A 568,834-nucleotide genomic window follows, 5' to 3' on the forward strand; every position below is an offset into this window, starting at 1 on the left:
CTGATTCTGACGTGCACTGCGCTCTGCTCAGAGCCGCTGCGGATTGGAGTGACAGACTAAAAAACGGGACGAAGCCGAAGCCTCCCGCCAGTTTCATATGTTTTAAAGGTTAATGAATCACATATTTTTTTAGGGGGGCTGAGGAATAATTTTAGGCTAAAAAGGGCCTAGCGACGCCCATGTGTGTCACTAAACACTGGCAACAAGGTCATGTGTTTTGATTTTTGAGGTATTACACACCCCTAACATGTCAGGAGTGCAGTAACAGCGTTTGCTCACTTAGCCCGGCTTCCAGAGATGAAATATGGATTTGTCTTTCATTTAATTTATTATGTTTTATTCCTTTTATATTTCCTTTTACTGAAACACTAAAGACTCAAGATGAACATTGCATGTCCCTCTCACTGAAAGAAAGCACATGTTATCAGTATGTTTTGGTAAGAACTGGTTAGAACTGGAGCTTAATCAGCTCCAACCTTGGAGAGACTGTGTATCTGTGTGTGTGCGCAATATTGTATGTTACAGATCAGTGTTGAGAATGGTGTACAATGGGCACCCTAAGAGATGGGTGGACTTGTTGTTCTGGGCAAGCTGGCGCCTGCTCCAGATCTGGAAGGTCACTACGGGCCTAATTCCGGGGTGAAAGCGTCAACAAGTGACACGTCAGTGGAAACGTGCATCAGATTAACTGACTCGAGTGGAAATATTACCATGACTGTGCATGGTCTCTGAGCCAATCAGGACCGTCCACATTGCAGTTATGACGTGGATAAGACCTTGAACACGGTATAACTGTTGGGACAATTGTAGGTATGATAGTGCGAGGCAACGAGACAGTGAGAGAGGGAGCGCGGCCTACGAACTCCCTGTGAGACTTGAAGCTGGCTTCTGCTTTTGAAACTGCAAACTATTTTAAGTTTCTTTTAATTTATTGCAATCCTGACTCTGTCTTCATTTCTTCACTACTGGTCCTGGGTCATAAGCTGTTAACCCCTAACAATATGATAACATTTTATGAATGTTTTGTTTATTCAGCTATAAGTCATTTATAAATTGTCCCCTTGAAAACAAATCAATTGCTATTCTGTTTTAAATAAAAATTCTCTTTTAGCAGACCTGCATTTGTGTGCTTTTGAACACAGACCAGCTTGCTGATCATTTTCTAATGGTCTGTTCATAATTAATTGTTTAACAAGATAATACTAAAACAGTTTTGACAAAAATACTTCAATGATATATGTTATAAATAAAGTATCATCTAATAACGCATCAAACATCTATTGATCTGTTTTGATTTATTTCATGACTTAATTATTTTTAAGACAACCGCCCATTTGTAAATTGTTAAAATGCCATTTATTGATGTTATAAAAAAGTCATGATTTGTTAATGATGAGTTAATCATTAACTAATTACTTATAAGTTATAACTTATAACTTTATTGACAGCAACGAAATTAGGGGATTTAATATAAATATTTGGCAGGAATAGCAAGAGTAAATGCTAGTAGGCTAATCAGAATTTAACCAGGGTAGATCTCGACACACTGACAAATATTATATATATATATATATATATATATATATATATATATATATATATATATATATATATATATATATATACATATTTGCATTTATACATGTGACCTAGGGACTCCTCTTGTTGTACTTCAAAATGAAAGATTTTTTTTTCCAAATGGAATCTTTTACAAAGTAAAAGCATGTTTTTTTGTGTTGTTTTTTATACTTAGTTATATTATAAAATACGTTTCATATAGAGTTTGTGCACTACATGGCAATAACTTTAATATATTTTAAACGTCATCAAAATTACTTAGTAGATTAAGTGTTGTTTTGAAGCAGGTTACATGCAGTGAAAAAAAGTTCTATTCATTGATTTCCATCATCAATCAAGGGATTAACAGCCCTTAACTCAGGAGGACACTGATCACTGGTAGTGATCGTGAGGCCTTTGCACACATGATTGTGTGGTCTTTGATGTTCAGGACGTTGGAGCATTCCAACTGTCCATAGTTGCAATGGGGAGTTACTGCCCATTGTCCTTAAACTATGGTGGTTCCACTGGCTTACAAACTCATCCACAGATCGGTTTATTCTTGGAAGGTAAATATGGTGAAGAGCACTAATGTGACGTGGGTGGTTGCTATCTAACATTCCACCATTTTCCATGAAAAGGAAAAGGTCTTTAAAGTAAGCTGACACCACCCTGTTTAATTCTACCCACAATCTCTCAATTCTTTGATTATGAACACTAGGTCCAACCCAACACATTCTCACACCCAACTCGTCACATATGGACGCTTTACCCGGACCCCTTGTCGTCACTTTTCAATGAAATGGGCGTACCTTTATCGTCAATTTTCGACGTGCAGGGTGCTCCATTCATTTCATTGAGAAACTTTGCATTTGTAAAAGTAGACATGATTTTATTAATATTTAAAGGCTACTTTTATATTTTGGAGCAACTAACCCAACTCCTACCCTAAACCTACCCACATCTTAACAATATAAAACACATACCAAGCAAATAAATGTACAGTCACAAGTATTTATTGCAAAATCTGACCAAAACAGGATACAAGTATTAGCTCATGTTGCATTCCAAGACTTCTGAAGTCATACGATGTCTTCATGTGAAGAACAGAGTTGATCTTGATGTTTTAATCGCTAAAATGATGATCCCGCTGCCCCGTGAATGAACTCATTCATAACTCATTCAAATAATTCAAAAAGACTCTTAAACATGACGCAATCGGTCACAAGACACAGGAGAGCCAATGATATTTTACAATCAATGCTGACGTAATGACGCAATTGGTCACAAGACATACGAGAGCCAATGCAATTTCACTATGAAATCTGAAGTACGGGCGGCAATATTTGAAATTTGATGTGTTCGTGATCTTCGGCGGATGGAGATGCTGATCGCTTTTGGGGATTTTCTTCATGCAAATCAATCGTTTGTCCTCGGAAAACTTGGATTATTTAACTTTTTTGAATAACTCGTGGATGCAGTCGTATGTTATATCCTGTGTTTTATATCATGTTCACACAAATGGGTAGGTTTAGGGATGGGGTGGGGTTGGGTTACATGTTAAAATGTGTCTAAATAGTGTAAATAAAATAAATGTAAATGAAATCATGTTAGAATGTGTCTAAATAGCTTAAATAAAATAAATGTAAATGAAATTATGCTTGCTGATTTAATTGAGAAGCACACTCCATGTCATAATGGCAAAATTATAAACCAATAAATAATTTCAATAAATAAATCAAAAAATAAATTTCACCATGACGATAATATTCACATTCCCAGTGCGTCTGTGTATGACGCCAAAGGTTTCTCATTGAAATGAATGGAGCACCCAGCGTGTCGAAAATTGACGATAAAGGTACGCCCAGTTCATTGAAAAGTGACGACAAGGGGTCCGGTTCAAGCGTCCATATGTGACGAGTTGGGTGTGAGAATGTGTTGTCCAACCATAAAGCTTCCTCTGTTTGCTCCTCGATTTTCAATCATAAATCTTGCGATATCAATATTCTCACTACCAGCATCACCCCTTTTTGACACTGAACTTACCGGCTGCTGGATGCCAGTAAGTTACTGTAAAAGTTTTTACAGTATCATTACTGTTATTTAATTTACAGTAATAATAATGTATACATTTACAGTATAAATACTGTATTTTTATTTACAGTACAAGTGCCATATTTTCATTTACAGTATTATAATTGATTTCCTATAACAGAATTATAATTTTTTATGATTTGAACTTAGCTTAAAGCTACACTGTGTAACTTTTTAAGTTTATTCTTAGCTAAAATCACTTAGTTCTTTTAAAAATATAAGTGCACATTAATGTATATTTACTTCTTTCAAGTAATAATGCATTCTCGTAATTTTATAATATACCATTGAAAATACATACGTGTTGAGGGTTCGGATGGCGGTCGCCATGTTGCTCCTCCATCTTGAAAGTACATTTGCCAAAGAGGGACATACCCGTAAATTCAAGCTTCGCTTTTCGGGTTTTTACACTCAATGGCACTGTGTCGAATGTGAAGAGGAGGATTGCTTGAGGCTGCTATATGATGATGGAGGATCACTCTAAAGCCCCTTTCACACTGCACGTCGGACCCGCAATATTCCCGGGTCACCTTCTGTGTGAAAGCAACCACGTCCCGGAATTGATTACCGAATTCGACCCGGGTCGGGGACCTAGTAACATTGCGGGATATGTATCAGAGTCGCCAAGGAAGCGGAAAAGAGAATTAAGATGGCAACGCGACAGGCAAATCAACAAGACAAAAGTAAATATTGGAGTGGCCTTTGCAAGATGGAAAGAGCTCATGAGGAGCAACGATTTTAAAAAGAACGCCGACGTGGCCTGCTTTCTTCTCGACAGGTAATATTAATTCAGCCTATTTGTGTATATTGGAAGTTTTATTGTTGCTTGGCTAATTATATCATGGTGTGCTGTGCATAACACTAGAACGACGTCTAGGATAGTTTTCCTCGCGTCAATGATGAAAAAGTATTGTTTACCTTATAACATAAATCCGTGTTCTATGACGGATAACATGAGATTAATATTTTAATTGCATTATAATTTGTTTGCCTTACGCTAGTGATGTCGTACAATATACAGAATAACGATAGCACTGATAAAATAACCTGATAGCTGATGTTAGCAATGGACTGGTTAAAAATAACGAAAACGTAAAAATATTATTCATTTTACATAGATTAATTTGATCATAGATCATTTGGTAAATTAAATAACTGCAAATTATAATAGTTTTCAAAAGTTACCTCATCACATGAAGCAACACTCACCGAAGAGGTCGAACTGGAAGCCATGACTAAATCGGCCACCGTAGGAGTTGAAACGAAATCGAAATTGAGAGGAACAGAAACTATTATTCTCTGGATGGTCATATACCTTTTCACCACTAGATGGGGGAAAATATCACACAGTGTAGCTTTAACAAAATGTATTTAATTTTAATCTACATGTCGTAAGGTTGCAATAAAGTTAAGGAAACAGATCTAATCAAAGCAGTCAGTTTTATTTAAAGGTGCACTATGCAACTTTTCGTCCACTTGAGGGCGCCTATTCAAAACAGATGCGTAGTTTGATGACGCAAAGTGTGAGCGCAGCATCTTGGGAGATGTGGTCTTCACATCACAGCCGTGGAAAATAGGACTCGGGCAGAAATCACGTTCATGCATGCGGTTATTAACGTTACCGTAGTCTAAAGCAGAGCAGGACCGAGTGTTGTGGACCTGAGCACACCTGCTGGAGCAATTGTTAAACAAATACCCGCCTCGCGAATACCGGGACTTTTATTATGACGGGACGGGACACATTCGGCCGGTTATGATTTTGAGGTAATGCAGCTCTGTTTATCATATTAGATACATTTAAGTGTGTTTAAAATGATGTTATGACGTTACTTGTTCACACTGCTAAGAGTAAAGCGCTCCTGCCAAATAAAATCCGAAACCGAGGGTAGCGCAGATATGACGCATTTGACAGGCGACTCCCTCAAATGCAATGCTGAAACGTCCCTGTCCTTAGGTAAAATAGCAATTTTCTCACAATTTACAAATAGTTGGAAACATCTGGGATATTGTAGGTACTCAACTGAACAAAATATAACACCGGCCTAGTGGTTTTTGGATATTTTACTGCAAAAATACTACATAGTGCTAGCCTAGAAATCTAGACCCACCCTAGCGGCAGCAAATTTAATTTGCCCGCAAGTGTGGTCTAGCAACTCTCAATTCCTATCTGAGCTGTATTCCTCAGAATCTGGACGGCCCAATCACATCGTGTAGGTAGGCTATAGAGTCGGCGGGCGGGGCCATAATGACGACGGCCGAGTTGCGTTTGCGTGCTTCTAGTAACACAGTCTTCTAGTAAACACAGAAACTGGCGAATGGCGGCGGTCTTTCGAATCAGCTCTGCCCGCGCCTACGGAAGACTTGGAGTTAAGCTTTCCTCTGAGAAAAGAACAAAGAGCGGCACTGAAGTCATTCTTAAAAAGGGAAGATGTGTTCGGAGTTTAGCTGACCGGATACGGCGAATGTTTAATCAGTCAGCAAGCTTCCCTTCACCGTCGTTGCTCCGGTTGGTGTACCGCTATCCTATCGCATGCAGAGGGAGTTTGAAAGACAACCGTTTATCCCGCCCCTCAGACTGAGCCCTGTCTATGGTGAGTTTCCAGACCAAACATCTTGATGTGGGTCTGGCTTGTCAGGCTAACATAGTGCACCTTTAACACAGAATTCAACATACACAGAAAACAAAGGAACAAAACAACCAAACCAAACAGAGTTTAAAAAGACAAACCAATTAATGAAATTAACAACAGGTGTGACAGCACTGTAAACTGTTTTTTATCCCCAAAAATGTACTTCACTTCCGGTAAGGTCAAAATACACGCTCTGGCTTGTATATCCCATTTCCAGAGCGTGTATTTTGACCTTACCGGAAGTGAAGTGCGTTGCAGGCTGTTGGCTATAGCGTTGTGTTTGATATAAAACAAATCATACAAATACGGCTCGATTTCTCACACAAACTGATAGTTTTGTGTCTTAATATATCAATGTGTTGTCATGAGCCACAGGGCTCTTTGTGCATGTTTTCTAAGCATGTTTTTTTTTTTTTTTTTTGCTCTGATAGAATTTTAACATGGCTAAAAATGTAAACATGCTGAAAAGCAGAACAAGCCTTCAATAATTTTGCCAATCGAAGTCCACAAACTCTGATGAAAGATGCCACAAGGGGATTTAGGATGGCGATTTTTCTCTGGACCCTTTTTCCAGATGTCCGGCTGATCTGTGATTTTGATTGCCATTTGGTTCCACCAGGGTTTATTCTCAGAATGAACCTGCAAGCACAAGAAAAAAAAAAAAAACATGTATCAAACCACTGCTTTCCCAACAGCAATAACATGGTGATGTATGCCCTTTGATGTTAATAAAAGCAATATGTACTATATTAATAAATAACAGTCTAGACAGATTATAATGGAACTTTGTGAGATTGCAATTAAAGGGTTAGTTCACCCAAAAATGAAAATGATTTCATTAATTCTTCACCCTCGTGTCGTTGGACACCCGTAAGCCCTTCGTTCATCTTCCGAACACAAATGAAGAAATTTTTGTTGAAAGCTGATGGCTGAGAAAGGCTTCAGAAAGGCCTTCATTGGCATTCAGTACATTTCCCCTCACAAGACCCATAAAGGCACTAAAAACATCGATACAAAGTCCATCTCACTACAGCGGCTGTACAATAATTTGATGAAGCGACGAGAATAGTTTTTGTGCGGAAAAAAAAATCTAAATAACGACTTTATATCGGAGATGGAGATGACTGATGAAACATCATTTTACTTTGCATTAGGAATGGCATAAACAGATATAGAGCAGTCTCTGGCATTAAGACATGGTTACGTTATTAAGTGAAAGACACTGAAGCGCATTCTTAAGTTGAATGGGCTTTTTCATTGAAAATTTGCTGGCTTGAATGAACCAGAAGCCATCGCGCCAAAGGAGAGCGCACAGCATGTTAAAGGGTTAGTTCACCCAAAAATGAAAATTCTGTCATTAATTAATTACTTACTCTAATGTCGTTCGACACCTGTCAGACCTCCTTTCATCTTCAGACACAGAAGATATTAGTGTTGAAATCTGATAACTCAGAAAGGCCTTCATTGACACCAATTTCATTTCCTCTCTCAAGACCCATAAAGGCACTAAAGACGTCGTTACAAAGCCCATCTCACTACAGTGGCTCTACAATCGTTTATGAAGAGACCAGAAGAGTTTTAGTGTGCAATAAACTAAATAACGACTTATATAGTGATAGGCCGACATCAAAACAAAGCTTTGACTGGTTATAAATCAGCGTATTGATTAATGATTCAGATCGCGTGTCAATCTGCCAAATTGCTGAAATCATGTGACATTGGCGATCCAAATCATGAATCAATATGCTGATTCATAACGCCCATCACTATATAATTCGTTATTTAATTGTTTTTTTTGCGCACAAAAACTATTCTCGTCGCTTCATAAAATGATTGTGGAGCGACTGTAGTGAGATGGGGTTTGTAACGACGTCTTTGGTGCCTTTATGGGGCTTGAGAGAGGTGTGGTTCCCTAAACATAACTCGTGGCCACGAGAAATAGATGTCGGTCTCTCTAAATATGAAGTCCATGCCACGACATGTTGTTAACTCAACAAAATGATCTCGTGGCCACGATTAATTATCACGTTCCCGTGATTTACTATGACATTCCCACAAAATAATATCTCGTGGCAACAACATATCACGTTCCCATGAGTTTATATGTTGTGGCCACGACCAAACTATGTGAACCGAACATGTCCCCTACCGGTCACCGTAATTCAGTAACGAAGCAAGTCTCATGATCTTTTTAAAGCCGCAGATTCGTTCACAAACACTGCTGTGTGCTGCAGTGGCTTTCGTTGGAGCAATAACTCGTTGGAGCTAAGACAATAACTGTGTTTTATATTAACATCACTTAATATTAATACCTTTCATTTGTTGAACTGTTGTATAAAATCAATGTCACATTTGAAATTGAGTGGATATTCGTATGTGATCAACACTAAACACAGGCACTCACAGGGTATGTTTTTGTTACGAAGAATTTGAATCTTAAATCGAACTGACTGACTTACTAGCATGAAAAACAGAAAATAATTTCACAGCTAATCTCCAAATTAATGTGGAACCAACCACATGTGGAAACAACATAAAGACAGTATATTTTTATTTTTGTTTATTTTACCTTTTTTTAGGAATGAAGGTCAATTTCACCGATACCAATACTGCAACTGATGTCTTCAATTATTATTATTGTTACATTTTAAAATTAATATTCAACACTACATTATAATTGGAAACTATGTATTTTAAAGGTCACCCAAATTTAAATTTAGTTCACCCAAAAATGTAAATGTGATGTTTATCTGCTTACCCCCAGTGCATCCAACATGTAGGTGTGTTTGTTTCTTCAGTAGAACACAAATGAAGATTTTTTACTCCAACCGTTGCTGTGTGCCAGTCATATAATCATGTGAATGGGTAACAAGTCTTTGAGAGCAAAAAAAAAAAAAAAAAAAAAACATGCTTAGACAACGTGCACAAAAAACGACCTGATCGGTTTCTGTGAGAAACCAAACAGTACTTATGTTATTTTTTTACAACATATCCTGACGAGTCTCATCAAGTTTTCCCATCAGCTGTGACTTCCATCTGATAAAGTCAAACAGACGTGATCATATTATGTAGATGCCTCATTTGACTGATCTGGGCAGGCACTAATGAGGATTCTATATCTATGATCGCGTCAGTTTAACCTTATCAGACTGAAGTAATAGACGATGGGAAAACTTGATGAGACTCGTCAGGATATAAGGTAAAAAAATAACAAATACTTTTTGGTTTTTGGTAACGTTAAGCCATCTTAATTACAAAGATTTCTGAAGGATCAAGTGACACTGAAGACTGGAGTAATGATAACAGGAATACATTATATTTTAAAATATATTTAAAAAGAAATCAGTTATTTTAAATTGCAATAATATTTAAAAATATTACTGTTGCTGATCAAATAAATGCAGCCTTAAAGTTTTAGGATAAGTGCTTGTGATGTATAGCCTGGTTGGTTTGGCAGCTGCCTAAATAATTAAACATAATTTAACAATTTATTTACAAAATATTAATCTCCAACATGCGTTCACAAGAGGGTGTAAAATCTGCAATGCGTTCGCACAGACAACTTGCAGTGTTTGCACACAAACTGCACAACCATCTTGACTGTTGCTTTTTTAAACCGTATCTTAACGATATAAGGTTAACGTTTTAATATAAGAGTCCAATAATCACCAGCTTCTGCTTACCAATTTCCTCAGATGACTGTAACCGCCAGAAAAAACACCCCAAGACACCTCCCATGTTCCAAATGGCAGTTTTAACAGCAAACTTAAAAAAAAAAAACAGATTCACTTAAAAATGCTGTTAGTCATTAGTCAATAAAAAATATTAGTCAATGAAAAACGATTACAACCCCGAACACCGGACGCGAAGCTCGGCACGACGCCGCTGAAATTCGAACAGTGTAACACACACACACCGGAGGCGGCATTTGGTGCCTGTCCGCGGCCACTCAGGAAGTTATTCAAAATCCTGCCGCGCCACGATGCGCCATTTCAAGGTTTAGATTAAATTTATATTTATTTCCTTCAATTTTTTTTTTTTTTTTTATATTTATTTCCTTGTCAATATACATAACTTACTGATTTCACCCTGTGCTACAAGACACACATCGTGCAGCTCTTCTGTCAGAAGAAGATTCAAAACTGAGCTTTGCGTCCGGTGTGCGACCCTCTCACTTTTCTTTCGGTATTTTAAGATAGTTTGCTGCTCCTGCTTAGCTAATTTACATGAGGTAGAGGAACATTAAAAGAGCTTTTTTTTCTATTTCACTAACGTACTCGGTTACTTACGTAACCTCGGTTCCCTGAGATAAGGGAAGCAGTACTGCGTCTTAGTACGCTGCGTCTTAGTACTTCCCATTAGTACGCTAATGGAAACGCTTGGAAAGAAAAAAGTAGATGGTGAGGACCAGCCTGCCGATCTACAGATGTCACCAATTGAAACTTCACCAGACCACGACCAGGAAGAGGCCATCCCTCTGGTGGAGTGAGCTTTGACACCTATGGGGCATTGAAGGCCCATGTTGGTGTAAGCTAATGCTATTGCATCCACTAGCTATCTGGCCAGGCTTTGTTTGGTGACTGGAAGTCCTTTAGTGCGGCCACCAAAACTTAAAAAGAGCTGCTCCGACTGTCTAAAGTGGGAGGAGCGGTCGGTATATGCCCTAAGAGCCCTAACTGGGCAGAGCAGGTGTAACTGTCTCTCATCCTCAGAGGGTGGAAGAGCAGAAAGGGTGATTACCTGTGCTTTAAACGGTGTTGAAAGCACTTTAGGCACATAACCATGTCTTGGTTTGAGGATGACTTTAGAATCACCTGGGCAAAATTCTATACATGACGCGTTCACAGAGAGCGCTAGAATGTCACCCACACGCTTAAAGGGGTACTTCAGCGCTGAGATGAATCTGTATTTAAACTGGGTCATTAATGTAGTAGAAATGTGAAATTATTTTTGAATTTGGTGCTTTCTAGACTGAGAAAAGACAGAACATTTATTTTTGTCTCATGGGGATGAAAGACTACAATTGCCAGAATGCTTCGCTGCCCAGTGAGGCCATTCCCAAAGCCACCTACTGGATTACAGTGACTGAGTTCAGAAAGTACAATTAAATACTGAACGTGTGTGTTCAATATAACATCGAGTTGCCGCGTGAGTCTCACAGCAGACTCAGATTAGGAGTCAGATTACATTTAACGTCATAAATAAGTTGATGAGCTCTCGTGATGAGAGCTGAGGTAATCGCGACCACGTTCGCGGCATACATTCACAACGCGTTTTCAGTTCATGCCTTTGGAAGCTTAACTTTCATAGAAATTAATTTGAGAAGTTAAAACACTTACATTGCTTAGCATCCGTTTAAAATAATGCCTGTAGCTGAGCTGTGCTGTAAGTGTAATCTCCCATTCCCCATGCACAAGTTGAAAACATGCGGAAATGGCTCCCTCTGCTGGCTGTAGTCTTTAGGCTCTGGGCAAACATTCCTCTCGTGACGCAAATATCGTCAATTTGCGTCACGAGAGGAATTTTTCCAGAAATAAAATGCATAAATCTCTCGTCTCAGGGGGATATAAGAGGGGGGAGCACGATCATTTGAATATACTCCAGGGTTTCTACTGATACAAAGCCATATGTTAATCGCTGAAGTAACCCTTTAACTGATGCCAGTGCTAACAGCAGGGCAGTTTTCAGCGAAATCGGTATTAGATCGGCCGCTTGCAGCGGTTCGAAGGGAGGTCTTTTTAGTGCTTGTAGGACCAGTGAAAGGTCCCAGCTGGCACAGTAGGAGGGTGAGGAGGGTTGAGTCCCCTGGCTCCTTTTAGGAATTTTATGACCATGTCATGTCTGCCGACTGATTGGTCAGCTATCGGTGCATGAGAAGCAGCGATAGCTGCCTTGTATACTTTGAGCGTGGATTGAGTGCGTCCTGCATCCAACATCTCTTACAGAAAAACAAGTATCTGTGATATCTCGCATGATAGTGGGTTATGGTTCCTGGTTGAACACCAGTCAGAGAACGCCGCCCATTTAAGGACATAGAGATGCCTAGTCGACGGAGCTCTAGCTTCACTGATAGTGCTCAGGACATTCGCTGGGAAGTATTCTAGGTCTCTTTGAGAGGCCAGAGATGTAGTGCCCATAGTTTGGGACGGGGGTGCTAGACTGTCCCATTCGCCTGAGAAAGGAGATTTTTTCTCAGGGGAATTGGCCATGGGGCTGCTGAAAGTAGCTGAATTAACTCGGGAAACCAGTGGTGGGTTCGCCAAGTGCACTTTGAAAAATAAATTGGGCAGTGACAGTTGTCTTCGGAGGCGAAGAGGTCTACCTCTGCCCTCCCGAAAACCTTCCATATCATCTGAACCGTTTGGGGATGGAGAGTCCATTCCCCTGGGGACACGAGGCCCCTGGAGAGCATGTCTGCTCCCTGGTTCAGTTTGCCCGGCACATGCACCGCTTTTAGCGAATGTAGTTTGCCTTTCGTTCATAGGAGGAGATGCCTGACCTGTTGGTTGAGCCATCTCGACCTGAGCCCGCCCTGGCGGTTTATATAGGAGACCACTGTTGTGTTGTCCGTGCGGACTAGAACATGGTGACCTGAGAGACGTGGTAGAAAAATCTCGAGGGCTAGCACTACTGCCAGCATTTCTAGGCAGTTTATGTGCAACCGTGCCTCCGTGCTCGACCATGAGCCAAAGGCCGGTTCGCCCTCGCACAGAGCGCCCCAACCCGTGTTGGAGGCATCCGTGGTGACCACTATCTGTCTGGAAACTGTCCCCAAGCTCACCCCTGCCTTGTAGCAGCTATGGCCCACTTTGATCCAAAGCTGGCCTGAATGCCACGCTTGGGGAGGAACCCGTGATTTCAGCCAGTACTGCAGGGGGCGCATGCGCATCATGCCCGTTTTGAACGAACATGCAAGCTGCTGTGTAGTCAGAGCACGTTTGTTTGATAACCACGCCCTCATTTGGGCTGAGTCTAAGATCGTTCCCAGGAAGGAGATTCTCTGCCTGGGAAGCAATGAGCTCTTGGCTGTATTTATTCTGAGACCCAGGCATTCTAGATGGCTGAGTAGCACAGATTTGTGAGATATAATTTCTTCCTCTGACTGGGGTAGTATGAGCCAGTCATCGAGGTAGTTCAGGATGTGCATTCCCGCTTGTCTTAAGGGGGAGAGAGCTGCATCTATGCACTTTGTGAAAGTACGGGGGGCCAGAGACAGGCCAAATGGCAGGACTGTGTACTGATAGGCCTTCCCGTCGAACGCGAATCTCAGAAACGGTCTGTGACGTGAGATAATTTGGATATGAAAGTAAGCATCTTTCAGATCCACTGAGAAAAACCAGTCCATTGGGCGGATTTGCACGAGGATCTGTTTTAACGTCAGCATTCTGAAAGGCCGTTTGATAAGAGCTTTGTTCAGATGTCTGAGGTCTAAGATGGGTCTGAGGCCGCCATCTTTTTTGGGGACGAGGAAATAGCGGCTGTAAAACCCTGATTCGCTCTGTGTTGGAGGCACCGCCTCTATAGCATTTTTCATCAAAAGGCACTCCACTTTGGTTTTGAGGACGTGAATCACGTTGCTCTCCACCGAAGTGTGCATTATGCCCGCGAAACGGGGTGGTTTGCGTGCGAATTGGAGCGAGTAACCTCGTTGAATTGTTTTTATAACCCACTGTGACACACCAGGGATGGCTTTCCAAGCCTCTGCCCAGTTGTACAGAGGTTTTATAGTGTCGGAAAGCGGCGTGCTGTGCAGCACGTCGACTTCCGTGTGGTGCGGAAGAGACAGAAAACTCATTTTTTGAATATTCATGTTTTTTATTGAACTCACTGTTACAGCGGCAGAATGCAAGGGAGCGCGCATCAGCGCGGGCTCGCAGCATACACTCACAACATTCGAAAAAACATTTTTCTCCTTGGCCGGAACAAAAACGGGCCATGGGGAGAGATTTCGGAGTGTTTTGGGGGTCGGACCAGCCTGGGCGGGGCTCAACCCTCCTCTCTTCCTGACTAGTATGTCAGGATTGCTTCCTGCATTAAGGTTCCAGCACTATTTTTGGCCGGGGACCCTGACGCTTAGGCGGGAAGTGCTTGGTCTGACGTTGACGATGACGCTGATCCTGTGGTGGGCGGGGCGGAGCAGGCACGTGCACCGTCCTGTGCTGTGGCATTTGCTGCTGCTGGAGGTATGGAGCTCTCTGACGGGAAGCAGAGCTAGCTCGTTTTGGGAGAAAGTGTTGCATTGCTTGGGACGCTTTCTGTGCCGTGGTGAAGCGGTCTGCAAACCCGTCGACGGCTGGGCCGAACAGGCCGTTCGGAGCTATTGGAGCATCAAGGAAGGCGGTTTTATCGGCCTCCTTGATCTCGGTGAGGTTTAGCCAGAGTTCCAGCACAACGAGGCAAGCCATGGACCTGCCGATGGCCTGGGCGGTGGCTTTTGTGGCGTTAAGGGCCAGGTCTGTGGCGCTTCGAAGGTCACGAAAAACCTCTTGGTTTGGACCAGTTTCGTCCATAGTTCGGAGGAGCTTGGCCTGAAATACCTGCAGGACCACCATCGAGTGGAGGGCGGAGCCTGCCTGGCCGGCGGAAGCATATGCCCTATTCGCCAAGGCTGACGTTGTTCGACAGGGCTTGGAAGGATGGACTATTTTGGGCTTCCAGCCTATCGTGGAGGGTGGGCAGAGGTGCGCGGCCACAGTTTCCTCGAGGGGAGGAAACCTCTCGTAGCCCTTCTCGACTGCGCCGTCGATGGTGGAGAGCGCGTGCGAGATGGATGGGCGTAAACGAGCAGAGTAGGGGGCGCACCATGACTTCGCCAATTCCTCGTGCACCTCAGGAAAGAACGGCACGGCTCTCTGCTGAGGGGCCTGCTGGCGCCCTGGCAGATACCACTCGTCGAGGCAGCTGCGTGCAGGCTCTTCAGGGGAGGCCCAGTCCAGGCCGAGCTTGTTGATGGCCTTTGTAAGGACACGGATCAGCTCCGTGTCCGCACCGACCTTTGAGTAGCTGCACTGCTGGGATGTCGAGGGGATGGGGTCGTCGACCGAGCCCGACCATTCCTCAGCATCTGAAACAGCAAGAGACATGGAGTCATCGTGTGGATGCTCGTCTTCCTCATTGCCGCTGAATAAGACCAGGCCCTCGGCTTCGAGCGGAGGGAGCAGGTCCGATCGAGAGAACGTCGCGGGAGAAACGTCTCTCTGAGGCGAGAATGAGGCAAGCGGGCACTGGGCGGCATGAGCTCGTTCGCCTCGGTGTACTCAACCCTCTGGCTCCGCCGTTTTTTCCGCCGGGGTTCGGACTGGAAAGGGAACGGGAGAGCGCGAGGGATGGGGTTGCGCCCTGAAAAGAGCGCTGTCCGTGAGCGGAGAGAGGAGATGGGCATACTCTCGCAGTGAGAGCAGCCGGACCCAGAGAGAGCGGTGTCTGCGTGGGCTTTACCCAGACAGAGCACACACACATCGTGGCCATCCTCTTCATGCAGGTGAGTGCTGCATGTAACGCATATGTGTTGCGACATTACATAAGTCGCTATTCAGTAAAAAAATTTAAGGATACACCGTAGTGTGCCGGAGAGAGCAGGGGAAGGGCACGACAGCTCACAGGACAGCTGACAATTGAGTCCGCTGAAAACAGGCCACTGACTCGTTGCAGGATGTCCGGGCTGGCTCGTACACGATTCCGCTGCCGACTCGTCTGTTCTCGGCGAGGTGGTGTAGCTTCCGAGTTTATATCAGCAAGGATCGAGATCGTCGCTGAAGGAGATTAATCTGACGTTTTAAGGGCATTACAGCGTATTTAAGGGCGCCTTTTGGCGGGTATTTGTGCCACGTTCGCAGGCTTTTTACCCCGTTTTGCGTTCGCTCAGATACACTGCTCTGCCATTAGTTCATGCAGTTCCCACTTGCCAGCCAATAGCGTGCGAGAATCTCTACACTGTTTTGACTGGGCAGTAGAACTGCGTGATTTTACAAAAACACTTCAGTAATTCGAGAAATAGATTATTTCCCATTTGCGTCTTAAGACGCAGTACGACTGACCGTTCGAAAGGGAACTATTAGTCAGTGAAAAACTTTATTCACCCCGTTGAAGTAACAAAAATCACAAGGACGACCGTAACGTTAAAGGGGGGGTGAAACACTCAGTTTCAGTTAATAGTTATAGAGTAGTATTGCATCCTTCATATCTCCGAAAAGTCTTTAGTTTTTTTATATTTATAAAAGAAATATGGGCTGTACCGAGTCTTTCCGGAAAAAACCTAGCGCCTGGAGGCGTATCGTGTGGGCGGAGCTAAAGAATGACGAGGGCGCAAAGCGGTGACGTCCTCAAGCGTGGACAAACCCATGGCTATGGAGCTCAGCTAATAGATATATGATCCAGAATCATTCGGAGGCTGAAATAAATTGAACAGGAGAAACAGCAACAGCAGGACATCCGTCTCTGTGGTATGTACTGTATTCAGTGGCCAGTCAACATTTGTGTGTTTACTCGCAGTTTATGAGGACATGATTCGGTTTATGGACTATTGTATGCGACTAAACCTTAGCAGTAGCAAGCAAAACGGTTTTGCATGTCAGACTAGTGTAACGTTATACATAGAACAACAATAGAGTAACGGTTAGCGCATTTGAATGACGAAGCACGCAGTCGTGTTGTTTACTGATGTTTACTCACGCGACGACAGCCAACAGCATAGACATATGAAGCAGTTTTACTCACCGACTGCTTCCAAAGCAGGACCGAACCTTTATCGCTGGGACCGCTCCGTCAAAAACACACTTCTTTGGTATGATTTGCTGAAGTCCTGTAACAGCAATTACCGTGGAAATCCGCGATGTTGCAAAGCTCCCCATCATTTCTGTGTTCAAATCGGTTCAAATGCAGCGCTGCCTTCCCGGAATGCTGTGCTGAAGAGTTACATACAAGGACCTTCCGCTCTTATTAACGTCAAGCTTTGGTGTTTGGTGCTTGACGTCACCCATAGGAATAAAGTGGAGCGCGGCGCGTCATAAGTGTTCACGGACGACTGGATCTGCAGCCGAGAGAGTGTTTATGGGGGTGCATTTCCTCTCTCGCTCTAGTCACGCGCACCCTACCGGGAGAAGAGCCCGTACGGCCCATACAAGGACCTTCCGCTCTTATTAACGTCAAGCTTTGGTGTTTGGTGCCAATAGAGTAAATGTTCTCACTGTGCCATATGACTGAATCTATACTGTAGCTGAGCTTTATATGGGTGAGTTACAGTCAGCATCCTCTCTGTTTGCAGTATCACATGACATACATACTGTAATGTATAATGCTGTATTTGACTCCATCCGTCTTATCCATCCCTTATACTCTATTCTGCTCTATGTTCGCACACACACACACAGACACGTCTGATTCATTATCTGTCTGGGTATAGCCTACATAGGCGTATTGATTTTTATACTGTACAAACTGTATATTCTCTCCCCTTACACTCTATCTACCCATCACACAAAACTTTCAGCAATTTTACAATTTCAAAAAAACAAACAAAAAAAACCTAATAATTCTCTAGGATTTATAAGCTTGTTTCCTCATAGAAAGAAAATATGTATAAAATATATAAAAATGTCCCCGCAAGGACAAGGATTCAGGATATTGAATACAACCCCCCCCCCCCCCGTAAAACAAGTTTAAATGGTTAAATCTTCTATTTTGTATTCTTCGTTTTCTTTAATGACATACTCCAGTTATTGTTAAAACACACCACACGTGCTTCTTGTGTGCATTTTGAGCGCTTTTTGTGTATACATAGCTACATATATATTCTTGTTACATACTAAACTAAAAGAAAGTTTATCATATTTTCTGGCTCTTTTGCTTTATTTTTATAATCATAACCATACTTTCACCCAAAATGAACAATTAAAACAAGTTTAAATGGGTAAATCTTCTACAAATATTTGTATTCTTCGTTTTCTTTTTTGACACATGTAGAGGAAATTCATTTTCATTAGGCCTTAGTAGGCCTCACCAGGCCTTAGCTGCAGTATAAGCTGGCCTTAGCTGAGCACCAAGAAACCAAGGTCTGCCGCTTGTAAGAAACATCAAAGCGTGAGAAACAGGAGGTGTTACATTAGTTGTAAGGGAAAATGGGTGAGAAGTGCTGGGAAACTGTCATGTACTGGGAAGGCGGGGAAGGCCCACAGACAAATATGATACATTGTTGATATATAATTGTGGAAAAAAACCAGGAGGTGACTGTAAAAAGAATGGTGCCTAATGGATGAGAAAGAAAAACTAGTGGCAGTCGGCCACCATTACAAAGAAGACTAGATAAGTTTATGAATAGAGCAACTGTGGCAAAAAGTGTGGGGAGTAATGCACCTCCCATGAAACCTTGAGCTAGAACTGTATAAAAGTGTGAGCTGAGGAAGAGATGGTCAGATGTTCAGCTGGCATCTCACTTTGTTGCTCATACAATAAAGTTAATTTCTTCTGAGACCTGGAACTTCGACTCTGAGAGATTTTCTTTAAAGCACCGGAGACAATCAAGAACTTAGAATTTGCCACGACACACACTCCAGTTGTTAAAATACACTACACGTGTTTCTTGTGTGCATTTTAAGCACTTTTTGTGTGAAATCATATTTATTTTGTCCATTAAAAGTGTGCTTTCACTTTGAGCGTCAGCAGCGCAACAAAAATAGGCTCGCCGCCGAAACCCCTTTGCCCCTTCACGCCACATTCACACGGGGCGTAGGCGTTAACGCTTGACGGAGGGCGTGGCTGAAGCTAGTGCTGACGCGATCGTTATAGTGACAACAGCCATTCACATTTACTTGCCGCTTGGACCAAAACACAACACAAAAAAGCGGCTTTTTATGACAGCTAGTCTGTGAGTCGAAATGGATGCTGATTTGGTTGTATGTGTGAGTGCGATTGCCCGTGTAGTTGTTGTCAGTGCACTGCACAGGTGCACGAAGCTGTTAAGTACATTAAATCCTGAAAAAGCGGAAAGAATATCATGTAGTGGTCCGGGAGCTGCGTCTGGATGGTTCACGGATAAGTAATGAACGCAATTGCCAACCCAGTCTCATATAAAAATGTACCCTGACTACGTTGGTCCAAAGTGCAAAACGTAGAGGGGTTACAATAATTGCCCTTGAATTGTATGACTGTTACGTTTTTTTTGCCTATTCTTTTCCTATTGTTTTGCGTCCAAGTCACGTGACTTTCAAGATTCCGACCGTGAGAACAAAAAAACATGGTGGGCATTTCTCTAATTTTTAGTGAAAAAATCAATATTTTTAGTTAGTTTCTGCATAAAAATAAATTTTGATTACATTTCTAGCGAGAAATATATATTTTATTTTCATAATATTCACTCAGTGAATGTACATAATCACTCGCTTGTTCGTTATTGAGAAGATTTTTCAGATCTCGCCAGAATAACGTGAAACTGCAACGTTTTGGTTGCTATGGACGCTGCTATCGCCTAGCAGATTCCACATACTCTTCCTTGCGATTTCGCTCCATCTGACGGATCAAACCCCTGCCCACTATATGCGTTTTGTCTGAGGTTGATTTGCTGATCAACACATTAATCCGTGGAAGCGGGAGAAACTAATGTTGACAAAGTGATGAGTTACAAAAAAGAAGTATTTTTTTTAGTTTGGAATCATTGTTAGTCCAAGAATATGGACTGGCGTGTTATTTGTGGTATTACTCCTCGAGCATGATATGTTGATATGTCAATAAATATCCAGGCAGCGTTCCACTGATGTAATGACGTTTCTTATGACATATTCAGTGCTGCCACCACGTGTCTGGTCTTAGTAATAACCACTGATCTATATTAAAGATCAGTGGTAATAACTTATTTCTGGTGTATTATCAAGTTTTTCTCTTCTTGGAGGTGAATTAATTTTATTTATATTATTTGAAGTATGCAATATCTATCTATCTATCTATCTATCTATCTATCTATCTATCTATCTATCTATCTATCTATCTATCTATCTATCTATCTATCTATCTGTGTGAAGGAGAGAGATGATCTGTCAAGCTTTTGTAAAAACAGCATGTGTTCTCTGGTTTGCAACAAAAAGAGTCTTTCAGGCTTTTATTTTTTTTGTTTTAATATACTGTAAACAACATTCACATGGAACAAAACTTATGGAACAAAACAATGGGATTGGACATTTCCTTAATTAGTGGTGTTCTCCTCCGTCACCCACTGTGGCGGCCAAGTTTTCCCACTGTAATAAAAAGAGATTGTTTATAATTTAGGTCTTTACATCAGCCATGAATTAAATTCAAAACAAACATGACAAGGTTTGTTGTTTGAAATCATATACCTCTGCTCTGAAGGTATCCATAGTAAAAGACCTCTGCAATTTGCTGCACAATATTAGTCTTGAAAATTTGGTCATGAAAGACCTCCCCTTTTGCTTAGAATAAATTGGTTCTTATGTCCAACATATGTCTCTCAATTATGGCAGTCAGGTTTTTCTGCCTTAAAGGTCCCATGGCATGGATTATTTAATTGGCTGACATGCTTGCATGTGAAATAGCCAGCATTAGATGTGAAACTCTCTCGAAGAATGCCCAAGGACACTTCGACACATTGAGCCAGAGCCAACCACAAATACAAGCCAAGGCTATTACTTTAAGTTTTGAAATGCTAAGTGTAACGATAGTGGCTGGGTTTATCAACTATCATTACACTAAGAATAAGGCTATTCCAATCAAAACTATGATAAATTGTACATACCAGAGTGAACAGGGCTCCCATTCCACCAACTTAATTTGGATCCCCTGAAAAAAACATCAAAGTTATGTGGTTAAGGGGTTTCCAGTTGAGGTGCTGCAATTCCACTGAGTACATATAAGACTTTTAATTATTGTAAAGCTAACCTTCTGCATTTTGCAGCGGATCACCCTCTTCACTGGGTAGTAAGGTTCCCCTTCTAGGATCCCATGGTTACATTCTTAAATAGCAACAAAACGTACATGAGTTTGACCTCATACATCTTCATCAATTAATTAAAAAATGATTTTGACAGGCAACACATTATATTTATGACTTACGTACATCTGGCTAAGGCAAAATAATCACTTTATTTGAAGTCTGATTTGAAATGGTGAAATGTAAATCTAGGAAAGCTTAATAACCTTTGGGTGATTTTTTCCCCCTCAGTTTCTTCCTTGTAGACATGTCTGAGGCTGCAGAATTCTTCTGCTTCTTTTTATTGTTTGCAGACATACCTGTTGAGATTAAGGAAATGTATCTGTGAAGAGCTGTTATTACAATGAATACTGGTCTAAATACCTTTATTCCAATAACAAATATATAATATCACATTACAATTGGAAATATATAGATTGTAATCTTTTGCAGGGCACTCATTGAAATGCATGGAAATTGTTTAACCATATGCTGTATGGTCACTTCTTCGCTCTATCAAGGGTTATAGACTACAAGATTTACACACAGGTGACCAATTGAAGGAAAAGCCTGCAAGATGAGGGGGAAAACAATGAATGTAGTTCCTCCTACACATATTACCTTTATCCTATAACCTCAATATTGTCTGGAGATGTGTCTTCCAGACTTCAATTCACAGACCACAGTTGTCTCAGAGAATTATTTACTAAGTATGAAGATTTTGTCAATCTGATTCAATGGGTTTTACAAACCCCAATTTCAGTGAAGCTGGGTCAACTGTAAAACGAAAATAAAAACATAATACAACGATTTGCAAATCATTTTCAACCTATTAAATTGAATACTCTACAAAGACAAGCTGAACATTTGTATTGTTTTTTAGCTAATATTAACTCATTTTGAATTTAAGTTTGAATTTTGAAAATATCTTGTCTTCATTGGAGACAAGAATAGGGTTTTTTTTTATGATCATCAGGGGCCTAATTTATAAGCACATATAAACAAACTGAGAAATAAGAAATTGATTACGATGACATGAATCCACGCTCCCCACAGAATATGAAAGCTTGCTAAGTTACACATATTTTGAGTTGATTACCATTTATTATTACCTGGCTTGGTTAAATTCTAATGTAGAATGCGGTCTGTTATTTCTTGATAACAGACCACTGCTAAGTATAACACACCGTTGCCATGGAAAAACAGAGTGTTCCCATGGACATGGGGTTCTTTAACGGAAGCAATACAATCATTTTAAAATCAATAAACTCCTTTTTAAATCAATATTTTGTGTAAAATTATTGATTTATTTGGTAGGTAGCCATGTAATAAACGGGATAATGTATAGAGAGGCGGATGTTATAGCGAATACAAACCCCTTCAGGCTGATTCAAGTCCCGATCAGCCTGTCGTGCATGTATTTGCTATAACATCCGCCTCTCTATACATTATCTCTTACTTAACAGAAACCAGCATAGGATGGGAATTCTTACAGCCGTGTATTTTGATGTGTGTGTGCACATACTGAGCTTGTCCATATACACAGTAGACTGAAGCGAATTCTATACAGCTAAAAATTAGTCACCAAACACCTACAGCAGACTTTGGATGTGCAACAGTGCTCTCCATCATCATCAGTTCCTGTATAGATTGAAGCTGTTCTAGTGGCACATTGTGGCTGATACCACCTCAGTAATTCACTTGCCAAAAGTTTGTTTTTGCTTCAGCATCTGTCAACTATTCTGCCAGAATTTTAAAAATGTTATATTTCCCTTTAGTAATATTTGAAAGGCAAGTTATCTAGACCTAAATATTACAGTAGTTACTGGTATAACACCTCAGAAGTCACCTTACACTAATCGGTCATTTGTATTATTATGTTTCAAATTAAAATACATTTTCTTATTTAGAGTATTATTTCAGTTTAAGAAGGAGTGACAGATTAAATGTTTAACATGGTTATCATGTATACCGTGAATAAACAACATGAAAAAAAGATGACTAGCAATTGAATCATGATTTATATGCTATTTGAAAATATCAACAGAACTTACTTCGTTACTGCTGAGGTGGTTCTGTGATGGGTAGGATGGGACGACTGGTGGTGAGTTGGATGGTGGACTGGATGGGAGGAGGACTGGTGATGGGCTGGATGGGAGGAGGACTGGTGATGGGCTGGATGGGAGGAGGACTGGTGATGGGCTTGATGGGAGGAGGACTGGTGATGGGCTGGATGGGAGGAGGACTGGTGATGGGCTGAATGGGAGGACTGGTGATGGGCTGGATGGGAGGAGGACTGGTGATGGGCTTGATGGGAGGAGGACTGGTGATGGGCTGGATGGGAGGAGGACTGGTGATGGGCTGGATAGGAGGAGGACTGGTGATGGGCTGTATGCTGGACTGGATGGGAGGAGGAGGAGGACTGGTGATGGGCTGTATGCTGGACTGGATGGGAGGAGGAGGAGGACTGGTGATGGGCTGTATGCTGGACTGGATGGGAGGAGGAGGAGGACTGGTGATGGGCTGTTTGCTGGACTGGATGGGAGGAGGAGGAGGACTGGTGGTGGACTGGATGGGAGGAGGACCGGTGGCGGGCTGCTGGTTAGTACAACCTAAATGGTACAAAAAGAGGAAATTATTCACCTCCTGTAATAAGAACAAAGGTCCCCTTTTTTCTAGCAGGGACTGTGCTCCATAAGGAAATGTCCCGTGCATTTGTCTTTTGTATTCTTCTGTCTATAAACTTTACTTCCTGCTTCGCTACTGTTCGGACGCTCTTGCTTACTGCTCCGCGCTTTGCTCTATCGCTTCTATATTTTATCTCATAATTTTAACTTCAGCAAATCAACACAGTGCTCTAACAACAAAGCTTGACTTCAACGATAAAACTAGAAACTCTGTTGACTGGATTACTACAAAAAAGTGGAACATTTCATCTGACCAGCCTCTCCCTGCCATCAGCTTACATTCCGGAAGGGAAAACACAGCTGCCTACTATCGAAAGGATAAGAAAATGCCTCCTCTAGCTAAGGAATCTTCTTGCTGCACAAACTGCCACAGACTTTTACAAAGGATTGCAGTTCTTGAAACAAAGTTATTTGCGGAACCACCCAACCGGACGAATCACACAGCAGAGCTTCATCACGAACGCCCTCTGCACACAGCCGGTGAGTCCCATAAATTTAGTGCTACTCAACAGATAGAGAAACAAGAAACTGATCGACACACTAATCGATGGCACAAACAGGGGGCAAGACCCAAACGCACTCGAGACATCAGATTGTCACGAGCTTCATATATTGCTGCCGTTGCATGCTCTACCCCAGACACAAGGATTGCAAACTCTAGTTTCCGACCACCGTCGATACATCTAGAAAACAGATTTGAAGTATTAATGAATGTGGGTGAGGAATCCCCAAACGTGATGAATATGATCGAACACAGATTGCATCAGCCCACAGCTAACACTAATGCTAACAGGTGCTCAAGGTCGAGCAGACAGCGGCCCTCAGCTCAGAGCGCAGCCGAGCCAAGGACTCTGATAGTGGGTGACTCTACAGTCAGAAACATTCGCAGCAGAGATACAACTACATGCTGCCTTCCACAAGCAACCATTTCTGATGTAAACAGGGAAATTGAGAACATTCTGATGAAACATAAGACTGCAAATCAACTAATCATTCATGTGGGGAAGAACGATATTCAGAGAGAGCAGTCAGAACTCATGAAGTCGGACTTCAATTAACTTTTTGAAACACTTAGAAAACTGAAAGTTCAGTCGTTCATCAGTGGACCACTGCCAGCAAGAGGAACAAATAGATTCTCACGGTTGCTTGGGCTTAATACATGGCTGCAAAAAACCTGTAACATGAATGGAGTGAACTTCATTGATAACTTCAATCTCTTCTGGAGTCAGAGACAACTGTTTACATCAAATGGCCACCACCCAAACAAACTTGGTGCAAGAGTGCTAAAGGACAATATTTATTTTTCCCTTCATCATCCTTCAGCTGTGTGTTTTAACCCACTCAACCTGATACAGAGTATGGATGACCACAGGAATTCATTTCAGCTTCTGAATGGACACTCGGCTGACACATCCCACAAGGACAATGAGAACTCCACATAGTCACAACAATTGCTCACGGACACACTCCCAGCTGAGCCCTGCCCACAGAGCTCACTACAGACAGACTGTGAAGGATTAGAACTGCTCCAAGATTCAGCACCTAAAGATGACTTTCTTGAAAATGGACAGCAAAGCCAGGACAACATACTTCAACTTCCGATAACACCAGAGCAACAGCCCCTCTCACCAGACATGTCATTCCTCTCTCCAGCATCCCCGCATCTGGGCTTCTCAGAGAAAATGGAGGAACTGATTTTTGTTGGAACTAGACTATCACACTCAATTGCTGCGAGCCCCCAGATATCAACCAAAAAGCGTCGAGCCCCACAACCACCAAAGCCTGTGGGCCCAGCTCCCCCTCCTCCTGTGAGATTTCTTCGGTCACAACGCCAGGGCCCACACCCTCCTCCATCTGTTGTAGGTGAACCAAAAACAACTGATTCCAGCTCTCAGTGATGTGTTTTGGGTCCCCGCTATGATAACAGTAACTTTATCAAATGTTTACAAAACAAGTGGGAACCCAGTGTGCCTGCCTCTTTCTCTATCTCTGTTCTGTTACGTGAAAGAAAGTCTAAGGCCTTGTCAGGCCGTTTAACAAACCAATATAATCTGCTGCCTGTTACCTGTCAAACTAAGACTAATGTGGGTGAAAAAATTAATACTGTTAAGTTAGCACTTTTAAACATCTGTTCACTTAAGAACAAATCATTCCTAGTCAGCGACTTAATAACCACAAACAACCTTGATTTTTTGCTTCTAAATGAAACGTGGTTAGAAGAAAACTGTAGTGCAACAGTCCTCAATGAAGCAGCCCCTCCTAACTTTACTTTTATGAGTGTTTGCAGAGCAGTTAGGAGAGGTGGGGGTGTTGCTGCTCTTTTTAAAGATTTCTATCAATGTAAGCAAGTATCATTTGGTGACTATTTGTCTCTAGAATATCTGGGTATTGTGTTAAAAGGTTCACCACGCATCCTGCTTATCATTGTTTACAGGCCTCCAAAGTACTCTCCAGCCTTTATTGAGGAATTTACAGAACTGTTATCAATAATTTCCTCAGAGTTCGACTGTTTTGCTATTGCTGGGGATTTTAACATTCACATAGATAATATTGAATCCAGTACAACAAAAGAGCTCATGACTGTTCTTAACACTTTTGATTTGACACAGCATGTAAATGGACCCACACACAATCGTGGACACACTCTAGATTTACTTATCAGTAAGGGTCTAAACATTTCATCGATTGTTATTAAGGATGTGGCACTGTCTGATCATTTCTGTATTTTCTTTGACATATCAATCACTCCTGCCATTGAAGCTAGATCTGTCCCTGTCAAAAAGAGATGCTTAAATGAGAACACTAATGTGCTGTTTATGAAGGCTTTATCTCTAAAACCAAGCATATCTGCAGACTCTGTTGATTTTCTCCTTGACTCCTTTAACTCAAAAGTTAAGAGTGTAATGGATGATATTGCCCCTCTGAAAGTCAGGAAAAAGAGTGGCAAACAAAAGGCACCATGGAGAAACTCAACAGCAATACAAATAATGAAAAGACAATGCAGAAAATCTGAACGAAAGTGGCGGAAGACAAAACTTGTAGTCCATTATAACATCTATAAAGACAGCCTTCATGCTTTCAATGTTGAACTAGGCAAAGCTAGACAGACCTTCTTCTCAAATATTATAAACAAACACATAAACAACACGCGCACTCTTTTTGCTACTGTAGACAGACTAACAAACCCCCCGAGTCACATTCCCAGAGAAATGCTCTCAGACAGCAAATGCAGTGAGTTTGCTTCCTTCTTCTCAGAGAAAATCAAAAATATCAGAAAGGCGATCAGCACATCCTCTAATTGCTCTGGGGTCAGTCAGATCAGACCAAACCCTCGGAAAATTACTATGTCTGATTTCGAAACAATTGACGGTAAAATTTTAGAAGACACAGTACAGCATCTTAAAACATCAACCTGCACCCTTGACGCACTCCCCACTTCTTTTTTCAAAAGTGTGTTTAACTGTTTGGAAGCAGATCTCCTAGAAGTGGTGAACTCCTCACTTCTCTACGGGACTTTTCCAACCGCCCTTAAAACTGCAATAGTTAAGCCTCTTCTGAAAAAGAGAAATCTAGATAACTCCATACTGAGCAACTACAGACCAATCTCAAATCTCCCCTTCATAGGCAAAATCATCGAAAAAGTTGTTTTCAATCAACTAAACAAATTCTTAAACTCAAACGGATTCTTTGACAATTTTCAATCTGGTTTCCGACCGCATCACAGCACAGAGACAGCGCTCATAAAGATTATAAATGATATTCGCTTAAATACTGATACAGGCAAAACATCAATTCTGGTTCTACTCGATCTCAGTGCTGCATTCGACACTGTTGACCACAACATACTTCTAGACAGGCTGGAAAACTGGGTCGGGCTTTCTGGGATGGTCCTCAGATGGTTCCGATCATACTTAGAAGGGAGAGGTTATTATGTGAGTATAGGAGACCATAAGTCTGAGTGGACATCCATGACATGCGGAGTCCCACAAGGGTCCATTCTTGCACCACTCCTGTTTAACCTGTATATGCTGCCACTGAGCCAAATAATAAAAAAGAACAATATTGCTTACCACAGCTATGCTGACGACACCCAGCTCTACTTAGCACTGTCACCTAATGACTACAGCCTCATTGACTCGCTGTGCAAATGCATTGATGAAGTTAACGACTGGATGTGCCAAAACTATCTTCAGTTAAACAAAGACAAAACTGAAATCATTACATCTGGAAACAAAGATGAAATTCTCAAGGTGAACGCGTATCTTGAGGCTAAAGGTCTGATAACAAAAAATCAAGTCAGGAATCTTGGTGTAATTTTGGAGTCAGACCTGAGTTTCAGTAGTCATGTCAAAGCAATAACTAAATCAGCATACTATCATCTGAAAAATATTGCAAGGATTAGATGTTTTGTCTCCAGGCAAGACTTAGAGAAACTGGTTCACGCTTTCATCACCAGTAGGGTGGACTATTGTAATGGCCTTCTCACTGGCCTTCCCAAAAAGACCATTAGACAGCTGCAGCTCATACAGAATGCTGCTGCCAGGATTCTGAGCAGAACCAGAAAATATGACCATATCACACCAGTCCTCAGGTCTTTACACTGGCTTCCAGTTACATTTAGAATCGATTTTAAAGTACTATTACTTGTTTATAAATCACTCAATGACCTAGGACCTCAATACATCGCAGATATGCTGATTAAATACAAACCCAACAGATCACTCAGATCATCAGGATCAAGTCAATTAGAAATACCAAGAGTTCACTCAAAGCAAGGAGAGTCTGCCTTTAGCTATTATGCCAGCCGTAGTTGGAACCGGCTTCCTGAACAGATCAGATGTGCTCCAACAGTAGCCACATTCAAATCCAGACTCAAAACACATCTGTTTAGCTGTGCATTTACTGAATGAGCACTGTGCCACTGTACGTCCGACTGATTGCACCTTATCTATGCACCATTTTTTAAATATTTTTTTTATAACTGTTTTAGTTTACCTGTTCTTTTCTTTGGTTATCATCATTTTATTACTTTTAATTCTCTTTACATTGTATTCTTTTTCTTATGCATTTTTTAGCCCTATTTTAATTCCTTTCTATGTAAAGCACTTTGAATTGCCATTGTGTATGAAATGTGCTATATAAATAAACTTGCCTTGCCTTGCCTTGCCTTGCCTATAAATGCTGCCCTATGGACTCTATGCTCTCTGTAGAACTGAGGCGAGGCTGATTTTGTACTCTGGTGCATTGTAGGATCTCATTATCTCATGTGAAGTGGAGATATGTGTTTATAGTTTTTTAAAGTTGAATTGAGCAATGCCCCTTGCTGTTGACTCTTTTGCTATGGATGGCAGACAAATCAGTGAGATATGTGGCTCACTGACTAGTAAAAGAAACTAGGTCTGCAAACAACTATTATTTTTATAATCTGTCGGCTATTTTTTTTCTTCAATGAATCGATTAGTTGTTTGGTCCATAAACCATCAGAAAAAAAGGCTGACCAGTGTTTCCCAAAGTCAAAGATGATACATATATTTATACAGTATTGTTCAAAATAATAGCAGTACAATGTGACTAACCAGAATAATCAAGGTTTTTCGTATATTTTTTTATTGCTACGTGGCAAACAAGTTAACAGTAGGTTCAGTAGATTCTCAGAAAACAAATGAGACCCAGCATTCATGATATGCACGCTCTTAAGGCTGTGCAATTGGGCAATTAGTTGAATTAGTTGAAAGGGGGGTGTTCAAAAAAATAGCAGTGTGGCATTCAATCACTGAGGTCATCAATTTTGTGAAGAAACAGGTGTGAATCAGGTGGCCCCTATTTAAGGATGAAGCCAACACTTGTTGAACATGCATTTGAAAGCTGAGGAAAATGGGTCGTCCAAGACATTGTTCAGAAGAACAGCGTACTTTGATTAAAAAGTTGATTAGAGAGGGGAAAACCTATAAAGAGGTGCAAAAAATGAAAGGCTGTTCAGCTAAAATGATCTCCAATGCCTTAAAATGGAGAGCAAAACCAGAGAGACGTGGAAGAAAACGGAAGACAACCATCAAAATGGATAGAAGAATAACCAGAATGGCAAAGGCTCAGCTAATGATCACCTCCAGGATGATCAAAGACAGTCTGGAGTTACCTGTAAGTACTGTGACAGTTAGAAGACGTCTGTGTGAAGCTAATCTATTTTCAAGAATCCCCCGCAAAGTCCCTCTGTTAAAAAAAAGGCATGTGCAGAAGAGGTTACAATTTGCCAAAGAACACATCAACTGGCCTAAAGAGAAATGGAGGAACATTTTGTGGACTGATGAGAGTAAAATTGTTCTTTTTGGGTCCAAGGGCCACAGGCAGTTTGTGAGACGACCCCCAAACTCTGAATTCAAGCCACAGTACACAGTGAAGACAGTGAAGCATGGAGGTGCAAGCATCATGATATGGGCATGTTTCTCCTACTATGGTGTTGGGCCTATTTATCACATACCAGGGATCATGGATCAGTTTGCATATGTTAAAATACTTGAAGAGGTCATGTTGCCCTATGCTGAAGAGGACATGCCCTTGAAATGGTTGTTTCAACAAGACAATGACCCAAAACACACTAGTAAACGGGCAAAGTCTTGGTTCCAAACCAACAAAATTAATGTTATGGAGTGGCCAGCCCAATCTCCAGACCTTAATCCAATTGAGAACTTGTGGGGTGATATCAAAAATGCTGTTTCTGAAGCAAAACCAAGAAATGTGAATGAATTGTGGAATGTTGTTAAAGAATCATGGAGTGGAATAACAGCTGAGAGGTGCCACAAGTTGGTTGACTCCATGCCACACAGATGTTAAGCAGTTTTAAAAAACTGTGGTCATACAACTAAATATTAGTTTAGTGATTCACAGGATTGCTAAATCCCACAAAAAAAAAAGTTTGTACAAAATAGTTTTGAGTTTGTACAGTCAAAGGTAGACACTGCTATTTTTTTGAACACACCCCTTTCAACTAATTGCCCAATTGCACAGCCTTAAGAGCGTGCATATCATGAATGCTGGGTCTTGTTTGTTTTCTGACAATCTACTGAACCTACTGGTAACTTGTTTGCCACGTAGCAATAAAAAATATACTAAAAACCTTGATTATTCTGGTTAGTCACATTGTACTGCTATTATTTTGAACAAGACTGTATATATTTATATGTAAGACTCTGAAAGTAGATAATTTTTTTATTAAACAATTATCAAAATTATTGGTGATTAATTGTATAATTGATTAATAATCTCAAATATCAATGAATTGTCGCAGCTCTAAATGAAACACCTATTGGATAAAGCAAAGACCAAATTTGATGAAGCAACAGATGAATAGCTATTTTTGGCCCACTGTGGATTGCCCTGTGACAGCGGTACCAAGAAAATCCCCAACTGTAATTGCTGACACATTTATTTTTATGTTGACTGTGGAGTAAGATTTTAAATAATCGTACACACTTACCATCAAGTAACAGTTCATAAAGAGCCTTCATCCTGTTCAGGCATTTTGCAGAATGGTCTGACAGCTTCCATTTTGGCTGGAGGACTCGTGCAGACCAGGTTTTCTGTTTCTTTGATTTATTTCCAATGAAGACTATGGCCTTGTACCCCAATGTGTTTAACTTTTCGACCTGAAAATAAATATATATATATATATATATATATATATATATATATATATATATATATATATATATATATATATATATATATATATATATATATATACAGAAATATAAGCAATTATAAATGTCTTAAACATTGTGGGCAACAGACATTAAACACATACCAAGACAGATGCCTCATCAATAACATGAGAGGTGGTTTGGTTTTTGGTTTGGTTTTTTAACCACGTCTCCTTTCTGTCCTCAAATTTCTTATGTTTCTTTGCCAGTCTTTGCTTTCTTGGCTGTACAGACTGGCAATATTTGCAGGTCTTGGTGGCCACACCAATAGCTGCTTTGCAGCCCACACAGGTTGTTGTTGTTGACCCTCGTGGCATCTTAAAACTAGAATATAAAATAATCAACATTTAATAACCAAAAAGACAAAGGAACCGCCTTATTTAAGTGTTACATTACAAATGTTTGTAATTTGGTTTATTTCAGCATTATCAGTGGGCTAGTGTCAGATATCAACACTTCATGTGTGTTTCATATTTTCAAACGCGAAACATATATCGTAACATAACAGATATCGTTAATATCGTTGTAGTTTATTTTGCGTTTAAATGACTATAGATTTCTGCCCTTGTGCTGTTTTAATGACCCGTGTGTCAGCTATTGCATTGCATTTTGGGATTTGTAGTATGAGTGAGTGGTGCGATTTACCGCGGGGCACTTAATAAATGACGTATGAAATTATCCGGCCACGAATAATTTCTGCTGCAGTAACGTGAATTTGGAATCAATAAAGTTTCCAACTTATCATTCTGACCTCGATTAGCACATTATCGCCAACTGCAGCTAATGTTAAATGGGGTGGCTAAAAATGTTAATTCTGGATAAACCCCTATTGGACACATCCCTATAAATTCATGGTGATAAATAATTAACGAATGATGGCTTAGACAGCACTAACTAACTTTATTATTCAGGTTCCATAAGTATATGTTGATATCACTACATGTATTCATTACTTACCTTTGAGGATGTACAGTATGAATTAGTGATGGGTCATGTGCAAAAGATGCGGCTCTGAGAGTCGATGCTTTGTAGTGAATAAGAAGAGCCGGTTCGCTTCGAGTGAGAGATGGCTCCCATTTTTTTTTTGCCTTTGGCTGCTTACCTCAAGGCAGAACTTTGTTTTGATTGGTCAGCAATCGCATCGAGGCCAATCAGATGTGAGTATATGTGATCATAGCATTATGTAAAAACAGAGAGGGGGGTGAAGTGAAGCGGCACTCTACTGCAAGTTAACGAGTCATAACAACGTTAATGGAGGGGAGACTCGTGCGGCAAAATCGGTTCCTTCAGAGAAAATCTTCTCAAAAACAGGGCAGATAATCACAGAAAAAGAAATATGATCAGTCCATTAAAGCTGAGGCATCTGATTTGTTTTTAATGCCAATCTTCACTGAGGACATTAATTCCGTTTGCTTGAGTTTGGTTCTAGTTCTATGGATTTATTTGCTGTTTTGTTGTTAATTTGTGCAATAAAATTTTTGATTAAAATATTAAACAAAAGACTTGTTTTGTAACAGAATAAATGCACAAAATTAGGCAATTATAAGGATTCTCATAAAAAATATTGCACATGAAAGGGTTTTCAGCACACAAACCATTAATTTTTGCAAAGTTATGGTAAAACAAAGCCCAACAAAAAATCCTAAATTAAGACCCATTCAGGAGTCGAAAGAGCCGGCTCTTCTTTGGGAGCTGCCAAAAGAGCCGAACTTCACATCACTAGTATGAATGGTGGTTGGCGGAGAGAGCGGACACCCCCTCACTCACTTGTCAATCTGCTGACCTCTGTGCCTCTGTGGCAGGGCAACCGTCGTGTCAATCAATGACCTCTCACAGCTACGTTGCCCATACGTAAAAACATGATTCCACTTTTGTGACAAGTTACATATAATCATTGTCTTGTGTTCGGGTCTGTTGGACCCGTTTTCATTTTTTATCAAAATAAAAATGATACGATTAATTATTTGTTCAAACTCAGACACTTTGGCCTTGGCTCATTTTCTGTGAAGAATATATATTTATTTAATCATTTAGCAGACGCTTTTGTCCAAAACGACTTACAAATAAATACAATATTTACAATAGAAAATATATCTGAACACATTTTCAATGAACACACACTGTACACTACATTTATATTACACACAGGATGTTCGGTCATTTTTGTGTGATCATTTTTGCATAAAAAAGTTTCATAATCATTTGAAAAATTGTGAAAACTTGGGACATTTTTTTCAGAATCTACTTTTTATTTTATTTTAAATAGAGTACAAAATTGGTAGGTCAGGATATCTCTGCACTATGCAGAAATATTGGAAATATTTGGATATTGCACTCAACCTTATTATGATTTATTATGATGACAGTTTTTCAGTATGCTGCCCTGACTTGTAGTAAACCTATTTCAAAAGATGTTTTTTTTTTCTTTAAATAAAAGGCTTTGCTATTTTTACTATGTATAAATCAGTACTGGATTAATTTTTTACAAATCTGCATTACTAGTGGCCTTTTCTGCTCTCACCAGACTGACGATACAGCTGAATTTTTTTTCGCTGTTTGATGCCCAAATATAGCCCCTCGATGGTCCTCTGCAGGTCATTTTGGCAAACAAATTGATTAATGCCAATTTCAGTTTACAATCAGCCTCTTTTCAGATGCCCTGTAAAAGAGCAGAGCCTATGATTCTAAAAATATCCCATCAAACAATTTTTTCAAAGTATCTGAGGTCCACTGCTGAACATCAGACACCCACTGCTGGACTGTGTCTTGCTGTAGAGATAACTCAGCTATGAGTTTCTCCAGGTCCTTTGTTGCCTCTGCAATCCTTTGTACAGTCTGTCCAAAAGAAATATCCTTGTTAACAAATGCTGAGAATTTAAAAACCAAAATGTTATTATACATATTCTGCTCTTGCTTTAACTGGTTAGCGTAGCAGATAGCTAACAAAAGATCCGTGAAATAAAGACCCAGGAAACCGGAGTAGAGAGAGGCCTTTGAGAGAGACACCTTCGTACCTGGCACTGGAGTCAAATACCACCCGTATTTGGTCTGGTTTCTTAGGGTGGTAGACACCAAATGTTGGTAGATACCAGCACTCTTGATTCTCTTCCAATGGCGGAGCTAGTTCAGCCTGGTTTGACTCGAAGATTTTCTGCATGAAATCCATATATTGTTTTTTCATGTCTGGTTTTCTTTGCAGTGTGTGACACAGAGATGAGAGACGTTTCACTACTTGCTCTCTATTATTTGGGAGACGGCGCCTTAAGGAATGGAAAGGTAAGGGAGCTACCCAACTGTTTGCATCATTCATGTGGACGTTGTTGTCCATGATCTCAAGGAAGGCTTGATCTTCTGCAGACAAAGCTATTTTCTCATCCTCTTTTGTTCTTTTGAATACTGTGCTTCCAAGCTCTTCAGTTTCATCTGCCAGTATGTCCATCTCTTTCAAAGTTTGTATACCGTGGGTTGATCTCCTCTTTTCAAACTTTTCTTGGATGTGAATAACACTATGACATGGTCTAAGGAAAGACGTACGCCCTGTAGGTAAGACATCGGTCCTGTAAACATTAATGCTGCTAGGTTTGTGGGCTCCTCTGAGACATACTTCTCCAACAATGACCCAGCCGAAGTCAAGTTTTTGAGCATATGGAGCATTGCTGGGTCCATTATACTGTTTACGCACTTTGTGTACGCGCAGTATGTCTCCGCCGATTAGGAGAAGAATGGCTGCATCCGGATCAATGGCTGGGATTTTATCCACCACTGGCTTGAGGTGTGAATAATGATGTGCTATTTCTGCTGACGGGATCTCTGAACGGTCGTCTGGCATCATGTCACACTCTATGAGTGATGGAAGCGAGATCTGTGCATTTCCATCAATTGATTCAACTATAAGGTTGCTTGCACGTCGTCCTGAGGTTTCTACAATCCCTGCACATGTTCTAAGGGTGTATGGTGCAGCATTTTCTCCAATGCCCAAAAGGTCGAATAGCTCGGTCTTGGCCAGGGACTTATTGCTCTGCTCATCAAGCACAGCGTATGCTTTAACAGCTTTCTTTCTTTGTCCTGCAGGGTAGACTCGGACTAAACATATTTTGGCGCATGATCGGGAGCCAAATGAGTCCCCACAGACTTCTGTGCGCTTTGACATAACCTCTGGAGTCTCATCTTCCTGCTGCTCCCCTCCGTGATACTCCTTAACAGCAGAACTCAATGACTTCCATGGTACTGGTCCTGGGTGAAGTGCCGCTAAGTGTTTGTTGCTGTTGCACTCTTTGCACTGCACAGATTTGTCACAGTTCTTGGCGAGGTGACTTGAGGCACAACACTTAAAACAGATATGTTTCTCTTTAAGGTATGCTTTACGTTCATCTAAGGTCTTGCTGCGAAAGCCACAACATTTTCTTAGAGGATGGGGCTTATTATGTAACGGACATAATCTATCTGGATCCTCAAGCTTTTTCTCCATAATGTTTTGCTTTTCACCATTTTCAGAAGAAACATCAGTCTTCCTGGTGAACACAGATGGTTTGGTGGATTTCAGAGGTCTATCCGTCTTGACTGAACCACTCATGGTCAGTTCGGCAAAGCTGGGGTCGTTTCTCGTCTTTGCTTGGTCTCTGATGAACTTTACAAAGACGCAAAAGGGGGGATATTGAACCTGATGGTCTTCTTTATATTTAGAGCCAACTGAGATCCATTTCTCCAGAAGATTATATGGGAGCTTCTGTGCGATGGGATTAACTCCCCGTGATTTGTGGAGGTAAGAGAGTCCGGGTAAGAATCCATCTTTCATAGCTGCCTCCAGCTCTAGCAACAGGTCCCCTAGCTCCCACAGCTTCTCATTGTCCTTGTTTGATATTTTAGGAAACTCCTCTAACTTCTTAAGCAGAGCATGTTCTATCATTTCTGCTAATCCATAACATTCTTCTAATCTCTGCCACACCATTTTGAGTCCTGAGCTGGCATTATTGATGTGAACTGCACGGATATGTTTAGCCTGCTCTGCAGAATGTGGTCCCAGCCATTTACTTAGTAAATCTAACTCTTCCCTGGGGGTTAAGTTCAGATCACTGGTAGAGTGGACAAAGGAAGATTTCCAGGCCCAGTAGTTTTCTGGCTTATCGTCAAACTCTAGAAGCCCTGAACTAACTATTTCTTTGCGAATCAGGTATCTGGCTAAGTCTGTTGTGTCCATAGACCGTAAAAAAATATGGACGAATCGACATCATCCGTTTCCGCTTGCCATATTTGAAGCTTTCAGACGGCCTTGCACGGCGCGGACATCTTGGGACCGAGTCTGCGCAGTAGCGATTTCGGGACCGGAGTTGCGCAGTAGAGCGCAGGAAGTAGAGCAGGAAGTACAGTCGCGATATCAAAAGCCCGCCCACACTCTCGCAGATGCAGAACAATTAATAATGTTGGTGTGAAATAAACAGTTATGGAAATGTAGAAATTAAAGCTAAAGCTCTAATCTGCTCCCAAAAATTTCGAAAAAAGTCTGTTAGTGCCTCAGTGACAACTTCACTCAGAGAAGACGTCAGTCTCAGCTGTCAATCATGACGTCACACCCCCCGTTTTTATAGCATCAAATAACTAAATCAAACTAAACTTATTTTTAAAACGAACACCTGAAATGAAGTCATCGTGATGATAACTGCCTTCAGTGACATAAACTAACTTTGGGGAAAACATTTTTGAAGTGTAATTTTATTATTTAGTTTGCCTCGCGTCCATTAGAAATCACAGAGGGGCGGCTATACTGGGACCGGTCACTGGGGGGCGATCGAGGCACGAAAGCTTCAGTAAATGAGAGGGAGACTGCAGGCTTGGTTGTGTCTGACTGATCATGCAGGGATGCTCTAGAGGGCATGAAATAGGTTTTACCTTTAGATTGTGGGACGTGGGTTTGTAGAGGGCGGCGTTCATCCTGGTAGAACTTCAAAGGACGTGCATGGCTTTGCTGAGCGTAGGCTGTGCTCGTGCTCTGGCGTTGTGCTTGTAATTCTTGGAACATGACATTGCTACATTCTTCTAAACTGTGTGTTTGGATTCCACGATTATCTGTATCACCGTTGTCCATGTTGGGCTGGTGCTCTGGTGAAAAGATGGGTTGTGGTTCCATGAGTTGAGACTGTTGATCCCCATGCTCCTGAGAATGTTGTTGCTGCGTTGATGTGAGTGATACGGAGCTAATTTGGTCACATTCTGCTGTGTTGGTTTTCCAACTTCTTCCTCATAAGCTGCTTCAAGGATTTCAGCCTCTGTAATAGCTGCTTCAGCAGCGCCCTGTATTTTCAGTGCTTTGAGGTTGGCCTGTAACTCAGTTGCCCTACGTTTCAGTTCCACTTCAAGCTCAGTTTTTTTCTTAAATTCTTCTGCTTCTATCCGTGCCTGCTTTATTAGCATGTCTGCTTCTTTTTGTGCATATGAAGCTTTGACCTTTGCAGCTTCCGCTTTAGCTCTAGCTCTTGTGGCAGCAGAACTGTGTGATGAGGCACAACTAGAATGGGATGAGTGTTTGGAGTGGTAGGAGTATTGAGAATGCCCATCTTCTGTGTATCGCAGAGATTTTTCTTCACTTCGTTCCTCCATGATAGATTGTTGAATCTATGCTGAGCTTCTGGGTGGCAGTGTTGATAACTCTCTCTTCTTATGACAGCAGGCTGAATTTTAAGTCTTTTTACTATTCTGCTCTTGCTTTAACTGGTTAGCGTAGCAGATAGCTAACAAAAGATCCGTGAAATAAAGACCCAGGAAACCGGAGTAGAGAGAGGCCTTTAGTAAGGATCATTCTTTTTTGTAAAACTGTGAAAATATAAAATATGGCATTACAAACTGCCCATATATACGTGAATATACAACTCAAGTCTAACAATATAGCTATCACATGAGAAAAATTAGCCATTATAATGAGACTTACAGGACTAGTAAACATATAAGCTAACTTTAACATGGAAGTCTATGGAGAAACGCTAATCGTGATTATTATGCCAAAACAGACAATACACAAAGACTATAGCAAAGTAGCATAGTAATTAGGGATGTCCCGATCAGGTTTTTTTGCCCTCGAGTCCGAGTCCGAGTCATTTGATTTTGAGTATCTGCCGATACCGAGTCCCGATCTGATACTTCTATAATACATTAAAAAAAGAATAAAGAAGAGCGAAAAAAAATAAACCAGGATGTTCCTTATTTTTTATTTTATTCACCTTATTTTAACACTCAACAACTCTAATAAACAGAGCACTTCTGTGAGGTAGCTTGAACAATCAAGAAAGAAATAACATAAATTCTTCACTTTTGGATTTTAGTGCAACATTAAACATAAAAAAGTCCGGGATCGGAGTTGCAGATGCAGAACAATTAATTATGTTGGTGTGAAATAAACAGTTATGGAAATTAAATTAAATAATCTGCTCCCAAAAATCCCGAAAAAAAGTCTGTTAGTGCAAGACGTCGATCTCAGCTGTCAATCATGACATCACACAGCCGTTTTTATAGCATCAAATAACTAACTAAAACTAAACTTATTTAAAAAACGAACACTTGACATGAAATCATCGTGACGATAACTGCCTACAATGACATAAACTAACTTTGGGGAAAAAATATTTGACGTGTAATTTGACTGAAGTATAATTAACAAGGCTGTTCAGGTTTTTATAGGTCTAACATTAGTTTTTAGGTAGAGAAATTGAATAAAGTAGGGTAATCAAATGTAAGTTAAGACATGGAAGGCTCTGCGTCGTCTTTCTCGACTGCATAAAGTCCTCTTAAGGCATATTCAGACTGTCTGCTTGGATACTCATCAAGATGGACATGTTGACATACTTCTTGTGTGAGTTGGTCCGTTTAACCACAAGACTTGAACGAGAACTCAATATTTGCGCGCTGTGAGACGAGTGCGCGCTTTCGGATGATGCACAGATACAGATCAGCGCGCGCGTTCTCATTCGCGTCTTCTGGTGAATATACACGGGTGATGACTGTGGAAATGACTGCTCATATTCATACATACGGCAGCACTCGCATGAATTAAACAAAGTTTACACAGATAGAACGTGTTGCCCACGTTTTTCTTTTATTAGCGCTGTTGTAATGTATCACTGAGGAGCCAGCACGTGTATCCATCTACAGAAACATAGCCGCCTACATAAAGCATTATTTTCAAGTTACAACCTATATTATTGCGTCATCAGATGTGAGATGAACCGCGGTGCAAGTGCTCACTTTGTCTCTCACCCCAGAATATACATATATATCCGAGTCCTGATCGGGATGTAACGTCCGATTCCGATCGAGTCCGAAATCACGTGATCAGGCCCGATTTCCGATCACGTGATCGGATCGGGACATCCCTAATAGTAATTCGTACAGAAATACTTACAGACTTAGACCTTCATAAACTACCAAATGCAAAGAGAAAAGAGTAACTGCTGCATGTCCTCTCCGTAGATTAGAGTCAGAGGTGAACAGGAAAAACTACGGCAAGAGAGGAGGGACTAAAGTATAAAAACTCAAATGCAATACAACTTTTAACCACTAGATGTCTCTAATGCCGCACAAAGTGGGGGCAGAACAATACATATTTTCCTAGTTGTACCTTGATGTATCTTTTGGCCAGTGTCCGGTCAAGGTTTTCTGCCTTTCCCTTGTTCCAGCCACTTGCCTGGATTGTTAGCATGTCTGTGCAAACTTGACACACAATGTATGTGCAGTAATTTAGGTTCACAGTGAGGACCACAGGTCAGATACTACATTGATCATCTAATTGATTATCTAATATTGTCACATAAACCTGGAAATAATCATACAATTAATTAACGTGTCAGAAGTTAAATTATTATTAAGAGAATCCTTGTCAGTGTAAAAGTGCTGACTAGACAGTTGTTTTCTAAGGGAGCACCCATGCATGGAACTCTAAAATGCAAAGGCCGAGCATCAGTGTTAAAACCACTTGGTCTTAATTTGGACACAACTTTACATGAAAAATGCTTACCGGCTTTTGACATGTACTTGGAACATATGGCTGCTCGAGAGAGGAAGCTGTTAACCTGTTCAACCTCCTCCCCGATTGTTGTTCCAGCTCCTTCTTGATTGCGTCCCCCCCATTTTAACTGTAACACATTTAAATGTATGTTATAATTTGGAAAACAACAAGTAGGGGCAGAGGACAGACAATCATAATGTGTGTTGCAAATGGTAAGTAATACATCTAATTGTCATTATTACCTCACACATCCATGAATGTGCTTTTGCATGCATGATGGAGAGAAATGGGCGCATGTTCAGCAAGTCCTCCAACTCTGGACAGTGGTCCACAACTTTCTGCAGATATGGCCAATATTTGCAGACCACATCAGAGCAAAAAAACTGGACGGTCTGTGAAGCTAGCTGTTTCTGGAGATATAATGGGTATGCAAATATTTCTCCACGGAACATATTCAGTCCCTTCAGCAAAACCCCATGACGGCAGACAGCAACTTCAACACCTTCCTCGTCTAGTTTGCTTCCAGACTTGTTAGCAGACTCTCGTGCTGCGGACCACTGACCAGCACCATGCAGGGCACTGAAAATGCTGGACCTGGGACAGCTTGTCAACCTCAAATTTGGCATAGGCCCATTCGAGGAAGGTCCTCTGCATTGTGTCCCCACAAATCTTACCACCCTTAGAGCAAAAGTGAAAAAACGAAACAGTAAGTAACTATTTCGAAGGTTGGCTTTAGACTGTGGTCATGACGAAGAAAGGGCTCTGTCAAGAAATATGTGCTGAAACTTTGGGGATTGTAACAACAAAGCCTATTAATTGTTTATAAAGCCTATTATTTGCCTATAAGTTGATTCAAACAAGATAACTAAATGATGAGTCCACTCACTCGCCCGAAGAGTTTTGTATGACACTCGAGCATGCTGACAAAAGCTTGTCTCGACATCCCTGGGGCAGTGATTTTTAGATCCTCATACGTGGTGAACAAGTCCACCAAGTACAAGGTCTCAAAATTGACAATGGCTTGCCAGTAACCACTTTCAACCAGATCACTTATGGTCACTGGTAAGGTTTTTCCACAGGAGCAGTTTACTGATGGAAGGAAGAGGTTGTATCTTCCTGAAATTTCAGACAAAAACAATTATCTCTTGTTCACAAGAAACAAAAAACACAATATGAAGAAATATTTTTTTTTTAAATGTTACCATTCATTCCAATTAAAACTAGACCATAATAGCTGCTAGCAGCTATTTAGGGGCCAAGCCCCTGTGGCTTTTGTCTTAGGCTATTTGGATATTTTGGATGCATGTTTTTTTTTTTTTCATCATGAATTTCATTATACGGTTCACACGGTTTAAAGCTTAATAAACACTGGACTTGACCTGTAATTGGTGCTGTTCCCAAACTTCGCATGGATCCTGAAAGTATGGGTCTGCTGAAGCGGACCAAGTTTACTTTCGATTGATCAATGTTTGGCTGAGATACAGCCTCAGAACCCGTTCTGGCTCAACATCGGTATGGATCCTGAGAGTATGGGTCCGCTGAAGCGGACCAAGTTTCAAAGCTTTAGCCGGTTGCTTTAAACAGCATGCCACTCATACAATGGCTTGCTTAATTTTATAAACGCTTGAGTTTTTAAAGGCAGAACCGCAGCTTTTGCCACTAAATGACACGACTTTATAAAGCTGTCCCCCACGGGGCTCGAACCCATAACCTCACGATCCGGCGTCCGATGCTCATCTCATCGCGCCACAGGGAAGACACGTGTTCGTCGGCATGTCGTATGTCCATAGTTCAAATTAAAAAAACGACTCAAAATGAAGAATTTTTGATTTAATGAACAACATTATATATTTTTAAAATTTGGTTTAAATCATTCTCAGAAGTAATTCATGTCTGGAACGGAAGAATTTTTTTGCAAATAACCATTTAGAATGCTAAGCTAACTAGCATAAAGACACGAACACAGGCAAGGTCAACGTCAGAGATTTCTCCGAAACGGTAGCGAATATCAAAAACCCGTTCAGTCATTTCTGTGAGGCTCGGTCCGAAGATCATCTGAGCCAAATTTGGACAAAATTGGACAAAATTTGTAGGAGGAGTAGCGAAAAAACTGTTTTTCACTTGTTTCAATATGGCGGACAGTAACATGTTTGGAAAATGGCAAATGATATATCGTCGGAATCTGCATAAGCCAGGGAACAAAATGACATAAATTATATCAAATTTGGACAAAGTGTTCAAAAGTTATAAACGTTTTAGCAAAAAATCTTATATCTCTGGAACGCTAGGTGTCGCTGTTCTGAAACTTCTCAGGTACGTCCGGGACATGCTGTCGGTCACGCATACCAAATTTTGTGCAGATATGTCAAATATTTCAATAGATATCACATTTTATGACAAAATTCAAAATGGCGGTCACATGGTTCATCCGATCCTGACATATCCGGTATCCTCGGATTTGGCATGTCACGAGGAATCCATAGATACCAATAATATGATTTTCCGTCAAAGCGTTCAGAAGTTATGGGCAAAAATAGCCTTTTTTCATATCTCACGACCCCTAGGTGGCGCTGTTCCCAACTTTGGCACGTACCCTCAGATCATGGGTCTGATGAAGCGTACCAATTTCGATTGGTCAAAGTTTGGCCGAGATACAGCCTCCGAACCAAATTTGGGTCGACCTCGTTAAGTTCACGACAGCATAACTTTTGAACAAAGATGAATAAAAAAATCTGTTCAGTCATTTCTGTGTGGCTCAGTCCAAATATTAAGTTTACCAAATTTTGTGAGAATTGGACAAATTTTGAAGGAGGAGTAGCAAAAAAACTGAATACTGTACTTTTCTGAAGAAAAGCAGGCCCAAACCATGATGCTGCCACCACCATAGTTGACAGTGGGGATGGTGTGTTCAGGGTGATGAGCTGTGTTGCTTTTATGCCAAACATAATGTTTTGCATTGTTGCCAAAAAGTTCAATTTTGGTTTCATCTGACCAGAGCACCTTCTTCCACATGTATGGTGTGTCTCCCAGGTGGCTTGTGGCAAACTTTAAACACTTTTTTCTTCTTGCCACTCTTTCATAAAGGCCAGATTTGTGCAGTATATTACTGATTGTTGTCCTATGGACAGAGTCTCCCACCTCAGCTGTAGATCTCTGCAGTTCATCCAGAGTGATTATGGGCCTCTTGGCTGCATCTCTGATCAGTCTTCTGCTTGTATGAGCTGAAAGTTTAGAGGGACAGCCAGGTCTTGGTAGATTTGCAGTGGTCTGATACTCCTTCAATTTCAATATTATCACTTGCACAGTGCTCCTTGGGATGTTTAAAGCTTGGGAAATCTTTTTGTATCTAAATCTGGCTTTAAACTTCTCCACAACAGTATTCCGGACCTGCCTGGTGTGTTCTTGTTCTTCATGATGCTCTCTGCCCTTTAAACGGACCTCTGAGACTATCACAGTGCAGGTGCATTTATACGGAGACTTGATTACACACAGGTGGATTCTATTTATCATCATTAGTCATTTAGGTCAACATTGGATCATTCAGAGATCCTTACTGAATTTCTGGAGAGAGTTTGCTGCATTGAAAGTAAAGGGGCTGAATAATTTTGCACGCCCAATTTTTCAGTTTTTGATTTGTTAAAAAAGTTTGAAATATCCAATAAATTCCGTTCCACCTCATGATCGTGTCATGTGTCATGTCCAGTGTCTGTTGAATTCCAACACAGGCACACCTCATTCTACTGAATGAGGTCTTGATTAGGTGAGGCCTACAAGCCACAGTGTCTTGCACCCACTGTGAAATTTGGGGGAGGATTGGTGATGATCTGGGGGTGCTTCAATAAAGCTGGAATCGGGCAGATTTGTCTTTGCGAAGGACGCATGAATCAAACCACATCCGAGGTTGTCCTCGAAGAAAACTTGCTTTCTTCTGCTCTGACAATGTTCCCTAACTCTGAGGACTGTTTTTTTCCAGGAGGACAATGATTCATGCCACACAGCCAAGTCAATCAAGGTTTGGATGGAGGACCACCAGATCAAGACCCTGTCATGGCCAGCCCAATCTCCAGACCTGAACCCATTGAAAACCTCTGGAATGTAATCAAAAGGGACATAAATGGTCACAAGCCATCAAACAAATCCAAGCTGCATTTTTGTCCTTGCACCTTTAGGACACATGGTGCATTACGAACACATTTGTCAAGGTTTCGTCCACAGACAACTAAGCCAGGCCAGCTTTCCTTTACATGCATGGCGTGTCATGCAGTTTCCACAAAGAAAGACAATATTTTGAGTACCTGACCGTCCACCTTAAAAGCATGAAACTGTGCCTTGTGGAAATATGGAAGAATTTTTTTTCCATTTACAACATGAACTAGAGGCACAACAGTTTGTGAAAAATTTCTGTAGTTTGATATAGCTGACTACAGAACTTAAAGTTCTCACTCTTTTCGTTTTCTTTCTTGCTGCATTAAAGATTAAATTGTAATGTTGTCATTGTGATCTGCTCTCGTGATGATATCTCACAGCTGAAGCAGAGCTGAATTGATTGTATTTCCCCTCACCGTGCTGACAGGTCAATCAGTTCTAGTTCTGCTTCAGCTGTGAGATACTCTCACGAGTGGCGAACACAATTACTGACAAGCCAGAAATTCATTTTACCGTCCGATAGCCTCTTGTTTCTACACTGAACAAATAGGATGATTTTAGTATCAAAATGATTAATCTGTGTGTGCAACGAGTAAGATACATTTGTGGACCCGCGCTGCGCATGCATTCATTGACTTAATGAGTCGATCCTATATGGTCTCAAAATCCAAATGAATCAAATAGGATCGACTCACAAGTCAATGAATGCATGCGTAGCACCGTTTCCACAAATGCACATCTTACTCGTTGCACGCACAGATTAATCATCCTAATACTAAAATCATCACATAAAATAGATGAACACCTCACAACAAACAACGTACGACAAAAAAAGAGTTGCATGAGTCAGAGTCGAAGTCGGACACATTTCACAGTGTATATGCCAATCTTAAGAAAAAAGAGATGAATACAAATATGATACGGTTTGGTGAAAAACAAACTGAAACTCAATGTATTAAGATTATCATGGCCGTTGGTTGTGTACGAGGGCGTTCATGTGACTCTATTAACATCGCAGTTCACTCTGACTCGCTCAGGAGAAGCTGTACAAGTTGTAAAAAAATAAAGATGAATAAAAACACTAAATTAAAATTGAGATGAATTTTATAAATATATTTTTGTAGGCCTACTTACCTCTAAAAAACACGGTTGTTGTTCTGCGTCTCTTTTTTGCGATTGAAGTCTGTTCAGCTACGCCTGCTTTGATCTGAGTGGTGGTTGTCTTGAAGGTGCATTACCGCCACCTGCTGGATTGGATTATGGCGCATATGATAGGTAGGGACAAATATTCTAAATTCTTTATTAACTCTGTATTCTTTAGATAAATAATGAAATGCATGTACATTCTACATGATTTAAATAATAACAATAATAGCCTACATTTTTATTTATTTAAAACTGATAGAATATATTTATGGTAGGAGTTTTTTTTTTAATTTTTATAATTATTATTATTTTTTTTATAATAACATGAAACACAGAATGACAACATTACATGCCAGGAAGCAGGAACATAATATATCTTTTAAAAAGATTCATAGTTTTACAGCGTTCTTATTGGAAGAGTCAAAAAACAAACATGCATACAATTTTAACTCTTCTAGAAAAAGGTTAAAGAAAGGCTTACAATTACAAAATTTACATTTATGTATTCTTTGTTAATCCACACACTCGTTGGGGTTACTCATTGTATCATTTGAGGATAATGAATGTGCTCACATTCACAGAAATGTACCCAATTAATTTGGATTAGCTTTAACATGTTGAATAATGTGACAGATAGATTGATCGCAAGCCTCACCAGTGGAGAAATAAGATGACCAAACATCAGCATTGATTCAATGTTTGTCTTTTCAACACTGAAAAGCATGGCATTATCAACATTGATCCAATATTATTTAGCAGGGAATTTTCAACATTGGTCCAGTTTGTTTTTAGCATTGAATTTTCAACATTGATCCAATATTACTTAGCATTGAAATTTCAACCTCAACCAAAATTATGATTCTGATGGAATTTCAACATTGACTCAATGTCACAATGCTATCTGGGTGGGTGTTTGCAGACATCCCTGCCACCTTTCAATCTAATCTAAGCTCCATTTATCTAGCCATTCTTTGTAATTTACCCAATATGGATACCCATAAGTGTTGGGGCCAATGCTTATAGATCTGAAATGCTTGGAAGATAATGGTATTTCTGTGCCAAATTTGGGCAAAGTGGTGAAGTATTTGCTGTAGTAGCAGATGATCTTGCAGCTCACTCCATCGGCAGGTTTGTTGAAAGCTTTTCTTCCACACACTATTGTTGATTTTGCATTGGAGAGCGTTCACCAATCTTGGAACATGAAGTAAGAGCAGGAATGTTTCCTCTACGGACTAAGTCCAGCCATACTTTGCATGTCAAATCAGCATTGTCTGACACTTCTGAAGCTCATCATTGTGAAGTAAGAAGACAAATTGAATGACAAAGCCATCTGGCCACAAGCTATCCTTCTGACTTTTGCATCATGTAAGAGTATAGGAGGAAATGTGCACGAAAACTGGTGCTTGTTACGGATGCTACCTTAGATAATAGTTGACAAATTAACAGAAGATGACACATAGTAGCAGGTTTTGATGACCTTGAAAGATGTTGTTGAGCTTGTAATGGCGCCTGTCCACAATGATGAGACCCTAGGATACATGGAAAGCAAGATCAGTGAACACTGTTACAGGTATTTGGATGTGTTCCACGAAGAGATTGAAACCAAAACATCCCTTCCTTGAACATTATCCATAGCTAACAACTGCTTTTGGACCACTTGTGTTTCTCTGGACCATAGGATTCGAAGCCAAACACAGATTCTTCAAAAGAATTGTGAGGCAGATTGGGTCATTCAGAAACCTTCCCATGACAATGGTAAGAAAACCCCAATCAGTGATTGCATATCACATCCATGATGCTAACATTCCAAACCCAAAAGTCTCCGTGTCCAGAATGACTCAAGTGGAAGTTGCGGTTCTTAACAAGACAAACAAAATCTCAATTTTAGGCACTGAAATGTCGGTCCAGTTGCGAGTCATTATTGAAGAAAACAATATCCGAAAATTGATGCTTCCATCGGGATTCCAAAAATCTTGTGTTTTAAAAATTGTTCAAACATTCAAATAACAAGGGGAATTTGGACTACTCTATGAAGGAAAAAGCTTTTAGGAACCAGTTTTTCTAAAAAACTGAAATTAGATAGAAAAGTGCCTTTGATCACCCTTGACTGGCCTCCACTATGAAGCAGGACTGTCCTCTATGCCAAGTACCTTGGACACCAACACTGTGGATGACAGTCTAGTATACACCTCTCTTGGAGATGACGGTGAACCGTCAACCTCACAAGACACTGTACTTCTCCCTGATAGTCCAGGCAAATTAACTCATTTTGGAACCAAATATAGAACTAATTGTAAAATAATTTTTTTCAGAGCAACATGACTCATAGTCCAGGCAAAATAGCGTTTTACGACAGACTAATTGTTTTCAGCTTAGATCATTTCTATGAGGTGTCCAGAACAACATACTAAAAGTCCTAAGAAATCCTAGTTGAGGAAATATGTTAAATTCTCATCAATCCAAGATGTGTGCCAGTAAGGCCAAACAACAATGGACCCCAATGGGGCTATTTTTTTCCTTTACTCCTATCAAAATGAAACTTTACACAATGAAAGTACACATGAAAAGTAAATTTTTTTGTTTTACAAGTTTCTTTGAAAATGAATTTTACTATGCAAATGGTTATGCATAGGTTAACTTACTAAATGGACATGAATGTGTTAGATATTTGGCCCCTGTTTTTTCTACTTGTACCATTAGGGCTTCTTGGCCATAAGTCAATTAGGCATAGTGTTGAGCTCATTTGCATATTTGAAATAGATTTTCCCAAGAAACTTGGAAAACAAAAATGTTACTTTTCATTCATGTATACTTTGACTGTGTGAGGTTTGATTGTGATAGGAGTAAAGGAAAAAATAAGCCCTTTAGGGAGTATCGAATATTTTGGGCATATTCGATATGTATATTGCTCATTTGCATATTCAAATTCATTTTCAAAGAAACTTCTAATACAAAATGTTTTACTTTTCATGTCGACTTTCATTGTGTAAAGTTTTGTTGTGGTAGGAGTAAAGGGAAAAATAAGCCCATTTGGGTGTATTTTGGGCATATTCGATTAGTGTATAGCTCATTTGCATAGTAAAATTAATTTTCAAAGAAACTTGTAAAACAAAAAAATTTACTTTTCATGTGTACTTTCATTGTGTAAAGTTTCATTTTGATAGGAGTAAAGGAAAAAAATAGCCCCATTGGGATCCATTGTTGTTTGGCCTTACTGGCACACATCTTGGATTGATGAGAATTTAACATATTTCCTCAACTAGGATTTCTTAGGACTTTTAGTATGTTGTTCTGGACACCTCATAGAAATGATCTAAGCTGAAAACAGTTACGGTAGTCTGTCGTAAAACACTATTTTGCCTGGACTATGAGTCATCTCCCAGATAGCAGACAAACAGTGAATCAGCGTTGAATCAATGTTAATGCATCAACTAAAATATCATTGAATCAATGTTGAGATGTCAATGTTGAGAATGTTGATTTTTCATCAGGTTTGCACCCTGAAATAATGTTATTTCAACGATGAAAAATAGATCAAGATGGGCTTAAAATCAATAGTTTTCCAACTAAAATTAAACCACTTATTTAAGTGAATCAATGTTGAATCAATGTTAATGCATCAATCAAAATATCATTGAATCAATATTGAAATATAACTTTGATTTTTCATCAGGTTTGCACCCTGAAATAATGTTAATTCAACAATGAAAAATAGATCAATCTTGCTTTATGTACAGCAGGATTCTATGCCAGTTAATTTGTCTCTTTATTTTATTCATTTTAATCAGAGACCATGTGTGGCTGCAGTCGATATGATTTTGCATCAAAAAGTCACTCAAAGTAAACAACATCCTTCAGTTTGCATGCAAATGTATTTATTTATGCCCCCACAGTTACAACAGGAAATCTCACAATGACTTAAAACAATTACATCTGAATTTATAACACAAATGAGAAGAGCCTGGAAAAACATGACAACGTGCATCTGCAAAATGGAAGTAAATACAAATGTAAACTTCCCAATAAATGACAGAAATGACACAGTACTACTGAAAGAGAGAAGGTAGAAGAAAGAATGAAATACTCCAAACTCAGGGGGTTCCACCATGAGCAATGCCCCGAAGCCTTTCAGGTTGTAATGGAGACAGTTTTGCACCGTCCCAGAAAAGATAAACTCTGATGCCTCTTTTTATCAGCATTCACGGCATCTAAAACAACAAGAAGTTAGTAAATATTTGGAAATGTGATTAATTATACATTACAAATATAGCCTACTACAAAATGAAATTATCAAAATCTTGATATCCCAGTTAAAACGGTAACATTAAAGGTGAACTATGTAGTATTTTTGCAGTAAAATATCCAAAAACCACTAGGCCAGTGTTATATATTTTGTTCAGTTGAGTACCTACAATATCCCAGATGTTTCCAACTATTTGTAAATTGTGAGAAAATTGCTATTTTAACTAAGGACAGGGACGTTGCAGCATTGCATTTGAGAGAGTCGCCTGTCAATTGCGTCATATCTGCGTTATCCTCGGTTTCGGCTTTTATTTGGCAGGAGCGCTTTACTCTTAGCAGTGTGAACAACTGAACGCACGGAGTAACGTCATAACATCGTTTTAAACACACTTAAATGTATCTAATATGATAAACAGAGCTCCATTACCTCAAAATCATAACCGGAAGAGCGGATCTGTGCAGGCGCCCGGCAAATGAGTCCTGTCCCGTCATAATAAAAGTCCCGGTATTCGCAAGGCGGGTATTTGTTTAACAATCGCTCCAGCAGCTTTGCTCAGGTCCACAACACTCGGTCCTGCTCTGCTTTAGACTACAGTAACGTTAATAACCGCATGCATGAACGTGATTTCTGCCCGAGTCCTATTTTTCACCGGCTGTGATGAGAAGACCACATTTCCCAAGATGCTGCGCTCACACTTTGCGTCATCAAACTACGCATTTGTTTTGCATAGGCGCCCTCCAGTGGACAAAAGCTGCATAGTGCACCTTTAAATTCAGGACTATTAATGCATTTTAGTATAGACTTTAAAGGACCTGCAGACACACAATGAATGAAAAATCAAAGTGAATATATCCGGTGTTTTATCTAATAATATTATTGTATTTAATAGTACATAAATAAAGTGTGAAAATGAAAAGTAAATGAATGACCAAATAGTTAAATTAAGAAAATAAAAGAGGAGCTGTATAGGCTACATGGTGGTTTGGAAGAGATTTTTTTTCCATTTACAACACGAACTGGAGGCACAACTGTTTACTAAATTTCTGTATTTTGATATAGCTGACTACATAACTTAAAGATCTCACTCTTTTCTTTTTTTCTTGCTGCATTAAAGATTAAACTGTAATGATGTCATTGTGATCTGCTCTCGTGATGATTTCTCACAGCTGAAGCAGATCTACGAGCTGATTGTATTTCCCCTCACCGTGCTAACAGGTCAATCAGTTCTAGTTCTGCTTCAGCTGTGAGATACTCTCACGAGTGGCGAACACAATTACTGACAAGCCAGAAATTCATTTTACCGTCCGATCGCCTCTCGTTTATACACTGGACAAATATAGGATGATTCAAAATGATTCATCTGTGTGCAACGAGTAAGATACGTTTGTGGATCCGCGCCGCGCATTCATTTTACTCGTTGCACGCACAGATGAATCATCTTAATACAAAAATCATCTCATAAAATAGATGAACACCTCACAACAAACGACGCACGACCAAAAAAAAAAAAAAATGAGTTGCACGAGTCAGAATTCGGACGCAATTCACAGAGTGTATATGCCAATCTTAAGAAAAAAAATGAATACAAATATGATATGGTTTGGTGAAAAACAAACTGAAACTCAATGTATTAATATTATCCTGGCCGTTGGTTGTGTAACTTACGAGGGCGCTCATGTGACTATTATTAACATTGCAGTTCACTAAAACTCTCAGAAGCACACAAGTTGTAAAACATAAAGATGAATAAAAATACTAAATTAAAATTGAGATGAATTGTATAAATATATTTTTGTAGGCCTACTTACCTCTAAAAAACATGGTCGTTGTCCAGTGTCTCTTTTTCGCGATTGAAGTCTGTTCAGCTGCACTTGCTTTGATCTGATTGGTGGTTGTCTTGAAGGTGCATTACCGCCACCTGCTGGATTGGATTGTGGCGCATTCGATATTCGATAGGGACACATATTCTAAATTCTTTATTAACTTGTACATTCATGTACTAGCATGTCCATTCTACATGATTTAAATAATAATAATAGGCTACATTTTTATTTATTTAAAACTGATAGACTAAATTTATGGTAGAAGTTCTTTGTTTTTATTTGTTTTTTGCATTTTTTATTATAATAACATGAAACACAGAATGACAACATTAAGCAGGAAAATAATATACCTTTTAAAAAGATTCATAGTTTTTACAGCTTTCTTATTGGAAGAGTCAGACATCAAACACACATACAATTTTAACTCTTCCAGAAAAATTTAAAGAAAGGCTTACAATTACAAAATTTACATTTATGTATTCTTTGTTAATCCACATACTCGTTGGTGTACTCATCATATCCTTTGAGGATAATAAATGTGCTCACATTCACACAAATGTAGCCAATTGATTTGGACTTGCCTTAACATGTTGAATAATGGGACAGATAGATTGACCGTAAGCCTCACCGGTGGAGAATTAAGCTGACCAAACATCCGCATTGATTCAATGTTTGTCTTTTCAACACTGAAAAGCATGGAATTATCAACATTGATCCAATATTATTTAGCAGTGAATTTGCAACATTGGTCCAGTATGGCTTTAGCATTGAATTTTCAACATTGATCCAATATTACTTAGCATTGAAATTTCAACCTCAACCAAAATGATGATTCTGATGGAATTTCAACATTGAATCAATGTCACCATGCTATCTGGGGTTGCTCTTCTCCATGGCCAGTGCCGTTTCAAGTACCAAAGTTTTCCAGTGACATTGAACTTATCCTTGCAGAGGCAAACAAGTCATATCTTGCCTCTGGTTCACACTTCCATGATGCAAGTGTTAAATCTGCAATAATGGAAGCTATATTTTCTTATACAGTATATCCTTCAAGTATGCAAATATCCTCAGTGGCTGAAGCCCTTGTTGAGATGTTTCCATGCATAAATGAGCCTGGGTTCTTGGCAGAGATGTATGGCTGGCAGCAACGCCTCAAGTACAAGATGCACAATTTCCATGCCAAGCTAAAATCACACGAATATACATATCCAGAATTAGAAGTAAATACATTGAAGAGGAAGTTACCGACCAATGCAGCAAAAATATGAAAAGGGCAAAGAAAGCGGAAGTAAATTTTCTCTCTCCATATCCTGTTGTAGAAAACAAGGATACGTTGGAAAAGGAGAGGCTTGAGTTAGTTGATGAAATCCAGTAGAACAACAATGCAAAGGTAATTGAAGAACATATTTCAAAACCTTTTCAATTTAAAGACTGGAGGTTGTGACCATCAGCCCAGCTGTCAGTGTCTTCAGAGAGAGGTGGCCGTGATTATTCAGCAAGGCTCAAGAAAGAATGTTTGTTTATATTTAGGCTTATTGTTTTCTACCAAGAACTGTTGTTTAGCTAATTTGTCTACTTTATAATTAGTGACTGAGAAAATAATATTTTTATGTTGTCCCTTTACTTTTACTAGGTCAAAGAGGAAGATTATCTAATACAAATTTAGCATCTCTAGTTAATTTAGTAGAGTTAAATAATGCGCTGGAATGCGTTTTTGAAATGATGCAGCGTGCTTGTGGCTGCTGTTTTCAGTATCGTTGGCTCGTGCACAGACAAGCATTTCAATCGATTGCTGTTGCAGAGACTTTATTCGTTCCATTGAAATCACAAAACAAAATGCACCCAAATGTATCAACTGTTCTTGATATGCACGTCAGAGTACAATCCTATGTTACGCATAAAAAAACACAGCCTACGGCGTACACTAGACGCAGAAGTATAAATCAAACTTAAGACCACATTTACACAACTATTGGATCCTAATGTTCACTCTTGCAATGCTATAAGAGGGAATATTTTGTGAATAGGCCTTTTACCTGCTCATGAACTCACACAACCTGCAAACTTGACTTGAAGCACATCATGAAGTTTTATTGGACTGGATAAATCAACATTCAAGTTAGTAAAATGTCCAAAATGTTTTAAATGTATTTAGTAATATGTCTAGACCATGCAGATATTAAGGTAGAGTTGAATGCCTTATTCATATTCAATTTTGAGCTTGTAATGTCAATGTTGTAATTTTTCAACACTAGGTAAAATAGGTAGCAAAATTTGCCTGTGTACCTTGCATATTACATGGATGGATCTCACTTCTCACCTGCTCCATGTGAAATAAATACTAATAGAAACTGTTTTGATCATTCAAGTTGTAAATGTCTTTGTTACAATTTTGAGTTTAATCAAAATGTTGTTATTATTAAATAAGTTTCTAGCTGAATTAAGGAATAAACTATTTGTTTGAGAATTTGAAAGTATATTTGTGTAGCAATATTTGAAAATCTTCATCTTATGAGTTTAGAAAACATACTTAACTGTTTTCTTTTCTGGGCTTTGCTTGTTTGCCCAAATATCTGCTTCCTGCATGAGGGACAGGTGATAATGTTCTGGAAAGTAAGGGTTATAAATTATATTAGCATGATAGTAGAGGGCACAATAAGCTAGCCAGACTATATTGTGTGAATTCTGTGAAATGTGTGAATTCATTACAATGTCTAAGTATTATTACGATATAGAAAATAACCAGTGTTTTTTCTATTTCAGAATGCCTCCAGCCAGACAATATCATATTATCTAAAAGGTGTGTGTTGTTATTGATGCCATCCAAAATGGGAACAGTGATTTTGAAATTTAGTCTCATAGTTAAGAAGATGAATATGGAGATACATGTGAACTGGAAAAGTAAAATAAACAACCCATTGACCACCCATCTGATGATTATGTGGAAATCATGCTAACAAAATTAAGTCACTCAAAAACACAGACCATGCCCTGTGACAGGTATTGCTGGCTAATAAATTATTTTACAAAGGATTTTATCAGTCCCCAACACTGGATATTTCACATCAGTGTATCACTACACTCTAAAATAAATTGGTGCTATTTAGCACTAAAAGTGGTTCTTGGCTTGTAATCATAGCGTAACCACTTTTGGTGCCAAATAGCACCGTATTTTTAAAGGTGCTCTACAGCACCTTTGTTAAATTGTGCTATGTAGAACCCCTAAGAGGTGCCATATCACATTTTATTTCATCCACAATAATGGTGCTAAACAGCACCAACATTAGTTCTTTGGTATGTAAAACACCCTTAAAGTGGCTTGAAAGGTTCTTTGTAAGGCAGTGGTGCTATATAACACCTTTACCACCCAAAAGAACCACTGAAAAACCACTGAAGAACCGGTAACGGTGCTATATAACACCTCAGTCATCCCAAAGAACTGGTGAAGAACCGCTGAAGAACCACTGAATCACCAAGATTTGGTGCTATACAGCACTTAAAGTGGTTCCCCTATGATTACAAGCCAAAGAACCACTTGTAGTACTATATAGCACCAATTTTTTTGAGTGTAATTATGCCCTCTACCTTCATACATCACTAGAGTGTTTCCAAAAGATCTGTCAGAAGATATGAACAAAATAGAGGATGCTGCAGATACTGTGGTATAGGCTACACCAACACACTTTGTAGCAAGTGCAATGTCTGCTTCTGCTTCTCGGAGGACAAGAACTGCCTTTGGGACAACAATACTTGAATATGTCTATGAACATACCTAAATAACATAAATGCCGAAGTTTTCATTTATTTCAGCAGGTTTTATAAATATCATATGAACATATTTTTTTGTAATAAATTATTTTCATTATTATGAATTAAATTATGTTTTTTTTCCACAGTCATTTAGGATGGCTACACATTTAGCATGAGGAATTGCCTCAAAACAGCCTTGCAGAAAATCTGTGAATTCTCTGGATTTGCCACAATTTTGGGCCATCTCATCAACTTGTCTCTAAAAGCCTTTGGCACTATGAATGAGTACCTATACCATTCTTGCAGGACTTTCCAAGCACCTTCATATGTTGTATGGTAATCGTGATATTGTCCAGTAGGGGGTGGTGGTGCAATGTGTTGTTGAGCTGTAGCATTCTTAAAAGCAGAGAAGAACACACTTGTTTGCTGGCTACCAAGATGAGTCCTAAATAAAAGAGGCCATCCAGAAGTATCAGTTCTCTTCAGAGTTTTAACCTTTGTATCTAAGATACAAGAATACGTATCCTCTGAGTTTCTGTAGAAATATCCCTCCATGGCTCTACGAGTTTCTCCAGCAAGGTAACTCTTAAGATAGAACATTTTCTCACCATGTAGGAGAGGCTTGCGATCGATAAGGGCCATGAAGGACATCTTCCAGTCTCTAAATTTCAAGATTCGAACACGCAATCCGTGTGTGCTTAATGATTTTCCATTGCTTGAGATAAACTTGCTTGAGATGGTGGAAGTTCACACTCCTCACAACATACCTGTTGAGGTGAAAACAAGGATGCTTCTGGATTTATTTGGGGAGGGGGATCTGTTCTTTGGGCGACTGTGTGAGTGTTTAGCACTATTTTGTTTTTTTATCACAGCGTTGAAAGTTATCTTCAAGTTCATTATAAACTTTGACACAAGCTGCAACTACTTCCTTATCCACTTGCAACTGACGTAGCCGTTTTCTCTCTAGGCTACTAGCCTTAACTGCATTTCAGGCTCCTTTTGCTTTATTTCCAACAACATTTTGGTTTCACAAAGCTTGCAATCACTCCATCTTATTTACATTTACCTGTTGGTCATGAATTTCTCGCAAAGCTTTAGCTTGTTCGAGCTTTGTTGCATGTTCTGCCGCTGCATTTGCTCGTTTACAGGAGATCACGGAAGAGGTGTTTGATTTGTTGTCCTTCATAAGCACCGTGTTATAATCTTCATCAATTGTATCAAGTCATGTACTTACAAGATCATCTCTTCAGGCTGAGCAGAGATCCATACAATTTACAATTTCTGGAGTAGTAGTGTGGTAACGCAGTACTGGTTCATAACACTGATAAACTGAACTGCGTCTGTTTTGAATGCTATATTTTATCAGGCTCCTCACTGGAACAGAATGTTTTCAATCTTGATCTATTCTCTTTTGTAGTCTGCTTCTAGAAACCTTATTAAAAGCTTTTTCCTTGTTTCTTTGCTTCCTGCTCACGTATCTACAGGCCTTTCTCTATTAAACCTCTTTTATCTCTTGCACAGGTGGATTGATTTGCACTGTCGGTAGCGATAGCTCATTGACTAGTTCCATTGCCTCTTTCATGTTCTTAATGCGGGGCAACTTCAGCATTAAGTGATTCCACTCTCACCCAGATCTCTAGTACATAAAGCCGGGCATACACTGTGCGATTTTCGTCCGATTTCGAGCCGAATTCTGACTCGTGCGACTCTTTTTTTGGGTCGGGCTGATTTTCAGGTTTATCGTGCGTCGTTTGTCGCGAGTTGTTCGTGCAGTGTACAGGGGGAAACGAGGGGCGACAAACCTCGCACGATCGGGAATCGGATGGTCGGATGAATTTCTGCCGTGTCAGAAATTCTGCTCGCCCACGTGAGGTTATCGCACAGTTGAAGCAAAGCCACGAACTGACTGCCCTATTTCCCCTCACTGCGCCTGCGCGAAAGCAGAAGTTCAACCATTTAATTTTTAAAAGCATTAAGGAAAAAACGAAAAGGGGGAGATCTTTAATTATGTAGGCAGCTATCAAATAGCAGAAATTAAGTAAACTGTTGTGCCTCCAGTTTGTGTTGTATATATCCAGTGCCTCTTATTCATTTAGCTAGTTGATCATTCATTTACTTGTTTTACTTTCACTTTTTATTTTTATTTTTTAATGTTAATTAATATTTAACCTTGTCCATCTTGACACAATGGCATGTTGCAATGTGTTTTTTCTTCATGAACGCGAGTCAGTGGATATCACACAATAAGCAGTTTAAACGCAGTCTCAAACCCAGTCAATTATTCACTGCAGAAAGTGAAAGTAAAATCTGACAAGCTTTCGGCGTATATTCTCAGACAATGAGAGATAAATGTAATTCAACATACTGATAACGTAGCTTATTGCCTTATTTTCTTTCTTTTTTATTTTCTTAATATTTCTATTTTGGTCCATATTGTGGAAAAAAAAATAGAAGAGAAGTAGGCTAGGCCCATTTTGTGTTAAACAAGTTGTGTTTAGATAAATCTGCTCTTACTTTTCATTTCAGACGGACATTATTATTGCAGTGTTCTGACATTATAATCATATAATTAGACCTATAATTCCTTGTTTAATCGGGCCAAATGTTTTTAAATAGTGAGGAGTAATCTATCTATTATTTTATTATGCAGTGTGTCGATTATGCATTATTGTTGGGGTGAGGGGGGCAAATTAATGTAATATCAATTTAATAATAAAAGTAGGCCTACTCTAATAATAATAATAATTTTATAGCCTACATAAAATCAAAATCCTCTTGATATCAATAGCTGATGCATTTACCTCTCTATTAATACACCATGGTCTATCGTCGCCACAGGGGTTTTATTGCGCATTTTTCACCCGTACAGTGTGAGCAGTCAAGACGCGCTCGACGGTCGGACCGCACATCAATCGTGAGCTTTGGCTTTACATCGCATGCGATCTACTCGTACAGTGTGAGTAGGTAACCTTGCTGAAAACCCATAGAAATCGCACCGTGTATGCCCAGCTTAAGCCCCCAAGGGTTAATAGCAATTAGGGGTGTAACGGTACACAAATCTGACGGTTCAGTATGTACCTCGGTTTTGAAGTCACGGTTCGGTATGACGTCGGTACAGCAGTTTTACAAAATTGCTTTCTTTTTATTTATTTTTATTCAACAGTGGTGTCTATCTATCATCTATCTATCTATCTATCTATCTATCTATCTATCTATCTATCTATCTATCTATCTATCTATCTATCTATCTATCTATCTATCTATCTATCTATCTATCTATCTATCTATCTATCTATCTATCTATCTATCTATCTATCTATCCAAAAAATGTCTGTCCTTAAATTAATTCAATTATAACTAAAAGTTTCTTAAAGATAATGCTGTAAACTATTTAGGGAGTCCTTATTTAGGCTCCACATTGCAATATTAAAGGTTAACATTAAGTTATTTATTTTTAGATCTAATAATCAACACTCTCAAGCTTTACATGAGGCAGTTTTTGCATTAACTTCTAAATCGAATTATAATTTTTTTTCTTCAGTTCGTTGTTGAAATATAATAATTTATTCACGGCTGTCAAATCATGACAGATTTATTTAAACATGCATTAAATAAACAAGACATCAGTAACAGGTTAAGTAGAATATAATGAATATATAGGCTAATATATAATATAGTGCATATATTTAATGAACTAACAGCTGTGGGGTGGACACTGAAGGACTGGCTGTAAATTTGATGCTACGGAACATTTTTATATTTCTTATATTCCTGTCATTGTTTATTATGACATACTGTCCATGTATTGTATTGGTTTCTGTCATTGGTTCTGGTGTAGGAGTGTCTCCATTGTTGTGTTGATGTGTGTCCCATGTTGTGTATAATGTTGTTGGCATCTGGTGGTGCTCTTATCCTGTTTTTGTTTTTTAGATATCCCGCTGCACACTAAATTTCCTTTCTAAGGATAAATAAAGTGAAACTTGAACTTGAAACTTGATTTCGTCTTTCGTCTTTTCGCGGTTGAAACACAGATTGAGCGATTACATGACTTATTATAAATTTCAATAAGTTGTAATGCATCCTCAACATACCTTAAGAGATATTAATTTATGTTTATTCCTTAGGAAGAGATGATCGCATTCACTCGCGCTCCGCCGTTTGAACTGACGCGTAGCCAACTATACTGTGATCAGTCACGACAGATTAAAGAGCGTCAAAACGGCATTTATCCTTTGAATTTTGTGATAAAATGGACTGAATACCTAATATGTTTGCGTGGGAACTCGGATTGACGTTTGTTCCGCGGTTAAAACAAGCCAACTGTTACCTGTTTTGCACTCGCACAGTTCGGTACACACGTGCACCGAACCAAAAACCCTGTACCGAAACGGTTCGGTACGAATATGTGTACCGTTACACCCCTAATAGCAATAGTGTTTCCTTTTGTACTTAAAAATCACCAGACAAATGGTGTTTACTTACAGCATTAACAATATTCCTTTTGTATAACTCTTTCAATGTTCAATAAGTTCAAGATTGAACAAAACTGTTTTTTAACATTAAACCTAATAGATTTTACTATTCACTTCCTTTCCCCCCCCCCATTCTTTTGTTATTTTAATCTTTCAATAAAAAATGTCTGAAATATTCTCCCATTCATTTCTCCTTAGAATTTCACCTTAGAGTTTGGGTGAATAAATGACACTTGTGTGGAAATGTGATCTCAATCTTTTATCGTTCAAGGTCTCACTCGGCATCTGTATCGTTGAACAATATTATGCTTTCACCTTCCGATCTTGGTTGTTAAACTCTGTGGTGTTATGATCCAATTGTCCGCGTGGAAACACAACTGTGCAGTGGTAATTAGTCCTCAGCAGTGCTATGGTGCATTTTCGTAAACTAGACAACAGCAATGTAATAGATGCAGGCTTCTGTGTCGAATTTCAGTGTAGCTGCCCCTTTATAGCCTTTTTTTCACAACACCCGTAAGAATTATACTTATAACTTTGGTGGATTGTAATCCAGAAAGGACAATACATCTCAGTGACAACTGGAGTCACACAGTCACAAAGCAAAAGATTAGACTGTATAGAAATTAAAATCTACAGATAATGCTAATACACATAGTCATGCAATGCTGATGTTGTTAGTATTAACAATTTGAGAGCAAAGCAAAACAATAGAGGGTATGCACCTGATGTCACCCCGTCAGTTGGAGCGACTGCGGTTAAAGTTGCAAAAAGACTGAGAGCCAGCATTGGTTTATAGTGTGAATGCAGTGAAGAAAACCACACAAAACCAGGCCCCGACGCCCGAGGTGGTCAGGGGAGGCTTGTCCACGGACCCTGTGGATCTCCTTGTGCCCCCCTCCAGACTGAGGGAGACGGACTTGATAATAGCGTTTAATTCTGTCACTAAACCACTGCCACCTGGGGGGTTTCCAGAAAGCAAGGTTAACTTACCTTTACATACCTTGAACTCTCGTTTGATTAACCCAAACCTTGCTTACTCGAGGTATGCTGGTTCCAAAAAAGTAGTTTGAGAGTAAGAAAAAGTGTCTGGGAGTAAATTCAGACAACCCAGAGTATGTTCCCGGTTAATTTACAAGACATTCTCAACAGAGTGGCGAATTGATGATTCACCATGGAAACAGACGCTAAGAAAAAGCAAACCGTTTTACTTCCTCCTCCTCCTTTTGTTTAATGGTGAGTTGCATAACCTATGTAGTCACTTTTTTTTCAGTGGCTTAGTTTATTTAATAAGTAATCTTTAGTCTTTGAAAATAAGGATTATATTGTTTGTTTGAAGCTAATTAATCCATGTGTGAGATGACAATTAAATAAATAACCGAAAAATTTAAAACTTAATCATTTAAAACACATCTGAATACCTCTTAAGCAAACTAACCATGGAACATAACCTGCCCCGGAGCAGGTTATGTTCAGATAGTGAGTTGCCATAGTTACTTGCATACCCTGAAAGTTACCTCCGTTTTAGGAACAGAAAGATGAGGTTATTCGCTAACTTATTCTTAAACATATCTGGGTATGTCACACAACCTGCTTTCTGGAATGCCCCCCAGATGGTGCTTCTGCTTTTAGAAGGAAAAGCTGCCCATAACTGCAGGGGCCTGTACCATGATGGTAGTTTAACAAACTCAGGGTTACAGGATTAGTTTTGAGTTGACAAAACCAAACAAATCTATTCCGGCTTTGTTGGTCCCATGATGCTGATCATCAGCTTTCTCTGTCAACTTAGGCTTTGATTCAGGAGTTTAGCTGTGACATCAGTAATGAATGGCCAATCACACGCTACGGATCAGTGAACCCGATTCACTTCTCCTGAGAGATGCTGCGAGATTCATTTCTCTCTTCTGCAGATTATTACATGATTGAAAAATATTAAGAATTTAAACAAATTTACACAGCATGAAGGAAAGAGCTGTCTATGAAATAGGACAACTTAAAGAAAAAAATATTATACATCAATGCAAGTAAATGTTATGAAGTTAGTTTAGTAGTTGATATATAGAGAACTGAACATTTTAAGCTCAGTAAGCTTTTTTTTTAATAGCTTCATTTATTGATTTTAAAGCTTATTTGTATGACTTTATGTAGGCTATTTATATTAATTTTAACAAAGTGCATATTAATGATTGATTAACTAAAATGATAAATGTGTAATTGATTAAGGGTATAATAATTACAGAAATTATATCTAAATCATACAAAATTATTATTATTATAGGCGTTGTTAAAAGCCAGACACTGTAGTCTTTAAAAAACATTTGCTATGTAGTGACCTTTAATTTGGAGTAGAAACAGGGGAAGTTGCTTTATTGCATCAGAGGTGTGTCACTTTACTCACAGCTGATTGGTCCAATTTCAGTTTGAGATCTCTTATCCAGAACATAACTGTGGAGCACAAGTTACTATGTAGAGGAACACAGCTAAAAGCCAAACCACTTTAATGGTACCTAAAACCCAGGATTGGCACAAACTAAGCTTAAACATATCTGGCTAACCAGCTAAACCGGCTTCATGGTATAGGCCCCTGGTCTGGGATCTGTAATCCTCAGTAAGAATTTGTAATTAAAGTGCATTATTAGTAAAAAAGATGTGGCAAAAGATCTAACGCTTACCTGTATTTGCGCTCATCAAATTATTCAATTTTCAATGTGTTCAACGTGTTTCAGACATGTTTGTTAATTTCTACAAAGCAATGGCCCATAACAGGTGTTGAAGTTCGAGTTTTTGTCCTGTGCTGAGCTCTGCACATGTAGCCTGACATGGTCATACTCAATTCTAGTCAGAATATGAGTCTGAAACTGCTCCATTGGGCTGTGATTATGGGGCGTGTTTCAACCGAACCAGGAAAGACCTCAATTGGATAGACCTACAACCAATCAGAGCAACGAAGCGACGCATTACGTTAGTTGTCAAATGTCAACAGAGCTCAACTGCACGGTGTTGCCAAGTCTGCGTTTTTTCCCGCCGATTGTTTTCCATGTCCGCGGGTTGAAGCGACTATTATGTGATATATAGACCCATGAGTGCGAATTTTAGCAGGCAACCTTGCCAAAATAACACACATTTTACCCCCCAAAACACCTTTTTTTCTTCTTCTGGAGAACCCCCCGAGAAGCTATTGTTTAGGGCTAGTAGTTGGTGGGTTTTGTTGTAAAAACTTGGCAACCCTGTCTGCACGCGCGCTAGAATAAACAATCTTTGCCGGTGTTGTAAAAAATTTATGAATTTAATGATACACAGAGTACTTACCCAACATGATCATCATTTTTGAGAGAAAAAGTGAAGGTGAATGCATATATGAACAAGCTCTCCGTTTAGGATTCGATCAAATATAATCCAAGCCCCTTTGATGACATGCATGATTAAATTACTGTTTATCATCTGTCCGTCATCGTCTAAAGCCCGCCCTGATGATTTCATTGGTCCGAACAGTTTCTGTTTGGAGATAATTACTCCTCTATGAATCGAGGCCAGACCGAACTGCCGACCTAAATATTTTGTGGGTGGGGCTATGTTCGGCTGGCATCCAGGCTACTGCACATGCACTAATCCTCTCTCAGTGTAGACATTATGTAAAAAAGTGTTCATTGATTGTGTTACTGCTTTCAGTTATTAAACCGGGAACGCTCTTTGTTGCAGTCTAGGCAGTATATATATATAAAAAAAGAATTAATAGACCTATAATATATTCAGAATTTGAATAAAAAATTTTGTTTCCTGACAGGCGGCCGCATACATGCTTCTCTATTGCCGAAACTCCTCTTATAATCAAAGAGTCGCTTATTTACATTGTGTTTGCACTGTTAGTTATCATACAAGCATTTGTGAGAGTGCAAAAATCGATCACTGCATTCACTGCTCAACACTGCAACCTTTCATTCCACAATCTAAATATAATGCCATAGATCTAAAAATATAATAATAAACATTTTTCATGATTAGTTAACCTTGAGAGCTGTATTGGTAAAATCATGCTAAAGTTTCTCATGTAATACTAGCTATTCATATACAAAGATGTTGGCCAATCACCGCAGTGGGCGTTTCCACTGAAGTCTCACAGGAGACATGCCTTCAAACAGAGTTTCAGAGCATAAACTAAACCAGGGTAGAAAAATACCTGTTTATTTCTAAATTATGAAAAAAAAATTATATAACAATCATACAAACATTATAAGTGCACCCCTTTACATTATAAAATAATACAATAATGCAGTTCATTACATAAAGTAGCTATGTATATACTGTCCACTACCAGTTAAAAAAGTTTAAAAAAACCCACTACTATTAGTAGTGTACTACTACACTACTAACACTAAACTACTATTTAGCTTTTTTCTTTCTTTTGAAGTCTCTTTTGCTGACCCAGGCTAAATTTGTTATTAAAATACAAAAAAAGCTGTAATATTGTGAAATATTATTCAAATGTAAAATAACTTTTCTATTTGAATATATATTTTAAAATGTAATTTTAGTCCTATGATGCAAAACTGAATTTTGAGAACCACTACTCCAGTCTTTAGTCACATGATCCTTCAGCAATCATTTTATATGCCGATTTATTGCTCAAGAAACATTTAATTATTATCAATGTTGAAAGCAGTCGAGTGTAAATGTATTTTTTATTTTGTTTAGGATTCTTTGATAATAGAAAGTTCAAAAGAACAGTATTTATCTGAAATGGAAAGCTTTTGTAACATTGTACTACAGTTCAAAAGGTTTTTGTTTTTGTTTTTGGAAAATAACTTAATGGAAGGAATACATTTATTCAGCAAGGATTTATTACATTGATCTACTGACAATACATACATTTATAATGTTGCAAAAGCTTTAAATAAAGCCTTGGATAATGTGCTAATTTATTTATTCATTAAAGCACATTTATTGGTAGACATGGGTCATTTTAGGGGCATACATAATTAAAAATAAATCTGTTAATAAAATGTATCTTCATTTTACAAATAAAGCTTTAGATAAGGAAACTTTCTACATTTCTTATCTTGTGGTCACTCCGGAGCTAGGTTCCTCCTATCTTTTATGAAAAAAATAATAATAATTTTAACAAAAAACAACAACTGTGAGGGAATGATTCTCCAGAACCAGGAATTGGAATCAAACTGTCCTTAGTGTCCCATTGAAGTGGCCGCTAATGAGTCATCTATGTGTATATACAGTCCCTGACAAAAGTCTTGTCGCTTATCTATTTTCTAGAAATACCTGATATTAACCTGACTTTTAATTAATTCATTGGTGTTAGAAATAGCTCACTTTGATGTGGAGATGGAAGTATGCGATGGAGCACCGTCCTGCTGCAGAATTTGGCCTCTTTTATGGTTGGGAATAAGAGGTAGCTAAGATTTCTTGGTATTTTAGACTATTGATGTTGCCTTCCACCCTGGAGATCTCGCACACCCCCATACTGGATGTAACCCCAGACCATGATTTTTCCGCCACCAAACTTCACTGTTTTCTGTGTGAATCTCGGATCCATTCGGGCACCAGTAGGTCTCCTGCAATATTTGCGGCGACTGTGGTGTAATTCAACAGAAGATTCATCTGAAAAATCCACCTTCTGCCACTTTTCCAGCGTCCATCCTTTTAGCAGGCTGTGGGCCTTGGCAAATGCGGTTTTTCAATTGTCTTTTGTTTAGTGCTGGCTTCTGGGCACTGATTCGACCATGGAGGCCATTTCGAGACAGAATCCGACAAACTGTTCTGGTTGACACAGGGACTTCAGGTGACCAGGGGCCTGTACCATGAAGCTGGTTTAGCTGGCTAGCCAGATTTGTTTAAGCTTAGTTTGTGCCAATCCTGTGTTTTAGGTACCATTAAAGTGGTTTGGCTTTTAGCCGTGTTCATCACCATAGTAACTTACGCTCCACAGCTAACCTGCTCTGGGGCAGGTTATGTTCTGGGTAAGAGATCTCAATCTGAAATTGGACCAATCAGCTGTGAGTAAAGTGACACACCTCTAATGCAATAAAGTCACTCCCCCTGTTTCTACTCCAAATTAAAGGTCACTGCATTGTAAAGGGTTTTTAAAGACTAAAGCGTCTGGCTTTTAACAATGCTTATTTATAAAAAAATAATAATTTTGAATGATTTAGATATAATTTATGTAATTATTATACCTTAATAATTTTAGTTAATCAATCATTAATAGGCACTTTGTTAAAATTAATACATAAGTCATATAAATTACATCCCCTGCATAAAGTCATATGGATAAGCTTTAAAATCAATAAATAAAACTAGCCTATTAAAAAAGAAGCTTACTGAGCTTAAATGTTCAATTTTCTCTATATCAACTAAACTAACTTCATAACTTTTACTTGCATTGACGTATACTATTTTTTCTTAAAGTTGTCCTCTTTCATAGACAGCTTTTCTTCTTGCTGTGTATTTTATTTTTATTTTAATTCTCAATATTTTTCAATCATGCAATATTCTGCAGAAGAGAGAAATTAATCTCACTGATTGTCTGGTGAGAAGTGAATCTCAGTTCCACAGCGTGTGATTGGCTGTTCACTACTGATGTCACAGCTAAACTCCTGAACTCAGGATCAAAGTCTGAGTTGACAAAGAAAGTTGATGATCAGCATCATGGGACCAACAAAGCCTTAATACAATGGTTTGGTTTTGTCAACTCAAAACTAATCCTTTAACCCTGAGTTTGTTAAACTACCATCATGGTACAGGCCCCAGGTCTCGTGGAGCTCTGCTGCAGTGGAAAATGGGCTGGCCTTGGATTTTCGAGCCAACAAACGGTCCTCTCAAGCAGTTGTCTTGCGGGGTCTGCCTGACCTGGGCTTGTCAAAAACGTCTCCAGTCTCTTCAAATCTTTTTTTTATCCTCTGTACTTGACGCTGAGACAGATTGAAGGTGTCTGCCACATCAGCAGTGGATCTGGTCTTCAGCCTTTTGATAATCAAAACTTTAGTCTCTGCGTGAATCTTAGGCATGTTTGCAGAGGTCTAGTTGTTCTTTTTATACACACTTGAGACCTAATTGATCCGTTATTAGTCACATGTGAAGCTCATATGACAAGGTGACAACACTTATGTCTTTGCAAAAATTGACTCAATGGGCTTTACCAAGCTGTGAATATTAGAATACTTTTTGAAAGTTTAGTTTTTCACTGAAACATTATCTCACAAGCTGGTGGGATTAAAATGAGCCATTTCTTGTAAAAAAATCTTGATTAGAAATATATTTCAGCGGCACTTTAGGTCAATTTGTACACAAGCGACAAGACTTTTGTCAGGGACTGTATATCTATTGTTCATACATGAATGTATAGAACAGATCAAAGATCTGGTAAAACTCGTAGGTGAACATTTTCTGTCTTTTCTTAGTCTAGAAGGCACCAAATTCAAAAATAATTTCACATTTTACTGCATTAATGACCCAGTTTAAATACAAATAAAATAAATAATAAAATACACATTAATGCTAAATCACTGAAGTAACCCTTTAAAGCTACACTGTGTAACTTTTTTTTAGTTTATTCTTAGCTAAAAACACTTAGTTCTTTCAAAAATATATGTGCTCAGTAATGTATATTTACTTCTTTCAAGTAGTAAAGTATTCTCGTAAGTTTATAATATGCCATTGAAAATACATACAGGTGAGGGGTTCGAATGCCGGTCGCCATGTTGCCCCTCCATCTTTAAAGTACAGTAGACAAAGAGGGACATACCCGTAAATTCAAGCTTTGCCTTTCGCGTTTTAACACTCGATGGCACCGTGTCGAATGTGAAGAGGGGGATTGCCATGTTAATCTTGGACTAAATCGGCAACCACAGGAGTTAAAACGGAATCAGAATTGAGAGGAACAGAAACTATTATTCACTGGATGTCATATACCTTTACACCGCTAGATGGGGGAAAATATCACACAGTGTAGCTTTAAGCTGTGTTTTTCACCCATCACATTTACCAATTTAAAATACAGTTTTATTGTTTGCTAATTATATTAGCTAAGTATCAGTTTTATACTTTTGGTCCCCTTTTTTTTGAGAAACATCACGGGTCAGTATATAATTGCAGAATTTTACATTTAAATTTAACGTGAGAAAGTTACCATTGCTGTTATCAGTAAAGTCTGGCAGCACTGCTGACTGAGGCTGGGAATCCCTCTGTGGACACTGCAGATATAACTAGATGATTAAGAATCAAACCACTAACTGCCCTGAGAGCCAACAGGAAGACAAATCTGAACCTGTGTGTCCCAATGCTCAGAAGTCCCATCAGGGACATCAAGTCTCTAGCAGCATTTTACATTTGGTACTCCTTTTTAAAACATGCTTCTTTTATTCAGTATTCAGTTTTTTTCTGTGGTACATCTATCTATTCTGGTAACAGTAGAATAAACGTTGCTTGCTACATACTGGTCTCTTAAAGAGTCTTATGAAAATCATTGAATTTTATGTGCTTTAATGTTAGTCTATACATCAAAATAAGTGAAGTATGAGACTATTTTTAAAAGTACTACTTTTAGTTTGACAAAGACAGTGCACTATTTATAAGTGTGTTAAGAGACCGTTATGAAAGTCTATTTTTTAAGGGAACTGTCCTGAATGTACTGAAAGGCTGTATAATCCTCTATCAGTCCATCTCCTTCTCTCTCTTTCGGGCAGATGTTTTGTCTAGGGTCCAGGGCAGTGCTTCAGAGAGTGTTTACTTTATATTTCCTGTGGGCGCTTTGTGTCCCTCGAAGTGCAGCTGATGCACCGGGAACCTCCTCTTACTGGAACACATTGACAGATAAGACCCACACATCTGATGTTTACAATAAACGCCCAAGTAACATATACTACAAGCTTTGAAGAGAGAACTTTTGGTGAAATCCCATTTTTGGGGGGGTCCCTTTTACAGGTTCTATATTGTGCTCTTTATTTGAATACCAACATTGATGCAGATCCTCTAGATGGCGCAACAGTTTCCTCAGTAAAGATTCTCAAGCGCTCCATAGTTTAACCGTAGATCATATGATCAGTAGGTTTGTGAATGTCTCCACATTGATCAGATGCACACGCAATCTCATCACATGCACTTTTAAATAATTAATTTTTTAAGCTGACCACTCCACACCAACACTGTTTTATCAATTTATATACTAATTTCTTTAAGGATGTTTTTAAGTGTATTATTTTTAATGACACAGTCATTTCTGTTTTCGTCGTTGCTCGTTGGTGATGTTAAAAAGCACTCATTCTATCTTTACTGTCACTAGAGACTTCAGCAGGTGTTTTCTGTATTCTGAATCTAAGTCAAAATCCATACAAGATTCCACATGTTACAGGCGATCTATAGCCTGGCACTTTCTCTGCTGTTACATCAGATCCAAGAACATATATTTCTCACAGTAATATTTCTTTCAAAGTCTTTTCAAATGCAGCAGGACTTGGTTTATGCTTTGTTGAAAGTCTGGCAGCCAATTGGTCTCACTGGTGCAGAGCCAGATGTTGGGTTTGTGTAGTGGCGAGCTGGTTTGCATATAGGGGGGTTGTTAAGTACTTGCCATGCATCTGTCTTTATGAGCTGTTTCTGCTTCGCCATTGCACTGGAACGTGCAATATATTTGGCCGTGACAAGCAGCTTTGCTTTATTATGTGCTGATGCACTGCTGACAGGAGATAAGATACATTTTCACACATGGATTTCACACATTTTTCAAGGATGGGGTCTATTAATGGCTGAAGAGTTTGGAAAAAGTGGTGCGTGTACATATGAAAATCATTGCATTTTTATTTTATTTTATCAAAATACAGTCAAATATAACTTATTCCTGTGATGTAAAGCTGTATTTTCAGCATCATTACTCTAGTCTTCAGTCCCACATGATCTTTCAGAAATCATTTTAATATGCTGATTTGCTGTTTGAGACATTTCAGATTTTTTAAAAGTTGTGCTGCTTAATGATTTTTTAATGGAAACCGTGATGCATTGCTATAATAAATAGAATGTTTAAAAGAACAACATTTATTTAAAATAGACATTTGAATGTGAAAGTCCTGATAGATAGATAGATAGATAGATAGATAGATAGATAGATAGATAGATAGATAGATAGATAGATAGATAGATAGAATCAACTCCTTAATGCTATACTCACATCCAAAAGCAGGTTTAGGTAAATAATATTACATAAGCAATGAAAACCATGTAGTGTATTTGCAATCCTCTGGGTTTAAAGGAAAACCGAAATCAGTGAGGCACACATTTCATTTTTAGTCTGTGCAGTGTTCAGTCCTCCCCCTTCAGCTCCTATAACCCTGCGACCAATGAGGAACTCTCAGCCTGTGATGTTAGGATCCATGCCAGCAAGTTCGGTGCCGACAGGGAAAACACTTTAAGAGCAGAGTCAGGACAGCGGGTCTGGACGTGCTCTCTGAACTCCTGTGAATGACAGACGTGCAGCAGACGGACACTAATCTCTCCAGGGTTCAACTCGGCTGTCTGGGTGAGTTTGCTCTGGCTCTTTTTGCCCTCAGGCTCATATGGGAAGATGTTGAAGCAGTTTGAGTTGAGCGGTTTTAGGATGTTGGAGCAGTTTGTAAGAAATCTCAGTCAGCTATTCGTTCAAATACATCTGAGGCACTTTTTGAATGAAGAGTAAGAATTTTCTCTAATCAAGTTTAACATTACTACAGAAAGCAAGTTATTTTATGTTATTTTTTTTAGATCAGTTATTCTGTATTACATGGTCAAATGTACAGTTATATGTAAAATATACAGTATATGTTTTGTTATATTATGCATATTAAAATAAGTTTAACTGTGTCCCCAAAAGCAGTGTTGGGGAAAGTTCATTTTAAAAGTAATGTGATCACAATATTGCCTTACTCCTTAAAAAATGAACTATTTGCATACTTAGTTACTTTTTATGGAAAGTAACGCATTGTTACTTTTTTCTCACCTGTGCTGGCTTGTTTGTTTTTTAATAACAAAACAAAACAAAAAAACCCACAAATTCTATTTTTTTGGCATATGTATATGGCTTTATGATCAAAAGTGAAATTAATAAACCTGATTAAATACATAAAGTATGTTTGTGTTACTTAACACATTTAATTATTCACACATTTGCACATTACTCCTGATTTCTCTCAACATGGGGACAATACATTTTTAAAGAATGGGGTCTAATAATACCTGAAGAATCTGAAAAAGTGGTACATATGTACAAACTCATTGCATTTATGCATTTTTATTTGATCAAATCAGTAATATAAAAAAATATTTTTTTATTAAATTTCTTCCTGTGATTTGTATATAAGCTGAATTTTTAGCATCTTTATTATGGTCTTCAGCGCTGTCAGTCAATATATGGGAAAACAAAGTAACTTGTATTACTTATTTGGAAAAGTAAGTTTAAAGTAAATTTTAAAGTAATGCGTTACTTTACTAGTTACTTGAGAAAAGTAATTATGGAACTTGTTACTAGTAATGAGTCAACCACAACACTGCCCAAAAGTCGCGCTTAAAAACATCAAATGTCATTGCGTGAAAGTTATACTGATCAAAATTAACACGCTTTCAATGTTAGTGGATAATAGTGGTTGGCCATGTAAAATCACAGAGCGGGGTCAGCGCATACTGAGGTGCACAGTGCGCAGAAGTTACCATCTTCAATAGCTACAGACCTCCAAACTTTGTTTTGGCTTCAGGCTGGCTCAGTGCATATAGAGCTTCATGGAATGGGGTCTAATAATACCTGAAGAGTTTGAAAAAGTGGTACATTATGTATAAACTTCGAAAATCATTGCATTTATGCATTTTTATTATATCAAATCAGGAATATACAAATATATATATATATATTTTTTTATTTTCATAAAAGGTATTCCTGTGATTGTATAAGCTGAATTTTCATACCATAAAGTGTGTATCATATGCATGCGAAAAACCGCGTACCATACGCACGCCAAAACTCATTTTGCCGTATACATTCACGACATTGCAAACTCGTACTATTTATACGCATTTTCGTGAGATCGGGCTCCAAAAGTCACGCTTAAAAACATCAAAAACACCTTTGGTTGCACTGTAATAAAAAAATGTAAATGAACTAAAGGTATAGTTTAAAAAAATAATAATTTCACAATAAAATCACTTCATGCATTCACTAAAAATCACAGGCCAATTAACAAACGTTAAGCAAATGTAATGAAGAAAATCGTCTGCAACACACACACACACACTTGCTTTTGATTTGTTATTTCATGCAATGACAATCAAGCATTTTGAGGACACAACAAATATTTATTTTGATGAACGCATGAAATATGAGGATGTCCATAAACATACAGTACACAGTGTAAGTGTTTCATGTGGGAACATTTCCAGTTATTCCATGTTCTCATAATTACTCTTAATCATCATAAACGTGACATTTATTCTGATCAGATCGGTCTGATCTCTTTGATTCGAATGCTGTTTTTAAATTCCAGAACAGGAAAAGTGTCCTAGTGAATGCCTGATGTACAGTAAACAATGCCCATGAGTATGAATGAAGCCTGGCTTTTGTGAGGTTAATGAATAGACTTTTGCTCTTTATTAAGATTATTATGTATTAAGGGTGAGGTGTATTAAGGGCGCTCCTTTCCACAAAGCCCCTTCATGCTGAATCAGTTTTTTAAATAGTTCCCCTCCCTCTCTTCATCTCCACCCTCCAGATGTGTTAGATTCATTGCTTTAAATGGTCATATGCAGGTTAGGTGCTCATGCTTACCGGCTATATTGTGTTTTAGAGCTGGTGTGATCGGCGACAGTGACAGGCGCTCTGTCTTATCTGTGTTTATTCAGAATCCGGTGAGTGAATCAAAGGACACAATTGTTTCCTCTTGTTATGTGTAGACAAATCTATACAGTGTTTGTGCAGCTGGCTGGAATTACATTTAACAAGACGCCTCTTCACCAGTGTGTGTTTTCTGACAGGATAGTTTTTTTTTTTTTTAGCCTGATTACGTTGTTTTACCTGAGGCAGAACCACACACCATGTACATGTTTAACCCTCATCTTCAACTATTTGTTGTCTCTAGAGGTGAAGTCATGTGAAACGACAATACAACACCTTTTTTCTCTTAACACAGCATAAACCACAATCGTCTGTCTTCGGCAGATTCTAAAATTATAAAACACTATAGTCTCATAAAGCATAACATATTTAGCCAAACTGCTAAAACCATGATTGTGCCTCATTCTGTTCCCTAGCCTCCCATGTCGTGAACCAGAACAAAACTAATTTGGACACATCAAGGCAGGCAGTTGTTGTTTGTCATCAATCTTAGGAGAATTATAAAGCCATTTCAGAATACATACTTCTGAATGATTTACAAACAGAGAAAATGTATAATACTACTACAGCACATCCCAAAGACTTTCAACATATTTAAGGTCTGAATTCAGAGGTGCCAATGTATGTGTGAAAATGATTCTTTGCTCTCCCTTCCAACCATTCTTTCAAAGTTTGAAACTTATACATCTTGACTTTGTCATCCAGGAATATGGCTATAATGTGTCTTCCTGCATGGTTGATTAGGAAATGAACATCCACACACTCCATCAATTAGGGTTAGAAGAACTGTTGCCAGACATATAACATGCTAGAAACATAATAATCACTGCAATAAGGAACCAATCATGGACTCTTATGGCTATTTAAATCCAAACAGTGACTTTTTTAAAAAAATACTTGGATTGCTGTGGGTGTGTGGATTGGAGCATTGTCCTGCACTAAAAACTAATCCTTCGAGTTTGGGAACATTGTCAGAGCAAAAGAAAGCTATTTTTCTTTTTGGATAATCTTGTACGTGGATGTAATAAAGTTCGTAGATTGGAAGGAAGGAGGCGGGAACCAGTGAACATTCAACAACTTTCCCCTCACGGACGACTGCCCGCACAAACATAAACAAAACTCAACATAAAGTCCAGGCCTGGTCCTCTCTCATCCTTGACTGGTGTTGTTCGTCCTTAAATGCCTCCAAGCTCCCTCATGAGAGAACTCGAGACCGGTGTGGCTCGTAGGTGACGCTCCTTCGCAATCACTCGCTCCTCCCATGTCCCTCGCTCGTTCACCTCGCCACAGTGGAGTTATGCATCCTTCACAAAGATTTATCTGGCTGATTCTTACTAAAGAACCACTGGATCATAACCAGTCATCCACTAAATTTACAGTGTGTATGAGACACTGTGGCTCGTAGGCCTCTTCAGGTCTCTGTCTAACCATTAGACGATCAGGTGTTGGGCAAAGCTAAAACTGGACTCCTCAGAGAAGATCAGAATCAGGCAGATCTGTCTTTGTGAAGAACACGTGACTCAAGCACGTACTATAGCCATCACAATCTCCAGAACTAAACCCCACTGAAAACCTCTGGGATGTAAGCAAGAGTGCCACCAGCCATTCAAAAAAGCCAAGCTGCTTGAAAATCAGGAGTGGCGAAGATTCACCAAACAGCAATGTGACTGACCTATACCAAGATGCGTGAAATCTGTGATTGGAAATGAGTTATTTCTCTAAATATTGATTCCTGAACTCTTTCTAAGTTAAAACATTACTATTGTGTTGGCCAAAAATATTGGGACACCCTTTCAAATCTTTGAATTGAGGTGTTCCCATCACTTCCATGGCCCCAGGTCTATAAAATCAAGCACTTAGGCATGAAGAGGCTTCTACAAACATTTCTGAAAGAATGGGTTGCTCTCAGTACAGTCGTTCTGGAGAAAATAGTGATGTTATTAGCTTGTTATAATTTCATTTAGCAACAATGTTGGCAGATCAGTATTATAGTTTATACAATTAATTAAAACCTAATAAATTAATTTTACTTGGATATTTAGTTGAATAACTTACATTGAAATTTTAGTGTCCCCAACTGAGCAAGCCAAGCCAAAGGCGCCAAGTGATGTACTTGTTTTCTTGAACACATGGGATGGAAGTGTAGCTTTATTTGAAAAGGTTTTATGTGATATTCCAATTTTGCGCACAAATTAAAAGCAAACAAAGCTACTGAAGACTGCAGTAATGATGCTGAAAATTCAAGCATTTCAAATTTAAATTGTAATAATAGTTCACTAATGTTTTTACTGGTTTTGATCAAATAAATGCAGCCTTGGTAATCATAAGAGACTTAAAAAAAAAAAAAAAAACACAATAATACATTTTAATCGACACTTAAACTTTTGAACAGTAGGCCTGGTGTATGTTAGATGTTTTTTGACATTCCAGAAAAGACTGGATGGATAGGATGGGTATCTAAGATAAAGTCTCTTCTCTGTCAGTTCTGGTTTGTACTTGCATAGCTAAATCTAAACAAGCCACAATATTTGTAGAAAAATGTCTTTAGAATAGACTGAAGTAGTTATTATACTCGCAATGTCTCTCCACAAACACCTCAAACCTACCGTCAAACACTGCTTCATGGAGGAGTGATGATTTAGTTTTGTTTTGCTGCCAAAAGACCAGAAGACCTTGCTGTCGTCAAGTCACCCATGAATTCCCTCTTTATCGTAAAGTACCCAAGAGACACATGTGATGTCATCTGTTTGATTGCCAGAACTGAAGATCCCAAGGACACTAGACAATTCACTATTTGAGGGATAAACTTGTTAAGAATTTGCCATGAGTGTCGTGGATAATTTCATGCAAAATATGATTTTAAATGTTTATTTATTTTTACTACAGTTGTTGCTACTGAAGTTACAGTAGTTCTACAATCTTCTGAAGTATTTTGTGTAACACTGATTTAAGTATTATGCATTTCTATATTTAATTTCACACAAAATCATCTTGCTGACATTTTTTTTAAAAGTTTGAGTTAACAGTTAATGAACCAGGAGACTGAGTATCTCTATGTGGCATCCAGGAACAATATGTTACAGAGAAGAGCAGGAGAGTTGCTGTGTGTGTGTGTGTGTGTGTGTGTGTGTGTGTGTGTGTGTGTGTGTGTTCTCTCATTCTTTCACAGTGACCTCAGTCGGTTCAGGTCTTTAACCTGTGTTGGCGGATGAGTAGATACCTGTGTGTGCGAGAATGGCTTACCTTATTTGAACACAGCTCTGGGAGGTAAATGAGCAGACGGTGAATAAAGCCTCTTGTAGTGCACGTCAAAAGCACGTGTAAAGCACTTGATTATAATTTAATTTAAACTTTAGAGTCACTATAACGTTGGACGTGAATATATTTTAAATGTACTAAATTGCAACTTCATCATTACAGATATACATGACATACGAGCTTAAATAGAAAAGGCATTAAAATATGTTAGTTTACCATAAATACTTGTCGGTACATTCGGCAGCACTTTAACCATATTTCAAAGACAATAAAAGTAATTATGAAATTACATATGAAGATTTTTTGCATTAAGCGATTTTTGAAAAACGCTGATGAAAATGATATTGGACCAAGCACCAAAACACACTTCAGCAGTAAGGGGCATGGGGGAGCAGAGAAAGCTCCATGCACAAGACAAATTAGCAGGCCGACCAAAGAAATAGTAGATGATAGATAAAATACAAAAGAGGAAAAGGCCAGGGGAATATAGCTTTAAATAAATCATTGCAATCAGGCAAGAGGTAGGACAAGGAGAGACCTTAAAGGACAACTCCAGTAAGAAATGAACCTAAAGGTAATTAACAGATGGTTACCGAGTAGATCGTTCTCTGCGATGCGTTTTCATGAAAATCGAATGTAAAGAGTTTTATCTCCAAAAACAGATTGGCGTATAACGCTAGTATATGGGGTATAGGATAAGTCAAATTAAATCGCTAGTTAATACCACTAACAAGGCTCAAAATAGCCTCACACTAACACGGCAGCATAATGAGGGTCCCTACATGCAAACCGAAGGATTGAGAACTTTGTAAGTGTACAAACAGTTTAATAAGAAGATATTTTATAAACACAGTACATTACGCGTTTACAGACCAGAGCCATCTTGGTAAACAGTCTTGACCAGTCGAGCCATGAACGCTGTGCTAAGTGATGAACTGTGACTTGGAATCTCATATGGTCTGTTGCTTCCGGGAATAAAGTTGGTCAAATGTATATTTTAATAAGCAGATATAATTCATGCATTTCCATGTAATAAGATTTCACAAACTTAATTCCAATTGACATGCTCACTTAGCACAGCGTTCGTGGCTCGACTGGTAGAGACTGTTTTCCAAGATGGCTCTGGTCTGTATACGTGTAATGTACTGTCTTTATAAAGTATCTTCTTATTAAACTGTTTTCATAAAAGTGGTCTCGTTAGATTTGGGACATCATGCCAAGTCGACTGATGTCCAATTTTACCATATCAGCCATTTTGGCCGTTGGCCATATTGAATTGTGCTAAAATGCTGTATTTTATGAATGCATAAACGGATTGTTACGAAACTGTACGGGTCATCACCACGATGCCCTGAAGTAACCTGAGAAGTTTTTTTTTTTTTTTTTTTTTTTTTTTTTTTTTTTAAATGCTTATAATTTTGGGTGCGGTTGACTTGTTTTCATGGGAGTAACTTTTTTTTTGTCTCCTGAATCCATGTCAAGTCCAACGATACCAGACTTGCCAGGTTTCGGCGTATGGTTTGCGCAGCGTGGTAACTTATCCCCTAATGTTTTTTTTAGTGCTATCTTCGAAACTGCTAGAAAAGACGAAAGCAGTGTCAGAAGTTCTGAAACAAAGGTCGATTAGCCGAGTGTCAATACTCAAATGTCAAAATATTCACAGTAAGGGGAAGTAAAATCCAATCAAATTAATAAATTCACTAAAATAATTACCAGTCATTTGTTTTTGTTTTTTCATGTAAATGTCTTTAACTCCAAAACTAAATGAGATATTTTCACCAACATTTCGACACACATATGTATGGGCTAGCTCTGAGGACACATAAAAACAATGGTGGGATTGTGCCTCCTTGTTGCACTATAATGGAACAAAAGATGAAATTCCCATTGACTACAATGTAGTATTATGATATAAAATGCTAATGCTATACTTTTCTTGAATGGCTAGTTGTTGCATTTGATCTAACACTCCCAGCCATGTTGGCATGTCTTATTGTCTTATTTGCGCTTGGCCCCGGTTTTGCTGCTGGCAGCTATTTTTTTGAAGAATATCAGTTGACTGTTTCTCTACTCATATCTGTCAAAATATCATCTTTTGTGTTCAAAAGAAGATGGAAAAAAAAATCCTTCAGGTTTGGAACAACTTGAGGAGGAGTAAATGACAGAATTCTCGTTTTTGGTTGAACAATCTCTTTAAGGAACTGGTCAGGCATGAAACCGGACACAGGTTCCTTTATTTCTTCTTGATATATGAGTAATGTTGGTTTTGCTGTGTTTATGGTGTTTTTTGCTTTAATATACTTGTGTGTCGTCATTGCTTATCTTCATATTTTGTTCTGGAATGTCTGAACTTCATCTGCTGGCTGTTTTCAGCATTGGCTCCCAAAGTGTGTCCGAAGAGTGAGATAACATGATAGAACTCTCCATACTCCTATAACCCCTTAATCTTGTCACATTTATATATATATATGTTACTGAGATTATCTTGGGATGGAAGTGGTGACTGCCATTTAAGGAGTAGAGGAATGACAATAACAATTTGACATTCGACCTGAATTATCATAGTAACACAAATTAATTTTGCTTATTAGTGACATCATTCCCAGCAGCAATATCACCCTGTAGCCCAAGAATGGTTTCCCACCGAACCTAATCAGGGCTGAGCCTGGTCCGTACCATGATGGGAAAACTAGGTTGCTCCTGGAAGAGGTGTTAGTGAGACCAGCAGGGGGTGCTCTGCTCAGCCTGTGGTCTGTGTGGGTCCTAACACCCTAGTATAGTGATTGGGACACCATTCTGTAAATCAAATCACCTTTGTTTATATAGCACTTTTTACAAGTCCAATTGTTTCAAAGCAGCTTCACAGTGTTAAAAGGAAGATAATTCAACAGAATTTGATTCGGCTGTACAGCCCCTCTGCTGAAAATGGTGATATGATCATAGCAAATTTCAATTTTCATATAGTGGTGATGCGGGCAGATCAGTATTATAGTTGAAATTTAAGTGTCTCCAACTGAGCAAGCCAAAAGCCAAAGGCGATGGTGGCAAGGAACCAAAACTCCTTCAGTGTCAGAACTGAGAAGTAAACCTTGGGAGAAACCAGGCTCAGCCTTGGTGTCAGTTCTCCTCTAGCCATTGCAGGTCTTAAGTCATTTTAGGTAAATAGATATTCGTAAGATTATTCGAAAGATTGGAGTCGTCATTCCGGAAACGGATTTATTGAGGATGTCGTGTCGAGGGTCTTGCAAAACAAAGTTCTCTTGTCCGCTTGACGAAGTTGAACAAACTTCAAAATGGCGGAAGTTTGCAAGTGTTTGGCTGCGAACTTATTTTGAATAAATATTTATTCATGACCCCTAAAAAAGTGTGTGTGTAGTATGAATGTAATCTGAACATACTACATGCTGTCATTATCACGTGAGCGTTGCTTCACTGCCTTTCCTGTGATCTCGTTGTATAGTAAATGGTCCATTGTATGCACACCTCAGTATCTTGCCGGAAGTACTTTTTGCCTACTATTTTATAAGTACTATGAATTCAGACATGCTACTTTTGTCACATGGGGTGAATTCAGGGTGAGTGGGACACTTTTTGCCATTGAGATAACTTGGAAAAATTGTCCCAATCAACCCGAATTCACTCTACTGGTTTTTGCCTATCAACTCAATAATAACTATGAAATATACTTTAGTATGCTTTGTGCTTTCCCAGTGCCTAACTGGCTCTCAAAAATAGATTTTTCTTGTCTGCTGCATTTTAAATCTTTTAAATTTCCCTGCATGTAAATGCGGTGCATTTGAAACACTTGTAAGAAGATGAAGAATTAATTCAGTATGTCATAGTAGACAACATAGCAGTTACTATGTTATTGAAAAATGTTCATTCTCCATCATTAAGTTTTGTTAAAACACTGTGCTGTGCTGAAAGTTCTTGCCACAGATAATTCTCTGCAGATAATATCATTAATGTGTGTTTGTTGAATCAGGTCATTATTGACTGGGAGCCATTTCAAACAGCATCTGTGCAACACACATACTCACTGAGTCACTGGAATATGTACTGTGAAGTTGTAAACCGATAAAGTTTTGGCTCCATTTGTGTTATCAGTGCTTTAACAGACACCCAGAAACAAAAACATACCTCTGACTGCAGCTGTGCTGATAATACACCATTATTTCTAAAGAATGGCATGTTTACAGTCACATACAAATACACCTCACCATATTTGGTGCTATAATTTACCAGAGTTGTGTGGAAGATGTGCAATTTCCAATTTATAGATGCACCATCCATGGATCAAGTCTTTTGTGGTCACTGGTATACCAGCTAGAATGCAGTGGGTGATGAATTGATGGGTGACCAGATAGGCCATGAACAGCAGCTAAATACAATCATAACTGTAAATAAAAGGCAATTAATCATATTTGATCAGATTTTAGAACACTAGGCGTCATACAATTGTTGACTATGAATGTTACAAAGAAAAAACACTCATCATACACTAAAGGACAGAGGGGATAGTCCCCCCCCCCCCCCCCGAAAAAAAATCCCATGATTTAATCTCCCTCAAGTCATCCTAAGTGTCTATGAGTATGTTCAATCAGATGAACACATGCAGAGTATTATTAAAAGTAGCATTGCTCTTCCAAGTTTTTTTATGGTAGTGAATGGTGGTCCTGATTTAAAAGTAATTTCCATTATCCAATCAATTACTCAGCCTCATGTCATTCCAAACACGTAACACGTTTGTTCATCTTTAGAACACAAATTAAGATATTTTTTATGAAATCTGAGAGATATCTGTCCCACCATATACAGCTACCCAACTGAGACTTTGATGCCTCAAAGAGATCATAAAACTAATCCAAATGAATTTGAGCGGCTTAATGGAAATGTTCTGAAGAGTTTGAACGCTTTATACTCTGAAGATTGCTTGACGCATGCGAATAAATCTCTTGCGGAAGCTCAAACATGCTGCGTAAAACACGAAAATGAACCTCATTGGTTCTTGCAGTGTAACACAAGAATGACCCTCATTGGCCCTTACAAAAGCTCAAACGTGTTGCGTAACTCGAGAATGAACTTCACTGGTTACTGCAAAATCTCAAACGTGCTGCATAACGCAAGAATGAACCTCGTTGGTTCTTGCCGAAGCTCAAATGTGCTACGGAACACGAGGATGAACCTCATTGGTTCTTGTTGAAGCTTAAACATGCTGCATAACATGAGAATGAACCTTATTGGTTCTTGCAAAAGCTCAAATGTCATTCCCAGCAGCCATAACGTCCTGTAGCCCAAGATTGGTTTCCCAATGAAATTAAGCAGGGCTGAGCCTGGTCAGTACCTTCATGAGAACTAGGTTGCTGCTGGAAGAGGTGTTAGTGAGACCAGCAGGGGGTGCTCACCCTGTGGTCTGTGTGGGTCCTTACATACCACCATTGGTCCTCACAAGTCTTTGTCTTAGTGCAGAGTGTTTGGGTAGTTTGTTGTAACTCAATTCTTGATTATTGAACCAGCTGTGCACCCTATAGGACACCCAGACATGTGGAGGTCTGGAACCATTCCTTAATTATAATTCATGTTGTAGTTTTTTTTTCTTCTTTTATTGCAAATTTCTTTTGACTGCCAGAAGAATTTTTTCCCCTGCTTACGGCAAGCAGTTTGGTTCATCTGGGACAGGAATTACACTACTCATGACATCAAATGAGAAAATTGTTTGTGTAAAAGTTATTGTATACAGGAGGGCCTGCTCCTAAATTGGCTCTCCAGGAGCAGGCCCAACTATATTAGATAGTCACTCTTAAACTGATGGACATTGACTTTTACACAAACAATTTTCTCATTTGATGTCAGAGACCTTCCTGGTCCTCCATTTGTCCACCACTTGGGGACAATATTCAGACTAGGGGAACTCATATTAATGTTTAAAACATCATAAAATACATTTCATAAAATGGGACCTTTAACCCTTTACAATAGTTCTGGGTGTACTGTAACGTGATACGTATCGAATCGTTACAAGGTTATCGTTATACCCCTAATAACTACCACAAATGCAGTTTACAGAGTTTTGAAAAGCTTGAAGTACAGTAGCTGAGAAAAGGCTGAAGCTGCTGACCGTATCAAGAGTTCAGTATAACACTGCTGGTATGTATGTGAGAGTGAAACAAAAGAAACCATTACTTAACAACCATGTTAAAACACATCTGGCGTCTGCAAACAAGCTTAATGGTTAAAAGTCTGGACAGAAAGGGTAAAAGAGGTGGGCCTATCAAACATCCAGCTGTATTTACCTATCCGGTGAGGTTACATGCCTTGCATGCATGCTGTACTCTGTCACATTGGAATGCTTTAATTGGAGTTATAAAGCATCCTCTTGGCAGATTCAGATGAAATAATAACTAATGCATAGTGACTGACTGTGAACCTGAGCCTATTTATCATCAGAGTTCAGTTTGTTTTGGTTGGTATAAAAGTAGTCATCAGAACTCGGATGCTAGTCACTCATTGTGGTCATATTGATGAAGCAATCAAGTGTAAAAACGTATTCTGTTTAAGTCAGGAGTGCATAGCTCCACTTACTGCGACAGCCATGCTAATGTGTTCAGACAGGAAGACGATCAACTCGAGGACCTAGAGGAAAAGGCTGTGTTTTCACTTGCTGTTTGGCCTGTATTTGTGTGTGTCTGTGTCAAATATGCAAGTACATGTGTTATAGTATTGCCTGTCCGCTGAATTTAGGATACCATATGGTTACACTTTAACTCAAAGGCCAAATGTGAATAGATCGTTTCGCTCTATGCTCATAAATCAGCATACATTCTCACTTGTGAAGATTTATGAACAGCATTTAAAGTGTACAATCAACTAAGGTCTTCTTGGATATTGAAGTTCATGTTTAAACTTGACTACTGGATTGTGCTTGGTATAATGTTGTTTTATGAAAGTTTAATGATACATATTTCTAAGTGGCTGATTTTAAAAACAGGTTTCTCAAACACTTATCCCATCTACCATTGGTTAAACCTATCAATGCATCACTTTTAATTACCTTTTCACCTTTTCTCCAAGGAGAAATTATTGATTTTTTTTCCTATCACAAATACATGCACTGATTAATCCCATATATCCCCTATTAATGCATTATGGAACACATCACTCTGATCGAAAACATGGACATATATGGTGCTAAATTCTGTGTGAACATGAAGAATTTGGTATAGGTCATATGAAAATCCTGAAACTCACTGGAGGGAGTATAATCTACAATTACTCAAAAATCTATTGAACCTGAATATATACACTCATTGTGTTCACTTTATTAAATATATACCTTAATAAGTGCCTTAATTCTTCATGGCAGATTCAGTAAGACGCTGGAAAACATTCCTCAGAGATTTTGGTCCATATTAACATGATCGCATCATGCAGTTGCTGCAGATTCATCTGCTGCACACACAATACGAATCTCACTTTCCACCACATTCCAAAGGTGACCTGTTGGATTGAGATCTGGTGACTGTGGAGGTCATAATGAGTATAGTTAACTCACTGTCATGTTCAAGAAACCAGTTTGAGATGATTTGAGTTTTGTGACATGGCCTCTGTCAGAAGATGGGTTCAGTATGGTGATGGACATGGTCAGCGTCAATACTCAGGTAGGCTGCGGCATTTAAACGATGCTCAGTTTTTTATTAACTCCTTACCAGTCAAAGATCGTATACGGCCTCAGATTACTGATGTCAAAATTCAATGCTCGTTAAAACATAACATTCTAACTTCATCTGGACAAAGTCAGTATCATCAGAAAGATTAAAGACTACAGCTTCGATATTTGAGCACTGTTTATGATAAAACTGGGTTGCAGTGACATTAATTTCATAATTTATGTCAGGAGTGCATTATAATCGATCCGTTATTATGAACGATATTTTGAATAGATTATCACACACGTTAATTCTCTCTGGTCTGCACTGGCTCACACAGCTCGCTTTCAGTTTAGCTCTTCGTTCAAAAGTGCTCCTATTTGGAGAAATATTGACATATCACGTTTGCTAAATATTTCGTCATACAGAATAACATTTCTATTCATTTCTCACTGAATTATTTGATCTAGAAGAGTTAAAACATGCACAGAGCTCTCTCTGGGTCTCTTCTTAATGATATGCATCATATATGAGTCATCAGGCGTTCATTTGCTCACTGAGCTGTCAATAATATGACATGCTCAACACTGCCCTCGGCATGACGCGCTTCTCCTGTGTGGACACTTCCTCATTCTGGCTCTGTGAAGAACGAGACTATTCTACATTTCTATCCGTGAACTAAGAAGCTAATAAACACACGATAACTATGGAATAAGGTTTTTGTGTTTTTTTTTTTTTTTTTCGAGCCGGGTCTCACAAAAATGCGTATAAATAGTACGAGTTTGCAATCTCGTGGAATGTATACGCCAAAATGTGGTGGGGTGGGGGGTTCGTATGTATAATACGCCATAAAGTGCGTCTCATATGCACGCAAAAAAACGCTAACCATATGCACGCCAAAACTCATTTTGGCATATACATTCCACAAGATTGCAAACTCGTACTATTTATACGCATGACCATGAGATCGTGTTGTTTTTTTCATGTGATTTCGGCTATTTTATATCAATAATGGATGTTTACATTATGACTGCTAACAGGTGTAGCGATTAGCTCCATATAAAATGATAAATATAACCTGTTTTAACATCCTCATATGAATGAAATCCCCATTATTTCGCGACAGGAAACTAATACAAACACTCAATGGTGGTCTAAAGTGAGATAAAAATGAAGGTGAAATTTTAATATTTTAATTTGTGCTATGTAGCTTGATGCTAACTGAAGCTCTGATACACCTGTTGGACCAGGAGTTTTGTCTATTATAATTCACATAATGTGCTTTTAGTTTATTTTTATTTTTAGAAAGACAAGCTAATGTGGAGTACTAAATGAAATACTGTGCTGTTAATGGGCCATTTAGGCAGGCATACATGTTATAATGGCTTTGAATAATGGCTGTTACAAAACAAAAGATTCATAGCAAAACAATAATGAGGATTACGCCTCAGACATTCAAAAGTGTGAGACGATCGTCGAGTAAGCACATTGAAGCATTAATTGAGCTTTTCTCCTCGCAGGACATTAGACAAAAGACTGCAAATGTGTCTTCAGGCCAACAAACTTATTTTATAAAAATATCTATAAAGAAATAAAGACATGGTCTTAGAAAATGTTTCATAAAATTCATAGTTTTGGACATAACAGCCTCAGATTTTAAATAAAGCATGACCACACTTGTGCCTTCAATTTAGTTGTAGTTATAAGTCGTTATACTACATTCACATAATATTTTTATACATGAAAAAAACTATTTAAAATATTAAAAAAATATATATTTTTATGTTTTAGCCTATATAGCTCTATATTCATAACTGTCTGAGTTATTCTGAGTATTCAGCTGTAAACTCTCAAGTGTTGGCTTTCTAAATATATATTGGTTATGTGTATATTCAGAATAACGTATGAGTAGCTGTCTTAATACTATGAGTATGTCTAAATGCTCCATTTGCCAAATCAGAGGGTGACAGGAATTAAGGGACCTAAAGTGTGTCAAGAAAATATCCAGACACTATTATACCATCACCAGCCTGAACCATTGATACAAGGCAGGATAGATTGTTTTGACAAATTCTGACCCTACCATCTGAATGTCGCAGAAGAAATCGACATCATCCCATGCAGCACCTCAGGCAACGTTTTTACATTCTTCCATTGTCCGATTTTGGTCAGCCGGTGTGAATTGTATTCTCAGTTTGCATGTTCTTATCTGATAGGAGTGCACCTGGTGTGTCTTCTGCTGCGGTAGAAACTGAACGTTGTTCATTCAGAGATGCTTTTCTGAAGACCTCAGTTGTAACAAGTGGTTAGTAACTGTTGCCTTTCTATCAGCTTGAACCAGTTTGGCCGTTCTCCTCTGACCTTTGGCATCAACAAGGCATTTTCTCCCACAGAACTGCTACACACTGGATATTTTCTCTTTTTCGGACCATTCTCTATAAACCCAAGAGATGGTTGTGTGTGAAAAGTAGTAGGTGAGCAATCTGCTCAGACCAGCCCGCCTGGCACCAACAACCAACATTCAAAGTCACCTTTTTTTCTCGCAATTCTTATGTTCAGCTTGAACCCCAGTAGATTGCCTTGATAATGTCTACATGCCTACATGTGTTGAGTTGCTGCCATGTGATTCGCTGATTAGATATTTGCGTTAACAAGCAGTTGAACAGGTATACCAAAAAGGTGGCCGTGAATTCATATTGTAAATGTTGTAAAAAAAAACGTAGTTCCAAAGTAATTTGAGCATTAAATGCGCTGATGGTCCTTTCAATCAAAATATATGCATTTTTGTGCCCGTTTAAAAAATAATTGTATTTGTTTTTTTGTTATGACACTTGCATAAGCCCCCCCACCCAAATTTTTAAAACTAAATAAACTTGACATGGAACTCTTCTGTTGTTCTTGTGTTTGCAGAATGATGGGTGACGTTCAGTTTGTTACAGGATCTCACGTCTCCAAGACGACTATGACTCTGGGACGAGCTTCCCCTAGCAAAGAACCCCCAGTTTTTACCCTCCCGCCACGTAATACCCGCATCTGCCAAGGAGGTACCGCACGCCTTGAAGGGAAGGTAAGAGAGATTCTTCATAACCATCCTGATCCAGACCCTCAACTGGTCCTCAGCAGTGTAATGAAGCAGACACAGTGTCTGCCAGTGAATTTCATTTAAGACTCCCAACAATAATCTATTTTAGAAACTAGCTCTGTTCCAAAACCTAGTGTGCCGCATGTATAGGCAGCTGGCACTTTTGAATGAATGTCCCTGTTTTTCTAAGAATTTACAGAAATATGTGCTCCTTCTTTTGAAATGTCGAACCTTCCTCCCTTGTCATAAGCTGATAGCAAAGAGATATAAAATGTTATGTAAGATTATATCATGAGTTTTTCTTTTGAAGTTTCTTATCTGGCAAACATCTGTGTTTTATTATTTTCCGAGTGTGTTGAGGACAGTGCGTTGGGACACTTCCTTGCAGTCTCAAAATGACACCGCAGGCAAATACTCCAATAATATATGTGTCTGTTAAAGCTGTGTTTGTGCTGCCTGAGGCCAGAGAAAGGGCCGTTTTAAAAGAGTCTGAGATTATTAAAGCACTTTTTGTGCAACAGACTTCAATTATGTCTCAAATCATGCAGGGAGAAGGCATTTTACACTTGAAAAAGTGTGGCCATTCTAAAACCCTGGGTTAATAGACTTTGTGGTCTATAAAGGTAAGAATAAAACAGCCTCTTCTTCACTCCAAATTGAAGTGTTATTTGTCACAAGTTGACAATTTACAACATTTCAAAAGGCTACAATTATTGTACACTCCATAAAAATGCTAGGTTAAAAACAACACAATTTAGGTCATTTTTGGCAACCCAGCATTGGGTCTTTGGGTTTGTTAAATGTTCGACCCAGCATGCTGGGCAGTTAAATTACAGTTATGAAATTTAAAAAATGCATGCAGAACAACTACAGTAAAAAAGACAGCAGTAATAGGACATCTTATTGATAAGAAAGAACATTCAAAAATGGACAAAAATAAATTGTTTAATAAAGAAATGGTTGTTGTTTATTCCCAAAACAGTCCCTCTACATCCAATAAATCTGAATGTTTTTTTTTTTATTTTTATTTTACTGAAAGGCAGTTTCAAAAAAGATCTCTCCTCTCTGCTTTTATTAGTTTTATTCCACTTTCCACAAATATTCCTGTCATGTTCCATCCTGTGCCACCAAAACAGATGTTAAAAATTGTAGTAGTAAGTTCACAGAATTTTTTTTTTTTTTTTAAATGTTATTTGTATATATGGAAATGTATTTGGTATTCATTTATTTTTGCATTTAATGGACTGAAAACTAACTAAATGCTAGAAAAGCTGCTGATAATGCATAACTTTTGTGGATGAAAAACCTTAGAGCAATACCTTATTTTAATGAACGATTTGGGTTTTTAATAGGACTAGAGGATATGAATAGATGGGTTTTTAATGTACAACTTTCATAAACACAGTATCCGTAACGGGTGCCATTGTTGATTTGCGGGCTATGTGATGTCAGAGCGCGTAACATCGATCTAATATGAGTTCACGAGTGGGAAGTCACGGATCTGACTGCCGTTTCAGTGCACTTTCGTGGGTAGAAGATTGGAAAAACACGCGTTACGGATTGCTTTGAATGCGGAATTACATAGCCTACAACAGCAATCATACACACTATGGAATTTTAAATCACAAACAAACACTACATTTTAGTGCTAGTCCATGCTAGTCCTACCTGTGAATGTTTAAGTTGGATGGTGAGTCCTTTGATGAAAGCATCTTTATAGCTTGAAGGCATCGTTTGCACAACCTTCAAGCTATTTTGATTCTTTTTTTCCTCTTTGAAAACAAAATAACTGTGAAATTCTCAGATATGAAGATGGTTTTCCCAGAGGGAAGATCAATTAAACATCGTAATTATAATTTCTGCATCTCAACCTGCACCTGAGGAGAACTGTAGACGGGTTCCGCATGCACCAGCAGGGGACTCGCGTGAGTCACGACTGGCAGAACCAGGAAAAATATCAAGTAATCAAGCAGTGCTTCATATAACGTTATGTCAATATACTAATTTATTTGGTTTTAATTAAACCATTGTAATACTGAAAGTATTCCCATTTTTTTTAACCAAATGTAACCGTATTCTGATTACTTTATTTAGCTTTACTTAATTATTTTTTTACTGATTACTTTGTTTTTAGATGTAACGGTAATGTAGTTACCAGATTGTTGTATCCTGATTATGTAACGCCGTTACATGCATTCCATTACTCCCACAGCTGATTTACAGTAGTATTTCAGTAAAACAGTAATAACGTGGGTTAGCCTGAAACTTACACAGTATAAAATGTAGAACTCTCAAACTGAGTACTGACCCATTTTTCAAGGGCAATCCAACTCGCTGAGATTAAGCGGTTCATAGTCGACTCTTTCTTTTGAGATAAAATCACTTTATTTATGATTCACTTTCAGCTTTATAACTCTGCAGAATGTGCATGCTGGTTTATGCTGGATTTTACAGCAAGGTAATACAAGGTTAACGTGGCAAAATGCTCCAGTTTCAAAAATGGCTCTAAATTCAAAATTAAAGTGTGAAATATTTCTCTACCCAGGGTTAAAAGCAGGGTGTAGAATAACAATGACTCGGGGTTAAAGGGTTAGTTCACCAAAAAATGAAAATTCAGTCATTAATTACTTACCCTAATGTCGTTCGACACCCTTAAGACCTCCGTTCATTAACACAAATTAAGATATTTTTGTTGAAATTCGATAGCTCAGAAAGGCCTTCATTGACACCAATGTCATTTCCTCTCTCAAGACCCATAAAGGCACTAAAGATGGCGTTACAAAGCCCATCTCACGCAAAAAAACTAAATAACGACTTATATTGTGATGGGCCGATTTCAAAACAAAGTTTAGACTGGTCATGAATCAGCATATTGATTCATGATTGGGATCATGTGTCAAACTGCTGACATCACATGACATTGGCGATCCGAATCATGAATCGATAAACTGATTCATAACGTATGAAACTTGAAATCGGCCCATTCCTATACAAGTCATTATTTAGTTGTTGTTTTTTTTGCACACAAAAACTATTCTCGTCACTTCATATATAATTATTGTAGAATCACTGTAGTGAGATGGACTTTGTAACGACGTCTTTAGCCTGTCTGAGCCATTGGATTTCAACAAAAATATCTTCATTTGTGTTCATGTATCTTCAAGATGAACGGAGGTCTTACGGGTGTCGAACAACATTAGGGTAGGTAATTATTGATAGAACTTTCATTTTTGGGTGAATTAACCCTTTAAGCGCAGTGTGAAAAGCCAAAAGTGTGGTGTAATACTTTTTCAACAGTTCATACAGGTCAGTATGTTTTACACCATTGCAATAGTTGAAAACTAAAGGGCAGTAAGTTCTTCAGCTGGAGTTCTGAGCACAGGAATGAAGCTGATTTGAAACATTGTGGAATCCCTGATATATATCGTATAAGGATGGTCTATACACTACCAGTCAAAGAGAATGGGAAAGTGTATCCAAACTTTTGACTGGTAGTGTATATAATCTGTTTAGAGAGATATAAAGCACAGCTGCATTGAATAATAATGAATGATTTTGAAGTTAGTTTAGAGGATGTAGCTACTTCAGTCATTTTCAGTAGTTTGATTCAGATGCAGTTATTGGGTTTATTGTTCACAATATAGTTATTTTAGTTTGTTTGGGCTACATCCATGTTATGTTTCTGACTTGGCATCTGCAATAACGAATGAACGATTCTGAGGTACTCGTTTTAGGTGCACTTAACAGAACATGACACATAAGTCTATTTTAATTTGCAACTAATTAGACATATTTGAAGAGGCTATATTACATATCCCTTAGTGGTGTGAGTGAGATTGTTTATCCATATACTTCTGGTTTCCCTTTTTGAATGACAAATTCAGACTACTGCGGCTGCCTCCTGCTGTTATGGAGTTATTTCCAACATGCACTATTGCCAAAAGTTTTGGGACGCCTGGTTTACATGTACTTGAACTTTAATGACATCCCATTCTTAAACCGTAGGGTTTAATATGGAATTGCTCCACCCTTTACAGCTTCATCTCTTCTGGGAAGGCTTTCCACAAGGTTTAGGAATGTTTATGGGATTTTTTTTCTTCTATAAGCACATTTGTGAGGTCAGGCACTGATGTTAAACGAGAAGTCATCCCAAAGGTGTTCTATCGGGTTGAGGTGCAGGCTAGTCAAGTGAGTCCAAACCAAACTTGCTCTTTCTTGTCTTTATTGACCTTGGTTTGTGCACTGGTACGCAGTCATGTTAGAACAGGAAGGGGCCATCCTCAAACTATTTCCACAATGATGGGAGCATGAAATTTTCCAAAGTATATTGGTATGCTGGAGCATTAAGTGTTCCTTTCACTTGAACTAAGGGTCCAATCCCCACCCCTGAAATATAACGCCACATTTGGCACAATGCAGTCAGACAAGTAGCCTACCTTTCTCCTGGCAAAGGCAAACCCAGACTCTTCCTTCAGATTGCCAGACAGAATAGTATGATTCATCACTCCAGAGAGCACATCTCCACTGCTCTAGTGACAGTGTGCTTTACAACACTGCATCTGACAATTTGTACTTTACTCTTGATGATGTAAGGCTTGGATGCAGCTGCTCGGCCATGGAAACCCATTACATGAAGCTCTCAACACACTGTTCTTGAGCTAAGCTGAAGGCCACATGAAGTTTGGAGGTCTGTAGCTATTGACTCTACAGAAAGTTGGCATCTTCTGTGCACTGTGCACCTTAGCATGCGCTGACTCTGCTCTAGGATTTTATGTGACCTACCACTTTGTGGTTGATATGCTGTTGTTCCCAATTGCTTCCACTTTAGTCCCTTTCACAGTGCGATTCCGGCAAATACACAGATAATGCGAACCGGCATTTTTTCCCAGGCCGCTAGATTTGGTCCATTCACACTGCCAGCGAAATACCGTAATATGTGCGCTTTCACACACAACCCGTAACAGTCCCGAATTGAGTTGACACGTGAGATCCGGATGTGACGTATAATGGCGAGTGATCTCAGCTTCAGCGCAGATAGTAAGGAGCTCCGTGGTCTCGACTTGTGTCCAGTTTGCGCACATTTCTGCTTGTTTAATTTTAGTTTCTTTTGTATACGAACACTCTCTGCGTTTAAAACACCGACTAGCTCTTCTGGCACTGCAGGGTTGTATTATTGAAAAAACAAGCTCTAGGAGTCGCACGATAACTACGTACACGTTGCGGCATTAGTTTTGGCTTTTGTTCACACAGCGCTCGTCCCGGATCGAACCCCGCGATGTTACTAGGTCCCCGACCCGGGTTCAATTCAGTAATCAATTCCGGGACATGGTTGCTTTCACACAGAAGGTGACCTGGCAATGTTCCGGGAATATTGCGGGTCCGACGTGCAGTGTGAAAGGGGCTTTTGTAATACCACTAACAGTTGAACTTGGAATATTTAGTAGAGAGGACATTTCACGAATGGACTTATTGCACAGATGGCAACCTCACTGTACCACACTTAAATTCTCTGAGCTCCTGAGAGTGACCCATTCTTTCACTAATGTTTGTAGAAGCGTCTGCATGCCTAGGTGCTTGACTTTATACAGCTGTGATTGGAACACCTGAAGTCAATGATTTGGAAGGGTGCCCCAATACTTTTGGCAATATGGTGTATGTGCTAACTGGCCTTTAGCTGTAGTTTTTGCAGTGTGTTCTATCTCAACTTTTTGTCCCAGTTGCTGGTAATGTGAGGTGACATCACTTTTATATCTGCTAGTTCTTTGAAGCAGGTTTTGTGACAGCATTAAAACTCTCAGAATATCTAAGCAAGCACCCATTTTTCCTCAGAATATATACATTTTGAATTGTCTTTGTAATTTTGTGTAATTTATTGACACGCAAAATAAGACATTCCATTTCAGGTCATACAGTCCTCAGTCTTGAAACGTTGTGCTACCTGCAGTGCTTCCATATGGCATAAATGTTTTATGCAAGTATAACTCAAAAAATTCTCCTCAAGCGTAAAGTGTTCTAGCAGACACAGGAAAGCCCTGAGCACAGGTACAGCTGCTGGATTGCAGTGAATTTGCTTTGGCTGTCAGTGGAAAGTCTGACAGAATCTCCCTTATCTTCATGTATTAGCAGTAGCTGAATTCACATTCATTTTACATTCTGAACACAGACAGTGTCTGTTTTTTCTCTTAGCTTACATTCCAAGGCTGAGAACAATACGTGAAAACAACACACAAAATCCAGCTTTATTTTAAACATGTCTTTTCATGCAGTGACTTAGTTTGCCTTCAGCTGACTGAAGTAAACCTTGCAATTTTAGCTAGCTCCATCTGAAAGGGTTTATAGAATAAATTTTATTGCGTTATTTACAAGGAACTATTTTGTATTAAAGCAGCTACATGTAGAATTCAGAAACTTCTTGTTATTAGCGGCACCGTTGGCCGTTAAGTGAACTGCAGTCAGTAACTTGTGCTCATATTTGATAATGAAAAATAATTGACAATGAAAAGCCACACTGTAAGCGGTGTTTTCTGCCAACTGTCAACCTGTAGCGACGAAATAATATTGGGTAAACTGGCGGTGTGCAGTATCGCAAAACACAAATTTCAAAGTAGAATAACTGGCTGTAGTAGTGTTGCACGATATACCGGTACTAGAAAAATATTGCGATACCCTGCTGTTACAAACGGTACGATATGGACTTTTATTAGTACCGGTACTTTAAGGAGGACAGCGCTAATATGAGCTGTATTTCTTAATGTGCGTGGATGTGTGACAGCAGGTGTCAGGACGTGTGCAGAGCTCTGCCTCCACCATTCACTAAACATTCGAAGTAGTAGAAGAGTTAAATATATACGCACAGCGCATGACAGAGAAAGCAACAGAAATATGCACGCATGAGAAGAAAAAGTGCTTGAGCCGGACTCTGACCTGAAGCGCACACGCCTTTCAGACAACATGCGATCGCCATTCAGTTCTTTCGCGGATTATTATTTGGGTTTGAATGATCAAACGTGTAAAAATGCACGGACTGGCGAGTATTCAGATAAACACAGTCAGATATGTCTTTAGCGAACGTGTACAGCTGAGGTAATTAGATCAGTGCAGGTCTTAAGACAGACCTAATATTCTGTGTGATTAATGTTAAGCAAACAATGAAAAATAGAAAACCACTACATGCTTGGCTAAATAACTAAAATATATTTATAACGTTTAAGTGTATAGTTAAATTATAGAGAGAAGACTAAGTAAGCAGTTTTATAATTGATTATTTAATTTCTTTCTTGACTTGCTACTGTTTAATAGACCTAATGAAGCTGAAAAATAAAGCACTGATTTTGTCATATTGTTTGTAATTAGCATTTTTTGCTTATTTTTTAAAAACAAATACAATTAGAAATCTATATTATAATTATAAGATTACGTTTAAAAAAATATATTAAATTACTCGTATCATAAAATAAGATTTTGGTCATCCCAACCTGTTGATAAGTGAAAGGTTAGTGAATGATAACTTGATTGATAATGTGATCTCTGAAGATCTTCACACTGGCATGCAGTTATTATAGCAATAAGATCAATCAATCAATCAACTTTATTTATATAGCGCTTTAACAATCATGACTGTCAAAGCAGCTTCACAGTTTTAAACAGGATAATATTGCGACAAAATTAGTCGCAATATTAAAATTTGGCTGTACAGTCGTACTGGAGAAAACAGTGATGTTATCAGCTTATTTTAATTTATCATATAGCGACAATGTTGGCAGATCAGTATTATAGTTTATAGAATTAAATAAAACCTAATTCATACATTTTATTTGTATAATAAGTTGAATAACTTTAATCATATTAAGATATATTAAGAATAAGAGGAGGGAATGGGCAAAAAACAGGGCAGGAACATGCTGTGAATTTTTAGTAAAAAAAATAAAACGATGAATAATACGTTTATTATTCATAATACCTGTTTTTTTGTTTTTTTTACCGTGGTATCGATTAAGTATTGGTATCGGGGTATTTTAGTCAGGTATCGCGTCAAAGTCAAAAATTTGGTATCGTGACAACACTAGGCTGTAGCATTGCTTTTCTTAGGTGAATTTAGCATGTTTTCTACATATCTGCTAGCATATTATGGTGTTTTTATGCTTTAATAAATTGAAAAACTTGATTGCTATCTGGGTTGGATATGGTGGCTCTAGCTGGGGAGCTAACTAGTGCACACTGCGTTCCAAAGCCACAGATAATAATAATAATAATAATAATTTTAAAATAAAATAATAATAATAAAAAGCTGCCGAGGGTTACCCAAACATAACTTCTGTTCTGACAGGTCACAACCAGACTAAGAGAGCTTGGTTTGGCGGTTCCTGTTGTGGTGCCCCAGCATACTTTGTGGAGGAAAACACAGCAATACATGAGAGGGTTAACTGCTGGGTTTGGGAGTCACTGGCGAGGAGGAAAGGGGCTAGGGGATGAGGAATGGAGAGAGGGGACCATGTCTATCTTAGGGATGTCTGTTGGTTGTGCTCACTGGCAATTGTGGAGTCGTTCCCAGACCTATAAAATAAAATTAAATAGTGTATATCTACAATAACGTGACTGACTATTCTGTTATTATTCTTATCATTATTCTTATTATTATTAATAATATTACTGTTATTATATATTACTAGTACTACCACTACTGCTATTATTATAATCATGATTACTACTATACTTATACTTGTCATCACTACTTCTATCACAACAACTACTACTACAACTATTATTATTATTACTAATACTATTATCGTTATTATAATTCACAGATGATACAGCTACTATTACGATTGTTAACATGAATACTATTGCTATTACTACCACCTCTGCTACTATTATTTTTGTTGTTATATTTATTATTATGATGACTACTGCTACTAAAACTCTATTATTACTGTTTTCTCCCCCCCTTTTTTTCTTTCTTTTTCTTTTTTTTTTCCTCCTCTCTTTCTCCTCTTCTGTAAGTGTATGTATATCATTGATCCCCTACCTTGTAAAAGTTATTATTTTGTAAATTTGCAATTTTGCTCAATTAAAAAAAAAAAAAAAAAAAAAAAAAAGAAAAACTTACAGCACATTTAAGGAACATCCCTACACTGTACACCAGGGGTGGGGAACGTTGGCCCAGAAGGGCCACTCTCTTGCAGAGTTTATATATAACTCAACCCCTGAGTTATGTGTGACCCAGGATCTGGGTTATACAAAAACTACCAAAACACTGGGTTGTTTCATCTGACCCAGAAGCTGGGTAACACAAAAACTACCCAAATACTGAAAAAATAAGATTTTTTATCCCGAGATTTTTTAAAGTGTAGTTTGAATGAATCCCTTTTCTTTGCCTGACACATTGGCATTACAGTACAGAATAGCTCTTTCAGGATTATCCTGAACATTGTATAAGCATTTGGTTCATGTGTCATAGAATGGAGGAGAGGCTCATCCTTTTGATGGTGCTTTTTGGATAAAATGTCCTTCACATAAAAATCAGTCTGCAGGCTTTCATAGACAACCTAGGAAGTCGAGTCTCATTTTTTAAAGTTTTGATTTAGCTGTTCACACATTGGCAATAAAAAATTATTAATACATGAAAATTCTTGCATATAGCCCCTTAAACAGCTGAAGGAAATATTTTTAATATTAAAAGGGTTACTGATTCTGAAGTTGTGATGTTTTTTTTTTCCAGTATGTTGTGGTCTGTTCTAGTGGTTCTGTGAGACAGCAGAAGCGGCGCAAACGGGGATTAACATACCTTTGTCTTGTGACTCCTAGTTTCCTGTCGAACTGCTGTTTTCTTTCAGGGCACTGAGAGGTGAAGTCAAGCATCAACAGTTAGGCATGGTGGATGTTTCACTGCAGTATTCTACGAAAAGGGTTTGGTATTTATTTTATTTTTTTACCAAACCCCCTTGTTTAGATAATGTCCAATCAAAACTATTTGTGTAAAAGCTCCCTTGTGAAAAATGACAGAATTACTTGTATTGTAAATGACTCCCAATAAAACACAAGGGCAGTGATTCATGTTTTAAACTCTTAGTTCAAGAACTCTTGGTTCAAGTAGTAGGTCTATTTCCTGGGTAAACTTTGACATATAATAAAATAGATTTAAACAGGCATGCATGTACCTCGGTTTGCTAGATTTATTGTGGAGTGTAAAAGGTGAGGGGGCACCATGTGCAGAGAATTTTCTCTGGTTCTCATGAAACAAGTGTCAGTGAACATGTTAGGCTATGATCTAACACAGTGACCTATTCTCTCAGAGTCCCACTGCAGTTGCTGAAGTTTATTCTGTTGAAGAACCACCCAATTAGACTGTCTGAATGACATGCCAAGTGATCAACCACAGTGTGTGTATTTTACAATAGCGGGCTCATCTGAAATCGATTACACAACACTAATCAAGATAAAATCTAATTGTAGCATGTGCTTTTGGCAAGTGCTCGTTTCAGATCACTGACCACACACACACACACACACACACGCACACACGCACACACGCACACACAGACACGGACAAAGACCATTATAATCTGCAGTACAACCTCTTGAGTGTAAAGGAAGACACGCTCTAAAATGCTTCAGAACGATCCAGTTCAGCAGGAATAAAGAAAAGAGAATCCACAATAAAACTGTCAGACACCTCTCTCACAGGGACACGGAAGCACATATCTCATTTCTAATGGCTGGAAAGCGCTACAGTGGCATCAGTATATCATGTTAGACTTGAGGCCTTATTTTACTTTCAAAAGATTGAAGTGTCTGCAGTTTTTCCACTTATATTGTATAGAAGCTTCTTAAGACTAACTTCTTAAGACAAACAATTTCAGTCATTATGCTGGAAGTCTTTGGGTGTGGCGTATATTATAAAGAAACGGGTTTGGTTTTGTTGATTTACGGTAGTTGTTAAGGTGCTGACCCAAGTCAAAAGAGCACACCCCAAAGGACTATGATATACTCTTCTGTAGATATTGTTTGGGTTTCACATGTTTATAATTCATCATGCATTAATTGTATATGTGATTGTTCAAAACAGCACACCTATCCTGATAAAGTTATTGGTTTATCACTAACCTGTATGAACAATAGATATGATGCTCTCTCTCTCTCTCTCTCTCTCTCTCTCTCTCTCTCTCTCTCTCTCTCTCTCTCTCTCTCTCTCTCTCCTCTCTCTCTCTCTCTCTCTCTCTCTCTCTCTCTCTCTCTCTCTCTCTCTCTCTCTCTCTCTCTCTCTCTCTCTCTCTCTCTCTCTGAGAGGCAGTGAGACACTGACTTGCTGAAAAATCGTGAAGAACAGGAGCTTATTGAAAACAGATGTGATAAACTTGGACTTCAATATAAACTCTGCTTTTCCTCTATCTTTTCTTTCTCTCAATTTATCATTTTTAGTTGCACTTCCAGCCAACCTATCTGTTGTCTTTAATTTTTCACTGTTTGTGTACAAAACATTTGTGCACCAAAACATGTAGATTTTATCTCTGGAGTAATAAATCAGCTGTCTACATAGACACTATTTTAAAGGCTTAGGTCATCCAAAAATGCCATCCTAGTTTAAATTTAACTTTCTTTTTTCAGCCAAACACAATCTGAGTTATATTAAAAAATGTTTGGCCCTTCTAAGCTTTATAATGGGAGTGAATAGTAACTTAGTTTTTACTTTATTACTTTGTGGTATGGTAAAATCTATTACATTAATTCATGTAATTATTACATTGTAAAATCAAGTTTAAGTTGGAACTATATATCTTAAGTAAAATGTACACAGTCTATTCATGTAATAACTTAACTGAGAAAAAAAAATCATATATTTACAAATAATATTTCATGTTTTATAGTCACAGCACATTCACCTAAAATATTAAGTAAATTTTAATCTGAAAAGCAAAGTGCATTTGAAAATGTGCACAGATTTTTCGAGCCGAATCTCACGAAAATGCGTATAAATAGTACGAGTTTGCAATCTCGTGGAATGTATACGCCAAAAGGAGTTTTGACGTGCGTATGGTACGCGGTTTTTCGCGTGCATATGAGACGCACTTTATGGCGTATTATACATACGAACCCCCCACCCCACCACCCTAAATCTACCCAAGAGCGTCAAATGCACGCCATAAAGTGCGTCTCATATGCACGCAAAAAAACGCGTACCATACGCACGCCAAAACTCGTTTTGGCGTATACATTCCACGAGATTGCAAACTCGTACTATTTATACGCATGACCATGAGATCGTGTTGGATTTTTCGCAAAGATCCCACTTGTTCAGTGGTGTCAGAGACTGTCATTTTGGGATGTTGCTTTTATGTGGCTGACTTATTCTCCATAAGTTTTGACTTTTAACTGAACATGAGTTTTAATCACAATCCCAAGCTCTTATTGATAATTAATAGAGTTTTTTTATGTCACCATTATGGTGATTAGTGTTTCCTTTAGTTGGGCAGTTTGGCGACTTTTTAATGTTAGTGTTTCTCTCACTGCTGTGACTGAGTTTGCTATGGCAAGAAAAGCAGAGAAAACATGATCAGATGCTTTTGGCCGCTTGATGATAAAACTCAGAAATATCAGCAATATTCACTTGGGTTTTGTAATTGGATGCAATGTTTATCTGAGTGAAAGTTACAATCTATAGATGAGTATTGCCAGTGCAATTTACTTGTGTATTTTACATAAAAAAATAAGTGGTTCTAGTAAGTAAATATTACTTAGAATAGCCCGAGTAAAGATTACAAGCACTTTCTGTGTGGAAAAAGATGCCTAGCTTTTTTTTAAGTAAATGTCACTCCAAATTTTTTTCAGTGTAATCCATACAACACCAGGGGGTTAATGAAGGCCTTCAAAAATATCCATATTTATAACTTTATAAACTGTAATCACTGTGGTGGAAGAGTGACATTAGGTATAGAGCATTCCCGTGGTGGAAGAGTGACTTCTGACCCAATGCATGACGTACTGACGAACGTGGACGCTCAGGGAATAGAGCGAATTAGACATCTAAAATGAGTTTTTAAAGAGAAATTGTACCCTTTTTTTTCACTTCCCACTTTCATTCTCCAGTTACCATGTTCTGAACACCACATTCTTTGTTTTTCCATCAAATGTAATCTAACTAGGTGGTTGAATAAAAATAGTTGGAATTTATAGTTAAAAATATACTCACATGAGCATTAGCTAGCTAGTTAGCCAGCCAGTTAGCATCAGGACACGCCCTGATCCTACATCCCAATTTGTCTACTTATACTATGACCTAAATTTACGTCTTTTTGAGAAGAAAAAATTACATAATTTTGAGTATGTAGCAGAAAAGTATGCAAGCTTTGGGACAAACTTTGTGACGAAACTGACAATGATTGACAGGGCAGTTAAACGGTAACAGTTCCTCCACATTCAGTTTAATTTTCTACCAAACCGGAGAGAAATGTAGCCGCACATTGATTTGCCATGTGTGGGTCTTTAATGCAGAGACTCTCCTCGTGTTTGCAGTTTAAATATAATGACGCAAGTTCACAATGCTGCTGCAGGTGAAATATAATGTGGACAACACTGAATAAATATATTTTCATCAGATCACTCAAACCTTTATCTAAACCTCTCTACTTAACCGTAAAACTCGCAACTCCGTCATGTTTGTAGTTCTAATTTAGTTCTAATCAAGAAACGACTAAACTGAACATAACTGTGAAAGTTACATTTACTTTATTACAAATTAAAAAATTAGTGTAAATATTTCCATTACTTTGAGTAATTCATAATCTGTAACCTATTGCATTTTTAAAGTTACCTTCCCAACACTGTTTGAGAGTGAGTACATTTTGGGATTATTAATCTTTTGTAGGTGAACTAACCCTTTAAGGCCAGAAACCTTTATGTAAGTATTCAAACACTAAGTGCGTCTTGATCAGCTCCTAGTCTCAATTGCAAATTCCTTCCAGTGCACTGAAAAGTTTGCTCCCTAAAAAGTCCCATAATGCACTGTGAAAACCAGAAAACATTGATGCTTACTATGTTCCCTTACTGGAATTTCTGAATCACAATACATTAATTGCGTGAGACAACTTAGTAACGCTGTCAAAAACACAGATTGTTGATGCATATTGATACTAAAATATCTGGTTCTAATAAAAAAATTCAGCATTATCGATACATTGATATATCCCACTATTCCCAGAAGTTCCGGTAATCTCCCACATATTGATAGCAACTTCCTGATGCCCACAAATTATATACAATATCCTATAGATCGAGTTTGAGTGTCATGCTGTTGTTATGGTGTGATCTACCGTGTCGTGTAGTTATGTCGCTTCACTGCCATTTATAAATTGACCTCATTAGATGGTAAAGTCACCATTTCATGCACATTTCAGAATCTCTCCAGAAGTAGTAGGTCATCCGGGTACTTCTTCCCTAGTCTTTTATCAGTACTGTGAATTTGGACATACTTTTTTGTCACATACAGTTGTTCAGCTTCTATATATTTTGGGAAGTATGCAATTTCAGATAAAGCCCGTTTCTTCCACTAAGATGCGTTTTCGGTGAACCAATCACAAGTGGTCAGGCAAGACCCTTGCCTCTTATTCCATCACACTCAATATCATCACTTTAGTATTTCTGACACCTCTATTATTAGTGTCATTTATTTCCCCAGTCTAGTATTATGGAACATCCGTGACAAAAAAAAACGGAAAGAAAAATAAACTGTTGCTGTCTGTCTCCTGTCGCAGCTCACAGATAAACATCACCGTCAAAAGTTTTCAAATCAAAATAAATTGTATTCAAATGGGGGTTATAATCAAAATATATGAAAGCGTGAATCTTCTCGACGGGTCCAGGCCACAATAACAAACAAACATACCTCTTTTTTTTTTTTTATTGAGCAAAATTGCAAATTTACAAAATAATAACTTGTACAAGGTAGGGGATCAATGATATACATACACTTACAGAAGAGGAGAAAGAGAGGAGAAAAAAAAAGAAAAAGAAAGAAAAAAGGGGGGGGGGAGAAAATAGTAATAATAGAGTTTTAGTAGCAGTAGTCATCATAATAATAAATATAACAACAAAAATAATAGTAGCAGAGGTGGTAGTAATAGCAATAGTATTCATGTTAACAATCGTAATAGTAGCTGTATCATCTGTGAATTATAATAACGATAATAGTATTAGTAATAATAATAATAGTTGTAGTAGTAGTTGTTGTGATAGAGGTAGTGATGACAAGTATAAGTATAGTAGTAATCATGATTATTATAATAGCAGTAGTTGGTAGTACTAGTAATATATAATAACAGTAATATTATTAATAATAATAATAAGAAGAATGATAAGAATACAAACATACCTCTAACTAAGGCAAGAATAAAAGATCTAACCAAAGAAAGACTCCTAAAGAAAAACAGCAAATCTTACCGTATGTATAATACGCCATAAAGTGCGTCTCATATGCACGCGAAAACTCATTTTGGCGTATACATTCCACGAGATTGCAAACTCGTACTATTTATACGGATGACCATGAGATCGTGTTGTAATGAGAACAACAGAGTATGAAAGGCCTCGTCACTAGAAGGACAATTTCATAACAAACAAAGAAACAATCACCAAAAACGGCAGCGCACCAAACACTGCCGCAATAAAGCGCTACTGTCTGGGGCAGGAGACGGAGGACAGAGTGATGATGTCCAGCCAACAGAACTCCACGACGCAAGTATGGAGCTCCCCTTCTGCCATCCGTCTACTCCTTTTAAGCGCTCCCGCTCATCAACCTGATCAGCTGCAGCTGAGCCCAATTACATGCTAGAGAGGGAGAGAGAGAGAAGATTGAGAGAGAACACTGCACACACACTTTACAATATGAGAATGCACAACACGAAAACCTTAGGTCCAATGACGTAACATTAGTATATCAGTATTAACTTGGCAATATCAGTATATCTCTTTAGCGGGTATTGTGCATTATTTCACTCATTCCTTCAGGTTTCATGCTCCCATCCAAAACGCGCACACCTAAAGCTGCCTCTCTAAGGGTGCGTTCACACTTGTAGTTCGGTTCGTTTGGTCCGGACCAAAAAACAAAAACGTAACATATAGTCCTGGTCCGCTTAGCGTTCACACTGGAATTTTTAACAGCGAACCTAAAGTTACAGAACCAAAGGCATAGGGAGACGGTCACTACCTGATTGGTCGGCTTATATGACGTAGGAGCTTGCTTACCGAACATTCAAAACAATGCTGTGTGCTGGATTAAACGCCATCATTTTATGCGTGTACATATGGCATTAGAACTCATGAAGAGCTCATAAAATGTTCAAAACATTCAAAACAGCAGCAGTATTTCCTCCATTGTGCAGAAAAGAGACGGCCGTTCTGTCGTCTGTACCTGCTAATAATGGGCAACACAGGTCCTGATGAGAAGAACCAGGTATGCTTTTTGTGCGTTTTTCTAGTGTTTTCGAAACATGCTCGTCGGACCATGTATTGATGAGGCACTTCCTCGTTGCTCCAGATTTGCCCTCTAACATTAAAGTTATTAATTTTGGATACACCAATCTTTCTGCGTTGTCAAATCAGCTGACTATGCGTCGCATCTTGTGACATCACGTCCGGTTTTTGGTCCGTGTTGCGTTCATATATCAATCGAACAGCACCAGAGTTCGTTTGGAAGCGGAACGAGACCATCTTTTTTAGCGGTTTTAGTCCGCTTGTTTGGTGCGCACCAGGGTTCGGATGGCAGCGTTCACATATGTTCAAATGAACCGCACTAAACGAGCAATCGCACCAGGGTTCGTTTTAATCGAACCAAACATGACAGGGTGCGTTCACACTAGCACTTTTGGTGTGCACCCGGGTTCGATTGACGTCAGTGTTTCGGTTGGTTTGGATGATGTGAACACGGTCTTCCGAACTCGGGTGTGCACCCACGAACCGTACCCGAGTCCGCTTAAAAAGGTGGTCTGGGATTCTGGTTCATGTGAACTCCGGTACGGTTCGCTGCTGATGTGAACGCAATTGTATTAAATTGTGGAAGTGAACCGCTATTAATCACATGAGTTACTAAAAATTTGTGTTTTGTGTGTGCTTCACTCATTAACCTGACAAGCGTCACTGACATACTGCTAGCAGAGAGCTGTAGATCTCATCTCTGCTCTTCTTCGGCGTTCTTTAGAGCATTAACAGTGCGTGCGTTCACGGCAGATGGATGCAATAAGCATCAAAACCAACCGTTGGCATCAAAACCAACGGTTCTAAAACAAAAATATAAAAGTGGCGGGAGCAACGCTATGCATTTCGCCACCTTCACGTTCTCTGTCGTTACTAAGCAACCGGGTAAACAGCTGCTGCTTTGATGACACACGAACCCCGGTTCGGACCCAAATAATATAATATGAACACAGTCCAGCGGGGGCAGGGGGTGAGAGAGCAATCAAACTCTGGTTCGGTCCAGGCAACCAAACCAAGTGTGAAAGCACCCTAACAGCTTGTGATTTCAGTCCGTTTCCATGGCTTATATTGCATAAACCGTAAAATTCACACATTTTGTGTTGGCGAGTATTCGTGTAAACAGTCGATTAGGTCTACAGTGAAAGTAGAATGGGAATAAAACAGTTGGGAATGAAACGCTTGTGTAAAACTATATTGGATCCGCACATTCGCTCTTAAAGTGAAAGCGGCCTAATAAGTTTGCTGCTGTCTGTCTTAAAAATGTAATAACTTCGGTAACTTTAAAGGATTATACTGTATTTATCTTTACAATGAAGGCTTTTTAAATTTGATTACTAGTACTAATAGTTCTTACCTGAATACTACCGTTAGATCTAACTAAAAAACTTAAAGCACTTTATTTAATTTGTATCTTTATTTTGTTGTATTTGTGCGATATAACTTTTAATTTGTTCTTATTTTATTACTGACTGTTTACTTGTCTTTTTTGTAAATTTAATTCAAAGTTTGAAATCATACCTTGCAGGATATAAGCTACTCCACAAAAATACCCCACTGTAATAACATAAATACGTTGAGTAAGCAAAATTTTAGATGAGAGAATTTTAATGGTAGAGGTTTTATTTTGAGTACAGGTGAAAATTTTGAGCTAACTGTTTGATTGTGGTCTTTGGTTGCCGCGTGTTATTTGATTTCCAGGTCATGGAATGTTTGTGACGTATATGTGGTGATTGTCCACCTTGGTTGCCGTTCATCTGTGCAGTTGTGAATTGATCTATACTATTTTGAAAACTTAGCAGGCATATAAATAGCCGTTTAGTCTTTTTATGTTGCAGTATCTCTCTCTTCGGTAACATGCACCAGTGGGTGGCTCAAAGAGACAAAAAGGTGTTGATCTGTGTGCTGATGTATTAATCTCTATTATGAAATAAAACGTCATTTTGACAGCTTGGTTTTAATAAAAGCTGTTTTTGGACTAACAAGGAAATTAGATTTCTCAATTCATGATTTTAACTAAATTGTCTGAATCTATTCAGTCAATTGCTGCTCCATTACAGTAGCTGACCGGAAACTAGAAGAGTTTGCATTGACATTAGGTATAGAGCATGTTTCAAAAATGTGCGTTCACACCGCCTCCGGTAAGAATGTCAAAATTGGCTCTGGCCGCCCTGCCATTGACGTTGTAGAAAGATTCGTGGACGCACTGCTGCTCAGACGTAGACTGAATGCTTGGTCTTTTTTTAAAACTGTATTTAAAGAGGTCGCAAAACAAACATGTTGATGGGCATGTTTAGTCAAGCATGTTGATGGGCAGACTGGCCACAAGCAGGGTATAAGTTAACCTCATGAAATCGTTTAAATGTGAAAGAAAGAAGGAGATGCATTCCCACCGAAAACAAGCAATCTAGCGCCTATAAAAAAGTGTTGTGCGCCTTCTTAAAAAATTACACATCACTATGAATGATCACGTCATAAATGATAGTGATACCCACACAGCAATGATCAACTTCTCTATTTTGCTTGGGAACTGATGTGGTCGGAACCAAAGTTTACAGGCCTGCTTTCTCTGGATTTCTCGTAAGCGGAGCACTTCTACATTCCAATTGGTTGTCACCGAACCAAATCATAGCTCAGGGATCTCAAACTCAAATTACCCGCGGGCCGATGGAGGTAGACTCTTGGTCAGGCTGGGCCGCATCAAGTATTCCAAAAAACAAAACAAAAAACAAGAGCACAACTGATCCAATGTTCTCAATCTTTATTATTAACAGTTCTTCAACATGAATGTTTCTTCTGAACTTTCCTTTCTGAACATGAATGGTTCATATAAGGCTTCTCTTGCCTACTCGATTTGTGTATTATATATATATATATATATATATATATATATTATTTTTTTTATCTGGTTATCCTTCGTCCTTCGCACCTTTCTATTACCAACAGATGTGTGATGATTAATTGTGTACTAATAAATATGGCCAATAGAAATTTAATCATTATGTAATACTGATATAATGTTTTTATTTTTATTTAAAATAATAAGCTAATTCAAAGCATGGCCATAACCAGGTCAAACAGAACAGTGAACAAAATTCTAGGTCTAATTCTAGTTGAGTTGGGAAATAATCAATTTAGGACTATTTGCAAACAATATTTGCATTTAAGTTGCCCTAGAATGAAAAATTGAAATAAACCTTGCCATAGTGAAATAATAAGAGTTCAGTACATGGACATCACATACTGTGAGTCTCAAACATCGTTGCCTCCTCCTTCATGTGTAAATCTTGTGAATCAAAAACACCACGGAAAAATAAGTGCTTCTCAACATAAACCCAACCGTGACACAAGCGTTGAGGATAATTTATGCACGCCCCCAACATTTGCATCTGTCCAAACATGTTCATTGTCAGGCGGAACTGGGGGTTGACGAAAAAAAGACAAGTCTAGAATCTAGACTGAATGACACTTTAAGCAGAAAATCTCAAATGGAGATTGCCGAAATGCAGCTTACTTGTTTAATGGTGTTTTCAGATCATCTGCTCGCGAGATAGCTTGCGTGCATATGGTTGCCAGATTGGACACGTTTAGGTAAAACACCGTATAGATATGTGTTCTTGTCACAGAAAAGCTCTGTTTGGGTGTTTTAAATTGCTGAAATCTGGCAACCGCAAGCTCTTTCTCGCGCGGATGATCTGAAAACACCAATAAACAAGTAGGCTGCATTTTATCAATCTCCATTTGAGATGTTCTGCTTCGTGTTATTCAGTCAGTCTGTATTCTGTCAGGATGGTCAGGATTCACGAGCCGCTTCGCTGAACAGCTGAACTGCTGTGCTGTGAGTGGCTGAAATAAGCCAATCAGAGCAGAGCTCAACATTAATATTCATGACTCTTTCAAACAAGGCAAAAACAGAGCATTACATCCTAGGGACAATTTCTTGGCTTGTAAATGGACCTTAATTGTCGTCAAAACACTTAAGTAGAAGTACAAAAGTATTAAACATTTTTGTACTTAAGTATTGCAAGTAGTTTATTTAAAAATGTACTACTCAAGTACTGAAAGTAAAAGTATTCTGTTATGTTGTTATTAAAGAAAGAAGTCAAAAGTTTAAATATAATATTTCATTGCCAAAAAGTTTATTTTGACTTATAGTCTAATTTTCTACCATATACAATTGAATACAATTAATAGCTAGCTAACAACAATTCGCTTTGCACTTTTATTTTTTTCCTGTTTTCACTTCACTCCAGTCTAAACTAAATTATTTTTTTAGGTCATTTTTCTACACATTGTCATATAAATAACCTGAAAATACTGTAGTTCATTAAGATTAAATCTTACTAACCACTCTTACTAAAAACAAATATAAGCACACTTGTATTCTTATTTTAAGAGGTGTTCTGAGTAAATGATTTGTTTGTAACACATTACAATATGGTTTGATTAGTTACCATTACATTAGTTCCTAACCTTTTTTCAGTCTTGGCACCCTTTGAAAATTTTCTAAATTTGGTGGCACCTCCTCACTTAAGTTACGCTATGGGTGCAACGTTACAGATTGCTCATGGTTCGGTTTGTATCACGGTTTTAGGTTCACGGTTTCAGTACAGTTCGGTATTTGCTATGTTCAGGGCGAGTTTGAGACCCCTGTCATAGCTCATTACCATTAAGTTGTGCTGATTTCAAGTCTCCTCGAAGGCTAAATCAGCCAAGACTATCGCCGGAGCTCGCCGCTGGCTCCCATTGAAAATGAATGACTTCCGGCCACCTTGACGCTCTCGCCACCGGTGGTGTGAATGCACAGTAAGGCTTACTAATGCTTAATAACACAAAGGCATAAAGATGGGATTGTCACATTGTGCTGAACCTCGGGTTATCGTTGTTTTAAACTTTACTTTTAGCCCCACTTAGAGAAATGTTTAACACTTGTGATTTAGAAGAGTTTAACAAGGGTTAAAGCACAATTTTTTTTTGGCATTGTGGTGCCAAACTTGAGCCCCTGATTTTGATGTCTGATTTTACCAGTAAAAAGGACTTAGTTATTATTTATAGGTATAGTATATAATTCTGTATTTTCAGGCATTTTACAATTCAATTTTGTTGTTCAGTGACACATCTAGTCAATTTACATACATACAGAAGGTTAAATGAAATCTTGAAATCTTGTGAATTAATTTAAGCTCTAATTTAAATTTGAGTATGTTCAACAAAGTTATTGAAAATGGTTATTGTTATTAAGGGTGCACTATGCAACTTTCCGTCCACTGGAGGGCACCTATTCAAAACAAAGGTGTAGTTTGATGACGCCAAGTTTGAGTGCAGCATCTTGGGACATGGTCTTCACCTCACGGCTGGTGGAAAATAGGACTCGGGCAGAAATCATGTTCATGGATGCGGTTATTAACGTTACTGTAGTGTGAAGCAGAGCAGGACCGAGTGTTGTGGAGCTGAGCATGCCCGCTGGAGTGATTGTTAAACAAACACGCTTCGCGAGCACCGGGACTTTTATTATGATGGGACGGGACACAGTCGCCGGGCGCCTCCACTATTTCCGGTAAAGGTACCTTTAAAGGTAAAGGTAAACATTTGGGATATTGTAAGTACTCAACTGAACAAAATATATAACACTGGCCTGTTAACCTGTTATCTATCGTTTAATAAACACTTATTTAACTTTTTTCCATTTTGTCTTTTTTTATTTTTTTTATATCGCAATAAATATCATACCATGGACTTTACCGAGGCATCATCATACCGTGAAATGTTGGTATCGTAACATCCCCAGTTAGAAGGGAATATGTCAAATGGTTAAAGAAAACGTAAAGTGAAGAAAAACTTAATAGCAGCCGGCAATATACAATATGAGGATGCACAATGCTTGACCCTATAGATTACATGTTGCTTTCATCCCATCATTGACACTGACACAGCAAATAACTAATAAGAACACTAATAAGAACATTAACCCAGGCTTTAGGAATGTACAGTTTAAAACGTCAGCACATGAATATCCAGGATTAATTGTTAACCCCGAATATAAAGTATGAACAGTGTGAAATGTGAAGCAAGGATAACCCAGGATTCTGTTTATCCCCTGGAATTATAATGAGCCAGGGTTAACTAGTTAAAGCGTGAACTAGATCTTAAGCATCTAGCCGTAACATTCTAAAACCGTGCTAACCCCACGTCTAAATTAACAGTGAGAAATATTTCACTAGCTGTGGTTAAAAGTGGGGATTAGAATGACTATATGGGTTTAAGTATGGTGTGAATAGTCCTCTTTTGTGTTGCATTGCTAACCCATATAAAGCTATCACCAGATATTTAGGTTTTGGTGTGAAAAATGTGGAGGCAACAATTATGTAATAATGTAACGAATTATTATATTATTTGTATAATTAATAAAGGCCTTCTAAAGCAATTCGATGGGTTAAGCAAAAATATACACATAAACATATATACATATAAACACAAATATCTAGCTTTCCACGGACCGCCTTCCGTATTCAACGTACAGAAAAAGTGTAACAGGCGTGCACGATGGCGTCGGACGTCAAAGCGGTTTGAACTGCGAGAGGCGCTGCTTTTTCTTTATGGATGCACTTTTTTGGACTTCAAATTTTGGGTTGTCATTCACTGCCATTATAAAGCTTGGAAGAGCCAGGACACAAACTGTGATTTTTATTCATCTAAAAGAAGATTTTCATATACACCTAGGATTGAGGGTGAGTAAATGATGGGATAATATTTTAGGGTGAACTATCCCTTTAATTGCATCTTAGGACGCCTTTTAAACTGTATTGTACAAGATCCCATGTATGCTGCCACATGATGCCTGCTTTTCTTTACTGTATGCTTTAATTCACCCATTTAAAAATGAAAATGCTAGATTAATAAACAAATTGTAATGCAGTTAAGCTTTAATTTTCAGATCAACATAGACATCTACAAAGAATGGACTGCATTTAATGAAAATTAAAATTAACAAAAATTCAAAGAACTTTTACATCTACATAGAACATGACACAGTAGAATATAGTGGAGCAGAATGAGTTGTGCTTAGCAGAGAAGGGCTGAGTGTGTGTTAATGATATTAGTGTTTGAGTGCTCTGGCAGCCTGTAGACTGATTGTGCTGCAGTATTTCAGGTGCGTGACCTCGCCAGGTTTTAACAGCGTAGGTGAAGCCAGGAAAAAGTGATAACGGGAAAGAGAGAGAGAGAAAGAAACATAAGGTTGAGTTCGCTGTCAAACAACAGCCTGATGTTTCGGCCCACTACCCAGTGGAATGTGAGCGATGTGTATCAGTTTACCGCATAAACCTCCACGACCTGAAGGCCGCTCATAGTGACCGTATACCACCCGCTTGAGCTATGAGAGGTATTTACTGTGCTTGAAAGGGAGCACTGTATTAAAATTCACCTCACTATTGATTCTCTTTCCTCAAAATGAATATAACCTGAACCATTTAATGTAGTGTTTTCTTTTCTTTTTTTGTGTGTACCTTAAAGCTCATCAGTCCTGCTGAAGTACCAACACGATCACATGGTAATGCTTATCAATAGTAAGAGTGTAAAATCTTGTTGAATGAATACGCCAAAATGAGTTTTGGCGTGCATATGCTACGCAGTTTTTCACGCGCATAAAAAATGCACTTTATGGTGTGCATATGATACGCTCTTGGGTAGGTTGGGGGTGGGGGGTTCGTACGTAAAATCCCCTATTAAATTGTGTATCATATGCACGCGAAAACTCATTTTGGTGTATACATTCCACAAGATTGCACACTCGTACTATTTATACACATTTCCGTGAGATCGGGTTCGAAGTACCACTTAACCCCACCAGATCAGAAATGTAACTGCAGGAATTCACTGCAGTTTCTAGCTGAAATGAACACTGGAATGGCAGCAAAAACCACAACTTGTATCCCTATTAACACAAATTATGATAACATTGTGATAATTATGATAACTATGTCTCTTCATAGTTTTGAAATTGCTGTTTTGTTTTCCACCAGAAGTGATGGGGTTAACACCGGGAGTTCAGGGAACAAAAGAAAGAGCTAGACTGGTGCGCTTGTGACAGTGTGTTCTTCTTCGTTCCGATTAAAGTTCAGAAACAGAGCCTCCCTTGTCTGTTATTATTCAGACATTACAATATGTTCACTGTTTTACTACTAAAATGACAGATGGTGGAAAAAAAATTAAATGGGAGGAAAATATTTTTGACAATGCTTTTGCGTTCTCTCCAAAACGTTCTGCATTCCCCCAAGAAACTTTGCACAAAAGTTTCTGTGAGGGAACACAAAGTTTCTCGGGGGAACGCATGCATTTTCTGAGAGAAAGCAAAAGCATTGACTTATTGTTCCTTAGGGGCTCTGTACTAAAACTGTGCTATGACCTCAAAACACTTTTACCATAGTGCATGATATGTAAACGAATACATTTTAAAGATTGCATCACATACCAACTCCATACGTATGGCTTTTCTAACATTGTAAATTTGCTTGGTAGCTCCCCTGGTACAGAATTGCATGAGCTGGAGCACTCGGGTATGAGACCCGTGAAAAAGGAGTCATGATATGTAAGGGATAATGTACACCCAGCCGGTTGTTATCGCAGAATAAACCCCGTCAGAGTGATCAGGACCCCGACGTGAAGCGGAGGTGTCTTGCATCACTCTGAAGTGGTTTATTCTGCGATAACAACTGGCTGGGTGTACATTATCCCGCTTATTACACGGCTACTAATCTCAAATAAATAATTATTAGACACAAAATATTGTCTTGAGATTAAATATTTTATTAGCTCTTACGCAAAGCTTCCGCGAAGAAAACCTGTTCTATCCTGCTTTAAGCCTTTATCTATTGCTGAAGATTTGCCATATGCCCTTGCTAAATGTTGAAAACGAATGCTGAAAGGGTTAGTTCACCCAAAAATGAAACCAAGCCTATGATTTACTCACCCTCAAGTTATCGTAGGTGTATATGACATTCTTCTTTCAGACAAATACAATCGGAGTTATATTTAAAAAGTCCAGGCTAACGTTAATCCAAGCAGTAGTTGTAGTTGTGTTTGAAGTCCATAAAAAATGCAGCTGTCCGTCAAATAACGTGCTCCACACGACTCCGATGGGTTAATGGAGCCTTCTGATTCGAATCGATGCGTTTGTGTAAGAAAAATATCTGTATTAAAAACGTTATAAAGGAAACCTGCCTTGAAGTCTTCCATTGTAACCCCCGGCTGTTTAAGCCACAAGAGGGCGCCAGCGTTAAGCATAGAAGTAGTACCGGTCAAGATAACTCGTAGTACCCGTATGAACTAGCCTAGAAATCTAGACGCACCCTAGCGGCAGCAAATTTAATTTGCCCGCAAGTGTGGTCTAGCAACTCTCAATTCCTATCTGAGCTGTATTCCTCAGAATCTGGACGGCCCAATCACATCGTGTATAGAGTCGGCGGGCGGGGCCATAATGACGACGGCCGAGTTGCGTTTGCGTGCTTCTAGTAAACACAGAAACTGGCGAACGGCGGCGGTCTTTCGAATCAGCTCTACCCGCGCCTCCGGAAGACTTGGAGTTAAGCTTTTCTCTGAGAAAAGAACAAAGAACGGCACTGAAGTCATTCTTAAAAAGGGAAGATGTGTTCGGAGTTTAGCCGACCGGATACGCCGAATGTTTAATCAGTCAGCGAGCTCCGCTTCACCGTCGTTGCTCCGGTTGGTGTAGCCCTATCCTATCGCGTGCAGAGGGAGTTTGAAAGACAACCGTTTATCCCGCCCCTCGGATTGAGCCCTGTCTATGGTGAGTTTCCAGACCAAACATCTTGATGTGGGTCTGGCTTGTCAGGCTACGTATGAACGGTTGTTATCTGGAAATAACATACCGCTGGAATGCGCGATTGATCAATCAGAATCAAGTATTTCACAGAGCCGTGTAATAAAAAAGCTTAAGGACTAAGAGGAGGCAAAAATGGCGTTGATGCTTTAGCAAACATGTTTTTATTTCACGTTTGCTTCATCCCTGTTGGTTAGCTCTGGTGTAGGATTTATTGTAGGTGGTATGCTATTTTGAAATGCGATTAGAGCATTTACCTTTTAGCTCCACTTACCGGGCATTTCATTTCATACAACAACCAACGTAATATAATGTTGCCAGATTCACACTCATCTGTTTCGGATAAAACTGAATGTGCTTTTAGCACCACTCACTCGACATTTCACTTTGAAAATTCCAAAACATGCAACAAAAAACACATTATTTTGCAGAAATGGCTCCACGGGCATTTTTTGTGTCCAATGTGCCTGGATTACCTAAATATTGCAAAGACTGGTCCAAGCCAGCTAAAGTTTCAGTACATTGAAGTCTAGTTTATACTCATAATAGTCAGATTACACTTCATTCATAAAGTCTGTGAGTGGATTGCTTATCAAAGTGTGTGGCATGTGTACATTACTGAATGGATAGCTTAGAATACACTAAATTGAGCATACAGTAACTCTTTTATAGAATGTGGTTAGTAGCTATGCAAGTATGTGCTATGTAAAGTTTTGGCTGTATATCAGCAACAGCAGGTCATTAGTGAATATTTGTCTGAGGCCCTATAATGAGTGCCAGGTGGAACATCCCCAATACTGATTCCAGATCAGCCCAGACAACCTCCGAACTCTGCATGTAACATCAGTCTGCACTCTTATTTATAAAATCAACATCCCAGACTCTAGAATTCGTCAACATGGTTGTTTCAGTTGAGCGGCTGTCATCATGTTAAGATTACAAAAACAAGCCATCATTGAAAAACAAATTATATCGTATAAAAAAGCATGCAAGGATAAAAAAACTTCCCAGCTGGACGTGCTCTACATTGTGTCTCAGTTTGGCTTCTAGATGAGAACTTGCGAGACGCCTCGGAGAATGTCTGAGGAGTCTGATGTTCCTTGGAATGAGTTCTGGGCAGCAGTTTAAAGAGCTCATTAAAAGATGAGTGGATTTTGATTGCTGGTGATCATGTAACAAAAATAATAATATTGATACATTGGAACAAGCTGGGTAAGTGGTTTTGTCTCATATTGTTTCTGTTGCTTTTGTATGTACACATACAGTGCCCCTGAAAAGTTCTTGCACTTAAGACAAAATGAACTTAATAGCACTCCTGTCATTTCACTTGCCACTGTACATATACTCAAATGTAAGGGTGTATTAATTACAGAACAAATGTTATACTTGCACTATATTGCCAAAAGTTTTGGGATGTCTGCCTTTATATGCAAATTAACTTTAATAACATCCTATTCTTGATCTGTAGGGTTTAATGTGGAGTTGGCTCTCCTTTTGCAGCTAAAACAGCTTGAGCTCTTCTTGGAAGGCTTTTTTTTACCTTTCTTCTAGAAGTGAATTTGTGAGGTCATCCTAAAGGTGTTCTGCCAGGTTGAGATCAGGACTCTGTGCAGGTCAGTCAAGTGTCTACATACCAAACTCACTCATCCATGTCTTCATGGACCTTGCTTTGTGCACTGGTGAACAATCATGTTGGAACAGGAAGAGGCCATCCCCAAACTGTTTTCAAAAGTTTGGGAGCATGAAAATGTTCAAAATGTCTTGGTATGCTGAAGCATTAAGAGTTCCTTTCACTGGAACTAAAGCCGGGTGCACACTGTGCGATTTTGGCCACGATTTGGCCGTCTGAGACAAATTTAGCAAATCCTAAAAGATTCCTCTGATCCTAGGCTAAAATCTGACGTCTTTGGTCGTTAGTTTGACATGTTCACCGGCAGCCGATTAATGAGCGATGCGATCAAATTTTACCTCAGACAAAATTCTGGCAGTGTCAGAAGATTTGGCACACAATCCTGCAGTGTGACTTCTCCTACGACGACAGTCAAATATCTCCGTTTTTCAAGACAAACTATGACCAAAACGAGTCCTAGAGATTTCTTTGTAGCCAGCATTTCAGTCCCGTGTGTAATGCAGCTCACTGTCACCGAACGCGTCATTCATTGATGATATAAAACTCCGGGTGAGTTTTCTTGCGCGCGTCCGTTTTTAGCGCGCCTTAACTATCGTGCAGTCTGACATTAATGTCAACTGAGATCTTACAGTGTGACATGGCGATCATGTTCGTACAGTCTGACAAGGGACATTCGCAAAGGATTTTGAAAAATCGCACAGTGTGCAGGACCCATAAGGGGACAAGCCCAACCCTTGAATTATGACCACACACCATAATAATCCCACTCCACCAAACGTTACATTTGGCACAATGCAGTCAGGCAAGTACCTTTCTCACGGCAACCGCCAAACCCAGACTCGTCCTTCGGATTGCCAGACAGAGAAGCATGATTTGTCACTTTAGAGAACACGTCTCCACTGCTCTAGAGTCCAGTGGCGGCGTGCTTTACACCACCACTGCACATTTTGTATGTCTCCCTCATCAGTCACTCATACTTCAGGTCTTGCAGTCTCTACTAATAAGCGGATGAGTTGGATCAGGTGTGTCTGGTGAGGGAAACATGCACAATGTGCAGTGTTGGGGGGTCTGCAGCACAGGGTTGAGAACCATCGCTTTACACCACAGCATCTCACGCTTTGCATTGCACTTGATGATGTAAGGTTTGGATGCCGCTGCTCGGCCATGGAAACCCATTCCATGAAGCTCTCTACACACTGTTCTCAACAAAAAGTTTGGAGGTTTGTAGCTATTCACAGAAAGTTGGCAACTTCTGCTCACTGTACGCCTTAGCATGTGCTGACCCCGCTCTGTGACTTTTGTGTGGCCTACCACTTCATCGCTTTTACTTTATAATACCACAAACAGTTGACCATAGAATATTTAGTAGAGGTAATTTCACAAATGGACTTATTGAACTGGCGGCAACCTATCACAGTACCACACTTGAATTCACTGAGCTCCTGAGAGTGACCCATTCTTTCAGCCTCGGTGCTTGATTTTATCCACCTTTGACCATGGAAGTGATCGGAACTTCTGAATTAAATTATTTGGTGTCCTAATACTTTTGGCAATATAATGTAGGTTCAATTATTTCTAACTCTAAATAATAGACTTAAACATGCAACTCTTCCTGCACTGTTATCATACATAAATCATGCAGTTTATTGAGAAGAGGTTTGCCATCACCTTTCTAAAGTTTCCCAGAGTCATCTAGAGACAAGAATATCATGGAGACTTCGGCATAGAGGCAGTAAACAATCACCCAGAACGCTTTATCAACCCAACATGGCAACTCATAACTGTCGGTGTGTTTTTATACGATCTGCAAATGCCACAATGATAAAAAAAATACAATAAAAAATAGTTATGTTTTCCCATGGGATTGGGTTAATCAAGTACTTGGTATGTTTAAAACGGAGAAGTTTTCCAAAACTATCCCCTAACACTGACCTGTGAAAATTACAAAAAATGCTGACAGACTATTAGATGGCAATGAATGGTTATAGACTGAACATGTAATATGCATGTGCATGACATTATCGTCTTCACAGATTCAAGTTTTTATTGTTTATTTTTACTTATTTTAACTTTTAACGATAAAAGTTACTTTTACTTACTTTTATCTTTTTCAACAACTTGCAATTTGGCAACCTGGTTTCAAAGGTTTGTGTTTTCAGGCACACGAAACACTGTTGTTGTGTAAATGAACAAGCCAAAATGAATACGAAGTTTTACGTTTTTAGTTAAAAAGCAGTGTAGTGTAAACAGCCCCTTAGCAAAAGCATCGTTAACCAACAATAATTGCAAGTTCCATTTGTGCCAACATAATTCAACAATTTGTTTTTTCTATTATCCATGCAATTTAGCTATAGCATGATGAATTAGCAGACAATAATGATCCACCACCTGTGTGACATCATTTAAAACACTTCTACAGCTAATTCTACACTAATTTCTTCTTCTGGGGGATAAGCATTGGATTGTTTTGTGGGACTTAACAGCATGCTAGTTACCACATACCAACGCCTGGCAACCACCTTATGGGTGGGGTTTCCCAAAAGCATCAACCAACTATGGTCACAAGTTCCGTTGCTAATACCAGAGTTCACAGATTCTGTGTTTCCCAAAACCAAAGTTGTTGTTGCTGTGGTTGGAAGCATAGTTTCTTGTTGATGTGGATTTAAATAGATTGTGCTCTTGGGCAAAATTCAAGCAAGCTAACATGCAGTACAATCTATACATTTCAAATTTAGCACTGTTTTTGAGTTTGCATGAGCTCTAGGACCCTGGGGAAACCCCAGAGTATGACGTAAAGAGGGAACCAGTGATGGAATTAAACATGTGTAAATAAAGCAAACAAAAATGGCTGTGTAGTCTCATGCCATGTTCATAATTGAATTTGATCTTAAACTGAATAATTAGCAGAAGTTATAAGTCAGGTGTACAAGACTTAATGACTTCTACACAGTTAAACCAACAAGGTCCAAGCAACAGAAAATACTATGGTTTCGGGAAACATTCGTGACTTGCTAGTTATTCTCTGTTGGTGTGGGGAGTTTAGCATTTACAAAAATGTATCAATTTATCATTGTGTGGCTGATTCTCTTTATAGGGCAATACACTGTGAATACAATAGTGTCCTCTCTTTGTCTGGTCTTGCTCAAGACTTTTTGTCACCCTATTTGTGCTGTCAGTATGAAATGTGTGAGAGAAAGCACGGAATAAAGCAGATGTTTTGTGTAAGCAACCCTGTGTTTTTCCTCCCCTCAGCATCGGAAGTGAGTCCTGCTGGATTTTTGAGGTAGAGCTCTTGACCACAAGTCTCAGTGTAAAGATTTCAAACCGAGAGCGTGCACACGAGAAAAACAGCAGCCGACATAGAGGAAATACCAGCACTGCTCTGATTTAATAGAGAATTCTGAGCAAATATTGCTATTTTGGGGCAAATCTGCAGTAAAGTGGACCTGTCACCGTGAGGTCCGTTTGCCTGAAAGGAAGAGAGGCCCGTCCTGACATGCTTCTAGAATCCCTTGCTGTATGGTAAAGTTTTTGCCTTCATTTTAGCCTTGGAATTTTGGAAGGGCATCTGGAATCAATCTATTGTCTACTAGCCATCGAGCAGTATAAATTTGTATATTTGATCTGAAATCTGTTGCAGCTTGTAGTAGTTAGCAGTTTCCTCTGATTTTTGTTCATATGAAGTGGATGTGTGGCACTGCTGGATAGCAGACAGAGGGGAAGATTGTGTTTCATAATTTTACCCTGGTCCTCTTCCAATGTACAATGTTAAACAATTTCACTGAGATCTGCGGAAATGAGACCTGCCAGCATTGGTAAAAGACAGGCTGAATGGGGGGAGAATATCCATAGGGTCTCGTTATTAGACATGGTCAGCACACAGATTTGCAATGGTTGATAGAACCGAGAGAAAACAAGTAGAAAGAGATCAATGAAGTGAACAGGAGCGAGTCTGAGCTCTTCACAAGAACCACAGTATAGGCTACCACTCCCATCATAATGACTCAGGCATTTGTGTTTGTTCTATTATAGACGGATCAGGTACTCCTTTCATTGTACTGATCTATAACTGTTAGACATTTCACTACTACAAAAGATTTCTCAGGATGAATGAAAATAATGCATGATTAGTGGTGTTTGCTGAGGCAAAACAAGTTTAGTTCTAATTTTGCTAAGTTGTTCAGTTGTGACATTGAGTTGTAGGCGTATCCGGAAGGCTAGATTTTGATTGTTTTAGTTTTTAGTTTTTTATATTAAAAAAACAAAAAACAATCAGAACACCTTAAGCCCCAGGTATATTTCAATTTACGTGTCTCACACACAGTCTTCAAAGTACTGTATACTTACCTGGGGATAGGCGTGGATGGCACATGCACATACTCTACCAGACATTGGAGAGCAACAGTCCTGTCATCAACAGGACATTAGGATCGAAGAAGAAAAGTAGTGGATCAACCACTGCAACACAGTTGAAAAGAAATAATAACAAATGCACAAACAGGGCCGGCGTTTGCTATAGGCGAGCTAGGCGGTTGCCTAGGGCGACAATTGTGTTAGGGGCGCGAGCGCGCTCTAGTGCCGCCCATTACTTCCCATTAAGCATAGAATTGGAACAAGCAAAATACAACATAATGTTTATTAAACATGATCATCATAGGGCGCCCCCTCAGCCACACGTTTAATTACTTATCAACCTGATTATTAGATTGAAGAACGAAAGAAAGAAAGCCCAGTATAGAGGTTAGTCTTCTTATCTCAGTCAGTACGTTGTCAAACAAAATAAAATTACTTAGTACTATCAATATTATCAACTAATATTTATTTTATAAATATTATTAATATTGTCACTAAGCTATCACTTGCTAGTTTTCTATGTATTACTACATATTGCAAACATAACTTCACTGTCAATAATCTACAATAACCTACATGGATGTAATTTAAATATCAAAAGTCCAGTTCGTTATAAATACGGATAAAGTATGCACGTTAGTTATGAAAAGTATGGAATCTACATGGGCGTCGGGAGCAAATAAATAGTGGGGCATGTCATCAAGTTTTGACTCATATCGATCAGAGGTTTGAATCCGCCTTTTGCCACATTTGCTCTATTCCCTTTTCCCATCACATATCAGATCGGAAAGGCATTTCTTTTAAATAAAAAGTGAGAAAATATTAGAAAAGTGGAAATAAAGCGTTTAACGTGTTTAATAATAAGTGCTTCTTGGTTAGGGGTAGGTAAACAGACATGTGCTGAATTAGAGATGATAAAAGTCAGTGGGGCGGGGCAGGGGCGCGCAAAACTCCATCTCGCCTAGGGCAACCAAAGAGCTAGAGCCGGCCCTGCGCACAAACTTCGCAAAAATGCTTAAGTTCACTGTCCATTGTAGTGTTTTCCTTCTGTTTCCGCACTCTTCTTCCGCGACAGCACACTGTGCATAGTACTGTGCATATTGCCACCAACTGGACTCTTCTGTCTTTCTTGAGTATGCACTGTTGTCCATGCACCATCCGCACGGTCTAAAAAAATCGGCCGGGAAAAGCGGACAGGGTGCGCGGACGATATTTTGCCTCATATGGATTGTGAACCGACGTGGACGGTCAAAGTATGCTTTGGGCTTTAGTAAGTGTGTAACAACCTGGCAACTACCCTAATACTTTGTTGGCGAATCTCACAAACATTTCTTCTTAAATAGGTACAATGGAACTTTGTTTTATACCATGGGACCACATGATTGCCATATTTGTTTACCATTGTATTTATACTGTTTTCAAAGTAATTCAAGGAAAATATTTTACTACTGTGCCATGAACAAAACCATAGTAGGACCATAGTCTTTAAAGAGGTGTCAAATCCTGCTCCTGGAGGGCTATCTTGAGCGTAGCATAGCAACTGAAAGATTTGACTAAATATTTGTTTAATTAATATTTTCAACTCAAAATATAATGTAGTTATTTAAATACATTTCGAATAATCGTTATTTTGGATATAAATTAATCAAATCAAATATCCTTGCGCTACGTCAGAATGGCGGCCCCATTGGTCAATACTGTTACTATGAGGACTTTGAAAGTGTTAATTAAATGGCTGTCTAAAGAGGGGTCTGCGAGCTCTCGGATTACATCAAAAATATATCTTAATTTGAGTTCTGAAGGTCTTACGGGTTTAGAATGACATGCGTGTATCCTTTAAGATTTCATATGCAGCTTGGGTCTCTTGGGCTGCATCCAAAAGCAGAAAAAGGATCTAATCCCTCCGTAGGCACCATATGGATGTAGGAAGGCAAGATCCGAATATAAGTCTCGAGAGAAAGCCATTTGATCAATTTTTGAAGGCTGCATGAATGCATTTACTGCCTTTGATATCCCTTTATTCTGTGCGTTTGCTTCCTTGATGATTGGGCTGAAAAAATAAAATGGGATCCGAAAGTTGCGTCAGTTTGTGTGTAAATATATGTTTTTGAACAACTTTTGATTTCATTTCTAGCTAGCTATAAAGTTGTACTTTAGTAATGAAATGCACTCAGTTAATTATTTTGCAGTATATCAGATGTTATGCTGCCCTTTTGGGAGATAACTTTGTGTGCTAAACTCAAAGATATTGTCTAGGAGCAGGATTGGAACTCCTGGATTTACCTTAGTACCATGTCCAACAATCCATGGTTGTAGGCCTACCATGTTTCATTTCTTGCTAGTGTTGGTTTGAATTTTCTGGCAAAACCATAAATTATTAAGACCGGAAGATTTATGACAGAAAGAGAGGTAGCCTACTGTGGCTGGTATGAGGTTTCTCTTGTTCATCACACACCACACACACACTGCACTCTCAGGAAATAAGTAGCAGAGCTCTTTCCCTCTGGGTCTAAAAGCAGAGCAACGCTGATAATCAGTTACTGAGTAACTAATAATGAAGGCTGTTCCCGATTCTGTTCACTGGATTTCAAGCATGTCCATAAGCATGTCCATTCATATGTCTCACTGAACCTTTTAATTAGAAAACACAGTTTTGACTTGTTTCTCACGCCCAGCAGTTTCCTGTGGTCAGAATCATGAAAGCTAGGGCATTTATATCTGTCTGTTTGCTTGGGACAATCATGTTGACCAATTACCGTGGATCTAATGTATGTGTGGTTGTGTGCAGAGACAACAGAGAAAGTTCTTCTTATCTATGTTTGACTAATTTTACATTTCTTGGGAGTGTTTATCTCTTAACTTCCTGTGTATATGTGATCTCTGACAGGTACGTGGTTTTCCAGAGCCCCAGGTCTGCTGGTTTAGGAATGGGAAGCTGCTGATAGCAGGAGATCGTTATTCTATGGAACAAAGTGCCCGTGGAACCTTTAGTCTGGTGGTCCAGGAAGTCCAGGATGACGATAGAGGACGTTACACTTGTGAAGCGCTCAATGATGCTGGGAGCTGCCAGGTTACCGTGGAGATCGTTGTGGAAGGTAAATAATTATTCTGATGGGCTTTAGGTTTATCTTGAGATGGTGTTCTAGAACAGTCAGTGATCATTGTAAGGTTAATGGGATAATCCATGCTGTAGATTAAGAAAAATAAGCAAGATATCTTATTGGAGAATATATGCACCTCACTGGAAAATGCATTTGTTAAGAGGCATCTTTTATGCCATTCTGCTACAATGGGTTTAACTTTAATCATGTCCAAAATATAATTTTAAAGCAATGTCCCAAAATAATGCTGAACCGAATCTGCACGGTAGTGAACTCGTGACCCAAGTCTGCGCGGTAGTGAACTTGTGACCCGAGCCTCCGCGGTAGTGAACTCGTGACCCGAGTCTGCGCAGTAGTAAATGCGTGACCCGAGTCTCCGTGGTAGTGAACTCGTGACCCGAGTCTGCGCAGTAGTAAACTCGTGACCCGAGCCTCCGCGGTAGTGAACTCGTGACCCGAGTCTGCGCAGTAGTAAACTCGTGACCCGAGTCTCCGTGGTAGTGAACTCGTGACCCGAGCCTCCGCGGTAGTGAACTCGAGACCCAGGTCTCCGCGGTAGTGAACTCGTGACCCAGGTCTGCGCGGTAGTGAACTCGTGACCCGAGCCTCCGCGGTAGTGAACTCGTGACCCGAGTCTGCGCGGTAGTGAACTCGTGACCCGAGTCTGCGCGGTAGTGAACTCGTGACCCGAGTCTCCGTGGTAGTGAACTCGTGACCCGAGTCTCCGTGGTAGTGAACTCGTGACCCGAGTCTGCGCGGTAGTGAACTCGTGACCCGAGTCTCCGCGGTAGTGAACTCGTGACCTGAGTCTCCGCGGTAGTGAACTTGTGACCCGAGTCTGCGCGGTAGTGAACTCGTGACCCGAGTCTCCGCGGTAGTGAACTTGTGACCCGAGTCTGCGCGGTAGTGAACTCGTGACCCGAGTCTCCGCGGTAGTGAACTCGTGACCCGAATCTGCGCGGTAGTGAACTCGTGACCCGAGCCTCCGCGGTAGTGAACTCGTGACCCGAGCCTCCGCGGTAGTGAACTCGAGACCCAGGTCTCCGCGGTTGTGAACTCGTGACCCAGGTCTGCGCGGTAGTGAACTCGTGACCCGAGTCTCCGCGGTAGTGAACTCGTGACCCGAGTCTCCGCGGTAGTGAACTCGTGACCCGAGTCTCCGCTGTAGTGAACTCGTGACCCGAGTCTCCGCGATAGTGAACTCGTGACCCGAATCTGCGCGGTAGTGAACTCGTGACCCGAGCCTCCGCGGTAGTGAACTCGTGACCCGAGCCTCCGCGGTAGTGAACTCGAGACCCAGGTCTCCGCGGTAGTGAACTCGTGACCCAGGTCTGCGCGGTAGTGAACTCGTGACCCGAGTCTCCGCGGTAGTGAACTCGTGACCCGAGTCTCCGCCGTAGTGAACTCGTGACCCGAGTCTCCGTGGTAGTGAACTCGTGACCCGAGTCTCCGTGGTAGTGATAGTGAAGGGGAGTCGTGGTATTAAGGTCCCGCCCACACTCCTGCGATGTGGGACTACCAAAAATGACTAGAAAGCATCTCTGGGAGAAAAAATATTTGAAGGATAGTTTGATTGTTTAGTTTGTATCACATCCCATTACATTACACATAGAGGGTGGGGTTTATGACCTATACTGGGACCAATCCACACGGGGCAATCGAGATCTGTTGGCTTCCCTTTTCAGGACTTGATTCTGATGGTGTGTTTTGGTAACTGGAGATGTTAGGCAGAATGTCCAAGCTGCTCTTTTTTTACAGTTGTCGTCAATATGACAAAAGTTGTCAATATGACTTGGACTGGTATATTTAACCTGCAATTGTGCAATTATCAAATTGCATGCTGGCATTCTCATCACCTCAAGAGGTTTGATAGCAATGACTCCAAATGCAGTTAATAATAATAATAATAATAATAATAATAATAATAATAATAATAATAATAATAATCATTATTATTATATATATTATATAGCGCTTTTCTAGGCACTCAAAGCGCTTTACATAGAAGGGGGAATCTCCTCAACCACCACCAATGTGCAGCATCCACCTGGATGATGTGACGGCAGCCATATTGCGCCAGAACGCTCACCACACACCAGCTTATGGTAGAGAGGAGACAGAGTGATGAAGCCAATCATTATATTGGGATGATTAGGAGGCCATGATGGACAGGGGCCAATGGGCAAATTTGGCCAGGATGCCGAGGTTACACCCCTACTCTTTCTCGAAGGACATCCTGGGATTTTTACAACCACAGAGAGTCGGAACCTCGGTTTAACGTTTTATCCGAAAGACTGATCTCATCCGAAAGATTAATTCTTGTGATTGAGCATTATTACTCAAATATATACAGTATGCTTTTATCACTCTATTTTTTTTCTTGGTGCTTGACTGTTCAAATAACCTTCTTTCATTGTATGACAGAGCAGTTTTTTGACATTCTGTAACATTTTCACTGTTTCAACTGTTCCTTTAACATTTTAATCTTACAGTTGCATTCAGATTTTCCTAAAGACTGAACCAAATGCTCTTTTCCAATTTCTGTGAATAGTACCATACAGGAAATACAAATGAAACCACACTTCAGCAGAAACCCTGTGTACATATTGCAGCATAGAACAAACACTAAAGTGTATACTGCATTCTAATACATCAGTTTACCCTACAGCACGTATACTTAAAAATGTACATCACAGTATATAATGCATTTCTAATTTTCCACTTTTTACCTGCAGTAAAAGTGTTCACCGTCAGAGATGCAGCACTACATCTGTACTGATTTATAGACTAATAAATGCTTAATAAACTTCCCCCTGCATACTTTAGAAAAACACAAACATATGGAGCCATTCACGTATTTCACAACTAGCAGCAGATAATAGCAGCTGTATCATGTTTATGAAGGAAGGAGAGAAAGAGGAAAGGGGAAATGTGCTTTTTATGTTTCTAATGAATTCTGTGTGTTTATGATTGGGTGTATACATTGCTCTGTGCTTCATGAATAATCTTTTCCATCCCAAACAGGAAATGCTGTGAAAAAATACAGTCTTCCTTCCTCCAACAGAGCAGGGTGAGGTGCATACTGTTCGAAAAGCACTACATGATGACATTTCATGCATGAATATAAAATACAAAACATGCCATATTGTTTTTGTTTTTTTCGGTAGATAGTTCATTACAAAAGTCTCATCATTTTTTGTATCTTAAAATCAAATGCTTTTTTGCTCTTCATCTTGGAGCTGGTTGGTAATGAAAATACCTGACAAAAATGTATTTGCTCTGAAATTTGAAAAAACAACCCAAGTTTGGTTGAAAATGGACTAACCCAGCAATTGGGTTGTTAAACCCAGCTGTTGGTTTAAATGTTTGCTTAAGACAACCTAATTGCTGGGTTATTCAATTTTCAACCCAACTTGGGTTGATTTTTACCCCAGCATTTTTTTACGTGTAATTAAAATTTTAGTCATTTTGCTGTCAGCCACCTGAGGACATAATTGGGCTAATTTTAAAAGAAATATGTATGTTTTTGGGTTTAGTTTTGTGAATTACAAGCATTACATAAATGTTCTCTCTTTTGTCACCAGTGGATCTATGGGTGTTCCTGCAGTAGAGAATAGACCCAGTATCTGGGGTGAAAGCCCCCCAAAGTTTGTGACTAAACCTTCTCGCCTGTATCTCAAAGTTGGACAGAGTGGCAAATTCTCTGCCAAGATCACGGGGCGACCCCAGCCACTGGTGCAGTGGTATAGGGTGAGACATGATTAACCAATATTTGAAATCAGAGGTTGGGTCTTGTGCAGGTAGTGTGGGAATATTCATTCCCTGTGTTTCCTCTGTCAGGGAGAAGAGAAGATCCAGCCATCAGATCACTATAACATGTTTGAGAGATCAGGAATGCATTTCCTGGAGATTCGCCATGTGTGCTCAGCGGATGCTGGCGTGTACACCTGTCTGGTGGCCAACAGTGCCGGGAAAGCCTCTGCAACTGCTGAACTCATTGTACAAGGTAATAAAGAAGGGTGGATTGATGGAGAAACAGATTAGGGATGGATTTTAGACTAGGCTAGTTCACTGGCTCTGCCATCTATCTCAATTTTATTCATGTGAAAGTGCCAGCTTGCACAATTCGTAAATGCAGAATTTCTCATTGTATGAAATTTACATCTCACATTTGTGACAAAAGCCCCAGGTCCTTGCTGTACCACAATCAGTCTTTGGTAACAGAATGTTCCACAGATGTCGGGGCAATAACTACAGCAATATGGGTTTTCTTGATGTCTTAATATTATCCAGCTTAATTTTAAAGTCTGAAATTCTTCTGTTTATTCTGTTGCTCCGTTGCAGGTGGAGACACTGAGACCGCCATGTAAGTAAAGACCTTTCAACTTGTATAAATTTAGAATAAAATCCTCAATTTCAAAGACAGAACATACACAAAGTTAAAAAATAAATGAATAGTATGCTTTTGATAAATCTTTCTACAATTATGTTGAAGACTAAACAAATAGACAAAACAATTTTTATTGTATAATGGCGTCAAGATATGTTGCGTATCTTCTGTGTGATGGTATATCTAGAGCAATAGGTGTCTGTTAGGGGTGGGCGATATCTCGATATTTAAAATATATCGAGATATTTTTTCAGCTCGATATGGATTTGGACATATCGTATATATCGATATATTGTTTATATTAAATTCTGATTCCGCCACTTTGCTTGTTTGCCTTCTCTGTGTTGTGCTCGCGGAGCCTCGCGCGCCTCCCGCCTCTTGCTTTGTTCCCCCTCCCCTCGCGTGTTGTCTCATTGAACACGGCTGCTTCCACAACCAGGTGAGGATTAGTTATCATGTTGACAAGCGCGCACGTTGTTCAGGACTCAGTTTAGAGACCATGTTTTCCTTCTAACACAACTGCTTGCTAAAATTCATAAAGAAATATTAATGTTCATCATAGTTCAAATCGCACGTTTCACCCACAGTCAGGTGATTGACACTATTGGTGCGAGACGCGGTCGCAATCATGCCAGTTTATGATCTGTGTCTAACTGATCGCATAGTTTTCGGTTAAAATGTCAAAATGATCGCATATCATTTGAAAACATTTAAAAAGTATTGCAATATCACTACTATTATTATTTTGTCAGCTTTATCACAGGATTATGATGAATAGGTCTATTCACGTTTTAACCAAGAGTGAAAAACGCGACATCCCGGGTGTCCTGAGACACGCGGTGCTCTTCTGTCAGTTGTACTGTATCATATTATCATATAGCCTACCTTCTGACATTCATATTTCTTTCTGTAACTGGAAAAGAAGTGAAATTCAGCTCATGTGTAGCCTACATGATCTGCATGATGAGTTTGAATTTTGTCAAACTCATGACAAACATCACTGTTTGAATTTTGATACAAATTTAACAGGAAGTGGTGTTATGACAAACAGTTTATTTATATCTCAGTCATGCCCCCATCTTTCGGCAAAATGCTTACTGTTTACTTTAACTGTAAAAAAGGGAGTCTTTGATTCATCTTTTGAAAGCATGAAATAAATGAAAAGAAGGCAATATTATTTATTTTCTTTTACAGTTAAATTATTATTATTTTTGTAATCAGGGAGTTTTTTATTTTAAATGTCGCAAAAGCACTTGACTACCTCTTTGCACTTCAATTTAAAAAAAAAAAGGTTTTTGTGGTATTTGGCATATTTGTTTTTGCTGTAGTTTTTAGGGGGTTATTTTTCCTGTAAAGATATCGAGATATATATCGTATATCGAGATATAGCAAAATATATCGAGATATATTTTTTGCTCCATATCGCCCAGCCCTAGTGTCTGTAAAAGATCGGTCATATCAGCCAAGATTAAAAAAATATTTTTGACTAAAAACATTGATGTGCTTAATTATTATTAAAATGTTTTCTGTATGCAAAATATACTTAGATATAGATATTTCATTGTGAGAGTCTCTCTAAATGCAAGGGTTTTCAGTCTTTTAAATGTCATTTACCACCAAATATGATCATCCGCATTTAAGGGAACCCCATCATAAAATTTAAAAGCCATCTATATTAAGACCTAATTTCACTAATTTAGCTTATGCACAAAATTGGAATATCGCATAAAACAGTTGCGAATACAGCAGCATTTGGGAACACAGTCATGGAAGACAGTTCTGGGAGGTATTTATACTGAACCACTTTAACAACAGACTTTGCTCAGGCATTTTAGAACAAAAACTACATTTCTGATGCTGTGCAAAAAGATCTGTCCGTTGGTTAAATAGTTAGTTCACCTAAAAATGCAAATTCTGTCATTAATTCCTCACCCTCATGTTGTTCCAACTCCTTAAGACCTTCGTTCATCTTCAGAACACAAATGAAGATATTTTTTGATGAAATCTGAGAGCTTTCTGACCCCACATAGACTGCAACATTATAACCACGTTCAAGGCCCAGAAAAGTAAGAGAGACATTTTTAAAGTAGTCCATGTGACTACAGTGGTTCAACCTGAATGTTATGAAGCGATGAGTATTTTTTTTTTATGTGAAAAACCCCCGAAACAAAACAAAAATAAGGACTTTATTCAACAATTTCTTCTCTTGTATGTCAGCCTCCCACGCTGTTCACATAGTAAATACAGTGCAGCGCTAGCCTGACAAGCCAGACCCACATCAAGATGTTTGGTCTGGAAACTCACCATTGACAGGGCTCAATCCGAGGGGCAGGATAAACGGTTGTCTTTCAAACTCCCTCTGCACGCGATAGGATAACGCTACAACCAACCAGAGCAACGAAGGTGAAACAGAGCTTGTTGATAGATTAAACATTCGCTGTATCCGTTTGGCAAAACTCAGAACACATCTTCCCTTTTTAAGAATGACTTGTGACTTGACAGTGCCGTTCTCTGTTCTTTTCTCAGAGAAAAGCTTAACTCTAAGTCTTCCAGAGTCGCGGTCAAAGCTGATTCGAAAGACCAGCTGGTTCGCCAGTTTCTGTGTTTACTAGAAGCACGCAAATGCAACTCGGCCGTTGTCATTATGGCCCCGCCCACCGACTCTATACATAATGTGATTGGCCCCGACCAGAGTTTGGCTTTTTTTAGCTCAGATGGGTATTGAGAGTTGATAGACGACACTCGTGGGCAGATTAGATCTAGATTTCTAGGCTAGTGCAGCGCCAGAATGCAGCCTCATTATTGGCCAGCTCCTGTGTCGTATTAATGACAGAATTTAAATGTTTAGGTGAACTAACCCTTTAATTCAGTTGTTCTGTCCCATCACGCAAAGTCTTTTTTGATGAGCATCAAGGAATTTATTCGGAAAATGAGTTTCCATCATAGTTTATGCACTTTTCTTATGGAATAAAACGTTTATCCAACTTAAACGAGCGCAAGTTTTTTATGTGCATTTTTCAAATGAATGCATATCTTGGTGTTTCCATCCAGAAGCATTTATGCAATATCCCTTAATATGCATAAAAATAGGTGGGTGGAAACATATCTAGAGACTGTTCACTTGATTTTAGGATCTTTCTTTTTTTTCTTAGCATTCCCGCACCATCTCAGGATCTCTCTAAACCATCTGTGGTCAATCACAGCACCAACGGTCTTGACATTGAACAGAAAACTTCAAGCACATCTGTCCGAACCGTAACTACAGAAACGCGCACACCACTGTCCACTGCCAGTGTTCCCCCCATGAGCAGAACTGACACACCACGGATAACATCGTCCCTGTCCTCACAACCCATAACCAAATCCACAGATGGAAGATCACCAGCTAGTGACAAGACATCAAACTTTGTCAATGTAAGAAGTCCAAACATTGTCAAGAATGAGTCACATGGCGCCAAGAGAGTTTCAGATACGTTCAGATCTCCAGGACAGATGCCTGAACCCTCACGGGTGGAGTCCCGCAGAGACAGCCGCCAACAAACCAGAGAGAGAAACATGGATATCCTAGAAACTCTGCCCAGTTTTGACTGCCAGCCTCAGAGCCAAGAGGTCGTGCAGGGAGAAAAGGTCACTTTCAGATGCCAAGGTGAGTCTAGTTAACTGAAGTGACTGGGATCAAAGATAGAGTTTAGTATTAGTATTTGGTTCCGGTCGTGAATGCTGATTGGTCAATGCATCTATGATGTGACCAGCTGCTGTCTATATATCCCTGCACAGCAGTAGCTGTTCACATCTCTACATCTCTTTTTTAAAGTACATTTATAGTACAACTTACATTGTTTTAATGATAATGATTCTGATTTAAAGTACACTTATCTTGATGTGTTGACTAATGTATTAGTGCTCTTGTTAAATAATTGTATTTAATTTATATAATTCTATATATAATGTTTTACCTGTTAAAGGTGTTATTGGACTAAACTGCAACTTCATCATTACATTTGTGTATTTACAAATACATTTTTAATACATAAAACAAGTTCTTGCATCAAAAAATAAGTACAATGTACTTATTGTGTTCATATTATATTGCAAAGAATTTTGCTGATATTGAGGAGAGATAAGAGTCGGGGGGGGGGATAAGTTTAAGAGTAAAGTTAGGGACAGGTGTGGTGGTGTGGGTAAGTTTAAGGGTAAAGTTAGGGAGAGGTGTGGTGGTGTGGGTCAGTTTAAGAGTAAAGTTAGGGACAGGTGTGGTGGTGTGGGTAAGTTTAAGGGTAAAGTTAGGGACAAGTGTGGTGGTGTGGGTAAGTTTAAGAGTAAAGTTAGAGACAGGTGGTGTGGTATGTGTAAGTTTAAGGGTAAATTTAGGGAGAGGTGTGGTGGTGTGGGTCAGTTTAAGGGTAAAGTTAGGGAGAGGTGTGGTGGTGTGGGTCAGTTTAAGAGCAAAGTTAGGGACAGGTATGGTGGTATGGGTAAGTTTAAGAGTAAAGTTAGGGACAGGTGTGGTGGTGTGGGTCAGTTTAAGGGTAAAGTTAGGGAGAGATGTGGTGGTGTGGGTAAGTTTAAGGGTAAAGTTAGGGAGAGGTGTGGTGGTGTGGGTAAGTTTAAGGGTAAAGTTAGAGACAGGTGTGGTGGTATGGGTAAGTTTAAGGGTAAAGTTAGAGACAGGTATGGTGGTGTGGGTAAGTTTAAGGGTAAAGTTAGGGAGAGGTGTGGTGGTGTGGGTAAGTTTAAGGGTAAAATTAGGGAGAGGTGTGGTGGTGTGGGTAAGTTTAGGAGTAAAGTTAGGGAGAGGTGTGGTGGTGTGGGTCAGTTTAAGGGTAAAGTTAGAGACAGGTGTGGTGGTGTGGGTCAGTTTAAGGGTAAAGTTAGAGACAGGTGTGGTGGTGTGGGTCAGTTTAAGAGTAAAGTTAGGGACAGATGTGGTGGTGTAGGTAAGTTTAAGAGTAAAGTTAGGGAGAGATGTGGTGGTGTGGGTAAGTTTAAGGGTAAAGTTAGGGACAGGTGTGGTGGTGTGGGTCAGTTTAAGGGTAAAGTTAGGGACAGGTGTGGTGGTGTGGGTTAGTTTAAGGGTAAAGTTAGGGACAGGTGTGGTGGTGTGGGTAAGTTTAAGGGTACATTTAGGGACAGGTGTGGTGGTATGGGTAAGTTTAAGGGTAAAGTTAGGGACAGGTGTGGTGGTGTGGGTCAGTTTAAGGGTAAAGTTAGGGACAGGTGTGGTGGTGTGGGTAAGTTTAAGGGTAAAGTTAGGGACAGGTGTGGTGGTGTGGGTAAGTTTAAGGGTAAAGTTAGAGACAGGTGTGGTGGTGTGGGTCACTTAAAGGGTAAAGTTAGGGACAGGTGTGGTGGTGTGGGTAAGTTTAAGGGTAAAGTTAAGGACAGGTGTGGTGGTGTGGGTAAGTTTAAGGGTAAAGTTAGGGACAGGTGTGGTGGTGTGGGTCAGTTTAAGGGTAAAGTTAGGGACAGGTGTGGTGGTGTGGGTCAGTTTAAGAGTAAAGTTAGGGACAGGTGTGGTGGTGTGGGTCAGTTTAAGAGTAAAGTTAGGGACAGGTGTGGTGGTGTGGGTCAGTTTAAGAGTAAAGTTAGGGAGAGGTGTGGTGGTGTGGGTAAGTTTAAGAGTAAAGTTAGGGACAGGTGTGGTGGTATGGGTAAGTTTAAGGGTAAAGTTAGGGACAGGTGTGGTGGTGTGGGTCAGTTTAAGGGTAAAGTTAGGGACAGGTGTGGTGGTGTGGGTAAGTTTAGGAGTAAAGTTAGGGACAGGTGTGGTGGTGTGGGTAAGTTTAAGGGTAAAGTTGGGGACAGGTGTGGTGGTGTGGGTAAGTTTAAGGGTAAAGTTAGGGACAGGTGTGGTGGTGTGGGTAAGTTTAAGGGTAAAGTTAGGGGCAGGTGTGGTGGTGTGGGTAAGTTTAAGGGTAAAGTTAGGGACAGGTGTGGTGGTGTGGGTCAGTTTAAGGGTAAAGTTAGGGAGAGGTGTGGTGGTGTGGGTCAGTTTAAGGGTAAAGTTAGGGTCAGGTGAGGTGGTGTGGGTCAGTTTAAGGGTAAAGTTAGGGAGAGGTGTGGTGGTGTGGGTAAGTTTAAGGGTAAAGTTAGGGAGAGGTGTGGTGGTGTGGGTCAGTTTAAGGGTAAAGTTAGGGAGAGGTGTGGTGGTGTGGGTCAGTTTAAGGGTAAAGTTAGGGAGAGGTGTGGTGATGTGGGTCAGTTTAAGGGTAAAGTTAGGGTCAGGTGAGGTGGTGTGGGTCAGTTTAAGGGGTAAGGTTAGGCGTAAGGGAAATGTCAACAGTGTAATTATAAATGTAACTACAGAAATGTATTACAGATGTAATTATGTTCAGGTAATTCTAAACATGTAAAAACATGTACACAATAAGTGCATTGTATTAAAATGATTATTTAAAATATTTTAGTACATAGTAGTTAATGCCACCCATTATAATTTGGGTTTCAAGTTTCAATAGAATTTACATTACATTATAGTATATTTTATTAGTTTACAGTAAATGTTTGTACATTCGGCTGCACACTTTAGCCATATTTCAAACCCAATAGAACTAATTATTAAACTACATAAAGATGAAAAACAGATAAAGATGTTCTTAGTGGGTCAAAAAACACACTATAAAGTTTAACAGTTTTAAGTGCATTTAAAGCGCTAGTTCACATCAAAATTGCCATTAATTCCTCACCCTCATGTCGTTCCAAACCCATTAGACTTCCGTCCCTCCATTGACAGGCAGCTATGCAACTACGCTTCAAAAAGTTCATAAAGAGATCGTAAAACTAACCCATATGAATTGAGTGGTTTAGTCCAAATTTCTGGAAATACGAGAGACATCCTACAATGATTATGTGATGACTGTTTCTTTGCTAGGGGAAACAAACTTTACATTTGAAATTGGAGTAAAATATGTAAGAAGAACTGTAGATGTTGTTAAATGAGTCATCTCATTCTTTTTTGTCTCAGTATCTGGTTCTCCAGTGCCAACAGTGAGCTGGGTGAAAGATGGAGCTCCTCTCCGACCGAGATCAGGCGTCAGCACACGACAGGAGGGCAGTCTGCATGTCCTGTGTCTGGAGAACACTCACATAACTGACACAGGACAGTATGGCTGCACTGCTTCCAACAAAAAAGGAAAGACTGCAGTCCACTGGAGTCTGACTGTCAAGCGTAAGAATTGAGTTCTCATTTTCTACATAATACATTTTAATACATATAACGGGTTAGTCTGCAAAAAAAACAAAAAAACAAAAACAAAAATATATATATATATATATATATATATATATATATATATATATATATATATATATATATATATATATATATATATATATATATATATATATATATATATATATATAGGCATAAGGGCTTAAATGTACTGTGAGGTTATTAGAAATACATTTTAATGAAATATCTTTATGAAAAAAAAAACCTCCAGACAGTCTAGAAATGCAATAGAGCTAAAGCCACAGGCCTGATCATCTCTAATTATTAATCTTTTGTCTTTATTATATTTACCTACGACCTATTCACTGTTTTAATCCCTCAATTATTTGACGAAACTTCTCACTTTACCTCCCATGACTTTGTATTGTATTTTTTAGCTTAGCACAGCATCAAAACACAACAATTTATGATTTTTACGTACCATGGGTGCAGCAGGCGCAATAATATTACACAGCGCCTGAAAATAGGCTCACTTGTTACATTTTAATTAATTATACAAAACAGTACTAAGTTAAATTAATAAAAGGACACACTATATAATTAGATTCAGGGTTTGGGGTAACAATTTACTTTTCAGTATGTCCTTGTTACATATGTATATGTTATATATACTTACCATCGTAATAACAGTAAATTATGCAACTAATCATATACCAAACCATAATCCTTCCCTAAACCTAAAGTGCATGTAGTTAATTAAATTACTCAGTACTTAAATATATAATTACACTGTAACAATGACACCTTAAAATAAAGTGTAACAGGGTTTCATTTATGGTTAGTTGCTTATAGATATGCATCATTTACTGTTATTAAGTGTTAGTAATTACATGTAAGAAAATAGTGTTACTGAAAGTATGAATTTCTTACAAGCAAACAAACCAACAAACTTTGACCCCAAATTTTTTAAAGTTACTGTAGTGGATTATATTATTATTTTATATTTTAACCTAATTGAAAATCTTAATGGAAAATGTTATCAATTTATAAATAATAATAATATATTATTGTTACCATTATTAATATTATTAGTCTGACAGTGCCCCCTTTTGGTGAAACCAATTGCTTTCAGATGCTATGTGGTTTCAAACGGCCAGTTACAGTGTATTTCCTGTTTTTCTGTGTGTGTTGTAGGTGTGAGGGTGGAGGCTAAACCCCCCGTGTTCAGCTCTACTCTGAAAGATTGTTCTGTATCAGAGGGACAGGACTTCATCCTGCAGTGCTCAATAGAGGGCCGACCACTGCCGGAGCTCTCCTGGCTGCACAATGGTAAGATGACACGCTGTTTGAGTGACACAGCCAGTAATTCTCATGTGTGAGTCACTTCAGATGAAAACATCTGCTAAACGAATACATTTAAATGCATCTGTCCCAAAATCTATAAATAAAGGTGGCAGCCATGCAAACCCAAAATGATATTACAGCTGCAATGTGGGGCAGGCATTAGCCAATTATGTGAGGTTAAAAGTTGCTCAGGTATCAGTCTTACTTGCGTGACTCAGATGTATTAGTGTGTAAGACGACGAGTAAAGCTCTCCTTGGGGGTGAAGTTAAGCAGCTTCTATGTAACCAGTAGAGGGCAGTAGTGTTGCTGTATTAATGCTGTTTTCAAAAACCTGAGGATTTTAAATGTTCTTACCACCTATGCCATGCCATGGAGAGATGAATTGCTTGATATCTATCTTTGCTGATGTCTGCGACAGAAGGTTATGAGGGTTATTGTGTGCGATTGGGTATCACTCTGTTCTCTCTCCAGCTAAAATAGGCTGCTATATGATAAGTGCCATCCACGTGAAATTGTAAATGCAACCTCATCAGTATTATAAAACTTATGCGGCAGAGAAAGAAACGCGCAGCCATTTTTAGAATTTTGTCCCATCCATCCATCCATCCATCCATCCATCCATCCATCCATCCATCCATCCATCCATCCATCCATCCATCCATCCATCCTTCCATCCATCCATCCATCCATCCATCCATCCATCCATCCATCCATCCATCCATCCATCCATCCATCCATCCATCCATCCATCCTTCCATCCAGTGTTTTCTGGATGGTTGGCAGGGTGTTGCTATGTGGTTGCTAGGACATTGTAAGGCCATTGCTAGATCTGTGTTCTGGGTTGTCACCAGGGCATTGCTAGATAGTTGCTAAGGAGTTTAAAGTAATTTTAGCGTGTTTCTATGCAGTTGCTAAGGTGTTATTTAGTGCTGAATAGAAAACCTAGTCGCTGTGGTGTTGGTCTCTAGACGTGACTCGGGTCCCTCATTTACTGTCTGTGGGTTTTTTTTTTTCTGCTCTTCGTCTATTTTTCATTGTCTGTTGTCTAAAAATAATAGCACACATCTATTCAACAAGCTGTGCAGTATTATTCATGTCTGTAACACAAATTATGTCAACATATAAGCCAAGTAAACTTTATTTACATTTACACATTTATGCATTTATCAGAGGCTTTTATCCAAAGCGAGCGACATACAACTCAGGAGTACAGGAAGTCAAGAAGAGGAAAAGAAAATGCAAAACGTCCCCTAAATACCAAGATTTGTATACTACTCAGAGTAGCAAAAACCAGAAAAGGGAAGAAGAAAAGAGAAATAGAGGAGGAAGAGGTTATTTTTTATTTTTTAATGTAAGATTAAGTGCTCATGGAAGAGATGAGTTTTTACCTGTCTTTTGAATGACGCGAGTGATTGTGTCGTGCGTATGGAGGACGGAAGATCGTTCCACCAAGCAGGAACAATGAAAGAAAAAGTTCCAGAGAGGGATTTCATGCCTCTCTGTGATGGTGATGGCTCATTTGCGGAGCGAAGGCTTCTGGTGGGGGTGTAGACTCGTAGGAGTGAGTCGAAGTACGCGGATGCTGAGCTTGTGGAAGATCCATAAGCAAGAGTCAGAGCTTTGAATTTGATCCGGGCAGCGAGTGGTAGCCAATGCAGAGAGGTGAATAGAGGTGTGACATGAGCCATTTTGGGCTCATTGAATAGAAGACGTGCCGTAGCGTTCTGGATCATTTGCAGCGGTTTGATTGCACAAGATGGAAGTCCAGCCAGAAGCGCATTGCAATAGTCAAGTCTAGAAATGACCAGGGCTTGGACAAGAAGCTGTGTTGCATGCTCCGTAAGGAACGGTCTGATTTTCCTGATGTTGTGCAATGTAAACCTGCATGACCGAGCTGTCTTTGAGATTTGGTCTTTGAAGGACAGATGGTCATCAAAGATTACTCCAAGATTTCTGACCGACCCTGAAGGAGTAATCAAAGATGAACCTAGCTGGATGGTAAAATCGTGGTGTATGGTCGGATTAGCAGGGAAAACAAGCAGCTCAGTCTTTGCTAGATTGAGCTGCAGGTGATGTTTTTTCATCCATGCCGAGATGATGGGTCCCAGTGATGTAGTGTAAATGGAGAAGAGGAGAGGTCCAAGCACTGAGCTCTGAGGAACCCCTGTGGTCAGTTGATGTGTGTTGGATACCTCTCCTCTCCAGGCAACCTTAAAAGACCTACCTGTGAGATAGGACTCAAACCACTGGAGCGGAGTCCCTGTGATGCCCAGTGATGAGAGGGTGGACAGAAGAATCTGATGATTCACAGTGTCAAAGGCAGCAGATAGATCAAGGAGGATGAGGACTTATTGTCAATTTTAGCACATCACATGGCAGTGGGTGAAAACAGTTTCTTCAGGAAACAACAGTGACACATGAAAAAAGTCACAGGGCTAAAAGATAATCATAAATGAAACACTGAGTGAAAAAGTTAGTAAAGTAGCTACGTGCAAAGTTTATACAGCCAAGTATAGCTAAGTACTATATAAATATTTTGTTATTACTAAGTGAATATAATATATACATTACATCTACATAAGTGATGTAATAAAATATACTTTTTGAGGTAGAGTGACGTTATTGTTCTTAAGGCCCTTTCACAAAAGAACAGTAACCATAATGATAACTCTCTTAGCATCGTTCTATTTATTTCCAGTGTGTTCTTGTCTGTCACTATATACGTTCAAGCTCATTACAGCAGGATGGATTCTGATTAGCTGATGTTTTTTAATATTCATAAGATGGATAAAATAGTTCTGAAAGGGATTCAAACTAAATAGTTTTTCTCTGCCGTTATTATTATAACTGTGGTGTGACCTCTGTAATTCTTTTAATATTGAAAATTATTTTTTTTAGAACTATATCGATATCTTTATACTTATTGGTGTGAACAGGCCTTTAGTCAATTGTAATGCACTATTAAAGTGATAGTTTAGTTGGGGTTTATGGTCATAGTCCATTTAAGAAATAGTACTAGTGATGCTTGCCTTAGGAAATAGTAGCCTACTAATCATGCACAGGAAAGATAATGTCTAATGGGGTTCCTTTCAATAATATAACATTCACTTTCAAATTATAGTGTGTTTCCATAATCTATTTTTCTATAGTGACTCTTCGAGTCAGTTGAAGGGCAATAATCGAATATGATATAATGATATAAACTGTAGATTCTGTGTTGTCCTTCGGTGAACGGGATTTCACCAAGTACAACATGTTCCTGAATCAACATCTTTGTTGGTCCTGGAACAACATTGCAATCAACCAATCAGATTTGAGGGACAAGTTTACAGTTTATGTCAAGAAGAATTAAAATATAAGACTGATTGTGGTGTTCTTAATACAGACTTGCTGAAAGTCTCTTGAGTTCGACTCCGGGTTTCCCCGAGAAACTGTGAGCCGCAGCAGGAGCCTTTGAGCAAATATGAAACCTTACAACCATATAAAGGCAAAACATGCATCACTCACCCTGAAATATTACACACACAGAGAGAGAGAGAGAGAGAGAGAGAGAGAGAGAGAGAGAGAGAGAGAGAGAGAGAGAGAGAGAGAGAGAGAGAGCGAGCGCTAGCTTACTGCTTCTGTACTGACTGATTTTACAATCCCTGGAAAAAGTAGGGTTGTACAAAAAGAAAGAAAAGTCAGAAAAAGAAAAGGTTTTTCCTCATGATTTTGAAAGGAATGCTCTTTGAATCCTGGTGGTCTCTGGAACATTTAGTAATAAAGCCATTTAAAAACACTTAATCAATGTGAATTATATTGCAAACAAAGAGACAACATATAAGTATGGTCGTATGCTATTCTGTACATTTCCCATTTTTCATATACATTCACACAAAAATATACAAAAAAAAAGTTTTTTTAACATAAAAAAAATATATATATATTTTATATATAATTTTTTATATATAATATATATATATATATATATATTTTTTTATTTAAAGCTTTTACTACATAGGACTACATACAGAGTTTGTCAGTTAGATGTCATCACACCTAACATTAAAACTCATCTTCTCACTAATCCACTTTAAAAAAACCATTGTGTATATAATCGCAAATAATTTTAAATCAAACTTTCAGGAAAAATACTGTTTAAATAAATTCTGTAAAAGTTTTCGTAAGCTTAATGGTTCGTTTATAGCCTACATATAGCTTTTTGCTTCTGTCTGTTGTATTTAGGCTTCAAAATTCATAAAAGCTGTGTCCATTTGTGAAGATTATCATGATGAATAAAACGTATAACAATCATATCACCACAAATGTGCTGTGTCGTGTAATCCAAGCGAGTGAGCCGGGGTGAGCACAGCACAGAGAAGGCAAACAAGCAAAGTGGTGGAATCAGAATTAAATATAAACAATATATCGATATATGCGATATGTCAAAATCCATATCGTGTTTAAAAAATGTCTCGATATATTTTAAATATTGAGATATTGCCCACCCCTACTTTGTACAATGCAGAATATTTAGTGTCCCCCAACTAAGCAGGCCAAAGGCAAAAGAGGCAACGGTGACCAACTGGTGCCTCCCCAGAGGTCCGTCACTTAAAGGGGCATGAAAAATGGCTATTACTGCCACGTACACCTTAAGTGTGGACAGGGAGAGAGACCAGCAGAGAAGCAATCCTGGAGGAAATCCAGCACTGAAGAGTCCACTAACTGGGTCCTCCCCACACCACCCAGTGAAAGCATTCCACTTTAGGCCATATAGTTTCCTCGGGATGGAGCTCTAGATTTGAATATAGTCTCGACAACTCTTGCTGACAGGCCAGCCTCTAGGTACTGAGCCCTCTTAGGGACCAGACCCACAGTTTCCACAGCTCTGGCCATGGGTGATGAATTTTGCCTCCGGCCTGGGAAAGCAGGTCCTTCCTGAGGGGGATCTCCCATGAAGGACCTGCCAGGAGTGATATAATGTCTGAGAACCATACTCAGGCCAGCCAGAACAGGGCTACCAAGACAAGACTGACACCATCCCGACAGATCTTCTCAAGAACTCCTGGGAGCAAAGGGATCGGCGGAAATACATAAAGACACAGCCCTAGCCATGTCTGAACCATGGCATCCAGGCACAGTGGAGCTGAAGGCGTGATAGAGAACTACAGCGGGCGAATAAATCCACCTCTGCTCGGCTGAACCTCACTGATATAGACTCTAATGTCTCGGGGATTCATCAGGTTATGGTGGCCCCTGAGGTTTGGGAGAAAGCTCCTCAGAGCCCAGAAAACAGCCAACATCTCTAGACAATTTATGTGCCACAAGAGATGATGGTCCTCCCATAGACCTCTTGAGAAGAGGCCCTCAATGGCAATCTCTTGCCTGAAGCCTTCTTCGCAAGAATAATGGTCCTCAGATCCATTTTCTTACTCAAAGACTTTGGGCGAGAGGGTCTCTTTAGTAACATCTGACACATCGTCTGGCCCAACCCCCTCGCCCTCATCTAGGTCTTTTAAAAGGTCGGTCTGGTATGGCTGCATGATGGCCATGGTGTGCAGGCACGCACCAGCTTGACCCACCGCCATATATGCTCTGTCCATCAAATCAGATGTAGTTCGGCAGGGTTTGGTGGGCAGTGACAGGACTTTCAGGGATAACACAACGTTGAATGAGAGATAGCTGGCACGGATCTCTTCAACCCGCAGCATCATTCCATAACAGTTCTCTTTAGCCCCAATATTGAGGGCCTGATTAACCGAAAAGAGAACAGTCTTTTCCACAACTTGGATAACTCATTATGTAAGTCGGGAAAGAACAGTTAACCCCGGCTTGGAGGCTGTGACTGAGGCTGCAGGAACCCTTAGCTCAAGCTTGCTTTTCTTCTGTGCTTCCTGCCTCTTGCAGGACTAGTTGATGTAAAATATATCCACCACATGACTCTCGACCTCCAGGAGCTCCTCATAAGCAGGAAGATGGGGTGGTGAGTCCTAAGAAGTAAGAATCAAAATTTGCATCAGATGGCCAAAATCGTACAGTGTGAACCCGGCTTAAGGCAATCGGAGCAGTGAAAACAAAACCAAAAATGTAAATAACCATTACACATAAACCTAGACAGAGAGCTTATATTTTGCAATATTCTAAAAGCCAATAGAAAAATCCTATAGGGCTTAGGCAGAGGGACAACATTTCTGGGTTGGCCAAGAAAAATATCACCACTGACATTAATGCACCATCTATTTTCTTATTATGACCGCTCCAAGATAAGTATTTTGGCTGGACTTTTATCTATGTCTTGATAACCTCACCTTCCAGCTCCACGTTTATGTAATGGATTAAGAATAATTGAATTCCTTTCTCAGAATGTGTAACATTATAAAGTTCTCAGAACTTAAAATGATGATCAGTTACTGAAACAGTCTCTTTCTTTTTTCTTTCTCTATATTTTCAGATAAGCCCATTCCATATTCCCATACTGTGTTTGAGAATAGTAAGGCTCAGCTGAAAGTTCAGGCCGCTGTTTTGGAGGATGCAGGCGTATATTCATGTGTAGCAGTGAATGATCATGGCAGAGCTGTATGTTCAGCTCATGTGCTGGTTAAAGGTAAGCCTCTTTCTTCTATTATTATTTGCTAGTACATTAGAATGCGTCCAAATTTAAAGTAGCATGAAAGTTTTTGTGTTCAGGTTGGATGCTGATTGGATGTATTGGATGCTGAAGTCACACTTAAAAATGTCTAAATGTCATTGCGTTAGACTGTAAAATATTCAACCTAAACATTTCACAAAAAGTAGTGACTTTGTGAAATTATTGTGGTTGTCAAATGTTACATTGATAGTTGGCGTGATTCTCTACACCTGTAGTTACTCTGCTAGGAGAACGGATTTCATACATCCACTAAAAGTCATCAAAAAGCCAACTGATTAAGTCACTGAGCAAATTCTTTGCTCAGAGAAAAGCTCTAGCAGTATTTGAGTTCAATTTCCTCATATTTTCATATGTAAATACTTTTAGACTTGTCAGTGTGAGTCTAAATTGAACTGAATCGGGGTTCTCATATAATTGTCAAATTTCTTGAATAGGCCTAAATTCTTGCCCCTGATTTTGATAGTCAACTCTGAGTGTGTTTAAAGCTTGGAACATACTCTGCAAGAACAAAGAAATGTGTTCGTTTTCTCGAGATGGCAAGAACAAGAACAAAGTTCGTTCTGGCAATACGTTCCATACTTCACGAGAAAAGCAGGTGCCGATCATCTGCGTTTCTCCGCATTAACCACGCCCACTTTAAATGTCTGACCAATCACACAATAGTTCTCGGACACCCGCAAGAAAAAAGTTCTGCTCAGGTGATGTGTCGAGAACAAGCTGCGAGAACTCCCGAACCAGGGCTGCGAGAACAGACGTCATTTTGTTCTCGCAGCCCTGGGGGAGAGAACTTTTTTCTCTGTTCTTGCCGAGTATGTTGAAGCCTTAAATCATAAAAATGAAAAGACCCTTGTGAGTTTAAACTTCTCTCATATACACTGTAGGAGGAGTTTGCTATGTGCTCCGTTGATAAGTGAATATCATAGATGTTTTTTTAGAAAGTTATTTTAAGGTCCTCGGGATTAGAGAAACATCTGCTCTTTTGCAGTCTGTGAGGCTGTCTAATGGCGGAGGTTCCATGTTCAAGTGGGTTAAAAATGTAAAATACCAGTCTTTTCCCACACACGCAAGCACACGCTGCAGTGGCTGGATCTGATCGGAGTCTCAGAGGACAACTTGAAGGGAAATTACCCTCTGAAATCAGATTTTTTCTCTGTTTTCAGACAATAGTTTGAATAATTTGCTATGCTGTATATATCACCCTACATGAGTATTTACTGAACATATGTGGTGTGTGTGTGTGTGTAAATGTGTGTGTGTGTATATATATATACAGTATTGTTCAAAATAATAGCAGTACAATGTGACTAACCAGAATAATCAAGGTTTTTAGTATATTTTTTATTGCTACGTGGCAAACAAGTTACCAGTAGGTTCAGTAGATTGTCAGAAAACAAACAAGACCCAGCATTCATGATATGCACGCTCTTAAAGGGTTACTTCAGCGATTAGCATATGGCTTTGTATCAGTGGAAACCCTGGAGAATATTCAAATTATTGTGCTTTCCCCCCTCATATCTCCCTGAGACGAGAGATTTATGCATTTTATTTCTGGAAAAATTCCTCCTATGATGCAAAATGACGATTTTTGCATCATAGGAGGAATGTTTGCCCAGAGGCTAAAGACTACAGCCAGCAGAGGGAGCTATTTCCGCATTTTTTGAATCTGCGCATGGGGGATGGGGAGATTACACTCAGCTGGCAGGGAGAGCTCAGCTTGCAGACAGGATCATTTAAACGGAGCTATGGTGAGCAATGTAAGTCTTTTAACATCTCAAATTAATTTCTATGAAAGTTAAGCTTGCAAAGGCATGAACTGAAACGCGCCAGACTGAACTCCTGTGTGAATGTATGCCGCGAATGTAGTCGTGATTACCTCAGCTCTCATCACTCGTGCAGTCAGTGCTCAGTGCTGTGATACTCGCGCGGTGACTCACTCATTATATTGAACAGACACGTTTAGTTTTTAATTGTAGTGTCTTCTAACTCAGTCACAGTAATGAAGTTGGTGGTGTTGGGAATGGCCTCACAGGGCAGCGAAGCATTCTGGGAATTGTAGTCTTTCATCCCCATGGGACAAAAATACATTTTCTGTCTTTTCTCAGTCTAGAAGACACCAAATTCAAAAATAATTTCACATTTCTACTGCATTGATGACCCAGTTTAAATACAGATTCATCTTCCCAGCGCTGAAGTACCCCTTTAAGGCTGTGCAATTGGGCAATTAGTTGAAAGGGGTGTGTTCAAAAAAATAGCAGTGTCTACCTTTGACTGTACAAACTCAAAACTATTTTGTACAAACATTTTTTTTTTTTCTGGGATTTAGCAATCCTGTGAATCACTAAACTAATATTTAGTTGTATGACCACAGTTTTTTAAAACTGCTTAACATCTGTGTGGCATGGAGTCAACCAACTTGTGGCACCTCTCAGCTGTTATTCCACTCCATGATTCTTTAACAACATTCCACAATTCATTCACATTTCTTGGTTTTGCTTCAGAAACAGCATTTTTGATATCACCCCACAAGTTCTCAATTGGATTAAGGTCTGGAGATTGGGCTGGCCACTTGGAACCAAGACTTTGCCCGTTTACTAGTGTGTTTTGGGTCATTGTCTTGTTGAAACTACCATTTCAAGGGCATGTCCTCTTCAGCATAGGGCAACATGACCTCTTCAAGTATTTTAACATATGCAAACTGATCCATGATCCCTGGTATGCGATAAATAGGCCCAACACCATAGTAGGAGAAACATGCCCATATCATGATGCTTGCACCTCCATGCTTCAATGTCTTCACTGTGTACTGTGGCTTGAATTCAGAGTTTGGGGGTCGTCTCACAAACTGCCTGTGGCCCTTGGACCCAAAAAGAACAATTTTACTCTCATCAGTCCACAAAATGTTCCTCCATTTCTCTTTAGGCCAGTTGATGTGTTCTTTGGCAAATTGTAACCTCTTCTGCACATGCCTTTTTTTTAACAGAGGGACTTTGCGGGGGATTCTTGAAAATAGATTAGCTTCACACAGACGTCTTCTAACTGTCACAGTACTTACAGGTAACTCCAGACTGTCTTTGATCATCCTGGAGGTGATCATTAGCTGAGCCTTTGCCATTCTGGTTATTCTTCTATCCATTTTGATGGTTGTCTTCCGTTTTCTTCCACGTCTCTCTGGTTTTGCTCTCCATTTTAAGGCATTGGAGATCATTTTAGCTGAACAGCCTATCATTTTTTGCACCTCTTTATAGGTTTTCCCCTCTCTAATCAACTTTTTAATCAAAGTACGCTGTTCTTCTGAACAATGTCTTGAACGACCCATTTTCCTCAGCTTTCAAATGCATGTTCAACAAGTGTTGGCTTCATCCTTAAATAGGGGCCACCTGATTCACACCTGTTTCTTCACAAAATTGATGACCTCAGTGATTGAATGCCACACTGCTATTTTTTTGAACACACCCCTTTCAACTAATTCAACTAATTGCCCAATTGCACAGCCTTAAGAGCGTGCATATCATGAATGCTGGGTCTCATTTGTTTTCTGAGAATCTACTGAACCTACTGGTAACTTGTTTGCCACGTAGCAATAAAAAAATATACGAAAAACCTTGATTATTCTGGTTAGTCACATTGTACTGCTATTATTTTAAAACAATACTTTATATATATAAGAAGTTTTGTAGAAGTCCATAAAGTTGGTGTCAAAGTTAAAGTGTCTGTTTATATGTGGTGCTTGATGAGATGCTAGTGATGATGTTTAATTCTCCGGTTAGGGGTGTTGCAATATACCAGTATTGGCGATAATCCTGATATTCAAAAAATAATCTGAAACTCAGATTAGCTCATATTTTTGAGCTAATATGAAGGAGATATGAAGTTTGGAGCTCTAGCTATTGACTGGTGACTTGGAAATTGGTGACTTTTGTGCACTGCACCTCACCATACACTGTGATTTTATGTGACCTACCACTTCATGCTGAGTTACTTTTGTTCCCAATTGCTTCCACTTTGTTGCAATACCACTAACAGTTAACCGTGGAATATTTAGTAGTGAGGAAATGGATTTATTGCACAGGAGGCAACCTATCACGGTACCACACTTGAATTCACCGAGCTCCTGAGAGTGACCCATTCTTTCATAAAAGTTTGTAGAAGCGTTTGCATGCATTGGTGCTTGATTTTATACACCTGTGGCCATAAATGTTATTTGAACACCTGAATTCAATGATTTGGAGGGCTTTTGCCAAAGCATCACTGAAACGTGTTTAATTTATATAAATTAAAAGATAAGTTCTCATCTATTATTCTTTCTTACCAATTTTTTAAATTAAGACAATATTGCAGGTGTTTTTCATTACACGTTTTTTAGTAAAAAATAAATAAATAAATAATATTAATATATTAATAATTTTTAGTTTAAAGCTGTTTTTTAGTAGTCAGAGGTGTGTGTGTGTGTGTGTGTGTGTGTGTGTGTGTGTGTGTGTGTGTGTGTGTGGGCAGATATTTTGAGGTTTAAAGCGGGCGGTACCAAAACGTTTGAAAACCACTGGTCTAAAGAACATTTCTTATCTAAACTTAATAAGAAAATCTAAACAGAAAATCGTTATTGTAAAGGTCCTTACACACCAAGTCCAAAAATGTTGCACTTTAAAAAAATAAATACGACCTCATGTTGTGTCAGACATGTTTACACAGTGCCTCTGAAACTTTCATCAGTCAAAAAAAAATTCAGATCGGGCTTTCTTTCAGAGGTGTTTGACAATAAAATTTTAGGACGACAAATATGAACTGTATGCAAAGGAAGAGCGTGTGTACACATACGTACCTCAGACTTAGAAATACTTAGAATTATGAATACCCAGAATGATGTGTCTCTTAAATTGTGTAGGAGCAGATTAAGCAGTGCACCAGAGGACAAGAAGCTATGTATAAAACAGCTGTATTCCCGAATGACCTGATGATACAGTCAGGCTCCTACGGTCTGCGGCATCCATTAACTTTCAGATGTAGTGAAGCCGTTTTAAAGTGCATCATCTAATAGTTCTAACATGTTTGACACAGGATATCGCCCAACTTTTCTCTTGTAGAATAATCATGTGTGACTGAAGAGCAGTGCAGGACACTGTTAGGTCTGTGTGTGGACTACTGAAGATACAGTTGCTAATTGATGGCAAATAGAAATTGGACTAGAAAATCTGGTTGTATCTCCCGATTTATTAATTGTAGAATACTTCACATTTGTCTTTGTATTACAGTTTAAGGGACAGATGAATGAAAAAAATCTAGTCTAGTCATCTAGTCACCTTTATCTTGTTCCAGACCTGTATTGTATGATTTTCGTTCTTCTATGAAACACAATAGGGAAACACGATCACATGGTAATGCATATCAATAGTACGAGTGTGTAATCTCGTGGAATGTATATGGCAAAATGAGTTTATGATACGCACTTTATGCTGTGTATATGACACGCTCTTGGGTAAGATGGGGGTGGGGGGTCCGTGCGTATAATATGCCATAAAGTGTGTACCATATGCACACCAAAACTCATTTTGCCATGTACATAGATATTATATTGCCTGACATGTTCATACTCAATTCTAGTCAGAATATGAGTCTGAAACTGCTCCATTGGGCTGTGATTATGGGGCGTGTTTCAACCAAACCAGGAAAGACATCAATTGGATAGACCTACAACCAATCAGAGCAACGAAGCGACGCATTACGCTAGTTGTCAAATGTCAACAGAGCTAAACAGCACTGTGTTGCCAAGTCCGTGTTTTTTTTCTGCAGGTTGTTTTCTATGTTCGCGGGTTGAAGCGACTATTATGTGATATATAGACCCATGAGTGTGAATTTTAGCAGGCAACCTTGCCAAAATAACACATTTTACCCCCCAAACACCATTTTTTTTCCAGAGAATTTTTTTTTCCCCGGGTTTTGTTGTAAAAATTTGGCAACCCTGTCTGCACGCATGCTGGAAAAAACGATCTTAGCCGGTGTTGTAAAAAAAAAAAAAGAATTTAATGATACACAGAGTACTTACCCAACATGATCATCATTTTTGAGAGAAATTGTGAAGGTGAATGCATATACAAACAAGCTCTCCGTTTAGGATTCAAACAAATATAATCCAAGCCCCTGTGAGAATGTGCATGATTACGTTACTGTTGATCATCTGTCCGTCATCGTCTAAAGCCCGCCCTGATGATTTCATTGGTCCGAACAGTTTCTTTTTTTTTTTTTTTTTATTGAGCAAAATTGCAAATTTACAAAATAATAACTTTTACAAGGTAGGGGATCAATGATATACATACACTTACAGAAGAGGAGAAAGAGAGAGAGGGGAAAAAGAAAATGGTAATAGAGTTTTAGTAGCAGTAGTCATCATAAAAATAATAAATATAACAACAAAAATAATAGTAGCAGAGGTGGTAGTAATAGCAATAGTATTCATGTTAACAATCGTAATAGTAGCTGTAATACTATTACGACATCTGTGAATTATAATAACGATAATAGTATTAGTAATAATAATAATTGTTGTAGTAGTAGTTGTTGTGATAGAGGTAGTGATGACAAGTATAAGTATAGTAGTAATCATGATTATAATAATAGCAGTAGTGGTAGTACTAGTAATATATAATAACAGTAATATTATTAGTAATAAGAATAATAACAGAATAGTCAGTAACGTTATTGTAGATATACACTATTTAATTTTATTTTATAGGTCTGGGAACGACTCCACAATTGCCAGTGAGCACAACCAACAGACATCCCTAAGATAGACATGGTCCCCTCTCTCCATTCCTCATCCCCTAGCCCCTTTCCTCCTCACCAGTGACTCCCAAACCCAGCAGTTAACCCTCTCATGTATTGCTGTGTTTTCCTCCACAAAGTATGCTGGGGCACCACAACAGGAACCGCCAAACCAAGCTCTCTTAGTCTGGTTGTAACCTGTCAGAACAGAAGTTATGTTTGGGTAACCCTCGGCAGCTTTTTATTATTATTATTTTTAAATTATTATTATTATCTGTGGCTTTGGAATGCAGTGTGCACTAGTTAGCTCCCCAGCTAGAGCCACCATATCCACCCCAGGTAGCAATCAAATGTAATTTTACATGAGAGGAGGGATTGGGGCAAAGACACTAAGAGGGCGGGGCCAGCCACCCCAATCGCCAAGTCTGTGATGACCATGCCTACAGGATGTGCTAGCTGTACCCACTGACAGTATCTAGGACAGGCCAGACCCAGACCATTTTACAAAATTTATATATGTTTTCTGAAATAACAGTCCGAACCGTTTCTGTTTGGAGATAATTACTCCTCTATGGATCGAGGCCAGACCGAACCGCCCGACCTGAACATTTTGTGGGCGGGGCTAAGTTCGGCTGGCATCTAGGCTAGATATTATACGCATTGCACATTGATATTATTTATATGCATTTTTGCGAGATGCATGTTTTTGAGGTTAATTTAGCATCATGTAATCTGTGTGTTGTTCTCCAGCTAAGCCAAGTGTTAAGAGGTCTGCTGCTCATCCCGCGCCTGATGTGAGGAGACCGTCTGCCCCGGTGTTCCTCAAAGGCCTGCAGGATCTCAGGGTCATGGACGGCAGTCAGGTCACCATGACCGTGGAGGTGACAGGTACGGAACAACCTTCTGTTTTTAAATCCAGGAGGAGAGCAGAGTAAGAATAAGATTTATTTATATAATGTGCATATCATTGGGGGTATAATATATTAGGGGTAATATTTACATGCTGGAATTTATGTTCAGAGTAATTTTTACCTTTATGAAAGGCATTTTATATTATATTTATAATATTTGTGCCAGCCATTTATATAACATAAGTAATGCACATATTATTACATATCATAAAACAATAAAAAATGTTCTGTTTAAATAACAATATTAACAAGGGTGTACATACCTTTTTTTTTTGGTTTGTTCTCAAAGGTCGCTCTTGCACGCTCTTGAGATGCTGTTTGGTACTCACACTTTTCATGGCACACTTATCCTACACGCTGTTGTCATCACTTTCCTCCTGACTGCTTTCCTCACTAGCTTTTTTTTCTCTCTCAAACATGGTAGATGTTCCATTTTATATTTTAATTCTGTTTTAATTATTCTGGATTCCATTTTTTATTATGACTTCATTTTAATGGTAAAATTAAATGTTAGTAAAAAAAACTTACTTAAAAGAACGTGTCTAATTAATTGAAATCATAAAATGTATGCAATTTAACAATTTATAAAAATGACATGTTTAGGGCCCTATGAAATATGTCCCCCCCCCACCCCACACACACACACCTAAATTTATTTTAATTTTTTACCAAATTCAGTGTTTTCAGTTTTAAGATTTCTGGGAGGCTTAAACGTGCAGTATGCAAGGCAAGGCAAGGCAAGGCAAGTTTATTTGTATAGCACATTTCATACCCAATGGCAATTCAAAGTGCTTTACATAGAAATTAATTAAAATAGTGGTAACAAATGCATGAGAAAAAAAGAATACCATATGGACGAATAAAGAATTAAAAACAAGCATAGTTAAAACAGTCGTAAAGATATAGTAATTAAAATAATAAAAAAAAAAAAAAAAAAAAAAAAAAAATGGTCAGATCCACAATAATGATCTGATATAAAAATAAACATTCTTCAGTTTACAGCCTACATACATGTACCATCTTAATTAGAACACCTCTCATTCATTTCTTTCTCAAACACGTTCATAACATCCATTTTAATCACTATTCCCTGATTTTTACTCAGAAACCTTCTTGTTAAAACCCTTACTCACTCATCATACCCTCCACAGATTTACACATACTCAAACCTTATTGTCAAACTTACTATTTCCATCAAACCCAGTTTTCACTCGTCATATTCAACTCAAAAGAACATATAAAATAAACAATAACCAGAGATAAGAACAAAGGTAAACTAAAATAATTATAAAAAGAATAAAGAGATAAGATAGGGTGCAATCAGTCGGACGTACAGTGGCACAGTGCTCATTCAGTAAACGCACAGCTGAACAGATGTGTTTTGAGTCTGGATTTGAATGTGGCTACTGTTGGAGCACATCTGATCTGTTCAGGAAGCTGGTTCCAACTACGGCTGGCATAATAGCTAAAAGCAGACTCTCCTTGCTTTGAGTGAACTCTTGGTATTTCTAACTGACTTGATCCTGCTGATCTGAGTGATCTGTTGGGTTTGTATTTAATCAGCATATCTGCGATGTATTGGGGTCCTAGCTCATTGAGTGATTTATAAACAAGTAATAGTACTTTAAAATCGATCCTAAATGTAACTGGAAGCCAGTGTAAAGACCTGAGGACTGGTGTGATATGGTCATATTTTCTGGTTCTGCTCACAATCCTGGCAGCAGCGTTCTGTATGAGCTGCAGCTGTCTAATGGTCTTTTTGTGAAGGCCGGTGAGAAGGCCGTTACAATAGTCCACCCTACTGGTGATGAAAGCATGAACAAGTTTCTCTAAGTCTTGCCTGGAGACAAAACATCTAATCCTTGCAATATTTTTCAGATGATAGTATGCTGATTTAGTTATTGCTTTGACATGACTACTGAAACTCAGGTCGGACTGTAAAATCACTCCAAGATTCCTGACTTGATTTTTTGTTATCAGGCCTTTAGCCTCAAGATATGCGTTCACCTTGAGAATTTCATCTTTGTTTCCAAATGTAGTGATTTCGGTTTTGTCTTTGTTTAACTGAAGATAGTTTTGGCACATCCAGTTGTTAACTTCATCAATGCATTTGCACAGAGAGTCAATGGGGCTGTAGTCATTAGGTGATAGTGCTAAGTAGAGCTGGGTGTCATCAGCATAGCTGTGGTAAGCAATATTGTTCTTTTTCATTATTTGGCTCAGTGGCAGCATATACAGGTTAAAGGTTAAACAGGAGAGGTGCTAGAATTGACCCTTGTGGGACTCCGCATGTCATGGACGTCCACTCAGACTTATGGTCTCCTATACTCACATAATAACCTCTCCCTTCTAAGTATGATCTAAACCATTTGAGGACCATTCCAGAAAGCCCAACCCAGTTTTCCAGCCTGTCTAGAAGTATGTTGTGGTCAACAGTATCGAATGCGGCACTGAGATCCAGTTGTACCAGAATTGATGTTTTGCCTGTATCAGTGTTTAAGCGAATATCATTTATAATCTTTATGAGCGCTGTCTCTGTACTGTGATGTGGACGGAAACCAGATTGAAAATTGTCAAAGTATCCATTTGAGTGTAAGAATTTGTTCAACTGATTGAAAACAACTTTTTCAATGATTTTGCCTATGAAGGGGAGATTTGAGATTGGTCTGTAGTTGCTCAGTATGGAGTTATCCAGATTTCTCTTTTTCAGAAGAGGCTTAACTATTGCAGTTTTAAGGGCGGTTGGAAAAGTCCCATAGAGGAGTGAGGAGTTTACCACTTCTAGGAGATCTGCTTCTAAACAGTTAAACACACTTTTGAAGAAAGAAGTGGGGAGTGTGTCTAGGGCACAGGTTGATGTTTTAAGATGCTGTACTGTGTCTTCTAAAATTTTGCAGTCAATAGCATCGAAATCTGACATGGTAATTTTCCAAGGGTTTGGTATGATCTGACTGACCCCAGAGCAACTAGAGGATGTGCTGATCGCCTTTCTGATATTATTGATTTTCTCTGAGAAGTAGGAAGCAAACTCACTGCATTTACTGTCTGAGAGCATTTCACTAGGAGTCTGACTCGGGGGGTTTGTTAGTCTCTCGACAGTAGCAAAAAGAGTGCGCGTGTTGTTTATGTTTCTGTTTATAATATTTGAGAAGAAGGTCTGTCTAGCTTTGCCTAGTTCAACATTGAAAGCATGAAGGGTGTCTTTATAGATGTTATAATGGACTACAAGTTTTGTCTTCCGCCACATGCGTTCAGATTTTCTGCATTGTCTTTTCATTATTTGAACTGCTGTTGAGTTTCTCCAAGGTGCTTTTTGTTTGGTACTCTTTTTCCTGACTTTTAGAGGAGCAATATCATCAATTACACTCTTAACTTTTGAGTTAAAGGAGTCAAGGAGAAAATCAACAGAGTCTGCAGATATGCTTGGTGTTAGAGATAAAGCCTCCATAAACAGCACATTAGTGTTCTCATTTAAGCATCTCTTTTTGACAGAGACAGATCTAGCTTCAATGGCAGGAGAGATTGATATATCAAAGAAAATACAGAAATGATCAGACAGTGCCACATCCTTAATAACAATTGATGAAATGTTTAGACCCTTACTGATAAGTAAATCTAGAGTGTGTCCACGATTGTGTGTGGGTCCATTTACATGCTGTGTCAAATCAAAAGTGTTAAGAACAGTCATGAGCTCTTTTGTTTTACTGGATTCAATATTGTCTATGTGAATGTTAAAATCCCCAGCAATAGCAAAACAGTCAAACTCTGAGGAAATTATTGATAACAGTTCTGTAAAGTCCTCAGTGAAGCCTGCAGAGTATTTCGGAGGCCTATAAATAATGATAAGCAGGATGCGTGGAGAACCTTTTAACACAATACCCAGATATTCTAGAGACAAATAGTCACCAAATGATACTTGCTTACATTGATAGAAATCTTTAAAAAGAGCAGCAACACCCCCACCTCTCCTAACAGATCTGCAAACACTCATAAAAGTAAAGTTAGGAGGGGCTGCTTCATTGAGGACTGTTGCACTACAGTTTTCTTCTAGCCACGTTTCATTTAGAAGCAGAAAGTCTAGGTTGTTAGTGGTTATTAAGTCATTGACTAGAAATGATTTGTTCTTAAGTGAACGGATGTTTAAAAGCGCTAACTTAACAGTAATAATTTTTTTCTCCACATTAATCCTATTTTGGCAGGTAACAGGCAGCAGATTATATTGGTTTGTTAAACGGCCTGACAAGGCCTTAGACTTTCTTTCACGTAACAGAACAGAGATAGAGAAAGAGGCAGGCACACTGGGTTCCCCCTTGTTTTGTAAACATTTGATAAAGTTACTGTTATCATAGCGGGGACCCAAAACACATCACTGAGAGCTGGAATCAGTTGTTTTTGGTTCACCTACAACAGATGGAGGCGGGTGTGGGCCCTGACGTTGTGACCGAAGAAATCTCACAGGAGGAGGGCGAGGACGAGATGGGCCCACAGGCTTTGGTGTTTGTGGGGCTCCACGATTTTTGGTCGATATTTGGGGGCTCATAGCGATCGAGTGTGATAGTCTGATTCCAGCATGAACCAAGTCCTCCATTTTCTCTGAGAAGCTCAGATGCGGGGATGCTGGAGAGAGGAATGACATGTCCGGTGAGAGGGGCTGTTTCTCTGGTGTTATCGGAAGCTGAAATATGTTGTCCTGGCTTCCCTGTCCATTTTCCAGAAAATCATCCTTGGGTGCTGAATCTTGGAGCAGATCTAATCCTTCACAGTCAGTCTGTGGTGAGCTCTGTGGGCAGGGCTCAGCTGGGAGTGTGTCCGTGAGCAATTGTTGTTGTGGGGGCGTGGTCTTATCATTGTCCTTGTGGGATGTGTCAGCCACATGTCCATTCAGCTGCTGAAAAGAAGTCCTGTGGTCGTCCATACTCTGTATCCGGTTGAGTTGGTTAGAACACACAGCTGAAGGATGATGAAGGGAAAAATAAATATTGTCCTTTAACACTCTTGCACCAAGTTTGTTTGGGTGGTGGCCATTTGATGTAAACAATTGTCTCTGGCTCCAGAAGAGATTAAAGTTGTCGATGAAATTCACTCCCTTCATCATGCAGGTTTTTTGCAGCCATGTATTAAGCCCAAGCAACCGTGAGAATCTATTTGTTCCTCTTGCTGGCAGTGGTCCACTGATGAACGGCTGAACTTTCAGTTTGCTAAGTGTTTCAAAAAGTTCATTGAAATCCCTTTTAATGAGTTCTGACTGCTCTCTCTGAATATCGTTCTTTCCTACATGAATGATGATTTGCTGTCTTGTGTTTTATCAGGATGTTCTGAATTTCCCTGTTTACATCAGAAATGGTTGCTTGTGGAAGGCAGCATGTAGTTGTATCTCTGCTGCTAATGTTTCTGACTGTGGAATCACCCACTATCAGAGTCCTTGGCTCGGCTGTGCTCTGAGCTGAGGGCCGCTGTCTGCTCGACCTTGAGCGCCTGTTAGCATTAGTGTTAGCTGTGGGCTGATGCAATCCGTGTTCGATCACATTCATCACGTTTGGGGATTTATCATCCTCATTCATTAATACTTCAAATCTGTTTTCAAGATGTATCGATGGTGGTCGGAAACTACTGTTTGCAATCCTTGTGTCTGGGGTAGAGCATGCTACTGCAGCAATATATGAAGCTCGTGACAATCTGACGTCTCGAGTGTGTTTGGGTCTTGCCCCCTGTTTGTGCCATCGATTAATGTGTTGATCAGTTACTTGTTTCTCTATCTGTTGAGTAGCACTAAATTTACGGGACTCACCAGCTGTGTGCAGAGGACGTTCGTGATGAAGCTCTGCTGTGTGATTCGTCCGGTTTGGTAGTTGCGCAAATAACTTTGTTTCAAGAACTGCAATCCGTTGTGAAAGTCTGTGGCAGTTTGTGCAGCAAGTAGACTCTTGAACTAAAAGAGGCATTTTCTTATCCTTTCGATAGTAGGCAGCTGTGTTTTCCCTTCCGGAATGTAAGCTGATGGAAGGGAGAGGCTGGTCGAATGAAGTGTTCGCTTTTTTGTAGTAATCCAGTCTCCAGAGTTTCAAGTTTTATCAAAAAAGTTAAGCTTTGTTGTTTGAGCACTGTGTTGATTTGCTGAAGTTGAAGTTATGAGATAAAATATAGAAGCGATAGAGCAAAGCGCGGAGCAGTAAGCAAGAGCGTCCGAACAGTAGCGAAGCAGGAAGTCAACTTTGCAACTATGCAACTTTTGGCCACTAGGGGTCACTCATTCAAAATAATAACAACAGACGTACTTTGATGACGTCGGGAAAGTGCGTGGGCTCATGGGAGTTGTTGTCATTATTGCCACTGTCAACCAGCGAATCTTGCATCTCCAGCAGAAAACATGTTCACTGACAAGGTAATTGATTGTTATATTACATCTCTATAATTGTTAAGTTTAGTTACGGCTTTTCACTTTGTATAATGTCAATCTAATGAAATAGCAGCGAGCTACCGTTACTTAACAAACTTATGAGTAACGTTAGATAATGTGCGAGACAGAATGTTGTGCGGGCGGTCGCTATGTCAACAAACCTATAAGTTGGTAGGCTATGTTGACATATTAACCGCGCATCATAATTTGAGTTACTCAAAATATAGATATGTTGACATGGCATCCGCGATTGTCAAACATTCTGTATATCAACTCTTCAATAAGGAAATAACTTTCAATTTAGTTTATCATTACCAACATAAAACAGTAAATGAGAGAACCAGCACCAGCAATACGTTGTTTATTGGAACACGCGCTGTGTCGCTCCCCACGTTCATCAATCATTCTAATAAACATTTATTTTGGAACTCAGAGATATATGAATAAGTAGATCATTATTAAATCAATATTATATGTAGCTAGTATTAACATATGATAAAAGTGACGGTCACCTTATATTAATTGACCAAGATAGTGGCATATTACCTTATGAAGCTAACGTTACTTTCTCCAGCTACATATAAAACCAATAATAGCTAGTCCATCTGCGTTTTACACATGACATCATTGTGTCACCAAATATACGGATAGAAATACTTTTGAATCAGTTTTTAAAAAAATAGCTCTTTCAGTCTCCAAAAACAGAGAATCCGCCTGTTTGAAAAGCCGATACAAAATGTATAACATTACGTATTCAGCTAAACTCGTCTCAATGTGGTCAAGATCGCTATGCAATATGCAAACATACAGCATGTTATGATTATATGATTATTATGTTAGCTGAATGGTTACTTAAATGACCTGTTTATTAAAACACAAGCGAGATCAGCATCTCTCTGCAGTCCGAGCTTGTCACGAAGATTTCGCCATCTTTCAAAGGCTTCACCAAGGTTTACACGTCTCTTGCTTCTTCTACTGTCCCAAAATCTTCTCGGGTCATTTTTTTCACCCGTACATTTGCGCTTTGTTGAGCTGGCAAAATGTACAGGCAAAGAGTAGTCATGATCCATTATCATACAGACTTTTTTATACGGGGGTTCCCCTTATACTGTCTGTCAGTGTTCCTCTTTGAGTTTGATGGTTCCGCCGAGTTCGCAGGAAGCAAGACGCAAACGTGGATATGACGTGAAAGACTGGCGACATAACGGAAATAAAGACACGGTCCGTGTCTTTGAATTAAAATATTAATTTCTCTGGATTTAGAAGTTAATTGGAACTGTCGGGATAATGTAAACACACAACTTTAAAAAATATATAACATAGATATAGTGATCTTTTATATTTTTAATGCTGAAACATTACATATTGTGCCTTTAATTAGATTTTAATGAACAAAAGCATGCCTAATTAATTGCATTCATAAAAACAATAATTTTAATATAATAATAATAATATAAAAAAAACAATGAAATGTTTTTTTCCTCCACAATTTTTTTTTGTTTTGTGCATTTCCTGGTAATAAAATAAAGAGAATTTTAATTTAATTTATCTATGTAATTTAATCTACAATGAGCTTTACTGTTAAAATTAAAACAATGAATGTATTTAAGTTGTGTTAAGAAACTCCCTTTATTTTCTTTTTAAAGTGTCGTATACAAACTAAAAAATGAGATCACTAAAACACTGCCGTCCTCGGTTTGGATTAACTGACACACAGGCTACCACTAATGCAGGTTTATAGCCTGTTCTGTTTAAATTTATTGAGGATTGTAAAATCTGAATTGTCGCAAAATTGTCAAAATCTGCACCATATGTTTCAATAGAGTTTGTGTTTTGCTGTGTTTAGTTGCGATGAATGGAATTTCCTTTGTAATCCCTTAAGAGTGTGTTTATGCAGATGACTTAACTCTGGTGATTATATAATGGGGAGCATTTCCTGTGGAATGGACAACATCTGAGGAGTCTCCTGACTGTGTATTAGCATGAACATGTGACCTCAACAACATATCCAGCATATAGCGTTAGTTCTGGCAGGGAACTTTAGTCAAGCTCGCGTCAGCTGATCCCGTCTACCTACAGGAATACGACGTCTATCACAGCATGCATAAATAAGCTCCTCCAGTATTATCAGCTGCTATCACGTTTCTCCAGAGCTCATTTACCCTCTCATCAGTCAGGATTCGGCATCTGATTCCCCCTGAATCACACTAAATTCACAAATTAGGTTGTACATTCTAATTTTGACATTAATGTTGTCTACATTGTTGGTTCTGGGCGATATAAACGTTATGCGATATAAACAAAACAAAGTTGGCCTACAATAGAAATTGTAATTATATTGCACTATACATATTATATCGCGATAATGCATGTTGATGACGCAATACCCGCAAAATTTAAAGCCACGCACCATCATATTCGTCATCTTGAGTAAACATAATCAAAAGCGAAACGGAGGAGCTGTGAAAAAGACCGGTGCAACATCCATTATTTGGACTTGGTTCGGATTTAAGCGGGCACGCGAACAAACAGAACCCAGACATTTGAAATGTCCTCATAAACCACATTTATATTGTAATACCAGTTTAATACCCATGTAGTTATAGAAATTTGTGTCCTCATAAACCACATAAACAGGCTCGCACGCACGCACGCTCGCTGTCTTTGTAGTCTCTATATGAGGGCACAAACCATTTTTTACAGTCTATGCATAAATAAACCGTCACTTCATAAGCATTCACCGTTTCATTTAAGAAAACTCATATCATGAAATGAACACACATACTCAAAGATCTTCACGGCAACCGGTCATAATAAAAGTTTGGTTGAACGTGAGAACATTTTTAGAATATATTGGGTATACAGCCTTTGAATGTTTATGTATTGTTTATTTATAATGATTATCATAAATAATAAACTCTATTGAATTGTATTTTTTTTTTTTTTTTAATGATGACGGCTTGAAAGCACTCACAGGAAGTACCGGCCGAGCTCTAGTTTATCTGCATAATAAGGTTTCTTTCTTTCAAAACCTAGTATGCCTCCTGAAAACACTTTCCATATATGGCGCGTCTCATCATTGTGTGACACTTTTGTATAATTTTTGTAAAGTTTTAGCCTGATGATCACTATTAACTGCCATTATATGGATAAGCGTGTACAGGACGATTTTAATACTTTCTGCTTTTCCTTTGTTAAAGTCTCTGCAGCTAGCTGTACGTGAATTTACTTGAATCTGCAACATTGTTGTTAAATGTTCTCAAAACTTCGTATGACATTTTATTTATTTATAAAACAACAACACATTAGCAGTTTGGCTTTCCTTCTATGTAAACGGTTCTGAAATGGTTCTGTTATAATTTATATATCGCAATATATATCATTCTCGCAAGAGGCTGCAATGTATATCGCAATATGGATCGTAGGCCATGTCGTCCATCTCTAGTTTGTCCCCCTTGTATGTAGGAAATCCTGCCCCTGAGGTGGTCTGGCTGCATAATGGAAAAGAGATCCAAGAGTCTGAGGATTTCCACTTTGAGAAGAAGGGCTGTCAGTATACCCTCTTCATACAGGAAGTGTTTCCTGAGGACACAGGCACATACACCTGTGAGGTGTGGAATGAAGCCGGAGACGCTCGGACGGAAGCCTCACTGACTGTACAAGGTACAAATCATACAAAGTACAAACTGCATGACAAAATGGGATCTGCAAATAGATATTGCCAGAGCCATTTATAATAATAAAATATTTAAATATGAATGTGGATCTCCAATGGGTTTCGGTTTGTTGCTCACAGAGCCTCAAGATGGCGTTCAGCCCTGGTTCATCACTAAAACCAAGTCCTCTACCGCCGCCCTGGGTCAGCACGCTCTGCTCTCTTGTGCCATCGCTGGTGACCCCTTCCCAGAATTCCTCTGGATGAAGGATGGGGAGGTAATATCTGGAGGAGATGACTTTGAGATCCTTCAGAAGGAAGACGTCGTCTCACTGCTCATCAGGAAAGTGAAGACAAATCATGCTGGAAACTATGAGATTCATCTCAAGTAAGAGTTTTACACTTGATATATATATAAAAAGATTTACTAAATCATTCGTTATAGTTTTACTTTATTTATGGTTAGATATTTGGGTAATGTTGACTCATTTTGTGAGCATTACTAAATAATAATGTGCATACTTGCAGAACTAAAGATGCTTTATTTCACTTTAAAGAATGACAATTCATTTTTTTCAACTTATATTGATCATGTACTAATGGTCTGTTCATAATTTGTTCACGGTTACCCTTTGTTTATTGAGATGATATTTAAGCAAGTTTGATATAAATACTTCAGTGATTTATAAGTGATAGTGTATCAACTATAATAACTCATCAAACATCTACTTTTGATCCGTTTGATTTATTTCATGTTTTACAATTTTTTAAAGATAACTTACAGCAGTTTTGTATATTGTTAGCATTATTTATAAGTTATATTTATATAGTCATTTTTTAAATTATTAGTTCATCATTAACTAATAATTAATAAATGACTTGTAACTGAATTTAAAAAAAACATTTATAAAATGTTAGCATAATACCCATTAATTATTTATGAACACATAGTCATGTTTTGTAAGTGATAGTTCATCATTAACTAATAACTTATAAGTGACTTATAACTGAACGTTATTATAAAGTGTTATCGGTTTGGAACATCTTGACCATGACTAAATGATGACAGAATTTTCATTTTTGGGTGAACTGTTCCTTTAACAACATAACACAATGTAAACATGGTTTAAGGATTATATAGTTTCTTTTTCCTCAAGGTGAATGATATGGATTTTATCTTGGTGAGTTTTTTTTCTCTCGTTTTTTTCTTCTTTTTCTCACTAATAGTTTCCTGTGAAAATGAGATTTTACCCATAAAAAAAAAAAAAAAAAAAAAATATATATATATATATATATATATATATATATATATATATATATATATATATATATATATATATATATATATATATATATATATATATATATATAAAATATATTCTGGAAATAATGTAACTGGAAATTATTCTGGAATTATTCTGGAAATATTCTGGAAATAATGTAACTGAAAATATGAATATTATTTTAAATATAACCATTTAAAATCTAAAGTATTGATGCATGACGGTAGTATTGTCATTTTGTTACATGAGCTCCGCACATTTAAGTACGTGCATGGCGACATTCTGGCATATCAGGAAAGATTGTTTTATTAGTTCCTCGTTTACATTTTCAGTTCTGCAGTAAATGATCTCCACCGCTCATAAATCCTCTGTTGCTCTCAGGAATAAAGTAGGAGAGTGCAGGTCAGTGGCCACTCTGCACGTCAGCGAGGACCCCATGTTGTCTGGTGATGATTCTCATAAGCAGTACGTTCTCCTTCTATTCTTGCTCTCTTCTGCCCCAAAGCTATATTTACAGCCCTTGCCCCTTAACCCCTGCACTAAATCTACATAATATCTCTATATAACCAAATGCTCTGTTTATGCTTCCTCACTCAGCTGTACTGTTGTCTAAAGAGGAGTGTGGGTTAGTTTAGGGGCCCCATTCTGGTCTCATTTCCCTATAAGGGAGTCATCTCTGATGCAACTCTGTCGTGTTGAACTAACTCTCCCCTTGATTAAGCTGCTCTCCAGTGTGGGCTGAGCTAGCCGGGTCTTTAAACATCTCTGTATTTTTTTCTCTCCACTCTTCCTGTGGCAGCCGAGGGGCGGAGAGGACTGCACCAGGCAGGGGAGGACATCCAGAGACTCCCAGCCCTGCGACGTCGCGCTCTGATCCGCTCTGGGAACGCAACAGTCGGACCGATCAGGAAGAAGAGGAGGGGTGCGCCACCCTTGGGCTTCTCAAAAGGCGCGTAGAGACAAAGGAGCATCGGGAAGACCAAATCCGACAACAGGAGGCCGAACAGATCGACTTCCGAACTGTGCTCGGCCGCAAGGTCAACACTAAGAGCGTCTCCGAGGAAGACCTGAAGGAGATCCTGGCCGAGCAGATGGACTTCAGGGGGAACCTCCAACGGCAGATCAAGCCCAAGACGCAGACGGAAGAGGAACGTAAAGTCAACGTTCCACAACAGGTGGACTTCAGAGCAGTGCTGGGAAAGAAAGGAACCCCAGGACTGAAACCTGGTCCCGGATCCTTAGTGAAAACACAACCCAACAAAAATGAAGCTGTTGACTTCAGATCGGTGTTAGGCAAAGGGAAAAAACAACTAAGCCAGGACAGCAATGGAGAAAGCCAAGTTGATAAAGACACCAGAGAAAAGGAAAATGATGTGAATTGTGTGGTTGGAGAGATAAAAGAGAAACCAAAGGCCGTTGGGATAAAAGAGCCCACTTTTACACAGAAACTGAGTGACGTGACGGTACTGGATGGGGAACGTTTGCATCTACAGTGCCAACTTTCATTGGAATCTCCTGCTAAAGTGACATGGATGCTTGATGGAAAACTCATCAAACCATCCAAATTCATCATTATCGCTAACGAGGGTCAGTGTTGCTTTTACAATGTAAAATTAGCCAAGTAAGAGGACTAATTTGTTGCAAACTATCATGGATAATGTTTGCCATGTTGGCGTTCATCAGGTGCTCTATTATATGCATGTGTACGTTTCAAGCACCATAAGTGTGATATTAATTTTGTACAAAAGTTAATATTGAGTACCTGACTAGTTTCAAATAAATGTTCCAAATGAAGCCAACGCTGGACCAACTTTGTGTTCTGCAGAAAAACACGAAGATTGGCTGAAACGCCACAAACATAGACGAGCACTCTTAGAACGCCGCTTATCCAATCAGACAAGAGGACTGGAAGTAACTGTTACGTAATTGTCATTAAACAGTGGTAACATGACACTGGTATTAGCTGGCAGGAGTGTGATTAGATGAAGTTTATTTAAGATGTTTCATGATGTATTAGGTCTATCAGTAATGAAATTAAAGAGAGTGTGACGGTGTGCAGCGAGGGATGTATCACTGTGGCTTGGCCACCTTGGCTCCTTACTAGCATGCTCATTTTTTTAAGAGGGTATATGTTTCACAAAGACTTCATCTGGCTCAATTCTATCAATGTAGTGACAAAAACAAGATAACCTTTGTACTTCAAGAATATCTGATTGAATATGCATGTATTTGGTACATTAAGACGTACCAAATACATCTGTCACTGCACATTTGCCCAATAGATATCGCTTATAAGACCATAACTACTTTTATGATCAAGGGACAAGTCCAAATGATTTCTGTGGTAACTGACAGCATGTAGTAGGTATTGTCAGTATATGTTAACTTTGCTGTAAGAGAAGGAGCTTCTTCATCCCTCTGAGCATAACTGTTTATTGTGTGTATGTGTGTGAGCAGGTGGTCAGTGCTCTCTGTCCATTGATAAAGCTCTACCTGAGGATGAAGGGCAATATGTGTGCAGAGCAGAGACCAATGAGGGAAAGGCAGAATGTTCCTGTATGGTCCTAGTGGACGGTGAGTATATCTTATTACACACCAGTACAATACATGTGTTTTCAGCACGCTTGTCCTGTAACTACTCTATGGAACTAAATAAGCAATAAGCTCTCTGAGAGATGAGATGAGGCGTACTGGAACATTAGCTATGTGTCAAGAGTGTAGTTATTTTGTGTGTGTGTTTGTGTTGGTCTGGGGGGTGCTGGGGATTGTTCAACACAAACAATTATTTCCCTTTCGACAAGAGAACTATGTCAAAACATTGGGTTCTTTGAGAATATTATGGTTTGAGTCTGTCTGTTTTGGGCTGGGCAGTATGTCTCCCTCCCTAGAGTCTCAGCCTGAGTTCTCCAGCTTCCTGTAATTACGGGCCAGATCAGGCTGCATTGCATCCCTTGCATGATCTCCTTGTTTTGCTTCGTAGGATATATCTTTACGCCTTATTCTAAAACTCTATAACCTGCCTAACATGTTTTGACTATCCTCTCCGGATCTCTGTTTGACTTTACATGCCATGTGCCAATGACTGTCTCTTTTTGTTATGCTTCGCTGGACATGTCCCTGCAGTCGGCTCTAGATCCCTCTGTCCTGATTAAAGGACATGTCTCTTTCTCTCTTTTATAGTTTCCAGGACATGTCTTTACAACCATTTATGGATCTCTCCTTTCCACTTGTTTAGCGGTCTTTGGATATATTTATCCTACTTAACAGGGCATGTCATTAAAGCCATTTCTAGATCTTTCTGTCAAGACTTTTGTCTTGCTTTACAGGACATCTTCCCTTTTTCAGGATAAAGTATTCTAACAGTGATCTCTAGAATCATCTCTAGATGTTTCTGTCCTAACTAATGGACATGCCCCTATAGCCAGCTCTTTATACTCAATGTTTTGATTTCCAGGACATGTCCCTATAGCCGTTTATAATCATTTTGCCCCGCTTTTCAAGACTTGACTCTAAAGTCGTCTCTGTTCCGTCAAATGCGTTATGTAATTTGTCATCCATTGTAGATCCATTTACACTGTTTCTGACATCCATCTATATAGATCTCTGTGACGTATCCTTCTAGTCGTTTCTTGATCTCTCCATCCCAACTAAGGGACGTGTCCCTACAGCTATCTCTTCCTCTCTGTTCTGGTTGTCTTTACAGCTGTTCATAGATCTCTCGGTCGCACGTTAAAGGAAGGGTTCTTTAAGCCGTGCCCAGAATCCTGATTCACTGGGCATGTCCCTACAGTTGTATCTAGTCTTCACTGTCCTGCTTTACAGGACATGTCCTTACAGCCATCTCTAGATATCTCTTTCTTGCTTAACAGTGACAAAAGATAAATACCTACACCTGGAAAAAGTATAATTTTAAATGGTGGCGTGTTAGTATAGTTTAAGTGCTTTAATGTTATCAATTACTTGCATAACATCGATTACAGCTTCTCTTAAAGTGGCTCTTGCTATTTTTACTATTCAATTCCTTTTAACCTCACGTTTGACTTTTGACCTTTGTCTTGGTCTATAGAATGCCAATAAACTGTCAAAATAATGAATTAGCTTGGATATTTTAGGACTTTTTTGTGCTGAAGAGGAGGCATTATATGCTGATTTCATGAGGGTCACATGTGATTCTAATTTTTCTCTCTGTAATTATTTCTGTATTTTCTCTGTCTGTCTGCGATCAGATCCCAGTGTCTCCACACCAGCTGATAAGCGGAGCAGGAAGCCCTCTACCCCAACCACAGAGAGTGAGTTTCCAAAATATGTACTTCCTTTTTTATATCCCAATATGGAGTGGCGTGGGAGATGTGAACCTTTCCCACTGTAATGCGCGCACATGCACACGCGCACACACACACACACACACACACACACACACACACACACACACACACACACACACACACACACACACACACACACACACACACACACACACACTTTTAGGTTGCTCGTAGCTTTTGTGGACAATATCACTTGGGATAAATCACTTTTTACAAAGAAAGAAAGAAAGAAAGGTCACTGTTTTTAAAGCTAACAGGAAGCACTCCATTTGATTTCTGATAAGGTTAAATGCAGTGAATTTTGCAATTTTCTGCAAAGTTGTTCAATTGTTTGAGATTATGTTTAGTGGGTTGCTACTTTTTTTTCTGTAAATACTTCTAGCTTAAAATCAGATTAAAAATACAAACAAAGACATCCATCTGCATGTAGCCTAGTTCATACATCCCTGTTGAAAATAAAGTCCTTAGCAGGTCAAGAGCTAGTCCTAAGAAATCTCCAGCTCAAACCAGCTGCCATGCTTCAAAACATACCTAACCAGCATAGGCTGATTTATTTGTGTCAACGGGGATATCTACAGATTCAGGGAAAGATGAAAATTGTAGTTTTCCGCTCTATGTATGGATATATTTGCAAAATAACATTTTAAGCTGTTATTGTTAAAGTTGAAGTATTCCTATAGTTGCCGTATGGTCCTTAGTTTTGCGTCGTCTAGAAGTTGCAGTATAGTAAAGAGGAGCATACAGGACAATCCCTAGAGGAGATCCATGTTCACTGGTGAACCAGTTGTTCACTTCTCACACTCTTCATCGGATGAGTTGTTTGACAAGGCGGCTGGATAGCTGATTTTGACCGATTTTTAATGTTAAACCAACTCGGTGAGCAAGGAGGAGAGTGAAGGGTGAACAAAAGTGTGTTTTAGAGATATAAAGAGAGAATATAAGGAGATTTCTGACAGCGGAGCAAGAGAGATCATGACTTTTACTGCATGACTGCTTGGCAAAACCCACTTGGATTTCCATGTATGGGCTCAGTCAAGACTCTCTCTCACTCTCCGGACCACGAGGAGTGTTGTATGAGTTTTCTAACATCAATGTTTTTAACATGCCTGACATTCTTCAGAATGTTTTGTGAAGCTTTTGTATACTGGTGCGTCTACTTTTCGCCTACTCTTTTAGCAGACGGTCGTGTTTTCCACAGTATGCTGTTTCTTTCAAAATAGCTGAAACTGAGACTGTTGATATGTGCACTCATCTTTTAAATGTCCCATATGTCAGTCTTTATTCTCAAAAGAAAGGAGAAGTGAGACTTTAAAGGTATATTTGCAAAGGTTACAGGACATTTTTGCTGTGAGAAGAGAAATCACCCTTCCATGACATTATCTGTGATTTAACGTGCAGGTGAAAGTGTTGAATGATGCTTGTACATACGTGCAAGCCATGTGAAAGGGCCTTTAGAGATTTGTGTTGTAACGTGCTATTAAGTCAAAGTCAGAATTATTTGTGAGCATGTTTCGTTGACACACGAGTTATTGTAAATGCACCTGGTATCTAGTGTTTCAAATCAGTTTCATTTGGGGTATATGCTGCATTATGAAATTGGTGCCTGTGTAGCAGTAGACAATGAAGCTCACTAGATTTGGAACAGCTATGATGAGCCCGAATTTCCCAACTTTAATATGGACTCTGACACAGAGTTAAACATAGTCAGTGAGTCAAGTGTGATGCTTTGTTTCAGAGGGGCAGTGTATTTTACTCATTTATTGGGAAACTTTTCAAAATTAGGAACTGAATTTAGAATTTATGCTTGTATAGGGCCCTATTTTAACGATCTGAGCGCATTGTCTAAATCACAGATGCACTTAGGGCATGTCAGAATTCACTTTTAGCGCTGGAAAAAACGGTCTGCTTGCCAAGCGCATGGTCCAAAAGGGTTGTACCTGGTCTCTTAATGAGTCATGGGTGTGTTTTGGGCGTAATGTGCAATAAACCAATTAGGGCTGCAGAATTAATCGAATTTCTAATCGCGATTACGTTTATGGATGCTACGATTTTGTAATCGTCCAAAGCAGCCATTACAAAAAAACAAAACATGTTACGCTGTTACAGCAGTACGCTTACTGGTTGAATGCACGCGAAATAGCACAGAAGCCGTGCACACAGCCTATATGTAGTTTCATTTAGCTTCTAAACACAAATTAATAGGTTTGTTATGAAACCTGCGATTTCTGTCCCTCCATTTAAGTCCATTCCCAGTGCCGCTGGCGTCATCGAGTTTTGACGCTAGGGCATCAAGACGGCCAGCGGCGGGACTGTCCATTCCTCTCAAACTTTGGATCAAAAAGATCCAATAAATGTCATAAAAGCATTGTAAAAATAACTAATCGAGTGTCTAATCCAAATCAAAGTCTTCTGAAGAGACACAATGGCTTTAAATCTGATAACCAGATTTACCACGACTCGCATACTGAAGTAAGCGTGGACGTTCAAATGATTGCGAGGCACACGAAAACAACACGAGAGTGAGTACATGCAGAATTAAGATTTTTAGATGAGCTAAACATTTACAGTTTAGGTATAGTCATTTTGACACACTTTCTGCGATTAGGACTGTGACAGATTGCATTGATCATATGAAGCACGAGCGCTGCTGAAATGACAAAGTCTAAAGTCTTTTGACTAAAAGTCAAAGCGCAAACATAATTTAAATTACCAGATCACATTTGGTTTTAGTAGTATGATTACTTAAAGCATTTTAATGGATTATTACTACATTAAACCACTATATATAATGTTGAATATAATGTATAATGATGCAATGGGAAATTTTTGTGGGTCCTGATAATAATACAACAACAACAACAATAATATTTTAATAATAATAAAAACAACTCTTTATTTTGTCATAAAATATTAATAAGTTAATCGATAAGTTAAGTATCGTGATTTGTCAAAATAGTTGCGCGCCAACAATGCTCCTGAACACACCTCATTTTCAGACCCGTACGCCCTTGGGTGAACAGATGGGCTCTCTGTAAATTATGAGTGAATTTGCTATTTAAACCACGTGTCGCTGGACGTGAAAATGATAACTGCGTCGGAATAAAACTAGCAACAAACACTTGCAGCGCTCCTGCTTTTGCATTGCACCGGATGTATGACAGGGCCTATAATGTTCCTGCAGGCATTTGTTATAGTGCACATGCAGTTGTTGTGCATGGATCTGCAGAACCAGATTCCTCAAAGGTGAGATGCAGCAGAGCATTTGTAGCAGCACTGAACGCATGCAAATATGCTTTCAATGTTGTACATTTCCACTGGTTCCACTGGAGGGACAATAAAAGATTGAGTGATTATGGAGCAACTGAAGGTTTAGGCAGGTCCTCCATTGTAGGGGTTACATTGAGTCATTTAGTTGTTTGCAGTCATGGAAAATCTGTGATTGAAAATCATGATGCTATAAAAATAAGCAGTGGTGTCTTAGATGATGGAAAATTCTAACCTCTAAAGCACCTCTGAATCGCTGGTGGAAATTGAACCCAATTGGTGTCCTCAAGGACACAGCGCTTTCATGACCAGTTCAGAAACAACCACTGCAACTTACGTCATGCTTGTTACATTCCTCTGTCCTAATGGCTTATATTAGTATCTCTGTTATTAGTTGTACCTGTTAGGAAAGCTTCACTGTTAGCGTTGAACCCTAAACCTGACTAAATATTAAACTGTTTCAATTAACTATCACCCTGTATGTATACTTTGGCATCCATCAAATTCAGTCATTCTGCAAAGATGGAGATTTTTGGTCATTGTTTGGTGTAAGCTAGTCTTTTATCAGAGTTCCTCTATAAACCTACACCTCACAGAAGCTCCACCTACCTAGATCTGCTACGGGATTATTAATGTATATTGATTTATAAAAAACAATGTCTGAGTTTATCCTGTCGCTACACATATTTTCCCACAAACCAGTCATTTCAAAGGAAGTTAAAGAAGATTGCTAATTACTCCCATTGTATTGAATGTGCACTTCTAGTTTACAAATCTTAAATGTGTGTGTGTGTGTATATATATATATATATATATATATATATATATATATATATATATATATATATATATATATTAGGGGTGTAACAATACGCGTATTCGTATTGAACCGTTTGGTACGAGGCTTTCGGTTCGGTACGCGGTACGCATTATGTACCGAACGGTTCTTGGACTAATTAATTATATTTGGAAAATAAAAAAGTGTGTGAAATATAATAATATGCGTTCAACAATAACCAAAACGACATAACAGCCAATGCCCCTGACACCGCCGAAGTGAAAGGAAAAAAAAACACCAAATATGTTTTAGGCTGCTCAGTCAGGTGCTCGCTTACTCAGTAGGCTACGCGCTGAATGCTCGTGGCAAAATGGCTATTGCGTTTAACAAACTAGAAATAGAAGATCCTCCAATAACCAACAGGTCTGGTGTTTGGGTGAACTTTGGATTCTTTGTAAGCTTACTAAGCTATGTTGTTGGCAAGAGTGATGGATTAAAAAAACCGTATGTCGCATTTGCTGATTGGTACAGCAGCGGGAATAATTCATGTCAATCAACTCATTTACGCCGACAACAAGACGATAAAAAGGAGAAACAGCCACAAACTATCCCCGTAGCATTTAGACAGACATTTCCAACTTATTCAAATGGCAAAAGACATCACTGCGGCGAGTGGTCCATTTATAGCCGCGGATATGAGACCTAACGCCCGTTTCACACATACTCCGTCTGCAGTGCGTGTGCGGTGTGTATTTTTTTCAGTACCCATGTTAACGGATGACAGCTTTCACACTGCACGCGGATGCGGTCCGTCAGTCCGTTCCAGGAGCGTTGATTCTGCAGCAGTGCACGGATCGTTTTCGTACCGAGTCTATTTTTTGCTGCGCTGCGCTGCGTTGCGTTGCTGCATTAAAGTGACAGAACATTGTTCGCATTAAAATAAACATGTACTGACGCGAAAATCTAGTAATTTCAACACGGATGCATATCATTTAAAATATACTCTTGTTTCAAAGTCAACACATGGCTTTTTTTTCTCAAGTAAAGCAACAAAACGACACCTTACCTGGCATTTAGGTAAAAACAAAAGTGTCATAATGGATAGCACTCGTACTTTCTTGGAGGTGAAAAGCAAAGTTCTTTTTGACCTGCAGGATTTCTTTTAAAAGGGTGTAAAAACGAAAGAAAATACGAGAGTCGGCTGTTTTTGAATAGACTATTGTAAGTTTCTAATTTAAAATGTTTGTGATTTAAGGCTATAACCTGTTTTTAAATGTTTGCCACTTGTGTGAGCTAAATCTAAAGTATATAAATATGAATAAATGAATTTAATAAAATGTTGTTTAAATGTAGTAGGCTACGTAACTTGACTTCTATTAAAGAGTAAACAAAGAGAATTGGAATTCTGACGAGGCATGTTCAGTAAAAACTTTTGGATTTTAAATAAAAAATAATGAATCAATGCTGTGTTTGTGGTCTGGAACAGCGGATCAGTTGCGGACTGCAAACGCAGCATATGTAAAGCACTACAGGGTGTGGGGCTCCTGCAACGCACACGCAACGCAACACGCACCGCACACGCTAATGTAAAGAGCTATGTCTTATTCCTGTAACTACATAGAAGATGGGTAAAGTATAGCTCCATCATTGTTCAATGTAAAAAAAAAAAAAATCATAGCCTACTTTGTTAGTTTTAATAAAAAAATTATAAAAAAGTTAATTTATCTGCCAATTTTTTCTTTTTGCTGTATCTAAAACATACCGAACCGAACCGTGACACCAGTGTATCGTATCGAACCGAACCGTGAATTTTTTTTCTCTCGTTTTTTTCTTCTTTTTCTCACTAATAGTTTCCTGTGAAAATGAAATTTTACCCATAAAAACAAAAACAACAAAAAATAAATAAATAAATAATATATATATATATATATATATATATATATATATATATATATATATATATATATATATATATATATATATATATATATATAAATGAAATAATATTAATATATTAATATATGCAAATAATTTAATATAAATGAAATAAAAGGCCAATTTTATTGTGCATAAATTATGTAATTGCGATAAATTATTTCTTTTGATCTCATTTGTTTTTCAATATGGTCTTTTTAATAATCTGTACACATAAAAAAGTGTGATTAATTTTACTTGTAGTATACTGTCCCTAAAACTACAATAAATACATTGTATAAGACTCATCAAGCCTGCATTTATTTGATCAAAAATACAGTTTTTTTTTTAAAATATTGTTATATATTACAATTTAAAATAATTGGTTTTCAATGTATTATACTTAAAATGATCTTTTTTTTTTCTGTGATGCAAAGCTGAATTTTCAGGATCATTCCTCCAGTCTTCAGTGTCACAAGATCCTCCAGAAATCATTCTAATATGATGACTCATTTTTAAAGTTGGAAACAGTTATGCTGCTTAATATTTTTTCGTAACCTGTGATACTTTTTTTTATATAATACTTTAATGAATAAAAAGTAAAAAAAAAAGCACATTTAAAAAAAATTGAAATCTTTTGTAACAACAATATACACTACTGGTCAGTAATTTGGGGTCAGTAATTTTTTTTTTCCTTTTTTTTTTAAATAAATCAATAATTTTATTCAGCAAGGATGTGTTAAATTGATAAAAAAATGATAGTAAAGGAGATTTATATTATTTGAAAATGTTTTTATTTTGAATAAATGCAGTTCTTTTGAACCTTTTATCCATCAAATATATTAGGCCGCAGAACTATTTTCAACACTCATAATTTACATTTACATTTACATTTAATCATTTAGCAGACGCTTTTATCCAAAGCGACTTACAAAAAAGGGGAGAGTAATAGAAGCAACGGAACAGACAAGGCCAAAAACCTGTAAGAGCTGTAAGAAATCTCAATTTCTTGAGATTTCTTAAGAAATCAGAATATTAGAATGATTTCTGAAGGATCATCTGATACACTGGATGTCACGTGACACTAAAGACTGGAGTAACGATCCTGAAAATTCAGCTTTGCATCACAGAAATAAACGATAATTTAAAGTATAATTGAAAACCAAATATTTTAAATTGTAATAATATATCACAATTTAAAAAAAAAATCTGTATTTTTGATCAAATAAATGCAGGCTTGATGAGCAGAAGAAACTTCTTTCAAAAACATTACAAATAGTAATGTGTCCAAACTTTTGGCCTGTACTGTAGATGTTTCAGTGATTACAATAATTCACGTTTTTTTCCCCCGATCATTTATAACAATGAAGCACTGTTCAAGAGAGAAACGGTGATCTGTTTTGTGTTTTCAGTCTTTCTTTTTGTCTGGTTATTTTCTTCAGTGGTTGACAGTGTGAAGTGGTTGTTATATTGGATGATTTGTTGAAGCAGTGGAGGGCAGAGATTATCTGTTCTATGTGTCTTCATGTTGTCAGGCCTTTAAACAGATACATTTGAGCCTGTGGCCTAAAGACTAAACATTATGTAACATGGAAGGGATGTCCCGTGTGTGCGTGCGCGTGTGTGTCTGTGTGATGTTTTAGGGGTATCCTAAAGCCTTTGCTCTGATCTTTACTCATTTGTCTAATAAACCTGTGGTTTACACTACCCTAAAGAATTATTAGGAACACCATACTATTACTGTGTTTGAGCCCCTTTCGCCTTCAGAACTGCTTTAATTCTACATGGCATTGATTCAACAAGGTGCTGAAAGCATTCTTTAGAAATGTTGGCCCATATTGATAGGATAGCATCTTGCAGTTGATTGAGATTTGTGGGATGCACATCCAGGGCACGAAGCTCCCATTCCAGCACATCTCAAAGATGCTCTAATGGGTTGAGATCTGGTGACTGTGGGGGCCATTTTAGTACAGTGAACTCATTGTCATGTTCAAGAAACCAATTTGAAATGATTTGAGCTTTGTGACATGGTGCATTATCCTGCTGGAAGTAGCCATCAGAGGACGGGTACATGGTGGTCATAAAGGGATGGACATGGTTAGAAATTATTCTCAGGTAGGCCGTGGCATTTAAACGATACCCAATTGGCACTAAGGGGCCTAAAGTGTGCCAAAAAAAAACCCATCCCCCACACCATTACACCACCACCACCATCCTGCGCAGTGGTAACAAGGCATGATGGAGCCATGTTCTCATTCTGTTTTCACCAAATTCTGATTGTACCATCTGAATGTTTCGACAGAAATCGAAACTCATCAAACAAGGCAACATTTTTCCAGTCTTCAACTGTCCAATTTTGGTGAGCTCATGCAAATTGTAGCCTCTTTTTTTATTCTACTCGTAGTGGAGATTGAGTGGTACCCGGTCGGGTCTTCTGTTGTTGAAGCCCATCCGCCTCAAGTTTGTGAGTTTTGTGGCTTCACAAATGCTTTGCTGCATACCTCGGTTGTAACGAGTGGTTATTTCAGTCAAAGTTGCTCTTCTATCAGCTTGAATCAGTCGGCCTATTCTCCTCTGACCTCTAGCATCAACAATGTATTTTCGCCCACAGGACTGCCGCGTTTTTCCCTTTTCACACCATTCTTTGTAAACCTCAGAAATGGTTGTGCGTGAAAATCCCAGTAACTGAGCAGATTGTGAGATACTCAGGCCGGCCTGTCTGGCACCAACAATCATGCCACGCTCAAAATTGCTTAAATCACCTTTCTTTCCTATTCTGACATTCAGTTTGGAGTTCAGGAGATTGTCTTGACCAGGACCACACCCCTAAATGCATTTAAGCAACTGTCATGTGATTGGTTGATTAGATAATCACGTTAATAAGAAATTGAACAGGTGTTCCTAATGACCCTTTAGGTGAGTCTAAATTTATGTTCAAAGTCTTGTTCACACTGTTAACAAACACCTAACCACAAAGGTTATATTGCATTTATTTTTTATTTTTTTCTGTTTGTTTATTGCATTGTGACCATGCATTTTCCCAACATTTTAAATTCAACAGCCAATGTCATTCAGTAAATGTGCAAAAATAGTTCTCATACTCTGCATGCCTGTGCTTATGGTAATGTTATGTTAGTAACCTAATAAACAAATAAACTCAATATAAGTTATTGCATATGGTAGCAGGTGGTAATCCTGAGCTCAAATGGAGATGTTTCCTCATTTATTCTGCATGCTGAGTTTAGTTTACCGTCAGGTCTACTCTGTGAAACATACCTGTTTTAGGGCCAGATTTACCAACAGCTTGCACGGGTGCAAACCCTCTTTTGCCGTTAAAAAACTACTGTCAGGATTTACTTGACACGCTGTGAACAATTAGCACTGAAAGGGCATGGTCAGGGTTATTTTTGAGGCTGCACTATGCAAATGCATTTGTAGAAGTTTCCCTTTTAGATGCAAAATGTGTGGGTGGAGAGTATTTAAATGAACCACGCAAGGTGATTTACTAAGGTTTGCGCTATTTCATTTATTGGTATTTACACCATTATTTACCGCCCAGCACAGCTTAAACCAGACACTAATTTGCACTGCTCTTGATTTTTTGTCTGTCATTATTCTTTAATTAGCATTTTCTTTCATTAGGTTTTCCCCAGATAATAATCCTCTTAACAATTCTTTAACTAGCCTAATCTAATTAGTATTTTGGACAAAAGCTGAAATGTATAGTATGGCTGTATTGATAGCATCTAAAACAGGGGTCCCCAAACTCGGTCCTGGAGGGTTAAATTTAGCTAGGGTTAAGAATTTAGCTCCAACCCCAATCAAACACTCCTGAAACAGCTAATCAATGCCTTTATAGGACCTAGTAAGACATTGATTAGCTGTTTCAGGTGTGTTTGATTGGGGATGGAGCTAAACTCTGCAGGACAGCGGCCCTCCTGGACCGAGTCTGGGGACCCCTGATCTAAAATGTAAAAGTTGTTTTCATGTGGACAGCTTTAAAAAATGCAATTCTTTTGTGAATCCTTTATATTATATTTATATTTTGAATATATTTGCATTGTTAACTGTTTTGTATACATTTTTACAATAAAATTAACCTATTCAATTCAGTTATTCCAATATTCTATGTATCTAAACATCTTTAAATTAGTTTATATATAAAATGCTTACATTTTGGCTGTCTTTGGAAACATAAAATATATAAAAATATACAATAGGCCCAAAAAGTACATATGGAGTTATGATTATGGAGTGATTACAACCCCAAATCAGAAAAAGTTGGGACAGTTTGGAAAACGCAAATAAAAAAAGAAAGTAGTGATTTCTAAATTTACTTTGACTTGTATTTCATTGCAGACAATATGAACACTAAATATTTCAGGTTTTGTCTGGTCAACTTCATGTCATTTGTAAATATGCATCCTTTCCTGTCATTCAGACCTGCAACACATTTCAAAAAAAGTTGGGACAGGAGCAATTTAGGGCTAGTAATGAGGTAAAAGGGTTAAATAATGATGTGATTTGAAACAGGTGATGTCAACAGGTGATTGAAATTATGATTTGGTACAAAAGCAGCATCCAAGAAAGATCTAATCCTTTAGGAGCAAAGATGGGCCGAGGATCGCCAGTTTGCCAACAAATACGTGAGAAAATTATTGAAATGTTTAAAAACAATGTTCCTCAAAGAAAGATAGGAAGAGATTTGGATATTTCACATTCAACAGTGCATAACATAATTACAAGATTCAAGGAATCTGGAGGAATTTCAGTGCGTAAAGGACAAGGCCGCAAGCCTAAGCTGAACAACCATGATCTCCGATCCCTCAGGCGGCACTGCATCAAGAATCGTCATTCATCTATAAGCGATATCACCACATGGGCTCAGGACTACTTTGGCAAACCTTTTTTAAGTACCACAATAAGTAGTTACATCCACAAATGCCAGTTAAAACTGTACTGTGCCAAAAGGAAGCCTTATGTTAACAGTGTTTAGAAGCGCCGTCGACTTCTCTGGGCTCGGAGGCATCTGGGATGGACCATCACAAAGTGGAAATGTGTACTGTGGTCAGATGAATCAGTATTTCAGGTATTTTTTGGGAGGAATGCGCGCCGTGTGCTCCGGACCAAAGAAGAAAAGGATCATCCAGACTGTTACCAGCAACAAGTCCAAAAGCCAGGGTCTGTCATGGTATGGGGTTGTGTCAGTGCCCTTGGCAAAGGTAACTTGCACTTCTGTGAAGGCACCATTAATGCTGAAAAGTACATAGAGATTTTGGAGCATAATATGCTGCCTTCAAGAAGATATCTTTTCCAGGGACATCCATGCATATTTCAACAAGACAATGCAAAACCACATTCTGCACACATTACAAAGTCCTGGCTGCAGAGGAAGAGGGTACGGGTACTTGACTGGCCTGCCTGCAGTCCCGACCTGTCTCCAATAGAGAATGTGTGGCGCATTTTGAAGCGCAAAATGCGACAACGAAGACCCCGTACTGTTGCCCACCTTAAGACTTGTTTGCAGGAAGAATGGGACAAAATTACACCTGAAACACTTCATCACTTGGTGTCTTCAGTCCCTAAACGTCTTTTAAGTGTTGTGAAAAGGAATGGCAACATTACAAAGTGGTAAATGCTTTACTGTCCCAACTTTTTTTGAAATGTGTTGGAGGTGTGAATGACAGGAAAGGATGCATATTTACAAATGACATGAAGTTGACCAGACAAAACATGAAATATTTTGTGTTCATATTGTCTGCAATGAAATACAAGTCAAAGTAATTTTAGAAATCACTTCTTTTTTATTTTATTTGCACATTCCATACTGTCCCAACTTTTTCTGATTTGGGGTTGTAGTTACAGTTGGACATTATGCAATTATATCAAAACTAGTGCCATTTATTTTAAAGAAATATAGCATAAGTAGACATTTCCACTAAAACTTTTTACAAAATAATAATAGCAAAAGGTTTTAAAAATCTAAGAAATTAAATATATTTTTCAAAATGAAGATTCTGGGCCCTATCATACACCCAGTGCAATGCGATGCCAGGCAAGTGTTTTTTGCTTGTTTCAGCCCGACGCAGTTATCTTTTTTTATGTCCAAAACGCACTCACGCCCATCTGTTCATCAATGGGTGTGCTGGTCCGAAAACGAGGTGTGTTCAGGCACATTGTTGGCGCATTGCTAATTTTAGGAACTGAAAAACCACCATTGACCAAGAAAAACCTGGTCGAAAGTCAATAGAGCAGTATTTTTTGTGTTATTTAAATGGGTTAGTAAAAATGATAAAATGCGCCTATAAATGGGTGCACATTGTGCACGCACTATGCTTATCACACACACAGGGAGCAGCAGCAGCAGCACACAAACGTTTTCAAATATTAAAATAAAAGGATCCCTCTCTGGAAAAAGCTTCGCAAATAACGCCATGTAAATAGTGAATCCGCTATGGTGTAAGCAGAACTGGCTTTTAAAGGGAATGGGAGATGAGACTCTGATTGGTTTATTGCACGTTACGCCCAAAACACACCCATGACTCATTAAGAGACCAGGTACAACCCTTCTGGACCATGCGTCTGGCACACAGGCCATTATATGCCTGTTGTTAAACTAGCAAAAGTGGATTCGGATATGCCCTGAGTGTACCTGTGCCATGAGGTTCAGACCATGTGCTCAAATCATTAAAAAAAAGTCTTGGACACTTTCTGGGTGTCAATCTTTGTTGAACAGTAGCTACAACAGTAGCAAGGATGTCTGTGTGAAGTTGAGGAAAACTGACTTCATATAGCCACTTTAAAATGCCTTGAGACTAATTGGTTAAGAGGCTAAAAGTGGCTAAAGTTTTTTTTTTTTTTCTGGGAAATATAGCAAATATTTGTTCACAGGTGTCACTTGGTTAATTTTTATCTAATGCAAAGAAATGTAGACATTTTGTTGTGTGAATTTAGTGTCCAACATGTGCTAAAACTACACTTTTAAATAAAAAACATAACTCAAGATCATGTTGACTTTACAACCCTAAAATTTCACAGGTTATAGCAACTTGCGTGAAATTTAATGGTGGGTGGAAGGTTCTATGTATATATTACTACTACAATTGATTTATAATAAAAGTAAAGTTATGAATATCGATCAATCAACTTTATTTATATATCTCTTTTACAATGACGATTGTTTCAAAGCAGCTTCACAGTGTCCAACAGGACAATATTGCAACAAAATTTGATTCGGCTGTACAGTTGTTCTGGAGAAAACGGTGATGTCATCAGCTTATTTTAATTTATCATATAGCGACAATGTTGGCAGATCTAAAGCATTAAATAAGACCCTAATAAATTAATTTTATTTTTATTTTTAGTTGAATAATTTGGATCATAATTTGAGTGTCCCCAATTTCTGATCAGCTTCATTATAATCTCTATTTATAAACTCAGTTTGAGATGTGTTTTGTCCAAGGGACTCAGGTGAAAGCTCAGTGAAAGTCCAACTTGAGCCAGAACCAGAAATAGTTTTGTGTTGGAAAGAGGATGTTTTCATTTTCACGCTACAGAGAAAAGGAGAGCGGAATGAGAGAATGGCCTCGGAGAGGGATGAGATTGGAATGTCTTACAACCGACAGAAAAACTCCTCAGAAGTTTGACATTGCTTCAGATCGGAATAGCTTCATCGCTACCGCTCACTGACGCTCCAGGCTTGTGTTTGTTGGCTTTGCCATCACATTGTTTCATGACAGCGATCAGATGTAAAATAAATAATGGCAAAAGCTATTTCCTGGATTCTTGTTGGGGATATTTTTAGTATGACCAAAAAAGGAGAAGAGCAAAGAACCTTAGCAGCTGATCTCTCCTAGTATATCCAAAGAAAAAACATCTCTCCTTGCCTCTCATTCTGCCCTCCCTTTTACCATTTTGTAAACGTGAGAGTTCATGTTCTCTCAAATAGATTAGATTCTGTGAGATCTGGTGGTCAATGTTAATATTTGTGTGTGTTCATGTTTTTTCTATCCTGGTGGTGACTTCAACCTAAATGCACACAGACTTATGGGGACTTGTGTCACCGTCAGCACCTAAATTTTCATTTTTGAAAATGTAAAAATAGAGAAAGTTTTCTGTGATGGATAGGTTTAGGGGTAAGAATTTAGTATGTACAGTATAAACATGTCTATGGAATGTTCCCATGAAAGTTAGAAACCCAACATGTGTGTCTTGAAACTTTAATGTATATCAACTAAACCCTTTCTGGTGTTGATAAGTCAGGGATAATGTACAGTCACCTAATTAATAACCAATAACCTAATCAATAAACATGTGTAATGAACATGTAATTGAAGTTGATTTTTAAATGTATTGTATGAGAAGAAAGAGGATGTGATGCGAGAGACATGAAACCAGCACAACTACAGTAGGAAATCACTTACATGGGACTGTGGTTTTATGTTCAGCCCATTTTCTCTGTGTTAACTGAAAGTGATGTGATGTCTGATCATTTCCTTTGTTTCTTTTACTTCAGGTGAGGCCAAAATAAAGAAACCTCCACCCAAAACACTGGGCAAACAAGGTAGGATCAAATCAATCATCATCTGCATGATTTAAAGATACATTATGGGTTAAAAAGACATGTTGCTTTGGATAATAATCAACAGATAATAATTTTGTCCCTCAGTTTGTACAACCAAAGAAAATAGCAGGGGTTATAGCAGGGGTGCCCAATCCTCTCCCTTCCTGAGATGTTCAGCTCCAACCCTGATCACATACAGCTGAAGCAGCTAATGAAGATCTTTAGGAGCACTTGAACTACTGACAGGCATGTTGGATCAGGGTTGGATCTGAACTCCGCAGGTAGGTAGATCTCCAAGAACAGCAATGGGCACTCCTGTTGCACAGGATTAGTATTATCTGGGGACCTCTGGTTATTTGCAATAATTGCAGAGAATAGCACTATTCGCACGGGATTAGTATTATCTAGGGACCTCTGTGATTTAGAAATTACTCCCTCACATCAGAGTTTTTTGAGTTTATGGGAATTCATAACGGTGCACATTATGAATGCAGCCTCCATTCTTCGTGAAAGATAAAGATAGGAATGCGCACAGGAAAAAAAAACCTTGCAAAAATTATATACGATCCGCCTAATCCTGGCCAAATCACAGAGATGTCGATTCCCACGGGACTACTATTATCACAGGACCTCGTTGTTCGGCGAAGTATGGTAGGTAATTTGCGGGGGAATTTTTACTTTACAAATTACAGACATGGCCGATTCGCACAGGATTAAGATCACAGACATTCTCTGCAATTATTACGAATCACCAGAGGTCCCCAGATAATACTAATCCCATGCGAATGGGGCTAATGTCTGTGATCTTAATCCCGTGTGAATCGGCCATGTCTGTAATTTGTAAAGTAAAAATTCCCCCGTAAATTACCTACCATATTTCGCACACAGACTCCAATTTGAGAGCAAACTGATTGAATGGTGTGTTTAACATTAATATCAATACTATTTTTAATGAAAAACAGAACAGAACAGTACAATGACAAGCTCGTTTAAATGGGCACTTTGAAACTGAATCTTCCGCCGTATATTGTCAGCTTCTCACTCGTGATAAATGAAATCTGATAAATGACTCCTGCCGCTGATCTGTGCTCAGTTCAGTTTTTAAGTGTAGCGTCTGTAATCTTACTGAACTAAATTATTTTTATTACTATAAAACAATCAAAACGAATGTTTTGTGAATCCTGTGCGAATGTGCCACGCAAAACTCCGATGTGGGGGAGTAATTTCTAAATCACAGAGGTCCCTGGATAATTAGCCTGCCAAGTCAGACCCACATCAAGATGTTTGGTCTGGAAACTCACCATTGACAGGGCTCAATCCGAGGGGCGGGATAAACGGTTGTCTTTCAAACTCCCTCTGCATGGCGTGCAAGCAATTGGATAGCACTACAACGAAGGTGAAACAGAGCTTGTTGATAGATTAAACTTTCGCCGTATCCGGTTGGCAAAACTCCGAACACATCTTCCCTTTTTAAGAATGACTTCAGTGCCGCTCTTTGTTCTTTTCTCAGAGAAAAGCTTGACTCCAAGTCTCCCAGAGTCGCGGTTAAAACTGATTCGAAAGACCGCCGTTCGCCAGTTTCTGTGTTTACTAGAAGCTCGCAAGCGCAGCTCGGCCGTCGTCATTATGGCCCCGCCTACCGACTCTATACACGATGTGATTGGCCCGACCAGAGTTCGCTGTTTACAGCTTAGAAGTGTATTGAGAGTTGCTAGACGACGCTCGCGGGCAGATTAGATTTGCTGCCGCTAGGGTGCGTCTAGATTTCTAGGCTTCTGGATAATACTAATCCCATGCGAATAGTCCTATACTTACTATGAAATCCTATCAGGCAAGTGCAGCGCCATGATTAAACATTTAAATTCTGAAAATATATCAATCTTTTGAAAGTATAACTAAAACCATAGTCCAAAATTAAAACTTCACATAGTATATTTTTAGTAGATTTGTTTCAAATGAACGAATCGTTCTTGATTGACTAATTCAGTTAAAATAATCTTTCCACCGTAGTTTGTGCATGATTTATTATTGAATACATTTATCGGCCTCAATTGAGTGCATATGTTTTCTATGTGCATTTTGATAATTTATGTGCATCTTTGCATTTCCATAGAACAATTTTCTCAAAATGCACATAAAAAATAGCTGGATGGGAAAATAGCTAATGTCTTAACAAGCTAAAAACATACCAGGAAGTGACATGCAAGAGACTGTAACTAGGCGCGTTTCCATTAACCTTCAAATTGCGCATATTGAAATTGCGAATTGAAAACACGCCTAATGGAAACGCGGCAATTTCGCAAAAACTCCCATATATCGCAAAAAAGTTTTTACGCTCTCATGAGGTGGTTTTTCAGGCGATTCGAAAAAGGACATTTTCGCAAAACTGCAATGGAAACGTTTTTTTCGCATTTACATGTCACCTGTTGCGGTGACGCATTGCTGCAACATAGGGCCAATATATTATATTTCCCACTCAATTGTGTCGTAATAACAAGATAATGTAGTTAAAAGGACATATGTTTTCTCCTAATAAGGACTACAGGCTATATATACTGTAATTAAGACATATATTCAAGAAATTTATTAAAACAGAAAGAGCTAGTCTGTATTTTCAGCCTTACTCAAAGGCCGAGGAAACAGGCCAGTTACGCACGTCAATCCATTCCAGACGATCTTAGTTTGTTTCTTATTTAATAAACAGGCAATTATTTGATGAAACATCGATACAAATAAAAATACAATTTATACAAAACGATTTTTTTTTTAAGAAAGACTTTCTAGAAAATAAAACTCGAATTGATCAAAATCATGTGACCCCAGGTCTCAAACATATTGCGATTCTTACTCATGCTGCTCACTTTTCATAATCAACATAAAAAATTAAAATAATACTATAACAGGCTAATGTTTAGTCCTAAAGGTAGCCTATTTAGTTTCGTAGTTAGGCTGTTTTCTTTAACCCACGGCCGATAAAAGCGCCGACGTTCTCATTTTTTCCTTCTTCCTTTAAGAGAGATGAAACAATTTACAATAATCTTGTCATTTTTAGCTATACAGATGAGTTCAAGACATAATTATAAACTATAAACTGTCTATTTTTATTTGTGGACTCAGGGAACTAGTTATTTTGCATGCACTCACTCCAAACGCGGTCTTCATTTAAAAAAAAATATTTCGTTTATTAAATGCCATTTTTTTTCTTTTCCAAAGCATTTCCAAAATCAATTCACATGCCCATCAAACGAAATATCTAGCCAAAATAACGAAAGTGGTAAAAAAAAACAAAAAAAAAACAACAACAAACATTTGAGTTACCATGCAAATTCAAACATTTCGCTCTACTCTATATGCGTCAACCTGGCGCGCGTAAGAGTCGATCATTCTTTACAGATGATGGTTCGGTTTGGAGAGAAGAGGAGACGGAGTTTTTTATTAAACTCATAAAAGACAATATAGGATTACAGTAATACTGGATGCTAAACACAGAAATGCTACATTATCATGAAGACCTTGAAGCAGATCTGACACACACACACACACACACACACACACACACACACACCTCATATCCGTGCCGATTAAGTAACCTAAGGGGCTTTCCTTGCCATTAATGCTTGGATAACACACGTGTCCTTCCAATAAAAATAATGGCTAGTGGATGAGATATACAAACCTACCAAGTACCATCATTTTGGAATGACCTATCGCGAGAGGAAAGTAATATGTTTTAGTCGCATAACTGCAGCTATGGAAACGCTGTCATTTCGCAACAGTTTTTTATCGACATTTAAGAAATATCGCAAAAGTTTTTCGCAAATCTGTAATGGAAACGCAGCTACAGTCTATAAGTACAAAACTGATTGTGTAGAACAGCAATGCATGACCATGTTCCTCCTCCTAGAAAAATAGTCCCACCTCAACGTTATGATTTAGATTGTACAGCTCTAGTAATAAGCATGATTATGTAAGTTCAGTAAAATACTAGCTACACATTCCTGCAAATTACAGATGCTATTAATTTTTTTCCTGGAATAGACACTTAACCATTTGCATTTTTGTTTCCCAAACAAATCAGTAATGTAAAAAAAAATGTATGTATTTGTTTGTGTGATATGTAATGCTTCAGCTGGGTCAGCTCTGATGAGGTAATTCATGAGGAACACAAGTTGTCTACTGAGAGTCACAACAGAACATGCATCTAATCTCTTTCTTTCTACAAAGTCTGCTGTGCATTTTCAATACATTTCTAACCCCTGTGCAAGCGAATGGATATTCAGAGAACATGAATGGAATCTAAATTCTGTGTTTAATTGGATTGTGTGTGTCAGGTGCTCCCCCTCAGATCCTGCAGTTTCCTGATGATATGAAGATCTTGGCTGGCCAAGAGGTCAGTCTGCTGTGTAATTTCACTGGAGCGCTGCCCATCAGCTGCACCTGGCTCAAGTTCCGCAAACCAGTAAGAAACATTTCACATTTAAACATGTAGGAACCAGATTTAGACTCCTATTGTTTTAGTCATCAACTCACAGATGGCACATGAATTCACTCACCAGTCCCTTTTAAATGCTTTGAAACATAAAGTTGTTTTTGCTATTTAAATGGCTTTCGGATCGGGAGTTGTCATAATGCCCAAAATGCATTCTATGAAGGCAGCTCACAGCTTTTCCAAAACAGACACCATCCTCAACTCTGCGAGCACTAGCATACCCCTCTGTACACATGGCTCAAACACGCACACAAAAAACATTTTATTTCTCCCATTTGTTTCAGTTATTGGACTTTCCAATTGAAATGGTTTGAACTGAACTCTTGAAGTAGCCTACGCCTGAAACAAGCACCCGTGTTCATGTTGGTTATCCTCATCCTCTGCTTCTTCAGATTCAGGAAGATCAGGGCATCTCAGTGTTCAGCACAGACAGCAGCAGTCAGCTGACCATCACAGAAGGACAGCAGGAGCACTGCGGCTGCTACACCATCGAGATCAGGAACAGCTATGGCATGAGACAGGCCGCACTCAACCTCACTATAGTCGGTAAGTGTCAACACTAGTGAACATTTGAGCATCTGGACATATGCATATGGAAATCATTACATGAAAGGAGTTTCACAACATGTGATGAAGCCCAAAAACGGGTTAAAGGGTTAGTTCACCCAAAAATTTAAATTAGCCCATAATTTACTCACCCTCAAGTCATCATTGGTGTATATGACATTCTTCTTTCAGACGAACACAATCAGTTATATTTAAAAAAGTCCTGTCTCTTCCAAGCTTTATAATAGCAGTGAATGGCTGTGTCTGTTTTGAAGTCCATAAAAGTGCATCTATCCATCATAAAACTAATCCACACGGCTCATAAAGGCCTTCTGAAGCGAATTGATGCGTTTGTGTAAGAAAAATATCCATATTTAACACTTTATTAAGTAAATTATCTAGCTTCCAAGTATAAAATGCTTACGCTACGTCAGACGAGGGTAACTGGTGTGCAATGTCGTCAGACGCAGCGCAAGCATTTTGAACCGCTAGAGGCTCTACACAAGCGATTATCTTTCTTACACTAACACATCACTTCGCTTCAGAAGGCCTTTATTAACCCCCCGGAGCAGTGTGGAGCAGTTTTATGATAGATAGATTTTTGATCACACTTTTATGGAGTTAAAAATGACCCAACAGTCACTGCCATTATAGAGCTTGGAAGAGCCAGGACATTTCTTATATAACTCTGACTGTATTCATCTGAAAGAAGAATCTCATATACACCTATGATGACTTGAGGGTGAGTGAATCATGGGCAATTTTTTTTGGGTGAACTAACACTTTAAAATCAGGGCTCCTACTTGGATTGGAAAAGTATGGAATTTGATTTGATTAATTTCAAGGTCTGGATAAGTATGGAAAAAAAATATTTGAGGTTTATCACCTCAAGAAAATGATTGGGAAAAAAGAGAAAATAAAAATATTTACAGATGACTGTATTTTTTATATACCAAATATATAGCTAAAAAAGAACGCCCTATAAACCAATTATTTTAAAGGTCTGAAAAATTTGCAGATAGGCTAGGAATTTTGAAATGGAAACTGTGTAGAAACCTGGTGAAAGGCTAACTAATATAATAAAACAAAAAACAGAGCAGTTCAGCACAAAAATGTGTTTGACCCAGGACAGGGTTTCTGCAGGTTTAATGAAGGTAAATTTAAGACCTTTTAAAGATCATTTAAGAAAATGTAAGGAATAAATTGAAGGGACCATACTATGTCAATATGTTCTCTAAATGTTAATGTCTAAGCACACAATGAGTTGTACTGAACACTCTGCACCTGAGAAAAACTGTTAAACTAAAATATTTTTTTAACCTAAAATAGCCTACATCGTACAGACAGTGACACACAAATGTGGACATGTCCACATTCAAGCATTTTAATGGGCTTAAACAATTAAATTTCTGTGCACACACTCAAGCGTCGATGTCCAAGTTCTTGGCTCTTCTTGAGCTGTTAACTCTTGAGGAGCTGTAGTCATATCCAATTCCTGAATTTGTGTTCAGTGCGATTTGTGAACTGATTCAGTAGGTTCATTCAAAGAAAAAAGCTCTTCACGAATTGGACATTGCTCTTGCATTTCAGAGAGGGTGCCAATTTCTTCAAGCCCTGTAGTAAAAATCAAGGTTTTAATGTTGTTTGGATGTCTGTGTGGTGTTTTTAATATGCTTTAAGACAAACCATGTGCAAATTCATAAGTCAACACCATTGCTGAGTATTTTCTCTTTAAAACTGCAGTGAAATAAAGAAATTACTGGTGTTTCTGACATCCCAAACTACCTTATAACCAATCATGTCAACATTTGATCATAAACGAGTGGCTCTCTGAACTGGTGCGAGTGGATGGAGGCAGGGCTAATTTGATTATTCATTGAACCATGTATACTGGAAGAGGCAAGGGTGTAGAGCAACATTCAAGCTATTTCAAGGCATAAATAAATAAAAAATTCAAGGACAAATTTTTAAATATGTAATTTTAGTGATCAAAGATGAGTTTTAAGGGAAACAATTATTGACTACAGGAGGACTTTCACTTCTCAAAACTCCAAGGAACAATGTTATGCTTTGAAACGTAGTGAAATAAAAATAAATTAAAAATATTGTAGAAAAGTACATATACTTGAAAATATATAGTGCAGTAACAAAATAAATATTAGGGGTGTCCCCGACTAAGGATTTACACATTCGAATCAGAATTTTCAAATCTCTCTATGGTTGACCGATAGTCGAATCATCTCTGTGTGTGTAAACCATAGACCGGAAAAAAATAAACTGTATAAACGGGTTGGGAAGGGCAGGACACTAGTCAGCAGGAGGCTAAGACTATTTTTATTTTACTTTACAAACGGCACACAGCCACCACTTTTAATAAAGTGATCAAAACTAGGCTACACTACACATTCGTAAATTAACCGTTCTCTCATAACATTTAAAAGCCGCGATCGAAACACAGAACATCACACAAATATATAAAAGAACATTTTGATAAATAAACCAAAAATAATATATCTGCCTAGAGAGGAAAAGAACACTGAGTGTGTTTATATGCACGTTCTTAAGCCGATTGTGCCTAAAGGGGGTCGCCCACCAGACTGAAGCTCAGCGCCGTGTCTCAGGTATCTCACACCAGGCAGACGTGAACATTATATACGCGCAAGCTCAATTTTGAATCGACTTCTGACAGAAGAGCTGCACGATGAGTGTATCTTGTAGCACAGGGTGAAATCAGTATGTAAATTCACGATTTGAGGGAAATATACATTTAATCGCCATGGACAGGCGTCGAATGCTGCCGTCGGTGTATGTGTGTTTGAACTTTAAAGGCGCGACACGTCTATAACACTAATATTGAGCACCCCCATATTGCCTAAAATGGTATGATCCTCGTTTCAGAACACCCGCGAAGATTCGACTATGAGATCAGTGGTCGAATCCGGTCCTGCATCGAATCTTCGACTATTAGGGGTCACCCCTAATAAATATACACTGATATTATACAAGGAAAAAAAAACAATACCAGGATGTTTACAGACCTTGATTTCAACTCTATCAAGGAAAATCCCATAGATCTCTGTACCATCCATGGACGTGGACAATCCTTATTCAGAAAATTCTATACAACTATATCATATCCTCTACACTTGATAAACCCAGCCCAATCTGCCGGCGATTCGCTTTCGCCCCGCAGCTCAAGCTAGAAATCTGTACGCATTCCTATCTAGCTTCTGTTACAAATTTGCGGGGACCAATCAAAAATCGGCTTTACCTGGCGTGATATTGATGGGTTTAACACAATGACTGATAGAGATGCGATGGATCGTTGGTCTGATTGGTTGAAGGACTATCCAATTATGTACAGAGTCATTTAAACAATGACCGTCGATCCCGCCTTTTGTGCAGTAGAAAATACAAAGCAGACTCCCGAGACCAGTGTTCAGTCTTAACAGATTGAGCTTGGTCTGGTGATAGCCAGACAACATATCCTCAGTAGCATTTGCATAAAATGTCTTCAGCTCCGAAAATAATAATTTACTGATCTGTCCTATTTCTATGGACACTTTCTTCAAAGCTGAAATGTAAAATGATGTATAATTACTGTAATGGCCTATACTTTCTGGTAAATGCTGTCCATCACTATCTGCTTGCAATGCTGAAAGAAAACAATCTCATGAAAGGGCAACAGTACAGTGCATTGTACTGACTATAGATAATCCCACCTCATGTTGATGATGGCAGTGGCCGGTAAAACTTATGGCTGGACACTATGCTCTCGGAAATCCTACTTCCCACTTCTGAAGTCAGAATTCAAATACTTCATGTTCAAGTGATCAGGTTTATTGTAGCATACATTATATTGACAAAAGTTTTGAGATGCCTGCCTTTACATGCACATGAACTTTAATGACATCCCAATCCTAATCCAAAATTTAAGGCCGTGTGTCCACCAAAGCGTTTTTTTCACGCAGCTGGCTGCCAGTTTTCAATTGTTTTCAATGGGAGCAACAAGAGCCAGAGAAAATACTTTACATTATATATGCAATTTTATATAATCAATACAGGAACAAACTACCTGTGAAATTAGAAAGACTTCCGCGGATTTTCCGTATCATAACAAGCAAAAGAGTCTTAACTGAGGAAGAAAAAATGCTGCCTGCCAAAACGCTCTCAAGCGCTCACAGTGAGGCGTTTTCAGCTGGCTAAAAAAGCTTTGGTGGACACACAGCCTAACAGCTTCAACTCCTCTGGGAAGGATTTCCACAAGCTTTAGGCAATTTTTGACCATTCCTCTAGAAGCGCATTTGTAAGGTCAGGCACTGATGTTGGACGAGAAGGTCTGGCCTTCAAAATCCGCTCTGATTCATCCCAAAAGTGATCTATCGGGTTGAGGTCAGGACGATGGGCAGGGCAGTCAAATTCCTCCACACCAAACTCACTCATCCGTGTCTCTATGGACCTTTCTTTGTGCACTGGTGTGTAGTCATGTTGGAACAGAAAGGGGTCATCCCCACAAAATTGGGAGCATGAAATTAAAAATTATTAAGTTCCTTTCACTGGAACTAAGGGGACAAGCCCAACTCCTGAAAAACATCCCCACACCATAATCCCACTCCACCAAACTTTACACTTGGCACAATGCAGTCAGGCAAGTGCCATTCTCCTGGCAACTGCCAAACCCAGACTCGTCCATCGTCAGAGAAGCATGATTCGTCACTCCAGAGAACACGTCTCCACTGCTCTAGAGTCCGGTGATGTGCTTTACACCAGGCTTGGATGTAGCTGCTCTGCCATGGAAACCCATTCCATGAAACTCTCTACACACTGTTCCTGAGCTAATCTGAAGGCCACACAAAGTTTGGAGGTCTGTAGCTATTTATGCTTTTAAAGAAAGTTTTGTGGCATGCGCTGACCCCACTCTGTGAATTTTTATTTTTATTTTTTTTACATGGCCTGTTGTTCCCAATTGCTTCCACTTTGTTGTAATACCACTAACAGTTGACCGTGGCATATTTAGTTGTGAGGAAATTTCACGAATAGACATGAAGCTCCTGAGAGCGACCCATTCTTTCACAAATGTTTGTAGAAGCATCTGCATACCTAGGGTCTTGATTTTAAACACCGTGGCCATGGAAGTGATTGGAACACCTAAATTCAAAGATTTAGGGTGTCCCAATACTTTTGACAACATAGTGTATTTCCAATTCAAACACTTGCTTTTATCTTTGTGTTTAAAAAATAGTAAGCATCTAATGGTCACAGATATTCCTTAAATGTACATGACTGAAATGACAAGTGCTAGCAAGTTGGCTGTATTTGGAAAAAAGAATCACATCTACAACTGACTACAGAACCGCAATCTTCTCTGCCATGCTGAAAATGTTTGGTTCCCTTTCTGTGAGTTTCCCAGGCACGACTGCGAGTTTCCCACTCGGAAACTGCACATGAATGCCCCCTGAAGTCATATTTACGATAATGCCACTTGAAGGCAGAATTAGGTGCATCTTTAAAGAGCAAAACAATCATAGAATATTGTCTGTTTTCTCTGTTACAAAAATACATTGCTAGGTTGCAATGCTGGCTGTCGTTTTGCCAGTGTACTTCAGGGACCTCTTTGGTGAATTTTAGGATGCCAATGTATCTCCAGCTTTAATCTTGATCTGTTTTTGCAGATAAGCCTGACCCCCCTGCCCGCGTCCCAGCAGTCTCAGACATCCGTAAGTCCAGCCTCACGCTGTCCTGGTATGGGCCGACATACGACGGGGGCTGTGCGGTTCATTCCTACAACCTGGAGATATGGGACACTGTGGACATGAAGTGGACAGATCTGGCGTCCTGTAACAGCACCTCTTATAACGTACAGAACCTGCTTCCAGACAGACAGTACAAGTTTCGAGTGAGAGCTGTAAATATTTATGGTGTTGGGGAGCCTAGTGCTGAGTGTGAGCCGGTGCAGGTGGGACTGGAGGCTGAAGAGGGTGAGCGCCACCTAGTGGACATCCACAGTATTATATTAAGAACAAAGCTTGGATTAACTTTAGTTGTTTCAGTTTTGATGTCAGATTTCTGTTGATTTTACAGAAAACAAGGAAGATGAAGTCGAGCCCTCAGATGACGGTATGTGTCATGCTTGTGAAATGTTAAAATTGTAATCCTCAGGTTTCTGATGTATATTTGAAAAGATGATTCTCTCATGCTAGTAATCCGAGGTAGAGGCCGTAAAATACACATGCTTCTCAGTTTTGTGCGGTTAGAATGTGCATAGAGGATTTACCTTATACTTCAAACTGCATTTACTGATATTTTCTGATTATATCAGCTAAAGCGTCACTGAATTATTAAAGTTTTTCTCTATCGCTTCAGCTTAAATCTCAAATGTGAATTGTTTTTCTTCTCTGAAGACAGCACATTTAGATCTCAATTGGTTTATTTTCCAAAACAGATTTGAATTTCTTATTGATTTAATAAATTTGCATTTGTTTAGAAAAAAAAGTACAATTGTCTACAACTTGCACAATAACTAAAAGCACATACTTAATCAAAGCTGATGAGTTGATTCTCAGTGAATCTGAGACATCACATGCAAAATGATCCATGCAGTTATCTAAATCTGTCTGACATGCAGGTATATTCCATGCATATCTGACATAGAATGTTTGTAATGTCTTGTATTGCATTATATTAAACTAATAATCACAATCTTACTAATCAACGAATCAAGTTTTATATGGTAAGTATATAGAGTTTGTCCAGCACAATCACTACTTTTTTTGAACATGGAGGAACGCCACAATCCAAACATACATTTGTATTCATACAGTACATATTTTTTTCATAGGAATGTGTTAGGTTTGACTGAAAATTCATGGTATTTGTCTTGAATTGCCATGGAAGAGCAATAGGAAGATAACATAATAATGTTTAGTGGTGTTAAGGCAAGACATAATAGGTTGTAAAAATTAAAGCTGCACTGTGTAACTCTTTTAGTTTATTCTTAGCTAAAAACATTTAGTTCTTTCAAAAATATGTGCGCTTAATAGTGTATATTTACTTCTTTCAAGTAATGAAGTATTCTCGTAAGTTTATAATATGCCATTGAAAATACATACGGGTGAGGGGTTTGAACGCTAGTCGCCATGTTGCCCCTCCATCTTGAAAGTACAGTAGCCAAAGAGGGATATACCAAAGCTTCGCCTTTCGCGTTTTAACACTCAATGGTACCGTGCCGAATATGAAGAGGGGGGATTGCCATGTTAATCTTAGACTAAATCGGCCACCGTAGGAGTTAAAACGAAATCAAAATTGAGAGGAACAGAAATTATTATTCACTGGATGGTCATATACCTTTACACCGCTAGATGGGGGAAAATATCACACAGTGTATGTGTGATCAAACTGTGAATTTTGAGTTTACATGTTGTAACAACAACGACTAATGAGTTTAATGTCTCGGGGAATAATTAACTCAAAAGGGATTTAATATTCAATATTCATGAATTTATGAATATGATTTGCCAGTTGTTCATTACGTATTAAAATTTTCCGATAGGGAAAATTGTTTAATTAAATACAAGTAACCCTTTACGGAATTGCTTGAAATTATCCTACTAAGTTTGTCCTGCAAATTAGTTATAGACTTTTCAAATCAATTCTCAATAAAGGGATTACTGCTTTACGAGCGCATAAGAAACATTAACTTTACTGATCAGGATAAGTTCAATATTTCAAATGGTCATACAGTTTACTTTACTAACATAGTAGCATAAGCAGTTAGGTAACGTTTAGATCGCAAGTTTCATTGACTTTGTGTATGTGGCAGAATAACAGATTCAACTCATTAAATGTCTTTTGAAGGTTTAATAAACACAGACTAAAAATAACACTACAATTCACACAGAAAGTACATACTAAATATGCATCAAGAGAGTAGAAGTATAGATATTAACGAAAGAATACATAAAAGAGAATAATGAATAGACTGAAGTTAGAGAGAGATAAAAGAGAGAGAGAGAGACAAAGAGAGGGAGAGAGAGAGAGACAAAGAGAGTGGGGGAGGGTAAGAAACAACTTTCCTTCAATTCACCAAATACGACCTTCACGGAGTTAATTTATCCCAACGGGAGAATAACACATCCTCTTTACAACAGTAAGAATAAGAATACTTGCATTCTTTTTGGTTTCGTTTTGGCTTCTCGCTTGTGTGTGTGTCTCTGCGTGTTCAACTGTCCTGCATGTCCGGCGGTCCTTTCCGAGGTTGGGAGGGAAGCGGCTGTTTGCTTTAGCGATGCTTCGTGTTCTTGAAGATCGGATTGTAGAAGAGAAGATTTTTGGAAGAGATGAGGCCTGCTTGGAGGGCCTGCATTGGTGGCATGGCTTAAGTGCCAGCCCCCCCCCCGTGGGTGTTGGCTCCCACAGGAGAGAGTTGAAGAAGTAAAAGCCAGAGAGTTTCGGAGAAGAGAAGAGGGGCCTGTCTTCACTGGTCTTTTAAGGTCTGGAAATAGTCCCACCCTCCAGGGTTAGACTTAACCAATGAGAGTGTTGGGATTTCCCGGCGGGAAATTCCTCAGCAGAATTTATTGCCCTTTGTTTGAAAGTTCGACTCAGTGGGTCTCTGAGTCTTCATACTATAATTAATGCAACAAACACACACTGCATTTTCTGAATAAGTGATATACATGGAAGTGTAAGTCGTGAAGTGAGCATTAATTTGATAGGAGACATGACATATATGAGGTTATCTGAACTAGTACTTTGTTAAGACAAAGACAAAAAGATGCAAAATACCATACAGAATAAACATTTTACAAGACAGTTATGTGTTTACATATAATGTCCTGGGGTGCATGTTCATTTATAGATGGTTTGTCTATAATTTGAGGCAAAAGCTCTGTGTCTTAAAGTCTTTGTGTATAAGACTTCATGTGGCCACATTCTTTCCGGTCATAAAAGATCTTATCAGATGGTTTCCAGGGTAGCTGAAGAATCCTTCTCTGTTGTGTTGGGGGAAGGTCTGTCCATCAGCACACTTTCAAAACATATTTGTTAAATGTAACTGGCGATTGTGTGTTTGATTCGCCTGAGTCGCTACAATGTACAACTACAAAATTTACATGTTCTTCAAAAATGTACTTTGTAAAATACAGATGTAGACCATTTTGTTTTTATGTACTACATTATTGACTTTGTAAAATGTTACCTAATGTGGAAGTCTGCATCTTGTATCACATTCTTGTATAGTATAGAAAGCGGTCAGTGGGAACAAAAAAGAAAAAAAAAAAGATAGAAAAACACCATAACATTTGTATAGAAAGGATATTTCCTTGGTGAAAAAACTAAACACGTAAAAATTTGGACCAGTTTGACTCACACGATGACAAAAACACATCTTGACTTGTGACAATTGCACTTAGTTACGTTTTTTTTAAGACGAATGCAAAAGCAACTGAGAACAACTGTAAAGGAAGGTTTTCAAAAAGCAATTCTACTGAGGTTTTTCAAACTGTTGACTGATTTTAGACAATCCAGAATAATAAGGATCTATTTCCTCTCTCTTCACAACAGAAGCAGAGAAGGCACAGGACTACAGAAATGTAACGATCAAGACAGATGTAAAAGTCAAAGACTTTTATGATGTGGAAGAACGACTGGGCTCGTGAGTATGACAGCAGATCAATGGTGTAAAGTATTTGATATTATTGTGCAATAAAGGAACCGGCAACCGCATAAAGTCATCAGTCTGTATTTATTTCTTTATTTTTCTTTCAGAGGGAAATTCGGGACTGTTTTTAAACTGATTGAAAAGTCCACTAAAAAGGTTTGGGCTGGAAAATTCATAAAAGCATATTCTGCCAAAGAAAAAGAAAATGTCAGACAGGAAATTGCCATCATGAATGACCTGCATCACCCAAAGCTTGTGCAGTGTGTCGACGCTTTTGAGGCTAAGACGGACATCGTAATGGTGCTGGAAATGTGAGTAAACGTGTTTTATGAGCTTTAATATGTGCTCTGTTATTTGCTGAAAAAGAAATATACCAAGCCTGCAATCAACTATCAACAGAACATTACTAGTACTATATACCAAGTACTGATGATTTGAAAAGCAGTTTTATCATTTTTCAAGTATACCCTTTTATATACCTATTTATAAAATTGGGTAACACTTTAGAATAACGGTCATTAGTTAACATTAGTTAATGTATTAACTAACATGAACTAACCATGAGCAGTGCATGTGTTACTGTATTTGTTCATCTTTGTTAACTTTGGTTAATAAAAAGCCAGCTGTTCATTAACTAATGTTAACAAGATTTGAATAATGCATTGGAAAATCTTGAAATTAACATCAACAAAGATAAATAAATGCTTTTTAAGTGCAGTTCATTATTAGTTCATGTTAACTAATAATAATAATAATTCATGACATTTATATAGCGCTTTTTCTAGACACCCAAAGCGCTTTACATATAGAAGGGGGAATCTCCTAGCCTAGAAATCTAGACGCACCCTAGCGGCAGCAAATTTAATTTGCCCGCAAGTGTGGTCTAGCAACTCTCAATTCCTATCTGAGCTGTATTCCTCAGAATCTGGACGGCCCAATCACATCGTGTAGGTAGGCTATAGAGTCGGCGGGCGGGGCCATAATGACGACGGCCGAGTTGCGTTTGCGTGCTTCTAGTAACACAGAAACTGGCGAACGGCAGCGGTCTTTCGAATCAGCTCTGCCCGCGCCTCCGGAAGACTTGGAGTTAAGCTTTCCTCTGAGAAAAGAACAAAGAGCGGCACTGAAGTCATTCTTAAAAAGGGAAGATGTGTTCGGAGTTTAGCCGACCGGATACGGCGAATGTTTAATCAGTCAGCGAGCTCCCCTTCACCTTCGTTGCTCCGGTTGGTGTACCGCTATCCTATCGCGTGCAGAGGGAGTTTGAAAGACAACCGTTTATCCCGCCCCTCGGATTGAGCCCTGTCAATGGTGAGTTTCCAGACCAAACATCTTGATGTGGGTCTGGCTTGTCAGGCTAGGAATCTCCTCAAACCACCACCAATGTGCAGCATCAATCTGGATGATGCAACGGCAACCATATTGTGCCAGAACGCTCAACACACACCAGCTGATTGGTGGAGAGGAGTCTAATGACCATTATTCTAAAGTGTTACCCATAACTGTTTTAACAGAAATGACTTGGCACTGCCATTGTCATGTTACAGTGGCAAGAATAAGTTACTTGCTTTCAAAGGTGGATACCTGCTGTTTGGTCATAGTTATACTGAACTCAGCACAAAGTGTGCACATAACAGAAAAACACAAAAAATTGTTAAAGATAAAAAAGGAAGGAAAAGTTGGTACGCCACAGCTCCAAAAATAGAAACGCATTTATTTCGAACCCAATGGCTTTTCATTAGACAAATGTTTATTTTTGGAGCTTTGGCATCCCAACTTTTCCTTCCTTTTTTAGGTAATTATACTGAGCCACTTTGACATCAGACTTTGCTCAGGCATTTCAGAACAACCAAAATAGCCTTCAGATGCTGTGCAGAGAGATCGGTCTGCTGGCTGGTCCAGTTATGTTCTGCAATCGTGAAGTCACGTCTTTTGAGGAATTTATTTCCATCGTAGTGTGTGTGCGTGTTTTCTTATCAGATAAATCGTTTAGCCGACTCAATTGACTGCATGCGTTTTTAATGCGTAATTTTTGAATTTATGGATGGAAATATAGTGTCTGACCTCACAAATGTACTACTGGATGAATGGGCAAACATTCCCCTCAGAAACGCTTCAAAATCGTGTAGAAAGCCTTTCCAGAAGAGTAAAAGCTGTTGTAACTCATTCGTGCCACTGTATGTCAGACTGTAATGTAATATTTTTTTGTGTAATTCCATATGCCAAAAATGTCTGTTTTGTTTGAACTCGCTTTTAGTAGAAGTTAAGATCATCCAAAAATGAAAGTTCCGTCATCATTCACTCGTCCTCAAGTTGTTCTAAACCTGTATGAATTTCTTTCTTCTGCTGAACACAAAATATATTTTAAAGAATATTCATAGCCAAACAGTTTCTGGTCCCCATTGACTACAATATAAATTTTCTTCTATACTATGGAAATCAATAGGGACCAGCAACTGTCTGGTTAGCAACATTCTTCAAAATAAATCCATTTTTGTTCAACAGAAGAAAGAACTTAATGCAGCCTTATAACAATTTGAGGGTGAGTAAATTATGACAATCCTTTTTTTTTTGGTGAACTATCCCTTTAAGGGTTTTAAGGAAGGACCATTCATAGATGAACTGTTGCAGAGACTGAACCTTTAAGTTGAAAGTGTCTGTATTGGCTAACTCTGATGTTCTTCAGGATCTCTGGAGGGGAACTGTTTGAGCGGATAATAGATGAGGACTTTGAGCTGACCGAGAGAGAGGTGATCAAATACATGCTTCAGATTGTGGACGGAGTAAATTTCATCCATAAGAAAGGCATCGTCCACCTGGACCTCAAACCTGAGAACATCATGTGTGTCAACAAGACCGGCAGCAAAATCAAATTAATTGACTTTGGGCTGGCACGCAGACTGGGTACGCATTTTTTTCCCCCACAGAACTTAAGTTCCAACAGATTATTATAATAATTATTATCAAAATGTATATTTAGACTTTAATTTATTTAAAGCTTTACTAATGATTAACTACGATAAGTATAGAAATTTGACATTTTAGAAATCTTTCCATTTACAATTTCAACTGAAGCAATTTAAGTCATTTTTTATTTATTTAAAATATCCCACATTGTTTTAAAATGGAATCCTGAATTGGTTTGTGTCTCATGTTTGGCTGTAGAGAATGCTGGGGCTCTGAAAGTCCTTTTTGGGACTCCAGAGTTTGTGGCTCCAGAGGTGATTAATTACGAGGCCATCAGTTACACTACAGACATGTGGAGTATAGGAGTTATCTGCTACATCCTGTGAGTACACAAGTCATGCCACTCTTTTTTATATACTGATTTATACAATACAGACTGTTTAAAGGCAGCTGCAAGGTAATAAACAGGACATTACCTTTAAGGCCTTTACCTTTTTTTTTTTTCAATTTTCTGCGCTGATCTTGGTGTAAAATCTGCAGAATTATATGGAATAAATAAAACATGCACTAAAAATACACTCATACACTGGCAGCCTAAGTTATCAAGATAATTAATAAATCATTATACAGTATTGTTCAAAATAATAGCAGTACAATGTGACTAACCAGAATAATCAAGGTTTTTCGTATATTTTTTTATTGCTACGTGGCAAACAAGTTACCAGTAGGTTCAGTAGATTCTCAGAAAACAAATGAGACCCAGCATTCATGATATGCACGCTCTTAAGGCTGTGCAATTGGGCAATTAGTTGAATTAGTTGAAAGGGGTGTGTTCAAAAAAATAGCAGTGTGGCATTCAATCACTGAGGTCATCAATTTTGTGAAGAAACAGGTGTGAATCAGGTGGCCCCTATTTAAGGATGAAGCCCACACTTGTTGAACATGCATTTGAAAGCTGAGGAAAATGGGTCGTTCAAGACATTGTTCAGAAGAACAGCGTACTTTGATTAAATAGTTGATTAGAGAGGGGAAAACCTATAAAGAGGTGCAAAAAATGATAGGCTGTTCAGCTAAAATGATCTCCAATGCCTTAAAATGGAGAGCAAAACCAGAGAGACGTGGAAGAAAACGGAAGACAACCATCAAAATGGATAGAAGAATAACCAGAATGGCAAAGGCTCAGCCAATGATCACCTCCAGGATGATCAAAGACAGTCTGGAGTTACCTGTAAGTACTGTGACAGTTAGAAGACGTCTGTGTGAAGCTAATCTATTTTCAAGAATCCCCCGCAAAGTCCCTCTGTTAAAAAAAAGGCATGTGCAGAAGAGGTTACAATTTGCCAAAGAACACATCAACTGGCCTAAAGAGAAATGGAGGAACATTTTGTGGACTGATGAGAGTAAAATTGTTCTTTTTGGGTCCAAGGGCCACAGGCAGTTTGTGAGACAACCCCCAAACTCTGAATTCAAGCCACAGTACACAGTGAAGACAGTGAAGCATGGAGGTGCAAGCATCATGATATGGGCATGTTTCTCCTACTATGGTGTTGGGCCTATTTATCGCATACCAGGGATCATGGATCAGTTTGCATATGTTAAAATACTTGAAGAGGTCATGTTGCCCTATGCTGAAGAGGACATGCCCTTGAAACGGTTGTTTCAACAAGACAATGACCCAAAACACACTAGTAAACGGGCAAAGTCTTGGTTCCAAACCAACAAAATTAATGTTATGGAGTGGCCAGCCCAATCTCCAGACCTTAATCCAATTGAGAACTTGTGGGGTGATATCAAAAATGCTGTTTCTGAAGCAAAACCAAGAAATGTGAATGAATTGTGGAATGTTGTTAAAGAATCATGGAGTGGAATAACAGCTGAGAGGTGCCACAAGTTGGTTGACTCCATGCCACACAGATGTCAAGCAGTTTTAAAAAACTGTGGTCATACAACTAAATATTAGTTTAGTGATTCACAGGATTGCTAAATCCCAGAAAAAAAAAATGTTTGTACAAAATAGTTTTGAGTTTGTACAGTCAAAAGTAGACACTGCTATTTTTTTGAACACACCCCTTTCAACTAATTGCCCAATTGCACAGCCTTAAGAGCGTGCATATCATGAATGCTGGGTCTTGTTTGTTTTCTGAGAATCTACTGAACCTACTGGTAACTTGTTTGCCACATAGCAATAAAAAATATACTAAAAACCTTGATTATTCTGGTTAGTCACATTGTACTGCTATTATTTTGAACAATACTGTATATGGTGGCCCTTTAATTCATCCAGGGTGTTTCTTTGCCTATGACCCAAATTTGTAGAGCTTCATAATTGACATGTTCCAATTTTGTGGAGATCAAGTATACTTTATCATTCTTTAAAAAAGAAATACACTTTTAATTAATGTAGTATATAATATATTAATATAAGTGCTAACTCAATGTAATGCTTTCAAACACTTAAGTGGATGTTAATTACAACTACTGTAAATGAAAATGCTGAACTTTAGAATACTTTTATGACCCATTTACGTAGTTAAGTAGTTACTTTAGTAGACATTGAAAAGTACGTCTGTATAGGCAATTTTAAAATTACTTGTATTGTCTTTGAAATGTGTTCAAAGTGTATCGTCAAATGTAGTGACGAGCATTTATGGTAAAGTAAAATAAACATTAATGCAATTTCTTTAAAAACTTGTATGTCTTGTATTGAAATATATTTGTAATACATTTCTGTTCTGAGTAATGATGAGGTTGCAATTTAATATATATATATATATATATATATATATATATATATATATATATATATATATATATATATATATATATATATATATATATATATATATATATATATAGTCATGGTACCCGTGGGGTCTTAAAAAATCTTACATTTCAAAATCTAAATTTTAAGGCCTTAAAAAGTCTTAAATAATTTTAAAGGGGTCTTCATTTTCCAATGTCTATGTAACACTATACCTCTATAGACCCTTTTCACATTTCCAGGTTTCTCAGAGCAGAGGTCGTCATAGTTGGGTTTACTTTGATCGCAGTTAATGAGAGAATGCATTAAATATATATTTTGTGTGCCCATTTTCTCAAATATTGATTACTGCATTGAAAAGAAAGATGTTATTTTCACCATCACTCCCATAGACACTGTAGCCTATTAGAAAAACCCTCACCGCAGCAGTAACTTGTTTTTTATAATTTGATGCAAAAGTAATATAATATAATCTATTAGTGTTATAATTGTACATATAATTATTTAAAAAATGCAAATGCAAAAAGCCTTGCAGGATTTACAATATTGATGACCGTTAAAACGCGTCAGTCTGTGAAAAGTGTCCATGCTGCTTCTCACCAACTCCATCTGTGTATGTGCAGGGAGTTGAACATGCTTTTTGGGAACCCAATATGCATTAGGTTTAATTTAGTTAGGCCTACACCTTGGCTTTTCACACAATTTCCATCCTTTCTGTGGAGACAAGTTTGCAGCTTGCACCAGTATTCCACCACTTTGTCTCCAGAATGAGCATACGCACGGCTCAAAGTTTGCTTAAAGGCGCACACATTCTCTTGTCAAGTTTATTTTTTATAGATCACAACCTTTGCGTGGGAACTGGCGTACATACGTTTCCAGCCCCGTTTTGTGCATACACATGCTTTACTGGACTCCACTGCAGCTTTTATTGGTCAAGGACCGCCCAAGAGGACATTTGACCGACATGCAACGCAACCAATCACAGTTCGCTTTGTTTCACATCACGTTTGGGGCGTGAAAATGTAAAGTTTATGTCCCTGCAATAACAGACCGGATTGCATCTACAATTGATTAATTCATGAACATTTTTCAAGTTTACTGCAACAATGGAGCAGAACTTCACATACTTTTGAACGTCCAGTGTTTAGTTGATCCTAGTAAGCACTCATTGTCACAGTTTTAAACATGATAGCGTTCTTCTTCCACAAGGAAGTTTAGAGTCGCAGTATGTCTAGGTGGAACGCCAAAGAGCGCAACACACACATCTCGCAGACATCCTGTAGAATTCAACCAATCAGACGACGACTTTGACACTCCTGAAGTGTTTCCAGAAAAGTGACGTATGCATCAGACATTTAGCCAACAGTAGACGTGACGTCTGGGACAACATTAGTTCGCATCACCTGACTTGTCAGCTGATCCCGTCTACCTATCCAGTTGTTAAGGTTGACGTCACGCGGCAGCGCTTCCGGGTCCAGCCACTCTATCTTATACCACAAGAAAAACTACAAACGGTGCTAATATGCACACACAATATGGTGTAATACTACAAAAAAGTTATAATAATAACCTTTTTCTCCATACCAAAATTCCAGATGGCCAGACAGTGATTCATCTTTTATAAATCGTTAAAATATTAATGTCTGTAACGCTGTGACCATAGAGAATGTTGTGTAGACTGTAAGTATTTAAAATGTTTAACTTTTTTAAATGTTTGATGTTTAATATGAAAAAATAGCGCTCATAAACGGGCGTCAATGGCATTCTCAAGTGAAACGAGTTGTGGCTTGGACCCAGAAACGCCGTTCCTTACGTCACAACTTAACAAGCGAATAGGAATACGACGCCTCCAGTATTATCAGCTGCTATCACGTTTCTCCAGAGCTCATGTACCCTCCTCCATCCCCAGCTCCTCCTCTCATGAGTCAGGATTTGGCATCTGATTCCCCTTGAATCACACTAAATTCACAAATCATTTTATACATGTAAATGTTGACGTTGATGATATCTGCAATACATCACGTTGGTTCTGTTCTGTTTACCCTAGAGGAGTAATCGCTGCTCTTCCTGCTCTTATCCATGCTAGGCTGCATGGAGGCGCAGGGAATTCTTGCCCAGAACAGAACCATACCGCCAATCCAAACTGTATACTAATAGTTAATCGTCTTTGACAATAGTGGATCTGACAGAAAGTTAGTTTAGGCCCTGTGCATGCAATTAATTAAACACTGGAAAAAAGTTCAGAGATCTCTCAGATCTCCTGCATTAATCTGGGCGTGAAGAAGCAAGTAAAATGCCTTTTAGTAGAATTGTAAAAATGTCCACCTTCAGGTCATGGCACACAAACATTCGAAAATATTTCACAGCAAATGAATAAGTAAATGTAAGAATAACTATCATTAGTAATGTCTCAAGATGAACACTTGGCAGTTTATTGTGACCGTTTTTATAGCTTTCCTTATTTTCTTTCATTGTTTCTTGTTGTCTTTAGCGTCAGTGGTTTGTCTCCCTTCATGGGGGACAATGATAATGAGACGCTTTCTAATGTGACCTCAGCGACGTGGGACTTTGAAGACGATGCGTTTGATGAGATCTCAAGCGAGGCCAAAGACTTTATCAGTAACCTGCTGAAGAAAGACATGAAGTGAGTGCTGCACATCTGCTTCCATTTGTTGCCTTTTAAATTGCTTGCCTTTTAAATGTCTAATTTACTTGATATCCTTGCATCATGCATCAGCGCTGTCTGAGGTACAGTTCTTTGTCGGAGACTGATTTTATTTTTTCCTCAAAGTTCTTTCTCTCAGCAATTACAGATCAGTGTGTGTGTGTTTTGTCTGCAGAGCTCGTCTGACGTGCGATCAGTGTTTCCAGCACCCATGGCTCAAACAGGACACCTCCCTCATGGAGGCCAAGAAGCTTTCTAAAGAGAGGATGAAGAAGTATATTCTCAGAAGAAAGTGGCAGGTGAGGATCTAGAATGATAATAATGTGACACAAATGTTGGTTTTCTCCTTGATTCTTGTATTAATGAATGTCTGGTTGCAGTGTATTTATCATTATAGTTATTTCGCTGATGTGTCGATGAATAAAGTGATAACTGGTAGTTTTGTACTCTCTTCTCCAGAAAACAGGACATGCGGTACGAGCTATTGGCCGACTGTCTAACATGGCGTTGATGGCAGGCGTTCATGCCAAAAAGGGTTCCCCTACTGAAGGTACAACTTTTCTCTGTGACCAATTGTTTCTACATTTTTCTTTCTTTAGTGTGTAATGTTGCTGTTTGAGCATTAAAGCAGTCTACAATGTTACAAAACTTAGTCATTCCAAAAAGTAGTATGATGCATACTAACCAACTGTCTCAAATGATTCCCTGAAACCGTAGTAACATGGTCGCACCTCTTTTCGTCTGAACCACATTGGTTCAATAATATAGCACTGTTGTTCATGACATCACACTGAGGTAGAGGAGTAATAATTTCTGCTAATTCATCTATTTGAGATCTCAGAGATGCTGCGAGCATGGCACATAATAACTACTTCACTGTTTTTGTTCCATGTCATGTCATTTTGATTTATGTGATGCACATCTTAAACATCATGCTCGAGTTCTCTTGTGCATTTTATGCACATGCACACTCCTCAAAAACAGCACTGATTGTTGAAGTGCTAAAAGTATATTTAAATAGAATGAAAGATATAGAATGTACTGAATGTTTATTGCTTAAGCAATAAATAAAGCTTGCTTTAGGATTTAAAGGGGTACTTCAGCGCTGGGAAGATGAATCTGTATTTAAACAGGGTCATCAATGCAGTAGAAATGTGAAATTATTTTTAAATTTGGTGCCTTCTAGACTGAGAAAAGACAGAGAATTTATTTTTGTCTCATGGGGATGAAAGACAACAATTCCCAGAATGCTTCGCTGCCCTACGAGGCCACTCCCAAAGCCACCGCTACTGGCTCATTTTCCCAATGTGCTCATTTTCATAAAATCAGTTCAGTTAGAGAACAGACACTATAATTAAAAACTGAACGTGTGTGTTCAATATAATGTGATTTGGCCGCTGAGGGAGTGTCACGGCACAAACGCAGCAGGAGTCCGATCACATTTACAGTGATAAATTAACTGAATGAGCTCCTGATGAGAGCTGAGGTAAACGTGACTGCGCTCGTGGCATATACATTCACAGCACATGTTCAGTCTGGCGCGTTTTCAGTTCATGCCTTTGGAAGCTTTACTTTTAATAGGAATTCATTTGAGAAGTTAAAACACTTACATTGCTCAGCATAGGTCCGTTTACATGAATGCCTGCAGCTGCAGCACGATCATTTGAATATACTCCAGGGTTTCTACTGATAGAAAGCCATATTCTAATCGCTGAAGTGACCCTTTAAGCCCACGTCATAATAACGACTGAAGTTGGCTAACGATGCTTTCCAGAAACGCGTCCCAGTGTGTTACTGAAAGATTTGGAAGAGAAGTGTTGCCACACATGTAAAACCTATTCTAGTGGACTCCCAAAACAAAATATATTTTTTTAAACAGCATATAGGTCCTATTTTAATAGTCAGCCCTTGTGATAAAGAAGTGTGCTTATTGAAAATGTGTAAATCGTTTTTAAATGACTTTTTTTTTTTAAACATGTGAGGATGTCTTAAAGTGATGTGGCCTATTACACTACTGTAAAAATGTCTCACTATTACATAATTCATGCAAATGAGTTAGTAAATCTTCCTTTTGCTCTGTCACAGAGGATAAACAGTTTTCCGTTGATCTGGAGCAGAAGGCTCAAATGAAACCCACGTTCAGCACTGTTATTAAAGATGTCGAGGTGGTGGAGGGCAGCGCTGCTCGATTCGACTGCATAATTGAAGGTAAAATAATATGGTTACATACTGTTGAAAATATGGTGCACGTGATTAAATCTGGTATAAAGTAAAATTACAGTTTTAAAGATGACTTTTATGTGTGCCCATCGACTGACAACCACTTTTTCTTTTTCAACACGTTTTTTTATTACCGTGTTGTATTGTATTGTTTATGTGCACTGGAAGCTTCAGCACCAAAAAAAATTCCTTGTGTGTGAAAGCACACTTGGCAATAAAGCTCTTTCTGATTCTGATTCTGATTCTTCGGCAATCATTCTAATATGCTGATTTGGTGCTCTTGATTATTATTATTATTGTCAATGTTGAAAACAGTTGTGCTGCTTAATATTTTTGTGGAAACTGTGGTAGTTTTTCAGGATTCTTTGATTAATAAAAAGAAAATTCAAAAGTACTTCATTTATTTAACATACATTTTGTAACTATTTAAAAGTCTTTACTGTCATTGATCAATTTAAAGGGATAGTTCACCCAAAAATGAAAATTAGCCAAATACAATCAGTTATATAAAAAAATCTCCTGTCTCTTCCAAGCTTTATTAATGGCTGTTTCTGTTTTGAAGTCCATAAAAGTGCATCTATCCATCTTAAAAGTGCTCCACACTTTTAATAAACCCCCTGGAGCCGTGTGCTAGGGCTGCACGATAAATCGCATTTTACATGAAAACATGCTTATCGCAATTTTGCTTATCGTGATTATTAAATCGCAAAGGCTGCGATTATCTTTTATGCGCAGTTTGTCAGTGTAGGACGGCTCTGTGATCAGTAGTAAATGCTGTTCCTTCTAAAAGCACTGCATATTTGAGTTGCTTATAACATGCCTTTGAAAAAGCAACATGCGTCAAACATCTTTCCAAACACGAGAAGCATTTAGTCATGTTTAATCAAAGCGTTTTAATGTTTAATAAGCTCACCGATCGTATGATGTTCATAGATATAGCGATTTCCACATGGATTTTCGTGAATGATGCGTGTTGTCGTACTTCTGCGGGATATACTTGGAGTTCCCTGCGTGAGAGCGCCCTCTGGCTTGCGGAGCAGCGTTTACTATTGATCACAGCCGTGCTGCACTGAGAATTTTACGATTTTATTGCGATTTATCGTGCAGCCCGAATACACGCTCTCACGAGAGACTGGCGTTCCAGCGTATGACGTAGGGCGCTCTGGTGAGAATATGCTAGTTCTTGCAAGAACCAAGTTTTGTTTTGCTCTATCCTCCGCGCTTCCGCATTCGTCACCGGAACTTGCACTACACCTGCGTCCTACGTCATATGCTGGAACATCAGTCTTTCCTGATTGTGTGTATGTAAGTTAGAGATTACAGTTTATAAGGTTTTAAATACGGATATTTTTCTCACAAAAATGCATTGCTTCAGAAGGCCTTTATTAACCCCTTGAGCCGTGTGGAACGGTTTTATTGACTTAAAAATAAAACAGACACAGCCATTCACTGGCATTATAAAGCATGGAAGAGCCAGGACAGATTTTGTAATATAACATATACACCTAGGACGGAGTAAATCATGGGTTAATTTTCATTTTTGGGTTTACTAACTTTAATGCATACTTGCTTAAGAAAGAAAAAAAATAATTGACCTCAAACTTTTAACAATAGTAGTAAGGCAGTAATTAGGATCGTTAAGTGTTCCTGCGTTTTGTGTCGGGTTTTTCATCTTGTTTTCTTTTTTTATATGCAGGTTATCCTGACCCAGAGGTGGTGTGGTATAAGGACGACCAGCCGATAAAAGAGACACGCCATTTTCAGATCGATTATGATGAAGACGGAAACTGCAGTCTGGTCATTTCTGAGGTCAATGGTGATGACGACGCAAAGTACACCTGCAAGGCCATGAACAGCGTCGGGGAGGCCACCTGCACCGCTGAGCTCATCGTAGAGGTGATGGGAGGAGAGGAGGAGGAGGAGGAAGAGGAAGAATAGAAAACACCTTTTGCCATGGTTTATTTGCTTTTCACTTGGTGCTTTTATTCTCACTCTTTTGGACTTCCAGATGATGACAATGATGATGAGGATAATGAAGACCTCAGATCACCTTTTGCTGCATTTCTTTTATTGCACTTTCAATTTTCTTTTTTGTATTTATGCTACAGGTAAAGACAGATATCAGATTTGTTTATCACATGGCTTTAATGTTACACACATTCCATTGGTTGCGTGTTCTTCATTGTCACATTTTACTCTAAATAAGTTTTTTTTTTTTCTTCAAACCAACCTAAACTCACATGTGTGTTCGTGTTATCGCACGAGACTGTTTGAACTAAGCAGCACTTCCTGTCTGTTAGGACATCTTTATTTAAGCACTGTAAACTCATGTAAGGGTGCGTGTTTTATTTTGGAGATTCATTTTCATTTTCCTCTTTTTCACCTGTCACAGTTAGCAGAACTTAACAGATAATTGGAGACACATTTTAATAGTAATTTTATTTTATTAGGAATGTCTGTAGATTATATTTCTTTAACGTGTTTACATGTATATGCATTTGATAAAGTGCAGATTGCATTGTAATGAGAACACTACAAATGTAGTTATTCACTTTAAAGAATAAATTTTAATCACGAACAAATTGTATATTTGTGCTCTCAAAAAATAACTTGACAAGTCATTGAAATTTATTTAAGGCATTGATGGTTATGGGCGCTATTTTAACGATCTGAGCACATGGTCTAATGCACACAGCGCTGGTAGACTTCGGGCGAATCAACTTTTGCTAGTTTAACTACAGGAAAAATTGTACGTTCGCCAGACACATGGTCCAAAAGGGTTGTACCTGGTCTCTTAATGAGTCATGGGTGTGTTTTGGGCTTAATGTGCCATAAACCAGTCAGAGTCTCATCTCCCATTCCCTTTAAAAGCCAGTTGTGCTTACACCATAGCGGATTCACTATTTACATGGCGAAATATAGACACCTTAAACCTGATGAGTCATTTTAAATATGTTTATATTCCCAAGTTTGGTCAAATAATTAGCCAATTTCTTTCGTCATTACTGCAAATAGGTAATTCTGATACATGCAATGACTATCCATTATGACTTAAAGCAAGTGTTATATTTATGTACATAATAATAATCTTTTATGCTTTAATCCTTAAAGGGGGGGGGGGGGTGAAACACTGTTTCAGTCAATCTCACATCAATCTTGAGAACCTTTAGAGTAGTATTGCATCCTTCCTATCTCCGAAAAGTCTTTAGTTTTATTATATTTATAAAAGAAAAATAGGCTGTACCGAGTCTTTCCGGAAAAAAAACAGAGCGGCTGGAGGCGTATCGAGTGGGCGGAGCTAAAGAATGACGAGCGTGCACAAAGTGGTGACGTCCTCAAGCGTGGAGAAGAAAACGCTACCCAGATTCAACTAATACAGATATGATCCAGAATCAGATCCGGAGGCTGAAATAAATTGAACAGGAGAAACAGCAGGACGTCCGTCTCTGTGGTATGTACTGTATTTAGTGTCCTGTCAACATTTGTGTGTTTACTCGTGGTTTATGAGGACATGATTCGGTTTATGGACTATTGTATGTGACTAAAACGGTTTTGCACGTCAGATAGTGAATAAAAAAACAATGGAGTAACGTTAGCGCATTTAAATGAAGAAGCACGCTTTGTGAGAACGTCCCCTAGCCTAGGTTTATGTTTGGGTGGTTTTACAATAAACAAACTGACATATTGGTCAGCTAAACAAATGTATTCAAACACACACCATACATTGCATGCTCCATTGATAAATTAACTATACACGATCGTGTTGTTTACTTGCGCGACGATAGCCAACAACATAAATTAGAGATTTGAAGCAGTTTTACTCACCGCCTGTTTCCAAAGCACGACCGTGAACCTTTATTGCTGGGACGGCTCCGTCAAAAACACACTTCTTGTTGATTTGGTGAAGTCCTGTGACAGCAGTCGCCATGGAGATCCGCTATTTCACGCTTCTCGTCATTTCTGCTATTAAATCAGTTCAAAAGCAGCGCTGCCTTCCCGGATTGCGGGCACATTAAAGTCGTTTGACGTCACCCATAGGAATAAAGTGGAGCACGGCGTGACAGAAGTGTTGCACAGACGAGTGGATCTGCACCTGAGCGAGTGTTTATGGGCGTTCAGTTCCTCTCTCGCTCTAGTCACGCGCGCGGGCACCCTACCGGGAGAAGAGCCCGTACGGCCCATACAAGGACCTTCCGCTCTGTCGACGTCAAGCGGACCGATACTCGAAAAAAACTCTCTGAAACTTGTGAGAAACCGGAAGGAGTATTTTTGACACAGAAATACTCCATCAAACGTCCAACATTAGTTTTTGAAACTTTGTCTATGTTTAGGATGGGAATCCAAGTCTTTAACAGTGTAAAAAGCTCAGTATGCATGAAACAGCATTTCACCCCCCCCCCCCTTTAAATTTTTCATATTTAAAAATGGAGGTGTATAGTAATAAGCAATAACGTATATGCGCAAATCACTAACGATGACTACTGATGTTTACTTTTTTTGAAACTTTGTCCATGTTTTTGAAATAATTGTTTCATGTCTATCTTTGTACTGCTCAACTGGTCGAGGTTGATGTGGGATATAGAAAATAAGTTGCAATAAGTGGTTAATAATCTAATTACACTGTTGAAGATGTAATTAGTTGCTAGCAATTAATGACTTTTATTAGAACAACTTACCCAACACTGCATAAATTATGTTAGGAGAGTCCTGTTTTAAATATAAGAGTTTTAATGTTGAAATATTAATTGATTGGGGGAAAAATGAAATTTAGGCTACTGTTTAAATATGATTCTAAAAACAGAGATCTCAATTTATTTCTACAATCTCAGTTTAATATATTTAGGGAGGGGGTGGAGTGTTTGGGAAACTTGTTTGGAAACGGTGAGTATTTCATTTGGTGCCGCTACTCTCTCTCTGTGTGTGTGTCTGTGCACAGCAGTGTACAGCGGCAGAGAAACTTCCAGAGCATTGTGAGGCCTTCGACTACACTGCCAATGACAGCAAGAGCAGGAAGAGACGCCTCAAGGTACCAGAGAAGTGCCCGCTTGCACTGTAAAAGAATATAAAAAAAATAAGTTACCTGGTTGCCTTAATTTTGAGTTCATTGAAATAAAAATTTTGAGTTAATACAATGAACGTTTTTGAGAATAGACAACCTTTATTCAAATATTATTCAAAGATTTTGTAAGCATATTGGGTAATTGTGTGCGTTTTATTTGTGATAACGCAGTGAAACGTACCAAATTGTGCTATTTTCATGATTTATCAATTTTTTTATGTGGTTCAGATATAACATTTTGAGTTTCTATTCATTAAACCAATTTCCTTAAGTTAAACCAACAATATTTTTTACAGTGTGGAGAGAGAGAGGAGGAAAGAGAGGTAAAGATCAAGGGAGGCAGCCATAAAGATGAGGCTGAAATAACACTCAGCCTTGAAAAGATGAAGAAGAGAGGACTTTTTCTGAGAGTACACCAGAAGAAAAGAAGAGATGCACAGTCTGGAAAAGTTCATGTAGGTAGGAAGTGAGCTCAGAGAAGCTGAAGAAAAGAAACGGAAGGAACGCCACTTCTTGTGGAGGTCAAACTTCTGCATACTACAGTCAGATCTTCCTTCTTAAAGTCAGTAGAGGAAGAACTACCATTGCCTCCAAGTATGTCTGGACACCCCGCTCTACCAGCCGCTCACTTCAAACCCCTGCCGCCAGTGACAAAACCTGATCCAGCACCTGAAGATGTCTTATCCCTTCCATGTTCTGCACTTCAAGTGGATCCTCCCAAACTTTTGGTGGTACCTCCACGCCCCATTCCAGCACCTGATGAACTGTTTTCCGTCCGATGCTCTTCATCCCAAGTGCGTCATCCCAAACGACTTTCTCCATGCCCCACTCCTGCACCTGCTGAAGTCGTTGCTCTGGGACGTCCTTCCAGCCGGAACCCTCAGCCGTGCGCTTCTTCCCTGTTTGAGCCACCTCCAGAACTCATGCTAGTTGACATAGAGGATGAGGAGAACGAGTATGTGGAGTACACAGGGAAGACCATCCAGGCCAGTTACTTACTCAAGTCTGAACGCCCCCAAACGCCGGAGGCCGAAATCAAACCATATGCGAGTGAAGTAGTGGAGGTTCAGGCATTTGAGGAAGAGGAAAGTGACCCCAGTGAAATGGGAGACTCCAAGACCATTCAAAGCGATTCGGATGATGAGAACAATGTGGACGTCATGACAAAGTGCAAAAGAAAAGTGGCATTCACCTGTGCAGAGGAGAAGGCCAAGAAAAAGGAGAAGAAAATAATCAAGGAGAAGGAGCGAAGAGAAAGAGTTGCTGTTTGAACGCTTCATGAACGATCCGAAACTGAAGCACCTGCGGATCAACAAGCTCAACCGCAACTACAAATTCTAATGCAGATCATCCTCCCTCTTCACCTTTAACCTATGTGAATTAATAATTCTGCATACTAAAAGTTGAAAGATTCATGACTCTTCCTGACTATAAAATAAATAAATTTGAACTCATTTGAAAAGCTGTTTACCTAGAGCAGCAGCAGAAAGTAAATCATTCAGTGCAGTTCATAACAGTGAAGTTCAATATTTCAGTTCAATATCAGATGGATCTTTTTTCTGATGTGGATCCTTCCAATCAATCACCTTTTTCAAACGCTTTTTGTTTCTTGTCTTTTGTTGTTTCTTGTTTTCTTTGCAACAATTATGTATTTTTACTTATAATGTCCCACTGAGTAAAAAACTGCACATGATCATATAAAACCATATGTGAAAGTAAAGAAATATATGAATCTGGCAAGGCATATATAGGAGATCAGAGATGGAAGAATGGAAAGAAAGCTGAAAGGAAGCCAAAGTGGAGTAAAGAAAGGATGAGAGGAGTAATATTTAGATGCAGAGTATAAAGCGTTAAAATAAGGACACACTTAAAATTCTTGTGTTTTTGTGTTTAGTGTTTTTTGTTTTAAAGTGGTTGTTAGCCTTGTAGTTGCACGTGTTATACTCCAATTTTTAATATGTTGTGGAATAAATTTTTTCTGATTTCATCAAACTGTCAAAACAACATGCTCTATCAGTTGTTTGTTTAATTTTACACATACATTTGGGTGATGAGTTTGGATAAATCAGGGATGACCTTCCTGAAAGGAAATTTATGGAGTCAATTATCTAAAATGTTCTATTGGTATATCTTGCAAATAAAGCATTATATGAGCTGTATTTTAAATTGAAATATTATAGCTGGACCTTAAAGTTAACAAAAAAAAAAACAAAAAAAAACAAAACATCTTTAAATCCTAAATTACACATTTAAAGGGTTCCTTCAGCGATTAGCATATGGCTTTGTATCAGTAGAAACCCTGGAGTATATTCAAATGATCGTGCTCCCCCCTCTTATATCCCCCTGAGACGAGAGATTTATGCATTTTATTTCTGGAAAATTTCCTCTTGTGACGCAAATTGACGATATTTGCGTCACGAGAGGAATGTTTGCCCAGAGCCTAAAGACTACAGCCAGCAGAGGGAGCCATTTCCGCATGTTTTCAACTCGTGCATGAGGAATGGAGATCACACTTACAGCACAGCTCAGCTACAGGCATTAATTTAAACGGATGCTAAGCAATGGAAGTGTTTACCTCAGCTCTCATCACGAGAGCTCATTTATGACGTTAAATGTAATCTGAGTCTGCTGTGAGACTCATGCGGCAACTCGATCGTTATATTGAACACACAGGTTCAGTATTTAATGGTACTTTCTGAACTCAGTCACTGTAATCCAGTAGCGGTGGCTTTGGGAATGTCCTCACAGGGCAGCGAAGCATTCTGGGAATTGTAGTCTTTCATCCCCATGAGACAAAAATACATTTTCTGTCTTTTCTCAGTCTAGAAGGCACCAAATTAAAAAATAATTTCACATTTCTACTACATTAATGACCCAGTTTAAATACAGATTCATCTTCCCAGCGCTGAAGTACCCCTTTAACAAAAAGTGGCCCACTTTACCTACACTGACCTAATAAAAAGCTTTTGATTTTGCAAAAACATAGCATGTTTGCATTCTATTTGAAAACCACAGGCAAATTTTTTCTATATTTTTCCTATTTTCCAAAACTAAACAACTATATCTTTCCTAAAATCTGCTGCAGAAGATGAAGAAACCTGACAAAGATTTGCTGTCTTTGGTGGCTGTTTTCCCTTCTAGACCAGCTAATACCAGAAAACTTTAGGCTGACTCAAGATTTATTTTATTTTTTTCAGCAGGGAAAAGCGGTATGAAAAATAATTAATTTTCTCTCTCATATGTTAGACTTCTCTAGGTGGGTGAAACATGAAGGGGTTTGGAAAACCCTGACAAATATATAGCATCAATAGAGAGCAGCAGTCTTACTCTCATTATAAAAAAGTACACATTTATACTCAAAAATGTACATATCTACCATTCATTAGTTAAAAACACTGTATTAATGCAAAATATTGACTATGAATATCAAACAGCAGTCCTTGGCAGGCCCGGCTCCAGCTTTGAGATGTAAGGTGGGCCCTCACCTGATGTCTCTGAGATATGATTTGTCTTGTCGATCATGCAGGCGATCTTTAGTTTCATGGATCTATAATTTGTTCCCTGGCAAACTGTTTAGGCTGAGGGCAAAGTGATGTTTCATAACTGTATATTTTTAGGATATTTAACTTTACAGAGCTGTGGCCTCTAGCACTGACTGTATGTTTGACTGAATTAATTGCTTTATTTATTGTATAGCTGCTTATACTTTTTCAAATGGCTAAAATAATATATTTTGGCTCAGATTTTTACTGGCCCTGCAAAATCTTTCCCTGACAACAATTACTGTAAGCTATAAAACCAGTATTGTTTAAGTTACTCTAAAAATTACTAACTACTTATTAGATCTTTCAATAGCCAGCATGTCGACCTTTTTTAAGTAAATACTGTCGGACTAGGCCACACTTAACCGAAACATGGTTGTTACATGGAATTTGGAGAAAATCCTTTTCCCCCCTTTTATTCTTTATAGCCTACAGTTTAGTTAACTTAGGGAAGACCCTGTCTGTGCACAAATAAAATAAATTGCAATATGATGTTAAAGGAATTATTGTTAATGTTGAAATCGTCCCCTCTTGGGGTAGGTTGCAACATTTGACTTTGCCTATTCAATTATAAATTGTATGTATATTATCATATGTATGTATGTTACAGCGGTGTGGGTGGGTAGCTGATAGATTTGGGTTTAATGTATTCAAATTTTGGCTTCCCAATAAAAACTGAAAGAAAATGCTATGTGCTGCATCCGTCCCCTACATTAACCCGCTTATAGGCTATACACGGCTATTTGCCACATAAGTAAATGAAAGTAAATAAATAAATTCAATCATAATTATAAATAATATAAATAATAAATAATAATAATAATAAATAAAAAAAAACTGGACACTTTTCACAGACTGTGATGATGCGTTTTAACGGTCATCAATATCGTAAATCCTGCAAAGTTTTCATTTATTTATTTATGTACATTTCTAACACTAATACTTTGTATTTTATTAGGCTATTTTGTGTCAAATTACAAAAAAAAAACAAGGTACCGCTGCTGTGAATGTGTTTCTGGGGGAGTGATGGTAAAAAATAACATCTTTCTCTCTTTTCACTGCCGTTATCAATAGCTCTCACTCTATTTTTTCCCTCTATTTGACAGTTGTGAAATCACTATTGTGGCATTTTTCTTTTGCTATATGAGCAAATGGGCAATTGATTCTCAATATTACAAGTCTGTCGTGTTCTCTTTTTGACAGCACTCTCTTCGGTTCTGCATCTTTTTATAAGCAGGTGAATCCCTTGAGTTTCAAGATTTAGCGGCTCCATGTCAACTTTTCTCACTTGTTGTGAGACTAAACTAAACCTGTGCCACTCTAACAGCATACAGAAGCTACAACTTTCTGTTAATGACAAGACATGTAGGCCTACAGGCGACAGTGTAGGGCCTGCACATTTTCCTCCGAAAACAGACCCGTCAGGTCTAAAATTGCAACAACTAAAACATGTACAAAGTGCAGAGGTTTTCAAACTGGGGTCAAGCAATAAATTGGATATTTTAAAAAAAATATCAAAAATATTAGTTATTAATTTATTAAATAGCCTATATTAAATTAGATTAAAATACAGATTATTAAGGCTATAGATAGATCAAAATTTAATTAAAATTAAATAAACAAGAAATAAATATAACAATACATTACTACACTGAGAATAACAAAATATATAATGTAACAAACTGATTTTAGATTAATGATGTTTATTTATTTATTTATTTATTACATACATTGAGTGTTTATAAAATATAGATGCCTTATTTAATTTTAGAATGGGGGTCCCTCACACAGGGATGATCATGGGGTCCATTGCATCTAAAATATTGAAATACCTTTACATATTAAAGACTGACAGTAACAATCTAGTGCATCCTCGTTGCTTTTATTAAACAGTTGCTACTTGCTACACATTGAAACTATAAAATGTACAATAACATTAATGAAAATGGTGTTAAGCAAACTTTAGGAAATAAAGTAAAAAAGTCATGAAAAAAATAATTTCGGTTAGAGAAGAAACACACCCTGATATTTTTATGTAAATAAATAAATAAATGAAAAAAAAAATGAAATTTCATATTTCTCAATAGGGTGACATCCTGAAGTATATTTATGGGCTTTAAGTTGATTAAATTGATGTGTGGAATCTCTGTTCTCTCTGTGGAAAACCCCGAAAACCAGTAAAAACTGGCCATCCGTTAAGGCAGATGAAGTAATCTGTTCACTAGATGGCGCTTTGGTGTCACAATAAAGTCAAGCTCTATCGTTTGACATGAATCAATTCTGCAACAGTCATGTAAAACATTAGGGTGGTGTACATTTTATAAAACCTAAATGAGACTTTGTTTAAACATTTATCACATATCTTGGATTAAAGATCTAACTATGGCCTTGGTAATGTGTGCTCGCTAAAATATGTGCTGTGTTTGAAAAAAAAAACTATTTTTAGCCAATTATAAAGTATTATTTAACTTTGTGGAATACACACACACACACACACACACACACACACACACACACACACACACACACACACACACACACACACACACACACACACACACACACTAAACACTGTAAAAATAAAAACGGAAAATGTACTGGTAATTTTCTGCCAGTTCATTATCCAGTAATTTTACGGAAATTTCTGTTAACCCGTAAAACCCAAAATAATGCAATGTGTAATTCAAAATACAGGTAAAACGGATGTAAAAAAGCAATACGGAAAATTCCTTCATATTTATACAGTAGCCTACATCGTACCCTACTTTTAAGGACTTTTTTTTTTACAGTGTATATATCATTAAAAACGTTTTTTTTTTTAAATTAACAGTAAAACAATCCACCATCCTTATTTATTTATCTACATTCCTTTAATATCATTCTAAAAGGGCAGACGATTTCCTACTTGATCATTCCCGTATGTAGCCTAAACGCAGTTTTAAGAGGGCCTGTAATTATCCCAGCATATGATCATCAATAGTTCATCTCCTGTCTGGGTCGCAGTAAAGCATGGTTTGAAGCGTGTGGCATCACTCCGCCACTCAGAACAATGTCGTCTCTGTCCCTATATGGACTTTAAGAACATTGCTTCCTTCATCTGGCTCACAGACAAATTTAGATACATCTGTCCTGCAACAGAGATTTTATTCTTCCTCCTTTATTTTTGGCATTTTATAAGTCCTTGTAGTGCACTCGGGCCTCTGAGGGTCTCTCTCAGCGTCTTAGGTTTCAGCAGCTGTGGCCTGCCTGTGTCTCTTTTCTCTTTTGTATTAAGAGGTCTGGTCTATCCTGCCGCATTTGGAGTTCACAAGAATTCATTTACACTCATGTCTTAAAGTACAGAACGTTTTTAATGCACGGATGTGGCTGATGATGCGGATTTCCTAGCATTTAACCATACATTATGACATACAGTGCTGAGATGGAGATGACTGTAATGATGAAACATCATAATGATGACAGTGGCAAACAGGGTAGCCATCTATGAATACAAGTTCATTATAATACACATTTTATATTTTTTTTAAATTGTTTTAGTTTTTCATTAAAAATATAATCACTTTATCAATTTATATATATAATTTTATAAAAATACCTCTATCCCAGTAACACATTTTTTTAGGTTCAAGACAACATTAACTGCCGCCAGCAAAAAGTTATTTCCCATAGTTTAAAATGTAGCAAAGAGTCAAAATTAAAAACTAACAAAGACGATGCTGTAAAATCAAATCAAAATTAAATTAAATATTATTAAATAAAATAATAATTAAATTATGTTAAAATAAAGTTGCGTGATTTTTAATGAATTATTTTAACTTTTCAATTTGGCTTTGGCTTTTTTTAAATATTATTTTTCTTTTCTTTTTTTTAGCCATCAAGCCTATTCTGTTGTGTAGGCTAATGTTATTGTTTGCTGAAAAATGTAAAGTGAGCAAAGAAAACTTTTTTATTTAGTTTTACTAATTTTATGTGTGTATGTTATAAATAGCCTATAAAATAAACTACTTTAATTTAAAAGATTTGTTGACCGTTTTTAGAAGTTTCAGCGTATCTGCCCATCAAGCAGCCACGCCTACCGAACCAGCCTCATGTTTTATTCATGAGCAAAGCCCTCGCCTTAGTAGGATTGGTAAATCCGCGCGCGGGGCGGAGTTGAAGCGACAGCGCCTGTAGTTGTCCGCTGAAGTGCGTTTCAGAGACTGAATCATGAAGAACAGAAGATCTCACTGGGAGTGGTGCGGACATTGTGCAATATGCGAATAGAACACGTTATGTGCGCTGTTGTTGCCTGTGTGAAGTTATAATGCAGCTGCTCACAGACCCTGCTGCTGACCTCCATGAAGTGTTTCAAGCTCAGATAAAGTCGGACAGACAGTGAAAACGGATACTGGACACATACAGGACAAACCCGCAGAATAAGAGTGTGACTGTAATACCGGAGGAGAGATGGGGAACGCTGGGAGTATGAACCAACACACTGACCCCCGAGGACACCACATGCCCCTCAAACTGCCCATGCCCGAGCCCGCGGAGCTGGAGGAGAGATTTGCGCTCGTTCTGGTCTGTAATAATGATCTTAACCTTTATCAGCCAAACAACCAGAAAGAAATACGCTTTTTAGTTTTTTGTTTAGTTTTTTTTTTTTTTCTATTCTATTCTATTCTATTCTATTCTATTCTATTCTATTCTATTCTATTCTATTCTATTCTATTCTATTCTATTCTATTCTAAACTTGATAGTAGCCTAGTTGTTCTTTTATTCATTTACTTTTAAATGTATATGGATCCGTATTGTAAACACGAGATGCTTTGCAGTTTTACTTTTGCTGCGATATCATTCTATTTTATTCTAAACTTGGTAGTGGTTGTTCTTTATTTACTTTTAAATGTATGTGTATCCGTTTTCTGGACATAAGATATGCTTACTTTGCCTTTTTACTTTTGCTGTGATTCTATTTATTCTATTTAAACATGTCTGTAGATGTTCTTTTAGTTATGGATCCGTTTTGTAGACATAAGATATGTTTTTCGTTTTTCATTTTGCTGTGATTCTATTCTATTCTAAAATTGATAATAGTTGTTTTTTATTTATTTATTTACTTTCAAATGGATCCGTTTTGTAGAGATGCTCACTTTTTCATTCTATTCTATATTAACTGTTTGTAGTTGTTCTTTTTTAACATTCAGAAGTATACGGATCCCTTTTGTAAATAAGATTTGTTTGAAGTTTTTAAGTAATATAACTGGGCAGGGACTGTTCCATGGTAGAGTGATGGTATCAGATGGTAGCCTACTTGAATTTCATTATCATATTCATATGCCATAGTACTTTTTACTGGCACTTCAAAGACTAACATGGTACTACATTGATACAGTTTCCAAAAATGTTTTTTTTTTTTTTTTTTACTTTTTGTTTGTGTGGTAATGTTTGAGATTCAGGTGTGTCTATATGGGTTACTTTAAAAAAAAAGTTCAATATATTTTAAATATCTTCATCTGAGATGATAATTGCGTCTATTATTATTATTTCATGGAACTAAAAGTGCTGCTAAGGGACCCTGAGTTTTTTAAAGATATTTTGCCCTGAGAGATCTTGATGGATTTCCCCTCTTCTGTCTTGAGAAAGTTCCACCACTGCTTCCACCGCTGCTTTCCAGAGAATCAAATATCCAAATGTATAATACGCATTAGCTTGTTATTTAATATTAAGGATTAAATGGCCATTGTCAAGACGAATTACACCTTCATATCATAATTTGTTTAAACTCTGGCATCATGTGTGCCTTTGTCTAGAACAGCTGTTTCCAAACATTCCCTATTCACCCAGTTCTTTTTAGCTGACATGAATATGGCACAGGAAATGATGTCATGAAGTGAGAATCTACAGTCCTTTGACTGAAGAATGCAAGGAATGTATTAGATTAGTATTCAGCTACCTGAAGTGTGCTGTGCGTAGAGTTCTGGCCGTCTGCTAGGCCTGGTTTTATGGGGACATATAAATGTAGGTCAGACCTAATGCTTCACTAAACACTAGACGACCCCTTTCAATTAACACACTCTCACACTCACCATTCAGAGAGCTGGAGGTTTCTTCAAGGAAAGCAGCTAGTGGCAGAATGGGGGAGTTAAGAAAATGGAGTTGGTTTGGTCTCTTTCTTTCACGGACCCTCAGGCTGTGGTTATTAGTTGAGGAGGCTAAACGATTGGTTTCCATTCAATATTCCCAAGGAGAAAACTCTCTCTTAGTCTCTGTTCCTTTGACCACCTCCTTCTCTCACTCGGAGTCTGTAACTCGCTGTCTTCATTTGTGGTCGTTTAATAGTAGTCACATTGTTCTTGTTGTGGTAATTGCTTCGAGTCACAGGCAGATCAATCCTGGTCTGTCGTGGCTGACGTCACTGTCTTCTTACAACAGATTGGAAGCTCTTATTCCTAATCTTTGTGTTTTAAGATCACCTGCTGCTCATGGTCCTGATACATATCACACAGAGCAAATGCCATTGGTTTGACTAGCTATCATGATCTGTCTCTTAATGAATAAAGTGTTTTTTTTTTACTACATTGGTAATAGTACAATACAAAGTTATAGTACTATGAGAATAAAACAAGTTAACAGAATAAAACAAGTTAAACGATAATTGCGACTTTTTTTTGCAATTGTGTTTACATCTCACAATTCTGACTTTTTTTTTCTTGCGAAAATAAAGTTAGAGTTGTGAGATTATAAAGTCTTTTAGAGATTATAAAGTTTTATAGTACACATACACTATATTGTCAAATGTTTTGGGACTCCTGCCTTTACATGCACATGAACTTTAACAACATCCCATTCTTAATCTGTAGGGTTTATAGAGTTGGCCCACCCTTTGCAGCTATATCAGCTTCAACTCTTCTGGGAAGGCATTCCACAAGCTTTAGGAGTGTGTAAATGGGAAATTTTGACCATTCTACTAGAAGCGCATTTGTGATGTTGGACGAGAAGGCCTGGCTCACAGTCTCTGCTCTAATTCATCCCAAAAGGTGTTCTATTGGGTTAAGGTCAGGACCTCATCCGTGTCGTTATGGACTTTGCATTCTGTACTGGTGCGCAGTCATGTTTGAACAGGAAGGGGCCATCCCCAGTCTGTTCCCACAAAATTGGGAGCATGAAATTTTCCAAAATCTCTTGAAGCTGAATGTCTGTAGCATTAAGAGTTCCTTTCAATTGAACTAAGTGGACAAGCCCAACCCCAGAAAAACAACCCTACATCATAATCCCACTCCACCAAACTTTTCACTTGGCACAATGCAGTCAGGCAAGTACCATTCTCCTGCCAACTGCCAAACCCAGTCTCGTCCATCGGCTTTCCAGACAGAGAAGCATGATTCGTCACTCCAGAGAGTCCAGAGGGCTCTACAGTCCAGTGACGGTGTGCTTTACACCACTACATCTGATGCTTTGCATTTCTCACGGTGATGTAAGGCTTGGAGGCTCGGCCATGAATACCCATTCCATGAAGCTCTCTGCGAACTGTTCTTGAGCCACATTTGGAGGTCTACTGACTCTACCGAAAGTTGGCAACTTCAGCACACTGTGTACCTCAGGATGTGCTGACTCTGATTTTACGTGACCTACCACTTCATGCTGAGTTACTGTTGTTCCCAATTGCTTCCACTTTGTTGTAATACCACTAACAGTTGACCGTGGAATATTTAGTAGTGTGGAAATTTTATGAATGTACTTATTAAACGGTCGGCAACCTATTACTGTTCAACACTTGAATTCACCGAGCTCCTAAAAGCGACCCATTCTTTCACAAATGTTTGTAGAAGCGTCTGCATCACTAGATGCTTGGTTTTATATACCTGTGGCCATGAAAGTGATTGGAACACCTGAATTCAGTGACTTAGAGGGGTGTCCCAATACTTTTGACAATATAGAGTATACTTGCATAGGGTTTTACAAACAATACAAACAATTACTAACCAACATTTTTACTAGTTGACATCAGTTAATTTGAAGTTATATAAAATGAAATGGGCATTTCATGTTTTTATTCTTAACTGACTGTCTTTTTAAAAGCACTTACGTAGAGTCAAACTAGCAGCAATATAAAGCACACATCTCCCTGGGAAAAGTGTCCTGTCAGAGACTGGCGGCGCACATAGGGATGATGTCTTTTTTTCTTGGCTGAGGCATTAGGAACACTTTAGCACTGTAATCGCAGCTTTGAGTGGTATTTATTGCTATTAAAGCCCTGGTGCGTGCCAATCCACAGACCATTCCAGTAGTTGCCTTACTGAGTAAGAAAGATCCTTTAAATGACCGACTTCTGCTTGAGTGCTGCTTTCATCCACAGGACATTCTAAAGGAAAAATATGATGATTAGTAGATAGAAGAATAGGGTCTGATCTTTCAATTCCGGGGGCCACATGCCAGATATTGCTATCTCCAGAGGGTTCAAGTTGATTAATTACAACAAACACAACTCTGAATTAGAACTATTTGTGCAGTTACTGTACTGTATATAGATAGAGTAGATGTTTTAGTCCAGCAATATGCCAAGTGGACAAATATAGGCCTATACAATAAGCTAATATCATCAATATTTTAAAGCTGAACTGTGTCACTTCTGTGGTCTTCAAATGTAACAGTTAGATGAAGTGCAAGTAAGTGCATGTTATTTGGGCAGTGCATATTTCTTAAACTACTTTTATGATGCCTCTTACAAGTTTCCGGACTGTTTGCTGTATTCTTAGCTTGCTTTATGGTGATGGAAAGATGTTTTGGATCCAACTGGGTCAGAATGATTTTCAGCTCATAATATTTTGTGGTGTTGGCACTTTTTTGTTCCAATAGTTAGTTCCTGACATTAGTCGGAGATTCGGTGTGTTTAAGGTTATTTTAGGTCAAACTTTGATCTTGGGTAAAAGTTTGTAGAAAATGTTAATTATCCACCTCAGGAGCTCAAAAAAAACGTGATATATTTATTAAATGTTTTCCACGTTTTTCAACTCGTCTAATTCGGTCTAAAATACAACCCACAATTGTTTGCTAGAAATAGACAATAAAAAGACACCAGCATTAAATATTTATGATGTTTTTATGTAAAATAAGTCGGAATCAGAATGATTTCAATACTAGTGTTACAAATTGTTTTTCCAAAATTAATGAAACATATTTTATAATTGTTGTTTATTTTTAAAAAGTGCCACAGGACACCAAAGAGTGCAACTTTCAAGGAAGGTGCCACAATACTTTATTCATCTAAATATTATTCATCTACTAAAGTTAAATGAATCTACTACACACTTTCAGAAAGAATATGGTACAAAAGCTGTCACTGGGATTTAAATTTCAAATGTTCTGATATGTACGTTTGGTTTACCGTTGAGATATACGCACTCGTTTGGTGAAAAGGTGACAGCTTTTGACAGCAGATGTCTTTAACATTGCTCCTGGAGACTTACTGTCCTGCAAAGTCTATTTCCAACCTGCTTCAACACACCTGTCATATGATTTTCAAGTGCTCATGAAGACTTGATTTGTGTGTTCAGAGGTGGACAGTAGTGGAGTATTTTTACTTTCTACTCAAGTCAATTTTTAAGAATATATTTGATCAGTGTTTTTCTTTGGAAAACTTTTACTTCACTTAATTCCAAAGCATAATATATAATGTCATACTTTTTACTGCACTACATTTCGTAAATAAAAGATGTTGTTTTGTTACCTTTAATACTTCATTACATTAAAAATGTAGTACATTCTGTCACATGCCTGTCCTGTCTTGTGTGCACATGTGGGTTTTGTCATGTCTTGCATGTGCTCCTGTCATTGTCTGATCCCTCCCCCTTGTTATCTGATTAGTGTTGATTTCTCCCACCTGTTCCCTCTTGATTTCTTCCCTTTTTAAGCTCCTTGTGTTTGTCAGTCTGTGTTGGATCCTTGTGTAATGTCTGCGTCTCCCGTTCTCCCTGTGATTCTGTTGGTTTGTTTAAGTTTATATTTTATTATTCTATTGTGTGTTTTTCCCCCTCGTGGGTTTTGTTTTGAGTTTATGTTTATTTTGTAATAAATTATCTTTCTCTGCACTTGAGTCCTCGCACCTTTTCCTTTGTCTGTGACGTGACAGAAGGATCCAACCATGTTGAGGACTCAGCAGAGAGAGGACTCGATCCCGGAATCGCTCACCACCTGTCCTCACTATGAGCGGATTCTACGGTTTCGAGTCCTCCACCTACTTCACCAGGAGGGAATGGAGATTAGGAATTTTGCAAAGAAGTTCCTGGAGACCGCCAAGGGGCTGAGGCTCAGTGACTCTGCACTCAAGGACCTTTTTAATTATGCCCTAGATGAGCCCATGGAGTGGTGGCTCAGAAGGGCATATGACGGAGGCACATTTGAGGCAATGGTGGAAGCTATCGCCTGCCAGCAGGAGAGAGCTGCCAGGGAGATGGCCCCTGCCCTGGCAGTCCCAAGATCGGTGGTCCCTGCTCCAGTGGTCCTGAAACGGAGGAGGAGAAGGAAGTCTCCCTCCGTGCCTGTGCCGGTGGTCCCTGTGCCGGTGGTCCCAGTGCCAGCGGATCGTGTTCCGGTGGTCCCAATGCTGGCGGATCGTATTCCGGTGGTCCCTATGCCGGTGGACTGTGTTCCGGTGGTCCCTATTTCGGTGGATCGTGTTCCGGAGGTCCCTGTACCGGTGGATCGTGTTCCGGTGGTCCCTATGCCGGTGGACCGTGTTCCGGTGGTCCCTGCTCCGGTGGTCCCGAAACGGAGGAGGAGGAGAAAGGCTCCCTCCGTACCTGCTCCGGTGGTCCCGATTCCAGGGGTCCCAGTACCGGTGGATCGGATTCCGGTGGTCTCTTTGCCGGCGGATCGTATTCCGGTGGTCCCTATGCTGGCGGATCGTATTCCGGTGGTTCCAGTACCGGCGGAGCGTGCGCCGGTGGTCCCTGTGCCGGTGGATCATGTTCCGGTGGTCCCTGTGCCGGTGGATCGTGCTCCGGTGGTCCCTGTGCCGGTGGATCGTGCTCCGATGGTCCCTTTGCCGGTGGATCGTGCTCCGGTAGTCCCTGTGCCGGTGGATCGTGCTCCGGTAGTCCCTGTGCCGGTGGATCGTGCTCCGGTGGTCCCTGTGCCGGTGAATCGTGCTCCGGTGGTCCCTGTGCCGGTGGATCGTGTTCCGGTGGTCCCTGTGCCGGTGGATCGTGTTCCGGTGGTCCCTGTGCCGGTGGATCGTGTTCCGGTGGTCCCTGTGCCGGTGGATCGTGTTCCGGTGGTCCCTGTGCCGGTGGATCGTGTTCCGGTGGTCCCTGTGCCGGTGGACTCCGTTCCGGTGGTCCCGAGTCCGGAAACGGCCTGGAGGGCTGTGATGGGATGCTTTGTGGTGGCAGTCCTGCATGCGTGGAAGGAGCACAGGGCTTTATCCGAAGCCCCGGAGGCAGTTCCGGTGGTCCCAGTTCCGGTGGATCGTGTGCCGGTGGTCTCAGTTCCGGTGGATCGTGTTCCGGTGGTCCCTGTGCCGGTGGATCGTGTTCCGGTGGTCCCAGTTCCGGCAGATCATGTTCCGGTGGTCCCAATGCCAGCAGATCGTATTCCGGTGGTCCCAGTGCCGGTGGATACTGCTGGACTGGAGAAGTTTCCCCAACGCCCTGCCTGCGCCGCTGAGGCGCCCTGCTCTCCCTGCGCCGCTGAGGCGCCCTGCTCTCCCTGCGCCCCTGAGGCGCCCAGCTCTCCCTGCGCCCCTGAGCAGTCCTGCTCTCCCTGCGCCGCTGAGGCGTCCTGCTCTCCGTGCGCCGCTGAGGCGTCCTGCTCTCCGTGCGCCGCTGAGGCGTCCTGCTCTCCGTGCGCCGCTGAGGCGTCCTGCTCTCCGTGCGCCGCTGAGGCGTCCTGCTCTCCGTGCGCCGCTGAGGCGTCCTGCTCTCCGTGCGCCGCTGAGGCGTCCTGCTCTCCGTGCGCCGCTGAGGCGTCCTGCTCTCCGTGCGCCGCTGAGGCGTCCTGCTCTCCGTGCGCCGCTGAGGCGTCCTGCTCTCCGTGCGCCGCTGAGGCGTCCTGCTCTCACCGCGCCGCTGAGGCGTCCTGCTCTCACCGCGCCGCTGAGGCGTCCTGCTCTCACCGCGCCGCTGAGGCGTCCTGCTCTCACCGCGCCGCTGAGGCGTCCTGCTCTCACCGCGCCGCTGAGGCGTCCTGCTCTCACCGCGCCGCTGAGGCGTCCTGCTCTCACCGCGCCGCTGAAGCGTGCTGCTCTCACCGCGCCTCCCTGGCGCCCCCTGCACTCACCGCGCCTCTCTGGCGCCCTGCTCTCACCGCGCCTCCCTGGCGCCCTGCTCTACCCGCACTGCCCTGGCTGCCTGAACTCTATGGGCCGCCCCGGCCACCTGAACTCTGTGGGCCTCCCGACTTCGGCGGGCCGCCCTGGTCATTCGAACTTTGTGTGCCACCATGGCCTCCTGAACTTTTTGTTTTCCCCATGTTTCCCTTGTTGACCCCTCCCTTGTCTGTTCCTTCCTTGTTTGTTTCCCCTGTCCCGCCCTGGTCTGTCCCTCCCGTGCCGCCCTGGTCTGTCCCTCCCGTGCCGCCCTGGTCTGTCCCTCCCGTGCCGCCCTGGTCTGTCCCTCCCGTGCCGCCCTGGTCTGTCCCTCCCGTGCCGCCCTGGTCTGTCCCTCCCGTGCCGCCCTGGTCTGTCCCTCCCGTGCCCCCCTGGTCTGTCCCTCCCGTGCCCCCCTGGTCTGTCCCTCCCGTGCCCCCCTGGTCTGTCCCTCCCGTGCCCCCCTGGTCTGTCCCTCCCGTGCCCCCCTGGTCTGTCCCTCCCGTGCCCCCCTGGTCTGTCCCTCCCGTCCCGCCCTGGTCTGTCCCGCCCGTCCCTAGTGGAGCGTCTGGTAGCCGCTCCTTAAGGAGGGGGTAATGTCACATGCCTGTCCTGTCTTGTGTGCACATGTGGGTTTTGTCATGTCTTGCATGTGCTCCTGTCATTGTCTGATCCCTCCCCCTTGTTATCTGATTAGTGTTGATTTCTCCCACCTGTTCCCTCTTGATTTCTTCCCTTTTTAAGCTCCTTGTGTTTGTCAGTCTGTGTTGGATCCTTGTGTAATGTCTGCGTCTCCCGTTCTCCCTGTGATTCTGTTGGTTTGTTTAAGTTTATATTTTATTATTCTATTGTGTGTTTTTCCCCCTCGTGGGTTTTGTTTTGAGTTTATGTTTATTTTGTAATAAATTATCTTTCTCTGCACTTGAGTCCTCGCACCTTTTCCTTTGTCTGTGACGTGACACATTCTTACTTGTACTCAAGTAAAACTTTTGATTACTTTTACTTGAGTAAAAATATACAGTACTACATCTTTAATGAAATGAAGTGTTAAATGATATTCAATATGAAATGTATTGCTGTAAAAAGTACAATATTATGTTTTGGAATGTTGTGAAGTAAAAGTTTTCCAAAGAAGAACACTGATAAAGTACATAGACTTGAAAAACAAAATTACTTGGAAAGTAAAAATACTTCAGTACTGTCCGCCTCTGGGTGTGTTTAAGCTAAACTCTGCGGGACAGTGGGGCTGCGATCAAAACTTAAATGTTAGCTAATGTTAGCTTCATCTGATCAATTTTTGATTTTTATCCTTCGCTGCCTTTGATATCCCACAATCCTAAACGTTACATTCTTTGACTGGTAAGCTAGCTAGACAAATAAAGATGTTGCCTGAAAGTTGCGCTTGGTGGTCAGTTTGTGTGTAAATGTCAATTTTTCGACCAATTTTTTCCACTTCTGATGTCATTTCTAGAAATTGAGAAATTGCTATTGATAAATATTTGCTTGGTTTTCCCCAAAGCTCTGGCTATTTTGCTGTATTTACGCAACCATCAGTTTCGTGAGATACCTTTGAGCTCAAACGCTGCCTAAAAGAGGCAACAAGTCAGCTGCCTTTTTGGGGAGGTTTTGGGAGGCAGCCTGGGTCTCCAGTGGCAGGGATAAAGACTTTTGGAATACAGTGAGGTCAGTTTCTTACTAATGTCCACTTAGAAAACTTCCTTATTCTTTTTGTGTGGTTCATGCTGCAATACTGTTCTGAAATCAGATATCATGAGAACACAATATGCGACCTTGGCTATGAAAATGAGGCTGTTTGCCTTTGGTTTTGTTCTGAAAGCTGTCTTTTGTGTGTGTAATGTTTTTGATGTCAAAATGTTTTCTCTTATTCTAGTTTATCATGTGCATAGGTCTATACATAAGTAAGTCATTCACAGGTCTTGAGAAACAAAATGACAAACTTCTCAGGGGTCTAGTGTTTTTGATTGGAATGAACAGGTATTAGTCCCTCACTAAACTCACAGTATTAGTTGAGTCAAACTGATACTGCCTTGGGCTGGATTGGATGTTTTGAGTGTTCATACTTTTCAGGGGGAATAAACCATGGCTGAATTATACAGTAGTTGCATATTACATGGGATAGGAGAACATGTTTAAACATGGTAAAACTGCTCACATCACTTTTTATCCACTTAAATAATCTCATGTCTAGTCAGTCACAGTGTTTTTATTAACAGATATTCAGTTGAATCCTTGGGATCAGTTTCAAATTGTATCAAAATGTCTCTTTTTCTGTGAGAATAGTTTGGCAATAATTAAGCTTGCTTATGGTTGGGATAGATTCAGCTGGTGCATGTCTCTATTTAATTGTAAAACCTAGTCACAGCCATGTTTGCAGTTGAGTAACAGCTCCCAGACTCAAATGTGCAGCCGGGCATTAGTGTGGTTTCCATAGCAGTCACACTCGGCTGTTCACCATTTCTGCACGGTAAAGATGGGTTTCACTATGGCTTTAAAGAGGAATGTGTCTCACAATGCAAGTTTATTGCTTGTAAAAAAAAAAAAACATGCTGGTTTGCCATGAGTAAATAATCTGAGAAACAACAGGATAACCTTGTTCCAAAACATTTAGCGTTAAAATGAGGCGAGATTCTAGAATAAAAAGAGAAGATAAAAATACGACAATCACTTTCACACTTTCAAAATGACCTCATGAGCTTGACTAAACCCATGCACAGATGGCTCTGTTTATAAGTGAATCGTGGTGTTTGTCTACCTCATCTTACACACACTTTGTGCAATGTGTCCCTGAATATACCATTGTAAAATCAGACATTAGATTTTCTATCAGCTGGAAAAATCTAGACCACCAAGCCCCCTAATATGAGTCACATGTTGGCTTACCGTCTATCGTTTCTCATTGGGCTAGAGAAAGGTGACTTATATCTGTAAAAATGTAGTAGTTTTTCCATGAATCCCTCAATGGAAACATGGTGGTAACAACCTCTCTGCAGTACTTCCTCTTAAAGGATTCTGGTTGAGCGAATGGGATTTTATTACTGATTTTCCCAGATCGAGTTCTTGTTTTAATCAGTGGGTTAATATTTGTTCTTGTTTATTATGCCTTGAGTGTTATTTGAACCTGGTATTTGTGTTGTGTATGAATGTTACAGGGTTAAACATTCAAATGAAATGATTGCTTTATAATTTAATTAGCCAGACCAGACTTTGCGAACCCCTGGGGGTTCATGAGGGAACTGCAGAGGTTTTTGTGTGTTAATGAAATCTAAATAATGAAATTAAATACAACATTAAAATAAATAAAAAGGTGCTGCATAAATAATCTGAATAAAAAAATGATTATAAAATTTAGTTGAATTAAGTATTTAGTTGCGCTGCATGTTTCAGAGTGAAGTGCGGCACTGTGTAATCTTTTTTTAATCTTTGGTCAAAATCTTTAAATGTACTTCCCCTCTGAAATGGCCCTCCTTCTCGGATGATGTTAGTATGATGGCTTAGGTAGGCCATCCCTTTAAACTTTGACAGCGAGCTGAATGGGACATCCACTTTTCTATATCCAATCCATTCCCAGCAGGGGAAAACAAACCACGCCCTCTATTTTTTTTCATTTAATATTCCGTTTCACTCAGAAATTACATCATAAGGACTGAAAATTAGGGTGCCCGTGCTGACCCCCATGCATGGCCTGGGGAACACATGGCACCAGGATGCACTATGGGAAGAAGGCAATCACTCAAAGGCAGTGATATGGTTTGCACAATGTTCTGCTGGGAAACCTTGGGTCCTGCCATCCATGTGGATGTTTCTTTTACATGTGCCACCGTCCTAAACATTGTTGCAGACCATGTACACCCTTTCATGGAAACTATTCCCTGGAGGCTGTGTCCTCTTTCAGCAGGATAATGTGCCCTTCCACAAAGCAAATGGCTCAGGAATTATTTGAGGAGCACAACAATGAGTTTGAGGTGTTGATTTGACCTCCAAATTCCCAGATCTCAATCCAATCGAGCATCTTTGGGATGTGCTGAACAAACAAGTCTGATCAATGGAGGCCCCACCTCGCAACCTACAGGACTCAAATGATCTGCTGCTTACATCTTCGTGCCAGATACCACAGCACACCTTCAGGGGTCTAGTGGAGTCCGGTCCTTGCAGGTCAGGGCTGTTTTGGCAGCAAAAAGGGGACCAACACTTTATTTTAATGTTATGCCTTATCGGTGTATGTCAAGGGATTCTACAAAAAAGTCTGACATAGACTAGTTACAGTGTTTAATTCACCAAGAGAATTCTTTGCCTTCACAGAAAAAAATACAGTAGAGTTCTGTTACATTTTATTTCATTTTTTTTGTGTTATATTTCATATACTTTGTCTCAGATGTTGCTATAGGACAAATAAAAATAGACATAAATGAGACACTTGTTGATACAGTAAGGCTATTTTTACACATGGTTCAAATTGCATATATTATATTTTAGGTCAGAACCGTGCATGTTTTCATTATCAACATAAGCACCACTGTGAGTACTAGTGGGATCATTACAGGAACATAATGACACTGTCTGGAAGCTTTGAAAGAGACGCAAAGAATGCGCTCCTGAAGGAACTTCATTCTCTGAGTAGCTAAAGTTTTGGTGTGATTCTGCTATTCTCATAGAAAAAGAAGGGGTTATTAAATTGTTCTTTTTTATTAAAAATAGATTTGTTTGTGTTATTCGGGTTATAGGCGTCTGATTGGGTTGGAAACTGTGAGTGATTATGTGATTATGATTATGTGTTTGATTTTTGGTGTTATGTGTGATACCTTGGCTTTGTATTTTTTGTTTGTGTGTGTGTGTGTGTGTGTGTGTGTGTGTGTTATTGTAACATTGTCGTATCTTTTGATGTTGTTTGATACTCATGGACAGCACTTTGGTCCATTCTAATGGTTTTGAAAGTGCTTTAGAAATAAAAGTTGAGTTGAGTTGAGCCTGTACTTCCACAAATTTGGACACTCATACAAACTGCAAACTGTAAAATCTGAGCACAGTTTTGGGAGCTCTTGAGAAACCCATATGAGATTACTGAGGTTTTTTCTCCATTTGCTCTCAAATTAATCTCATTATTGTCTAGGAGAAAGAATTGAGGTATTAAAAGCGATCTAGTTTGTGATTGTGTTCTTTTCCAGAGTACATGTTGTTCTGATTTTCATACATACTGATCCTTCAACTGTGATTGTGGTTTATGCAAAAAGCAGCCTTTTTTTGATCTCTGTTTGATTGTCTTGATGTTTAATCATCTGAAGAGAAGGGAAGGCCGTGCTTTCGAGCGGTGTGCGGGCCACACAGAGTGAGCCGAGTCTTGAGCCCGGTATTAAAGGATCAGTCAGCGTGCTTTTGTTAGCCAGATGCTGTGAATTAAACACTGAGGCTGTTTTTTCCTGTTAAGAGGGGCAGTTTCCCCCTATACAGGCTTTAAAGAATCCCCTCAGAGAATTTAGCTCCGGTTAAAAATAGAGAATGATCCTAATGAACAAAGAAACATCACAGTTTAAATTGTGTTCACTGAGTTATAAAGAAAGAGAGAAGATTTTCAGACAATATCTCTATTTGCTTAAGTAACAAATAAGGATGTATAAGCACATACAGTAGCTTAAAGTCTTTAAAGTAAAAAGCTATTGGACATTTCCATCTTTCTGCAACATAGTGTAATAATACATTACATGCTATTTAGTCATTTTTACAGCTTGTAAACAGTAATGAATTAATCAGTTAACATATAAAACACAGACCTGACCATTGTTTAACCTTGGACACAGGTCTCCGGAGGACACAGTTTGAACTTTCGGTTAAAATGTACCTCGTGGCTGAATGAAGGTCATTGTAAACTTTATTATGTTTACTTGCTATCCAACAGCTTCCCAAAAGTCTTATTTTCCTGTTGTATTGTAATTTTAGTTTGAGGACTGAATTCATAAACATTATATTGGACATTTGACAACTAACATTCTCCATTGTGTATTTAACGTGTCTACTGTATTTGCTTTTAAATGTCAATTGTTCTTTGGAAGAGTAAGGCCATTATTTGTCAAACGTGTTAGTAAGCAACAATGGAGACAGGGAACGTATGTACGTAGAACGTCAAGAGTGACTGCTGGTGCCAGACAATATGTAGAAAACATTAGCATGACATCATAATGGTGAGCTCATTACTATGTCATAATAGTGTAATATCTGTCTTTTAACGTGGCCTGTTATACTTGGTGTTCATAAACATACATGAATTGATATTCTGGTTAGAGTTTGTTAAAGCTGTAAGTCCAATTAATTCAGTGTTCAGACTCCATTTAAAGTAGCCTGACAAGCCAGACCCACATCAAGATGTTTGGTCTGGAGACTCACCATTGACAGGGCTCAATCCGAGGATAAACGGTTGTCTTTTACATTCCCTCTGCACGCGATAGGATAGCGCTACAACCAACCAGGGCAACGAAGGTGAAGCGGAGCTAGCTGATATATTAAACTTGGCATATATCTGGTCGGCAAAACTCTGAAGTCATTCTTAAAAAAGGAAGATACGTTCAGTGCCGTTCTTTGTTCTTTTCTCAAATAAAAGCTTAACTCCAAGTCTTCCAGAGTCACGGTTAAAGGCGATTTGAAAGACAGCCATTCGCCAGCTTCTTTGTTTTCAAGTAGCGCGTGGGACCGTCACAACTCAGCCGAAATTATGTTAAGCCCACCCGCTGACTCTATACACGATATGATTGGCCTGACCAGAGTTTGGTTTTTACAGCTCACAAGCCAACAGAGAGTTGCTAGACGACACTGGCTGCAAATCAGATTTGCTCCCGCTTGGGTGCATCTATATTTCTAGGCTACATTTAAAGTGTTTTGGAAGATTATTTCATAGGTGTGCTGCCTGTAACCTAAAATGAACAGACAGATAGTAAAGATGTTATTGTAATACAGAATCGTTCTTGGTATTATCTTACATCTACAGTATAAATTGCATTTGATCTGGTCTTCCTTGTTTGTATTTAACCATTCGTATTTTTATACAGACAGCAGAAGACAAGACATGTAATGGGAGTCATGATGCAGCATTTCATTTAAATAGCACAAAGCAAAACTGTGCAGTTCTTAGCAGCTTAATTAACAATCTACCTCATCTGACCCTTACGCCGGCTTCACACTGCACGCGTAAGCAGGGCGTAGGCAGCACCGAAGCAGTGGGTGTGTAAAGCAGTAGCAGCGCGCGCACTTTTTGCTTTCACACAGGCAGCGTTTGTCGCGCGCAGTTGTGTACAGAGTACTCTATAATGGATAAGTTTGCATTTCTCTTTAATGTATTTGAAATGGAAATAAAGCAAAGATTTATCATGAAGCTAATTTTATTTTAAAAAATCGTTTCACTTGTTTCTGATGTTTTTTCGTTTAGTGCAAGTTTTTGATAGAAGAAAGGCCATCACACTATATGTCCATGAAAAGCACACTGCTAAAAAGAGAAACTTCAGGAAATGTTCTTGAAATATTGGATAGGCATCAAATTTACATGCATTGCCCATCATAAACCTCTTAAAGATAGTTCATAAATAACTGTAATAACTAAGAGGAAACTTCTTAATGATATATTGTAGGCTAAATGAGCAAATTATCTAAAAACGTTTTTTTTTTTTAAATGACAAAATAACGCACATCATAGTCTATCTACATTTCTATACTGTATGTGTACTATATTAATGTGTGTATATTCTATTTACCGATCCATATTTAGTTGTTCGGTCGTGAGACAATGAAAGATTGTCAAAAACACTTTAAAATGACTTACCATCAGCACCAAGAGTCGCTCACTCTCACCAACTTCCTCCCATGCTTTTTCATTCACTTGCAAGTCTTTATAAAGCAAATTGTGTGGATCATAGAGAACTGTGTGCTTCTCAACCTCCACGATGAGACGAGTGTCGTCCATTGCTGTCTTTCCAGGTGCACTCTGAAGAACACTGCCTGTGACACCACGTGCTTTTGTTTATCGTTTCTGTTTTTATGCCAGCGTATAGTTATAATATATACATAATTTAATTCATATTTAATTTAAGCTAAACTGGCATACATTATTTAAAATTAGTTTTGTAGTTCAGGCAAAAATTTATGGCAGTGACTTCGGTTTTTCACAGCGCCGGATGTCATATGGTGACTGAGAAACACACGGAACACTTCACTAAATTATTTCATGGTTAAATGTGTTATTTTTCATGTTAACCTGGTTAATTTTGATCAGAACAATGTACTGTGGCTTTAATTCATCGTGAGCAGCGCGTCAAAAATAGACCCGGCGCCAAAACGATCGCGGCACTGCCGCTTCTGCTCTGCTCCTGCTACGCGTCGCTGCGTTGCCTCTGCTGCCGGTGTGAATGCACTCATCTGTTAACATGAGCATGACGTATTCAAAAAATACGCGCTGCTTACGCGTGCAGTGTGAAACTGCCGTTAGTCATTAAAGGGGTTGGGGGTCTAATGCTATTTCATGCATTCGGACTTATTTACACGGTTAAAGAGTTGGATTCTCATGCTAAACATGACCAAAAAGTTGGACTTTTGATTGAGTATTTTCTATGCCAAATAAACTCCTTCAGGATTCTAATAAGTCTCTTAAAGTTTTTTTTTTTTCATACAAAAAAATGGCCCTGTATGATGTCAGAAAGGCCATATTAGAATCAAAATGGCCAAAATCAGCATACTAGAATGATTTCTGAATGATCACTGAAGACTGGAGGAATGAAAATCCAGATTTAAATCACAGGAATAAATTAAAGTGTTAAACATATTCAAATAGACAACGTGAAAAGTGTAATAATATGTCTCACTGTATCAAATAAACTGCAGTGCATTTTCATGAACATATCTTTTTGCTCTCTCTTTAGTTCAGTAAGAATCCATCACTCAATATGTTTGAGTGTTTTCTGCTGTATAAGCAAAGTCATGTTTGTCTGCGTTGTGCGTGTGATCAGTATTGTGGTCACAGACCTGTTCTCCGTCTGACTCTTAATGAATCTAAAGGAACAATAGCTGCTAACCCTTCGGCAGACGCTCGAAAACAGCTGTGGGTTCTGTGCGGCAGCCACACACACACACACACACACACACACACACACACACACACACACACACACACACACACACACACACACACACACACACACACACACACACACACACACACACACACACACACACACACACACACACACACACACAAACACATTCTCTCTCTTTATTCATTCTCAGAGCAGAGCCTGGCACGAGCCTACAGTACCTTCCACTCCTCTCTTCTGTCTGTCCATCCATCCATCCATCCATGGTCCCACAGGGTCGTTTAGGGTCTTTAAGGTCTTTGTGCCAGGCTGTTGTCTGAGCTAATTAGCCGTAGCAGGGAAGAATATAAACTCTAGCTGGAGGGGAGAGAGGCAGGCCAGCGATCTGTGTGGAGTCTGACACTAGCTCTACATGATCAGTTAAAGCTAGCATGGCTGGGGTGCTGATTTTGCACGCTGAAAAAAAAAAAAAGTGCCTGCGGCAACATTTCTGCTAAACGATATTAAGCTGCTTCTTGCATGTTCATGACACTTTCATTAAGTGAAATGTCCAGTAAGAGTCCATTAAAAGTGCATTTGGTTTTATCCAAAACAGATGAACATGAATCTGGCAACGTTAAATTAAGCTGGGTGTTGTATGGTAAAAAATGAAATATTTGGTGAGTGGTGTCATCGGGTTAATGCTCTATCGCATTTGAAAAGCTGTAGTGTTTTACGTGAGCAAATGTGAGATAAAATTAAGAAAATATTCTGTTTTAGCTTGCTTTTACAAGTCTTTGAGCTCCTCTATTGTGACTTGTGCTTCACCGAGAGTGATATACCAATGGCCGGTTGCACCAGATGAGCCTGGCTGGTCAGGCTAGGAAAAATGGGCACATGTAAGGGTTTGAGCAAGTCTACTAAAAATGAGTATTGACAGCTTTACTTAATAAGTTTTTGTTCAGTCTACTTAACATTGCTGAGTAAAACGAACAAACTGGGCAGTGGATCTGTAGTTCCCAGAATGTTTTGCAAGGGACTGCATTGGGAGATTAAATTTAGGGATTCAAGTGCTATTTTAAGTGTTTTTCAGTAAAGGGAAATGTGTTGTTAGTTTAAGTTAGTGTTTAATGTTCAGTTATGTTGGACATCTGATTTGCTGTAATTTTGTGGTTACCATTATGCAGAAGAGCAGTGCCTGTGTTTAGGCTGTGGCCACTCTTATTCACATATTTATTGGATGGAATTCCCGCCCTCAATAAAATGTAATTTGTCCAATGAGTTATTTTTTTATTTTGTTTCTAAAAATATGCTTGTTATTTTATAGTTTTCCACTTACATTTGTTGAGCTAAAAGTTAATTTAATAGGGTATTTTATATCGATGAATGTGTTCAGCTAACATAATAAACTTTACTAAGTTTAACATAACATTATTAAGTAAACTGTACATATACATATTATGTAACAGTGACAAATTCAAATGGTTTGAATTTACTCAAAGAAATTGTGCCAGGTTTACTTGAACTTCTTTTGTCATATAAATTGTTATTTGTAAAAAAAAATTACTCATGGAATCACTTGACTCTGCTTTTTTAATAAATTCAACAACTCATTTTTTTGCATTAAGTGTATTATTACAGCCCTGACACTACATATGATATGCCCGAAAAAAAAAAAAACACACAAAAAAACTGTTGTACAGCTGCCACTCTGAAAAAATGGTAACCTAAAAATGACAGCATCAAGTCAAAAATATATCACAGGATCAACCTACAGAGTGATTCTCTGTTTCTGCTGCCCACCGCAGTTTCATTATCTTGGTGGATCAATTCAAGTGTATCATGTGATTTCTAATAGAAGTAGTAGTAGTATTTCTTCAGACGTATTACAGCATAGTCACCTTCTGATAACTGAACACTCTCTGAAGCAAGCCCTCATAAAAGCTAAGGGCCCAATTCACCCTGTTTTATAGGCGTTTTACAGCCTCCAAAGACCTGCAGGATCAGTAGATGTGACGAGTATCTGTGTACTGATTAACTCAGAGTGCCACACATTGTTGATTAGCTCTTTTGTCTCATGCATTGTGTGACAGACTCCACAGCATCGGTCTGTGTGGCTGTATTGAGCATGAAGAGATGATGTCAGAGGCCGCTCTGGTGTCTTCATCAGCGAACAGTGACTGCTGAGACTGGATGCTGGGCTCCCTGCCCTCATCATTGTCATGCAGTGCATTATGGGAGCCCTCAGGATCACGGCGGCGGCCAAGGGGACAGCTGCGAGAATCTCCAGCGTGGCCTGAGCTCCGTGCACAGATGGTTTGGAAGTGTGTGTGGGTGTTTTCTTTGGCCGAGCGATGTGTTTGTGAATCCAGATGTTATTCTGACTGTACAAAAGCATCAGAGTACTTAATTACTCAAAGAAAGAGAGATGAAGAAAAGAGAGAATACTAGGATGGGAAAGGGGGGAGGGGATTGATACAGCATACTATCGGAATATTTTGCGGGGGGATATTGTACAAATTCACGGATGATAAGTATCGATCTTTACAAGGCTTGGATTTTTCATTAACAGAATAGAATTGTATATATAACATTAATTTTTCAATTGTAGTATTTTAAAAATCCATCTGAAATAATAAACTAACTGCAATGTAGTGCTGTCAAAAATATACATTTCTCTCTCTCCTCTCTCCGACAGCGAGTTCACCTCCATTCACTCGTCTAATTTGCTCCAGATGAATATTATTGGTGTTACAGGGCTTAGATTGCACTTTTTGTGCATAATTATTTTACTCATTCCCACAGATTTTGTGCTCACGCTCAAAGTGTGCGCACAAAAAGTCGCCTCTCAGAACTACATTGAGTTCTTTTTCGCTGCTCTCAAACAGTCAATTACACAAAATAATGTCAAAATGCCAGTCTTGTAGAGTATTCACATAAACACAGTTATGTTTTAAGTGAACGTACAGTTGAGAAAGAAAACACGTGTAACAGTAAACTGGATCGGTGTGTCAGGTCTTAAAGTGACAGCAGCCTAATATACCTACTTATGAGATTATGAGATAATATTAAAAATATCTACATGGCATATTCCCCCATGGTATTGATGTCATAATTGTGGCCAGTAAAAAATGCTGACTGGCTAGAAACGACCACTAGCCACAGATTATTTTGCAGGAAATTATAATAATAATTTGTAATATTTCTTTCAGACTGTAATTACACAGTCATAATCTTTCACTGTCTCTCTCGGATGTGTGTAGTGAGCTGTAGTACCCAACAAGTCAAGTTCTGGCTTAAGAATGGCGATAATATTGTATCATGGGGCCTCTGGTGATTCCCATCCCTAGAGAATACGATTGTTGTATAACTGGATTGTATAGATACAGCTTGACAAATGCAAGTTCCTGTCATTTGATCTTAGGGAGTGTTTTGGTTTATGCTGTTTTGGTATCCAGATATGTGGTGTCCTTGTGCTTACAAGTCCCGATTCAACAGAAAGAAACAAGGTTTATTTAAGTTCATGTCTCTGTTTCTTATTTCCATCTGCATGTAGCCCACATTGCAGGTATTTTTGTTCAAGAACCACCCAGGAAGAGACTGACTAACATGAAAATCAACCCACAGTAGTTTGCTTTTATAGCCTACATGAAATTTACGAGTGATTAAATGTGACATTATTAAGTATAACTTATTTTGTCTTAAAATGAAAAAGAATATACATGTGTACTTCATAACTACACCAATCAGAGCATATCATTATAACCACTGACAGGTGAAGTGAATAACACTGATTATCTCTTCAAGGCAAGCGTAAGGATTTGAGTGAGTTTGACAAGGGCCAAATTGTGATAGCTAGATGACTGGGTCAGAGCATCTCCAAAACTGCAGCTTTTGTGTGGTGTTCCTAGTCTGCAGTGGTCAGTATCTATCAAAAGTGGTCCAAGGAAGGAACAGTGGTGAACTGACGAAAAGGTAATGGGCGGCCAAGGCTCATTGATGCACGTGGGGAGCGAAGGCCTGCCTGTGTGGTCAAACAGATCAAACAGACGAGCGACTGTACCTCAAATTGCTGAAGAAATTAATGCTGGTTCTGATAGAAAGGTGTCAGAATACACAGTGCATCATCACAGTTTGTTGCGTATGGGGCTGCATAGCAGCAGATCAGTCAGGGCGCCCATGCTGACCACTGTCCACCGTTGAAAGCGTAAACAGGGGGTATGTGAGCATTAGAACTGGACCACGGAGCAATGGAAGAAGGTGACTTGGTCTGATGAATCACATTTTTTTTTACATCACATAGATGGTCGGGAATGTGTGCGTTGCTTACCTGTGGAACATGTGGCAATAGGATGCACTATGGGAAGAAGGCAAGGGAGAAATATTGGGTCCTGTCATCCATTTGAATATTACTTTGACATGCACCACCCCCTAAGCATTGTTGCAAACCATGTACACCCTTTCATGGAAACTGTATTCCTTGGTGGCTTTGTCCTCTTTCAGCAAAATAATGAGCTGCCACAAAGCAAAAATGTTTCAAGAATGGTTTGAGGAGCACAACAAGTTCGAGTCGTTGACTTCGAGCATCTGTGGGATGTGCTGAACAAACAAGTTTGATCCATGGAAGCCTCACCTCGCAACTTACAGAACTTAAAGGTTCTGCTGCTAACATATTGGTGCCAGATACAGCAGACCTTCAGGGGTCTAGTAGAGTCCATGCCTCGGCAGATCATAATGTCAATGTGTCATAGTGATCTGTGTTTTTTCCCATGAGATCAGGTTGAAATTACTAACTTTGAAACACACACATGGACCTAGTGATTTAAGTCAATTCTTGTCATTTTTGTACACAATATTGATCAGGCTGTCCATGAACAGTCCAGCTCATGAGGCTAAGACTAGTTGATGCACTTCTCAATGAAAGATACACTGGAATAAGATTTTACTTTTTTCCCTTCTTTATCTGCTTTAAATGGTTTGGCTTCCTAGACTCATAAGAAGTAATGACCCGTGTCTGCACTGCAGAGTTATTCCACTTCTTATTCTTGTGATCTGCTCATGTCTGTCGTCGTGCTCAAGTGAGTTTAGCCCGTGGCCGTTTTCGCCCCATGTTGTGTCCCAGCAGGGGAGCAGCCGTTTCTGTAATGCACACAGCTGAACTTGCTGTCTTGACTGTTTGTACTTAATCTTCTGTGATGCTCAGACTTGGACCCAACCCAAAATCCCCTGCCCAAGTGTTTCTCTAACATTAGTTATTGCATTAATTACTTACCCTAATGTCGTACGACACCTGTAAGACCTCTGTTCATCTTCGGAACACAAATTAAGATATTTTTGTGGAAATTCGATAGGCCTTCGTTGACACTGATGTCATTTCCTCTCTCAAGACCCATAAAAGGCACTAAAGACGTCATTACAAAGCCCATCTCACTACAGTGACTCTACAATCATTTTATGAAGCGGCGAGAACAGTATTTATTTTGCACAAAAAATCGAAATGACGACATATAGTGATGGGCCGATTTCAAAACAAAGTTTCGAGCGGTTATGAATCAGTGTATTGATTCATGATTCGGATCGCGTGTCAAACCGCCAAACTGCTGAAATCACGTGACATTGGCGATCCGAATCAGGAATCGATACACTGATTCATAAGGCTTCAAAGCTTTGTTTTGAAATCGGCCCATCACTATATAAGTTGCTATTTGTTCATTTTTTTGCGCACAAAAACTATTCTTGTCGCTTCATATAATTATTTGTAGAGCCACTGTAGTGAGATGGACTTTGTAATGACGTCTTTAGTGGCTTTTATGGGTCTTGATAGAGGAAATTGGTGTCAATGAAGGCCTTTCTGAGCCAACGGATTTCAACAAAATATCTTCATTTGTGTTCCGAAGATGAACGGAGGTCTTACGGGTGTCGAACGACATTAGGGTAAGTAATTAATGACTGAATTCTCATTTTTGGCTGAACTAACCTATTAAGAATACGTTTACAGCATTTATACATCGACACTACTATTTAAAGTTTATTTATTAATATTTTTAAAGAATCATTTTATTCGTCAATGATGCAAAAGGGACAATAAAGACTTATAAATTCTTTATATGTTTCATATAAATGCTGTTCTTTTAAACTTCCTAGTCATCAAATAATCCCGGAAAAAAAAAATATTAAGCAGCACAACTGTTTCTTGAGTAGCATATCAGCATATTATTGGGATCTCTGATGAATGCCTTCAGAGTCGTTTAAAAAAAAACAAAAAACATTCATAATATATTATCAACCCCAAACTTTTGAACTGTAGTGTAACTTAATACTAATCTCTAAATATAAACTTTTCAACTTTAACTTAAACTAAAATTACAATTAGTTAATATAGTATGAGCAAACAGTAAATGATAGCATACTTTTACATTTGACTAATGGTAACCAATTAAACCCTATATAGTAGTTAGTAATTGTTTAGTGATATATCAGCTATGATATTCCTGCTTGTTATTATTTCAGCTGATTCTCTCTGTCCATTTGGCCCTCAGTGTCTCTTGTCCTTTGCATCTGAGATGTTTTTGTATAGCCTCCTGCATGTGTAACAGTTTAGTTGGCTGTGACGTGTCATGTGACCGGGTTAATGGGTCCTGACTCCTGAGTGTGTATTAGAAGTGTGTTTGGCTCTGTCAGAGTCCACCCTATGTGTGGCGGTCAGATCTCAGCTCTATAGAGCTCTGTGATATGGAGAGCATGTGACAGCTTTGAAAACATCACAGCCAGGGAAGAGCCTTAGGCAGAGTGTGCTTAAAAGAATAAAGGTGAATGATCTTTGGAAATCACTCTCCAATACACACAAAATGACTCATATTTGTTTCAGCAACCACAAAGAAGTGTTTAATGTTTTAGGTCGGCCAGATGAAACATAGTTGACGTGCTCTAACCAAATGCTTATTATGTTGACTTGAGAAAGCCATCAAACTGAATTCTGGCAATTTTAAGGTCTGAAATTTTGGGGTAACATTCCTGTAGTTTTGTTGTGCTCTTACAATGAGAAACAACCCACACATCATCACAATTAGCACAAGAGTGACACAAGTCGAGCTAATATTTACTTTCTATAGACTTATTAAAAAGACAGTTGATGTCGCACATTCTGCCGTAAGCATTAGTCAAGGTCGAGGTCATGTGGTTCAATCTGGACAGCTCAAATCACATGTGTACAGCTGACTCTGGGCCAGAAGCACTAGTCATTAAGCAAAGTATAGTGAAGGAGTAACATGATGGGTTACATAAGACTGAAATCAGTTTATTATGTGTTCCTCAGCTGTGTTGCTATTGAAGAGTTTGTTGATTTGTAGAGTTTATGTGTGTGGCTGCTGTTAGTCATTGTGATGCTTTAGCTTTTCATATTAGTGTGGTGAGACAGAAGAGACTATGGGCCAGATTTACTAACAGCATGCGTCAGCGCAAACCCTGTTTTGGCGTTAGAGACCTACTATCAGGATTTAATAAAGTTACGCAGTGAAACATTAGCGCTTAAAAGGCGTGGACAGGGTTATTTTTGCATCTGACCTTATTGCTAGTCCATTTTTAGGAGTTTTCCTTTCAGACGCAAGATTTATGGGTGGAGAGTATTTAAATGTATCACGCGAGGTGATTTACTAAGGTTTGCGCTCATCAATTTACTGATGCTAAACTGGTAGATTGCATGGGCATTATGGAAATGATCCTGCAGTCTCTGTGTGCTTTATTTGTGTCATCAGTAGATCACGTGCAGAACTTTCCACTCCCATCTGTGTTTTTTTAGAATTCTTTCTTTCAGCCTTGTAATCTGAACACAAGCGTCTAACGCATGCCCGTTTCAGCTCAAGGACTGTTTACCCTGTTTGGAGAAATGTGGCTTAGAGCTAACTTGAATGTCAGAGGGCGATGTGCTTGTGTGAGAGAAAGATGTTTCTTAAAAAATTTGATCTCTCTCTCTCTCTCTCTCTCTCTCTCTCTCTCTCTCTCTCTCTCTCTCTCTCTCTCTCTCTCACACACACACACATTATGCGATCTGACAGCTCTTTATATTGCAAATATAGCACATTGAATTTGGTTTGACACAGACTTGTTAAATCAGGCATAGGAATCACAATTACATCACTGACTGACCTGATGGAGTTTTGGTTCCTCGCCACCGCCTCTGTCGCCTTTGGCTTTTGGCTTGCTCAGTTGGGGACACTAAATATTCTTCTATATTACTGATCTGCCTGCATTGACACTATATAATAATTGAACTGAGCTGGATGACATCACTGTTTTCTCCAGAGCGGCTCTACAGCCGAATCAAATTCTGTTGAATTATTGTCCTGTTAACACTGTAAAGCTGCATTGAAACTATCGGCATTGTACAAAGTGCTATATGAATAAAGGTGACTTGACTTGACTTGACTGTCAAGCAAATGAAATGCTGATTCTCATAGTCAACAGTGGTTAGCTGCAAAATTTGTGGCTGTTCTGAATCCAGTCATGTGTTGTTTTTATATGCTTTGGTTGTTGTTTGTTTTCTGCAGTATGTCCCCTTGTTTTATCATGATGGATGTGAGCACATGGCTCCTGTCATGTTCATTTGTGCTTTCCTGACTTTGTTGTCTTATGTTAGTTCATTTGCCCCACCTGTTCTCCTTTGCTATCCTCATTTCCTTCCGTATATGATACCCTTTTGCTGGTTTGTTTTGTGACAAAGCTTTTGTTCCTGTTGGTTGGTTAGTAAGTTAGTCAATCTAGTTTGTTAGACCTCTCCTTATTTACCCTCCCTGTTTTTGCAAGTTTTATTTATGTTCTAGGTCTGCCATACTGTGACAAATGATTTTTTCCTTTCTTTTTTTTCAGCCGCAGTTGGGCTTTTTTTTTTTTTTTGCCCTGTTTTGTTTTACTTTTTACATTTTTGTAAGTGTCATGAAACCCTTGTGTTTTAGCTCTGGTCATTCTCAGATTTGAAAAAGACGCAATAAATGGGCGTTTAAAGTGGAAAAGTGGCCGTGTAGATGGGGGAAGAGGGGAGACAACAACCAATAAAACACAGACCTACAACACACTCACTATACACACAAATGAATATCAAAAATAAAAAAGGACAAACAGAGATGGGGCACTCTGATGTATTCTTAAAAAATATTACCCTATGAACTTACAAAAATCATATCATTAGACACTACTATCATAAACAAAATAGTTTTGATTATAGAAATATTATACTTATGAAAAATTTGGAAAAACAAAAAAATAGAAATACATTTTAAAAGGTCTAATAATATTTTCATTATGTTTACGGCATAATCTCTGAACAAATGACCTTCATCAGTTAAAGCTGCTGTCTGTAACTTTTTTTGTGTTCAAGATTTACAAAAATGATGAGAATGCACAACATGAATCCATTGTCTTACCCTGAATCATTATGGTACGCTTATAATAAGTGTTTATACTGGGACTATTTCAGACTGGTCTAGTAGGAACCGCTGCGGAGGAGCACAGTCCCTGCGTGATCCGCCATGGACATAAACAGAGAGAAGTAGCTCCGGCTGAAGTGTTCTTCCGCAAGATGCGTGCAGTTCTGTTTATTAACCACTAGAGCGCAAAAAATTACAGACTGCAGCTTTAAACGAAAAAGAAAAAATAGCTAGTTTTTAGTTTTTTGGGGATTTTTCGGGGTATATCACTGTCTTTCACATATCTGAATATTTCCTCGTCATTGCGTTCATGATCAGATGCACCATTGTCCTTATTTGCACATATATATTTAATTTAAAGAAGACATAATGAAATATGTGCGCATAGACAGTGCTGGTTCATGTTTGGAACACTAGAGTATTTGATGTCCATATAAACACACTTGCTCCGATCCAGTGTTGCGAGTGTTTCTAAACTCATCGTGGTGCTCCGCGCAGAAATTGTTACATATTAAAAATGGTTACAGTCATATTTTCTGTGTTTGTAAAAATCCAGCTCTGACCTCAAACAACACTTTGCGTTACTGTACACTTTTGGTTGCGACCCAGTGATATACTGAGTAATATACTACATATACTATAACTACTAGCCTATAGTGATATAAAAGACATGAAATTAGCACAGGTTTGTAAGAAATTGCTTGTCTGTGACAAAAGTTAATTATACAATTTGACTGCAGAATGACCAATCAGAAGCCAATATTTCTAGAGAGATTGTGTGATCTGGAAAGAGTTAGAGAGATAAACAAGTGCCCTGCTCACTCCCACAGTCCTGTTTAAATTTGGGTGAAAAAGACAATAAATCAGCTTAAGCGTATAGTATTTAAAGGATTACACTCTGATAACCCATCACAGATCGGCCACTGTTTTAAAATGGATCTTCTGTAATCTTCTTAGGTTATTAGACACTGAGCACAAGATTCTCAAAATGCATATTAAAGCGGCAGTCTGTAATTTTTTGCGCTCTAGTGGTTAATAAACAGAACTGCACGCATCTTGCGGAAGAACACTTCAGCCGGAGCTACTTCTCTCTGTTTATGTCCATGGCGGATCACGTAGGGACTGTGCTCCTCCGCAGCGGTTCCTACTAGACCAGTCTGAAATAGTCCCAATATAAACACTTATTATAAGCGTACCATAATGATTCAGGGTAAGACAATGGATTCATGTTGTGCATTCTCATTACAGTCCCTGACAAAAGTCTTGTCGCTTATCTATTTTCTAGAAATACCTGATATTAACCTGACTTTTAATTAATTAATTGGTGTTAGAAATAGCTCATATGAAAAGCTAAAACCCTCCCAAATGATGTTTAATGCACTGAAATAAATAATTTTCATAGAAAAAATATTTATCATTTAATCAAGACAGAAGGTCAAATTTTGGCAAGACAAAAGTTTTGTCGCCTATACAGAAATTGAACAAATTTACTGCAAATACAAAAATATGTCAGCAAATTAAGTTGTGGTGCTGTGAGATCCAAATTGAATATCTTGTAGGACTTCCATGAGCTTGAAGGACTGCATCCATGCGGTTTGGCAAGGATTTATACAATTTATTGATGAAGTCATCAGGAATAGCTAAGAAAGCAGTCTTGCATGCCTCCCAGAGTTCATCAATATTCTTTGGTTTCGTCTTCCATGCTTCCTCTTTCATCCTACCCCACATATGCTCAATGATGTTCATGTCTGGTGACTGGGCTGGCCAATCCTGGAGCATCTTGATCTTCTTCGCCTTGAGGAACTTTGATGTGGAGATGGAAGTATGCGATGGAGCACCGTCCTGCTGCAGAATTTGGCCTCTTTTATGGTTGGGAATATAAGAGGTAGCTAAGATTTCTTGGTATTTTAGACTATTGATGTTGCCTTCCACCCTGCAGATCTCTCGCACACCCCCATACTGGATGTAACCCCAGACCATGATTTTTCCGCCACCAAACTTCACTGTTTTCTGGGTGAATCTCGGATCCATTCTGGCTCCAGTAGGTCTCCTGCAATATTTGCGGCGACTGTGGTGTAATTCAACAGAAGATTCATCTGAAAAATCCACCTTCTGCCACTTTTCCTGCGTCCATCCTTTTAGCAGGCTGTGGGCCTTGGCAAATGCCACACGGTTTTTCAATTGTCTTTTGTTTAGTGCTGGCTTCTGGGCACTGATTCGACCATGGAGGCCATTTCGAGACAAAATCCGACAAACTGTTCTGGTTGACACAGGGACTTCAGGTGACCAGGTCTCGTGGAGCTCTGCTGCAGTGGAAAATGGGCTGGCCTTGGATTTTCGAGCCAACAAACGGTCCTCTTGAGCAGTTGTCTTGCGGGGTCTGCCTGTCCTGGGCTTGTCAAAAACGTCTCCAGTCTCTTCAAATCTTTTTTTTTTATCCTCTGTACTTGACGCTAAGACACATTGAAGTTGTCTGCCACATCAGCAGTGGATCTGGTCTTCAGCCTCTTGATAATCAAAACTTTAGTCTCTGCGTGAATCTTAGGCATGTTTGCAGAGGTCTAGTTGTTCTTTTTATACACACTTGAGACCTAATTGATCCATTATTAGTCACAGGTGAAGCTCATATGACAAGGTGACAACACTTATGTCTTTGCAAAAATTGACTCAATGGGCTTTACCAAGCTGTGAATATTAGAATACTTTTTGAAAGTTTAGTTTTTCACTGAAACATTATCACAAAAGCTGGTGGGATTAAAATGAGCCATTTATGGTAAAAAATGGTAAAAAATGGTAAAAAAATCTTGATTAGAAATATATTTCAGCGGCACTTTAGGTCAATTTGTACACAAGCGACAAGACTTTTGTCAGGGACTGTATGTAGTTTTTGTAAATCTTGAACACAAAAAAAAGTTACGGCCAGCAGCATTAATAAGGACCGACAGGTTTTATGTGATCATTTATTATTTGTACGCAGTAACTCAAAGTTTTGTCAGGACGAATTTTCAGCATTATCAACTTTATCACTATTACTCCCATTATTTATTTGCTGACAAATTCTTGATTGAACTTGGAAGGAAAAGTTAAAGGGATATTTCACCCTAAAATTAAAATTCTGTCACCATTTACTCTCTACCCTCACGTCGTTCCAAAACCTTATACTGTCTTTCTTAAGTGCAACAAAAAAGATTATATTTTGAGAAATTTCTCAGGGTTTTTGGACAACAGAAGTCAATGGGCTCCAATTTTGTCTGGTTTTGGGTAAACAAAAAATGGTCTCAAACCTGTAATGAATGTCATATGACATAATAGTCAGGAAATAAAATATTTGATGGAATAAGTTTCCAAATTAATTTTTGTTTTGTTTTTGTTGAGTATCATATTTGATACATCCTGTTTTTATGGCTCATATCGTGATAATATGGAGCTCTTACTCAAGGAGGTTTTGATCATATTGAGATCTTAAGTTTTGATCATATTGATAATTTAGAGTTTGTCTTAAATATGGTACGGCAGTCTTTATATGGTGTTAAAAATGCAAAATATTTATTTTTAGAATAACTGCACACGTCTGACATACAACGTGATCACGAGGACGTGATGAGCATGCTTGCAAAGAAAAATGGCAAAAACTTGTGTGCAGTATTCATCAAGTTGTACACTATATTTCCGTTGGCTGTGTGTGGGGTGCAGTGGACAGTGGGGGGCTGAGATTACACTACTAATCCACAAGCAGACGGAGGACACCTGTGTAGCCCCGCAGAATCGTCCGGATTACGGAAACATGTTGCACTAATTAGGGGATGACACTTGCCACCTGGCTAAATCTGCGAGGAGCCGTTTGGTGGGGGACAGACTGAAAGACGAAGAGGGAGAAGATGGAGAAATTCCAGTGTGAGGTCTCACCTGTTTTCAATCGCTGACTTCCCTGCTGACGGATTCGGAGTTTGCTCTCCAACAGATGTTACTGATACATGCAGTTGACTACAGTTGATTAGTTTGTGTCTTTGCACTACACTGAAACATTTAAAAACACTGAGGAGAAACAATCAAGTAAACTACAACAACGTTTGTCTCAGTTGCTTAGTTCTCATTAATTATGCAACTCATTATGCAACTCATTATGCAAGTCATTATGCAGGTCATTTGTTCTCTAAGGTGTGATTTCCAGCATTATTCATGAGAATTAACACCTCTTCGCATATGGTAAAGAAAGCAAAAGCTCTAGGCAGCAACACACATTAGTCAAAAGGACAAATCTTTTGTGTTTTGAGGCCTTAATTTTGAAAAAAAAAGTTTTTGTTTTAAAAAAAACCTTGCATAAACATTATTCTGCCAAAAATACAATCATGTCCATACATGTTGCTCACGGTAGCACAGTTTGTGTTTAATACATTGTAGTTACACTTTGCCATTAATGTGTTTATAAGCAACTGAAAAAAGCACAAATGTCAGAGTATGTCAAAACTTCTAAAGGGCCCCAAAACAGCTCCGACTCCTGAGGGTATATGCAGGAATGAGCAGCTCTTTGCTCTTAGCCATTAATCTGTAAGTAGGGATATCGTGTATTTAAGCCTGTAAAGAGCCTTTTCGTACCAGACGGCAACTTTCTGTGGCAAATTCTTGATGTACTGACCAATTTCTTCCAAAAAATACAAACAAAAATAGCTTGAATGTAACACCCTCGCTTAAATTAGTATAAGCGGATTCATGAATATGCAAATGAGACCCCGCCCCACTCACTCGCACAAGCTCAGAAATACAGCCCATCAACTTACTGAGGTAAACGCTGCACAATGTCGCTCTTTACAACGTCGGACACATAATGTTAATTACTATGAGTAGCCTTTTGCTTGACTTCGTTATCAAACAGCTAATAATGTGTTGCTAATGTTGCATAAACCATGTTCCTGTTCGCCATCTCAGTCTGCCTTCAGTATCCGTCAGTATCCTTAGAAACACTTTGAACAACTCAGAATGTCAGTGGAGAAAGGTATATAGTTCATCATAACATCATTATATACATTATATACATAATTCACCTAGACTGGGTAAATCCAGCCTGATCTGCCGGCGATTTGATTTCGCCCTTTCCATTTTTGTATGCTTTTACCAGTTTTTAAATATGTTTTATAAATGTATTAATTTTGTTTCTCTTATTAATAATTCTTATACAGCTTACGTGCAAGCTAAGACAGGTTTACAGTATGTGATAGTTCTTACTGTCAGAAACATTTCTCTGTCACTTTTAGTCTGCAGCCCAGACTCATGCTGTATTAGGTCCAGTGGAAGAGAGAGTCTGAACACCACCAGACACAGGAAAATATGAGAAGGAGGGATCACATGCCTTACTGAGAGGAAAGAGCGGAGATATTTGAGTCTGTCTGAGAGAACTGCTGCCTTCCCCTTTATGCAGTGATGAAAACTTTCCAAATCCAGTTTATGGTTCACCAATCTGCTGTAAATCTGACACCAGAAATGGAAATTTAAACTAGTGTTTAGATGCGATGACACGCATGCACGCACGCACACACACACACATGCACACACACACGGACACACACACACACAGTGTTGAAAGGTTAATGGGGACAATCCATAAACACAATGATTTTTATACTGTACAAACTATTCTATCCTGTTATACTAACCCTACCCCTCAACCTACCCATCACACAAAAACATATTTTTGTATGATTTATCATAATATTGAAACCTGATGTGGAAACTGCCCTCTGATATGTAAGATCTCGTGATTGAGGATTAGTAAAATCGTGATTCATTAGTGTACTACAAATAGACCCAACAGTGAGTAAAAATAGCAGTAATTCTTATTTAGAAAACGTCATGCTGTGCTATAAGGCTTATTTATCCCTTTTGTCTATCCTATTATGACTCATATAATGACAAGCTAGAAAGTCAGTCCCTTTTCTACAGGAAAACCACATGTGGTTCATTCTAGCAAGTCAAATACTTTACAAATGACAGGTACTCCATCTCATTTAATTATCATCTCTATATTTTGAACCTGATGGGTACAAACCAAACGATTTGATGATCATTCATGACAAATCAAGGCATACATCAGCGCAAAGACAGCTTCACGTTATAGAACACGAGTTCAAATCAAACGTTTAAAGACAGTAAAACTAGTATCATAAAAAGAAAAGGTAAAATTCGAAGTGGTAAAAAAACACACATCCGCTGAATTTTGTGTTAATATTCAAGTTATGGTGGAGCAACCATAAACAACTAAACTCCTGCCTAAACACCCCTGAAAAACATGTTCTTCCTTAAAGGGCTAGTTCACCCATTAATGACTCACCCTAATGTTGTTCCACACCCGTAAGACCTACGACTTTAAAAAAACTACGACTTTATTCAGCATTGTCTTCTCTTCCGCGTTTGTTTTCAAACCTCAAATAAAGATTCAAACAGTCATGAATAACTTATTGATTCATGATTCATCAATCCGCTGATTCATAACCGTTTGAATCTTTTTGGAGGATGTGAGGATGTCATAAGTAACCCCTAATTTCTGTATAGGCCCTGTGTTTGTTTGGTTATATTACTTGTATAAATGTTAATGTTTGTTTAAATATGTTTGTTTAAATATGATTTGTGGTTGTTTTTCTGGTCTAAAGGTGCACATTAGATTAGAGAAAGAACACCAAGAGTTTTGTTTTATTTCCTTTATTTAGAATTTATAGCATTATAATTTACCTGTGGTCTCTGGGTTCATGGCTGCAGCATGGTTCCGGGGGTGGGGTTTAAGAGAGAGCGCGGCCTTCCTGTTCCTCATTTTATGCCTTTCTAAGGGATTCTGGGTAGTGTAGGCATAGCCTATTTTCCCAGTAGGATAAGGGGGGTCATTGTTTCATTGGTTTATTTGTTTATTTGGTTAAATGTACTGTAGTGTTTATTTTTTGTATTTTGTTTCTTGTAATATTTATGTAAATGTGATATGATGTTTATTTTCAAATATTATGGTTTGTTTATGTAATTATGTGTTTATGTATATACCCTGTCTATTCCCCTATTGTGAAATGGTTGAATCCCAGAGTATAATAGGAGTCATCTTGTCTGTTTGAGTGAGTTTAGTTTTTTGGTGAGGGACCTCCATGAGGAAGGTCACCTTTAATGTCTCTGTTTTATGTTATTGGGTTTTCCTATGGCAAGTTTGAAGTCAATAAAGCTTCTAATTGACGGCAATCAGTGTCTCCTGCCTTTGCTCTGGTCATGTCCCGACAGAGGAACATGGAAGAGAAGACAATGCTGAATAAAGTAGTAGTTTTTGTTATTTTTGGACCAAAATGTATTTTCGATGCTTCAAGAGATTCTAACTAACTAACTGATGTCACATATGGACTACTCTGATGATGTTTTTATTCCCTTTCTGGACATGGACAGTATAGAGTGCCTACACTTAGATACGCTGTCAGACTAAATATAAAATATCTTATACTGTGTTCTGAAGATGAACGGAGTCATTAATTACATAAATTTCATTTTTGGGTGAAATATCCCTTTAACTTGCACTGTAAAAAAATCTACCTACTTAAAAACTTCAGTAGCTTCAAAGTTCAGTTGCTGCTTTAAACACATTTCAAGAGTTAAATCTCATATAATTTTAAATATGAAGGTGAAGGTGGTTAAATTATTTAAAAAAAGAGTTAGCCTAAAGAAAAAACACATGTGGCCATGACCTTGTTTTTGCTTTTTTTTTTTTTTTTACAGTGAGGGAGGCATTTTTCATGCCAGTCCTGCCCTCTGATAGTGGCAAAGATATCTACCATGGTATTTAACTGCAGAGCAAAATGACACATTGTCTACAGTTGCATGGTACATTACATCGTTTTAACTTGTTTCGTTCTGCTCATGTCTTTTAGAGCAAGTCTTACATACCATCAGGAGAACCATGAAGTGATGATGATGATGATGATGATGATATCACCCTCTTTTATTCATGCTCATGCTGTGGCAGTTTTGAGAGAGCTGTGTTTAGTGGTGTTTGGGGCAGGGCGGGGTGGATGTGTAGGTGCTTATTTGGATTTTCAAGCGGTCAGGATGTTTAGGATCGACCCAGAGGAGCCATTCAAACACAGGTGATCAAAGTACTGCCTGAACTCCGTTGCCAGGGTCAAGCTGACCGAAGATGTCAGTAAGCAGTAGTTCCTGGAAACTTCTTTCTCAAATGAGTGGATTTTCCATCTAGAGCCAAATGCTTTGATGGTTAAGTCTGGTTCACATTGAAACTTGTTCTGTTCAAGACTGTCTTGTAAAATAAACTGTATTTTTATGTTTTTTAAGGGCAGATTATTTCAAAATCAATGATACTCAGATAATAGACCATTGTGCAAAATGTGTAGTCCTAATTCTATTAGTAATGGTGCACCAGTTTATACAAAAGTTTGTAAAGAACAGTAAAAAAGAATGTAATAAATATGTTAAGACTTTGTAATCAGAATTTCTATTCATTCAAATATACACTATATTTCCCAAAATTTGGGGACGCCTGCCACACAAACTTTAATGACATCCCATTCTTAATCCGTAGGGTTTAATATGGAGTTGGCCCACCCTTTACAGCTTTAAGAGCTTCAACTCTTTTGGGAAGGATTTTCAAAAGATTTAGGAGTGTGTTAATGGGAATTTTTGACCATTCTTCTAGAAGCGCGTTTGTGAGGTCAGGCACTGATGTTGGACGAGAAGGCCTGGCTCACAGTCTCTACTCTAATTCATCCCAAAGGTGTTCTATCGGGTTGAGGTCAGGACTGTTGAGGTCAGGACAGGTGTGCAGTCATGTTGGAACAGGAAAGGGCCATCCCCAAACTGTTGTCACAAAGTTGGGAGCATGTAATTATCCAAAAAGGTGTGCTGAAGCATTAGGAGTTCCTTTCACTGGAGCTAAGGGGACAAGCCCAACCCCTGAAAAACAGCTTCACACCATAATCCCCCCTCCACCAAACGTTACACTTAGCACAATGCAGTCAGGCAAGTACCATTCTCCTGGCAAGAGTCCAGTGGCGGCGTGCTTTACACCACTGCATTCAGCGCTTATCATTGCACTTGGTGATGTAAGACTTAGATGAAGCTGCTCGGTCATAGAAACCCATTCCATGAAGCTTTCTACGCACTGTTCTTGAGCTAATCTGAAGGCCATATAAAGTTTGGAGTTGCTGTTGGTCCCAATTGCTTCCACTTTGTTGTAATATCACTAACAGTTGACTGTGGAATATATAGTAGTGAGGAAATTTCACAAATGGACTTATTGCACAGATGCCAACCTATCACGGTACCACACTTGAATTCACTGAACTCCTGAGAGCGACCCATTCTTTCACAAAAGTTTGTAGAAGCGTCTGAATCACCAGGTACTTGATTTTATACACCTGTGTCCATGAAAGTGATTTGAACACCTGAATTCAATGATTTGGAGGGGTGTCCCAATACTTTTGGCAATATAGTGTGTCAAATAGTTTTAGTTTCACAGAACTAAAAAATACTTAACCTGGCTTCTGAAAGACTGGATTTGGTGGTTTGAGTCCAGCTCTTGTTTTCTGCATCAGACGGTCAGTGAGCGGTCTGTGGGCGGTCTGTCTGAGACTATCTCTGCCTGGCTCTACTTCTTTAATTATCCTGCAGACCTTAGAGGCTTCTACATTTGGAAATATAATTAACCAGATCAAATATAACAAATAATATAGCCTGTCTGGATATGTTGTTTCAACAAGAATCCCAGAGAATCTTACATTGTGTGTCTCCAGAACATTAAATAGATCAAGGTGTTACTCCTGTGTGGGTTGGGTTGGTTGTTTTTTATCTTCAAATTTGAACTTTACATGAACTGGCATGACTGATCAGATCTGAGCATACATTGTATTTTTTCAGCATATTGCTTTGCCCATCAAATATTGGTTTGTAGATCCTTATTTCATTTGTCAGACATCTGGTCTTGCAGATTAGATGTAGGTTTCTCTGTTGTCATGGCAATATCATAGTGCACAGCTTTCTTCAACATGTCCGCATGCACAGAACTAAAAACTTTGTTTTGCTGTTCAGATAGAGATAATGGGAATATCTCTTCTGTATTCATATAGATTGACAGTTTTTGTTTGTGAATGGAGTAAAAATACAGACTTAATCTATTTTACGGCAGCGTCAACTTCTTTCTTTCAATTATCTAAAGTAACATTGCATGTATCCCCTTGTGAGAAATAAGTTTGCTTAACTGTATTGAACTTTCCACTGCCACCTGTGCTTTTATGGGATTGCACTCTCACACTTATTTGCCCTGTTTAGTAAATCCGGCCCTAAAATCTGCAGTAATTTTACCCAATTTATGACACTGTTAGCTTAGCAAAATGCTAATGACAAACTCTATTGCAATTAAACGTAAGTTAACTTGCTTGCATATTCATGTAGGGTTGGACAATGTCTACCAAATTGGTATCAGACGATATGTACAGTAAAACATCACAATGGACACATGCACAAATGATCAAAACATAGATGGAGTAGACCAACACCCCAAAAGCTGAACTGTCCTGTAGCTCATCCTGGGTTGATATTTCATTCTGTAACATAAGGCAATTTTAATTTATATGCTGTTTAATGTTGGATGATCATGTTATTTTACATGTGCATAAGCAATGCTTATATTGCTTGTTTTTGCTTCTTTTTCGACTGTGTTTTGATCTGGAGATTCTGTACACTTGTGTGGCTCTAGCAATGGATAAAGCATAACGGCTAACTTGAATCACGTGTGGCTTCGTAACCAATTGCATTACAGCCTTGACATCATTGAATGTTGTTCATACTTGTGTGACACTGTTTATGGGTACCATAGAAATGAATGAGAAGTGCCCTAAACTGAATCATACCTGTCGTGCAATTATCCATGACTTCTCTTATAAAAATAACAGCATTTTTTATTCTAAAAATAGATAAATCCAAAATGAATGTTTAAGAGAAAGTATGTTGAAGATTAGCTGATGGGCTGCAATCCAGCATAGTGATGCCTCTGCTCCATTGGCATCCATTTAAAAAAATGGTCTCTGGTCTCCTTCTTCGCGTACCGCAGCCGTACATTTCTTTTGGTTAAGGTTGCAGGCTTGCCTTCAAGTAACTTTGTTTAGAAGAATCGTAACAGCGCTGCATATGTATAATAGTGAAAAAATGGGCCGTTTTTCAATATGCTTCCTTGTCTGTACTTGTGAAATGTCATCAGTCGCTGGCCAAGTACAGTTCAAATCCCTGGATGTGTCCTGTGTACTTTATTTATAAAGAGAGACGTTTCCAGAGTTTTAAGATCCAGGCGATCACTGGCCGATCAGCGCACGTTAACCCCTTTCCTCAGTTAACCCCTTTCCTCAGCTAGTCCTTCTGACATCAGTCGCTTGCTCTGAGGTCTCTGTAGTGGTTAAACATTTACATTTATGCATTTAGCTGACACTTTTATCCAAAGTGACTTACAACTGAGGAGTACAAAAGCGATCTGTCATGAAGAGGCGAAGAGACGCAAAAAGTGCCCTAATAAAAAGATTTAAATATTACTCAGAGTAGCAAAAACTAGAATAGGGAGGAAAACAGAAAAATTAAGGAGGAAGAGTTAGATTTATTTTTATTTATTTTTTAATAATAAGATTAAGTGCTCATGGAAGAGATGAGGGTTTTTTCAAAAGACTGAGTCAAAAGTGACTGATTCTGTCATGCGTATGGAGGATGGAAGCTCGTTTCACCAACCAGGAACGGTGAATGAAAAAGTTCTGGAGAGGGATTACATGAAACTGGAGAGGGTTAAACATGAGATATAATTTGTCTTTTGTAGATCTAACGGGTGATCTTTGGTCTTATGCATCTATAATTTGTTCCCTGGCAAATCATTTTGGCTGATGGCAAAGTGAAGTTTTATTTGATATTTTTAGGCTATTTAACTCTACCGTTGTAGCCTACTTGCACTGATTTGGTATGTTAGACTGAATTGTTTTCTTTATTTCTTGTATAGCTTCTTATATATTTTACTTATACATTTATAATGGCTGTTATTGATCATTTAAACATTTAACAAAAAGAGACAGGATTGTTTTATGTTGTATTTAATTTTTTTGCAGTGAAGATAATAACATATGCACATGTCTTGCCTGAAGCACATATTAATGTTTAATATTTAAAAAATGTAAACGAAAAGAGGCAGGGTTGTGTTTTATAATTTGTTTTGTTAAATATACATGCAGTGAAGAAAATCAATGTAAGCATTGCCTGAACCATATCTGTGTGGCTATTAATATGTTTAAGATTTTTTTAATGAAAATTAAAAGTGGCAGAGTGGTGTTTTATGACTTATTTAGTTTTATTGTAGCTTAAAAAATACAAACACAGATAACCGAAGAGCTGACGCTATCAAGAACGCAGCTGTTCCGTTTTTCAGGATTACCGGACTTGTGTCCTCTCGTCCTCGTGAGTTTGTTCTCCTGAGTTGAACTTGGCAAGTCCGAACTACCAAGGAAGCAAATCTGAAGTTTGCATACTTGGTATTGAGAAATGGCCAGGGATCGCCGGAAAATTCTGTCAATGGCGGAGGTGCGTTTTGTCAAAAATGATGGAAAATTCAGTCAATGGCAGGGAAAGAGTTAAAGTAGTACTGTTGAGAAAAATGTTCAAAATCATTATGACAGATTGCCTTTGAGTCTATAGATCACATTTTAAGTGTTGGGTTTCCCTCTGGCCAACAACTGCTGTGTTGAGGCTGGAAAACACAACATAGCCATCCGCTTTAAAGAGGCTCCCTGTATGAGTAGCACTGCTATGGGAATCTACAGAGAAAAACAACAAGAGCAGCCCACGACTATACTCACAGATAAATAGCATGGCTCCTGTACCATAGGTTTTTCCAAATTAAGATGCATTTTAACAACACTGGATTTGTTTTCCCACCAGCACACAGTGGGAGAGGGAATCATCTGTTTGTGTTTGGGTGGGTGGTGTACGGTTCGCTCTGAAGGGTGGGGTATGGATGGGGCTCTGGTGACTGCAGTTTTTTGGGGGAGTTCCATGCAGCAGATGTGTGAAACTAGGGCAGACGTAAAGGACAGCGCTTGTGTAAGAGGTGGAGGTCTGATCTCGGCACATGTTTGGAGTTTGAGCACACACATGTGCTGATGGTCTGTGTGTTTGAGAATAAACATCTCCACGCAGACACAGGCCGCATGGAAATGCGGTCCAGCACAAACGTATTCGTTATTGATAAAGACAAAGCTTACAGCTCTTTAGTGAAACTGTTTCAGTAAAAAAATATTTTGGATTACGATTATAGGCACCACCCACTTTTTAAAAGCCCTTGGTTCTGGAACTATATACCCCTTTAATTTTCAGAAAACAAAACCATCAACCAAACCAACTAGATACAAGTATACAAGTAAGTTAAAAACACAATTTATGGTGATCAAATGAAAGTAGCAGCAATTCTTATGATGTATTGTGCCGTATATCATAACGAAAAAGAGAAAATGTAGAACAGGGATTTTGCTTAATCTATAGGTTGTTGACGGTTGCACTCAAAAATGGAGGAAGATGAACTTGAGCTTGCAGAGGCGGGTTTAAGAGGACTAAATGGTTGAAGAAGTCCTGCATATGTTGTTCATAATAAGATCAATAACATGCGATGTGAAAAAATGTGGTGAACTTTCATTTCTTGCCAACTTTAATATTACGTGAACTACTCATCTCATTGACGTGGTTAAATCATGCTAATATAATATTTTATACATTGAATAAACAACTGCCTCTGTGTATTTAAGCAGTATATAGAGTTTATTGCAAATTATTCAAACATAGCCTATGCAAATGCATATATAAGCAGTCATGGGATTGGGCGGCCACTGTTGAGCTCTGTTACCATGATTCTCATTTACTTGTGGTAACTCTCTGTGGTATATCTGTTTAAAATTATGGGTAGTGTAGTTCTTCACCAGGAATTTGGTTATTAAACACAACGATATGATATTAACAAAACAAAATGACATCGAATCACTGTGATTTGTGGCTTCAGAAGCATATATCATTGCTTAACAACTGACATTTAAAGGGGTGGTTGATAATGATTTCACTTTTTAAAGTTTAGCTAGTGTGTAATGGTCCTGTTTGAGCATAAACAACATCTGCAAACTTACGAAGCTCAACGATTAGAGCAAAGGGAGATATTTTCTTTTAAAGAAAATGCTTTTTAAGACTACAACAAACAGCTGGAGGGACTACAACGAGCTTTCTCCTGGGTTAAGTTGACATCACTAACCCTGAAATTTACATAAACCCTGCCCCCGGGAACGTGCAAGAAAGATGGTGAGATTATCATAACAGAATATGCTAATCAATGACTTGAAGATAGTTAACTGCACAACAGCTACATAAATCCATCAACTAACCATTCAGGAACATCTTGTAGTATTGTGCATGTTGTCACTTCTTCTAGAGTCTCTCCATCATTGTCTGACTCCGGTTTGAACATAAAAGGCTGAACAGTTTCATTGCCTGTCTGCTTACTTGAGTTATCCAAGCTCCGCCCCATAAGCAGCAGCTCATTTGCATTTAAAGGGACACAAAAACGTTACGTTATTGCTCAAAAAAAGACAATTTTAACATTATATTTTGGTATTTTGAGCTCAACCTTCACATACACACTCTGGGGACATCAGAGACTTATTTTACATCTTGTAAAAATAGGCAATCAACCACCCCTTTAAAATTTACTCTCACAGTTACAATCAGGTTTTTGCGAGGGTTAACTCCCATTTTCTTCTTATTTTTAAACTTTAGACAAAGTTTTAACTATTTTGTATTTGTTCATTAATTTTTTCTTAAAATACACCTTAATTCCTGAAAAGGATGTTCTAAAAATATCAAAATAACTTCTAGAAGTTTGTATAACCTCCAACTTGTCTTAAGTTCTCAATGGTAATATGTTAGAAATTAAAAGATATATATTTAAAAAAATGCATATGTATCACATATATCTACAATATTGTACTTATATAATCTAGCCGCAGCTGAAACACCACTTCCTATGTCCTCATCTCCCATTTTCCATCCTGACATTGTGTAATTATCAAACCTCCCAAGGAGAACTTTCTTCATTGGAATAGTTTGTTTCCTTATGAGAACCTCCAGCTCTTCTGAAGTTCATTTATTTTATTTTCCTCCATTTCACATTAACCAAATGGATTCCAGTTTCCAGTGTTGTTGAACTATTATGTCTCTCAGCTGTTATCTTTGAATGAGCGGGAGGTACTGAAGTACTGAATTTCAGAACTGAATTTGTTGTAGTACACTTTTTGGTACTTTATTTATCATTCATTGTATTGAATATTCGTAACGTTAAGAATCACTTCTTCTTTCTGCACTAAAGGCACCGTTTCTTCAGTCGAGTTGCTCTCGCTGTCTGTAGAGGAAGAAGATGCTGGCGCAGACATACAGTATAGCCCCATGTGTCTCCTCTTCCGCTGAACCAGCGCATTTTTTAACACGCAGTCTTTTTTCTAATACAGATACACAGCCATGGAAGTTTGTTATGAATGGGGTGAATTTATTTGTAAGGGGTCAGACAAACACATATTCTTTAACTTGGATGGAAATTAGCCTTTGGCTACAATGTGTTTACATTCCTGCATAATCATGTCTGTTCATTAACACACACTGTCCCTAATAAATACACCATTTTTACAACTGCACTGCATGAAAAGCACAGTGTCTGTGAGATGTGCATTTGCTTAATCAGTATGTTTCACTCTTGTTTGTCTGATAGCTGTGGAAGTTACAGGACTTCAATTAACTTTAGTCCCTCTGTGTGTCTTTATACAGAACTCAATGAACTTGCCTCCAGACAAAGCAAGATTACTACGGCAGTACGACAACGAGAAGAAATGGGAACTCATTTGTGACCAGGTACAGTACATTCTTTCGTTCTCTTACCTCCTCCATTCTCCCAGCCGATCTAATGAAAGTCACTGGGTTCCAAAACAATATTTTTTTTATCGAAATGTCTTCTTTTGGAACAACATGAGTAAATTAGTAAAGAATTGTTGGTAACATTTTAGAATAGTGTTCCGTAATGAATAACTACACAGGAAGTGAGTGATGCAGTATTAACACTCTAACTAATATTAACTAATGAGAAACTAATTAATAAATTAGTAAGTAATAGTGCTTAGTCAAATGTGATAGCTAATCACTACCTTAACTAAAAAAGTAACTACCACAGGGCCTGAGTTACACACTTTCAAAAAGGAATTTATGGGGGAAAAAAATCAAAAAGCGCCTAATTTTTTGGGGGTTATTACAGCTTAGGCAACATATACTTACATGTTTATCACTTTTAGCAGTGTTTTATGTCACTTCAAAGGGTTTCCTGTAAAATGACACCAATATTTTGAACCTAGACCACTTTATGTGTGAATGGGAAGCTTTTCAATTTGGGTAGGCCAAATCCAGGCGGAAATCCCAAAAAATGGCCCTGAGTGAAAGAGGCTAGTAAGACTACTAACCCACTAGTAGCGACTCAAGTGTTACTACACACTTCTATAGGAATTACTGGCCATTTGGACCAGTATTCCAAAGTGAAGATCATGATAACCTACTAGTGATTCAGACTATTTATTTTTCCCCACATTAATTTCACACGTCTAGTACAATTATGTGGATTTATTTAATTAATACATTGTATACTTTTTTTCTTGATTTACCCCGAAAGAATGGAAGCGAATGTGACAACATGCCCCATAGGTTGGGTGCATTGTAACATGACCAAATGACAGCTTAAAATGTTATCTGATATAATAATTTAAAAAAATCCTAAAAAATGAAAATATTTTGTCAATAAAATACAATTATTACCTTTTTAAAAATAAAATAACTGCATTTTTTAATCATTCAAAATATACTAATATTTGAGATGACAACAAACACATCACTAAAAACCGCTATACAGCATTGTTCAAAACATAATAATGATTAATAATTTCTAAACATTGACTCCCAGTCATTATTCACCCTTTTCGCATGGTTTCTCAAAATAATTCATAAAAGTATAGAATATAATATCATATTTCTAATAGGGACTCGTTGGTGTTACAATGCACCCCACCTGAAAAACTGGGATATAACCGCGGCTCGTGTCTTCTGCTGGTTAAATCAGCATTAAAGAACGATATCAACTGTTAAATAACAGATATACGATTACAATAATATCAGATTTGTCTTATTTTAAATGAACACAGAAAACAGAAATGAAAAATAAACTTAAGTAATTTACTTTTTTTTAATATGGCTACTAGTAATTACATTTTTTGTTGATATGGCTACTAGTAAATACAAACATTTTCATCATGGTGGCATGTGTGGAACGTTTTAAACCATGTGTACTACAACGAACCCCGTATTAGGTTGTGCCCCGCGCTCCCCTACTCTCCAAAACTTTACAAAAACCTCAAAAGCTTACAATGATTTCAGTATTTACCAGGGAGCTATCATGAGTTCCACTTTAGAATACTGATCCACATAACTAGTAGTTCCATTAGAAGGCTGTAGTTATTGATTAGCTAATAGTGAACTACCACATTCAACTGAGCACTATTACTTACTACTTAGTTAAACAGAGTTTCTTGTTAGTAGTTACTAGAATGCTAAAGGAACTGTATGTAAGAAATATATTTCAATTAATCATATAATGGCCCTGATATGTCACTAGAGAAATTAAGAAATCATGTTCATTTCAAATACTTATATTACTGACAACAGTAGTCCGGTCAGCATATTGTCATTTAAAAGTTGTTATTGCTGCCCTCAACTGTTTTGGCCTGAAGCTCCACCCTCCACCAATCTACCAATCACTAAGTCAGTAGTGTTTCCGCATCCGGGTTGCCAGATCTGCTCTAGTTACCACAGCTGCAGATCTACAAACATTCCTTCTGGATCCTGCAGCCAATCTGACAACCTCGAGTCAGGGGGAGAGGGGATAGTGATTGCAGTACCAGTTTTGGCCACAATCTTACATACGCTTCCTTTAATATTACATCACTCATTTGTTCCTGTAACCTAAAGATGTTACCGAATTTTCATTTATAGGTGAACTTAATGTCACACTCTGGTGCCGATGTTTACCACGGGAACAGTTCCATGGAATTCGGCTGGTCCCGGTCATGTATTTTAGATTTTACCATGCATGTCAGTGAGACAAGTGTGGGCAGTCTGTATTACAGAGAGTCATTCTTTATTCATTAGGTGACCTTGTGTCCCTGCAGACATAATATTGTCTTTATCTTGTCCTCATGAAGACAACACAACTTGTCTGGCTGTTGTTGTTGTTGTTGTTTTGATACTTCATTAATACCCGTCATAGACGGTGTCCCATCCAACCAGTGATATTGATAAAGATTGTGAACTCTATCATGTGATCCCACTGATAATCTTCTATATCAGTAGACACTGCCTTGTTAAAATCACATAAGCCACAATGTTAACCAAACCACTACTACTAATAATAATAACAGTACATTTTACATTAAAAAAACACAATTCTCTATGATTTATAAGCTTATTCCTAAAATAAATTCCCACACTGACAAGGATTTTGGACATTTCCGTCTTTGTGCGGACAAATGTCCCCATAATGTAGAGTTTACCTGATACACACACACATACAAAAACACCGGCCACATGTTAAATGTCAATGTGATATCTACGGCTGATGTATTGTGTGTGTGTGTGTGTGTGTGTGTGTGTGTGTGTGTGTGTGTGTGTGTGTGTGTGTGTGTGTGTGTGTGTGTGTGTGTGTGTGTGTGTGTGCGGGCGCCTTGTGTTGTTTTGAGCAGAACTTTGTCTCTCTCTTTCCTGTTATGCACTGCTGTTGGTTGGCTGTTGCCAAGGACAACACCCGAATGAGTGAGAGAATTGTATATACATTTGATTTAGAATATAATCAAATTATTAGTACGAGTAAGTATTATGCATAAATGATAAAGGTTACGCTTTATTTTGAGGTCACTTTTGAACTATCTTTGCAACTACATGTCAGCTAATTCTCATTAGTTTGCAACTATATGTCAACTATCTCTCATTAGAGTATTAGTTGACTGTTAGATTAGGGTTAGTAGAATAAGTTGTACTTGCAAAATTAATTATAGTCGGTAGAAGGTCTGTCGAGGACCATCGCAATAAAGAGTTAGCAGATATTGAGCAAATGACTGGTACTTGACATGCATATGCAAAGTTAGTAGAATATCTAAAGTGGACAAATAAATTGTTACCTTGATTCATAATAATCACAGTGTTATTATTAACATTATTTAGCACTTACTTTATAAAGATTTTTAGAAATTAAATTGATGAAATTCATATCACAGTCAAACCCAAATGTATTCAGACACCATCAACATTTTCTCACATTACCAGTTTATTCGTTTAAGAAAAATAGTAATAAAATATGACATGAACTTAAAGTTAAACTGTGTCAGAACAAATGAATCTTAATAATGTCAGATAACTTGGATAGAAAGGAATGTAATGAATTACAATCAGCTGTTAAATGTAAGTACAAGCAATGCTTCATTATGTTCGTCTGTGGTGTAAAAGGTTACATTAGCATTTAAAGAAAAAAACACTGAAGCAAAACATGGTCAGGTCAAAGTGTCTGGATAATGTTGGTCTCAGATTGTTATCTATTTTGCCGGTAGTCTACTGTATGGAGAATTTTTGTGTATAATATGTCTAAGTTTACTTTATTTTGTTATCCTCGCTTATATAAATGACCTATAGTGTCCTGCACACACTAGTACAAATGATATCTAGTGTCTGAATCATTTCTGGTTTGACTGTCGATATAAAAAATGTGAGAGCTGTAATAACCTGTAGAGAAAATATACTTTTAGTCTTTTAGTCTTTTGGGACTTTTATTTTGAACTTTTATTAAACATATGCTGAGTTTAACACATATGACAAGATTAAGGACACATGGCCAGATGTTAATATCACACTATTGGCCAGTTAAAAGTAGTTTAGTCTGAAAAATTCCAAATCTCTCTTGGGCACATTTAGAGCAGTGTGCTTGTGTTTGTGTAAAAACAATCTGTAATCTGTCATAGTCAATGGAAAACCTCTCCCACAAATGGAATACTTTGTTTAGCCAGATTGCTCATTGCAAAATTAGCAATTAGATTAAACCACTCCAGTCAGATGGATGAATTTTACGATGTCTTTATGACCTTTTTGAAGCTTGAAAGTTCTGATGAAATGGACTTTTAAAGGGAGGGACAGAAATCAAAACATCATTAAAACATCTTAACAAAAGTCATGTTTTTTCGAAAAAACACAAGGGTGAGTAAATGATGACATGGGTGAACTATCCCTTTAATAAATCATCAACGTTATCATCATAGAATTGTTCAGCCAATGTTAAGCTAGTTGGGACAACATTTTAGTAATGTGAAGATTCAAAGAAATTAACATGTATTAGTTTCCGTGACTTAAAAAGTCCCACAGATTGGACAAGCCCACTCCATATTCCTTATACAACAAAAGTAACATACAAAAACTTTGACTCAAAATCAGTAAAAGCATGAACACATCTTTTTTTATCTCTCCTTTCCAGGAACGATTCCAGGTGAAAAATCCCCCTCACACATATATCCACAAGTTACAGAGTTATCTTGACCCGGCTGTGACCAGAAAGGTGAGTTCTGCTCTTATTCCCTCAGTGCGGAGTGGTCTGTCTGTGTGTGTGTCTGTGTGTGTGTAAGCCATGGAAGTGTGTGTGTGTGTGTGTGTGTGTTAATGCTGGGATAGATGACCTCAGACACAAAATAGCTCCTGATAACTGTTATCTTGGCTACAGTGCTGCCCTTACAATAGTATGGAGAGGAACAGCAGGCTATCTACTTCCTACTGGGCTAAAACTTACTTCTTGCTAGGGCACACTTGATTCCTGTGATAGGGATCAAATATTACACCTCACTTTACAGCTGATTTCTGGTGCAGGGAAAGTGTCTAACCTTAAAGGGGTCATATCATGAGGAATCAGAGCTCCAAACTTAAAACTTCCTCCAAAGTAACTGTTTACTGAAAGTGAGCTGTCGTAAAACTTTACACCTTTCTAATGTCAGACAGATGTATAAACACATAATGGCCCAAATTACATGTCAACAAGACTTGTCCCAATGACAGTAAGGTAGTAAGGAGCAAAAAGGAAACGCCTAGACATCAGACCAACTAAAGATGAACTAAAGAGTAAAATGTAGTAGTCCACAACCTAGACTAACATAGCCAGACACTTGACTTGAGCCTTAAAGATTAGGCAAGATTGCAGTTTATTCTGGCCAAGAACTGCCACTTAGTCAAGAAGTCTGTCTCACCAACATGTACATCGGAAATGCCGATAATATAAACTTGGTTCCTTCTAAGTACAACTTTCGACTTTCCAGTCTTGAATGGAATATACATCGGACAGTCAGTAAATTGAGAGAATTGACAGAATCTGAGACCAAGATATTTTCGTCTGAGATATTTAAAACAAGTAGTTTGACTTTAAAAATCCCTGAGAAAAAAAAAAGATTATTTTAAACAAATTTCTTAACCATCACCTTTAGGCAACCTACACTGCAAAAAATGCTTTTCTTACTTAGTATTTTTGTCTTGTTTCTAGTCTAAATATCAAAAAAATTCTTAAAACAAGAAGTATTTACCAAACAAGCAAAAGTAATTATCTTGTTTTGGTAAAACATAACTCAAAATTAAGAAGGTTTTTGCTTAAAATAAGCAAAATAATCTGCCAATGTGGTGAGAAAAATAATCTTAATTCAAACAGAAACCAAGATTATTTTGCTTTCCCCATTGGCAGATTATTTTGCTTATTTTAAATTTAAATTCTCTTAATATATTTTTTATTTTTTTTCCCAAAACAGTTGTTCAATATAAGAATTTTCAGATATTTTGACTAGAAACAAGACAAAAATACTAAGAAAGAAAAGCAGTGTAAGTGTTTATACAAATCATTTTGCAGTAGTTTCTGCCAAAACATGGCAATCACGAAACAGTTGCTATAGTTACAGAATCTCTCACAATGAACAGCTAACTTTTAAACAAATTTAAGTTTACTACAACTGTACAGATGAATTACAAAATGTGATTAAATGGTCTCTGGCAGATGACATAACACATCCTGAAATTCAATTCGTTTGAAATCGCGTTCCGGGGATGTCAGACTACTAGTACACAAGAAAAAGTGACGGTATGCTACAGATTAAAATATAGAAGTGCCTGTGCATATCGGCCCACTTCGACAACCTTATAGAGTGATATCACTTTCCCGCCAGAACACGCACCCTCAGCCGGACTAAGACCGGACGTGAGTAAAATAAAGGTTTATCAGCTTATACTAGAGGTTGGGCTCGATAGTGTTCCTTACAACTTACCAAAGATCCAGCGATATTGAAATTTTTATGTGCCTAATATCGACAGAGAGGAAATACATAAAGCACATTTGTGTGTGAACGCTTTATATAAATGAAATATAGGTAAAACATATTCTGGCCGATCACTTATATGAATGTTATTATTATGTTTATTTAAAAAACATACAATTATACAGAAAGATGGTAAATATTTAATTGATGAGACAATATATGGTATATTTATTACCCTAAAATTCAACATATTGACAGAAAAATCCACGTTTCGCTGCCTGAAGTCCAGCTGTTTCTGTGAATTGCAGTGATCTATTTGCTTCTAATTTCTGTAGTTATCGGCTGTCTGTAAAAAATATACCTCAGATTTCATGTCAAACCTGTCTCAGTGGGCGTAACCACAGTCACTCCGGCCAATGGTGACGTCACATGCATACCCTATTCTGATCACTGAAGTACACTGCTGTACTTCCTCCTCAACAATTAACAAAAAAAATCAACAATCTTTGAGTTTAGCAGATGACGTCTTATGAAATCTGTTTTAAGCCTTTCTTAGGGGGAAGTTTTTACTACACTTTAAATGATGCTGGGTTGTTTTTTAACCCAAAATGCTGGGTCAAGACTGTTGGGTAATTTTTGTTGGTTTATTTGATCACATTTTAAACACCATTGGGTAGTTTCAAATTTCCAGTCGTTGGGTTAAACCTGCTGGGTCGCAATGCTTGGTTGATTCTACCCAGCGCTTGGTTGTTTCACGCGCTTCCCGCCTTGACTCGTTAAAATTCGCTCCCAAACTGTCATTTTGAAAGGACAATGCAAAAGGCAAAGCCACTGGTTGCAGATGTTTTAAGATAAGTTCATATATTTTCATTAATAATCATTTTAATTAGCATAATTATAGTTTTTTTTTTCTTCGTTGCAACAATTCTTAAGCTTACATGACGTTAAGATAACAAAAGTTTTACCTCAGAATCCGATGCAATGTACTGCCTCGTGTTAGTTTAGGTAGGCATGTGAGACGATAGATTAATACAGTTTGTGATTACACAGAACCATGATCCCCTTACGAAAATTAAACATGGTTTTATGTAGGGATGTCACAATTCTATTCACCAGTACTTCGGTACCAAGTACATTTGAAATGTTAAAAATGTGACTGTATAGCATCGACTCACAAGTAGACTATATTCGGTCCCGCAGCTGCGTTCAGTCGCGTCACGCAGGGCTCCCGACTGTAGCCGAAAATATACGAGTGTTTGTGTATATTACATAGTATTTAAATATTACTCTTCCATGTTTTGCGTCTCTGTGTGAATGAGGTTGCGTGTCATATCATGAACACAGACTCAAAAGTCACGGCAACCCGTCAAAATAAAAGTTCGATTTAAACATGAATACATTGACAGAATATATTAGGTTTGTAGTTGTCATTGTTGCCAATATTAACACATTTGTGTGTTGTACCATTTGTCAAGCAATAAAAATGATTGTTTTAACAGTCTAAACATGCATTCTTCATTTGTTCTTTCGTGATTGTCTAGTTTTACAGTAGGCTAATGCACAGGAGATCTTTTAAGAACAACCCAGCAAGAATAACCCAGAATAGCAAATCCATTAATGGTAAAAAATTGACCACATTTTGAGTTTTCTCAACAGCCCAGCCTGCTGGGTTAAAATGACACTGGGTTAATTGAACCCAGCATGTGTTCTGTCCAATATTTACCCAATGCTGGGTTGCCAATTGGGTTGTTTTTAACCCAGCCATTTTTAGAGTGTAAGGACTTTATTGCAACGGATACCACTTAAGCAATTAAGGAGAACTACTTAATGATGACCTTAAGTTCTAAGTCAAGTACTGAATCTATGTCAGGGTGTCCTTTTAACTTGGGATTTCTTGACTTAGGGGATTGGTTGCAATCGTCCTAACCGTTGGCTGCTGCTTCTTTCAGTAAAAGCGTCTTTGCAAATTCTCCATTTCACTCATTTACATAACAGTCTGCAGTCAAATGCTCAGAACAAGCACACTATTCTCTATCGCCATCCGGTACGCCATTAAAAATAAAACTGACTTCTTCCTGATGCCGGGTCTTACTGTTTAGGCTGGACATGAAAAAGCAAACGTAGGGTTAAGTGACAGATATTAGCAGTAAGAAATGGGGGGGGGGGGGGCATTGGGATATCATCACAAGTATTTATAAGAATTCTTTCATCATGGAAAATTTAAGATGCCTTACAACAGACTTCAGGATAATATATGTTTTGACATTTTGACACAAGGAAGTAAAAAGGGACTTTATATCAGAGGTGAACATTCTTAAATTGGGATTACAGTGAATGTTTGGCTTTGTGAAGATGCAATTTACCCAGAAGACAAAGTAATAATGCTGTATTACCAAGATTAATATCCATAGAATCAAAAAGCGGACAAACAAATGGATAGATTATGTAATTCATTTCTATAGGCATGTGCGTTCACTGTAGAAAATGCGCATGTGTGTAATCTTTCTTTACGAAGTGACATTGCCTTTTATGTTACACAGAAATAAATTCATTCAGGTTTGGAATGACATTAGGGTGAGTAAATGCTCACATTTTTGGGTTGAACTACTCCTTTAAAAACAATAATATTCCAGAGTTAACACCTAATTTATTTAAGCCACTGATATCGATCATTCGTGAGGTTCTCATTGAAATAACATTTAGTTCAATTTCAATAGATCTATTAAAAGTTAACAAAACATTTAAAGAGAAAAAAGCTTTGTCCTTAATGCATGGGATCCAAGCTTTAAAGCTGTTTCGTTGAATTATAATGACATTTTAACTCTAGGCCAGTTTCATTTAACTGAAAGATCATATAGTCACATAGCCTGACATGGTCATACTCGATTCTAGTCAGAATATGAGTCTGAAACTGCTCCATTGGGCTGTGATTATGGGGCGTGTTTCAACCGAACCAGGAAAGACATCAATTGGATATACCTACAACCAATCAGAGCAGCGAAGCGATGCATTTTTAAATGTCAACAGAGTTCAACTGCACTGTGTTGCCAAGTCTGCGTTTTTTCAACGTGCATGATTACGTTACTGTTGATCATCTGTCCGTCATCGTCTAAAGCCCGCCCTGATGATTTCATTGGTCTGAACAGTTTCTGTTTGGGGATAATTACTCCTCTATGGAGCAAGGCCAGACCGATCTGCCCGACCTAAAAAATGTGTGGGCGGGGCTAAGTTCGGCTGGCATCCAGGCTAATAGTCACAGGTAAAACAATGCTCTTCATTACCATGGGTATATAGTTTCTAAAATATATAAACCATATATAATAAACTATTGAATTTGTAATAAAAATAACATTGTAAACACATGTAGAAAATGCGAAAACAGCCAAATACAGAAAATTCATAGCAACATTTTTATTAAATATATTTCTTCCAAAACACCTTATATATTTACTGTTAGTAGCTGCAAGGTAAATTGTGGCTGCGCTAAAGTGACAAGTTTGTAGTTGTGTGTATTACTGTTTTCCACTTTACCTCGTCATGTTTTACATGGTTGCGGCTGTTTGCAGCTGATTCACCACAGAACCTGTAATGTTCCCATTTCACACGATTGTAGAAAACTAAACTGGGAGTCAAAGTGCCGTTCATAGAGCAGGAGAAACAAACACAGTAGGTTTGTCAGCGGCAGCGCTGTGCAGATATTCGTTTTTTTGCAGTTTCATGCAATGCTCTCCTATAAATAAATAAAAGCGCCTAATATGGAGGGGAGGTCTCTCTCGTTTTGACCTGTCTATTCAAAAGAAGACAAACCAATGGCCTGCTCTGCCTGCATGATGGGCCAGTCAGTGGCAAATAAATAAATAAATAACCTTGTATCGGCCCCAATGTGCGTCGGCCCACTGGGAAAATGCCGGTATGCCAGATTACCAGTCCAGTCCTGAGTCCATCTAAACTTTACTAGTGAGACGCTGACTTGCTTTATCCAGCTGAGAATCAGTTTGTATATCATCTGACCAGCAGTGGGATGTTTTGACGTTTCGTTCAGTCTGTATTTCACACAGCGTGATGGCTCGTGCTCTTTAGAAACAATCACAGAATATGATAGAGCTCGTGTTTTAAAGCTAAACAGCCACTGGAATAAATAATTCACGATAACTGGCCACAAGTCACTGTTCTCTTATGCAATGAGGCTGGTTTTCTGTACATTAATGCTGCTTTGGAACTATTGTTTGAATAAATTCATTTGCTGGAAAATTGGACAAAAAAGTTTAGTGGCTTGAAATGATCTGATCGCAAATAAATTTTGAATACAAATTTCCGCCCACCAGGTGATTGCGTCATTGTAGGGGCTCAGTGTGATAAAATTCCCAACTTCTAAGATCATGTAACTGAGTGACGTAAATTACGCTAATGGTACAATTTCACGTGCTTCAGTCATTTATTTGCGTGAAATTATTTTAACACATTAAGGCATCTGAAATAATCACATGTTAACATTGACTGCACCTGATTAAATATTAAAAGTCTTTCATATGGTGTGGACTCTGAAGGTGCTCTTGAGCTGATCTCATGGGCGTTACACGCCGGTGGCTGACATCATGTCCCTGAGCTCGGAGAAAGTACAGAACAAGAAGAGAGAAAAAATGGGATGGGACGGGGGATCAATTGGAGATGTGGTGAAAGAAAAAAGGAGGATGAAAGACTTGACATAAAAAGTAATAGACAGTGGGAAATGGATAGAAGTCCCAGTGAAGGTAGATGACGAATACAATGACAGCGAAAAAGAGAAGGAGACAGAGAGAGTTATGGCTGTACATTCTGGCCACGGCTCTTTTCTGCAGACTTGAACAATTGTTACTTTGTGTGCGCCGAGAGCTTTACATACGGTGCATTCCACACGCGGCTCTCAGCCAATCAGATCGCAGCAGGAAGAGGGTCATTCCAGAGGGTCCTGAAGAATGTCTATGCCATTGATTCCAATCCAGGATGACCTCTCTGGAGAACTGCTTTCTTTTTCCCATTCTCTTTCCCTCTCCCTCTCTCCAGCCGCAGCTGGGAATGCTTAAAGTTGAGGTGGGAGCATGAGCTCTGCACACACACACTGAAAACACACTGCACTCCACATGTGCCAAACACACCCACGATGGGAACAAAGAGCACACACTCCCCTCTTTTTCTCCACACCCACTATTTCTGTTGTTTTTACGCGCATGTCTCTTCACTTTGTCACTCTCTGTCCTAATTTGCATAATATCCATCCTATATATTATTTAAGATTAGAATTAATGTGTACCAAATCAAAGTATAGTAATAAAGTAAGCCAAAAGTGCCCAAGTTTTATACTTTTAAGTGGGGTATTTTGAAGCGCGATAGTTTGTGCACTGTAAAAAATTATTGTTGGTTTTTGTCAGTTTAACTTAAAAAAGTAAGTAACCTGGTTGCCTTAAAATTTTGAGTTCATTGAAATTAAAATTTTGAGTTGATACAATGAAGGACATTTGTTTAATAAATAGAAACTCAAAATATTATTGTATCTGAACCACATAAAAAAATTGATAAATCATGAAAATAGCACTATTTGGCATGTTTCACTGCATCATCAGAAATAAAACACGCACAATTACCCAATATGCTAAAAAAATCTTTTAATAATATTTTAATAAAGGTTGTTGAATCTAAAAAAAAATGTCATTGTATTAACTCAAAAATGTAATTTCAATTAACTCAAAATTTTAAGGTAACCAGGTAACTTTTTTTCTAAATAATGTTTAACAGTGTGGTGGTTGACTTTTTAATTTTTAATAATCAATCATCAAAAAGGATATTGTAAGCGCTCATAACCAAAAAAAAGAATAACCAGTCCGTTTTAGGGTGCGTAGAACAAAAAAGGTTATCAGCTAATTAGGCAAAATTGTCCACACACTGAAAAACATGCAATTAGACAAAAACAAAGGTCCATCAAAAATATATCTTTGAACATTTCACTTTTTTTCACTTGGCAAATGTTAAATTAAAGATGTATTTTGTGATAGAATCTTGTTTCGGTCTAATTGCATGTTTTTTAGTGTGCGGACAGTTTTGCCGCACACTGAAATATATGTGTGTGTGTGTGTGTGTGTGTGTCTGTGTGTGTGTGTGTGTGTGTGTGTGTGTGTGTGTGTGTGTGTGTGTGTGCGTGTGCGTGTGTGTAGGCATGTTTTTGTTGCATATGAGGACACAAATGTGCATAATGACATGGGTATGACATAGGTATTACAAGGAGAGGGTGAAATATGAGGACATTGGCCATGTCTCCACTTTTCAAAATGCTTATAAATCATACAGGATGAGTTTTTTTAGAAAGTAAAAATGCAGAATGTTTCCTGTGATGGTTAGGTTTAGGGGCAGGGGCAGTGTAAGGGGATAGAAAATACGGTTTGTACAGTATAAAAACCATTACGCCTATGGAATGTCCCCATATGTCACAAAAACAAACGTGTGTGTGTGTGTGTGTGTGTGTGTGTGTGTGTGTGTGTGTGTGTGTGTGTGTGTGTGTGTGTGTGTGTGTGTGTGTGATTTTTAAGTGAAATTATAATGTTATAATAAAACTTTAAAAGTCACTGTGAAATGGCATTTGCTACCCACTGTATTTCTGTAATCTGATATATTCCCAAAAGAAACAGGGCTGCATTTTCCAAAACTGTACTTACTGTTGTCTTGCGTGACTTCAGAGATTTCGATATTATGAGCTCAAACATTTCACCAAAAACTTCTACAGACTACATCCTTACTGTTTTCAGCAACTGCTTTATTAGCATCTATATTCATTTATTTTATTGAAATTATCTTTTTATAATTATGTATTATTATATAAATACTAATTTAAACATATGAGATAAAAGTGATTCTTAAATTAAACATATATTATTGGGTAAATGTAACAGAGATACAGACATATTCTTTGTAACATTCACCCAACTTAAAACGTAGCATCATAAAAAATCAAAAGATTGAAAGTAAATTACAAATTAGTTTAAGGTAATGGGCTTATTTGGTTGTTTTCTCCACTTAGTCTCATAATAGGGTTGAGTCCAAACTGTGGGCCCACTTTTGTTCTCTGTAGCCATGGTTACAGTGGCTTTGTGGCCAACCCAATCACGTGTCAGGTGAAATGCATGTGAAAATGTCATCCAATGAGAGGGACACACTGCTTTTACCAGCTGAACGGGATGTGCTGCCAAATCTTAACTTAAAACTGCTGCTGCAGTTCTGCAGCACTAATTCGACGACAGCCATGGGGATGAGTGGCAGGCCGGGCATTAATAATCAATCTGATTCACTGATGTCAGACACTGAAATGATTGCATCAAACAGTGTTAGAGGGAATGACAGTGAAAAAGTGGAAGGGTATGGAGACAGCAACAGAAGGAGAAAGACATTAAAGGCGTACTGAAATGCCTTAAAACGCACAGCAGTATTCAATTTGTTGGTGTGATTTCCACTGAAATGAGAAGACAGGGCGGGACATATTAAACAACTCCTACCCCTTTTTAAAGGGGGGGGGGGGGGTGAAACACTCAGTTTCAGTCAATCTCATGTCAATCTTGAGTACCTATAGAGTAGAATTGCATCCTTCATATCTCCGAAAAGTCTTTAGTTTTATTATATTTATAAAAGAAATATAGGCTGTACCGAGTCTTTCCGGAAAAAAACGAGCGCCTGGAGGCGTATCGAGTGGGCGGAGCTAAAGAATGACGAGCGCGAACAAAGCGGTGATGTCCTCAAGCGTGGAGAAACCCATGGCTATCGATCTCAGCTAATAGATATATGATCCAGAATCAGATTCGGAGGCTGAAATAAATTGAACAGGAGAAACAGCAGGACGTCCGTCTCTGTGGTATGTACTGTATTTAGTGGCCTGTCAACATTTGTGTGTCTTTACTCGCAGTTTATGAGGACATGATTCGGTTTATGGACTATTGTATGCGACTAAACCTTAGCAGTAGCAAGCAAAACGGTTTTGCACGTCAGAGTAGTGTAACGTTATATATAGAACAGCAATGGAGTAACCGTTAGCGCATTTGAATGACGAAGCACGCGATCGTGTCGTTTACTGATGTTTACTCACGCGACGATAGCCAACAGCATAGACATTTGAAGCAGTTTTACTCACCGGCTGCTTCCAAAGCAGGACCAAACCTTTATCGCTGGGACCGCTCCGTCAAAAACACACTTCTTTGGTATGATTTGGTGAAGTCCTGTGACAGCAGTGACCGTGGAAATCCACTTTGCGACGCGACTGAAGCGATGTTGTGAAGCTTCCCGTCATTTCTGCGTTCAAATCGGTTCAAATGCAGCGCTGCCTTCCCGGAATGCTGTGCTGAAGCGTTGAAGTCGCTCGATGTCAAAGTGGAGGAATGAAGTGGAGAGCGGCGCGGACTATAACCGACATAACCGACATAAGTGTTCACGGACGACTGGATCTGCACCTGAGCGAGTGTTTATGGGCATGCATTTCCTCTCTCGCTCTAGTCATGCGCGCACGCACCCTACCGGGAGAAGAGCCCATACGGCCCATACAAGGACCTTTCGTTCTATTAACGTCAAGCCGACCCATACTCGAAAAAAAAAGTCTCCGAAACTTTTGAGAAACCGGAATGAGTATTTTTGACACAGAAATACTCCATCAAACGTCCAACATTAGTTTTTGAAACTTTGTCTATGTTTAGGATGGGAATCCAAGTCTTTAACAGTGTAAAAAGCTCAGTATGCACGAAACAGCAATTCACCCCCCCCCCCCCCCCAGCATTCTGGTATGCAGCAACTCCATCATACGATCAGCTCTATATTTCATCGCGCCCTGACAAAACTTACCAATTCACAAAATTAAAGGACTGCATAGCTGATATTAAAAAAAATTGGATGAGTAATTTTACTCTATAATATAACTTATTTCTGAAAAATAACAAAACAAACATTCTAATTTTTGCACCAAAACCCTCTGCACATAGTAACTAGAATACTTGATGGATGTTCTGTCCTGTCTTCGTAGTCATTTAGGAACCTGGATGCGCTCTCTGATACCAATCTTTCATTTGAAAGCCATGTTTCAAGCATCTGTAAAACTGCATTCTTCCATCTTAATGGAATGGAACAGTTAGTTCATGCGTTCATGACCTCAAGGCTAGATTATTGTAATGCTCTACTAGGTGGTTGCCCTGCACACTTAATAAATAAACTCCAGCTGGTCCAAAATGCACTAGCTTGAGTTCTTACTTTTTTCCCAGTGTAGAGGAGATCTGTGTGACTTTTTCTTCATTTGCAGTTTATTTAATCCCATTGTTGCCGGGTTTACGTTGTATTATTTTGGGCTGTCCTAGACAAAAGAGGACCAATCGAGTTGATTTCTGTGGTCATGGCTCCTAAACGGTCAAACAATAAGAGTTCAAAGATGGCCGTTGTCACGGTCTTCATGATCATGTCGTCAGCATAATAATCTCACCGTGTGTTTGCTGCTACGACCAACGCTTACTGACTAGCCAATACAAATGCAAAATACTAAACTAAAAAATTAAAACTACTTACCTCAAGCTCCATTTGCAAAATTGGCATGCCAAGTTGGCCTGTTTTCCCTGGGTCGCCATGACCGTGCCCATATTCTCTTCTTTCACTTCCTTCTTTTTTCATCGCACATTATGAACCACAATTGCCAAAGTGCGCTTCATCTTGCTCTTTTTGTTTACCACTAGTGTGTTCAGATAACATTTTATTCTTCTATACTAGTGTCATCGAACAGTCTACATATTTACCCAATTTTATTAGATCCATGTCACACAGTGTGATTTGTAATGATCTCATCAGATTACCTAAATTGCATAGTCTGTTGCAGGCATAATAGATGATGGTTGCAATACAGATTTTTTTGTTCTGTCTTCCGCAGAAGTTCAGGAGGAGAGTGCAGGAGTCGACGCAGGTCCTGCGGGAGCTGGAAATCTCATTACGGACCAATCACATCGGGTGAGTTCCTCTGCGTTCATTAAATACTGCTCACACTGGAGCTGTGATCACTGTTCTAACACAGACACACTCCTGAAGGAAAACTATAGCACTACAACAGCCCTCATGCAACTTGAATTGAAACTGAAATAATGCTCTTTTGTCTGAGGCAGCACATGAAGCAGCCAAATATTCCTGACTGGACTTGTTATTTGTGCCCAGTGGAATTTTGCAAGAATGCCAGTTGTTAGACTTTATGGATATCTCTACACAACCGAATCAGGACTATTCTTACAAGTACTCTGAAAATGTTCAGAATGTAATGCTTACTGAATCCTACACTGCATGTATGCTCACTGGCCACTTTAGGTACACCTGTTCAACTGCTTGTTGTAAATATCAAATCAGCCAATCAAAGGGCAGCAACTCAATGCATTAAAGCTTGGAACATACTCTGCAAGAAAAAAGAAATTAGTTCGTTTTCTCGAGTTGGCAAGAACAAGAACAAAGTTCGTTCTGGCCAGTACATTCCACACTTCACGAGAAAAGCAGGTGCCGATCATCTGCGTTTCTCCGCATTAACCATGCCTACTTTAAATGTCTGACCAATCACACAATAGTTCTCGGACACCCGCAAGAAGAAAGTTCTGCTCAAGGCTACAACATACTCTGCAAGAACAGAGGAAAGTTCTCACTCCCAGGGCTGCAAGAACAAAATGACGTCGTTCTCGCAGCTTGTTCTCGACACATCGCCTGAGCAGAACTTTCTTTCTTGCGGGTGTCCGAGAACTATTGTTTAGATTCTTTGTAAAAGAATATGCATGTTTGCAGGCACGTAGTCTTTCTTTACAAAGTGACATCACAAACTACTGACTGGCATGCATAATACAGGGTTTTTAGTCATTTTTCATGGATCCATGTGAACAGGGATCGTTTTGACATCTTTGTCATCAGTACAAAGAAAAAACTTTAGCGTTTTTTTGTGCATTGTCGTCATATAAACATAATCTAGGTCTTCAACCCTGCTCCTGAAGACCCACTGTCCCACGAGTTAAACTCCAGCCCTAATCAAACAGCTAAACCAGCTACTCAAGCTTTTCAGGATCATTTGAAAAATTGCCGCCTTCATGCCGTGACGTTATATTCAGAGCTGTTAACGTCTTCAGTTAGGAAAGTATGCGTTTCTATGGCACCTCTATCAATACCTAAATGAATCTGCAGTGGTCAGGTGGTACAGCATTCATGTGGCATAGGAGCTCTCAAACAATTCCCATCTTACAAGCTGTAATTACGAGCTTTACAAGGACAGACTGCTTTTTACATTTTGAAATCAAATAATTGAGGTAATTACAACATGGCGTTATCACACACCAGTTGAGCTAAAGAAGGTAAATGAACTTTGCAGGACAGTGGGTACTCAGGTGCATGTTTGAAGACCTAGGTAGTAGATCAATCCTGGAGGAATCCCATGATGATTCATCTGGGTTTTCAGTGCGACTTGGTTCACAGTAAGGGGTGACTACATCTCTGCATCTGCTCTGAGTTTGGGTCATTTAACGTGCTTTTGCGAACACAGCATGCGCCAACCATATCTCCCAAATTGCAATGGGAAACACTTATCAACAAAAGAGAAGCTTTAAGGGCTCCCAGCGGTTTTCCTTCAAAAAAGTTTGATAGCTAATGTTTGAAAATTGACTTCTTTTTAGATAATCTGGATTTAAGTAAAACATATCCAAATAAATGTTATTTTGTGTATTTCCCAGGATATGTTGCCCTATTAAAGTATTAATAAGCTCCTCAATATTTCTATGATTTATTAGATATAGTTTAAAAAAAAAACTAAAAAAAAAAAAAAACTCCCCATTGAGTCTATATTTCTTGTATTTTTTACACTGTTAAACAGTCTCATCTTCAACCTTCAAGAAAATAGTTAAAATAGTTAAAAATACAAAGATATAAAACTCAAAGGCAGTCAGAGAATTGCTGGGAGCTTCTGAGATGTTGTGAGAACTGAAAATCACACACCCAGTTGCATGCTGGGAGCTAGGATTTACAGGAAGTGGAAAGGCTGACAGAACTCATGGAGGTCAGGAAAATGTCACAACAGGAAAATGGGAAGATGTGATATTCCAGTACCAAACAACACACACTCTTTCCTTGTCATCCCCTTAATGACTGTTATTATAGTTTCATTATTTCATGGGCAGTCCAGACCAGACAAACATACTCCCAGAAACCCAGAGCAGATAGACATACTGTACAGAGATTTAGTTACCATATGGTACTAAACTAGATTACATAAATTATCTAGGTAATCTAGATGAGATAAGAGTATTATCTGCCCACAGAGGGTTCGACAAACACAAAACAACAGAATGGTACCACAAATCCTTTTCGCTAGAGTTTTAGATCTGTTCCTTCTTTTACAAACAAAGTTATATTTTAAGGGATAATGTATCAATCAATCAACTTTATTTATATAGCGCTTTTACAATCACGATTGTGTCAAAGTAGCTTCACAGTGTCAAACAGGGTAATATTGCGACAAAATTAGATTTGGCTGTACAGTCGTACTGGAGAAAACAGTGATGTTATCAGCTTATTTTAATTTATCATATAGCGACAATGTTGGCAGATCAGTATTATAGTTTATAGAATTAAATAAGACCTAATTCATATATTTTATTTGTATAATAAGTTGAATAACTTTAATCATATTTTTTTTTTTTTTTTTTGTACAGTCAGTTCTTTTGTACAGTCAGTTTTCAGTTTTGCTGGTCCCCAACATGTACAGTCAGTTCCATTAAAAATAAAGAACAGAGTGCAATATTTGACTTGCCATGCCTTTAAACAGGCAAAACAGGCCTTAAATGTGAAATATGTCGTTTTTGTGACACTAGTGGTACCTACCTCAAGTACAACAATGAGCATATTTTCAAACAACATTGCAAATGCCATTTTGAGAGTTGTTCCTCCCATAACTCAAACATCAGAAACAGCTTTTGCGGGTGCTTGTCTCAACAAGTAAAAATGTCTCAAGAAGTAAAAATGGGCTTCTTTAAATTGAAAGTCCAAAAAATTCAGGATGTTTTTAGCTGTTTTACCATGTGTCATAAGTTAGCAATTGAGTAGTGTAGAGCGAATGTCTTGCTTATAATAAACCCATCAAATATATCTGCAGCAGGTGCATTTTTGAAATGATGTGTCACAATTTTTTGAGGCATTCTACACTGGACTCATTAAAGTAAACATTATAAACTGCAACCCTCTAAGCACACCGTGGCAATATAATCGACATTGGCTAGTACATTTTTTTGTTTACTTGCCAAACTGATATACTATTTTATTTATTAGTGCTGTCAAATTGATTAATCGTGATTATGCTGATCACCAGCATAATATGTTTTGCACTATGAGACCAGCACGGGATGCTGGTTGCTGATTTGCTGGTGCTTAACATGGGATGTTGGTTTGTTGTTCCCCAACATTGGATGTTGGTTTTCTGGTCCCCAAAATGGGATTCTGGTTACTGGTCCCCAACATGGGATGCTGGTAGCCCCTACCCAAATTTGGGTGCCTTTTCCTGGTTTGCTGATCCCCAAAATGGGATGCTGGTTTGTTGGTCCCCAACATTGAAAGATGGTTTGCTGGTCCCCAGCATAGGATGCAGGTTTGCTGGTCCCCAGCATCCTTTGCTGGTCCCGGGCATTGGATGCTGGTTTTCTGGTCCCCAGCATCGGATTTTGGTTGATAGTTTGCTGGTACCTTACATGGGATGCTTGTTTGCTGGTCCCCAACATTGGAACATGGTTTGCTGGTCCCCAACATAGGATTCTGGTTGCTAGTTGGCTGGTCCCCAACATAGGATTCTGGTTGCTGGTTTGCTGGTCCCCAACATGGGATTTTGGTTTCTGGTTTGCTGGTCCCCAGCATGGGATTTTGGTTGCTGGTTTCCTGGTCCCCAGCATGGGATTTTGGTTGCTGGTTTGCTGGTCCCTAACATGGGATGCTTGTTTGCTGGTCCCCAACATGGGATATTGGTTCCTGGTCCCCAGTTTGGGATGTTGGTGTGTGTGGTGGACCAGAATACAGTATGTTGTCTTTTGAGTACTAGTGTCATCCCAGTACACACACATATGTTATGTAAATAATAATATTTAAATGTAAATAGTAATATATATTTTAGATGCAATTAATCACAATTTATTTTCCTCCAGCACCACCTCCAAAAAATTTATTAAATTTTTTAATGTGTTAAATAAAGACCAAGACAATTTTCCAATTTATTTTAATATTAAAGTTCCTGTATTTTGCAGGTCACATTTACTTGCACACAGCAAAATCCTAAATGAACACTGCTCAGTTTTTATATTATCCCAAGCTATAGAGAGTAAAAGTAACGCTGAAGAAATGTTGCAGTTAGTGAAATAAAGTAGATTTCCATGTTATCTTATTACAAACCAGTTTGGATTTTTTTCTTTTATATGGAGCATGTATAAAAGATGTTTAAGTGTGTTTGAAGTCACCATTATGGTGATCAGTGTTTCCTTTAATTAGGCACTTGGCCCTTGACATTGGTTAAATTTATTCTTTAAGCAATCGTTAAAAGAGTATGCTATCACTATTGTGTAAAATATTTCAGGCTTCTAACTGCAATGACATATCCTTTATCTATGTGCACTTTTTAGAATCAGTGAATAAGAGCTGGAGTCCCCAAATTTGTATGAAAGTCTAAAAACAACAACAACTTTCAACAACAATTTAGAATTTTCATTATTAAGGTGTTGGTTTCCTATATCAGTTTTTTTGTGCAATGTACACAAGCTCTTTTTAACAGGTTTGAACTGACTTGTGTACAAATCCTTTGAAACAGGAGACACATCCTTTGATCCTTTGAAATGTTTTACCAGTTAGATGTCATCTGCAGGTATTTAAAACGGCAGATGACAGTGATTAATAATGTATTTATTTTCAGTTCTACTTTCAAAAGAGAGAGCAAAAGAAATTAGTTATTATATATTTATTATATTTGTTTTTCTTTACATAGTCAATGTGTTAAATATAGAAATGTGCCAGGAAAAACAATGCGTGTCCCCAAAACATTGCTTGCATACCTGTACAGATAACTGCCCTTCTCACACTCAACCCCATGCTGGTGAACCAGCTTCACCAGCTCCATTTTGCTTAAGAACAAGAATATTCTGGCCCACCTGTTAGACCAGCATTATACCAGCACTATACCACCACTAACCAGCATAAACCAGCAGGAAACAGCATGTAATTCATGCTGGATTATGCTGGATTTTTCAGAGGTGCAGGTTTGAAAACCACACTGCTCCATCAAGGCTGTCTAGGTCATCGGAGTCCCTTCACTACATTGGCTCTTTGGCTGTGTGTTGGGTTCCCTCCACATCATCGTACATCACCATGGTATCTACACACCTTCATAGCTCCTCCCTCCTGTGAAGTGAGGCAAAATCTCACAATAAAATAACAATCAATTCATTTGCTACTTAACAGATTGTGTTTTATTAACACCTACACCTAGCCTGGGAAAACCCAGACAATTTCCGGCAAATTTAGATTTGCTCTGCAAGTAGTCTGGCAAAGAGCCCATTCAAGCACATTTCCAATCCGTCGGAATCGCGGCACCAATCAGAAACATTGGGGCGGGCTTTACATGATAAAGACAGCGACGGTAAAGCAGATTTTGCACAATACAAAGATAGATGCCGCCGTAGATCATTCTTTTCGTTCAAACCCGAGCAAAGAACAACACTCGGCTACCAGATGTGGATTTTTGCATCACTTTGACAGCGAATAACTTTACATCTGAGGCGTTTAAAGACTCCATTTGTCCATTGTTTATTTCTAAAGAAACACGACAATGCATAAAAGGCTCCATTACCTTGTATCTTACACTATCGCCCCGTAGAAGCTGTTTTTGTACAAATAGGCTAACGATTGCACCATAACCAACGCGACTCTGTCGCATAGTTGAGAAATTACCGTATAGACCTGAGGAGACGCTCGCAGGAAATCTTTTACTGTCTATGAGAAAGTCGGGAGGACGTGGAGACATAAAGTCCGATAAAGTCAAGGGATAAGAATGGGAAGAAGCCGATAGTGAGCCAAAAGCAACGGGACAAAACATTTAAACAACATGATTCAGATTTCACTTTCCACAACTACTAGAAGACCTACAACTGTCAGACAGGTTGCTCCTGTGCAGTACGCTCAGCCATCAGGAAGTGAGTGCTTCTAATTGACTTCACTTTTCGCCGTTGAAGTCTATGGGTTCGCTGTGTCCATTTCTTTTACTGTCTATGGTTGGGACGCAGCATCTCCGATGTTTCTCCGTTGCTCTGCATACGTTATCTCCTTCATCGCTCTGATTGGTTTTAGGTCTATCCAAATTGCGCCCAGAGGCATTTGAGCAACGTCTGTTGTTGACGCCCCTTTGGAATTGATTTACTACTGAGAATGGTCTGGTTTTAACCAGGCTAGCCTACACCTAGCCCAACCCTAAACCTACCTTTACAAAAATGCAAATACGGTAATTAAATCGTAATTGGCATTATGCAAATTTGTTACAAAGCTATGTAGGTTCATTCAGCAAGTAAGACTGGAGTTACTGATAAGGGACGACTCGCTTCACGCAGTTCAGAATCGGTTCTTTCTTTTGGGGAAAAAAACAACAACCGATTAACAATTACTCTAGTCATTGTTGACTTTGATTTATATACACAAACAGCTACAATATATAACACACTAAAATAAAGGTAATATCCAGAAAGGCACAATGAGGGCACTTTAACAATATGATCATATGAGCTAGTTTCAAATGAGTTCCCTCATACTGCTCCTATAACTTTCACATAACTACATTCGGTATGAGTAAAACTGCTTATTAGAAAATGAAAAGAAATAGAGACATAACTCATTTTTCTTTCAGAGTTCTGTTATAACAACTGAAAGGTTTTCAGGTTCTGGCCTACTTTTCACTGCTAAGAAAAGGTGAAAACCAGCTTTTGATCATTTCTGGGATCCTTGCGGTCTTTTTCAATGTGTATGTGTGCGGCATTCTGGGATGTCTCTGCAATGTCTTTGAAGTATCTCTCATTGCTGTTGCTCTGAGGGAGAAATCCAGCTACATGAAACCTTTGCTTTCAATCTCTGAACTGAGTTGAAGCTATTTTTTTAAGCTACTGAGACGCCGTTCCATGATACATATTTCATGATGTCTGTCTCTGTATGTAAGCGCGGTTTCTAGACAGACACTGCTCTCTTGGACTATCTAGTTTAACCACTACATGATCAGTGATATAATAGTATTTTATGATAAAGACTAGTTTATTAATAGTTTAAGTTTATGTTTAGTTTATGATAGTATAAATAAAGAATCATACTATTATACTATGAATGAGTACTTTTGCATATCAATGATGTCGTCACATTATCATACTGCAACGGTATTTTTTGTAATCTCTCTCTCTCTCTCTCTCTCTCTCTCTCTCTCTCTCTCTCTCTCTCTCTCTCTCTCTCTCTCTCTCTCTCTCTCTCTCTCTCTCTCTCTCTCTCTCTCTCTCTCTCTCTCTCTCTCTCTCTGTTTAGGTGGGTGCGGGAGTTTCTGAATGAGGAGAATAAGGGTTTGGATGTGTTGGTGGAGTATCTTTCGTTTGCACAGTATGCTGTCACGTAAGTCACCCGTGATTGTACCGAACATGAACACAATGAGCACAATGGCTCCTTTCACTCAGACTGCTGCTGTGTCTGTGTGCGGCTCTGACTGCATGCCTTACTGCTTCTCAGAGCGGACCTGTGTGTGTGTGTGTGTGTGTGTCAGAGAGTGTGTGTAGCCTGTTCACTGACATCAGATCAAGTCACAAGATCCCATTTACAACAAATAGCTCTTTACAGCCTGATAAGGAAATATGTTTTAGTATGTGTTGTTTTTTGGGGGGAACTTTTATCACACCCTGCCACCTCAATTCAAAACACTAGAAAGACTAGCATTCAAAAGTGTCCTTGCTTTTGAAAGAAGTCTCTTATGTTCACATACGTCTCTTATGTTTAATATAATCAAAAGTACAGTAAAAATTGCAATATATTTTTTACCATTTAATACAACTGTTGCTATTTTAATATATTTCAAAATGCAATATATTCCTGCGATGACAAAGCTGAATTGTCCTCATCATTACTCCAGTCTTCAGTCACATGATCATTCAGAAATCATTTGTCACACTTTAGTTTAAGTTGTCATTGTTACAGTAATTATATATTTAAGTACGTATTAATATTAATGAACTACATGTACTTACTTTAGGGTTAGGATTATGCTTTGGGTTATGGTTAGTTGAATGTAATTGTGCTTAATTTACTGTTACTACTATGGTGAGTATATGTAATAATGACACTGTAGAATGATTTGGTTTTACATAAACTTTTATTATCAATGTTGAAAACAGTTGAGCTGCTTCATACTTTTGGTAAAACCATGATACATTTGAGATGCCTTATTTGATGAGTAGATTTATAGATTTTTTTGTAGCAATGTAAACAAATATTTAATATTTTTGATAAATGTAATGCATCCTTAATGAATTTCAGTATTACTTTCTTTCAAATAAAAATAATAATAAAACATAAAAACAACAATAAAATAATATCTGACCAAAAACCTTTGAATGGTGGAGTAACTGGCCAATTCAGTGGACATGATATATGATTTTATTTATTTGAATTAATCAGTATTATAATAAATGATAATGTTTTTTGTATTTTATTAGTATTTTATCAAATACATACATTTTCGAAATACATTAATGCAAAAATGTTTGCACATGTACACATGTCCTTACTGTCTTTAAAATAGTAGTTTTATTATAAAAATGTGATGTTTATAGTATATTTTTTGACGTTTTAATGCAACACATACACTCAAGTAAATGTATTTTATTTATATAAAAAATGTCAGTGCTCACTGCGCATATAAGAGTCCATAAATCTAGTATGGTGACTCTATAATACTTTCTTTTTGGGTCACTCTTAGCCTGAGGATCTGTTGTTCTGTTTTACAGGTATGATGGTGACAGTTCTGAGAACAGCACAGATAACTCGGTGGATAAATTGAAACCCTGGAGTCGATCGATTGAAGATCTCCATGGAGGAAACAACCTCTCGTCATCTGTCACAGGCAACAGCATCTCCAGAACCAGCAGACATTCAACGTTAAGGTATGACCATTGATATTTAATGTTGGTACAGCAAACGAATTATACAAGACCCCGATATTATCTAATATTTCTGAACGTGATGTGGTGTGCACAGATTCATGTGGGTTCTGGAAAGCTCTTTTGTACGGTCATGAGGACCGTAAGACTTTAAATGGCTTAGGAAACTGTGCACCATGACAGAACCAAGAGTAGAACACAATCGCCATGTGCCTGTCTGTCTGTCTGTCTGTCTGGTCGCTGACTCACGGCACTGGTTTAGATATTTTTGTTCTGATGAGGAATGGGATAACTGACACATCACCATCATATGAGATTTAATACAGGAGCTTCCCTGTCTGTTATTTACCAGCCTGATGACGGGACAGAAGTATTTACACTAAACCTGAGGGGATCTGTTTGAATGGGTTCAGTATGCTGAGCTCCCTGTCATTTGAATTGGATTAAGGTCTAACCCTTATGCAGTAGCTAGAGAATTCCCAGTTCTAATTCTGGAATTCTGCTCCGTTTTTTTTGTCCGTTTTTTTTTGTCTGGGTCACATGTCAAAGGCTTGCAACCATTCAGTGGAGTTTCTGCTAACATATGCATGTGTATTAAACAGTGAAGGAGACAAAGCAAATTCTTGACACCAAAGGTTTAAAAAGATATAATGGTACACTTTTTTGTTTATATTAGTTCCCTCATCCCTCATCTTGCCAAACATGACAGTGGTCTTGTGTTTAATGCTGACACTACAGCAGCTTGGATTCAGCATTACCAGTTACTAATGTCATTATGAATACTAGAAATATTATTCATTGTGTGTAGGTCACCCATGCTACATTTAGGTTGTGCCCTCAAGGCCCATTCGAGAGGATGATAACTAGACTGTACTTTTTTTTTTTTTTTTTACAAAAATAAGTTGCCTTCATTTTTTGAGTTCAGTGAAATACATTTTAGTTAATACAATGAATATTTTTGAGAATCGACAACCTTTATTCAAATATTATTAAACGATTTTGTAAGCATATTGGGTAATTGTGTGTGTTTTATTTGTGATGATGCAGTGAAACATGGAAAATAGTGCTATTTTCATGATTTATCATTTTTTATGTGGTTCAGATACAATAATATTTTGAGTTTTAATTTATTAAACCAATTTCCTTCATTGTATCAACAAAATGTTTTAATTTCAATGAACCCAAAAACTTTGAGGCAACCAGGTTACTTACTTTTTTTAAGTTAAACCAACATGTTTTTTGTACAGTGTATAACTAAAGTTTTAATGATCATTCTAATTTTATGAGAATAGGGGCGTCCACACCAAAACTATAACAAACAGTATTATCACTGTATCACTGAGTTAAAAGTTTTCATTTGTGTTGAAGTTTTAGTAGGTTTTTTTCTTCCATTTTTATTATTTTATTAATATTAGTAGTAATTATAGATTTTTTTAATAATTTCAGTTGTAGTTATTTTAGTACATCAAGTTAAATTAAATGAGAAATATTTCCTTAAATAAAGTTAAAAAAAATTTTTTTATTAGTTTGCAAAAAATGAATGGTTTTATTTTTATTTTTAAAGAGATCAAGAACATTATTGCCCTTTGGTGTGGATACCAATATACAGTAGTTATGTTTCTTGGCCTTTATGAAGAATAAACTATTCTGTTCATACAGTATGTGCTGTTCATTTCTTTAGGTGTGTATATATTCTGTGACTGGAAAGATGAACTGTAACAGGTTTTGTGAAATGAATCTGTGTAATTAATGCGGTTGTCGCTCTGTCTGCAGTTTGCTGTTGTGCCTTCCCATCTGCGGCAAAAGGCACGTTCTTTTCGTCCTTCAGAAAGTCTCCTTTCCTCACCCCTTTACGTTTTTCAGTGTTCTGAATTTATAATAAAAGTTAGATTAGCAGAATAATGTTCAGTTACTTAGTAACTAGCAGTCTACCTGCGGCCCCCGCTTTGGCCTGTCATGAACCTGTCATTTGGCCTGTTTTTTGACAGGCCACCGAATTTGTGTCCTGTAGTTCAGAGGTTCTGCCCACATGTAGTAGTTTTGTTCCTGCGTTATCCTCCTGCTTCTAGTGTTGTGTAGGGTTAAATCGTGTGCTGTATTTCATTTGCAAAAGGAATAATTCTCAAATTTCCAATGCTCTCCTGAAGAACACAGACTCCACAATGTCCAAAGTGCTCGCAGAAACAAGGGTACGTCTGCTGCTTTACTGTTTGTGTTTTGCTCAAAGTTTTAGATTTTTATAGAATTCTGTAGACATCACTGTATAGCACTAAACTAAGTGTGGTAGCTACTGTTTATAATATAACTTCAGCGTAAGTCTTTCTGTGAAGCCTGTATTTATAATTCATTACCAGGGTATTCTTAAGGCATTATAATGTCTTAGTAATGTCATAATGCTATAAAATAATAATAATATAATTAGTGTATATATATATATATATATATATATATATATATATATATATATGTATATGTATATATCATTATACTCTTATGTTGTTATGAGGATTCATGATGTTTTATAAGGCATTGTGCAGTGGTTATAATGCTTTATGAATAACCTTATAATGAATTATAAATAGGGTATTCATAGAAAATGTTACTCAGTGAAGGTTTTATTAACAATATCTGTGGTATAACATCATAAAGCTTTTGGATATTATATAAGTCCACCTCTTATGATGTAGTAGGATATTATGTAGATCCTAATGTCAAACTATGGGAAATATAATTGAACTAAACAAAAATATACAGTAAATCATTCGTTTCTACATGTAAAACAGCATCGACTTTTGCAACTTCACTAAGCACGTGTTTAAGCGCGTGTGTTTGTGTAATCAACTGACACATATGAATCTCATCACTCAATTTATGAAATAGTAAAACTCATTATTAGTGATGCACCTCCATTGGAAGTCTTTGTGGAAAGATACTGTACCAGGATTTGCATTAATTACACACAGTTTGGAAAGTATCGCCACAAGATTACTCGTTACACTGTGTGATGAGTTTGATCAAATTATCCACTAACCTTAAATTTATATCCAGTCTTCCTTCGGCCCTCGTGGCACCGATGCTGTACAGGGAGTAAACGCTGGCTCATTAGATAACTTTACTCATTGAAATCAGGTGGCTTCATTTGTTTTAATCTCATGAGAAATTAGCAAAATAAGTTTTATTATTACGTTTTTAACTATTGTGAATGGCATCTCAACTATCACTGCAGTAGAATGTGTCAGCATGGACGCACATCATCTAGGCTGGGTGTAGTTGGTGCAAAAGGTGTAAAATGTATCGGAACGTTGGACTAGGCTCTGTCTCTGGCATGATTCCTATTCCTATTTAATAATTGTTTAATCGACATGTCATCCTCAATACACCCGTCTACGGCGTGATGCCTCTGATCTTTCGAATATTCCGATCTAATATGATTTCTGACCTATAAGGTTGCCAGAATAATAATCATACACAGTGTGTTAATAGGCCAGAGGAGAACTGGCACCCCAACTGAGTCTGGTTTCTCCCAAGGTTTATTTTTCTCCATCATGCCCTGATGGAGTTTTGGTTCCTTCCCACTGTCACCTTTGGGTTGGCTTGCTCAGTTGGGGACAATACATTTTTAACTAAATATCTAAATTAAACAAAATGAACTATATCAACTAATTTACTGATCTGCCAACATTGTCGCTATATGATAAATTAAAATAAGCTGATGACATCACTGTTTTCTCCAGAGCGGCTGTACAGCCGAATCAAATTCTGTTGCATTATTTTCCTGTTACCAGTGTGAAGCTGCTTTGAAACAATCAGCGTTGTAAAAAGCGCTGTATAAATAAAATTGTCTTGACTTGACTTGACTTGTAGAGCTTCCATCCCAAAAATCTTGACCCATAGAAAAACATTATAAGTATTTATTTCAGTAAACAGTATGTTACTTTTTTTTGTGTACAAACTGACTGACTAGACAAATTGATTTCCTGTTGCGACAACAGCATGTCACAAAAATGAAAATTACCCCATGATTTACTCAACTTCAAGCCAGGTGTACATGCCTTTCTTCTTTCAGTCAAACACAATTCGAGTTATATTAAAGGGGTCATATTGTTGAGTTATATTGGGAGTTAGGGAGTTATATTGAAGTGGATTTTTGTTAGTATTTTATAGTTTCCTGTGGTGCCCTTATATTGTAAGTAAGATTTTTACATCATAAAATGTCATCATTTCGAAATAAAAGGCCATTTGCATATGAAATAAGTATTACATGAGGAACCACTCGTTACAACCGAGGTATGCAGCAAAGCATTTGTGAAGCCACAACACACACAACCTTGAGGCGGATATGCTACAACAGCAGAAGACCCCACCGGGTACCACTCATCTCCACTACAAATAGGAAAAAGAGGCTACAATTTGCACAAGCTCCCCAAAATTGACACAGTTGAAGAAACATGGAAAAATGTTGCCTGGTCTGTCATTTCTGTTGAGACATTCAGATGGTAGAGTCAGAATTTGGCGTAAACTGAATGAGAACATGGATCCATCATGCCTTGTTACCTGTGCAGGCTGGTGGTGGTGGTGTAATGGTGTGGGGAATGTTTTCTTGGCACACTTTAGGCCCCTTAGTGCCAGTTGGTCATCATTGAAATGCCACAGCCTACCTAAGCATTGTTTCTGACGATGTCCATCTCTTTATGACCACCATGTACCAATCCTCTGATGGCTACTTCCAGCAGGATAATGCACCATGTCACAAAGCTCAAATAATTTCAAATTGGTTTCTTGAACATGACAATGAGTTCACCGTACTAAAATGGCCACCACAGTCACCAGATCTCAACCCATTAGAGCATCTTTGAGATGTGGTGGAACAGGACCTTCATGCCCTGGATGTGCATCCCACAAATCTCCATCAACTGCAAGATGCTATCCTATTGATACGGGCCAACATTTCTAAAGAATGCTTTCAGCACCTTGTTGAATCAATGCCACGTAGAATTAAGGCAGTTCTGAAGGCGATAGGGGGTCAAACACAGTATTAGTGTGGTGCTCCTAATAATCCTTATATATATATATATATATATATATATATATATATATATATATATATATATATATATATATATATATATATATATATATATATATAAACTTTGTTTGGCTAAAAGAAGAAAGTCATATACACCTAGGATGGTTTGAGAGTGAGTAAATCATGGGATAATTTACATTTTTTTGGGTGAACTAACTAACCCTTTCATTATCCTGATCTGTTCTTTAATAAAAGTGCTGTTCTCCTATAGTAAAACATGTAGCTTGGAGCATCAACTTTTGCAATTTTAAAAAGAACGTGTTTAAGCGTGTGCGCTTGTGAAATCACCTGACAGGTACGAGTCAGGAATATTGTGTTCTAGAGCACAGTCATACAGCCGGATATATGACAAAGACATTACACACACACACATGCTCTTCAGTACTCTCTGCAAGAGCTTCTAGGTCCTTGTGATTTTCTGGATGAAAGAGCTCAGAACAAAGTAGCTGGACTCTGAGAACTGAGATTTTAGGAGACAGCCACCTTGTAAACACATTCACACTCTCACTCAAGTCAAAGTTAAAACACAGACCACATCTCAACCGCGACTCAGCTGGGTCCTCTATGAATCAGTGCAGACTAGGGGTTGTGCAATATCGACAAAAATGTTTTTTCTGGGATTATGTTGATAACAATATTACGCAATTTTGATTCTAAGCGTGTGCTTATGTCAGTATCTTGACTGGTTTAGGCCTGTCATGGACAGCTGACTCCAAAAGCTTTTCATATTCTTCATAATCTGTGCAGTGGTTAGTTCACAGCAGTGACTGAAATTATGTTTTTCCTTAAGATGTGATATATGCAACCTTAAATTAATTTCCAATTTTTTACCTTTTTAAAAGTTATTTTACTAACCTTACATGTATCATTTATATCAAATGTTTACATTTAATCAAGACATTTGATTATAATAATAAGACATTAAATTGCTATCAGTCAAATGAACACTATCAACAAAATTACTTTAAATTTTTTTTTAATTAAATAATATTTTAAATATGAAACTTAAATTACCAGGAGGTTGAGGCAAGTTAATCGCTGTGTTCAAAATTGAATATTTCCCTGCTGTAAGGCTGGGAATGCACACAACGATGAGAAATTAACAGAATTCACTTTATTAACATAACTCAGGAAGATGTCAGGAAAACACTAGACTGCAACCACTTTGTAAGCATCTTTGGAATGATAATAGACAATAGACAATAATAGATAATAGACAGTGATAATAGACAATAACAGACAAATGAACTAGGGAAACTCAAAGCTTATATACACAGAGATCATAATCAAAAGAGAAACAGAACAGATGCTTTAAATCAGGAAATAAGGAAACTAATTAACAAACAGGGAAACTAACTAGGAACTACTGAGAATGGGAACAGAGTGAAAACGAAACCTAAACATGCGTTACACCCACTATATACAGTATATGAAAAGCAGTATGCCGATAGAGTAGTATGGCGCATTCGATGGACACTTTATATCCCATGAGGCCAGAAGATTTATGAATGGCAATGAAGCGACACAGCTGACACTGGTAGGCAATGTGACAGTAATAACATGGCGGATGTAGTACATCTGAATTATCACCCATATTCATACTATATAGAACATACTTTTAATAGTAAATTGAAATATAGTTCCTAATCAGACAGTATGTGATCTCAGAGTGTGTTGTTGTTGACTCAATGACTGTCTTTACATTGGATAATTGAATCTATCGCACACTGGCAAACTTATTTTCATTGGCAATACAGCAAAACAGACAATATTGACAATATAGGGCCAATTTTACTAACAGCTTGCGCCAATGCAATCCCTCTTTTGGCATAAAAAAACCTACTGTCAGGATTTACTAAAGGCAGTGATAATTTAGAGATGAAAAGACGTAGCCAGGGTTATTTTTTGGGCTGACCTTATTGCTAATGCATTTGTAGGAGTATGGGAAAACATTTGTAGAAACGCAAAAATGTATGGGAGGAGAGTATTTAAATGAATCATGCAAGGTGATTTGCTAAGGTTTGCACAAGTCAGTTTACTGGTATTTGCTCCATTATTTACTGCTCCCCAAAAAGCATGTCTTAAACCGGACGCTAGTTTGCGCTGCTCTTGGTTGGTCATTATGGAAAAGATCCGGCTGCGTCTATGTTCTTTAATTTTCTCGTGTTCTTCGGCTCGTTGCAGAACTTTTCACTCTGTGTTTTTATTGGACTGCACTCTCATTTGCCCTAAATTTACCCTGTTTAGTAAATCTGGCACTTAGTTTCTAATATCTAACTCACAATAATAACTTCTTGTTTATTGAACTGCTGTAAAATCAATATCTTTTGCAATCATACTGATATTCACAAATTTTTTTGCATGTTTGCTCATGTGATATTCCTTAAAGGGGGCATACCACACACAGTTTCTGCCAGTCTCATGTTAATCTTGAGTACCTATAGAGTAGTATTGCATCCTTCATATCTCCGAAGAGTCTTTAGTTTTATCATATTTATACGCTGTATCGATTCTTTACGAAAACAGCAAACTCCTAGAAGTGTGCAATACATTATGCCATTATCCCTGGATAACTTTCGATTCACTATACGTTTGTGTTTGTTTTTTTCATTACACGCTGATTGCCAACAATACACACACATTTGATACAGTTACGTTCATGACGGGGAACAAAAAAACACACTCCGATGCTGCTCCGGAAAAACAAACTTCATCCACTGAAACAACCAAATAAAGTATATCTTTCCCTCAAAACCAGAAACACAATTCTTTTGTGACATTGTTGATGTTGTGGTCTAAAAACAAAATGACAGCGCTGCCGACGGTTTCTGTAATCAATCTTTATGGCTTCATAAAGGTTTATTTGGCGCAGAAATACTCCATCATATGTCAAATTCATTTTTTGGCCATGTTAAAGGGGGGGTGAAATGCTGTTTCATGCATACTGAGCTTTTTACACTGTTAAAGACTTGGATTCCCATCTTAAACATAGACAAAGTTTCAAAAACTAATGTTGGACGTTTGATGGAGTATTTCTGTTAAAAATACTCCTTCCAGTTTCTCACAAGTTTCGGAGAGTTTTTTTCGAGTATGGGTCTACTTGACGTTAAATAGATCGGAAGGTCCTTGTATGGGCCGTATGGGCTCTTCTCCCGGTAGGGTGCGCGCGCGCGTGACTAGAGGGAGAGAGAGGAAATGCACGCCGTAAACAGTCTCTCAGGTGCAGATCCAGTCGTCCGTGAACACTTATGACGCGCCGCGCTTCTCTTTATTCCTATGGGTGACGTCGAGCGACTTTAACGCTTCAGCACAGCATTCCGGGAAGGCAGCGCTGCATTTGAACCGATTTGAACGCAGAAATGACGGGAAGCTTCACAACATCATTTCAGTCGCGTCTCAAAGTGGATCTCCACGCCACTGCTGTCACAGGACTTCACCAAATCATACCAAAGAAGTGTGTTTTTGACAGAGCGGTCCCAGCGATAAAGTTCGGTCCTGCTTTGGAAGCAGCCGGTGAGTTAAACTGCTTCAAATGTCTCTGCTATTGGCTACCGTCACGTGAGTAAACATCAATAAACGACACGATCGCGTGCTTCGTCATTCAAATGCTCTAACGGTTACTCCATTGCTGTTATGTATAACGTTACAGTATTCTTACGTGCAAAACCGTTTTGCTTGCTACTGCTAAGGTCTAGTCGCATACAATAGTCCATAAACCGAATCATGTCCTCATACACTGCGAGTAAAGACACAGAAATGTGGAGAGGCCACTAAATACAGTAACTTACATACCACAGAGACGGACGTCCTGATGTTGCCGTTTCTCCTGTTCAATTTATTTCAGCCTCAGATTTGATTCCGGATCATTATCTGTATTAGCTGAGATAGATGGGTTTCTCCGGTTTCTCCACGCTTGAGGACGTCACCGCTTTGCGCGCTTGTCATTCTTTAGCTCCGCCCACACGATACGCCTCCAGGCGCTCGGTTTTTTCCGGAAAGACTCGGTACAGCCCATATTTCTTTTATAAATATAATAAAACTAAAGACTTTTCGGAGATATGAAGGATGCAATACTACTCTATAGGTACTCAAGATTGACATGAGATTGACTGAAACTGAGTGATTCACCCCCCCTTTAAGCATGATAATCCAACTCTTTAATAGTGTAAATTAGTCAGAATGAATGAAATAGGACTGGACCCCCCCCCCCCCCCCCCCCATGACTAAATCATATAGAAATAAAATACAAAAAACATTTTACAAAATACAAAAAACATATAACATTTTGGGGACATTCTAACTGCATTCTGATCAATGCAATTATTATTATTTAAAAAAAAAACATTTTTTTGCAAATTGAATGACATATTCAATATGTTTTCACCTTACTAAAACAATTAGACTATACATGTCGAACACTGCTAGTGCAGGTTGTGTGTTCAAGGTTCAGTGTGTGTTACTGAGTGAGTTCTCAGCATTAAGCATAAACCATTGCCCCAGGCACTGGTGCTGACATATTGCATTATGTGTGTGTGTGTGTGTGTGTGTGTGTGTGTGTGTGTGTGTGTGTGTGTGTGTGTGTGTGTGTGTGTGTGTGTGTGTGTGTGTGTGTGTGTGTGTGTGTGTGTGTGTGTGTGTGTGTGTGTGTGTGTTTTCGGAAAATCACGCCCAGCTCGTCTTGTGACAGTCCTTAAAAAGAACTGGGTGCCCATTATGTTAGTTTGAGTGTGTAAACCTCCTCTAGTTTGTTTGTGTGTATTTTTGTGCCTATTTATATTTTCAGTTTGCATGATTTTGACTGAGTATGTTTGAATGCCATTATCTACAGTATCAGTAATTGTTAGAATAATGTATACATTTCACTAATGTATATAAAATGTAGCCTATATATTTTATACCTGTTTGTGTGCGTGTTCTTTGTGTGCATCTGTTGCTGTGAGTCTCTGTTCTCACACATAAAAGCCTTTGGCTTGGGCCTGATGGCTGGCATGCATGTCAATGACGCTGCTGTTGTGTTGTGGAGGTGATATGTGTGCACAGAGCGCTTTAACTGCTTAAAACAATACAACTCCTCACACAACACACACAGCAGTCCTCAATCACACAGATGCTGCTGACAGACCTAAACACAGCACTATTATCATTTAAAGATGCTCCCACAAACTGAAAGTTGACTGTATGAGAATACTTGCCTTGGTCCTGCTGTTTAGTATTGATTTGATTAAATCATGTGACTAGATCAGTACATGATGCTAAAAGAATAAAACACAAACACACACACACACACACACACACACACACACACACACACACACACACACACACACACACACACACACACACACACACACACACACACACACATGTTGGTCTATGTGGTTTACAGGGACTCTCCATAGGCGTAATGGTTTTTATACTGTACAAACCGTATTTTCTATCCCCTTACACTGCCCCTGCCCCTAAACCTACCGATCACAGGAAACATGCTGCATTTTTACTTTCTCAAAAAAACATAATTTAGTATGTTTTTAAGGCCATTTGAATTATGGGGACATTTGATATGTCCTCATAAACCACATTTATAGTGTAATACCAGTGTAATACCCATGTAGTTATACAAATTTGTGTCCTCATAAACCACATAAACAGGCTCACACACACACACACACACACACACACACACACACACACACACACACACATACACACACACACACACACACACACACACACCGCATTTCAAATGTGGCATATTGATTTAATTGCATACTAAATTTCATTTGTTGTTTTTCTCTCAGGTCTAATACATTATCCAGCCGGAGGACATTGAAGAATTCCAGATTAGTATGTAAGAAAGATGATGTTCATGTGTGCATCATGTGCCTACGAGCTGTCATGAACTACCAGGTAAAGCACTCATTAACTTTTGAATCTATATTAGTGAGGACCTCTTAAAGACTCTATTTTACATGGGTTGCCAGGTTTTCACAACAAAACCCGCCCAACTTAAAACAAGCCCAATACAAACCCAATCACATTTTGGGAGGTGTCCCCAGTAAAAATCGCACTCCGGGGGGAACAATATGTTTTTTGGCGGGGTTCCCTGCTAAAATTCACATTCCAGGTGCTAAATATCACATAATTGGGGTTGCTTCCACCCACAGACATGCCACGGACAATTATAAATATATAACAGCGTTAAAGTAGCCCAATTTAACGCAAAATGTGATAAATGTGGAATAAAAAAAGGCGAAATTTCCCCCAAATTCTGGAAAGTATCACCACAAAATCAGGAGTTTTGATCACACACAAACAAAAGTCATGGAATCCTGGTGGGGCTGATTTTCATACTAAGTGATATGTGCAATACACAAAACACTCACACAAATCTGACATTAGATTTAAAGAAAAACAAGATCACACCGTGAGGTCCAGCTATCATCAGGTTTGTTAGTGAAGACATTTTGGGCCTCACATACAGATAACTCATACACACACACACACGTACGCACACACGCACGCACACACATTGATTCGTGAAAAGCTGTTTGGTCTTTATCATGTTTTATGTTGCGATAATAAATCTTAAAGTTCCTGCTATGTTTACTAATTAGTCCTCTTTCTGTCTCTCTCTCAGTATGGCTTCAACATGGTAATGTCTCACCCTCATGCTGTGAATGAAATTGCACTAAGTCTGAACAATAAGAATCCCAGGTAACCCATTGAGATGGAGTAAATGCATTTGTGTGTGTGTGTGTGTGTGTGTGTGTGTGTGTGTGTGTGTGTGTGTGTGTGTGTGTGTGTGTGTGTGTGTGTGTGTGTGTGTGTGTGTGTGTGTGTGTGTGTGTGTGTGTGTGTGTGTGTGTGTGTGTTGTCTGTGAAATAAAGAATGCTTTCCCAGAATCCATCGCTTTAATTCATGTGAGTTGTGACTCCTCTTTCAGAGTCATAAATGCTGGCAGCTATAACAACAGACTACTTAATCTCTCTCTCCCTCTCTCTCTCTGTGTGTGTGTGTGTGTGTGTTTGTGTGTGTGTGTGTGTGTGTGTGTGTGTGTGTGTGTGTGTGTGTGTGTGTGTGTGTGTGTGTGTGTGTGTGTGTGTGTGTGTGTGTGTGTGTGTGTGTACTTGTTTATATTACATTGTGGGGACCAACAATGTCCCACAATGTAATATAAACCTGAGATCACCTACATTGTGAATGTAAATGGATTCATAAACACACTAAATGATGTTTTTGTGAAAATGTTAACCATGTGATTTTGTATGTGTGTGTGTGTGTGTGTGGGGGGGGGGGGGGGGGTGATAATGTGCAGATGACAAATAGAAGAAATCACTTTTAATTTTGGTTATGTACACTGTTCAAAATATTTGTTTCTATATAATATAAGTCTCTAATGCTCAACAAGGCGGCATTTATTTGATCAAAAAAAAAACAAAAAAACAGTAAAACAGGAATATTGTTAAATATTATTACAATTTAAAATAACTGCTTTCTATTTGGATATATTTAAAAATGTAATTTATTCCAATAATGAAAAAGCAGTATTTCCAGCATCATTTCTCCAGTCTTCACTCATTGTCACCTGATACTTCAGAAATCATTCTAATATACTGATTTGGAGCTCAAGAAATATTTCTGATTATTATCATCAATGTTGAATACAGTTTTAATGCTTATTAGTTTTGTGGAAACCATAATACATTTTGTTTTTGGATTCTCTGATTAATAGAAAGTTCAAAAGAACAGCATATTTGAAATCAAAATCTTTTGTAACATTATGAGCCCTGTCATACATACACCCGGCACATTACAGCGTCAGGCGCAACGCAAGTGTTTTTTGCTAGTTTTATTCCGTCATAGTTATCATTTTCATGTCCAGCTACACATTGTTTAAATGGCAAATGCACTCGCACCCATCTGTTCGCCGATGGGTGTGCTGGTCTTAACACGAAGTATGTTCAGGCGCATTGTTGGAAGATTGCTATTTTGAGGAACTGAAAACGACTGCGCCATTGACCAACAAAAACCTGGTCTAAAGTCAGTATTTTTTGTGTTATTTAGAGGGCGCGTTAGTAATATGCATCTATAGACGGGCATACACAACACGTGTACACACTGCTTATTACACACACAGGGAAACGCAGCAGCACACAAAATGTTTTAAATAAGAAGCGTTCAGTCTTTCAACTCACAAATTTCGCCATGTAAATAGTGAATCCGCCATGGTGCAAGCGCAGCTGGCTTTTAAAGGGAATGGGAGATGAGACTCTGATTGGTTTATTGCATCTTCTTTCATCTTTTCCTTTCGTCTGTTCGCTTCAGTGGTCGCCACAGCGGATCATCTGCCTCCATCTAGTCCTATCCCCTATATACTCTTCTCACAGACCGACTACCTTCATGTCCTCCTTCACTACATCCATAAACCTCCTCTTTGGTCTTCCTCTTGATCTTCTGCATGGGAGCTCTAACCTCAGCATCCTTTTACCGATATATTCACTCTCCCTCCTCTGAACATGACCAAAACATATTACATACACAAAACATATAATTTTGTCTTCAAAACATCTCACATGTGCTGTCCCTCTGATGTGCTCATTCCTGATCCTATCCATCCTCGTCACTCCCAAAGAGAACCTCAACATCTTCAGCTCTGCTACCTCTAGCTCTTCCTCCTGTCTTTTCCTCAGTGCAACTGTCTCCAAACCATACAACATCGCTGGTCTCACTACTGTCCTGTACACCTTTCCTTTCATTCTTGCTGGTACTCTTTTATCACACAACAGACCTGACACTTTTCTCCACCCATTCCAACCTGCCTGCACACGCTTCTTCACCTCTTTTCCACACTCCCCATTGCTCTGCACTGTTGACCCTAAGTACTTAAAATCCTGTACCTTCTTTACCTCTTCTCCCTGTAACCTCACTGTTCCACTTATTTCTCTCTCATTCACACACATGTATTCTGTCTTGCTGCGACTAACCTTCACAATGTCATCTGCAAACATCATAGTCCATGGAGATTCCTGTCTGACCTCATCTGTCAGCCTGTCACCACTGCAAACAAGAAGGGGCTCAGAGCCGATCCTTGATGCAGACCCACCTTCACCGTGAAGTCCTCTGTCTCACCTACGGCACACCTTACCCCTGTCCTACTGCTCTCATACATTTCCTGGACCCCTCTAACATACTTCTCTGCCACTCCAGACCTCCTCCTACAATACCACAGCTCCTCTATTGGCACTCGGTCATATGCATTCTCTAAATCTACAAAGACACAATGCAGCTCTTTCTGACCCTCTCTGTACTTCTCCATTAACATTCTCAAAGCAAATAATGCATCTGTAATAATTTCTTGGCATGAAACCATACTGCTGCTCACAAATGTTCACTTCTCCACTTAGCCTTGCTTCCACTACTCTTTCCCATAACTTCATTGTATGGCTCATCAGCTTAATACCTCTGTAGTTTCCACTGCTCTACACATCTCCCTGTTTCTTAAAAATCAGCACCAAATCAATTCTCCTCCATTCCTCAGGCACCCTCTCACTCTCTAAGACCTCGTTGAACAGCCTAGTTAAAAACTCTACTGCCATCTCTCCTAAACACTTCCATACCTCCACTGGTATGTCATCAGGACCAACTGCCTTTCCTCTCTTCATTCTCTTCAAAGCGCTCCTAACTTCTCCCTTGCTAATACTTTCTACTTCCTGCTCAACAATATTTGCCTCTACAACTCTTCTCTCCCTGTCATTTTCCTCATTCATCAGTTCCTCAAAGTACTCCTTCCATCTTTCCCTCACCCTCCTGTCACCTGTCAAAACAATTCCATCTCTATCTTTAATCACTCTAACCTGCTGCACATCTTTTCCATCTCTATCCCTCTGCCTCGCCAACCGATACACATCCCGCTCACCTTCCTTACTATCCAACCTTGCATACATGTCCTCATACGCTCTCTGTTTGGCCTTTGCTATCTCTATCTTAACCTCACGCTGCATCACCCTATATTCCTGTCTACTTTCCTCCGTCATCTCACTGTCCCACTTCTTCCTAGCTAACCTCTTCCTCTGAATACTCTCCTAGACTTCCTCATTCCACCACCAAGTCTCCTTGTCTTCTTTCCTCCTTCCAGATGACACACCTAGCACCTTTCTACCCGTCTCCCTGATCACTTTGGCTGTAGTAGTCCAGTCATCTGGAAGCCCTTCCTGAACACCTAAAGCTTGTCTCAGCTCCTCCCTGAAAATCACACAGCACTCCTTTTTTTAACTTCCACCACTTTGTCTTCTGCTCTGCCTTTACTCTCTTCATCTTCCTCACCACTAGAGTTATCTTACACACCACCATCCTATGCTGTCTAGCTACACTCTCACCTACCACTACTTTACAATCGTTAATTTCCCTTATATTACAGCGTGTACATAAGATATAGTCCACCTGTGTGCTCCTGCCACCACTCTTATATGTCACCCTGTTTTCCTGCCTCTTCTGAAAGTACGTGTACGTGTTCACAGCCATCTCCATACTTTTAGCAAAGTCTACCAACCTCTGTCCTCCTGGGTTTCTTTCCTGAAGACCAAACCTGCCGATCACTTCCTCGTCCCCACTATTCCCTTCCCCAACATGTCCATTCAAATCTGCCCCTACCACCACTCTCTCACCTCTGGGAACAGTCTGCATCACTTCCTCCAACTCACTCCAGAATCTTTCTCATCTTGCTTACAACCTACTTGTGGAGCATAGGCACTAACAACATTCATCATTTCAACAAGGTTTATTACATGTTACGCCCAGATCACATCCATGACTCATTAAGAGAATAGGGACAACCCTTATAGATCATGAGCAAAAGTGAATTTGGACACACTCTAAGTGCACCTGCACCGTATGCTTTAGACCATGCACTTGGATTGTTAAAATAGGGCCCTATAAATGTCTTTACTGTAATGTTTGATCAATTTAATGTGTCCTTGCTGAATAAAAGTAGTTTTTTTAAAGAAAAAAATAGGTAGTGCAGATCTTCTAAAGGCTACGTTCACACTGTCAGTCCAAATCAAATGTTCTATGTCTTTGATTATAATCTGATCTAAAATATTGGCTGTCCACATTGTGTATCGCAACGGTTCAGATCCAATTTGTGTGTCCACGTCCATGTTTTCCAGAATATCTGCATTGGTTTCTATGGCAATTACATTGGTAGGCATACGCCCAAAACAACAACTGCAAAATGGAGGGGTTTACAAAACAGACGTTGTCTTCTTTAAAACATGACGTGTGTCTCATTTCAAAGGTTGTGTCCTTCAGAGCTGCATACGTCATAAATGATGCCTCGTTTCACTATAGTAACCATTATAAAAGTGTCCATTATTCTTAGTAAAGTGTAAATTGACATATGCAGGTGACAAATGCGACCTCCAGAGGACGCAGCCTTTGAAATGAGACACAACTAATGTATAGCCACTGCGCGGGACTCCTGCGTTTCTGAGGTATCTGCAGAAACACAGGAGGCTGGTATGTGTGGCTTTATTCCATGTTAAACAAAGTCATGTGATTTTTTTTTTTTTTTTTTGCTGTTCACACTTGCTAAACATGATCAGATTCCAATTGGATATGCACAAAAATATGATTTGGACTGACAGTCCGAACAAGGCTTTAGAGATACAGTGCAGTAATGACAATATATTTCAATGTGTGTGCTATTGCTCTCTGCTGGTGCAGGACTAAAGCTCTGGTGCTGGAGCTGCTGGCTGCCGTGTGTCTGGTTCGAGGAGGTCATGAGATCATTCTCTCTGCCTTTGATCACTTTAAAGAGGTACATACACGCTAATGCTAGAACTAATACTTCTGACACAAAAACTTGACTTCCGATAATAGAATTGTAGAAACACTGTTTACAGATTAAAATCTTTGATCTGTATATCAGAAGTCAGCCAGCCACAGTTTAATAGACACGAGACAAATCATTCTACCTAGTGGAGTGGCGTTTAAGGCTGACAGTCCTGTACAGTAAAATAGGTTTAGACACACACCTGCTGAACACATTTTTATTGATTGATTGATCTGAATTTGTTCCGAGGGGAGGATTTGTGAAATAGATTGAAATACTGGATCTAGGTGTTTTTGAAATATAAAAATGATATTACTGCATGAGCTCTTTCTTTATTGCTTTGCAGGTGTGTGCAGAAGATCAACGGTTTGAGAAACTCATGGAGCATTTCAGGAATGAAGATAATAACATCGACTTCATGGTATGTGTTAGACCAACATCCAAATATACACATTTTCACTTGCAACCATGGTTATTAATCCTCTAAAATACATAAAATTGTGAGGAATGATTTTAAAAACAAATAGATCATTGCAGAAGAGCTTCATTCAGCACTAATATTACAGCACTTTTAGTTGCATGTGTAAAGAAAAACACTTTACGTTGATTTAAAATTTGAACATTTTGAGTCTAAGTGAAAGGCAAGATTTAGGGGTTTGATTTAGGGGTATAATTTGATTAAATAAACTTGAACATGGAAAAAAATGTTTAATGCAGATGGGAGCACTACACCTTATGTTGTGAAAAAGGCATATTAAATAAACAACGGTAGCTGAAAACACAGTCTTGTATGTTCATGTAAGTATGACTGACTGGACATTGCCCAATATATTACACAGCTACTTACCAAATAAATCCGCCTTATGTATTGTATGATCCGAGTTGAAATGAGTACAGTATGTCATTAAAGAGTGTGGAGTGATATGATAGACATGAAACATAGCTATGTAAGAATAATGGTATGGTAATAGTTCTGCCCTCATTGTATAAAAACAAATTAAATTCAGTGATTGACAAGTCTGAATTAAGTATTTCAGAGAACTGTTTAGTCAAGTCAATTTTATTTCTATAGCACCTTTCACTACACACATAGTTTCAAAGCAGCTTTACTGAAAACCATTCATGTTAGTGTTAATAATATCTTAATATCTTTCATGTCTTATACACTCTCAGAAAACAAAAAGGTACAGTGCATGTACAAATTTGTTCCTTGGAGAGCAAAATGTATAACTGTACCTTTAAAGTTGCCCATTTGGTCCTTAGGGTAAAATTATACCAATGTTCGGCGAGTTCGGCCCTAGTGAGTCGCTGTTCTGGATAATTTGGCTCCAACAATAAAAGATGTCTAGAAGCTCTTATTGAGCATTAACAGAGGTTTAGATGTTGATGTTTTATTGAAAATGTTTAGTCACCATTATGGTGATCAGTGTTTCCTTTAGTTTAGCAGTTTGACTCTTGGCTTTTTATCTGAGTTTGTGGTTTTTGTTACCGTGTTAACAAACATTTAGACAACATTTAGACACAGATATCAATAATCAGCAAATGAATCTCAACAATGGTGATATACTTAATGCTGCAATGCATGCTGGAAGCCATGAGTTTTATACTGTAGTAGGACTAGAGCTAAACTCTGCAGGAAATCAGCTCTCTAGGACCAAACTTGCCAACCCCTGACTTAGACGTACAAATACCCTTAAGGGTACCACCCCAGTGACGACCACTTGGTCGCAATGGCTCAAGTGTGAAATGTCGATTTTGAGTGTTTCACAAAAATTTGTTCATTGTCCAATATTCCAAAGAGCAATTAAACATCTAAACATATCTTTATTTGAATGTTTTCTGAGAGGAGGACCTTTCTTTTGTCCATGAAAACGATCTCACTCGCGCTGACTGACAGATCCAACACGATATCCTGATATACACACATACACAGAATTACAGTATTTATGTATTGGATGTTTGGTGGAAAAAACTGTTGGGGGAAAACATCTGATCTGTAGCATTATATTAGATCCGTACAGCACAGTAGATCTTAATATTCAAACAATTGTGGTATCATGGAAAAATATTTTTCCTGTGATATTTTCCTGTAGATACTTGGTTTTGACTTGATGTGTGTCAAATCTGGTGTTATTACTAGGGATTTTATAGGATGGTTGCTGTTGATTTTGTTTTAGAACTTTCAGAAAACTTAAACTTGTTTTTTCTAAATTAATTTTGCTGACTCTATCGACTTCAAGCAAGTGTAACTCAGTCATTTTGTGTCTGAATCAAACTAATTATAACTCATTTTTATAAATTTGCTTATTGCGGCCCATTTTGCCAGCATGGGTTACATATAGTTTGCATTGTGTGATCATATTAACAATTAAGCAGTTGAGATTTTATATACACTTAATAAGCTTGTAATAAGCCAACATAATGATTAAACGTACACGAGAAGGATAAATATATGTATAACTTTGATATTTTGTATGCAAATTTCATTTAGTTTATATATATATATATATATATATATATATATATATATATATATATATATATATATATATATATATATATATATATATATATATATAGTTCTTTTAATATAGCAAAATGCTTAGCTTTACAAAATATTGCAGTAATTAATCAGTCACTTTAAATTTGTCAGTTTCCATGGGTTGACATTTTGTGTGGTGTATATTGTCTTGCAGGTTGCTTGTATGCAGTTCATTAACATTGTGGTTCATTCTGTGGAAGACATGAATTTTAGAGTGCACTTACAGTACGACTTCACAAAGCTGGGCTTGGACGAATATCTGGATGTAAGTAAACATGCTGAAATGAATCTTTTGAGGCAAGTGTTCAGTATCAGTCTAAATGTTAAGCTCTCTCTCTCTCTCTCTCTCTCTCTCTCTCTCTCTCTCTCTCTCTCTGTCTCTTTGAGTAGAAGCTGAAGCACACGGAGAGTGATAAACTGCATGTGCAGATTCAAGCGTACCTGGATAACGTGTTTGATGTTGGAGCTCTGTTGGAGGACGCAGAGACCAAGAACGCAGCGCTGGAGAGAGTGGAGGAACTAGAGGAGAACATGTCTCATGTTAGTAAAGTTTTTACATCACAACACTCTTCACCAATGTCTAACAAAATCTTGAAAAACAATCATTTAAGTGCTTGCATTTAAAGCTTTCGGTTTTACTCTGCAGCACCTGAGAACAATGTGAGAACAATAAGAATTTACAGAAGAATAAAATAAAGTATATTTTGTTCGCTTTTGGAGCTTGTTAGGGTTCAGTTTGAGCAGATGTTTTATTCTATCATCACTGTCCTCGTCAGAGCTCATTTCCCAGTACAGTCAGCATCTGGCTCATATTCGCCATCTGAAACATATTCTCAAAACTATCATTTTCAGGCTTCTAAATAAATAATCTGATCGCTGACAGCTTCTTCACCAGATTTATCATCAAGTGACAGTGACACTATATTTGACCGCGTTCAGTAAATCGCGGCGCCATTACAAGATTTGCTGATGACACTTCCTATTCTTTTGTTTTCTGCCTGCGGTAACAATGAGTGAAACGTCACTTCATCATTGTGTATCACACATTGCCACCTTGGAAAGGTGAATTGCACTTATTTAGTCATCAGAGATTCAAACACTGTTGTACAGAGAAAATATACTTACACTGTTACACACCTCGGGTCGTTGGCGACCCTATACAATTAAAAATAAAATGAATTGTACTTATAAAATTAATGGGAAAACAGACTTTCTTTTAGATATTTGTTTAATATTGAGGAATACTAACAAGGTTGATGTATAAACTTAAAAATATTGTATGAGGGGGAGGGAAGTGAATGACGTACCGGGTCACTAAAGACAGGAATAAGCATTTTAGCAAGCATGCAGTGGATCATTGCATTTTTGGGAGGGTTGTAAGCAACTGAAAGTCTTTAATGATAATGAAACATCTTAGGACCCCCTCCTCATTGAGCTTTGAACTTTTGTGACAGTTGGTCTGTCTAGCTAAAGGATGACTTCCTGTAATTTCCTCATTAGTGTACCATTGATTTTTAAAGTGTACTGCATAAGTGCATTTATATTCTTATAACTATTGTCAAGCATTCATGAAGTGCTAATAAATGTGAATCTGAAGTTAAATATTTATGCAACTCTGCCTCATGAAGTCTAGAAGTGTTTTGTTTGAAGAATAGTCTTCATGTCTCAGCAGATTGGAAAGCTCAAATGCTCAGATCTCTTGTAAGCTTTCTGTCATGGCTTATTTGTGATTGTGTCTTCATTTTTCTTTATAACTCTATGTTCTGTAGCTGGAGTCTTATTTCTTGTTGATTCTTGTTTTTAGCTGACAGAGAAGTTACAGGACACAGAGAACGAGGCAATGGCGAAAATCGTTGAGCTGGAGAAACAACTCATGCAAAGAAACAAAGAGCTGGAGTCTATTCGGGTAAAAGATGAATCCTTACTTCACTTCCTCTCAAGTTCCTGAGTTGCACTTTGTGCAACACTAATGTAGTTAATGTAATAAAGGTTAAGACAATAATAGTAAATGCCATTGGTTTTGAAAAAGAAGCATTGGTAGTGGCACTTTATTTTACAGTCCTTTTCTGCATAGTCTATATAATTATAATGCAATAAACGACTAAACCCTTCAAATAAGTGAAACTAAAGCATTATCTTTTCGTACATGAGCAATTATATATTTAGGTTTTATTCTAGTTAAATACCCATTTTTAGCCTTCCATCCTTAAAAAAAGAAACAGTTAAGAAAATAAAATCATGTTGACTTGAAAACCCTAAATCCCCCTAAACCCTTAAAATGTTTTGTTATTTTAGTGTCAAGAAAAAAATCAATAGCATATGCCTTAAACCTTTTTTTTCATCATTTGAACCCCTTAGACATAAAATATTTAATTCAAGTACTCCTGAGATGATAATATTTTATATATCTATATATATATATATATAGATAGATAGATAGATAGATAGATAGATAGATAGATAGATAGATAGATAGATAGATAGATAGATAGATAGATAGATAGATAGATAGATAGATAGATAGATAGATAGATAGATAGATAGATAGATAGATAGATAGATAGAAAGATATAGATATAGATATCCAGATATATATATATATATATATATATATATATATATATATATATATATATGTGTATATATATATATATATATATATATATGTATATATATATATATATATATATATATATATATATATATATATATATATATATATGTATATATATATATATATATATATATATATATATATATATATATATATATATATATATATATATATATATATATATATATATATATATATATATATATATATATATATATATATATGATACATTTATGTTCACAGTTTCTTTCGGTCAATGGTCACATGATATGTAAGAAAACAGAAATAAATATTTAATCTTTTTTCTTTCTTTCTTTTTTTTATATTCTTTTTTTTATGTATTTGAAAACCAAATTTATTTGCCAAAAAATTTCATTGCAATTATTGGGTCATATATTGTGATTTCTAACTCTAATTATTCAAAATGGATGACAGAAATACTATTACAATTTCACTATAAAATAAAAAAGTGAATGTGATATTGTAATTAAAAAAACTATAAAACAGCAGATCACTTTACTTTGAAACACACAGCACAACAAACTTTATGCATAATTAAATCACAGCCTTTTTTTGATAATCACACTAAGCTATATCGGGATTTCAGTCTTATTCGGATTAATTGTGCGGTCCCATTTATTCATTTGCTTTATTAGCTTGTTTCCCTGTTTGGGAAACCCTGCTTTGAAAATGCTTTCTACATTATGTTTAACTGCTTTGTGGCCATAGGAGGTGTATAAAGACGCCAGCTCTCAGGTGCACACCCTACGGCGGATGGTGAAGGAGAAGGACGAGGCCATCCAGAGGCAGTCCAACCTAGAGAAGAAGATCCACGAGCTGGAAAAACAGGGAACCATCAAGATCCAGAAGAAAGGGGACGGTGACATAGCCATCCTGGCGTCCCCTCCACAGGGGAACGGGCATCTACCAGGGTCAGAGGGTGTAGTCGGGCTGTCCGGTGAAGGTGTGGTCAGTCACACAGGTGTGGCTAACGGGACGGCACATGGTATGCCCATGCCTGAACCTCCGCTACCCCCTCCCCCTCCTCCTATGCCAGAGACAGGTGAGTGACCACCCTCGATTATAAATAATGGACATGTGTTCGAAAATGTATGCTTTTTAGAAAGTAGATCCACTTCTAAACTACCTTTTGTATCACTATGTTTGGAGCTTTAGATTTGACATTCGATGCCAGCCGGGTCGGTGTCACGCCGTGGTTGTAGCGAAAATAGAGCAGGAGCAGGATTGCAAAAATCAAAAATAACAAATATACTCAGGATTCGCAAATACCCCAAAACAGAACAACCAGCTAAATTCAACAATGATGTAACAAAGATTAACAGAAAACATGCTCACTAACACAAAGCAAAGAACGAAATGAGAAACAGGTACAGTGCATTAATCAAACAATGAATAACCATGGAAACTAAGGGATGAGTAAGTCAATTATTCCGATTATACTACAGTTATCGCACCTCAAAACATTGTTCATATATATATATATATATATATTCTTTTTTTTCTTTTTTTTTTGTGTTTTTTTTGTGTAAGTTAATTCAACAGTATTTGTAGCAATGTTATTAAAATAATAATAATAATTAAAGCTGCAAGCAGCATTTGAGCGGGGTTCAAGCATTTAAGGCCCTTAAGCATTTAGGGCCTTTAAACATTTAAGGCCTTTAAACAGTAAAATAATAAAATTCAGAATAGGTGAAATTAAGTGATAAACTGACAAACAAATATATTGGTTACTGAGGCACCAGCAGTGTAAATGAATGGGATCAAATGTTGAAGACCATAGGGTCAGCCATCAAACACTGAACTGGACTAGATCCAAAAAGGAACAGTCTGAACACAGAGGTCTGAGACCACATTCCTACAAAAATGGACCAAAAAAAGGATCCAATTCCTCTTTCAGGTACAAGGACAGTGTCGCTTTCTCCAGAACGACTGTACAGCCGAATCAAATTTTGTTGCAATATTGTCCTGTTTAACACTGTGAAGCTGCTTTGAAACAATCGTCATTGTAAAAGAGATATATAAATAAAGTTGACTTGACTTGACTTATTAGCATGCATATTCCTATGATATTTGCTGTTTATTAGTACTTTTAAAGCAGATATTAATGCCTTATTCTGCATGACCTTATTATACATCAATTAATCCTACCCAATGCCTAAACTGAAATGCTACAAAAACTACCTTACTAACTATTAATAAGCAGTAAATTAAGAGTTTATTGAGGCAAAAGTCGGTGTTACTAGTGAATATGTGTTCCCCATACTAAAGTGTTACCATTATCTCTTAATCCTACCAAATAGCTAAATTTAACAACTACCTTACCAACTATTACTAATCAGTAATTAGGAGTTTATTGAGGCAAAAGTAATAGTCAATAATTTGTTTGTGAGAAATGGACCCCAATCTAAAGTGTGACCGGAAAATGGAAGATAATTTCTCCCTCTCCCTCTTATCTTTTCAAGTACTGAACGGTCCAGCTGTTCCAGCACCAGCTCCCCCACCTCCCCCTCCTCCTCCTCCTCCTCTTCCAGGCCCTGCTGTGGATCTATCTGCCCCTATGCCTCCTCCACCGCCCCCCATGGCCCCTCCACTTCCAGGCTGTGGATCGCCCACCGTCATCATGAACTCAGGACTGGCAGGTAACAGAACCTGCTTAACACTAAAGACAGATCCATAACAATCATGTTCAGTCAGTTTCACATGCTCAAGGAATGATACAGTATAGCAGAGACGTCACATTAACAAAAAAACCCCAGTGATTTAGACCCAGATAAGCTCCAAACCTCTTAAAAGGTTTGTGTTTAAAGTTCACGCATCAGTTCAGAATGGCTGTGGGTCTCAGGAGCCGCTGTCACACTGTCTCCTCTCTGAGATGAATGATAACAATCATCACAGCTCAAGCTGTTTATTTAGTTTCCTGTAATGTCTCAACACGCTCAGGTGAATCACCTCTGTCCTGCTGAAGTCTTGACTTAGAATATCAGCTCTTTAATTGTACATCAGATCAGTGCTTTTCGGTTTTAGTACAGTGACTTTAGTTGACTTGACATATAATGATAGTGTTTTTCAGCATGTCATTTTATTGATAATTTGAGTAAGAATTCAATAATGTAAGAACACACCAGTGGAAATATCGTCATAAAAGACTTTTGGATAATTCATATGATTCCTCGATGTTTAAAACTATGACAATTTTCAAGACTTATGGGATTTACACTACCATTCAAACTTTTAGGGTTGGGAAGATTTAAAAATATTTTTGAAATAAGTCATGCTAAATTTATTTGTTTGGGGGGAATACAGTAAAAACAGTAATATCATTTTAATCTAAAATATCTCGATTAATATTTTGAATGAGAAAATGTGATTTGCTCCTGTGATGGCTGAATTCTCAGCATCATTACGCCAGTCTTCAGCACCACAAAACACAATATTTTATATAGTAAAATATAGTGAAAACTGTAACTTTATTATTATTATGTCCTACCATTTTAGTAAATCCTTATTGACATTGGATTAATGATTTATTAGCTATCTTCGTTCAGTCATTCCTCATGTTTTTATTACAAAAAAAACTCTTTAAACTCTCTTGCTTTAATCCCCAGTTTGATGGTGTTAACCTCTCTCTTGATCTCTATCATTCCTTACAAAACAAAACATTTCTTTAGGAAATTCTGTGGAAATGCGCTCTATAGGAAAATGGCAGATCTGTGGAATCAGAGGTTGTGTTTTGTCTGCTCTTAACCACCTCTTTCTCTCTGCTTATTTCCGCTCTACCTGTTGTGCCGCCATAGAGGGACCCATCAAATTGTACTGTAGGTTTGCTGTGTCGTGTTGTGTGTGCTTAGTCTTTTGTGTGTGTGGTCATGGTATTTTAGTCTTTAAGACAACACACTCAGTTCCTCTGTAATCTTGATCTGACAACGACTCTGAAGCCGCTTCGCTGGTTGTTCCTCTTGAAACTGGGCATGAAATTGGACGCTGTATGCAGAACTTTTCCGTAGCGTTTTAAAAACCAGAGAGGAACATTCTTTAGACCATGCTTACAGATTTCAGCAAATAACAGAACTCTGATGCCAGCCTATGAGACCACATGTTCCATGAGATGCAAGCTCTTATTTCTACACTCCACGCACAGCGGACAAAATCCCTGTTTCCAGAGCTCAAGCCATGAACCGCAACCTCATGGAAAACAATCAACTCCAGATCTACACATCTATTTGCCATTAAGAATTGTAGAGCTCAAGTAAACACAGATCGTTTCTATCTTACAAAGCACGTTTTCACCTAGAACACAACTCATAATGCGACACTAATACATTTTGCATTCTCTGCATTGCCAACACAGAGGAAGTGTTGTTCTATAGTATTGTCGCTAATCTGTAGGGCTGCACGATATATCTAAATAAAGACAGTGTTTACAGGAAAATAATGCAACAGATTTTGATTCGGCTGTAGAGCCGCTCTGGAGAAAACAGTGATCACATCCAGCTCAGTTCAGTTATCATATAGTGTCAATACGGGCAGATCTGTAATATAGAAGAATATTTAGTGTCCCCAACTGAGCAAGCCAAAAGCCAAAGGCGGTGGCAAGGAACCAAAACTCCATCAGGTGATAGAATGGAGAAAAAAACCTTGGGAGAAATCAGACTCATTAGTGTTGCCAGTTCTCCTCTGGCCAACGAAAAACTGTGTATGATTATAAGTATATGCGCTGCGTGATTCAGAGTGAAACACAAGAGGTAATCTAAATGTGTGAAGCTCATGATCCAGTGTTCATGTTTTCGTCACATTTGAAAATGCAACGTGTGCCGATTTGACCACCAGATTTATTTAACGAGAAGTGATTATATACCTGTTGCCAGCAAAGGAAAAGCTTTATGGCTCCTAGTGATTTCTGCCAAAATAAAAGTTTAATGGTTCAATGTTTGAAAATGAATGCATATTAGTAATATATATTTATACCTAATTTATAATTGTACACATATTGTTTATATATATATATATATATATATATATATATATATATATATATATATATATATATATATATATATATATATATATATATATATATATTTTTTTTTTTTTTAATTATTATTATTATTATTTTTAACAAAAATAGTAATATAATTTACTTATTTTAGTCATATTCAATGAGTCAAAGACATGAGACATATGAGTTGAGACAACTCAAGTGGATATTTAACACTTTCTGGCTACTAAAAAAGTTTTTTGATGAAACTTGTGCTTGTAACAAATATAGCCTATTTATTTTTTACCTTTTAATTATTTTTATTTTCTATATAGATGCATTCTAGAATCTACAATGATTAATCATTTTAAAATTAAAATGCTCAAGGAATCAAAAAAAAATATTGCAAGTCACTTTCACAGACATCTTTTTCTATTATTTCTAATATTTGTTCTACTGTTATAGCAGCACAACAGTCTAAAAATAATCTTGCTAAGCTAGCTAGTTAGTTAAATTGTCATTTATAGTTAGTATTTTGATTAATAACGCATCCTGTGTAGAGATATTGGCCACTACAAACATTTAAATGTGATTCTATCACCCCCTTGAGGACTGAATTTAGTTACTGCACAGTGACACAAAACCATTTTTGTAATGTTGTAAGGTTTTTGTAATATATGAACAGCCTTCACATTCTACAATTCTGAATATATTTCTGACTTTAAGTCATACTTACAAATGCCTAAAAGTCAGTGAATGACACGTAATTGACACACACACACACATGCACGCGCGCACACGCACACACATAATTTTTTTTTTTAATTGCATTTTATTGTTCCTTTATATAAGAATTAAATGAATGTACATCATAAGGTGGTAAGACTAAAAATACCATGTCCGCTGTGTGAGAGTGTTTGATTGTGTTGTGTTTGCATGTTGAAACAGTGTGCCTTACTGTTACTGATCACCAGATAAGGCGATAGTTGCGTAAATTCAGGAATGTTTTATAAATGCTGTGACTTTATCTCCTTTCACTTTCTGCATGGCCTAATATCACCCCATCATATTACCCATAACCCTCCCCTGGACTGGACACATTCACTCCCTCTGTCACCTTTGTTCAGATATTAATATAGTAGGATCTTCATTCCGCCTGTTGTAATTTTGCTGTGTCTGAGTCAGATTAGTCATTAACTGGGTCATTGTGGAAGTTTTGATGAAGTATGAACCTGTATGAATGAAGGAAACCCTTGACTCATTCTCATCCTAAGATGCCATTTGAGTCACATCCTCATAGATAAACCCCAAAACAGCCCTGAGCATGTGTCAATATGTCTCATTTCCTAAACACACAGGACAATGTTGTTGCTCAGAGATGCAGTGTACAGTCACTTACCATTTAAGTCATCGATCATAGATCAAATCCTACGATTTATTAAAGGGATAGTGGATAGTTATGGATAATGGATAGTTATCCCATGATTTACTCACCATCAAGCCAGACCACCTTCTGTATTCAACCTATGAAGAAAGTGTCTAATATGATATACATAACATTATTATGACTCAATTAACTGGATTGAGTTAGATGATGGTACTGTTGTCTTCTGTAGAGCTGATTTAGAATAGACATTTCATAATGGACCCTTTTCACAGACTGAAGATGACGCATTTTTGTTAGTGGTTATCAACATCATAAGTCCTGCAAATTTGTGTATACGTCATATATATATATATATATATATATATATATATATATATATATATATATATATATATATATATATATATATATATATATATATATATATATACAGTCCCTGACAAAAGTCTTGTCGCTTGTGTACAAATTGACCTAAAGTGCCGCTGAAATATATATTTCTAATCAAGATTTTTTTTACAAGAAATGGCTCATTTTAATCCCACCAGCTTTTGTGATAATGTTTCAGTGAAAAACTAAACTTTCAAACAGTATTCTAATATTCACAGCTTGGTAAAGCCCATTGAGTCAATTTTTGCAAAGACATAAGTGTTGTCACCTTGTCATATGAGCTTCACCTGTGACTAATAATGGATCAATAAGGTCTCAAGTGTGTATAAAAAGAACCCCAGTACACTAGACCTTCACATCAACTGCAACTAGACCTCTGCAAACATGCCTAAGATTCACCCTGAGACTAAAGTTTTCATGAGGCTGAAGACCAGATCCACTGCTGATGTGGCAGACACCTTCAATGTGTCTCCGCTTCAAGTACAGAGGATAAAAAAAAGATTTGAAGAGACTGGAGACGTTTTTGACAAGCCCAGGTCAGGCAGACCCCGCAAGACAACTGCTCGAGAGGACCGTTTGTTGGCTCGAAAATCCAAGGCCAGCCCATTTTCCACTGCAGCAGAGCTCCACGAGACCTGGTCACCTGAAGTCCCTGTGTCAACCAGAACTGTTTGTCGGATTCTGTCTCGAAATGGCCTCCATTAGGGCTGGGCGATATGGCCAAAATTTCATATCCCGATATAGCTCATTTGATATCCCGATAACGATATACATAACGATATAGCAATTTTTCTGTTAATTCAGTTTATGAATAGTCTATACAAAATTGCAATGTGGAAATGCAGTTTGAAATGATATACAAAACAAATAAAGGTAGTATGGACTACATTTTTATTTTTTTAGAACCTTTTTTTCAAGCAAGACTGTTGGTAAAGTTAACACCTGCCTATGTTAACCGATGACCGTTTGACCGATGGCTGACCGTATCAACGTTAACCGATCAAAGTTGTCGGTTAAAATAAATAAATAAGTGATCTCTAAATTAGGCTATTATAGACAGTGGACTAAACGCTACTACAGTTGGTCGTCTCATTCCAAAATCTTTTTGTGTGATTGAACATATCCCTCGCACTCAATTTTTCATAACTCGCCTGTTTGTACTTAATAAACCAATAAAAACATTTGGCACGAGGTCACAGCGTTTGGGTTTGCGCGCTCACAAGGTTTGCAAAAAGTAAACACTCGAGGTTAGAGCCAGGGCAGACGACAGTATGAAGCGTGCATTTCGCTTAAGATGGGCTTACTTTTGGAAATATATTACATCTACATTTCAGTGGTAACACATAAGGTGTTGATCGTCTTTCTTTATTATTGTTAGCACTACCTCGAACTAAAGCGGCGTCTCTTCGGAGCTGTCATTTTCTTAAATGAGCCGCGGCAATGTTTCAAATGAGCTTCTAACGCTGGACAAACAAACGCCTTTATTTTCAACGCGATCACCTTGTACCCAAACCATTTCGAAACTAAGGAGCCATTTGTCCTCTGATTACAAACAAGCTCCTCTGCGGCGCGTTTGCGGGACTCGTGTTTCGCGCTGTGGGGGATTTTAAAAAAGTGACGTGAGTGGAAGGGAGGCGGCAGCGTGTGTGTGTGTGTGTGTGAGTGAGAGAGCGAGCGAGAGAGAGACAGAGGGAGCGCGGCTCGCGGCTGTTATTTCAAATAGCGCAGTATATTTTAAACTAATCGCTTAACCGGTTTCAACCGGCTAATGAGGCTCGGTGGTCAGTCAAGAAAATGTTAAGTTTTCGCCATCCCTACACCTGCCTTTAAAATATTTCAATATATGGCTATAGTGTGCCACGCGTAAAAGCCCGTTGCAGCGTCTGTGTCTGAAATTTGTTTTGAGCGCTTATGCCACCACTCTGGCATAATTACTCTGAGAATTACCCTGGTCTGAACCGCGTCTACTACCGTCTTCCTCCATGTTTGTTTATGTATTGCAGCGTGCATGGGCAAGCCGTGGCGTGAGGTGCATCTGGACGTAAAATTCTGCCATAAACGCCTTATCGTGGCGTAAGCGATAGAGCCTTATATAAAACGATAGACATTTTCTATCGTCCAGACGATATATTTCGTCATATCGCCCAGCCCTAGCCTCCATGGTCGAATCAGTGCACAGAAGCCAGCACTAAACAAAAGACAATTGAAAAACCGTGTGGCATTTGCCAAGGCCCACAGCCTGCTAAAAGGATGGACGCAGGAAAAGTGGCAGAAGGTGGATTTTTCAGATGAATCTTCTGTTGAATTACACCACAGTCGCCGCAAATATTGCAGGAGACCTACTGGAGCCAGAATGGATCCGAGATTCACCCAGAAAACAGTGAAGTTTGGTGGCGGAAAAATCATGGTCTGGGGTTACATCCAGTATGGGGGTGTGCGAGAGATCTGCAGGGTGGAAGGCAACATCAATAGTCTAAAATACCAAGAAATCTTAGCTACCTCTTATATTCCCAACCATAAAAGAGGCCAAATTCTGCAGCAGGACGGTGCTCCATCACATACTTCCATCTCCACATCAAAGTTCCTCAAGGGGAAGAAGATCAAGATGCTCCAGGATTGGCCAGCCCAGTCACCAGACATGAACATCATTGAGCATATGTTCACACCAATGAATTAATTAAAAGTCAGGTTAATATCAGGTATTTCTAGAAAATAGATAAGCGACAAGACTTTTGTCAGGGACTGTATATGACGTATTTCTCTCTTCTGACTACCGCTATCAATTTCTCTCTCTATATATATTTTTCCTGAATGTTGTGAAAACACTATTGTGGAGTTTGTCTTTTGGTATTTGAGCAGATGAGAACACATGTAGTCTCTCATTCACTGCTGTAGAAGTTTACCCACCTTTGGGACAGATTTACTAACTGCTCTTTTTGGCGTTAAAAATGACTCTCAGAATTGATTAAAGACACAAAGTGAAAAATTAGCACTGAAAAGACGTGGACAGGGTTATTTTTTGCGGCTGAACTTATTGCTAATGCATTTGTTGGAGTTTCCCTTTCAGAAGTAAAATTTGTTGGAGGAAAGTATTTAAATAAATCACGCAAGGTGATTTGCTAAGTTTTGCGCAGGTCATTTTACTGCAATTTGCTCCATTATTTACCACCCAATAAAAGTGTGTCTTAAACCAGAGGCTAACGGGTAGATTATACTGGTCATTATGGAAATGATCTGGCAGTGTCTGTGTGCTTTAATTGGCTTGTCATCAGTAGATCACACACAGAACTGTTCACTCCCATTGCTCTCCCGTCAATTTAACTTGTTTAGTAAATCTGGCCCCGTGACGACTTCCGCTTCGGAGAATCCTGGAAATGTGAAAAGGGTCCATTGATGAATTTTGTAACATTGACACCGTACTGAATCAAACTGAACTGACTTCAGCTGAATAATGACTCTATTGTCTTCCGTAGAGCTGCTTTACAGCAGGATTTGTGCTTTACATCATTGTGGCGCTGCTTTAAAATATGCATTTTATAAAGTGAAATCATGTCAATATAATAATGTAATATGGAAACCCAAACGAATAGAAACTTTCAAAGGGATAATTCACCTCAAAATGAATGTTCTGTCATCATTTACTCTCCCTAAAGTTATATCAAACCCGTATGTTTTTCTTTCTTCTGTTGAACACAGAAGAAGATATTTCATGGGTAACCAAACAGTTGACGGTAGCCATTGACTTCCATAGTATGGGAAAAATACTATCCCTTTAAAAGTTCCTGTGTGTTGCATGAATTTGGTTGGTTTCAATATTACAAGTTGGAAAATTATCTGACATCATTTGCATTTTTAACATCTCAAAAAGCTGCAATTTTGACAGTGGTACTGTATGTAGACTTTTAATGCCAACACTGGCTAGAGCTCTATTTTGAGCCTGAGAGTGTAGAAACATGGCAAAGGTGTCGTTCACACATTTCCCCCTCACGAACCCTCACGTATCTGCACTGAACACCGTCCTATCTGTGCCTGCTCTTCACAAACCAGCCCCACAGCACTCATCAGATCAGACTGTGTGTTGTGTGTTTGTGTGATCTGCCTGATGCTGACGTGTTCTTTTCCGTCATGTTGTGTAGCTGTGAAGATTAAGAAACCCATCAAGACGAAGTTCCGTATGCCGGTGTTTAATTGGGTGGCGCTGAAACCCAATCAGATCAACGGCACTGTGTTCAACGAGATCGATGACGAAAGAATACTTGAGGTGAGACGGACACAGTTATGAAAACATTGGAGAAAAAAAAGTTTGTTTTGTTACAGTACATATGCACCAGTTAAATATCATCTGTTTTTACACAATACTTCTTATGATATTACGATATACAATATTATTATAATAATTTTTAAAAAAATTACATAGCATAATATGGAGGGTAATACCACTGTACATTTATTATGCATTATAAAGGTATTATAGTGAATTAACTTTATAATTCATGCGTAATATGTTACATTATAATACTTAAGAGTATAATGCATTAACATGATCAACATCCAATTGTGTTTTAATGTAACACTTTCTCTACATTAGTAACTATGAATGAATTATTCATTTATAATGTAATAAAACTGAGGTTAGAATTATGAAAATGATGCATTACCATGTGTACGGATGCATAAAATATATATTTATAATGCATTTGTATACCATTCAAAAGTTTGGGGTCAGTAAGGTGTATTGTTATGAATGTTTGAATGATTTCTGAAGGATCTTATGAAAATTTTGCTTTTGCATCACAGGAATAAATTACATGTTCAAATATATTCAAATAAAAAACAGAACATTGTTTTGAATTATAAAAATGTTTCACAATATTCTTGTTTTTACTGAATTTTTAATCAAATAAATGCAGATGTGTTGACCACTTCTTTCAAAAACGTAAAAAAATCTTATCAGCCCCAAACTTTTGAACAGCAGTTTATAAAATAGAGGGTTCAAGTACAATAAATATAGTGGATTAATACAGATGGTCATTAGTACACAACTTATTAGACTGTCAATTTTTATGATGTGTGGAGAAATATATATATATATATATTCTGAATTGTTGACTTATTTTGATGTTGATTTGCATTATGATTCCAGACTGGCTGTAGTCACATTACAGTATCAGATATACAGATGAGTGGATTTAATGGTGTTTTATTCTGTTCAGGATCTGAATGTGGATGAGTTTGAGGAGATGTTTAAGACGAAAGCACAGGGTCCAGCCATAGACATCACCTCCAGCAAACAGAAGACCTCTCAGAAAGGACCAAATAAAATCTTGCTGCTGGACTCCAACAGGGCTAAAAACCTGGCCATCACCCTCAAAAAAGTGGGCAAGACTTCAGAGGAGATCTGCAGAGCCATCCAAATGTAATTCAGAGCCAGCATACACAAAAAAATGATCGCTATCATCTCTTGATTAGTGCCCTAGAAATATTTTAGAATGTTTTTTTTTTTTTCATTTCTAGGTTTGACCTGCGGACGTTGCCGGTGGATTTTGTGGAGTGTTTGATGAGGTTCATTCCAACGGAGGCGGAGCTGAAGGTTCTGCGGCAGTACGAGAAGGAACGCAAACCTCTGGAGAACCTGACAGACGAGGATCGCTTCATGATCCACTTCAGCAAGATAGAGCGTCTCATGCAGAAGATGACCATCATGGCATTCCTGGGGAATTTCACAGAGAACGTTCAGATGCTCACACCGGTAAATAACATAAACCCAGAGCTGCTTTACCACGTGGACAGCACATTTGGTCTAGAACTAAGCAGGATTTTCCAGAATTCATTTCAAATCACCCAGGCAAATTTAGATAACTAATCTGGATGTGCCTGTGGATCTCCTCCAAAATCTCAGATTCCCTTTTCTTTCACTCATACACCTTCTTTGCATGATGCTTTCCATGAACATGGGGCTTAAATTATGTTTTTTTTTACTTCCTTTTTTAAACACTTTTAAACACATAAGGTTTCATTTGTTAACATTAGTTAAAGGGTTAGTTCACCCAAAAACGAACTAAGTCTTTAACATTAAAGGGGGGGTGAAACACTCAGTTTCAGTCAATCTCACATCAATCTTGAGTACCTATAGAGTAGTATTGCATCCTTCATATCTCCGAAAAGTCTTTAGTTTTATCATATTTATAAAAGAAATATGGGCTGTACCGAGTCTTTCCGGAAAAAACCGAGCGCCTGGAGGCGTATCGTGTGGGCGGAGCTAAAGAATGACGAATGTGTACAAAGCGTGGAGAAACCCATCTATCTCAGCTAATACAGATATGATCCACAATCAAATCTGAGGCTGAAATAAATTGAACAGGAGAAACAGCAACAGCAGGACATCCGTCTCTGTGGTATGTACTGTATTTAGGGGCCTTTGTGTGTCTTTACTCGCAGTTTATGAGGACATGCACCCTACCGGGAGAAGAGCCCGTACGGCCCATACAAGGACCTTCCGCTCTTATTAACGTCAAGTAGACCCATACTCGAAAAAAACTCGCCGAAACTTGTGAGAAACCGGAAGGAGTATTTTTAACACAGAAATACTCCATCAAACGTCCAACATTAGTTTTTGAAACTTTGTCTATGTTTAGGACGGGAATCCAAGTCTTTAACAGTGTAAAAAGCTCAGTATGCATGAAACAGCATTTCACCCCCCCTTTAACTAACATTGACCAATACTTCTACAGCATTTATTAATTGTAGTTGATGTTAATGTTTACAAAAGAGTCCAGTTTTTACCAGTATTTCCAATGTCTAAATGTCTCCAGTTGTTTTTAAATGTATAAATGGTTGAGTTTAGTCAACACTACAGTGAATTAAATCTAAAAAAAAGTTAAATGAGTTTTTTTTTTTAAAGTGATACCACTTAAGATGTTTCCCAATTTTCTGAAACACTTAACAATTAGGTCCCTTTAAATAATGCATTGCCTTACAATATATTTATAATATATTGCAATATATTACAGTATTTATTCATCTCTGTCAACATTTGTTAATAGAAATAAAAAACTGTTAATTGTTGGTTCATTTTCGCTTAGGTCTATTCATTTACATTAACATATATGACTTTTGATTTGATTAAAATATGAGTTTAAATTAATATTAACTAAGATTATTAAATGCTTTAGAAATATTTGTAATTGTTAGTTATGGTATGTTAATTAATGTTGTTAACCAGTGTTGGGGAAAGTTACTTTTAAAAAGTAAAGGTTTACAACATTGTGTTACTTCCTAAAAAAGTAACTAATTGTGGTACTTAGTTCATTTTTATGTAATGTGTTAGGTTACTTTTGGGATACTTTTTCTCACCTGGGCTTGGCTTGTTTGTTTGTTTGTTTGTTTGTTTTATAATAACAACAAACAAGTTTCAGGTGGTTTTAATGGCCAAAAATATAATTTTGGAAACGTTTTGTCGTTTGCTCTTGCCTCAACAGCAACTCCATGCTGTTATTGCAGCATCTGTCTCCATCAAGTCCTCTCAAAAACTCAAGAAGATTCTGGAAGTAAGAGTTTTACTTCTGTCTCGATTCATTTTTCTCCAGAATGTGTATGAGTCTTTACTGAGTGTGTATTTCTCTCAGATCATCCTGGCTCTGGGGAACTACATGAACAGCAGTAAAAGAGGAGCGGTATACGGCTTCAAACTGCAGAGCTTAGACCTGGTACATTTTACATGCTCATTTATTTATTATTTATTATGATTTTGTCTGATACAAGTTAAATCCTTATAATTTATGAATGGACAACAAAGCACCTGTCATTTATTACAATCATAATTATTTAGCATGCAGATTGTGAAATTACATTCAAACCACTGACAGATTTTGACGTTTATAATTCTGTTAGACTATCATTGATTTTATGATAAAGTGTAAGTCATAAAACAATAAGTATTAAAAAAACAGGGGGTTTGTGTGTTTTCTTTTTCCAGTTATTAGACACTAAATCAACAGATCGCAAGGTCACTCTTCTGCACTATATAGCAAACGTGGTGAAGGATAAATACCAGCAGGTGTCGCTCTTCTATAATGAGCTGAACTATGTGGAGAAAGCTGCAGCAGGTATGAAACATTTCAGATGTGATTTTGATTATGTTGACAACAAACAGGGCAGATCTCACACGTTTTGACACGTTATGTACCATGTCCAGATGATCTCAAGTAAATGAATTGTCTCTCTGTATTCCTCAGTCTCTCTGGAGAATGTCTTATTAGATGTGAAGGAGATGCAGAGAGGGATGGATTTGACCAGGAGAGAGTACAGCATGCACGGCCACAACACAATGCTTAAAGACTTCATACAGCAGAATGAGAATAAACTCAAAAAACTTCAGGATGATGCCAAGATCGCTCAGGTACACATGCAACAGCCCAAACACAGCTCATTAATCCTGCCAGACTGTCATTTGAAGAGGTCATATCATGAGGAATCACATTTGTCTTTATCTTTTGAAATTAAAGTCTGTTGTATTATGAAATCATAGTATAACTTTCAGAACCCAACACTTCCTCCCCAGTCTAAACACATCATTTATTGAAACTAAGCTGCATAATGGCTAATATTAAACATCTGCATCAAGGCTTCATTTATTTAGGCTGCTCTATGTATGGCCATTGATAAATGTTAAGATATGAATAAAACCCTAAATTAAATCTGTTTATCAAATTAAGCAATTGTCTCTCTTCAGAAGAATTAGATTAAAATGCTTGATTCATATGGACAAAACTAATTTGAAAAAAAGTTATCAAATGACCTCTTTGAATTGGGAATATACACCAATCAGGCATAACATTATGAGCACTGAGACATGAAGTGAATAACACTGGTTATATCTTCATCACGGCACCTGTTAGTGGGTGGGATATATTAGGCAGCAAGTGAACATTTTGTCCTCAAAGTTGATGTGTTAGCAAATGGGCAAGCGTAAGGATTTGAGTGAGTTTGACAAGGGCCAAATTGTGACAGCTAGATGACTGGGTCAGAGCATCTCCAAAACTGCAGCTTTTGTGTGGTGTTCCTAGTCTGCAGTGGTCAGTATCTATCAAAAGTGGTCCAAGGAAGGAACAGTGGTGAACTGACGAAAAGGTCATGGGCGGCCAAGGCTCATTGATGCACGTGGGGAGCGAAGGCCTGCCTGTGTGGTCAAACAGATCAAACAGACGAGCTACTGTACCTCAAATTGCTGAAGAAATTAATGCTGGTTCTGATAGAAAGGTGTCAGAATACACAGTGCATCATCACAGTTTGTTGCGTATGGGACCAGTCAGGGTGACCATGCTGACCCCTGTCCACCGCCGAAAGTGCCAACAGCGGACAAGTGAGCATCAAAACTGGACCACATAGCAATGGAAGAAGGTGGCCTGGTCTGATGAATCACATTTTCTTTTACATCATGTGGATTGGCGTGTGTGTCACTTATATGGGGAACACATGGCACCAGGATGCACTATGGTAAGAAGAGAAGACAGCGGAGGCAGTGTGATGCTTTTGACAATGTTCAAACCTTGGGTCCTGCCATCCATTTGAATATTACTTTGACACGTACCACCTACCTAAACATTGTTGTAGATCATGTACACCCTCTTTCAGCAGGATAATGTGCCCTGCCACAAAGCAAAAATTGTTTGAGGAGCACAACAATGAGTTTGAGGTGTTGACTTGACCTCCAAATTCTCCAGATTTCAATCCAGTCGAGCATCTGTGGGATGTGCTGAACAAACTAATCCAATCCATCGAGTCCCCGCCTTACAACTAACTGGACTTAAAGGATCTGCTGCTTACATCTTGGTGCCAGATACCACAGCACACATTCAGAGGTCTACACTGTAAAAAAAATTCAGGTCTCCAATTGAAAATTTTCAAGTGACTGATCACATCGAAGTTTTTCAGTTGGCCGAATTGAATTTCTGTGAATTAAATTGCATCAATTCACAGATTTTAAATTCGGCCAACTGAAACACTTCGATGTGATCAGTCACTTGAAAATTTTCAATAGAAGGTTTTTTTTTTTTTTACAGTGAAGTAGAGGTTTTTTTTACAGTGTAGTTTACAGTGTTTATGGGTCATGGCTGTTTTTTGTGGTCATAATGATCATTATGCCTGATCGGTGTATTCCATTCAACATTGTTTTAAAAAATGTAATATTTGAAGACTCAGTAAATACATGTGATTCTGAATAACATAACTATTTTGTTGTTGTTTATTTCTCTTATGTATTTTCATATCTCATCCTCTCAGGATGCCTATGAAGAAGTGGTGAAATTCTTTGGAGAAAGTTCCAAAACAACACCACCATCTGTGTTTTTCCCAGTGTTTGTGCGCTTTGTAAAAGCATACCGGGTAAACCGACAAATGACCTGTCTCACTTCATTCAATCACGTGTCAGTTGTATAAACCGTACCTGCATTGATCACTCATGTTACACAACTTCCTCTTTATCAGCAAGCAGAGGAGGATAATGAACAGAGGAAAAGACATGAGCAGATGTTGATGGAGAAGCTGATTGAGCAAGAAGCTATGATGGAGCAAGAGGATCAGAAGGTACAAATAAAATAAAGGCTTAGAGAGTGTGTGTATGTGTCGGGGAAGTGGAACTACTGTTTTGGGGCCGACACTGGCCCGAGAAGTGAACTAAATATGAAAGCTGAATCTAAGGGATATCATCATTTGGAATAATATTTTATGAGTCATGAAATTTGATTGAATTTGATTTAGTTTAGTTTATAGTCTTTTAGTAGGGTTTAATTCAGGGTTAATTTTTAAGTGTACATAATTATAAATAAAACACTCGACTAGAAACTTTATTAGCAATCTAAACTCAACATAATTCAAGATAAGCTGCCCGTCAGTAATGTAAATGATGTGAGAAAATCAAAGACATTTTAGTCCAGTATATTTTCTTGTTCACCTATCTTTGATTAAACAATAATTTTGGACACTTTGTGTGCTTATACCTATATTTTGGGAACATATTTATACCATGAAGTGAGCTCAATCTGACAAAACCTCTGTTGGGGACATCCTCATTTGTAAATCTATGGCCTGTCCTCTTTTGTTGTTCCTGTGTGGTTCAGGTGGTCCCTATGATACAGGGACAAAACGCCCGCAGTCTTTAACCTTGTGGGGACTTTTTGTTTTTTTTGTTCCCCATGAGCAAAACAGCTTATAAAGCATAGCAAATTATGTTTTTTTTTTTTTTAAATGCAGGTTTTTTGTGATGGTAGGGTCAGGGTATAGAATATACAGTTTGTAAAGTCTACAAAGAATTAAGAAAGTAAAAAAGTTACATGTGAAGGCCAAGTTGATGCACACACATTAGGAGTAGCGACTAGTAAACACCATTTTTGTGGTGGCGCCCGGGGAGCGATTTGTGTGTGTGTGTGTGTGTGTGTTGGGGGGTAGGGTTTGTTTTGGAGTATTGAGAATTGATCCTGCAACTTTTGGCTTACCGGTCTGACTGTCTAACCATTAGGCCACGACTGCCTCATATGTCTATGGAATGCCCCCATGAAACATGCAAAACCCAGCCATGGAAATGTTTGTACTGTAGGTTAATGACAGTCATTCAGCATTGTTTGTAGATTGTGACACGTTATTGTATGTGTGTTCAGTCTCCCTCTCATAAGAATAAGAGGCAGCAGCAGAATTTGATTGCAGAGCTGAGGAAGAAGCAGGTGAAGGACAGCAGACATGTGTATGAGGGTAAAGATGGAGCCATTGAGGACATCATCACAGGTAACACACAATGTTCTGCTTTTGGGGGCATCCCATAATTGTTCTGCATGCAATGGGCTTTAAAACATACAAACTTTTGTAACGTGTTAGTTTGAGCCACTAACCAGCTTTCTGTGACTGGTGGAAAGCTTTACTGATCAATAACAATTTACTGACCATTACAAGCTGAATGTGTGCAGTAACTGCTTACAGCTCTGAGCTGGAGTGCATCTGCTAAACACTGTGTGTTTAGTTTAGTCTTAAGAGTTAGTTCACTCAAAAATATCATTAATTAATTCAAAACATATAAGAGCTTCGTTCATCTTCAGAACACAAATGAAGATATTTTTGATAAAGGAAGCAAATACCATATACCATAGACGGCAATTTGCCACTTTCAAGGTCCAGAAAGGTAGTAAAGATATTCCTAAAGTAGTCCATGTGACTGCAGTGGTTCAACCTTAAATTTATGAAGTGACGGGAATACTTTTTGTGTGCAAAAAACAAACAAAAATAACGTATTTATTCAGCAATCTCTTCTGTGTCAGTCTGTGTTGACGTTGTAAATACAGTGCAGCACTTCCAGCAGATTTTTACGGCAGAATGGCGGCTCACCATTGGCTAGCTCCTGCATCAGCATCCCACGCATGCGTCCTGGTGCTCACGTGAAGAGCATCGGCCAATGGTAAGGCGGCGTTCTGACATAGCACTTCGAAAAGCACTGTACCATATTTTCTGTCAACAGTGTGGAAACTGCACAGACAGACTGTTGAATAAAGTCATTATTTTTGTTTGTTTTTTGCACACTAAATTATTGTCGTCGCTTCATAAAATTAGGCTTTAACCACTGGAGTCACATCACTGGAGAGCACTATTTTAACAATGTCTAGGCCCAGAAAGCCAGTAAACACATTCAAATACTAAAATAGTTAAAATAGATCTCAGATTTCATAAAAAAATATCTTCATTTGTGTTCTGAAGATGAACTTAGGTCTTACAGGTTTGAAATTACATGAGGGTGAGGAATTAATGACAGAATTGTCATTTTTGGATGAACTAACCCTTTAAAGGGGTCATATTATACTTTTTTATAATTTCTTTTTACCTTAGGTCCATTTGTCAAGTCAAATTTGCATAGTGCTTTTCACAATACACAAACCAGCTTTATATGCCTTAAAGTCACATTTAAAACATTAGAGCTATGTACATATATAGTATATATTAAATAGCAATAAAGAAGTTGAGATTTTTAATATATTTTAGTATAGTGTATATTGCTTATTAACTTTACATGAAGGGTATATTTATGCATGAGGATAATATTGCATATACTTATATATTTAATTTAATTTCATCCAATTTTAAGAGCTGGGCAATAATATAAGTTCACATTTAGCAACAATAAAAAAAAGGTTATTGTAATTTAAATAAATGTACATTTTTTATTAGTCTAATTTTTCACAATAACCTCACTTTGCTTTATCTGCTAGACTTTTGAGGGCCAGGGCTTTTGTTAAAACTACAAATCGCAACTTCTGCAGTTTTGTGTTCCTACCCAGGGCCATTCAGAGCATACAGGGGTGGAGCTAAAATCAAAAGTGAATTATGGGTAAGGCAAAAAAGTACTTCAAGGGGTGTAAAAACTGTATCCCGGTGCTCTTGGGTATAGGGATGATCCCAGTCATAAAACAATCAGGGCATGGCACTCACCTTTATTCTATCATGGCTTTTGTATTAAAAGCATATATAACCACTGAAACCGACTCAAAATGTAGTATATATGTCAGGCCAGTATGTGGCACTGTAATTCTGCCACAGAAATGCCCTGAAAAGGCTCAGTAAAAATAAGTCATAGTCAAGATTTAATCTCACAATAAACAATAAAATAATTTGCTACTTAGCTGATTGTGTTTTATTAATGCACAAAATGAATGCTCTTCCTTTAAATGACACCGTATTGATGTGTGCATGTCCAGTGCCCGTAGTTGTATCCCTTCTAGTCTTTACTGTGCAGGATGTGGTGTGATGACATCACCGTTTCACAAAATATACAGTACGGATTGGCTGTACACACGAAGACACAAGGGTGTCGGTTTCAGATTGATCCACTCTGGGACCCGATTTCAAAATCTTAAAAAAATCTTAAAAAAACAGCTAAACGCATCTCTGTGTGGACACGGCCTGAGTTTGTCTGTTACCCACACCCCGATGAAGGCTTATTAGCCACAATGAGTTGCTGTGCGGTGTTTGTCTCTTAATTATTTAATTATTCTATACTCTATAATTATTCTATCATGGCTTATGCTTTTAACACATAAGCCATGATAGAATAAGGGATTTGTATAATTTTCAAAAAACCTGAATGCCTTGGCCTGATATTTTTTTGTGAATTATGGGTAATTAAAGCTTTTGGCAAAAGGTACTTGCACATAGACAGTAAGTTTTATTAACGGGTTAGTTCACCCAAAAATGAAAATTCTCTAATTAATTCCTCATCCTCATGTCGTTCCAAACCCGTAAGACCTTTATTCATCTTTAGAAAAGATCTGAAAATATTTTTGAGGAAATCTGAGAGATCTCAGACCCCTTCATCGTCAGCAATTTAATGAACACTTTCAAGGCCCAGAAAGGTAGTAAACACATTCAAATACAAATAGCTAAAATAGGTAAAATAGCTCTCAGATTTCATAAAGAATATATTCATTTGTGTTCTGAAGATCAGCAAAGGTCTTGAGGGACATGATGATGAGGAATTAATGACAGGAATTTTTGGGTGCACTAGCCCTTTAAAAGCCTATCTGACCAACATTGAATTAGCCATTTAAACTGAAATATCTTTAGATATTTAAAAAAAATTGACTAAAATAATAGTTTTTTTCTACTTGTAAATACTTATATATTTTAATAAAAGCTTACTTTTCTCTTAAATACTACATTTTCAACTAAATATCCAAATAAATGTTATTACTAAACTAAATGACCTATATCAACTGAATTACTGATCTGCCCATATTGTCACTATGATAACTGAACTGAGCTGGATGACATCACTGTTTTCTCCAGAGCGGCTCTACAGCCGAATCAAATTCTGTTGCATTATTTTCCTGTTAACACTGTAAAGCTGCATTGAAACTATCAGCGTTGTAAAAAGCACTATTTAAATAAAGTTGACTTGACTTAATTAAAGCTTTCTTTTCACGTAGGATTATTACTTTTCACCAGGGAAATGTGAATCCAATAATATGACTCCTTTACAGAAATATTTTATTTAAATTTTAACTGAAAAAAACAGGATCTCTATAATTGGCCAAATATTTAAGAACAGATTATATAATGTAGTATAAATGTTATTTTTGTAGCGTGTGTAATCCTCTTAACAGCTGCATTGTAGGCATGTATGTAATCCATATTGAAGTAGTTTTAGCTTTATACAATAGAATTTAGGACCATGTGATTCTACTAGAGTGTGCTGTTGTGTGTAGAAAGTGCTAACATTGTGCTTGTTGCTCTGGCAGTTGAACTCTGTGTTGTTTGTGTTGTTATGTGTGTGTGTGTGTTTCGTCTGGACGCAGTGCTGAAGACTGCCCCCTTTACTGCGCGCACAGCCAAACGCAGCTCGCGTTACTTCAACGAGGAGCTCCACTTCTAAAGCTTAGACTCTCTCTCTCTTAAAGGTCGCTGGATAAAGCTGCTCTCTTTCATTCTCTCTCTGTGTGTGTGCACCCCTTCACATTCCTGGTTTTATTTCCCTGTGGGTCGGTGTGTGTACTTGGCGCGTTCATTTTTTATTTCTTTTCCAACTAAACTCCTGCATGAAGGGGGGTTTGGGGAAGGACACTTATGATGTCGTCACAGATTTCTTTTGCACGGAGTGTGTCATAAATTCATATTCATCATTGTAACATAAATGCAACAAGAGGGAATATGATGTCACAAACAGCCAAACACACCAGGGTCTCTGTGTTGGTTTAAACTTCTGTGTCAGTTCCTCTCTGAGAAAAGCAAATCCTATTGGTTGAGTCCAATTGCTGTGGGCGCCCTCTGCAGTTTAAATAGCAGAAAGAAGACCATGGCAAATAAAATGCCATTTGGGTCATTCCAATTAAAATGTGCCCATTTTCCGCCAATATCAAGTCGTCATGTTTGTAACTCTGGTGTTTTGGACATGGTTTGTGACATTATGATTTGCTCATGTGTTCATTTGTCCATGTCACTGTGTGTGAATATATGTATAATGTACTGTATGTCAATGATTTTTGGGGACCATTCGCATTATGCTGGATTTCTGCATTTTCTCACTCTTCCTCCATCTTGTTCAGCTCTGATGGGAAGTGTTTCATGTGTTTAACCTGCTGCACTGAAGCATGTTGAGATGCTTTTCTCTTCTAAGCATGTTTGGTTCATTTGCCTCGCTGACTGAATGCATTTGCATGGGGTGAATGACATTTCTCATTCAGATGTATTGCTGTAGCCACATATAATGTTGAATCTCACTGAAAAGGTCTTAGAAATGTCTAGGTCATATTTCAAATCAAAATCAAAAGAAACACAAAAACGGAAGAAAAAGTATATTTTTTTGCAAATCATGTATTGCATTGAATTTGTGGCACCACTTTATATCAGGTGGCCTTAACTACTATGTACTTACATAATAAATAAGTACAATGTACTAATTGTGTTCATATTGTATCGTAAAACACTTTAGCTGATATTGAGGTGAGATACCGGTAAGGTTAGAGACAGGTGTGGTGGTGTGGGTGAGTTTAAGGGTAGGGTTAGTGTATGTAACTACAGAAATGAAATACACATTTAGGCCTAATTACATGCAAGTACAATGTAAAATATGTATGTACACAATAAGAGCAGTGTATCAAATTTTTTAATTTAATTAATTTAAATGTTAGTACATAGTAGTTAAGGCCACCTAATAAAAAGTGTGTCCAAATTTAATGCAATTTGGATCACACAACCAGTCATAAGGTTACTTATTTAAACTGAGATTTATACATAATCTGAAAGCTAAATTAATAAGCTTTCCATTGATGTATGGTTTGTTAGGATATGACAATATTTGGACAATATCTGGAATCTGAGGGCGCAAAAAAATCTAAATATTGAGAAAATCATCTTAAAAGCTGTCCAAATTAAGCCCTTAGCAAGACATATAACTACTAATAATACTTTTTGATATATTTATGGTAGAAACATTTACAAAATATATTCATGGATTTTTGGCATAAAATAAAAATATATAATAATATGGGTGATTTTGACCCATATTATGTGTTGTTGGCAATATCCACAAATATACCAATGCGACTTATGACTGGTTTTGGGGTCCAGGGTCACATTTGGCATGTTTTGTTCATTTTCATTCATTTAAAATGGAAAATAAAGTGCTCAAAGTGCTTCACATACTGCATTAGAAAATGAAAAATGAAGCCAGATATGCATTGTGCTTACTTGTCAATAAAAACTTAATGGTATGGTTCACCTGTCAACATGTGTCTTTTTGAACACAAAAGAAGATATTTTGAAGAATGTTGGTAAGCAGGCAGTTGTTGCTAGCCATTGACTTCCATAGTATTGATGGCTACTGTCATCCGCTTACCATCATTCTTCAAATTATCTTCTTTTTAGTTCAACGGAAGAACTAAACTTAAGGTTTGGAAGAACATAAGGGGAAGCACATTCATTTTCGGGTGAACTATCCCTTTAAGCCGCTGGAAATCTTCATGGTATTAGGCTTCCTCCTCTTTATGCAAAAACACATTTGTATGATCATTTTTTTGAAATATGACTGGGAAGACATGTTTTCTTGAGATTCACCATAGCATTGCGTTTAGTTCCGCTATGCACCATGCCTGCTTGAGCTTAACTTACTGTACGTCCTGGCCTTTAACAATGCACTTCTGGGAGGCTTGACACATTGTCATTGGTTTCACTGTTTAAATATGAAGTGACCTTGCAGACGTCAGTTTTTGCTTTTTCGTATCTGGACGCTGGAGCCATTGTGCAGAGCAGCTTGAGTTATAGAGTTCATTACCGCAGTATCAACAGCGCTTCAGTAACACCCTCCAGCGCCTGCCTTTGACCTTTGACCTTTCCTCTTTGAGCCCTGGGCAGCTTTACTCGCAGTGTCCGGTCCACTCTGCTCCAATCTAACCTCCGTTTTTGTTTCCTCTCCACTCAGCCTTAAAGAAGAATAATATTACTAAATTTCCCAATGTGCACTGGAGGGTAAGGAACTCTTCCAGTAGTACCGCACTGGATGCTACTCAGACCTGGCAAGCATCTCTCTCTTTATTATTATTTATCTTTCATTCTTCTCCCTCCACTGTAGATCTTTTGACACTGAATACAAAAGCCCTGTTTTTGTGTTCTGTTCCTATCTGTCATTCTGTTTAACACACATCAGGCCGACTGAAGGCCGAGTCTCCAGGTACTCGTGTACACCCATTGAACTGATTTGATTTTTAAAATGAGTTCGATTGGGTGACTCCATGACCTGAGACACATAGACTCTGCCTGCGTAATCTCATGTGAAACTGACCCACACTTAGAGATAGTTGAGTCTTCATTAGTGATATTAAAACCTAGAGTTGAGCTTCTGTAGTTGGAACACTGACCCCAAATTAACGCTTTAGAAATGTCAGAATGTCATTGCATTAAATGTCAATACATTTGCTAAAAGAAAGACCATAGTTCACACAAACTCTCTGTATAGTTTTAGCTTTTTATGGATATGACAATGTTAAAGTCCTCATGAAATGAAAATTTACCTTTTTTACTTTGTTCGCACACATTACAGGTCTTAAGGTGAACAATAATTCCGTAGTTAACACACAGAACAAAATAGTTTGTCTTGGTAATCTTTAATCAAAATCTGAAAAGTAACTTCCGGTCTGGAATGGTGTTTTCTTCTCAGCTGATGTCAGTTTGACAGCTTGGGTTTGGATACCCTTAACCGTCAGTCTGCTATGAGCGATTGATGGAGAGCAGGAGCGCTGAAGTAAAAACCTGACCTATGTTCAATATTCCATTTCACTTGGAAATACGTCACAGCACAGAAGAAAACTCACGTACTTCTGCTTCACTGGGACATTAATGTCTCCAATCCTGCTCCTGGAGAGGTACCGTCCTGCAGAGTTGAGCTCCAACCCCAATCAAACACACCTGAGCCAGCTAGTCAAGGTGTTCAGGTCAGAGAATGTCTTAATATCATCTTAATAGATGAGAGGGTCTTTATCTCTTACCATTGGAGAAAGCGTAACGGCTAACTTGGATCTCTCAGCCTGTAATGGCAGTGCACAGTACACTAAAAACTTCCTGTCATTTAATTCTTAATATACATATTTAAAGGGGTCATATAATGCCATTTTTGTACTAGTTAATATGATTATTTAGTGTCTAAATTACAACTTTGTAATATACTTTAATTAAAAATTCAGTTTCGTATTCTAAGAAATCACTCATTTAACCTGGGGAAAAACTGCCCTGTTTTCAGCAAGCCGTTTCTGTGCATGTGCCTTTTATGCTAATGAGCTTTGCTCACTCCACCCCTCTGTTCTGTGGAGGCTTTGAGTGTGAAGCGTTGCTTAGACAACAGGAGAAAGTTTGACAACGCGAGTCTCTCAGGACACATCTGTGCAAGTTCAACTGTATCAATTCGATATATCAGATATATCAACATCAGAATGACTGCTGTGTTCATTATTACACCCAAGAACAGAACACCACAATCGCTTAGACGCCATTCTGCTCCAGCGTATCCACAATGGCGGACAGCTTGCGCTCGCTCAGGGCGGGTCATAGCTGAAACGCTGCTGTCAATCAACCGTCGTGGGAGGGGTGTCTGATCGTGTGACATCACACATCGAACGGCTTGATTTGAGACAGCTGAAAACATATAAGGAGATTTAAAATAAAACACTTGATGGATTTTTATCATTATATGATGGTTGTGTACAATCACTATCAACACGCATTGCTGTATAATCAACTTGTAAAAGTGCATGTACCATTATATGACCCCTTTAAATATATGTATATAAACATATAATATAAATGATTCAATGTATTGTTTTACCTTAATTTATTAAAACGTGTTATATCATCGTTAGGCACACAGCAGAGCCATAAATCAAACATAAACTTAACTTGGCAGCAATAGAAAAAACACTTCGTTTTTTTTATTTGCATTAAACAACACACAATAATTAAAAGATACATTTTTCTCTTTATTCATTAAAATGCATAATATCAGCACCATGTGTATACATGCAGTTATAATAGTCACTACCATTCAAGTCTTATCATAAAAAACATTTGTATTTTATACTTTCTTTATACAATATACAATATCACTCAATTTAATATTAATATTACTACTAAATACTATGGTAATGCTGTAAACGAATCCTACCTGTCGTGACATTCCCTTCTCTGATTTCTCTTATAAAATAACCTTTGATCATAGTCAAATCTTCATATTATTTAGCGTAAAATAAGAGAGTAAGATTAGCAGACAGTCAATTCATTAAATGATACCCTTACGAAACAAAAATATATTGCAATATATTTGAAAATATCATGCAATATATTCACATATATGGGATTTAATATTTAGATTTTCCAATATATTGCAATATATTGAAAGCGGCAATCATTTGTATATTTTGCAATATATTGCATGAATATATAATATATTTTATAATACCATCAATATATTATTCCATATAAAATATATTGGTAAATATATCGTAAGGGTAAGCTGTTTCCTCACAAAAGTAGTTTATTCAATGCAGTGACACCTCTATTGACATCCATTCAACAGCCTCTGGTCTCCTCTCCTCCTTTCCTGTACTGGCAGCCAACACGTTAGCATTAGCCGTTACACTATTCAGCTAATGGTTGCAGACTTGTCTTCTAGTGGCTTTGTTCAGGGTTACATTTAAGTGTGACAGGGTTACACAGGTTGACATACCTTCGTTGTACCTATTCGTTGTACGATACCTTCGGCATCGACTGCGAGGTTAATCCTCTCACAAAAGAGCTCACACGTGGCACGTCCTTTTCAGGATGTCTCGCCCGTGTGCTTCTGGGTGTGGCCGGTCTCTACACTCTTCTGATGGGCACTCGCACTCTCTGGCATGCTTAGGCTTCCAGCATGCTCAGGCAGCGCTTGTGGATGAGTCATGTTCCCACTGCGGGAACATGGCCATCTCCGTGTTGCGGTCGAGACTCAATGATCTCTGTGCAGCCGCCGGAGTGAGAGTCCCCTCTGTCACCCCCCGATCTGACGTGTCCGCGGCCTCGGTCTCATCCGGTCCGCGGGGCGTCTCTTCGGCTGGTGGCCAGGGTGACCTGAGGGTGATGGTGTGGAACACAGCTCCGACGCTCATGCCTCGGCCCACACCCCCCTCTGTTGCACCGGTACCCGCGACCGTTGTGATGGAGCCCGCGGCCTCGGTCTCGGCCGGTCCGCGGGTTTCGTTCGGCGCTCCAGAGGACGAGATGTCGGTGACCGCATCACAAGGTGGGCTAGAGTCCTCCGAGGATGATGATTCAGCTGTGTTGCCGCCTCCGGGCGCGCCAGCATTGTCCGAGTCGGACCCGGAGCTGACAGCCATGCTTGCCCGGGCGGCCGCGGCGCTGGGTCTGGAGTGGAACCCTCCGCCCCGGCCGGAGCGTTCGCGGCTTGACGATTGGTTTTTGAGTGCGCCACGTCAGGACAGCCGTCCTGCCGTGCCCCCAATTCCTTTCTTCCCGGAAGTGCATGAGGAGGTTACGCACTCATGGAGGGCCCCCGTGTCTTCTCGCGAGCGTTTGGCAACCTCTTCCGCCTTCTCTAGAGGGTACACTGGGGTCCCCCCGGTGGAGCGTTCTGTGGCGATGCAACTGTGTCCCCAGAGCGCCTCCTCCTGGCGTGGCGATCCTAAGCACCCCTCCAAGGCCTGTAGATTCACATCTTCCATGGTGTCGAAGACCTACAGAGCTGCGGGGCAGGCCGCCGCTTCTTTGCATGCCATGGCAACCCTCCAGGCCTACCAGGCCAAGAGACCTGGAGACCTGGTTCTCCACCACTTAGCTCGTTTGGGCCTTCGGGTCAACTGGGAGAAGAGCAAACTCTGCCCCGTGCAGAGGATCTCTTTTCTCGGTATGGAGATCGACTCGGTCGCCATGTGCGCGCAGCTTATCGGCTTGCGCGCGCAGTCACTGCTGACTTGCCTCAGGCAGATAGAGAGCAAGAGTGCGGTTCCACTGAAACTGTTTCAGAGGCTCCTGGGGCATATGGCATCTGCAGCCGCGGTGACGCCGCTCGGATTGCTTCATATGAGACCGCTTCAGCACTGGCTTCGCGATCGAGTCCCGAGATGGGCATGGCAGTCTGGCATGCTCCGGGTCCCAGTGACTCAGGCCTGCAGACAGACACTCACCCAGTGGTCGAACCTCAGCTTTCTACGGGCAGGTGTGCCCTTAGAACGAGTTTCCCGGCATGTTGTGTCAACAGATGCATCCACCACGGGTTGGGGTGCCATGTGCAATGGACATGCAGCCGCCGGCTCTTGGTCAGAGAGCCAGAGCCGCCTGCATATCAATTGCCTCGAGTTGCTGGCAGTACGGTTCGCCCTACACCGCTTCCGAGCGTTGCTGAAGAGTCAACACGTACTAGTCAGATCGGACAACACGGCCGTAGTAGCGTACATCAACCACCAGGGCGGTCTACGCTCCCGCCGCATGTCTCAACTCGCCCGCCATCTCGTCTTATGGAGTCAGAAGCGCCTGAGGTCCCTTCGTGCTATCCATATCCCGGGGATCCTGAACCGTGCAGCCGACGAGCTCTCACGGGTTCAGCCAATCCCTGGGGAGTGGAGACTCCATCCCCAGTCGGTCCAGCTGATTTGGGATCAGTTCGGGGACGCACAGGTAGATCTGTTTGCCTCCCACGACTCGTCCCACTGCAGCCTTTACTATTCCCTGACCGAGGGCACGCTCGGCACGGATGCACTGGGGCACAGCTGGCCGCGGGGCCTACGCAAGTATGCGTTTCCCCCAGTGAGCCTTCTTGCACGTGTTCTGTGCAAAGTCAGGGAGGACAAGGAGCAGGTCATCTTGGTCGCCCCGTTCTGGCACGGCCGGACCTGGTTCCCAGAACTAGTGCTCCTTGCCATCACTTCCGCTCGGGCCGAGTCACTGACGTTACGTCTCCGTTCCCTCCTCAGGGAACAAGGGTTACATACGTAACCGAGACGTTGTGTGATTGCTTGCAGTTTGCATTTAAAGGATCCATCAGACGGCACCATCTAGAGCTTCATGACTGAAGTAGATATATGTGCTGGTAGATAAAAAAGACATTGAGGTATGGTTTGGCAAAATAAAGACATTTGGACACTTTCTCATTATCGCAGGTCTATCAGTGCAAACGGGCACTGATGTGTAAGCTTGATTTTTTTTTTGGGGGGGGGGGGGGGGGATCAGTGTGTTCTGAAATGTGCGAGACCCAAGAGAAAAGACCATTAAATGTGGCCACGCATTCTGATTAAATAAACCATATTATTAAATTATGTACAAAACAACATGAAGACAAACTGGCAGTCAGTTTTTCTGCAGGTCTTTATAAGCGAGTCATTGAATCATTGACTCAAACGATTTGTTCAAAAACACTGATTCGTTCAGACACAGTATTGTGTGTTACTCAGAGCAACAGTCGACCCTGCTTTTGTTAAGTTTTGAGCTGTTTTCATTGCTTTCAATATTCCGTCTAAAAGTTTCCCAAAATATATTTATTGTTTATTTAACTGTTGTGTACATTGCAGTCATGCTATTGGTGTGAATTTCAGTACAGTATATTCATTTATATTATAAGGGATGTCTTATAAGTTTAGACCTTTACATTGCTGCACGCTTGTAATTTGTTGGCCACAGATTTTCATCTGCATCCGTTGATAATTTATATGCTTACACCTGTGGTAACTGTTGAGATGAGCGTGTGAACCTGAGGAGAACTGACTTGCATTTACATATATGCATATGGCAGATGCTTTTATCCAAAGAGACTTATATTGCATTCAAGGAACACATTTCCTGGGAACATGACCTACGTGAATACTATACCTCAACTAAAAATCACCTCAACACCGGTTTATTAAAAGTCATTGAACAAAACTAGTGAAAGAAGAAATTAAGAAGTCTTGATATTTTGTTATATAATGCAGTGACATTCAGACATTTTGTGTGACTTGAGAGTTCAAATATTTTTTGGGTGTATCGCTCTGCCTGTTTCCCCAACAACCTTGTCAAAAAACAGTTAGTATCAGTTTTCATTTCGTTCCATTCAGTTCAGAAGCTGAAATAAAAATCTAAGTAAAAACTCAAGCTGCTTTGCCCAGTTGACCTCCAGCATGTCCAGTAGATCTGAACTCAGTGACTGACGTTGTTTTATTCTGTCCCTCCTGCATCAGATCTGAGAAACCAGCCTTACAGGCGTGCTGACGCCGTCAGGAGGAGCGTTCGAAGACGATTTGATGATCAGAATTTGCGGCCAATCAACAGTACAGAGATGGTCATGTGACGAGGGCAGAGGGGATGTGATTGGATGGGCTGGAGGAGTGGAGGAGGAGCTAACTGCTCCTGAACTAAATAATGAAGGACTGATGAAGATGACAGCAGCTCTGAAAGTCAAGTGCCTATATTTAACATCTGTCCCATCAGGTGTTGAATCATACATGTGTATTAGTCATAGTCTTCTGTCTGTGATTTTTTTATATGACAAGCGGTGTCTTTTATCCAATGGCGCTTAAATCGAAGATGGCGAGGTCAGTGTTTTTCTCAAGAAAGTGTCAGAATGTAAAACTGTTCCAACACTTTATGTATCATGAACCTGTACAAAGGCCTCTTACATTCCAGTGCTTTCGCCACAGATCAAAATCGACCGATCGTGTGTTCTCTGAATGACTAAATCTATAAGTCGGTCTTAAAGAAGCCCTATATAGGGTCCGCCAGACACTGGCCACGTGGTGCACATTCTTGTGTTAAAAAACAGATAGAAGGAGCCCAGTTAATTGGAATGCAGCTGGAGAAGCTTTTCAAAAAGTTAAACTGTTGAATGTTGTAAAAATGCAATGTTGAAGGCTTGAGATGCTGAAGGGTGATAACAATAATTTCTCACAGAAAGTGACTTGAAGTCCAGTAGTAAAGTATTTATGAGTTGCTAATTGGTATGAATTTGTTACACAAATGCTATGAAATTGGAGACGTAGTTTCTCAAAGAGGGTTGTCATGCTGACAGTACTGGTAGACTGTTAGCGCGCTAAAATCCTCTCAGTCTTGCGGAGATGACCTATTTTTGTAGGCCAAAACCAAAAAAAGTGTTAGCACTTAAGCGCTTCTGGTTCCATCTCCTATATTGTACATAAAGTGCATCAGTTTTTTTTTTAAAGCTTTTACTTGTCTTGAAAAAAAATCAGTTGATATGGCTAACTAATGAGGTGGTCAACAGCAAACAGGTTACTCATCTACTCGCAAGTCCACTGTCAGGGCCTCATTGTACTTATTCTTATTGGGTCATATTTTAAAGGTCCCGTTTTTCGCGATTCCATCTTTCAAGCTTTAGTTAGTGTGTAATGTTGCTGTTAGAGCATAAATAATACCTGTAAAATTATAAAGCTCAAAGTTCAATGCCAAGCGAGATATTTTATTTAACAGAAGTTCCCTTTCAAAGCCTACAGCGAACGGCCGGTTTGGACTACACCCCTGCACTTCCTTCAGGAATGACGTCACTAGAACCGTTTGTTGACTAACCCTCTGCCCACAAGAACACGCAAAATAGGGGGCGTGGTCTCATTGCTCTCTCACGTGGAGAAGAGCGCGCATTCAGCGCTTGCATCGCCCCGTTATGGTAAGAGGCGGGACCTTTCCGGGCAAAGTACGCTAAGCTGCTGTCCAATCACAACACGGGAAGAGCTGGCCCAATCAGAACTCGTTAGGTGTTTCTGAAGGAGGGACTTCATAGAACAAGGAAATCATCAGGCCGTTTTTAGGACAGAGAAAACAGCAGTGTACAGATAAGTAAATTGTGTGAAAAATACTGCGTTTTTACACGCGAAACATGAGCTCATGTTATATGTTATATGTTATATCGCACACTGTAAACATAATCAAAGCTTTGAAAACACGCGAAGAACGGGACCTTTAACAGTCTGAGCGTATGGCGCAGGTGCACTCAGAATCCACTTCTTGCTAGTTTAACGACGGAAAAAAAACAGTCAGCGCGTCAGGCACATGGTTCAAAAGGGTTGTACCTAGTCTCTTAATGAGTCATGGGTAACGTTTTATAAACCAATCAGAGTCTCATCTTCCATTCCCTTTAAAAGCCAGTTGCGCTTGCACCATGGCGGATTCACTATTTACATGGCGAAATTTGTGACTGATCGCTTCTGCAGAGAGGAATCCTTTTACTTTTAATATTTAAAAATGTGTGTGTGCTGCTGCGCATCCCTGTGTGTGTAATAAGCAGAGTGTACGCGCGTTGAACCTCGTTTTCAGACCAGCACGTCCATCAGATAGCCACAAGTGCATTCGCTATTTAAACAACGTGGATGGACGGGAAAATGTTTTTAAATAAAGACCGAAAGAGTTGGTGACAATGAAGTCATGTGACCATAGTGTAGTTTACGTTTAGCTTTTTTACTGCTACCAGTCATATTTAGGCTTCAAAATTAATAAAAGTTGTGAAGATTATCATGATGTAAGAATCTCTATTGTTGGTCTCCAAGCTTATTTTCTGCAATAATCCAAAAGTCAGTGGACAAATCTTTTTTTGTTGAAGGAACCAGGCTGATGCTAACTTTCGGGTTGGCCTACAAAAACACATCATCGCTGCAGCACTCCTTCATCCACGTTAAAGCATCACCACTAAATACATGATGGGCCTGTCCCAATACCCAGATTTCTGCTCTTGGCCACTTGATAGTACGTGGATGCAATGGGAAGTAAGTGAGACTGAAAAATGTTAAAGCTCAGTGTCCTTAACACACAATAAAAACTAATTAAGTTATTTAAACAATCACCGTGTTCAGGAACTCGCCAAACTTGAGAGATGTCAAGAAATAAACATTTACTTCTAAGTTTAGTTAATTAGATACTACGTATAATTTGGTAGTAAAATCTAGCATTTTTACAACACTACGTCAGTGTATCCAACCTGATCTCATAGCAATTCATATTTTACAAGACGGCTAATTCATACGAATTTGCATGACGTAACTTGTACGTATTTTACGAGTAGCACAACTTGTACGAATGACCTCCCCTTAACCCCGCCCCTAGCCTGCCCGTCACTGGGGTTTGGACAAATCGTATGAGCCAGTTTGGACAAATTGGTTGTGAGATAGTGTTGGTGTGTCAAGTAATCAAAAGTTCTACACACACTCGGACCAAATTCCGGAAATACATCATACAAGTAAACAGGTGGTCAAGTGAAGACCACATGTGTGGGTATTGGAACAGGCCCTTGGAAATCTAAACAAATTGACTAGTCATTGGGCGTTTGGACTAATCGACCGTCCTGATCATACCTCATCAGAAGTGTTGATCACAGTCAGGATGGGCTTCCTGCAGGAGGCGTGAGGCCGTGAGCTGAGGTGCGCAGATGGAGAGAGAGTTACGTTTTATGAAAAGGATTGATGCGACAAAGGCAAATGTGAACTATAAGCCAGAGGCTTCAGAACTTCAGCATCTCACATTCCCAAAAGACTGTTGACAAGTGTGAATCAAAACAGCTTTTAGGCTTTGCTCCTCAAACTGTGGGTTGGTTATATCAAAGCACTGATGTGAAATTCAAGATCAGCAGCCTTTAAGAAAATTCTGGAATCAGACTTCAGCATTCTCAGCAAGTTCATTTCATTTACTAACTAATGTACCGTGTTTAATACAGGTGAAGCTCTGTAAAGAGAAACTAACTCCAGCTACCTTCAGTTTGTAAAAATAAGCAAAAATCTTGTTTACAACAATGTGTTTAAAATGGCAGTTTATATGGGGCAAGATATTCCAAAAGAATACATGTAAAAATACAGTTATCAAAGTTAACATCACCTGTTAAACGTGACTATTGTGATAGAATCAGTTACTATTAAAACCAATATTCTCTTACAGCCTTACAACACTTTTGTGTAACTGGATGATTTTACAAGAACTAGTAGTTCAACCACAAATACATTCAGTCGTCTCAATGCTTAAATGATGCTGGGAAGAAACCATCCTAAATTTGAGCTTAGGCTCATTTCCCAAATGTGTGTACGTGCGATTCAGAGAATGAGATGAAGTTTATAAATGTCAAATGATCTTGAAATTATGCGCGGCTGAATGGTTTCAGATCTAATTACTGTCATTAGCATATAAAAGAGCACTAGTCAGCAGCCGAATCCTTTACTTGAGAATGCAGAGCGGCAAGAACTGCTTAGATTTCCAAATACCTGCAGTGCTCAGACTCTTTTCCACAAGGAAAAGTGTGTAACGGCTTCCCTGTTGAAAAAAACTAAACAAAACAAAACAGCATATGCGTGTTATGTTTGGAAGCATGACATCTGGTTTGAGCTGGAGCTAGTTTCTTAGGACCAGCACTGGGCCAGCTTAAACCAACTGCCATGCTTTAAAACCAGAGGCGGACAGTACTGAAGTATTTTTACTTTCCAAGTAATTTTGTTTTTCAAGTCTATGTACTTTATCAGTGTTTCTTCTTTGGAAAACTTTTACTTCACAACATTCCAAAACATAATATTGTACTTTTTACAGCAATACATTTTATATTGAATATCATTTAACACTTCATTTCAGCGTATAAATAGTACGAGTGTGCAATGTCGTGGAATGTATACGCCAAAACTCATTTTGGCATGTCTATGGCACGCTGTTTTTCGCGTGCATATGATACGCATTTTATGGCGTATTATACATACGAACCCCCCACCCCACCACCCTAAACCTACCCAAGCGCGTGTCATATATACGCCCCACTACCCTAAACCTACCCAAGCGCGTGTCATATATACGCCATAAAGTGCGTATCATATGCACGCGAAAAACAGCGTATCATATGCACGCCAAAATGAGTTTTGGCGTATACATTCCACGACATTGCACACTCGTACTATTTATACACATTTATGTGTGATCGGGTTGGTATATTTTTACTCTATTTTTACAAGTAAGAAAGTACTACATTTTTAATGTAATGAAGTATTAAAGGTAAGAAAACAACATCTTTTATTTATGAAATGTAGTGCAGTAAAAAGTATGACATTATGCTTTGGAATGAAGTGAAGTAAAAGTTTTCCAAAGAAAAACACTGATCAAATATATCCTTAAAAATTGACTTGAGTAGAAAGTAAAAATACTCCACTACTGTCCGCCTCGTGTGAATTCAGGGTGATTGGGAGACTTTTGCGATTAAGATGACTTGGAAAAAGTGTTCCAGTTACCTAACCAGCATATGCTGTTTCTTCAACAGGGTTAGACCCTGATGTGGTGCTAAACCCTTTTCCACCCCAAAGACCCATTTTATAAATATGAACGTTGGTATGGATTTTAGTGTATGCACTGCCTAAAATCAAATCTGTGCAGTGAGGTCCAAAAAGATGCAAAGTTTAGTTCCAACACACATACCTGTACTCCTCAAAGTTGATTATCTGGATCAGATGAGTTTAATTAGGGTTAAACCTAAACTCAGAAAGGCTGTGGTCATCCAGGAACTGATTTTTGCACCCCTAATTCTGACATAAAAATTATGAGTAATACAAAAATGTCAGCTTTTAAAAACAAGTACACTTGCCCCATAGACGTCCATTGGAAGTGCATTATTGTAAATGAAATCTGGAGTTTTAGTCACAGAGGGTTGAGTATATCGTCTGTGGTAATGACAACTTGCACATACTGTCGGTCCACAATGCTCAGAATATTCCATAATACAGTTTAAGCACTTGCCACTATTGCATTAGCTCAGCGTGTTAACGGACCACTACAGCAAACCTCCTTCCCCGTGGCACTTGTTCTTCCTCACAGACTCCAGTTGCTGTAACTGGACTTGTTTCTTGTTCTTGGTCAGATAATGAGGAATAAGGCCTGTTATATAAACTGAATTCTGTGTGGTTCTATAATGACCTGCACAAATGAAAGTTCAAGTTTCCTGTGATGTGTTATTCTATTTAAAAATCAAAAATATAAATCCAAAAAAAAGAAGCATTTGTTAAATGTACAGATATTTTGCTACAAGATTGTTGAATCTTTTTAACGTTTTAATCTTCTAATATTGTACATATTGTTTAAAAAACAAACAAACAAAAAAACATTCTGTACTACAACATTTGAATATTTTAACTTATAGTTGTCTTGTTTTTTTTCCACTGCATTTTGTATATTTAATAAAGACTGAATCAGGCCTTTTAGACATGGCAACAGCTAAGAGACTAGAGTGTCACGTCTACACTAAAACATCACAAATCAGATGCCGCAGAAGCATTACACACTTCTGTCTCGTTCATTAAAAACTGGATTAAACTGGCAAGTTTTTTCTTCTTCCAACATCACTGTATCTTAGGCATTGTATGCTTACTGCAAAAAAAGATCTGTTCTCAGATTTAAAATTAGATGATTTCTCAATGTCCAATTAAACTATTTACACAATGCTGGTCTCGTGTGTTGTTCTTGAGAGGGTGAATATAAGCAGGGGCTCGTTCTAAATGATCAGTCAAATCATCTCGGATGTGTTAAGCGAGGTACGAAGAACGGGCCCCAGGACAATGACCGTTGAAGAGCTTTGTGATTCGGGCTGCACCGCAAAGATGGCAGATCATCTTCATAGACAGCTTATAGACTTAAGGCCTGTTACACAAAGGCGTCCAAAGCAAGTTTGAGTTTAATTTGAGGATTTACTTCTCAACACCATGGTAACTTCTACTACACCACTAACAGACCAATAAGCTGTGAGCAAAGTAAAACTGAAGTAGTTCACAGTGATTTTTTGAAAAATCACCCTTTTTGAAATCACTATGCTTACTGCGTGTTATTTTGTGTTTGTTGCAGGGTTTCCACGGGTCTTAAAGTCTTAATTTATTTAACCATCTACAATTTAAGGCCTTAAACAATGTCTTAAATTGGAGAAGAAAGTCATGACATTAAATTTGGGCCCTATGGAAAATGAGGGCCCATAAAGTCAATACACTTAAAGGGTCAGTTCACCCAAACATTTAGTGAATAGTTTACCCAAAAATGGAAAGCACAAGAATAAAAAAGAAAATGAGTTTGAGGAAAAAATAAAACGCATCTCATAATAAAAAGCTGTTAAATCATGTTTCATGATTTTAATTAATAAGACAGGCTTATTAACTAATAAAATGTAATTTAACCATTAAACTATTTTTTGGGGATTTCAAAATGGATTTCATAGGGCATTAAAATTCAATTACAAAATTCAATTGCATGCACTGAGGATTTCTCTTCCTCATGATTTTCCAGTACAAATATCTAAAAATCCTTATATCAAGATTAAGTCTTGTTTTGTGTGAAACATGTAGTATCCATAATGGATATGAAAATGACTTTTTCATTGAACTAAGTAGATTTTTCTGAACGCATTGGCAGATTTTTCTTTTGTTCTTGTTTTAATCAAAAAATCCCGTATCATTTTGCTTCTCAAGTAAATATATCTTGATTCAAGAATCTTTAGGCAGACTGGAAAACAAGACAAAATTACTGAAAAGAACTTAGCTTTTACTGAACCTTCTGATAAAAAAGTACTTTTCATACTAGTGTTTGGGAGCAGAGCTTTTTGCAAAATGAATTATAAAGTAATGGAGATCACATCCGGATCTCACATGTCAACTCGTTCCGGGACCGTTACGGGTTGTGTGTGAAAGCGCACATATTACGGTATTTCGCTGGCAGTGTGAATGGACCAAATCTAGCGGCCCGGGAACAAATGCCGGGTCGCATTATCCGTGTATTTGCCGGAATCGCAGTGTGAAAGGGGCTTAAGTCTGTCCTTTGCACAATGCTGGTTGAACAAACAAGTTACTGAGAGACCGTTCCTGCTTTTGCTGAAGTCGAGTACATTTAAGAACAACAAAACAACATTTTTAAAGTTTATTTGTCAAAATTCAAGTTGAAAACAATGCTGCAGACATTTTTTTTTTCCATACTGATAACATTGTTTTCCCAAAATGGCTTTCACAGACAATCTCACAGATTAATCTGAAGGTGAATAATAGGTGTTTTTATGCAGGCTTGGTCATTTTTTTCATTTTATCAGCGATGTTTAAAACTATTGGCATTAACAAATATACAACTACCTAAAAAGGTTCTGCAGTTAAAGGCAACTTAACACTCGCAACGTCTGAAAATAAATGTTACAAAAGTCAAACATGCCGTCCAGATCAAGAGTGCTGATGTTCAGACAATACTGTCTCTCAGATAGACTACATGACAGTCACTGAATTCACAGCCAAATATCCAACACTCAGATGCCCATCAATCTGTCAGCACATTCCGAAAGGATGCAAAACACATTACAGGAATGCAAGTGAGAGAGACAGAGACGGACAGACGGACAGTGTGTGATTTATGGTGCGTCGAGCTGCTCCAGGAGAGTGCGCCGCCTCTTCTCCAGCTCTCCTTCACTCAGTTCACTGCCAGACGTATCCCATCCACCCTGAGAGACAGACAGGGACATTCACATCACATCTGGGAGAGAGTAAATGAGAGACTAGCGACGCAGTCACGGATGTGTGCGCTCACCTCTTCTTTTGCGCTCTTTCTTTTGGGCGATTTCTGTTTGGACTCTCCGCGTGATTTCCCTCTGGATTTGTCGTTCTCTTTATCCTTCTCTTTCTCTCTTCCTTTCCGCTCTTTCTCTCCTTCAGACTCAGGGGAGGCCTGCAAGAAAATGTGCAAAATATTTATCATCTTATAATGGCCGCTTGTATACTTTATAATAATGTGTTTAAAGGACAACTCCGGTGATCCTAGGGGTAATTAACAGATGGTAACCGAGTAGATCTTTCTCTGGGATGCCTTTTCATGAAAATCGAATGTAAAGAGTTTTATCTCTAAAAACTGATTAGCTTATAGCGCTTGTCTATGGGGCACAGAGTAAGTCAAATTAAATCTTTAGTTAATACCACTAACAAGGCTCAAAATAGCCTCACACTAACACGGTAGCATAATGAGGGTCCCTACATGCAAACCGAAGCATTGAGAACTTTGTAAGTGTACAAACAGTTTAATAAGAAGATACTTTATAAACATAGTGCCTTATGAGTATACGGACAGCAGCCATCTTGGAAAACAGTCTCGACGAGTCGAGCCACGAAAGCTGGTTTGCTGGTTTCAATGGATTCAAATGCAAGGGTTTGACAAAAGATATCTAATAAAGTTAGAAAGATTTATTTTATTATTTAATGTTCTTTGATTTATCAGCTAGGAAAAAAAATCTTTCTGAAAGTGAGGCCAACAATATTGTTTCTCTGTGCCGTTATTGATGGAAGAGGAGGGAGAGTGAGCAAGAGGGAGATTTGAAAGAAGCGGTTGAAAGGGAGATATTTTAAAAGAGGAATATCACTGATCACTATCAAAGAGTAATGATTAGCCAAGAGCTTTAGGACCCGCTTTAATATTGCAAAAGCATTCCAGCGCTGAAGAGACCTGAAAAGGAAATAAGGCTGAAAAGCCTCTGAAAGGGCTGCGTTGATTCTGCTCCATAACATTGGTTTTGAGAATCATTGTTTATCTGGAGCTGCTGTGTTTCTGGTGACTTCAGGCCAGATTTACAAACAGCTTGTGCCAGCACAAACCCTCTTTTGGCATTGAAAAGCTACTCTCAGGATTTACTAAAGACACGCAGTGAACAATTAGTGCTTTTTGCGGCTGACCATATTACATATGCATCTGTAAGAGTTTCCTTTTCAAATACATAATTTATGGGAGGAGAGTATTTAAATTAATCACGCAAGGTGATTTACTAAGGTTTGCGCTCGTCAATTTACTGGTGTTTGCACCATTATTTATCTCCCCCATAAAATGAAAATGATCCAGCTACATATGCGTTCTTTAATTTGCACATTGTCAACAGAGGTGTAAAGAGAAAACCATACCAGACTAAATTTACAGATACCTTACAGCGAAAATGACTATTACAAGTCACAAGTCAAAAATTGCAATACGACTTGAGCAAAAGTCTTTGAATATTTCATTTTAACAGTACTTAAGTTGACGTTGTACAAGCAGAATGTGACAGTTAATCGGTATGATTTTTGTCCCGCCTCTCCACTGTGATTAGACACAGACAGCTGTCACTGTCACTTTTTACCCAGCCGTCCAATCACAGTGGAGGAGGGGCGGGTCAAACGCAACACAGACCAAAAGCCACATTCTGCTTACACAACGTCAGCAGATGACAACAACAAGCACAATAATGGAACAAAATGATTTAACCTCTTAACCTTCGCCCTGCGCCGATAAATAAATTAAAAAATGACATACCCCAAATAAAAATGTCTGCAGCTCTTAAACCCTATGGTCTATATCCATAAATGTGGTCTTATTTTAAACTAGACACTTCAAATTATGTTACCCAAAAGTCATAATAACTCAAAGTAGTATAGGGACAGATTAAAACAAGGGGAAATATGCATGTAAGTGACTCACGTTTTTATTTTTTTATTATTCCCTTATGGAAAAAATATGAGATTTTAATTTTAATGCCCTGAAAATAACCTAAATATAAAACTGAATGTCTGATCATGCTTTGATTAAAATTTGAGGACGATTCTCTCAAAAATGTAGCTTCTGTAAGCTTTTATGTCAAAAAAGACTGGGCGTCCTTTCAAAAAAGTCCAATTATATTAGAACATTTGTGTAATAGTAAAGAGTAGTTTTTATTCAAATAAATCTGCAATAAACTGCTAATTATAATGCATTTGCAGGCCCTGATAACTAAAACAACTATTTACAGAATTTACAAGTGTTAAAAAACTCATTTAGTTGATAAAAACAGTCTCTAATTTAGTCTGCGCGTTGTGTATGGTAAGTGTGTGCGGCTGGCAGGCTCTTACACTGGCAGGCGCTGGATACTAATGAATACCTTGAAGACGACGCTAAGTAAGCATGAGGTATTCACCAATGCTTCTTACGACATCTCTTACAGAAACTACGCAAAATATTGTCTTTTGAATCGTTACTACATCCATCAATCAAATCTATGCTGGCTATGCATTGGCTAGGCATTGACTGGCTTTTCCAACTAAGGACCGGCGAGTTTGACTGACAGATGTATCACCCAGTGACGAGCTCCCTTTCTATTTATGTGTCCTAGTCAGCTTTTGATTGAAGGAGAGAGACCTGGGAGGGTTTAATTTGACCGGAACAGTCCACAGTACAGGGGAGATTGTCAAAATAATGATTATAATCGCTATTTCATTGTAAATGGACATGATTGATTACTCTTAACGCAAAGCGCTTATGCAAACAACGGAGGATTTTTAGTTTTTTCCCCTTATTTTTCGTTGTTTTGGATTAAAAGTGGGATGCATTTTGAAGAGTGGACTCTTACACAGACATGTATGCTGTTGTTTCGTGGATTCGTCCGATCTGATCTGAACGTCAGGAGATGAAAGATGAGTACCGCGTTCATTATGCTAATGTTTAAATAGCCACTGCTTTAGCATTTAATTTAACCCTTTCCTCTCTGGTGTATTTATTGCAAAAACGAGTTCAGAACATGAATCTTGAGTGTTTTAGCTTTCAAATGATGCATAGTTTGTGATAGTTGATTGAACAGCTTGTATAAAACAAAAGTAATTATAAGTAGAGACACGCCCACTTGCGTCAGACGCCCCGCCCACGAACCGGTGCGGATTAAGAAGTTAAAACAACAGCCAGAGCAAATACATTGTAACATTTTTATAGAGAAACAAACTATCTGTGAGATTAGATACTAGTAACAATTCTGCAGATATTTTGTATCTTAGCAAGCAGCGACGGAGCTTAGGTGATGCAATGACTATAGACGGTGAATAAATGGCAATCTACCTGTCACTCAAAATAATCACGCCCTTAATTATGCAGAACTTAAAAGTCTTTATATAATGTAAACGAATGAGTTATAAAAAAAAAAAAAAAAAAAAAAATCACCCCCCTCAGTCATCAAAATTATCCATTTAGGCCAAAACCACAATTTCTACCAGGCTGTAAACATGTTTTTTTCTGCTGAAAAGTTGGGAATTTTAACATGGGGCTCAATAAGAATCTGCTCCCTTCTGGAGCCAGTCCCTAGTGGCCAGTTTAGGAATTGCAGTTTATATTACTTCCGTATTGGCTTCAAAAGAGATCGCGGGAGGTTGCCGCTAGGACAATCTGCTTGTCGCAAGAGGCAGTGTCACGTGTTCCACAACAATGCTTAGCTTCTTGCAGATGAGCCTGCCTATTAATCCGCCTAATCTGCAGCACAATCGCTGTTGCCGATTAATAAAAAAAAAAGCCAAAAATCTGCCCAATGTATTGACTGGCAGATCAAATGGACGACCTCTAGTCATGACCTCACCTTCTAAATCAAACACCGGCAATTCAACAACTACATACTAATTCACTCGCATTCACGTCAAGTAGCCTTGTTTGGCTGAGTAAAGGCAAAACACACACGACATACAGGTGCTGATCATATAATTAGAATACCATCAAAAAGTTGATTTATTTCACTAATTCCATTCAAAAAGTTAAAATTGTATATTATATTAATTTATTACACACAGATGGATACATTTCAAATGCTTATTTCTTTTAATTATGATGATTATAACTGGCAACTAAGGAAAATCCCAATTTCAGTATCTCAAAAATAGCTTACGACCAATTCAAAGAAAGGATTTTTAGAAATTCTGATCAAATGGAAAAGTATGAACATGAAAAGTATGAGCATGTACAGCACTCAATACTTGAAGTTGGGGCTCCTTTGGCCTGAATTATTGCATTAATGCGGCGTGGAATGGAGTCGATCAGTCTGTGGCACTGCTCAGGTGTTATGGGAGCACAGGTTGCTCTGATAGTGGCCTTCAGCTCTTCTGCATTGTTGGGTCTGGCATATTACATCTTCCTCTTTACAATACCCCAGATTTTCTATGGGGTTATGGTCAGGCGAGTTTGCTGGCCAATTAAGAACAGGGATACCATGGTCCTTAAACCAGGTACTGGTTGCTTTGGCACTGTGTGCAGGTGCCAAGTCCTGCTGGAAAATGAAATCTGCATCTCCATAAAGTTGGTCAGAAGCAGGAAGCATGGCACGCTCTAAAACTTCCTGGTATACGGCTGTGTTGACCTTGGACCTCAGAAAACACAGTGGGACCAACACCAGTTGATGACAGCAGCCCAAACCATCACTGACTATGGAAACTTTACACTGGACCTCAAGCAAAATGGATTGTGTGCCTCTCCTCTCTTCTTCCAGACTCTGGGACTACGATTTCCAAAGGAAATGCAAAATTTACTTTCATCAGGGAACATAACTTTGGACCACTCAGCAGCAGTCCAATCCTTTTTGTCTTTAGCCCAGGCGATACGCTTTTGATGCTGTCTGTTGTTCAAGAGTTGCTTGACACAAGTAATGCGAAGCTGAAACCCATGTCTTGCATACGTCTGTGCGTATTGGTTCTTGAAGCATTGACTCCAGCTGCAGTCCACTCTTTGTGAATCTCCCCCAGATTTTTGAATGGGTTTTGTTTCACAACCCTCTCCAGGGTGCGGTTATCCCTATTACTTGTACACTTTTTTCTACAACTTCTTTTCCTTCCCTCACCTCTCTATTAATGTGATTGTACACAGAGCTCTGTGAACAAACCCTTTTTTTGCAATGACCTTTTGTGTCTTGCCCTCTTTGTGCAAGGTGGTGCAAGGTCGTCTTTTGGACAACTTTCAAGTTAGCAGTCTTCCCCATGATTGTGTAGCCTACAGAACTAGACTGAGATACCATTTAATGGCATTTGCAGGTGTTTTAAGTTAATTAGCTGATTAGAGTGTGGCACCAGGTGTCTTCAGTATTGAACCTTTTCACAACATTCTAATTTTCTGAGATACTGAATTTGAGATTTTCCTTAATTGTCAGTTATAATTATCAAAATTAAATAAATAAATAATTGAAATATATCAGTCTGTGTATAATGAATTAGTTTAATATACAAGTTTCACTTTTTGAATGGAATTAGTGAAATTAATCAACTTTTTGATGATATTCTAATTATATGACCAACAACTGTAGTACCTTCAATGGGCTTAAATGGCGAATGTGATATCACTTCTTTATAGCAGAAACTCCTGCAGAAAAAGTTAGGTGCCATCCAAAATGTAACTAACAAAATGTAGCATTACTCACCACAAATGTATAGGAGTAAAAACTACATCTACTCGTTCATAAATGTAGTCTAGTTTTCTACATACATTTCTACATTCTTAAATGTAGTCTATGTAGTCTAAAATTTATATTAGTCTATGTAGTCAAATATTTGATACTCAGTGCAACTAGTAGTTAGTACTTTTTGCATTAGCCAAAAAAGATGAAGTACTGTAACTAATTGCATTTACTCAGGTACTTTACCTAACTGGTCGTTAGTAGATCACGCGCAGAACTTTCTAGTCCTAAAGGTGCTTTTTTAAAATTGCGCTCTGACATTTATTTGCTGTGTTTAGTAAATCTGGCCAGAACAACCAAGTCTTGCTTGTGTATACTCTTATGTACTACATGCTTTTTTTTGTTTTTCTTGTCGTTCGTGGTCTTTGCTTTATTTTTTTGTGAAGCATTATTTTGCTTCGCTTCTATGATAAAGACACTCTTGCATTGTATGTTCGTGCATTTTGGGGGCGGAGCAAAGAAGGCAGGGCTGTGTTTTTGGATTTATTTCAAATATCAACAGTGCTTAACAATAATTTAGAAAAACTGCATACTGCACCTTAAAGACTTGTAACCTGGCACTAAGGTGTGCTATGTCTGTGGGCAAGTCATTTAGTAATGTAGTCAGGCTCATCATCAATTGACTCGAGGGGGTGGCTACAAAGCGAAAAAGTATAAAAGAGGTCAGGTCTTCTCTACTCACTGATTTGTGTCGTCTTTTCTTTCCCTTCTTCTTGTGTTTCTTAGATTTCTTGTAACTTCTCTCTGTGAAGATCAATATCACACAGTTATCATTGAGAGTCTCTGACTTCTGTTAAATGGTCATGATGTATTCAGTATTGATGTGCTGTGCAGGACACTGTTATTGATCCGAAAAAACACTGACCAGATTCCCCAGAGGAAGAGTGTTCAGACGGAGATTTAGATGTTGAACGTTTCTTCTTCTTCGAGTGATACTCATCATCCTCTGACTCCGAGCCCTTCCATGAACAAACACACAGGACACAAGTTAGAAGGATGTCTGAGAAAGTGTCTTGAGGAAGTGTGCATACCTGCAAACTCTGATCCCGATCAAACCAGCAAATAATACACATTAATACGCATACTCTCTAAATTCTTTATAGTGGTAACACCCTTAACTAATATATTTACATGGGTTCTAAAGGGAAGTTTAAAACATGTGCTTTATGAATTTGAACAGTCTAAGATGTTCTATCAAATTTACACATCCCGTGGGTACCAGTAATGTCAACTTTTTGGATAGTTGAATATATTAATAGTTGAAGAACAAATTGTCTCCTCTTTTTAGAAAAGATACATAAAAATAGGCTATCACACTTTAGAATATGGTCCAATTCTCACTATTAACTCAAATTTTGCATCAACAAACTCTTAATTACTGCTTATTACTTAAGCCTTGTTTATACTCGACGCGTCCGCTTGAGCGCAAGGGTGCGCGCAGCAAAAATTACGTCAACGCAGAGTGGACGGTTGCGTGCGTTGGGTCCGCAAGACCCCATTTCGCCTGGCGGTGTGCAGAGCATTTTTTGTAACAGCATGCGTGGCTCCGCTTCTCAGCGCTTTTTCCAGATGGTTTATAGAACAATTACTCCAAATCACCCTCTGTCGTTTCAAAGAATACCACAACGGCGAGCGCGTCAAGTATAAACGCCTCGTCCGTTTGGGGAGGAGCACGCGCAGTCAGTGGAGGCTCGCGCCGCGGAGCCAGGCGAAAGTATAAACAAGGCTTTAGTAAGGTAGTTGTTAAGTTTAGTTATCGGGTAGGTTTAAGGGTTTTAGAATATGGTCATTCAGAATAAGGCATTAATATCTGCTTATTTAGACTAGTGGTCGACCGATATATGGCATTTTTAAAATATCGCCACCGTTAAGTTAAGTTTTTCTGATTGACCAATGTGTTAGAAGCGGGACTGTTATTTTCAGGGTGTGCCAGACTTTATTTTGATGGGTGGCACTGAAAACGCCTTTCCCTGAGTACAGCAGTGTCTGATCACATAGCGCTCACTCTCTCTGTCTTTATTAAACTGCGTGCAGAATTATTAGGCACGTTGATTATCTGATATATTTTTTTATGTAAAGCACATGAAGTGTGAAAACAGAAGACTGTTTTTTATAGGCTTTATAGACTGATAGGTTGAGGGTGACTCTTGAAGGACCAGCATCACATCCTCTTGTACCAGTGTTGGAAGTTACTGGCAGTAAGTTTTGGGAGTTCATTTTTAGTCCATCTGCAAAATGGAGTTCAGGATAGGAGATTGACAAAAAATTAACTCCCAAAACTTGGAATATAAAATAGGCAATGGGTCAAGTTATAAAAGGACCAAACTGTGATGGCTAGATGACTGGGTCAGGGTATCTCCAAAACTGCAGCTCTTGTGGGGAGTTCTTGGTCTGGAGTGGTCAGTATCCGTCAAAAATGGTCCAAGGAAGGAACAGTGGTGAACCGGCGACAGGGTCATGGGCGGCCAAGGCTCATTCATGCATGTGGGGAGTGGAGGCTGGCCTGTGTGGTCTGATCAAACAAACAAGCTGCTCAAATTGCTCAAGAAGTTAATGCTGGTTCTGATTAATAAAGCTGTCAGAATACACAGTGCATTGAAGTTGGTTGCGTAGACCAGTCAGGGTGACCATGCTGACCCCTGTCCACCACCGAAAGTGCAAACAGTAGACACATGAGCATCAGAATTGGACCATGGAAGAATTGAAGAAGGTGGCCTGGTCTGATGAATCATGTTTTCTTTTACATCATGTGGATTGCTGGGTGTGTCGCTTACCTGAGGAACACATGGCACCAGGATGCACTATGGGAAAAAGGGAAGCTGGCGGAGGCAGTGTGATGCTTTGCGCAATGTTCTGCTGGGAAACCTTGGGTACTGCAATTCATGTGGATGTTACTTTGAAATGTACCACCTACCTAAGCATTGTTGCAGACCATGTACACCCTTTCATGGAAAAAATGGTACAGGAATGGTACAATCAGTGTGTATCAGTGGCGTGCAGTCCATATAAGCTGCGAATGCTCTGCATACCCAAGCCATTCGCGGACTCGCTGATTAGTATTAACACTATAATTTACAATAAATTCCATTGTTTGAGGTGTACCATAAAGCTTACATGATATAATCTTTTTTTAATACATATTTTGTCATTTATTTGGCAAACCATAGTAATTTTCTTCAAATCTGTAGTCTCATTCGCATGTTGCTCTGTTGTTTAGACGCGTGTCCTCAGCCGATGCGCTGTACCATTTCAAGGTAAAGCATTTAGATTTTGCGACATAAGTGCCACCTAGCAGACTTACAAAAATACAGCATACTTTGCAAACGCCCCTTTCACATGTTGCACTTGCGCCAAACTCAATCAAACACAACTCAACAGCTTTACTTGTGCTTGTGAAGGCAGGTAAATGTAGACATGGTCAAATATATTAGGAAACTTATAGCTCTGTTGCTATGTGTCGTGAGTGTAAGCAACTGAGCAGCTAACACTCTATATAGATCAAACGCAAATGTGCTTATTAAAAAATTAATCCAACGTGCAGGTGCACTTTTGACATAACACGTTAAAAAAAGCCACAGCTCGCCACTGATTACATTACGATTACGTGATTCCAACTTGTAAAAAGCATTCATGTCCTTGTAGAACTCGTAATTACAGCTTATTCAACGTGACTGTTGTCCCACCTGACCACTGCTAATTTATTTGCCGCTGATAGTGGTGCTATAGAAACATAATTCCCAGTCGGAGGTTATGAATAGATCCGAATATAACGTCAAAAAATGTCATCTCGAGACTACTATAGATACAGCATGAAGTTAACTAGTGTTCATGCCGATACCAGCTGCGCTCTTAGCTCTCCTCTCTTCAACGACGAATTGACACACCCACATCATTCCCTCTGGTTGAATAGTGCTTGTATTGCACACTTTTACTCATTCCCAAAGATTTCGCACTCAAACCTAAAGCGTGCATACCACTGATCAACCGTTTCAGCACATGAAACCGCCTCTCAAAAAGCTCACGAGTAAAAAAAAAAATCTATTTTTCATGCTTTATTACACTTAAACGGTCAAATACACACAACATGTCAAAATACCTGTCTTGGCGAATATTCAGATAAACACTCAGGAACATAAATAGTTGCGAAAGATAGCATGCTCTTAAAGTGACAGCAGTCTTATATTACTGTTACTCGTGTCATGTTAATTAAAAACAAAACTCAAAACTCCTCACAGCTCTTGACTGAATGACTTTAGTAAACTTTAATAGTAACTAAGCATTCATCTGTATTTATTTTAATTATAATGAAGACTATCCAGAGTTATTGTACAAGAAAGCAATGTGCTGTAATATCTGCTCGTGCCTGTCTAGTCTAGCTTTTAATTCATGTGCACCTTGCGGTTTATAAAATAAAATTTAAAAACTTGTTTAGTCTGGAATTGATTCAGTGTGCAGTGACAATGTTCTTGTTTGTTTGCAACCAAGTAAACTGTAAAATGCCTATAAAAAATTATGATTTAACAACTGCAATTCAAATAATATAGTTTTGAAATCCAATCAAATTACTTGTTTTATATTCAATTGGTCAGAACAAAAACAGCAGATGGGCTGAATGAAAATGCAAATTCACTCAGACAGCAGATGGTGCTTATGGAACAGCAGAAATCGAGAGCTTACCCCTGTACACAAACACCACTGTATTTGCCATTATACAGAGGTAAGATGAAAAGAAAATGCAATCAAAACTTTTCTGAAGACAACTCCCTTCAGATACATTCATATAAAGCCAGATGAATTACCCATTTCAATGTCAGGACAATGAATTTTCCCAAAAGGAATTATATGAAGATTAGATGTAGTACTCACAGATCGAGACCGGGAACGTTTTCTGTGGTGTTTCTTGGATTTCTTGGAGTGTTTTTTAGTCTTTGAGTGATGATGTTGACATTCGTGCTGTGGAGATATAATAAATGAATTACTAAAATCTTGATTCAAATTAGTGGACAGGCTTTCCAAGGATTTTCTTTCAAAGGACCCCATTAAGCCCTTTTTGTTTATTTTGTGGTCTATTAGAACAGGGTTTCATGCTCCAATATTTACATCACCATATTTGACGATGTTGCAGTACCTCCCTTCCCAATCTATCAGTATTGCTCTGTTTAGTTCCTAAAAGTCTGCTGTGATTTGATTGGTTGGCTGGACCACTCTGTTGTGATTTGTCAACTGCTTCAAGCCTGTTTTTGAAATGTCACACTCACTACCATAACCCTGAGTTTCAACACACTACCAGGGCTTGACAGTGCAAGTGTTTCACTCACTTATAAAAATATTCAACTTAAGAGCATGTGCTCTTTGGGAAATAATAAGTGTTAAGCCTAGACTACTAAAGACACTCAACCAGGCCCTGCCCCTTTATTTAGCATATGCCTTGGGCTGGAATGATTTAAATGAGGAATATTGTGACATGTTTGTTCCAGGAAGGAAACTCAGAAACAGTGCGCACTGATATAGAGAATAACTCCCTTTGGAGTGATTTTGTGCTTTGTAACTGACATTATGCTCAAACAGCAACATTACACTCTAAAGAAAGCTGACATAAACATTTAACATAAAACAAGCATAATAGGGAGAAAAAAAAGAAAAAAATCACGAAAAAAAACCCTGTACACATTTTTGTAGATATGAATCTGCCTTCTTTAAAAGGTTTTTATAATTATTTTATACCTCTAGTACATGCATGAAGTCTTTGAATATCCTCTTCCTCTCAGACTCCAGAGTAATGTCCTCAAATGCAGGCTCTTTTAGGAACCGCTCTCGTACCTGAACACACATTCACACCAGATCAGAGATAGATTCTGCTTCTAATAGATCAAATAATTGTTGATATTTATTGTAATAGCGTGACATACTCCCTCCCATGTGGCCTCAGGCTCTAGAGGGGGTGTGGCCTGTTTCAGCATGCTCTTAAATGCTGCCTCTTTCCTCTTCATCTTCCTGGCCTCCTCTTTCTCTCTCTCCCTTTCACGTGCTTCAGCCTTCTCGAGCAACTAAAAGCAGAACCAGGACAAAGAAAACAAACGCAGGCCAATGAATATGAACTAACCTCATTAAGCAGTAAACATAAACTAAACACACCGGTCTCTGCTCCAAACTCTAGCGAGCTGGCTTTCTTTCTAAATCACAATGAGTGCAGTCTGCTTACACTGTTGAAGGCCAGTTTGATGTTTCCCGCATCCAGCGTGGTGGCGCGTTTATCAGAGCTGATCACGGAGCCAAAATCCTCAAAGCCTGTGTTGATCTCCACCAGGAAGCCCTTATCCTGCACAAACACGTGCACACAAATGCGCACACACACTTCATCAAGGGCTTCTGCACAGATCTGATAAACACTGATCGTCAGTCTCTCTCTCTCACCTTCAGGATGTCTTTAATTATTCTCTTCTCGTCATGATAACGAGCTTTCAGATCCTCCACGTAAAACTTGAATAAGTCCAGAGGGGTGGAGCCTAAAAAACACACAGCATAACATTTATGAGCAGCATATCACTTTTACGATAAAAGACACCACAGCAGTGCATTAAATGATATAAAATTATCATTGTGTGAATTAAATAACATTAAATTATCATAGAGAATCATAATATCAAACTATTTTTTATTTGCCATGCAATTATTTTGTTTAAGAAAACCCGGAAAAAAAAAAAGAAATCGGCCATTTTATAGGTGCTGATGTATCAGAGTCATGTGGAGTTCACAGATTGTACTGGTGAAATCGAGACAGTCGGAAATGAGGACAGGACCCTTTTACGTGTATTATTTATCAGCATCAAAGCCTGCCACGGACTGAAAGTGCGTGTGAGAGTGTGTGAGTGTGTGTGAGAGTGAGACCTGGCTGGCCCAGCATGTTGTTGAAGCGGATATCAGCGCTGACGGTTGGGTACATCTCCATCCAGGCAGACATGGAGTGCAGCTGCCCATGATCGTGAAGCTCATCCAGGAATTTCTGCAAAGAACACAAACATCAATTTAAAACCATGCTAATGATGTTGTCCTTTACAAATGATTAATACTAGTGGTCAATTTTTCCTCACTTACATTTTTTTTCTTGCTGTTAAAAAACCCCAATGCGTTTCAAAATTGCACAAATTGAGACTTTTAAAAAGCCTTTCAAGTAAGATGGGGGACTGAAAGTGGGTGTATGCCAACACTAAACAAGAAGTTCAATTCGGTCAAAACCTGTCAGTAAATCCATACTTTTCCTGAATAAAATTGTCTAACTTTTCAGTAGATATTTCAGCCCACATTCTGGTCAAGGGTTTTAAATTCCAACATTCTGACCAATTTAAAATAAATGTACTAATGAAATAATTTATTATCGGGTCCTCACTCTTCACTCATAAAGCCTTATTTTCAGAGTTTTATTGACTATACAGTACAGTTCAAATGAGACTTGCTTATAGCGACACAAGCAGTTTTGCATAATGAAAATATGCATCTTGCAGCCATGTTTAATGATCAGTGATAATGTTTTTTAGAAATTCAAAAAATTGTATTTTAGAAAACTGAACAGGGGCAATAGTCTGCAAACATATTTTTCCTTACTTACCCAGACCCGGAAAATATTAAAATCAAATTCCATGCAGTAGGAACCCTGGTCTTTGTAACATGGGAGACTTAAATTGTAAACATTTTTGTTCCAAATGTATCTCTGACATGTGAGCTGTTGTTGTACGCAGTTTGAACCCACATTAAGAGCAAGGTAGATATTAATGAATAGCTTAAAACATATTTATACTCCAGTGGGTTTCTGAGTGTTAACAAAGCCGAGTGATGCTTTAGCATTCTGTCTCCCTCACGGCACAATGACCCGCAGTACCTTAAACTCGGTCAAAAAGATCATCTGTCATCACAGACTTTGTTAATATTCCAGCATCAAGTTCCAATTAATCAAGGTGAGAGCTTTCATATTAGCAGGCCTGGACAGGTGACGCAGCGGACAAACCAGGACAGTCACGTGTGTGTGCGTGTGTTACCTGGAAGGCCTCTCTGTTCTTGCGTTGTCTTCGTCTCTCTCGCAGCAGAGTTTTCTGTTTCTCGTCCTCCTCTTCTTTCTCAAGAGCACGGATGTGTTCCTCAAAACAGATCAACGCATCCTCCTTGTCCATGTCTAACACACACAAACACAGAGGAAGATAAAAGCTTTGGGGATATCAAACGCACTCACTCGCATTATGCGGGTTAAAAGCATTATCATGTGGACGTGGCTGTACTCTGTGTGTGTGTGTGTGTGTGTGTGTGTGTGTGTGTGAGCCTGTTTATGTGGTTTATGAGTACAAAATTGTATAACTACATGGGTATTACACTGGTATTACACTATAAAGGTGGTTTATGAGGACATATCAAATGTCCTCATAATTCAAATGGCCTTATAAACATACTAAATTATGCTTTTTTGAGAAAGTAAAAATGCAGAATGTTTCCTGTGATGGGTAGGTTTAGGGGTAAGGGCAGTGTAATGGGATAGAAAATACGGTTTGTACGGTATAAAAACCATTACGCCTATGGAGAGTCCCTGTAAACCACATAGACCAACATGTGTGTGTGTGTGTGTGTGTGTGTGCAGCATGTGTTTTCATACTCTGCAGCTCTTCATCTTCAGCAAAAGTGGGGTTGTCTAGCAGGTATTGCTGTGCCTCAGACCATGTAGTTCTATATGTCACATTGGCCATATTGTCCAAAATGTTCTTCAGTGCCTCCCAGTTCCTCTTCCTCAGCTGCTTGGCTTGTTCCTGAAACAAAGCATTAAGTCACAATCAAGTAATATTAGGCTACAGACAGGACAAGATCTTCTATGCATTGGTTGGGCAATTCAGCAAATTTAAATTTATATAGCCAAAATATTTTCTCTTCAAATTTGATGTAATAAATATTTTTCTCATTATTTGAGAAGAAAAAGTATACAAATACACAGTACAGATGACTCTAAATGCTGAAAAACATGATAAATGGCCATTTGATCTTTCATTCCAATAATAAAAAAATATATAACCTTATAATTAGCCTTAATAATCTAAATACACATTGGCCACGTTTACTGGCAGCCCAAGAAATTCTAATGAGTAAAATATCTCTGAAGTATATTCCCATTCATATTTACATTTATCATCACACCAGAGTGACCAGGAGCAGGAAATTGTCTAGCTTATGAGCTTGTCTAGCTAGTTTTACAGGACAATAAATATGGCCAAATGCCAAATACCCTTAATCATTCATCACAATAGGTAAAAACAAAGAATATAGTTCTGATGAGCAACAAAAGATTGTTGAGCTTCACAAAATAGAAAGTGGCTGTAAGAAAATAGCTAAAGCATTGACAATTTGCCTTTCCATGAAGTTCCAATAAACTAAAGATGCTACAAGTCTGCTTGGAAGGGGAGGACATGTGTCTATTGGCTTAATGCACAGCGAGGAGGACAGACAGATCGATGGTTAGAAGATCATCAGTGTAAATATGTATTTAAGAGAGCAGTGACAACCAGAATCAGTTTATCAAACCTTTTCTTTCTTAGCTAGATAGAAGAGCACATCTTCATAGATCTCCAGCCTGTCTCTCTCTGGAACACACGACCACACCTCCTGATCAGCGAACATCTGCTCCGCTTTCCTGGACGAGACACACATTTACTCACACACAACTTCTGTTTTATAACACGTCATAATGGACAATTTCATATGTGTGAAAGCCATAGACTGTAAAAAAATATGGACGTAGCGTCCGTGACGTCACCCATAGGATTCTGATAAGCCGTTCTGAAGCTGAAAGTATGGGCGAGCTGGGCGTTGCCATCTTGTGAGCGAGTCAACGCGTGTCACTCCCGGATAACAGAAAATGGGCAAAAAGGCGGGATGTGCGCGGAGCTGAGGTGACGCAATAACTATAGACGGCGGATAAATGGCTATCCACTTGTAACCACGCCCTTAATTATGCAGAACCTTAAGGCTTTATATAACGTAAACGAATGAGTTATAAAAAAATTCACCCCCCTCAGAGTTGTCATGAAGATCAACATTAGCCTTATAAACCAAAACCACAATTTGTACCAGGCTGTAAACATGTTTTTTTCTGCTTTAAAGTTGAGAATTTTAACATGGGGCTCAATGAGATTCTGCTCCCTTCTGGAGCCTGTCCCTAGTGGCCAGTTGAGGAATTGCAGTTTACATTACTTCCGTATTGGCTTCAAGAGAAATCGCGGGAGGTTGCCGCTTGGTGAAAGCACACACATTGCTGCAGTTCAAAAAGTCAGTCAGTAGGGGGCAGTGCTATTACAGCATTTTAACATCATATAACTACTAATTAATAATGGAGAGCATCTATAAGACCTTATGACACAGTGCAGACAGGAACTCACGAAAAACAACACTGCTATTTAAAGCCTGATTACAAGTGAGATTTAAACCAGTAACATCATTTAACTTCGTGACATCACCAAAACCTCCAAACATGTCACCATGACAACACTGATGGGATTTTAATCATCTAAGTAAGTGGGGGATTAAAGTTCAACTGCTCTGAATCAATGACAGATAAAGAGAACAAACAAAGAGCTAAAAAATTCTGTAAGCTTGTTTATAGTAATACTAGATTAAAAAAAAAAAAATGGTGCTTGTGCATGTAAAAATCTTGTTCTGAGGCGATGTGGGTCGCTCCCAGTGCATTGCTATGTAGTTGCTAAGGATTCTGAGTGTTTTTTTTAAGTGTTGCTATGCAGTTTCTGGGGTGTTTGTTCAAACCTCCTGAACCTAATGTAGGAGGTATATATTTTTATTATTAAAATTTAATTTGTATTGTTATGTGGGATTTGGTTAACGTCGTGTCATCAAAAGAGCTGTAAACACTCACTTGTATCGTGTGGTTGAAGTCATCTTGTCATGGTTCTCCAGAAAACGCTGGAAAGTCTCTTTAGACTCCTTGTATTTGATTCTGGCTTCTTCCTTTTCCTCTTTCTCTGTCTGGACTTTATAAGCATTGAACGCCTGTTTCTTTTCACTCAGCTTGGGCAGCGCACTGCACGCACACACACGAGCACACACACACAAGCAAGGAAAGAGATGCAAGTTTCAGAGCAGTGCACAGGATGTAAACGCTATCAAATGACAATAATGCTGTGCAGTATTTGGATACCTGTAACGAGGGTCGTTAATTATTAGCTTCATCGCCTGCTCCCATGATGCATTGGAGGAAACACCCTAGATAAATGGAGATAGAAAAATGGCAAGTTATTTTTCCCCTCCGACTACAGCACCAGACTTAAAATTATGTAACTCAATGCATGATATGCATAAACATTTTAAGAAAGTGCTTTTTTTGAGATGGAATCCGTTTAGATTTGCTAAATAATTAACAATAGAGCCATTTTTCATCGGGTATAATCTCTGGAGAGATTTTTATTTGACTTAAACAATTAGACTGATATCCTTGATACGTGATTGTATAAACGGACGTTCACAGAGAGGGGCATCAAATTAGTAGAATGGTGGAAAAGATCATAAAACCGAAATTTCTTTATTCATTATGAGCGTCACTCTGAAAGGCTGTCGGGGGTCTGTGAAGCGTGCGATTCCACCGTCTTCTGTTTCACTCACTCCAGTCTAATCACACTCATAGCAATTAAACAGCCGCGGCTCTCACAGGAGCACTTTGTGTGCCAAATTAAAACACACTAAATTTAGAAACACCCAGCCAGAATATCAACACCTCCCTACTCACTACAGGGGGGAGAGAGAGCAGAAAAAAGATGTTACCTTTTCTTTCAGCAGTTCTTTAAAGGCCTGCTTTGCCTCCTCTTTTGTGTTCCACTTGTAAACTTTCTTCACCAGCTCAGGTCTCTCCTCCTTTGAAACATCATTACTGCAAAAGAAAATAATTAAATTTACCTTTTGAAAGAAAGTGAGCATTTTGTCTTATATGGCACAAAACAAGTCTCAATGCTTAATTTAACAATCTGACATTATCAACTGAATCAGAATTTTCAGCAGGAAACAATGTTATGTAGCGCAAGACTTTACATCAGTAAATGACTGGATATAGAGAATATTAAATCATGTCATACTATGAAATTAATGCGTGAATTAAAGCCTAAATTCAATCTATTCATCATATAAAGCGATCAAGTCTCTTCAGAAAATGTGGACTAAACTCCTCAGTTCATATGGGTTCGTTTTGATTTCAAAGTGTCAGTTCTATAGCTGCCTATGGAGAGACAGAAATCTCTCTAAAAATACCTTCATTTGTGTTCCAAAGATGAACGAAAGTCTAATGGGTTTGGAATGACATAAGGGTGAGGAATTGATGACAGAATTTTCATTTTTGGGCAAACTAATGCTTAATGCATCCTTGTTGAATTCAAGTATTAATTTATGGGGGGAAAAGAAATGTTACTGAACCCAAACTTTTGTATGGTATTTAAAATTTAATTTGTATTTATTTATACCGGAGTAAAATGTATTTCACATTATGATTGATATTGTAAAATATAATTATTACAATCTAAAATAATTGCAAAAATAGAATGATTTCTGAAGGATGATGTGACACTGAAGACTGGAGGTGATGCTGAAAACTCAGCTTTGATCACAGGAATAAATTACATTTTAAAATATATTCTAATAGAAAACAGTTATTTTAAATTGCAATAAGATTACACAATATCACTGTATTTTTGATCAAATAAATGAAGCCTTGTTGACTTTTTAAAACATTAAAATGTTAAGCTTTTGACTGGTTGTGTGCTTAATGTAATATGTTGTTTACAGTGTATAACCATTTTATTATGTTTTGGGCAGTGAGTCCTGTGAGATCTAGCTTGTTTGATTCTGACAGACATGTTTACAATGCTCTGGGTGCTGTTAGTAGGTTACGCTGTTTTCTGTACCTGGGTTGTATCTCTACGCTGGGCGTTTCCTCAGTGGAGTTAACAGTGACATCACTGCTGACCTCAGCAACCTGCGCAGGCACGTGAGATGGCTGTTCCTCTGAGGTGACTGTCGCCATGGTAGCCTCAGTCTCAGCAACTGCCGCCACAGTAACAGAAGGCTCGCTCTGAGACGTAAGAACAGGGGTGGTGCCAGGAGCCACAACATCAGCCGTCCTTTAACACACATGGATTAAATATATAACTATAAATAGATAAATCTTTTAATTTCAAAAACAAAGGTGTTCTATGAAGTCTTTTTTATGGAATTCATGTATTATATTTCCTTACAGTGACGCTACTTTTTCCCTCCCAGAAACTATTTACTATCTTGCCATTAATTTGCAGTACTGGTACCCGCTGATAGCCAGCTGCTTTAAAACACTCCTGAGGTTTGTCTGTGTGAAGAGCATAAAGGGTTTCTATTTACAGTGTGTTTTTCCACAAACCTATGTTGAGCATGTGAATGTAATGACCAATCAGAGGTGTTTAATCAGAATCCACTCGTCATTGCTAAGTTTGTTCAGTGCGAGTCAAAAAAAAGAATAAACAATGTCAATAAGAGACTCATTGCACACCTTTATTGATTTTGACGGCAGCTTTGTGTACATCGCATTAAAATTTTATAAATATGCAAAGACCTTTGTTTGATTTCTCCACATATTATTCAGTATATTTTCCATACTGCTAAACACATTGCATAGTTTCTGAATTGACAGCAGTATTTAAATCATATCAATGGATGAAACAAAACAATCTGATTCTGTATGTCAAATGATCAGTGCAATATGTAATGGAGTGCAAAAGCAAAATAAGACCTGACTTTTTTTTAGGTAATGTCCAATGTGTTAGTTTGTTGTTCATTTTATTATTTTTCAAATCAGTTGCTCAGTGACATTTTACATATACATTTACATAGGCCTATAAAAGATTTCTAAGCACTTTGTTTTATGATCTGTCCTTACAGTGAATCTTTTTTTATTTCATGAATAAATAGGATAAATAGAATTAATAAATAGAATTAAAGAATAAATTAATATTACAAACGTTTTCTTTCCATTTATTTTGAAGTAAATGTCAGTACTGTGCTCGAAGTTGACATGGGTAGGTTACTTTGTACTGTGTGTGTGGATGACCGTGTTCACCCGCCACCACCGAATACTATTTTTGAAACAGGAAAAACCCTAATTTGTGGGAAATTAAAGTTTGCACTGTAAACTTAAAAGGCCTGTTCACACCAATTTCCGTGCGTGTTTAACGCCTTGTGACTAAACAAAGAGCACCTGACTGTGCACACCGCCCCGCAAAATAGCAGGCATAAAAGTGACATTTAAAAAAAAATGCCTTGGGTTAGTTTTTTTTGTTTTGATGCAGTGCGTTACAAACTGACCGACCAATGAGATCGGCATTTTTGTTCACCTGCCTGGAGCGGCCGAAGTTACAGAAAAACACAACTTGGTGGCGCTCAAGCACAAAACGGTCTTCCTGAGCACACATTGATACGGCGAAGAAGTAGTAGACAAAGAAGACGAGCTGCTAATGCAGTTTGCCAGTTAAAAAAAAAAGTATGTGAATGGTTTTGGCAGCCACGTAAATACTGTCTCTCTTCTTCTTTTGTGTGACAAGTAAGTGTCAGAAGCGTAAAGTGTCGCAGCCCACCTTGTGTACCGGGAGTGTCCTCTACTGAATTTGCACATTCACTCGGCGCATCGCCAGTATAAATCGTTTGGGTGTGAACACAAAGACACGCTCAAAAAAAAACCCCTGGCAATAAGGGCGCACGATAAACGTCCTGGGGTGCACAGGCCTTAATACTGCTTTCTATAAATCTAATGACATATTAAGGGGAAGTTCATAAAAAAATTTAAGAACAAAGAAATTCATACAGGTTTGGAACAAATTTAATTTTTGGGTGACCTATCCCTTTACGTTTTTAGTAAATAAAGCTGATGCTCACCCATTTTCCTCCGCCTTTATCATTGCTGAAAAAAAGAGAGAGACAAATGAAGTTACACCATTTTCTCATGCAAGATTTCTGATTTTGTGTTTGAGTAACAAAAACTTTATGAACTGACCTTCCAGGTCCTCCAGTTCTTTGGGTTTAGTCCAGCGAGACTCTTTGGTCTGGGAGTTGTAGTAATAGGGCTTTCCTGTGTCTGACTTGTATTCTTTCCATGGGCACTTGGACAACATTTGCTGCAAAACACAAATCTCTTTGAGTTTGTGTAAATCTACACAAGTATCTACAACAAACAAGGATATTTTTATAGATGAAAATTAAGCTTTGCATTCATTTTAAATATACTATATAAATGTATATACATTTTTTATAAATGTATTTCTTTTTTTTTTTAATATATATATAAAATTCTGGTCAGTTGGGTTCAGCAATTTCTTTGGTCTACTCTAAAATGTGTGCATATTAACACGTTATTTCTGCAACACTGCTCCAGTCTTAAGACTGTTGATAAGTAGTACTACTATTGCTATGTTAATTATGGAGCATTAGACTCTCAAAGGCAAAATATGCCTTAAGAACATGATCTCCTGAATAAGCAGTAATTGGCAGATGAAACGTGACTGTAAGTGAGAAGGGTGTGTTTTTACCTCTGCAGGTGATTTGAGTTCATCTGGTTTCTCCCAGGTGGATTGTTTGGTCTCTGTGTTGTAGTAATATGTTTTTCCATCCAGTGATTTGTGCTCGGTCCATACTGACTTCTGCAGGAGACATGATGAATACTTCGCTCATTACATCAGTCACCACTAGCCATTTCATCAGCTTTATCCTTCATTTCAGTTTATCTCTCACACAAAGAAACGCTATGGCTTCAGAGTACTTGAAACATAGCACTCAAGTATTTATAAAGACCAGTTATTGCACCTAGTAAAAGTGCAATGGAAATTGTATGGAAAAACTAGAAAAATAATTATGTTGTGTTCCATGGAAGAAATAAAAATCAATAGGGGTTTAAAACAACAAAGAGGTGAACACATTATGACCTTTTTGATTAAAAAAATGAATGAGGCATTTATAAAGTGCTTTCATATGCACTACTGTACGCCCAAAGCGCTTTACACTCATGACAGGTGTCTCTCCTCAACCACCACCAGTGTGCAGCATCCACTTGGATGATGCGACGGCAGCCACAGTACAACGGCGCCAGTGCCCTCACCACACACCAGCGATAGGTGGAGAGGAGAGAAGATGATGGAGCCAATTCAGTGGATGGGGATTATTAGGGGGGCATGATTGGTATGGGCCAGTGGAGGGAATTTGGCCAGTACACTGGGGTTACACCACTACTTTTTACGAGAAGTGCCATTGGATTTTTAATGACCACAGAGGGTCATGATCTTAATTTAACATCTCATCAAAAGGACGGTGCTTGTTACAGTACAGTGTCCCCATCACTCTACTGGGGTGTTATGGGCCTTTCACACAGGATGCGGAATGCGCTGCGCCTGCCGCGGGGTTCAGCGTACCCCTTTAGATACAATGCGATATGTGCTGCTGGACAGAGCAAAAGTAGGCGGAGTTTTCAAACCGTTTAGTTGGAGTTCTGTGTCTTTTTATTCATTCGTTCAGGAGCAAATATGTAATATCTACCCCTTGCTAAGAAGCGATCGATAGCACTAGCGAGGAAGAAGAGGCTGTGGGTGCATGAAACCCTTAGGTCTAGAGAACAGTTTGGTGAATTTAGCGACCGTTTCCAGGTGTACTTTCAGCTCAGTAAGGAGCAGTTCGACAGTTCGCTGTGCACAGTACAAGCTGTTCATCCCTTTTGATTTCCGTGCTCGTTTCGATTCTATTGGCCGCGTGTGTAATCGCCACAGAGAGCAGCGGCAAAAGTTAAAATATTTTTTTTAAAAATATTTTTAACTTTGACCGCGGCATGTGCGCAAGCTCGACAAGGGTGCGCTCCACTGTGCATGCACTTTGGTCGGCGCAGCAAGAAACTGTCCTTGCGCGGCGTAAGCCATTAAAATTAATGGATTTCTTGGCGCAGCAGCTCTGTTGCCGCGTTCGGTGTGAAAGGCCCATTAGGACCCACAGACCACAGGGTGAGCACCCCCTCCTGGCCTCACTAATACCTCTACCAGCAGCAACCTGGTTTTCCCAGTTGGTCTACCATCCAGGTACTGACCATGCTCAGACCTGTTTACCTTCAGTGGGAAACCAGCCTTGGGCTACAGGGTGATATGGCTGCTGGAGTATTCATTTAACAACAAATTTATACTTCTGTGTCGAGTGTATGCAGTAGATACAGCCTAGCCTACGCATAGTCATATCCTACACCGTCCCCTTTGCCATACCCTGACACGCACCTCCCAAAAATGGAAGTACATGTTGTGACGACGCAGACCACAAGATCTATGATTGGTCGGGCTGGAACAAGCACAGAAAATCCCCCTCCTTCTGTATCAACCAGTTCATGGGTCGCATGTACCATCTCCTCCGACGCCTTATCCTTTCTGCATTTTAGTTTTAGTAATTTCACTAAAAGTAACTGTTTCAAAGTCGATCAGCTCCAACTGCAACATGATCGGCTCAGTTTCAGTCGCCATTGTTTGGATAGCCTAAACTCAAATCATTGGTGAAGAAACTCAACAACATGGAACATAGTATTGCGTAGCCAGAATGAAGGCCTTCAGAATGAAGGCAGAAAGTCTCACAGCTTTCATTGGTCAAGGACCGCCCAAGAGGACGACTGACTGACATGTTACGTTCGTTCTTGTCAGTTCGTTTTGTTCTACCTTTAGGGCCGTGAAAATGTAAAATCAATTTCATTGCAATAACAGACCATTGTGCATTCATAAATTATTCATTCAAGAAGGTTGTGCAAGTTTACTGCAACAATGAAGCAGCAATGCTTCAGATACTTTTGAAAGTCCAGTGTTTAGATGATCCTAGTAAGCACTTATTGTCAGTTTGGAGTTGCAGTATTTGTTTCTAAGCAGACCGCTAAAGAACGCAACACTCACATCTCGTGAATATCCTGTAGAATTCAACCAATCAATCAGATGACAACTTTGAAACTCCTGGAGTATGTTCAAGCTCAAACCGGCACCCAATGTTTTGCTATGGTTTCCGGGTTAAATTACATTTTCCTGGAAACGGTGTGCAAAGAGATTTAAGACATGTTTTCTCTTGTTTGGTGGGTGTGTCAAAAATGTCAGCCCAATTAGCAGCAACATGTATATAAACCCGGTATTACATAGACAGCTCGCACAATGGGTCGAAGTAAAGTCGTTACAAATGTATCCGCTGCAGCTCGGTGTGCGCAACAATTGAAGACATATTAGAAGACATGTTTGTCTTTTCATCCTGAAATGCGAGGCAAAGGTTGGATCACAATAATTAGTTTCCACAAATGCCTTTACTCTTTTATTCTGGATGGCAAGGGCAGTGATATTGAGCGTTATTTGCCGTATTAAACGTGTATACCGATTTCATCATGCTCCGAAAATTATTAAAAAAGAACGGCTTTCTCAGCTGCCATAGTTGCAACTCCACCCTGTTCTGATGACGCAGTTCAAATATACCACCATTTGCGTTTTTGTCAGGGATGAACGCAGCCCAGAAGTGTTTCCAGAAAAATGTGCCATGTGCATCAGACGTTCAGCCACTGGTCATGACGTCTGATGCTGAGACTACGAGGAACATAGAAACCCTACCGCCAACTAGCGTTTCAGCATTGTAACTGCAGAGCAATGCAGCCAGAACACAGAAGTATAAATGCTCCCGGCGCTATGGCGTACACTCGATGCAGAAGTATAAATGCTCACGGCGCTATGGCGTACACTCGATGCAGAAGTATAAATGCTCACGGCGCTATGGCGTACACTCGATGCAGAAGTATAAATGCTCACGGCGCTATGGCGTACACTCGATGCAGAAGTATAAATGCTCACGGCGCTATGGCGTACACTCGATGCAGAAGTATAAATGCTCCCGGCGCTATGGCGTACACTCGATGCAGAAGTATAAATGCTCACGGCGCTATGGCGTACACTCGATGCAGAAGGATAAATTGTCTTTTTCAAATGTGAGTCCACTTCCTATCCAAGGGTCTCACAGAATCAGATCAGTAAATAAAAATTAAAAAAAAAGATTTCTTGATGTTTGTACTGTAGATGTGCAGATATGTCTTAATCCTTTACATACTTAAATATGCAAATTTAAATATGCATCTTAGGCACAACATTTTTGACTGATAAAAACTGTTGTGTCTTGCCTTTTTCGGCTGTTCATCAGGTGAAGACTCATTTGATGTGGCGTTCTAGGATGAAATAAATAATATTTCCATGTTAAGTTTTTTTTTTTTGTCTTCAATAATAGCATTTTATATGGCTTTTGAATTATTGAGACAGGAAAATGATTTAAATCACAACCCTAACTGTATAAAATTATCAATGCGTTTGGTTGCTTGTTCTTACTGTTGTTCCGGGAGCAGCCGGTGCTGAAATAGAACAAAAACACTGATTACATTTTGAAATGAATCAATCGACAATATGATTATGAACAAAAAACATTTATCTCTCACCTGCAGACTCAACTGGACTCACACCTGGCTGAGATGGACAAAGAAAAGAGGGTTTCATTACATACACAAAAAGTAAACCAATGCTGATTTACATGTGATATTTTAAATGACTTGAAACTTTATATAATCTATGAAAGCTCTGTCAATAATTGTTGAATTAAATTAGTCCACGAGCAGATCTAATAACATCAGAGCTAACTTCATTAGCAGTGTTCCTACCCCAAAATACAGGAAAGGAAACCGCCCTCTGACAGACAGGGCAGTTTGACTGACAGCTCTTGGAGCATCAGTTGGATTCTGCATCTGATCATCAGACGTCTTCATCTACAGCTCAAAGTATTGTGCTAATTATTACTGATGCTATCAATATTTAATATGGTTAACTAACGACAGGCTGTTTGATGCTTAATATAGCTGATTACATGAAAGCAGATCTTAATCACCACTGACTGAAGAGGTGTGTTCAATGAAGAACTGCACATGTTCTTGGTTAGTTTGTTCTTATATACTGAACTGAAACTGCCATGTTGTCCTTTCATCCATTATTCATTAGTGACGTAATGCTTTGAAACGCAAATGAATTATGCCTCGCTAATTGAACTGGACTGTTTCATGTTACTGGTCAGATATGAATCCGCTTTCCACGCACTTCTCTCCTTAATACATGAACAAACTGGCACAGCTTATGAGTAGGGTACTTTCTTTTAAGGACATGTAGTTGTACATTTAATTCTGTGATAGTTAGTCATTTTGATAATGTCTGGTATCTTTGTCTTAAAACAGTCCGATTTTAGAACAGCTTAACATAGTTTTTCTTGCAAAAATGGATTACATTGATGAATGAATGAGATTATTCAGAAATATAATCTAAGCTAAACAGATTTTACCACAGGGTATTGCCCTGGTGCTTATGTTTAAATACACTATGGGTCAAAATTGGGGGCTCAGTGAATAAAGATTTTTTTTTTAAATAAAGAAATTAATATTATGCAAATTAATAAATGCAAAAACAACTATTATGCTAGCATTTAGCTCTGATGACATTCCAGCTGTGGCTTTCTCTGCTTCTGAATGTAGCAGCTGTCACTGAGATTCTGTTCAGAATAGATTTATTGCACAAATATTTGTATCGGATTGCCAAGTTTAGGGTACATAACATAAACAGTGCTTTCAGAATCTGATATCAAATTGCACTCATGTTCTTCAATCCAAATGAGTCCATGCAAACAAACATATTAATGAATGTTCTTTTTGAACTGAGCTCTGAAAATTACAGTATCATTTGGTATCTAATGATTAGGGTCATGTTCTAAAATTTCACTTCGGGATCAAAGACAGCTGCATTGTTGTTTTTCACTCTCTGCTCTCTCTGCACTCTCTGAACGCTGCTGGATACTGAAAATGCAGTAATATGTAAAGGTGGAGGTTTAGAATTAGATTGTCTACTCTACATAATAGCATTGGGTGATGATACTCAATGATGATGATGATGAGGGGCCTTTTTCACTCGGGTACATTTGCTCATTTATAAATATATGTTTATTTGCTCAATTCATAAAAATATATTTCTAAAGTTTTGGGACTTATTACACTCTTAACAGGGTTTTTTAATTGGTATCGATGGCTTTCCATTGCTATTAAATAATTTGAATTATCTATTTTATTATCTATTGTAGAACAACATGAGTCGTGTTGTCAATGGCGTCATTAATGAACAAATAAGTCTGAACCTCGAGCTTAGACTAGAACATTAACTTAATGTATTGTCTTATAGTTATAGCAGCCAAATATTCCTTATTTTTTAAGGGAAAAAAAGAAATCACTCACTGCTCTAGACTGAACAACTTTTGTAAGTTAATAAGGATGAATCTTTATTTCATTTATACAGTGAAGATTATATGCGTTTTATTTTACTATTTATATTATCTCTATTTTATTTCTTTGTGCTATTTCTTGAAGTTTGATTAATTAAGTCTTTTTCCCCTCAACATTCCATACAGAATCATACGGAAACCATGACCCTAAAGCCGTGATGCAAACTAACCATGAGTAATTTGAACCATTACACCCATAATATTCACAAAGTGTGTTGTAGGGAAGGAGATGCCCCATACACTGAAATAAATTAGATAAAGCTGACCTTTTCTGCTACTATCACTCCTATCACATGGATAAGTGCTATTAAAATTGGTGTTGATTCTAAATTGGTACATTTTGCCACTTGCAGTGTGTTCATTAGGGTTATTCTGACACTGCTGACAGCATGTGAGGATCTATTTTTAACCAGCACGGATGGAATAGTGTGATATACAGGCAAGTTTACCGGTCCTGTAGGCTGGATTGATGCAGCTGGCAAACGGGGAGGCATCATCATTCCTGGTATCATTGGTGGCATCATGGCTGGCATCTAAGAAAAGAGTTATGAAAAATTAATGTGAACTACTAATTTCCTTCCTACACTGCACATGGGGGGAGAAGGCTTGCACTGAGTGGAGTAAAAACACATCTTGTACTCTGTAGCCTCCAGTCATCACAGTCTGATCCTTACAGAAAAAAAAATATATCCACTGACACACCATGCAACTCACACACTCACTCCACTCACTCACTCACTCCACTCACTCCACTCACTCCACTCACTCCACTCACTCCACTCACTCCACTCACTCCACTCACTCACTCACTCACTCACTCACTCCACTCACTCACTCACTCACTCACTCCACTCACTCAACTCACTCCACTCACTCACTCACTCACTCACTCACTCACTCCACTCACTCACTCACTCCACTCACTCACTCCACTCACTCACTCACTCCACTCACTCCACTCACCTCACTCACTCCACTCACTCACTCCACTCACTCACTCCACTCACTCACTCCACTCACTCACTCCACTCACTCACTCCACTCACTCCACTCCTCACTCCACTCCTCACTCCACTCCTCACTCCACTCCTCACTCCACTCCTCACTCCACTCCTCACTCCACTCCACTCACTCAATAAGACAATACTACAACAATCATATCAATGATATTACATGTCTATATTCAAGTTCAAGACTACCAAGTAGGAAGACTACCAAGTAGGGGTGTCCACGAATAAGGATTTACACATATACGTGCAAGCTCAATTTTTGAATTGACTTCTGACAGAAGAGCTGCACGATCTTGTAGCACAGGGTGAAATCAGTATACATTGACGATTTGAGGGAAATATAAATTTAATATAAAACTTGAAATGGCACGGCAGGGTTTTAAACAACTTCCTGAGTCACCACGGATAGGCACTGAATGCCGTCACCGGTGTGTGTGTACACTCATTGAATGTGTTCGAATTTTAAAGGTGCAGCGCAACGTTGAGCTGAGCCCTTAAAGGGGGTCGCACACCGGACATGAAGCTCCATGCCGCGCTTGCTTAACACCTGCGATGATTCGACCATGAGATCAGTGGTCGAATTCAGCACCGCATATCGATGCATCGAATCTTCGACTATTCGGGGTCACCCCTACTACCAAGCACTTTTTATCTCCATATTGAGTGGTTTAGGTATGACATCACTTTGTAGACCAAAACACAGAAGTGAGTTAGCATTTTAGCATTCCGGTTCCCTTGTTGTTTTGGTGAAATGGTTGAAATAATGTCTGTGGTGAACACATGCTCAAGACATGTTCCACGTTACTTTACAAGGGGCTAAATGAGACTACAGAGGCTTTCAGGGAGATTAAACATCACGCCAAGCAGGTAAACTCTTGTCAACTTTTACAGCTTCGTTATGCTTTTAATTGTATTCTTATAAACTATTCTAACTCAAATATTTTAAGATAAAAATGAAAAAAGCTGTCGGCATCTTAGTGATGGTGATGTTGAAGTCAAGCGACCGTGATGTAGTCCCTTTATAGCCTACCTTTGGCCTTTTTACTTCTGACCTCAAAATGAATACAAGTTCATCTGTGAAAAATATCTTAAGGGACAAAACGTGCATGTATCATTGTTGATCACAGAGCTGTTTTTTTGTTGTTGCGATAATCCAAAAGCCTATGGGAAAATCCTATAGGGTTTTTCTCAAGGGACATCACACCTGCACCACTTTAATAGGGTGAATAATCCCACGAAAACTTCCTAGAAATGTTCAAATAAATTTTTCACTCCATAATCAAAAGAAATAAATAATTGTATTTTAAATAAACAAAACAAGTTCTAGAGCCATTATAGCTTTATATATATATATATATATATATTAGGGGTGTAACGGTTCACAAAATTCACGGTTCGGTTCGATACGATACACTGGTGTCACGGTTCGGTTCGGTACGGTTCGGTATGTTTTAGATACAGCAAAAAGAAAAAATTGGCAGATAAATTACCTTTTTTTATTAAAACTAACAAGTATGATTTTTTTTTTTTTTTTTTTACATTGAACAATGATGGAGCTATACTTTACCCATCTTCTGTGTAGTTACAGGAATAAGACATTAGCTCTTTACATTAGCGTGTGCGGTGCGCGTTGCAGGAGCCCCACACCCTATAGTGCTTCCACATTTGCTGCGTTTGCAGTCCGCAACTGATCCGCTGTTGCACACCACAAACACAGCATTTATTCATTATTTTTTATTTAAAATCCAAAAGTTTTTACTGAACATGCCTCGTCAGAATTCCAATTATCTTTGTTTACTCTTTAATAGAAGTCAGGTTACGTAGCCTACTACATTTAAACAACATTTTATTAAATTCATTTATTCATATTTATATACTTTAGATTTAGCTCACACAAGTGGCAAAACATTTAAACATAATTTATAGCCTTAAATCACAAACATTTTAAATTAGAAACCTACAATAGTCTATTCAAAAACAGCCGACTCTCGTCTTATCTTTCGTTTTTACACCCTTTTAAAAGAAATCCTGCAGGTCAAAAAGAACTTTGCTTTTCACCTCTAAGAAAGTACGAGTGCTATCCATTATGGCACATTTTTTTAAACCTAAATGCCAGGTAAGGTGTCGTTTTGTTGCTTTACTTGAGAGAAAAAAAGCCATGTGTTGACTTTGAAACAAGAGTATATTTTAGATTATATGCATCTGTGGTGAAATTACTAGATTTTCGCGTCAGTACATGTTTATTTTAATGCGAACAATGTTCTATCACTTTAATGCAGCAACGCAGCGCAGCAAAAAATAGACTCTGTACGAAAATGATCCGTGCACTGCTGCAGACGCAACGACCCTGGAACGGACTGACGGACAGCACCCGCGTGCAGTGTGAAAACTGTAATCCGTTAACATTGGTACGGGAAAAAACGCAACGCACACGCACTGCAGACGGAGTGTGTGTGAAACGGGCGTTAGGTCTCATATCCGCGGCTATAAATGGACCACTCGCCGCGGGGATGTCTTTTGCCATTTGAATAAGTTGGAAATGTCTGTCTAAATGCTGCGGGGATAGTTTGTGGGATAGTTTGTGGCTGTTTCTCCTTTTTATCGTCTTGTTGTCGGCGTAAATTAGTTGATTGACATGACATGAATTATTCCCGCTGCTGTACCATCAGCAAATGCGACATACCGTTGTTTTTTTAATCCATCACTCTTGCCAACACCATCATAGCTTACAAAGAATCCAAAGTTCACCCAAACACCAGACCAGTTGGTTATTGGAGGATCTTCTACGTATTTCTGGTTTGTTAAACGCAATAGCCATTTTGCCACGAGCATTCAGCGCGTAGCCTACTGAGTAACCTGACTGAGCAGCCTAAAACATATTTGGTGTTTTTTTTTTCTTTCACTTCGGCGGTGTCAGGGGCATTGCCTGTTATGTCGTTTTGGTTATTGGGCTACCTTGTTGAACGCATATTATTATATTTCACAAACTTTTTTTATTTTCCAAATCTAATTAATTAGTCCAAGAACCGTTCGGTACATGATGCGTACCGAACCGAAAGCCTCGTACCGAACGGTTCAATACGAATACGCGTATCGTTACACCCCTAATATATATATATATATATATATATATATATATATATATATATATATATATATATGATATTTGCATGACAATTGTGCACACCTTCACTTTCGCTAATACTGTTGCACAGACAGCAATGACAACCAAACAGTCTGGGAACAATGTCTATTTATAAAAATATAAAGTATGTTAACATTATGTAAAAGTACAAAAAAAAAAAAAATACTTGTTAGTCTATCACCAGACCAAGCTGATAATTTGGTTATTTTAAAAGCACTCTGCAGTTATGAAGCCTGCCACTTTAAATGCTCAAGCTGATTCTGATTGGCTTCTGTTTCTGTGTCTTTATAGCTGCGACTAAGCTATTCTCCTAGATTTAGAAGAATTATTAAAACTTTATACACTCTAAAAAATGCTGGGTTAAAAACAACCCAAGTTGGGTTGAAAATGCACCAACCCAACAATTGGGTTGTTTTAACCCAATGGTTGAGTTGTTCTTACCCAGCAATTGGGTTGTCTTAAGCAACATTTAACCCAACCACTGGATTAAAACAACTCAACCATTGGGTTAAAACAACCCAATTGTTGGGTTGGTGCATTTTCAACCCAACTTGGGTTGTTTTTAACCCAGCATTTTTTAGAGTGTAGTTATCTTTCTTGGTGTAGAAAGGCCATTTAACACAGTCTAGTTAATGTATGGGAAACATTGTAACATTCTTCAAAATATCTTCTTTGTGTTCAACAGAAGAAATTTACACAGGTTTGGAACACCTTGAGGGTGAGAACTATGCAGGACCAAATTACTCAAAATGAAAAAAAATAAATAAATAATGAATTAAATTAAAAAACAATTAAATGTACCAGTTTATTCTGAATTAATTATTTAAAGGTCCTGTTCTTCGCGATTCCATCTTTCAAACTTTAGTTAGTGTGTAATGTTGCTGTTAGAGCATAAATAATACCTGTAAAATTATAAAGCTCAAAGTTCAATGCCAAGCGAGATATTTTATTTAACAGAAGTTCCCTTTCAAAGCCTACAGCGAACGGCCGGTTTGGACTACACCCCTGCACTTCCTTCAGGAATGACGTCACTAGAATCGTTTGTTGACGAACCCTCCGCCCACAAGAACACGCAAAAAGGGGGCGCCTTTTTTACAGTCTATGGGAGAAGAGTGCACATTCAGCGCGTGCATCTCCCCGTTATAATAGAAGGCGGGACCTTTCCGGGCAACGTACGCTAAGCTGCTGTCCAATCACAACACGGGAAGCGCTGGCCCAATCAGAACTCGTTACGTATTTCTGAAGGAATGACTTCATAGAACAAGGAAATCATCAGGCCGTTTTTAGGACAGAGGAAACAGCGGTATACAGATTAAATAAGTAAATAAGTAAGTAAATTGTATGAAAAATACTGTTTTTTTACACGCAAAACATGAGCTCATGTTATATTGCACAATGTAAAAATAATCAAAAAACGGGAATTTAATGAACTTATTAATTTAAAGGGTTAGTTCACCCCAAAATGAAATTTGTGTCATTATTGACTCACCCTAATGTCTTTCCGATGATTCAGGTCGCCAATGTCACGTGATTTCAGCAGTTCAGATCGCGTTAAACTGCTGAAATCACGTGACATTGGCGACCCGAAGCATTGATCAATTCACACCATTTGAATCTTTTTGGAGGAACGTGGAAGAGAAGACAATGCTGAATAAAAGATCAAGTTTTTATAGTTTTATACGATCAAGATCATAGATCATGACGTACTGACTATACTGCTTTTATAGTCACTCCAATACTTAATCAAGCAAATTAGGACTTGAAGGACCAAATGTAATAAATTGTTCATACACAGATGCTAGAAAGAATGTTCAAAGTTATTTACAAAATATTACCTCCATAATCTGTGCAAAAACACTCTTAAGCACCTGTAAGGACACTTCAGCAAATTATGACCCATAAACTGGATTAACTATACCCTCAAAAAAAAAACAATAAAAAAAACACATTTTAGTATATTTCTGAAAGGGAACTATACAGAAGAACTAACACCACTTGCCTACTATCACCATAATGCTACGGTGTATGTGTATGCACCAGCAAGTTGTGAACTCACTAAACAGAACGTATGCATTTATAATGAATGTAAAGAGACTAGAGAGCCATGGGCGTCGGAAGCATTGTGTGTGTGTGTGTGTGTGTGTGTGTCTGTTGGACAATAAGCTGGTCCAATAAGCTGGTCATAGGCTTTAATATCAACATTGTCTGTAGGATATCACTGGATATAGAATGTGGATCTGAATTTTTTTTTAAATCAAATTATTCTTTTTTTAAATATCCACATAGAAAATACAAATATATCATATATTGCCATTTAACCAAAAAAATTCAGAGATATGAATTCCCCCATCGCGATTCTCATTTATGATGTGAAATTAGAGTAAACTCAAACTTTATGAAAGATTATTATTTATGGAAGGTTCAAGCAGTGCATTTAAGATATTGGAAGCAAGCAGAGTACGGCCATTTCTAAAACACGCAGCAGCATCTGCTGTTTAAAACTACGCTCAGAATCGATTGGAGAGAGAATCGAGATGCATATCAGAAATTACAAAATCAATCTCGAATAATTAGAAGAATCGCGATGCAATGATTTAACACACCAGCCCTAAAAGAAACCAAGCTGACACTGTCATGTGAAATACAAAATCATTGTGCTCTGTGGGGCTGTCACTTTTTATTCGATATTCGAATATGCATTCGAACATGACGTGAAATATCCGTAATCGAACTATAAATAAACTATCCGGTTTTTAAAGTGCCATGTAGCGCAATTTTTTACAGTCAGGTGCGTTTACATGGAGCACTGTAATCGGTTTAAAAGTTCAATCTGAATGAAAATCCTCCATATAAACACCTCAATCGTAATCAAAATGCCCAAACTGAATGAAATTGTAATCGTTTTGAGATGGGTGGGATAAACCTTTTCATGAATCAATCAAACGTAACATTTCGCCATGTAAACGACCTGACCGGATTACTTTTGAGTGTGCGTCCTTACATGACGTACACAGCACGCTTTCACCACTGAAGAGCACGCGCCACGCTCACATGCACCAAGCATGTTGACAAGAGAGTACATTTTTCTGAGGGATAAACTTTTTATTTCGTAAGAATTTATGAAGATAATTTTGGCATAATGACACTGTCCCTAAACCTAGCAAAAAATCAACTACTTAAACTGCGCCTGACATTAGAATTTATTTTTTTCTGAGATGATTAATACAGTTTACAACAAATAAATAGCTTTTATAAAACCGTATAAGTCCTGGTGGCCATTGAGAGTTGCTATGGCATCCGTAAACAAATTCCAGCTGCTGGAGAGGACGGCGTCGACATCTGATGCGGTAGACTAGGGCTGGGAGATAAAACGATAACGATAATTATCACAATATAATTTTCCTCGATAAAACGATAACAACAGGTCGATAAATTCTCGATATAATGCTTACGCGCTATGCGTAATGCTGCGCATGCGTATTGCAGACCGGGCATCTGGGTGCTGCATGTGGTAATGTTTACAGTCTGTGGCTGACAGGCTTGGAGGATCGGAGTTAAGTGGAGCGATAAAAATGAGCAATAGTGAAGAAAATGCAGCACTCACGACCAGCTCGGAGGACACAGATGTCGTTGACAAGTTAGTTCGCTCAACTTCAGTGGTTTGGAGATATTTTAGCGATCCCATCCGCTAGGGCTGGGCGATATGGAGCAAAAAATATATCTCGATATACGATATATATCTCGATATCTTTACAGGAAAAATAACCCCCTAAAAACTACAGCAAAAACAAATATGCCAAATACCACAAAAACTTATTTTTTTTAAATTGAAGTGCAAAGAGGTAGTCAAGTGCTTTTGCGACATTTAAAAAAAAAAACTCCCTGATTACATAAATAAATATAGCTGCAAGCAGCAATTGTCGGGGCCAAGCGCAAAGAAGAAGACAAGACATGCCAGCATGGCTGGAAGTGTCAAACCAACTGCAACAATGAGCCATTAAAGAATTATTAAGTTGATTTTAGGCAAAAAAGCAGTACAATTTTAAATACAGTCAATAATAATGATTTAATGGTTTATCATTTTCGACCAATAGGTGGCACTGTTACTAAACTGATGTGGTGTAGTCAGATTGAGGAGACAATGACACATGCAAAGTTTGGTGTCAATATGTCAAAGCATTGCAGAGATACAGCCTCAAGAGTAATTTTTGCATCAGAGCTCAACTGCGTTGCTGTAGTATATGACAACTGTTTTGCCTATCAACACGAAATCCATAATTATTTGTTCACATGGTCTGAAGACGATACGATTTAATTTTGGTGAAAATTGGACAAACGGTCTAGGACGAGTTTGAAAAAGTAGGTTTTTAACCAATAACAAGATAGAGGGGAGAGAGGTTTTCCAAATATGGGAAAAATTGGTATCTATGTTCTCGGCATGAGCCATAGAATGATTTATAACCAGTCTCATTGCAATAGGCTAATTTAATCAAAAGTTATTAGCATTTTTGTACACTTTATTACAACTTTTGACCACAAGGTGGCGTTGCCCGAAAACTTTTTGAGTACCTTCAGGACATAGAGCGGAAGACACATACTGAGTTTTGTAATTATACACTAATGCATTCGAAAAAAAGTATAGCATATGCATGTTATACCCTAATACTGCATTCAAGTCAATGGGAATTTCATGTTTTGTTCTATTATAGCGCCACCAAGAGGCAGAATCCCACCATTTTTTATATGTCCTCAGAGTGAGCCCCTACATATGTGTGTCGAGTTTGGTGAAAATATCTCATTTTGTTTTGGAGTTATAAACAGTTGTATGAAAAAAACACGTAAAAAATGACTGACACCTGACTTTGATTGGATTTTACTACCCCTTACTATCAATATTTTGACATTTGGGAATTAGTGTATAGCTATCGACCTATGTTTCCGAACTTCTGATGCTGGTTTCGTCTCGATCGGAATGAAAATATAGAATGAACTACTATTAGATATTACATATTTTAAGAAGTAAAATGAGTTTTAAAAGGAAGGGACATTTAATGGGATTTGTATGTTTCATTTTATTGTTGTGGATTTAATTAGAGCCCGAGCACTGATGGTGGTCTACATGTCAATATTTAGTCAGTATATATTATCACCTGTGGGCAAGAGTAAATTGTGATTAACCACTAATTAAGATTGAACCAAAACAACATCATATTTGGTCAGCCTAATAGTTAATAGACTTAATGATGTTAAATTTCAAAGATCTTGAGTTTTGTTGAACATGTCCGTGGTATCCTGACAAAGTCTGATGTTTCGGCAAAATTTTAGTTATTCATAGTGCCACTAGCTGGTCAAGTCACCTTTATTTATATAGCACTTTTAACAAGTCCAGTTTCAAAGCAGCTTCACAGTTTTAACAAGAAAATAATGCAACAGATTTTGTACAACTGGTCTGTTGAAAATGGTGATGTTATCCAGCTAATTTCAATTATCATGTAGTGTCAATGCGGGCAGATCAGTAATATAGTTGAAATTTAGGTGTCCCCAACTGAGCAAGCCAAGCCAAAGGCAACGGTGGCAAGGAACCAAAATTCCTTCAGGGCCAGGATGGAGATAAAAAAAATCTTGGGAGAAACCAGGCTAAGTTGGGGTGCCAGTTCTCCTCTGGCCGACGAACAAACAGTGTATGATTATTATTTTGCGTATAACAGTGTAGGATTATTTTTTACCTTTTAAACTGGCAACATTACAGTTTAGAAGTCATATTAGATAAATAGATATTCGTAAGATCATTTGATAGATTAGAGTTGTCGTGCCGGAGACAGGTTTATAAGGATGACTTTTCGAGTCTGCATTTACAGGGCAGAGTTTAATTGACACACTCTCTTCAGACATTTCAGGGATGCATTGGTCATGTCCTGGCACAGGTCCACCCTCTGATCAGAGTACAGCCCAGTAGCAGGAAGTGTGGCAAATACAAATGATTGATATAGTCCTCCTATTTTTACATACTTAAATGCATATTGCCCACCGTGCTCTGTGTTCCTACAACCACAAGGTAGTGGTGGCACAGTTGCGAGGACCCTTTTATTCCTCTTGCAGCTTCAATGTAGTTTTGTATTTTTTACTTTTTGGGACCTCAGGAAGAGTAGTCACTGCCTAGGTATTGGCTAATGGGGATCCAAATAAACAAATAAACTTAGATCATAGATGGGAAAGAGCATTCATGGGTAAATTAACTAAGGAAAAATATAATATCATAGCTTTTTTAGGTGTCCTCAAAGGGGTCCATAAATATATGTCAAATTTGTTGTAAATATCTAATTTTCTTTTAAAGTTATAGCAAAATATATTTGAGAGCATGGGCTGCATTGATTGGATTTTTTTTTCTTCCAAAATTTTGGCTTTGTTTTGGTCATTATTGTTTAGCTATTGACCTATGTAAGTATTCAGAATTTCCTATTGTGGTTTTGTTTTAATTGGACTAACTGTTTCCTACATTCGCAAAGGTTTTTTAGGTGCTAAAGTACATCTTTTTACAAACCATAAGGTGAAACCAGGAATGTTTGGTATTATTGGACTCGGCAAGGATTCAGGAGTCTAATGAGGTGAATACTGTGAAAAACACTGGCTTGAAAATTCTCAGGCTCCTTCAGGGCATTGCGCCAATGAAGTATGCTTTGTTTGTGATACGCCATTGTCCTCATAGACTATCATGGCACCAAGGATAAAGACAATGAATGCCCATTTTCATCTGACTAATGTTTGGGTGTGTATATTGCCAGTTTCATGACTTTTTCCCCTGTTATAGCGCCACCAAGTGATCAATCGTTACGATTTTTTTCATGTGATCTCAGACTGATCTCACTCACACGTGACCTTAATTTGGTGGAAATAACTCGTTCTGTTCACAAGTTATAGCCATTTTATTAAATAAGGTCCCGGTCACATCAAACATTTTGGCTCCCCTTAGCAACCATAAATCAAAATGTTTTTTTTTTTTGATAATTATTGATAGTCTCTCTCCAGAGAACATTTCTGCAGTGGTTTGGTTCCGATCAGTCAAATAAGCTGGGAGTAATTTGCAAAAGTAGGTTTTACAAAAAACCTAAAATATCTCGAAATTGGCGCCTGAAGGGCGAGCAAATCCGAGATATGCATTTTGTCCGTCTCGAGCCAAGGATTCCAGCAATATAAGACACTCGAGGCTAAGCCTTACGGTTGAGGAGTTATGAGCCGTTTCGTACTTTTGGTCGCCGTTTCGTACTTTTGATCGCTGTAGCGCCCCCGTCAGGCCGATCGGGGCGGGCTTCGGTGACGTCTGCAGTGGTTGTGAGTACTACCAGCCCTGAAAGTTTCAAGTCTCTACGACTTACGGTTTGGTCTGCCCGAGCAGTTTTAGCTGGAAAATGATGCATCATGGGGAAATGAACAGTTCCAATAGGGTTTCAGCCTGACGCCTGACTTTGATTGGATTTTACTACCCCTTACTATCAAAATTTTGAGATTTGGCCTCACGACTGTGCCTAGCGACCTATGTTTCCGAACTTCTGACGCTGGTTTCGTCTCGATCGGACCAGTGGTTTCGAAGATATCGGCTAATTTTCTTAAAGCGCTAAATTACAACGGTGCACAAACCATACGCAGAAACCTGGCAAGTGTGGTATCGTTGGACTCGGCAACGATTCAGGAGTCTAAGGAGATGAGTCCCGTGAAAATAAGTCAACCACACCCAAAGTTATAAGCACTTTTTAAAAAAAATCTCAACTAGGTGGCGCTGTTTCGAAACTTCTCAGGCTACTTCAGGGCATCGTGGTGATGACCCATGCCGAGTTTCGTAACAATCCGTTCATGCGTTCATAAAATACAGCATTTTGGCACATAATTCAAGATGGCCGACAGCCAAAATGGCCGACATGGTAAAATTGGACATCAGTCGACTCGGCATGACGTCTCGAATCTGACGAGACCACTTTTGTGATTTTTGGGCAAACGGTTCAGCAAAAAAAAGCAAAAATAGCCATTTTTCCTATCTCCGGGCCAGTAGGTGGCGCTGCGCCGAAACGCAGCAGGTTGCCTCAAGACATGCTTGTGCCAACATGTACCAAGTTTGGTCTGAATACGATAAAGCGTTGCGGAGATACAGCCATGCGTCTGTTTTCGCAAGCGCTACGTAAAATTTGTTTGCGCGTTTAACGGAAAAGATTTGACGAATCAACTTGAATTCCATAACTTTTTGTCGACACTGGCTGCAGATGATCTGGTTCAATTTTCATGCAAATCGGACGAACAGTCTAGGACGAGTTCGCAAAAGTAGGATTTTGGGGAAATTCAAAATGGCGGGAAACATATAATGTCGGAAATGACGTCATAGGGTGCTTTCGGATTGGCAGGAGCTCAGAAATCTGAGGAAACAAGAATTTTGTTTCTAGCCCTTAAGGTTCAAAAGTTATTAGCATAAACATGAGTGCAACTTTGGACAGGTGGTGGCGCTAGAGGGATTGAGTTGGAGACACCAAAATTGGTGTATTTAATGTTGGGACTGCCCTCTATCAGAATGTCAAATCGTTACAACTTTCCCGCAATCGGTTCTATGGGCTGCCATAGACCTCCATGGCGGAAGAAGAAAGTGCGACAACGGTTTCAAGAGGTGCCTCCGCACCTTCGGTGCTTGGCCCCTAATAATAATTTAACTGTAAAAGAAAATAAATAATATTGCCTTCTTTTCATTTATTTCATGCTTTCAAAAGATGAATCAAAGACTCCCTTTTTTACACTTAAAGTAAACAGTAAGCATTTTGCAGAAGGATGGGGGCATGACTGAGATATAAATAAACTGATTTTGTCATAACACCATTTCCTGTTAAATTTGTATCAAAATTCAAACAGTGATGTTTGTCATGAGTTTGACAAAATTCAAACTCATCATGCAGATCATGTAGGCTACACATGAGCTGAGTTTCACTTCTTTTCCAGTTACAGAACGAAATATGAATGTCAGAAGGTAGGCTATATGATAATATGATACAGTACAACTGACAGAAGAGCACCGCGTGTCTCAGGACACTCGGGATGTCGCGTTTTTCCCTCTTGGTTAAAACGTGAATAGACCTATTCATCATAATCCCGTGATAAAGCTGACAAAATAATAATAGTAATGATATTGCAATACTTTTTAAATGTTTTCAAATGATATGCGATCATTTTGACATTTTAACCGAAAACTATGCGATCAGTTAGACACAGATCATACACTGGCATGATTGCGACCGCGTCTCGCACCAGTAGTGTCAATCACCTGACTGTGGGTGAAACGTGCGATTTGAACTATGATGAACATTAATATTTCTTTATGAATTTTAGCAAGCAGTTGTGTTAGAAGAAAAACATGGTCTGAACAACGTGCGCGCTTGTCAACATGATGACTAATCCTCACCTGGTTGTGGAAGCAGCCGTGTTCAATGAGACAACACGCGAGGGGAGGGGGAACAAAGCAAGAGGCGGGAGGCGCGCGAGGCTCCGCGAGCACAACACAGAGAAGGCAAACAAGCAAAGTGGAAGTGGCGGAATCAGAATTAAATATAAACAATATATCGATATATACGATATGTCCAAATCCATATCGAGCTGAAAAAATATCTCTATATATTTTAAATATCGAGATATCGCCCACCCCTACCATCCGCAACGTGCGTGGACTGCTTATCATAGGTTCACCTTCACCACACGGAATTTAATTATTAAATGATCGTGTTTCTTCAAAGTTCTTCCATATAACATTGAGACCAACACAGCGGTGAATCTACATTAACTACATTCACACACCGGCTTATTACCTTGTTAGTTGTAGTGTGTGACTTACATCAGGCTAACGTTGCCAAACTATAATCACTAAAACATCGGACTTGTTCATCGCTATCATAATTGTTTGTCTTTGATGATGTATTAATGACTCCGCATCGCATGTATCAAAAGAGAAATAAGGTCATCTGGTGTTTAAAATTAATAAAATAGACTATTTGAACTTTTCAAATACTTTGAACTTTTCAAATACTTTTCAAAATACTGAACTTTTCTCTCTCCCGGCCAGCCCACTGTCGGTGGGTGAGGTGTGTTTGTGTGTGTGTGTGTGTCGGTGAGATGCACGGTGGACCAATCCACTGTGAGGCAAGAGAAGGAGCCTCAAAATGTTTCTTAAAACGCTTTTTTTTTTGCCCGTTTGCGTTTTTAGTGTTTTACTTACACAATTAAATATATTTAATGCAATATTGAGCGTTTTTGTTATATTTCAGCTGCGAAAATCGTTCACAGCAGAACCGCAACGCGTCTCACAGCAACGTGTGTAAATGAACGATTCAGTGTTTGAATGAATCGTTTGAATGAAAGACTCAATGACTCGCTCATTAAGACGGCCACCTGCTGCCACCTACTGGTGGTTTAATTTGATCTTTAAACATACTTTCCAACATGTCTTATTTGTCTATTCAAAACTACAAATCTCAAAACATTATTTAATGCTGTTGTAATTTTTCAGTGTAAATTACTTAATTTGATTGGTAACAGCCCATATTGTGTTTTATTTTAATTTAATGTATTGATCAAAATTACAAATATAAAAAGAAACATGAAGCTTAGCCCATATTTAATAAGATTAAGGGAAAACGCCCTTTATAAAAGGTGAAAATATCACAAATTTCAAATGATTCAATAAAAATAAACACCACAAATATGCAGATTTAAATATGTCAAAGCTGATTGAACACTGGTGAGAATATTGCTTCAGAATAAATTATATTTACAACACACACACACACACACACACACACACACTTTTCCGGAAAAGCTAATTTTTTACTTGGACAAGCTTGAACGATTTACTTGTTTGAAGGACAAGCACATGAACATGCTTAATGTCAAGCCCTGTATAATGATATTATTGATATACAGTGTAAAGTAAAAAAATGCTGACCACAGTTAAGATTTTAATAAATAAATCTACCTCAGTTTAAATAAATTGTTCACTTGTTTGGGAAGTGTTTGTCATGTATCGACAATAAAGGATAGTTTAAAACCACAGCTAACTGTTTGTTTTCTACATATTTCACTCATGAGCAAAAATATGCCTTTAAAGATTTTACATTTATCGTGATATTTATCGATATTGACTGATATGCTAAATTATATCGTGATCATTTTTTTGTGCCATATCGCCCAGCCTTACGGTAGACAAACCGAAAGCTGTGATGATTGCATATAGTGGCACTTCATATCTTAATTTACACTTAAGTTGATAACCTGCCATTTCAAACATTAAGTTAACAATTTATTTTTCCATACAGGCTGTGGCCTGAGTCCTGTTTATGACTGTCAGACTGTTAATGCATTTGTGATTGAATCTCCGTTACGGCGGTGTCCGTTATTTTATTTTATTTTTATGGGGTCGTAGATATTCAAATATATTGGTTGATATTTGATATCCGTTCAAATTAGATTTTTTTATTTTTTTTATTTAAATGACAGCCCTAGTGCTCTGCCACTTGTGAAATGTGACAACCCAGAAAAAAGCCTGTTTTAAAAACACACTGCATCAGAAATGAAATCTGACTGCCATAAGCAGTGTTTGCTATTAGTTCTTACCTGTCCCATGGGAGGAGCTCCCATTGGGGGCATCATGGGAGGCATTATTCCTGGGGGCATGGGGGCCATACTGGGCGGCCTCTGACCCATGGGTGGCATTCCCATTGGAGGGAAGTGAGGCGGGATTCCTGGTGGCCCCATCTTTGGAAAACACAAACATTTATTTGAGGCATGAATGAGTGTGAACACAACCAAGCAGCCGCAAAGAGAGAGAGATGGCTTTACATTAAAGGCTTTCCGACACCAACTTACAAACGGCGGGGGGATTCCTGAAGGTGGTACACCAGGAAAAGGTGGTGCTTGACTGGGGCCACTATTAGCATCAGTCGAGGACTGTTATGAACAAGAGAGTCCATTACAGTAACTACAGCTCTGATAAAGATGCTGCACATCACTGACCTAAAATCTGATGTTTTCCCAAATCTAATGACAGAGCCAACCAACACAAGCTTATGTGAACCTTCTGTGTCAGATTTGTCTTAAACAGTTAATTATTTAAATAAATAACTTATGAATCTAAATAGCCAGCAGAATAATACATATATAACTTTACTTGTATAACAAACCAGTGATCTCAAAGCATCTTACTGCCCTTAACTAGCCAAGCACCTGATAACTCAATCAACTATCACTCAAACTTCACTTATTTAACATGTTATGAGAGTTTATCAGGCATACAGGCGATTATCAATGAAAATTGAAATCCCTTTATCGGTGTGATTAAGTTTAATTATACTCTCTAGTCTAATACAGTTTTATCAACACCATTTCAGTCAGCTTAAAAAGACGGATATCCATAAACAAACTGCTTATAAACATAAATGTTTAACACAATCAGATATGTATCACGTCAAAGACATGTGCTTTAAAAATCACAATAACAAATTCTCATTCAAACACACATTAGCTTTAGCTTTAGCATCAGTTACTCATTCCCATTAGCTTACATGCTAACCAACCTTTATTTTGTCTATAATACAGCATTTACTTCAATACAACTGTCTTTGATTCAAGCGAAAACACCGTTCATTACTCGTATGTGTACTTTGTAGTTGCTAGAATACACCAGTACTGTGTTTATATGAATAAACTCTATATTTTCTTGGACTCACCATGATGAGTGAACATGCAGCGGCCCTGCGCGAGACAAAAACCTACGCTCTGATTGGCTGCGTCGCGCCGGGTTCAAACTACAGCAGGCGTGTTTCAGTTTCAGTGCAACCGCGCTGGATGTGCGCATACGAGTTCGAGTCCAGGAAAAAAAAAAACATGAGTGCTGCGCTAGAAATACGCAGATCTGAAGCCTGAGCGCAAGTGAGATGGCAAAAGTTACAGTTTTTAGGGGTTCAAGCACGAAGTGCTGAAACCCTATTGTAATTGTACTGATTTTTATTAGGGGTTCAAGCATGAAATGCTGAAACCCTATTGTAATTGTACCGATTTTTATTAGGGGTTCAAGCACGAAGTGCTGAAACCCTATTGTAATTGTACTGATTTTTATTATTATTATTCTGCCGTAAAACTCATCGTGCAGACCAAACCGTAAGGGCTGGAGACTTGAAACTTGGCCAATAGGTAGTCCAAAAATCGAGGAGAGGTTATCAAATTATGAGCCAGATTGGCCAATAGGTGGCGCTACAGCAACCAAAAACGCGAAATGGCTCATAACTCTTAAATCGTTCGTCCAAAGGGTCAAGTGTCTTATATCATTGGAAAGCTGAGACCTTGGCGAACAAAACGTATATCTCCGATTTCATTTCCGGTATGCAAATTTTTCCGCCATTTTGAATTTTGTCAAAAACCTACTTTTGCGAACTAGTCCCTGGTTTTTTGACATATCGGAACCAAACCAGTGCCAAAATGTTCTCTCTAGTCTGAATATCAATAATTATCAAAAAAAAGTTGAAATTTTGACTCATGGACGAAAAGGGGCGTGGAAATGTACATTTAAGGCGGAGCCTATTTTACTAAAGAGGCTATAACTCAGGAAGGAAATGAGATATCTTCACCAAACTTGGTACGCATGTGTATGGGCTCATTCTGAGGTCAGGATAAAAAAAATGTGAAGATTGACCACTTGGTGGCGCTATAATGTGGAAAAAACATGAAATTAGCTATAACCACGCGACCGCTAGTCCGATTGACCTGAAAATTGGTATGCCGTGTCTTGGCCCAAGCTACCATGTATGTGTATGAGGACATTGGTGTGTCTCAAAAAACATGGCGGCCATAGACCAATGAATTTTGAGCACCTATTAGACAAGGTTAATGGAGGTTGAATGGAACGAAACTCAGTGGGCATGTTTGACTCATGGTCCTAGAGGTCTGTAAGAATTTTGAAAGAAATCGGCCACTAGTTGGTGCTAACGAGTTTTATGGCTCTGAAATCACGTGGTGTTGCACATATCCATGAAATATGCATATCATTTGATAGATCTCCTCATGATGAACAACTTTGCCTCTAGAACCATTGCTGTCAATCAAATTATTAATTAAATATTTGTAATTATGTTAAAAACCTACTTTTGCGAACTAGTCCCTGGTTTTTTGCCCAATCAGAACCAAACCAGTCTAGGATAATTCTCTGGACTCTCTAGATTAATAATTATCAAAAAAAAGTTGATTTTTTGCATTTGCATGGCTATAACAGGGCCATTTAGAAAAGAGGCGTGGCAAAATACGCTCAAAAGCCTATAAATCCTAAGGGAAAACTCAAAACTTCACGAAAATTGTTGGGTATATGTGGCATAACATGTTGAAGACGCATGCAAAGTTTCATGGAGATCGGAGTATAGGTGGCGCTATAAGTGTTAAAAAGCTTTGAAAACCATGTATTCCCTATGGTGAATTGCCTGTATTGGCTATAAATGGTATTTTCCATCTCTGTAATCAGGTGGGGTTAAAACAGCCACATAATATGCATATATTATGATAGATGTTCTCATACTGAACAACTTTGCCTCAAGAACCAATACTGTCAATCAAATCTTTATTTAAATATTCACAACTATGTTAAAAACCTCGTTTTGCAAACTAGTCCTTGGTTTTTTGCCTGATCGGAACCAAACCACAGCAGTATGATTCTCTGGACTCTCCTGATCAATAGTTGTCAAAAACATGTTGAACTTTACACTTTAGGTAGCTATAACAGGATCATTTGGAGAATAGGTGTGGTAAAACATGCTCAAAAGCCTAATAATCCTGAAAGAAAAATCAAAATTTCACAAAAATAGGTAGGCAAATGCAACATGTGACTCTAAAGAAGCATGCAACTTTTCATGGAGATCGGGCGTTAGATGCCTCTATAACAGTAAAAAAGGTGACAGTGCAAATGCGTATATGGCATATTACCTAAAATTGCCACCGGAGGCCAGCAGAGGACCAGTCATTGGTTCATTCTGTCCACTGAGCATAAACTTTAAAAAACATTATAATAGCATTTCAAATTATATTTTGTCAGTGTTACCAATTAATTTGTTCATTTGATTTATGTTTCACAAATAATTATTATATTACAATAAAAATAATGCCGGAACATGTTTTAAAATGGGAAAACCTGGAATAAGCTAGTTGTTACCTATCATTTATTTCAAATATCTGTATCTTCAACAATATGTGCATGTGAGAAAAGCATGTTTGATTGCATTAACTTGGAAAATGTGCTCATTTAAAATGAAAATGAGTGGTGCTCTGCTGCCACCTGCTGGCTCATATAGTCATTTTGTCATACTATTTACTGATCATGTTCTATAATTCCTATTTAGACAATGTAAAGTCACTTTTACAACATTTACAATCACATTTTGTCAAAATAATTTATTTCAAATATATCTGCAACTAAATTAAAGTTTAAATGAGTTAACATGAAAAATGTGCCTATTACATATTCCTTACAATTACAATTACAAAACCACCAGAGGGCAGCAGAAGACCACTCATTGGTTCATTCTGCTCACAAAGCATATAAATAGACGTTTTAAAATCATTAAAATAATATTGCAAATAAAATGTTCTCAATGTTTGCCAGTTTGATGTGTTTTTTTTAACAATAATATTACATTACAAATAAAATAACACCTGAAATTAAAGGGGAAAACAATGACTAAGCAATTTGTTATCTATCATTTATTTCAAATATCTATATAAGCATTATTTAATTTATTCATATGTAAAACAGAAGTGTGTGTGTGTGTGTGTGTGTGTGTGTGTGTGTGTGTGTGTGTGTGTGTGTGTGTGTGTGTGTGTCTGTCATGCTAGCAAACAGCATTTGCAACATGCTACACACGCTAGCAGTGATTAGTAAAGTGTTAAATCAGGCAAAGAACATAGTAAGAACTCTATAAACATTTTAGTAACCATCTGTGACAACTAACAACTGACAAGCAACACCATAACAACCATCAAGAACAACCTAGCAACCACCTAGCAGCATGTTAATCCTGTTAGCAAAGTAAAATAGTAATTTTGTCATACTATTTATTAATATTGTTCTATAATTCATATTTGGACTTAATAAAGTCACTATTATAATATTTAAAATCACATTTTGCCATTTTATCACTTCATTTCACCTGATATCTCTCAAATTCATTCAGTGCTTAAAAACCTTTCATGCAAAAGGTGTCAAATGCTTAAAGACCTTAAATGGCTTGAACCCCGCTAAATGCTGCTCGCAGCTTTAATTATTATTATTATTATTCTGCCGTAAAACTCATCGTGCAGACCAAACCGTAAGGCCTAGAGACTTGAAACTTTGTCAATAGGTAGTCCAAAAATCGAGGAGAGGTTCTCAAATTATGAGCCAGATTGGCCAATAGGTGGCGCTATAGCGCAAAAAACAAAAAAAAGTCACTATTTTGCTTATATCTCAAAAACCCTTTGTCGCACAATCAAGTGTCTTACATCATTGGAATCCTTGGCTCAAGCCGAACAAAAAACATAGGAGGTATTTTATTTCCGGTATGCAAATTTTTCCGCCATTTTGAATTTTGTCAAAAACCTACTTTTGCGAACTAGTCCCTGGTTTTTTGACATATCGGAACCAAACCAGTGCCAAAATGTTCTCTCTAGCCTGAATATCAATAATTATCAAAAAAAAGTTGAAATTTTGACTCATGGACGAAAAGGGGCGTGGAAATGTACATTTAAGGCGGAGCCTATTTTACTAAAGAAGCTATAACTCAAGAACGAAATGAGATATATTCACCAAACTTGGTACACATGTGTATGGGCTCATTCTGAGGTCAGGATAAAAAAATTGCGAAGATTGACCACTTGGTGGCGCTATAATGTGGAAAAAACATAACAATGGCTATAACCATGCGACCGCTAGTCCGATTGACCTGAAAATTGGTAAGCAGTGTCTTGGCCCAAGGTACCATGTCTGTCTATGAGGATATTGGTGTATCTCAAAAAACATGGCCGCCATCGACCAATGAATTTTGAGCACCTATTAGACAAGGTTAATGGACGATGATCGAACCGAAACTCGGTGGGCATGTTTGACTCATGGTCATAGAGGTCTGTAAGAATTTTGAAAGAAATCGGCCACTAGTTGGCGCTAACGAGTTTTATGGCTCTGTAATCACGTGGTGTTAAACACATCGGCAAAATACGCATATCATATGATAGATCTCCTCATGCTGAACAACTTTGCCTCTAGAACCATTGCTGTCAATCAAATTATTAATTAAATTTTTGTAATTATGTTAAAAACCTACTTTTGCGAACTAGTCACTGGTTTTTTGCCCAATCAGAACCAAACCAGTCTAGGATAATTCTCTGGACTCTTTAGATTAATAATTATCAAAAAAAAGTGGATTTTTTTGCATTTGGATGGCTATAACAGGGCCATTTAGAAAAGAGGCGTGGCAAAATACGCTCAAAAGCCTATAAATCCTAAGGGGAAACTCAAAACTTCACGAAAATTGTTGGGTATATGTGGCATAACATGTTGAAGACACATGCTAAGTTTCATGGAGATCGGAGTATAGGGGGCGCTATAAGTGTTAAAAAGCTTTGAAAACCATGTATTCCCTATGGTGAATTGCCTGTATTGGCTGTAAATGGTATTTTCCATCTCCTTAATCAGGTGGGGTTAAAACAGCCACATAATATGCATATATTATGATAGATCTTCTCATACTGAACAACTTTGCCTCTATAACCAATACTGTCAATCAAATCTTTATTTAAATATTCCCAATTATGTTAAAAACCTCGTTTTGCAAACTAGTCCTAGGTTTTTTGCCTGATCGGAACCAAACCACAGCAGTATGATTCTCTGCACTCTCCTGATCAATTCATATTTAGACTTTATAAAGTCACTATTATAATATTTAAAATCACATTTTGTCAGTTCATCACTTCATTTCACCTGATATCTCTAAAATTCATTCAGTGCTTAAAATCCTTTCATGCAAAAGGTGTCAAATGCTTAAAGACCTTAAATGGCTTGAACCCCGCTAAATGCTGCTCGCAGCTTTAATTAGGGGTTCAAGCACGAAGTGCTGAAACCCTATTGTAATTGTACTGATTTTTATTATTATTAGGGGTTCAAGCACGAAGTGCTGAACACCTATTGTATTTGTGCTGATTTTTATTAGGGGTTCAAGCACAAAGTGCTGAACACCTATTGTATTTGTACTGATTTTTATTATTATTAGGGGTTCAAGCACGAAGTGCTGAACACCTATTGTATTTGTGCTGATTTTTAGGGGTTCAAGCACGAAGTGCTGAACACCTATTGTATTTGTGCTGATTTTTATTATTATTATTATTATTATTATTATTATTATTCTGCCGTAAAACTCATCGTGCAGACCAAACCGTAAATGCTACAGACTTCAAACTTTGTCAATAGGTAGTCCAAAAATCGAGGAGAGGTTATCAAATTATGAGCCAGATTGGCCAATAGGTGGCGCTACAGCAACCAAAAACGCAAAATGGCTCATAACTCTTAAATCTTTCGTCCTAAGGGTCAAGTGTCTTATATCATTGGAAAGCTGAGACCATGACGAACAAAACGTATATCTCCGATTTCATTTCCGGTATGCAAATTTTTCCGCCATTTTGAATTTTGTCAAAAACCTACTTTTGCGAACTAGTCCCTGGTTTTTTGACATATCAGAACCAAACCAGTGCCAAAATGTTCTCTCTAGTCTGAATATCAATAATTATCAAAAAAAAGTTGAAATTTTGACTCATGAACGTAAAGGGGCGTGGAAATGTACATTTAAGGCGGAGCCTATTTTAATAAAGAGGCTATAACTCCAGCAAGAAATGAGATATCTTCATCAAACTTGGTACACATGTGTATGCGCTCAGTCTTTGGTCACGATAAAAAAATCGCGACGATTGGCCACTGGGTGGCGCTATAACATGGAAAAAACACAAAAAAGGCTATAACCACGCGACCGCTAGTCCGATTGACTGGAAAATTGGTATGCAGTGTCTTGGCCCAAGGTCCCATGTCTGTCTATGAGAACATTGGCGTATCTCAAAAAACATGGCCGCCATCGGCCAATGAAATTTGAGCACCTATTAGACAGGGTTAACGGAGGTAGATCAAAACGAAACTCAGTGGGCCTGTTTGACTCATGGTCCTAGAGTTCTGTAAGAATTTTGAAAGAAATTGGCCACTAGTTGGCGCTAACGAGTTTTATGGCTCTGCAATCACGTGGTGTTGCACACATTGGCAAAATATGCACATCATATGATAGATCTCCTCATGTTGAACAACTTTGCCTCTAGAAACATTGCTGTCAATCAAATTGTTAAATAAATATTTGCAATTATGTTAAAAACCTACTTTCGCGAACTAGTCCCTGGTTTTTTGCCCAATCAGAACCAAACCAGTCTAGGACAATTCTCTGGACTCTCTAGATCAATAATTATCAAAAAAAAGTAGATTTTTTGCATTTGGATGGCTATAACAGGGCCATTTAGAAAAGAGGCGTGGCAAAATACACTCAAAAGCCTATAAATCCTAAGAGGAAACTCAAAACTTCACGAAAATTGTTGGGTATATGTGGCATAACATGTTGAAGACACATGCAATGTTTTATGGAGATCGGAGTATAGGGGGCGCTATAAGTGTTAAAAAGCTTTGAAAACCATGTATTCCCTATGGTGAATTGCCTGTAAATGGTATTTTCCATCTCTGTAATCAGGTGGGGTTAAAACAGCCACATAATATGCATATATTATGATAGATCTTCTCATACTGAACAACTTTGCCTCTAAACTAGTCCTAGTTAGGGGTTCAAGCACGAAGTGCTGAACACCTATTGTATTTGTACTGATTTTTATTATTAGGGGTTCAAGCACGAAGTGCTGAACACCTATTGTATTTGTGCTGATTTTTATTATTATTATTATTATTATTATTAGGGGTTCAAGCACGAAGTGCTGAACACCTATTGTATTTGTGCTGATTTTTAGGGGTTCAAGCACGAAGTGCTGAACACCTATTGTATTTGTGCTGATTTTTATTATTATTATTATTATTAGGGGTTCAAGCACGAAGTGCTGAACACCTATTGTATTTGTGCTGATTTTTATTATTATTATTATTATTATTCTGCCGTAAAACTCATCGTGCAGACCAAACCGTAAATGCTAGAGACTTCAAACTTTGTCAATAGGTAGTCCAAAAATCGAGGAGAGGTTATCAAATTATGAGCCAGATTGGCCAATAGGTGGCGCTACAGCAACCAAAAACGCGAAATGGCTCATAACTCCTAAACCGTTCGTCCTAAGGGTCAAGTGTCTTATATCATTGGAAAGCTGAGACCATGACGAACAAAACGTATATCTCCGATTTCATTTCCGGTATGCAAATTTTTCCGCCATTTTAAATTTTGTCAAAAACCTACTTTTGCAAACTAGTCCCTGGTTTTTTGACATATCAGAACCAAACCAGTGCCAAAATGTTCTCTCTAGTCTGAATATCAATAATTATCAAAAAAAAGTTGAAATTTTGACTCAGGAACGAAAAGGGGCGTGGAAATGTACATTTAAGGCGGAGCCTATTTTACTAAAGAGGCTATAACTCCAGCAAGAAATGAGATATCTTCACCAAACTTGGTACACATGTTTATGGGCTCAGTCTTTGGTCACGATAAAAGAATCGCGACGATTGGCCACTTGGTGGCGCTATAACATGGAAAAAACACAAAAAGGGCTATAACCACGCGACCGCTAGTCCGATTGACTTGAAAATTGGTAAGCAATGTCTTGGCCCAAGGTACCATGTCTGTCTATGAGAACATTGGCGTATCTCAAAAAACATGGCCGCCATCGGCCAATGAAATTTGAGCACCTATTAGACAGGGTTAACGGAAGTCGATCGGAACGAAACTCAGTGGGCATGTTTAACTCATGGTCCTAGAGGTCTGTAAGAATTTTGAAAGAAATCGGCCACTAGTTGGCGCTAACGAGTTTTATGGCTCAGCAATAACGTGGCGTTGCACACATCGGCAAAATATGCATATCATATGATAGATCTCCTCATGTTGAACAACTTTGCCTCTAAAACCATTGCTGTCAATCAAATCGTTAAATAAATATTTGCAATTATGTTAAAAACCTACTTTTGCGAACTAGTCCCTGGTTTTTTGCCCAATCAGAACCAAACCAGTCTAGGACAATTCTCTGGACTCTCTAGATCAATAATTATCAAAAAAAAGTTGATTTTTTGCATTTGGATGGCTATAAAAGGGCCATTTAGAAAAGAGGTGTGGCAAAATACACTCAAAAGCCTATAAATCATAAGGGAAAACTCAAAACTTCACGGAAATTGTTGGGTATATGTGGCATAACATGTTGAAGACACATGCAAAGTTTTATGGAGATCGGAGTATAGGGGGCGCTATAAGTGTTAAAAAGCTTTGAAAACCATGTATTCCCTATGGTGAATCTCTGTAATCAGGTGGGGTTAAAACAGCCACATAATATGCATATATTATGATAGATCTTCTCATACTGAACAACTTTGCCTCTATAACCAATACTGTCAATCAAATCTTTATTTAAATATTCACAATTATGTTAAAAACCTCGTTTTGCAAACTAGTCCTAGGTTTTTTGCCTGATCGGAACCAAACCACAGCAGTATGATTCTCTGCACTCTCCTGATCAATTCATATTTAGACTTTATAAAGTCATTATTATAATATTTAAAATCACATTTTGTCAGTTTATCACTTCATTTCACCTGATATCTCTCAAATTCATTCAGTGCTTAAAAGCCTTTCATGCAAAAGGTGTCAAATGCTTAAAAACCTTAAATGGCTTGAACCCCGCTAAATGCTGCTCGCAGCTTTAATTATTATTATTATTATTATTATTATTATTATTATTATTATTATTATTCTGCCGTAAAACTCATCGTGCAGACCAAACCGTAAATGCTAGAGACTTCAAACTTTGTCAATAGGTAGTCCAAAAATTTGAGGAGAGGTTATCAAATTATGAGCCAGATTGGCCAATAGGTGGCGCTACAGCAACCAAAAACGCGAAATGGCTCATAACTCCTAAACCGTTGCTCCTAAGGGTCAAGTGTCTTATATCATTGGAAAGCTGTGACCATGACGAACAAAACGTATATCTCCGATTTCATTTCCGGTATGCTAATTTTTCCGCCATTTTGAATTTTGTCAAAAACCTACTTTTGCGAACTAGTCCCTGGTTTTTTGACATATCGGAACCAAACCAGTGCCAAAATGTTCTCTCTAGTCTGAATATCAATAATTATCAAAAAAAAGTTGAAATTTTGACTCATGAACGAAAAGGGGCGTGGAAATGTACATTTAAGGCGGAGCCTATTTTACTAAAGAGGCTATAACTCCAGCAAGAAATGAGATATCTTCACCAAACTTGGTAAACATGTGTATGGGCTCAGTCTTTGGTCACGATAAAAAAATCGCGACGATTGGCCACTTGGTGGCGCTATAACATGGAAAAAACACAAAAAGGGCTATAACCACGCGACCGCTAGTCCGATTGACTGGAAAATTGGTATGCAATGTCTTGGCCCAAGGTACCATGTCTGTCTATGAGAACATTGGCGTATCTCAAAAAACATGGCCGCCATCGGCCAATGAAATTTGAGCACCTATTAGACAGGGTTAACGGAGGTCGATCGGAACAAAACTCAGTAGGCATGTTTGACTCATGGTCCTAGAGGTCTGTAAGAATTTTGAAAGAAATCGGCCACTAGTTGGCGCTAACGAGTTTTATGGCTCTGCAATCACGTGGTGTTGCACACATCGGCAAAATATGCATATCATATGATAGATCTCCTCATGTTGAACAACTTTGCCTCTAGAACCATTTCTGTCAATCAAATCGTTAAATAAATATTTGCAATAATGTTAAAAACCTACTTTTGCGAACTAGTCCCTGGTTTTTTGCGCAATCACAATTAAACCAGTCTAGGACAATTCTCTGGACTCTCTAGATCAATAATTATCAAAAAAAAGTTGATTTTTTGCATTTGTATGGCTATAACAGGGCCATTTATAAAAGAGGTGTGGCAAAATACACTCAAAAGCCTATAAATCCTAAGGGGAAACTCAAAACTTCACGAAAATTGTTGGGTATATGTGGCATAACATGTTGAAGACACATGCAAAGTTTTATGGAGATCGGAGTATAGGGGGCGCTATAAGTGTTAAAAAGCTTTGAAAACCATGTATTCCCTATGGTGAATTGCCTGTAAATTGTATTTTCCATCTCTGTAATCAGGTGGGGTTAAAACAGCCACATAATATGCATATGTTATGATAGATCTTCTCATACTGAACAACTTTGCCTCTATAACCAATACTGTCAATCAAATCTTTATTTAAATATTCACAATTATGTTAAAAACCTCGTTTTGCAAACTAGTCCTAGGTTTTTTGCCTGTTCGGAACCAAACCACAGCAGTATGATTCTCTGCACTCTCCTGATCAATTCATATTTAGACTTTATAAAGTCACTATTATAATATTTAAAATCACATTTTATCAGTTTATCACTTCATTTCACCTGATATCTCTAAAATTCATTCAGTGCTTAAAAACCTTTCATGCAAAAGGTGTCAAATGCTTAAAGACCTTAAATGGCTTGAACCCCGCTAAATGCTGCTCGCAGCTTTAATTATTATTATTATTATTATTATTATTCAGCCGAAAAACGCATCGTGCAGACCAAACTGTAAGGGCTAGAGACTTGAAACTTGGCCAATAGGTAGTACAAAAATCGAGGAGAGGTTATCAAATTATGAGCCAGATTGGCCCATAGGTGGCGCTATAGCAACCAAAAGCGCGAAAGGGCTCATAACTCCTAAACCGTTGCTCCTAAGGGTCAAGTGTCTTATATCATTGGAAAGCTGAGACCATGACGAAAAAAACGTATATCTCCGATTTCATTTCCGTCATTAAAAATTTTCCGCCATTTTGAATTTTGTCAAAATCCTACTTTTGCGAACTAGTCCCTGGTTTTTTGACCAATTGGAACCAAACCTGTGCAGAAATGTTGTCTGTAGTCTCAATATCAATATTCATTGACAAAAAGTTGAAATTTCGATTCACGGAAGATAAGGCGATTCAAAATGGACGCTCAGGGCGGAGCCTATTTTACTAAAAAGACTATAACTCAAAAATGAAATGAGATATCTTCACCAAACTTGGTACACATGTGCATGGGCTCAATTTGAGGTCACGATAAAAAAAATCGCGATGATTGGCCACTTGGTGGCGCTATAATGTGAAAAAAACATGAAAATAGCTATAACCACGCGACTGCTAGTCCGATTCACCTGAAAATGGGCAAGCATTGTCTTGGTCCAAGGCCCCATGTATGTCTATGAGAACATCGGCGTATCTCAAAAAACATGGCCGCTATCGGCCAATTAAATTTGAGCACCTATAATACAAGGTTAACGGAGGCTGATCGGAACAAAACTTGATGGGCATGTTTGACTCATGGCCCTAGAGGTCTGTAAGAATTTTGAAAGAAATCGGCCACTAGTTGGCGCTAACGAGTTTTATGGCTCTGTAATCACGTGGTGTTGCACACATCGGCAAAATATGCATATCATATGATAGATCTCCTCATGTTGAACAACTTTGCCTCTAGAACCATTGCTGTCAGTCAAATCATTAATTCAATATTTGCAATTATGTTAAAAACCTACTTTTGCGAACTAGTCCCTGGTTTTTTGACCGATCGAAACCAAACCAGTGCCAAAATGTTCTCTGTAGTCTGATTATCAATATTCATTGAGAAAAAGTTGAAATTTCAATTTACGGTTGCTAAGGGGTGGAAAAAGAATGTTGTGGGCGGAGCCTATTTTACTAAAAAGGCTATAACTCAAGAAGGAAATGAGATATCTTCACCAAACTTGGAACACATGTGTATGGGCTCAATTGTTGGTCTCGATAAAAAAAATCGCGATGTTTGACCAGTTGGTGGCGCTATAATGTGAAAAAAACAACGACCGCTAGTCCGATTGACCTGAAAATTGATATGCAGTGTCTTGGCCCAAGTTACTATATAAGTCTATGAGGACATTGGTGTATCTCAAAAAACATGGCCGCCATCAGCCAATGAATTTTAAACACCTATTAGATGGGGTTAACGGAGGTCGATCGGAACGAAACTCAGTGGACATGTTTGACTCATGGTCCTAGAGGTCTGTAAGAATTTTGAAAGAAATTGTGTTCAGTGTTTCAGTGTTTAAAATCTTGCTAAATAAAACTTAATGTCTTTAATGCCTATGTGCTTTAAAGGCCTTAAAGGCTTGAACCCCGCTAAATGCTGCTTGCAGCTTTAATTATTATTATTATTATTATTATTATTATTATTATTATTATTATTATTATTCTCCGCTAAAACGCATCGTGCAGACCAAACCGTAAGAGCTGGAAATTTGAAACTTTGTCAGATGGTAGTACTCATGTTGGGGAGACCCTGAGAAGCTATGACCCCAATTGGCCCATAGGTGGCGCTATAGCAATCAATTGCGAGAAAAGGCTCATAACTCCTAAACCGTTTGGACCACACTCAAGTGTCATATATCATTGGAAAGCTGAGTCCTTGGCGAACAAAATGTATATCTCAGATTTTATTTCCAGTATGCAAATTTTTCCGCCATTTTGAATTTTATTGAAAACCTACTTTTGCAAACTAGTCCCTGGTTTTTTGACCGATCGGAACCAAACCAGTGTCAAAATGTTCTCTGGTATCTGTTTATCAATAGTTATCAAAAAAAAGTTGAAATTTCGATTCATTTATGCTAATTGGCTTCAAAATGGACGTTCAGGGCGGAGCCTATTTTACTAAAAAGGCTATAACTCAAGAAGGAAATGAGATATCGTCACCAAACTTGGTACACATGTATATCGGCTCAATTTGAGGTCACGATAAAAAAATCGCGATGATTGGCCACTTGGTGGCGCTATAATGCGAAAAAAACATGAAAAGGGCTGTAACCACGCGACCGCTAGTCCGATTGACCTGAAAATTGGTATGCAGTGTCTTGGTCCAAGGCCCCATGTACTTCTATGAGGACATTGGCGTATCTCAAAAAACATGGCCGCCATCGGCCAATGAAATTTGAGCACCTATTAGATGGGGTTAACAGAGGCCGATCGGAACGAAACTTGATGGGCATGTTTGACTCATGGTCCTAGAGGTCTGTAAGAATTTTGAAAGAAATCGGCCACTAGTTGGCGCTAACGAGTTTTATGGCTCTGAAATCACGTGTTTTTTCACGCATCCACAAAATATGCATATCATATGATAGATCTCCTTATGCTGAACAAATTTGCCTCTAGAACCATTGCTGTCAATCAAATCATTAATTAAATATTCACAATTATGTTAAAAACCTACTTTTGCAAACTAGTCCCTGGTTTTTTGACCGATCGGAACCAAACCAGTGTCAAAATGTTCTCTGGTCTCTGTTTATCAATAGTTATCAAAAAAAAGTTGAAATTTCGATTCATTTATGCTAATTGGCTTCAAAATGGACGTTCAGGGCGGAGCCTATTTTACTAAAAAGGCTATAACTCAAGAAGGAAATGAGATATCGTCACCAAACTTGGTACACATGTATATCGGCTCAATTTGAGGTCACGATAAAAAAATCGCGATGATTGGCCACTTGGTGGCGCTATAAAGTGAAAAAAACATGAAAAGGGCTCTAACCACGCGACCGCTAGTCCGATTGACCTGAAAATTGGTATGCAGTGTCTTGGTCCAAGGCCCCATGTACGTCTATGAGGACATTGGCGTATCTCAAAAAACATGGCCGCCATCGGCCAATGAAGTTTGAGCACCTATTAGATGGGGTTAACAGAGGCCTATCGGAACGAAACTTGATGGGCATGTTTGACTCATGGTCCTAGAGGTCTGTAAGAATTTTGAAAGAAATCGGCCACTAGTTGGCGCTAACGAGTTTTATGGCTCTGAAATCACGTGTTTTTTCACGCATCCACAAAATATGCATATCATATGATAGATCTCCTCATGCTGAACAAATTTGCCTCTGGAATCATTGCTGTCAATCAAATCATTAATTAAATATTCACAATTATGTTAAAAACCTACTTTTGCAAACTAGTCCCTGGTTTTTTGACCGATCGGAACCAAACCAGTGTCAAAATGTTCTCTGGTCTCTGTTTATCAATAGTTATCGAAAAAAAGTTGAAATTTCAATTCAGTTTTGCTAATTGGCTTCAAAATGGACGTTCAGGGCGGAGCCTATTTTACTAAAAAGGCTATAACTCAAGAAAGAAATGAGATATCGTCACCAAACTTGGTACACATGTATATCAGCTCAATTTGAGGTCACGATAAAAATATTGCGACGATTGGCCACTTGGTGGCGCTATAATGTGAAAAAAACATGAAAAGGGCTATAACCACGCGATCGCTAGTTTAATTAACCTGAAAATTGGTATGCAGACATTGGCGTATCTCAAAAAACATGGCCGCCATCGGCCAATGAAATTTGAGCACCTGTTAGACAAGGTTAACAGAGGCCGATCGGAACGAAACTTGGTGGGCATGTTTGACTCATGGTCCTAGAGGTCTGTAAGATTTTTGAAAGAAATCGGCCACTAGTTGGCGCTAACTCAAAAGGGAAGCTCAAAAAATCACGAAAATTGTTGGGTATATGTAGCATGACATGCTGATGAAGCATGAAAAGTTTTAAAGAGATCGGACTATAGGTGGCGCTATAACTGTTAAAAAGCTACAAAAACCATGCATTTCCTATGGTAAATTGCCTATATTGGCTGTGAATGGACTTTTCCATCTATTATTTCAGTGTTTAAAATCTTGCTAAATAAAACTTAATGTCTTTAATGCCTATGTGCTTTAAAGGCCTTAAAGGCTTGAACCCCGCTTAAATGCTGCTTGCAGCTTTAATTTTGTTTGTTTTTTCTGTCTTGAAGAACAGTCCCATTTGAACTACTGCTATTGGCTAGTAGCCAACAATTTCTCTCAAGTTTCACTTTTTAAAATCTCTTTTCACAGTGATCTCGCCCAGCTATGCGGGCTAAACTGTGCATCATTTATCATTACTAGCACGAAATGCATTCAATGACTAGCCTCTTTTCAAATTACATAAATAATATTTTCACTTAAACACAGCAACTGGCAGAACTCAGTGTACAGAGGCCACACATGGGCGTCGGAAGCAAATAAAAAGTGGGTGGGTCAGTAGCGGATAAGGCAAAATATGATAGGCGGGGAAATTGTTTTGCGGGGGTTCTCCCCCGAAAAAAAATGATTTCATAGATGTGATTTCCTGCATTAAGGTGCGTTTTAGGCCATATCCCCCTATACCAAAAAAGACCTCAAACCAGTCATTACCAATAGTCTAATAAAAAGGCTATATTCATTTAACTGCCATAGAAATCAACAGTTTCACAAATAATGATAATGAACAAGTTGCATGTTTTTTATGCTCCGTGTACAGACAGAAAAAGTGCCGTTTACTAAACGATTGATTGGGCCAGACAAAATTACAGAAATCACTGAATTATTTAGGCCTACCGTGGCTATAGAGTAGGGGTAAGTCGCATGGCACTAAGTTTGGATTTTTTTATTTATTATTTATTTTTTTACAGTCTATGGTTTGGACGCATAGGCCTACCGCGAGCATTGGTTTGAATCCGCCTTTTGCCACACTCGCTCTACTCCCTTTCCCCATCACATATCAGATCGGAAAGGTATTTATTTTCAATTAAAAAAAAAGAAAATATTAGAAAAGGGGAAATAAAGTGTTTAACATGTGTTTCTTAATAAGTTTCTCGGTTAAGGGGTAGTCAATGCAAGCAGACGTGCTGAATTAGAGACAATAAAAGTGAGTGGGTCCAATATCATTGGTCTTAAAAAGTGGGTGGGTCTTGTCCCACCCACACACAATGGTTCCTACGCCCATGTGGCCACATGTTGTACATAGGCTACATATGCTATCTTTTCACTGTTAAACTTGAATTCAAAACCTAACATTGCCCATTGAAATATATTCCACGTCTAAAATATGAAATACTATCAAAGTTTATCTATCAACAGTTTAAATTTATTTTAAACAATGGCTAGCAGTGCTGAGTAGATGAGTTATTATAGCCTAACTTGTAGTTGGCTACTGATCCCAAATTACATGACAAAAATTGTAGTTAGTAAAGTAATACATTAACCACATTTACATTTTTTTTTTTTTTTTTTTTTCAGTTGCAAACAAGCATTGTTCAATACTGAAGTCAGATTTTTAAAACTCCCAGTTGAAATAATTTATCACATTTAAATCATGATTTCATTATAGGCTACAGTTTTTTAAAAATATATATTTTATATATTTGCACAAAAAAAAAATGCTGAATCAAAAACATATTTCTGAAGCAATAATCATTCCAAAAAACAACATAATGACACCTGTACAGAATTGAAGTCCCGGAAGTGCAGGAGGCCTTACTGCGTGGAGATTTTATGTTCTCTCCTTGTGGTTTAGCCCACAATCAAAAGACATACTCTGGAGTCTGTAAGTTTGCCCAAGTTTGAAATCTGTGAAAATGAATGTGTGTGTGAGTGTCTCATCCATGTGATAGACTGGCCGTCTGTCCAAGGTGTTTTCCTGCCACTCTTCTTTCCCCACCAATTCCTCCATCCATGTTTCCAAACAAAATCATCCTGAAGCCATCGGAGTTACCAAAAGACAACTGAAAAAATAAAAATAAAATAAAAATACTGTAGGCTAATAGAGACTAAAATAGGACACCTGGATCGGCTTTCAGCTGTAATTGCAATTAGTTGTGTTTTTAATAATTGTATTCAATTTTATTGTAAATATTCTGCTAAGATTTTATATTTTGATTATTCATTCAGAAAAGCACAGAGTTTGCCATCATTCTGATTTGATTGTGCTTTATTAGTTTTGAAAGCAGTGTGTTAGCATAATTTTTATTTTATTTTTTACTGTATAGTGTTTTGCAGATGAAGTATAAATGACAAAAGTGTTCACAGATTTTTAAAAATATGTTAATTGAATTTATTTTGTGTGGAAGCAATGAAAAGGGACAGTTTGGTCTGCATATCTATTTCACTGAATGTGTGAAGAGTTGAACGTGGCTTCAGTAGCCTTGAAAAAAACTGTAACAAAGATGTACAAGATGTAACTGAGATGTAGCTGAACACCAACATGTGTCAGTCTTTCCATTTCAAACACAAAAGGGCAAACTTAGGAATCATTTTGTACTGGAATGTAAATGTTGACCATGTAGTGAATTCTGAACAATACAGTCATTGTTGTCTTGTAAATAAAATGTACTTACTACGTATAAAATGTGTAATAATAATAAAAATAATTATAATTTTTAATAAATATTATTATAAAATGTGTAATGCTGTACGTGTTCGTGTTGTGAGTGTTTTATGAGTGATAGTTTAGTTTTAATGCATTTTGAATGTGAACTTAAACTTGACTGCTATGTCAAGTTGAAAATTGAAAGAAGAAGAATACAGTAAAACTAATTATTTAATGAAATATTATTTATTAAAATACTACTAGTGAATTTATAACCTGTTATAATAATGCTATATATTTATTTACAGTAAATGAAAGGTGCCATAGGATGAAAAATTAACCTTTCATAGTGAAATAATAAGAGTTCAGTATGGACATCACATACCGTGAGTCTCAAACACCATGGCCTCCTACTTCTTCTGTAAATATTATGGATGAAAAACACCATGGAAAAATAAGTGATTCTCAACATAACGCCACCAGTGACGCAATCTATGGGGATCATTTATATGTACTCCCCCAACATTTGCATATGTCCGAACATGTTCATTGTCAGGCGGAACTGACGGAGCCGAATGATCGGGACCAAAATTGTGAATAAAATCAGAATGCATGATGTGGAAGTTTCAAATTTCAATATTTTATTCAGTAAACAACATTTACATTTATAGATTTAGCAGACACTTTTATCCAAAGCGACTTACAACTGAGGAGTACAGGAAGCGATACGTCAGGAAGAGGAAAAGAAACGCAAACAGTGCCCTAAATACAAAGATTTGGATATTAATACAAAGATTTGGACAACATAGATGACATATCAAATGTTTAAACTATTTTTTTTTTTTTTTATACATAATTTTAAATAAATTTCATGGCATCAACACATCTCAAAAAAGTTGGGGCAAGACATCTTTACCACTGTGTGGCGTCCCCTCTTCTTTTTATAACAGTCTGCATATGTCGGGACTAAGGAGACAAGTTGCTCGTGTTTAGGAAATTGGAATGTTGTCCCATTCTTGTCTAATACAGGCTTCTAGTTGCTAAACTGTCTAAGGTCTTCTTTGTCTTCCTCTTTATGATGCGGCAAATGTTTTCTATGGGTGAAAGATCTGGGCTGCAGGCTGGATATTGATATGAAAAAGGATATTCAAGTTAGCTAATTGATATTTGTGCTTCTCTTTGATTCTCTACTGGAAAGTAGCAACATGGGGACCTCAAAAGAACTCACCAATGACTTAAAAACTAGGATAATTCACCGGTATGAATTAGGAGAAGGATATAAAAGGTTATCATAAAGGTTTAAGGTCCCTGTATACAGTCAGAAATATAGTTAGAATATGGAAGGCAACAGGAACAGTCCTTGTGAAGGAAAGTTGTGGCAGGCCAAGAAAGATATCTGAAAGGCAAAGGCGAAGAATGGTTAGAATGGTCACAGACAAACCACAGACCACTTCCAAAGAGCTCCAAGAACATATTGCTGCTGCTGATGGTGTCATTGTACATCGTTCCACAGCCCAGCGTACTTTGCACAAGGAACAGCTCAATGGAAGGGAGATGCGGAAAAAGCCTTTTCTGCGTACTGCCAACAAGCAGAGTCGTTTGAGGTATGCAAAGGCTCATCTGGACAAGCCAGAATTATTTTAGAATAATTTGCTGTGGACAGATAGAGCTATTTGATCACAACCAGAAGCGCTTAGTATGGCGGAAAAAGAAAAGTGTTCCAAGAGAGAAGAACTTGCTCCCTACTGTCAAATTTGGTGGTGGGTCATCATGCTGTGTGGCAAGCACAGGTACTGGAAAGCTTGTCAAAGTTGAGGGTCGCATGGATTCCATCCAGTATCACCAGATTCTTAAGAACAATGTTCAAGAATCAGTCAAGAGGTTGGAGTTACGCTGGGGTTGGTTGTTCCAGCAGGACAATGATCCAAAGCATTGCTCCAAATCTATCAAGGAATTCATGCACAGATACCGATACAATGTTCTAGAATGGCCATCCCAGTCCCCAGACTTGAATATCATTGAAAATCTATGGAATGATTTGAAGCGGGCTGTCAAACCTGACTGAACTGGAGACATTTTGCAAGGAAGAATGGTCCAAAATACCTGCAACCAGAATCCAGGGACTTATCAGTGGCTATAAAAAGCGACTACAGGCTGTTATTTCAGCAAAAGGTGGCTCTACTAAATATTAAAGTGATCATTCCATTTGGGTGCTCACATTTTTGCACCTGTCTGTTTTTGTTATGACTCAAATTGTATTGTTTCTGTTGACTCAATAAATGTTAATTCAGAACAGAAATGTTACTGTTTTCATAAGGTATAAATTATATTCAAATGAAGTTGTGGCTTCGAAAGCCCAGCAGATTATAAACTGAAATTATGATAATTATCAGGGGTGCCCAAACCTTTGCATAAAACTGTACATGTATTCAAACCACACTTTTAATTGCCCTCAACAGAATTGCATCCTGGTACAAAAGTACAGCAAAGACTGCACAATTCAAATGCACAGTCATTATATATTCTCAAATAAAATTTTGTAAATATTCAGGTGTTTAAATAGCATATAGACAACCACAAACCTCCTTTGATTTTACAGTTGGCCTTTAGTTAACTGTTTTCTCCATGTTATATTGTTAGCTTTATTTGGAAATGAAGTAGATTTGACTGATGAGACTTAACCACTAATGTCTGATTCTTCAGTACATCCTTCATTATTATGAACAGGCTGATGTTCTAACAAAGCTAATCTGTCATAATCTCAATCTTTTTGTTCTCTGGGTGACAGTAATTGCCAAAACCATGTAACCATGTAAAGGTTGTATTTGTCCTTTTATTAACTAATAGCTTGTATGGCAAACCTAACGCTTCAGAACATTTCATTTTGCATTAGTGAATAAATTAAATAATAATAATCGGTTATTTAAGGATTGCATTAGGCAGAGACCTTTAATAAATGCCAATACACTAACGTCACTAATCAACAATAGAGCTTAAAACACTGGAGAGCTCCTGACATTTAGCTCGGTCATTAATAGGCGCTTACTTAAATTTGAGGTGCATTAAATCGACAGAGAGAGTCTGAGAGAGTCCGCCCACCGTGCTCAGGAAACAATAGTCTCTCTGACACATGCTCTATTTCTAAACTCTCTGCAGGTAGTCAGGCAACTCGGCCTGTCGTCTCAGCACCACGGCCATCCGTCATGCTGCTTTAATTGGCCGCTTGTTCCCATTTACCGTAACATTTATTTTCTTGAGCCCGGGGGAGGGAGATGCAATTTTTGAGACTGAAACATGTTAGGCCCTGATAAAGGCCCAGCCGACTCAAGAGTTTATGAAATAATTCACCTGTGTCTGAGCAGTGGATATTTGATCTAAGAGATTTTAAATGCATGTCTGTCATATTGGATGAAGAGAAAGTATATGTTTATTTTCTCCAACAGTCTCATCAAGTAATACTGAGATTTAGAATGATTCGTTGAAGGATTTCTGAAGGACACTGAAGACTAGAGTAATGGTTATTGAAAATTCAGCCTTGCCATCACTGGAATTCACCTTTTCCCTAATGTACGGTTTTAAATTATGGGAAGCACTTTCAATATGGGGAAGTTCCACATAAAAAAGGCTGAAACAAATAATTTCAAATCATAATGTGGCGCAAATAACCCTAATCCATGAGTTTTTTTCTGAATGAGCTGTAAAATTTCCTTCATGCTCTAGTTTCAGACGCTTGGTATTTTAATGTGACATGGTATAACAAGAATATCTATGGCAAGAGCTCTTTTCAATTGCTGCATTCTTTTTCTTCTGATTATTTATATAATAAGTCACTGGAATACACTAATAATCTCTTGTTTGTGTCCCTAAATCCGTCTCTTTCCTGTTTTTTTTTTTTTTAATGCTTTATGTCTGTGCTTTGATGCTGGCAGGATCACACAGGAAGGCACACTGGAGAGATAGGCGGAGGAACCTGGCTGTGGGTGAACTGGCCAGGCCTTGTGTTTCTCTGACGGGACTGAACGAGGAAGACACACAATCTCGAAATCCGAACACTTTAGGAACAAAATCAGAGTGATTGTCTCGACTAGGGAATAGGAACAGGCAGGTTCCAGGAAACTAATGGTGTCCTCATCCAGACCCATCAGAAAAGAAAAAAAAAAACGCATTGAGAGGTGCATCTGGCCAGTTCACCAGATAAGCGAGCTCAGAGAATTCCTCCACATACCTGTCCAGTGGGCGACCGTTCTGCCGAAGCCCCCATAGGCGATCCTCCGCCGAAGAGACTTTAGCTGGGGGACACATGAGAGATTGGGGTCATGAAGATGCCCATTTCAGAATGGAAATCTTGGCAGTCGGGTACGGTCTTCTGTCATGGGTGTGTAGTGCAGCAGAGATCAGGAGATCCAGGACTTCCAAACAGATAGGCTTTTATTCAAATTACCCTGTACATTCAGGACACAGAACACCAAACACCTCTAAACATAACTTAGACCGGACAAAGAGTGACTGAACAAGAGGAACTGAAATAGAAAACAGAAACGAGATAATTAACTAGACAGCTGAACTAAACTAGACTAACGAGGGCGACCATGGAAACAGACAAGTGGTGGGAAACAGAGACAAAAGAACATAATATAACAAGTGGAAACACAACAGAACAGGTAAACATGTTACACATTACAAGCCAGTGAATTAATAGGTTTCAATTAGGGCTGTGAATCTTTGGGTAGGCAGCAAATCGTTTTGATTCACGATTCATAGGTTTTCGATTCGATTCAAGAACGATTTTTGCCAATTCAGAATGATTCGATTCGAGACGATTTACATTAAAATTCGATACGATTCGATTATTTCAATTCGATTATGCATTTTCTTATATACATTCATAGGATTATTAAAATGCTTCCCCTAATGTGTCTTATTCAGGGTGTGAATTACACACCGGCAGGTCAGAGAGTGGGCAACAAACCCATTAACGCTTTACAATAAGGTTCTGAACTAATAATGAACTGCACTTGTAAAGCATTTATTTATCTTCGTATCTTCGTTTATTTATCTTTTTAGATTTTGATTAGATTGACGTCACATTGTGTCAAAATAACAATACAAATTATTTCAAGGGTGATATTTGTGTGCTATCTATCCAATCAACATTTGGAATTGACTGTGTTTGCACTTGTCTTGACTGTGAATGAATTAGACCACTGAGTTGCCCATTTTCAACCCATGTACTCATTTCCCATTAGTGAACCATCTAGGTCCCACATAGGGAGCCCAGCTGGGTTTGTGGGAAGAACTACATTTATTAATATACAAAAAATCTCAAAGTGCTACAGACTTAAAACAATCAACAAAAAAGTTTAAAAAATAAAATGGGAAAATTAAGAAGTTATGTATAAACTTATGAAATACTTAAATTGCAATAAATGTAATCAGTTGTTAGGGTTAGGCTGTTACCCGTAATTGTACAAAAACAAAACCAACTGCAAACAATAAAATGTTACAATTCTAAATATAGCCCAAATGTGGCCCACATGGGACCCTCAAATATACAATAATGGGCAACCTAACTGGGCCCCACAACTTTATCCAAGATGGGGCCCACATTCAGCCCATCAAGCTGCCCACCCTGAGCCCATGCCCAGATGACGCCCATGTAGCCCAGCTAAACCCCATGTGGGGCCCACATGGACATGTTGGCTGGGTTCTTGCCTCTTGAACTGCTCAAATCAAACGAGCGCACGCATGTGGGCAGATCCTGTAGCGAAAGCGGTGGTCGCCATGGTAGCGAGAGAGAGTGACAGTCGCCCAAGCCATTCATTGTTTTCGTCCCGAACAAAAATAATGAGTGGTGTTTATTGCAGATTAAAAAGTCTAGAGTCACTCGATTTTTATACTCTCCTTATCAGAGTACTTACATTTTAATTATGTATTGACATATAAAGAAAGTTTAAACAAAATTGGAAAAAATTGTTTTAAATCAGTCCTACCTATCCCACCTTTAATGGCTACACAACCTTATTAAAGTGTTCTAGGCATTAAACATGAAATGCTTCCATGAATAGAAAATATCAGGCACTTTTCCAGCTAATCCTACCTTTTCCTCATGGAATAGAAAGAAAAGCTATCTTTCTTCTCTTTAAATGGAACATTTACCTTATGATGATTGTGAAGTAAACGCGCCGGTGCTGTTGCGTACCGGACGCAACTTTAATGCAGCTCTGATTGATAGATAAACCGCACAATCTTATTTCAGTGTTGTTAATGTAGTAGTTACTTTAGCAGTTTGCTTCGTTTATTCAGTTAAACAATATTAAATAAAATTTTGTGTATCATTCATCAGAACTGTGCGTATGCATTTTAGACACTCACAAATGTGTTTGCTCATTCCATGCAATAAATGTGCATCCTTGATTAAGCGAGGTTGTATTTCAAATGCTCATGTATGACCCATTTCCCTAAAACTTCAGTATTTTATGAGCTACGGACAGAGCACGAGCGCAGTCCAGTGAAGGCGGTAAAGAGCGCATGCATGTCTGTAAAGGAGAGGTGTGACTGTGGGTGCGGATGATGCAGCTGTCAGCACATCGTCTCTATTAATTCACGCATGTCTTAGATATAATCAAATGTTTATTTTAAAGCACTATATCGTTATTGAATCGCGATTCTTAGTATTTTACATCGAGAATCGGCCGAAATTAATGATTCACAATTCAAAATACATGTTTCAAGATCGATGCATAAGCATCGTCAGGATTTGTAATCGATGCATCGAGAAAACTAGTGAATCGTTACACCCCTAGTTTTCATAGTTGCTTCGCACAATGCATGCCATTTTATCTGTATGTTATATGACTAGAGTTTTGACACTGAATCAATGGGCTCCGACGAGGAAATCACACCCACAGCGACTTTGAGGAGTCAATAGGCGGGGAGAAGAGGAAGCCGTGGTGTGCGCGGAGCATCAGGCAGGGGACGTTGTTTTTATCATCGTCATCTGTCTTTTTCCATTTACCCATCTTTATTTTAGGAGCAGGTGCCCATTCGAGGAATTGGCAGTTTGGATTGTTTGTCCACCATAAGCAAAGCTGCGGCACACCTGTAATCTTGAATTTAAACGCCTGTATGCACTGTGCATGAGAGTGCATGAGAGGGCGGTGATTAGCGCACACACACAAGCTTGACTGACACTGCTAAAACACTCCTCCTGGCTCTGATTGGTTGTTTCTTACCAGGAGTGGTGTATTTCTGCAAATGGCAATAGGACCATTGGGAGGAGCCAGAGGAGCTAGATTTTTTTACAGATTATCTGTCTCATATTCTACTGTCAGGACATAATGACAGTTTTAACAAATATGTAAAAAATATTTTTACAAAAGTTACCTACTGCAGCTTTAATGTTGTTACATAACAATTTCCTTTTAATGTTTGATAGCTGAAAGGTGAGTAGAATTCTGTCTTCTCATAGTACCCAGTTTTTGAAAATGGCTATTATTGCATTCAGTAAAACTTTCGATAACAGTTTACATTTAAACGGAAGTTACTCCCATAATTTGTGCAATGCCTCATGAGGTGTAGGGAAAAAGATGGATACATTACATTGATATTTGTCAGGGAACATCAGTCAAATGTTAGTTTAAAACGACAGTGCAGCTCAGTGTGTTTATTAACAGAGGTAGAGAAAGACAATCAGGTGAGTATGGAAATATTGCAGGTTCTGTGTGGTTGATAGTACGTTAACATTTCAGTTACAGTCTTTGTTGCAGTTCCAGGGTGAAGAGGAGATCTTGAAGATGGATCAGAGGATGAATGGACCACACACCTCTGGCAGTCAGAGTATTCGGGTAAGTGGATGACTGATAAACTTGACTTACAAGAGCACGTGTGGAGATCATAAGAGAGTATTGCTGCATTCGCACCACGTCGCAGTCGCAAGATGACAACGCGTGACTTGGAGCTATTCACGTCCTTGGATTGGGAAATATGCTTTTCTTGGCAACACTTCAAATGCCTGAAGAAAAGCCAGAAACTCACTGGCCCTTAAAATTTGTCCAAATGAGGTGCTATACAAAAAAATAAAATTATGGGAAATCTTGCAAGGGAATCCACCACAGTCCTCCTCCACCAGGTTCTGTTGGAGAATCAGACACAGGATAGTGGTAAAGCCTAAGGAGAGGTGGGAATTATATAATGTGAGGGTAACTAACTCATATGTGACTGGATTGACTTTATGGGCAACAGGGAAGAAACGTATATGGAACTAAGCTTTTTTTTCTCCCTCGTGTGGAGAGCCTATTGGTCTGCTGGTCATTGATGGTTCCCTGGATCACAGAAACAGGGGGAGTGAAAGCCAAATACGCATTGGAAAGGAGTGAGTCGATTTACAGGCTGACAAAAGTTTTGGGCGTACTCGGCCCAGGTGAGGAAATGGTTCCAGGAGATTGTCGTGCATTTTATTCTCGGTCTGCCCCTTTGTCTAGGAATTGTATCTGGAGGAGAGGCTCTGGATCACACCTAGGAGGGTGAAAAAGACCTTTCGTACATGGGAGATAAATTGGGGGCCATAGTCAGACACTATGCCTTCTGGAAGGCCAAAATTGCAGAACATATTATTGAACATCAGTGCAGATGTTTTCATGGCAGTAGGGAGTCTCTTTGATCTGGATTAGACGGCAGGCTTTGGAGAATCTGTCTACTGTGACAAGGATATAGGTGAATCCATCTGAGAAGAGCAGAACCATTATGAAGTCCTCTCCTTGGTGTGACCAGGTGTGATGAGGAACGGGCAGCAGACAGAGTTTGCAAGATGGAAGACGTTGTAGTTCTGGCATCCCTGAACAAACCTTCTGACCTCCTGCACCATGCCTGGCACCAGAAGCGATCTTGTAGCAGCGAGAGAGTTTGGTTGGCCCCTGGGTGGCCAGTGCCCACTGAATTATGGATAGATCTTATCAGGGGATGTGTTGAGTTGGAACGGACGTGTGGTTAGGTGGACACACCGGAAAAGTAGGTTCGGAGGCATTGGCTTTGGCAATCCTTTCATCCAGGATCCATTGCATAGGGCTGACTATGAGGCTAGATTGGATAACTGGTTCAGGATTCTCTGGAGTCTTGTCTGGAGCATAGATTCGTGGTCTGCTTTTACATTCTTGGTCCCTGTGTGATAAGAAATCTCAAAACGTGTCATAATTACATTTGGCCGGTGTCACATGAGTGTTCAACCGGTTCTTATAAATGTATATGCAAATGATGGTTTGTTGTGGTTTGTAGAAATAACATTGTTTTGAATGTAAAGTTTCATTTTGCAGGATACTTGAGGGGTTTTGTTTGTTTTTTAATTTGGGTGTAGAGTTCTGAGTGTGTGAGGCATGTTTTCAGAAAATGTGTGTAAACAATCAAGAAAAACTCTACTCTACTTCCACTACAAATCTCTCAGGATAGACAAGGAGTGGTGTGCTTGTGAAGGCATGCCTTGTGTGACCTCTAAGGTCCAGGACAGAAACTTCTGGATGGTTAATAGTGTGTTAACAGAGTCTTTGTTTTGTTACCGGGGTGAAGAGGGGATATTGAAGACAAACAGAGCAAACACCTCGTTGCTGGCAGAGTGTAAGTATTCAGGTAAGTGCATGACTGGCAAACACATGGAGAGTGTAGAAAAGAATTCAAAAGGAGATCGCTAGAAGAATCACAAGGAGTATGTTGAAGAATCTTGGGGTAGAGAGGGAGCGGGTAAGAACTCAGTTGTCCATAGATGAGATCAGACAATGACTGTGTGCAAAGTGTGGGCTTTTATGTAGGGATGGTTGTAGTGTTGATTGTAGTGCTGATGGGAAACAGGTATAGGTGATCAGTATTCGGGTGAGAGTGAGCATTGACTGTGTGATACGTTGGAGCCTGATAAAACCATGACAATATTAATATTCACAATTTATATTCAGCAATATAATTGATTTGCATGCACTGAAAATGCTGGATGAGAACTGAACTAAGCTGGATGATGTTTTTTGCAGAGCTGCTTTATAGCTGAATTTAACTCATTTCATACCAGTAGGTGAACAGTTATTGATCTGAATTGACTTTACCAGAATAATGACCAGTGTTGGGAACGTTACTTTAAAAAAGTAATTAGTTATAGTTACTCACTACTTGTTCCAAAAAGTAACTGAATTACACTATAATAAAAGTAACTCGTTACCAGGAAAAGTAACTTTTTGCGTTACTGTAAAAAAACAGATTTTTTTAAAACAGTTTTCACAAGTCAGTTGAAAAAGTGTTTGTACATAACTTTCGATATTTATTGCCAGTGTTGGTCAAGTTACATGTTAAACTTTTTTTAAATGTTCAAATATATAAAATAACTTGGATGCCCCCAATATTAAATGTTAAATTAATGAAATGGACACTAAATAGAATAAATTATTATAAAACATTTTACACTAATCTACACTATTTTAATGTTGCTGTAAGACAATGTGAGAGACACCTATCAAATTAAATACATTATTGTAAATACACCAAAAAATAAGTACAATGTACTTACTGTGTTCAAATTGTATTGCAAAACACCTTTTATGATATTGAGGTGGATACGGGTAGGGTTAGTGTGGTGGTATGGGTGAGTTTAAGGGTAGGGTTAGGTGGAAGGGAAGTGCCAACTGTGTAATTACAAATGTAACTACAGAAATTAATTACAGTAGTAATTACATGCAGGTATTTTTTAAAATGTAAGCAAAATGTAAGAACATGTATGTACACAATAAGTGCATTGTATCAAATGATCAATTACAATGTTAGTACGATCAATTACAATGTTAGTACGTAGTAGTTAAGGCCACCTAATATAAAGTGGGTCCTTCCACGGACAATAAAACAAGATTGTTTAGAACTGTAATAGTTATTGCACAGACCTCAACTGGCCATCAAATAAATCTAAAAATAAATGATGCTACCAAAAATAGAAAATAATAATAATAAAAAAATATATTATCCTAACTTACTAAGCTATTAAGAGCCTAGACTCTTTGTAGTGCACATTAATATTCTAAAACTGTCACACAACTTCACAACTGGTAGACATACTGTAGCCTGCTTGAAGTATTTTCTTCCTCACAGAAGTAAACAGTTTAACAAGTAGTGCTCTCAGGTCTTGTTTGTATGACGGGCTTACCCACTCTCTCGCAGGTATTTTCACAATGATTGCCCAGAACGAATCCGACTCAACTGCCGACAATGGCAGCATATGTCCTCAACTATATTTCTAGATAATATTTTGTTAAATTCTGTCTGGGTGATAAGAGTTTGCAGTGGAGAAAAACCTAGTTTTGGTTGCTTTAAGCTTCGTCGCTCTGTGTCCTCCTCTGGTAGCAGAGCTCAAGTTATCATTTGCGTTCACCAACGTGGAGAGACCCTTCCTGGGCATAAGTTGCACGTTACATAAAGCTTCTTACCTTTCACGTCAGCAAGGGAAATGTAGTGCTTAATAGCCTACTACCAGTTTGCGAAAGCTACCTTTGAAGACATTGGACATGCCATCGCTTTTACTCCTGGACCTGATTGCTAGTCGAATGCACGCGGATCCACACGCACACACACACACACACACAGCTGCAGGTCCGCTGACAGACTGTGTGCCTGTTCGGATGAAAGCCGCTCCAGTGAGCTCAATTATAGTAACGCCGCCTTTTTTTCTCAGTAACGGTAACGGCATTGTAATGGGGGAAACAGTAATTCGTTTGATTATACGTTACTGAAATATTAACGCCGTTAGTAACACCGTTTATCTATAATGCCGTTATTCCCATCACTGATAATGACACTATTGCTTAATTACACTATACTTTCAAACTATATTGCATAATGAGCTATAATAATGGTGACTCGTTATTAATTGTGAGTTATTCTTAACTGTAATAATATTTCACAATATTACTGTTTTTACTTAGAATGGGTAAACCCACCACGATCTGCCAGTGATTTAAATTTGCCCTGCAGCTCAGGCTGGAAACCTGTACATATTTTTTATCCCGCTTCTGTTACAAATTTGAGGGTAGGCTATACAATCACAAACTGGCTTATCCAGCTGGCGCGCTAATGGCGGGTTTAACACAATGACAGATAGAGAAGCGATGAGTCGTTGGTCTGATTGATGAGTCATTTGAACAATGCCCATTGATCTGTATCCTCTGTATCTTCTCTTATGCAGTAGAAGATACAGAGCAGACTCATCAGACCAATGTTCAATCTTAAAAGATTGAGCTTGGTCTGGTGATAGCCAGACAAGATTTTACTGTAAGTTTTTTCGTTAGGCGGGTTTGTATTCGATTTTCAATTTTGGAATTCAAATGTTTTTTTTCCCTTCTGCACACCTGGCATCCATTTTTTCCCTCAATGTCATATTACAGTGCTTGTGCACTGTGCGGCCATGCTGCACATTTAGTTTTTAATAGTAGCCTAGTTACTCTGTAGTCTTACTCGAACTGAACTAAATGATTTTTACTACTATAAAATATCAAACGACAGTGTGGGCAGTGCCACGTGGGCAAGTAATTTAATCGGTGTTATGCCTGAACACTACACCGACTATCGCAGCATGCCTATTACACGTTATTTTCAATATAAATGAATTTACTGCAAAATATATGCGCTTGTTACTGGGACGTAACAGACCTGTGTGTTTTGTATCACAAGTGCCTTGTCTGTTCTCGAAGCATATAAGCCCTGACTGTGTGAGGTGCTCTGCTTCGGTGTTGATTACTACTGAAGCTTGGAAGCTCAAAAAATGGTATGCGGACCAACCTTACAAATAAATTGGAATAAATGTTGATACTGTTAAAATTCTGCAGCAGAGCGATGACATCTCAGATCATTACCTAATATCATGTATACTTAATTTACCTAAAGCCATCCCCTCGCTTCAAATATGGCAGGACGATAACCGCTGCAACTAAAGATTGCTTTGTACATAATCTTCCTCATCAGTTCCATCTCCTCAGCATTACAGATAGCCAAGAGGAACTTGATGCTGCAACAGAAACTATTGACTCTCTCTTTACTAGCACTTTAGACATAGTTGCTCCCCGGCGCTTAAAGAAGATTAAAGCAAATAATCCAACGCTGTGGTACAACGAGCACACTCGGGCCCTTAAAACAGTAGCCAGAAAAATGGAGCGCAGCTGGAAGAAAAAAAAACTGGAGGTTTTTCGCAATTTGTGGAAAGAGAGCATGATTGCATACAGAAAGGCCATAAAAACTGCTAGATCTGCTTATTTCTCAACTCTTTTAGAAGAAAACAAACACAACCCTAAGTATTTATTCGATACAGTGGCTAAATTATCAAAAAATAAAGCTTCAGCTTCTGATGTTTGTAAACAACACAGCAGTAATGACTTTATGAGCTTTACTAGTAAGATTGATAATATTAGGAATAAAATTATAACCATGCAGCCGTCTACTACATTATCACTTCAGACAAAGCATTGTAGTGTCACTGAGGAAAAATTACACTCATTCACTACTATAGGAGGAGAAGAATTGGCTAAACTTGTAAAATCATCAAAATCAACAACATGTATGCTTGACCCTGTACCGACTAGGCTACAGTCTCAGAAAAAAAGGTACAGTGCTGTCACTGGGGCGGTACCCTAAGGTACAAAAGTAAAAAGGTACATCTTTGTACCTTACTAACCCCTAAATGGTACATATTAGTTCCTTAAAAGGTACATATCAGTACTTTAAGAGTGCGTTGTAACGATGTTCGTGGATGGAATGAAGGAGGCGGGAACCGGCGAACGTTCAAAAACATTTATTCAAAATAAATAAACAAAATGAAAGTAAAACCGCGGGCAGTCGTCCGTGAGGGGCTGCCCGCGGTTTTACTTTCATTTTGTTTATTTACACACACAAAATAACCCGTGGGCAGCCCCTCACGGACGACTGCCCACAAACACATAATAACACAAAAACAAAACATAACATAAAATCCAGGCCTGGTCCTCTCTCGTCTTCCGCTGCCATGTTCCTCCTTTTATGCTCCCGTCACATGGCCGCGAGACGAGACCGGTGTGCCACGCAGCTGGCACTCGTTGACATTAATCACCGGCCCGCTCTCGCGGTCCCTCGCCCCGCTGCTTGCCACACCACATACCCCCATCGCCCCTCGCAGGCCGGGGGGCACTCCCGAGACTGCGCTCTACTCCCCCTAGTGGGGGGGGGGGGGGCGATCACGGGGGCCGCGGCACCTGGGGGTAAGGACAGAGAGGCGAGAGAAATGTAGACGGGAGCACGAGGAGCCCGCGGACGAGAGAGGGGAGAGAGGGAAAAGAAAAAAAAGAAAGAGAGAAAAAAAAATTCTGGTCCGGTTCCCAGACACACTGCCGTTCGGCCCTCCGCCCGCCGAGAGGCTCTTCCTCGCGGTGCTGTGCGATGGCACTGGACGCCTGGTGGGCAGCTCGATCCTCCTCCGCCCCCTGGCGGCCGGCGGTGACTCCTCCTTCCGAGGGACCCGGCAGCGAGCCCCGCGCTCCCTGCTCCTCCCCTCTCAGGCGGATGGCAGCAGGCTCCGGCTCACGGCAAGCGCGGCGACTCCTCCGCTCCCTCTCGGACGGCAGCCACCCCACCTCGACCCAGGGGCACGGCAGCGAGGTCTCTGTCCCACCTTTATCTCTCCAGCACCATCGCCTCGGGCAGCCCTCGCAGTCCTCATTCATCCGCGCTGCCCGACCTCCAGCACCGCGATCCCCCTCAGCAGCGAGGGCTCTTCGACAGCATGTCCCTCCTTCCCCCCGGGTTTTGGCACCAGTGTAACCATGTTCGTGGATGGAAGGAAGGAGGCGGGAACCGGCGAACGTTCAAAAACATTTATTCAAAATAAATAAACAAAATGAAAGTAAAACCGCGGGCAGCCCCTCACGGACGACTGCCCGCGAACACACACAAAATAACCCGTGGGCAGCCCCTCACGGACGACTGCCCACAAACACATAATAACACAAAAACAAAACATAACATAAAATCCAGGCCTGGTCCTCTCTCGTCTTCCGCTGCCATGTTCCTCCTTTTATGCTCCCGTCACATGGCCGCGAGACGAGACCGGTGTGCCACGCAGCTGGCACTCGTTGACATTAATCACCGGCCCGCTCTCGCGGTCCCTCGCCCCGCTGCTTGCCACACCACATGCGTATTAGTACCTTAAAGGTCCATAGTAGTACCTTTTCAGTTTTGTACCCTAGGGTACCGCCCCAGCGACAGCACTGTACCTTTTTTTGTGAGAGTGTATTAAAAGAGATACTTCCAGAGGTCATAGATCCTCTGCTTAATATCATTAATTCATCTTTGACATTAGGATATGTACCGAAAACTTAAGTTGGCTATAATTAAACCACTTATTAAAAGTTGTATCTCTCTATTAGTGTTACTCGATCTTAGCGCTGCATTCGATACCATCGATCACAATATTCTTCTGAATAGAATCGAAAATTATGTTGGCGTTAGTGGACCTGCTTTGGCATGGTTTAAATCGTACTTATCTGACCGTTATCAGTTTGTAGCTGTAAATGAAGAGATGTCACACCGATCACAAGTTCAGTATGGGGTACCGCAAGGCTCAGTGTTAGGACCGTTGCTTTTCACCTGTATATGCTACCACTGTATATGCTACCACTGGGAGATATCATTAGGAAGCATGGCGTTAGTTTTCATTGTTATGCTGACGATACTCAGCTCTATATTTCCTCACGCCCTGACGAAACCTACCAATTCACAAGATTAACGGAATGCATAGCTGATATAAAAAATTGGATGAATAGTAATTTCCTGCAACTTAATTCAGATAAAACTGAATTTTTAATTATTGGACAGAAAAGCTCCACAAGTAGTAACCGAGAATACTGTCTAACACTTGATGACTGCTCTGTCAAGCCCTCGTCATCAGTGAGGAACCTGGGTGTGCTCTTTGATACCAATCTTTCATTTGAAAGCCACGTTTCTAGCATCTGTAAAACTGCATTCTATCATCTTAAAAATATATCTAAATTACGGCACATGCTTTCAATGCAAAATGCTGAACAGTTAGTACATGCGTTCATGAGCTCAAGGTTAGATTATTGTAATGCTCTACTGGGTGGTTGCCCTGCTCGCTTAATAAACAAACTCCAGCTAGTCCAAAATGCAGCAGCTAGAGTTCTTACTAGAACCAGGAAGTATGATCATATTAGTCCAGTTCTGTCAACATTGCACTGGCTCCCTATTAAACATCGCATACATTTTAAAATCTTGCTTATTACTTACAAAGCACTAAATAGTTTAGCTCCCCGGTACTTAAGCGAGCTCTTAACGCATTATACTCCATCACGTTTATTGCGGTCTCAAAACTCTGGCCAGTTGATAATACCTAGAATATCTAAATCAACTGCAGGCGGTCGATCATTTTCCTATTTAGCTCCTAAACTGTGGAATAGTCTTCCTAGCATTGTTCGGGAAGCAGACACACTCTGTCAGTTTAAATCTAGACTAAAAACACATCTCTTTACTATGGCATACACATAGAACATTTTTAACTTTCATTATTCAATTCAATTGACTGATTGTTAGGCTGCATTAACTAGGTCAGCCAGAAACGGGAACACTTCCCATAACACCTGATGTACTCGTTACATCATAAAAAGAGTGGCATCTACGCTAATGTTAGTCTCTCTGTTTATCCCGAGGTTTATCCCGGATCTGGGCCCTGTCCGGATCGGATGGTGGACCTGCCTGGACATGACCAGCTCATCCTGGAGTGTCTGCTGAGCCGTGTCAAATGGTGTCTCCTCTGAATTTGCCTCACTGGCACGACATGCTCAAAACCCGTCTTCGGCGCAATAATTCCGATCTTTCATGTATTCATACTCTTGTGTAATCGACGCCCCATCCCATCATTTATTTCCAAATAAATCTGTCTCTTCCGTGATACCCTGAAATTTTGAATATTCCAATCTAATATGATTTCTGACCTGTAAGGTTGCCAGAATAACAATCTTACACGGTGTGTTAATAGGCCAGAGGAGAACTGGCACCCCGACTGAGTCTGGTTTCTCCCAAGGTTTATTTTTCTCCATCACGCCCTGATGGAGTTTTGGTTCCTTGCCACTGTCGCCTTTGGCTTGGCTTGCTCAGTTGGGGACACTAAAAATATGATTAAAGTTATTCAACTTATTATACAAATAAAATGTATGAATTAGGTCTTATTTAATTCTATAGGCTATAATACTGATCTGCCAACATTGTCGCTATATGATAAATTAAAATAAGCTGATAACATCACTGTTTTCTCCAGTACGACTGTACAGCCAAATCTAATTTTGTCGCAATATTATCCTGTTTGACACTGTGAAGCTGCTTTGACACAATCGTGATTGTAAAAGCGCTATATAAATAAAGTTGATTGATTGATTGATTTAAATTCAGCCTTGCTGAGCAAGAGACCTATTACTATATTTCCAAAAGTTTTGGTGTGCCTGCTTATGAACTTGAACATGAACATGAACATGAACTTTAATGACATCCCCTTATTAACCCATTGGGATTAATGCAATGTTCTTTGTTCAGGAAGGAGGAGGAAGGAACTGGCGAACATGTAACAAACTTTAATCAATAAAACAAACAAACAGAAAGTAAAAGTACAGACAGCCCCTCGTAGAAGGCTGCCATGCACACACAAAATAAAGCATAAACAAAACAAAAATCCAGGCCTGGTCCTCTCTCGTTCTTCACTGGTGTCGCTCGTCCTTATACTTGACTCCAAGCTCCCTCATGAGAGGATTCGAGACTGGTGTGCCTCACAATTCATCCCAAAAGTGTTCTGTCGGGTTGAGGTTAGGACCCTGTACAGGTCAGTCAATTTCTTCCACAGCAAACTCTCTCATCCGTGTCTTTATGGACCTTGCTTTGTGCACTGGTGTGCAGTCATGTTGGAACAGGAAGGGATCCCCAAAGGGAAGGGATCCCCAAACTGTTCCCACAAAGTTGGGAGCATGAAACTGTCCAAAATGTCTTGGTGCTCTGAAGCATTAAGAGTTCCTTTCACTGCAACCAAGGGGCCAAGCCCAACCCCTGAAAAAAAAAAAAAAAAAAAAACTACTCCATAATCCCCTCCACCAAACTTTTCACTTGGCACAATGCAGTCAGGCAAGTACCGTTCTCCTGGCAACCGTCAAACCCAGACGCGACCATCAGATTACCAGACAGAGAAGCCTGAATTATAACTCCATTAGAACATGTCTCCACTGCTCTAGAGTCCAGTGGTGATGTGCTTTACAACACTGCTTCTGAAGCTTTGCATTGCACTTGGTGATGATAGCCTTGGATGCAGCTGCTCAGCCAAAGAACCCCATTCAATGACGCTCTCTACACACTGTTCTTGACCTAATCTGAAGGCCACATGAAATTTGGAGGTCTGTTACTATTGACTCTGTGCACCTCCACATGTGCTGACCCCACTCTGATTTTACGTGGTCTACCACTTCATGGCTGAGTTGCTGTTGTTCCCAGTTGCTTTCACTTATAATGCCAACAACATTTGACAGTGGAATATTTAGAAGTGAGGAAATTTCACAAATTGACAAATTGAGGTTGCCACCTGTGCAATATCACATGACCATACTTGAATTCCCTGAGCTCATGAGAGGGACCCATTCTTTCACAAATGTTTGCAGAAGCATCTGCGTGTTTGATTTTATACACCGATGGCCATGAAAGTGATTGGAACACCTAAATTCAATGATTTAGTGGCGTGACCCAATACTTTTAGCAATATATAGATAGATAACATAAAAAATCGGACTTATTCCAAACTTTCTAAACTATAAGAAATATTTTCCAGTGCTTCCCTGTTACTTGAAACCATTGTACTCTCATTCTAATTTATTATCATTATTATTATTGCATTTCCCTCCATTTTGTATTCAAAAGACATTCACATCAAGGTATATTTCTTTTCTGTTTGATCTCTAAGTATACAGCACAATCATTAACATATCAAACTCATATCAACAAAAGTTCTAGCATATCAAACAGCAAGTCACAGAATATTTTTTTTCTTTTTTTCCCCAAAATGTTTTATTTGGTGGTTGCAAACATCATTATGAGACAGGGACACTGAGAACATTTAGGGAACAGGGAGCAATTTTCATGTAATTGGGTGTCATCAGTGGATTCTAGAGGTAAAGTCGACTTCAAAGCCGTCTGAAATCAGCTGGGTGGGTGTAGAGAGGCTCACCACTGCTGCGGCCCTGGACATCTGTAACACACACACAATCTGCCACTCATTAGAACATGGTCATACACACACACAACACATGCTCATTAACAGTGCACACAGCTCCAGACATCAGCATTTGACTCAATCTATGGCATTCTCAAAAGTGAACCTGACATTAACACTGCCACTTTATTTTCTGTGCTGAGCAACAGAATGATTGTCTGTGTGCTGAGAAAAAAAACAGAGGGTTTTGTGAGCAGATGTTGTGTAAGATTGAGTGTTCAAACACTTATGTCAGTCCTTTATGCTTAAAAAGACAATTCTCACTCTCTCACACAGAAACATATTGGTGCCTGCCTGAACAAAATCGCATTAGCACATACACATGCACACACACAAAACACTAATGTTCTGCTTTATTTATAAATAGAGTGTTATCTCTCACCTGAGCCCCTGACGGTAATGAGGAGTTTTACGGTCTATCGGGGAAGAGAGATAGTCAAATCATCAGACCCCCCCAAAACATAAAAGAATGTGTACAAGGTTTCTTTTTTGTATCATAATTTAGATGTAATCCAAAAGGTTTCCTTAGAATGATTTTCTTAGAGGATTCTACAAAAAAAAAAAAAAAAACATAAATTTGATCTTTTAGAACACATAGCTCAAAATAGAACAATTACGATTAGATCTATCTATCTATCTATCTATCTATCTATCTATCTATCTATCTATCTATCTATCTATCTATCTATCTATCTATCTATCTTGTTGTTTAATTATTTTATATATTTGAACAATTGTAAAATTCATAGGTTGTCATTTTTTATGAAAAATGTATTGTTCTCAATTAACACAAATGTGGTGTGTGTAATATTTAATTCTCCCACTAGATGTACAAGAAAAACAGTGTAAAAAATTAATATCCAATGATCATTTCATTCGCAGTGTCACATTCCTAATTCTAATATCTCTCTGTCTCATCTCATCTCTGTCAGTCTGTTCTCTTTGCAGGTAAAGCACAGCTGTGGTTGGACGTGTCTAAATATGTCTTTCTGATTGTGTCTCTGTATGCTGTGATTTCAGCTCATTCAATCCCAACACAAAGAAGCTGATTACTGGAGAGAGAGACAGACAGACTCCCTGCCTCTACCTCTCTAAAGATGCCTGATTTCATGAATATAAATCAGCAAGCGTACTATCTCTCTTTGCCCATGTCTCACATTCTGTCTCTCAATGATAAAATCAAGATGTTTTTTTTTTATTATCATTGGTGTTTGCTAAGACTATTATTGCTTATATGTAGCCATTAACCCTAAATTTAACATTTCAGCATGGAAATTGATTGGCCAATTTCCCCTTGGCCATGAAGGAGCGGAACCTCATGGTGCTGTGGTAAGCATGTTTTTCCCCCAACAAAAATATATTTTTGCATGTAAAAGTATATTTTCTTGCTGCCAACTTAATTAACTGTTGTGCCAAAGCAAATTGATTCAGGTAGAAAAACGTCTCAGGTTACGTATGTAACCATGGTTCCCTGAGAGGGAACGAGACACTGCGTCAGCACTGCGGGAACGCCTCTGCGTGATTGCGTCATGAAGCACTCGTGAAATCAGTCCAATGGCGTGCGCGGACGTCACGGGCGGGTGATGTCATTGACCAGGAAACTATATATAGCACCCCTGAACCAAACAGTGTCAGCTTCTGATAGGTCGAACAAGTCGGTCACAGGTGTGCAGGGAGTATGGCAAGGCGACGCAGTGTCTCGTTCCCTCTCAGGGAACCATGGTTACATACGTAACCTGAGACGTTGCCTTATCGAGGGAACTCGCACTGCGTCAGCACTGCGGGAACTGAATACCCACGCCGCCATAACTCTCAAATGCCTGTATATGTGAAATCACAGCGCACACTATGCTACAAGCATCCGAGAACCTGGGGTAGAAGGCACATCCAGGTTATAAAACCTCACGAATGTGTGCGGAGAGGACCATCCTGCCGCATTACACACTTCCTGAAGAGAAACTCCTGACAAAAGAGCCATAGAGGCAGCCATACTCCTAGTAGAGTGGGCTCGGACCTTTAGTGGTGAAGGTTGGCCGGCCGACTCATTTGCTAGTGAAATAGCCTCGACTATCCACTTGCTTAGGGTCTGCTTAGATGCAGTCTTTCCCCTACTCGGGGACCCGAAACAGACAAACAGCTGATCTGACGTACACCACAGGGCAGCTCTGTGGACGTAAGCATCTAGTGCCCTCACTGGACAGAGCAGATTTAATTTCTCCTGGTCTGATTTCTGAAAAGGAGGCGGAGAGAAGGCCTGCAGCATTATAGGCCCTGCCACATTAGTGGGAACCTTTGGGACATATCCTTCTTTCGGAAACAAGAACGCTTTCACCATACCTGGTGCAAACTCAAGAAATGAGGGAGCAACTGACAATGCTTGTAAATCTCCCACTCTTTTAAGAGAAGAGATAGCCAGAAGAAATAATGTATTTAGCGTAACAAACTTTTCTGGCACCTCCTCAATAGGTTCGAAGGGGGCCAGAGTCAGGCCTTCTAATACTATAGCTAGGTCCCAAGTCGGCACCCTTGAACATGCCACAGGTCTTAGCCTCAGAGTACCACGAAGGAAGCGGGTTACCCAAGGGTGTCTCCCCACTGATGCACCATCGAGATGAACATGATAGGCCGATATGGCCGACACATATACCTTTAAGGTTGAAGGGGACAACCCTGATGAGAACTTTTCTTGAAGAAAATCTAGCACTGAACTCAGTTGGCAGTTAACTGGATTCACTGAATGGCTCGTGCACCATGACACAAAGACTCTCCATTTTAGGGCATAAAGCCTCCTCGTGGACGGAGCTCTGGAGTGTAATATGGTCTCCACTACCTCAGTAGAGAGACCTAAGTCCATGTGCTGGGCCCCCTCAGAGGCTAAGCCCACAGTTTCCACAGCTCCGGGCGCAGGTGCAGGACTGACCCCGACGCCTGGGAGAGAAGGTCCCTCCTGATCGGAATCTCCCAAGGGGGACCCTCGAGAAGAGACACAATGTCTGATAGCCATACTCGGCCCGACCCGGCCAGAACGGGGCTATTAACAACAGACGGACCCCGTCCCGGCGTACTCTCTCCAGAACTCCCGGTAGCAATGCCAGAGGGGGAAAGGCGTACAGACGCGGCCTCGGCCACGTCTGGACCATGGCATCCAACCCCAGGGGGGCTGGATGTGTGAGGGAGTAAAATAGGGGACAGTGCGTTGTCTCTTGATACGATCCACCTGAGCTTTTCCAAAGCGGTTCCAAAGGAGCTCCACCACCTCGGGGTGAAGTCTCCACTCCCCCGGCACCGCTCCCTGCCTCGACAGGGAGTCTGCTTTATTGTTCAAGCGCCCCGGAATATATATTGCTCACACTGACAATAATTTCCCTTGAGCCCATAACAAGACTCGACACACCAGTTTCCATAATCTGCGTGAGCGCACACCCCCCTGGCGATTTATATACAAGACCACCATCGTGTTGTCCGTAAGGACCAACACATGATGACCCCTGAGGTCTGGGAGAAAGTGCCTGAGTGGCAGGAACACAGCCATCAGCTCCAACTGGTTTATGTGCCAGGAAAGCTGATGACCGCTCCACAGACCCCGGACCGAGCGACCACTCATGATCGCCCCCCAGCCGGTGAGGGATGCATCCGTCGTTAGCGTTAAGCGACGACAAGGAGCCCCCAACACCGGACCCTGGGACAGGAACCAAGGATCCTTCCACATAGCCAAGGCACGAAGGCATCGCCGCGTGACCTTGATCATGCGAAAAGGATTTCCCCTCGGGGAAAAACACTTGGTTTTTAGCCACCACTGCAAGGGTCTCATGTACAGCAGGCCAAAAGTTATCACGTTGGACTCTGCTGCCATCAAACCCAGAAGTCTTTGAAACTGTTTCACAGTGAGTGACTGGCCTAGCTTTATCCGGGATACAGCTACTAGGATTGTTTTCAACCGAACGGGCGTCAGCTGAGCCCTCATAGTCCTTGTATCCCACACTACACCCAGAAAAGTGATGTTCTGCCTCGGAGACAACACGCTTTTCTTTGCATTTAACCTTAACCCCAATATTTCCATATGAGCGAGAACAGCATCTCGATGCTGAACCGCTAACTGTTCTGACTGTGCTAAAATGAGCCAATCGTCTATGTAGTTGAGAACACGGATGCCCTGGAGTCTCAGAGGAGCCAGAGCTGCATCCATGCACTTTGTGAACGTGCGGGGTGATAATGCTAGGCTGAATGGAAGGACCTGATATTGGTAAGCTTCGCCCCCGAAAGCGAACCTGAGGAACTTCCTGTGCTGCCAGAGCTGCATCCATGCACTTTGTGAACGTGCGGGGTGATAATGCTAGGCCGAATGGAAGGACCTTATATTGGTAAGCTTCGCCCCCGAAAGCGAACCTGAGGAACTTCCTGTGCTGAGGAAGGATGGAGACGTGAAAATATGCGTCCTTTAGATCTATCGTGACACACCAGTCCTCTGACCTGATCTGACACACAATCTGCTTCAGAGTGAGCATTTTGAATTTTAACTTTTTTACTGCTCGATTTAGCTGACACAGATCTAGAATAGGACGCAGCCCTCCATCCTTCTTTGGAACTATAAAGTACCGGCTGTAAAACCCTGACTCCCTGCTGTGGGGAGGGACCCTCTCTATAGCCTCTTTTCGCAGAAGAGTCTGTACTTCTTGTTCCATAACCAGAGCCTGCTCGGGACTGACCAATGTGGGCACCACCCCGTTGAACTTAGGCGGACGAAACCCAAACTGTATTCTGTACCCTTTTGCCACTGTCTGCAGGACCCAATCGGCAGAAGGGGAAGTTTGGCAGAAGTTTCCACGCTGCCAGAAAATCTACTAAGGGAACCAGCCTCTGTTTTTTGAGCGGTCAGCTTGGTGCCCTGAAACGGTGCACCGGCAGGGAGCAACCGAACTGACCCTTTTTTGACCCCCCTCGAGGGGTGCGAGCTTCCCCGCGCCGCTGCGTTTCCGGGCGGACACGGAGATTTGTACCCGCTGAGGACCGCTGCGTCCCGAAGCACCAGAGGTGGCGGTGTTGGCAGAACGGCCCTCTGATGGCACCAAGAGGAGGTGGGCGCCTCGACACACCGCTTTCCCTTGGAGGGGACTGCCATCCGAAGCCTGGCGCTTTTGGCGTCAGGACCTCTTCTTTGCCGAAGCCTTCCTAGAGATAAGAACAGTCCTCAGATCTGCTCTACCTCGGGAAGGCCTCGGCTGAGCGTGCTGCCCCGGCCCCCAGTCTCTCTGTGGGGGAGCACGGAACGCCACGCTCACTTTTTGTTGTGCTCTATGAGCTGAGGAGGACGTACTCGGTTGGGACTGCTCCCGCCCAGCAGCCCCAGAGACATAGACTTTCCGGGGAAGAAACTTTTGAAAAGCGGCTGCCTGCTTTTTGGCTTCCTGAAACCTTTCAACCACCGAATCAACAGCACTGCCAAAGAGACCGGTAGCGGAGACTGGAGCATCGAGCAAAAACTTTTTATCTTTGTCCTTGATCTCGGATAAATTCAACCATAAATGCCTCTCCATGGCCATCAGTGCTGCCATAGAGCGGCCGATAGATTTTGCCGCTTACCTGGTGGCCCGAAAAGATAAATCGGCTGCTCTCCTAACCTCCGCTATTGTATCTCTCTCTATCTCTCCAGCAGTCTCGTCTATGTCTTTCAGCAGGTCGGCTTGATATGCTTGTAAAATCGCCATTGTATGTAAACTAGCGGCTGCCTGATCTGCTGCCGAGTACGCCCTGCCCACTAAAACTGATGTCGTTCTAACTGGCTTAGTGGGCAGCTGCGTCTCTTAACGACGATGCAGACTCAGGGGAGAGATAGCCCGCAAGCCTCTCTTCCACCTGAGGCATCGCCGCATAACCATTCTCTTTTAAACCCCTTATATTTAAATATTTAGATGTAACTGGGTTGAATACTCTAAATGAAGCTGGTCTGTCCCATGACTTAGACACCTCAGTGTGAAGATCAGGGAAGAATGGTAAGCCCCACTTTGAAGGCTGCGATCTCGCTGGCAGAAAGCGTTCATCTAATTTGCTTTTAACATGACGGCTTCCTGATCATCAGCTGGCCAATCTATTTTTAGTCTGGCAACAGCGCGAGTCACAACCTCCAAAAGCTCCTCTGTGTGTGTGTGTGTGTGTATGTGTGTGTTCACTGTTAACATCCAGACTCTCAACATCCAATTCCTCAGAACTAGAGTGCTGAGAAGCCTGCGCTTCAGCGCGAGCAGAAGAAACCGCCGTGCGTGCTTCTGACTCGCGAACTGAAGCGTCGGGTCTAGCGGGTAGAAGCAGAGATAGGGGATCACCCGTCTCTAACCCCGCCGCTAGATCCATTTGCGATCCCCAGGACGAAAGCCTTCGCCGTGCCTCGGCAGCGGCGGGACCCGAGCCCTGGGGAACGCGAGCCGAAGCACCCTCCTCGAAGAGTGCTCGGCGGGACCGGAGAGTTTTCACTGTCAACCTCTCGCAATGCTCGCAGCCAGCCCCCTCAAGGGGTGCCTGGGCATGCTCTGGTCCTAAACACATTACACGCAACTCGTGTGTATCCCCACTCGTAATAAAACGAGGGCAGGGAGTGACACACTTCTTAAACTGTTCCATCTCTTTTCTATATATGAGAGACAAACACACACCAAATAGACAAACGATTTCAACATAGAGCGCTTGTGAAGACACAGAAGCTGACACTGTTTGGTTCAGGGGTGGTATGTATAGTTTCCTGGTAAATGACGTCACCCGCCCGTGACGTCCGCGCACGCCATTGGACTGATTTCACGAGTGCTTCATGACGCAATCACGCAGAGGCGTTCCCACAGTGCTGACGCAGTGCGAGTTCCCTCGATAAGGGAACTTATATCATACATGTTGATGAACTACCAACATATAAAACCATGTGATGATGCTAGCTAAAGATTAGCCTTAATTGATAAGAGAGATCTATTTTTTTTTTATGTGGTGAGGACATGAGGCACAAGTTAAAGGGGGGGTGAAATGCTGTTTCATGCATACTGAGCTTTTTACACTGTTAAAGACTTGGATTCCCATCCTAAACATAGACAAAGTTTCAAAAACTAATGTTGGACGTTTGATGGAGTATTTCTGTGTCAAAAATACTCCTTCCGGTTTCTCACAAGTTTCGGAGAGTTTTTTTCGAGTATGGCTCGACTTGACGTTAATAGATCGGAATCTTGAATGGGCCGTACGGGCTCTTCTCCCGGTAGGGTGCGCGCGCGCGTGACTAGAGCGAGAGAGGAAATGCACGCCCATAAACACTCAGATGCAGATCCAGTTGATCCAGGCGCCGCGCTCCACTTTATTCCTATGAGTGACTTCAAGTGACTTCAACTTAAGTCTAAAACATATTTTAATTAAGTTTTATATTACATGTTTTATTTTTAATGTCATACACATTGTTGAAAGGCCATCATGCCAAGGCAGTACAAAAAAAAAAAAAAAAAAAAAAAAAAACACGTGCTTAATTGACCAATCCCTATGGTTCTGTTCTAGTCCAACATTAGTTCTGGAATGTGTGGTTGTCAAGCTAGCTGTCGGGATTCTAACTGTTACAACATGTGTTGTTATGGTAGTTTCAGAGTAAAACAAATAAGTGGTTCACTTTACCCCCTTGATTTCTCTAGTCTGTCTCCGTTTACCTCTAAGCTGGGGTAAAGTGAGGGATAAAAACAATCATATTTTCACTGACCTTCGTCCTGAATACATTTAGATAATTTCCATTGTTAGGAAACATCCTGAATTAATGGTAAATGTATACATTTTACTGATATATAATTTTAGCTCGCTTAGAGGGGAGATGTAAAAAATGTCCCACTTTACCCCCCTCTCCCCTAGGGTTGGGCATCGTTTTGATTTGAACGATTCTGATTCCGATTCCGATTCTTACTTTCGATTCCGGTTCTTTTCGATTCTCGATTCCGATTCTTTGAGGGGTGGAGTCAAAACGTGTCACATTGATATTCAATGCTATTTTCAATACCACGGAGGGAAAAACGCTGCATATACTGTCAATTAGATATTTTTTATATAATTTTTTTTTTTGTCTGACCACTTTTTGATCACTTTATATGATAAAGCTTTTAAGCTTTTTCTCATATATAAACATTGATCAATTACTATTAAAATTATCTCACAAATATTTGTTAACTCAATGTATTTTTTACAATGGGGTAATTGTGTTGCAATAGTTTACACACAGCACAAGTAAGCTTGATTTTGAATGGTAAATTGAATAAACAAAGATACATATTACAAAAAATAGCACAAATAAATACAATAGAATAAAAGATATAAATGAAATAGACTGCTTTATTTTTTCAGGTAGGTCTAACATTCAGGTAAGAAACTGAATAAAAAAAACGCAAAGTGGCTAAATAAATTTAAAATAAAATTGGATAATGTTTTTGCAAAAAATTAAATAGTTTCATATAAAACCATTAAAGTTAGACAAGTTGATCAGTCAAGAGCAGTGTGGTCGTTTGTCTTATTGTAGTTTGACTTTGAATAACAAATGACTGCGGTCCCTTTAAGAACTGCCGCACTCATGGATCCTGAACACTGTTCCTGTAACTCATTCTTTATTTCTTCCTGAATTGTTTAAGACTGTGTTTACATACTGTTCAAAATGTGCACTGAGAATTTGTTTGAGTGTATTTGACCAATAATAAGCTGGAAAAATAAGCAAATATTTGCACTTGTATGTCAGGGGTGGCTTTATTACGGTAGGCTATGTGTGTGTGTGCGCTTCAGATGTGAGCTTGAAATCTGCGGGGATTCGTAGAATTATGTGCAATCCCGCGCGAAATTCAGACCGATCGCACACACTAACACTAACACGCTGTTGTAAGGAAAAGTCCAGCAGAACGCGCGTCCGTCGTGTTCAGAGGTTAACCGGCTGAATGAGAATATGCGGCTGCGTGTCAACTCGCTGTCGGTCAGAGAGGAGAGGAGAGGAGAGCAGCTGGGATCGATTGTGTAGGCTGAGCAGGCTATCGTATCTTTTCAGATATTTCAGTATCGATATTTTTGACAACACTAGTTGCACTGTGCCGACCCAGGCTTTTAAAAGTGAAATTAATCCACACTTCAGAGCCGTTTACCGGGCTTCCATGACTAAAAGAACAAGCGGGTGCGCAAGCAGCGGAAATCAGGTGGCCATGGAAACCAAAACTTGCGCGCTTGGAACCGAAGATCGGAACCGAAAATACATTTTCTAAACGATTCCAATGGAATCGTTATTTTTTAAACGGCTCCAAGTTAGAACCGGTTCTCGATCAATCAATCAATCAATCAATCAACTTTATTTATATAGCGCTTTTACAATCACGATTGTGTCAAAGCAGCTTCACAGTGTCAAACAGGATATGCCCAACCCTACTCTCCCCCTATTATTCAGACATAAATAAATCCATAAATCACGTAGCTTGTTTAGGAGGCGCCTGCTGTTTATTTTTCTAAGTCAAATATGTGTTATTTAACCAGAAGTTGAAACAGAAAACTACCAGAATGTTATAGACTGAGCAGTATGCATTGACCAAGCAACTCCTACAACACCTTAGCAAAGCTTCATTGCTGCAACACTCCCGAACATCTCTCAGTACACCATAGCATCCATCCATTTTCCAAACTGCTTGTCCCAGCATATTGGGCTATAAGCAGGGAAGGGAAACACCATGGATTGGACAGTAGTTTTAAGCTGAAATTTGCTGAATTTTTTGATGGTGTATTTTTTTTAATTTACAGAAAATGATGTGATACATGAAAGTGATATTCAAATCATTATCATGTAAATATAATGACATTGATATATTAAAAAAACTCAACTGCTTGATTGTTTATATTATCGTAAAATGTAATTATATTATCGCCCACCTCTGTATATAAATATACACTCGCCTGTTCAATTTCTCATTAATATCTAATCAACCAATCACATGGCAGTTGCTTCAATGCATTTAGTGGTGTCTCTCTAGGTCGTCCTCAGACGAGCCTTCCATCGTTGCCTCCAGTCATCCCGATTCTCCATGCATCTGGCCAGTTCATTGGTGCTCTGGGCTCCTGCATCCCTCTTGAGTATGTCCACGTACGTTAGTGTGGGACGTCCTCTTGACCGATGGCCATGTGTTGGTTCCCATAGCACCAGCTTGCTGGCTGGCAGTTCTCGATGCCTTCGGCAATGTCCTGCAAGTCTCATTCTCCTCACAGCAATCTTATTGCTCACTCTTGGTACTCCCTCATACAGGATTTTATTGGTTACATGCTCACTCTTGCTAAAGTTAAGCACTGCACGCAACATCCTGGTGTAGCACCCGTCCAGGGACTTCTCTAAGGTTGGATTCAGGGTCCAGCATTCACTGCCATAGAGGAGAACAGACTCTACCGTCGCGTAGAAGAAGCTAAGCTTGATTTGGCGGGAAAGGTTGGAGTTCCATACACTGTTCATGCCGTTCAGGGCCCTCCAAGCAAGTGCCTTCCTCACTTTTAGATCTTGCTCAGTTGAGTTGACCCATGCGCCCAGGTATTTGAAGTCCTCAACTTCTTGCAGCACACCGTCTTCTGCTGTTATCAGAGGTTGATGTTCCGGTGGAACGTTGTAGGTCATGACCTCAGTTTTCTTTGCATTTATCCTAAGGCCAACCTTGATGCACTCTAGCTCTACCCTGTATAGTAGTTCCTGTGCTTGTTCCATGTTGTCGGAGAGCAGACTGATGTCATCTGCATAGTCAAGGTCTGTCAAGACTACTGCCGGGTGTCTACTTGATTTCCTTGGTGTCAGCGTGAAGCCTAGTTCCTGCTCTCGCCCACTGATTGCCTTCCTGAGCGCATAATCAAGGACTATGATGAAGAGGAAGGGGGCTAGTGTGTCCCCTTGCATGACTCCAGCCATGATGTCAAACTCCTCGCTGTTGCCATCTGGTGTCACCACCCTGGCCCTTGTTCCTGAGTACATGGACTCTATTGCCCGGAGAAGGTTCGGAGGAATTCCGTATGCCTTCAGGATCTTCACCATCATACCTCGGTGAATTGAATCAAATGCCTTTTTGAAGTCTATGAAACATAGGACTGCAGTCAGGTTGTCCTTCCTCACCTCCTCTATCAATCTCCTGAGTGCCAAGATCTGGGCTGTAGCAGTTCGCCCTTCTCGAAAGCCGTTCTGATTTACTCTCAGGTGTGGCTCTATTGCTTGCCGGACCCTGTTCAGAATCATTCGGTTGTAGATTTTTGCAATGCTACAGGTCAGGCTGATGCCTCGGTAGTTGTCTGGCTTCGAGAGGTCTCCGGATTTGGGCACTGGCACGATGTTTGATAGAGACCACATATCAGGCAGCCGATTGTGCAGCAGAGCAAGGTTGCAGAACTCTAGAATGATGTCATCAAAGTCACAGTTCTTCAGTACCTCTGGCGGTATGCCATCCGGACCAGCACTTTTCCCCACTCTTACTGTGGCTTTTGCCCTGATGAGCTCACAGAGTGTGAAGGGACCATCGTTTATGTTCAGGTTTGGGAGGTCTGATGGGATTTCCTCTTCCTCAGCTACGTCTGGTGTTTCCCCCAGCAGCTTTTTGAAGTGGCTTGACCAGGTCATCACCCTCTCCTCCGGGCTGTTTCCCTTCACCTGTCCCTCCTTCGTCCTCTTCCGCCCCGTCATTTCATTGATGACCCTCCAGGCCTCCCCATACTGCTGTTCCCCTTGCGCCGCCTGCACCTTCCGCACTCTTTCCATCAGTTCTTCCCCTTTGATGGCATCATAGGTTCTGAAAAGAAACTGTTTGGCTTCGTTCAGGTCGCTGCGCCTCTCCGCAGTTGGTTCCCGCTCAAAGTTGAGGCGGGCTTCCTCCACCATCCCACGTGCTGCTATGACCTCTGGATGTTTTGATCGCAGGGAGGTTCTGACTTTCTCCATCTTAGGCACGCACAGTCTAGTCACCTCCTTGTTTACTGAGACGAATCTCCTGTATTCGCCACTTGCCTCCGCTCCCCTGTCCAGCTGCTGGAATCGTCTCCTCACCTCCTCTGTGTATCTGGTTAGAAGGCCAGGGTCACTTGAGAAAGCTTTCCAGTTATACCGTATTTTGGAACTTGGTTTGGGAACCCTGAGGCTCAGGCGAACTCTCATTGAGACCACGCGGTGGTCTGAGCCCACAGAACTAAAAGTGCTGTATGGCTCAGCATTCATAATGGAGTTCCTCCACTTCTTCCTCACTAGGATGTAATCTAGCTGCCGTAGCGTTCCTGAGGCTCGGTCCCGGAAGGTCCACCTCTTTCCTGTTCTCTTCCGGAAGATGGTATTTGCCGCCAGTAACTCGTGCTCCGTGAGGAGGGCAGTGAGGTAGGTGCCATTGCGGTTGGTTGAGTCGTGGTAGGGGAAGGGTACATCCTCTGGTCCAAGCCTCGCATTGAAGTCCCCAAGAATTGCCAGGAAGTTGTGCGTTGGGACACCGCGGACCGCTCTTACAAGGTCCTCAAAGAACTTCTCCACCTCGTCAGATGGCGCCACGTTGGTGGGTGAGTACACGACTATGACTGTTGTTATTGGGTTACCCGAGAATTCTGCACACATGATCCTGTCGGTGTGGTTGTAAACCCGACGAAGAGCCTTACGTGCCCGTGGGCCCAGCATTAACCCTACACCGCCTGTTGCGGCTTGCGCATCGTTCCTCCATGCTGATGTGGAAATAAACGTGCATCTCTCCACTCTGCGGTACAGTATTAGGTCATTAGTGTGCACTCTCCTATGTTCTTGGACCCCCAGGATCTCCACTCCCTGTTCCTCTGCACAATGTGCAATTTCTATCAACCTCGCTTCTTCTCTCGCTGTGCATGCGTTGAAGGTTCCCATAATAACTGGTTTCCGACAGCGCATTATTGCATTGGACGGGGTGATGTAGTCGGACAGGACCCTCCCCGGGACAATCCCAGAGTTTAAGGTCCCGTTGTCATGGTATCCTCCAGGAGGAGGACCAGCACCACCGTCCGCCGCGTTGTTCCTACGGACTCCCGCCGCTGGAAGTATAGGATTTGGGATTTCTTTGTGCTCCATGTTTGGCTTTACTATGCTGATAGTGGACTGTGGGGCGCAACTCCTCACAGTCCCGATTTTTATTTCAGAGTGACCTTCTCTTAGACAGGTTGCCATCCAAGGCTATGAGCCCGATCTGCCCATGCTATTTGACCCCTAGCTGGGGGCAGTGGTTGGCAGACGCCAGGGCATATCCACACGCCGGTGGGCCTGCACGTCATGCCTCTGGGGCCCACTGCTGCTCCGAGATCCCCTGCAGATTAGCCTGGGGCCTCGCGGCACCCAGTATCCGTGTGTGGCCACGTGGAGGCACTGCAGGAGTCTTGGTGGTAGAGAGGCTGTGTACCGGCAGGAGGAGGCTCACGCACTCGGCTCCTCTTATTCACCTCCACTAGGGGGGCTAGCCGGTGGCAGTAGCTGAAAGCAGAGAGTAGCAGGCAGAAGCAACATGCAGCACACAACATGCAACATGCACTGACTACAAGTACTTCTACACACTACTGCACGTGACGCATCATACACGCCCTGTGCAAGCACACACACACAAACCAGGACCAGGGTGTGGTCCTGGTCAAAACAATCTACTGAACTCCAAACTGAATGTCAGAATGGAGAAGAAAGGTTATTTAAGCAAAATTTATTATTATATATATAATTTTTCGTCTGGGATCGCCCAGGGCCTCTGAATCCCTTCGATACTGTTTTGCTGTCTCCCTGTCGTCGGTTCACTGCTTTTCTTTCCTTGGACCACTTTTGATAGATACTGACCACTTCAGACCAGAGACACCCCACAAGAGCTGCAGTTTTGGGGATTCTCTTACCCAGGCATCACAATTTTACCCTAACTCAAATCCTCACGCCTGCCCATTTTTTCCTGCTTTAAACTTTAAGGACAAAATGTTCACTTGCTGCCTAATATATCCCACCCACTAACAGGTGCCATGATGAAGATATAACCAGTGTTATTGACTTCACATGTCGGTGGTCATAATGTTATATATAATATATATATTTTTTTTGTTTGTTAGCATTCAAAGTGGTTATTAAGCAGAGTATGCTTGAAGAACTACATAATATTACTGTAATTAAAGGATTAGTTCCCTTCAAAAAGATCTGACATGTCAGTCTAAAAGAAAATACATTTTTTGAGGAAAACATTCCAGGATTTTTCTCCTCATTCTTCGCCTGGGATCGCCAAGGGCCTCTGATGCCATTCGAAACCCTTTGAAACTGCATTGATTTGGACGTTCAACATTTTGGTTGCAATGGAACTCAATGGTGAGGAGAAAAAAACTGAAATTTTTTCCTCAAAAAAACGTAACTTTTTTTTCGACTGAAGAAATAAAGACAGTAACATCTTGGATGAGATGGGGGGGGGGGGGGGGGTGAGTAAATATCAGGAAATTTGAAGTGAACTAAATAATCCTTTAACTGATTGTGACCAATGAAATAGGCTTTTCTCTCTCTCTCTGGTTATCAGGGCTGTGCAGTCAGTAAGATGGATCTCTCTCTCTCTCTCTCTCTCTCTCTCTCTCTCTCTTTCTCTCTCTCTCTCTCTCTCTCTCTCTCTCTCGCCCCCTCTTTTTCACTTCCTTTTAAAACTGGGACATCCTAAAACACTGTCCGAGGCTTCGAGTGGAGAAAACAAATGGCCTCCATCATTTGATTTGGCAGAAAGCATCCATAATTGATTAATGAGGTTGACAGTATGTGGCTGTTTCGCTGTGTGAGCTGAAGGAGAGGAGCAGGAATCTAAATTGATCTGAAAGCGTAATGGCGGCATTAAAAACTGTAATTCCACCTATGTACTTAGTATGAGAATATAAACTGTAATTCATTTTTATATAATAGATGGATATTATGGATCAATGTTTAGGATTCTGAGGCTGAAGTCTCATTTCAGCAAGTGCTCTTAAGAGCTGTTATCAGTCTATGTCCAGCTGGGGGCAGTAACTGGCCTGTGTGGATGTTATGGGGCTAAAACTGGGTGAAAACATGCCATGAAAACTTACGACACAGATGCTTTAAACTGTGAGAGTTACAGCCCTATTCGGATAGTAGTTGTCTCATGTGAATTTCTGTAAAAAATAAATGTGCATGGTACCTCAGTGATAAAACTCACAAATAAAATTTAATTCAACAGGAAGCTAGACAACTAAAGGTCCTTCTAAAAAAATTAGAATATTGTGATAAAGTTATTTTCCATAATGTAATGATAAAAATTAAACTTTCATATATTTTAGATTCATTGCACACCAACTGAAATATTTCAGGTCTTTTATTGTTTTAATACTGATGATTTTGGCATACAGCTCATGAAAACCCAAAATTCCTATCTCAAAAAAATGATCATATCATTAAAAGGTTCTCTAAACGAGCTATTAACCTAATCATCTGAATCAACTAATTAACTCTAAACACCTGCAAAAGATTCCTGAGACTTTTAAAAACTCCCAGCCTGGTTCATTACTCAAAACCGCAATCATAATATATGGGTATATTATATTCCCATAATGGGAAACCAGTCTTGGGCTACAGGGTGATATGGCTGCTGGTATCATGGGTAATCATGGGTAATCATGTAATCATGGTTAAGACTGCCGACCTGACTGCCTTCCAGAAGGCCATCATTGACACCCTCAAGGAGAGGGTAAGATACAGAAAGAAATTTCTGAACGAATATGCTGTTCCCAGAGTGTTGTATCAAGGCACCTCAGTGGGAAGTCTGTGGGAAGGAAAAACTGTGGCAAAAAATGCTGCACTACGAGAAGAGGTGACCGGACCCTGAGGAAGATTGTGAAGAAGGACCGATTCCAGACCTTGGGGGACTTGCGGAAGCAGTGGACTGAGTCTGGAGTAGAAACATCCAGAGCCACCGTGCACAGGCGTGTGCAGGAAATGGGCTACAGGTGCCACATTCCCCAGGTCAAGCTACTTTTGGGCTACAGATAAGCAGCACTGGACTGTTGCTCAGTGATCCAAAGTACTTTTTTCAGATGAAAGCAAATTTTGCATGTCATTCAGAAATCAAGGTGCCAGAGTCTGGAGAAAGACTGGAGAGAAGGAAATGCCAAAATCCCTCAAGTCCAATGTCAAGTACCGACAGTCAGTGATGGTCTGGGGTGCCATGTCAGCTGCTGGTGTTGGTTCACTGTGTTTTATCAAGGGCAGGGTCAATGCAGCTAGCTATCAGGAGATTTTGGAGCACTTCATGCTTCCATCTGCTGAAAAGCTTTATGGAGATGAAGATTTCGTTTTTCAGCACGACCTGGCATCTGCTCACAGTGCCAAAACCACTGGTAAATGGTTTACTGACCATGGTATTACTGTGCTCAACTGGCCTGCCAACTCTCCTGACCTGAACCCCATAGAGAATCTGTGGGATATTGTGAAGAGAAAGTTGAGAGATGCAAGACCCAACACTCTGGATGAGCTTAAGGCCGTTATCGAAGCATCCTGGGCCTCCAAAACACCTCAGCAGTGCCACAGGCTGATTGCCTCCATGCCACGCCGCATTGAAGCAGTCATTTCTGCAAAAGGATTCCCGACCAAGTATTGAGTGGATAACTGAACATAATTATTTAAAGGTTGACTTATTTTGTATTAAAAACACTTTTCTTTTATTGGTCGGATGAAATATGCAAATGTTTTGAGAATTTTGGGTTTACATGAGCTGTATGCCAAAATCATAAGTATTAAAACAATAAAAGATCTGAAACATTTCAGTTGGTGTGCAATGAATCTAAAATATATGAAAGTTTAATTTTTATCATTATATTATGGAAAATAATGAACTTTATCACAATATGCTATTTTTTTGAGAAGGACCTGTATATTTAATACAGTTTAAATATACAGGTCCTTCTCAAGGTTTTCTGCTTTGCAATTTATCTTAAAATTTCAAAATTAGGCAATGTAAATTTTATATGGAGGTAAACATAAAACGTGGTTTTATGTATATAGTTGTATATAAATTATATACAACTATATACATAAAAAATATAAACCAAATTTTGTTTTAGGCCTACATATATTAACAATGTATTGCACATGCTGCCACAATAATGGCACATTTCAAATGTTCACATGGTTTTTTTTTTCTCTTTCTCATTTTTGTTCTTAACAGCTTCGACTCGCTGAGTTAGAAATATTGTTCTTTTTAAACAATTTCATTAAAAAAAGTGACCATTAAAAAAGGCTGTAAGTTACAGTAAATGGGGGACCACCACAAAAAAAAAATCATTATTTGAAAGGGTTAGTTCACCCAAAAAAGAATATTTGGTCATTAATTACTCACCCTCATGTCGTTCGACACCCGTAAGACCTTGTTTTTGGCTGGCTATCACCAAACCAAGGTCAATTTAAAATTGAACATTGGTCTGGGGAGTCTGCTCTGTATTTTCAACTGCACAAGAGACGTGATCAACAGACAACGAATTATTATTTTTCTATCTGTCATCGTGTTAAACCCGCCTATAGCATGTTAGGTGGATAAGCCAGTCTGTGATTGGTTAGTGATGGGCCGATTTCAAAACAAAACTTCGAACTGTTATGAATCAGCGTATCGATCTCACAAAGGCCTCCATTGATATCAATGTAATTTCCTCTCTCAAGACCCATAAAAGACACTAAACACGTCATTACAAAGTCCATCTCACGACAGTGGCTCAAAAATAATTTTATGAAGTGACGAGAATAGTTTTTGTGTGCAAAAAAAAATAAAAATAACTACTTATACAGTGATGGGCCAATTTCAAAACAAAGTTTCGAATGGTTATAAATCAGTTTATCGATTCATGATTCGGAAAGCGTGTCAATTTGTCAAACTGCTGAAATCATGTGACATTGCCGATCTGAATCAGGAATCGATACGCTGATTCATAACGTTCAAAACTTTGTTTTGAAATCGGCCCATTACTATATACTAGTGTTGTAGTCAAGACCACCTAAACCGAGACCAAGACAAGACCAAGACTTTGAAGGGCCGAGACCAAGACAAGACCAAGACTTTGAAGTGCCGAGACCGAGTCAAGACCAAGACAGGCCGAGACCGAGTCAAGACCGAGACCAATGCATGTCCCCACACTTATGATAAAATGTGGAATATGCATATGATTGGCACTTCTCTCGTATGTGTGGGTGTGTAAGTGTACCATGAGAGAAGTTTTGATCAAATAATCAAAAGGCATTGGAGCTTTGTGGGAATTAATCTTTTTCTTCTAGAAGCAAATAACACTTAACTTTTCGTCAATGGGAGGCACTGAAGACGACGTGTCCATATTGTTTACAGTCTATGGTGGACACAAACACCAAACTGACACTAACAGAGTTTTGTGTTTTGTTTTGTGAAAAGTGCTCGTGCCCATTTTAAAACTCAAAGTTCCCTAAGAATGCTAATCTGGATGAGGTATTAATCTCAGACACAGTCCATTATGTCTTAAATGAATGTGAATAACAGGAGGTGGAATATGTATCATACAGATATGCATTGGTATGCTGCTTAAGCAAATTATTTTATATATGTACATATTTTTCATTTACGAATTGAAAATGTTATTGTGCAGCTTTATTGTGCAACAACAAGGAAAGGAAACCATGTACTTGCATTTTTTGATTAACTACAGTTTGATTTAACAAATATCTCACATGTGCAGGGTTTTTCCTGGGTCAAAAATGGTCTTTGGTGGTGGCTGACACACACACACACACACACACACACACACACACACACACACACACACACACACACAAAAACATCATTTTTTTGAAAAATGCAACGAAACAATCATTTTTTATTATCTTATGTTTATATCTCCTATTATGTATGATCTCTTATCTTGATGTTTCTTTTGTTCCAACAGGTTGAATTGTTTTGGTATATAATCATATCAATATTAGAAATAGCATTAACAGTTAACAAATAGCCACATTTTCTGCCATATACAATTTAATAAAATGATCAGCTAGCTAACAAACAACTTTGTTCTGTTTTCACCTCACTCCAGTCTAAACTAAATGATTTTAGACTATTTATTTTACTACACATTCAACATACATAAGCTGAAATACTGTGGATAGTTAAAACTAATAAATCTTACTCTCCACTCTTGCTAAATTGGGTAAGCACACTGAGGTGTTCTGAGTAAATGATTAAACTGATTCGTTCTGTTCATTGTTGAACAGATCAGTTCTTATTACCGTCGTTAAAATGATTCGGTTCAAATGAGTCATTTGGTCGTGAATCGGACATTAGCAGACCCGTTGTGTGTGAATCACGGCTGTCAGAACATCGCGGAAGGTTTGTCACACAGAAAACACTTCATAATTGGATAGAAATTGTTTCATGTTTATTTAATGTATGATTTTTGTCAGCTGTTTAGCTGGTCAAACATTTTTTGAGCGCAATTCACACCGAGCGGTACTTCAAAACAGTTGTCCGAACGCACAACGTTCAACATGGATTCGGTTTTCTGAACTTTTGATTTAGCTTAATATGTGAAGTATCAGAGAGAGCTTATGTGCTTATTTTGAAGACAGAGAGAGTGCGCGCAGGGTGGAGTTCTCTGCTCTTTATATGCCTTCAGCTGTGGTCTTGACCGGTCTTGAGACAAAATCCCGAGTCATCTTCGCCCGAGACCGAGACGAGACCGAGTAAAAATGCGGTCGATACCGAGACGAGACCAAGACCTTTAAAAAGTGGTCTCGAGACCAAGACCGATCTCGAGTACTACAACACTACTATATACGTACAAAAAAGTTGCTTCATAAAATTATTGTAGAATCACTGTAGTGAGATGGGCTTTGTATCTGTGCATCTGTGCCATCCCATCAGCTCCCCATCTCCACCTGGGTCTCCTCTTCCATCATCTTTGTGTCCGTCAGTCTTCCCCCTGATGTCGTCAGCCAAGTGTTCACCTCCTTTGACTCCTCATGCATGGGCCATTGTCCTGGCCTAGGTTTCCTACCTACTTCTGCTGCTATCTCCTCCCACCATCATCGCCACCCTGGTCGGTTCCTCTTTTGTTTTCACTAGTTTTCTGTCCTTTGTCTGCTTTGTATACTTAAAAAATATACCTAAACTTTACTTAAGTATGCTTAAATGAACCTATACTTACATATTTTTGCTAGGAAATACCCCTTGGAGGAGAAGGTGCTCAGAAAAGCCTCGAATAACTCAGCACGATTTACTTTGTTCAAACATTTCCTGACATCGCTTCCTCGTGAGGAATTAGTTTTATCTTTTGCTGTCTTTCCCCTCTGCTCTTCATATAAACAGTCATATTTCCAGCACAGAGTTGGCTTATCGCTTAATGTTTCAGTGGGGTTATGTAAAACTTTTAATGGGATCTGAGCTGACTAGATTCTCCTATGATTTGCTGTAACCATGGAAATGATTAATGGCGTACAGTGGGTGCTCTGAAAGAGACTGTCTCTGTCGTGTGTATCTCTGACTGACATTGCATTATAATATTCACTCATGAAAGTGCACCTGCTCCCAGCTTTAATGAGCCTGTAGAGCTGGCCTGCCATGAACCCAGAGCTGAAACACCTGACAAACGGCTCTCCTTTTTGGCAGGGTAGAATATAATAGTCCACCAAAAACAAACCCAGAGAAATGGCAGCTATATGTTCCCATTGGTATGAATTCAATTTTTTTCATTAGTCTGCTTCGAGATCTCTGTGGCTCAGATTAATCAAAACTTCTACTCTCTAAAGTTCTGTTTACAGGCTCTCCATTAAATGATGATATCACTCCACTGATTAGAAATCTAAGGCTGTAATGTTGGGATAATATCAGATATATATACTGTAGAACATTCGACACTGATTTGTTAACTGATTAAATTAATTTGGCTTGTTTGTCTTCAATACTCTTTATAATATAAAGCATCTCAGTATGCTGCTCATTTGAGTCAATGGGTGCGTTTACATGCACACCAGTAAGCTGATAACTCCAAAAAATCAGCTTATTATAACCAGTTTCCCCCGTTTACATGCAAACCAGTAAACGAACAACGCAAGTAAAACGTTTTACATGACTTTATTTATAAACCGGGTTATTCCTTGTAGTGACGTCAAAAATCATAACGTCCGTATATCTGACTGAGTTTTTCAAATGTTATGTCAGTTGTGATGTTAAATAAAGTGTGCACCATGTCAGCGGGAGATTTACGGCTCATATTCCGGCTCATATCCCTTATGCAGTTATGCAGCATTTTGACAGAACCTCTTCTAGGCTACTTCTGCTGCATGAGAAGAGAACACCTCTTTACATTTTTCTGGGTCTTAAACGAGTCTGCGTTTGTGATATATATGTCCTTATTTCATGCAAAACGCTAGCTCGCTCTGTCTGGATGCATTTAAATCTTCTCTAAGTTTGCGTTTTTGTCACCTATCACACATGCGCACTCCAATAAGCCGACAGAAAGCAGGTTAATGCGTTTACATGCAGCGCGAAATCGAGGTAAGAGGAAGAAAACTACCTGTCCCGACCAGTTTATGCTTACGCCGTTTATGACATTACTCCGATAAAAGAAAACGGGTTACCGCGTTTACATGACCATGTTCATTGTCGGCTTATTGGGCATAATCGGCTTAAGAACGTGTTCTTAACCATTGTCTAGAATGAGCAGTACTCAAACACATTGCATTTTGGTCACCGATAATGCCTATTCTTGCACTTGTGCTGTATAGTTTTGATAAAATTATTATTATTTTAAAATGTAGAAAATTATTAGTAATTATGGCAAATATTTTAATTTATCATGGCACTGAATTTTTACCATTACTATGACTATCATTTAGCCTACCATGTGCCATATCTCCCCCCCACATACACATAAAATATGTGCATCTTGCAGTGGGAATTTTAAATAAATAAATAAATAAATAAATGAATAAATAAATAAATAAATAAACTAGCAATCTTTTCAAATGGCATACAATAAAAAAACTTCTTAGCTAGCATTTTTGCATTTAAAAGACATCTAACAGCCGTTTAAGCCCTGACGTCTAGGCTAAAACAAGGCAAAATTTGACAAGGCTTTTAGTGAAAATGTATTAAATGTCTAACCATAGTTCAAGAATAGACTAGTTATCTAGAACATGAACATGTCAAACAAATGAAACCAAACATTCAAAGCCAGATTATATCGGATCTATAGTTAACCAAGATGGGGAAATTACTGCTATTTATCGGTTTAACATGTAACTTTTTTTGTAAATGAATGTTGTAAACTGTAAAATTTACATGTTCTTCTGTAAATGTGTTTAGATTTGGGCTGTATTTTTTAAAGATTTTTTCTGTCACATCAGCCAGTTATTTTGGCAACACTTTATTCCAATGGTCCACTTCAGACATTCTAATAAGTACATTTGCAACTAATGTACATGTCAACTAACTCTCATTAGAGTATACAGTGCATCTGGAAATTATTCACAGTGCTTTACTTTTTCAACGGTTATTGTTACCACTTTATTCCAAATGAATTAATAATTTTCCTCAAAATTCTACAAAAAAATAATCATAATAACAATGTGAAAGAAGTTTGTTTGAAATCTTTGCACATTTATTATAAATAAAAAACAACTATCATGTAAATAAGTATTCACAATACTTTGTTTAAGTACATTAGGCACCAATTACAGCATCAAATATTTTTGAGTATGATGCTACAAGCTTGGCACACCTATTTTTGGGAAGTTTCTCTCATTTTTCTTTGCAGGACCTCTCAAGCTCCATCTGGTTGGTTGGGGTTTAAGTCTGGTCTCTGCCTGGGCCACTCAAGGACATTCACAGAGTTGTCCCATAGCCACTCATTTGTTGTCTTGGCTATGTGCTTAGAGTCGTCCTGTTGGAAGATGAACCTTTATCCTGAGGTCCAGAGAGCTGGAGAAGTTTTTCATTAAGGATGTCTGCATTCCTCTTTCCCTCGATCCTGACTAATCTCCCAGTTTCTGCCGCTAAAAAACATCCCCACAGCATTATGCTGCCACCACCATGCTTCACAGTAGGGATGGTATTGGCCATTTGATGAGCAGTGCCTGGTTTCCTCCAGACATGACACTTGCCATTCAGGCCAAAGAGTTCAAGCTTTGTTTCATCAGGGGCCCGTTCTTCGTGCGTCACTAACTCAGTTAGCTGGATTTGAGTGTTGACAATTTCGCATGATCTTGGATTGTTTGGTTCTTCGAAGCTCATCCTGGACTTGCTGTCATAGCCACAGGTCCATAAGCTTAAACCTGCTCAGGAGCTTATTTCATGTAAACATGATTAGATTCATCTTGAGGTGATACTTAAAATCTGTCCCAGCCACTGCTACTTTATTACAAGACTTCATTACTGAACCAGGGGCAATAATAATTTAAAATTATAATAAATATAAAAGTTTATTTGAAAATAATATTTTAATGTTGTGTTAAATGTGTGTATAATACTATAGACACAGTCACTTGATTGAGAGATTTATTTGTGAATTGTGATGGAATAATTACTTTATAGTGGTATTGGAGGTTTACACACATTGCGCAGTTAATCTTCGTCATGCAATAATTTGAGGGATGCCGAATAATATGGGAGTGGCTTGACGCGCAAGAGCAGATAATTTGATCTTGACTGTTAAAGGGGGGGTGAAATGCTGTTTCATGCATACTGATCTTTTTACACTGTTAGAGACATGTAATCCCATACTAAACATGGACAAAGTTTCAAAAGTTAAGGTGGACGTTTGATGGGAGTATTTCTTTGTCAAAAATACTACTTCCGGTTAGTCATAAGTTTTGGCAAGTTTTTTGCGATCATGCGTCCCCTTGACGTTAATGGAGGTGGAATTTCCTTGTATGGGCCTTACGGACAATTCTACCGGAAGAGCGTGAGAGAGAGAGAGGGAGAGAGCGAAAGTAACAGGCTACGCCCATCAAAGCGCTGGCTTGTAGGATGCGCTGCACAGGTGATGTGCACAATTACCAATGTCACCAAAAAAGTGCGTTTTTGGTTGCCAGACCAAGACAGTCCTGCACAGATTCCCCAAAAACCCCGCGTTAAGGCAACAGTGGATGGAATTTGCTTTTCCAGATCAGCAACTGAGTTGCGCGAATGTTTATATCTGTTCGCTGCATTTCGGTGCCGACTGTTTCATAAACAAGGCCCAGCTCGACGCCGGATTTTCCGATCGCCTAATGCTGAAGGATGGAGCAGTCCCAACGATAAAGGTCCCAACGTTAGAACCGCAGGCGGTGAGTAAGACTGCTTCAAATGTCTGTGTTTTTGCCTATGCTCATCAAGTAGCCCAAACATGATCACGTATAGTTAATTAAACAATGGAGCATGCGATGTGTAGTGCGTGTACATTTGTTTAGCTGGCCACTATATGTGTAACTTTATGTTTGTGTATTGTAAAAGCACTCAAAACAACAATACACAAAGAGTGGGGAAATATGTTGAACTAAATAAGCGCGCTTCTTCATTCAAATGTGCTACTATTCGTGTCTTTCTATGTAAACACTAACTTAGCCTGCCGTGCAAAACCAGTCCGCTTACTAACGTTACAATTGTCTACACAAACCACGCGTAAACACACACACACACACGTGCACAATTGCACTTTCCACATGTACACCTTCAAAGACAAAAATACAACGATATAATTCAAGTATAAATATGTAAATAACACAAGTCGCTCAGCATATTATATAGTTAGTGTATAACTTGTACCACATAGAGACGTCCTGCTCTAGTCGTTTTTTGCTGCTGCTCCTGTTCAACCTCAGCCTCTGGGTCTGATTCCGGATCATAGGCTGTATCTGATTAAAAGCCATATTTTTATTTTGAATAAAGTTTTTTCCCACTGTTAGGGATGACACAGCTTTACGACGCACTCAACACAATAGCAGCAGCGGGCACACGTCATTATTTAGCTCCGCTCACACGATACGCCCCCACCCGCTCGGCTTTTTTCAGAAAGACTCGGAACAGCGCATCTTTCTTATATAATTATTAAAAAAATAAAGACTTTTCGGAGATATGCAGAATGCAATGCTACTCTATAGGTACTCAAGATTGACATGACACTGACTGAAACTGAGTGTTTCACCCCCCCTTTAAGAAACTTTAATACTGTCACATAACAAATCTTCAAATTGAATTAAAAATGAAATTACGACATTGAAATAAAAATATAAAGTGTGTACAAATATTATAAAATTGTGAATAATAATTGGGAATTATGTTCATCAAAACATTGCACATTTAATTTATTTAACTTTTATGTCGGTATGGTCGTTTGTCTGTTTCCTTATAAAGGTCCAGAAATTCGTGTTTTTTTTTTCTTTTTTTCCTTGTTTTTTTCCCCAAAGTTTTTTGCCAGGGGGCTTTTTAATTATATGATGCCATTACAATGTCTTGACGCCAGCCAATTGCTGATCGTAGTTTCGAGTATCAATGCATCTGCCCTCTTCAGGGAACACTGGCACGAGCAGTGATCGCAGATAACTTAATCCAGATATTTTTATCCAATCCGCAAATTCGTTTTGAAGAACCAAATTAGCCAGAGATCAGTTATCACGATTAAAAGATCTGTGATCTGTCAAATCATCTCAGATGTATTAAGCGCGGTACGAAGAACGGGCCCCTGATCAGACCAGATGATTTTGTTTCTCATGATTTGAGAGTCCTTCAGGCAGGCTGTCATGTGCCTTTGACTGAGGAATAGCTTCCGTCTGGCCACTCTACCAGGCCTGATTGGTGGAGTTCTGCAGAGATGGTTGTTCTTCTTGAAGGTTCTCGTCTCTCAACAGAGAAACGCTGGAGCTCTGTCAGAGTGGCCATCGGGTTCTTGGTCACCTCCCTGACTAAGGCCCTTCTCCCCCAATTGACCAGCTATAGGAGAGTGGACTCTTTAATGCTGCAGAAATCTTTCTGTAGCCTTCCTCAGATCTGTGCCTCGATACAATCCTGCCTGTTTGCAGAATTTAGGAAAATAATTAATTTAATCCATTTTGGAATGAGGCTGTAACATAACAAAATGTGGAAAAAAATAAGCGCCGTGAATACTTTCCGTATGCACTGCAAGTAATATCTGCTAAGTATTTGTATAATGGTTCCACAAACAGACATTCTACCGACTATAAGTAACTTTTCAACTATATGTCAACTTATTGTACCAACTTAAACCCTAGCACTAAACCCTAAACTAACTGTACAAACAGTCTACCAATACTCTAATAAAAACCTGGACCATCAAAATAAAGTAAAATAATTTTTTTCTGTAAAAATTATATTTTTGAATTCTGATTTTTTTTATGTCAAAATAAGGAAAACTGGGTAAGGACTCATTTGCAGGAGAAGAAGGCTCTTTATTACAAAACTAAACATAATCACAAAACAAAACCCACAATGGGGAACACATAAACCTAGAAATACATCAAACAGAAAACATACCAAGCGGAATCACTGGGAAAATGCAAGACATTCGACATCGTACCGACACAGACTGCCAAACACAAGGAGCTTAAAAAAGGTAAGAAATCAAGAGGGAACATGTAGACAAAATCAAACACTAATCAGATGACAAGGGCGAGGGAAATGACAGAGACATGAGCCAATAGACCCAAAATAACAAAACACCACAAGTGCAACACTGGACAGGACAGGACAAGCATGTAACAGATTGGTCTATCATGGCTTTGAGTGGTAAATATTTTTGAATAATTTGTATGATAAACTGTACAATTGATCGATGACTCTTGCACATCAGTATAATCTTTATTCTAATGAGCATCACATACAGTATTATAGACAATCCGTAATATGAGCATCACACATCATCCTCTTCAGTGCATTTCTCATCGTCAGCCACATGAATAGCTAACCTGTTGGTATTGTTATAATGCAGTTTCTAGATAAACTTTTGTAGTGTATCATCAGATTGACATAGAATAGCTACACCACCACATCACAGACTAACACTGTAAACACTCCACATCCTGTTTGTTTAGAAAGTTTTTGTTGTTGTCAAGAGCCCAGATTCTTAATTAGATAGTGATGATGTGCACATCTTTCTACGTCTTATTAAATTAGAGGCATCTGAAGCGTTCAGTTCTCCCTCTTATCTCTAGGAAACAGTTGGGCTGCTGCCAGTGTGAGGCTGCCTGCTTGCCAGTGTGTGTGCTGCCACGTGTGTGTATCATTGACTTCATACAAGCAGTGAGCGAGCTTCGTGTCTCTTTATAGCCCCGTAGACACAGCACGTCTATCAAGCGCGACAGGGAAATGGTTTTTTCATTAACACAGCTCTCCTCACGCCGTTGTGCTGCTGTTAAACCAGCCAAATGCATTGATCTCGAACAGAAGCTGCTCAGCCCAAACTATTGGAGCTTTATAGAGTATCTACAAACTAATCTTATGAGAAGCTGTAAATATTTTACTTTATACCAGGTTTTTGTTGGTCAACGGCGCAGTCAATTTCACTTGCTTCAAAAAAGTTACGCGTCAACATTTGGGTGAACAGATGGCCGCGAGTGCATTTGCTATTTAAACAACGTGAAGCTGGATATGAAAATGATAACTGCATCAGGATGAAACTAGCAAAACACACTTCCGTTGTGCCTGTTATCGCATTAATCCAGGTGTATGATAGGGCCATAAACCTAAAGGCCAAATTTTACATCAGTTTTAAAGGATACTTCACCACTGTTTCATATCAAACTGTTATTCCCTTAACTAAGACGAGTTGATACATACCTCTCTCGTCTCGGTGGGAGCACTTAATCGCTCTGACGCGCAGTGACATTCTGATGGCATTTAACTGAGCCCACTAAGCCCAGTTCATTCACTATAGTACCAAACAGGGATCAAGTTAGAAGCAACCAAACACCTCCACGGTTTTACTATTTAAATACAGTTACACTAATAGTTGAACGATCAAGTATGATGACATAAAATAAAAAGCGAAGCTTTTTTAAGCGGATTAAAAAGGAGAACTATAATGTATCGAGGAATAGCACTTCTGAGAGTACTTTGACTCGGCGCAGTAAAAAGTCCCAGCTGAAAAATCCTCCCTCACATTTCCCCTCCCCCCTATTGACAGAAATGAGAGAATCAGAATTAGAATGTCACAGCGTGTCAGAGAGATTAAGTGCACGCACTGAGACGAGACAGGTATGTATCAACTTATCTTAGTTAAGGGAATAACATAGTTTAATATGAAAAAGCAGTGAAGTATGCCTTTAAAGTGAATATTTAGTGCAAGGGTACAGCTCTAGGCATTCAATAGCTGTGTCCCAAAGTGAAGGGTGCGAACTTCGAAGGCCATGCACTTCGAAGGCCAGGCCAGGCCACGCCTTCAAAGTGCACGAAGTCCATGAAGCTGCACGAAGGGCGAACCGAGGAATAGGGTTGCCAGGTCTGAATAACAAAACCCCTCCAATTATTATTCAAAAGTGCATTTTGGGTTTTATGTAATACGCATATGTGGCCATTCAATGTCTTCTCTTATCAGAAAATAGGACACAGCCATGACATCTAAAAAAAAAGGATTCTTTTATTCCGGACTGAGCCTCAAAGAAGACACAGCATTAATGTTTTTCTTGTTTAGGGAAGAATACAGTCCCAAAAAGTTTTTGGTGAGACACTTCCAATTTATAAAAAGAAGCTGGCATATAACAAAAGTAATCAAACCACCCAAATGACTTCAGTGAGAGTGGGAAACAAACCAGTACCAGAATTACAAAAACAAATGAAATAAAAAGAAAAGAAAAGGTTCTTCACAATGATAATCTCAAAAAATAAATACAAGGTGTGCAAAACAACGGTAGGGGCTTGTATGTGCTCTTATTGAGACTCTGAAGCACACAGAAAAAGCTCACATGGAAGCTGGCACACGTGCGATCTCACTTATCGCTGTTCTCCCCTGCTCTATCTCCGTTGATGAGGTCCGAATTCCCCTCCCCCACTGGAGATTTCTCGCATGCAGGAACACAACACTCGTATACACAGCGTTTTACACCATCTACACAATCTGATCACACTATTGCATTCACCACAGATCTGCAAGTCGAAATTAAACTGGAGAGTGTCTCTCTTTAACAGTTTTACCAACTATTTCTTTCTCTGTGCAACTCTGTTTTTTTTTTCTCTCACTGCGCTCTCAGTCTGACGCACATTTTTTCTCTCTGCGTGCACGCTCTTAAAGGGGACAGCGCACACAGCTGTGTCATACACACATGAGAGTAATCACCGGTGAAATTGATCAACTACCAGGATATTCCTTACCCGGTTACACTCTCCCCTGCCTACAGTCAACGTCCTCGATGACTGCAAACATCCTTCAATCATCCACTGCTCCTTGTAGTTTCCCCGATGTGTACAAGACTATACCAGCCAACACCTGAGAGAGAACATCGGGACTAAAGGTCACAGCATTACAAGTAGACTTAGGCAGTCTGTTTGGATTACTATGAACCCCAGCAGTGGAACGCTGGGTCCTGCGAGGGAAAAGACGGGGTGAGCTCTCTGCTCTGAGCTTTCGGGGAACAGGAACTGGCCTAGAGAGCTCTTCGACACCACTTGCCTCACCCTCCACTGGTGCCTCATCATTGTCCTCCTGTGCTTCCTCCTCCCCTATTCCAGCATCATTTTCTGGCTCTGCAACTGGTTGCTGCAACGTCTCAAGCACTGGGTTCACCAAAGCCTCCTCCGTCCATCTGGCTTCCTCCACCAGCACGCATTCTGCATCCAACGACAGTGTCTCTTCCAACTCAGAGGTAGGTACTTCCACAGGTTTCACCTTTCTTCTAGGCATTGGCACTGGGACTGTTCTCGGACAGGGCCTGATGTCCGACCTATGCACTCTTTTTGCAGGACCTCCTGCCACCGGTTCCACTGTGTAAGTAGTACCATGTATTTCCACCACCCTGTATGCTGTAGGTGCCCAGGCATCCTGGATCTTGTTCCGTCCTGGGGGACGATATCGTAAGTATACCTGATCACCCACCGCTACCTCTGGGCAATATACCTTACTCTCACGTTTAGCAACACGGTCCGCAGCTTTCCTTTTAGCATACTCTCGCGCCCTGGCGTGAGCATCCTGAAGCCGTTCCTTATGGACAGACAACCAGGTAGGCTCCATCTCGCCTCCTGACTCCTGACCCCTGACCCAACAAGGCATCTACCGGTAGGTGTGGTTGCATTCCAAACAGCATGTAGTAAGGGGAGTAACCGGTGGAGGAATAGGGAGTTACATTGTAGGCATACACCAGCTCAGGCAAGTACTCTGGCCACTTCCTTTTCTTGTCAGGGGGCAATGAACGCAAGAGGTCGTGCAGAGTTCTATTGAATCTCTCACACTGTGCATTTCCCTGGGGGTGATGTTTCTCGCCGCGACTGCTCACTGGTGGTCTCCCTTGGGCTTGGGCTGCATGGTGGCTGAAGTTTGCACCGGGCTAGCGTCATCCGGGCTCTCGTCGTCGGCGTCCGGCATGATGTTGGGATGTTCTGCTTCTCGGCTGCGCCGCTGTTCCGTCCTGCATTGCGACCGTGAAGCGGCTTGGACATCTGCGCCGGCCCCGGTGTGTCCACAGAAGTGCCCGGAAGAATGTTCTGCCTCCTGCATGGTGCTGCAGCAATCCCCATCGTTTGAATCATCATGAAGAAGACCCATCATCTGGTCTTCAGCTGTCGTGCCTCGGCGATGTCATCGGGACACTGCCGCTGGGAGAAATCTGAAACATGGAGTGGACCACAGTGTGCTGCGGAGCTAACAGAGACTTCCACCATCAGCTGTTTTCTGTCCACCATCAGCTCTGTTTCTGTTCACCATCAGCTCTGTTTCTGTTCTGTTTTCTGTGTTGGTTGATTGTTTGTAGTATTCTATATTTTTACTTGTTATTCATTTTTTGTTGTTATTCCCCCCCCCCCCCCTTTGTTGCACTTTGAGATTCTTCGGAATGAAAAGTGCATTATAAATAAAATCTATTATTATTATTATTATTATTATTATGTGGTTTAGTGCGAGACTTCTTCACCCCATAGAGCTTACAGAGCTCTGCAATAACGGCACTCTCAAAGTTCCTCCCCTGGTCTGAGTGGAGACGCTGCGGCACACCATACTTGAGGAACCATTCTTTTAAGAGGACTTTAGCGGTAGTGTCCGCCTTCTGGTTGCGGGTGGGGAATGCCTGGCTGAACTTAGTAAAGACATCAGTCACAACCAAGACATTCTCCCGCCCATCCAACGCAGGCTCTAGTGTGGTGAAATTCATTGCGACAACCTCCAATGGATGCGACGCCAAGAACGGGGTCCAAGGCGCCTGTATCTTGGGCTGCGGCATTTTGGCTAGCACACATCGCTGGCACTTCTTAACCCACTTATCCACAGCATCACCCATCCCAACCCAATAACAACGCTGCTTGAGCAGGCCTAGTGTCCTCTCTATGCCCTGATGCCCCATCTGGTCATGGACACTTTGCAACACCAGTTTGACCATACATGCAGGGAGCAGTAACTGTCGGCATTCCCCAAGGAAGGCATCGTCGATGACTCTGTACAACAGCCCTTCATTCTCCTGGATCCTGTCCCACTGTTTAAGTAACAACAGCACCGGTCGAGCTAGGCCTCTTTTCTCACGACCTGTGGGTTTCCTCTTCCTTCCCCAAAAACACTTAAGCACGCTGATGGACGGATCTGCCTCTTGGAACTGACGAAGCTCATCTCTCGTATATCCAGGTAATGTTGGTGTATTCTCCAGGAGGTGTTCCACTTCAGTCCCTTCATCATCCATGGCTGATTGTAGTGGTCCTGTATCTCCCTCTCTAGGCCCTGCTATTAGCCCTAATAGGTCGGCCTCCACTGCAGTTCCCGAGCGTAGCCCACTGCAAATAGCCACACAGCCATCGTACTCTGAGTCTTCAGTTACCACCTCCATTTTTTCCAGCCCTGGTCTTCGTGAGAGAGCATCGGCTGCAGTGTTACACCGTCCAGGGCGGTACTGTACCTCAAAATTGAAAACTGCAAGCTGTGCAACCCACCTCTGTTCAACGGCACCCAACTTGGCCGTGTTGAGATGACACAGGGGGTTGTTATCTGTTAGATCCCAGCAGGTAACTCCTGAACTTCTCCACTACTGCCCACTTGAGTGCCAGTAGCTCCAGCTTCATACTGCTGTAGTTTCTGTCATTTCGCTCCGCGCCCCTTAACCTCCAGCTTGCATAAGCTATCACAGTTTTCCTTCCCTCTTGCTACTGGTACAGCACAGCGCCCAATCCTAGGTTACTGGCGTCAGTCTCTAGCACAAAAGGTAGGGCGAAGTCAGCATACCCCAGTGTTGGAGCGCAGGTAAGCTTTTCCTTGAGGTGCTCAAAGGCCTGTTGGCACTCTGTCGTCCAGGAGACCTTGAACAATATATTGGCCTGGGCAACACTCCCCGGGCGGACACAAGTGTTTACCAGGTCATGGAGCGGACCTGCCATCCTAGAGAAAACCTCAATGAATCGCCGATAGTAACTGCAGAACCCTAAAAAGGATCGCAGTTCTTTCACGGTGTTAGGTACTGGCCACTGCTTCACTGCACTCACTTTGTCTGGGTCTGTAGACACCCCCTGAGCTGACACAACATGGCCCAGGAACCTTACCTCGGACTGCAGAAAGTGGCACTTTTCCGCCTTAACCTTTAGTCCGGCTTCCCTCAACCTCTGTAACACTGTCTCAAGCCTCACTAAGTGTCCTTCGAATGTACTTGAGTAGACAAGTAAGTCATCCAAATAGACAAGTACCATCTGAAAGACCAGATCACTCATTATGGCTTGCATGAGATGCTGGAATGTTGCCGGCGCATTACAGAGTCCAAATGGCATCCGGTAGTACTCATACAACCCAAACGGTGTAACAAAAGCTGTTTTGTGCTGGTCCTTCTCATGAACTGCCACCTGGTGATAGCCACTTGCAAGATCAATAGAAGAGAACACTTTAGCCCTGCTCAAAGCATCTAGACTCATCTATTCGTGGCAACGGGAATGCATCACGTCTAGTTTTAGAGTTCAGCTTCCTGTAGTCCACGCATAGCCGGAGACTCCCATCCGACTTGCGAACTAACACCACCGGGGATGCGTACGAACTGGAGCTTTCTCGGATGACACCCTTCTTGAGCAGCCCAGAGATATGGTCCTTTACCTCCTCAAATTGGTTTGGGGGTATTCGCCAGGTCAGTACAACCAAGGTCTTCGTCACAGACAGCAAACACATCCAGATACTTCATCAGTAGTGCCTTCAGCTCTGCCTGTTGTGCAGGAGTACCCCCTATCCGAACTTTCTCCAATGGACATTGGAGGTCACTCCCAACCGCTGTCATTAACCTCTGGCTCACTGTAATTTCTTCATGATCAGCGGAGACCCGATGAAATGTAACCTCACAGGAGCTATCCTCAAAGCGAAGACCCTGAGCAAGTATCCCGAGTTTCATCTTAGGTGGTAACCACACATCCTCCGGTGACAAGTTTACTACCTGCACTGAAAACACACGCTGAGTTGGTGACACCAAGGTAGGAAGCAGGACCAGACCACCTGGCAACGATGTATTACCTGGTTCAAACAAACCTAAGCCTCTGTTTCCAACCAGTTCTTTGTGTGTTCTAGCCTGAATTGTAGCCACAGAGGCTGCAGGTACATGCAACTTAAGTGTGCCTGCCACCCGGACCATAGAGGTCGCCTCCACTGGGGTAGCCTCTTGAACCTTGCTAAAGGCAGCTCTCCAGTCAGCATCCAAAGTGCCTTCCAAAGCATGGTCGAACTCCGTCAAAATTAACTGCTTACAACGCTGCGCTATGTTCATGCCAAGAATGGCTGGGGGTGCTGAGTCAGTTTCTCCATCGTCCTGGTCACGTATCACCAGGAACCCGCATCCAGGTATCATCAACCCCATTACCTCGATATCAAGTTCAACGTATCCAAGGTAGGGAAGAGGCAGCCTATTAGCAGCTGTGATCTTTAGCCACTTGGTCGTACAATGCATGTCTTTATCTTCTCCATGAAGATGCTCTTTAAAGAAACTCTCTGTTAAAGTACTCACATTGCTGCCAGTGTCCAAAAGGCACCTGACAGCTACCCCTCCAATGTGAATTTCTACTTCTGGGCACTTGCCCACTGCACGCTCCAAGAATCACTCTTTAGTCAGGGTGCCACTTTTTGAGCCACTTTTCATATATATAATATATAACGCAGATATATATATATATATATATATATATATATATATATATATATATATATATATATATATATATATATATATATATATTTTTTTTTTTTTTTTTAAAGCTTTTTATTGGGTTTTGACATGCTTCAAAGCCTGCGACGATGGGAGACCGGACCATAGCATGTAAATCTAGCCGCTTAAATATTGTCAAATTGCAAATATTAGTGTATTTCTTATGTTAAATGTAACTGTTACAATATATTTTAAACATTTAGCCTATATATACATCCAAGTTTTTTTTAAGTTGGCCTACGTATTTTTATTCAACTCATAATCTCAGATGCATTTTCAGCCCCGCAAAGCTGCGGATAGTGGAAATATGCCCTGCTCATCCCAGAAGATGATGTCCCGCTTAGGCCTTACCAGAGTCTCTATTGTGCATTAGCTCCAGCTTCTCCCGCTCAGCGCAACGAAAGTGTTGAAAAGTGTTTTCTGGTTTGGCTAATAATTAAAATTTCGGTTGTTTCTGATGCTAAACTTAATATATATTATTGGTCTATAAATAGGATATAGTTTAAAAAGGGTAAGCTAATGTATAGACCAATTTATTTTCATTTACACATTTTAAATTACATGACAAGAAAATATATGTATAAACATAATATAAATGTGTTTAATGTAGCTACAAATTATAACCTGCATTACAAAAATAAACAATGTAGGCTACAGAACAACCACTTCTCTTTAATTTAGCCTACGTTTGAAGTTAACGAAAATGAACAATAGACAGTAGTTTCTTTGTTTAATTTACAAATAACTTGGCTTTTTAAAGAAAGGCTTTTTAAAGAAAGTGTATGAAAAGAAGAAGAAGAAGAAAGAAACAGCGAAAAGGGTGATAATGGACTGATTCATCTTCTTGAGATAATGGTTGCGAAATAAATGCATTTAAAAATTGGGAAATTAAAGTTCATCTTGGTTGCTCAGGGCAGGGAACTGGGAACTGTGCGAATACACTAAACATTTTATTTACTTCAAGCGCTTGTGCTCTTGTGTTCAATAGTAGGCTACACTTGAGTTACCGACCGCTATACCGTCTTTAACTGGGAAATCTGATTGAGTGCCGCGGGAATGCGGACCAGTCAAATCCTGTAGTCACCAGTGTGCTATGAATTCTGGGATAGGGAAGGCTGCGAAGTTGTGGGAAGGTTCCATCTGCTGTACCCTTCCTTTGCCTGAGAACCAAGGGCGCATTTTGAAGTCGCTCATGAATTGCGGCAGCCTTCGTCGCACCGCTGTGATGCAATTGCACTTCAAATGCGGCCTTCAGAGGTGCAGCTCTCACTTTGGGACAGCCTTCGTAGTGCCGCTGTGATGTAATCACACTTCAAATGCGGCCTTCAGAGGGTGCAGCCTTCACATTGGGACAGCCTTCGTAGTGCAGGAATGATGTAATCGCACTTCAAATGCGGCCTTCGAAGTGCGCGCACTTCACTTTGGGACACAGCTAACGTGTGCTCCATTTGATAATGCCCGTACACAGGCAGTCGTCACATGCACACTATAATGTTTCATCCTTGTTCAGTGTCTGTGACATTTCTCTCCAGAAGTCATATTTCTCTCCAGAAGTTATGATCAATAACTTAAAAGTACAGTTGCAAGTATCTCTTAATTTCTCTTACAAGCACTCCTCAATTTAGTAGGCTGTTGTTGCAGAGACTAGTAGTTTGTTGTTGTTACAACCCGATGTTATGGAAAAAAGTAGTGTTTGCATGAATTTGTAAAATGTGAACTGTATAAAAATGTATGATTAAAAAAACAAAAAAACAAACAAACATGAAGTTCCCCTCCTAAACATAACCCTCACTGGGGCACAATGACGACAGGACGACAATCCACACAACGAAGGAGAGACAAGGGAAGGAACGCTGGACCACACTGGACACACACACACGAGACGAAGGAGATCGTAGGAGACTTGGAACAAGGCGTTGGAGAATGGAACTTGCTTCGAAGGAGTCCTTTGGTTTAGCAGGAGGAGAATGTACCTAGTGCAAACGAGACCGGACAGTGACTGAAGGTGTGTGTGTGTGTGTGTGTGTGTGTGTGTGTGTGTGTGTGTGTGTGTCTTTTGTGCTGGTGGTGATTGTGATGATGATTGACTGCAGGTGCGGGTGATCAGTATTCAGTTGAGGGTGTGCGTGGTGAAGCTGTGACGTGGGAGCCTGGTGTGTCTGTGACATTACCCCGGGGACTCTTGGAGATGGCACTCTCCCGACACCCGCTCACGTACCTTCTCACGTCCGCCGCCATGTTCGGCCACCAGAAGCGATCACGTAGCAGTGAGAGGGTTTCATTGACCCCTAGGTGGCCAGTGCCCAACGATGAGTGAGCGGAGTGAATGAGTGGAGTGCAACGTGCCCGTGGAATGTATTGTGACCCTGGTGGACAAGCCAGCAGGGTGGTGGCGGAGGAATTGGAGGAAGGCAGGTTCTCCTCAGACCAGGTGATGGGACTGACAAACATCTTCTCCGGTAGGATCTGTTCATTGTTCTCTGGGCTCTCTTCTGCAGCATGCAGGCATGAGAGGGCACCTGCCTTGACATTCTTTGATCCGTGCCGGTAGGAAATGGAGAAGTTAAATCTGGTGAAGAAGAGAGCCCACCGGGCCTGACGCGAGTTCAATCTCTTGGCATCTCTAAGGTATTCAAGGTTCTTGTGATCAGTCAGAACGGTGAATGGATGTTGGGATCCCTCCAGCCAATGTCTCCACTCCTCCAGGGCGAGCTTGATGGCCAGAAGCTCCCAGTTTCCAATGTCATAGTTTACCTCCGCCGGGGTTGAACTTCCGGGAGAAGAAGGCACATGGGTGGAGCTTGCTCGTCGTCCCCTGCTGTTGGGAAAGCACCGCTCTGGTGGTGGAAGCATCAACCTTGACAATGAATAGCTTGGTGGGATCGGGATGAACCAGGAGAGGGAGCGGTGGTGAAGGCTTCCTTAAGATCTTGAAAGGCTTTCGTGGCCGCGGGGTTCCAGGACAGAGACTTGGGCTTGCTGTGTAGGAGCTGAGTAAGTGGACTGGAGATGATACTGTAATTCTGGATGAAACGTCGGTAGAAGTTTGCAAACCCAAGGAAGCGTTGTAGTTCTTTTATGGTGGATGGAATGGGCCAGGACCGGATGGCATCCACCTTCCTCCCGTCCATCCGGATGCCACTGCGGTCGATCTTGTAGCCAAGGAACTGCACTGAGGACTGATAGAAGGAGCGCTTCTCTACCTTTAGATAGAGTTGGAATTCCCTCAGGCCTTTCAGGACCTCCGCAACATGACGCGATGGTCGGCCAGGCTCCGGGAGTAGATCAAGATATCATCGATGTAGACTAGGACGGTCTTGTGGAGAAACTCCCGGAGCACCTCATGGACGTCACGAAGGCGGTTTTCCATTTGTCCCCCTCACGTATTCTGATGAGGTTGTACGTGCTGCGGAGGTCCAACTTGGTGAAGACAGTGGCACCACAGAGATGTTTCAGCACGGTTGGGACAAGAGGAAGGGGATAGCGGAATTTGACAGTGATCTTATTGAGTGCACTGTAATCGATGCAGGGCCGCAAGCCTTCTTGGCCACGAAAGAGAAGCTGGATGCAGCAGGGGACGTGGACGGCCGAATGTATCCTTGGGCGAGCGCTTCCTGGATGTATTCTTCCATGGCCTTCTCCTCTGGCAGGGATAGGTGATAGATCTTCCCCCTGGGCACTGCCTCACCAGGAAGCATATCGATGGCGCAGTCCCATGGCCGATGCGGAGACAGTTTGGAAGCCCGGTGAGGACAAAAGACATTCCAGCACACACTGGAATCTTGGACGAACAGGTTCTGGACGGGACAGGCAGAGTAGACAGGCAACGAGAGAAACAACTTTCACCCCACTTGAGTACCTCACCGGACTTCCAAGAGATGACGGGGTCATATTGTTCAAGCCATGGGCGCCCTAGAATCAGGTCAGCGGTGGAATCCTCCAGAACCAGTAGATGTTTGAGCTCAACTTGGAAGACTCTGACTTGAAGTTGACCGGGACCGGCAATGGATCGTACTTGTCTTCGACTCAATGGTCTTCCCGTGATGGATTCGACTTGGTAGCGGGACGGAGTGTGAGTCGTCTTGAGGTGGAGCTGACGGCAGAGGGCACCTGAGATGAAGTTCCCTGTGGAACCGGAGTCGAGGAGGGCAGAGAAACATCGGCAGTGATAAGGTTCACAACAGTGGTTAACGGTTGACTCTTATATTCTGATGGCTGGATTACACGAATGGAACACTTGGCGATGATGTGATCGGGCGATCCACAATACAGGCATAACCCCTGTCTCAGCCTTCTCTGCCGCTCAGCTAGTGTCAGACGGTTATTGTCAATCTGCATGGGTTCAATTACTGATTCTGGAGGGCTGACGGAATCTGGCCAACGGAGGGACTGACAGCTTGTGACCTGGTCCTGGTGTTCTTCCAGACATGACTGCATACGGGTGGCGAACCTGATGGATAGCTGGATGAAGCGTTCGAGCCTGATGGTGTCCTCGTATGCAGCGAGATGCAACCGCACTTGAGGATCCAATCCCTGACGATAGGTGGTCAACAGCGACTGCTCGTTCCATCCGCTTGCAGCGGCCAGAGTCCGAAACTGCAGGGCATACTCGTGAATAGACATCTTATTTTACTTTAAATTATATAATCTCTCACCGATCGATGCATCCCAGGCAGGTTTTCCAAACACATCCTTGAAGTGAGCAAAGAAACTAGACCTTGATTGTAAGATCGAGTTATTCTGTGCATATAAGGATTCCGCCCATGTAAGGCTTTGCCATTTAATTGAGAAACGATAAAGGCTACCTGGGTTCGATCGTTGGGATAAAGCTGCGGTTGCATCTCCAGGACCAGTGAGCACTGTAGAAGAAATCCATTGCAGTCCTCGAACAAGAGAAGGGCGCTGGCTTGGCCTGGCGTACTGGAGTGCCAAAAAAGAGGTGCTGGTGGATGCGGAAGTGAGTGCGGGTGCCGGTGAGGCGATGGATAGTTCTCGACGCATGGCATCCACTAGTTCTTGAAAGGGGTCTGAATGGCTCATCCTGGTGCTTGCGGTTGTGGTCTGGTCTTTTGTTATGGTACAGAAGCTACAGAGACAAAGATGGTAAATGACAACAGTTTTTTAAGCAACCAGGAGATCTGAATATTGACTGAGAGTGTGGTGAAATGAGGATGGATCCTGGAGACTTGAGGTGACAGGCGGGGAATCCACACAATGAAGGAGAGACAAGGAAAGGAACACACTGGACACATACACACACACGAGACGAAGGAGATCGTAGGAGACTTGGAAGAAGGCGTTGGAGAATGGAACTTGCTTCGAAGGAGTCCTTTGGTTTAGCAGCAGGAGAATGTACCTTGTGCAAATGAGACCGGACAGTGAGTGAAGGTGTGTGTGTGTCTTTTGTGCTGGTGGTGATTGTGATGGTGATTGACTGCAGGTGCGGGTGATTAGTATTCAGGTGAGGGTGTGCATGGTGAAGCTGTGACGTGGGAGCCTGGCGTGTCTGTGACAATAACATTTGATAGGAGGCGTTATTACGGCAGTAATTAACCCGTTTAATCCCAAATTTTTTCCTGCAATGTGAGTACATGCAATTTACTCCTTAGACCTCCCTAACACACAAATGGTATGCCTTCTTTGATTTTATGTTGGTTAAGTTAGTGAAATATTAGGTTTTATACTCGGTCACAATAGTGACCGGTGGGAAACAGCATAGACAGAATTCATACAAATTCTTCTATTAGACCTATTTACCGGTTTGAAACTTAAAATAACAATAAAATATCCTACATATAAGAATGAGATATGATTAGGATTTACTTCAAAACTATTTCTATTGTTCATGATACACAATAAAAAAAAATTTGGGGGTATGAAAATTGCAGCCCATTGAAATAAATACAAAAATCTAGGTAACACGTTCATCTTCACTGAATAACGTGTCTGGCCAAAGAGAGGGGAAGAGGTGACCAACAAACCTTGAAAAGATCTAGGCACATACATGTAGTTATTACTCCTAAATATTAGGAAGAGCAACTTTGAACATTGAAGCACCAATTGGTAAATCCAAAATTGGGAAGTTTACAAGGTATATCTTATAAGGTTTATAAGGTATATCTCATAGATATAGATAGACAGACAGACAGACAGAAGTATAGACTGATAGACAGATAGACAGAAGTATAGATAGATAGATAGATAGATAGACAGACAGACAGAAGTATAGATAGATAGACAGACAGGCAGACAGACAGACAGAAGTATAGATAGACAGACAGAGAGAAGTATAGACAGACAGACAGAAGTTTAGATAGATGGATAGATAGATAGACAGAAGTATAGATAGACAGACATATAGATAGACAGAGAGATGTATAGTTAGACAGACAGACAGAAGTATAGTTAGTTAGACAGACAGAAGTATAGATAGATAGACAGACAGACAGACAGACAGAAAGAAGTATAGCTAGACAAAGGTATAGACAGACAGAAGTACAGACAGAAGTACAGACAGAAGTACGATGGATGGATGGATGGATGGATGGATGGATGGATGGATGGATGGATGGACGGATGGACGGATGGATGGACGGATAGATAGTTTTCAGTTCAATCTGTGAGTGAGTTCATATGAATAACACAGAATGACATAGAGGGGACATATTCTGTGTTATACTACCGGTCACAATTGTGACCGTCTTCATTTATATGCATCCTGACAGCAGAATAAACTATGTATTCATAAAATTTCAATATGTATGTATAGATGACCCTTTCATGATGATGTGTGCAAAAAATTAATGAGCTATTCAAAAATTAACTTTGATTAATTCATTAAATTTTCCAGTCATTTCTGTGCTTTCATATTGTCATTGTGCTAAGATGGCAGTACCAAGAAATAAGTGTGTGTGGTCACACGACCAAACTATGCAGCAATGTTAAACCTGCCCAGAACTGATGCAGACATCTTAAATGGGTATTATAAATGAAAATTTGCTTCATAATAGAAGTTGCTTTTTAATACAACACTAAAATATTCGAGGAAAATGTACGGTCACAATTGTGACCGGTGGGATTAAACGGGTTAATGTTATATATAGGTTAAACTTATTTCCAACTTTCATTTCCACAAACGTATCTTCCTATTTTTAAACAGGAGATTTAAATAAAAAATTATAATTTCCTATTATTAAATTAAATATGATTTCATTCTTATTATTTCAATCCTTGGACTGACCACATGAACAGATTTCCCAGTTGTGAAGGATCAAAAGATTCTCTCCTCCACCATGAATAAATCAAGTTTTATCATTGAGGTGGCATGCAAATTAATTTTTAGAGACGTCCACATAAGAAACAATTACTGTCCGAATATGGCTTAAGCCTACTTTCTACACTACGCAGTCTCTCTTCACTATAAATGTAAATATATATTTACATCTATAAAAGTGATTCAGTCAAGAAAAGGTAGAAGATTTTCTCTTTTGTTGTCTGATTAACATTTAATGAGACAACCGGCAGTAGGTATATTATATTGTCAGTTGTATAGATCCAATATACTGTTATACGTGTTTTTTTTTTCTTCTCTCGACTGTTTATGTTCACTTAAAGCTACAGTTCACGCAGAATTCTAATTCTGTCATTAATTACTCACCCTCATATTCCAAACACATAAGACTTCCACTCATCTTCGGAACACAAATGAAGATCTTTTTAATAAAATATTTCTACACAACTTTCTACACAACTACCACATTGTCGAAATCATGTGGTTTAGTTACAAAATAACTGAGTGTTGCAAATTTTCTCTCCTGAACTCTCTAACTTTTGACTTTATGCATTTCTATATTTGTGTCCTTTTTAGTGATGAGTATGCTGCCATTGCCTGCAGTGATGCCTTAATTTCTTCTCTTAAAAACTTTAATGTGATATAGAACATTTATTTAACAAGTGGTTAAACAAAACAATAGAGGAGTGATACCTAGAAAGACGTCTGTGTGTAATTTGCTGGGCATTTAGCCTATTTATTTATTTATTTATTTCTCTAGCTGTTTTCCGTGCAAGCTCAGTGAATTGGTCACCCTCTCTCGCTCTCTAAAGAATGTCAGCTTCTCTGATCATAGACAGGTGTTCTAATTGTAGTTGACAGGCTGTCATGATGTATTTGTGTCTTAGTATGAAGCAGCATGTATTAAAACACAGAATGAATATGTGTTTGCAGCCGTAACACAATGCTTGTCATCATGCTTTGATGGAACACTCTGATGAACAGCCTGAAAGCTCACTATGATTTTGTCACCTGCAGGAAAACTCATTTCATACTCTTTTCTCTGTGTGGAAGAGTGCAGCCTGCCTTGTGTCCTTAAATACATTTTAGAAAAAAAATAAGAGAAAGTAAAAAGTTCCTTTCATGTTCCTTTCTAATATGTATACAGGAAAGAAACCTCAACTGAGTTCTGTAGAATATTTTTTTCTCCTATACAGCAATGAGATTAAATTTGTAGAATTTATTAACTTTCATTAAAAGGTTAGTTCACCCAAAAATTAAAATTCAGTCATTAATTACTTACCCTAATGTCGTTCGACACCCGTAAGACATTCATCTTCGGAACCCAAATGAAGATATTTTTGTTGAAATCCAAAGGCTTTCATTGACACCAATTTCATTTCCTCTCTCTCAAGACCCACAAAAGGCACTAAAGACATCATTACAAAGCCCATCTCACGACAGTGGCTCTACAATCATTTTAGGAAGCCACGAGAATAGTTTGTGTGCGCAAAAAAACAACAACCAAATAACGACTTATTTAGTGACGGGCCAATTTCAAAACAAAGTTTCGAACCGTTATGAATCAGTGTATCGATTCATGATTCGAATCCTGAATCGATACGCTGATTCATTGTTATGGGTACAGACTGACGGAGACAAGAGATGGTTAGCCGGTTTTATTATTGGACACCAGTAGAGTGAAACAGTGACTGAGTGAATGAAGTGACGGTGACTGGGCTTCTCAGGTGAACTTCAGATGGACTTGGGTAGACTCAGGAGGGAACGATGGAGAACACGGAACACACACACGCTGGACACAGGAGATCGCTGGAGACTCCTGTGAAGCAGACTTGGAGACAGGGAATACGCTTCGAGGGAGTCCTTAAAGCCTAGTTCACACTGCCCGATTTTTGCCCCGATTTTGAGTCGCCGACAGGTTTTGTGAAATCGCCGACAAATGCCCGAGATCACAGGCAAATCGGTGCTCGTGCACGCGAGTGACAATCACGCAGTGTGAATAATCAAAGACGCGATCAGAGAGAATCGCCGACGAGTCGCCGACGCCGGTGAGATATTTGGCATGCTAAATATCTGGACCTGTCGGCGATTCAAACTCCTGCTGTGTGAACTGTGTTCTGACTGAAAATTACACCGCCAGCCAATGAGAGAGTGAGATAAGGGCAGCATGGAGGTTCAGGGAGGAGTTATAAAGCAGAATTTCAGTATTTTAATAGATATATTTACAATTCTATCAAACAGAAACAAAGGGCAAACATTTACACATCCAGCCACAACAGCAGCACATTACAAAATTATTTATTTACCTCAAACTGTTTTTGCAGAACAAAACAAAGGCTCCCTCTGTCTCTCCAACAATTTCTTCTGCCATAATCTTTTTTCTTTTTCTCCACAAATCAGCGCACATACAATTTCAAGCAAACTTTGTGCAGTTTATCATTTTTAATAACAATTCCAAGTCACGCGCGAGAACTCCGGTCTGACGCACGTGTGATCTCGCGTTGTTTACTTGTCACATCGCACGTGTTTGGGAAACGTAGTTTGCGCACGGGAGAGAGAGAGAGTTGTCGGCGATTCTTCCTTGTTCAGTCATGCAGTGTGAACTCCTCTGTCGTCAAACCATCGTGCAGTGTGAACACACCAGTGACTGAATGATACCCAGATAGTCATGCAGTGTGAATAGAGCAGTGACCCGACGAGTTTGAAAATCGTGCAGTCTGAACTAGGCTTAAGGTAAGCAGAGCAGGTTAGAACCTTGTGCAAACGAGACCGGACAACTCTGTGTGTGTGTGTGTGAGTGACTCTTATACTGTGAGTGATGGGGTGATGATGGGTTGCAGGTGTGCGTGATTAGTATTCAGGTGAGAGTGATCGTGGGGTGTCTGTGACATTCATAACGGTTCAAATCTTTGTTTTGAAATTGGCCCATCATTAAAGACAAACTGACAGTGGCTTTCTTATTTAGGTTTAAATAAAAGGTAATGCGGTGGATAAACATTTGTAAAACATTTTCTCATAACATTTTAAAGCCACGATCGAAATACAGAACATCACCCAAATATATAAAAGAAAATTTTGATAAATAAACCTAAAATACCTGCCTAGAGAGGAAAAGAGCACTTTGAGTGCTTTTACATGCACGTTCTTAAGCCAATTGTGCATAAAGGGGCACACCGGACACGAAGCTCAGCAACACGTCTCAGATATCTCACACCAGACACGCACATTATATATGCGCAAGCTCAATTTTGAATCGACTACTGAGAGAAGAGCTACACGATGAGTGTATCTTGTAGCACAGGATGAAATCAGTATGTACATTGATGATTTAAGGGAAATATAATATAAATTTAATATAAAACCTTTTTTTATACTTTTATACTTTTATAAAAAGTAGGATTTTAAACAACTTCCTGAGTCACCACGGACAGGTGCCGAATGCTGCCACTGGTGTGTATACTCATTGAAAAAAATGTGTTTGAATTTTAAAGGTGCGTCTTGTGCGAAGCTCAGCACCCTTAAGAGTTTGCATACCAGAAGCGAAGCTCAGAGCCACATTTTTACAATATTGAGCACCCTCATATTGACAAAATGGCATGATCTTGGCATGATTCGTTTCATAACACCCGCGAAGATTCGACTGAGATCGGTGGTCGAATCCGGCTCCACATATCGATGCATCAAATCTTCATCTATTCGGGGTCACCCCTATTATGTAAATACTAGGGGTGTCCCCGACTAAGGATTTACACATTCAAATCAGAATTTTCGAATCTCTCTATGGTCGGCCGATAGTTGAATCATCTCTGTGTGTGTAAATGATAGACCGTAAAAAATAAACGGTATAAACGGGTTGGGAAGGGCAGGACACTAGTCAGCAGGAGGCTAAGACTATTTTTATTTTACTTTACACACGGCACACAGCCACCACTTTTAATAAAGTGATCAAAACTAGGCTACACTACACATTCGTAAATTAACCGTTCTCTCATAACATGTAAAAGCCGCGATCGAAACACAGAACATCACACAAATATATAAAAGAACATTTTGATAAATAAACTTTAAAAAATACCTGCCTAGAGAGGAAAAGAACACTTTGATTGCGTTTATATGCATGTTCTTAAATCCCATGGTGTTGAGACTTGTATGGCTTAATATAACATAAACAATGTCTCTTACTGAAATATGTAGTAGAAAACCCATGAAAGATCTACGTTATTTAAAAAAATCGATTTTATATTTGGACCATGGGCGGCGCCATTTTGTTTGTGTTCTAGGTTGATGACGTAGAGTGGTTGAACTCCTCAATCAGCTGGCGTTACCCGTAGCTATTTTTACCACAACGCAACTCGAAAATTGTTTCAGAGTTAAACAAAACCAATGAATTGCTTTGTAATTGTACTTAAAACACACTCAAACATACATGTGCACACAAACTCACCTACACAAGTCACAAACAGATCAGCGGGCGCGCACACACACCTGACAGACTGCGCTGTCTCAATCGAGATGTTGGGCTGCTCAGTCTCCACGACAGGGGCTGAATCTGAAATCGACCCCCTATACCCTGAAATAGGGCATTATTTGAAGGGACGGCCATTTGTAGTGTTGTCCGACACCATAGTGGACATGTTCGAGTGCAGTCATTAAGTCTCACGTTGCACCGCAATAACGAGTGTACAGCCGATTTACAAACAGCTGTCCGACTTCACGCACTCGTCTTCATTCACTCCTTCAAGTTGTATTAGTGAACAAAAGTAGGGAATGTTATTTGTGTCTTAGTTTAAAGATTGAGGTTAATTCACTGAGCTTGTGCTCAAACTTTAATCCACAAACCAATCCCATGCATCATCACCAAAACATCCTGCCTCTCTTCCTCACGTTACCCTATCCCATCGTCCTACCTAGATATTTCCCTCTGCTGGTTACATTAGGCATTACAGTTAATCTACTGCATATCAACAGTCTATCTATGATATCAACACAGGGAATAGTGATTGAGGGTTATGTATGCGAGCATGCAGTGCGTGCGTGTGTGTGTGTGTGTGTGTGTTCACGCCGATCTGTTGGGGTGTGTGAGTCTGTGTGAGAGAGAGTTTGTGTGCACATGTATGTTCGAGTGTGTTTTAAGTACAATTACAAAGCAATTCATCAATTTTCGAGTTGCGTTGTGGTAAAAATAGCTACGGGTAACGCCAGCTGATTGAGGAGTGCAACCATTCTAAGTCATCAACCTAGAACACAAACAAAATGGCGCCACCCATGGTCCAAATATAAAATCGATTTTTTAAATAACGTAGATCTTTCATGGGTTTTCTACTACATATTTCAGTAAGAGACATAATTTATGTTATATTAAGCCATACAAGTCTCAACACCAGGGGATCCCTTTAAGGCGATGTGCCTAAAGGGGCTCGCCCACCGGACTGAAGCTCAGCGCCGTATCTCACACCAGGCAGACGTGAACATTATTTACGCGCAAGCTCCGCGACACGTCTTTATAACACTTATATTGAGCACCCCCATATTGCCAAAATGGCATGATCGTCGTTTCATAACACCAGTGTTGTAGTCGAGACCAGCTCATTCGAGTCCGAGACGAGTCTGAGTTCAGAGAGGGTCGAGTCCGAGTCGAGACTGAGTTCAAAAAGGGTCGAGTCCGAGTCGAAACCAGAGAGAGCCGGTGCAATTATAGACTCCGCGCAGGCACTAATGAGGAATATATAAATATATATGTATATATATATATATATATATATATATATATATATATATATATATATATATATATTGCGGCAGGATTTCCATCTATCTATCTATCTATCTATCTATCTATCTATCTATCTATCTAGCTAGCTAGCTAGCTAGCTAGCTAGCTAGCTAGCTAGCCTAACTTTACAAAGCTGCTGTTTTTCCTTTACCTGATCACCTGCTCTTCTTCTCCCTCTGCTGACTTTTCTACCCTGCTGGTATATTAATCTCGAAACTGTTATAAAAACATGTTAAGAGATTACACATCTCATGACGTTATGAAGTTTGTGTATAATTATTCATAAAATTCTAACTAGTAGAGATTATAAAAAGAAAGAAATTAAGTATTGAAACCACCAGTGAGCCACTTAAATCGTTCATTCACACAATTCGTTCAAAAGTCAGATTAATTTAGGAAGAAAATAAAAACCGATGTGAATACTTTTGTCATTAATTACAGACACTATTGAAAAATGAAATAGCAAAACAGACGGCTGCTTTGGTAACTTGTTATACTGATAGTTATAGCTAAATACATTGCAATGGATTAGCTAGCTAAATATATGTGGTGTGTACTTAGCTATTACACAATATTCTCATACCTCATTTTCAGTACATGATTTATTTTTTTTGCATCCCTCTCTGACCAGCAATTAAATATAGTCTGCTGTGCAGAACTTCTCTTCATTTTTGGCGCTAACGTTTGCTCTCCCATTCAAACACCCCTCGCGTTGTTTTGGTGAAAGTGCGACTCATTTGTTGGGCGTTACCAATCGGTTCAATGGAGGGGGATTATTTTTTGTCCTATTTATTATGACAAACTCATATTTGATTAGGAACAAAATTATTGTTTCAAAACAAATTAATTCTACATATTTTTCTTTTGTTCTAATGTGATTTTCTTGTTCAAATATTAGGGGGGTTGTAACTGAGGGATTTCAACGGGATTTGGTTACATCCACCCATAAACTACGCCCCTGAGTCACGTGCAGTTGCGCTTAAGAAAACCACACATCGTTGGAAGTGTCAAACATCAATTATTAACTAAAAATATTAACATAGTGTAATAATCATGAATATTGGAGTGGACTCGGAAATAAGTCAGAGTCCTAACATGTTCGAGTACGAGTCAATTCCGAGTCCAAATGGACATGAGTCCATGACGAGACCGAGACCATTAAAATATGGTCTCGAGACCGAGTCCGAGTCTCGAGTACAAATCCCTGCATAACACCCGCGAAGATTCGACCATGAGATCAGTGGTCGAATCCGGTCCTGCATATCGATGCATCGAATCTTCGACTATTAGGGGTCACCCCTAGTAAATACATGTTTTTATATTGTACTTACATTTTAAAAAGGACTTGCATGTAATTACACCTGTAATTAATTTATGTAATTACATTTATAATGACACTGTTGACACGTCCCTTACACCTAACACTAAACTTACCCATACCACAACACTTGTCTCTAACTTTACCCTTAAACTTACCAATACCACAACACCTGTCCCTAACCTTATCTCTAAACTTACACATACCACCACACCTGTCCCTAACTTTACCCTAAAATTTACCCATACCACCCAACTGTCCCTAACTTTACCTTTAAACTTACCCACACAACCACACCTGACCCTAACTTTACCCTTAAACTTACCCATGCCACCACACCTGTCCCTAACTTTACCCATAAATTTACCTATACCACACCTGTCCCTAACTTTACCCTTAAACTTACCCACGCCACCCCACCTGTCCCTAACTTTACCCTTAAACTTACACATACCACACCACCTGTCCCCAACTTTACCCTTAAACTTAACCAGACCACCACACCTGTCCCTAACTTTACCCTCAAACTTACCCACACCACCCCACCTGTCCCTAACTTTACCCTTAAACTTACACATACCACACCACCTGACCCTAACTTTACTCTTAAACTTACCCACACCACCACACCTGTCCCTAACTTTACCCTTAAACTTACACATACCACACCACCTGTCCCCAACTTTACCCTTAAACTTAACCAGACCACCACACCTGTCCCTAACTTTACCCTCAAACTTACCCACACCACCCCACCTGTCCCTAACTTTACCCTTAAACTTACACATACCACACCACCTGACCCTAACTTTACTCTTAAACTTACCCACACCACCCCACCTGTCCCTAACTTTACCCTTAAACTTACACATACCACACCACCTGACCCTAACTTTACTCTTAAACTTACCCACACCACCACACCGAACCCTTACTTTACCCTTAAACTGACCCACACCACCACAACTGACCCAAACTCTACCCTTAAACTTACCCATACCACCACACCTGTCCCTAAATTTACCTTTAAACTTACCCACACCACCACACCTGACCCAAACTCTACCCTTAAACTTACCCATACCACCACACCTGTCCCTAAATTTACCTTTAAACTTACCCACACCACCACACCTGACCCTAACTTTACTCTTAAACTGACCCACACCACCACACCTGTCCCTAACTTTACCCTTAAACTTACCCACACCACCCCACCTGTCCCTAACTTTACCCTTAAACTTACACATACCACACCACCTGACCCTAACTTTACTCTTAAACTTACCCACACCACCACACCGAACCCTTACTTTACCCTTAAATTTACCTACACCACCACACCTAACCCTTACTTTACCCTTAAACTGACCCACACCACCACAACTGACCCAAACTCTACCCTTAAACTTACCCATACCACCACACCTGTCCCTAAATTTACCTTTAAACTTACCCACACCACCACACCTGACCCAAACTCTACCCTTAAACTTACCCATACCACCACACCTATCCCTAAATTTACCTTTAAACTTACCCACACCACCACACCTGACCCTAACTTAACTCTTAAACTGACCCACACCACCACACCTGACCCTAACTTTACTCTTAAACTGACCCATACCACCACACCTGTCCCTAACTTTACCCTTAAACTGACCCACACCCCCACACCTGCCCCTTACTTTACTCTTAAACTTACCCACACCACCACACCTGTCCCTAACTTTACCCTTAAACTGACCCACACCCCCACACCTGACCCTAACTTTACCCTTAAACTTACCCACACCACCACACCTGTCCCTAACTTTACCCTTAAACTGACCCACACCCCCACACCTGACCCTAACTTTACTCTTAAACTGACCCATACCACCACACCTGTCCCTAACTTTACCCTTATACTTACCCACACCACCACACCTGACCCTAACTTTACTCTTAAACTGACCCATACCACCACACCTGACCCTAACTTTACCCTTAAACTGACCCACACCACCACACCACCACACCTGTCCCTAACTTTACCGTTAAACTTACACATACCACACCACCTGCCCCTAACTTTACCCTTAAGCTTGCCCACACCACCACACCTGTCTCTAACTTTACCGTTAAACTTACACATACCACACCACCTGCCCCTAACTTTACCCTTAAACGTACCCACACCACCACACCTGTCTAACTTTACCGTTAAACTTACACATACCACACCACCTGCCCCTAACTTTACCCTTAAACGTACCCACACCACCACACCTGTCTCAACTTTACCTTTAAACTTACCCACACCACCACACCTGTCCCTATCTTTACCCTTAAACTTGCCCACACCACCACACCTGTCCCTAACTTTACCCTTAAACTAACCCACACCACCACACCTGTCCCCAACTTTACCCTTAAACTGACCCAAACCACCACACCTGTTCCTAACTTTACCCTTAAACTTACCTACACCACCACACCTGTCCCAAACTTGACCTGTATCCCACCTCAATATCAGGAAATGTGTTTTGTAATACGATATGAACCTTTCACCACAGGGGATCTTTTAGAGACACAAGATCTCCTACAACTGCTATGCTGACAATACACATCTTTTTTAGCTACCAGCTAAAACTAATATTTATCCTTTGCAATAGTGGTACAATGGACCGTCATTGATCCGTGATCCGTTCGGATTAATATCTTCGCGTGATCATGGCGAGTGGAGGAACGGAGGAGCTTGAACGTTGTGCGTCATTTAATTCCCCTGTGTGGGAGCATTTTGGCTTCCCTGTCAAATATGGTGATGAAGGAAAGAGGTTACTGGATAAAACTGTGATGGTGAGTAGGCAGTGTGGCACAAGAAAGCCATATGACAGTGGAATCATATCAAGCATGGCTACGCATTTGAAGCGACATCACCCTGGTGTTTCATTGACCGTAGTGAAAATGAAAGCTGCTCAACAACCACATCATCACCCCGTCATTTAAGCAGCCCCTTGTAGCACAATCGGACAGGGCTAACGCCTTCACAAATGCTGTCGGTGTGTTTATAGGTGCAGACATGAGGCTATATGCAGTTGTTCAAAACGAGGGCTTTAAACACATGCTGAAAGAGCTTGAGCCACATTACGACATCCCGTCACACACCCACTTCAGCGAAATGATTTTGCCAGATCTTTATGAGCAGGAGAAGAAAAAAGTTGTGGATGAACTATCCCGAGCATCCTCTGTCTTACTCACGACAGATGGGTGGTAGTCCAGGGGAACGGAGAGATTCATCATCGCTTCATCACAGCAGACTGGGAGATGAAAAGTTCGGTGCTGCAGACACCCCCCCTCTACGAGAGTCACACAAGCACTCATCGTGTGCAGGTACTGACAAAAGCAATGGAGGAATGGATGATGAAGAGGCCTAATACTAGTAATATCCCAGTCACAACTGATAATGCCAAAAATCTGATAAATGCAGGGAATGAGGAAGGGCTGGGCCCACAGATAGGGTGCTTTGCACATGCAGTGAATTTGGCATCACAGAAGGGAATCTCAGTCAATAGGATGGACCGCCTCCTTGGAAGGATCAGGAAGGTGGTTTCCTACTTCCACTGAAGCACACAGCTGCTCATGTGCTTAAGACAAAGCAAGAAATGCTAAAGCTGCCTTCTCATAAGCTCATACATGATGTCCCATCAAGGTGGAACTCCACTTATGATATGTTAGAGAGTTATCTGGAGACGCAGGTAGCTATATACTCTGCATTGACCGACAAGACCCTGAAAAAAAAGTCAAAGACATAAACACCCTGTCTGATGATGTAAGAGTAGCAGAAGAGGTGCTCCAGGTTCTTAAACCCCTCAAAACTGTTACATCTCTGCTAAGCACTGAAACTTCACCATCTGTGTCAGTGATCTTGCCACTGAAAACAAGGCTCAAAGTCTGGAAGACAGCACCATTACTCAAGATGTCAAAACTGCCATTAGAGAGGACCTGCAGCCCAGGTGTATTTCACCCCCTACTCTACAGGACTACCTTCACAGATCTACTGCCCTGGATCCGAGGTTTAAGTCCCTGTCCTCACATGGACCCTGCCCTATACCAGAGGACCTACAGCGAACTCACCACTGAGATTATGAGCAGTCTGGGCACTGAAGACTATGATGAGGAGCAAACTTGGACACAAAAGAAGTCAGCGATAGCAGAGCTTTTTGGAGAGACATTTGCAAGCAAAGACATGGACAGCATGACTCCTGCTGATATCATCAAAGAGGAGGTGGTATCCTACCTACCAGCAAGCAGCATTACAGTGAATGGTGATCCACTGACATTGTGGAAAAGCAATGATTGTAAATACCCCCATACTGCCAAGATGGCAAGGTACTTTCTCGCTGTGCCAGGCTCTTCAGTTCCTTCCGAGAGAGTGTTCTCAACAGCAGGGGACATAGTGACTGCAAAGAGGTCCACACTCTCCTGTTTCCTCAAGACATCCTTGTCTTTTTGAAAAAGAATTTGAAATTATAAGCTCAAGTATGCTTTGCTTTCTTTCTTTTATTCTTCTTTGATAATGTGGACATAGGCTTTATTTCACTGTCCCTGTTTCAAGGAAGATGATGTGCCTTCTTATGTTGCACTTTAAGATGTTTTTTTTATTAATGGTGGCCATTGGTCCATGTTTAAAGGATGGAGATATGCCTTTTTATGCTGCACTTTAAGTTGTTTTTCATTAATTATGTTAAAAAGAAGATCTGCCTTGGCTTGTACACTTTAAGTTGATTTTATATATTTTATATTAATAATTTAAGTGTTAATAAACAGAAAGACAAAACGTATGTTTATGTCTTTTTTTTGTGTTTTTTGTTTTGTTTTGTTTTTGTTGCTGATACGAAAAACGATCCGATCTGTGACTCTTATCCGAGAAACGATCCGAACCATGAGTTTTTTGATCCATTGCACCCCTACTTTGTGACTGTTTTGAGGAGATCAAAGGTTGGGTGGTTAATATTTTTTTGTGCAATTAAAAGAAAGCAAAAGCGAAATTCTGATTTTAGTCCCTTGCAGGTCTCCATCTGTGTTGATTTTAGGTTCTATCTCCGCTAGTGTTTAAAATCATGTAAGAAATATTGGGGTTACTTTTGTCACTAAATTTTGAAAAACCAATCAGTTCAGTGGTAAAGGGTAGTTTCTTTCATCTGAGATCGGTTGCAAAATTAAATCAGTTTCTGCCCTTGAAAGATTTGGAGACTGTAATCCACACTCTCACCACATCACACCTGGACTTTTGCAATTCCCTGTACTGTGGCCTGACTCGAACCACAATCTCTCACCTGCAAATTGTCCAGAATGCTGCAGAGGCTTCTTACTAGCACAAAAAAGAGGGATCACTTTTCTCCCATTTTAGTGACTTTACATTGGCTTCATGTAAAGTTTAGAATCAATTTTATAATGTCTGTTTTTTTGTACAAGGCTTTATCTGGTGTCGCATTAAAATACATTAGTGACATTCTGATCCTTACTCTACACAAATAGCACTTCGGTCTTGTAATCAGCTTCTCTTAACTGTCCCACATTGTCGCAGTAAATCTAAGGGTGGTCGGGACTTCTCTGCTGCAGCATCTAAACTCTGGAACAGTCTGCCCTTGAATGTGAGGTCTGCTCCTTCACTAGCCAGTTTTAAAATAGCTCTTAAATCGTATGTGTTCCTCTGGCTTTTTATTAAGATTAGTTTTAAGTTTTTAAGTTTTTTTTCTTTTCTATTAAATGTGATTATATTTTGTACTGTTTTTATTTTATTTGAATGCTTTATTTTTACATGCTCAACATTTTGATTGTACAGCAGTTTTGTGTAACTATTGCTTTTAAATGTTCTTTAGAAATATATTTTGACTAGAGCTAAAAGAAAAAATATAGATATATAGATAGATAGATAGATAGATAGATAGATAGATAGATAGATAGATAGATAGATAGATAGATAGATAGATAGATAGATAGATAGATAGATAGATAGATAGATAGATAGATAGCTCATGGGACCCCAGAACCAATTGCCTGAGCTGCCAATGCCATGAGACTCTGCAGGCAGTTTTTGTGTACGAAGGTACTGCACAAAACTGATTTTGGACAGACTTCTGAGGAAGTGTAACTGTTTAATGATCTACAGCAAAATAGAGCGAGATTTGGAGATAATTAAACAAATATTTACTTATTACAGTTGTAATTACTCACTTGAAACAAAAGTGTAAAACATTGGTCAAAAATGTACATTTACTTACAAACTGACAAGCAAATGCAACTTTCAGATGCCATCAAAGCACATCTATGCTGCCTTCAAAAGTCCATCAGATGTATGTATCTCAGGAGACATGAAATTACAGGGTTAGTTCACCCAAAAATTGTAATTATGTCATTAATTGCGTACCCTCATGTAGCCTAGTTGGACACCCGTAAGACCTTTGTTCATCTTCGGAACACAAACAAAAAAGATATTTTTGTTGAAATCCGATGGCTTGTCAGGTTGGATGGTAAACGTTGGTGAACAGTCATTTTCAGATCTCTCCAGAGATGCTCAATTGGTTAAGTCAGGGCTCTGGCTGGGCCATTCAAGAACAGTCATGGAGTTGTTGTGAAGCAATTATTTTATGAAGCCATCTTCATTATTTTAGCTGTGTGTTTATGGTCATTGTTTTGTTGGAAGGTGAACCTTCGGCCTGAGATCTTGAGCACTCTGAAGAAGGTTTTTGTTCAGGATATCCCTGTACTTGGCCTCATTCATCTTTCCCTCGACTGCAACCAGCCATCCTGCAGCGGAAAAACACCCCACAGCATGATTCTGCCACCACCTTGCTTCACTGTTGAGACTGTATTGGACAGGTATTCTGTATTCACCCCCATACCGGCCAAAAAGTTCTATCTTGGTCTCATCAGAACAGAGAATCTTATTTCTCACCATCTTGGGAGTCCTTCAGGTGTTTTTTTAGCAAACTCCATGCAGGCTTTCATGTGTCATGCACTGAGGAGAGGCTTCCGTCGGGCCACTCTGCCATAAAGCCCCAACTGGTGGAGGGCTGCAGTGATGATTGACTTTCTACAACTTTTTCCCATCTCCCGACTGCATCTCTTGAGCTCAGCCTTGGGTTCTTCTTTACCTCTCTCACTAACGGTCTTCTCCCCCGATTGCTCAGTTTGGCCGGACAGCCAGCTCTAGGAAGGGTTCTGGTCATCACAAACTTATTTTAGGATTATGGAGGCCAATGTACTCTTAGGAACTTTAAGTGCAGCAGAAATGTTTTTGTAACTGTGGCGGAGGGGGCGTTGTTCCGTGAGGTCTGTAGCGGGAGAGAGGGAGCAGGACCAAGTGGGGAGAAAGTAGGTCAAGTGCAAATGACTAACACCTGTGTCTGATTGCAGTAATTGGCATGGAGAGACGGCTTTTAAACAGCAGCAGACACAGAGGAGGGAGAGAGACCAGGACTGGGACTGCTGCTAACCCTGAGCATTGGACTGAGCCTTTGACTAAGCTGAAGTTGACGAGCTAAGAAACGTTGCCTACTGTGTTTTGAGTATATGAAAGAGAAGCGCCCTTGTGCGTTGTTTATGTTAAAGAGAATTCTGAGAAATAAAAGTGTGCAGTCCCAGTCTCGCCGACCCCGTCTTCTTCCTTCCAACACACACACGAACCTTGTCACAGTAACCATGGCCAGATCTGTGCCTTGCCAAAATTCTGTCTCTAAGCTCTTCAGGCAGTTCATTTGACGTCATGATTCTCATTTGCTCTGACATGCACTGTGAGTTGTAAGGTCTTATATAGACAGGTGTGTGGCTTTCCTAATCAAGTCCAATCAGTATAATTAAACACAGCTGAACTTAAATGAAGGTGTAGAACCATCTTAAGGATGATCAGAAGAAATGGACAGCACCTGAGTTAAATATATGAGTGTCACAGCAAAGAGTCTCAATACTTAGGACCATGTGATATCTAAGTCTTTTTTTTTTTTAAATAAATCTGCAAAAATTCAACGAGGGTCAAAAACGCAAGAGTAGTGTTGAAAAAAAGGCATAACCTTAGCAAAAGTTATCGGTTTTAAAACAAAAACACTCTAGTGTAAACAGGGCACTTCGACTGATCAAACAAGTCAAGAATGTTAAAATCCGCAGATGTTATTTCTTTTGGGTCATTCATCAAACTGGAAACAGCAAGTCAAGCTGAGCACATTCTATTTTGCATTGCAGTAGTCTATGCTGTGCGCTCCATTTTGTCCTGCACATTTTGGCAAGAGAGTACATTTTGAGAGTAGGGTGCCAGTATGCTATTTTAAACACTTACTTGTTTTCTCTTTTCTTCAAATGTCCAGCAGACTGCAGATGCTTTGAATAAAAGCCACAGGAAACCGAATAAGGTTAATTTGTCTTATCATCGAAGAGAGAACCACTTTTTGTTAATTATTATTTTATTCATTGAATCTTTAACTTTTTTTAACCTCTCTCTCTCTACTTACTGATATTTGGGTGACATCTGCTCGCTCTGTGTGCTATAGACAGAAGGACACATCAGGGATCATATTAATTTTTAATATCTGATTTGAGGTCAGTGCAGCTCTCTCTGCGGATGAAAGTGGAGAGCGCTTCCACTGTCATACATCTGTCAAAAAGTCTGTGATGTCAGGGTGGCTGTCAGTCTCCAGTAGAGAGCCAGGCAGAATATGGACTGCTGTGACCACCTTGGCTCTATCTTCAACCCACATCTATCACCAGAAAAATTATAAAGAATAAACACTATTTAAGTCTGCATGAAATAAAAGTTCATCAGTTTTTTGTTGTTGTTGTAATGTTATTGATCTTATTGTAAACAAATTATTCTTGTATGCATTTCATTTTTTTTTTTTTACTCTTCTGTTGAAATGACAGACTTTGATCTGATTCTGAGAGCCTTTTCCAGCCGTGCAATATTCCCCTAGAATCAGCTCTTGAAACGTTTCACTATTTTTATCACTCCACTTGTGGCTACTGTCCTGGAGTTTGAGCAAATTCACCATATATATATATATATATATATATATATATATATATATATATATATATATATATATATATATATATATTACTGTTGTTGTGTTGTGTGAAATGTAGTTTTAAGAGTTCTTTAGGCAAGAATTGAGTTATTTAGACCTCAAATATGTGACATAAACAAAGCACCTGTTTAAGAAATTGTATCAACCCTTTCGCAGATTTGAGCTCCAGACCGATAGAGGCCGTTCAGCACTCGTGCACCGGCAGAGAACAGCTTCGTCTCGGCCGGTCATTCAGGAATTTGTTTCTGGCTCTTATGAAGATAGTTGTTAAACTTGAGATATAATTAATCTGGAAAATATCAAACAGCCAGTCTTTTAATTTATTACTTGTTGAAGAGCAAATCGATTTTGGATTAAGGGGAACATTGCAACAACTTTAAAAAAATATTACTGATCTGCCCACATCGACAATATATAAATTAGCTGGATTACGTCACCGTTTTCTCCAGAGCGGCTCTACAACTGAATCAAATTCTGTTAACACTGTGAAGCTGCTTTTTATTATTAGGAACACCAGTTCAATTTTTCATTAATGCAATTATCTAATCAACCAATCACATGACAGTTACTTCAATGCATTTTAGGGGTGTGGTCCTGTTCAAGACAATCTCCTGAACTCCAAACTGAATGTCAGAATGGGAAAGAAAGGTGATTTAAGCAATTTTGAGCATGGCATGGTTGTTGGTCCCAGATGGGCCAGTCTGAGTATTTCACAATTTGCCCAGTTACTGGGATTTTCATGCACAACACCATTTCTAGGGTTTAAAAAGAATGGTGGGAAAAGGGAAAAACATCCAGTATGCGGTAGTCCTGTGGGCGAAAATGCCTTGTTGATGCTAATAGGTAATAGGAGAATCGGCGACTGATTCAGGCTGTTAGAAGAGCAACTTTGACTAAAATAACCACTTGTTACAACCAAGGTATGCAGCAAAGCATTTGTGAAGCCACAACACACACAACCTCGAGGCGGATGGGCTACAACAGCAAAAGACTCCAGGTACCACTCATCTCTGCTACAAATATGAAAAAGATTCTACAATTTGCTTTTGACAGCTGAACACTGGAATTCATGTTCATGTACACTGGAAATTGTTGCCTGGTCTGATGAGTCTCGATTTTTGTTGAGACATTCAGATGGTATAGTCAGATGGTTTGGCTTAAACAGAATTAGAACATGGCTCCATCATGCCTTGTCACCACTGGGCAGGCTGGGGGTGGTGGTGTAATGGTGTGGGGGATGTTTCCTTGGCACACTTTAAACCCCTTTGTGCCAATTGGGTATCGTTTAAATACCACAGCTTACATGAGCATTGTTTTTGACCATGTCCATCCCTTTATGACCACCTCTGATGGCTACTTCCAGCAGGATAATGCAACATGTCACAACTTGAATTATTTCAAATTGGTTTACTGAACATGTCAATGACTTCACTGTACTAAAATGGCCCCCACAGTCACCAGATCTCAACCCATTAGAGCATCTTTGGGATGTGGTGGAATGGGAGCTTAGTGCCCTGGATGTGCATCCCACAAATCTCCATCAACTGCAAGATGCTATCCTATCAATATGGGCCAACATTTCAAAAGATTGCTTTCAGCACTTTGTTGAATCAATGCCACTTAGATTAAGGCAGTTCTAAAGGCAAAAGGGGGTCAAACACAGTATTAGGATGGTGTTCCTAATATTTTTTTCCTAATAAAATTTAGGTGAGTGTAAGTAAAGCTGACTTGACTTTACATATTTGTAAGTATGACTTGAGTTGGCTATATTTAACTTGAATACTATACTATACTTGGGCCTGAGCATCGATGGTGTAAGTATCCTATTGGAAGTGCTTGGTCTGTTCTATTTCGTCGAAATTAATCACATTTTTGAGGGCCTAAACATACTTGAAAATACATTAAACTTTGCACACACTTGAGAGGTGATGAAAATATACATCTTTTATGGGTTTCAGAATTAGTTGTGTCAAAATGGCTTGATAATGGCACCTATTAAACCACCTTTTTTTTAAATTAAGTGTCGTTCATGCTACGTTCAAGTATACAATTTGATACACACATGTAACAGCCCAATACCTACAAAAAAGTCCTTTGGAAGCAAAAAAAAACAAACAGGAAGTGAGATATAAAAAAATTTCTCTGCAAGATTTTTGCAGTTTTTGCCATTTCCAGGCATTGTACTTTAATTAACTCCTCTTAGAGATTTAATCAGCTAAGCATCATATTTGGTCAGTCTAATCTAAAGGTCACATAGAAATCAAATTTGTAGCCAGGGTAGTCTAGCAACTGTTTGCTTGTGAGCTGGAAAAACCAAACTCTGGTCAGGCCAATCACACTGTGTATAAAGTCAGTTGGTGGTCTTAACATAATGACGGCAGAGTTGCAATGGTTCCGTGTGCTTCTTGTAAACAAAGAAGCTGCCGAACAGCGGTCTTTCGAATTGGCTTTGGCTGCGACTCTGGAAGACTTATTATTAAGCTTTTCTTTGAGAAAAGAATAAAGAACGTAACTGAAGTCATTCTTAAGAAAGGAAGATGTGTTCAGAGTTTTGCCATCCGGATTAGAAAAAAGTTTAATCTGTCACTAGCTCCGCTTCACCTTCTTTGTTGCTTCTTTGTCTGGTTGGTTAAAGCGCTATCCAATTGCGTGCAGAGGGAAAGACAACCTTTTATCCCTCCTCTTGGATTGAGCCCTGCCAAAGGTGAGTTCCCAGACCAAACATCTTGATGTAGGTCTGGCTTTGAAGGCTAATCTGATTGGTAATGTTAAATTGTGAAGATTTAGAGCATTCGCTGAAGGGTGTCCATGGCAGACTGAAAAAAATGTGATGTTCCTCCATGAAACAGGAATTTGTTGTAACTCGGGCATACAATGGCAGTTCTGTCCCAAACTTCACAAACTTCCATGTTTCCGAAGAGTCCAATATTCAGTTATAGTAGCCTAATATCACACCCAAGGGCAACAAAAAGTGATGTGTTTAACACTGTGATGCATTACTAGCAACTAAAATATGCAACTGAGTATTAAACATGCTAGAAACATTCTAAAACATGCTGGCAACACTTAGCTGAGTGCTAAATCATGCTATTATCGTCATTGAACAGGAAGTTGTTGTAACTCAAGCATACAACGTCTAATCTTCCTCAAACTTCATGTTTGATAAGTGCCCTGGCACAAAGATATCTACACATCAACATTTAGTTATAGGTATAGCGACATCAGCTGGTAGCAGGATGTTTGGCAAATACAAATGACTGAGATTATTTATTTTCTATTTTTATGTACGAAATTTCATATTGTCCACCGTGCAATTTTTTGTCTTTTATAATGGCTATTGTTGGCACAATATGTCATTTTTTTCTGCTATAGGTTGCCTATTCAAAACAAAGGTGTAGCTTGATGATGCTGAGATTAAGCATTAAATCTTAGGAGTTGGTGGTATGGTAGTAATCAGATGGGACGTGGGCAGAATTCATGTTCATGGATGAGATTATTAAAGGGATAGTTCACCCAGAAATGGAAATTTGATGTTTATCTGCTTACCCCCAGTGCATCCAACATATAGGTGTCTTTGTTTCTTCAGTTAAACACAAATTAAGATTTTTAACTCCAACCGTTGCTGTGTGTAGGTCATATAATCCATGTGAATGGGTAACAATTCTATGAGAGCAAAATAAACATGCTTAGACAACATACACAATTATATCTTAAGACCCAAAACGATCAGTTTGTGTGAGAAATCGAGAGGTATTTATATAATTTTTTTTACCTCAAAAACAAGGCTATATCCAACAGCCTGGAAAGCGATTCACTTCCGATTCAGCGATTCAGGTCGATATACAAGTGCTGGATATACACGCTTTACTTCCGGTAAGGAAGGTCATGATCGCCAAATCGTGTATACCGGAAGTGATGTCTATACACGTACACAACGCCGGATAGTGTATATTGACCTTTACCGGAAGTGAAGCGCGTTCCAGGCTGTTGGATATAGCGTTGTATTTGAGGTAAAAAATATATATAAATACGGCTCGATTTTTATCATTTTTATAACACAACGGACCCCATGGACATTGCTGTTCCGAGCTTGAGGCAGACTTTATAATAGCTCACTCAAACCACTGCCACCTGCTGCTGCTTCTGCTTTTAGAGGGGAAGGCTGCCCATAACTGCTTGTCTATGATCTGTAATCCTCATAATCCTCTGTAAGAATTCGTAATAATAGCATATTATTAGCGGAAAGGAGCTAGCGTGTATCTGTATTTGCACTCGTCAAATGATTATTGTTTTCGCTTCAGTAAGTAATGTAACCAATCACAGACATGTTTGTAGATTTCTACAACGCAATTGGCCAATCACAGGTGAGGAATTTGGAATCCTCTCACCATTGAGTGTTTGTCACGTCTCTATAGGGGCAGACATTTTTGAAGGTCTTTGGTGCAAATAAGAGATTCTTTGTATACCAGCTTCACTGCGGAACTTTGTGAGATTGCGTTTATTGAATGGGTGACAGCTTTTAGTGATTATAAAGGGAGCGCTCTTTGCGCATTTTCTAGAAAATATATATATTTTTTTTTATTTCTGAATAGGTCTATAATATGTTCAGAATTTGAATAAAACTTTTGTTTTCCATTCTTGACAAGCGGCCACTTACATGCTTCAATACACTGATCCATCCACATACAGGATTCACTCTATAAATTGTGATGACTGACAGGAATACATATTTATATATCAAATCAGACTCATAAATGTCAGGAAAAACCAACTCCTGGCTTCATGTCAATATCCATAGATCACTGGATCTTTGGTAAGTTTTAAGGAACACTATATCAACTGTTTGTTTTACAAATTTAACATTTTTTTTTTTAAATGTTTTTTTTAAATGTTTTTTTTTTTTTTTTTTTTTTTTTTTTTTTCATGGCTACAAGTCAAGGATTTATTTCTACTTCTACTGTTTTTTTTTTTTTTTAAATAAAAGTTATCTTACTGCATTTGGATTCAACTTTCTGTTGATCCACAATTGTTATAATCTCCTGAAACTCTCCACCTCCCTAGCTCCACCTGTCTAGATCTCAGTGGCAACATTGAAATAATAATAAATGTCATTAAACTTTGATATTATATTTATATTTGATGAATGTATTGTATTGAATGTACTTCCAGTGCAATGACAATTTTTTAAACATTTCAAATTGTAATAACATGTATTAATTGCCCTAATAATGAAAGTAATGGAAAACAAATCTTCTAAATGAAAAGCAACATTTAAAAAATTAAAACTTTTTTAAAAATTGCAAAATGTAAGAAAAAAAAATAATAATAATAAATGTCATAATGGTAACAATAATAACAATGATTATACAATGTTAAAGAGCAAAAATCCGCACAAGTCCTCTTTTACTTCATATGACTTTTTTATTGCTCTTTTATTTACTCTCTTGTGAGCTCATTACAGTCTGTTAAAAGAAGTTTTTCTGACAGCTGTGTCCTCTGGACACTGTGTGTCCCTTGTTGCTGTCCCAGAGCCAGACAGAGCAGATATTTTGAGAGAACTTCTGGATTTGCACGCATGAAGAGATCAAGCAGAGCCAGTTCAAGCAAAGATAATCAATCCCCACCTCCAGTAAAGCAGCCTTTAATACTATAAATCCTAGTGAGCTGCTTACACAATATCAATGACATACTGTACTCAATGAACACAATGAAGGTTGTCTCTAATTTTTTAAGTAGCAAATTATCGCATTTATTATAATCTGAGGTGGCATTTTGTGTATCTTTCAGAGAATGCAATCTAATAATGCATCAAGAAAATAGATTTTTGTCCAAGCTTTGTGCTTAAAAAGCAATTTGCTAGCTTTGGCTACTGTCAAAATCTCTGAGAGATTCTCTGAGAGTCTATCTTGTCATGTGTGGATTCATGTGTTTCAATCTAAATTTGGCTAGCTATAGCCACAGTCCTGTCCACATTGGTTTAAGGTCAATATGCTGTTAGAGAGTATACATTGCTTTGCACAAAAACAGTCATATACAGGCCCTTCTAAAAAATTAGCATATTGTGATAAAGTTCATTATTTTCCATAATGTAATGATAAAAATTAAACTTTTATATATTTTAGATTCATTGCACACCACCTGAAATATCTCAGGTCTTTTATTGTTTTAATACTGATGATTTTGGCATACAGCTCATGAAAACCCAAAATTCTCATCTAAAAAATTTAGCATATTTCATCCAACCAATAAAAGAAAAGTGTATTTATTACAAAAAAAGTCAACCTTCAAATAATTATGTTTAGTTATCCACTCAATACTTGGTCGGGAATCCTTTTGCAGAAATGACTGCTTCAATGCGGCGTGGCATGGAGGCGATCAGCCTGTGGCACTGCTGAGGTGTTATGGAGGCCCAGGATGCTTCGATAGCGGCCTTAAGCTCATCCAGAGGTTTGCGTCTCTCAACTTTCTCTTCACAACATCCAACAGATTCTCTATGGGGTTCAGGTCAGGAGAGTTGGCAGGCCAATTGAGCACAGTAATACCATGGTCAGTAAACCATTTACCAGTGGTTTTGGCACTGTGAGCAGATGCCAGGTCGTGCTGAAAAACGAAATCTTCATCTCCATAAAGCTTTTCAGCAGATGGAAGCATGAAGTGCTCCAAAATCTCCTGATAGCTGGCTGCATTGACCCTGCCCTTGATAAAACACAGTGGACCAACACCAGCAGCTGACATGGCACCCCAGACCATCACTGAATGTGGGTACTTGACACTGGACTTTAGGCATTTTGGCATTTCCTTCTCCCCAGTCTTCCTCCAGACTCTGGCACCTTGATTTCTGAATGACATGCAAAATTTGCTTTCATCCGAAAAAAGTACATTGAACCAATGAGCAACAGTCCAGTGCTGCTTATCTGTAGCCCAAAAGTGGCTTGACCTGGTGAATGTGGCACCTGTAGCCCATTTCCTGCACACGCCTGTGCACGGTGGCTCATGATGTTTCTACTCCAGACTCAGTCCACTGCTTCCGCAGGTCCCCCAAGGTCTGGAATCGGTCCTTCTCCACAATCTTCCTCAGGGTCCGGTCACCTCTTCTCGTTGTGCAGCGTTTTTTGCCACACTTTTTCCTTCCCACAGACTTCCCACTGAGGTGCCTTGATACAGCACTCTGGGAACAGCCTATTCGTTCAGAAATGTCTTTCTGTGTCTTACCCTCTCGCTTGAGCGTGTCAATGATGGCCTTCTGGACAGGGTCAGGTCGGCAGTCTTACCCATGATTGCAGTTTTGAGTAATGAACCAGAGTTTTTAAAAGCCTCAGGAATCTTTTGCAGGTGTTTAGAGTTAATTTGTTGATTCAGATGATTAGGTTAATAGCTCATTTAGAGAACCTTTTCATGATATGCTAATTTTTTGAGACAGGAATTTTGGGTTTTCATGAGCTGTATGCCAAAATCATCAGTATTAAAACAATAAAAGACCTGAAATATTTCAGTTGGTGTGCAATGAATCTAAAGTATATGAAAGTTACATTTTTATCATCAAATTATGGAAAATAATGAACTTTATCATAATTTGCAAATTTTTTGAGAAGGACCTGTATTCTTAAAAAATACAAAAAGGCATGCTGTCCAAAATTCTGTTTTATGGATGTGTCCTTGAAGGGTTATCTCAATAAAAGATACAATGCTCCTCACTTTTACAGACGATAACATTGTCAACAACACAGTTCTGACTAAAACTTAAAAATGCTGATATCTACAAAATGATGCGCATTTAGACTGAAGATGTCTCAGACTCTGCAGAAATTTCAGGGATGATTTGGTCATGTCCAGGCGCAGGTCCACTATGATCTGGATACGGCCCGTGTATGGCTGACTGCAGTAAACCTCAGGATAAACAGAGACACTAACATTAGCGTAGATGTCATTCTTCTTATGATGTCACGAGTACATCAGGTGTGCCTCATGGGGTGCTGTGAGCCAGTGCAGTTTTGACAGAACTGGGCTAATATGGTCATACTTTCTAGTTCCAGTAAGTACTCGAGCTGCTGCGTTTTGGACTAGTTGGAGTTTGTTCATTAAGTGAGCAGGGCAACCTCCCAGTAGAGCATAACAATAATCTAGCCTAAAGGTCATGAACACATGAACTAACTGTTCAGCATTTTGCATTGAAAGCATGTGCTTTTTGAGTTGATAGAATGCAGTTTTACAGATGCTAGAAACATGGCTTTCAAATGAAAGACTGGTATCAAAGAGCAACATATAAACATGTTCTTTGATGTCTTGCTCTAGAGGCAGTCATTTGCAATCAAATTAGCTAGTGATGTCACAAATCACACAGCATCCAAACTTGATTAGACAAATACGTTTTTTATACTGAGAAGGACATTTTAAGCTTTGCAACTTGGAGGAGGTTTTAATGGTTCAAAGACCCACAACTAAAAATATATATATTCAATAAGTTATGACAACATGTGTTTTTACATTGTTTTAAAGGTGCACTATGCAACTTTCCGTCCACTGGAGGGCGCCTATTCAAAACAAATGTGTAGTTTGATGACGCAAAGTGTGAGCGCAGCATCTTGGGAGATGTGGTCTTCACATCACAGCTGGTGGAAAATAGGACTCAGGCAGAAATCACGTTCATGCATGCGGTTATTAACATTACTGTAGTGTAAAGCAGAGCAGGACCGAGTGTTGTGGACCTGAGCACAGCTGCTGGAGCGACTGTTAAACAAATACCGCCTCGCGAATACTGGGACTTTTATTATGACGGGACGGGACACATTCGCCGGGCGCCTGCACAGATCCGCTCTTCCGGTTATGATTTTGAGGTAATGTAGCTCTGTTTATCATATTAGATACATTTAAGTGTGTTTAAAGCGATGTTATGACGTTACTCCGTGCGTTCACTCGTTCACACTGCTAAGAGTAAAGCGCTCCTGCCAAATAAATCCCGAAACCAAGGGTAGCGCAGATATGACGCAATTGACAGGCGACTCCCTCAAACGCTATGCTGAAACGTCACTATCCTTAGTTAAAATAGCAATTTTCTCACAATTTACAAAAAGTTGGAAACATCTGGGATATTGTAGGTACTCAACTGAACAAAATATATAACACCGGCCTAGTAGTTTTTTGATATTTTACTGCAAAAATACTACATAGTGCACCTTTAACTCATCAAAATAAGTTAAGAAATGTTTACACACTGATAAACTTTTTTATATAAGTTAAACAAGATGCAACTCATTTTTTAAAGTCAGTTTAACATAATCTAAGTTGAAATAACTTAAACATCCAAGTCGATTGTACTTTAAACTTTCAGGCTTTTTTAAAAAAAATTTAGAGTTAGAGTGTAGAGGATGATTTTAGACGCATCAAACTGCAGGTTTTGAGATGTTTTTGACCGGTGTCTTTTTGAGGACCTTGTGGAAGTGAGACAAATCCTGGCAGGTTCTCTAACACTGCTGTGTGTGTCTGGTTCAGGCGCTGGACACTGACACTGACCTTGTGATGGGAAGTTCATGGAGAGCTAAGCCTGTCACGCTGAATCCCCACATGATTTAAACATGACAACATGTGCAAATAGAGCTCACCACCACTATTTCTTGAATGAGAAATCACTGTAAAGAAATGTCCCTTAATATCAACATGGATATTGTAAAAGAGGATGCATTTTATATTAGTCGCTGTGCCATTTTAAAGGCCCTAGGGATACACATTTCCCCAAAGCAGTCTGAAGTTGCCATGGTTACACTCACTGTTCAGCAGAGCTGGTGTCTACACCTGATATGAAAAAATAATAAAGCAATGTCTTTATTGGCCGTTTAATTGATGTTCACGTGACCCTGATCATTTCACTGGGTAATGAGTACTCTGGCATACTTTTATGGTTCAATGGGTTCAGATAAAAGATGTGGCTTGTGTGCATTCCAGTGTCCCTGTATTTCAGCTCTTAGCAACCCTCTAGTGTTGTTTGCTAAGGCAAGCATCACTATTATTATTGTTCACAGTTAAGGGATTTGAAAAACACCTTAACTTTAAGTACTGAACTTTAGCATTTGATTCTTGGCACGAGCTCATGTAATAAGGTTAAAGACTGGAATATAGTACAAAAACGATAAAATGTGAATAGATTTTATAACACTAGGCATCATGCGCTTACCAACTAACTCCTTAACCCATTGCTTGCAATTACATCATTCTCTATATGGCACAGCTAATTGGTCTCTGCTGTATCCATGGCCTATGTCCCTGCCTTCAAAACTTGTTTTACTTTTTCTTTGTCCTGTCAAAGATTTATTTTATCATTTAATGTGATGATACCTACCGTTATGCAATACCAGTACCTGGTATTAGTGATGTGCCGTTGGCGAACAAATCGTTCTTTTTAACCGGATCTTTATAGTGAATCGTTCTAAACGGTTCACGTCTCAAATCAGGGCTGATCCCACAAGTTACTATAGTTACTAACTTTCTGACATGAGTGACAGTCTCTCTGACTAGAAATAAACTAATATATTGAATCATATGTTGTAACTTCAACCGTTAGCTAAACTGAGACATGTTTTGCTGAGAGATCTGATGAACTCACAGCTGATACTGAGCATGTGCGTATAACCGAACGTAGCGGTTCTCGGATCAGCAGTACAGAATCGAAAACCGTTTCTTTCGGACACGTTCGATACTGAGAACCGATGAGCTGAGCATGCGTGTTATTTGTTCAGATGAACGAAATGCAGGTTTTAAGTGTATAAAACTATTCACATTTGGAAACATCATAAAGCTGTCTTGTCACTGTATTATTTTAAAGTTTGGAAAAATGGATTGTAAAACGGTCAAATTTATTTGTTTTATCAATAATGCATGATATTTTCAGGAACAGCTTTTTTCTTATTTAATTTCTAAGTCGATACACATTTTAAAATGTAATCAAAACAGTACGTTTGATATCAGACTACATATTCAGCTTGCAGCAGCTCAGCACACACACACTGCTACAGCGGTTCTCGAGTCAGGAACGGGTTGTGGGTCGATCTTTTGGATCACCAGTACAGAATCGAGAACCGTTTCTATCGGACATGTTCGATCTTTCGGACATGTTTGATTCTGAGAACCGGTGAGCTGAGATACTGAGCATGCGTGATAGGGTCGTCATGAAGCGAACTGTTTCTCTCGGAGTGGGACAGCTGATGCTGTTTCTCTCGGAAAACTGATGCTGATAATACATGAGCACGGATGAACTGAGGATTTGTGTAAATTTATGTTATGCCAATGTAAGTTTATTTAATCTGTGTAAAACATCAGTGTTTGCACGACAGTGGCTGTATTGAGATCCTTTGCAAAACAGATTAAAAAAACGTATCCAAGATGATGATGACAATAATAATTATTACTATAAGTTTTGATTACAAATACTTTATATGAATGTGTTTTTGATGTATTTTCATCCACCAGGATGATAAAAATGACGTCATTACGTAAAGACAATTACGTAAAAAACAAAAACGGTGATCAGATTTTTTTAACCGGGTTCGCGGAAAAGAACCGAACTTCCCATAACTAGCTGGTATCCAGCTGCTTTGAAACACTCCCGTGAAGAGCGTCAGAGGTGTTTTTTTTTTTAGTGTGTTTTGGCAGCATTGAGCTTTGTAGCCAGTCAGTGACAGTAACAGTTTCTCTTTGTTTGGCCTTTTGTTTTTGTTTTGCACAGTCAATCTGTCATCATGGACACTAATGTGATTAGTAAACTGAACTGAATTTGTTATTCAGTTCAGGTGTGTTTCATTAATTATCCTCATTTATTGTCGGGTCTTGTCAATGTTACAGTTGTGTTTGTTGGACTGCCTTTGTTAGGATTTACCTGTGGATACTATTAAAGACTTGGATCTTCATCTTCTTCGTCATGTGTGTTATTACAGCCTGTGCATGACAGAAGACCCAAGGCCTGTTGCATGAAGTTTCAGAGTAGGTTTAGATCTGACAAATCCAGATAAATCCAACCTGATCAAGTTCAACCGTTTCTCAAAGCTCGGTATGAACTTTCTCTGTCAACTCAGGTTTAATCCAGAGTTAGCGATCAACTCTTAAACACGTGCACCTGAAAGTGTGACACGTGTGGCAAACAGCCAATCACAGTTATTTCAATAATAAATTAAAATATTTATTTTTTATCTATGTTTATCATAAGATTGTGAATAGATACAATATAATATTATGCAAGATTCCACCACTGTGTTAATATTTAGAGTATTTTCTGTAAAATGAGACCATTTTTATCAATTTACACCAATGTATGTGGGTTGGGGCGCTCTTTTAAATTCAGATATTCCAAATTCTCAAAAAAATGCAAAATGTGCTGCAGAGTTGAAGTGGTTAACACTGTGAAGCTGCTTTGAAACAATCGTCATTGTAAAAGCGCTATATAAATAAAGTTGATTGACTGATTGATAGATCCGTGGTTCGGACACCCACTCATGTGAAGGTGTTCCCCTCGTTCCCCTCGTTCCCCTCTCACTGTACACTATATTGCCACCATATTGATTTTATACACCCATGGCCATGGACGTGACTGGCACACCTGAATTCAATGATTTGGAGGGGTGTCCCAATACTTTTGGCAATATAGTGTATATACATTGCATCCGGAAAGCATTCACAGCGCTTCTCTTTTGCCACATTTTGTTATGTTTCAGCATTATTCCAAAATTGATTAAATTCATAATTTTTTCTCCCTCAGTTCTACAAACAATACCTCATAATGACAATGTGAAAGAAGTTCGGTTAAAATCTTTAAAATCTGCAAATGTATTAAAAATAAAAATACCAAAAATCACATAAGTATTCACAGCATTTGCCATGGCACTCAAAATTGAGCTCAGGTGCTCCTGTTTCCACCGATCATGCTTAAGATATTTCTAGAACTTGACTGGAGTCCACCTGTGGTAAATGCAGTTGATTGGAAAGGCACACACCGGTCTATATAAGGTCCCACAGTTAACAGTGCATATCCCAGTACAAACCCAGCAATAAAGTCCAAGGAATTGTCTGTAGACCTCCTAGACAGGACTCTATATCGAGGCACAGATCTGGGGAAGGGTACAGAAAACATTTCTGCTCCATTGAAGGTCCCAAATGAGCACAGTGGTCTCCATCATACGGAAATGGTAGAAGTTTGGAACCACCAGGACTCAACCAGGACTTCCTAGAGATGGATGACCGGCAAAACTGAGTTATTGGGGGAGAAGGGCCTTAGTCTTAGAGGTGACGAAAAACCTGATGGTCACTCTGACAGAGCTCAACGTTTCCCTGTAGAGAGAGGAGAACCTTCCAGAAGAACATCCATCTCTGCAGCACTCAACCAATCAGGCCTGTAAGGTAGAGCGGCCAGGCCGCACATGACAGCCCACCTGGATTTTGTCAAAAGGCACCTGAAGGACTCTCAGACCATGATAAATATATTTCTCTGGTCTGATGAAACAAATATTGAACTATTTGGCCTGAAAGGCCATCATTCTGTACACGTATCATTCATGTCTGGAGGAAACCAGGCACCACTCATCACCTGACCAATACCATCTCAACAATAAACATGGTAGTGGCAGCATCATACTGTGGTGATGTTTTTCAGCGGCAAAAATTGGGAGACTAGTCAGGATTGAGGGAAAGATGAATGCAGCAATTTTACAGCGATATCCTTGATGAAAACCTGCTCCAGAGAGCTCTGGTTTTCAAGCTGGGGCAAACGTTCATCTTCCACCAGGTCAACGACCCTAAGCACATAGTCAAGATAACAAAGGAGTGGCTACGGGACAACTCTGTGAATGTCCTTGAGAGGCCCAGCCAGAGCCAAGACTTGAACCCGATTGAACATCTCTGGAGAGATCTGAAAATGACAGTGCACCAATGCTCCTCATCACACCTGATTGAGCATGAGCGGTCCTGCAAAGAAGAATGGGAAAAACTGGCCAAAAAAAGGTGAGGCAACCTTGTAGCATCATACTCAAAAAGTCTTGGAAAAATGTGAAAAAAGTGAAGCACTGTGAATACTTTACGGATGCACTGTGTGTGTGTGTGTGTGTGTGTGTGTGTGTGTGTGTGTGTATATATATATACTAGTCATATATATTGTCACATATTTTTCTGCATTGTTTATATGGTTTGATCTTAATTTAAGTCAAAATTATAGATGATGTTAATAAATAATTTTCTTTCTTTTTTTGCATACATATTCTCGGATGTTAAGAATAGGGTTAAATAAACATTAGCTGAAATAAATGAGAACCACTGATCTTATGCCAAACTAAATGCCAGTTTATATATTCTCTCTCTCTCTCTCTCTCTCTCTCTCTCTCTCTCTCTCTCTCTCTCTCTCTCTCTCTCTCTCTCTCTCTCTCTCTCTCTCTCTCTCTCTCTCTCTCTCTCTCTCTCTCTCTCTCTCTCTCTCTCTCTCTCTGTGTTCACTGTATTTATAAAATCTCCACAGAGTATCATACAGCTGCCAGAGATTGTTAGTCCTGATAGGAGTACGTTCATGTAAACAAGGCATATGCTACAGTGTGTTTCTTCACAAATGAATATGCCTACTTTGTGTTATATAATGAGGTCTGCTGAGGCACAGCAGGGTCGGCAACTTGTTTTAAAATTTAACAGAGTCATTAAATTATTAGAGATTTTGGTTTCCATAATATATTAATTTGCCTCACATCAGCATATTCAATACTTTAGTACCACATATATATTTAGAACTATAAAGTAAAAAAAAAAAAAAATTAAGTGTAGAATAGCTGAACCAAGGAAAATGTTCATCAACCCATTTGCCTAAGGAAATTAGTATACATTTTTTATTAGGTTCTGTTTTCTTTGTATTACAGACTAACATGCTTGTCCCTGTGGAGTTCAGAACTGTTAGAACGAGCTGCCTGAACGACTAGTCAACCATGTCTGTGTTATTTGAGAAGTGGATGGAGTGATGAATTCAGGGAAGGATTGTGTGACAGAGGTGTAGTTTTCCCCCCTATACTTCAATGGGGGCAATGTTCAGGATTAGGTCTCTGTCATGTCTTGGGGATTCAGCATATTTATACTGTGTAACTCCAAATGGTGTTCGCTTTCTCACACATGCTAAATGTTCACTGCAAACATATTTAAGTTCATGTATTTAACCTTGACGGCACACGGCAATGTGATTTTATTTAATGCTGATTACCATGTAAGTACATGCCAAGAGCAATAAAAACAACCATCTCATATTTGTTTTGGTAACACTTTCTAAAAAGCCTGTATTTATAATGCATTATAAGGGAATTCTTTATGCATTATAACAAGACGTGAATCATTTCTTATAAACGGCATTATAATGTGATGTATTATCTCATGAATAAGCATAACAGTAAAACCACTGACCTATTTGTGTCTGTAACTTTTAAGAGTACGATGATTTATTTCACACAATGAACATAATTGTATCCACTTAAGTTATAATGAATTATATATCCCATTGTTTCATATCTTGACATTGTTTACTTCAGATCTGCACATCATACAGTACTAAATTTTATGAGTGGTCTTTGTCTGCTTTAAGTAAAGTAACAAAAGTTAAACTTTTTGTCAAGTGGTTTTAGAAAATATTCCTTAAGGTAAAATCAAAGTTGCATGGAAGAGTACAAAGGAAGAATACATTCGCAATGCAAATCATGTTTTATTCATAAAAACTGTAAAATGCTATCTTTTTGGTTATTTATGTTCTTGTCCTACATTTTTTATGGTAAGATACATGTAAATATACAATATAAACAATTGTATACAGTTTTTGGGTCTTTTACAGTCTGGTTAACTACATTCATGTAAGCTGTATTTTCTAATGTCATGTATATGGTGGCAAAGAATGACTGATGGGTGGTTCCTGGCAAGCCATAATTACCATTCAATGACCATGAGGTGCTCTTTCAACAGTTCAGGTTTCCTGTTGCCACGGTTGCAATACATCCATTTAGGACATCTTCCATGCAAGCTCTCAAAGTTTTGTTGTGTATGTTGTGTATAAAACCTAATTTATACTTCTGCGTTGAATGTGCACCATAGCTACGTCATAGGTTGTGTTGCACGCGTAGCCTATGACGTACCCTGATGTGCACCTCTCCAAAAAGCGCTAGTTCTACGCGGGATGAAAACGCTGTGATTGGTCTGCCAGAAACCCTCCCTCGGGGTACACATGCATGTGTAACTGCACATTGATGCGGATGCAGAAGTATAAAGGAAAAACATGTAGCCCACGGCGTAGAGGCTATGGCGCATGGCCAAAGCAGAAGTATACATCAGCCTTAAGTTTGTTTACAAGGCATTATTTGTGCATTGAAATGCATTAAGAATATCCTTTGCATTATAATGCATTATATATAAAGGCTTTAACTGGTGTTATAATGCATTGTACCCTTAAAAGTTATACTTTGAACTGTGTACTTTTGTACTGTGAACAGCTTCTATTACGCATGCTCCGCTCCCACCTGCTGCTCTTTAAGGAGAGTGCTCAGGCTCACGTTCCTCACGGTTCTAGTTCTCTTAGTAGATTTTTTTGCAAACATGGAAACTATTGCCAAACATATCTCAAGGGGTCCTGTTCACAATATAAAAGTGTTTTGCCCTACCAGATTCATGAGGGTCCTGTCCACAGTTGTAGGCCCCTAACAGTCTCTTGTTATGGATCAGGAGCTAAAAAAAAGTGGTCATTAAAAATCCCAGGGGTGTAATCCCAGCATCCTGGCCAAATTTGCCCATTGGCCCCTGTCCATCATGGCCTCCTAATCATCCCCCTATCCTGATTGGCTTCATCACACGGATTCCTCTCCACCATAAGCTGGTGTGTGGTGAGCGTTCTGGCACAATATGGCTGCCATCACATCATCCAGGTGGATGCTGCACATTGGTGGTGTTTGAGAAGATTCCCCCTTCTACATGTAAAGCACTTTGAGTGCCTAGAAAAGCGCTATATAAATGTAACTAATTATTATTAAACGCTTGTTGCTGGGGAACAGGGCCATAGAATGTGTTCTTCCCCCCAACAGAGAGACTGGGTTCTACATCTGGTATTTTATCGTTCCAAAAAAGGATTGGATAAAAATGGATACCTCCATTGTGGGGTAGTTCCCATTTTGGATCTACACAAGCTGAACCGGTCAGTAATGCAGCTCAAATTCAAAATGTTACCTTTGAGATAAATTGTGCCAAAGATCAGGTCTGAGGACTGGTTTGTCACAATACATCTCAAGGATGCATACTTCCATATCTCCATCCTTCCACAACACAGGAAATTCCTGAGATTTGCTTTCGGGTGCAAAATGTGTGCCATTATCATGCATTGTGTTTTTTTTTTGTTATTTTTTTTTCAGCCTGATTTTGTCACCTCTTACTTCCACCAAATGCATGGATACAGCACTGGCTCTTCTTCAACTCTAGGGCATTCGCTTTCTGAACTATTTCTACGATTGGTTAATTAGCTTAGTCGGAACAGCTGCCAGTTCGACATCAAGATGTTCTCACCCATATGAGAGTGTTGGGGTTAAGATTAAATGACAAGAAGAGTCTGCTTTCTCCAGCACAGAGGACCCCTTTTCTTGCCGTGGAATTCGGATATGATACCAAGCTTGTAACATCATACTCAAAAAGACTTGAGGCTGTAATTGGTGTCAAAGGTGCTCAACAAAGTATCGAGCAAAGGCTGTGAATACTTATTTACATGTGATTTTTTTTTTCCGCTCGTCAACAGACGTCAACAAGACGCTCAAATCCTACGCCAGCTCAGGAGGTGTTGTACACACGTTTGAGTTAGTGCGAAAATGCGCAGAAAAACAATTCCTAACACCACAAAACGCACTGACAAAGATATGCTGTATTATGACCCACTGTAAAAACAACAACAACAACATAGTAATTTTAAACTTCTGTGTTTATTTTTGTGCAACATAGACTTCAATGGTACAATTTTCAGCCGCGGCATTTATCAAGGGCAAGTATTGCGTACACCTGGATTGCAGAGGTGCGCACAGCTTCATAAATCAGGCGGTGAGAGGAGTGTAAGCATAATCTTACGCCAACATATACGCCCCTTTCTATGCAAGAAGGGTGATTGTCTTTTTCATGGAAGACCTTGCATTTTCCAACATGATAATGCCATACCACATACTGCAATTACAACATCATGGCTGCGTAGAAGGAGGACCTGGGTACTGAAATGTTAAGTCTGCAATCCAGATCTCTCACCCATAGAAAACATTTGGCGCATCATAAAGAGGACAATGCAACAAAGAAGACCTTAGACAGTTGAGCAACTAAAAGGCTGTATTAGACAAGAATGGGACAACATTCTTATTCCTAAACTTGAGCAACTTGTCTCCTCAGTCCCGACGTTTGCAGAGTGTTATAAAAAGAAGAGGGGACGCCACACAGTGGTAAACATGGCCTTGTCCCAACTTTTTTGAGATGTGTTGATGCCATGAAATTTATTTAAAATTATGTATTTAAAAAAAAACAGTTTAAACATTTGATATGTCATCAATGTTGTGTTCTAAATAAAAAAAATAAAAAAATAACATTTGAATCGGGTTTGTAATACATTTGTCATGTAAATTCAAAGAAAACTAAAGGGAGGACTCAGAAGAACAGAGGCACAGAAGAAGGATATGTTAACAGAAATAAAACATAATATAAACATAAACCCACAAAGGGGGAAAAAAACTAATCCAAACCAATAACAACTCACCACATACCAGGAAGGGTCACAGGGAAAAGAAAGACGTCAACAAGACAACTATCCAACAGATACCAACAAACACAAGGATCTAAAGAAGGGTAAATAATCAAGGTGGGTGAAATAACAAGGGGGATGGATCAGACAATGATACAAGGTTATGCCCAAAATAACAGGACAGGCATGTGACAAATTTTTTTTGAGCTTCTCAGAGAAAAGAACCAGATTATCACACTCAATTACTGTGAGCCCCCAGATTATGACCAAAAATTGCCAAGCCCCACAACCACCAAAGCCTGTGGCCACAGCTCGCCCTCCCCCTCCTCCTGTGAGATTTCTTCCAGGGCCCACACCCTCCTCTATCTGTCGTAGGCGAACCAAAAACAACTGATTCCAGCTCTCAGTGATGTGTTTTGCGTCCTCGCTATGATAACAGTAACTTTATCAAATGTTTACGGAATAAGTGGGAACCCAGTGTGCCCGACTCTTTCTCTATTTCTGTTCTGTTACATGATAGAATGTCTAAGGCATTGTCAGACCGTATAGCAAACCACTCTAATTCGCTGCCTGTTATTTGTCAAACTAAAATGAATGTGGGGAAAAAAAATAATAATGTTAAGTTAGCTCTTTTAAACATCCATTCACTTAAGAACAAATCTTTTTTACCTTCTTTACTCTAATTACTTACCCTAATGTCGTTGGACACCCGTAACACAAATGAAGATATTTTTTTTGAAATCCGATTGCTCAGAAAGGCCTTCATTGACACCAATGTCATTTCCTTTCTCAAGACCCATAAAAGACACTAAAGACGTCGTTACAAATCCATCTCACGACAGTGGCTCTACAATAACTTTTTGAAGCGACGAAAAAAGTTTTTGTGCGCAAATAAAATTAAATAACGACTTATATAGTATTGGGCCGATTACAAAACAAAGTTTCGAACTTTATGAATCAGTTTATCGATTCCTGATTCGGATCGCCAAGGTCACACGGTTGGCGGTTTGACACGCGATCCGAATCATGAATCAATACGCTGATTCATAACCGCTCGAAACTTTGTTTTGAAATCGGGCCATCACTATATTAATCAATATGTATTTATTTTTTTTTGCACAAAAACTATTCTCGTCGCTTCATAAAATTATTGTAGAACCACTGTTGTGAGATAAACTTTGTAACATCTAGTGAAAAGTTTACTCAAAGCAAGGATAGTCTGCTTTTAGCTATTATGCCAGCCGTAGTTGGAACCGGCTTCCTGAACAGATCAGATGTGCTCCAACAGTAGCCACATTCAAATCCAGACTGAAAACACATCTGTTTAGCTGTGCATTTACTGAATGAGCTTTGAGCCACTGTACGTCCGACTGAGTGCACCTTAACTTATCTATGCATCATCTTTTTACAACTGTTTTAGTTTACCTTTGTTCTTATCTTTAGTTATTGTTATTTTATCTATAAATCATCATTTTACTCTTTTTAATTTCTTTTCTCAAATTGTATATGTTCATTTGAGTTAAATATGATGAGTAAAAACTTTTATAACCTAGACTTGGACTCTACACCGGGGTCTCAGGTGTTGTTGTTTTAGTGCTGCTCTTTTTGATTTCACACAAGTCACTTGTCCTTAGTCACTTGGCAGTGTGGTTGTTGTTGTGTAATATGGATAAGAATACAACAGAAGTAATGAAAGGGAGTGTGCGTACTTTAAAATAGTTTATCTGAGTTACCAGTTTATTAAGCACACCCCCAAAAGGAATATGGTATATATATATATTTGTTTACTATTAGCTGTAAGGAGTGTTTTTGTGTAATTCCCTCTGTATTCTGATGATAATGCAATGGAGAGAGAGTGTGAATGTGATAATGTGTAAGACTTTAATGCACACTTCTTGTACTGTTTTATTCAGCTCGTACAGTGATTTTCCTGAGTGAACACAGATGCTTAATATTTTGTGTGATTAACAATAAACTTCATAAAATTCACCAGTAAAGTTTTGCCCATCATTCGGACAGGGGGCCCTATCTTGCACCCAGCGCAATTGACTTTGTACACCGACGTATGTGTCATTCCTATTTTGCACCCGCGCAAAGCACGCTTTTCCCTCCACAGAAGCACGGCACTAAACTAGTGAATGAACTTGCGCTCCCTGGGCGGTTCAGCGCAAAAAAGGAGGCGTGTTCCGGCGCAAACAATCCCTGGTGCTATTTTGCTGTTCCATTAAACAATTGCGCCACTGACCAGAAAAAACCTAGACTAAAGTCAGTGGCGCGTTGCGTGTTGTCCATTATGCTATTTTAAGGGCGCATGCTTGACCATAATGTATAGCGTGCACAACGCGCATACACTTTGCTCATGTAATCTCCACAGATGCAACAGTTATTTTTGCAAATCATAAATTGTTACACTAAAAAAATATTAACACATGAGATGACGGAAATCATTGTGGTGTGCCACGAAGATGTGAAAAAATAGGCATAAATCTAGCTTACAAATTATTCAAGCTAATTGTAGTAATTAAGGATCAGATCTGTTTGCCCAATAGTGGCAAGACATATATGTATATAAGGACATCTGACAAATTAGTTTGTCCATCAAGAACCAGGAAAAAAAATCGACTGAAAAACTGAAAAAACTGTTTAACCGACGCTATTTTGGGTGGGTTTCTCCCATCCCCATACAACACAACTTCTCTGTCTTTCACTGCTCTTACAAGAACATCAGTCTCCTCGGCTGTGAATCGCTCCTGGTGTGCGCCTGGTAAATACGCCATAATAATAGCAATCCATAATGGAACTTGCGCACCTGCTTTTAAAGGGAATGTTGGATGCCGCTCTGATTGGTTTATTCACGTTACGCCCAAACCACACCTATGAATAATGAAGCTACTTCAGACCAACCCATTTTAGATTTGTGCCGGGCGCAAGAGCCATTTATTCCACCGGGAAAATAGCAACAGCGCCGAGACCCGCCCACAAAGTTACTTGCGCTTCACACTTTGACACTTGCGTTTCAGATCGTTAAAATAGGGCCCAGGGTCCGCTACAACAGGCTTGTACTAATAGTGGATAAAGCAAGATGGCAAGTCAGAACGGGAATTAAACTAAACTATACCTGTTCTTTCTCCATACAGCATATATTCTCTGGCTCTGTAGGCATTATTGTCTGAGTCCGGTTCAAACTGAACACTGTTAGTTTCTCACATGTTCAGTTTTTGTTGTTGTTGCAGGAGCTATTGAAGCTCCGCCCTCTTCTTGACAAAACAGGCAGGGAGCTCCAGCTCATTTGTTTTTAAAGGGACATACACAAAAATGATGTGTTTTTGGAAATTTTAACATGCTATAAAGTTTGGTCTGTGGGGTATTTTGAGCTAAAACTGCACATACACACATAAGATATCAGAGACTTATTTTACATCTTGTAAAAAGGGGTATAATATGTCCTCTTTAAATATTGGTGACGACGACAGTGACTCTCAGATGCTGCTTCGTGACCACCTGAAGAGCTCCTCTGGCACCAAAACCGTCGCTGATATAGTCTTATTTAACATATAGTCTTATTTAAAGTCTTCACATTGGAAATAGATATTAGGGAGCTATACACCCACAAAATGCAGTTTTGCTGACATGTCCAGCATAGTTTTTAACTTCTCCATTCTTGATAATAGTCATTTTGTAAAGATGCATTCAGACTGATGAGAGATCTTGTTAAAAATAAACTTCAGTTGTTCATTTCTAGCACTTCAAATGAAGATTTAGGGAAATAAGGATTCTTCAGAAGGATCTGGGGATTCTTGGGGATTCAACATATTTGTCCTGTGTGACTCCAGACATCATTCACATGACTGAACATCTGGTGTAGGTGACATTTTAAACAGTCAGAACAAATTTGACAAATCGCTTCACAAAGCTATTTTCAGAAGTTTCTGTTATATAAAACCTGTTTGTGCATGTGTATGTGAGAAAAATGAATTTTATACGTCTGTATTTGTGTGTGTGTGTTGTGGTAGTAAAGCTAAGTCTCAATAGTGTTAACAGGGTAACATGAGAATCTGTGTACAGGCACTGGTGTGGTCAGTGAGACGTGAGAGGACAGGAGCCGTACATTGGAAAACAGCATGGATTTTTATACACTGTATTGATTTTCAGTCTTACTATATTTCAATGGGTTTCAATTTGTTTGCCGTGGGTTGTGATTGAAATGACAGAAAAATAACATAAAACTGACACCTATTGTTATTATTAATACATGACTTTTAATGTTTGGTGCAACCTGTTCTCACAGAATTCCATGAAATTAACACAGACCCTTAACTCAAAAATCCGTGGTAGTTTCACAGAATCGCCGAATAATTACGTGATGGGTCCACAGAAGTGATGCCTATGCAAGTCAATGACAAGCAGGATCTGTGGTCCACACACAGATTCCCAACACACATTTAATTGTTTGCATTTGTAAAAGTACAGTAGACATGATTTTATGAATATTTATAGCCTACTTTTATTTTTCGGAGCAACTAACTCCACTCCACTCCTATCCTAAACCTACCCAGCTATCAACAATATAAAACACATAACAGGCAAATAAATGTAGACTACAGTCAGTTATTTATTGCAAAAATGGACCAAAAACAGTATAGAAGTATTAACGCATGTTGCATTCCAAGTCTTCTGAAGTCATACGATATCTTCATGTGAAGAACAGATTTGATCTTAATGTTTTAATCCTTGAAATGATGATCACGCTCCACACGCACTGATTCATATTTCTTATTCAAATGATACAAACGACTTTTCAGCATGACACCATCGATCACGAGACACTCGAGAGCCAATGGCATTTTACAACCAAAGCAGACGAAATGACGCCATGGTCACGCGACATACAACAGCCAATGGTATCAAAGCCGTTTGATGGGCCGTTTCTTCCGGCGGCAATATTTGAAATGTATTAATATTCGGTGGATGGACTCAACGTTATTGATCGCTTTTAGGGAGTTTCTTCACAGAAATCAATCGTTTGGCCTCGGAACACTTGGAATATTTGTAGTCTCTGAATAAATTGTGCCTGCCGTATCTGTGTATCTGCCTATTATGTCCTGTTTTTTATAATACACAAATGGGTAGGTTTAGGGAAGGGATTGAGTAAAGTGTTCAAAACATGTCTGAATAAAAAGAAAATAAAAGTAAATAAAATTATGCTGACTGAATCAAATTGACGAATATAAGTTGTTGGAACCAAGGGGGTAATCTAGCACTCAGAAAGCGTTCCACCCATAGGGGCGGCCATTGCTAACCAAGCCATCACCTGCTGTTAGCATTCCATTGACTCTTATTCATTTTTGAGTCACTTTAACAGTGAATAACTTTACATCTGAGGCGTTTAAAGACTCCATTTGTCCATTGTTTATTTATAAAGAAACACGACAATGCATAAAGGGCTCCATTACCTTGTATCTTACACTATCGCCCCGTAGAAGCTGTTTTTATAAAAATATAGGCTAATGATTGCATCATAACCAACGCGAGTCTGTTGCACAGTTGAGAAATTACCGTATAAACAGGAGGAGATGCTCAGAAGCTATATTTTACTGTCTATGAGACAGTCGGGGGGACGTGGAGACATAAGTCTGATAGAGTCAAGGGAGAAGAATGGGGAGTAGCCGATAGTGAGCCAAAAGCAACGGGACAAAACATTTAAACAACGTGATTCAGATTTCACTCTCCACAACTACTACAAGACTTACAACTGTCAGACAGATTGCTCACGTCACATCTACATCATCAAGCTCAGTCTGAGCCTGTGCAGTATGCTCAGCCATCAGGAAGTGAGTGCTTCTAACTGACTTCATTTTCCGCCGTTGAAGTCTATGGGGTCGCTGTGTCCATTTCTTTTACTGTCTATGGTTGGAACAGGGAATCCGAGTGTGGATCACGGATGCTGCCTGTCTTACACAGGCATTACTTCCATGGACCCATCACAGAATTTTCGGCAATTCTGTGAAACTACCACAAATTTTGAGTTAAGGGTCCATGTTCATTTCACAGAATTATGTGAGATCAGGTTGAACGGTAAAGCGTGGTCCAGATTACAGATAATATCAACATGTCAAATCTGCAATTAAATGATAATCTGACAAAACAATAACGGTATTATATATTTTTTTATTTAGCTTAAAGCAGCAGTCCGTAACTCTTTGCACTCTAGTGGTTAATAAACAGAACTGCATGCGTCTTGCTGAAGAACATTGCAGCCGGAGCTACTTCCCTCTGTTTATGTCTATGGCGGATCACACAGGGACTGTGCTCCTCCGCAGCGGTACCTACCAGTCTGGCCTGAAATAGTCCCAATATAAATACTTATTATAAGTGTACCATAATAATTCAGGGTAAGCCAAAAACACGGTTTGGAAAATGGATTCATGTTGGACATTCTCATTATATCCTTTTTGTAAATCTTGAACACAAAAAAAGTTACGGACAGCAGCTTTAATATTCAACATTATTGATCTGACTGTACAGACGCTGTTGTATGAAAACTGAACTGAGCTAGACGATAAAACTGTTTTTTTTCAGAACTGCTTAATAAATAAAATTAACTAATTGAAAAAGGTATGATCTTTACAACAGAAGGGAATTAACTGATTTCAGCTGAACAACAGCCAAGATGGATACTTTTTGAAACAATCTCTGAAACAGTATGTATTGTATAAATCGCTATATAAATAAGAGTGACGACTCAAAATACTATATATATATATATATATATATATATATATATATATATATATATATATATATATATATATATATATATATATATACATACAGTCTTGTTCAAAATAATAGCAGTACAATGTGACTAACCAGAATAATCAAGGTTTTTAGTATATTTTTTATTGCTACGTGGCAAACAAGTTACCAGTAGGTTCAGTAGATTCTCAGAAAACAAATGAGACCCAGCATTCATGATATGCACGCTCTTAAGGCTGTGCAATTGGGCAATTAGTTGAAAGGGGTGTGTTCAAAAAAATAGCAGTGTCTACCTTTGACTGTACAAACTCAAAACTATTTTGTACAAACATTTTTTTTTTTCTGGGATTTAGCAATCCTGTGAATCACTAAACTAATATTTAGTTGTATGACCACAGTTTTTTAAAACTGCTTGACATCTTTGTGGCATGGAGTCAACCAACTTGTGGCACCTCTCAGCTGTTATTCCACTCCATGATTCTTTAACAACATTCCACAATTCATTCACATTTCTTGGTTTTGCTTCAGAAACAGCATTTTTGATATCACCCCACAAGTTCTCAATTGGATTAAGGTCTGGAGATTGGGCTGGCCACTCCATAACATTAATTTTGTTGGTTTGGAACCAAGACTTTGCCCGTTTACTAGTGTGTTTTGGGTCATTGTCTTGTTGAAACAACCGTTTCAAGGGCATGTCCTCTTCAGCATAGGGCAACATGACCTCTTCAAGTATTTTAACATATGCAAACTGATCCATGATCCCTGGTATGCGATAAATAGGCCCAACACCATAGTAGGAGAAACATGCCCATATCATGATGCTTGCACCTCCATGCTTCACTGTCTTCACTGTGTACTGTGGCTTGAATTCCAAGTTTGGGGGTCGTCTCACAAACTGCCTGTGGCCCTTGGACCCAAAAAGAACAATTTTACTCTCATCAGTCCACAAAATGTTCCTCCATTTCTCTTTAGGCCAGTTGATGTGTTCTTTGGCAAATTGTAACCTCTTCTGCACATGCCTTTTTTTTAACAGAGGGACTTTGCGGGGGATTCTTGAAAATAGATTAGCTTCACACAGATGTCTTCTAACTGTCACAGTACTTACAGGTAACTCCAGACTGTCTTTAATCATCCTGGAGGTGATCATTGGCTGAGCCTTTGCCATTCTGGTTATTCTTCTATCCATTTTGATGGTTGTCTTCCGTTTTCTTCCACGTCTCTCTGGTTTTGCTCTCCATTTTAAGGCATTGGAGATCATTTTAGCTGAACAGCCTATCATTTTTTGCACCTCTTTATAGGTTTTCCCCTCTCTAATCAACTTTTTAATCAAAGTACGCTGTTCTTCTGAACAATGTCTTGAACGACCCATTTTCCTCAGCTTTCAAATGCATGTTCAACAAGTGTTGGCTTCATCCTTAAATAGGGGCCATCTGATTCACACCTGTTTCTTCACAAAATTGATGACCTCAGTGATTGAATGCCACACTGCTATTTTTTTGAACACACCCCTTTCAACTAATTCAACTAATTGCCCAATTGCACAGCCTTAAGAGCGTGCATATCATGAATGCTGGGTCTCATTTGTTTTCTGAGAATCTACTGAACCTACTGGTAACTTGTTTGCCACGTAGCAATAAAAAAATATACGAAAAACCTTGATTATTCTGGTTAGTCACATTGTACTGCTATTATTTTGAACAAGACTGTATATATATATATATATATATATATATATATATATATATATATATATATATATATATATATATATATATATATATATATATTAACATGGGGCTCAATGAGAGCCTGTCCCTAGTGGCCAGTCGATTAATTACAGTTACATCCACCATATTGGCTTCAATAGAAATTGGGGGAGTCTGTCGCTTGGAGAGGACCAGGCCTGGATTTTATGTTGTGTTTTATATTTTTTATTGTGTGTGTGTGTGTGTGTGTGTGTGTGTGTGTGTGTGTGTGTGTGTGTGTGTGTGTGTGTGTGTGTGGCAGTCATCTGTGAGGAGTCTGCCTGCCTTTTAATTTCAGTTTGTTTATTTTGGATTAAAGTCTAACCGTTCGCCGGTTCCCGCCTCCTTCTTCCCATAACAACATACTCCGTTACAGCTGTGTATTTAACTTATGCGCAAAATTGAGATAAAGCATGAAACTTTTGTGAATAAAGCAGATGCTGCTGTTTGGGAACACAGTCATGAAGGAGAGTTCTGGGAGGTAATTATACCGAGCTACTTTGACGACAGACTTTGCTCAGGCAGTTCAGATGCTGTGCAAAAAGACTGTTCTGCTGGTTGGTCCAGTTATATCATCCCATTCCACAAAGTCACATCATTTTTTTAATGCGCATCGATGAATTTATTCAGTAAATGTGCTAAAATCATAGTCTATACTCACGTTTTTTTATCCAGCTCAAACGAGCGCATACGTTTTTTTTGATGTGCATTTTTAGAATTTATGGACATCTTGACGCATCTATCCAACAGTTTTAAAAATGAGCATAACAACATGTGGATGGAAACATAGCTACACTACAGTAACTTAAAGTTTGCTAAGTATTTACTACTTAAGCAACAGGGCATTTTTTGTCTCTGGTCAAGCCTATCCAAAGGAGGCAGACTGGGAGTGGCCTTGGATACAACATGCCCAGTGCTTTTTGGGTGTTTTCCGGTTATTACTACAGTAACTACATGTAACATGTCTAACAAGGACACTTTAAAATAAAGTGTTACCAAATAAGTGTAACCTTTACAGTGCCCTTGTTACATATTGGATGCTACATGTACAAGTAATAATAAATAATAGTATAAAAGCAAATTATGTAACAATAAAAATGTCATGCAACTAACCTTAACCAAACCCTAATCCACCCTAACCCTATAGTAAGTGCATGTTATTTAATATGAGAAATTAAATGTATAATTACACAGTAAAGGACACTAAAATACATTTTAACCACTTTTTATTTCATGTGTGGTTGTGCTTTAGAATTGTCCTCCATTAAGATGAAAAGAGCTCAAGGAGGCAGTATGGACACTGATGGGATGTGGCAGTTAGTACTTTATGCTGCTTCATGGATTCTCGTACAGTGAAGATGTTGTAGTGCTGTCACATTCCATGTAGGAAGTTCTCACAGCCGTGCAATCTCCTTAGACATATTTTAGTGCAGTGCAACAATTTACTGAGAATTGAAATGGTGAGGAGAATTGTGTAGAAAAGCTTTAACTATACTGAAAACCTTTGGGATGAAATGAAACATGGTCTATGAGCCAGAGCCCACCGTCCAGCATTAGCATGATGCTATTATGTCTGAATGGGAACAAATCCCAGCCATACAGTATATTCCAACACTGAAGTTGAAAGTCTTTCCAGAAAAGTGGAAGCTGTTATGGAGGGCCAACATCCCATTAAAGGTGGGATAAGAGATATTTGAAAAGCGCTGTTTGAAAGTTTGTCGGACCGACACAACCAGACACAACAACAAACGTTTAGCCAATCAGAATTAGGGGGCATATGACGGTGGAGGACAGAGAACGAGCAAGAGGGAGATTTGAAGAAAATACTGTTGACAGAGAGATGCATGAGAGACATTAAAAAAGAGAAAATCATAATTCATAGGAATGACACTGAAAGTGAAGGGTTATGATCAGGAAAGAGCTTTAGGACCCATGTTAACATTAGAAATATTAGAAGCTTTCCAGTGCTGGAGAGACCTCAGGAGGTTGCTTTGATTCCACTCCATTCGTAATTAACACTAGTTTTAAGTGTCACATTGTTTGTCTGGAGCTGCTGTGCTGTTGGCACAGCACAGCAATCAATCAATCAATCAATCAATCAATCAATCAATCAATCAATCAATCAATCAATCAATCAATCAATCAATCAATCAATCAATCAATCAATCAATCAATCAATCAACTTTATTTATATAGGACTTTTACAATGATGATTGTTTAAAGCAGCTTCACGGTGTTAGACAGGATAATATTGCAACAACATTTGATTTGGATAGTTTATAGAATTAAATATGACTTATACATTAATACATTTAATTTGTATATTTAGTTGAATAATTTGGATCATAATTTTAGTGTCCCCAACTGAGCAAGCCAAGCCAAAGGCGACAGTGGCAAGGAACCAAAACTCCATCAGGGCACGATGGAGAAAAATAAACCTTGGGAGAATCCAGACTCAGTCGGGGTGCCAGTTCTCCTCTGACCTATTATTAAACAGTGTTTATTATTCTGCCAACCCTGCAAGTCATAAATCATTTTAGATCAATTTTGGGTATCACGCAAGAGACAGGTTCATTTATGATGGCGCGTCGATTACACAAGAATATGAATACTTGAAAAATCAGAGTTATTGCACCGGAGACGAGTTTATTGAGGATGACATGCTGGTGAGGCAAATTCAGAGCGCGCTGGTAAGAAAGTGGGGAGCTAAACCATTTAGTGCTTAGTAAGTAACAAGCAAACTTTTAAAATGTATGCGATGTTTAATAGGGAGCCAGTGCAGTGTTGACAGAACTGGACTAATATGATCGTACTTCCTGGTTCTAGTAAGAACTCTAGCTGCTGCATTTTGGACCAGCTGGAGTTTGTTTATTAAGCGAGCAGGGCAACCACCCAGTAGAGCATTACAATAATCTAGCCTTGAGCTCATGAACGCATGTACTAACTGTTCAGCATTTTGCATTGAAAGCATGTGCCGTAATTTAGATATATTTTTAAGATGATAGAATGCAGTTTTACAGATGCTAGAAACGTGGCTTTCAAATGAAAGATTGGTATCAAAGAGCACACCCAGGTTCCTGAATGACGATGAGGGCTTGACAGAGCAGTCATCAAGTGTTAGACAGTATTCTAGGTTACTACTTGTGGAGATTTTCTGTACAATAGTTAAAGGACAACTCTAGTGAAATGAACCTAGGTGTAATTAACAGATGTTTACAGAGTAGATCATTCTCTGGGATGCGTTTTCATGGAAATCGAATGTAAAGAGTTTTATCTCTAAAAACAGATTAGCTTATAACACTAGTCTATGGGGCACAGGGTAGTGAAATTAAAAGCGCTAGTTAATACCACTAACAAGGCTCAAAATAGCCTCACACTAACACGGTAGCATAATGAGGGTCCCGACATGCAAACCGAAGCATTGAGAACTTTGTAAGAGTACAAACAGTTTAATAAGAAGATACTTTATAAACACAGTGCATTAGGCATTCACGTACAGGCGCCATCTTGGAAAACAGTCTCGACTCGTCGAGCCACGAGCGCTCTGCTAAGTGATGAACTGTGACTTGGAATCTCATATGGTCGGTAGTTTCCGGAAGAAAACACTGAACACAACAGAGAAAATAAATAAATAAAAATAAAAATGTCCATGGAATTACATTTCACAAACTTAATTCCTATCGACCAGGTCACTTCGTGATTCGTTAAAACTGTTTTCCAAAATGGCGCCTGTCCGTGAACACGTAATGCACTGTGTTTACAAAATATCTTCTGTGTTTTCCTTTAAAAACAATTATATTATTGACATATACCATGATATATGATTATTATATTATATTATAATTCAATTTTTATATGACTATCATCATTAACTATGATTTGTGAATGTGTGATTTTTCTGGATAGCTGTTGTGCCACCTGGACGCTGTCATGACCTGTCATCTTGGTGACAGCACAGCTTCCCACAACACCTGTTCATAGCAATTAGCAACACATGCTGTGTGTATGAGAGGGGGTCAACTCTCACCTTATAATTTCAAGAGCTGACCAAAAAAAGCTATGGGGCAAATATTTAGGGATTCTTCATTACATTAGCGCTTTAAAATCTACAGGATTTGTGGGTTTGTTGGTTTAAAGAGCCTCAGTGATGCCATAATCTTATAGTGACTTCTGGATATGAGTTCATGAACCCCAATAGCAATTAAGTCATAATAAAACTTAAAGAGGTAGGTTAACTTTAAAAAGGTTTTAAGGGGCAAAATGGGCTTTTAATAAAACTTGCCATTGGAGTAAAAAGGTGCTTTTATTTGGTGTGTATTTTTTATGTATTTTTTTATTTGGTGCCACCTCACTAGAAACAACAGAGAAAAGGGGCTGTTGTCTTCCTTTTTGCCAAAGTATAAATAATTACATTTATCTAACCCTAAATCAACCCCTATTCTTAGAGTGAATACATGTAGTGGAGTAAGTACATGTAGTTATTTAATATCCCTCAGTACTTAAAGCTACACTATGATTTTTTTCCCTGAAAGGGGTCGCTAACCTCTTGTAACCTACCTGCAAGTGCTGATATACAAATTATGCAGGTCCGTTTATTTGACAAATTAAAATGATGCGGAAACGCAGTGCTGTTTCACTTGGTCTATCTAAACTGCATTTGAATGTGTTGAAAGTTATAATGTTATTTTATGTGTTAGTTTGTTGGCTGTATGAGACTAGCAATAAGACATCATTCTGATGATATTCTAATATTTCATTGTGTTGAGCTATATAACATTGATTCATTTTTTGTACATTTGCTCACCTGTCTAATAAAGGACATGGAATTTCTGTCAAGTCAAAGTTTGTTGCAAAGCTCTGGCCATCTGGAAAACACAACATCAATATTCTATTTTTTTTTCCAAAATTGCCATGGTCCATAATGTTTGAACGAAACTACAACAGTGCTAGACGTTACGCAGTTGTCCATGTCTGTTGCCATGGGTGTCTACGGCAGAAAAAAAAGAAACCGGGGGTAACGTGGATATGACACCATTGACTGGCGACTCCCTCACACGGCCCTGTTCCTTGGTTAAAATCACAATTAATTTACAAATACAAACCCGACACCAAAAAAGTTGTGACTGTACAAATTGTGAATAAAAACAGATTGCAATGATGTGGAAGTATCAAATTTCAATATTTTATTCAGAATACAACATAGATGACATATCAAATATTTAAATTGAGAAAATGTATAATTTTAAGGGAAAATAAGTTGATTTTAATTTTTATGGCATCAACACATCTCAAAAAAGATGAGACAAAGCCATGTTTACCACTGTGTGGCATCCTCTCTTCTTTTTATAACAGTCTGCAAATGTCTAGGGACTGAGCAGACAAGTTGCTCAAGTTTAGGAATAGGAAGGTTGTCCCATTCTTGTCTAATACAGCCTTTTAGTTACTCAACTGTCTAAGGTCTTTGTCGCATCTTCCTCTTTATGATGCGCCAAATGTTTTCTATGGATGAAAGATCTGGATTGCAGACTGGACATTTCAGTACCCTGAGCCTTCTTCTACGCAGTCATGATGTTGTAATTAATGCAATATTTGGTCTGGCATTGTCATGTTGGAAAATGCAAGGTCTTCCCTGAAAGAGACAACATCTTGGATATACCTTTCAGCATTGATGGTGCCTTTCCAGATGTGTAAGCTGCCTATGCCACATGCACTCATGCAAACCCCATACCATCAGAGATGCAAGCTTCTGAACGGAGTGCTGATAACAGCTTGGGTTGTCCTTGTCCTCTTTAAACCGGATAACATGGTGTCCCAGTTTTCCAAAAAGAACTTCAAATTTTGATTGTCTGACCACAGAACAGTTTTCCACTTTCCAAAATCCCGGGCATCGAGTATGGTTTTCTGGTTTTCCTACGCTTTGACCTTAACGCACAGAGATTGTTCCAGATTCTCTGAATCTTTGGATGATATTATGCACTGTAGATGAGGATACCTTCAAACTAAATTTTTCTCTGAGTAACTCCTTTCTGATATGGCTCCACTATTTTTTGCTGCAGCATTGGGGGAAATGGTGATCCTCTGCCCATCTCTACTTTTGAGAGACACTGCCACTCTGAGAGGCTCTTTTTATGCTATCATGCTCCCAGTTGATCTAATAATTTTCAAATTGGTCCTTCCTTATATGTTAGGGCTGGGATAAACGATTATTTTTTAAACGATTAATCTAGCGATTATTTTTTCGATGCATCGATTAATCTACCGATTAATTTTTCCTGTCCGATTCGGTTACGATTCGATTCGATTACCGATTATCTCCCCATTAATTGCCTAATAGCAATTTATACATGTTGATTTAATTATCTGAATGAAAAAACGAATTCCTTAACATTGCAATATATGTTTATTGCTCTTAAAATTCCAAAGTAAGACTATACAAGAGCAATGCATTCAATAAAACCTTGAAAACATAAAGTAGGCTATACACACAGACACACACACACACACACACACACACACACACACACACACACACACACACGCGCGCACACACACACACACACACACACACACACACACACACAAATAAATAAGTATTAACCTACAACAAAGAAACATATTATACGATTTTTCTATGTATGCAACTCAGCCTACAGGCTATGCCCATCGATTAAATATCAACAAGTTGGTTAATCAAATCCGGGGACACGCTGCAAGCGTGAGCGTCTCGGCTGCGTGGCGTGTCCGTTTTTGTTTCGGCTCCCATGTAAACAGGTTGGAGTTTGCACACTGCCTGTGACGCGCGGAAAACGCGTGCATGCTGGAAATAGAAGAGCGCCTATTTTTCACGTGTGTTGGGAGCGTCTCCAGGCAAAATAGAATAGGAAAAGATGTTTATATATAATTTTGACACGAATACATATTATTAAATTACATTTTCATGTTTGAAAGTCTGTAGGTTTACATAAATGCAGATATAGGCCTAATTGTAATAATAAAAAACGTCAATTATCGATTTTGAAATATTGCAACTGTCAATACAGAACGAAATATTCTGTAGCCTATTTTGCCGTCAATACCATAGATATGTGGCTACTCCCGACGTTTTCTTTGCTGTATCAGTAGGCTATTTAATTTAGTTTAACATTAGGAATAGGGCTTCCCTCCGCATCAATAGCAGCAGCAGCGCCGCGTCAGACACCCTTCTAGTGAGCAGAGGCAGAGAAAACGCCACGCAGCCCCGTGGCTGATCCGCAACAGAAACGCCACGCGCATCCGCGGCATGACAGTGAAAACAGTTACATGTAGAGTGCATTATGGGCGCCAATACTCCGTTTAAAACCGGAATAGTCCTGGGATGAAACTGCTCACTTAGAGGATGGATACCCTCGGTCACATCAGCGCGATTAGACATTGAACATTTTAAATTTAAAACAGCTTATTATGTAGGTAACGTAGCCAATGTGTCCGATGCTTTCACTTGATGCAAACGTTTGTTTTTGTGATTAAAATATATCAAATATTACCAAAACATCTGTCTTCCTGTGTGCAGAAATTTGTTTATGTAGCCGTGACAACAAAACGCGTGCGCGCATGCCTGTGATGCTCCGTGCGCGCCGCGTGCCAACCCCATAGACTGTGGCCAACCCGCAAGCCTTGCACTTCTGAAAGTCTGAGGAGCCACTCGTGTTGCTACCATAGATATACATAATAAATAATATACTTAATTACATAATATACTTTATTATGTACATCTATGGTTGCTACTACTCTCCGGCGCCGCCATCTTTATTTTGAGTCTGACGAATCGACGCGCATATTTTGCGTCGACGTATTTTTTGCGTCGACGTCATCGATGACGTCGACGCGTTGTCCCAGCCCTATTATATGTACATTTAACTTTTCTGGCCCCTTATTGCTACCTATCCCAACTTTATTGGAATGTATAGCTCTCATGAAATCCAAAATAAGCCACTATTTGGCATGACTAGGCCTGTTGCGATGTAATTGTATGATGCGATTGTAATAAATCAGTTAATCGCACGATAGAAAAAATGAGCTTGATCATTTTTCCGGCCGCGATAATTTCCTTTTGCATGCTTGTTTGTTTTCCTCGTCTCTCTCGCTGACTGCATGCAGCTCATCCATTTGATGGATTTGATTTGTTTATACTCGATGCGCAGACCGGGTGCTGGTGTAATGAAAAGCCATGCTCGGCCAGATTCGCCTGAACCCGTGCTTCTTTGGTTGCGGAGCCGCATGCAAAGTTACAAAATTTGACGTGCACAGCACCAAGCAAAATGAGGTCTCGCGTTGACGTCGTTTTTGCCGCGTGCACTCTCACGCTCGTGTGGACGCGTCGAGTGAATTTGGCAGTTTGATAAATGCAAGTTAATTCTTCAGTTCAATCTTTATGCTAAAAATGGCACATAAGTTCCTGTACAGATAGCAATACACATTCTCCTTTTTTTTTGCCAAATAAATGAAAAGCAAGTCATAAGTGTCTTCTCTCTGGCTGTATCAAAATCTCACCTAGCTTTCCTCAGAGATGGTCAAGTCAAGTTTGTGCATGATTACAAGATATATATATATATATATATTTTTAATACGGTATCCTAAATTGCTGATAATTAAGTTATATATCATAAACTGAAGTACATTTCTGGAGTGTTAACGATTAAAACAAAAAACAAAAACAAGGACCATACAGAACCGAACCGTGGGTTTTGTGAACCGTGCCACCCCTAATATGCACCTCATATTTTGCAGTTTTCATCCATTTTATTTACTGTTTCCATTTTCAGTGTTAAATAGTCTTCAGTGTTAAAAAGTTTATTGATCTGTAAAAAATTTACCTGCATTATTCTGCCATTATCATTATTTTAGATGAAAATGGTCTCAAAACGACAATATCGTTTATCGCAATAATTTCTTGGCCAATTTATCGTCCAGCAAAAGTTATCGTGACAGGCCTAGGCATGACATTTCAGAATGTCTCACTTTTAACATTTAATATGTTATCTATATTCTACTGTGAATAAAATATAAGTTTATGAGATTTGTAAATTATTGCATTCCTTTTTTATTCACAATTTGTAGTGTCCCAACTTTTTTGGAATCGGGTTTGAAGTTGGAAACATTTGGGATATTGTAAGTACTCAACTTATATATATATATATATATATATATATATATATATATATATATATATATATATATATATATATATATATATATATATATATATATATATATAACACGTCTAGTGGTTTTGGGATATTTTACTGCACAAATCTTACATATTATATCTTTAAATACATAATTACACTGTAACACCAACACCTTAAAATAAAGTGTAACCGTTTATTTTAAGGTGTCCTTGTTTCAGTGTATTTACACATTTAAGTACTGGGTGATATTAATTAACTATATTTACTTACTTAGAGTTAGGTTTTTTGGTTACACTAAGATGAAATTTTTACAGTGTAATTATATATTTAATTGCTAAGTAACAATAATTAACTACATGCACTTACTATAGGGTTAGGGTAGGATTAGGGTTTGAGGGGGGCACCACAATAATTTTCTCTCAGCACCCCCCAAAAAATACTTTTCTCAAAGCATTTTTGTATTTCTTTTAATAAGCTTGTTGTAAAATAATTTGTTTACATTTGTTCATAAAATGTAGCCTCCCCCAAAACATGGTAAACTGCAATGTTTAGAAACGCACATGGAAAAGTCCTTGATTTTGTTTATGTTAAATTAATGTAATATAGCAAATTTTGATCCGGAGTTGGCATCCTCTGAAGTCCAGGCAGGTGTTGGTGTCATCTCTTCACAGGTGTTGGGTCATGTGAAGTCGTCGTTAGAGGCTGGATCCAAACTGGAGTTGGCATAATCTCTAGTTACTAGCCTTTGTGCTGTGTTGAAAACCCTTTAACACTTGTGGTGTTCCTGGCCAAAAATGACCGGCCCACAGAAAATAGCTTATAAATGACTCATTATGCTGTATTATCACAAAATATTGTATTCAATCTTTTTGTCACATTGGTTTCTTCAATTTGGACGGGTTTTGTATTTCTTTTTCGAACTGATTAATTGTAGACCTTGTTGATCTAAGCTTATGGACCCTAGTTTTTGAGTGAAAAAAAAGCATTATTTGTAAATCATTTTGGCAATATAAAATGACATATGGAGAAAAAATGCATTGTTAATCACACTAGTATATTTTAATGTTTAACAAGGATGTTAAGAGTTAAGTTTTTTTTTTTCTTCTGGCCAGTGTATGTTCTGTTAAAGTTCAAACAGAATCATCAGTTAAAAGAAAAACTGTTTTAACTGACAAATCAAAACATAGGTCTGTGGTGGTTATGGTTCCGTCATTAGACCATTGTCATCATCTGGTAAGATAAAAATCCAGTTCTGAATGTACAGCATGTCCTAATTAAAACAGTAACTAGAGGCAAAAATAGCACTGGCAAATTTGGAGGGTTTGCTTTGTTTTGACCTGAATTTAACTGACCACTGAAAACATTTACTTCAAAGACAGATGAAAGAGATGTTTCAAATACATTATTTCTGCCTCAGAAGAATGACTGCATGCCATAGTATATTTCCGATGAACTGAAGAGATGTAAATGTAGAAACAAACAGAATGTATGCAATTTATGGAAAGTGAAGATTATTTAAAATAAATCTTATTTTAAAATGTTCTGGATTCAAAGTTTTTGGGGGTCTTGAAGGCACAGTGGCTACTCAAAGACATTTCTCATTAAGATATCATGCCATATTAACATCAGACATAATTAAAATGTTATACTCTCTCCAAAAGATGAAGACCAATATTTTCATGTGCTTAGGGACTCATTCCATTAGCCAGTATGAGTGTGAGCGTGTGCCAACAAATGCATAAATTAGTAGATTCAAATTAAAAATTCATCTATCACTATATACACCACCAAGGCCACCAACTATACCACCAAAGACTTAGGATTCTACCTTTAGAATATAGTTCTTCTGGGCAGGAAGAATACAAATGTAGTTGCTCAAGGTACTCAATGTCCCATTGAGTTTCAATTAAATTAATATTAGGAACTGTCAAAAAAATCAACTAGTACATTGCAATACAAAAAACAGCAAAAAAAAAAAAAAAAAAAAAAACTGACCCTGCAAAAGGAACATCACAGTAATTATTCAAGCACATTACACGAGTAGGAAAGGACAGTATCTCATGTAATCTGAAATATAGATGGAGCAGTCACTATGAAGCAGAGAAGAGATGCTAAACTAATTTTACAGAGAGGCTCTCGTTTCTTTTTTAGATAAAAAAATACATCCAGACGCTACTGAAATCCACTGAGAGAGAGAGAGAGAGAGAGAGAGAGAGAGAGAGAGAGAGAGAGAGAGAGAGAGAGAGAGAGAGAGAGAGATACATACTTAAAACATAACCAGAGCTGCGGATATTTTATCTCTAACTGAAAGTAAATATTTCTTTAACTTTGTCTGTTTCACCTCGAAAAAGAAAATGAGTTAGATAATTTTATCTGTCTTGTCAACACCCTCCCCACACAGTCTGTGGACAAAAGATAAAGTGTAACCTTCTTTGAAACTATAAAATAACACAATAATATGTTCTTCCCTTTATGGCACATTGGGACAGTTAAACCCGATCTATAAACAGCATGACCTGGTACTAACCTCTTAAAATCCGGGACCATTTTTGGGATTTCCGCCTGGATTTGGCCAACCCAAATTGAAAAGCTTCCAATGCACACATAGACACTAAGTTCAAAATGTTGGTGTCATTTTACAGGAAACCCTTTTAAGTTACATAAAACACTGCTAGAAGTGATAAACATGTTAGTATTATCTAAGCTGTAATAACCCCTCTCTTTTGGATGATTTTTTTGGCTATAAATTCATTTTTGAAAGTGTGTAACTTAGCCCTGGCTCAAGCACCCTGCAGAAAGTTTGGGCTGTTTCAACTAAATTCCAGAACATATTGGGAAAAAAGAAGTCTGTCTGTCATGTTGTATGCAAGATTTATTCAAATGGATCTGAAGGGAGGACCCCCCCCCCCCCCACCCTGCTACACCCCCTCAGGCCCTACCATATACAGTGGTATAAACGCAATATCCCAGTGTCATTAAATTAATTTAATATGGCGTAACAGCCCAAACTATCTGTAAGGTGCTAGAGCTCACAGGGCCTGAGTTAAACACTTTCAAATATGAATTTATAACAAAACAAAAAAAAATCTAAAAGTGTCTCTCTGACAACCTATACGTACATGTTTTTTACTTTTAGCAGTGTTTTATGTAACTTCAAAGGGTTTCCTGTAAAATAACACAAAAAATTTGAACTTAGACCATTGTGTGGGACGTACACCCTGTCTGACAGCCAGCTTTCTGTGCGCATGCTTTGGATGTGTGCACTCAGAAAAACATATAATAGAAGTTTAGACTGATATGGCTTTTTAAAATGCATGCAGATATTAAAGGGGGGGTGAAATGCTGTTTCATGCATACTGAGCTTTTTACACTGTTAAAGACTTGGATTCCCATCCTAAACATAGACAAAGTTTCAAAAACTAATGTTGGACGTTTGATAGAGTATTTTTGTGTCAAAAATACTCCTTCCGGTTTCTCATAAGTTTCGGAGAGTATTTTTCGAGTATGGGTCTACTTGACGTTAAAAGATCGGAAGGTCCTTGTATGGGCCGTACGGGCTCTTCTCCCGGTAGGGTGCGCGCGCGCGCGTCACTAGCGCGAGAGAGGAAATGCACGCTGTAAACAGTAAACTGCTCTCAGCTGCAGATCCAGTCGTCCGTGAACACTAATGTCGGTTATAGTCCGCGCCGCGCTCCACTTCATTCCTCCACTTTGACATCGAGCGACTTCAACGCTTCAGCACAGCATTCCGGGAAGGCAGCGCTGCATTTGAACCGATTTGAACGCAGAAATGCTTCAGTCGCATCGCAAAGTGGATCTCCACACTCCAAGAAGTGTGTTTTTGACGGAGCCGTCCCAGCGATAAAGGTTCTGTCCTGCTTTGGAAGCAGCCGGTAAGTAAAACTGCTTCAAATGTCTATGCTGTTGCTTATCGTCGCGTATGTAAACATCAGTAAAAGACACGATCGCGTGCTTCGTCATTTAAATGCACTAACGGACTTCATTGCTGTTCTATGTAACTTGTTACACTACTCTGACGTGCAAAACCGTTTTGCTTGCTACTAAGGTTTGGTCGCATACAATAGTCCATAAACCGAATCATGTCATGTTGACAGGCCTCTAAATACAGTACATAACACAGAGACGGACGTCTTGCTGTTTCTATTTCAGCCTCCGAATTAGATTCTGGATCATATCTATTAGCTGAGATAGCCATGGGTTTCTCCCATAGACCGTAAAAGGTTTCTCCACGCTTGAGGACGTCACCGCTTTGCGCATATGTCATTCTTTAGCTCCGCCCACACGATACGCCTCCAGGCGCTCGTTTTTTTCCGGAAAGACTCGGTACAGCCCATATTTCTTTTACAAATATAATAAAACGAAAGACTTTTCGGAGATATGAAGGATGCAATACTACTCTATAGGTACTCAAGATTGACATGAGATTGACTGAAACTGAGTGTTTCACCCCCCCTTTAAACTTCCATGATGATGAAGAACTGAAATGTCACGTGGGCGTGACTGCGATAGAGGTGCTTTTATTCTCTGGCAAACAGATGTTTTAGTTTTTGGCAGAGTATCACAGGCACAAGCTCTAAAGGCTCCTCCCTCATCTGGAAAGCGGGGTGGGGAGCAGCAGCTAATTTGCATTTAAAGATACATGCATGAAAACAGCATGTTTTTAATTTAACTCTAAAATAGGGATTTGCAACAATGGTATGAACAATTATATGTGTGGTATTTTGAGCTGAAACTGCACACTCTGGTGATACCTGAGTCTTATATTACATCTAGTAAAAAAGGCCATAATTGGTCTAATTTAAATTGATGGAGGGACCCTAGACAGAAGGTGACATTTCTTTTTTTTATATATAACTTAGTCAAGGTTTATATAGCCTGACAAGCCAGACCCACATCAAGATGTTTGGTCACCATAGACAGGGCTCAATCCGAGGGGCGGGATAAACGGTTGTCTTTCAAACTCCCTCTGCACGCGATAGGATAGCGCTACAACCAACCAGAGTAACGAAGGTGAAACAGAGCTTGTTTGACAGATTAAACATTCGCCGTATCCGGTCGGCAAAACTCCAAACACATCTTCCCTTTTTAAGAATGACTTCAATGCCGTTCTTTGTTCTTTTCTCAGAGAAAAGCTCAACTCCAAGTCTTCCAGAGTCACGGTCAAAGCTGATTCGAAAGACCGCCGTTCGCCAGTTTCTGTGTTTACTAGAAGCACGCAAACGCAACTCGGCCATCGTCATTATGGCCCCGCCCACCGACTTTATACACTATGTGATTGGCCCAGCAAGAGTTAGGGGAATACAGCTCAGAAGGATATTGAGAGTTGCTAGATGACACTCGCGGGCAGATTAGATTTGCTGCCTACATTTGGTGTGTCTACATATTTTTGACAGGAATGAAAACATGGCTGTAAGGGACAGAATTACAGTGCGTTCAATGGATTGTGCTGTTCTTTAAAGCTACACTGTGTGATATTTTCCCCCATCTAGCGGTGTAAAGGTAAAATACCATCCAGTGAATAATAGTTTCTGTTCCTCTCAATTCTGATTTCGTTTTAACTCCTACGGTGGCCGATTTAGTCCAAGATTAACATGGCAATCCCCCTCTTCACATTCGACACGGTGCCATCGAGTGTTAAAACGCGAAAGGCGAAGCTTGAATTTAAGGGTATGTCTCTCTTTGTCTACTGTACTTTCAAGATGGAGGGGCAACATGGCGACCGGCATTCGAACCCCTCACCCGTATGTATTTTCAATGGCATATTATAAACTTACGAGAATACTTTATTACTTGAAAGAAGTAAATATACATTAATGAGCACATATATTTTTGAAAGAACTAATTGTTTTTAGTTAAGAATAAACTAAAAAAGTTACACAGTGTAGCTTTAACAACATGGTGATTGTTCAGCTGACGAAAACATCTTAGTGGACAAAATCAATTTGTAAAAATGTCTTGATCTAGGATCTTTATAGCGCATTCCATTGTAAAGAGAATAAGTCTATTCTTCACAGCTTTGTTTTGGCATTAGTCTTGTAATTGAAATTGTTCAGGACACATCTTATTCCAAAGATTTATTTCAAATAATATACATTCCAGTTCTACTTTTTAAAACAAAATTTACACTTTGCACCAATATACAGTATCATGGGAGACTTTGGGTGGGCTCTTTTGACTCGGGCCACCTAGAAAGTTAAATGGCCTGCCAGAAAGTGCTAAAGACCAACTGTTTCCAGTCATGCAGGACTATTTCAGTTTTTGTAGGATAATACAGTCTTTTTACAGACACCTGCATCCTCGCTGTCTCCTGTGTGAACCACCTGTGGTACAGCTGTCAGGTTGCCATAGCAATCCAGTCAAGTATTTCCTGGACACACACATGCACACACTTTTCTGTATGTTTGTCATAGCTCAGACTCTCAGGAGAGCAACCTTAATCTTCAAAGTCATCAACTGTTCTCGTCCCTCATGGCTCAAGTATGACACCTCCACTGCCAAGCTGTTTCACTGAAGACCTGCCCCACGACAAACACCCTGAAATATGAATGAGCTAAAACATAAACAGCACAAAGACAAGGGATGTGTTGACTGAGACAAGCAGATTATATATTATTAATAATGTATAGTGCTATTAAACACCTCAGTAGATGAGGCAACTGCTCAAATTCATCATATATTATTAAGTAGGTGATGGGAACGCAAACACTTCGATGAGAGATTTGGGTGTCTTTATTATTGATTCAGCATTTATAAGGACATTTGGCAAGTACATCAAGTCATAAATCATAGAGTAACTGTGTTTGGTAAGGGGGTTGGTTTTTGGTTAAGACTATACCCTTGAGAAAAAGAATAACACTGTAGCAAACTTTTAAAAGAGTACTACTACATAAATAATATACTTAAAAAAAAAAAGCTTAAGTGTGAACTGAAATTTATTATTTTGGGCACTTAACTGCATGTTAAATGAAAATGTATTATAACCTAAATGTATATTACATGTAATTAGTTAGTTATTACTTATTAAGCCCCGTTTCCACCACAGGAACTTTACCCAGGAACTAGGAACTTTGGGTGGTACTTCGTGTGTTTAGACCGCAGGAACCAGGGTATAAATGAAGTTCCGGGTAAATATTTCCCTCTCCAAACGGCCCTGCTCGCGAGGTAGTACTTTTTCAAAGTTCAGGAACTTTCGAGGGCGGGACTTGGGCGCTGAACATGCTGATTGGTTGAGCTCAGGCAGCATTTTAGTTCAACCGGCATTTTTAAAAGTCTTTTGCGAGGTTCGTTCTGCCTTCAGTAAATATCAGTCTTGCTCTCTGTCTGGTGGCACCAAGCCTGCAGTCTCCCTCTCATTTACTGAAGCTTTCGCGCCTCGATCGCCCCCGGTGACCGGTCCCAGTATAGCCGCTCCTCTGTGTTTTCTAATGGACGCGAGGCAAACTAAATAATAAAATTACACTTTAAAAAATGTTTCCCCAAAGTTAGTTTATGTCACTGAAGGCAGTTATCATCACGATGATTTCATTTCAGGTGTTCGTTTTAAAAATAAGTTTAGTTTGAGTTAGTTATTTGATGCTATAAAAACGGGGGGTGTGACGTCATGATTGACAGCTGAGACTGACGGCTTCTCTGAGTTAAGTTGTCACTGAGGCACTAACGGACTTTTTTCGAAATTTTTGGGAGCAGATTAGAGCTTTAGCTTTAATTTCTACATTTCCATAACTGTTTATTTCACACCAACATAATTAATTGTTCTGCATCTGCGAGAGTGTGGGCGGGCTTTTGATATCGCAGCTGTACTTCCTGCTCTACTTCCTGCGCTCTACTGCGCAACTCCGGTCCCGAAATCGCTACTGCGCAGACTCGGTCCCAAGATGTCAGCGCCGTGCACCCCCGCCTGAAAGCTTCAAATATGGCAAGCGGAAACGGATGATGTCGAGTCGTCCATATTTTTTTACGGTCTATGGGTGGCACGCGGTCGTCTCAGCCATCTCACGTTCAATGTCCGTAATAGCTGATAATAATATACATTGTCGTTTTAAATCTAGCTTTACAAGCTTTCTGAATATGCTGCATGCTGCTGAATCTGCATATTAGTGCTCTTTTCTGTCGTTGTTAATTACCTCTTTAGTAAACCTATACATAACCAGCAAAAGCAGCACAGCTTAAATCTCTTCCATACTCGTTATTAATTTTTTTTCACCATGTAAACAGGGTTGCCAGGTTTTCGCAACAAAACCAGCCCAATGACCAATCAAAAATAGCCCAAAAGTAGCCCAATTGCCAATCCAACTAGCACAAAACTAGCCCAATACCAAAAAAATCTAAATATAACACTCCAATACACATTTTATGGTAGTGTTATGCACTACACACCATTTATACTAAAAGATAATTGTATAAGTATAAGTAAGTAACTGTATGTAATTATAAACAGTCTATTTTCATAAATAAAATCATCTCACCTTAAGATTGACAGCTGATGAACGTAATGATGAGCTGATGAGCTTAAAAACGTAATGGGCGGGAAAATGCAGAATTACAACTCCAGTGGAAGTGAACCACAAACTTGTGAAATTCATTTCAAATTAAAAATAATGTAAAATAAACATTGCAAGATATTCCTCATTAAATGTTAATTTACAGAAAATTCTTCTGTGTATGACATTTATTTTTTAAATTATTCTTTACCAGCAACAACCCTGGAGCATTCGGTTACCATGGAAACGAAGACAGCCGGTGCGCGCAGCGCGCCGCAGCACACACACACACATTAGCGAACAAGCCCAGCAGTGGTACCTCACAAAGTGTGCGCTTATCAGCACAGTTATGCTGATACGATATTGCTTATGTCATCATCCTAGAATCCTTGTTATCATTGGTGGAATATGAATTGGCTAAAGTAAAATATTTATTTCAACACAACCATTTCAGCTAAATATAACTGATGCAATATGTTAAACCTTTAACCCGCGGAATAAAAAATCAACCCGCGGCAAGTGGTTAAAAGTAGCCCAATTCCGCGGGAAAACCGCGGACTTGGCAACACTGCATGTAAACGACCTGACCGATTACTTTTAAGTGTGTGTCCTTACATGACGTGATGGCGCGCGCCGCGCTCATGTTGACAAGAGAGGAAAGTACATTTTTCTGACTGGTAAACTTTTTATTTCGTAAGTTATGAAGATAATGTTGGAGTAATGACACAGCGTATATTCCCCCAGGCAGTTTTTACTTTAACTGCGCCTGACAGAAGATTTTTTTTTCTGAGATGATTATTACACTTTACAACAAATAGCTATAAATAATACTGTATTAGTCCTGGTGGCCGTTAAGAGTTGCTATGGCTACAGTAAACACACTCCAGCTGCTGGAGAAAACAGCGTTGACATTTTTGGTGCGGCAGACAAACTGCATGTGACAAAATGATTGCGATTGAAAGTCATCACATGTAAACACCAGATCGGTTTAGATAACGTCTCATGTAAACAGTCCTTTCAATCGGTACACTTAAAAATGATTACATGTCCTTCACTGATTTGGAGGAGCAGTCGCGTGCAGTCCTACATCACCGGACTAATTTGCCTAATCTTCTCGGAACTTTATCGCGGTCGAAACGCAGACAGCTGCAGGTCTGGGGGGAGAAAAGTTCCTGTAAAAAAGTTCCTGGTACAAATTGTTCCGGGTAATTTTGGTGGAAACGGGGCTTTAGTAATAGTTATTAGTTAGTTATTACCAGTTATTACTTTAGAGTGACTGTCACGTTTGCTACAAAGGAAAACTAGTGAGAGGACTCATGTTCAGAAAGGAAGAATAATTTATTAACAAAATAAATGATTTATTTATTTTATTATATTAAAAAAAAATACATAATCAAAAACATAAACTCAAAACATACCAACACGGTGAAACGAGAAATGTAGACAGAACAGCAATCCAAAAAAGACTAACAAACACAAGGAGCTTATAAAGGGGACAAATCAAGAAAGGAATTGAGAGTGGGGCAAATGAAACCAATAACAAGCGGGGAGGGATCAAGACAATGGCACGAGCACATGACCAAAATAACAAAACAACACACGTGTGCTACACGAGACAGGACAGGCATGTGACAGTGACACACTTTTTTGACCCACTTAAGTATGACTTAATGACTTATGTTGTACTGATTAAAGTGCACTGCTTAATGTACTAACAAGCACTAATGGGAAGCTAAAATTCAATTTAATGTCATTGTGTCAAAGTAGTTGAGCGAGAGACGTGGGAGGAGCGAGCGAGACCGGTACGTGATTGAAGATGAGCATCACCTGTGAGGACTCTTAAGGGAACACAGAGGTATTTAAGGGCGAGCGACACCAGCACTGTAAAAAATGTCTAACTAATTATTATTTAGTAATTAGTTCCACAGATTTTTTACGTTCACTCAATTTCGTTCTAGAAATTGTTACCTGAATGAATATTTTTTAATTGGCTCAAACTTGACTTCAACATTAAAATGTACATTTGCTCAATTCTTTTTTAAGTTAATTGAATTAATAATTTTTAGTTGGCTCAAACTTGACTTCAACTTTAAAATGTACGTTTACTCAAACTGTTTTTCAAATTAATTCAACTAAAACATTTTAATTAGGGGTTTCATTTTTAAATGGTTTTAATTGTTACTAGAAATTGCAGTGGAACTAGTTGCAACATGTTATAGTGAGGATAAAAAGGAATGAAAACACATTGTATCATCTGCATTTATAATATTTGTCATACAAACAATACATTTTCATAAGAATTAATTTCAAATTTCTTTAAATAATAAAAAAATTACCAAAGCCCTTGTCACTTTTCTTTAATGTCTTTAATGCACCTTTAGTTTTGAAAATACACACACAGTCAAAGTAGATACAGTGGAGCATTCTTGCTTCTTGTCAGTGTTTCAGATGGAAAAGGGATAGTTCACCAAAAATGAAAATTCTGTCATCATTTACTCACCCTCATGTTGTTCAAATACTATATAATTTCCTTTGTTCTGCTGAACACAAAATAAGATATTTGTAAGAATGTTTGTAACACAGCAGATAGAGCAACCGTTCACTACCATAGTATTTTTCCTCCCTACTATGGTAGTGAATGGTTGCTCTATCTGCTTGGTTACAAACATTCTTACAAATATCTTGTGTTCTGCAGAACAAAGAAACTCATACAGGTTTGGAACAACATGAGGGTAAATGACAGAATTTTCATTTTTGGGTGAACTATCCCTTTAAGAAGAACTGACTGGCTTGGATGAGAAACTTTGCAACGACGACAAAGCATCAATGGATATCTTGGTCAAACCCTGTTGGAGAAAGAAAGAGAGAAAAAAAAATTGCATTATATTCTTTATACATTTTATCAATATTAAGCATTTGCTTGCATGTGTGACTAAACTAAAATTGCAAACAAAAGTTTTTTTTTTTTTTTTTTACCATATTTTGCAACGTAGGCCTACATGGCTTGCTTTCTTTCTCTTACGCTGTTTAGAATTCGTCCCACTTGTGAGGACGATGAAATGAGCGCCATTTTATCATAGTATTCATGGTTATGTTGTTCCCTTAACTTTACGGGACAATTTCAAAAGTTGGAACATGAAAAATACCTTTCAACACAACCATTTAACCCTAAATAGCATACATTATTTGGCCTACATTAAGTTACAGGTTTGACATGTTTCAGTAAATTTGCTCCACGGCACCTTGGCCTATAGCTAATGAGAGAAAGTTTGTCCGGCACAAAAATAGCACACAACACGCTGAGATTAAATCTAAGATACATTATATAGTATTATAGTTCAAAACAAAATGATGTATTATTACTAAAGCATGGTTAAAGACCACATTAACGTAAATAATTTATTAGATGATGAGTGAACTTGACGCAGACATCACTTAGGCCGTGTGTCCACCAAAGCTGTTTTTCACGCAGCTGGCTGGCATTGTTTTCAATGGGAGCGCCGCGTTTTTAGAACGCCTGGAGCGCAACGAGGCGCTGAGCGAGTATTTCACGCTCAAGCGCTGAGCGCTCAGCGTTTTTTACTGGTCGCCGAGAGTTGAAGAATGTTCAACTTTGAGTAAAACGCAGCGCTCATCACTGTCACTCTTCACTTAGCCGTCCAATCACAGTGGAGGAGGGGCGGGACTAATACTACACAGACCAACTGCCACATTCTGCGTGTCGTCATCAGATGAAAACAAGCAATAATAACGCAACAGAATGATTTAAAACAAAAGCCAGAGCAAATACTTTACATTGGATCTGCAGTTTTATATAGAATCAATACAGAAACAAACTACCTGTGAAATTAGTAAGACTTCCTCGGATTTTCCGTATCATAAAAGAGTCTCAACTGAAGAAAAAAAAAAACGCTGCCTGCCAAAACGCTCTCAAGCGCTCACAGCGAGGCGTTTTCAGCAGAGCGCCTAGTGTTTTCTGCTGGCTAAAAACGCTTTGGTGGACACACGGCCTTAGGCCTAAATAATCTCTATTTCCTTTGAATATATTTACTTCTAATTTACATCTTACCTGACGAGTGAACTGCACTGCACCCTAAAATTGCTGCTGCTGCTGCCTTTCTGGTGAAACTCGCAAAGTCCTTTGATCTCAATCCTTTCCGCGAAATCAAACAAGTACCACAGAGATCCTTCCGCGAAATCAAACGAGCAATACAGATCCTTCCGCGTAGTCAAACAAGCTCTTGTACGTATTCATTAAAATTAGGACTTAACTGCAGACTTAATAATAATAATATGTCTTCTTAACTAAGCACAAGTAAGAAAATTAGTTCAACATAGATTTTTTTGCTAAAAAACATAGTTTTTAGAGTGAGTGGACCAGGCCTGGATTTTATGTTATGGTTTTGTTTATGTTTTATTATGTGTGTGCAGGCAGTAGTCCGTAAGGGGCTGCCCGCATTACTTTCTTTTAAATGTTCACTGGTTCTTGCCTCCTTCTTCCCATACAACAAAATGTGTTACAGTCATTTCCATTGAAGATAACACTTTTGTTTTTTAACACTTCTGTACTTTAACACAATTGTTAAATATATTACATGTGCTTAGCATAGTAATAACAGTAAATTATGCATAATTACATGCATCAAACCCTCAACCTAATCCTACCCTAACCTTATAGTAAGTGCATGTTGCTAAATAATATTTACTTGAGTACTTAAACATATGCCTACACTGTAACCCTTTTAATATATATATATGTAATTAATAACACATTTGTTGTCAGATTCTGTGTCTTTTCATGTTTCTATCGTTTAATTTAGCTGGTGAATGCTTTGCTATATTTCAGTTTTTGTAGGATAATACAGACACCTGCATCCTTGCTATATATTCTTTTATCTGTCCAGGAGATTTTAGGGAAACACCCTGTTCCAAAATGTCATATAATTCACAGATGCCAGCTGCAGCTCACCCTCAGCTGTGGAAGTGTAGACCAAGGGGGTAATCTAGCGCTCGGAAAGCGTTCCACCCCTAGGGGCTGCCATTGCTAACCAAGCCATCACCTGCTGTTAGCATCCCATTGACTCCCATTCATTTTTGAGTCACTTTGACAGTGAATAACTTTACATCTGAGACGTTTAAAGACTCCATTTGTCCATTGTTTATTTCTAAAGAAACACGACAATGCATAAAAGGCTCCGTTACCTTGTATCTTACACTATCGCCCCGCAGAAGCTGTTTTTGTAAAAATAGGCTAACGATTGCGTCTTAACCAACGCGACTCTGTCGCACAGTTGAGAAATTACCGTATAGACAGGAGGAGACGCTCGCAGGCAATCTTTTACTGTCTATGAGACAGTCGGGGGGACGTGGATACATAAAGTCTGATAAAGTCAAGGGGGAAGAATGGGGAGAAGCCCATAGTGAGCCAAAAGCAACGGGAGAAAATATTTAAACAACGTGATTCAGCTTTCACCTTCCACAACTACTAGAAGACCTACAGCTGTCAGACAGGAGGCTCACGTCACATCTACGTCGTCAAGCTCAGTCTGAGCCTGCGCAGTTCGCTCAGCCATCAGGAAGTGAGTGCCCCTAGGTTGACTTCATTATTTCGCCGTTGACGTCAATGGGGTCGCTGTGTCCATTTCTTTTACTGTCTATGGTGTAGACGGGGCTTCCCTCCATGCCCTCATACTCCACAAGAAAACCCACGAGGATGGACAATGTTGCCAGCTCTCGCACCTGATCAGACTCACTGCTGGGCTTGGGCTCCAGGACGATTATGTGCTCTGGCATAAACACTGCTGTAGGCTCGGGCTCTCTGTCTGTGGTGGGCTCAGGCATTTTGTCTGTGAATGACATGTGAGGTAGTAGGCTGGGCTCTGGGTCTGGAGTGGGGCTGGTTATGTCCTCCTCTCCTCAGCGGGGAAGACAGTGAGCACCAATCTGTTGTTCACAAGCATCCACTCCCCAAATGCACCGAAAGTCCTCCAAGGACCATCACTGTGTTACAGAGTCATAGCCAATATCCACCAACATCCATGCATCTTCACCAGATGTCCATGCTCTACCCACTCGTTCACAATACCCTGAATACTAATCACCCGGCCCTCATCATCACAGACACTACACAGACTCACACTCCCTTCACTTCAATGTCTGGTCTTGTCATTATACGTACCTGGACTCCTTACCCGCTACTCACCTGAGAGTCCTCTGTCATCGTCGACAGTTCCTCGTTCCTCATGTTCTCCTTTGCCTACAAACCACAACCTCCTTTGTCTTCTGCTAAGTTACTGCCCAGAAGTGCTTGTTTCAAATACTCACCTGAATATTCATTGCAACCTGTGTTCATGTCTCTATTAATAAACTATCACTTGAGTTCACCTCATCCTCTGCTTTCGTCTGGGCAGGAGTGCAAACCAACAGGGATGGACAATAATGTTGCCCGCTCTTGCACCTGGTCAGATTGGTCAAGTCTTTGGGGGTATGCAGAGCAGGTGGACTGCTAGTAAGTCCATTTTAATCCTACCTGGGATTCGGTCTTCTATAACACTGTGGTTGTAATGAAGGAAAATCCAACAAAAACTCTTTATTAATGACCAGATGAAACAAGCAGAAGATCATAGGAGTAATCACAGTAAAACACAACCACTTTAACATAAACAAGACTGAACATATTAAATTAAGAGCTTAAATACAAACAGAATTATTAACAGAACCAAGAACAGGTGTGGAACAAATGAGTAACTCTGGAAAATGATAATGACCTTGAAAACAGGCAAAACGAGAACAGGGAAAACAAAACCAAAACACAATACAATTAAACAGTAGCCTACTCTGACACTCACCTTCTATTGCCTCAATTTTATTCAGTTTTCAGTTCAAATTCTTTTTACTCAGAATTCAAAATATTTTTACTCAGACAGCAATAGGGTGGTGCAGGTATGATATCACTTTGTAGGCCAAAACGCTGAAGCTAGTAAGCATTTTACCACTTCAGGTTCCCTTGTACCAAAGTCAATGGTATTTTTTATTTGATTTTGTTTAAATGGCTGAAAAGAGGTCTGTGGTGAACACAAGCTCAATATATTTTTACGGTTTATTCTACGACATATAAAATACATTAGTATTACCCACGCCTGATTTTTTTTTTAAAGCTGTTACATGTCTTGAAAGAAGCTTTTGCTAACAAGTGGCAAAATTAGACTACAGAGGCTGTCAATGTGATTACATTTAATCATGCCAAAAGGGTAACCTCTGTCCGCTTTTAAAGCCTCAAAATGCTCATAATTATGCTCTTATAAACTAGTCTAAATCAAAAATGTTATTCGATAAAAACTAAAAGAGCTGTCGGAAGCTTAGTGATGGTGATGTTGAAGTCAAGCGACCATTATGTAGCTCGTTTATAGCCTACCTTTAGCATTTTACGTCTGGCGACTGCATTTAGACCTCAAAAGTTCATCTGTGAAAATTATCTTAATGGACAAAACATGCAAGTATCATAAACTTTTGTTGATCACAGAGCTTGTTTTTGTTTTTTGTTTTTTTTGCAATAATCCAAAAGCTTAGGGGAAACTCCTATTGGGTGTTTCTCGAGGGAACCATTGCAATGCTTATTTCCGGTGGGCCTACAAAGTAACTTCACTGCATTATAGTACTTGGTAGATGCCATTTTGTTGCTGCTTGTTTGGTTATCATGTTGCATCTGGTGGTAATTCATTGTTAAAATAATTTTTGACATTTATACAATTTAGATTTCCATCAACAGTAATTTTAAAGGAGTATAAGCACATATTTGACATATTTCTGTGCTCTGTTTTGACTTTTACACAATAGCTTGGTATTTATTTGTTCTTGTAGCTCTATGCAATGAAATCCCACAAAACTGTATATTAAATCTCACGTTTGCTGCAATTGTGTTGCTGAGTACAGCAGTTTCTGTATAGACAGACAAATTGTCCCTGGTTAGCACACAGGACCAGAGCCGGCGTTTGCTATAGGCGAGCTAGGCGGTTGCCTAGGGCGACAATTGTGCTAGGGGTGCGTGCGTGCTCTAGTGTTGCCCATTACTTCCCATTAAGCACAGAATCGGAAAAAGCGTAATAAAACAATGTTCATCATAAGGCGCCCCCTCAGCCACATGTTTAATTACTTATCAACCTGATTATTAGATTGAATTGATGGTGATTTATTGATTATTGGTTCAGGCGTTAGGTCAGGCAAGTGCTCATCTTGCTCGTTCATCAAAAATGAGGCGTCTAAACTCGCAGATGCACAGGGACGGAAAAAGAGGAAAGAAGAAGATCAAAAGAAAGCCCAGTATAAAGGTTAGTCTTCTTATCTCAGCCAAAGTTGTCAAGCACAATACATTTACTTAGTATTATTAATATTATCAAATACTAATTTTATTAATTTTGTCACTAAGCTATCAGTTGCTAGTTGCTGGGTTTTTTTTTGTTTTTTTACTGGAGTAACGATAGAGGCCATATTATTTACATTAAACACAAAAATACTGTTGTTTACTAAACGATTAATTGGGCCAGACAAAATTACGGAAATCACCAAATCTTTTACCTTGGCTATAGTGTAGGGGTAAGACGCATATGACATCAAGTTTTGACGCAAATCGATCAGAGGTTCGAATCTGCTTTTTGCCACACTTACTCTACTCCCTTTTCCCATCACATATCAGATCGGAAAGGCATTTCTTTTAAATAAAAATTGAGAAAATATTAGAAAAGTGGAAATAAAGCGTCTAACGTGTTTAATAATAAGTGCTTCTCGGGTAGGTAAACAGACATGTTCTGAATTAGAGACGATAAAAGTGAGTGGGTTGGGGGGCGTAAAGCTCCATCTTGCCTAGGGCAACCAAAGAGCTAGAGCCGGCCACAGCACAATACTGAAATCCCAAAGTTAAACAATATAGTGATAAACACGATTCCACATTAGTGGATGCACAGACTAAGCATTTTAAATATGTTTAACTCTTGTGTAAACAATATCCAGAATTTATCCCTTTTAACTCAAACATGTTCCAAATATCTACTAGAAACTATAGGAGCCTTTGGCCCAATGTATAATCCCAGTAAGTTTAAAATCAATGATCTGTAAGAACAGTAGGTCTGAGCTTGATTCTCTGTACAAATAGATTTTATGATCAATATCACACTGGTGAAAGGACATCAGCTCAAACGAAATAATTCTATGAAATGGGTGCCCATCAAACATCATTGTAGAATTCAGAAAATTGTTCTTAGCACCAGTGAGGGTGCAGCTGAAGAAAAACAGGTGTTCTACTGTTGTTTACAAAAAAAAGAAAAAAAAAACCTTGAAATACTAAGAAAATTTGAGGGGCTAACAGAAAATGCCAAAAGAAACATACATTAGATGCTGTTTTGTCATAAATTAATTAGTCATACAAGTTACAGTAGGTGGATGCCAAGAAATAGACTACAAGTTGAGAGAAACTTTGTAATGGTAATCAAAGAATGAATCCAGACTGTTAAATACAGATTTTCTTGTAATAAACTGGCTGCTGACAACACAGATCACAGATATCAGGCAGTATGAAACCAGGAGAATTAACCAAAGAAACCAATAATAGAAACCAATAATAAACCAATTAAATTTAAATGTTTAAGATCTCACTTTACTTTAATGTGTCCTTGTAACACAAATACATACTAAATAATATGAATAATATTACCAACATGTTGCTTGTAATCATGCATAATTTACTGCTATTATTAGTAAATGTATGCAACGTGTAACAAGCAGACAAAATAAGACATGTTTGTTAACAGTTTTGCCACTGAACTGAAACCAGTTAAAACCCACTGCCCTATAGCAGTGTATCCAAATTATTTTTATGTTCTCCAGTTAATCCATAAAACCTACAAAGTACAACTCCAAACTTACTTACTAACAATTACATGTGTCAAACACAGGACCGAAAATGATGGCTCTGTCACACTGGCGTCTAGTGCTGTCAATCAACATCATGATCATTGATGAGCCCCGCTGAGCTTCTGAGCGTTTCTGCCAATCAGCTGACGGATGAGATGAAGCTCAGGGCACCCGTCATGTAATCATCACTCACATCTGGAAATAAAGGAGACTTACTGTCGACATTTGTTTTTGGATTAGACACCAGTCTCTGAAATCTACATGTTCCAGTCTATTTCTAGATAAATTCAACACAAGCCACAATGGTTCATTATATATTTATGAAGATGTGGTTGCAAACAGTGTTAAGATGTAGTTATGAAGAATAATCATAAAACAATCATCTCCCCTCATGGCAGTGCCAGCCCATCCCCCGTCGATTCCCCCCTGTAGTCATGCTCATGACTGGAACGGACATGACATGAGGAAGACAATATCTTCTTTATTTTAAGGCCAATTCACTCACCCAGAAACATGTTTCTTCCAAAACAAGCATTAAAACTCTGACAGAACAACTTTTTTTTCAAGAAAGTACTCTGGAGATTTTTAGCATGCCAAAGTTAAGTACACTTAGGGATACTTTAAAAAACTAAATACAGGAATAATGTAGTTTCATAGAATCAATCATATAGCGTTCACCTGACTGTCAGCTGATCCCGTCTACTTATAGGAATATGATGCCTATCACAGCATGCACATATACAGTATATAAGCTCCTCCATTATCAGCTGTTATCGCGTTTCTCCAGAGCTCATTTACCCTCCTCCATCCCCAGCTCCTCCTCTCATCAGTCAGGATTTGGCATCTGATTCCCCCTGAATAGACTAAAATATATAATCAAAAACATGAACTGAAGACATACCAACACAGGGAACCAGGAGATGTAGAAGAGACAAGGAAACGACACAGACTGACAAACACAAGGAGCTTATAAAGGGAAGAAATCAAGAGGGAACAGGTGGGAGAAATCAAACACTAATCAGATAACAAGGGGGGAGGGATCAGACAATTACATGAACACATGCTCAGAATAACAAAACCCACATGTGCACACAAGACAGGACAGGCATTTGACACTATACTGTCCATGTCCAGAAAGGGAATAAAAACATAATAAAAGTAGTCCATATGCGACATCAGTTAGTTAATTAGAATCTCTTGAAGCATCACAAATACATTTTGGTCCAAAAATAGCAAAAACTACGACTTTATTCATCATTGTCTTCTCTTCCATGTTTGTTTTTAATCCGCAAATAAAGATTCAAATGGTCATGAATCAGCGGATTGATTCATGATTTGGATCGCCAATGTCACGTGATTTCAGCAGTTTGGCAGTTTGACACGCGCTCTGAATCATGAATCAATACACTGATTCATGACCATTTGAATGATTGATTCACTGATTCATAAACCGTTTGACTCTTTTTGGAGGAACACGGAAGAGAAGAGAATGCTGAATAAAGTCGTAGTGTTTGATATTTTTGGACCAAAATGTATTTTCGATGCTTCAAGAGATTCAATCAACCAACTGATGTCACATATGGACTACTTCTGTGTTCTGATTATGAACGGAGGTCTTACAGGGGAGGAACGACATTAGGGTGAGTCATTAATGACATCAATTTCATTTTTGGCTGAACTAACCCTTTAAAAGTTCCTTCTTGACCCACTTAAGCATGACTTATAGAATACATCTTTATATAGAATTTCATAATTGTCTTGGCTAAAAAAAATATGGTTAAAGTGAATGTATGAATGTACAAGACTGTATCGTACATTTCATTTAATGCCCATCTTGTGCTATGTATTTAAATGTTTCCAATTACACATTTTATAATGATGAAGTTGCAATTTAATATATTTAAAATATAATTACTACTGAATATCACTAATTAAAAAAAATCAAGTACTTTAGATTTAGAAAGAAGTGTACTTCTTTAAAGCATGACAAAAGATTACACAGCTTTTTGATTTAAAATGTACTTTAAATGTTTAATTTGACTAATACAAAGTGCGCATTTTAAAAGTGCACTTAAGTGTGTCACGAAGCATTGGGCAACGCATTATTTTAGTAGTTACTATAAATTGTGCATAATTACATACTAATCCTAAACTAAACCTTAATCCTAACACTACAGTAAATACATGTAATTCATTCTTATTACTCAGAAATGTGCACTGCAAATCGGACACCTTAAAATAGTGTAACAGTCATGAATGGGTTTTATTACATTATATAATCTGCAATACCTCTAGATCTGAAATACACTACATTCTGTTACACACTTCTATCTCTCTAATTTGTCTTAGGTAAAATAAACAAGTTACATGGACACATTAAGTGTACTGAAAGCACCTAGAGGAAATCACACAGGGCTAAAGCATGATCTCTGCAAATGTTAAACTACATTTTCGACCCACGACCAAATCAATTGATGCTGATCACGGCTTTTTCTCTTTTTCGTCCATCTCTTTTTTTTCTCTTTTTTTGGGGGGAACATCTTGGGGCTTCAGTATACGAACAGAATCAGGAAATAAAACCACTCTAAATATTTGCCTTAATCATCACTGTACAAACAGACTGGTTTTCTCTTTTAAAGTCACTGCATAGTGTCTGGCTCGGTACTGATGCGACTGCTGCAAAATTATTCATTGTGAAGTTAACAAGCTCTCAGCTTTCACAGACACTCTTATAAATAGATGTGTCTTAAAAGTGGCAGGCCTCCTTCATCAACAGCCCTCTGCCTGCCCTGGTAAACACATTTAGAAGAGATTTACCCATTCATGCAGGCTAATTTAGTCTAATCTTTGTGATATAAACACTATCAAAAATTACAAGGCTATGCTTTAACATTAAAATGAAAACATCATGATTATTGATAGCCATGCTGAAACAGGACGGGCTTTAATTCTGTCTGATATGTAACAGCCAAATGAATTTAATTAGCTTACCTTTGAACTCAAACCACTGATTAATTCCATTTAATTATCCAGACAGCTCATTTTACCCGCTTTTAAAATGCACTATTCCATTTCTTAATTGCACATTCAAACAAACAATCCACAACTAAATTACCACCTATAGAATTTAAAATGGATAATAAGAGACAGCAACGGATTATCATCTTGTTTGGAAAATCTTTAGATCATAGAATTATCTGGTCTGAAAATGGTCTGCAAACTGTTGTGTGAACAGTTGTCTTAAAGAGTTATTTATAAATGTCCCCAAATATCTCACTGTGTCTATACAGGACAGAAAGACTGAAAGGTATAGGCACAAACAAATGTTACAGTCACCATATAGATAGATAGAGACAATAAATATGATCTTTCAATACATGGGTGCCGGTTAAAAAAAACAGTTTAAATGGTAAATTGGGTAATTTCACATACAGGCTAAATGGACAGTTTCTTTTACCGCAGCAGTGCTGGATTTGAGGCTCTAAATTCATCTGAAAATGCTTCCGTCTAGATGTCAGAATAATATTTAAAACTAAAATGTACTGTAACACATTAGCAAACTATTTTCATACCTATTTAAATTAAGATTAATATGTGTTGATGGCAAAAGAGACAATTATACCCGTTTTGATTCTTAAAATAGCATCCATTGTACGTATTTAGTTTTTTCAGTCATTTCAACATGTTTGACTTGGATAATTATTTGTTAACAGGGCATTTTCTTACAGTGTAACAATACATCTTTACAGAGTTCTTAAGAAAAAAGAAAAAAAAAATATATAGACAGAGATAAGACAATTTTATTCGAAATACGAATTTATTGTATTAAACATGATGCTTTGATCATACTAAACAACAAATAATTAGTGCGTGCGGTGCTTACAATGTGTTTAACAGAGAGGAGGTCCATAACCATTACAAAATAATCAATATGTGCCATAACTTCTCTGCGTTCGCACATAGGCCTGTACATATTTTTAATGACAAATGTAATTCTCCATGCCTGCATCTGATTTGAGATCTGGGTAAATGAAGCGCTTGAATTTAACAGTGGAAAGGCGTGTGCGCAAAATGGAGACAGTGCGTTCAGTTGATCTCTCTACGTGATAGTTTTTAGCCGGTCAAATAACACTGTGCCCTGGTTTGAAAAGAGGCCATCGAAACACATGTCCATCAGGTGGTCCACAAACTTCATTTCATGGTACTACAGAATCCTCATCGTGTCTAGTACGGACCCACGATGACCGCCTCTACCTCTTTGGAGGGTCTCCGGTCCGTTACCAAAAAGTTTATCATCCCTTCCGACTTGATGAGCAAGTTACAGCCCAGGAAAAAGATCCCGAAGACTACGGTGAGGGAGAGGACACACATCACCGCTATCTGAACTATTCTCATGATGAAGAGGCTCCTTTCATCCGGAGCGGCCGCCGTGAAGCCGTTATCCGTCACCACCGACGAGAAGTTACAGCACAGGAGGATTTCCTCAGTCCGGTTGGAGAAGATTCCACTGTCCGTTTGGTTAAATGTAATATTCATGTCTACTGTTCAAAAGACCGTCCACAAAGAACACTTTAAAGAGTCCGAGAATTCAGGCAGTTCTGATCTGGAAGTCTGAACACATGAGGAATTGCGTAAAAAGTGTCAGGAAAGTCAGACGCACATATCCAACGTCGCTTCTTTGGCGCACTTGCGTCCCATGACGCGCTCCTGCTCTGATTCACAGTAACTACACTGAGCTCTTCTGCTCATCACACCTGCTCTGTTAAAAGCACCGAAAACGCTGATGGGAGGTGACTCTACACACAAGTGCATGCCTTGTGACGCCACCTACAGCAAAACCTGTAGTGTTACAGTCTCCGATTAAAATACACGTTCTAAAACAATGGACAGTTTTAGAAAATAAACGGCCAAGTTATATATAAAAGACAGATATATGGATCAGTGATCATGTTCGAGATAAGATTATTGTAGGCCAGGTGAGTTCTTAAAGTATAATGTAATGTGATGTGCCTTTGTATTATAAATGTTTTAATCATACATTTTAACATATCTTTTGAAGTAATGTCAATACTTTAAATGAAAAAAAAAACATGATTTATTGTTGAACAATGTTAATTTTTAAAAGAACGTTCAGAACGTTTAGTGTACTACCCTGCGTCATACTGACATCTAGTGTGTGGATAACTAACTTATCTAGAACAGGCCTCCAACATTTTCACAAAAAAAATCACATTGAAAAAAAAAATCTCAATGTCCACAAAGTCTGATTTGTAATTAAATCTTAAATCGCACTGTGTTTGTTTGTTTAGGCCAGAGGAGAACTGGCCCCAACATTGGTTTCTCCAAAGCTTTTTTTTTTTTTACCCACGACTGTCTCCTGATGGAGTTTGTGTTCCTTGCTACAGTCACCTTTAGCCTGCTTATTTGTGGAAAGACAAATACACCATAAAATAAGAACAAAACTTAAACGGAATTGAGTTGAATGATTACACTTTTGTCTTCCTGAGCACTGCTTTACAGCTGAAATTGAATGAATCAAATATTTAAATATGTCATAATTAATGTTTTTTGCAACATTAACACTTTTACAATTTTTTTCTTTTTTTCTGTTTACGAAGATGCTTTGAAATAATCTGTATAAACTAATCTTGTATAAAGCACCATTTAAATAAACTTGACATGTCTTTGTTAATGGTTTGTTTGTGTTTGTGATGAAGAGCTGGGATTGGCTGATGGAGACTGTCCTCTTCAAGCTTAGCTTCATGCCATAAAAACAACAAAATTACATTTCTCTAAACTCACCTGTAGCGATATCTTTTAAAAAGTTAATTCACATAAAAAAAATAAAATGTGATCATTTACTCAGCCTCATATTGTTTCATAAGTTCATCTTCGGAACGCATATTCAGAATTGTTAATGAAATTTGAGCTTTCTGTCTCTCCATTTACAGTCTATGCAACTACCACTTTCGAGGCCCAGAAGGTAATAAAGACATTAAAGTAACCATGTGATTCTAGTGGTTTATTCTCCATTTTATGAAGTGCACAAGTGATTTGTTTGTGCAAAAAAATAAAAATTATACAAAAAATGTATATATATATAAAATTGACCACTTAATTTTCACAATAATTTTTCATTCGCTAACAAGCTTTGTCCAACCAGCCACATTTTAACTCTAAAACTCACATTTTAATTTTAACATTTAACTCTAAACAATTAGCTCAACATCGTCTTTTGTGGCCATACCATTCACACATTTCATGTCTTCACACACTTCACACGTTTTCACACAATATGCAGTCAATGAACACATTTCCACAATGCTTACTTTTTCTTAACAGACAAGCTACAGTGGGGCAAAAAAGTATTTAGTCAGCCACCAATTGTGCAAGTTCTCCCACTTACAAAGATGAGAGAGGCCTGTAATCTTCATCATCATAGGTACACTTCAACTATACAGAACGAGAAAAACAAATCCAGAAAATCACTGTCTGATTTTTAAAGAATTTATTTGCAAATTATAGTGGAAAATAAGTATTTGGTCAATAACAAACGCTATAACAGCATGACAGGGTGTGCAAATGCTGCTCAAAACACCATGTTCCTCACCAAATGAATGAGAACATTAAATTAAAAAACGTTACATTAAAAACATAGGATTCTAAAATGAGTCAATGAGGTTGATCATTTAATTAAATTGCTTATTTATAGTGTTGTCACGATACCAAAATTAAGAGTTCGATATGATATACCAGACTAAAATACCTCGATATCGATACTAAATCGATCCAAAAAAATAAAAAGATAAAAAGGATAATATGAATAACATGACAACAGAACAGAAGAGCTGCTGTGTGACTGCAGCTATTAGAGGAAAACGCGAGTATAGCAAACAATTATCAGTGTAAACTAAAGATTGGGCTTGATATGGTCCTTACAACTACCACAAATTCAGTGATCCATGGATAATGACATGCAGCCAGGAATCGTGTTTTCCTGACATTTTTATGAGCCTGATTTCGACATGATTATTTATAACTGATCAGTCATCACATTTTTCGAGTGAATCCTGCATGTATATGTGGATGGGTCAATGTATTGAAGTGTGTATGTGGCCGCTTGTCACGAATGGAAAACAAACGTTTTATTAAAATTCTGAATATAAGACCTATTAATAAAGAATAAATAGTAATTATATTGCCCAGACAGCGCGCAAAGTGTGCTCCCTTTATAATCACTAAAAGCTGTCACTCATTCAATAAACGCAATCTCAAAGATTTCCGCAGTCAAGCTGGTATACAATGAAGCTCTTATTTTCACAATGTCTGCACTTACAGAGACGCACGCGTGTGTTAACTGAACTCAGCACCCGAACAAACAAACACTCGAGCGGTGAGTGGAATCCAAGTTCAACACCTGTGATTGGCCAACTGCGGTGTAGAAATCTACAAACATGTCTGTGATTGGCTACATTACTCACTGAGGCAAAAACACATTGGAAATGTAATCATTTCACGAGTGCAAATACAGATACACACTGGATCATTTGATTGCTCCTTTTCGCTAATAATATGCTATTACATATTCTTACGGAGGATTACATATCCTAGACAAGCAGTTATTGGCAGCGTTTCCCTCTTAAAGCAGAAGCAGCAGCAGGTTGGTGGTTTTAGTGAGAAAATTGCATGCTATTATCAAGTCTGTCTCAAGCTCGGAACAGCGATGTCCCCCTACCCCCTCCCCCTCTGGCGCTGGGCCTAGTTTTGTGTGTTTTTGCTGCATTCACGCTGTAAACCAATGCTTCCTCTCAGTCTTTTTGCCACTCAGTAGGACGTTTTTGCAGTCGCTCCAGCTGACAGTGACGTCACGTGCATTCCCTTTATCATCCAGGTTTAGGTCACCAGAAGCGATCATGTAGCAAGAGGGTTTCATTGACCCCTGCGGAGTGAATGAGTGGAGTGCGACGTGCCCATGGGATGTACTGTGACCCTGGTGGACAACCTGGCGGAGTCTTGGTGGAGACATTGGAGGAGGGCAGGGGCAGGGAGGGCTCTTGCCACCTCCTGTTTAGAGTAGATTTTATTATTACTTCAACTTCAGTTTTACATTTACGCATTTGGCAGACGCTTTGATCCAAAGCGACTTACATTGCATTTTAAGGTACACAATAAACTGAATATGAATCTCAGCGAATCACTACATCCATAGGATTATCTTCTGGCCGATGTTTGCTATAGGCGAACTAGGCGGTTGCCTAGGGTGACATTTGTGTTTGGGGGCGCATTTTTCATCAAAATCAAGCGGCCTAAATGGCGCGCTGTCATCAAAAATTAAGCGGTCTAAACCCTCGGGTACACAGGGTCGGAAAAAAAGAAAGTATTGAAGAAAAGAAGAAAGCCCAGTATAGAGCTAAGTCTTCTCATCTCAATCATTAAGGTGTCAAACTAAATAAATTGACTTAGTATTATCAATATTATCAACGAATATTGGACATATTGGACGTTTTATTGCTGTCACTAAGCTATCAAGCTATCTAGTTAGTTTGTACGTATTACTACGTATTACAAACCTTACTTCACTGACACTGAAAATAACCTTCATGGATGTAATTAGTTCCACCCTCTGAAAATTCCAATAATTTCTGTTGTATATAATGAGACATGATCTGTAATTATCTTGTATAATACAATACTGTATTTAAAATGGGGAATGTAAACTGCTGCTGCTGTATGTCCAGATTCTGGATTCTTTGAACCATCTGTGAATATTTGAATAGTATTGTAATATTCCTGGCTTAGGTGCTGCTTTATTACTATATCTTTTGATATGATTATAAATTTTGTTTGTATCTTGTTTTGTATCTTTAGATCTACATCTGGTTTAGGAAAAAGCCAAGGAGTTATTGATGGTATTACCACTGTGGGACTAATATTTATATTATTTATTTCTATATTCTGGGCTTCTTTTTTTACATTCCAAGCAAAACTATTTATTCCTTCTTTCCCTTGTTCCCAACATTTTTCTAGGACCCTTTTTACTGGGTGATTCTCCTTGTGTCCCTTCATTGTGCTTTAGTATGTCACTATACAATCACGCAGCAGGCAGCAAATGATAACAATAATGCCTCCTACTGGAAGCACCAGGAATTGCACTCTACAGTAACAAATGATCAAAATAGAAGTCTCACAATAAAAGTCCCTTTTCTCCAGAAGCCTTTTATACAACAGGTGACGAGTGGAGGACAGAGGGGCCTCTTAAAGGGATCCCCTGGTGTTGAGACTTGTATGGCTTAATATAACATAAATGATGTCTCTTACTGAAATATGTAGTAGAAACCCCATGAAAGATCTACGTTATTTAAAAAATCGATTTTATATTTGAACCATGGGTGGCGCCATTTTGTTTGCGTTCTAGGTTGATGACGTAGAATGGTTGCACTCGGCAATCAGTGGACATGTTCCAGTGCACTCATTGAGTCTCACGTTGCGCCGCAATAACGAGTGTACAGTCGATTTACACACAACAGCTGTCCGACTTCACGCACTTGTCTTAATTCACTCCTTCAAGTTGTATTAGTGAACAAAAGTAGGGAATGTTATTCGTGTCTTAAATATGAAAGTATAAAGATTGAGGTTTTAATTCACTGAGCTTGTGCTCAAACTTTAATGCACGAACCAACATCATAACCAAAACATCCTGCCTCTTTTCCTCACGTTCCCCTATCCCATGGTCCTACCTAGATAGTTCCCTCTGCTGTACTGGTCACATTAGGTATTAGAGTTAATCTACTGCATATCAGAGGTGGTGTAGAGGTGTAGGAGCAGTGAGAGATGAAGTGAGAGATGCAGTGAGAGATACAGTGAGAGTTGTAGGAGCAGTGAGAGATGCAGTGAGAGGTGCATGAGCAGTGAGAGATGCAGTGAGAGGTGCATGAGCAGTGAGAGATGAAGTGAGGGATGCAGAGAGAGAGAGATGAAGTGAGAGGTGCAGGAGCAGTGAGAGATGAAGTGAGAAATGCAGTGAGAGATGCAGTGAGAGGTGCAGGAGCAGTTAGAGATGCAGTGAGAGGCGCGTGAGCAGTGAGAGGTGCAGGAGCAGTGAGAGGTACATGAGCAATGAAAGATGCAGTGAGAGGTGCATGAGCAGTGAGAGATGCAGTGAGATGTGCAGGAGCAGTGAGAGGTGCATGAGCAGTGAGAGATGCAGTGAGAGGTGCATGAGCAGTGAGAGATACAGTGAGAGGTGCATGAGCAGCGAGAGATGAAGTGAGAGGTGCATGAGCAGTGAGAGATGCAGTGAGAGGTGCATGAGCAGTGAGAGATGCAGTGAGAGGCGCGTGAGCAGTGAGAGGTGCAGTGAGAGGTGCAGGAGCAGTAAGAGGTGCATGAGCAGTGAGAGATGCAGTGAGAGGTGCATAAGCAGTGAGAGATACAGTGAGAGGTGCAAGAGCAGTGAGAGATGAAGTGAGAGGTGCAGGAGCAGTGAGAGATGCAGTGAGGGATCCAGAGAGAGAGAGAGATTAAGTGAGAGAGGCAGGAGCAGTGAAAGATGCAGTGAGAGGTGCAGGAACAGTGAGAGATGCAGAGGGAGATTCAATTCAATTCAATTCAATAATTTATTGCCATGTCAACAAGTTGATAGGAATTTGTCTTGGTACAACTCTCAGACGTAAAAAGACATAAAGGACAGATATCATAAGTACAAAAACAGACAATGTTCCCCAACAATACCCAGCAAACAGTATGACCTTAGACCAAAACCCCACAAGACATTAAAGAGACAATACCCCTGGACAAGAAAAATAAAGTGCACAGTGCATACAGTTGATAGTGCAGCTAGCTGTCAGTGCAAATTCAGATGTCTAATAGCCAGAGGATAAGTACTGTCTCTGAAGCGTGAAGTAGAAGTCTTAATGCTCAGATGAAGTGAGAGGTACAGGAGCAGTAAAAGATGAAGTGAGAAATGCAGTGAGAGATGCAGTGAGAGGTGCAGGAACAGTGAGAGATGCAGTGAGAGGTGCAGGTGTAGTGAGATATGAAGTGAGAGGTGCGGGAGCAGTGAGAGATGCAGGAGCAGTGAGAGGTGCAGGAGCAGTGAGAGGTGCAGGAGCAGTGAAAGATGCAGAGAGAGATGCAGAGAGAGATGAAATGAGAAGGGCAGTAGCAGTGAGAGGTGCAGGAACAGTGAGAGGTGCAGGAGCAGTGAGAGATGCAGAGAGAGAGAGAGAGATGCAGAGAAAGAGAGATGCAGAGAGAGATGAAGTGAGAGGTGCAGGAGCAGTGAGAGATGCAGAGGGAGATGAAGTGAGAGGTACAGGAGCAGTGAGAGATAAAATGAGAAATGCAGTGAGAGATGAAGTGAGAGGCGCAGGAACAGTGAGAGATGCAGGAACAGTGAGAGGTGCAGGAGCAGTGAGAGATGCAGTGAGAGGTGCAGGAGCAGTGAGAGATGCAGTGGGAGGTGCATGAGCAGTGAGAGATGCAGTGAGATGTGCAGGAGCAGTGAGAGAAGCAGGAGCAGTGAGAGATGCAGTGAGAGATGCAGAGAGAGATGCAGAGAGAGAGATGAAATAAGAGGTGCAGGAGCAGTGAGAGGTGTAGGAACAGTGAGAGATGCAGTGAGAGATGCAGTGAGAGATGCAGAGAGAGATGCAGAGAGAGATGCAGAGAGAGATGAAATGAGAGGTGCAGTAGCAGTGAGAGGTGCAGGAACAGTGAGAGGTGCAGGAGCAGTGAGAGATGCAGTGAGAGATGCAGAGAGAGATGAAATGAGAGGTGCAGGAACAGTGAGAGATGCAGGAACAGTGAGAGGTGCAGGAACAGTGAGAGATGCAGTGAGAGGTGCAGGAACAGTGAGAGGTGCAGTGAGAGGTGCATTAGCAGTGAGAGATGCAGTGAGAGGTGCAGAGACAGATGAAATGAGAGGTGCAGGAGCAGTGAGAGATGCACTGAGAGATGCAGGAGCAGTGAGATATGAAGTTAGAGGTGCAGAGAGAGATGAAGTGAGAGGTGCAGGAGCAGTGAGAGATGCAGTGAGAGATGCAGAGAGAGATGAAGTGTTCCCATGGTTACGATGGCAGCTGGCAGCCAACATATCAGCTCCTGATATCAGCATCTTTTTACCAGAAAATGTATGTTTTTTATGAGTCAAACAGTAATTCAATAATTGGATACTTAATTGTGAACAATTGAGGCAGACGATTTTTAAGGTAAGACCTCTGAAAAATATTTTATCAACTTGTAATCTCCAAAATACTGCTTGTAAACTCAACATATCAAGCTAACTGCTAGCCAAGCTAACATTCCGTGGCAGTTAATTCAGTTGAGAACAACATGGGTCTGCATAAAGCTCAATCATTTTTCAAAAATGAAGAGGAGTTGGAGATAATATACCCAGCTGAAGTTAAATCTATCAAAGATAAGAAAAATATTAAAGAAATTATCCTGAGAGAGAATCCAGAGATACTGCTGTCTGACTACAGCGGAGCAGAAGACAACAGAGTCCGATGTAACCTGGTCTTCTTCACTGAATATCCATCAGTCTGGCACACCATCCTCTGCTCTGCCATGACATGCAGAAGGAAAGGAGGCATCAGCAAAGGCAGATAACTCAATCTGGAAGGAGACAACGACACAAAGCTAACAGTGAACCTCTATCACAATGGTACAGTCATGATCCAGGGACCAGAATCCAGCCTTAAAGAATTACAGAGCAACTTTAAAGACCTTCAATCGGAGGTTCAGAAGATTAAAAAAAGATCCTGAAGTAATGAGAAACACAGAAGATGCACTCTGCACCAACATGAACCCCAGCCCAAGAACTCCTCTATCAGACCCATTAGCACTCCATCTCCAAAGATAAAGGCCTTGAGGGACAACATTGCCAATTTGGAGCAGGACTTCTTCCTGTTTAAAGAGGAAACTGCCAACAACCTCCTCCAGCTCCTGAACCTTACCAGCCATGACAGCAATGAACAACTTCAACAGCTCTGCTCTGCTGTGAGACACCTGGAGGAGGGCAATCAGGAGCTACGGCAGGAGCTGAGGAGGGTGAGAGAGGAACTGGCTCGTAGAGAACTGCATGGCCACACCCTGGAGGAGGCCAGAAACCAGCTGCACAATAGTGTGTCAACACACAAACACACAACACCTCTGCTCCTGATCCCATCCCAAACTCTCCTCACCATCAGCAGTGTGTCAACATACAAACACACAACACCTCTGCTCCTGATCCCATCCCAAACTCTCCTCACCATCAGCAGTGTGTCAACACACAACCACAGAGCTCCTTTACTCCTACAGTCCGTCAGCCTCCTCAGATCTTCAAGAGAAAAGAGAACCGCAGCACCACACAGAGCCATCCACCGTCAACAACAGCATCACACACAAGCACCAGCAGAGAACAGAAGAGCGAAGACAACATCGTCATCCTCTGTTTCCGCAGTGATCTGTGAAGAAGCTCTGGTGTCCCACCTCACACTCTGCTTTGAGACTGCTGCGAGAGGGTGCACTGGGCAAGCCAACACACATCATTTTTCACACCGGAACGAACGACCTCAGTGCTAGAAGGACGGACGTCACTAAAGCCCTGTCCAATGTGGTGAAAACTGCCAGGAGGATCTACCCCAGAGCCAAGGTCATCATCTCAAATCTTCTACCTCGCAGAGACGTGCCACAAAGGACCATCATCGCGGAGATAGCTAGAGTCTGTGCTCCAATACCAAATGTCCACATAGCCGACCATCAGCACATCGTACACAAGCATCTGTATGACCACATCCACATCCATCGAGAGGGCATGAGACTGTTCGCGAAAACCATCAAGGAGTCAGCTCTGAGAAGCCCTCAGAGAACCCATCCTGACCTCGAGGTCAGGCAGACAGACAGCTACGCTGCTGTAGTGGCAGGACGAGGTAGAGCAGACACCAGCGACCTCACCCAGATAAAACACATGCTGGAAATCATATGTGATAACCTGTTAACTTAAGTTCTCACAGTGTGTCTGTAGACAAGTATCAGAATTACTTCTTAAAGGACAACTCCGGTGAGAAATGAACCTAGGGGTAATTAACAGATGGTTACAGAGTAGATCGTTCTCTGGGATGCGTTTTCATGGAAATCGAATGTAAAGAGTTTTATCTTTAAAAACAGATTAGCTAATAACACTAGTCTATGGGGCACAGGGTAGTGAAATTAAATCGCTAGTTAATACCACTAACAAGGCTCAAAAAAGCCCCACACTAACACAGTAGCATAATGACGGTCCCTACATGCAAACCGAAGTACATTACGCGTTCACGGACAGGCGCCATCTTGGAAAACATCCTGGAGCGCTCTGCTAAGTGATGAACTGTGACTTGGAATCTCATATGGTCCGTTGTTTCCGGAAGAAAACACTGAACACAACAGAGAAAATAAATAAATAAAACTAAAAATGTCCATGTTATTACATTTCACAAACTTAATTCCTATCGACCAGCTCACTAAGAACAGCGCTCGTGGATTGATTTGTTGAGACTGTTTTCCAAGATGGTGCCTGTCCGCGAACGCGTAAGGCACTATGTTTATAAATTATATTCTTATTAAACTGTTTGTACACTTACAAAGTTCCCAATGCTTCGGTTTGCATGTAGGGACCCTCATTATGCTACCGTGTAAGTGTGAGGCTATTTTGAGCCTTGTTAGTGGTATTAACTGGCGATTTAATTTTACCACCCTGTGTCTACCCTGTGCCCCATAGACTAGCGTTATAAGCTAATCTGTTTTTAAAGATAAAACTCTTTACATTCGATTTTCATTAAAACGCATCCCAGAGAACGATCTACTCGGTAACCATCTGTTAATTACCCCTAGGTTCATTTCTTACCGGAGTTGTCCTTTAATGAATAAAATAAAAAAAAATCATTTTTTCCCTGTTAAATTTGTAAAATTGATTCACTCCCTATATTTCTATATATCATCTATATTACCTTTTTTTAAAATTGATTAATCTATATTTTAAAACATAATTTGGTCATGAATTCATACATTTTTTCTGGTATACAATATTCCTCAATGTCTTCGGTTATAATAACATGTTATAATATTAAAGGGATGTTCTCTTTGAGAAAATTACTAACCCTGATTTTGTAAATACTGTATATAGTTCAGATATAATTATTTTACTTGAGACATGGAGTCATTTAGACTCCAAATCCCACACCCCTTCAAACTACAGAGAGCTATGTGTCCCCTCAATCAAAGAGCCTAACGTTAAAAACGGAAGAGACTCGGCAGGAATTATAGTTTGGCTCAAGGACCATCTGTGGAATTATATTCAGCCGGTAAAAAAAGGGAAAACACATATTTGGCTAAAACTTCAGAAAGAGCTTTTGTGTTTAGATGAGTACCTGTACCCGTGTGCCACATACATCCCCCCATACGAGTCTCCTTATTATGATGATGACATCTTCTCAACTCTACAGTCTGAAATCATTTACTTCCAGTCTCTCAGATCAGTTCTGTTAATGGGGGATCTGAACGCTAGAACGGCAAAGGAACTGGACTTCATCAGCTCAGATGGAGACAAATATATAAACAGTTCACTTAACCAACAAAAATGGTTTACTAAACCACGGCAGAATTACGACATAACAATTAACAGACATGGAAAACCGGTCCTGCAACTCTGTAAAAGCCTCGGCCTTTACATAGTTAACAGCAGAACAAGGAGTGATTCTATGGGTCGATTTACCTACGCCATCACAGATTTAGACCAGAAAAAAATCAATTATTTCACTGTGATGCCACAGCTACCTTTTCAGACCACAGTCACACAGTCCTGAGTCTGAACAGGGCAGTGAATCTTCTGCCACCTTCAGATCAGAAGGTTAAACTGTAACCACTCCCCCCCAAATATATATGGAGTAAAGAGAGTCCTGCCCTGTATGAAGCCACGCTCGACAGCACTCGTGTTCAGCATTTCTATTGACCAAATTTAGTGAAGAGAAGAAAACCACCAATCTAGCAACTGAACAGCTAACTGAAATCTTCTCTACAGTGTCTAAAAAAGCCCTGAGGAAAAGAAAAAAAATACAGATGCAAAAAAGAAATGGCTAATGCTGGCTGGTTTGATAAAGAATGCCAAATAGTAAAAAAAGATCTAAGGTCGTTATCAAATAAAAAACATAGAGACCCGGCAAACCAACAAATACGAGCCACATATCAGCAAACCCTCAAAATATACAAATCACTATTAATACAGAAAAAAGCTGATCACATGAAAATAAAACTAAACAAGATCGAGGAGGCAGTCGATCAAAATTCTTTTTGGGAATTATGGAACAATTTAGACAATTCCAAAAAAGCCAGACAGCTTCCCATCAATGACCCAAAAATCTGGAATGAATATTTTGAAAATCTCTATTCACCAAATAAACCGACCCTCACCCAAAAACCTCCCAATTACATCACCTGGAGCGCACTATAAAAGACCAGCTAAACCATTTAGACCAGCCCATAGCATTACATGAACTGAAAGACAAGAATAAATCCCTAAAAAACTGAAAATCCTGCGGCGTGGATGGAATATCAAATGAGATGCTGAAACACAGCAGCCCCAAACTGAAAGATGCTATTCTAAAATTATTCAATCTCCCATTAAAACCAGGACACTTTCCTGAGATATGGAAAGAAAATTTGATTACTCCAGTTTTTAAACAAGGTGAGAAGTACGACCCAAATAATTATAGGGGCATTACAGTGAGCAGTAACCTGGGAAAACTGTTCTGCTCAATTATTAATGACAGATTAGTGCAGTTCATTCAAGATCACAAGATTTAAAAGAACTGTCAAATTTGATTTATGCCCAATCAGAGAACCTCAAACCACATCTACACACTCCACACACTAATCCAAAAACATGTTCATAAAAAAAAAAACAAGGGAAAATATTCAGCTGCTTCATTGATTTTAAAAAAGCCTTTGACTCAGTATGGCATAATGGACTTTTTCTAAAACTTATACAAAGTGGAATAGAAGGAAGGACTTATGATATCATAAAGGATATTTATAACGGGAACAAGTGCTGTGTCAAGATCAACGACAGACGGACTGATTATTTCAGTCAGAATAAAGGAGTCCATCAAGGCTGCAGCCTCAGCCCGACTCTCTTTAACATCTTTATCAATGAGTTGGCATCAGTACTTGAGAAGTCCTCTAGTCCTGGGCTGACCCTCGAGGGCAGACCAATCAAATGCCTCCTGTACGCGGACGACCTTCTGCTGCTGTTGCCTCATGAAGAGGGACTGCACCAAAGCCTCTCGGTTCTGGAGCAGTACAGCAGCGACTGTGCCCTACCAATCAACATGTCCAAGTCCAAAATCATGATCTTACAGAAAAAACCTCGCCTTACTGATTAAAAATACCATTTTACAATCGAGGGAACACTTCTTAATCATGTCACATATTATAATTATTTGGGTCTCACAATCTCTGCTTCTGGAAAATTTGAGATGGCAATCAAAGATCTGACTGATAAGGCACGCAGGGCTTATTACTGTATAAGAAAATCACTGTTCAAATTTAACCCACCTATAAAACTGTGGATGAAGATTTTTGATAGCATCATCAAGCCCATTCTTCTTTATGGCTGTGAAATCTGGGGCCCTAAATTTAAATCAAACTATACATTTTGGGATAAAAACCCTACTGAAATGTTCCACCTTGAGTTCTGTAAGAACATCCTGGGACTTCACAGAAATGCCCCTAGTTTGGGTTGCAGAGCAGAACTGGGTAGATTCCCTCTCTTATCTGAGATCCAGAAGAGAGCGGCGAAGTTCTGGTTCCATCTGTCAGACTTGCTGACATACGCCTACCATCACTGCGCGCTCACATATAGGGCAGGTGTTACGAACTGCTCTGAGACAGAAGGTTGGTTGAAGATCCAAACGCAGTATTTATTGAAGGGTAATCCAAAGTTGTAGTCAATAGAACAGGCAAAAGGTCATAACAGGAAATCAGTCCGAAAAGGCAAACAATACAGAAGGAACAGGCAAAAGGGCAATCCACAGAGAAGGCAAGAAATCAAAGACCAATATACATGAAACCAGAGAAACGCTCAGAAATGCAGTTGTGACACTAAACAAGACTTCGCAATGATTGACAGAGATAACTAGTGATGGGACATCTGAAGCGAGGCTCCTGAGCTTGTGTCGAGCAAAAAGGGGCGTTCCAGATGAAGCCCCGATTCGAGGCTTGTATCGTTTCCGTGAAAATCACGTGACGATGACAAACGAGGCCTCGTTTTCTTTTGAATACGTCATTGCTTCATTCTGAGTATCGCTTTCGGATAAAAGTGGTTCGAAACCTCGCGCCTCTTGTGGGGTTTGCAGTAGGCATTTGCATTGGTGTTGAGGTGTTGGTTGTATGTAGTAGCGATATCATTATATATCATAGCTTGTATTATATATTATATTACATTATACTTAGTTTAGTAGATTATTAGAGTAAATTATACATAGTTCAGTAGATTATTAGAGTAAATTAGCCTATATCTAGGTGTAATACCTATACTACGTAATTATTATATATATATATATATATATATATATATATATATATATATATATATGTATATATATATATATATATATATATATATATGTATATATCCTCTATAGCCTATATATATATAGCCTCCTCTATAGCCTATATTAGTAGCGTTATTATTATATATATTATTGCTATTATTATTAATAATAATATTAATATAAGACTAGACTGTATTAGGGAAAGCTTTTCCCATCCCTGTTGCAGTTTGCTGTTCCAGAATTCCAGTCCCATAAGCACTGCACTACACTCCCAATCAGCGCAACACTCACAATAATTTATTTACAATCATTCTGGGCATTCACTGTCATCACTAACCTAATGATCTACTGAATAGTTCAACACAAAGTTGTGTCTTTGTGTGAGTTGTGTGTACATAGGTTAAAACAGGCAGAGTAAAACACTTTATTAATACACAGGCAATAGAAAAAGGGTGTGCCCACACTATGACAGTTTAGTTGCTCAGGATGAATAGATTTGTGTGCGATGCATTGCTTTGCACAGCAGGTGTCACTAGGGAGCACACTGTTTCATGAGGCTTCAGGTAAATGAACCTTTTGGTGAAGCAATGGGCTGGAAAGCCTCAGTGGTTCAGGAAGCCTCATTTGGCCATCACTAGAGATAACCAGGCATATATAGGCAGAGGTAATGAGGTGATGAGACACAGGTGTAAACAGTAAGTGCTAATGAGTCCGGGGAAAGGATTATGGGTAATGTAGTTTGTGATGGAGAGACAGTCCGGGGTGGAGTGCCCTCTGGTAGTGATCACGGGCACTCACACTGGTGAATTGTGACAGCAGGACACCCAGAGAATGACCCCTTGCATTATTTAGTGGAAACACACCAACTCAATCCAACAATTTGGTCAAAACTCACAAAAATTAATGAAATAGGGAAAAAAAACAAGAAGACTACATCAACGACTGGCAAATCAAAACAGCCCAAATAAACAAATTGAAGTACTTCTGCAGAATAAAGACTGATTATCAATTGGCACCTTACTTGATCCAAATTAAAAACTATCGTCAGAGAAAACTCCTGACGAAGTATCGTTTGAGTGAGCACAGTCTGAGTGTGAAGACGGGCCGACACAAGTAGAGCTGGAGAGCCAGAGAGCTCAGACTGTGCTCACACTGCCCTGATGGAGTCGTAGAGGACGAGCTGCACTTCCTCACACAGTGCAGCAAATATAACAACATCAGAGAAACGTATTTCACCCAAATCACTCAAATGTTCCCCGAATTCCAGCAAGCAAGTGACATCGCCAAACTGTGGTATATCTTAGGAGAAAAAGAGAAATGTATCCACTTGGCAGCACAGTATGTGTCCTCCTGCCATATAATGAGGGACTGTTACGGTCTGCGAGTGTATTAGATGTTTTGTCTGCCTGTCTTCTCTGTGGTTGTGCTGTCTTGCTCTTAGGTCTCTGCTGATTGGAGGAAGCGCCTGTCACTCTTCATCAAGGTGCCGTCTCTGCAGCCAATCAAGTGCCGCTCTGGTGGATAAATTCTCCCAGCGTGTCCTGATTAGGCAGTGTGTGTGCGTGCCAGGTGTTTCAGTTGGTGTATCAGTTTGAACCTCTGGTTATCTTGTGTTAATTCCACACTTGATTCTGTATTGTGAAATGTTGAGAGTTAAGAGTAATTTAGTAGCCTACTTTCTGGGGAAATAGAGAACAGGTAAGCAGGTCGCGCGATGTACATCTTGCCCGCAGTTATCAAATGTTAAACACACCAGGTAAGGGGTGAGCGCCTTCTTTGTATTTATTTGTTCTTATTTAGTGTAGGTTTAGTTATGGCGTCGGATACGCTGAAGATTTCGGTTTTACTTTCTACATTTTTCTTTGGTTAGAAGGTTAGTGGGTTTTGGGGAATTTAGTTAAGGAACTCTTTTTGTTTTATTCCTTTCTTTAATTTGGCGCCACCACGTTCCTTTTTCCCCATTAGTTTATTTGTATTTCTACCTTATATTCCATTTAATGCATTGTAAATAGCGCATACACCCGAATTAGTGGCTTCGGCTTTTGGAATTAATAAACCAATTGGTACTATCAATTTCTGTGTCTGGTCTCTTCTGCTGCCCGCTCCACTAAATATATTTTAATATTTAAATGTTACGTGCTGACCCTAGACCTTTAAAAGTTTGTAACATTTAATGGGGGCTCGTCCGGGATAATATTTCCCGTGATATTAAATATATTGCTGGAGTGGGAAGTAGATTGACCATTGACTTTCGTAATTTACTTGTAGGGCTTGACTGGTTGATTAGGTGGTAGTGTTTGGTTCGGTGTGGCCATGGCTGATTTTGATATAGAGAGTTTTGTTGAAGCACCATCTGTTGCGCAGCTTAACAAGTGTAGAAAAGATGATTTGTTGTGTGTCGCTGCTCATTATAAAATTTCGGTTACGAAGCAACAGCTTAAGAGAGATATAAAGAGCATTATATTGCAAAGGTTAGTGGAACTAGGTGTTTTGGCTTTGCCTGCTGGAGCAGAGGAAGATTCACTTGGCGCTGATACTCATTTAAGTATGTCTGGTGATGAGGAGCAGGTTGAAACAGCTGAGGTGGAGGACTCCGAGACCAAAGCTGTTCTGCCGCCCTTTGAACCTTTTTCCCCGATCTTTGTTAGGTCTGGAGGTGATGCCCAGTTGAAAGTTCGTTTGGCACGTGTCCAAATGGAAGCACACGACCGCGCAGAGAATCGTCGGGCTGAGATGAATTTACGTCTTGAAGTTCGCAGGTTAGAAATCGATGCGGAAAAGCAGGTTAAACTGCGCGAACTTGAATTAAATGCAGCTAAAAATGCACCTGTCCCAGTAGTTCCATCAGTATCAACTGCTAGTGCTCCGTCGGGGGCAGGGTCAGCAGTAAACACCTTTGATATAAGTAAGCACATCTCTCTCGTACCGCAATTTCGCGAAGCAGAAGTTGATTCATATTTTGGTGTGTTTGAGCGTATTGGGACAGCATTAAATTGGTCTAAGGAAGTATGGCCCTTACTTCTGCAGTGTAAATTAACTGGTAAGGCTCAGGAGGTGTGTGCAACTCTATCCTTAGAAGACAGTTTAAATTATGACATGATGAAAGCTGGAATCCTGCGTGCTTATGAGCTAGTACCTGAAGCTTATAGGCAGCGGTTTAGAGGCCACAAAAAGCAGTTTAGTCAGTCGTTCGTTGAATTCGCCAGAGAGAAAGGCGTTCTATTTGACAAGTGGTGCGTGTCTAGTAAAGTCACTGATTTTAAGACACTACGGGAACTTATTCTTTTAGAAGAATTTAAGAACTGTATTCCCGAACGTATTGTTGTTTATTTAAATGAGCAAAAGGTGACTTCTTTGCCTCAAGCTTCTGTCTTTGCAGATGAATTCGCGCTGACACATAAGAACGTATTTACCACCGTTCGTTCTGATAAAATCATGTCTGTTCCTCTGCCTAACCAGTCACGACCGAAAACAAGTGTTCCGTTTTCAAAGTCAAAGGAAGATCGAGAATGTTTCTATTGCCATAAGCCTGGTCATTTAATTGCCGACTGTGCTGTACTTAAACGAAAGCATCAGGGATCTGCGACCAAGAGCGTTGGTTTTGTAAAGGCTATTGATGACAGTGTTGAGTGTAATAAACCAGATCCTAATTATGAACCGTTCCTGATGGAAGGGTTTATTTCCATTCCGGGTAGGCCTACAGAACAGGTGAGAATTAAAATGCTCCGTGACACTGGTACTACGCAATCCTTTGTGGTTGCAGGTGTACTGCCGTTCACTGAGCAGACTTCTTGCGGCAGTAATGTGTTAGTACAGGGTATAGAGATGGGTCTCGTCACAGTTCCGTTACATAATGTGCATTTGCAATCTGAGTTATGTACTGGGTTTGTGAAAGTAGGTGTTCGTGAATGTTTGCCTGTGAAAGGGGTAGAGTTTATTCTCGGTAATGATCTGGCTGGTGGGAAGGTTTTTCCCGTGTTGGAGGTTTTCGATAACCCTGTGGTAGATCAAGCCGATGAGTTATCCGAGATGTACCCTGAAATCTTTCCGGTTTGCGCTGTTACCCGAGCTCAGGCTCGTTAGAAAGATGTGTTTGATTTGTCGTCGTCTTTTATTGCACCTATATTTGCCGATGATGTTTTGCCGCCGGTGGAAAAGAAGGCTGTTGAGTCCTCTCCTGTCCGTTCGCACTGTTTGAAGTTGCCTGTGACGCGTGAGAGAATTATTTCGTCACAGACTGCAGATTTGACTTTGCAGAAATGTTTCTCTGCGGCTGTTTCCTTGGAGGAAGCACAACAGAGAAAATCTGCTTACTTCGTTGAAAATGGCTTACTGATGCGTAAGTGGTGTCCTGACATTAAGGATGATTCGGAATGGAGTGTGGTGTACCAAATTGTCATTCCTTCGTGTTACCGTCAGCAAGTTTTGTCATTAGCTCATGATTATGATCTATCTGGACATTTAGGAATTAAGAAAACATATAATCGGATTCTGAGGCATTTCTTTTGGCCTCGCCTGAAAACTGATGTTGCTAATTTTTGCCGCACCTGTCACACTTGTCAGATTATGGGCAAACCGAACCAGGTAATTCCTTCTGCGCCTCTCGTCCCTATTCCAGTGGTAGGAGAACCGTTTGAGCATGTAATCGTTGATTGCGTGGGTCCTTTACCTAAAACTAGAAACGGTAATCAATTTCTTTTAACGATCATGTGTAGTGCTACGCGTTTTCCTGAGGCAATTCCGCTGAGGAAGATTACATCACCGGTGGTTACTAAAGCACTTGTGAGATTTTTTTCAACATTTGGTTTACCGAAAATTGTGCAAACTGATCAGGGCACTAATTTTCTCTCTAAACTCTTTTCACAAGTTCTAACTACCTTGAATTTTTCTCACAGAATTGCGAGGGCTTACCATCCAGAGAGTCAAGGTGCGCTCGAACGTTTCCATCAAACGTTGAAAGCGATGCTTAGAAAGTACTGCATGGATACAGGTAAAGACTGGGACGAGGGTGTACCGTTGGTTTTATTTGCAGCTAGAGAGGCTGTGCAGGAAAGCCTTGGCTTTAGTCCCGCTGAGCTTGTGTTTGGACATACCGTCCGAGGTCCTTTAAAAATGCTCAAAGAAAACATTCTGTCCTTCGATTCCAGTTCTAAAATGAATGTATTGGATTATGTCAGTAAATTCCGTGAGCGCTTACATAAAGCTTGTTCTCTGGCGAGAGATTCATTGACTATTGCTCAGAAAAATATGAAATGTTGGTTTGATCGTAAATCCGTGCAGCGCTATTTTCAAGAAGGAGAGCAGGTGTTGGTATTACTTCCAGTTGTAGGTTCTGCTTTATCTGCACGTTTTTCCGGCCCTTACGAGGTGTCGAAGAAGTTGAGTGACACCGATTATGTGGTTTGTACCCCTGACAGAAAAAGAAAGTCTCGTGTGTGCCATGTGAACATGTTAAAAGCATATCATCGCAGGGCATCTCCTCAGATGGAAGTTTCTGCTGCTGCTGATGTCCCAGCTCCTGTTCCATCTCCCGTAGCTACAGCCTGTGGTGAAGTGACTGCTACTGGTGATGTTGATGCTGAGGATGATGGTATAGGGACCCATCATGCTTATCAACAATGTGCTAGACTCAAGAATTCTGAGGTATTAAATGTATTACCATCTCACTTACAACATTTATGTGAAGAACAACGGAGTGATATTATGCATCTGATTAATGAGTTCCCTTTTCTGTTTAATGATGTGCCTTCTCGCACTTCAGTTCTGCAGCATGATATTAATGTGGGTGATGCTACTCCTTTGAAGCAACATGCGTATCGTGTGAACGTCACGAAGAGAGCGGTCATGAAAGACGAGGTTGAGTATCTGCTGAAGCACGGACTTGCTAAGTTTAGTTGTAGTCCTTGGAGTTCACCATGCCTATTAGTCCCGAAGAGTGATGGCACCGCTCGATTTTGTACTGACTATCTGAAGGTAAATGCAGTTACCATTCCAGACTGTTTTCCTCTGCCGCGCATGGAGGATTGCGTGGACAATCTTGGCTCTGCTCGCTATGTCAGTAAGTTAGATCTACTAAAGGGATATTGGCAAGTGCCTCTTACCTCCCGTGCCTCTGATATCTCAGCTTTTGTGACTCCTGATAGTTTTTTACAATACTCTGTGATGGCTTTCGGAATGCGCAACGCTCCCGCTACTTTTCAGCGACTTATAAACATCGTACTTTCTGGGGTACCAAACTGTAATGCTTATTTGGACGATTTAGTAGTGTATTCGACTGACTGGTCAGAACATGTATCTCTGTTACGGACTGTATTTGAGCGTCTTGCTAGAGCTTCTCTGACCTTGAATTTGGTCAAGTGTGAGTTTGCCCAAGCAACTATTACCTATCTTGGTAAAGAAGTGGGTCAAGGTCAAGTGCGCCCGTTAGAAGCGAAAGTGACAGCCATAGCTGAATTTCCGATTCCAACTACCCGGCGAGAACTTCGCAGGTTTTTGGGTATGGCTGGCTATTATCGTAGCTTCTGTAAGAATTTTTCTATTATTGCGGAACCTTTAACATCGCTCTTGAGTCCATACTGTCAGTTTCAGTGGTCTGACAATTGTCAGCATGCGTTTACTTCGATCAAGACTCTTCTGTGTAACGCTCCTGTCTTGATGGCTCCTAATCTTGCATCTGAGTTTAAACTAGAGGTGGATGCCAGTGCGGTTGGTGCTGGAGCCGTGCTTTTGCAGGAGGATGAGAATGGGATCGACCATCCTGTCTGCTACTTTTCGCGTAAGTTCAACAGACATCAAATTAACTACTCGACGATCGAGAAGGAAACATTAGCACTGCTTATGGCCCTTCAATATTTTGATGTGTATGTTGGGTCTAACTGTCCAGTTATTGTATTTACAGATCACAACCCTCTGGTATTTTTGTCGCGTATGTACAATCAGAATCAACGCTTAATGCGTTGGTCCCTGATCGTACAGAGTTACCATTTGGTAATAAAACACAAGAGAGGTGCGGAGAACGTGTTTGCTGATGCCCTCTCTAGGGTGTAATTGTGCTATGTTATTGGATGAAACAACATATATATGTAATTTCATATATAGTTTGTTTTTATGGGTGGGAGTGTTACGGTCTGCGAGTGTATTAGATGTTTTGTCTGCCTGTCTTCTCTGTGGTTGTGCTGTCTAGCTCTTAGGTCTCTGCTGATTGGAGGAAGCGACTGTCACTCTTCATCAAGGTGCCGTCTCTGCAGCCAATCAAGTGCCGCTCTGGTGGATAAATTCTCCCAGCGTGTCCTGATTAGGCAGTGTGTGTGCGTGCCAGGTGTTTCAGTTGGTGTATCAGTTTGAACCTCTTGTTATCTTGTGTTAATTCCACACTTGATTCTGTATTGTGAAATGTTGAGAGTTAAGAGTAATTTAGTAGCCTACTTTCTGGGGAAATAGAGAACAGGTAAGCAGGTCGCGCGATGTACATCTTGCCCGCAGTTATCAAATGTTAAACACACCAGGTAAGGGGTGAGCGCCTTCTTTGTATTTATTTGTTCTTATTTAGTGTAGGTTTAGTTATGGCGTCGGATACGCTGAAGATTTCGGTTTTACTTTCTACATTTTTCTTTGGTTAGAAGGTTAGTGGGTTTTGGGGAATTTAGTTAAGGAACTCTTTTTGTTTTATTCCTTTCTTTAATTTGGCGCCACCACGTTCCTTTTTCCCCATTAGTTTATTTGTATTTCTACCTTATATTCCATTTAATGCATTGTAAATAGCGCATACACCCGAATTAGTGGCTTCGGCTTTTGGAATTAATAAACCAATTGGTACTATCAATTTCTGTGTCTGGTCTCTTCTGCTGCCCGCTGCACTAAATATATTTTAATATTTAAATGTTACGTGCTGACCCTAGACCTTTAAAAGTTCGTAACAGGGACAAAGGCTGAACCCTCTTAAGTCTCTTCACTGCTCTCTGGAACCATTTACCCTGTATTTTCCAACCTATTGACTTATGCCATAATATATTTACAATATATATATGTTTGTTTTTTTGTTTTGTTTTGTTTTTTGTTTTGTTTTTTCTTCTTTTTTAATTATATTTTTTATTTAGATATCTATACCTGTATAACTTGTTACATGTTTAATGCTTTGGCAACATTGTACTATCTGACAGTCATGCCAATAAAGCTGAATTGAATTGAATTGAAGTGAGAGGTGCAAGAGCAGTGAGAGATGCAGAGAGATGAAGTGAGAGGTGCAGGAGGAGTGAGAGATGCAGTGAGAGATGCAGAGAGAGATGAAGTGAGAGGTGCAGGAGCAGTGAGAGATGCAGTGAGAGATGCAGAGAGAGATGAAGTGAGAGATGCAGAGAGAGATGAAGTGAGAGGTGCCGGAGCAGTGAGAGATGCAGTGAGAGATGCAGAGAGAGATGAAGTGAGAGGTGCAGGAGCAGTGAGAGATGCAGTGAGAGATGAATTGAGAGGTGCAGAAGCAGTGAGAGATGCAGTGAGAGATGAATTGAGAGGTGCAGGAGCAGTGAGAGATGCAGTGAGAGGTGCAGAGAGAGATGAAGTGAGAGATGCAGTGAGAAATACAGTGAGAGATGCAGGAACAGTGAGAGATGCAGTGAGAGATGAAGTGAGAGATGCAGTGAGAAATACAGTGAGATATGCAGTGAGAGATGAAGTGAGAGATGCAGTGAGAGGTGTAGGAGCAGTGAGAGATGAAGTGGGAGATGCAGTGAGAGGTGTAGGAGCAGTGAGAGATGAAGTGGGAGATGCAGTGAGAGGTGTAGGAGCAGTGAGAGATGAAGTGAGAGATGCAGTGAGAGATGCAGTGAGAGATACAGTGAGAGATGCAGGAGCAGTGAGAGATGAAGTGAGAGATGCAGTGAGAGATGCAGTGGTAGGTGCAGGAGCAGTGAGAGATGCAGGAGCAATGAGAGATCAAGTGTGAGATGCAGCGAGAGGTGCAGGAGCAGTGAGAGATGAAGTGAGAGGTGCAGAGAAAGATGAAGTGAGAGGTGCAGGAGCAGTGAGAGATGCAGTGAGAGGTGCAGGAGCAGCGAGAGATGCAGGAGCAGTGAGAGATCAAGTGTGAGATGCAGCGAGAGGTGCAGGAGCAGTGAGAGATGAAGTGAGAGGTGTCAACTGTTGCCTCCATTATACGCATCTTTCAACAAACCAACAGGTAAGTATTGCATTTACATGGATAGTTTCTATTCTCACTTGGCATGTCAATAAGGTCATACAATAATACATATGTATAATTTTTTGTCCCTCTAAAGAATACAAAATCTTCCACCCTCTGGGGAAGAGGAAATCTCCTCAAAATGAGTAAGAAC

At 39.1% G+C, this 568,834-nt stretch overlaps 4 protein-coding genes across 15 annotated transcripts; 2 read left to right on the forward strand and 2 right to left on the reverse strand.

Moving 5' to 3' along the window:
- Positions 1 to 56,098: 56,098 nt before the first annotated feature.
- mylka (myosin, light chain kinase a) lies at positions 56,099 to 207,584 on the forward strand. 4 transcript variants are annotated; one of them, XM_067443257.1, is made up of 32 exons: positions 56,099 to 56,258; positions 86,822 to 86,978; positions 122,163 to 122,370; positions 125,401 to 125,446; positions 125,961 to 126,126; positions 126,217 to 126,382; positions 126,721 to 126,742; positions 129,919 to 130,412; positions 133,731 to 133,934; positions 135,132 to 135,266; positions 141,713 to 141,865; positions 149,417 to 149,554; positions 159,440 to 159,637; positions 159,771 to 160,017; positions 161,294 to 161,377; positions 161,712 to 162,499; positions 163,370 to 163,486; positions 165,139 to 165,201; positions 179,709 to 179,756; positions 184,088 to 184,215; positions 184,638 to 184,791; positions 190,464 to 190,769; positions 190,873 to 190,908; positions 194,353 to 194,443; positions 194,557 to 194,760; positions 197,136 to 197,353; positions 197,615 to 197,738; positions 202,609 to 202,761; positions 202,958 to 203,081; positions 203,242 to 203,332; positions 204,868 to 204,990; positions 206,699 to 207,584. In XM_067443257.1, exons 1-32 carry the CDS (start codon positions 56,233 to 56,235, stop codon positions 206,938 to 206,940), a joined length of 5,454 nt encoding a protein of 1,817 aa, XP_067299358.1. In that variant the 5' UTR covers positions 56,099 to 56,232; the 3' UTR covers positions 206,941 to 207,584. The 4 variants fall into 4 exon arrangements, with proteins under 4 accessions (XP_067299358.1, XP_067299359.1, XP_067299361.1 ...); XM_067443258.1 differs by lacking the exon at positions 56,099 to 56,258 and adding an exon at positions 70,482 to 70,670; XM_067443260.1 differs by lacking the exons at positions 56,099 to 56,258; positions 86,822 to 86,978 and adding an exon at positions 70,482 to 70,670.
- Positions 207,585 to 217,760: 10,176 nt separating this feature from the next.
- On the forward strand, positions 217,761 to 340,079 carry fmnl2a (formin-like 2a). 6 transcript variants are annotated; one of them, XM_067443265.1, is made up of 28 exons: positions 217,761 to 218,163; positions 260,233 to 260,316; positions 265,016 to 265,096; positions 276,742 to 276,818; positions 284,412 to 284,495; positions 285,881 to 286,036; positions 296,918 to 297,026; positions 297,757 to 297,833; positions 302,842 to 302,935; positions 303,297 to 303,371; positions 305,647 to 305,757; positions 305,883 to 306,032; positions 307,297 to 307,398; positions 308,836 to 309,169; positions 310,590 to 310,766; positions 311,922 to 311,942; positions 319,013 to 319,137; positions 320,090 to 320,292; positions 320,391 to 320,625; positions 322,355 to 322,423; positions 322,502 to 322,582; positions 322,852 to 322,981; positions 323,111 to 323,274; positions 325,158 to 325,259; positions 325,362 to 325,460; positions 326,531 to 326,654; positions 330,206 to 330,307; positions 339,098 to 340,079. In XM_067443265.1, the coding sequence occupies exons 1-27, from the start codon at positions 218,050 to 218,052 to the stop codon at positions 330,280 to 330,282; spliced, it is 3,255 nt and encodes a 1,084-aa protein (XP_067299366.1). In that variant the 5' UTR covers positions 217,761 to 218,049; the 3' UTR covers positions 330,283 to 330,307; positions 339,098 to 340,079. The 6 variants fall into 6 exon arrangements, with proteins under 6 accessions (XP_067299366.1, XP_067299364.1, XP_067299363.1 ...); XM_067443263.1 differs by lacking the exon at positions 330,206 to 330,307 and adding an exon at positions 332,827 to 332,920; XM_067443262.1 differs by lacking the exon at positions 330,206 to 330,307.
- Positions 340,080 to 346,758: 6,679 nt separating this feature from the next.
- prpf40a (PRP40 pre-mRNA processing factor 40 homolog A) lies at positions 346,759 to 391,523 on the reverse strand. Of its 4 annotated transcripts, XM_067443268.1 has the most exons (27): positions 391,374 to 391,485; positions 390,514 to 390,594; positions 390,262 to 390,402; positions 374,922 to 375,005; positions 372,599 to 372,626; positions 372,492 to 372,514; positions 372,290 to 372,334; positions 368,661 to 368,771; positions 368,129 to 368,249; positions 368,011 to 368,035; positions 366,015 to 366,230; positions 364,885 to 364,990; positions 364,265 to 364,329; positions 363,983 to 364,147; positions 362,638 to 362,746; positions 361,721 to 361,871; positions 361,116 to 361,249; positions 359,971 to 360,085; positions 359,497 to 359,588; positions 359,285 to 359,401; positions 358,992 to 359,129; positions 358,807 to 358,902; positions 357,949 to 358,035; positions 353,948 to 354,041; positions 353,765 to 353,826; positions 347,424 to 347,561; positions 346,759 to 347,337 (listed from the first exon to the last, which is right to left on the reverse strand). In XM_067443268.1, the coding sequence occupies exons 1-27, from the start codon at positions 391,374 to 391,376 to the stop codon at positions 347,248 to 347,250; spliced, it is 2,637 nt and encodes an 878-aa protein (XP_067299369.1). In that variant the 5' UTR covers positions 391,377 to 391,485; the 3' UTR covers positions 346,759 to 347,247. The 4 variants fall into 4 exon arrangements, with proteins under 4 accessions (XP_067299369.1, XP_067299371.1, XP_067299370.1 ...); XM_067443270.1 differs by lacking the exon at positions 390,514 to 390,594 and having other exon boundaries at positions 391,374 to 391,523; XM_067443269.1 differs by lacking the exon at positions 372,290 to 372,334 and having other exon boundaries at positions 391,374 to 391,486.
- A 153,195-nt stretch (positions 391,524 to 544,718) lies between these two features.
- On the reverse strand, positions 544,719 to 545,696 carry rprma (reprimo, TP53 dependent G2 arrest mediator candidate a). The gene has a single exon (XM_067444906.1). The coding sequence runs from the start codon at positions 545,470 to 545,472 to the stop codon at positions 545,161 to 545,163; it is 312 nt and encodes a 103-aa protein (XP_067301007.1). The 5' UTR covers positions 545,473 to 545,696; the 3' UTR covers positions 544,719 to 545,160.
- Between the last annotated feature and the right edge of the window lie 23,138 nt (positions 545,697 to 568,834).

This window comes from Pseudorasbora parva, chromosome 5 (genome assembly GCF_024679245.1).
Source record: "Pseudorasbora parva isolate DD20220531a chromosome 5, ASM2467924v1, whole genome shotgun sequence".
Lineage (NCBI taxonomy): Eukaryota > Metazoa > Chordata > Actinopteri > Cypriniformes > Gobionidae > Pseudorasbora > Pseudorasbora parva.

Excerpts from the sequence above, each read along its gene's own strand:
- mylka (XM_067443257.1), top strand. The coding sequence starts at position 56,233 with ATGGCTCTACGAGTTTCTCCAGCAAG. Across the intron at positions 56,259-86,821 it reads CTACGAGTTTCTCCAGCAAG|AATGATGGGTGACGTTCAGT; the intron begins GTAACTCTTAAG and ends TTGTGTTTGCAG. Across the intron at positions 160,018-161,293 it reads AACTATGAGATTCATCTCAA|GAATAAAGTAGGAGAGTGCA; the intron begins GTAAGAGTTTTA and ends TGTTGCTCTCAG.
- prpf40a (XM_067443268.1), bottom strand. Across the intron at positions 372,627-374,921 it reads CAATCCAGCCTACAGGACCG|CCAGGTGTGAGTCCAGTTGA; the intron begins GTAAACTTGCCT and ends TGTCCATCTCAG. Across the intron at positions 372,515-372,598 it reads GAGTCCAGTTGAGTCTGCAG|CACCGGCTGCTCCCGGAACA; the intron begins GTGAGAGATAAA and ends GTTCTATTTCAG.
- rprma (XM_067444906.1), bottom strand. The coding sequence starts at position 545,472 with ATGAATATTACATTTAACCAAACGGACAGTGGAATCTTCTCCAACCGG.
- fmnl2a (XM_067443262.1), top strand. The coding sequence starts at position 218,050 with ATGGGGAACGCTGGGAGTATGAACCAACACACTGACCCCCGAGGACAC. Across the intron at positions 297,027-297,756 it reads GAGCTGTCATGAACTACCAG|TATGGCTTCAACATGGTAAT; the intron begins GTAAAGCACTCA and ends TCTCTCTCTCAG. Across the intron at positions 325,461-326,530 it reads TGGAGCAAGAGGATCAGAAG|TCTCCCTCTCATAAGAATAA; the intron begins GTACAAATAAAA and ends ATGTGTGTTCAG.